The sequence below is a fragment of the Callorhinchus milii genome, unplaced genomic scaffold, assembly GCF_018977255.1.
Source record: "Callorhinchus milii isolate IMCB2004 unplaced genomic scaffold, IMCB_Cmil_1.0 Scaffold3, whole genome shotgun sequence".
Classification (NCBI taxonomy): domain Eukaryota; kingdom Metazoa; phylum Chordata; class Chondrichthyes; order Chimaeriformes; family Callorhinchidae; genus Callorhinchus; species Callorhinchus milii.
Genome location: NW_024704744.1, coordinates 44,865,438 through 45,442,153, shown reverse-complemented (window position 1 = coordinate 45,442,153; position 576,716 = coordinate 44,865,438). Strand labels below are relative to the sequence as shown.

General features: G+C 40.9%; 11 protein-coding genes across 38 annotated transcripts; 6 read left to right on the top strand and 5 right to left on the bottom strand.

Moving 5' to 3' along the window:
* The first annotated feature begins 10,110 nt into the window (after positions 1–10,110).
* On the top strand, positions 10,111–15,342 carry LOC103178354 (interleukin-22 receptor subunit alpha-2). Its single transcript, XM_007893040.2, has 7 exons — positions 10,111–10,177; positions 11,448–11,553; positions 11,686–11,849; positions 13,829–14,013; positions 14,427–14,580; positions 14,666–14,908; positions 15,122–15,342. The coding sequence occupies exons 1-7, from the start codon at positions 10,111–10,113 to the stop codon at positions 15,340–15,342; spliced, it is 1,140 nt and encodes a 379-aa protein (XP_007891231.2).
* A 12,311-nt stretch (positions 15,343–27,653) lies between these two features.
* Positions 27,654–46,313, top strand: LOC103178321. The gene is made up of 7 exons (XM_007892990.2): positions 27,654–27,786; positions 37,743–37,875; positions 40,662–40,837; positions 41,204–41,379; positions 41,545–41,692; positions 42,930–43,069; positions 44,459–46,313. The coding sequence occupies exons 1-7, from the start codon at positions 27,732–27,734 to the stop codon at positions 45,572–45,574; spliced, it is 1,944 nt and encodes a 647-aa protein (XP_007891181.1). The 5' UTR covers positions 27,654–27,731; the 3' UTR covers positions 45,575–46,313.
* A 16,721-nt stretch (positions 46,314–63,034) lies between these two features.
* LOC103178322 (solute carrier family 35 member D3) lies at positions 63,035–64,876 on the bottom strand. Its single transcript, XM_007892992.2, has 2 exons — positions 64,441–64,876; positions 63,035–63,795 (listed from the first exon to the last, which is right to left on the bottom strand). Exons 1-2 carry the CDS (start codon positions 64,874–64,876, stop codon positions 63,059–63,061), a joined length of 1,173 nt encoding a protein of 390 aa, XP_007891183.1. The 3' UTR covers positions 63,035–63,058.
* Positions 64,877–71,321: 6,445 nt separating this feature from the next.
* On the bottom strand, positions 71,322–109,090 carry pex7 (peroxisomal biogenesis factor 7). The gene is made up of 10 exons (XM_007892993.2): positions 108,967–109,090; positions 107,058–107,115; positions 104,049–104,199; positions 102,991–103,068; positions 98,988–99,096; positions 82,916–83,022; positions 82,120–82,233; positions 81,500–81,555; positions 77,007–77,106; positions 71,322–71,939 (listed from the first exon to the last, which is right to left on the bottom strand). Exons 1-10 carry the CDS (start codon positions 109,088–109,090, stop codon positions 71,871–71,873), a joined length of 966 nt encoding a protein of 321 aa, XP_007891184.1. The 3' UTR covers positions 71,322–71,870.
* Positions 109,091–126,415: 17,325 nt separating this feature from the next.
* map3k5 (mitogen-activated protein kinase kinase kinase 5) lies at positions 126,416–218,668 on the top strand. Its single transcript, XM_042332992.1, has 30 exons — positions 126,416–126,426; positions 148,025–148,162; positions 150,215–150,238; positions 153,265–153,458; positions 154,027–154,195; positions 154,997–155,103; positions 166,617–166,787; positions 168,873–168,985; positions 173,090–173,249; positions 178,153–178,306; positions 179,945–180,052; positions 180,884–180,933; positions 182,234–182,329; positions 183,384–183,465; positions 185,623–185,756; positions 186,808–186,935; positions 189,033–189,169; positions 189,553–189,658; positions 193,423–193,580; positions 196,181–196,355; positions 199,132–199,152; positions 201,489–201,666; positions 203,129–203,297; positions 205,120–205,305; positions 209,566–209,671; positions 211,739–211,988; positions 212,953–213,065; positions 213,272–213,381; positions 216,859–216,935; positions 217,765–218,668. The coding sequence occupies exons 2-30, from the start codon at positions 148,040–148,042 to the stop codon at positions 217,835–217,837; spliced, it is 3,672 nt and encodes a 1,223-aa protein (XP_042188926.1). The 5' UTR covers positions 126,416–126,426; positions 148,025–148,039; the 3' UTR covers positions 217,838–218,668.
* Positions 218,669–233,297: 14,629 nt separating this feature from the next.
* map7b (microtubule-associated protein 7b) lies at positions 233,298–323,797 on the top strand. 12 transcript variants are annotated; one of them, XM_042332945.1, is made up of 21 exons: positions 233,298–233,458; positions 284,825–284,914; positions 291,814–291,915; positions 292,269–292,343; positions 293,256–293,419; positions 294,778–294,895; positions 295,597–295,683; positions 296,456–296,566; positions 297,450–297,542; positions 299,945–300,067; positions 305,864–306,012; positions 308,336–308,454; positions 310,203–310,450; positions 311,746–311,905; positions 313,867–314,050; positions 314,570–314,671; positions 315,328–315,378; positions 315,478–315,550; positions 318,253–318,391; positions 319,176–319,411; positions 321,732–323,797. In XM_042332945.1, exons 1-21 carry the CDS (start codon positions 233,335–233,337, stop codon positions 321,740–321,742), a joined length of 2,559 nt encoding a protein of 852 aa, XP_042188879.1. In that variant the 5' UTR covers positions 233,298–233,334; the 3' UTR covers positions 321,743–323,797. The 12 variants fall into 12 exon arrangements, with proteins under 12 accessions (XP_042188879.1, XP_042188881.1, XP_042188882.1 ...); XM_042332947.1 differs by having other exon boundaries at positions 299,942–300,067; positions 305,888–306,012; XM_042332948.1 differs by having other exon boundaries at positions 299,942–300,067; positions 311,770–311,905.
* Positions 323,798–325,460: 1,663 nt separating this feature from the next.
* On the bottom strand, positions 325,461–353,032 carry LOC103178327 (vacuolar protein 8). 2 transcript variants are annotated; one of them, XM_042333641.1, is made up of 14 exons: positions 352,477–353,032; positions 350,374–350,493; positions 347,712–347,831; positions 347,116–347,235; positions 345,165–345,287; positions 344,134–344,216; positions 338,812–338,937; positions 337,076–337,127; positions 336,234–336,367; positions 335,312–335,440; positions 333,766–333,880; positions 333,350–333,484; positions 329,547–329,672; positions 325,461–326,013 (listed from the first exon to the last, which is right to left on the bottom strand). In XM_042333641.1, the coding sequence occupies exons 1-14, from the start codon at positions 352,700–352,702 to the stop codon at positions 325,880–325,882; spliced, it is 1,743 nt and encodes a 580-aa protein (XP_042189575.1). In that variant the 5' UTR covers positions 352,703–353,032; the 3' UTR covers positions 325,461–325,879. The 2 variants fall into 2 exon arrangements, with proteins under 2 accessions (XP_042189575.1, XP_007891198.2); XM_007893007.2 differs by having other exon boundaries at positions 337,082–337,127.
* Positions 353,033–359,987: 6,955 nt separating this feature from the next.
* LOC103178328 (bcl-2-associated transcription factor 1) lies at positions 359,988–399,644 on the top strand. 9 transcript variants are annotated; one of them, XM_042332789.1, is made up of 14 exons: positions 360,005–360,071; positions 365,894–365,896; positions 367,789–367,885; positions 371,364–371,512; positions 372,989–373,909; positions 378,087–378,839; positions 380,691–380,863; positions 386,484–386,589; positions 386,866–386,950; positions 387,361–387,542; positions 388,060–388,240; positions 393,401–393,556; positions 394,361–394,582; positions 398,891–399,644. In XM_042332789.1, the coding sequence occupies exons 4-14, from the start codon at positions 371,403–371,405 to the stop codon at positions 398,903–398,905; spliced, it is 2,904 nt and encodes a 967-aa protein (XP_042188723.1). In that variant the 5' UTR covers positions 360,005–360,071; positions 365,894–365,896; positions 367,789–367,885; positions 371,364–371,402; the 3' UTR covers positions 398,906–399,644. The 9 variants fall into 9 exon arrangements, 7 of the variants coding, with proteins under 7 accessions (XP_042188728.1, XP_042188727.1, XP_042188725.1 ...); XM_042332791.1 differs by lacking the exon at positions 365,894–365,896 and having other exon boundaries at positions 359,990–360,071; positions 393,404–393,556; XM_042332792.1 differs by lacking the exon at positions 365,894–365,896 and having other exon boundaries at positions 359,990–360,071; positions 394,361–394,573.
* A 6,941-nt stretch (positions 399,645–406,585) lies between these two features.
* armc1l (armadillo repeat containing 1, like) lies at positions 406,586–416,883 on the bottom strand. Of its 5 annotated transcripts, XM_042333594.1 has the most exons (8): positions 416,854–416,883; positions 416,007–416,059; positions 412,646–412,820; positions 411,645–411,736; positions 411,190–411,373; positions 410,124–410,240; positions 408,490–408,564; positions 406,586–406,951 (listed from the first exon to the last, which is right to left on the bottom strand). In XM_042333594.1, exons 3-8 carry the CDS (start codon positions 412,793–412,795, stop codon positions 406,763–406,765), a joined length of 807 nt encoding a protein of 268 aa, XP_042189528.1. In that variant the 5' UTR covers positions 412,796–412,820; positions 416,007–416,059; positions 416,854–416,883; the 3' UTR covers positions 406,586–406,762. The 5 variants fall into 5 exon arrangements, with proteins under 5 accessions (XP_042189528.1, XP_042189529.1, XP_042189527.1 ...); XM_042333595.1 differs by lacking the exons at positions 416,007–416,059; positions 416,854–416,883 and adding an exon at positions 414,660–414,714; XM_042333593.1 differs by lacking the exons at positions 416,007–416,059; positions 416,854–416,883 and adding an exon at positions 414,473–414,519.
* On the top strand, positions 414,787–427,172 carry mtfr2 (mitochondrial fission regulator 2). 2 transcript variants are annotated; one of them, NM_001292427.1, is given in 8 exon segments: positions 414,787–414,851; positions 418,054–418,195; positions 418,535–418,639; positions 421,763–421,881; positions 424,020–424,249; positions 425,379–425,700; positions 425,817–425,997; positions 426,825–427,137. In NM_001292427.1, coding segments are annotated over 7 exon segments (1,119 nt in total). In that variant the 5' UTR covers positions 414,787–414,851; positions 418,054–418,132; the 3' UTR covers positions 426,924–427,137.
* Positions 427,173–439,315: 12,143 nt separating this feature from the next.
* LOC103178332 (cAMP-specific 3',5'-cyclic phosphodiesterase 7B) lies at positions 439,316–557,843 on the bottom strand. 3 transcript variants are annotated; one of them, XM_042333287.1, is made up of 14 exons: positions 557,654–557,843; positions 521,873–521,933; positions 512,552–512,610; positions 476,875–476,958; positions 463,479–463,630; positions 459,034–459,097; positions 457,572–457,667; positions 456,825–456,925; positions 450,920–451,051; positions 450,075–450,166; positions 447,058–447,202; positions 445,656–445,752; positions 442,129–442,209; positions 439,317–440,844 (listed from the first exon to the last, which is right to left on the bottom strand). In XM_042333287.1, exons 3-14 carry the CDS (start codon positions 512,598–512,600, stop codon positions 440,633–440,635), a joined length of 1,305 nt encoding a protein of 434 aa, XP_042189221.1. In that variant the 5' UTR covers positions 512,601–512,610; positions 521,873–521,933; positions 557,654–557,843; the 3' UTR covers positions 439,317–440,632. The 3 variants fall into 3 exon arrangements, with proteins under 3 accessions (XP_042189222.1, XP_042189221.1, XP_007891203.1); XM_007893012.2 differs by lacking the exon at positions 512,552–512,610; XM_042333288.1 differs by lacking the exons at positions 512,552–512,610; positions 521,873–521,933; positions 557,654–557,843 and adding an exon at positions 501,949–502,226 and having other exon boundaries at positions 439,316–440,844.
* Between the last annotated feature and the right edge of the window lie 18,873 nt (positions 557,844–576,716).

Below are 576,716 nucleotides of genomic sequence, written 5' to 3'. Positions count from 1 at the left end.
ATGTTCTGCACAAGTGCTATTGGAACTAAGATCAAAATGACATTTGAAAGAAAATTGGATAAATATTTTAAGAGGAATAACATAGAAGAGTTCAGAGAAATTGCGGGGAAGTAGGGCAGATATTTATCAGTCCGGAATTCGCTGAGTGGAGGAAATGACCATGGTCCTAGGGTTCGTAGGAGATAACATAGGTACGGTAGCCACATAGGTACGGTAGTAGCATTTTGAAGTTAAGATGAGGATTTTGAATTTGACTCACTGAGGAATCGGGAACCAGTGTTGCTGAGCAAGGTTGGGGCTGATGAGCTTGTGGAATCTGATGTGGGAGAGGACACAGGCTGCAGAGTTCTGGATGGTCTGCTGCTCGTGTAGAGAGTTGCTAGGGGTGTGGGGGTGGGTGTTGGAAAACAGTGCATTGAAATAGTTGAGGTTGAGCCTGCGTGTGATGAAAGTATGGATGAGGGTTTCGGCAGCACAAAGGGAGAGCTAGTGGTGGAAGAGGGCTATATTGCAGAGTTGGGGGAAAGCCAAACAAGTTGAAAGCCCAAATGTAGAGTTTGATAGATATTTTGTGGTGGGTATAGAAGCTCAGAAATAGGGAATGGATCTCAATTCTTTCTTTCATTGCTATTTTGCCATTAATCATGGGAAAACAATTAGAAGTTGAGTTCTAATTAGGGTAATGTACTTGGATAAAATTTCGCATGATGACTTTAGTGCTGTAGGACGGTTAATTGATGTATGACTGCCAATGGGATGTGCATCAGTACAAGTTTATTCTCTCCTTTATAACTACCTGGAGCTTGGTTATTGCATTTAGCAATAAAACAACAATTTAAATTTTTTTTAGTCCCTTTCACACACAGAAGATGCCTCAAAGCACTTCACAGAACTGTCTGGAAGCCCAAGGTGTGAGTGGGGGGAGCCTGAGCTGGGGCGAGGAGAACTGAGGGAGGGTGTGGGGGTGTAGGGAAAGGTGATGAAAAGCACAGTTGCATGGAAAGATTTTAAGTCACAGATGGGGAGGGAGGGAGAGACGGTTTCTAGGATGGAGTACAAAGAGTAGTACCTGAAAGCTTGCCTACCGATGATGGGGGGGTGGTCAGGTGGGGACATGAAGCATGCCGGGGATCGCTGAGCAGAAGGAGACGCTGGATCATTAAGAATGCAGGAAGGAGGTCACATATTGTTTTATGTATCATGTGGTACTCATTACAAATCACACCTATATAGAAATTTTCAGGACCAGAAGAGACCATTTCATTCCACTTGACCAGTTCAAAATTTAAAAGTGGAGTCCTGTAGCTCAGTGGTTAAAGTACTTGCCTCGCAAGCGAGGACGAAATGTTGGGCAGGTTTTCTTACTCCACATGCCTCTGTTTACCTAGCATTAAGTAGGAACCCAGTAATTAGTCGATTGGCGGATTTCTTTTCCGGGGGTAATAATTGATTCAAAATAAATAAAAATAATTTGGTCACTTAATCCACGACTGTTTGTGAGAAATAACAGTGCGCAATTGGCTGCCGCATTTCGCCCATAAAATAAACAGTCAATTCACTTTATAGTATATTCTGTGAAGCGCTTTGAGACGTCTTGAAGACTTGATAAGGCGCTATATCCAATGCAAGGATTATTATTATTAAAATATACATAAATAACCCCATATCACTCAATGTGTCTTACCTCTCAAATAATTTCTTCAACAATTAGTTATCTAATTCCCTTTAGAATTGTTCAGTACAATCTGTCCCCACTGCCTCCAAACATAGTCTATTTCACATACCGTACACACCAGTAGCTGTGTAAAGTAACCAAAACTAAACTTAATCGTCCCTCTTTTGAGGCTTGAGTCCCTGTGCCCTTTGTTATATTTTAATAGTGTCAATCCATTATTGTATTCATTATTATAACAATCCTTGAGTTTGATGCCTGTCGTTGAAACGTCTCAAAGCACTTCACAGGACATAAAGTGTAGTGACTGTGTATTTGTAGGCGAATGTGGTCACTTCATTCTAGTAGACAAATTGCTCAGTGTTTGCCCAGTGCTTTTTAATAAAAATATTACAGTTTGGAACAAAGATTTTTCATAGAAATTGAAATTTCTTCTCGCAGCACTGAGTCATGCTCCGTCACTGTCAATCGCTCAAGGACGCTACCCTGCATGAGGGGTGCTGTTGTTGTTGTTAAACACTGGTGAGAGTTAGCAGGTACATTGTGGTAATGTTACAAATGCTCCAACTTGTTCTGCCCAATTAAACTTTATCCCATTTTTCAGATTATATATCAATTGACAAATCAGCGCCAAAGCATGTGAAATTCAACTCCAGAAACTTGTACAATGTTTTACATTGGCAGAAAGGAAGCCTGGCCGATAACAGGACAACTTACAACGTACAATACAAAGTGTATGTCGCTTGCCTGGAATTTTTATCCATTCCTATAAAATCTGAAACTGCCTAAGATTCATAATTGAGCCATGTCATATTTCTCTTTGTATCTCATGAACTATAAATAACCAAATCAAATTAATTCATTGCAGATTTGGAGACCGTAAATGGAAGAATAAAACTGAGTGCTGTGGAATTAATCGTACACTCTGTGACCTAACCCGAGACACACTAATGTTCACAGAGGCACACTTTGCACGAGTCCAGGCTCTTACCGGGGATACTCGCTCAGGCTGGGTCTTGAGTAAAAGCTTTATTCCCCTGTGGGATAGTAAGTAATTGTGTGCTAACAGTTTCTTTTTCCTTTGTTTTGCTTTTCATCACTTCAAAGACTTAAAATGGGATAAGTCACTCTTCGGGGAGACCTCCAGAGGGAGCCATAGTGTTAAAAAAAGAGGAACTGGTAAACGAACCCTTGCCATTTTTTTCAGTCAACCAGTTGTTTTATGCATGCAGAAATATTTCCATGATAATAATAATAATAATAATGCTTGCATTTGATTTAGCGCCTTATCATATCGTTGAGATGTCTCAAAGCGCTTCACCAAATATACTGTAAAGTGAATTGACTGTATATTTTGTGGGAGAAACACAGCAGCCAATTGCGCAAAACAGTGTCCCACAAACAGTTGTGGATTGAGTGACCAAATTATTATTTTTTTAATTTGAAGAGCTTATTACCCCCGGATAAACGATCCGCCAATCGACTAACAACCAGGTTCCTACTTACTGCTAGGTAAATATCTATCTAGTTCCCCTCTTGAAAAGGAATATGGATTATGCCTCAACCGTCATACCTGGCAGGACATTCCACATCCAAACAAATCTCTGTGTAAAAAAACTCTTTAATTTCCCCCACCTTTATTAATTAAATCGATGTCTTCTTGTCACTGACTCATCGACCAGTAGAGGGAGCTACAGCAGAAATAATTTCTCCACATCCACTCTAGGTATACCTCTCTGGTTTTAGCTGGATAAACTGCAGCAATACCCCAACACACACTCTGGGGTCCCCAAGCTTGGGTCTCACTAAACTGCACCTAATGCTCTTTGGAATTAGGTAAACAGATGCAGCCTTCCGGGGAGATGGTTTGCATTCCATTCCAGACACAGGGGTATTTCCATGTTTTGGTGGCATACATATGTGGAACTCTCAATTTGGCTTGGATACTCGTGAGTATGGTGATGAGTTTCTGTATGTGTCAGACATCATGCTGAGGACCAAAATACATAGGAACAAACCACAGACAACCTGCAATCTGTCTGCAAAAGACAAGTTAATTAGACTAACTGGATTAATAGGAAAAGTTCTGTTTGCCCCCATACCACTTACTCTGCTCAGCACTTACGGATCAGTTCAGGGCTCCATGAAAGAGACTAGTGGGTTATCTTAAAAGCTTGGTGGGCAATAGTTGAGTACTTACCATTCATAGCACTTTTCCATAGATTTGCTTTTTCTTGCATTACTTGTGACTTCATTATAAGTGCCTGAAGAATTCAATTGCAATTAATCACCAGGAAATTGTGTAGCTACTAAACATTTCACAGTAATATGTATTAGTGTCTATTTGCCCATAAATGTAAAGAAAGTATGATTGCAATATGCCAGGATAGAATAGGCCCAATGTAAAATGCACTGTTTGCTTGTACAAAATGTTGCTGTTGAGATGTACTTTATTGTAAACCACTTAGGGATATTTGAGGCTCTGACTCGCATAGTCGCATGCAATACCAGGTTCCTTTTTGTTATTTCAGCGGTTGTGAGTCCTCCAAGGATTAACCTCATCCCAAAGGCCAGATCCATACTTGTGAAGCTGTCAGCCCCATGTACGCCTTTCACAAGAAAAAATGGCTCCAGGATTACACTGAGGAAGATATATAATGACATTGAATATCAAGTGCAAATTACAGACAATAAACATGGCAATGTAAGATTTACACTGCAAACATTAAATAAGTGCTGAATGAATGATTTTAGTGGTGGTGCTTGCTGCTGATGTATTAACAACCTATGGAGTGGTAGCCTGTGGAATCATGCTCATAATTGCCTACATTTCCCAATCTCACATGGGATATCTGGGAGAGACCACAAGGACCACAGAGGGCAATTCATACGAACGTGAATGCCTTCACTCAATATTCACAACAAGAGTCAGGGATTCTGGAGGGTGCCCCCCCCACCCCTCCTGACCCCATCTCCCAGCTCGGGTCCAAAAACCCCTGACTCCCTGGGATGTCTTTCCGATGTGAAGGGTGCTATACAAGTGTAATTTGTTATTGTTGCACCATTCCACCATCCAATATCTCTGCGTAATATTAGCGCCTGAACTGAGCCACAAAAAGAGAGAAGAAATAAAAGTAAAGGCAAAGAAGAAATTAGAGTAATTTAAGAGTGTTGAATCTGACTAGCTTTTTCACTTGTTATAAGTTATTTCAACAAGTTCCTTATTTCCCATAGGGACTTCTTGATGTACGCAGAGTCACCACCAGAATGCTGGAGATACAGAAGCTGAATCCTAGAAAAATGTACTGTGTGCAAGCTCAAATGCATGTCCTTTTCCACAGTAAAAGTAGTGGATATGGTGTGAAAAAATGCATAGGGACATTAGATGGTAAGATATTCCCAGCCCTGGATGGATTAAACATCGAGGTCTAATTTGAATAATGTTATGACTTCTTAGTAAGATTCCTAAACAACTTTATTATTAATACTAATAATCATTATTATCCTTATTTATGGAGTACTGTAGCTCAGAGGTTAGAGCACTCGCTTTGCAAGTGAGAGACCTGGGTTCAATTCCCGGCAGGGTGAAACCTTGGGCAAGTTTCCTTCCTCCACATGGCTGATAATAATCCCTCAAGAAAAAAAACAATAATAAATTGATCACTTCAATCCACGACTGTTTGTGGGACACTGCTGTGTGTGATTGGCTGCTGCATTTCGCCCACAAATATACAGTCAATTCACTTTATAGTCTATTCTGTGAAGCGCTTTGAGACGTCTAGAAGACGTGAAAAGCGCTATATCAAATGCAAGGACTATTATTATATTATATTTGATGTAGCACTTTTCACATCAGGAGGATGTCTCAAAGTGCTTCACAGGCTATACTGTAAAGTGTAGCGACTATGTAATTTATAGTAGAATGCGGCAGACAATTTGTGCACAATAAAGTTTCACAAAGAGTCAGGCCAACAAACAACTTTGAAAAATCTCCTACATGTGGGAATCTTCACAGCATTTATAGAGTTAATAACACTGTGAGGTGTACTGGAGCCTTACAAGTGGCAGCATCTTCACTTTTGTCCTCTGTCAGGAGACTGAATAAATTGGAGAATCCATGATGGTGCAATTTAAACTTGGTGACCTGGAAGAAGTGAGATCAATAGGCTTTTCTTATTCCATATCTTCTGTGTCTACAAACATTCAGAAGCAATTGAGATGTTCAAAAGGTGATAGATAAATTCTGAGGAAGAATATTCAGAGATTATGGAGAAAGGCAGGAAATGGGATTAAATATCTGACATGATCTAATGAAATGGTGGAAAAGCCTCTAAAGGCTGACAGCCTCCTCCCATTCATCAGATGCTTAATATTAACTGTATTAACTATTTCTGTTCACAGAGTTGTGATCTGAAGATGCCCCAGAAAAGCATCACAGAAGCAGATTTTCTGAATGGAAACATAGGAATTTTCTCTACAAAAGGGGCCTATTTGGCCATTGTGTCGAGATCACAGACACTTTAACCAACTTTGGGATCAAGTCAGCAGCAAAGTAAGCCAACAATTTCACAAATCCTCAGTGGGCACCAACTAAGAACAGATGCACAGATACAGAAATATATAAGTCGTTTTTGGTGCTTCAAAACTAATGCCAGCATAAGGTATCACAGTACTCGGGCCCCACACACATACCTAATAAGTGGTATCTTCCTTTTGTTATCCCAGCGCCCGCAATTTTAAAACAGGCAATTTTTATATTATAAATTGTTGGCCCTAGCTCAATCTTTAATTTTTTTTTGTTGTTTAGTATTTTTTGTTCAACACACTGTACTTTTCTCAACACATCAAAACAAAAATCACTAGGTTCTGAATGGAAAAAGTCCACTTACCAGGAGATTTGCACTGGTTGGTGGTGATAGTTTATGCTGCCCTTAGTTTTGAAATGCCACGAATGTTACTCTCTCACTCATTTTCAAATCCCTTCATGCCCTCGCATCTCCCTAACTATCCAATTTGCTTACCCCGCACTCCACCAACCACTGCCACTGCTCGGCTGGTTCCAGCCTCCTGTTCATCCCTTGCCCCCGCCGCTCCACCATCGGCCGTGCCTACAGCCGCTTCACTCTGAAACTCTGGAACTCTCTCCCTCAATCTCTCCGGCTTGCCCTCTCCCTTCCCACTTTCAAATCCTGCATAAAGACCTTCCTTTTTGAGCTTGGTTACAGTCACCTCCCCACTACCTCTCCCCCTGGCTCGGAGTCAGACTCTGCCACTGTCAAGCGCTCCGGGACTCTACCCCGCATGAAGGGAGCTATGTAAATGCAAGTCGTTTTTGTACCCTATTGTATATTATATTGCATTATATGCGTCTGAATTCCTATTTTTTCCAGCGATAAAGTTTATTTTCCACAATATGGTCAGAGAATACATTAATATATTGACTATGTGCTACAAACGTACTGTATAAAGGTTTACTTTTTGGATCAAGAGCAATTATTCATTTAAACATATTAAATGTAAGAATATTGTAATAAAATACAATAAAATAATACTTGCACATTACTTCCTCCAATGTATTATTTAAAAAGGAAATTATTAAATATTTTTCATGGGGTACAATAATCCACAAAACAATTGTGAAACATCAAGCACTTTGGGATCAAAGTGACATCCACTTGACCAGTGCAAGTTTTAAAAATGGATCTAATGACAATAAAGAAAAATAAGATGCTTCCTTTGCAGCATTATCAATTATTGCAGTTTCTGGCTTCACCCTCTGCTAAAATGATCAATAGAGTGATAAAACTCCTACATAATCAATTCATTTATCTTTCACATTCAGTCTGCCTCCAGCTCTATCTCTTGGGCTGTTGAATGCTCTAATATTGCACACAGTCTTTACAGTACAAGTGCATTTAATCTAAAGACCATTCAATCAAGAAAGGTTTTGAGTCTTCCAATTATAAACTGTTAGTTCTGGATCATTACACAGTGTGAAAGACCATTGTAGTTTGTTATTCTGCAATATGCCAGTGTTGAAGATCATACAGGAAAAAAATATTTTCTAAGACATTTTAATGTAATATATCATTTATTTAATTAAAAAAAGATATGAAAAGGTTACCACATATAAACTTCATATTTCATTTGTTCTGCAAACTTTCTAATTCAAATACATTTATACGTTTTTGAAAGAATTGAAAGAATTGCACTTCCGCAGAATATCTGGCTTGAAGCTTTTATGCTTGGAATTGGATCAATTCCTGTTTTGTTAGTTCAAATAGCAATACATGTGATCAAACGTAAATGGTAACATATTAAAAGGAGTAGAAGAGCAGAGAGACCTATAGGGGCACAGGCGTAAAGATTTGATTCACTTTAAGTTATATCTCTGTTCAGCTGAGTTGAGTTTCAAAACCTGATCATGCTCCCAGTACCCCTTCTCATCCTGTCTGCTGCTAAAACTGTAAAGTCAATTCCTCTTGTACTACAAAATACAGTTACTATGCTTTACAATAAAATCCTGTGAGGTTCTTTGAAAATGTGATAAAGTGCAATATCAAATTCATGATTTGATATTGCACTTATTACTTCATATTTAAATTATTATTTAATATTTAAATTTCAGGTGCTAAGGGCTACAGGGATGAAAATTGCATTCTGTGATATGCTACTTAACACATGCAATGAATTTATAATAGATAAAACATAATGAATGGATTGACTTGGGTCACGATGGGCCAAATGGCCTCCTTCCATGCTTTTTGATTCTATGATTCTAGGCGAAGTGGGACAGTTTGCACACAGCATTGTCCCACAATCAGCCAGGAAGTGAATGACCAACTTTATTTACGGAGATTGTTGGGCAAAGCGTTCAGATTTTGTGATCTTTAACGTCCAACTTAACAAGCAAATGGGTCCTTGATTTAATGTCTCATTCAAAGGACGGCACCTCTGACAATGCAGGACACCTCCAGCAGTGTATTGGAGTATCAGCCTAGACTGTGAGTTCAAAGTCACAACGTGGGGCTTCAAACCACAACAATCCGACTCAGAGTGCCACCAGCTGAGTCAAGCTAACACCAAACCTGTGCTCCCAGCAAGGAATGTTTGGAGTTTTAGATGTTCTTCCCAGGGCATCTGCAGGTCCAACAGCAGCAGGATTGCTTTATGGGGAATTTCTTTTCATTTCGGATTGTCAGTCTCTAATGATTCGTGGAAGAGGCTAAAAAACTATTTTTGAACCTGAGTAACCGTAAAGAAAATCACTAGGATTCTGAGACAGATTGAATATTAAAGTCCGTGTGTGACAATCTACTTAGAATTCGTGTGTGATGAACATTTTGTCTTAAAATTTAAAATTGTGCAGAATTGATGGAAAATTCTTAAATTTGGCCTTAATTCGGAAGTCAGTTCTTTTTAAGAAATGAGAAAAAAGAGTTTGCAAATGTAGAATTTTCCACAATTCTCTGTGCTCTTAAATTTGTAGGGTAACAGGCTAACATGAGGTGGAATTTCATCCTAACCTCCATTAGCAGAACTTAACCTTGCTCAATTATACCATTATAGTTGAGCATATTGGGTTCTGCTGAAATATACCATTACCTTAGTGCCACAGCTGTACAGGAGTACAATCATGGCCTGAATCATCTTTGATGTTAGTGTTGGAAAAGGGCAATACCCAGCCAAGGTCTCACAAATCAGCATGACAGGCAGGGGTTTCAATGTAGAAAGTGCAGTTTGGATGACAAGGGGCTTTATCTGGTGGCAAAACACCAATAACACTACCACTTTACACTAAAGCACTCAATGACCTCACAGCCTCTGCTCAGATCACAAGGATCTCAGTAATGTTCCGATGGCAACAGGGATATCAGAGTTAGACTTCTCCAATCTTTACAAATTGGTACAAGGCCCCTGGTCCACTTCTGCATATTGTCCTCCACAAAGCAGAAGTTTTGTTTTGATCTCCTTTGCAAAGCTGGTACACCAAGGTCACATTTTTCACTGGAAAGGGGGAAGAGTTCTTTTTCTACAGAGGCCTCTAATACCATCCTCCATCTTTATCAAAATCAAACAAAACAAAGAATTGTTATGCTTACGCTTTCCATAAACCTTTTGTTTCCTAACTTGAGATCTTTTGAATATGTAGAACAACAGATTGGCGAATGAAAGTTTTTTCTATTCTAGGAAACTTGTTCCTCATCAATGCATATTTCTGGTGAGTGAGCAGCAGACATGTGAAAGCTGGTAATATGTTGACCAGAAGTAGGTTGTAGCACCATTGTGTGGTGCTTCCTACTGTTGGTTAAAATAACAATATAAAGGAAGTATGAAAGACATTTTGGGAACTTATGATAAAATCATTTGGGGTGGAGAAGGTTGTGTTTTGTTTTATATTGAACTTAAAAGCATAGTACATGCTCAGTCATGTGAAGATGGCAGTACAACAGGAGTACACACTTGTGTGGTTCTTATTAACACTGGTTCACTTTAACAATGGTCGTAAGTAACCTTTTTTATTCAAAGAAACAGCTGAAGGGTTAGTTTTTTTCCACCTGTCTTGAATCTCTTGTATTTATCTACTAAACGTCTGACAAAATCTGTTTACATTTCTCCAAACGGAGTTGCTCTTTACAATCTTCCTAGATTTAATTCTGTTTCTCTCTTTGCTTCCTTTTTTGAGGTTTCCGCTGAATGGCTTGCATTTTGTATTTAATCTCAAAGTCGGAGGACAAATCGAAATTGATCTTTTTACAATGTTTCAGAAATAGGAAATTCCCAAATTGTCTAATTTATCTCTCAAAAGTCCAAACATGTGCTCAATGGGAACCCCGCAAAGGAGACTGATAACAGCACCGTATATAATGTGCACCTACATATTTTGAAACATTTCAATATTGAAATTTGCAGCAAAGGAAAATTGTTCCTATGTTATTAATAATAAAGAATATCAAGAATGTTGATTTCTAGAGATTTGATGATGAGTTGTGGTTCAAACCAGCTGAATGTGGGGCATTCAGACAACTTCACGTAAAATAATTTGATTTCCTATTTCTGAAACATCATATCATTTGATGTAATTCAGTGTTGGAAGAATTACATCACTGAGAATTTACTCGTGACTGAATGTTACTAGAAAAAAGAACTCTCAGTCACACTCAAGAGCAATGCAAATTATCTTCTGATTTTCACCTTTTTGCTTTAAAAATCCTTAGAGGGAGAGTCTTGATTAAACTGTTTTTGGAATCAGAGAGCAATGGGAAGCAGAGTAATTCTATGCGTTGTTTTATTTGTTAATTTCCATGTAAGGTCATTGGCGCGCACACCAATTGTCCGTAGCCCCTAAAAGCCTCTCCCTCCCAACATGCCCCAGTTCTGTTGAAGGGCCGTGGACCTGAAACATTGACTCATTTTCCCCATCTCTATAGATCTGAGTGTTCCCAGCGACTTTGTTTTTGTTTCAGATTTCCAAAATCTGCAGCATTTTGCGTTTTGGCCTCTAATTGTAACTGCTTCTTTCCTATGTTGCTAATAGCATTATTTTCAGATTTATATTAGCTTTATATTCAACGGAGTGAAAGGAAATGGCACATCTGCCAATTATGTGAATATCTCTGTTTTTCAATTTAATTCTTAATCATATTGAATGTGATCATTGGTGTTGCTGTGTTAGTGATTTAATGAAAGACAGCAGAAAATTGTATATCTAGAATTCTATCTCTTGTTCTCGGTGTAAAATAAAACTGTAAATATTCTCTTTCTATTTTAAAAGAACCACAGGTTGTCAAATTCATCTCCCAAAACTTCCATTCTGTTCTACACTGGAAACCACCAATCAAGACCGAGAACAGTACAAAGTACTTTGTGGAATATCTAAGGTGTGTGTTTCATGAAAGCAGTCTTCAAATTTTACACCAAAATATAATAAACTAAAGCTGAGTTTAATACATCACTTTTAAGAATAATGTGGAGTATGCACATTATAACAGATATTGGCTAATTTATTGCAGATATGAATTGAAATGGAGGAAGAAAGCAGAATGTTGGGGCATTAATAATACTTTCTGTGATCTCACACAAGAGACTTTACCCATTGATGAATGTTACAAGGCAAGAGTGAAAGTGGACAATGGAGAATGGACATATAGTATACAATTTTGTCCAAGTATTCACAGTATGTATTTTGCTTATTAAGCAGGGTATAAATAACGTTTATGTTTCTTCGTCCTCCTCTGCCACCTTGGACATCGTCAATCACTCTATCCTCCTCCATCGCCTCTCCGCTCAGCTCAATATTCATGGTTTTTCTTTCAAATCTCGTTCAAATCTTACCTTTCCCATTGTCTGCACGAACGGCTTCTCCTCCATTCCCTGCACTGTCTCGTGCGGCATTTCTCAGGGCTCTGTCCTTGGCCCTCTCCTCTTAAATATCCATATGCTGCTTCTTGGTGACATCATCCACAGACATGGGGTCAACATCCACATGTATGCAGATGACACCCAACTCTATCTTTCTGCCTCCACCCTCAACTCCATGGATTATCTATAAGACACCAAGTCCTGGATGAGAGCTAACTTTCTCCAGTTGAATGTCAACCAAGGACCTCCTGTTTAGCTTCCGTCAGTGCCTCTACACATCAGGCACTAACACCATCACCATCACCAAGTGCACTCCACCTCACCAAGCCAGTCCAGAAGCTTGGTGTCTGGTTTGACCCTCAACTGTCCTTCACACCCCACATCCGTGCCATGACCCGCTCTGCCTTCCCCCATCTCTGCAACGTTGCCCGGCTCCACCACTGCCTCTCCCTTAAGCCGCCAAAACCCTCATCCACTCATTCATCACATCCAGACTCGACAACGGTAACTCCCTGCTTGTCGGTCTTCCCCACTCTTCCCTCTCCAAGCTGCATATCACTCAGAACTCTGCAGCTCGTGTCCTCTCCCACACCAGGCTCCATGACGCTATCACCCCCATCATCACCCATCGCCACTGGCTCACCATCCCTCAAAGGATAGAGTTCAAAATGCTTCTTCTTATTTTCAAAGCTCTCCACGCCCTTGCTCCAACCTCCCTCCTACCTCTGGGACCTGTTAACTCCATGCAGACCTGTCAGCTCCCTCTGCTCAGCAGGCCTGTTCCATCTCCCCTGCTGGCCACCCACAATTGGCTGCCTGGCCTTCAGCCTTTCTGTCCCCATCCTTTGGAACTCCATTCCACAGTCCCTTTGGCTCACCCTTCTCCCTTGTCTCATTCAAGGCAATTCTCTCTTCTTTGACCATGCTTTTGGTCACCCTCCTCCCCTAAGCTCCCTGCGTTCCAGCCCTCTTGATCCCAACCTCCAGCTCGGGTCCAAATCCCTGACTGTCCAGTGCCTTGAATTAATCATCCCTTAAAAGACATAATAATTTAGTCACTCAATCTATGCTTGTCTGAGGGGCACTGCTGTGTTCAATAGGCTGCTGCATTTTGCCCACAAAATATATAGTCAATTCACTTTACAATATATTCTGTGAAGTGCTTTGTGACATCTCGAATACGTGATAAGGAGCTATATCAAACACAAGGATTATTATTATTATCACAGTGAGATGAACAGCCTATTAATCTGAATCTTTTGGGGATGAACTGGATAGGTATCTGGGGAAGACAGGTTTGCAGGGTTATGGGGAGAAAGCTGGTGATTGGGGTTAGTGAAAGTGACTTGCTCTGTCAAAGAGCCGGCACAGACTCAATGGGCCGAATGGCCTCCTTCTGTGCCGTAACATTCTATAAATCTATGAATCTATGAATCTATGAATTTGGATTAAGCAGAGATATAAGGCAAAATAAATGTAAGAAGTTTTTCACTTTTCTTTGAAATAGTATAGGACAGGGTGTTGTTCCTAAATTTCCTACTGAATCACAAAACAGGCTCAGTTGGTAGCATCCTCATCTCTGAGTCATAAGGTTCAAGTCACATGTTGGGATTTTGAGCTCATTGTCTAGGTTGACACTGTAATGAAATGCTGTGGCACCAATGCATTCCAGTAAATTCCTTGTTCTAATGAATTGAATGTGATGTTAAAAGGTTATTGTTGCAAGCTGGTATTCACTGTCATTGTTTCAAAGCACAAACCAATTTTTGACAAGATTGTTTTCTTTTTATGCAGCTATCATTTCACCTCCAGAGATAAAATTGACCCCCCGTGAAGAATCAATCCTGGTCAGAGTCAATCATGGACTAATGATTCCACACAGAACTTTCAAAGGGAAAAATAGGAGCAGGATATTAGATTACAAAGAACATCCTGGTGTTCAATATACAATAACAGTATCAATCAAAGCACATGACCAAGTAAGAATCATTCTCTTTTCCCTTATTCCCTGTTCATCAAATTACAACTTGTCCAATACCTGCTTCCTCTTACTGCTCTATTGCTTGCTCACCACTTGCTTCATTCCACCATTGGTGACTAATAATAATAATAATGTGTTCAGTCATCCACTGTCACTGCCACTGTCATCTGAAACTTCCTTCCAATACCGTTTCGTTTGGCTGGCTCGCTCCCTTTTTTGAAAATCATTTCTAAAAAAACAAGGCTTTCAACAGTGTCTTTGGTCACATCAACCTTAAATCTTTCATTTCCCTGCTCAGTTTTCACCACTACATTAAACTCTCTAGAACACTAACACAAAGGACACTGTACAGTTCCCGTTCCTCTTATACAGAATGCCTGTCCAGATATGAATTCTTCTTGTCACACTTAGATTCTTTTGGAGGTGTGGACAACTTACACAACCAAAAATAAAACATTTGAGATCCAAAGTCTAAGCCCTGGAATAACCTACTGCTTGTCTGTTCAAACAAAGATTGAAGACAACATCAGTGCCCCTAGTATGCAGCAATGTATAACACTGGCAGGTAAGGAACATGTCTCACTGCATCAATAATGAAACTGATAGTGTTTAACATGTATTAAACTCATTTTATTGTTTTTATTCCACAGAGCGACACAGTGAAGCAATCTTATTGGTAATGTTGTGCTTGAGCATTGGAATTGTATTGATATTTATTCTCCCCCTCAGTTTATACTCTTTATATGAGAACATATATCACCCTCAGGCACATCTGCCTTCAGTGCTATCAGGCTGGAATTCAACAGAGAAAAATGATGTGTTTCCACCTCAATGCATTGCACAAACAAATACTGATGAGTGGGAATACATAACTGACCTCAAAGTATGTTCCAGTACGTTTTTGTTCCAAAGCAGATATGTACCGCAAATGCATTGCAAAAAATATATTAATATTGAATCCTGCCATCAAATCACTGCTCTGGAACCTTGTCACAACTCTGTTCCCTTGGATCCAATGGTTTTCCAAGAATACCTTGAACAACCTCAGTTTGTTTGCCCTAATTATGCTCAGATGATGATAGATCCCATCCCTCTGTTATACTCAGATCAGCATGAGGACATTCAGAAATTAGAGTCAGTGCCTATAGAATATAGCCAATGTCATGCTGATTATCAGAACCAAGGACAAGAGATTCTAGATTGGGAAGAAGGGGATACTCTATCACTAGGACAAGTCATAGGATCTGAGCATCCACAGTATATTAATCAAGTCATTGTGGATGATCCATTTCTGAATAACTGGGGATTGTGCGTACAAGATGAATAGAGTGGGAATTCTTGAATCAATTGACGGAGCCTAGGACCACAGAGCCTTGACACAGCATTCACATAACGTTTTGCTTTCTGTGAGTTAAATCAGGATAAACAGCTTAAATTTGTGCAATACAGAGGTGTTCACAAGACCCAGTATCATTTACAGTTTTCAGGCAAGGACAAAGCAAGTCTTATTTCTGTGGTACTAATGTTGAGCTAAGAGATGGTGGAGCAGAATCGGGGTGTAAATTCTGCCTGGACAGGACACTGTAATGGATTGGAATTTGTCCCTGCATCTCTTGAACCTGGGATCAGATCAAGCCCAGACTGATGGGATGTATTAGTATTGAGTTTTAAGTTTCTAGTCATAATGAGCTGAAAAATTCTGAATCCAATTCCTGATGCGCACGGGTCTATAACACAAAACTGTCCACCTTTCAATACTAATTTGTTGTCTTGCTCAGAAGGCCAGAAAGATGCACATTTTTCATGCTGAGCTGTGCTGCTCACCAGGTAGCGCAAACAAAGTTCCTGGTACTTTCCATCCACTTAACAAGGGCTCAAACCTTCACTTGACAGATGTCAAATGACTATCTAGTAACTATAACCTCCTTGGGGGAAGATAAACATGTCTCCTTGGAGCTGAACTGGCTCCAAGATGATATACTTGCACCAGAATGTCGGAAGCGAGCCAGCCCTCTGTGGTGGTCTCACTCGTCGGTTCCTGAGCCAGATGAGTATACAGTATTCCAGGGCAATGCTGATGACAGCACAGTCAGCCTAGCCCATCTGTAGGGCCATATTAATCACTGGAGACAGGAATTCTTTCCACTCAGCACCTATTAACCCTGCAAGCCAAAGTCCTAGGGTGATCCTAGGATTGTGGAGTCCTGTAGCTCAGTGGTTAGAGCACTCGCTTTGCAAGTGAGAGACCTGAGTTCAATTCCAGACAGGGCGAAACCTTGGGCAAGTTTCCTTACTCCACACGCCTAATAATAATCCCTCCAAAATCAAAAACAATAATAAATTGGTCATTTTCAATCTACAACTGTTTGTGGGACATTGCTGTGCGCAATTGGCTGCCGCGATCACCCACAAATATACAGTCAATTCACTTTACAGTGTGTTCTGTGAAGCGTTTTGGGACGTCCTCCCGACGTGAAAAGCGCTATATCAAATGCAAGGATTATTATTATTATTATTATCCTAGCTGGGGAAGCAGCAGGAAGCTTGACATCTGGGGTCTCCAAGTCTTGGCGCTTGCCAATCTGTGTCTAATGCTTTCTGGAATTAAGTAAGTAGGGTGGGTCCCTCCAGAGAGTGCACATTTCATTCCAGACACAGAAATTTCCATTCGTAGGTGGAAAACATGCAACCCTCAGGTTGGTTTTGATAGTCTTATGCAGAATGATGAGTTTCTGCAGATGTTAGACACCCGACTGGCCAAAAAGATGCTTGATATGGTGATCAGTCAGAAATACATGGGTAGCCATTTTACGGAAAAGGGTCATTTATTGTTCATAAGAACGTCAAAGTTGTTCAAAGTCTACAGACAGGCCAACTAAACTTTACTTATTCGACAGTTTTTCCTTATATTTTAAATGTACTAGTGTTGTACATTAGCATTGAATAAAGCTATGATAGAGCTGCCACTTTGGGAAGAATTATACTATTCTGCTTGAACCATCTGCTCAAAAGCCTTTATTAAAAAAAGTCAAAGAAATAAAATTCAAAGAGAATCTGTTCATAAAAGTAACATGAATTTCATACCTAAGAAAATCAAATTAAAGGTAAATCATCTGCCTACTATTTGCCAGAGCTAGTCACTCGTGTGTTACCAAAGCTCAGTCAATTAGCTAAAGCACATGAAGGAGGAAAGTGACCCAGTGAACCCAAGAAGCAAATGATACATAACGTAGTTTAACCAAGCAAAAAGCCTGAGCTGCTTCAATTGGTAGAATCATAGACAGTTTACAACATAGAAAGAGGCCATTTGGCACATCCTGTCTGTTTTGGTGCTAATTCCTCCACTGAAGCCATTTACTCGAAATTGTAATGTCCTCATAGCGTTTATTGTCATTTTTCCTCAAGTATTTCTCCAATTCCCTTTTTAAATGTTGGTTAAATGTAGACTCACTTTCATCTGTTTTTTATGCAATAGCATTTTACGTTCCAAAAATCTTCTATGTAATTTTTTTTCTAATCCCTTTTTTTCTGGTTATAATTCTAAATTGTCTGTCAACCAGTTTTGATGTGACATTACTGTATAATGTACCAATAGCATTGCTAATTTTTATACTTCTTTGAATAAATTCCTTTAGTCTGTTAATTTCTGGTCTGTGTGATAATATCAACGCCAATACTGCCAGACAAACGTAATATTACACAAATAAATAACTCTATATAAGGTTTTTGAGCTATGAATATTGACAGGTGATTCAATGTTGTAGCTGCTACAGGTCACAATGGTAGGAATAAAACTTCAGACATGACGACATTCCATAAATAACGGATGTTTCACCAACAAAACATAGAGTCAATTCACTTTAAGTATATTCTGTGAAGTGCTTTGAGGCATCTAGAAGATATGATAAGGCATTATATCAAATGCAACTATTATTATTAGATATGTTTACCTTCTGTGAATGTATCTGTAGAGATATTGAAATCACTGAAAATAAATAACTTACTTTTTCGTTTTGAGGAAGCTTTGCCTGCATGGTAATACTCCAAGGTAGTGTTACACAAAAGGCTCAAATCAGGTACATTTGTACCATAGCTACAATTCCCTCCTATGAATCACCTTGTTATGATAATGAAACTTCCCAAACCACATAGCACACCAGAGTAATTAGCAGGGCAGGATTCCTACAGAGGTGTAGTTATGAAAGAGAGAACTTTCACATTTGTTTCCTTCACTTCACAAACTAGTATCAAGATCGCAAGTGAGGTTCAGATGAAGATACAGGACCATAATAATAATGATCATCCTTGCATTTGGTATCACGCCTTATCACGGTGTTGAGACATCCCAAATCACTTCAAAGGATATACTGTAAAGTGAATTGACTGTATTTTGTGGACGAACACCCACATAGTTAACATAGTTACACAGGAATATGAGGAGACCTGGACCCAGGAACACTCAGGACTCACACTTACAGTTGTTATGCAGTTTAGACCTGCTTCTTTTTGAAGATTTCCTCACAATGTTCAACTATTACAGTTATAAATCAAAGACATGGAGTTACGGAAAAGTAAAGCACTGCTGTAAATTCTGCCTGTCAGAAAAGTTACATACTGCAAACTATTATTTACTGCAAACTCCAATTATCCTTCCTCCCCCACATCCGGTCCCTCACCAGTTCCACTCTCTTCCACTTCTGACGCATTGCCTGCCTCCGCCAATCCCTCTCTCCAAAAGCCGTGAAACCCTAGTCCATGCCTTTGTCACCTCTCAGCTGGACTACTCTAACGCCCTCCTCGCCGGTCTCCCATCCACTACCATTCATAAAATCCAGATTACTCAAAACTCTGCCGCCCGCATTCTCACCCGCACCAAACTCCACTCCCCGATCACCCCAATCCTTGCCAGACTGCACTGGCTGCCTGTCCCAGAGAGGATCAACTTCAAGATCCTCACCCTTGTATTCAAATCCCTCCACTCCTCTGCACTCCCCTACCTCTCTGACCTCCTCTCTACTCAAAACAGTACCCATTGCCTTTGTTCCTCCGGGTCTGGCCTCCTCCTTGTCCCCTGAGTCCTCTGCTCCACCCTCGGCAGCCGTGCCTTCAGCCACTATGGCCCGAGGCTCTGGAACTCCCTTCCTCACTCCCTTCGCCTCGTCCCCTCTCTTCCTATTTTCAGGTCTTTGCTGAAGACCTTTCTTTTCGACCGCGCCTTTGGTCACCTTCCTCCCCCTCCCCCTGGCTCGGCCCCGGGATCCGTTACTGTGAAGCGCTCTGACACTCCGTCCGGCGTGGAGGTCGCTATATAAATCCAAGTTGTTGTTGTTGTTACAACTTGACAGTTGGACTTCTAACCTGGACAATGATCCTATTTGACTGACTGGTCCCATTGTCTTCTCTGCAATCATCAGTGGAATTCGGCTTTATCTTGGAGGCAGAAACTTCTGGGCGGACCAGCCCTGCTGCATAACACACATAGCATTGCACATCACAATGGCTGTGAAGAAAATTGTGAATCAGACCGGCCTGAAGCACATGATGAAACAGGTGGATTCAATGGTGGACTTTATACTCATTTTGCTGTGGTAGTTTTGATATTCCAGTTTCTGAGCCAGGCGAATAATTCCTCCCATTCAACTTCAAGCCAAACCCCAATCCCTGTAAGCCAAACCTCAATCTATGCCTAATACTTTCCAGAATTAGGTGAGCTAGGTGTGTGCCTCCAGGGCGAGAGTGTGCATTTCATTCTAGACATATGGAAATTTCTGTGTGTAGGTGGAATGTATACGTGGAACTCTCAGTTTGGTACTCATACGCTTAACCATGGTTTCCACACATATCAGATCCCTGGCTGACCAAAACAAAATGTTACTTTGTCAGACTTTGTCTTTGAGAACTGTGTTGGGAATTCACATTCGATCCATTTAGATAATTCCTATTTGATACATTAATAATTTCTAAATATAAATTGCATATTAGACCCCAATCCAGACATTTAGGATCAGATTCACCTGCAAGCTATGTGACACAAATTTCCAAATATCTTACTATTCCATTTTCTTCCAACCTCTTGAGTAATAGTTGACAGGTTGATAATATGTCTAAGTAAATTGTGTTTATTTTTTAATGAATCATCATTTCTGCAATGTTTTATAATTGGATATTTATAGGCTTTGGAATCCGAAAAGTTTTTTCAACACACAAAGAGTTAACCAGCAAAACCCCAAAGAGCATAGGTATTTGGTAGAAAGAATTTTAAATGTCCACAACTATAGTTTCAATTTGTTCAGGAGGCGATGTTTAGTTTCACAATACTTTTTTTGTTCTGTGTGTGGATTAAAAAGACGAAGTACTCTGGTTAAAAACAAAGTTCAAATAGTAGTTTGCAGTATGTAACTTTTCTGACAGGCAGAATTTATAGCAGTTTTACTTTTCCATACTCCATGTCTTTGGTTTATTACTGTTATTAGTTGAACATTGTGAGGAAATCTTCAAAAAGCAGGTCTACACTGCATAACAATTGTAAAGTGATGACTTTGTCATGTCCTGTTCAGCTGTCAAAAGTTCTACACTCTTTAAGATTGTGCCATGTTCAAGACTTCTTACACCACAATCGTTTTCTACATTATGGTCAGTGTGGTTTTCAGATTTAATCATATGTATGACATGAGTATTACGTGTCTAATTATATTCAGGAAGTTCTGAATTATAATAATAACAAACCTTACATTTGTTATAGCGCATTATCATGTCATCAAAACATCTCAAAACTCTTCACGGGATTAACTGTAAAGTGTAGTGGCTCTGTATTTGTAGGCAAATGTAGCAGCTAAACTTTCACACAGCAATGTCCCACAAATATCGATTTCATCTGGAGGATGTTTGCCAAGGAGAAACTCCCTTCTCCTTTCATATAGTGTTATGGGATCTTCAATGTCTCTACAGGCAAACAGGACCTCGGTTGAAAATCTTGTCTGAAAGATGACACCTCCATAAATTCTCTAAATATAAATTCTTGAAACTAAATAAATTCTCTACATTCCCTCCTTCCACACCTTTGAACCTGTCACCCCCTCCTCTATCATCACCACCAGAGCCTCCACGAAGCCTACCATCTGCTCCCTGGACCCCATCCCCACCCCTCGCCTTAAATCCCAGCTCCACCTCCTTGCCCCACTACTCGCTGACATCATCAACCTCTCCCTGTCATCTGGCACTGTTCCTACCCCCTTCAAAACAGCCACTATCACTCCCACCTTGAAGAAACCTTCCCTTGACCAACACAGCTATCCAGCTACTGGCCCATCTCCAACCTCCCTTTACTGTCCAAGGTTCTTGAGAGAGCCGTTGCCTCCCAGCTTCGCTCTTTCCTCTCCTCCAGCTCCCTCCATGAGCCCCTCCAATTGGGTTTCCGTGCTTTTGACATTGTGGACCATTCAATCCTCCTCCACCGCCTCTCCTCCCACCTCAACCTTCAAGGTTCTGTGCTTGACTGGTTCAGGTCCTACCTTTCACACCGCCTCCACTTTGTCTCTGCAAACGGCTTCTCCTCCACCCCCTGCACATCTCGTGTGGCGTTCCTCAGGGCTCTGTCCTTGGTCCCCTCCTCTTCACCCTCTTCAGGCTCCACCTTGGTGACATCATCCGCAGACATGGGATAAATTTCCACATGTATGTGGATGACAGCCAACTCTATCTCTCTGCCTCCACCCTCAACTCCACAACTACTTGCGTCTTGACCGACTGCCTGTCCTACATCAGGTCCTGGACAAGGGGATAACTTTCTCCAGCTGAACGTCAGCAAGACTGAGGCCTTTCTGATTGGCTCGCGCCAGCGTCTCCACACCTCGGGCGCTGGCAGCATCAGCATCCATGGTTGCACACTTAACCTCACTAAGCCAGTCAGAACCTGGGTGTCTTATTTGACCTTGAACTGTCCTTTCTCCCCCACATCCGCGCCATGACCGGCACTGCCTACCACCACCTCCGCAACATTGCCAGACTCCACCACTGCCTCACCGCTCAGGCTGCCAAAACCCTCACCCATGCATTCGTCACATCAAGGCTCGATTATGGAAATTCCTTCCTTATCGGCCTTCCCAACTCTTCCCTTCGTAAGCTGCAGATCATCCAAAACTCTACAGCTCATGTACTCTCACGCACCAGGCTCCATGACCCCATCACTCTACCTTCAGTGTCAGTTTAGAGACCATAAACTCAAAATCATGAGGAGGGGCTAGAACTCGCAACCTTCTGACTCAATCGGGAGAATGTTTTTCTAATTGAGAAATCTAGGTGAAGGGTAAAATAAATGGAGAATTAGTGATGATAAAACTGAGATTAGATTAGATTGTAGGAGGAAGGGAAGACTGAGTGAATTAAGGAGTTTGTCAATATTGAGGTCTTGGGAAGAATAAGTATCCAGTGACTATGAGATAAGTTTTAATTTCAACACAGTCATGTCCAAGTAAATGATTCTTTACTTTTGTCAGGATTAGGTGCTAAATTCTAAATATATTTTGCATAAACTCAGCATTGAACAGAGCTTTAACAAAGATGAAGTTGTGTCTAGGCAGTTGCCGCCTTTCAGGTATTTCTACAGGAATTCAGTCTAATTATACAAGCCAGTTGATAAATGGTTTGCTTGGAGTGGATGATCTTCATATTTTCCCCCAGTGCAGAATTTCACGTTGTACCTGTTTCCCCAGGATCTGGAATCTCATATATTAAATTAGCATTTAAACACATCTCCACAGCTTCACAATCTACCATGACCCTCCCCTGTTGCACTTTTTATTTCCCAAGTGTTTTGATACAGGTGAGAAGTTGCAGTACTGCTTGTTAAGTGTAAGTGCTGATATCTGAGTGGAGTAAGAGGTCCAAAAATTGAGACATGCACACAATTCACAGAAGCAGGCACTTGGCTCCTATTGAAACAACAACTTGGATTTATGCCCTTCATGCAAGAAAGCATCTTAGAGCACTGAAACATGTTGTTGTAGCAATTGCCTTTTTAGGTTCCTGTTGGGTCTTTCTGAAAAAGCAGAATTATTATGAGATTCCTCAGGTTTATTCCAATTAAAATTTTAAGCACTCTGAGATACTATCCCAAGTGAATGATGTTGTATAAGACAAGGAATAAGAATGATCCTTGCATTTGACTGTGCCTTCAGCTCCCCTCTCGACTCTCTACCCCCTCCTCGCTCCCTCCCCTCACCCTGACCATTTCCCCCTTGCTCGGGTCCTGACCCACCTGTACAGTGCCTTGGGACGTCCTCCCGACGTGAAAGGCGCTCTATAAATGGAATCTTGTTGTTGTTGTTGTTGTTGTTGTTGCTTTATCAAGTTGTTGAGACATCTCAAAATACTTCACAGGATATACTGTAAAGTGCATTGACTGTGTATTTTGTGGGTGAAACGCAGCAGACAGTTTGAACACTCCAATGTCCCATAAACAGCCATGGTGTGAGCAACCAATTTTCGGGGATTGTTGGCCAGGGCACCAGGAAAAACTCCCTTCTCTTTTCAAATAGTGCCATGGGATCTTTAACGTCCACCTGAACAGGTAGATGGGATCTTGGATTAATGTCTCACCCAAAGGATGTCACCCCCAACAGTGTAATACACCCTATCACTACATTGCAGTGGCAGGATTAGGTGCTAAATTCTAAATATATTTTGCATAAACTCAGCACTGAACAGAGCATTGAACACTATGTGATTTGAAGCCCTGACGTGGGGCTTGAACTCATAACTTTCTGACTCAGAGATAAGATTCCTACCATTACACAAGGCTGACACACAATCGCAACTTCCTGTTGTTAAAACAAAATAAGTTTGTCTTACAAACACTCACTGCCAAAGCTCACAAGTGAACAATGATCACTTGTTCGGAGCATGGTAGGGAAATCAGCACTGTGTAACTGCACTTCAGCATGACGGGGGCAGACCGGGAGTAAAGAGGCATATGACAATGGGAAGAAAATTTATTGGATAACAAATGTGACAGATCACAAATTAAACACACAAGGAGAACTTCACAAAAAAGAAAGGGAAGAGGAAGCATAGTGCAAAGCATGCACTCCATCCATTGATACACCATAGATTGAGTAAAAGTGACGCTCTTTGCATTTAACATGGATGTCTGAATTTAAAAATATTTTTCAAGTGCTATTGTTGGAAAATTGTGACACATCAAATAAAGAACATAATGTACTTATACCATTTACTGAACCAGTCCATTTCATAGCTTTGTATTGTATTATCACTTTAACGGATAATAGAATACAATTTACATTTATATAGGACCTTTCATGTCAGGACAATGTCTCAGGGCTTGTCCCAGCAATTTGGGACATCCTCTCAATGAGAAAGGCACTATGCAAATGTAATTTGTTGCTGTTGTTGTTGTTGTCTCAAAGCATTTGACACTTCTGACTCAATGACAACAACAACAACAATTTGCACTTTTATAGCGCTCTCCACGCAGGGCAGAGTCTCAGAGCGCCCAATCTGGGGGTGGGAGCTGAAGAGAATGGGGAGGAGAAAGTTGATTGATAGCGCAGTCAAAGAGGTACATTTTTAGATGGACCTTGAACGAGGAGAGTGATAATTGATAAGCAAATAATTCAAGGATAATCCTGGATGCAACGGAAATATTACATTTTCTTATCAAAAGATTCCACAGAAATCTAGTAACAAAAAAAAACCAATGAAGGCACTTTTTTCTCCAATACTCCTGCCCTAAACTCTAGTCATTCCCTGAGCGGCAAACAGATTCTATCAACTACCTATTTTAAAACTAGTTTTCGATGTAAATTTGTGATATTCGCTACGTGGATTCATAAATAGCAATTCAGTCACCATAAGCAAATCCAGCCAATAACACACAGCCTTGGAGGAACTTGACAGTCTGCTTCTCAGGGCATCAGAGCAGAGATAAGTGTAACACATTTAATATTACTGCCAGTCGTGTCAGCCTATCTTAGTTAGTTGCACTCTGATTCAGAGGGTTGTGGATTGAAGTCTCACATCGGGATCTGGAACTCACACAGTTAAGATGACACTCCAATGCAGTGCTGGGGGTGTGCGGCATTGTTGGAACTGCCGTCTTTCGGATGAGACATTAAACTGGGGCTCCGTCTACCTGTTCAGGTGGATGTTAAAGATCTCATGGCACTATTCAAAAAGAGAAGAGATTCTCCCAGAGTCCTGGCCACAATTCTCAGATAGAAGTAGTCATACAATTCACGACTAGTTTTATTTGGGGATTGTGGTCACGGATCCTAGTGCGGGAGATGACACGGGCTGCAGAGTTCTGGATGATCTGCAGGCTGTGGAGGGAGGAGTTGGGGAGGCCGACAAGGAATGAGTTTGCATAGTCAAGCCTCGCTATAATGAAAGCATGTATGAGAGTTTGGGCAGCCTGTGGTGTGAGGCAGTGGCGGAGCCGGGTGAAGTTGCGGAGGTGGAGGAAGGCAGAGCGGGTCATGGCGCAGATGTGGGGTAGAAAAGATAGTTGAGGGTCAAACAAGACCCCAAGGTTCCGGACTGGCTCAGTGAGGTGGAGTGTGCAAAAATGGACGGTGATGCTGTCAGCGCCTGAGGTGAGGAGATGCTGACGGGAGCCAATCAGGAGAGCCTCGGTCTTGTTGACGTTCAACTGAAGAAAATTAGCTCTCATCCAGGACTTGATGTCTGACAGACATTCTGTCAGAAAAGCAGTGGTCCTGGAGTCGAGGATGGAGGCAGAGATATAGTTCGATGTCATCCGCATACATGTGGAAGTTGACCTCATGTTTGCGGATCATGTCACCAAGAGGGAGCATATAGATATTGAAGAGGAGGGGACTAAGGACAGAGCCCTGAGGAACGCCACATGAGACGGGGCTGAGGCTAGAGGAGAAGCGTTTGTGGACATGAAGTGGAGGCGGTGTGAGAGGTGTGATCTGAACAAGCCAAGGACAGAGTTGTGAAGGTTGAGGTGAGAGGAGAGGCGGTGGATGAGGATAGAGTGGTCGACGGAGTCGAAGGCACCAGAGAGGTCCAAGGGGACTGCTTCAGGGCTAGGGACAGTATCATAATCCTTGCATTTGATTTTTTTTTGGAGGAAGTTCACTGTATCCTGTTGCGTTAACAAGTTGATTGAAGCTCTGTACAGGATAGTCTGTCTAATACATACATGTAGCAAAAGCTGAGCCACATTGACTGGTTTGCTTCATTCCAATAGTTGGGACTGCCAGATGGGTTACATTACACAGGATTTACTTAGATTTTTTGTTGAGTTACTGTGTCCTTCTAACCAGGGGTCCAATACAAGCCATTATGATGGGAGACAGGAGGCAGGGGCAGACCAATGGACCAGTTGTCTTCAGTTGTTGTAGCGTTTGGCCCACTCCTCAGCAAGGATCATAACCTTTGCCTGTCACTCCCCTGTCAAGCATCACATCACAGGTCACAAGTTGCACTCCATCATTCACAAACTATTGCATCCACCCTTTTTGCATAACGTGGAGCCTGGGAGAGTCACCCAGCACCACAATCTCCTTTTAGTTAATCATTTTAACTCGGCAGTGCAATTCAGTACATGATCAAAGGAACTCTGTAATGGCATTAAAAACACATGTTAAACCTTATTTCAGTCTTTGGTTTGAGCTCCCTGGGACCCTGCCCTGCCCTGCCCTGCCCTGCCCGGCCCTGCCCTGCCCTGCCCGGCGGGGCTCTGTGTAAATGCAAGTTGGTGGTGGTGGTTCAGGGACAGAGAAGGGAGAGAGGACACTTCTGGAAGAGATTTGGTGAGTGTGAGCACTTTTTGTCAGTGTTGGTAAACAATCCAATAAAAGCGGTGATGCTTTTTTCAGGGCACTCCACCCCCACCAAACTGTTTCGGGGGCTGCTGTGGGGGGTGCACGCCCTGCTCTTGGCTTTGAGCCTCTGCACACTTGACTCAACAGCCCGCAGCTCTGTGGGAAACACCTCGCAATGCCGAGGCGTGTCGGGGCTACGTTAGCGTATCGGAATTACACCGCACCTCCCGCTGCAGCCGAACCTGCACCAGAAACTCTTGATGCTCCGACACGGGCTGTGCCGAGGCTCTGCTCTGCTCTGCTCCCGGTTACCTGTTGGTGGAGGAGAATTGTTGTCAGAGCGGATCGGCAGCTGATGCCCTGTGTGGAGACAGACAGACACACACAGACACACACACACACAGACACAGACAGACACACACAGACAGACACAGACACACAGACAGACACAGACACACAGACAGAGAGAGACACACAGACAGACACACACAGACAGACACACAGACAGACACACACACAGACAGACACACAGAAAGACAGACAGACACACACAGACAGACAGACACACACAGACAGACACACAGACAGACAGACACAGACAGACAGACACACACAGACAGACACACAGAAAGACAGACAGACACACACAGACACACACAGACACACAGACACAGACACACAGACAGAGAGAGACACACAGACAGACACACAGAAAGACAGACAGACACACACAGACACACACACAGACAGACACACAGACAGACAGACACACACAGACAGACACACAGACAGACAGACACACACAGACAGACACACAGAAGGACAGACAGACAGACAGCCGCTCGCTGTGAGGTGCGATCACTACAAGCAGATGGACTGACTCCTGTTGGGTTATTACTGTGGCTATATGTCGGCATTAGGCTATTTTCCAACAGTCCTATTGACTCTTTTAGACGTTACAGGTAAGTCCTGGTGTTTAATCATTCAGAGATGCCAACTCCTGCTCTCCTTTTTCCTTCTGCTTTTATATCTGACTTTGAGTGCAAAACTCTGTGGCTGTTTCGTGTTGTCTCAGTCGATTAACACAACTCTGAGCAGTCACCAGGGAGAAGGGTTTGGCAAAAGCGTTGTCATTGCCAGAGGAAGGTACAAGCTGCAGCAAAACACCTTTCTACTTTACCAAATGTTGGTAGATTTACCAGCGAGTGGATTAATAATCCTCCTGTTGCACATTTGTACACAAATTAATCCAAGCTTTGGGGTATTGGGTTGCCAGACCTATCAGCTAACAGTTTTCGCTAAGAGTTTTGTGTAGATGTATATTGTTATTGGGCATCCGATGCTAAGATTATTTGGAATGATTTAATATGTTTGATAATAATCTCCATGAATGCCATTTCAAATGCAAAGGATTAGATTACATGCTGTTACCTGCAATGCCCAAGCAACCACACTCCAGCATTCATAATACAATGTAATAATAATCCTTCCATTTCATATGGAGCCTTTCATGCCAGAAAAATAACAACTTGTATTTATATAGCGCACCTCACGCAGGGTAGAGACCCAGCGCGCTTGACAGTGGCGGAGCACGGTGCCAAGCCGGGACGAGTGGGAGGTGACCGTTGGCACGGTCGAATAGGAAGGTCTTCAGGCGCGACCTGAAGATGGGGAAGGAAGGGGCAAGGGGGAGGGACAGAGGAAGAGTGTTCCAGAGATTCAGGGAATAGTAGCTGAAAGCGCATCCACCAATGGTGAAACAGAGGGCACGAGGTACAGTGTAGAAGGCCAAAGCCAGTTGAGCGGAGGCAACGGGTTGTGGGTAGTGGAGCTAAGCAGGTCGGAGAGGTAGGGAGGTGCCAGGGCGTGAAGGGATTTGAAAATGATTGTGAGGATCTTGAAATCGACCCATTCGGCAATAGGGAGCCAGTGGAGCCTGGCTAGAACTGGTGTGATGGGGGTACAGAGTTTAGTGTTGGTGATTTTGCGGCGGCGGAGATTTGGATCCTGTGTATGGTGGAGCTGGGGAGACCGACAAAGAGGGCATTTGGGAAGTTGTACAGAAAGGCTCTCAAAGCACTTCACAGGATTTACTGTAAGGCGTAATGACTGTATTTGTAGGCGAATGTGGCAGCCAATTTTCATGCAGCAATGTCACACAAACAGCCATGAAATTAAATATTATAGGAATGTGGGAATGTCTGGAAAGGAATGTATCAGAATTATTGTGTTCCAGGAAGCAAAAACATGGCTTTAAATCTAAATATACAAAATGTAAAATTTGACATAGCTATTTTCCTAAATACAGCTTTTGTTTCTAAAGAAAACTGATGGAAAAAGATAGTGGTGTTTATGGATCATTTCAGTGTCAGCGTGGCTCAGTGGTAGCACTTTCACCACTGACTCAGAAGCTTGTGGGTTCAAGCCCCACATCGGGAAATTTGATCTCATAGTCTAGATTGACACTCCAGTACCATGCTGAGGGAGTTTTGCATGATCACATGTGCCATCCTTTGGACGAGACATTAAAACAAGGTCCTGTCTTCCTGTTCAGTTAGTCTTTAAAGATTCCATGGCACTATTTGGAGATCCTTCAGTTCTCTAGATAAAATTGGCCATTCACTTCATACCTGTTTACAGGACATTGCTCTGCACAAATTAGGAGCCATGTTCGCCTATAAAATACACATTCACCATGCTTTACAGAAAACCATGCAAAGTTTTCAGACATTACAACATGATAAGGCACTTTCTGACCACAGAAAAATCCCTTTTTGCATTGAGAATTGATTTGGTCTTTTCATACCATCTTAAACGATCTCAGAATATAAACATTTCTCCAGTCCTGAACAATAGAATTTTAATTTGTATTAACATACATTTAGCACCTTTCGTGTCAGGGGGACATCTCACAGTCCAAGCACTTGTTAGCATTTTGCAATATGCCACCCTGCACATGATGGAGGGAGCTCACACTCAGAGCTGCTGTGGGTCACTTGGCATGCAGTTAAGCAGGTTTATCGTAACAATGGAGAAAAATTTAGCAAGAATGGAATGAAAAAAGATAGTTAAGCAGATAGATGGATATAAGGCACAATAAAACTGAGACGAACAGAGGGCCACAGAAATCATAAAATATGTCTGCATTATTCTGCTTAGAAACAGGTAATTTGGCACATCAAGTCTGCAGTGGTGTTGTTCTCCACATGAGACACCTCATCTCATCCCATTCTCTTGTTCGCTTCCTGTGTTGTAAAACACATGCAGAGGGTACATTCTGCTAGTCCTGTAAACGGACTAAGTTAGCTTTGGAGTATCAATTCCAGCCTTGATCTGAGGAGTAAGATACTGTCTGGAAAACAGATGAAAGAAAGAACCTGCCGTTTTATAGTGCCTTGTCACATTGAAACATATCAAAGCACTTCACAACTCTTTATCATCAAGTGTAGTGACTCCACTGCACTAGAGTGTCTGAGGGGCTGACTTATAGTGGAGTGTAAACTATTATCTGTCTGTCTGTCTGTCTGTGGAAACTCAAAACATATTTAAAAAGATGGGTTTCAATGACCACAATGAGATCAAAGTCTTGTTTATTCAACCGCTGGATTAGATTATGACTTGAAGCCAAGTTAAAACAATAACCACCATTAGCAAATAAACTGCTAGAAATATTCCTTTCAGCACATTGAATGTTCTTGTTAAATAAACCCTCATGGCTTCCCGATATGAAAGGCGCTATACAAATGTAATTTTGTTGTTGTTGTTAACTGCCAATTTGGTTTAGTTCATAGCACTCTCACCTCTTGAGTGAGAAAGTTATGTTGCAGGATTAGAGCTCTCAATCAAGGCTCACTCGCCAGTGCAGTACAGCGGGGCAGTGTCGCATTGTCAAGAGGTACTGCTCTCAAGTGAGTTGTCCAAATGAAGGTCTTGTCTACCTGTTTTCAGGAGACATTGAAAGATCCCATTGACAACAACAACAAATTACATTTGTAAGGTTAGGGACAGAGAGGCTGAAGGACCGACTGCCAATGGTGGGGTAGGTCGGGCAAGGAAAATGGAGCAGGCCGGAGCCTGGTGAGCGGAAGTAGCAGACCAGTTGATATGGCACTGTTGAAAAAGAGAAGGAAATTTCTCCAGGTAACACTACTTCACATGTAGGGCGATATATAAATGTTTTTGTTGCTGGTGCTCGTGCTCCGGTCAACAATTCCTCAGACTTTGTGGAGTCCTGTAGCTCAGTGGTTAGAGCACTCGCTTTGCAAGCGAGAGACCTGAGTTCAATTCCAGGCAGAGGGCGAAACCTTGGGCAAGTTTCCTTACTCCACACGCCTAATAATAATCCCTCCAAAACCAAAAACAATAATAAATTGGTCATTTTCAATCTACGACTGTTTGTGGGACATTGTTGTGCGCAATTGGCTGCCGCGTTCGCCCACAAATATACAGTCAATTCACTTTACAGTGTGTTCTGTGAAGCGCTTTGGGACGTCCTCCCGACGTGAAAAGCGCTATATCAAATGCAAGGATTATTATTATTATTAGACACAGCACACAACAGGCTTCATTATGAACACAACATTGAAAATTGCCCTCCCTTTATCAGTAAGTGCTCTGGGACTATACTCTGTCTAAAGGGCATTATATAAATGCAAGTTGTTGTTGTAAGTGCATTGATTTTTGATGTTGTGTTGAGCCTGACTGTATTGAGAAATCTCATTCTATGCATGCATAAAAAAAATTGGCCAATGACCAAGAAACGGAGACACTCCATTAGCTGGTATTTATATAGCACCTACTGAAGGATAATAAAGTCTCTCAGTGTTCTGCATTCAAAACACTGTGGTAGTGAGGAAATATTATATTACATACATTACAATCGTTCAGCCTGTCACGCACGTTCTGAGCTTGGAACAACAGCTGCTGGAAGGTGTTACCCAGAATGGTTTTGTAAATATCCGTTCATATATTTAGAGTTTGGAATCCATCTTGATTGTACAGTGCTGCTGAAGCTTAACCACACACTTCCAACTAATGGAACCATTGCTCAGTGGGTTGTGGTGTGTGTCTATGCTGTGAGCAGGAGGATGGTAACAATTCTGTCCTGCATTTCATGGTCCCTGCTATCCAACTAGTGAGGGCTCAAGCATGTAATTGCCGATTGTCTAAATTAAATTGAAGAAGCTTACCTATGATGAGAGGCTGGGTAAACTGGGGTTAAATTTCTTAGAGCATAAGAGGTTTTAGAGTTAATTTGTATGGTATTTAAAATACTGAAAGGAATTAGCCAGTTAGTAAGTGGATGACTCTTTCCTCTGGTAGAGAAATCCATTACATGGGGGGGGGGGCAGAGCCTTAATTAATTAAAATGATATAGCACCTTGCCATGATGTTGATATCTCAAAGTCTTCACAGAATATACTGTAAAGTAGATTGACTGCATATTTTGTGGGCAAAACATGGTAGCTAGTTGTGAACAACAATGTCCCACAAACAGCCATGGAGTGAATGATCAATTTTATTTGGAGGATTCTTGGCCAGAACACTGAGAGAAACCCCTTCTTTTCTCCAATAGTGCCATAGGATATTTAACATCCACCTGAACAGGCAGATGAAACCTTGGTTTAACATCTCATCCAAAGGACGTCTCCTCCGACAATGCAACAAACCTCAGCGTTACATTGGAATGTCAGCTTAGACTACGTGGTTCCAAGTCCTACCATGGAGTCCTGTAGCTCAGGGGTTAGAGCACTCGCCCGGCAAGCGAGATACCTGGATTCAATTCCAGGCAGGGCGAAACCTTGGGCAAGTTTCCTTACTCCACACGCCTAATAATAATCCCTCCAAAACAAAACAATAATAAATTGGTCATTTTCAATCCACGACTGTTTTTGGGACACTGCTGTGCGCAATTGGCTGCCATGTTTCGCCCACAAATATACGGTCAATTCACTTTACAGCATATTCTGTGAAGCGCTTTGAGATGTCTGGAAGATGAGAAAAGCTCTATATCAAATGCAAGGATTATTATTATTATTATTATTATCACATAGATTATGTCGCCAAATCTGACTCAGTGTTCAGTATCCCAGCCCACCCCCCCACCCTCCCCCCGCTTTACTCAGTGAAATTGCAAACAGAAACTGCTTCTGTGAGTTCTCAACAGTTGATACCAGAGACTTGAAGGTATGGGAAGGGATTTCCACACATGTCAGACTTTTGATTAACAGAACAACAGTACAGAACAGTATCGCAATACTGATTAGGTTATGTCACTCACTGTTTTTCACAATCTTATAACATTTCATATAGCTCATTAGGAAACATGGGAAATTAGGAACACGAAGAGAACATTCAGGAGTCTGTTCCACCTCATTTATTAGAGTTTTTTAATCCCAATAAAAAAATACTGCAAATTAGAACCCATTATTATAAGGAATGATGTCAGGTAGTGAGAGACCATCAGGTTTAATGAAATTGTCTACTTTCGATGCCGTTTGACGCACTGGTTGCAGAAAATTAGGGTGAACATAAATAGTGTGCAGCAACAGTTAAAGTTATCACATTAAGCAAATACAGTATTTGGAATTCTCATTTGGCAGAATAGAATTGCCGTTTATAAAAAAAGGCATTGTTTTGTGAGTCCTCACACAAACCAAGACTTGCAGCAGAGAATCCTGTGCATTCTCACGTACATTTAGTACCCACATATGCTGAGAGGAGACAGTTGTAGCAGTGTGAACGCAGTGTGTACTAACCACAATTACTCCCACACTGAACCCGCGAACACTTTCCATTCCTCAAGTTGCTGCTCGATAGCCTAAAATAAGCAAAACCACCAAATGAATGTCAATTAGTATTTATATTGCATTTTGTCTTCACTGGTTTCTGGACTTGACAGGTCTTTAGACTGTCAGCCTCTCCGCACTCTTCTCTCACTGGCTCCTTCACCTCACAGTTCTTTATTCGGCAGACTCTTCCTCTCTGAGCTTGTCTCTCTGGTGCTGCAGGTTTGTTTTGTCCAATTGCCTAAAAGTTACTATCCATCCTGACATTTATTTTGGGAGATTATAAAATCAAACAGTGTATCCAGCCGAGGGTAAAAACTTTACACCACTGACTGCGTTCTTAATGCATGAGAAAAATTAACCGGCCTAATATTATCCCTTGCATGCTTATCTTTGTGGAAGTATCTGAGCACAGATCTCGGTAAGTTTCCTCTCCCTTACCCTTAAACAAGTTTTGGCAAACAATCTTATTTGAAGGCATTGTCCCTTTAAGTAAAACAGCAGTTGTAAATGCAGTATAGAGCAAGTCAAATGTGACAGGAGAGGAGAGAACAATATTCTTCGAGCACTTCACACAGTTAGATCAAAAGCACAAGTAATGGACTGTGCTGCCAAGAAAGAAATCACTTTCTGCAGCCAAAAGGAAGCAGGCTTAGAACATTTCAAACACTGTTGTTTGGGGGCCTATTTGTTCTTTTAAGAGGCAGACAGTCCTTGAATATGATGCATGGCTTATTGCACTTGCTGTTAAAGTCATTCAGTTTGAACAAGGGATAATGCTCCTTTCAAAGAACTCAATGAAGGCAGGCACAGAGTGTTGCTTATTTTTATTCGGTCAAGTTTAGTTTCAGGCTAAATTTCACGTAAGCCATTAATAGGTTGTGCTTACCACCCCTCTGCATTATTATTAGATCAACTCCAACATCTTTTATCGGAACATGAAAATAGGCTGTTGTTTCTCTGTCATTGCTACTGTGTGTAAGTAGCATGGGAACCTTCACAGTAACTTATCAGATAGGCCTCCTGTCGCACCTGTAGCACCATTGTATGAAGGACAGAGGTTGCAAAACTGGCCACAAGGTAAATGGCAGATAAAGATGCTCGGTGATTTGATCCCTGGCATTCTTTGAATGATCAAGTTATATAGAAATATATTGGATAGATAATTAACTGAAGGAAGTTTGAAATGACACCACTTAAAGGTGCACTGCCTTTCATGGAAAGGTGTTTGTAATTTTATTTATTATTTGCTGACACATAAAATACAGTAAATCTCATCATCATCACGGACATATTGTTGAGATGAAAACAGCAATTGGCCATCAATTCTTCTGGTCTTTCTCCTCAAGAAGAAAAGATTTTCCAAATACAGTACCTTTTTTNGAAAACAATATTTCATGGTAGATTCCATAGTGAAGTTCACCTGTTCAGGTGGATATTAAAGGTCCCATTGCACTTTTCGAAAAGTGAAGCTTCTTCCAATGTACTGGCCAACAATCCCCCGGATAAAACATCGGTCACTCACTTCACATCTGTTTGTGAGACATCATTGTGCACAAATTAACTGCTGTGTTTCCCGATAAATACAATCACCACACTTTACAGAAAAACTATAGTTTTTAAAGTACATGATAAATTATTCTTGATAAAGTCCTATACCTTTATTATTATTCAAATAATAATTGAAATAATTAAACAATTATTATTTATCATTATAAAATAATAATGATTATTATTTTTTAAAAACTGCATGCAATAGATCCTAATAGATCTGAAAGGAACAGTAAAAAATGCTTAGCCCAACACAACACCATGTATTGACACTAACTAATAAAACTATTGCATACCGTTTTGCTTTTCTGTTAAATGAAAATAATGCCTAGGTTTAATTGTATTTTTACTGTATTTAACAAGTAAAAAAGGAACGATTTTGAAATGAATATATCAACCTAGGGTTAATCCAACACAATACCAAAGGACAAGGATAAAGGCAAACTGTAACTGCCTGACCATACAAGCACAATAGATTTTGTAAGCAAGTCATCTTTAACTTGTATCTTAAAATATGCATGACTCTTGCTGGGACTAGTAACTAGCCAATATGAGAAAGATATGTGAAAAAGACCATTCTTTATGTTGCCATTTTGAGCAGTAAGCATGTTCCTAATTAAAACTGGATGGGTTACGATCGTAATGGAGCTCAGAGTTATTGTGGAGTCCAGTAGCTCAGTGGTTAGACCACTCGCCTCTCAAGCGAGAGACCTGGGTTTGATTCCCAGCACGGCAAAACCTTGGGCAAGTTTCCTTACTCCACAAACCTAAGAATAATCCCTCAAGAAAATAAACAATAATAAATTGGTCACTTCAATCCGCGACTGTTTGTGGGACACTGCTGTGCGCAATTGGCTGCCGCATTTTACCCACAAATATACAGTCAATTCACTTTACAGTATATTCTGTGAATCGCTTTGAGACGTCTGTAAGACGTGAAAAGCGCTCTATCAAATGCAAGGATTATTATTATTATTCAGCCTCTGGTTATAGATGGAAGTTTGGCATGAAGGCTATTAAGAAAGTTACCTATAGACATGATGTTCTAAATGTCTTGTTCCTTCTAATAAATATGAAAGGGGAAATTAGTTAACAAAGGAACAACTTGATTAATATCAGCATTAGAGTAATACATTCTAACAAGATTTCTTTCTAATTCCTATTCTGGCTAAACACACAAAACCTGGAACTTAATGCTTGCGACACAAAGTCAAAGAATGTGTCTTGTCACTGCAAAGGTTTATTTTGTGGTTAACGTGTAATTTAAATATATTATAACAATATTTAACTTGGATTTATATTTTCAGACATCCTGTAGCTATTTTTAAACTGAAGTTTTATATTTTAGTAGAACATGTTTTTTAATCTACATCATTCTTAAAAACGTTTTATTTGAAATTTAATTTATTATATGCATTGAAAGAAATTTTTGAAAACAATCTAAACCTAGGGTTACTCTGAGCCACCTCTCTTTTATTTAACTGCTAATGTTTTGTTCACATTGGTTTAATGGCATGGTTGATATCAACTCATTTATAAATAGCTGACTCTCAACAGCGTCATTTGGCATTGATTTCAAACTTAATAACAATAGATAATAATCCTTACATTTGGTATAGTGCCTTTCACACCAGGAGCACATCCCAAAGCACTTTACAGGATATACTATACTGGAAATACTGAGATAATGATCAGTATCAGGTTGGGTGAAAAACTCCTATTTGCCAAAGAATGGCCAATTTATCTATAGTTTAGTGTAACTGAATGTCAACAACGTTATTTTATATTGAAGGAAATGTGACAAATGAATGGTTTTGAAGTTGTCTCAGAAAAACTAGAAAGGGTATCTAATCTCGCTTCTTGGATTTGTCAAGATGTGAAGAGCACAATCACTTACTAATAATCCTTGCATTTGACATAGCACCGTATCATGTCTTCAAGGCATCTCAAAAGCTTCACAGGATTTACTGTGAATTATACTGACTCTGTTTGTAGGTGAGTACAACAGCCAATTGGCCACAGCAATGTCCCACAAATAGCCACAAAGTAAAATCCTATCTGTCTTTGATACGCAGCCCTAGGAATGGCTTCAGGTAGTTTCATTAATAGTGACTATCCTTCTGGGGGTGGATGGATGGTGGTGGACAAGGTTCTTTACGCATGAGTTGGCTCAAGATTAATATCTCAAGAATAAATTGGATATCTAAATTGAATCAGTCCTCTGTGTTAGTCTCAATAATCTGGTTCCTGAGCCAGGTGGGTCTGCAGTAATCCACGCTACTACTGTTGACAGACCAGCTAGTCTGGATTGTCAGCATGCTTTAGAATAGCAGACCAGTCAATGGATCTAGGGATACTTTCCACTTCCCAAAATCCTATCAGAATTCTAGATAGACAATTTGTAGGTGAAACTGGTTGAAATATCTGCAGAAATAATTAGTTGAAACTAACGGTAAGTGGTATCGTATCTGTAGATCAGTGCATCTTTAGGATAAATTTTGTTAGATCAAAGACTTTAAGAATTCTGATATTGCTGTGTGCTTCAGGCATGCTAACAGTCTTGCTTTCTGTTTTTTTAGGGATTCTCAAGGGAAGTACATTGCCTGCACCAAGCAATGTGCGTTTTTTATCCAAAAACCTGCAGAATGTTCTACACTGGAAATCACCTGAAGAGAACGAAGCAAGGATGTGGTACACTGTGCAGTATAAAATGTAATGATTGCTGTCATTCTCCATCTGCTACTTTATTGTCTGTAGCTTGTACCAGTCCCTAAAGTGAGGATAGCTATAACCAATAGGCAGCTTTTCAGTGTGATGCAGAGCCTTCTTGTAGCCATACAGAGGCATCTTCTTGTAGCCAGCTCAATGTCTAGGTAGGACTAAATACATCCAACCAGCAGAAGAGTTGATAATCCTCAGGAATGTGAAAACACGCCTATGGGTTCAAAGGAACAGACTCAACAGACTCAGTGGCCCATCAGCCTGCTTTGATCCTTAGGACAGTTGACTGCTGATTCCACCTGCCCACCCCGCACACCCCCACCACCCCCACCACCAACTACACACACAAAAAGATAAAAACATATGATCCTTAGGAAATTGAAAAAAAATCTTTACACAACCATTCAATTTCTGCAGGGCTTCAAATAAGAATCTATTAAAACAAATCTAAGTATAATGTGTCTTGCTAATGCTCCCTTTATACAAAAACTATGATTTTCAAATGCAGGGCCAAGATTGTTGAAAAACAATTTAATTGTTGATTTCCTGTTTGTGGCAATGCTCATCATGATTAGAGATACTGGCGTTGGAGAAAGATTTACTTTTCAAACTCATTGTCAGCATCAAGTGCACCCAGACAGGCACATGCCTTAATTCAAAAACCCCTCTTTGCGCATTAATGTCTCAAGATGAAATGGAATACCTAAATTGGTCCAATCCTCTGAATTCAAATTCAATTACCAAAAGTGAAAAGCTTCACTAACCCAGTTACTCACTAGATTGAATGTAGTGGGTTAGTTCAGAAAAGTGGCTGCTTGTTTCATCTCAGTAAGTGGAATCCCTACGGACTGTGATGAATTCAGGTGATCTGTTTACCACACTTGATGATATATTATGCAAATGTCCATTTCTGACCAATTTGTGTCAGAACTGTTTGATTGAATTACATTCCCAACAGTTCATCTCTGAGTTCTACATTTTTAGCTTCAGAAAATAGACCTAAAGCAAAGATTTGCAAAACCACCGCTTTGATGGCATGGTGGAGCTTTAGTGAAAGGCACGCTGAGAACGCTTTGCTACAGGAAAGCAAATGTGACCGCAGCAAAATCATCCGTGTGCTAGATTACGCTATCTTTTTGATGGAGTTCAATAAGACGCACTAAGGCTTCGATACACAAAGGTATATAAAGGTAAACCACAGATGTTCAGGTGCAGGCTCTTATCAAATAGTTATCTCAGTTTAACCACAGTTCATAGCTCAAAGACTGTTCACACAGTATGTGCTCTACTTTTTCATGTGAATTTATTATGCCAGTGGTTTATTTGCTATTGTTTGGCACGCACATAGTTTTGAACTTGATTACAGCACTTCCAGAGAACCATCTATCGGACAAATTACAGTAAACTCCTTATAACAAGATGCAAAATACTGCAGATGATGGAAATCTGAAACAAAAGCAGAAGTCGCTGGGAACACTTGACCTGCCGAGTGTTCCCAGCAACTTCTGTTTTTGTTCCTTATAGCAAGACCCAGGCTTAACTTGTCACTACCACTTAAAAAAGCCATGCAATCAATATCCCAGCCTTTTCCCATGCAACAAGTTAATAAGGGACTCCACTTTACTGGTCATTCGTCTTAATACGTAACAATGGGATGTCGCTCAGCGCGGAGACCACTTTATCAATGCAAGATGTTGTTGTTGTCACATTCTAGAAATTCTTGTAACTCCTTATAATGTAAAATTGATCGGAAAATTTGTCCGAAAAGATGGCATCTTACATCGCAGCTATCTCCCGCCCTATCCTGTAACTGATGCAGGTGATCGACAGAGGTTGGGCACCCATGCTCAGATGCATTGGAGAGGCCTCTGGTCTATTGAAGGGCTATTCTGGCACTCATAGAAATGTCACAACAAAGGAGGTAGTAACGTGAGAATAAAAATGTTCAAACTGTCCTCAGTTCAGCTGCTCTATAATCTGCATGATCAATGTGGTGCATATTTAAAATGAATATTTGTAATGTTTACACAAGATCATAAGATTGATACAGATGAAGATCGTTCATCCCATTTCTTCCAGATGTGCATTCCCATCACAGCGTCAAGCTGTTTGTTAAATGAATCCAGTGTCGTAACCTCAACTACTTTTTCTTGGTAGCTCATTCCAATAATTAATTACCATCTGCGTAAAAAAACACTTCCTGGTTTCTGTCCCAATACGGTCCTTTGTAACTCTGAATCTATGTCGTTTGATTGTGCTGTCTCAGTGTATCCAAAAGTATTGTTCTCCTCTGTACTGCCTCTAATGCCTGGGCAGTCCCGTTAAATTGCAGCCGTTGTAACTGTAACACTACTCTAGGTGTAGCCTGCCCAGAACACTATAAACTTGAGTATGAAAATATGGACTCAATTAATTTGGCAATGTAACCCAGCATCCTGTTTGCCTTGTTTGCAATCCGAGACACTACACTGCATGCATGATTAGTGCTTTATAGATTCAAGTTGTTGTAGTGTATTGTTACCACAAACTGTTTTAACATGGTGAGCGATAGTCAGAGGTATTTAAATACTTGCAGTCATTGGTGTATAATTTGAACCAAAGTTGTGCAGACCTGCTGATTATTGCTAATTAGATGGTGTGGATTAGTTGTTACAGCGTTAATATTAGTTGGATTCTGCACTGTAGGATCAGCACAATGGGTCAAATGGACTCCTCTGTTTAAACTTTCTATGATTCGATGAAATTGATGGCCCTTTTTTAAAAAAAATCCAATACAGATATGGAGAATCTTGGAAGGACAAGATAGAATGTCAGAACATTACCAAGACATACTGTGACCTCTCCAGTGAGACAGAGGATTACGACGATTACTATTATGCCAGAGTAAAGGCTGTTTCAGGAGCAAGTTTTTCAGATTGGAATCAAAGCAGCAGATTCAATCCTAAAGGGGAAAGTAAGTATAAGAATAAATATGTAATCTTGCTACAAATGATTATCAACCATGGAAGCTGATCCGAAATTTACGTGAGCGATTCTCCGTTTTAATGTGAAGAGGTTTAAGTGCGAGGTTTAATTGTTGCCAGATGCTTTTGAGCTTGTTACGGTTACGGACTAAACCTGCATTGTTCTACCGGAACAATATGTTTCAAGACAGCAGGCTAAAGGCACTGATATTAAACAAAACGTATAGATGTTATTTGGAAATGCCTGTATTGGGTGAGTGTGAGCATTTAAAAGGCATAATTAGGAAACTCTGCATGACTGAAATGTCAGCCGGTGAGGTGTTACATGTTACATATCTATATTTATTATCTTTCAGCAAATATTAGTGCTCCACGTGTATATGTCGAAGCCACTAACTGTTCCATTGCCATTACATTTATTGGACCCGAAATATGGAAGAGCAACAACCAGACTCCAGTCAACCCTTCACTTATTGATATCTTTGAATTGAAATACAATGTGTCGATCTTCAACAAAAACAGTAAAAAAACAGTAAGGATCTCATGTTTTATTGGAATCAAAGCAGCTGTAAAGAGTGAAATGGATGTCAGAGAACAATCACTTATATAGAAACAATTATTTGGGAATATTATATTTTCTCTAATTAGTCTTTTTGTACACAGTATATAGTTGTGTAATTGTGTTCCCCCCATCCAGACGAGCTTCCTGCAAAATGCTTACAACAATAAACGACTTGAGGATTTGAAATGTGACACCACTTATTGTGTAACAGTCAGATCGTTGACGGACTTCATTAACAAACAAAGTGAACCTTCTGAAATGATGTGTGTAAGGACTCCTAAAGGTGAGGGTGTCATTTCAAACCAAAAATAATCAAATTAACCAGCTCCAAATTACGTTGTGCCATTGTATTGTCAAAGGTGCCATCGTTTGGACGAGACATCAAACTGAGAGCTCGTCTGCCTCTTCAGGTGGTGTTCAAGATCTGTAGCATTTGAAAAACGAAGGGAATTTCTCCCAGTGTCATGCCAACAAATCCACTAGTTAAAATTAGTTATTCATGGTTATTTCTGAGATATTGCTTTGCATAAATTAGCTGCTGTGTCTGCCTTTCACTTTGCAGTAAATCCTGTGAAGCACTTTGAGATGTTTTGATGATGTGGATAAGCTGCTATAAGAAGTGCAAGAAACATATTACTGTAATGTTATTCGATATATAGTTTTATTTTGGTCAGTTGGGTGTCTGACACACATGGAAACCTATCCCATACTTAAGAGTATTCATACCAAACTACTGAGAACTCCACGCAGATGGTGACACTGTTTCATTAGTATTACATTCAGTAGTCAAAAACTTAACCTCAATTGTATTTGTTGCTATTCTATTTCTTGCATTTTTTTGCCCACAAAACACACAATCACTGCATTTGCAATGTATCTTGTGAGCACTTAGGAATGGCTTCTTGACGTGAAAGGAGCTATACCAAATTTAAAGATTATTATTATTAGTATTATTACCGTCATTTAGAGGTTGGAGGGCATTTAAAAACATATTTTAACATGATATCGTATGGCACTGTGTTTAGGAATATCACCATTTTCGTTGTGTTATCTCCGGCAATATTAAAAATATGGTTCACAATTCACCAGGAAAATCTGTTAATGAAAGGCTGTACTTTTACTTTTCTTAACTGGACAGCCAACTATTTATAGAAATGTCTCAAATATGACAGTAATAATAACATTCCTTGCATTTGATATAGCACTTTATCACGTTGTCAAAATATCTCAAAGTGCATCACAGTATTTACTGTAGAGTAAAGTGATTATATATTTTATAGGCAAATCTTATCTTTGAATTTATGTAGCATTGTTCAACTGCACTGTCACAAAATAAGTACTGAATTGCTCACCCAAAAGAATATTTAAGAAAAATACAGCAATTGAACACTAAAACAAATGTAATAGAAGCAAAAATCTTCTGTATTATTCAAGATCTCGAACTGAAGGATTGGTGAACAAGGTGCTTTGACTCAACACCAGAGAACATTAACATTATTTTCCTAATTTTGTTTTCACAGATCATGCAACAGAAATAGTTATCTTGGTCATATATGGATGTGTTTTACCAGTCTTAATTCTTGTTTCTGTGTTTGTTTTTTGTTGCTGTGTCATGTACAAATATGTGTATAACAGCAATCAGAAACAACCTTTAAATCTGGTGAGTAACTCCTTGCAGCTTTTTCCAATATTATACTGTTTTGAAACCCCACTGAAGTGCATAGAAAGTGTCATTAGAAAGAACAACAAGTTACATTGGTATTGAGCCTTTTAAATCGGGACAACATCCTAAGGCGGTGGAATGTTAAGGATTTGGATCCAAGCTGTGGGTTGGGATCAGAAAGGGTGGAGGTCAGGGATAGAAGGGTGACCAAAAGAGGAGAGTCTTAAGATGGGCCTTGAAGGAAGTAAAGGAGGGACTATGGAATATTAAAAATATGGTTCACAATTCACCAGGAAAATCTGAGCAAAGGGACTATGGAATGGAGTTCCAGAGGGTGTGGGCAGAAAGGCTGAGGGCCCGATAGCTGATAGTGGGGCGGGCTGGACGGTGAAGGTGGGGGAGGGATTGGAACAGGCCGGAGCCCGCTGAGTGGAGGAAACGGACAAGTTGTCAAGGAGTAGGAGGTCACAGAGCTAGCGAGGGGCAAGACCATGGAGGGCTTTGAAGGCAAGCAGTGGCAGCAGGGGGAGCATGGAGGGCAGCAGCAACCTGACAAGCTGGAAATCAGCCTTTTATTGTGCTTTGTTTTATGCAGAGGTCTGAGATTATGGATCAGCCACAGGGGTATGCCATATAAATTTATTGTATGTTTAAAAAAAAGTTTAGCACTTTCTTTGTGCACATAGTATTGCTTTAAATACCTCCACCTAGAAAGTTAATGTTTATATTAAAAGCACTCTGGGAATCAAAGGTCATCTTATATTTGATCATGAGAGTTGAAAAGTGCAGATCGATTAAGTCAGTAGGCAGAATTGTCACAGGTGGAATTCGATGTGACTAAGTGTGAAGTACAATAATACACTTTGGATGAAAATAGGAAGATAAGAACATATCTGTCTCAGTGGGGTAAATGGATAAGGAGAACATTTTCCACAACTCTTGAACATTTCCATTAACATTTTCTCTTATCATTTCCTCAAATTTTCTGATGGGAAATAGTCTATCTAAAATTACTTTAAACATTTGACTCCTATAATTTTCAGCACTATAATCTCATCAAGAACCTAGAGTATGGAGCATTTACAAAAGAGTTGGGAATATTTGATCCATGATGTTTTTCATTAGATTGAATAAGGAGTTGGATCTGAAAATTATATTTGTCATTTTTACATGTTTTTGAATATTTTATCTGGAAAAATGTCAGTTAACCTTTGGGGCTTATGCTTGCAATGGATTACTATTTGCCTCAGAACTAAAGTTCACATACAAAAGCATTCCATATCCTTGAAGTGGTACCATCTAACCTTTCATGCTTTGATAAACACAATCAAAAAACAAATTGGGCCACACACAATATCTTGTCACAACTTATTTTCTTTCTTCCAGCTTCTCCAATATCATCAACCAAATAGTGCACTTGTAGTTCTTCCACCTGAGCTGCTGAACATTAATATTCTTGTTCTCGAAAATGAGAGGAAAATGTTGTCACATGACTGCTTGGAAACTGAGGATTGCAAAGTCTCCCTACTGTCCCAGTGCAGCACCGAGTGTCCTGATAAAATGAAGACAAAACATTTGGCAATAGACAATGGCAAAAACATGTACATGTCTCAAACTATCCAAAATTCATCATTAGAACACAGTGGAGATCGCCAAGATAGCAGGCAAAGTAATGTTCAGCCTCAACAAAATGATTATCAGACCCAAACCCATTTATTAAATAGAGGCGATCCACAGAGTAAAGTTGAATATGGAGTAATTGTAATGGAGAAAAGAGATCACACACAAGAGTCACAAACCATACAGATACCTGCTGATGAACATGAGGAAGTACTGAGTGCTGGCTATAAGTCAAGGCTACCTTTACAGCCTTTAAGGCAAGGAGTTTCACAGCGTGATATTGAATATGGGTTTATTACAATCATCCCAAGTATTAGCCAACAATATAAACAGGACGTCCATCTACGAGTGAGGGCGACTGAGAAGCCAAAGAGGACTAGTTATTTGCCATATCTACTCCCAAACAGCCAACGTGGAGAGACTGTATGGAGAAGTACCAAATGTGCAAGAATTGAATCAGCGAGCAATGCTGACTCACAAGAAAATGTTTATCTGCCAAAGGTGTACCCTCAAGAACCAGAACAAAATCATTATCGGTCACAGTTTCACCCGCAGCCGCTGGTTGGAGAGGCTCCATGGAACAGCAAAACAGTTTGTCCTATTGAAATAGATGACAGCCAGCATCTGCTGAATGAAGTGTACCAGGCCAACGAGGAATCAGAGTCAATAATATTAGATTGGGATCCTGACACTCGCAGGCTGGTGATACCTGCACTCACTGCTGAAGCAAATTCAGGTGGTAATGGTTATTTGCCCCAAATACAGGAGCTAGAGATTGATCTTTTGTCTTCCGTGTGTACAGAGAAATCTAATTCTCCAGGCACTGAATATGTTGATATATCGCAATTCCAGAGAAATTGGGGACTGCATGTACAAACATAGTAAGGAGCTGACATCTTCTGGCTATGTTGCCTGTGCTTTAACTACTCAGATTTCAATTAACTTTGTGTAGTTTTCTTGTAATCTCACCAGAAAATTCACCTCTTGAGCCTGAGAAAGAGAAATAGTGAATAGAATCTGCATCATAGCAGCTGCAAAGACTTGCTTTAATGTTTTTTGTTCGCCTAACTGGGCCCTCCAAGGTCTGAGCGTTAAGAGGATTGGGAGCACAGTAACATGTGGGTTTCGACTGTATGTTGCAGGACCCTGGGCCTTCCTCTGTCATTGCTAGGATCAGTGCGCAAGGATCAATGTAATTGATCACAATTGGTTAACCGTCAGATAACAACCGTTTGTTAACGGACACCAGTAAAATTATTAGCCAATGTTCAATCCATTCAACTAAAGTTGGCAATGAAAACAAGACATTGATGATCTTAATACAACTGAAATAAATTTGAAAGGAAAGTTGTTTAAAGAGGACATGATCTTTTAACTACATGAATTTGGTGAACCGTATTTCATGTATTCCAGTGTTGTGAAGCTTCAGATGGAACACGATTGCATTATCAGGTGAATTGGTAGCATTTGAAGTTATTGCATTAGAAAGATGTACATGTGCTTCAGCTGTTCTTTGTCACCAACAACAAAGATGATAATTAACCAGGCTAAATGCATTCTTGTTCATGTTACAAAGACAGTGTTTAGGTACAGAAAATTTTATTTTTATGTTATTAGAATTCTTGAGATTTTTAAATGCTTGATCAGCATGTATTAAAAGTATGATAACTAATGCAGTTTTTGCATCATTTTCACATATCACACCACTACTATGGTTCAGTGTGCTATCCTCCTGATTGGGGGGATGGGGGGGGGGAAACTGGGGTCTCCTTTGGGATGAGCAACCGCCTGTGGCGGTCTCGTAATTCCAGGCAGGTCCACATACTCATTGACATACCAGCCAGCCTGGTTTTATGAGAATAAATTTCCGACATTTTTAGTGCTGTCTGTTTTTGTGTGTTGACATATTGTAACATGACAAGACTTGAGCTGCTTGTTTTTCTTCCCCTTTCCAAGAAAGAGGCGAGTGTCACCTTAACGTTTCATAGAATAGCACCTACTCACAGCTCCAGCAGAGAAAATGAAACCTTTCAGGGGAGTAGCAGGAAAGCACAATTGAAACTGACACCTTCCTATTTAGTGGAATCCACACATTATTTCATTATAGAATTTATCCCTTGCTCTGTCTTTAACAGAGTTTATTAAAGGAAGTGTAGATAACTTGAATCTAATATGTAAAGGTTACTCATTGAGATTAAGTGCAATTAAAGGTACTGAAAACCCCTTAGGATATATTAGCAGATCAATAGAATCAATAGACTTGTTTAATCCTTGTTTAATCTCATTTTACCCATTTCAAATATTTTATTTTCATTTTTCTTTACTAATTGAAGGTTACAACCTGCATTATAAATGACTGCATAGAATATAGAGCAAAAACTTTGCAATCACATCACTGAATGGCTCAGTAACACATATTAATTAAACCCACGTTCATGGCTCATATTCTCCCCCCTGCAAAAGTGAGAAAAGTCCAGTTCCCTGTACATAATAAAAAAAAGTAATAATAGTTCTCGAATTTTGTACAGCACCATTCACACAGGAAGGATGTCCGCAAAGTACTGTGAAGACTTGGGGTAAATTTCCACATGTATGCGGATGACACCCAACTCTATCTCTCTGCCTCCACCCTCAATTCCAGGATTACTGGTGTCCTGACCAACTGGCTGTCCGACATCAAGTCCTGGACGAGGGACAACTTTCTCCAACTGAACGTCAGCAACACTGAGGCCCTCCTGATTGGCTCGTGCCAGCGCCTCCGCACCTCAGGCGCTGGCAGCATCAGCCTCCACGGCTACACACTCAACCTCACAAAGCCAGTCAGCAACCTGGGTATCTTGTTTGACCGTGAACTGTCCTTTCCCCCTCACATCCGCGCCATGATCGGCACTGCCTACCACCACCTCCGCAACATTGCCAGACTCCACCACTGCCTCACCCCTCAGGCTGCTGAAACCCTCACCCACGCATTCGTCACCTCAAGGCTTGATTATGGAAACTCCCTCCTCATCGGCCTTCCCAACTCTTCCCTTCACAAGCTGCAGATCATCCAAAACTCTGCGGCTCGTGTACTCTCACGCACCAGGCTCCATGACCCCATCACTCCCACCCTCGCCCGACTCCACTGGCTCCCCATCCCCCAGAGGATCAAATTCAAGATCCTCGTCCTGACTTTCAAGGCCATCCATGGCCTTGCCCCCTCCTACCTCTCTGACCTGCTGATTCCCTACCAACCTGCCCGCTCCCTCCATTCAGCGGGCTCCGGCCTGCTCCATGTCTCCCACCTGACCCACACCTCCATTGGTGGCTGGACGTTTAGCCTCTCTGCCCCACAAACTCTGGAACTCCATCCCACAGTCCCTTCACCTCGCTTCCTCCCTTGCCTCCTTCAAGGCCAGTCTCAAGACCCTCCTCTTCGACCGTGCCTTCAGTCACCCTCCCACCTCTCTGCCTTCCCTTACCCCTACCCCACCCCTCCCCCATGCTCGGGTCCTGACCCCTGACTGTCCAGCGCCTTGGGATATCCTCCCAACATGAAAGGCGCTCTATAAATGTAATTTTGTTGTTGTTGAAGGCAGTAACTGTTTTGTAGGTGAATGGGGCAGCCCACTTTCACACAGCCATGTCCCACAAACAGACAAGAAATAAAGTGACCAATTTTATTTGTGAGATAGCCAGGACATTGAGACAAACTCCTGTCTCTTTCCAAATGCGAGATCCATGGGATCGTTAGTATCCACTTGAACAGGCAGATGCGACCTTTGTTTATAGTTTCAGCTGAAGAATGGCACTGAAAACAATGCAGACCACACCCAGCACTGCATTGGAGTGTCAGCCTAGTCTACATAATTTCAAAGTCCTGATGTGGGTCTTGAACCCACATCCTTATTCAGAATGTTACCAACTCAAAGGCGAGACCGACAGACTGATACATACATTCCTCTTACTATTTTTTAAAAAAATCCCCAAAGTTTCACAACATTTTGAAACCGGCTGAGGTCTAATATTGCAGAAATACCGAGGTTAGTTATGCAGTCGTGCCAACCATACTTGTGTGCAGAGGGAATTTCCGGTGCCCCGAACTATATAATTAAAAGAACAACAGAAAGGAAACATAGTTTATGCAATTCATATAATACACAGAGGAACAGAGCAGCTTTCTGCACTCAGAGGGTCATTTGGCCCATCACATCTGTATCCGTTTTTTAAAAATTATCCATTTTTTATTTTCCTGCTTTCCAGCTGTTTCCCCATATTTCATAATTATTTTTATTGCTCAGGTATTTTATTACCCAGTTTACTTTTAAACAATTCTGATTCAACCACAACAAATTACACTTGTATCGTGCCCTTCACGTCGGAAAGACGTCCCAGGGCGCTGGACAATCAGGGATCTGAGCTGGGAGTTGGGGTCAAAAGGGGAGGAGGGCAGGTATGTGCCCACACGTGTGGCTGCTTTGCTCACTGGACTCCCTCACTCTTCCCTACACTGCAGGTTTCTTAAAACTCTGTCGCCCCCTCCTCTCTTGCACGATGCTCCCACAAGCCTATCACCCCCATCCTCACCCAGCTCTATTGGCTCCCCATCCCCCAGTGGGATGAGTTCAAATCCTTATTCTCACCCTAACCCTAATTGGATCCACCTTACCTCTGTGATCTACGTCAACTCTACCGACTTGGCTGCTCCATTTGATCAGGGAATACTAGCCTGTTTTATGGCCCGTGCCCTAACCGTTCTACCATTGGCTGGTGAACATTCAGCCAATCTGCTCCTGCTCTCTAGAAATCTATCCTATACTCCCCCTACCCGCTCCTTCCCCCCCACCCCAGTGCAAGGTTTATCTCATGACGTATCTCATTGACCGTGCTTTTGGTCATATTTCCACTTCCCAACCCCTTTGGGTCCCATCCCCAGCTCAGGTGCCAAGCAAATATTGTCAAGTGCTTTGAGATATTCTTCCGATATAAATTGCATTGTGTTATAATAGTCTACTGCAAGCAAAATCCATATTAGCTTTCAAAAGGGAATGGGATAGATATCTAAAAAACAGTAAACTTCAGGGATATTGGGAAAAAGGCAGGTAAATGGGACTGAAAGGATTGCCCTTTAAAAGTGCCAGCAGAGACATTATGGGCAAAATGACCTTCTTCAGTGCTGTAAATTTCCATTGGTTCTATGTGAGCAGCAAATGCTTATTTTCTGTTCGAACTGCTTTTCTATTCCATACCATATTGTAGCTGCTACTAATATATGTTTCAAGCATCTCATGAACCACAGCAGGGTATTGGCACAGAAGGTTATATTACAGCCGCAATACCCACAACCTCACACATCATCGCTATGTTCTCTATCATCATTTACTTGTGTTCCTTCTTGGACCTGTTCCTCTTATTTTTAAACCACAGCAACATTTGTACCTCATTTAGTTTCTGATAGGAATCAGGTCAGCGCTTGTTTTAGAGTCCCAAGGTTGTCATTTATTTTCAAAACAACACCTTTTTTTTATTATTGAGCTGCAGAAAATCAGCATGAAAACAACAGCAACAACAAATTACACTTGAAAAGCGCCTTTCACGTCGGAAAAGTATCCCAGGACGCTGGACAGTCAGGGGTTTTGGACCTGAGCTGAGAGTTGGGATCAGAAGGGGAGGATGGCAGGGGGGGTTTCGGTGTGGGAGGGTGGCCAAAAATGAAGCTCTTCAGATGGGACTTGAAGGAGGCAAGAAAGAGAGCAAGGTGGAGGGATTGCAGGATAGAGTTCCAGAGTGTGTGGCAGAGATGTTGAATGACCGACCGCCAATGATGGGGCGGGAAGTGCGGAGGACCTGAAACAGGCCGATGTCCACTGAGCGGAGGGAGTGGACAGGCTAATATGGGGTTATGAGGTCGGAGAGGTAGGGGCAAGCAAGACAATGGAGGTTCTTGAAGGTAAGAACAAGGGTTTTGAACTTGATTCTCTGAGGAATGGGGAGCCAGTGAAGTTGGGCAAGAACAGGGGTGATAGGGTCCTGGAACCTGGTTTGGGAGAGAACACGAGCTGCAGAGTTCTGAGTAATCTGCAGCTTGTGGAGGGAAGAGTTGGGAAGTCTAGTAAGCAGGCAGTTTGGCGTAGTCAAGCTGGGACGTAATGAAAGAGTGGATCAGAAGACAGCAAAGAAGAAATGCTATATCATCTTCCTGATACTGTAAACTGTGTCAGAGTTACAAACAATAGGGAGAATAGCAAAATGCAGTGCAGCTGTAAGACCAACATGTTGGCGATCTGAATAGTGAAATGTTTAGGACACAAGCAGTTTGTGGTGAACAATTTTACACAACCGAATGAAGACATGGTGATAGTGGCAGGTCGATGTCAATCTGGATATATTTCTTAGTTATCATGGGAATTTCTTTCCAACTCCTGTTAGTGAAACAGCACCACAGCATAAAAAGGTTGTTAAATGAGCAGAGGGGAAGAAACTCTGAACCCTTAAAATTACTATGAATGGGACAGAAGTCTGAGGGAGGCATGGCAATTATTGATTCGCTATATAATCAATCAATAGGATTTGCAAACCAATAATTTCACTATTCCAAAATGTAGAATATTGCAGATGGATATTTAAAAATAAAGTTTAACATTTTTTTGAAAACTTTTTTCAATGTTCAGCATGAAAGAGATTGAAACAACACAAGGAACATGTCAAGGAACTTTTTGTCCGATAATTTCTTTATATTTCTCTGTGTACAACTATTAAAATCAAACATATATCTCAACACAATGAAATACTTTCCTAAACTCTCCGAGAGGAAGTATGATTTAACATCTATTAATATTTTCAAATCACTTCCTAACAAAATTAATTTGTTCTGTCCTGTCTATAGCACAGGATTTTATTGTAAGGGTCTGACCTTAGATTAAAAAGCTAATTTTTATTCATTCCAACAGAAAAGATGTAATATAGTGTCTACATCATACATCATCTTATTATAGAAAAACATTTAAATAGAAGCTGTGTGGAAGGTGAAAAGTTAGGTCAAAAAGAGCTTTAAAGTTGGGGAGGAAGAGAGGAAGCCAGAGGGATGCTTGGATGGAGTTCCAGAGAGCAGGATAGAATGGCTGAGAACTCACTCACTGATGGTTGAGTGGATTGAGCGGGGAACATGAAGCAGGTAGTGTTAGCTGAGCAGCGGGCATGTGGGGCAGTAGGGCTAAGAGTTTGCAGAGATAGGGTGCGCAGAGACCATGGAAGTATTTGAACATGAGGATGAGGATCTTAAATTTGATCCGCTGGAGGATGGGGAGCCAGTGGAGACGAGCAATGATAGTGGTGATGTTTTTTTTGGCACCTGGTGCGAGAGAAGACACAGTCTACAGAGTTCTGGATACATATTACCTGATACTGGGGCTATAATAACTGAAGGCTTGATTGCTGATGGTGAGCAGAGAATGGCAGACTATAGGATTTTTGGACTTTGAAGAGATTTCTCAGATAACTCCTTATAAATGTTAATAAGTCATCAAATGACACTCAGAAAATTGTACACTGAGAAATGGAAAGAAAATAACAATTCTTTGAGGTGCATCCATCCTTTGGATGAGACTTTGAACTGAGGCCCTAACTGCCTGTTCAAGTGGACCTTAAAAGATCTTATGGCACTATTCGAAACGAGCAGGGAGTTTGAAAAGTTAGCCCAATATCCTGGTCAACAATCCCCCAATTCAAATTGGTCATTCACTTCATGGCTGTCTGTGGATCATTGCTGTGCACAAATTGGCTGCCTTGTTCACCTACAAAATACACAGTTACTGCATATTACATTATATCCTGTGAAGCACTTTGGGCTGACCTTCTAATGTGAAAGGCGCTATACCAAATGTAAGAATTATTCTTATCAATACTGCAGGACAAAAGGGCACATGTTCATGGTTGTGAAGGGCAAGTTCAGGACAGAAACAGGAATTCAACAGAGGGTAATCAACAACTGGAACCACATTTTACAGGATCTGAAATGTTGAAGTACTATATATGGTTCACCGCAGTGTTTTACACTCCCAGATCCTGTGTGCTATTGCTTGCAATGCTGCACAGCACAACCCATACTCTCCATGTGAATTCTCCATGTCCCTAATCCTCTCATGGCTGACTCTTTTATCTTACTGTCTTTCTATTTATTTTCTCTTGTGCTCCTTTCTCTCCACTGCTCTCCATCACGTGGAGTTGCTCAATCTGAACAGAAGGACCTATATCACAGATTCATAATGTCACTGACTTCAGATCATCTCAGCACTTATAGTGTCTACTCTTCATTTACCACAGTGCCATTTAGGACAGAGCAAAAATTAGTAACAAAATGCAACTAATATTTTTGAAACAACATGCCAGGAAGTTTCCTTTAGTCAAAGATTGCTGCCGTCCCAACTGGTATTGTGAGCCACGTACTGTTATTCTGCCTGTTCAGGTGGACGTTGAAGATCCAATGGCACTCATCAAAAGGAGAGGAGAGCTTTTCCTGGTATCCAAGCCAATAATTCCCCCCAGTTAAATTGGTTACTCACTTCATGGCTGTTTGTGGGGCATTGCTGTTGGATGGGAGCAGACAGGCTATATGTCCGACCACCAATGGTGGCCAGAGGTCGCTGGACTTCCCGACTCTTCCCTCCACAGGCTGCAAATTATACAACACAAAATTACATTTGTATAGTGCCTTTCACATCAGAAGGACCTCGCAAGACACTGGACAATCAGGGATTTGGACCCGAGCAGGGGGCAGGGGTGTGTGCTTGGGATAAGGGAGGGTGGAGGGCAGGGAGAGTAGGAGGGTGGCTGAAGGCACGGTCGAAGAGGAGGGTCTTGAGATGTACCTTGAAGGAGACAAGGGAGGGAGTGAGCCGAAGGGAACGTGGGATGAAGTTCCAAAGAAATTATTCAGAACTCTGCAGTTTGTGTCCTCTCCCACACTAGGCTCCGCAAATCTATCATCCCCATCCTTGCCAGGCTCCACTGGCTCCCCATCCACCGGACAGAGGATAGAGTTCAGGATGCTTGTCCTCACTTTTAAAGCCCTCCACGGTCTTGCTCCTCCCTATATCTTCAACTTACTAAAACCTTATCACCCCGCCTCCTCCTTCCATTCAGCAGGCTCCACATCCCCCACCCTGTCCACCCCATCATCAGTAGTCAGATCTTCAGCCTCTCTGCCCTCACCCTCTGGAACTCCATCCCACATTCCCTTTGCCTCACCTGCTTCAAGATCCATCTCAAGACGTTGCCTTTGATCGTGCCCCACACCCTTCTTGAAGCCAGCTCGGGTGTAAACCCTCGACTGTCCAGCTCCTTGGGACGTGAAAATTGCTGTGTAAATGCAATTTGTTGTTGTTGTTGAGCTAAGTATAGACCAATCCAAAATGTTCAGGGTTGGTGTGTCCTATATATTTATTAGCAGCCCTTGGGAAGTTGTGATTTTTCAGGTATGTGATACTAATCTCTAAAACTACATGTTCAAAAACTCAATAAAACTTAGCCACTGCTGATTTAGTTTGGAGATTGTGATAAATTGTTGTCTGATCTGATTGCAGTTTGTGGTTATATTTCTAGTCAATCTATAAAAAGGCAGCATTCAAGCAGAGTATTATTTACATACTGGTAACCTGCTAAACTAGCAGCCATGAAGAAACAATCCTCCAGTCAGTGAACGCACCTGCCACCTTGTGTTCAGTAAACATAAATTGCCCAAATCTGCCGATTTTGCTGATAAAATTAAGGCATCTGACTACCTATACTTGAATCATTACTGAAGAATGATTTATAGTTTTAAAAGGCAGAATTAGGGCACTGAATTTGGAATATTTGTGCCTGGATTTTATCGCTTAAACCTTAAGAGTATGGAAGTCATACTCTTACTCTTTAAGAGTATGGAAGTCATACTCTTTGGCTCCCATCAACGTCTTCACTCCTGCGGATCTAAACTCCTCAACCTCCCTGGGCTCTCCCTCAGACTCATCGAACCAGTGCGCACTTTAGACGTCCAGTTCAACCCTCAGATATCCTTCCTCCCCCATATCTAGTCCCTGACCAGGACCTCCTTCTTCCACCTCTGCCACATTGCTCGCCTCTAAACGTACCTTACACCAAAGCCAGCCAAAACCCTCGTGCATGCGTTTGTCACCTCCCACTTGGATTACTCAAACACACTCCTCGCCGATCTCCCCATCTCCACTATTCAAAAAATCCAGTTCATTCAGAAGTCTGCCACCCACATACTGACCCGGACCAAACTCCATACCCACATCTCACCAGTTCTAGTCAGGCTCCACTGGCTCTCCATCACCGAACGGATTGACTTCACACTCGTGTTCAAATCCCTTCACCGCCTGGCACCTCCCTACCTCTCTGACCTCCTCACTCCCCAATCCACCACCCAGCGCCTCCACTCAACTGGCACCGGCCTCTTGCTTGTCCGTCGCAACCTCCACTCCACCATTGGAGGTCGTGCTTTCAGCCACAACACCCCAAACACTCTCCCTCATTCCCTCCGCCTTGCCCCCTCTCTCCCCTTTTTCAAGTCCAGCCTGAAAACCTTCCTTTCCGACCATGATTATGGTCACTTCCCTCCCAACGCCCCCCCATTCAGAGGCAGACTCCTCCATTGTTAAGCGCTCTGAAATGATGCCCTGCGTGGAGGGCGCTATATAAGTGCAAATTGTTGTTAAGGTTCTTGTCTGAATCCAGTGGTAATAGTTGTTGTAGCTCCAGTCACCGCACTCTGCCACTGTATGATCAGCACCAGTTATAGATTTGTTTTAGCACACACTAGTGCAAGTGGTCAGAATTTTAGATGGGGAGTGGGGTGGGAAGGTGACTGAAAGCATGGTTTAAGAAGTGAATCCTAAAATTTTTAAAGATAAGAAGTCATTTGCAGAAAGATGTTCTGTTTGAGTAATTACAGCGCAGGTAATAACTATTAGAAGATTGATGTACTTCAACATTTTCGGGGGATTTTTCTCATTTTAGATTTTTTCCTTTCCTCCCAGAACATGCTGGCCCATTAAAAGGTACAGTTCCCTCAACAACAAATTTGTTGTTGCTATTGTTATTGTACAGTTTCTTGGTTTGTCAAAGTGGCCAGAAATCAAGTGCGCGCCCAAGGTTACCACGGAGAACATAAGACCAGAATTTATTCAGATACTACAAGACAACAGGACAAGAGAACACGAGTTCATTATAGGCTTATTTTGAGACTGACAGCAATAAATACTTATTTATATGGAGGGTAATAAACAGTGTTAACACTCTTCCTGGTTACAGGTTACCAGGAAAAGTGGTAGAGACTAGGTCACTGGATATGGTTATGAAACAGTCTCTTGCCACAATCGGAAGACAGTATTTCAATCCTGTGAAACACCGTTATCACAATGACTGCCTTGTTGACTCCTCAGAACATGATGGATAATAATAACAATGTTTGCATTTGATATAGCGCTTTATCACATCTTTGAAATGTTTCAAAGTGCTTCACAGGATATACAACAACAACTTGCACTTATATAGGCCCTCCACGCAGGATAGTGTCTCAGAGTGCTAAACAGTGGTGGAGCCTGGCTTCGAGCCGGGGAGAAGTGGCCATAATAATAGTAATAATCCTTGCATTTGATATAGCGCTTTTCACGTCTTCTAGACCTCCCAAAGTGCTTCACAGAATATACTATAAAGTGCATTGACTGTATATTTGTGGGCGAACACGGCAGCCAATTGCGCACAGCAATGTTCCACAAACAGTCATGGATTGAAAATGACCAATTTATTATTGTTTTGCTTTTCTGGAGGGATTATTATTAAGCGTGTGAAGTAAGGAAATTTGCCCAAGGTTTCACCCTGCCTGGAATTGAACTCAGGTCTCTCACTTGCAAAGCGAGTGCTCTAACCACTGAGCTAGAGGACTCCACGTAAGCACGGTTGAAGAGGAAGGTTTTCAGGCGGGACTTGAAAGAGGGAGAGAGGGGCAAGGCAGAGGGATTGGGGGAGAGTGTTTCAGAGTTTACGGGGCATAGTGGCTGAAAGCACGACCTCCGATGGTGGGGTGAAGGGAGCGAGGGACGAGCAGGAGTCCATTAGCAGTCGAGCAGAGACACCAGGTGATGGATTGGGGAGTGAGAAGGTCTGAGAGGTAAGAAGGTGCCAGGGAGTGAATGGATTTGAACACAAGTTTGAGGATCTTGAAGTCGATCCGTTTGGTGATGGGACGCAAGTGGAGCCTGGCCAGAACTAGTGAGATAAGAGTATGGAGTTTAGCCCGGGTCAGTATGCAGGCAGCAGGGTTTTGAATGAGCTGGATCTTTTGAATGGTGGAGCTGGGGAAACTGGTGAGGAGTGCGTTGGAGTAATCCAAGCCGGAGGTGACAAACACATGCATGAGGCATATACTGTAAAGTGTAGTGATTGTGTGTTTTGTGGACGAAACACAGCAGCCAATTGTGCACAGCAGTGTCGCACAAACAGTCGTGGATTGTTATTATTATAACCAAATTATTATTATTAATTTGAAGGGATTATTACCCCCAGAAAGGGCTGATGCCAATCGACTAACAAGCGGGTTCCTACTTACTGCTAGGTAAACTGGCGTGCGTGTGGAATAAGGAAACTTCTTGCCTAAGGTTTCACCCTGCCCGGAATCAAACATAGGTCCTCTCGTTTGCGAGGCAAGTGCTCTAACCACTACATTACAGGATACCACATGAGGAGAGGATTGGGGAGAGGGCGGGGGTTCTCGGGGAGAGGGGAAGAGTGTCAGGATAACTGTCCTCATCCTTCTAAGCAACAAACCAAATGCTAAAAGTAAGTAATACAGTATTTTATCAAAAACAATAACAGCATAAAATGTTAAATAATGTTTTGGGAGAAAGTAATCAAATGTAATTCGTGTGGAATTTCTGAGGTTGACTGAGGTTTAATTTCAATTTACTGGGGGATTACTACTCATGCAGAATAATTGTCACTTCATAATCTATCTACAAGGGGTGAAAAATATTATGTTTCATAAAGACTCATGAAGAGCATCCATAATTGGAAGTAACAATGGTGATTTAGGCTAGTGGAGGGATAGATGTTGGTTAAACATTGTGCCAAAGTCAGTGAAGAGGGTGTTTGAACCCCAAATCAGTTAATAATTATCAATTTGTAATCTGTTATGAAATATATTTTCAATCTTATGGTTATCTCTGTGGCCCACATTGATTTAGTCCTGCTTGAAGACAACAGGGAGCCTGTGTCTCATCTCAGGACCTCTGAGAATGTACAGCATAAAGAGAAAGCTACAAATATATCAAAGAGAAAATAAACTATCATAAAATTCTGTATTTCTGAGCAATATGTTCTATCATTAATGTATTTACTATCTAGACAATGCAGTCACTCAGTTTGCAGGTAATTAGAGTTAGGTCTGAAGATCAGCCATGGTCTTATCAAATGGCGGGGCAGGCTCGAGGGGCCGAATGGCCTACTCCTGCTCCTAATTCTTATGTTCTTATGTTTTTGACTGATGATTAAGCTTTTGTGTCCTCTTAGCATCGTTGCAGATTGGACTAAATCAAAGCCATTCCATCCTTCAATTTGCTTACTGTGGAATTTTTCACATGCTTCCATCGTCTCAGTATATGTACTACTATGCACTGTGCTCCATGTGAACTTGAAGATTTTATGCCACTATTAATCTGGACACCTTTGGTATATTGCTATCTGGGAACTGCTTTATAAAAACACCTATAGCCACATCAGGTTTTCTTCAAAGCAAAAAGGGCAAGAAGAACTGTCAACAATATTGAAGATTTTTATCAATTGTTAATTTCAAGAGTAGCCTTTTTGAGAACCCGTGCATTTTGGAGAACTTTTATTCCAATACATAAGCAGAGACACGATTTGTTCAATGTGCATGATATAAAAGGGTTTACAACAAGTGGAAACCAATAACCTCATAATCCACTTTGGGTTTGGGGAAGGTTTGCTTATGAAATGTTTGCTGATCCAATAAATGCTTGATAACTTGACTTTGGCTTAGCTTGTCAGTACCACTTCAGTAGCCATACTGTCAGTATCTCAGCCACATGTACAGTTGGGATGCATGGGATTCTCAGTTTGATTTGGATACTCTTAAGCATGGTAATCGGCTTCCGCATGTGTCAGACACTCAACTGACCCCCCAAAACAAACTCCTGGCCGCTTCCTATGTAAAATGTTAATAAGGGTCTCCACTTTACTTGTCATTCCACTTAACATGTAACTAGTCACATTATAGAAATTCTTGTCAGTACTTACAATGTAAAATTGAAAACTCATTCTATAAAATGGCTTCCCGCCCTATCCTGTGAGTGGCATGGGCGCTTGGCAGACATTGGGCGTACATGCTCAGATGCATTGTAGAGGCCTCTGGCCTATTGGAAGGCAGCTACTGTGGTTTCCCATCCCATCTCCTGCCTTTGTGGAGTCCTGCAGCTCAATGGTTAGAGCACTCGCCTTGCAAGCGAGACACCTGGGTTCAATTCCAGGCAGGGCGAAACCTTGGGCAAGTTTCCTTACTCCACACGCCTGATAATAATCCCTCCAAACAACAGAAACAATGATAAATTGGTCATTTTCAATCCACGACTGTTTGTGGGACACTGCTGTGCGCAATTGGCTGCCGTGTTTTGCCCACAAATATACGGTCAATTCACTTTCCAGCATATTCTGTGAAATGCTTTGAGACAGCTAGAAGACGTGAAAAGCGCTATATCAAATGCAAGGATTACTATATTTTTTATTATTTCTTGTTTGATAGAATCCAAACCCACAAATATGAAATCTTTTGTAAGCAAAACTAGAGACTGCTGGTTGTGATTTTCTAGGTGTTGTCTGCTGCTCTGGGCAAGTCAGTGTAACAAATCAATTTGTTATAGTGGCATGTATAAAAGGCTCAGCTCAAAATGTAATTAATGAATCTATACATTGGTCAAGTTACCCAATTGTATATGCTTCTGGGCAGCTAACTGACTAAAGTAACAAGAACTGCCAATAACTGGGAACTGATCAGATAAACTGAAAAATGTGTGACCCCAAACCATCTCCTAAGTGAGAGAGAAGGGAGCAACCAAGTAACAACAGTGAATGTGCAACAAACCAGAAATGCTCCCAATTAAAAGGATTCAACTAGAAATATGAAGTTTGAGTTTTAAATATCAAAAATCCAAAGATAAATGATATACCAAACACAGTTAAAGTGAGCTAATGAACAAAGCAATTTGGGATCGTAATTGCAGTTGAGCTTTGCTTCCTTTGACAAAAGCAAGAAGAAGGCAACATGAAATTCAATTAACCCATCCCAAAAGGGATTCAGATAAAGAAGGTCCTTCACTTCAATTGTCCTTATCCTTCCAGAACACCCACCCTTCCATTCTCCGATCACAGCAATAAGCTTTTTTAAATGAGTCCAATATCACAACTTGAACCATCCTTTCTGGCAACCTTGTTCCAGTTGTTAATTACTTTCTGGTTAAAGTATTACTTCCTTGCCTCTGTCCTGAAATTGGGCTTTGGAACTCTAAACCGATGCCTTCTAGTTCTGCTGCCTTGCCATATCTAAAAGTAAATTAATGAGGACATTTTGCTCAGAAAAGTTCATGTAACCTTGCGATGGACAATCTGGATAGCTAAGCACTTTGGAGGTGGAAAGAGGGCAAAACGCTTAACTCTTTAGAGATCCCCCACTCTCCTCACACATACACACAAAATGTGGTTATGTAACATTTTGTAAATTCTACTGAAAAGTCCTTGGATTAAAGCCAGTCTATGCAGTAATAAAGTGTGGATCATTTGTTTTCAATGATACTGAAGTATCCAAAATCAATATTTGAAATTCAAGCAGTTCAGTGAAGCATATGATCCTATATCATAGAATAGAATAATGATTCGGAAATTCATAGCCTCCTCAAGGATTTTAGGGATCAGCTGCTCATAAGGCACTCAGAGGATATATAGAGTTAAATAATGGCCATGATAGAAAATTATCATTACCGATTTTTAAGAACTGTTTAGCACGTATAGTTAATTTGAGAGAAAGAGATAGAAGATAATCATGTTTTATTTAAACACTGCAGCCAAAGTCCACTGAACAGCAGTAAGACCAGGAGCCAATTAAAGATTTAACCTACAGAACACAACTTCATTTTTGAAGTTTTTGTTCGTGGCACAATAATATTATTATTATTATTATGTGAAAGAATAAGATGCTTCATAACATCCCATAACAGTGAACATTAATAAAGAGAACCAATCGAAAGCAACACATTTATTTAAAAAGGGCAATTTCAATTATTGCAAAGCCGAAGGCATAATGCCACAATAGTAAAGCAATGAAGGTAAGTAGAGTGTTAAATCGTATCATTTCCTGATCTCAACCACAGTAACAATTGGAACATAACAATTGGTTTCAATGCCTCTGGGTTAGGAAAGGATGCATCAAACAGTTTCCATAGTTTATCACTTCCCATTGACCGATGCTGGAAAGTGCACATATGTTGAATGTCAGTTGAGATCAGTATCAAGCTGAACTGTGATACTGCTTCCCACACACTCTCTCCTCCCTCCTCCACCCCTTCTCTTCCCTCCACTGCTCCCTCCTTTCCCCTAACCCCCACACCTGCCCTCCATGGCTGAACAACCTGCCAGCACTCATTGTGTAGGTTCACAAATGAGAAATGGTCATTTGGGCAAGGTCTCGGAGGGCTGCTGGTACTTGTGGACTGTACATCAACAGAGTCAGTGTCTTCGGGGAAGAAAATAGGAGAAAATTGGAATTGGAAACAACACAAAATCGAAGCATTCTACAAATGCTGCATTTTCTGTATGCAGTGCACTTTTTAAATATACTTCATGCGTAATATTGCTTAAAGATTCAATCAAAACAAACACATAGGGACATACGTAAGAGGCACAAGTACGCCAGGACACTTACATTCACTCGTCTGTTTTTTCACCACATTGAACATGAAACCATTCTCTCATTCAATCAATGACTGAATTCGCTCATGCTCCATGTTGCGAAAAAACAGTGTGTGTGTGTGCCTGCATGCACATGCATGCACATTGTTTTATAAAAACCTCTTCTTTAATACTTTTCTTTGTAAGTTCCATATAATTCACCTGAAAATTAAATTATTTAAAAAGTAGCAGATTTCGCACAAAATGGCATATTTGTTCATATTCACATTCATAAAATCATGAATGATTTTAGAGGATAAATAGAGAAGGACAACATCCACTGATTAGTGATTCAGTAATAAAGGGGCATAAAGTGAAGACTTATCACCAGGAGACATAAGGAGTGAGGCTGGAAGAATGTTTTGATATGAGTGTTATTAGAATGTGAAATCTCCAATGACACAATTGAATGATTACAAGCTAGTAATCTTAAACAGTTAAAATGAGATGATGCTGCATAAACATTATCTGACCCCAAAATGATTCAGCATCTATTGTTTGGACTTATTTTACTGAGGACAGTTGGGACAGTAACTTCCTTACAATGAATGAGGCTTCCTGAATGATTAACCACTATTCACCATACCTTCTCCAGTCCTGATATGCAAGCAGTTGTCAGAAATAGCTCAATATATATTATATCATTTATATAAGTGTCTGTTAAAAAATAATTTAGCTTAAAATACTAAACATCTCTGTTTTCCTCTTTTCAACAACACATTGCATTTATATAACACCTCTCACATTGGGAGGTCATCCTAGGGTGCTGGACAGTTGAGGATTTGCACCCAAGGTGGGAGTTGGATTAGGGAGGGTCCAAGGGGGTGGGGGTGGGAAATGACCGAAGGCACAGTCAAAGAGACTGGTCTTGAGATGGACCTTGAAGGAGACGAGGGAAGGGGTGAGGAAAAGAGACTCCCGGATGGAGTTTCAGAGAGTGGGGACAGAACGCCTGAAGGCCCGACTGCTGATGGTGGAACAGGCAGACCAGGGGGCATGAAGCAGCCAGTGCCTGTTAAGCAGACAGAGCGGTGGGTTGATAGGGTTTTACAAGGTCACAGAGGTAGGTGGGGCAAGACCATGGAGGGATTTAAAAGTGAGGACGTGGATCTTGAACTCAATCCTCTGGGGGATGGGGAGCTGGGCGAGGGTGGGGGAGATAGGCTAGCAGATCCTAGTGCGGAGGAACATTAATGCTGAGCCTCAGATTCCTGGTCATGCATTCTTGACCATTTCTGTCAGAAATGAGTGAGATCAAAGTGACCTGAAATGTTAAACAATACAACAATCTCAAATGACTTTATGAAGTCAATGACCCTATTCTGGGTCCAATATTATATCTTCATCAACTTGAGGAAAAGTGAGATCTTCATCTCATTCAGATTCATGAACTAAGGAATCTTTTTTGAAGAAACGTACATTCCTTAGTAACCTCCAGACACCCACATAGTTCTCAGTCACTAGGTTGCTCTGGGGGTCAGTCTGTGCTGTGGGCAGGGTCCCATTCTCCACAACACTGTGGCTGGGATTCTCCTGTAGTTCATGCATTTGGGGGGTGGTTGCTGGAGACTTGATCTGCTCCTCCTCGTCCTCCTTGGTTAATTGTTCCAAGTCATCATAGTTCTTCTGCATCCTAGTCTCATAGTACTTGACCACACAGTAGAACACGGAGCCCACAGTGTTGACTACCACGCCGGCTATGAAGAGGGAAGTGGGTTCAACGTCTCTGAAAGCCACCATGCCCACAGTAATGGTGGCGATGCTCTTCACCACCCCGACGAAGCTGGTGGTGACGGCAGAGTTGATGTAGGTGCAGTGCAGGGTGGTGAAGTTCATAAGGCAGCCGATCAGAATGCAGAAGACAACGGTGCAGGGGACGGCGGGGTCTTGCCAGCCCGGGAAGGACCAGATGTGGATGGCATCCAGGCTGGCAAAGGTGCCGATCAGCAGCAGTGGAGAGGCGGTGACAGCGATGGTGTACTGGGCGGTTAGGGGGCCATAGGTGCTCTCACTGCCTACTTTCTGTATCACCACCAGGTAAGCGGCATGAACCAGCACCGCCAACACCCCGGTCACATAGCCCAGAGTTTCCCCGGTCAGGTCACCAGCTCCTGCACAAAAAAACACACACATCAGGTCACACAGAAATGTCAGGCTAACACTGTGGTTAAGTGGTTATGTGGAACACTTTGGGGAAACCTCAAAGCCAATAGAATCGCGATTCGACCCAAACAGCAATGGGACCAAATGTATCTTTATAGTTCATCAATCTATTCTTAAACAAGAATAAAAACAGTGATAAGGAGTACATTTCAACAATAGAAATTACTTCCAGAGCATTGGAAAATCCCAACAGTGTATGTATATATACATATATATATGTATATAGGAAGAGAATATTTATGTATATACTGTATTCAAAAATAGTGGTGTTCAGAACATATTTCAGTGGAACAGTTAGAAGCTTCTCGCAAATGTAATAAGGCCCTGAAAGGAATCAGACTGCTAAAAGCATGTGTTGAAGCATCCAAAACTTTGCTTTGATATTTGTGTGTATATTTGGTTAGACTTTTATGTCAGGTTATTAACGCCTGGTCAGCAGAGAGGGCACCAATCCCAAGTTGCATTGTCACCTGCATCGTATCAACTATCGATTTATATTATAAATATACATGATATATAATATAACATGTTGCAGTGATAAGAGAACATCGCAAAGACCTGCCCAGTTTTGGGGGGGACTGTAGAGTACTGACCTGCCAGCAGTGCTCCACACGTAGTGAGGAGAACAGCTGAGATGACCCCGATGGAGGGAACACCGTTCTTGAGAACCAAAACGCCTATCACTAAAGTGACGAGAGGTAAACAGCGTTTGAAGACCACGTACATCGGAAGGCTGAGCCCCCGGAGTGACCAGAGGGTCAGGCTGGACTGCAGGGTGGACAGGAGGGTGACTCCGGCAAAGGCTTTGGCCAGACTGCAGCTGTACGGTGGCACGTCTATCCTCCCCATCCTCCTGAGCAGCTCCAGGGTGAGAGCCGCGGTGCTGCTGGTCAGGCACTGCACCAGGGTCAGGAAGGTGAAATTGTATCTGGAAATGAGGAGCTTGAGCAGGATATTGAGAGACCCGGAGAAGACCCCGTGAGCCACTGCCACTGAGATGCCGAGCACACGGCCCCTGCAAAGCTGCATTTTGGTCCAGGTGTTTAGTTTCACGCAAAAGCCCAGGGATCAGTCACTACACCGAGAGCCCGCAGCCTGCAGGGACCCAGCTCTCCCACTCTCTGCGTGAAACTTTCATTCATCAATCTGCAGAGGCGGGGAGCTGTGCGTGTGTGTGCGTGTGTGTGTGTGGGAGGGGGTGGGGTGGGGGGGGGGGGGGGGGACACCAGAGCACAAAGCGATCAATAAAACAATTTATTAATCGTTGCGCATTTCAGCTGTTGCAAAGCCAACTCTCTTGAAAAAAACACACACACACACACTCCGGAACTGCTGAGGCATTGGGTTAGCAGCAGCTGAGTCTGCAGCTTGACATGTAGCTAATAAAGTAAGTACTGTGCACTTGATGTTCTTACTATTCATTTCGCCCATGTATTGCTGATCTGGTAGTGAGCCGCTGCCAGGGGTCTCCAGTGCCTCTCATAAACCACCAATCCAGGACATCATCCACTTACATATAAACCTTGACGCTGTCCAAATTGACATCACTTCTATTTCTTTTAAAAAAAAACTTGCCCTTTGAATAAATGAGTGTTGCAATTCCAAGACAACCCCACAATATTTCCCGGTGCAACACCCTACCGCTTGCACCCATCTGACATCAACCAGATAGAATGGACCTGGAGCACATCAGTGGAAAGAGTTATTGTGATTTAAGAAAGGGCTCTATACACTGAGCCGAGGGCCAATGTGAATCTGAGAATGTTGTAAACAGAGTGGATTTCCTCTCACAGGGAGAAGTTATTGGTATTAATAAGAACATAAGAATTAGGAGCAGGAGTAGGCCATTCGGCCCCTCGAGCCTGCCCCGCCATTCGATAAGATCATGGCTCATCTATTCTAACTCCACCTACCTGCCTTATCCCCATATCCCTTAATCCCTTTATCCACAAGAAATCTATCAATCTGTCTTGAATATGTTCGAGGACAGAGCATCTACAGCCCTTTGGGGTAGAGAATTCCATAATTTCACTACCCACTGAATGAAGACATTTTTCCTCAACTCAGTGTGAAAGGGCTTTCCCCTAATTTTAAGACTGTGATCCCTGGTTATAGTTTTTCCAACCAGGGGAAAAGGTCTCTCACTATCTATTCTGTCGTGCCCCTCAGTAATCTTGTAGGTTTCTATAAGATCAACTCTCATTCTTCTATATTCTAGAGAATATAGGTCTAAATTGCTCAACCTATCCTCATGACTCATCCCCCTCATCCCAGGTACCAACCTGGTGAATCTACGTTTTACCCCCTCCAAGGCGAGTACATCCTTTCTTAAATAAGGAGACCAAAACTGCACACAATACTCCAGGTGCGGTCTCACCAGGGCTCTATACAGTTGCAGCAAGACTTCCCTACTCTTATATTCTAACTCTTTTGTAACAAATGCCAACATACCGTTAGCCTTCCTAATTGCTTGCTGTACCTGCAAACTAACTTTTTGTGACTGGTGAACAAGGATAATAATAATTATTATTATTATTTGCTATAGTGCCTTAACACGTCTTATCACGTCTTCGAGACATCTTAAAGTACTTCACAGAATATACTGTAAGGTGAATTGACTGTATATTTTCTGGGTGAAATGCGGCAGCCAATTGCGTAAAGCAGTGTCCTACAAACAGTTGTGGATTGAGTGACCAAATTATCTTTTTATTTTGAAGGATTACCCCAGGAAAAATGATCTGCCAATTGACTAACAACTGGGTTCCTACTTACTGTTAGGCAAACAGATGCATGTGGAATACCAAACTTTCACAATGTTTCGCCCTTCCCAGGAATCAAACTCAGGTTCTCTCGCTTGGGAGGTGAGTGCTCTAACCACTAGCCATGGGAATCCATTAATATCTAACCTCCAGAGGGATTAGATGTAAAATATTTTGTACCTAGTATAACACCACAAATGGAAACAGCAACAACAATAAATTGCAGTTATATATCGCCTTTCAAGTTGGAAAGCAAATGAATATATCATACTCTTCAAATATAATTGCAATGCAGACTAAAGTTAAATCCTGATGATTTCAATAAATTAACTGAGACCGGCCAATGTGTGTATTGGATCATAAAGATCCCACAGCCTTAGTGAATGGAAGAAAATCCACAATGAACACCTAGTACAAGGTGGCGCTTAACCAGCACTGTATCAATGGTTATGTTTATTTTAAACTTAAGAGCACACACACTTGTATTAAAAACAAAGTCAAATGTTTAACCTTTAATGTTTCCACCAAAAAGTATAATTTATACACACGTTTTTGAGTTTCAGTTCCCTGCATTGAAAAGAAAGGGATGTTTGGAAACCAAATTATAACTTGCAGTGACTACACCATATTAAAAGCAACACGACGGTATATTCGTCTCAGTTTCCAACTTGCATTTTTGTCATCCACCACTATGCCTATACTTGCAATTTCATTGCTTCATGTGGAGATCGTGAAGCTCTCATTCTCACTCCAAACGTGTCACATACTTCGCGAATAATTTCACAAGCTTGAATTAAATCTATAAGACTGATGGGCTGCCCCATTTCTCACAAATTAATGTTTGAGCTGCTGCAAGGTCAACACCTGTTTTGTACAGTATTTTCCATTGATTTATTTTAGTGACCCACAATGGACACTGCAAACACATGTTGAAGGAAACAATTTAGTGCAATCTTGTTACAAAGAGGTAACCCTGGAGGTTTGTGAATCTGTGTAATCTTGAAAAACACTGACTGAATTTCTCCTGATGAATTATTGTGAGATAGGTGCTAACTCTCAATAAAGAATTCTATTCCTTACCAATAATGTCTAGCTCCTTTCCCCTTTTGCTGGGCATATTTAACCCATGAAAACCTGATGATAATCCCTCAAGAAAAAAAACAATAATAAATTGGTCATTTCAATGCATGACTGTTTGCAGGAAACTGCTGTGCGCAATTGGCTGCATTTCACCCACAAATATACAGTCAATTCACTTTACAGTCTATTCCGTGAAGCACTTTGAGACATCTAGAAGACGTGAAAAGCGCTATATCAAACTCAAGGATTATTATTATTATTAAAACACTGTTGCTGTGAATCACACTTTAAAGTGGACAGATGAGAGGAATTTCAGGGGTATGATTGCTAGGCACATGCATAGTAACCTGCACAGGTGCAGAGAAAGTCTCAATTGTAATAACCAGACTTGGGAAGCCAACCTCTCCCAGAAATTTGGTAATTTCTACTGCAATGTTTTGTATCTTTATTGCAGGGAACCAAGGACACAGGTAAACTCTCAGAATCCAAGTATATATTTTTGTTTCACCATGGCCTCAGGGATCTTTCAAACCTTCACTCTAAAGTTACTTTCACAGTGTATGAATAAGGGACTTGCATTTTCATAGTACCTCAATAAATCGGCTTGATACAACCACTTGATTTAGCTACGGGGTATCCTTGTGTTCAGAATGCCAGATGTTGACCAAAGAGAACTCAAGCTCTATTTTGTTTAAACATCTCTAGCTCTGTGTCAGAACCAAAGAGGAGCTTAGTTTTAGATTTAAGGTGCTCCCAGAAACAAACCTGCAAGTTTGTCACTTGGTATCCTAACATTCTGTTTGAATGTGGAGAAAATAAAACAAGATACAAACACAAGAATCCGTGTGCTGCACTGCACGTCAGTGTATTTGTTTGCATTTTAATAATTTAGCTTTTCTCCCCATCCAATTAACTTACTCCATTGTTCATAATGCTTCTATCAATGAAGGTTTATTCTGTTTTCGCACATCTGATTGTCTTTATTTGTGCGTGTGCACACAATTGATGTGGTAAATGCATTGTCCGGTGAACAACTTTACAAAACAATGAAAGACTTTGTGACAAGATCCTGGGACGTCAAAGATGCGTCATAATAGTTCACTAAAAAAAACACTAAATTGCGCAGCCCATATTTTTCAATTTAATAAATGTTAGACTCTTTTGAAGCCTGTGCAGTTGGAGTAAACTGCTGATAATATGACATAGTCTAAATGTACAAGGAAAAGCTTATAGATTTTCCAAATTGTTTTCTACAAATGTAATTATAAAACGGCACAGAACTTGAGATAGTTAATCAATGATCACACTATCACCCTGAGTTAATTCTAATGGCACAGCACTTGGTCCATATTCCACTACCCTATCACCAGAACCAGTTTGGATGTGCTCACTGTCCTACTTTTTTGGTTGTTTTGCACCATACAGTTATAAATGTGAAGATACCTGTTATAACAGTATTTCCACAAGTTTACTTATAGACAAGAGTAAAGCAGTAAATATTGATCAACTTTCCACTCTGAAAATGTTTCTTTCTAGAAATACTGCCATTTAATCTAAATACTGAGTCAGAAAAAAATCGGCTTGGACTTGCTCATTTCCTAGACTGTAACTGAAGGGTGCAACAGATTTGGAGGACAATAGCATTGCTAACTCTATACTTCACAGTTTAAGAGTGCAGCAATCACTTTCAGCAGGTTAAATCTTGAATCTCAGTGATATCATTTTACTCTTCAAGTATATAGCAGTAATTATGCATCAAAGTATAAAACGTGTTTTCCTCTAAAGCATTAACCCTTATGTTTGGAGTTAAAAAGGGCAATTTCAGGACAAATACCCAGAAGGATTTTTCTTTATCCAGAGGGTAATCAATGACTGAAACAGATTGCCAGGAAGAGTGGTTGAGACCAAGACACCGATCTCATTTTTTAAAAAAGTTAATGTTACGATGGGAAGACAGTAGGGTGGATATTCTGGAAGGATGAGAACAGATGGGCCAAAGGGCCCATTCATCCAAACCCATCTTGTGATCATGTAACTTGAACCTGGCTCATCAGCAGGACCTTGAAGGGCAGACAACTCACTAGGGGCAGGGAGTCATCCCACTCAACTCCTGTTAACCCTGCAGGGAAAAGCCCTAACGGGTAGGGTGGCCCTAGCTGGAGTTAATTCTAATAGCACAGCACTTGATGTTGCTTTCTGGCAAGCTATGCAGTTTTAGCTGGTTAGACTCCAGGGGTACCCCCAACACACACTCTGGGGTTTCACAAGCCTTGGCTCTTGCTAACCTGAGCCTAATACTTTCCAGAATTAGGTAAGCAGGATATGTCCCTCCAGGGAGAGAGTGTGCATATCATTAAAACAATCTATCTCTGGGATTTCCATGTGTAGATGGGATGCATGGCAATCTCAGCTTGGTTTGGATACTCTTAAGCATGGTGATGGGTTTCCGCCTGGGTCAAACACCCATGTAACGTCTAACAGGTCGAAGGAAATTTCCAGCCGCCAAGGCCAAACATTTTTAAAAAAAATTTCAGATCACAGCTTGAACCAAATGTGGATTTTAAAATAATAAAAATGACTCAGATGTTAGGAGCTTTGTTATTTTAACCCTCCACAAATATGCAAAACTATAAAGAAGAATAAATAATTGCCTTACTCTATTTACTCATTCTCTCCTTTGGTTTACTTTTATTACTTTAGCTTTATTTTGTCCCTATCAATTTTTTTAACACATTTTATAGTTTTAGTAAGTTTAACTTACTCTTTAGGACACTGCGGCATAAAGACGGCAACAGAAAGATGAATGTGGCTTGAGTTTACATCGATTTAAACTCACTAACTATATTCAAATGTACCACAGAAGGCAAATTAAAATAAAAACTTATAAACCTTGCATTTGGTATAACATCTTTCCCATCGGGAGGATGTCTCAAAGCACTTCACAGCATATATTGTAAAGTGTAGTGACTGTGTATTTGTGGGCAATACAATTGCAAATATGTGCACAGCAACATCCCACAAACAGCTGTAAAGTAAATGATCAATTTTAATTGGGGGAACTGTTGACTACAAAACCAGAAGGAACTCCCTTCTCCATTTGAATAGCGGCATGGGGTCCCTGAAGTCCACTTGAACAATAATAATAATCCTTGCATTTGATATAGCGCTTTTCACGTCTTCTAGACGTCTTAAAGCGCTTCACAGAATAGACTGTAAAGTGAATTGACTGTATATTTGTGGGCGAAATGCGGCAGCCAATTGCGCACAACAGTGCCCCACAAACAGTCAGAAGGATTTCGGTTTATAATAATAATAATAATCCTTGCATTTGATATAGCGCTTTTCACGTCGGGAGGACGTCCCAAAGCGCTTCACAGAACACACTGTAAAGTGAATTGACTGTATATTTGTGGGCGAACGCGGCAGCCAATTGCGCACAGCAGTGTCCCACAAACAGTTGTAGATTGAAAATGACCAATTTATTATTGTTTTTGGTTTTGGAGGGATTATTATTAGGTGTGTGGAGTAAGGAAACTTGCCCAAGGTTTTGCCCTCTGCCTGGAATTGAACTCAGGTCTCTCGCTTGCAAAGCGAGTGCTCTAACCACTGAGCTACAGGACTCCACAATCATCTCATTATTATCATCTCATTTGAAGGATGGCACCTCCAACAATGCAGCACTCCCCTCGCACTGTACTGACTTGGCAGCTTTGAATCTAAAGTCCCAATGTGTGGTTTCGAACCAACAAACTTCTGACTCGGAGGTGAGAGTGCTAACTGAGCCAAGCTGACTCACAAAGTTATATTGACCCCATATAACTAAAATAGATTTTTATATAAAAAAATCTGCTGGGATTAGTCTCCCCCAATTCCTTCCTGTTATGCTCTGTAATATGTACAGATAAAACTAAATTTATTTCATTGTACCATTTCCTTAGACTTTATGGTCATTTAAATCATTTAGAACTATATTAAAATGATTGCTCTCCTTTCCCAAGTGCAATTGATCCACAGATGCAGAAACACATAAACTTATTTTCCCGTCTGAATCCGTAATATTCATCAATTTGTTGAAGATGGTAGATTTCTTTGTGCGAATGTCAAGTTCCTGGGTCTTTACACTCAAAGAAAAAAATCAATCTTTTCCTAGACATGTTGTTCTAGGTCTTCCTGTGAGATCAAGTTTAATGACCAACTGTGAGGCAAGCTGGGGTATAGGTCTTCACAGTTTCATCCCAAGCACAGTCTGCAACCTGCAATCAGCAGAAAAACTTTGAATTAGCAATTATTTTCATCGATGCACACTGTTTACATAATTGCAACATAATTAAGAAGAATTCAAGTGATGGTAAATATTATAAAGTTACGAAAGGATATAAAGAAGCTAAAATATCAGGTTAGGAACTTGAGTTCACAAGATTGGTTTGGATGAAAAAGGCCCCTCTTATCTCATCCCTCCAGACACACCTACCCTACAATACTCCTGTGACAGCATCAAGCTACTATTTAAACGAGTCCAGTGTACTGGCCTTCAACCATCCTTCCTGCAACCTATTATTTAGCAAAATTGTTATGTCCCCTTTTGAAACTAAATATTGTATTTTAAATTTTTTTTGTGCTTTCCACGTCAAGTGGAGTGGTACAACTCCAGGTTTAATGGCATCAATTTGATTTTGTGGCGCACTCCCAAAAATACTTCAGGTTCCACATTTGGCCATTTACTAACATTAAAATATTACCCAGTATTTGATTCTGGCATGCACAAAGCTCAGTACAGTTTAAAGTAAAAGAGATTCGGAGCAGGAAACATAAATCTGAGTTCCCATGCTGAAATACTCTGCTATTGAAAGCAATATTTTATCGCGTCTATATGCTGGTTCTAAAAAAAAATTAATTATTGTGGTGGCTACTAATGTGAAGAATTTTATGCCACTGATCTTATAAAGGGTTAACCAGTGTCTTTGCTCTTTAGCTAATGAGCCTGCTTATGTGTGATAACTGCAATCTGTTAGCACCTATGTGTGAACAGAACATGAGGTAGGATCCACACACTACAACAGGCTAGCCCTCGCTAAACATCATTCCTCCCAAGCAGTGATTAACATACAGTGGGAACTTTGAAAATACATTTTTCAGATCAAAACATCTTATTTAAACTGTAAGGGGCTCAATCCTCATTTTCTTTAAATACACACAGTCACACCTCTTGACCGTAAATTCTGTGAAGCGCTTTGAGACGTCTTGACATTGCGCTAAGGCACTATATCAAATGCAAGCATGATTATTAATTCTAACAAACGGCAAAATACAAAAGGGCCCGGGGTGAGATAGCCATTAACATGTACTTCCACCAACCTAGTATACCTGTATTTGCTGCTTACTGCTCTACATCGGGGAGACCAAACACAGATTGCTTTGAAGAACACCTCCATTCCATCTGCAAGTGCAACCCTGAGCTACCGGTCGCTTTTCACTTTAATTCTCCTTCCCACTTCCACTCTGACCTCTCTGTCCATGGCCTCCTACACTGTTCCAAGGAAACTCAACCCAAGCTCGAGGAACAGCACTTCATCTAGCTGCCAGGCACCTTACAGCCCTCTGGCCTCAATATTCAGTTTAACCACTTCAGCCCTTAACCACGGCTCCCATCTTCTCTCAGCCTTGCCTCCCCCATCCCCCTCTTCTATAACTATTCACATATCCTCTGAGTCTCAGAAACATCTTTTCTTTCTATAAATTAAACACCTCTGATCTCATCACTTTCCTTCCTCCACCTAAATTTTTCCTTTTTCTTTCCCTGTCCCCTTCTCCAATTGTCCTTATAATTTTCCCCCTTCCAACATCCCCCAGTTCTAGCAAAAAGTCACTGACCTGAAACGTTAACTCATTTTCCTCTCTCCATAGATGCTGCCTCACCTGCTGTGTTCCCAGCGACTTCTGTTTTTATTTTGATTATTAAATCTACTAGTTGCTTTTGGAAGAAAAGCAAGTGCCACCTGAAGTTTGTGTCCTTCAGTTAAACAAACCATCACTACAATAAGGTGAGAGGTCAATTAAATCTATTATGTTAAATTTTACATTTCAACTTTTTCAATTTCATTGGTTAGAATGACTTATATTCTCCCTGATTTCCTCAGTACCACACACAGTATATAGTTTACACTTTGTGAATTGCTCCTGAGTTTTGCATTGTTCTAACCAGTAAGTAAACTTATTTTTGGTTAACTGAAAAAGTTTGCATCAGCTTGTACTAATTCTCTCTTCTGAAAAAGACTGGAAGCGTAGCAGAATCTGTTAAATCTAAAGGACTGGTTGTTAGGTTGAAAGACCCAAAGGACGTCCCAAAGCGCTTCACAGAATATACTGTAAAGTGAATTGACTGTATATTTGTGGGCGAACGCGGCAGCCAATTGCGCACAGCAATGTCCTACAAACAGTCGTAGATTGAAAATGACCAATTTATTATTGTTTTTGGTTTTGGAGGGATTATTATTAGGCGTGTGGAGTAAGGAAACTTGCCAAGGTTTCGCCCTGCCTGGAATTGAACTCAGGTCTCTCGCTTGCAAAGCGAGTGCTCTAAGCATTGAGCTACAGGACTCTAATTAATAATGCACTCTATTGGATTAGGATATCAGTAGCGTGCAATACTTAAGTATTTCCAAGATGTATTACTGTGTGTGTTAGAGTGAGCAAAACTTTACACCCCCATCAGAAATTCAAATGTCTCGGGCAAACTTTAGCAGAAGGTAAATTAAGTCATATTTCACCATGTATTGGTTTGAATCCCAACCTTGACACAAACTAGTTTCACCAGTTTCCTCCAGCAGTTGTAGCAATATGAGAGGTGCTATTTCATGTACATTGAGGCCTCCTACCACTTACACAAAGCTCAGCTCCCAGTAATTGAAAAGAAAACATATCAAGATACATAAATACCTATATTAAGAAACTATCTTCTAAGACAATCTGCAGGCAAATAAAGTGGCCACAGCAGTAAACATCACTGAACTCAAATTCCTTTGTAAGATTACACATGTGAATTCATCTTTCCTGCATGATTTGTTCTTATCCTATCTGCCTGCTCAAGTGGATATTAATGATCCCATTACACTATTCAAAAAGAGAAAGGAGTTCTCCCAGTGTCCCGGTCAACAATCCCTCAGATAAAATTGGTCATTCACTTTGTGGCTGTTTGTGGGACAATACTGTGTGCAATCTGATTGCAGCTTCACCTACAAATATAAATTACTTTAGAGTAAATAACAACAACATCATCAAATTGCATTTATATTGCACCTTTCATACCGAGAGGACGTCCCAAGGTGCTGGACGGTCAAGGGTTTGCACCCGAGCTGGGGGGCAAGGGGGATGGGGGTGGGAAGATGACCAAAGGCATGGTCAAAAAGTCTTGAGACGGATCTTGAAGAAGGTGAGGAAAGAGGCGAGAGGAAGGGATTCTGGGTTGGAGTTCCAGAGGGTGGGGGCAGAAAGGCTGAAAGCCTGACTGCTGATAATGGGACGGGCAGCACCGCAGGCTGTCGAGAGGAGGGAGTGGCAGGTTGGGAAGATTTTAGTGGAAGTAGCATGGGGCAAGATCATGGAGAGTCTTAAAAGTGAGGATGTGAGCCTGTGAAGCTCATGCAAAGCGCTTTGAGACATTTTAAGAACTGGATATGGTGCTACATCAAATGCAAGAAAATATGATTTTTATTTATTGAAACCCAAATTTTGCTCAAACTCAACTAATCACTAGTTCAGACTTAAACTATTGGATAACAGTGCCTCACCTAATACTGTTTCGGAAGTTTAGTTCAAATGAATGGTTTTGAAGCATGCAACATCTTTTTTTATCACTTATCGGTATCTTCTTTCATCCCTGAAGCAGTATCACCTGACAAAATTTTATAAGATTTTACCACGACTGCTTGTGGGACACTGCTGTGCACAATTGGCTGCCGCATTTCGCCCACAAATATACAGTCAATTCACTTTACAGTCTATTCTGTGAAACGCTTTGAGGCGTCTAGAAGACGTGAAAAGCACTATATCAAATGCAAGATTATTATATTATTATTATAAGATACTTCAGTCCTTTGCTCATCTGTCCCTTCCATCAATAACAAAACAAACTAACAATTTTTTAAATAATAGTGTAGTGAACTTTATTCTTTATATTTCAAAAGCAACTACTGAACTTGTTCATCACCTGTATTCTGCTTTATTTAATTGAGAATAAACTGCAAAAGTTTATTTCCCTTAATTTAACTCCCTTCACCACTATGTCTTATCTTCTAAAGTGTGGGTGATGAAACCTAATGACCCACGCTCTTCTTAACAGTGTTCATTCTGCTGATTCTACACTGATCGCTGCCAACTGACTAAGAACCGTTCTCCATTAATTCATTATGGCTTTGCATCTGTTCCATTAACTGATTTAATTTTCCCCATTGCTGTGTTCTCCAATTCATCATCAGATTTTATTCCTCAGCCACAAGGGACTTTCACAGCACTTCTGGGACAAAGTGATAAATCAGATATAGATTGCAGAAGAAGCAATGCACCAATATTTTGAGATGATGGAGGCAGAGAAAGGTGAAGGAAGAAGCTTTAATTCATGGGTCTACAAACAGAAAGGTTGCTTTTGAAGCCAGGTCATTTTGACATGGTTTTACGATTTGTATTCACAGGGATATAAAATACACAATGAGGCTACCATTTTTGTGTGGTAATAATGCTAATATTTTGCACGCTCTCAGATTTTGTACATCAAATGCAAATGTTATGCAAACGCGCTTTTTCAGGTTTCCATTTAACCAATAGCGTCTGAAGTGTAGCCTGACTGTTCTAAAGACTTTAGCACCTATTCCAGATTGAAAAAAGGTTGTTTACTCCAGGATTTCACTTGGACAGCAGTTCAAGAGCTCATGGGGTGAATCAGTGAGAACAATACAACTCTAACCTGCTCCTCAAAGGAAGCAAGACTCCATTAAAAAGTAAAAAAAGAGTTTTTGTGCTTGCTTTGGAACAAAGCTCAGTTCATGTTTAGGAGAGCAGAACACATAAGAACAATCTGCCTTGCCAGCTGTTCAGCTGTTTTATTTTCTGTTTTACACCAATGGTATTAATTGAACAAGGTCTGAAGAACTGTGGAGCAATAAATGGTGTCCAGTTCTGAAATAATGAGCACGTCATTGCATTTCACAATTTCAACTTCCCTATAGCATTTCTAGACTACTGTTTCCAAATGAGGGATCTGGAATTTTTTAAAACTACAGGAATAACTAATTTTCTACTGAGTGTAGAAGGGCTTAGTCACGTACCTGACCAGGGATATGCAAGTTGAAATCAAGGCCACATACAAACTCGGTGTGATGCTCCACTGTTTCAAGCAATGAGTCAGGCTTGGAAATATCCCAAAACCTATGGATTAAAACAAATAAAAACAACTCCAATAATTAAATGGGCACTTATGACTTGGAAGCATATTTGAAGTTATGACACAGTTGGAACTCTATTGAACAAACCGACCCGCACAATAAATTGAACTTATCCACTTTGGAGCTCCAAATACAGATGTTCAATGAAGGTCTGAGTGTGCATATAAAATTGATAACTCTCCAAGGCAAAAATGAACACCAACCTTTTTGGATATTTAACCCTTTTTTGAATAACTAACAACAATTGTCTTACTTTGATACCAATGACCAGTCTATCCTCTCCTTTCACCTCAACCTTCATGTTTCTATCCATGAATGGTTCAGATCCTACCTCTCACACCATCTCCACTTTATCTCCACAAATGGCCTCTCCTCCAGCCCCCGCAACATCTCATGTACTGTTCCTCAGGGCTCTGTCCTCGGTCCCCTCCTCTTCAACTTGTACATGCTCCCGCTTGGTGACATCATCCGAGACATGGGGTAAATTTCCACATGTATGAGGATGATACCCAAGTCTATCTCTCTTCCTCCACCCTCGACTCCAGGATTGTCTGTCAGACATCAAGTCCTGGACGAGAGCTAACTTTCTACAATTGAATGTGAGCAAGACCGATTGGCTCCCGTCAGCGCCTCCACACCTCAGGCACTGGCAGCATCACCATCCATGATTGCACGCTCAACCTTGCTAATAAGCCAGTCTGGAACCTTGGGGTCTTGTTTGACCTTCAAATGTCTTTTCTACCCCACATCCATGCCATGACCCACTCTGCCTTCCCCCACCTCCGCAACATCGCCACTTCCTCTCTGCTAAGGTCGCTAAAACCCTCATTCACGCGTTCATCACATCTAGGCTCGACTACACCAACTCCCTGCTGTAGGAGAGGGAGCTGGTTCTGCAGGACTAAAATTTATTAACATTCTAATGTAAATAAGAATTACTTTACAAATAGCTATTCCATCCAAGATGCCAAGATTGAGTCTTTCTTCACAATACTCACTCTAATAAGACAGAGTACTTTACTCAGTGCCCAGGGAAAAGCCAAATAGTGTGATTTAGATGTAAGAACCTTAATTATATTAACTATATTCTGGTTTTATGCCAATTGAAGAGTCTAAAACTCCCCAAATGAATGCAATACAGAATGTATTTGCTTTATGGTTCAGAATACATTGATTCTATTCCAAACTGTAATTTTATCACTGCATCTGAAGAATTGTTCATTTTAAAAAGAATGTGGCTTCTGGTTTTCAAGCTTATTTTTTAAAAATAATCAATTGAACCAGTGTACAGGCATGTAGAGAAATGTTAACCGCATTCAACAAAGAACAATCATGTCGCACTCAAAGCTTCTGATGTATTATAACTATTTTTTAAAAGTTGCATTCATGAAAATTGTACTCAGTGCCTTTGCAGGATGACTGTTAGCAACTTAAGAGTAGTAATATGGTTATAAAATGTAAGTAAATCATTTGACTGGTTAATTGGAATCCATTCAAATTCTCATTTCTACAGAAAGAATTGAAAGTTTCAGTACCTTGCTGGACATGAAAACATCTGCAATTTCACCCATTCCCAACCTCATTAACCATTTCATTTGATTTAAAATAACACATCTTTTATCGCTCAGCTGTCTTTAAAAAGAATAAATATGCATCATATTCTAATTCATGCTGCAGAGTTTCTACTAAATAAAAATCTTCAGTACCAAACCAGAAAAAAACAGACAGTAAACTAAAGCGTACAGCATTCTCAAATGAGCTTTTTCTTTATCTGCAACACTGAGAATAAAGGAGTAAAGGAACAGGAGATGGCAACTCAACAGCAACAATTTTCCATTTGTATACTGTAGTACTTTTCACGTAGACCATCTCGAAGTACTTTACAAGGCGCAAAAACTGAGGGGAATGAAAGCCATTCAACCTATTCCACCATTGTAGAGGATGATGAAAAATCCTTTAAAATCCCATTTCCTTGCTTTTATCACTCTTACATTCCGAGTGCCTATCCATCTATCTCCTCATTAAGCATCGATTGATTTTGCATTGAAAGCTTTCTGGAGCAGGGCATTCCATCTTCTCACTACCCTCTGTGTGCAGAATTGTTATATGATTATACTTTTAACCAGTTTAACTCTCATTTTAAGACTATGCTCCCTTGTTTTAGATACTTCTGTTAGAACTCCCTCAATATTTTAAATACCCTAATTAGATCATCTCTCAGCTTCCAAATTTCAAGCAAATATAATCCAACCTGTTTTCATACCTTCTCTAAATCTCCTTCTTCAAGATCTAGGCCAGAAACTCATGTGTCATCTCAAGTGAGTTCTAATTGATGGACCTATAGTCAATACTATAGTCAATTGGTCTCTGGAAGAATCTCAGCATTTAACAACCAGTTGATACTTTATTCACAATAGCTAGTATTTATAGCTATAGAACCATAGAAATGTAAAGTACAGAAGGAAGCCATTCAACCCTCTTTGCCCGTGCTGACTCTCTGAAAGTGTTATCCATTTAGTCCCATTCTGATAACTTTGCCCCGTACCAAATCCTTTCACATCTCTACTCATGGAAACCTATTCATTCTGTTTCTATATTTCATGTTGCAAGGTACATTATTTTAGAAGTAAACTTTTAATTTCCGATCTAGGTACAAAGAGTACTATTTGTTTTTAGAAAAACACTGTCGACCAGAATAACGTTTTGAACAAAGTGATAACAAAATCCTCTTCTCACTAAATGGAGCATTGATACTAACCTAAAGTATCTACAGTATTTATAGTAGCTTCAGGCAAAAAAACGCAGTGAGCAGAGGGACTCGGATACAGTGGTGGAAAATGGGACTTGGCAGCCTACAGCAGAAATACATCAGGTAGCATTACACACAGTGCACGGAGGAATATCCAGCCTGAACAGCAAGAGAGATCAACCACCCACGCCAGTAACAAACTGCACACTAGTTTATGGATTGGTGTCAGGTATTTTTTAAATTTATTTTTACTTGGAAGCAGTTTGAACTAAAGCTCTACAAAAACTGTTTCACACATCTGACACAGTCTTTCACTTTGTCCTTTTTATTGGGGTCTGATATTAAGGATAGTGCCAAAAACTGCACACTGCTAAAATGATTAACTGGAAGTCTACTGACAAATATCTGCATTCACTATCGTTAGGGCTGGGGAATGAATGGAACACTTTCCACTTTTCTTCCCCACTCATTGGCAATATGAGGTTATGCATGAGGTTGGAATAAATCTCCCTCTACCCTGACTCAGCAATGAATCGGAACATCAGATGGGCACATATCCATTTCCAATATCACCAGTCTTTCTGGTACCTGGAAAGAAGAGATGCAGTTGAGTGCAGCATTATAGACAATTTTATGATGTAGATGTCTGCACCATGACCAGATTTGAGAGCGCATAATCTAATTACAGCTAGAATAGAAAACAGATTTTAATCCATTCAATCTAATCTGGAATTTATCCCAAATCCCAAATACAAAAGGACAATTGAATCACTGAGTCCCAATCCCCACACAAAAGCAAACAAGTTCAGGTTCATCGTGTGAAAGGTTTGACAGTGAACATTTACCATGTAATTTCTTAAAAAGGTACCTTATGGATAGGGATGAAAATACTAATGCATATTTAACCAGAGCCCCAAACTGCCTGGTCAGAAATCTTAAACAAAACAATCTACAATAAAAGTTTTAAATTGGTCAACTGTTCTTCTCTATGTAAACAATCTCTGTGATGTGGTATTGAGCTCTTTAGATTAGGAAGATCCCAGGTGTGATCTCTTGTGTGTGTTTTAGCTGATTTCAGCCATGTAACAAAAGGAGCAATACAATTAGCATCAGTTTCCTGAGCTGGGGATCCCTTGCTAAAAAGTGAGCATCCAGTGCGCACAGGATCAAGTACCTCTGTGACAATTCCTCTCCTCCCCCTCCTTTTGACACTATTGAAAAAGAGAAAGGACATTGCTATGTGCAAATTGGCTGCCACATTTTCCCACAAGAACACAGTCACTACACTTTACAGAAAGCTCTGTGGAATATTTTGAAATGTTTCAGCAATATAGGAGCCATATCAAATGCAAGAATTATTATTATTGCTGTTGTAATGTTCCCTCCCTGACCAACAATGTTTGACCAGACTTAAACATGAAGAGTGGTCACTCAGGGGAGAATTCAGAGTTTGGACTGGAGCAGTAAACATGCAGCCTTGGATAATACAATAAGTTTGATTACTTTTAAGTAGATGAAGATTTGAAGATAATTACCAGAACCAATGGTCTGTTACACTTCAGAAACAATGCTGTTCCACCTTCTTTGAAATATACCAGAAACAATAATTTAAAAATGTGCAACTTACCGGACACTGAAATCATATGAACAGGAGGCCAGTGCAGAAGCATGAAATGGAGAAAACTGCGAAGAGACACAAATTGCAAATCACCTTACAATGCTGAAACCGTGATCAAAGCACAGGTACTTAACATTATTTATAAACTCTACTGCATTCAGACATTTAGCTTGTTGCTTCCAAATGTATTGTAACAGATTATGGATTGGCAGTGTGGAAGATGGCTATGGTGGGTCCTTTGCACTGTATCTGAGGTGGGGGGGAGAGGGGGCACAGTGCCGTATCAATCACAAACTGCTGCATCGTCCCTCCTCACTCTAGGACCCGGGAAACAAGTCCTAACCACATGGCAGGCTCAGAATCACGGGGAATTCAGCAAAGGCCTTTGCCCAACTAGCTGGTAGAACAAATTGGTGTAAGTATTGTTGGGGGGGGGGGGGGGGGAATACAAGAACACTGAAAATAAAATGGTTTAATAGATTTAACATTTAAAATAAATTGTATTGCATTTTATCCAAGTGGCATAGCCAGCCACTGCACAAAAAATGTTTGTACAAAGTAAATCATTCCCCAGTGACAAGCTACCAGGCTTCTCTGCTGGAGTATCTAAACACAGTAAATCCACTTACTTTGGCTCTTCGGATAGCATAGGAATGGCCAGCAAGATGATGTATTGGCTGTCGAACATTCCTCAGGTCCCAGCATCGCAAGGTGCAGTCGACTGCTCCAGTAACAAGCAAGTTCTGAGTTTGAAAGATTGAGATTAAACACAATTTAATGACCATTAAAGTTTAACATGAATTCTCTGCCACGGCTTTAATAATAACAATAATCCTTGCATTTGATATTTCACGTCTTATCGACGTCTCAAAGCGCTTCACAGAATATACTGTAAAGTGAATTGACCGTATCGTTGTGGGCAAAACGCGGCAGCCAATTGCTCACAGCAGTGTCCCACAAACAGTTGTGGATTGAAAATAACCAATTTATTATTGTTTTTTGTTTTGGAGGGATTATTATTTTAAATAACAATAAATAACAATATGTATTATATTATAATAAATATAATAGTATTATAGTATTATAATATTAATATAAATATATTATTTTAATATTAATATAATAATGACCCACCAATTATCCCACTTGAGGCATGTTAGAAGTTACAAGATGGACAAACATTCGCCGCTACACCTGACTAAGCCAAGCCTAACACAAGTACTCCCTGGGAGAAGCCTCCAATTAATAGCTCAAAACTCCAGTGTTGGAATTGGAATTATTTAACCATTCATCTTTGGTGCTTGTTTTTTATTAAATAAATAATAAATAACAATCCATATCAATCATCACTAACCAGATGATATAAAAATGTTCTAACTAAAAATAGACTTATTTTATTGACTTATTTTATCTATGCGTCCTCACCTGGTCATATTTACCCCAGTCACAAGTCAGTATTTCTGCTTGATGAGCAGGGATGACTATTCTGGCTCCTGCCATCTTCATATCCCAGATGCGTAGAGTATTATCACCTAGAATTACATTCACAACATAGTTTGTTATTTTCTCTCCTTCACATCAGATACCCAGCAGCTGAAGTGAGGTTAGAGATGTGAAGCGGTCCAGAATGTGAATAACCTGTCAAATGTTGCCAGTATTTGGTTCTTAGCCGACTCACCAATTATCCCATTTGAGGCATGTTAGAAGTTGCAAGATGGACAAACATTCGCCGCTACACCTGACTAAGCCAAGCCTAACACAAATACTCCCTGGGGGAAGCCTCCAATTGATAGCTCAAAGCTCCAGTGTTGGAATTGGAATTATTTGACCATTCATCTTTGGTGCTTGTTTTTAATGTCCGCTAACGCCACAATATATATACATCATTATTGCAGCATTTTAAAAAGCTGCTGTTTTAACAAAAAGTTGAATGAAAAAAACTAATCTAAATTATACATAAATGTTTTTAATTTTCTATTTGTTACTATAACTATTTAAATCGCTTTTTTAAATCGTTCGTTCACTTTATGCTGGTCTGTGGTAGCTAACTGTTAAAACATGATAAGGCCTCTTAATGCAAGAAAATGCAAGGATTATTATCAATATTACAACTAAAGATTCCAGGATAGCATCATCCCCAAAGTGATTACTAGAAGGAAGCACAATATAGACATGAAAGATAGACGGAATCTTTAACATCCCTGAATAGGCAGATGGGATCTCGGTTTAATATCTCATCTGAAAGATGGCACCATCGACAAATACCTCTTGAACTAGAGAGGAGATTGCAGCCAACAAAGACAATCTAACATACTAATGGAGCCAAGCTGACGTATATGAGAAGCAATGAAGAACATAAGAAGAGAACTGTTTGAGGCCAGCAGGGGAGAGTGGCGTTGAGCAATGTCAGGAAAATGGATAGGAAGCAGAAGGGGTACCCAGTGACAAGGTTGATCAGAAAAATGTTAAATGAATTTTGTCACACATACATGGTATTATGTAGAGCAGCAATTGTATCATGAACTTCATTTTAACATATGCATTGGTCAGAAAATAAATTATTTTATTCTGAAACTACCACATTTCAAGGGCTTTGAGACATGCTCCTGACGTGAAAGGTGCTATATAAATGTAAAATGCATTCTATTACTATTCTGCTTCCTTTTGAATTTTGCATTGGAAAAATCAGTGTTAACCAAATAACTTTATTCCACAGAATAAAGTAAGTTGGTTGAGAGAAACAAGCTAATGGCTGTTAAAGAAAAAATATTGATACTACAGTGAAAGGCTGCAGAGTTCTGCTGTGGAAAGTAACCTGGTTACACTTATCTGCAGGATGTATAATACACAATCATTATCTCAGGTTTTTGTTTACATTAACAACAAAAGCCATGTTCTTTGTCTTTGTTCAGTACACGTTTGTGAAGGGTTGGATTATTTGACTTCCAGAATTTAGTGTTCATTGACAAGATTGAAGGAACCGTATGTAACCATTAGGAATGAATCTTTATGGCTCAAATACCGAAAATAAATTTTGCAGAAAGAGCCCTTTAGCACCTGTCACTCAAAGCCCAAGCAGGTCCCTGGGACACTTGGGTTACTGGATGATATTCATGAAATATTCATATTAGATTGTGGATGTTTATCAGCAACATTATAGATCAGCAACTATGTTAGGATGAATGGTTCGTAACTATTTCGAGACTGATTCCCTCCAAAAGATGCTCTTCAATGTCAGTATTATTTATTTTGTGCAAAGTCTTACTTTGTGCAAAGAACAATGAAAACAAAGTTGAGGGCCTGTCAGGAAATGATGCTGAAGGTGACTGAACCCTTGAATATATTTAATAGTCAGCGTATGTTCAAATGGCTCAGCAATTTTCTCAAAGGATTAAAGAGACTCATCCTCACTAACATGCTCCGAGGTAGAATTCAATTATGAGCGTAGGCTTTGTGTGGCAACAGCTGCAGTATTCGGGAAATGGGATGTTGGCTTTTTAGTTTTGTGCATTCACATGAAATCTCATCTCCTGGTCTCCATGTAACAAAGTATGATAAATGGACACTGCATTCATTAACTAATGCCCTGTTTGAACTATTAGCCAAAGCGCTGAGAAGAGATCTTTCCATTCACAGTTCTCTTTGTTACGTTCTCAACAAACAATGTGTAGAACACTCTTTTATTTTAGGTTTTCATTTACACAATCCAATAGTCACACCCAACACCCTCTAATCAGTTCTTCCTGCTTTCTCTCCCTCGTGATCTCCCTCAATTGGTCCTTATTCATTAATTAGTATCCAACACTCTTTAATTACAGAGCTGTTTGCATTTATTGCTATTTATGAATGGTTATTTTCTGTTATGAACATGTTCATTCCTACAACTCTGCAAACGGTTTACACGGGCCTGAATTGAGAACAGCACACCATGTACCAGGCTTGCTAGTAAAAGAAAACAACATTCATTTCAAGAATCATTACTCATGCAATGCACAATACAATACAAAAGTACAGTTGTATAGTGCCTTTCACGTCGGGAGGATGTTCCAAAGTGTTGGACAGGCAGGGATTTGGACCCGAGCTGGGTGGTTGGAATTAGGGAGGGTGGAGAGCAGGGAGGATATCAACACCAATCCTCGTATTGTTGTTGGATAGGCAGCTCCCTACCTATCCAATTTGCTTACCCCCCACCAGCACTCCACCACCCGCTGCCTCCGCTCAGCCAGCTCCAGCCTCTTGTTCGTCCCTCATCCCCTCCGCTCCACCATTGGCGCCAGTGCTTTCTGTCACCATGCCCCGAAACTCTGGAACTCCCTCCCTCAATCCCTCTGTCTTGCCTCCTCCCTCCCCACTTTCAAATCCCGCCTAAAGACCTTCCTTTTTGATCATACCTACAATCACCTCTCCCCTCCCTCTCCCACTGGTTCGGGGTCAGACTCCACAACTGTCAAGCGCTCCGGGACACTAGCCCGAATGAAGGACGCTATACAAGTTGTTGCATTTGATATAGCACCTTATCGCACCATCAAGACATTTCAAAATGTTCAAAGGATATACTATAAAGTGATGAAACTGTATGTATTTTGTGGGTGAATGAGAGCCAATTTGCACACAGCAATATTTTCTATAGTCACATGAAAATAATATTCAAGAAAGATTTGAGAATTATAGTTTTTTTTTGCAAAAATGTCCGCAATTTTCTATTGGCCCAGGTTATATTGGGGTTCTACTGTATATTTTAACAAACAAACACCGGTGTTTTTGACAAAAATGCTCCAGATACATTTGGTCAATCATTTTGTGGCTCTTGATGGACATCTGCTGTGTGCAAATTGGCTGCCACGCTAACCTACAAATACAGACACTATACTTGTCAGTAAGTACTTATGAAGCACTTTGAGTAGAATCGACATTATTGCCACTAAACCAAATGCAAGGATTATTATTGTGATTATAAAACTATTAATGGTGCAGATATGAAATTAAGACAGAAATCCTGAAAATCCAGAACTGGTCAATCAGAAAGAGAAAGATAGAAGGTTCAAGAATAAGAAGAGTAATCCTTAGATTTGATATAGCACCTTATTGTGTCTTTGATACGTCTCAAAGCGCTTCACGGAATATACTGTAAAGTTAATTGACTGTATATCTTGTGGGCAAAACATGGCAGCCAATTGTGCATAGCAGAGTCCCGCAAAAAGTCGTGGTTTGAGTGACCAAATTATTATTATTTATTTTGAACAAATTTCTATCCCTGGAAACTGGTAATATCAGTCAGGGAGGTCTGGTATGGGATGGGCACTATATCAATTTAAGTTGTTGGCATTGTTGAAAATGCCACACTGGTGCAATAGTGGGTGATCTTCTAAAATTGAGGCACACTGAGGCAACAACAACAAAATTACATTTGTATAGCACCTTTCACGTCAGGACGCAAATCACAGATGTTGTTATTCTGCATCAAACTGGGTTGTACTTGAACTGAGGGTACATGATGGTGACATTGGGTTGACTCCAAGATGACACATCTGGCATTGAAGGATCAGAATCACAAGATTGGCTTGGATGAAGAGGTCCCTTTGGCCCATTTGATCTCATCCCTCCAGAATATCCCCCCTACCGTCCTCCCATCACAGCACAAGCTACTTTTTAAATGACCGTGTCCCGGTCTCAACCATTCTTCCAGGCAACCTAGTCCAGGATCAGTATTGGGACCACTCCTCTTTCTTATATATATTAGTGATCTGGACCTGGGCATAGAGAGCACTATTTCCAGGTTTGCAGATGATACAAAGTTAGGTAGGGTAGTAAATAGTGAGGAGGACTGTAACCAACTGCAAGCAGACATACACAGAATGGTGGAATGGGCTGACATGTGGCAGATGGATTTCAATGTGGATAAATGTGAGGTGATACACTTAGGTAGGAAAAATGATAGGAGGTAATATAGACTTGGTAGCTCAATCCTAAGGGGGGTGAACGTACAGAGAGATCTGGGTGTACAAGTATGCAAATCATTAAAGGTAGTGGGGCAGGTCGATAAGGCAGTAAAAAACGCATTTGGTGCACTGAGCTTTATTAGTAGGGGCATAGAGTATAAGAGCAGGGAGGTCATGGTTAATCTATACAAAACACTGGTTAGGCCTCAGCTGGAGTACTGCGTCCAGTTCTGGGCACCTTACTTCAGGAAGGACATTAAGGCACTGGAAAGGGTGCAGAGGAGATTCACGAGAATGATACCAGGAATGGGGAACCTTAGCTATGAGGACAGGCTGGAGAAGTTAGGACTTTTCCCATTAGAGCAGAGAAGGTTACAAGGGGACCTGATAGAGGTCTTCAAGATCATGAAAGGTTTCGACAGGCTAGATAGGGAAAATAATAATAATAATAATAATAATAATAATCCTTGCATTTGATATAGCGCTTTTCACGTCGGGAGGACGTCCCAAAGCGCTTCACAGACACACTGTAAAGTGAATTGACTGTATATTTGTGGGCGAACGCGGCAGCCAATTGCGCACAGCAATGTCCCACAAACAGTCATGGATTGAAAATGACCAATTTATTATTGTTTTGTTTTTTTGGAGGGATTATTATTAGGCGTGTGGAGTAAGGAAACTTGCCCAAGGTTTCGCCCTGCCTGGAATTGAACTCAGGTCTCTCACTTGCAAAGCAAGTGCTCTAACCACTGAGCTACAGGACTCCACATTTCCGCTGGTAGGTGTGTCTGTGACTCATGGTCACAGTCTTAAGATATCTACCAAAAGAAGCAGAGGGGAGGTTAGAAGAAATTTTTTCACTCGGCGAGTTGTTCGAATTTGGAATGATCTGCCTGAAAGGGTAGTGAAGTCCGATTTGATAACAGCTTTTAAGAGAGAACTGGATAAGTATCTGGGGAAGACGGGTTTGCAGGGTTATGGGGAGAAAGCTGGTGATTGGGGTTAGTGAAAGTGACTTGCTGTCGAAGAGCCGGCATAGACTCGGTGGGCCGAATGGCCTCCTTCTGTGCCGTAACATTGTACGAATCTATGAATCTATGAAAAGCAATCCACCAATCGAATAAAGTTGTGAAGTTGGAAAAAATGTTTTTGTCAACTAAATTATCAATGAATGAAGGATTGTACATAAAACATTCACCTATTTTTCTCTTTCAGGTGTTGATTGACTAACTATCAATTTCGAACAGTTGTCTGCTTAAGTGACAACTGCGCAAGAAGCTAAGGAAAGGCTGCAACCAGTCAAGACAGTGGAGCCAATATCACTTCTACAAAATAATCCATTGAGATAGCTTATTGAAACCCTGGGACTAGCACAATTAGACAATTAATTTAAAAGTGTACAACTGGTAGATATCTTAAGACTGTTTCCACGGGTCACAGACACACCTGCCAGCGGAAACAGCTTTTCCTTATCTAGCCTATCCAGTTCTGGGAGGCACTCTTCTTATGTAATAGGCGCTACTCATGAATACATGAACATATTAGCATTTACAGTGCTGTCACAGATATAATTTTCATAGGCCTGGCTTTGATGTAACTAGCGTCCTTATCAGGCCAGTGATACTGAGTCACTTATCTTGCAGTTTTAGACGGTCGCGTACCAGATTCATTTAACAATGAGCAAAACTCAAATTGAATCCCGCAGGAAAAGTACATTATCTACAAGTTGATGAAAAGCAGATGGTGTCAAATTTGTGGCTTGTCACAGGCTTTCAGCGTCTATGGGTAAGTGCACATGTAAGCCTCCCGACTTCACTAACTTTTTGCTCAACGGAGAGGCACATTTCCAAATGCTACCTGTTTGCAATATATAGGAACAAATTTCACACAATCCATCAGCATCCAGATAGAATTTAATTTCTTATTGCTTAATTTTTCTCACAGCAGTTTGCTGCAAGATCTTCTTTTACAGGTATTAACACTGAAGCAGGATCATTAACTGCTGCTAAATCCCTTTCCGTGCAAACACTTGCTGTGTTAATCATGGTCCCTCAATTTTAGTCAATATATCATTACAAGGGAAAAATACACATAGATTTTTATGCTGGAATAATCTGTATTGGTGTCATTCTACTAGCAAAACTGTGGTTTTTTGGAACACATTAGGTTTAATAACTTTTGATTTGGTGCAGAAATGCTAATTTAACCTAAAGGCACAATGATAAATTACTAATAAATAATGTGCCAAATTGTCTTATATCAGTAATGCTGAGTAAAACTGAGTATTTGATCAGCATTGCAGTCATTGAGTAGAGCTGTGGGAAAATCCCAGCAGTTCTGTTGCACATGAACTATTTCTGTAGGTTATTTCTCCAAGTGGATATAAAAAATGCTGATAAGTATTTTTTTCAGTGCTTACAAAGCAAACTGTTTACACAATTGTGTTCGCAAGGAAACTTTGTATACAGTTTCTGAAAAAATATCCTGCTATATTGCTTGTAATGTTTGTACATTTCCAGATCTGCATATTTTCGCTTTTGCCCACAAAATATATAGTCCTGTAGCTCAGTGGTTAGAGCACTTGCTTTGCAAGCGAGAGACCCGAGTTCAATTCCAGGCAGGGCGAAACCTTGGGCAAGTTTCCTTACTCCACACGCCTAATAATAATCCCTCCAAAACAAAACAATAATAAATCGGTCATTTTCGATCCACGACTGTTTGTGGGTCATTGCTGTGCGCAATTGGTGCCGCGTTCGCCCACAAATATACAGTCAATTCACTTTACAGTGTGTTCTGTGAAGCGCTTTGGGATGTCCTCCCGACGTGAAAAGCCCTATATTAAATGCAAGGATTATTATTATTATAATCAATTCACGTTATAGTATATTCTGTGAAACGCTTTGAGACATCTCAAAGACGTGGTAAGGCGCTATATTAAATGCAAGGATTATTATTATTAATAATTGGGAGCAGTTAATCTCCACAGCAATGGATCCTGAATAATCACACTGACCTAACAAAACAGGATTATATAACAATGAATAATTCAATCAAGATTCCTTTCCAAATGGTCCTGTGAGTAAAGACTCAGCCTGGTGTGAAACATAGCGTGTCAGGGCTGCAAGATCCCATGTCTTTGTTAATCTTATCTGATATCAGCTGGGTAGCAGTTAGAATGGTGCAAGTTACCTAGAGCTCCCTTAGTTTAGGAGAGAGGGAGGAGGAGAAAAAAGGGTCCCAGCCTTCTCGCTTCCTGAGATCTCTGGTGGAAAGGATAGAGCAGTGAGGATAGGCATGTCAGCATGGCTCAATTGGTAGCATGTTAGTCTCTGGTCAGAAGGTTGCGGGTTCAAACTTCATGCCTGGATTTGAGCTTTGGAGCGCACAGTCCAGGCTGAGACTTCAGTGCAGTAATACAATGCCACTGATGTCAGAGAGGCCATCCTTCAAATGAAAAGTTAAAACTGTGGCCCAATGCCCCTCTTCTTCAGGTGGATATTAAGGATCCTTTGACTCTATTTGAAAAGAGAAGGGAGTTTCTCCCAGCATACTGATTAACAATCCTGCAGATAAAATAAATTATTCACTTCATGGTTGTTTGTGAGACCTTGCTATGTGCAAAATGAGTGCGTTGTCTAAAAAAAGTCAATAACATCTGACAGCTGCGGAATGCTTTGAGATGTTTCAATGTTATTAGTATTGTAAAAAATACAAGGATTATTATTGTTGTATGGCCTGTCACCACTGCTTAGGTTCACATATGAAATATGAGCATGTGAGTGAGGAAGTACCCCATGACCTATATTCCAGCAGAGGGCAGGACCTTCAGAGAGGAGTCAAGAATTTCAGAAGCTGAAAATCTCTCGGACCCAAAACAAAAATCTAACCTTATGGAGAGGCTCAGGAAGGCCCCACAAAACAAAAATTGCCAAAAGATAGAAATCCAAAGAAAAAATGTCAAATACTGGAAATCTACAGTATGCTTGCAAAATACATAGTCATTACACTTTACAGTATGTCCCTTGAAGTGCTTTGAGGCATCCTCCCAACGTGATAAGCGCTATATTAATGGTAAGGATTGATTTATCTGAAATTTTAAAAAAAATTCTGGATATACATAGCAAACGGGATCAGCATCTGAAAGAAAATAATTACTTTTAAAATCTACATGTGAAATATCACGCTCTTTCTCCCCAAAACATCAATAGGTGATAAGATTGGTAAAACTCCTCTAGTCGTGTTGCAGTCATTAATTGCTCAAACACTGTGTTCTGAGACTGTGAAGCAATGTGGGTTAGGCACTGGCCTGCAATTTCTGAAACATGAGTTTAAATTCAGCTCAGATCACTGGATGAAAGACTATATGTTGGTTGTAAGGATTTACTAGCGTCAACCCAAGTTTCTAGTGGATATGTATCCACAGCACACGAAAGTCCTTAATTTAGCATTAAACTGGTAATATCAGTCAGGGAGGTCTGGTATGGGATGGGCACTATATCAATTTAAGTTGTTGGCATTGTTGAAAACGCCACACTGGTGCAATAGTGGGTGATCTTCTAAAATTGAGGCACACTGAGGCAACAACAACAAAATTACATTTGTATAGCACTTTTCACGTCAGGACGCAAACCACAGATATTGTTATTCTGCATCAAACTGGGTTGTACTTGAACTGAGGGTACATGATGGTGACATTGGGTTGACTCCAAGATGACACATCTGGCATTGGAAGATCAGAATCACAAGATTGGCTTGGATGAAGAGGTCCCTTCGGCCCATTTGATCTCATCCCTCCAGAATATCCCCCCTACCGTCCTCCCATCACAGCACAAGCTACGTTTTAAATGACTGTGTCCTCGCCTCAACCATCCTTCCAGGCAACCTAGTCCAGTTGTTAATTACCCTCTGAGTCAAGAAAACTTAATAATAATTATACTACTTGCATTTAATATAGTGCTTTTCACTTCTTCTAGACGTCTCAAAGCGCTTCACAGAACATACTGTAAAGTGAATTGACTGTATATTTGTGGGTGAAATGCGGCAGCTAATTGCGCACAGCAGTGTCCCACAAACAGTCGTGGATTGAAGTGACCAATTTTTTATCATTGTTTTTTTTCTTGAGGGATTATCATCAGGCATGTGAAGTAAGGAAACTTGCCCAATGTTTCACCCTGACGAGAGTCAAACCCAGATCTCTCGCTTGCGAGGTCTGTGCTCTAACCACTGAGCTACATGACTCCATGATTGGCCACAATTTGCCCATTGCAACTCAAAACCTACATCCTTTTATTCCATCAACTCGATGCATCTTAAGAATTGTTTGAGGTTTACTTTTTCCAATTCCATTTAAAAAGTTATACACCTCTAAGAGGCCCTCTCTGAGTTGTCTGCTCTCAAGACAGAAGAGTCCTTGCTTGTCTAATTGTTGCTCATAGTTCATTCCTCCAACACTAATGATATCATCCTTCTTGCAACTAAGGCCTGGGCAGCCCTTTATGTAAGTGACCAGAACTGTATGTGGTCTGACCAGAATATTGTACAGCCTGAGCATGACCAAAGCAATCCTCTGTCGCTGTTTCAGTTCTTGACCAGGTCCAGATTACTTTAGCAGGCTTTGGAGGAGCAGAGCAGTCAGTGGATCCCCATTTTTTTTTATTCTCACTTAAAACCTGTTCATCCCTGTAAGACAAGCCCCCAATCTGTAGGGTATGCTATAGCTGGACAAGCAGTGGAAATCTTATCGGTATTCTAGAATGGTCTTCTACAATGGACCTTCCTATTCGACCGTACCTACAGTCAGCTCCCCCTCTCCTAGCTCGGAGTCTTGTCTTGTCACTGTCAAGCGCTAAGGGACGCTACCCTGCATGAAGGGCACTAAATAAATGCAAATTGTTGTTGAAGTTGCTGTATAAGGTTTTAACCAGTTGAATTCCAGCAGTCCCACAACACACACTCCGGGTTCCCTAAGCCTTGCCTCTCACCAATCTGCACCTTATTCCCCAAATTAGGTGAGCAGGGTGCGTTTCTCTGCAGAGAGAGTGCACGCTACATACCAGACCTACACAAACAAAAAATTTGCGGAATTCACATTAGTTTAGGGTGCTTAAGAATAGTGACAGGTTTCCATGTATATCAGAATCCGACTGATTAAAAATAGCAAATCAAAAATTGCTGTTGATTAAAAGTGATATTTCTGTACAGATCTTGGTCTCTTGGGAGAGTAAATTTGTTGCAAGGAATGAGTTAATGTGTCACCTGACAAATCAGGGAAACATAATTTCCGTCATTGTTGTTTTTTTTAGAGTTTTTTATATGCAGGTCGTAAGGTTATGACGTGGAAGTTAGCCATTTTTGTTGACGAGAAGATGACTAAAGATAAAAAACAGTAAAGTCAACTTTTTTAAAAAAAATTGAAAAAATGGCAAAACTAGTTGTACAGCATTTTTCACACAGGTGGAACAGTAAAATATTTGTTTGAGCAGTGAAACACTACTTATACTCTATTTGAGTGTGGAACGCTACTCCCTTGTGATTCTCGGTTGAAAGTCTCATCCGAAGCACGCCTCCTTTAACAACGCAATACCCCCCGAGCTCCCAGTCATCCACAGATAAAGTTCTCTGCTCTGCCACAACCTCAGTAAGCACCTAATCTACTAGCGTGTCAACACATTTCTCACACCAGTTATTCTTGAAACCTTTCTGGATGATTATGTTCAAAACTCTGCCGTCCGCATACTAACCCGGACCAAACTCTGTACCCACATCTCACCAGTTCTCGTCCCTCACACCTTCTGCCCCACCATCAGAGGTTGTGCTTTCAGCAACTACGCCCCAAAACTCTGGAACACTCTCCCTCAATCCCTCCACCTTGTCCCCCTCTCCGCTCTTTCAAGTCACGCCTGAAAACTTTCCTCCTCGACTGTGCTTACGGCCACCTCCCCACTCCCCCCAGCTCGGAGTCAGGCTCCTGTTAAGCTACTGTTAAGCGCTCTGAGATGCTACCATCTTGTGGAGGGTGCTATATAAGTGCAATTTGTTGTGTTGTAATTCAATGCTATATAAAGGGCAGGTGTTGTGCTGTGGACCCACATCAACTATAACTGGGCCTGAAGTCCCTCAAATTCAATTCAGTTAAGAGCCTGCAATAATCCTGCTGAACTGTAATAAACACAGGTTGCCAAGTGGAAGTGCAGTAAGGTACCCAATCGCACCAAGCTAATAAGTGAAATCCATGCTGTAGAAAGAGCAATACAAAAGTTACTTTCATCCTTTTTTTAATAAGCAATGTAGTTTTATAATTGTTCATGCAAAATTCTAAATACATTTAAAGTGCTTGTCACACATTCACCAGAAGTGCTGACAAAAAAAAACACACTAAGCCATTTTTGGAGCTTTTGCACTTTTAGTTTCAGTTTTTCTTACAGGATTTAACTCGGAATAATCACTCTTATTATCCACTTGAGTATTCTCCCTCTCCAAAAAAACAGCCTAACCTTTCACCAGGTCCCTTCGTCTCCAGTGTCTACCAGGGACACACCTACACCTCACTGAGGCCAGCTCTCGATTAAATAGACCAACTCATCAGCCTTGGTTCAATTACTGCTTTATGACTTGTAAAGAGGTATCAATATTCCACATAATAGTGATAATTATCCTTGCATTTTGATGTCTCAAAGTGCTTCACTGGGTTTACTGCAAAGTAAACTGCCCGTGCATTTTTTAGTCAAACACTGCAGAAACTTGCACACAGCAATGTCCCACAAACAGTCTTGAAATTAATAAGCAATTTTATCTAGGGGATTGTCAGCCAGGGCACTGGAACAACTCTTTTCAAATTGTGCCATGGGATTTTTAATGTCTACTTGAACGGGCAGATGTCCGGACCTTGGTTTAAAGTCTTATCTGGAGTACGCCACCTTTAACAATGCAATAGAACCCAGGGACTGGATTGGGGCATGTTCGTAGTGTGTTTCCAGGTTTTTCTTCACTGAATATTTCTTGATTTATGGCATTAATCAAGAAATATTCAAACAAGAAAATTTAATCAAGAAAATCAATTTTGTTGGCACACCAAAAGATTGGCCACCACTGGCTTAGACAATACAAGTTCCAAGTCTAGACATGGGGCTGGAACCCACAATCCTCTGGCTCAGAGGTGAGAGTGCTACCAACCTGAGCGAAGATGATACCAACCGTGTACTTTGAAACATGCATCCTATTTAAAAGGACCTGCTTTTGAAGCGAGTTCCAGCTGTCTTTACACCTTAAGCACAGCCTCCAAGGCTATTCGATCCAACCCTTCGCTCCCTAATTATTGGTGCAGTGTCTGCATTCCCTATTACATTATCTTAAACTGCCTGCTTTTCTTTTAATCCAAATGAAAGTAAGGGAAAGTTGATTTATGACTAACACTGGGAGAAAGCACAACCCGAGCCAGGCTGACACCAACTGACACATAGGAACATTGGATACATATCCTATTTAAAAGGACTTGCTTCCTCTGTTAAAGCGAGTTCCAGCTGGGCTTCCTCCCAATGTTACTCACCAAATCAAAGTAAGCACTGTACTGTATTTTGACTAAAGTAACATTCTAAATAAAACTATTGAATCGATTTTTAAAACCAATAATGCAGGGGGAGCCAAAGAGGCACAAGAGAGACTGTCCTAAGTATCAGTAGGTACATAATACAAACACAAACTTGATTGTTGTTAAATATAATTGCACTGTATTTAATTGAAACTTCAAAATAGTACCAATATGTTCCTTCCTTCCTCCTGGCCTATTTCTAAACCTTGTTGTGTACTGTTAGCACCACCATGTGGTAACTCAGCAACACAGGCCAGAAAGCAGTTGCCATCACAGCAATTTATAGTTGCTGTCGGTCACTTATGGTATCTCTTTGAATAGCAGCAAACTGACAATGTAAACAAATGTTGCCATCAAAGCCGTAGAAAAATAGCTGTTCCTGACCCTCCAATGGAAACATTAATACCGGGCAGCTTGCCAGTTGAGGAGGAAGCCGTGAAAAGCAAGGATGATCATGAGCCAACTAACTCCGTAAGGACCTTGTGCAATGAAATAGTCACTGTTTGTGATTTTAACAACTGGGGTTGTAGTTATTTTAAAATCCATCGGTCTTCTGTGGAAACCGGCAGTATTTTCACACAGTTTCAATCTCAGAGCAGCTAGAAGCTGATCACAATATCTCAAAAACAAGGCAAATAGGAAGCTGGACTATTTTACTAAATCAGTTGAGTTTAGATCCCTAGGTGTCATACTCAGGCTGTACAGTCCCCTGGTCAGGTCACACCTAGAATACTGTATACAGTTCCTGTTACCGCAACATAAGGGGCCCTAAAGACACTGAAGAGCAATGAGGATGATCCCCAGTGGTAGAGGAAAGAGCTATTAGCAACGATTAGACAAGCTAGGACTCTTCACTCTTAAGAGATTAGCTCAGAACTCAGAAAGGACCTCATAGAGATATAGCAGGCAGAGCTTGTCTAATTGTTGCCAGTAGCTAATTCTAATTCCGCTAACACTGGAGATCTCCTCGTTGCTCTCCTCTGCATTAGAGCTTATGTCTACTTACCCTTATTGGCTTTAAGCACGTATCAGTTCAGCTTTGTTTTTTTTAAAAAGTATGGAGGGAGAGATGCGAGACAGAAAAAAGGTGCAAAGAAAGAAAAAGAGAGATAAAGAGAAAGCGGAGAAGATAAGTTAGGTAAAGTCACATGAGAAACAGTGGCTCGTGAGGGCATGAGGAAAGGGCAGCACTGAGCTTGCTAACAGTGAAACTTTATGTCAATTTTTTTCTCCACTCAGATTGTTTCAGATTTTAGAGCTGCTCCAATAACACAATAAAAATTAGTGTACATGAGTTTAATTTCTCCTACTTTCCTCCTCCCCCAATATTCCTTTCTCCCTCAAGATTCCGTCGGGTTTCCTCTTAAGTGCATTAATATTTCCTGCCTCAATCGCAGCTTCTGGCGGCAAGATCCACATTCTCAGCACTCTCTCTGAAGATGTTCCTCCTGAACTCTCTTTTAGATCTGCAAGTGGCTATCTAGAAGCATTCAGAATCCTGCCAAAGAGTATTAAGTGAATGAGAAACAGGCTTTACTCTATCTCTGTGTACAATAGAATTCCTACAGGCATCAAGAAATAGAAAATATCTGTGTTCTCTAATATGATATGGGAATGCAAAGTTAAACTCCCCGTGAATGATGGGCTAATTTCTAAAAAGTAATTCTCAGTCAATGTATACGAAGAGCATTTGTATAAAAGATTAGCTCTTCTGGGTGGAGCAAAGTTGCATTAAATAAATCAAAATGGATATGAAACACTTTGAGGCTCTAAAATACCAAATTGCAGGAACATAGCGAGAATAATTTATCATCCTGGACAAAGGTTCTCAAACTGTGAGTAGATTCTCAAACTACATTGTCCACACACCCTGGTGGAGGGGGGGGGGGGGTGACGTGAGCCGGGGAGGTGCTGGTTGTATGGCTCCCAACAGTCCCGAGTTTCATAGGTCTGCTCCCCCAACGGCCAGGTCCTTCGACAGTCAAACCTCGCTTCCACCTTTCTATACTGCATCCTCAAATTCCACTACTTTGTACAGCGAGGAGGCAGGCACACTCCTCGCACTTCTGGGGTGAGACTGATATTAATAATAATCCTTGCATTTAATGTAGCGCCTTATCACATCTTCGAGACATCTCAGAGCGCTTCACAGAATATACTGTACAATTAATTGACTCTATATTTTGTGGGCGAAAAGCGGCATCCAAATGCACACAGCAGTGTTCCACAAACAGTTGTGAATTGAGTGATCAAATTATTAGTAGTAGTAATAAATGGATATTTCACTGACATGGTCTGAAGTTGGTTGGTGGTGTGTTTTCCTGGAGTGTTTGTGCAGTTTTGTTTTGGCTGCTGTGATTTTTGTGCTATTTTAGGGAGAGCCTTGGGATAGCACGGAGGCTTCTTTGTGACGTAGAAATGATGCTTTTGTTGCTCATTCTTATTGTAACTGTAATAATCAGCGCCCTTCTACTTTGTTGCTTGGGATTTTCAGTTCTTTGTGTTATTTTACTGAATTGTGGGGAGGTGCTATTGTTTTTTTCTCTTGCCTTAGGAAGGGGAGGCTTACTGTGACCAAGAACCCCTGATCCAGAATATCCTCATCCTGTATGTGGACATGGAGATGGTTACAAAATCTGTAGCACAAGCAGAGGTAGGAGACAGAAATGTGATTTCAAATGAGTATGTACTCCCTATTAATCAAAACAATTTGTTGATTTTTGTTTAAATGGAAGTCAAAGCAGTTCAACAACAACAATTTGTATTTATATAGCGCCCTTCACCCACGGTAGCATCTCAGAGCGCTTAACAAAGCGGAGCCTGACACTGAGCCGGGGGGAGGGGTGGGGAGATGACCGTAGGCAAGGCAGAAGATCAGTAATGAAAGGTGAAAAGTTTAAGAATCATGCTATGATCTTGCATCACAAGAAATTATAAGTAGCAAGTCAGAAAAGCAAAAGGGGGTTTGTACCTGAGGCTGAGGCAAAACAACCTGGGATATGTGGCGACCATATTGTGCTGTAAATGACGCTTTCATGCCCGCTGAATGTAGCCAGGGAGTGTTTGACCATTGGATCCCACTGTGAAAGGAGAAATTATGTCAAACAATTTCTATTCACATCAAGCCCAATCCAAGGAAAAATGCAGAGTCTATACATACACCTTCTATAATACAACCACATACAACCAGTAGATAAAATAATGCAGTAAATGCATAATCTGTTAATTCTAGCTCATTAAGCTAATAACTTTCAGATTGCCAACTTTTAAAAAAGAGATAAGTTTCTCTATTGCCTTCATAAATTGCTTCATGAGTATTACCTCTGCCGTTTCACTATTGCTTTACACCTGACTCATTTCTACATTGTAACCATTATGAATGGCTTTGAGGTGGTTTCCCAAGCAGTGGTGCTGACGCTGCTCCAAGAAGCTGGGTTCAAATCCAAGTCTCAGTGACATTCAAATTCAGTTACTTTCTGTAGGTCAAGGTTTACCAGTTCTCAACAAGGAAAACATATGCTTTTTACTAATCATAATCTACCCTTCAAGACAGGGTAAGGGAGAAAATCCTCAAGCATTTCATCAGTGCAACTGCTGTTAATTAAACAATGGCAATAAAAAGAAAGGTGAGGACCACACAGACCATGAGAAACTCCATTCTCTTTTGGAAAACTCCTGTGGGATCTTTAATGTCCACTTAAACAGGCAGATAGGACCTTAGTCTAGCATCTCATTCAAAGGACCACATCCGTGATAATGCAGCGATCCCCAGGACTGTACTGGAGTAAAAGCCTAGAACAGGGGTCTCTAATCGCCGCTAGATGGAGTTTCACCCACACTCAGTAAAAAGAGGCAGGAGCGATATTTACTGCAGTTTTAACATGAAAGTTTATATTTTTATTTCCAGATGCATAGAATACTTTGTGCATCTGGCTTTGTTTTCAATTTGACTCAATAACTTTTCTTTGGGGGGGTCAGCCAGGGGTCTGACACATATGCGATTTCCATGCATCCCACCTACACGTGGAAATCCCATAGATTGTTGGAATGGAATGCGCACTCTCTCCCTGGAGGGACCCATCCTGCTTACCTAATTCCAGAAAATATTAGGTGCAGTTGGCAAGAGCTAAGGCCAAAGTGTGCGTTGGAGTATTGCTGGAGTCTAACCAGGTAAAATAGCTTGCCATTGATATTGCTGTCCAGCAAGCTTTCAAACTGTGTGTTCAGCTAGGACCACCCTACCAGTTAGGGCTTTGGCTTGCAAGATTAACAGGAGCTCAGTGGGATAACAACCTGCCCCAGTGACTGGTCTGCCTTTCCAGGTCCTGCCGATGAGCCAGGGCAGCGTCCTGGAATACTGTGTACCCGCCTGGCTCAGGAACTGGACTACCGAGACCGCCACAGAAGGCTGGCTTGATTCCGACATTCCATTGCCAGCCACATCACCTTGGAGGCAGTTCAGCTCCAAGGAGATCCCGCTTGCGATGCAGTTCTAGTGCTCCATTCCTTGTCTTTTTGAACATTCGTGACATCACCATCTAGTGGTGATCAACAACAACAAAATTACATTTGTATAGTGCTTTTCACGTTGAGAGGACGTCCCAAGGCACTGGACAGTCAAGAGTTTCGGAACCAAATTGGGGGTTGGGATAGGGGAGGGTGGAAGGCAGGAGGGGAAGGAGGGTGACTGAAGCCACGGTCGAAGAGGAAGGTCTTGAGACGGGTCTTGAAGGTCTAGGTAGTCCGGTTCCTGAGCAAGGCAGAGGAACTGCGGGATGGAGTTCCAGAGGGTGGGGGCAGAGTGGCAGAAGGCCTGCCCGCCAATCGTGGAGTGGGCGAGGCAGGGGACGTGAAGCAGGCCAGAGCCCGCTGAGTGGAGGGAGCGGGCAGGTTGGTAGGGGGTTAGGAGGTGGTGGGGGTGAGGTGAGCAAGGCCATGGAGGGCTTTGAAGGTGAGGACCAAGATCTTGAACTGTATCCTCTGTGTGATGGAAAGCCAGTGGAGGTGGGCTAGGATGGGGGTGATAAGTCTGGTGCAGGAGAGGACATGGGCTGCAGAGTTCTGGATGATCTGCAGCCTATGGAGGGAGGCTGACAAGCAGGAAGTTTGGGTAGTCGAGCCTGGATTTTATGAATGCGTGTATGAGGGTTTTAGCGCCCTGCAGTGTGAGACAGTGGCAGAGCCGGGCGATGTTACGGAGGTGGGGAAAGGCAGAGCGGCTCATGGCACAGATTTGGGGTAGAAAGGACAATTGAGGGTCAAACAAGACCCCAAGGTTCCGGACTGGCTCAGTGAGGTGGAGTGTGCAACCATGGATGGTGATGCTGTCAGTGCTTGAAGTGTGGGGCACTGACGGGAGCCAATCAGGAGAGCCTCGGTCTTGTTGACGATCAGCTGTAGTAAGTTGGCTCTCATCCAGGACTTGTTGTCTGACAGACATTCTGTCAGGACAGCAGTCGTGCTGGAGGCAGAGAGATAGAGTTGGGTGTCATCCACATACAGGTGGAAATTGAACCCATGTCTGCAGATATCACGAAGATGGAGCATATAAATATTGATGAGGAGGGGATCAAGGACGGAGCCCTGAGGAATTCTGCACGAGATGGCCTGGGGCTAGAGGAGAAACCGTTTGTGGAGATGAAGTGGAGACGGTGTGAGAGGTACGATATGAACCATTCAAGGACAGAACTATGAAGGTTGAGCTGAGAGGAGAGGTGGTGGAGGAAGATAGAGTGGTCAACGGTATTGAAGGCAGCAGAGAGATCAAGGAGAATGAGGAGTCAGTGGGGGCCCTGGTCGCAGATGGACAAAATGTAATTTGTCACTTTGACCAAAGCTGTTTCTGTGCTGTGGGCGGCACGGAAACCCGATCGAGGGTTTTGTGAAGGGATTGACAGGAAAGGAAGGAGCGAAGCTGGGAAGCAACAACTCGTTCTAGGACCTTGGAGAGGAAAGATGGAGATGGGACGGTAGTTTCAGAGCAGGGATGGGTCCAGGGAGGGTTTTTTTTAAGGATAGAAGTGATGATGGCCGTTTTTAGAGGGTTGGGAACAAGGACCCAGTGGAAATGAGCCAGTGGACAGAGAGGTTTATGATGTCTGTGAGTATGGGGGCAAGGAGATGAAGCTGGGAGATAAGGAAGGGGTTAGGGATGGGGTCAAAGGAGCAAGTTGTCGGTTTCATGTGGGTTATGGTGGTGATGAGAGAGGAGGAGAGAGGTTCGATGTTGCGGAGGGAGGGATGAGTAGGGGCCGGGGTGTGAGGGGGAGATGGGAAGTGGATAGTGGTCGGAGGGGCAGAGGTAGCTGAGCGGATCCCCTCGACTTTGGTTTCGAGCTGGTTGGAGACCCCTGGCCTTGACCATGAGTTGAAAATCCTGACCATATTTTAATAATAATCCTTGCATCTGATACACAGCTTTATCACGTCTTTTAGACATCTCAAAGCGCTTCACAGAATATGCTGTAAAGTGAATTGACTGTATGTTTTACTGTAGCTTTACCATGCAGAGAACTTCTGAAGGTAAAATCAATACTTTTTTAAAAAAGGATTTTTTATTCCCAATGCAAAAAAATATAATCCTTGTCATGGAAAAAATTTGATACTTCCAAAACTAGATTTCATCTTTGTTTGTGGCATAAACTCAAAAATGTCAGAATCAAAAATGCCTATAAAACTGAAAGAATTATAATTTTTAAAAAATGTTATAGTAGGTGTTCATTCCCTGTAACGATTCCATTCTTCAGAGGTTAATGTATTCTCTGAAAGTGCACGTGGTACAAAACTCTTTCCACAGATTTCTAAGTTGTCTTCAACATGAAAAGATGTTTCTTTGTTCACAAACTGCACTGATAAAATCAGACGTACTACATAAACAGAAAGAGTTTTCTTGAGGCCTAAGGGATGCAAAGATATATGGGGTGAAAGCGTGAACCCACTTTTCTTCCTCACGCAGAAGAGAATAAAACACTTACTACTTTCACAGTGTGATCCCATGAGCCAGACACTATCAGATGTTCTCCTCTGTTCTGGCTCCAATCAACGCTGTAAACCTACAATAGCAGGACAAAGAAGTAAAGAAAACACTTGAATAAGAACAAAATTCAGTGACTGACCTGGAGAGGAAAGGTGCTTACAGTTTCTATTCAATACTTTGGCAGTCACATTTCACTAGACCTCTGTAGGCAACTTGTGATAACTTCTTTAAGATTAATTAGCGAGTTGTCCTTCACTGGTTCTGCTTAATTGGTTTGAGATTAGCATTTCATCAGGTGTTGCAGCAACATTACCATAGAGAGCTCAACTCAACTGATCTTGTGCAAAGCCCACATGAAGGGCACAGCGACATGCTTCCTGGAAAAGCACAACAGTTATCTAATTCCCAGGAGATCTGCAATTCATCATCCGATCTACCTGGAAAGGGGAACTTCTCACATTTGCTTTCAATCTTACCAGTATAATTGTTGATTGCATGTTAAATCTGTAAAATCAATGGTTACTGCGGTCAACTTTTATTTTATATTATTACAAAGAGTTTACTGCAGTTAGGTGAATAGACACAGTTCTCCTGGTACAATTGTTTCATTTATATGAAGTTCCTGTTAATTTCTCTCCTTGAGGAACAATTACATTTCTCCAGTGCAATGTCTTACTAAATAAACTTACTTTTTTTCTAATGTTATACAGCAATTGTATGTTTACTTACGAGTACTATGGCTTTGTGTGTAAGTCACAAATAAGCAAAACTATTACCCTGGCAGAAGAGTTACACTCCTGTGCAGGGTAAACCAGGCAAATTAAACAAAGTCATATTCTACAGATGTGCTACCATTGAAAGAAAAAACGTAAATCATAGCATTAATACAAGAAATTGAGAAAAGGACTAAAATCCTGCAAGCTCTCCAAAGTAAATTTTAAAATATCAATTTGAACTTCTCACACAATCTGAAATTTCTCAATGATTGAATGAAATCCAAAAGGCTTTAGCTGATTAAAAGGCTTATTTTGCATTGGAAAAGCTGTTAATTTTTACCTCTTGAGTGTGTTCTTTGAAGACTTGTACAGGCCCGAGGGGATTTTCTGTGTCCCAGAGCTGCAAAGATCCATCTCCACTTCCGGTGACCAATGCATGTTCATTGTTCTCACTCCAGGTCACATCAAACAGACTATCATTCCAGTCAAAACTAAAGAGATGAATAAATAACTACTGTAGATTCAACAAAACACTTGCCCTTCCAGAAACATCACACAAATAGCCAATTTTTATCTATGTGATCCATTTTCAAGAGTTTAGGCTTTTTCAGTGTAACAATTGTAAAACAGCGGATTCAATTTACAAGAATGTAATGCTTAACCCTTCAAACTACAGTCGGGTGTATAACCTGTATGTGCCCAAAACATACAGTACCAACTGGAATATGGAGGCAGACATTTCCAAACAACTGGACCAAGGATTATAATTGAAAAAGAGATAAAAATAAAACAGACCAGTAAGGGGAAAGAAAATGGAGGGAGGGAAAAATCAACAACGGAGTGGAAGTCAAGCTTTTAACAGTTTTATTTAACAAAAGGTTTGCAAAGATTTACAAAGAATGTACAGCACGGAAACATGCCACTTGGCCCAATCAGTCCGTGCAAATGTTTATACTCCACGAGTCTTTACCCATTCCTTTACTCCCTCCCGTACCTTTCTATTCCCCTCTCCCTCATGTGAAGGTCCAGCTTCCTCTTGAATACATTTATACTATCTGATTCAACCACTGCCTCAGGCAGCACGTTCCACAATTTCACTGCTCTCTGTGTGAAGTAGTTCCTCCTAAATTCTCTTAGATCCTTTAGTCAATATCTTATATTTGTGTCCACTGGTTACAGACTCCCCAACCAGTGGAAACAGCCTATTTATATTAACCATATTGAACCCTTGAACTCCTATGCTTCTATTAGATCCCCCCTTAAACATCTCTTCCCTAGAAAAGAGGCCCAATCTACCCAGTCTATTCTGATAGCAGTAACCTGCTAGCCCTGGCATCATTCTCATATCCCTAACGCTGTACTCTTTCCATCACTGCTATATCCTTCCTATAGTGCAGACACCAGAATTGGACACAGTACTCCAAATGTAGTCAAACCAAGGTATTGTATAAATCAACATCAGTTCCTCACAATTATATTCTACCCCTCCGAAGAAAAAAGCCCAAGACCCAACCGGCCTTTTGATAGCCTTATCTACCTGTGTTGTTACATTTAGAGATTTGTGGATTTGAATCCCCAGATCTCTTTGCTCCTCCTCTCCTCTTAGGTTTCTACCATCTAGAATGCAGATGGCTTCTTTATTTTTCCTGCCAAAGTGAATTACTTCACCTTTTCCTACATAATCTTAATTTACCATCGACCTGCTCATTCTACAAGCATGTTTATGTCTTCCTGCAATCTTCTGCAATCCCTATGCTCCTCCGTTTGATGTTATCTACAAATTTTGACACCACTCCAATATATGAATCATTTCCAACTTCTTTCCAGCCTGAGAAGATACCCTTAACTCCTACCCTTTGCTTTTGGTTTCCTAATTATTCTTTAATCCATTCTGCTACCTCTCCCACAATTCTACATGCCCATGTTTTAGTCCTAAGCATCTCATGTGGCAGTTTATCAAAACCTTTCTGGAAATCCAGATACACTACATCCACTGCATTTCCCTTATCAGTTCATCAGTTATCAGTTAAATCTTCAAAGAATTCAATAAGGTTGGTCAAGCATGATTATTATTATTATTAAGCATGATCTTCCTTTCATAAATCCATGCTGGCTATTCTTAATCATATTCTTCTTCTCCAAGTGACTAGTTACTTCATCTTTTATTGTAGATTTTAATCTTTGCCTAAAACCAACATTAAGCTGACTGACTTGTAGCTTCTGTAAACATTTTTTTTTAGTGATATATTGCACTGCAGTAATAAAGCAACTTCTAATAGTTCAGTAGAATTGTTTCAGTGTCACTGTGTAGGAAATGGAATCTTTAAAAACTGGCAGACCAAGGTGTCTGGAATTAACTGGAGATTTTGGTCAAAGAGTTGAACAATATCTAAAGTATAACAGCAAATTAGCAAACCACAGATATTGGCCTGGATCAGTTGATAAAGATAATAATAATAATAATAATAATAATCCTTGCATTTGATATAGCGCTTTTCACGTCGGGAGGACGTCCCAAAGCGCTTCACAGAACACACTGTAAAGTGAATTGACTGTATATTTGTGGGCGAACGCGGCAGCCAATTGCGCACAGCAATGTCCCACAAACAGTCGTTGATTGAAAATGACCAATTTATTATTGTTTTTGGTTTTGGAGGGATTATTATTAGGCGTGTGGAGTAAGGAAACTTGCCCAAGGTTTCGCCCTGCCTGGAATTGAACTCAGGTCTCTCGCTTGCAAAGCGAGTGCTCTAACCACTGAGCTACAGGACTCCGTTGTATCAAATAATAACTTGCATTTGATACAACGACTTTCACATTGGCAAGATGTCTCAATGTTTCACAAGATTTACTGTAAAATGTAGTAACTGTGTATTCTGTAGGCAAACGCAGCACCCAACTTGTGCAGTTTGTGCACAATTTCAGTCCTCCAAGATGCTATCCAGCACGAAGGGTGCTATGTAAATGCAAACTGTTGTTGTCAGAGCCACAACCGGAATGATTAATTTTATCTGGGTGACTGTTGATCAGGACACTGTGAGGAACTCCCTCCATTTTTAGAGCTGTGGAATCTTTAACGTCCACTTTAACAGGCAGATGGGACCTCGGTTTGATGTCTCATCCAAAGGATGGAACATCTGACATCTGACCCCCACCCCACCCCATTGCAGTGTCAGACTCGACAGTGTGAGCTCCAAGTCCCAACGTGTGATTTGAACCCAGATCCTTCTGACTCAGATATAATATCAGCTGAGCCAGGTTGACAAAAGAGGAATGCAAATATAACCCATAATTTACTGAATATTGCAATGTCAAAAGCAAAAACCAGTAGATGTTCACATTACTGTACCTCCTAAAAGGAACAATTCCAGTTTCTGTCTGTTCCAGCACCAATAACGTTCCACAACCTGAAAGAGGGCATAAAAACATAGTGTCAAGTGATACCCAATCAGCTGAATGGCAGAAAATAGTGAAGCACTCACATAAACCAAATACAACTTTATTCAGTACCCAAAATTCAGTATCAACAGTCCTTGTATTGCAAAGTTTAACTTTAAAAACTGGTTGCCTCTGGGTAAGAAGCTTGTGGGTTCAAGCCCCACAATGGGACTTGAGCTCATTCACAAGTTGTCACTCAGTCCTGGAGCGATTCCTGAAAGGGCTCGGGATTTTCAGGTAAAAAGGGGCAGCCGAGTCATGGGGGAGGGTGCTGATTTGGCATAAAGCCTCCACTCATTTAAAAACTCTGTCGGGGGCATAAACAGGGCAGAAAACCGGGGGATATTGGCATTCGTAGCTGTCACTTATTAAGAAGGACGGGGTTTGCTTGGCTGATCCGAGCTAATCCTGGCCAACAATCCTCCAGATGAATTGGTCGTTCACCTCATGGCTGTTTCTAGGAACTTTAAATATAAACAAAATAGCTGCCACATTTGCCTGCAAAAGTCACTACCTTGACAGTATTATTGTAAAGGGCTTCAAAACGTATTGAGATTGCGGTTCTTCTTTCTGGCTTGCAATTGACCTCTGCTTTGTATCTCTGCTAAAGTCACAGCTGGGCCTGGGACTCACAGCCAGTAAACCAGATGCTGTCAATTAATCCCCACAACCTCGAACACATTTTTCAGATACATGATACTAACTGTTCTATATGTGCCAACAATTCAGGCTGAGAATAGTTTGATTTTATTCAAATGGATGACATGCTGGAGGAGGTTAAGAGAAAGGCATTGGGTTGTGGGGAGTTTCAGTCCTACAGTACTTGTGAGTTTGGGTTCTTAAACAGACAACCACATACATGTGGTATCTGAACATTTCTGAAGTGGGTTATCCAGTGTTTTGTCTTTGCACTGATGTAAAGTCAACTTTATAAATTTATAAACAAGTTCTCGAAGCCCAAACTGAATAACTGGACCTGTTAAATTCATCTCTTTTCTAACAGTGGAGTCCTGTAGCTCAGTGGTTAGAGCACTCGCTTTGCAAGTGAGAGACCTGAGTTCAATTCCAGGCAGAGGGCGAAACCTTGTGCAAGTTTCCTTACTCCACACGCCTAATAATAATCCCTCCAAAACTAAAAACAATAATTAAATTGGTCATTTTCAATCTACGACTGTTTGTGGGACATTGCTGTGCGCAATTGGCTGCCGCGTTCGCCCACAAATATACAGTCAATTCACTTTACAGTGTGTTCTGTGAAGCGCTTTGGGACGTCCTCCCGACGTGAAAAGCGCTATATCAAATGCAAGGATTATTATTATTATTATTATTATTATTAACATTACCTATTGCACAGGAACACCAGCACTATGCATAGACGTCTATTTTCACAGATGTGAAAGCAGACAACATTGCTGTTTGGCCGCGTGTGGTCTCTAAAAATACAAGTGAAAAAAAAACCAGTACCGCGCAGCTTAAATGCAATCTAAATGCAATTGCTTCATCGGGTCACAGACACTTATAAATAGTCCCCGACGCCAGGAAGGAAACCTAAAAAAAACGATCTCGCTTCCTGTTGACTGACACTATTAATATCACTCCCCACTCCCAACATAGCGGGTGAGAGGGTCAAATATCCTTCACTTGCAACGATGATCCCCCAAACAGTCCTCCCGTATTGTGGTGTGTGCGTCACTCTCGATGCTGCCTCTTTGACTGAGGTGCAGCTGATCACATGCCGGCGGTACAGACCCCTCCAGCCTGTCACCCCCCACCACCCCCCCTCCCCCTCCTGCCTGCGAGCCTCCTGCCCCGCACGCTACCTGCTATTCCGTAGTACTGCGAGGCAGCGCAGGCCAGTCTAGTGGCGAAATAAGGAGAAGTCTCTACAGCGTAACCGTGCCGCGCGGGGACCCTGCACGTCTTAACCAGGGGCGCGCCCGCCATTCTTGGAACATGTAAGAGCCCCGGGTCACTGCGGGCCGGGCCGGGCAGGGCAGGCAGGGCAGGGCCGGGCCGGGCAGGGCAGGCAGGGCAGGGCCGGGCAGGGCAGGGGCTCTGCGCCTGTCACCGGTCTCTGTTGTAGCCGCTGCACAGACGCGGCTGAGCGCCCGCAGCTCACCCGGAAGTGCAGTGGAACGCGGCCCCGGATCCGTGTGATTGACAGCCGCGGCGCGCGGGCGGGTTGGGCGGGTTTACGCCCCAATTGGGGCGGTTTTTGTTGCACCGCGCGTGAACCGCTCCCCACCCCACCACCACCACCACCACCCCCACCACCCAGCTTTGGGCGGTTCGCCCAATCTTTACATTTGTAATTTAAACCTGCGAAACATTTCTACCCCCACCGCTCCTTTGAAGACGTTGTCTCTCACCGTTTCCGAAGCGCTAAGCTAAATTGGCCATTCTGCTCCCCTATAGGAGGCAACGGTTAATATTGGGCTACTCGTGGGTTAGTGTTTGGTTGACTTTGAGCTACAAATCTATTTTAGTTTCTGGCAACCCTGGCTGCTGGAGATTAACTGAAATACTGCAACTGCGATCATTCACACAGAGCTGTGTCTGTGCATGCGGTACCCTGCAAAGAACAATTTGACAGTGAATGGCTCCAATTACATTTTTGAGATGGCACTCAATGTTGGAACTACTGTCCTCCAGATGCGATGTTAAACCAAGGTTCCATCCACGTGTTCCAATGGATATTAATAATAATAATCCTTGCATTTGATATAGCACTTTTCACATGTTCTAGACGTCTCAAAGCGTTTCACAGAATATTCTGTAAAGTGAATTGGCCGTATATTTGTGGGAGAAACGCGGCAGCCAATTGCGCACAGCAGTGTCCCACAAACAGTCGTGGATTGAAAATGACCAATTTATTATTGTTTTGTTTTTTGGAGGAATTATTATTAAGGAAACTGCCTAGAATTGAACCCAGGTATCTCACCTCCAAGATGAGTGCCCTAACCACTGAGCTACAGGACTCCCATGATCCACAAATCCACTAATGATTCCACTAATGATCTCATGGCAAAGTTCAAACAGAGGAGGGAGTTTCTCCTGTGACTTGGCCAACAACACCCCGGATCAAATTGCTCATTCACTTCATGGCTTTGTGCGGAACATTGCTGAGCACAAATTGCTGCAGTGTTTACCTACAGACACAGTCACTACACTTAACAATAATTACTACAAAGCACTTTGCAACATTTGGACACGATGAGGTACTATATCAGATGCAATTGTTATTACTATAGAGCATGTTCTGAACCTACAACTGGAAATTTGAAAGTAAAGCAGAAATGCTGAAAATCTGCAGCAGGTCAGTCAACACCTGAAAGGAGAAAGCTAGGTTGCTGTTTCGACTATAATCCTTAATCAGAACAAGTCTTGCTGAAACGTTATACCCAAATGTTAAGTCGCAGATCTTTAAGATGTTGATTCATCTCTTGTGAAATCATAGAATCATAGAATTATACAGCACAGAAGGAGGCCATTTGGCCCATTGTGTCTGTGCCGGCTCTTTGAAAAGAGCTATCCAACTCAATCCCAGTCCCCCGCTCTCTCCCCATAGCCCTGCAAACTTGTCCTCCCCAAATAATTATCTAGTAATAATAATAAAATGTTGTGTATAAATTGCCTGCTGCATTCGCCTACAAAATACACAGGTATGACACTTTACAGTATATACTGTGAAGCGCTTTGACACCTCCTCCTAATATGAAAGGTGCTATATTAAATGTAAGTATTATCAATATTTTAATTTCAGCAGTTGTTATTATTTCAGTAGTTCCCAAATCTTTGCTGTTCAATGCTTGCTTGGTGTTTTCCACAAAGAGCCGCAACGGTATATGGAGCTCCATGGAGTATTTGATTACTTCTGTCTTATCTTCAGTCACTTTCCAAGCTAGATAGTGATCCAATTCTTTGAAGATATGAAACAAGATGAAGCAACAACTATTTTTGCCAGAAGTCCATTCACTACTCAGCTGGCAAAACATTCTTCTAGTCTTACTTGAGCTACTCCACATCAAATAACCATATACATCATCTACAAAAACAGTTACTATAACAACAGCAAATGTAATTTATATAGTGCCAACAAGACCGAGGCTCTCCTGATTGGCTCCCGTCAGCATCTCCACACCTTAGGCGTTGACAGCATCACCATCCAAGGATGCACACCCCAGCTTGCTAAGCCAGTCCGGAACCTTGGCACCTTGTTTGACTCTCAACTATCCTTTCTACCCCACATCCGTGCCATGTCCCGCTCTGCCTTCCCCCACCTCTGCAACGTCGCCCGGCTCTGACACTGTCTCACACCACAGGGCTCCGAAACCCTCATACACGGATCCATAACATCCAGGCTTGACTATGTGAACTCCCTGCTTGTCGGCCTCCCCAACTCCTCCCTCCATAGGCTGCAGCCTGTGTCCTCTCCCGCACCAGCCTCCGTGACCCTATCAACTCCATCCTCGCCTGACTCCACTGGTTTCCCATCACACAAAGGATACAGTTCAAGATCCTGATTTTCACCTTCAAAGCCCTCCATGGCCTTGCTCTGTCCTACCTCTGCAACCTCTAACACCCTACCAACCTGCCCACTCCCTCCGTTCAGTGGGCTCCAGCCTGGTTCACGTCCCCCGCCTCACCCGCCTCACCATTGGTGGGTGGGCCTTCAGCCACTCTGCCCTCACCCTCTGGAACTCTTGCAGTCCCTCCAACTCACCCCCTCCCTTGCCTCCTTCAAGACCCATATCAAGACCATCCTCTTTGACCGTGCGTTCAATCACCCTCCTTCCCCCACCTGCCCTCCACCCTCCCCGACCCCGACCCCCAGCTCGGGTCCAAAACTCTGATTGTTCAGAGCCTCCCGACATGAAAGGAGCTATGCAAATGTAATTTTGTTGTTTTTTCACATCAGGAGGTCATCCCAAGGCATGTGATGATTCTGGCTTGTACCCAGAAAGCAGTGAACAGCAGAGATATGGGAACAGAAAAATATTCTCCACTTTACAGTACAGTACACTTTACACTAAATAAAATAAATCCTGTGAAGCACTTTGAAATATTTTGTTGATTTGGTAAAGCGGAATATCAAATGCACGGATTATTATTATCTATACTTTTAATCGTTTCAAAAGATCTGAATCATGTCTCTAACCTAATTTTCTTTTCCCTAATGACAATATATTTAGCTAGTGTGAGCCTCTTTTCAAAATTTAGAGTTCAAGAAACATTCATTTGTTTCATCTCTTCACCTTCTCTAACATACCACTGTAATTTTCATAGATTAGATGTCCTAAGCTGTACATAATATTCAACAACAACAACGTGTATTTATATAGAGCCCTTCTCGCCAGATGGCATCTTAGAGTGCTTTTAGTTAAATCAACTGTGGACTCAGCAGTGATCAATAAAAGATTAGAATAATTTGTTTGAATTTGTAATTAAATGCACTCAAGATACAACTTAATATTTGGTTAATCTTATTGACAGTAGTTTTACAGTGATGAAAAAACATTCAAAATACAGTCAATCTTCACACTCAAATCCAAATAACTCCCAGAAAAAAAGTTAAACATCATTTTATTTAGTTTAAATTCAATCTAAGATGAAGCAACAGTAGGTGCAGACTGATCTGATCAGTCTTGTCTCACTGAAATATTTTTGTTTTATATGTGTGTGTTGTGGAATGTTATTTTGGCTGAAGTAGACTGGTCAAGGACATGCCAGAAGCATATTTCAGCACAACAGGAGACAGAAGTGAATTATTGGAACTCTCCAACTGTTGGTGTGTGTGTGATGTGTGTGAGGGGGTGGGGGGGGGGGGCTAGGGGGAGGTGGGAGGTCAGTGGGTATGGAGGGGGTTAGAAAGTAAAGATCAATTTCTGCTCTGTTATAAATTAAGTCATCTCATATGGGGTGGGTGCTATTGATGGCATCACCACAATAAATCTGCAACTGCATTTTTTTTAGTAAGTATCTGTCACCAGTGCAAACCCTTCACCATGTTTGAAAGAGTCCACACCAGACTGAAAGTTCTACATAAGCATGCCACCCTTATTCTACCCATGCATAAAAATTCCCCTATGTGTAGAATGGAATGCGTACTTCATGCTCGGAGAGATGCATCCTGCTTCTCAAATTCCAGAACGTATTAGGCACAGTTTGGGAAGACCGAAAGCTTAGGGACGTCTGAGTCTGCATTCGGGTATTTGCTGGATTTTAATCAACTGAAATTACACAATGTCATTGTTGAGCATTGTGTGCAAGCTTGCCCAGCTGGGGCCACCCTACATGTTAGGGCTTTGGATTGCAGGGTTAACAGGATCCAATTACAAAGAATTCCTATTCCTTCCAAGTCCTGCCAAAGAGCCAGGTCTGCTGTCAGCAGTGCCATGGAGTACTGCAGATCCTCCTGGCTCAGGAACCAGACCACTAAGACCACAAGGGAGGATTGACTTGATTCCAACATTCCACTGCCAAGCAAATCACCTTGGAGCCAATACAGCTCAACATCAGGGCTGGCCTAATAAATTAATAAACCAACTAAGGCATGGCTTAGGGCCCCGAGGTCTGAGTGGGGGCACCAGATATTGTTGCCGCTTTGACCTCACACGTTGTCTCTCTTCCAGTAACTCTCCACGCTGCCTTGTGCTTTGTACAACCTTGTTAGGGTCTATGTGGAAAACGATGGGAAGGTTGCAATGGAGAACCCCCAAATGTAATCTGGTTCAGATTCCCCCAGATCCCTTAATTCATTCCTGCTCAACATGAAAAGTGGTGAAGCTTTACCACCACACTCCTGCCCATAACTCGGACACACATCCCTACCCATTGAGTGATGGTTCCACCAGTTGGAATGGCAGCCGCCGTTTACCTCTCTGCAGTTCTTTAAGACATTTTGAAGAGGCGATAAGATGCTATATCAAATGCAAGGATCATTGTATTTTAGAGTGCAGAATTTTGAATGCGGTCTAAATTCTGTGTTTTGTTGTGCTTCTGTAGTTGAGAGATCTTATTAGAAAATTGGCTTCAAAATTAAGACAAATTAACACAAAAGGCACAAAGAGGATAAACTAGACCCAGGTGGAATTTCTCCCCCTTGATACTTGTGGAACTGCTCCATTGTTGATGGAAAAATAAATCAAATACATTCAGAGGAGGAGGGAACATTTGCAAGTAAGATTAAGAAATGAAGGGTTGAGCAAAGTACAACAACAAAATGACATTTATATGGCGCCTTTCATGGTGGGAGGATGTCCCAAGGAGCTGGACAGTCAGTGTTTTGGACGCGAGCTGAGGGTTGGGATTGGGGAGGGTGGAGGGCAGGGGGGGAAGCAGGGTAATCAAAAGCACAGAAAAGAGGTGGATCTTGAGATGGATCTTGAAGGAGGCAAGGGAGGGTGCGATACAAAGGCACTGTGGGATGGAGTTCCAGAGGGTGAAGGCAGAATGGCAGAAGGCCCAAAGGTGGGGCAGGCGAGGCGGGGGACGTGAAGCAGGTCAGAGCCCGTTGAGTGGAGGGAGTGGGCAGGTTGGTAGGGTGTTAGGATGTTGCAGAGGTAGGATGGAGCAAGGCCATAGAGGGCTTTGAAGGTGAAGATCAGGATCTTGAACTATATCCTCTGTGTGATGGGAAGCCAGTGGAAAGGATAATTGAGGGTCAAACAAGACGCCAAGGTTTAGTAAGGTGAAGTGTGCTACCATGCATGGTGATGCTGGTAGCGCCTGAGGTGAGGAGATGTAGCCAGGCGGTGTGGCCTCTGTCAGAGGGAAGATGTTGCCTGGAGTAATCCAGGTTTCGGTGAGGGTGAGAACATTGATGTTTTCATCGACAATGAGGTTTGGGTGGTGAGTGTTTTATTGGAGAGCGAGCAGACATTTTGTAGGCCGATGAGTTGGAGACAGTTGGTGGCGGAATGTGGGAGACGAGGGGAGAGGGAGAGGATTGACAGGGGAAGTGGGGATGTGGATGAGGGAGGAGAGGTTGATCCCAGTGGTCAGGGATCAATGGGCCTTGTGGCAAGAATGGGGGATGGGGCAGTCAGAGTGGCTGCTGTTGGACAGTCAGTGGTGTCTGCCACTGTGGGCCCGACAGAGGATTCGCAGGCTGGAGCAGAGGGAGGCTGTGGGATGATTGAGACTTGATAGGAGTTGAGGAGGGCAGTGGGAGAGGAGGACCAAGCGGGAGTAATGGAGGGTAGTATTCTGGGGAAGCAGCTTGGGTTGGTGGCGGTAGCCAAAATGTGCATGCCGAGACTAAGAGTGAACGATGGGGGGTCAGAATGACACGGTTAGCCCCCTGGCATGGATTATCATGGGGGAGGGTGACAATCTTTAGTCCCAGTGAGTCCAGGCTGAGAAACTCAAAGGTGGTGGGCGGATGTGAGGATGTGACATGGCAGCCAGTCTCTGGTTGGATGTTCATCAGGAGAATCAAAGTACTCAAGGGCACTGATGTGTTTTGGACATTTTAGCAGACTGCATAGGCTAATGCGTTTTGCCCACAAAATGTACAGTCAATTCACTCTACAATATATTCTGTGAAGTGCTTTGAGACGTTTCAACGATGTGATAAGGTGCTATATTAAATCCAAGGATTATTATAATTAAATATAAATAAGGTCAATAAATAAGGTACGACAAGGGCCAGATTACGAACACTATCACCTTCCCATTACAGCATTGAACTGTGTATTAACTGAGACCAGTGTTTGGGCCTTTACTCATCTTTCTCATCATTTGCTCCAGCTGTTAATTACCTACCATGTAAAGCAATAGTTCCTGGCCTCTGTCCTAAAATACTCCTGCAGATCCCTGAATCTTTGATCTCTTGTTCTGTTCTTTACTTGCTCAAACCCCGTTAGCTTTATGCATTTGTAGCAATCAACAAAGAGCCAAAGTAACATCACTTATATTTGTGACGGTTATTCTTTTCCATTCAAGCTTCTGTATCAAAGACGCACTGTAACATCTACCATCTCTGTGAGTATCTATTAATTAAAATCTGCTGGTAAACCACACACCAATCAATCTCAGAATTAGACCAGAATTATGAATTCTCCGTGAGAAAGTACTTAATCCTGAAGCATTAATATCTCTGTGGAGATGTCCAAGCTGAGCAAGACAGTCAGGTAGAACTCATCCACACTCAGGGGCAGAGTTTGTGACATATTTGACAGTGTACATCATCAAAATATGGAAATGGCAGTTATGAATGATATGAATAGTTTGGGTGTGAATAATAGATCTGTATGTAGCTCCAAGCTTATTTTGCTAGACTTAGGCAAATGCAAGAACAGAACTAAGAGGCTGCTGCACATTGAATGATTTCCTTCCTTTATAAACCATTTCACTACATGAATGAATCATGTTTTTTTGAATAGTCAGTCTTGTATTAAATGGGAAAAGTCAGATAGATAAATGTAAATGTGAGATAAAGGATACAAGTCAGCATATTACCTGAACTAAATCAGAAAGTACTTTTTCATAGAAGACATGAGTTGAAAGAAATGCCTTCAATGCAAACTATTTTCAAAGTCTCAGGCAGATGGGAAATGTTTTTCAAATCTCCTATTTTCCAGCAGAAATCTTAACTTTATTGTTGCCCCATCCTCTGCCTTTTGGAGATCCACTAGCAAGCAATGTGTTACCTGTCTATATATTGCAATAAATAGCATAATGCTTTATGACATCTTCAAGATGTCTCAAAGTGCTTCACAAATATTCTCATCATCTTAGCCTCAGACTATTGTCTTATAACAACAACTTTCATTTAAATAGCGCCCTTCACACTGGATGACATCTCGGAGTGCTTACAATTTATGGTTGTGCAGCATTGTGGAAAATTCAAGTCAGTTTTCATTTGGAAACCTTTTTAAGAAGTGCAGAAAACTAGCTTCCAAATTATGATTTAATTTAAGGGTTTTCCCCGAAATTTTGCAAATTCATAAATGTTATGACTATAGCGGTTTAAGACTAAGGCAATGAGAAATGTCAAGCCTCGGGTGCATTTGAATTATGTTCAAGACCGAAAAAGATCCGATCACTACCAAAATGTGACACCTGACTGTTCAGCGCTTTGGGACGTCCTCCCGACGTGACAGGCGCTCTATAAATGTAATTTTGTTGTTGTTGTTGTGGTGGTGGTGATCAGATCTTTTTCGGTCTTGAGCATAATTCTAATGCACCGAGGCCTGACATTTCTGACATTTGATGCAATTATTGCAAGATATTCATGTTCGATGCCAGCTGAGAAAGAAGATTACTCAGAATAGTCACACCTTATAGGATGCACCAGGATAGTAGGCCAAGAGAGCAATGATGTGACTGGAGTCCTGTAGCTCAGTGGTTAGAGCACTCGCTTTGCAAGTGAGAGACCTGAGTTCAATTCCAGGCAGGGCGAAACCTTGGGCAAGTTTCCTTACTCCACACGCCTAATAATAATCCCTCCAAAAACAAAAAACAATAATTAAATTGGTCATTTTCAATCTACGACTGTTTGTGGGACATTGCTGTGCGCAATTGGCTGCCGGGTTCGCCCACAAATATACAGTCAACTCACTTTACAGTGTGTTCTGTGAAGCGCTTTGGGACGTCCTCCTGACGTGAAAAGCGCTATATCAAATGCAAGGATTATTATTATTATTATTATTATTAATCCCAAATTTAATTGAATACATTAACACGAATGCACCAACAGATATACAATAATAACTATTGAGAGCGTTTTATCAAATTTCACTGGAGTATCAGCCTAGCCTATGAGCTAAAATTCCCAGTTTGTGACATGGAATTTGAACCACCAACCTTTTGACTCAGAGGCTATGAACTAAAACAGCTAACACCTAGAGTAAATAAAAATAAATAAATAAGTATCCACAACTTACCCTTTAGTTGTTTATCAGTTATTTTCATCTAATATTCACAGCTAGGACACATAACAAGTTTAGGATTGACTATTATTGCAAGTTCTGATAGAGCAGGTAGTGCATCTCGAATGTTTCTGTTTCAATTTTCTGTAGGGAGTTTTGTGTTCAGTTTCATCTGCAAAATACAGTCAATCCCCTTTACATTATATCCTGTGAAACACTTTGAGACGTCTTGATGACATAAGGCACTACATTAAATACAAGGATTATTATTATTATTATGATACCAAATGCAAGGTTTATAAATTTTCTCACTCATTATATTTCTGTTTACTCTTGTGTTCGTTTACATGTTGCGTAATTCCTTTTAAAAAGTTCATATTTATTGGAAATTTTACTGAATTAATCTATGCAAACCATCTAACATAGCGTACAGTTCATCAACTGTAATTTGCCATGCAATTTCCAGGTTGAATTATTTATCAAAGTACCTGTTGTGAGAGAGAATTGTACTGTCAAACTGATGAATTATTCAACCATTGTCATTTCCTCAGGAAACAGCCCCGCTATTCAAATTACATTACCCAAAATAATGATGCCTAGTGAGTGCACTGAACAGTTCTGCAAGTTCTGATAGCACTCGAGTATCTTGCCTGGGTCTGGACAGAGTCGAAGATGATTATTCGATTGTGGTATGGGGGAGGGGACGAGAGCATGATGTTGATCCTGACGGCCTCATGTGCACATTTCCTTGCAGGAGTCAGTTGGTGATCAGAATCAATAACTGTAGCTGTTGTTTTGCTCTCCCTGGCCCATGAGCACCAAGGCCAATTTGTAACACCCCACTGCTATCTGGTTTTACGCTAAACTATGATAGACTATTCTGAGAAGTCAACACAGATTAGGCATTCATTCTGGGACCTTTCCCTTTTCTATGGTTCAATGCCACACTAGGTAATACATTTTACTCACAGAACCATCAGGGATACCACAGCTCTGCTACTCAACTGCAAACACATATAGATTGTGCTTGTTTAAGCTATCCTTTCTCAGATGGGTGTCAGCTGGCTTAAGTGGAAGAGCGCCCACTTCTGATTCAGAAGATTGTGGATTCAAGCTCCACTCTAGGTTTTGGAATCACATAGTCTAAAATGACACTCAAATGCAGTACTGGGAGTATGTTACATTGTCCGAGGTTCCATCCTTCGGATTAGACGTTAAACTAAATAAAATTGGTCACTCACTCCATTTCTGTTTGTGGGACATTTCTATTTCACCTACAAAATACACAGTCAATTCACTTTAAGGTATATCCTGTGAAGCGCTTTGAGATGTCTCAATGACATGATAAAGCTCTACATCAAATGCATGGATTATTTGTATTATTATATTCTAAACTGAGCCCTTTCTGTTAGATGTTAAAGATCCAATGTCACTATTCAAAACAAGAAGGGAATTTTTCCCGTGTCATTGTCTGCTATTCCCTGAATAAAATTGGTCATTTACTTCATGGTTGTCTGTGGGACATTGTGTGTGCAAATTGGCAGCCAGTTTGCCTACAAATACAGTCACTAGACTTTACAGTAAATCCTGTGAAATGCTCTGGTGTCTCGATGATGTAATGAGGCGCTATATCAAAAGAAAAGATTTTTATCATTCATAATGTAGGGAAATAGAGAATCACAAGACTTAAGTAAATTGCAGAGCAACAGGACACATATGGGAATTTAAAGTAAATTAAAAGAGATCAATGAAAATCTGCTGAGTAAATTTAAGAGGTTTGAATAAAGGAGTTGCAATAGTGAAAGAAACAGCAACCTGAAGGGTATTAGTTTTACTCACTGACAGGAATCCAATGTTAAGATACAGATTGAAAGAAAATGGAAATAATAGCTATTGCACAAAACAATAAAGAAGCTAGATTAGAAGGTGCCTGACTTTGGGTTGATGAAAGCTGAAGGCCCTGTGAAAGGAAAGGACAAGGAAAATGAAACAGGAAATGATAAATGAGGCACAAAATAATACATGAAACAAGAGCAGCTTCAATAAAATATTCAAGATAAATAGGCACCGAAATATTAGAGGAAAATGATAAGTGAAGATTCACAAAGAAAACACATATGAAAAAAATACAAAAATGAGAGATCGGAGGATGTGGACATTTAAGCGGCAATATCTAATAATCTAAAATAGGGTGCAATACAGATGTACTTGACAAAGTGACTTTACTTAGTTGGCAGATGTCCAAAACGTTATGATGGACTAAAGTAGTACACAAAAACCCTGCTTAGATGAAGAACTAAATCACATGCAATCCATGTAGGTTTATAATGCACAAAACAAACTCCCTGAAGGTGTTTTCAAACTGGTATGATGCTTTTGCAATATTATTTGGTGACTAAATCATAGAAATTACAGGGAATCTATGCTGGTGGCAGTTCTGCGACTGGAACTTATTCACTATTGCGCTTTTATTCCAATTCCCTGCTCTTTTGCTGTATCTATTGCCCAATTTAATGTTGAATAACTTCCCTGCCAGAATCATTCTGCAGTGATATAAATGGGTATTAAGGAAACATTAACAACGTTAAGTTTACTTGTAGCATTTTTATGTGTTTTTAACAATAATTCAAAATGTCTGTTTACAACACCACAGAGATATGACTTCTAATATTACCAAGCTTTAATTTCATAGAATCATAGAATTATACAGTACAGAAGAAGGCCATTCGGCCCATCGTGTCTGTGCCGACTCTTTGAAAAGAGTTATCCAATGCAATCCCACTTCTCCGCGCTCTCCCCATAGCCCTGCAAACGTGACCTCCCCAATTTGGTTCTGATGTTTTGTTTTCTAACTCATTCAAATACTTCAAGGCTTAGTAAAATAGAAACACATTTTGCTGTGCGCTCATAATACCTAATTCTACTGTTAAAGCTATCTCATCCCAAGTCCACAACCTCTTTATAATTACAGTAATCTGCTCTAATGAGTCTTTATTTCAAAAGTCAGTTCTGGACATTATTTTGACTAAACTGAATAACAAGATGTGCTCCTAACACAGGGTCGTTTTCTTTCCACGTGTGGATGAGATAATCTAATTTTGGGGTAAACCATCTGAAAATTTGTACAACACAAACCAGGAGGGTTATTTGACTTCCTGAATTGACTTTGATTGAGGGAGAATTCCTCCCCAGGAGTCTGTAATGTTTGAAAACCAAAGTGCCCTTATTTATCCACAAAATTGTTGTGCCTTGTGATGTTGATTCATCGATTACTTAAGATTTCCAATGGATTTTTATTAACAGCAAAGTAAATATCAGAACTCAAGCAGCGATGGTATCCTCCAGTCTACCCCCTTGTCTATTATTGCTCTGGGCGAAAAGTGAAAAACACGCCTTTGACAGTGGAAATAGTATAAAAATAGGCTGCCCTTAATCCGAGATCAAGAGTTCAATCAGAGTGAATCCAGAGGCATCCTTTTCAGGTAACTTGGGGTGGCCAGGAAAAACAAAGCCTGAGTGATTTACAGACTTAGCAATCCGATAGATAATGTACAGAAAGAAAATTGAAAATCAAGCAGAAAATAGGCATAATATTGTGGTTTTTAACACTGTTCATTAGTGCTCTACGTATTTGTGTAACTCAAAGTGATAACTGAAGAGGAAATGTGTTCTTCTGAGTTGGCATTTCATTCTAAATATAATAGAGGAAGGTGTTTTTACCAATCTTGTTTTGGTGTGTCTTGTAGTGTTGTAGTTTGTTTTCAAATTGCAACTAAAAGGCAGCTGTGGAACACATATTTTGTACAGGAATCCCACTTCTGTAACACTCCAATGCAAGGCTGGGGGTGTGCTTTATTGTTCAAGCTGCTGTTCTTTGGATAAGGCGTTAAACTGCGGCCCAGTCTGCCTCTGTTCAGTTGGACGTTAAAGATCCCATGTCACTATTCAAAAGGAGAAGGGATTTTGTCCTGTTGTCCTGGCCAACTGTCCCCCAAATCAATAAAATTGGTCATTCACTTCATAGTTGTTTGTCAGACATTGCAGTACATAAATTGGCTACTCGTTTGCCCACAATACAGACAGTCAATGCACTTTACAGTATATCCTGTGAAACGCTTTGGGACGTCCTTCTGATGTGAAGGCAATATCCCTAATTTAAGGATTGTTAGCCTTAGTAGTACAAGTTCCATGTAAATTAACCTTTCCTCGACTGCCTGTAAGCAACAGAAACAAAAGAGATGAAAAAAACAATAAGTAAATTGATAAATCTCTCTACAACATTAAAGGGTTAGGAGCATTTAAGTAGGCTGTACATCCCCATAGAAAAAATACAAAAATATGAGGAAATGTGTAGATTTCAAAAACGAAAAACTTATTTTTAAAAAAGGAAGTGAGTTTTACTAAATTGACAAATATTGAGTGCTATAAAAGAAGACACATGTGCTCTCTGTGGCATTACACATTTTCCCTAAATTAAAATGTGAAAATGTGTATTGCCACAGAGAGCATAAGTGTCTTCTTTTATAGCACTTAATATTTGTCAACTTAGTAAAACTCACTTGCTTTTTTAAAAAAAGAAGTTTTTTTTCGTTTTTGTGTGATTGAATCGTAGTGAAATCTACACATTTCCTCATATTTTTGTACTACAACAGTGCACAACATGGTAAACATAATAAACAGATGTTTTACTAATAATGTGTTGATTACATATACAATCAACATATAAACCTTTGTTGGGATTCATGTAACTGATACAATGCCAACCTTGCAACAATATTATACAATGCAGTTCAGTTTATATTTATAAATCTTTCACGTCAGGAGGAATATCCTTCCTCTTAGAATCAATTGAATCGCTTGACAGGACTGGAAACAGGAAGATAGGAGGTTTGCAACTGTTAAAGAGTAACAGCTGCAAAATTCCTGACTGGGTTTATCTTGTAATGCATAGCACTAGGTGGAGCACATGTACTTAAAGAAAATCTTTATACTACTGACAGTACTTTTACAATCGATTTATTTTAATCAATAAACTGCTGAATTTTAAAAAAAATCAGTTTAGTAGTTCACTAGATTTTGAGAGTATGTGATTTTCTGTACCGTTGTGGATAATTCAATAAATTACTAACTATTTTCAGATTGCTCAGCTCTATTAATTCATTATATGTCATGGGATTTGTTCGTGACCTAAAACTAGTTTGATTTATCATCATATTAAAAACACCTCTTCTCCACGTTTTGCATTGAAAACTAATATAACGATCCTTGTATTTGGCATCGCCTCTTTTACTTCGGGAAGTTGGTATCAAAGTGCTTCACTGTTCTCTTCAATTTCATGAAACATGATAAACCCAGTCAACATAGTTTTTCGCCTACAAAATACAACACCAGAAAGATAACAAGAACACGTTTGCTCGGAGCTCAGATCTCTCATATGGACAAAAATATGGCAATAACACAAAAGTATTAAGGCGACACCTTTCACAACAAAAATAATGTCAGAAAGTATAGAACTGGTAAAATGGTAATTGCAGGCTAGTCTTTGGAATTGTGAAACGATTTGCTGCAAATAGTTCACACTGCACAAAACTTCATACTTTCGAAATGGGGCCCCGAAAAGTTTTAATTTGCAAAAAAAAACGTGCCCCTGATCCCTCTTAGCAACAAAGTGCAAAATGCAAAACACAATTTCACTCCTTCACCTACAAGTTGCTGTGCCATCGGTTCGCAATTCTGCGATCTCGTCACATTTTTTTTTCACGCACACACACCGTTGCCGTCGGCTCTGTGCGTTGTGCCTTCAGATCACACGAAGTCTTGGGATTATTGATCGATTATTGCTCAATGCATCCGAAAACCCAAGTGTTTGATAGCTCGGGATGGGAAACACAATGCGAGACAACGTGTAATAATAATAATAATAATCCTTGCATTTGATATAGCGCTTTTCACGTCAGGAGGACGTCCCAAAGCGCTTCACAGAACACACTGTAAAGTGAATTGACTGTATATTTGTGGGCGAACGCGGCAGCCAATTGCGCACAGCAATGTCCCACAAACAGTCGTAGATTGAAAATGACCAATTTATTATTGTTTTTGGTTTTGGAGGGATTATTATTAGGCTCTGTGTGGAGTAAGGAAACTTGCCCAAGGTTTCGCCCTCTGCCTGGAATTGAACTCAGGTCTCTCGCTTGCAAAGTGAATGCTCTAACCACTGAGCTACAGGACTCCACTGTGTAGGTGTTGGGCTGTGTTTAGAGAGACCCGGGGAGCTGCAGTAACAGCACGACCCGGAGAGGCGACAGCAGCTGCTGGGACTGAAGGAATGAACCGGACGAGTCCTGGTCCCGATGATCAGCGCTCCTGGAAATAGAAAATAACCTGTTGAGAGCCGCGCAGGTTCTCGCGGGTCCCACTGGCAGAGCTGATGCTACTCACTGACTCACTGACTGCCCTGTTCCAGGTTATTATCGCTGTGCACTCTTCTGAGTTCCAGCTCAGCCCCTGTGAAAGCGCACAGCAAACAAACCACACACAGCGCAGCACATAAATGCCCCCAGTTTTTGTGGACCAACATTGTGCAGTAACACTTCCCGGCGGGAGAGAGGGAGGGAGGGAGTGAGTGGGTGAGTGGGTGGATCAGAGTCCATTCCCTGTCTCCCACACGATTCTTTCGTGGCAACTGCACGATTTCACAACCCGACAATCCGGACTGAGATCCCGGTGTTCGTGCATCTCCGGGGCCCACACAAACCAGTTGCAAAGTCCTTTTTTTTTGCGATTAAAAAAAAGGAGCCTGGTGCAAAGGTTCAAACACACACTGCAAGTTCTTTTTTTTTGGAGGGCGGGGGGCGAACGAGGGGAAAGAATGCAAAAAAAAAAGTGTCTTTTGAAAGCTATTTAAATCCCACGCAGACCCTCCCCGCACTCTCCCACCCCAACCCCCACCACCTCCCCTGGTGGTTCGGCCCCAGGCGGTGCAGAAGGAGAAGCAAAGTACACAGCCTGCGCTTGTGTTGCTCCACACCCTCTGCTGGGGGCCGGTGTGGGGGAGGGAGACCTGTCCTATTTTGGTAATGGGACGGCCCCTCAGCTGCAGTGGGGACTGATCAGCGACTCACCCACTCACACACACACACACACATATGGACACGGAAATACTGTAGTCATCGCGAAGCACAGGGCCACACGTCCTGTGCCAGTGTGTGTGAGTGAGTGAGTGTCTGCGCATCGCATCGCTGCAGCTGAATTCTTTCCCCCTTTTTTTCTTTACTGTGTGTGGCTTCGAAATCGCTTTGCAATCGCCGCGGAGCAGAAGATGCAGCGGCAGCAGTAACCCGTGGAGCTGGAAAGCGTGCGGCAGAGTGGCCGACAGCCCAGGCAGGGCAGGCAAGGCAGCCCGGGCAGGGCAGGCAGGGCAAGGCAGCCCAGGCAGGGCAGGGCAGCCCGGGCAGGGCAGGCAGGGCAAGGCAGCCCGGGCAGGGCAGGCAGGGCAGGCAGGGCAAGGCAGGGCAAGGCAGCCCGGGCAGGGCAAGGCAGCCCAGGCAGGGCAGGGCAGGGCAAGGCAGCCCGGGCAGGGCAAGGCAGGCAGGACAAGGCAGCCCGGGCAGGGCAAGGCAACCCAGGCAGGGCAGGCAGGGCAAGGCAGCCCGGGCAGGGCAGGGCAAGGCAGCCCAGGCAGGGCAAGGCAGCCCAGGCAGGGCAAGGCAGCCCAGGCAGGGCAAGGCAGCCCAGGCAGGGCAAGGCAGCCCAGGCAGGGCAGGCAGGGCAAGGCAGCCCAGGCAGGGCAGGCAACCCAGGCAGGGCAGGCAGGGCAAGGCAGCCCAGGCAGGGCAAGGCAGGGCAGGCAACCCAGGCAGGGCAGGCAGGGCAAGGCAGCCCAGGCAGGGCAAGGCAGCCCAGGCAGGGCAAGGCAGGGCAGGCAGCCCAGGGCAGGGCAAGGCAGCCAGGGCAGGCAGGGCAAGCCTGTTGCAGAGCTGCTGCTGAGCTGCTGCCGCTCTGACCATGAGCCTGGACGGGGAGGCGGTGGGGACGGACACCGAAGGCGGCGTCACCCTCCCGGTGCCGCTGCTCTGCTGCTCGCCCCCGGCCAGCCCCGGGGGGCCAGGCGGCGGGGGCGGGGGCGGGGGCGGGGGGGGCGGTGTGCCCGCCGGCACTCCCTGGCAGGAGCAGCAGCAGCAGCAGCAGCCGGTGCCGGCGGCGGCGCCGTGCCCTCGGCTCCGGGGTCGGGTGACCACGGTGGTGTATGTGGTGAACGAGGCGCCTCAGGTCCAGGCGGCGGAGAGTCTGGCGCTGCAGTGTCTGCGGGAGGCGTGTGACAGCGCCAGCGCCGCCCTACACACTGTGCCGTTTGGGAAGCTGGACTTCGGGGAGACCGCGGTCCTGGACTCCTTTTATAATGCAGGTGAGTGAGGGGTTGGGGGGGGGGAGGGTCTGAGATACTGGTGCGGGACAGACCGGTTATTGGGGAGGGGGATGCAATGCACTATTGTAGGGTGAGTGAGACAGGGCATGTGGGGGTGTGGGGGGGGGTCCTGCTCCCCACGAACAGTAATAATAATAATCCTTGCATTTGATATAGTGCTTTTCACGTCGGGAGGACGTCCCAAAGCGCTTCACAGAATATACTGTAAAGTGAATTGACTGTATATTTGTGGGCGAACGCGGCAGCCAATTGCGCACAGCAATGTCCCACAAACAGTCGTGGATTAAAAATGACCAATTTTATTATTGTTTTTGGTTTTGGAGGGATTATTATTAGGCTCTGTGTGGAGTAAGGAAACTTGCCCAAGGTTTCGCCCTCTGCCTGGAATTGAACTCAGGTCTCTCGCTTGCAAAGCGAGTGCTCTAACCACTGAGCTACAGGACTCCGCAATCCGAATTCCGCAGTACCTGCAATCCGAATTCCTGTTGCAAGTTACTCTCTTGGCCTCTCGTATCGATCTGGAACTTTACGCAGCGTTTCACTGGAATGACAACGATCCTGGGGGGTGGGGGGGTGGGGGGGGGTGGGGCGGAGGGGGTTTAAAAAAAGAAACCCCCACTTCTTTTCTTGTACCTGCGCTGTTTTCGTTTCTGGATCTTGCACAATGAATGCCAACATCCACTTCAGCTCCAGCTTCTAACTTCCTGAAAACTATTTTGCAAAGAATTTGAGGTTTCGTGGGGAATGTGGAGAGCAACATCTTTTAACATGTGGTTTCCAGCATTTTGTGGAGTCCTGTAGCTCAGTGGTTAGAGCACTCGCTTTGGAAGCGAGAGACCTGAGTTCAATTCCAGGCAGAGCGAAACCTTGGGCAAGTTTCCTTACTCCACACAGAGCCTAATAATAATCCCTCCAAAACCAAAAACAATAATAAATTGGGCTTTTTCAATCTACCACTGTTTGTGGGACATTGCTGTGCGCAATTGGCTGCCGCGTTCGCCCACAAATATACAGTCGATTCACTTTACAGTGTGTTCTGTGAAGCGCTTTGGGACGTCCTCCCGACGTGAAAAGCGCTATATCAAATGCAAGGATTATTTTATTTTCAATAACCTTTGACGTTTTTGAACCTTTGCAAGTTAATTGGTGTGACTCGGTTTGCTTCAGTGGCTGGTTGCATTTCGTTGAATAACCATCATTTTATCTGAACGGTATCGATTTGAAACTTAAGAGATGCCACTGTTATATGTTTTGTTTCACTTGCTGCCAGATGTTTTATGCATGACCTATCGTTGCTCCTCAGACATGTTTACATACTCAGTGACACTCATACTTGTTACACTGGAATGGCATGCAGTAAAACCTTCGCAGTAAAGTTAATTGTGGTCCTGTTTTAGATGTAGCATCAGAAATAAGTGGAAAGTACAATAACGTTGTTCATACCAACTAGTAATTGCCCTGGAGCTGAGCTGAGCTGGCTCCAAGGTGACGTGTTTGCAGGTCCACAATACTCCCAAGGCATTGCTGATGACAGCACAGCCAACCTGACTCATTGGCAGGACCTGGAAAGGCAGAATGTGGGTAGTAATTCTTCCTCCTCAGCCCCTGTTACCCTACAAAGCTTTAAATTGTTTACAAAATAGTTTTCAGGAAGTTAGAACCTGGAGATGAAGTGGATGTTGGCATTTATTGTGCAAGATCCATAAACGAAAACAGTGCGCAGGTACAAGAAAAGAAATGTTTTTTTAAAAAAAACACCCCCCCAGGATTGTTGTCATTCCAGTGAAATGCTGCGTAAAGTTCCAGATCGATTCGAGAGGCCAAGAGGTAACTTGCAACAGGAATTCGGATAAGCTTGTCAGATAGGGCTATGTGGATTTAGCTGTTTAAGCTTCATCCGTACCCCAACGCATACTCTGGGGTCCCAACCGTGGCTCTTACAACAGCAAAATTACATGTGTATAGCGCCTTTCACGTTGAGAGGACGTCCCAAGGCGCTGGACAGACAGAGTTTCGGACCCGAGCTCAGGGTCGGGGAGGGTCAAGGGGGAAGCAGGGAGATCGAAACCACGGTTGAAGCGGAGGGTCTTGAGATGGGTCTTGAAGGAGGCAAGGTAGGAGGCGAGGCGGAGGGCCTGCGGGATGGAGTTCCAGACGGTGGGGCAGTGTGGCTGAAGGCCCAACCGTCAATCGTGGGGTGAGGTGAAGCAGGCGGCGGGGGTGAAGCAGGCTGGAGGGAGGGAGGAGTTGGGGAGGCAATAAGGAAGGAGTTTAACTAGTCAAGCCTCGATGTAATGAAAGCATGTATGAGGGTTTCGGTGGCCTGCGATGTGAGACAGTGGCAGAGCCGGGCGACGTTGTGGAGGTGGGGGAAGGCAGAGCGGATCATGGCGCAGATGTGGGGTAGAAAGTATAATTGAGGGTCAAACAAGATGCCAAGGTTCCGGACTGGCTTAGCCACCTTTGCTTATTATTCTCCGATTTTAGGGAAGCAGGATGTCTCCCTCCTGGGATTCAACATGTATTCCATTTCAAACACAGGAATTTCCATGTGTAATTGTAATACATGGAACCCTGCTGGTTTGGATACTCTTAAGCATGGTGATGGTTTCTGACCAAAAACCAAAATTGTTCATAGAAAATTACTCAGTATTATATTCAGGTTATTTGGTGCTTAATTTATTGGCAAGATACTGTGTCAAAAGAAATTAGTGTATAGAATGCCATCTTTCTGCATTCTTGGAAGTTGTATTGAAACCATGCCTCGCTTCGGGCCTTTGTCTTGTGTTTATGGAGCTATGGGAATACTTGTACCAAGGTTATCAGATACAGTGAGCTGTGTTTGCATGTATGATAATGATCAATAACTTGGGGCTAGATCTTTATCAATGGCTGGACAAACTCTATTCTGGCATAATGCTTTTACCGATCACCAACGTAGAAGATCAAATTCCATTTGATTTCAGTGCAGACCCAAAATCCTGAAGCTTTGATTCTCTTCCTGTTTTAAAATAAATAGTGATGGCCAATGGAATGTGAGAGGCCTGGAAGATTCTGACTATAGTACATTTTGGTTGATTTTTCAGTTAACATCTAGTTACTGCACCTTTTCAGATCTGACTCGTAAAGAGTCAGTTTTATTCACTTATTACAATCTGGTGCACTGTGCAAGAACCCATAGTAACTTTGGCCAAATGCCATTCTTTAAAATATTTGATTAAGGCAGCATATGGTTACATGATTAATATGGCTTCTACCACAACACCACACTGACACAGGAGCATACAAATTAGATCACAAAAGGAGCCGGTTAGGCCAACAGAACATAATGCTGATGGTAACTCCCCCACTCCAGCTAACTGCTGTAATCCCAAGTCTTTCCTTTTTATTTGTTTCTCTTCAAATTTACATCCATTTCCCTTTTTAAAGCTTTAGAGTCTCAGCACCATTGGACTGGATTAGCAAAGCAAATCATGTTCTTTTTAATAACTTGCTGCTTGAAATGTTTCTTCTAATCACTCCCTTAACTTTATCAGCAATAATCCTGCATTCATGCCTCTTTGTTTCCCATTTACCAACCACTGGGAATAATCTTTCATTATTCTCTAAAATCCTTTCCGAATTTAAATTCAGAACATCCTTTCTTGCCTTTCCCTGTTCCAATGAAAATTACCTTCATTTTCAGGACTATTTTATAATTACAAACACTCATCCTATTATCATTGTTGTATTTCATTATCTGGATTGTCAATTTTTTATAGTTTTGTGTGGAGTCATGAGTGAGAGACCAGACATGGGGCTTAAACCTGGAATATTCTGACCCAGAAACAAGCGTGCTGCCAATTGAGCCAGGCTGACGCAATTTTTTACTCTCAACTATTGTTGTATTACTATTACTGTTATCCGTATTTTTGTGTTATCTGTATCTTATTGTTTTGTCAGATTAACTTCACCCGAATTGGTGCAAACTTTTACACCAAAAGTCTTTTTTACGCAATTGTACCAACATTTTGGTGATTTGTTTTGAGGCTTTTGATGAAAAGATAGCAGAGGCAAAGAGGAGCATTGTGGTGGGTTAGTAAGAAAAAATCAGAGAATGTTGTTTCACTATTCCCCCTGCCCTCTTCCCCCAAAATTCTGGGTAAGTTTTCATCTGCTACAAGCCATGTTTGTGAAGGAACAAAATGTACACTAAGAAAAGTCTGTTTTTCTTGGCCTTTGAAAACTGCAGCTTTTGTATGGTTTATGCATATACAAGCCTGTCTGGTACATTTAACAAAATAATCCAAATTCAAGACAGACATTTATTCTGCGATTTGTAGCTCTATGATGGAGCAATCATACTGTAGATCCTTCACTCCAAATGTGAATCGCACCTTCCCCTCTACTCACAAAGTACTTCAGATGTAATTGCTGTCAAGCGTAGTGGTTATGAATTTGTAGGCAAAAGTAGCAGCTATTTACTTCAGCATTGCCCCCCACAAAGCCACAGGTGGATGAACAAGGTAGTTTCAGGTGCACTGTGTTTCTGCAGGACAAATGTAGTGAGTGTGAATTGCACTGGGCTCAACCCCCCTGAGCTCTATTGAAGTTCTCAATGTTGTTTCACAAGGTGACAGTGCTTCTTGCATCTTTGTGAATGCTACTGTATTGTATTATTAAGTCCTTTTATTGGAATAACTTCATGCTCTGAGGGAGGAACTTTGCAACTGTTATTTCCTATCCCACATCTGCATTCTTAATGATAGAATGCAAATCTACAAAAAAACAGAGGACATGAAATTATTGTGAAGTAGTTCCATGCTTTTTTTAAAAAAAGCTTCTGCATGATATAGGAAACTGGCTGTATAAAAGTTACATGATGTAAGTTGTGTGCACACTGGCCTTTCAATTGCTTCACAGACATACTGTAAATTTGCAGCACTTGGATATAGAGGACTACTGATGACAAAAACAACCCTTATAATTTTACATTATTGTGAATGTTAAGAAAAAAGAAAGTTTTTTTCCCAAATTTAAAAATGCTCAAAATGAACATGGCAGTTTGAGGAACATTGCTGCCGCATTCACCAAAAAAATACACAGACACTGCACTTCACAGCAAATTCTGTGAAGTGCTTTGGAACATTTCCCTCCACCAAGGAGTATAGTGACTGTCTGGTCTGCTTCATGTCCCCTGCCCTATTGCCTCACCATCAGTGGTCAGGCTTTCAAGGTCTGCGTCACGACCTTCCTCTTTAACTGCACCTTCGGTCATCTTCCCTTCCACCCCCCCAAGCCCCCTCACTTCTTGGCCCCCTTCCCCTTGACCCTCCCCTCAGTTGTAAAACCCTGGGCTGTCCAGCGACTAGGACATCCTCCTGATATGAAATTCACTTTATAAATGCATATTTGTTGTCGGGCTGTACTTGAATGGCAACCCAGACTATAAGCTTAAGTCCCAACATGGGTCTTTAACCCACAAGCTTCTGATGCAGATGTAAGACCATCTGAAATGTAAGACCAACTGAGATAAGTTGACATTTAAAATCAAAGAGAGAGGTTTCCCTTACTGATACAAGTAATGGCTTTGATGATGCTTCGATTTGGAGTGAATATCTTCAAAGCTGTTGCACTTAGTACCAAGAGAAATTGTACTCCCAAGACGTTTACACCATCATTTGGATTTACAGCTACTAAAACATTGCTTATTTTTCAAAGCACAATACTTTTATTGAATCGATATGTGGATAAGATCATTGTAATTGGAGATTAAATCGTCAACGTGATTTATTTGGACTTTTCATGATGTTCATTATGAACAAGCAGAATAATTGTATTCCATCTCTAGTTTAATTTGTAGAGACCCCCACCCCACCCCCCAACCCATAAAATATCACCACAGAAGGAATTCTGTAACATTCGTTGTCAACATGCAATATCCACTTTCTTTTGGAGCTACTTGTTCTAATTTTATTTATTTATTAATTTTTCCTGTTTATCTAATTGCCTTTTAATTGGTGCAATTTGATTGATTAACTTTGGGATTTGGATGCATGTCTATAGAACTTTCCCCCCAGTGGATGGGGCTAAGTCAATAGGGGCAGTTTGTGTCAGTTGAGTACCTTTTTGTGAGTTTCATGTTTATCTTGACATGTTGTTCAATCTGCCTGGCTCCATTCCCCTGTGCAAATAGCTATCATAATTCTGTACAGGGCACAACAGAAAGGAAGACAATGAGACAGGTGGATTACTTCTAGCTATTGATGTTTGAAAAATGTTGCTTTTTTTTCACGAGTAGCTTTTATGTTTTAGTCCTGGTTTGGAAAGAGTGCAGATGACTTCTCAACTTCGTGATAAGGCGCTATAAATAGGATTATTATTATCATTGAATTGGACCGCACTGCTCTTGGAAAGCAGAACTCCACATTTGTATAATGAGATTAAGTTGGTAGTTCTATAATCAGAACACCAGTAATGTTTTAATCATGGATTCAGAGCTAACTGTCTCGAGGGTTCTTTTATGAGCAACACTTCAAAGTTTAAAGAGTTGAGTTTGTATCACAGGTGTAAAGCCAAGGCAGTGTAAACCTGCTTCCTTGAGATGAACTGGCATTACTTCTGTTAAGTCAAATTATTATACGGGTTCGTCACCTCAAGGCTCGACTATGGAAACTCCCTCCTTACCGGCCTCCCCAACTCTTCCCTCCACAAGCTGCAGGTCATCCTGAACTCTGCAGCTTGTGTGCTCTCCCACACCAGACTCCGTGACCCCATCATCCCCACCCTCCCCTGGCTCCCCATCCCTCAGAGGATAGAATTCAAAATCCTCATACTTACTTTAAAGGCCCTCCATGGCCTTGCCCCTCCTACATCTCTGACCTGCTGACACCCTATCAACCTGTCCGCTCCCTTTGCTCAGCAGGCTCCAGGTCTCCCGCCCGCTCCGCCCTACCATCGGTAACTGGGCTTTCAGCCTCTGCCCCACCCTTCGGAACTCCATCCCACAGTGCCTTTGCCTTGCTTCCTCTCTTGCCTCCTTCAAGGTACGACTCAAGACCATCTTTTCTGACCGTGCCTTCAGTCGCTCTCCTATCCGCTCTGCTCTCCCTCATCCCAACCCTGTCCCCCACGCTCGGGTCCTGATCCCTGACTATTCAGTGCCTTGGGACGTCCTCCTGAAGTGAAAGGTGCTTTACAAATATAATTTTCTTGTTGTTGTTATGCTGAGTTGATCTCAGAAATGCTATATCCGTACTTTATGGAAGGTTCAAAAATGTTCTGTGAGTGGTTTAAAAACTGTCGTATTGAAAATTGTTGCTGGTATGTTACAGCGGAATCTTGATCTTTTTCAGACCCTTTTAAAGGTTGGAACATTTTTACAGAAAGGTACATCCTGTACAGGTGGCAGAATTTAGAACTTTTCTATTAATTCAAATTGTAGCAAATTCAATGCCATATTGTTAGCAAATATTTTGTAAATAAACACAGGATGATGGAATTATCTTCTAACATAATTTTATAGCTCTATAGTTATACCTAGTGCAACCCTAATTGGTTCATTCGTTTTGCAAGTTGTTCTCTTAGACCCTCTGGTACAAGTCTTGAGTTATGATTTTAATGTGCGTTCTGCAATAGCCTTCTGTGCGCATTAAGTCTTCGATTACAGTGTGGACCTATTGGTTCGTGGTCCAACACTAAAAATCTAACTGGAATAGGTGCCTCAATACAGTTATCATAAATCTTGACTGTACCTAAATCAGAGGAAGTCTGAGTTGCTTCTTAGTTAATCTCTGGTCTAGTTCTGGATGTTTGTGTGTGGAATTCTCCATGAGATTCAGTGTTGTTTGGTACAAGAGGGACCATAATTCATGGATTTCCCATGGATTTCTTCCCAAGGTTGTGCCTGTCAACAGTAATAATAATCCTTGCATTTGATATAAAACCTTATCACGTCTTCAAGATGTCTCAAAGCACTTCAAGGAATACACTGAAGTGAATTGACTATATTTTGTGGGTAAAACGTGGCAGCCAATTGCGCACAGCAGTGTCCCACAAACAGTCATGGATTGAGTGACCAGTTGATTATTATTTTTCAAGGAATTATTACTCCAGGAAAAGTGATCCACCAATCGACTAACAACAACAAGATTCCATTTATAGAGCGCCTTTCACGTCGGGAGGATGTCCCAAGACTAATAAATGGGTTCCTACTTACTGCTAGGTAAACAGAGGCATGTGGAGCAAGGAAACTTGTCCAACTTTTCACCCTGCTGGAAATCGAGCCCAGATCTCTCACTTACGAGGCAAGTGCTCTAACCACTGAGCTACAGGACTTCACAATGGAATGTCAAAATCAAGTCTGTGGTGGCCTTAGTAGTTGAGTTCCTGAGCCAGGCACTGCACTCCACTATATGACATACCAAACAGTCCGGCTCGCCAGCATGACACCGCTGGAAGCAGGGATTTTTCCACTCTGCTCCTGCACTTATTACCCTCCGGTATTGGGTAAGAGTGGTGCATCCATCCTGGGAGACAGTACACATTTCATTAAAAATGCAGAGATATGTCCATGTGTAGATGGCATACATATGTGGAACTCTGTCTGGTTTGTGTACTCTTAAGCATGGTAATGGGATTCTACATGTGTCTGACACCCGGCTGATTTATTTTAAATAAAAGCTCATTGTTAAGGATTTTGTATGAATAATATCCACATAGATGAAATATTAGAAAGTGGTTGGTGCTTGTGGAACTATATCCTGACATGATTTCCTGTCTACAGATAGGGAAAGAATAACATCCCAAAAAGCTGTAGGTTATGATTTGAAATTTGTATTGTAGTATTGTGGGATATCCTCCAATAATAACCTGATGCTGATTGTCGAGTGTTTGGGAAATCTTGTTGATTGCTTTAAATTATGGTGCATAATAGTTTGCATTATTTCTTATAGAGCCTCATATAAACTCAACAGCGAACTGATTTTCCAAAAAATTCTAGGTCTGAGCATTTAATTTTGCCTTGATATCCGGTGATATTATTTTATAATAAATATAATAATCTTTGCATTTGATATAGCGCTTTTCACGTCTTTGAGACGTTTCAAAGCGCTTCACAGAATATACTGTAAAGTGAATTGACAATATATTTGTGGGCGAAACACGGCAGCCAATTGCACACATTAGTGTCCCACAAACAGTCGTGGATTGAGTGACCAAATTATTATTGTTTTTTTTGTGAATGAGTTTCAGATTTGGTACTTTGTCAAACACCTTTTGGAAATCTAGATGTTTATCATTACAACTTTATGGCTTCTTAATCTGGCCATAAAGTTAATCATTGCTTGATTATAATATTGAAACTGAACATTCAACCCCCTCCCAACCCTGATTAACCTGCACTTAATCCTCTTAACATTGACTGTTCCAATGGGGCTCTGCAAATGAAACTCCACTTAAGAAAATCTAACTGGAATAACAGTCTATTAATATCCAGCACATGTTTTTGCATCAACACACCTGCAGGTTTATAATTTACACACTATGCATGTACAAAAATAGTGGGTGATGTGTTGTGAACAACTCAGCCTTATTATCAGTTCATACACTTGTTTTGTTGTAGTGATGAGGTGTTCAAATTGTTCAAAATTGAGTGAATAATTTTATTACTTTCAGAAAGCTCCAAAATACTGGCATTATTGCTTGTGCTAGAATGTTTTTCTTATTGTGTTCAGATAGCAACATCATGTGCATCTTACACACACTGTTGTTGGAAATAGTTTAGCTGACCTTTACAGCAGTTGGGTTAAGTCCTCACTGAATACTCAAAAATGCGAACAAAATACTGTCAAGATGCTATACATTGGGGAGCTATTGGGTAAAATTGTTATCTAACAGATAGAGTCAACAAAATAATGCAATGTGACTTGACGTGTACGCTCACTGGATAAATATAGCTTCCATCAAGTCTCATTCTCTGTTTTATGCTCTGGATGCAAGTGGGTTTTGTTTAAAAAATCAACTATGATAAACTTTCAGAATTTATGGATCTGTAGTGACTATTATTTTTCTGTTGTGCCTGAAAACTTTAAATTTAAGGTGATATGGGGGTGGGAGGGAGAAAACCCTTGATATTTGGGAACCAAATTTTCTCATGATCTCAGTCTTATTTGGCCGATTTTGGTAAATTCTCAAAAAGTGCTGTGGAAGACGCCCTTCCAAACGAATGTAATGCGGTATTCCTCAAAAAAATGGTATTGTACCAAAATGGGATATTCAGCATTTCTGGAATTCAGAATGATTTTTTTAAACTAATGCTGAAAATGGGAAAGGCATCAAAGTTAAAGACGTGAAGAGTTGTGTTTGTGAAACTGAATAGATTTGGAAAGAAATGAAAAGAAATTGAAGTTCCTAACTTTGTTTTTCTTTGGGAGTCTGTTTCATTAATGTCCTTTCCCTGCTCTGACACAGAATATTGTTGCTCTCTCTACTTTTTTCCTTTCCGGCTTGCTTGGTTTCCTCCTAACATCACAGTAGGCAGTTTGTTAAATGACCATATGCCTGAAACTTAAGAGTTTGGAAGACTGCAAAATAAAATGAAACAAAAATAAAACTGGGCTAATATTTGTTGGTAAGGCAAAACAACAAGCAATGCATTGGGTAATAACTCCCCATTTTCGGGGGGGGGGGGGGGGTAGAAAGCAGTAAGGGAAATGTGCTGCAAAACGCTATCCTGCCAGAAGAGTACTATATAAATGCAAGTTTTGGTAACATACTTATATTTGTAAAGGCAGGTGGACAAAATTTTGAAGCAAGCTAATGAGATCCTAGATTTTATCTACCTTTCCTCCTCTACTCTCAACTCCACGACCACCGATGTCCTGACAGCCTGCCTGTCCGACATCGAGTCCTGGACGAGAGACAACTTTCTTCAGCTCAACGTGCGAAAAACCGAGGCCCTCCTGATTGGCTCACGTCAGCGCCTCCGAACCTCAGGCGCTGACACCATCAGCATCCAAGGCTGCACTCTCCACCTCTCAAAGCCAGTCAGGAACCTCGGCGTTTTGTTCGACCCTGAGCTGTCCTTTCTCCCTCACATCCGCACCACAACTGGCACCGCCTTCCATCACCTCCGGAATATCGCCAGACTACGGCACTACCTCACCCCTCACGCTGCTGAAACTCTGGTCCACGCCTTTGTCACCTCAAGGCTGGACTATGGGAACTCTCTCCTCGCCGGCCTTCCCACCACCTCCCTCCACAAGCTGCAGGTCATTCAGAACTCTGCAGCTCGTGTACTGTCCCGCACCAGGCTTCGGGACCACATCACTCCCACCCTCGCTCGCCTCCACTGGCTCCCCATCCCCCAGAGGATTGATTCAAGATCCTCATCCTCACCTACAAGGCCATTCACGGCCTTGCTCCCTCCTACCTCTCCGACCTACTATCCCCCTACCTACCCGCCCGTACCCTCCGTTCCTCTGGCTCCGGTCTGCTCCACGTCCCCCGCCCCAACCGCCCTACCATCGGTGGTCGGGCCTTCAGCCTCTCAGCCCCGAGGCTCTGGAACTCCATCCCCCAGTGCCTTCGCCGCCTTCTCCCTTTCCTCCTTCAAGGCCGGTCTCAAAACCTTTCTCTTTGACCGAGCCTTCAGCTCCCCTCTCGACTCTCTTCCTCCTCCTCGCTCCCACCCTTCCCTCCCCTCACCCTGACCATTTCCCCCCTCCTCTCTCCCTCCCTTCCCTCCCCTCACCCTGACCATTTCCCCCCTGCTCGGGTCATGACCCAACTGTGCAGTGCCTTGGGACGTCCTCCTGACGTGAAAGGCGCTTTATAAATGGAATCTTGTTGTTGTTGTTGTTTATAGCTAAGGGCTTAGAATATAAAAACAGAGGTGTTATTTATAACTTATACATAATGTTAGCTGGAGGTATTGGCTTTCGTTTGGTCACCACATTTTAAGAAGGGATGACATGGCCATAGACCAGTTACAGGGGAGATTTACTAGGATGATACCAGGCATGGTTTGATTTATGAACAGAGACCAGAGGAACTGGGCTTATAGAACAAGGAAGGTTGAGGAAAAGTTATTTAAAGTTCATGAGGGTCTTTTGGTATAGTAAATGAGGAGAGATTATTTTCATTGGTCAATGAGTCATGATTAGACGGCATCAATTTAATATGATTACCAAAGGAGGAAATGGGGAGTGGTTTTTTTATGCACACAGAGTTTTTAAGGATGTAGCATGCCTGCCAGGTACAGTAGTTGAAGCAGAATTCATATTAAATTTAACAAGGGAACAAGATGGATATCTAAAACAGAATAATTTGTGGGGCTGTGTGGTAAAAGTATGTAATAGGACTCAGTGAATTGCTGCTTCAAAGAGCTAGTACAAACACAATGGACCGAATGGCCTTCTGTCTATAGTTTAAGATTGGAGTTAATTCTTATGGGATTCCTTAATAAATAATCCAAGCAGAGCTGCATCCATTAACTGGAAAGATTTCACACAACTTTCAGAACTTTCATCTAAAAGGACATTGTGTTCATGTAGATTTCCCACTGAGCTAATCTTGTGTACTTCTAGTTTCCAAATTGAAAACTGCTTGAAATTGCTGCATTGTTTCTCATGCTCAGAGAATGTAATATTGGTTTGCTGTTTTCGACTAACACTAAAGTGCTAAATTCTTCCAGAATAACTGCAGTTGATCCTCTTAAGTGTTCCTCAAAACTACCCTGAATGAAGAGCACTATTATAAATGTTATTCAGTATCTTAGTTACATTGTATTTTTATTAGATCTGGTACATGTATCAACAGTTTGCAAGTAATATGTCAACATAACTTGGGTGCAATACTTAAAAAATAGATCTCACTTTCCTCACCATATCTTACTGTATATCAAAGCATCATTCGTTTTATTTATATTTCATTCTTAAATTTGACCCCAATAATGTTAATGCTGTTTTACAAAAGAGACCAAAGTACTCTGTCGGTATTTAATACTGTATCAAGTCAATTCTAGATGTTAATTCCAGTTATATTCGCCCACAAACATACAGTCAATTCACTTTACAGTGTGTTCTATGAAGCGCTTTGGGATGTCCTCCTGACGTGAAAAGCGCGATATCAAATGCAAGGATTATTATTATTATAGCAAACTCCTGATAATTTGACCCTGGCTTAGCTTGTCACTACCACTTAAGTCATCAGGCTGTCAGTGTCCCAGCTGTGTTTATTTATGTATTTATACTTATGCATAAACACGCCGTTTTGGATAACTCGTCACTGAGGCCTTTCCTTTGGATTGAGGAGTTATCAGGAGTTTACTGTGTTTCCCTTTGTCACCACCCACTTCAAATTTATAAAAAAAAATTGTGATGCAAAACCTATTATGCACACACCCTGATATTTTTGTGGTAAACTTTTCAAAGGTCATTGTGGGCGGATGACAGAAAAATGCTTAGTTGTCTTAATTTAGCAGCTTTAGCCCACAACTCTATTTAGTGATGTTGCTGCTTTATGGGGATTAGATATGGAGAGACTGTAAAACAAATGTTAATTTAGAAACCCAGTCACTGCTCTGCGCAATGAAGGGGCGTTTTCTGCTAATAAACTGAGACGTCAAAAGAAGTCTTGAAACATTGTTGTATTTTTGCTTAGATACTGAGTTATACTTCTCAATATCTGAATCCTGTAACGTTGTGGTTAGAGCATTCGTCTCCCAAGCGAGAGGACCTGGGTTTGATTCCCGGGTAGGGTGAAACATTGGAAAAATTTCCTTACTCCATCCGCCTCTGTTCACCTAGCAGTATGTAGAAACCTGGTTGTTAGTTAATTGGCAGATCGCTTTTCCGGGAGTAATAATCCCTTTGAAGCATTTTTAAAAAAAATATTTAGTCACTCAATCCATGACTGTTTGTGGGACACTGCTGTGTGCAATTGGCTGCCGCATTTTGCCCACAAAATGTACAGTCATTTCACTTTACAGTATATTCTGCAAAGCGCTTTGAGACACCTTGAAGCTGTGATGAGGTGCTATATTAAATATAAGGATTATTATTATATTTTATTATATTTATTCATTCAGCATTCCACAAGGCATTTCTAAGAGGAAGGGGACATTTTGGTGCACAGTTTAAAAAAATGTACTGTTCAATACTTAAACCCCAGCCCACCAGCTCCGCCATCATAAGCTCCATTTGACGAAAAAATAATGAAATGCGTTAGTGATGAAGGAAAAACATGGAATAACATATCCTTATTTTATCCAGCAGGGTAAAACCTTGGACCCAGTTTCCTTACTCCACATGCCTGATAATAATCCCTCAAGAAAGAAAAACGATAATAATTTGGTCACTCAATCCACTTCTGTTTGTGGGACACTGCTGTGCACAATTGGCTGCCGCATTTCGCCCACAAAATATACAGTCAATTAACTTTACAATGTATTCTGTGAAGCGCTTTGAGCCGTCTATAAGACATGAAAAGTGCCATATCAAGTGCAAGGATTATTATTATTATTATCCAGCTAAATTACTTTAAAAGAAGGTTGTATACTGTGGACATCCATGCACGGTGTTTGAGAAAAGACGGTAGATTTTATGGTCCTTCAGTTTGACTTGTGTTGTAAATCTTCATGCATCAAATAGCTCAAGTGTTCTTCAGTTTCCAACCTCAACTGTTCATGTGATAATTGTAATTTGCAATTTGGCAAGTTTAAGTTTAAAGTTTATCTGCTACTCACTTTTTGTGCCTCTTTTGTTGCCCCCATTAAAAAGGATGAACATTGTTTTTGTTTTCTTTCAATAATGATCTAGAGGAGGACATTGAATGTACTGTATCTAAATTCATGGATGACACTAAACTAGGTGGGAGAGTAAGCTCTGAGGATGATGCAAAAGATTGCAACGGGATATCGATAGGCTAGGGGAGTGGGCGAGTAGGTGGCAGATGGAATTTAATGTGTGAAGTTATTTACCTAGGTAGAAAAAATAAAAAAAAAATTATTTTCTAGAGGGAGAGAGATTAGATAGTGTTAGAGTTCAGAGGGATTTGGGTGTCCTTGTACACCAGTCTCAAAAAGTTAGTTTGCAGGTGCAGCAAGCAAATAAGAAGGCGAACGGCATGTTAGCGTTCATTGCAAAAGGTTTAGAGTACAAGAGTAGGGAAGTCTTGCTGCAACTGTGTAGGGCTTTGGTGAGACCGCACCTAGAGTATTGTGTGCAGTTTTGGTCTCCTTATTTAAAAAAGGACATACTTGCCCTTGAGGGGGTGCAGCATAGATTCACTACGTTAGTACCTGGGATGAGGGGACTGACCTATGAGGATAGGCTGAATAAACTAGGGCTGTATTCTCTAGAGTACAAAATAATTAGGGGAGATCTTATTGAAACATAAGATTCTTAAAGGGCTGATAAAGTAGACACTGAGGGACTGTTCCCCGGTAGGAGAATCTATAACCAGGGGTCACAGTCTTAAAATTAAGGGTCAGCCTTTTAGAACAGAGTTGAAAAAACATTTCTTCACTCAGAGGGTAGTGAATTTATGGAATTCACTACCCCAGAAGGCTGCTCAGTAGATGCTCAGTCCTCAAACATTTTCAAGGCTGAGACTGTTAGATTTTTAAAAAATAGAGGGATTAGGGGATATGGGGATAGGACAGGTCATTAGAGTTAGGTCTGAAGATCAGCCATGATCTTATCGAATGGCGGGGCAGGCTTGAGGGGCCGAATGGCCTACTCCTGCTCCTAATTCTTATGTTCTTATTTACCACATCACATACCCAAATTACTTTATTGTTCTAACATGAGATAGCCTCTGTTATAACACTTCCCCTTTAATAGAGGTATATGCTAGCTCGGGACTCAACCAGGCTCGACTATGCCAACACCCTGCTTGTCGGCCTTCCCAACTCTTCCCTCCACAAGCTGCAGATCATCCAGAACTCTGCAGCTCATGTCCTCTGCTGCACCAGCATGCATGACCCCATCACACACCCACTCGGCCGACTCCACTGGCTCCCCATCCCTCAGCAGAACGAGTTCAAAATTCTCGTCCTCACCCTCAAGGCCCTCCATGGCCTTGCCCTCTCCTTCCTCTCTCTCCGACCTGCTAACCCCTTATCAACTGTCCATTTTCTCCGCTCAGCAGGCTCCGGCCTGCTCTATGTGCCCCGCTCGACTCGCCCACCATCGGCGGTCGGGCCTTTAGCTTCTCTGCCCCACCCTCTGAAACTCCATCCCACATTCCCTTCACCTCGCTCCCTCCCTTGCCTCCTTCAAGGCACACCTCAAGACCCTCCTCTTTGATCGTGCCTTTGGCCACCCTCCTTCTTTTGTGTCAAGTTTTTGCAAGTTCCCTTGTGACCCATGAAGATTGAAATACCTGTATGGATATCTACTCTCCCTGCGCTCCACCCTCCCTTATCCCCCCCCCCCCCCCCCCCACCCACACAACCAGGTCGGGTCCAAACCTCTGACTATCCAGCACCTTGGGACGTCCTCCCGATGTGAAAGGCTGTAGACAAATGGGTTCTGACGAAGGGTCGTGGACCCGAAACGTTGACTCACTTTCCTTTCTCCATAGATGCTGCCTGACCTGCTGAGTGTTCCCAGCGACTTCTGTTTTTGTTTCTACACAAATGTAATTTTGTATTGTATCTCTGGGTCACGTTTGGAGCTGCAAGTTTCACATTTATCTTGTGCATTTTTTGACGGATAACATTCATGTTTATTTTACATTTTCTTGATTTCAGATGTTTTATTTTAGAGATCTTTTCAATTACAAAATGGTTAAATTCTGGTAGTTGCTTTGTGGGCATTGTACATTGGGCAGCAAGGATAATGTTACTCATTGCATAGATGCACAAATGAAGCAAAGTCTGTGGCAACCTTACCTCAGAAGTCGGGACATTTTTGTAACGATGCAATTGTGTTACCTTGATTCAGAGAAAATTGGAAAGCCTGAAGAATACTGATTTTTATCAATGGAAACCTAGTTACAATGATGGAGAATATATGTGGATATGTTTTCTATATCCCCATGAAGTCAAAATCTTTTAGGGCGTACTTCTGTCAGCTAATTGAAGAGGGAATCGGATAGCTATTTGGTAAAGCAATACATGGATCCAGAGAAGTAGAGCCTTATTTATTTCGTTGTTTGCTTATTATTTACTTTAGGACAGGCACATTGTAACAGCTGCACCAAAAGGCAATTCAATTCCTGTACACAATTATTTTGAAGGGATTATATTCACTGAAAAGGAAGTAATTCCTAGAAATTTTGTCAATTGCCTATTCTCTGTAAGTGACTTCTTTATAATGCTATGTTTAATTCACTGTAATACAACTTTGAGGCCAGATTTTTATGTCTGCATTTTTCAAAAGTACTTGTATTTATGTGTGATGTTTTGTACAGTTTGTTGACCTTTTTTTTACACAGTGCTTCTTTGTCCACAACAGTTCATTCATGTTTCATGCACAGATTTGATACCTGCAATGTGTTGCCTTTTGTTGCAACTGTTACAATTTCTAGATCCCTCAGTGACGTACAACAATCTTTCATCAAATACAACATATTGTATTAAAAAACTTACTTCATAACAATATTACCCTTGACCAGAATAATGAAGCAATGGCAATAGGTTGGTGTACGCTGTATATTGACTAGCTGGTTTGATATGGTCATTAGTATCGCTTCAATGCTCATATTTGTCCTTCAATAATGGAAATCCTGACAGGAATTACAAAACCAACATGAAACTTATTTGGTTAAGCCTATTGGCTGTGATATAACTTTGTTAGTGTATTATGCCTCTTCAAAAAGTGGGATTTGCAACGCTATTCAAGCTCAATGGATCTGGCCCCTAATAATTCAATAGATAGTTTTTTAGTAGTTTTGTTTTGCTGTCTAAAACCTATAATAGAACGTTGGAAGTCATGTTAACCATCACTATTTATACCCTGAGCATCTAGACTATAATAGCTCACTTAAGTGTGAGGTAAAATTACTGGCACTAAGAAAATCTGCCCCAATGACCCCCCAGTCCATAAAAATGTGTTGATGTAACGGAGAATTGTTCTTAAAACTTGGGGGTGGGGTTTTCCACTTGGTTCTAGATTATTTTTCATAGCATTTATAAGAACTACACCAACAAATTGTATTTATATAGCGCCTTTCACGTCAGGAGAACTTTGGAAGGCACTGGACAGTCGAGAGTTTGATGTGGGTTGGAATGAAGAGGAGTGGAGGGCTGGGAGGATGATTGAAGGTACTGTCAAAGAGGCAGTTCTTGAGATGGGCCCTTAAGGAGACAAAGACTTAGGGTTAGGGATAGGCGAGGCAAAGGTACTCCAGGATTGAGTTCCCGCGGGTCGGGGCAGAAAGGCTGAAGACCCAACTACCGATGGTGGGGCAGGCAGGATGAGGAATATGGAGCAGGCCAGTGCCTACCAAGTGGAGGGAGCAGACAGGTTGTAATATTTTAGTAGGTTGCAGAAGTAGGTAAGATCATGGAAGGCTTTCAAAGCGAGGCCGAAGATTTTGAACTCTATCCTCTGGGGGATGGGGAGCCAGTGAAGCCGGGAGAGGGTTGGGGTGATCATCTCACAGAGACTGGTGCAGGTCAGGACATGAGCTGCAGAGATATGAGTAATCTGCACCTTGTGGAGAGAAATGTTGGGAAGTCTGACGAGAAGGGAGTTAGCGTAATCAAGCCTGCAAGTGATGAAAGCACGGATGAGGGTCTTGGCAGCCTGAGGAGAGGTTGTGGCCAAGACGTGGAGGTGGGAGAAGGCAGAATGGGTCATGGCATGGATGTAGGATTTAAAGGACAGTTGAGGGCTGAACAGGACACCAAGTTTCCAGACTGGCTCAGTGAGGTGTAGATTCATGTATCCATCCATGAATAGTGATACTGTCAGCGCCTGAGGTGACGAGGTGCTGATGGGAACCAAGTAGGAGGGCCTCTGTCCTATTGACATTCAACTGGAAAAAGATGGCTCTTATCCAGGACTTAATTTCTGACAGACAATCATTCAGGACTGCAGTGGTCCTTGTGTCGAGGGTGGAGGCACAGAAAAGGCCGCTTCAAAATTAAGAATGAATTTAAGCCTTTGCTGAATTCTGCACGCTATGAAAAACTGCAAGTCTAGAGTAGTGTGAAATTTCTCCTCTTTTCTCTGTCTCCCCCTTCCCCATCCCCCCATCCATCACTTACCCAGTTTTCAATCTTGTAATTTCAGTTGATCGTGCAACAAATATTGCATTAGAAGCAAAAACATTAGGTGGTGTATTAACCACAAAACGATTTAGAAAATCTAAAGGTATTTGGAACTGTAATGAATGTTGCCCATTCTTTCCAGACGACCTGACATTTTTTAAATTCCTGTGTAGGATCATGATCCAGGAAATATTTCAAACATAGTTGTCTGTCATTTCCCATGTTCTTTGTACGATACTTGGATATGTTTGGCAGGATGCATGTGTACGTGCCTGGTTTGTCTCTCAGTCAGTCTGATATCTTTGATATCTTTGCATCTGTATTCAGATTCCTTTTCACTCTGTTTTAAATGCAAAACTGGCAGATGTAAGCCTCTAGCCAAAGAGCTCAGCAATTGCTCAGCAATGTCTTCTCACAGATGTTACACTGGTGAACATAGTTCAGTTCACACACCTTTCCTCCTACAACAATGTGAACAAACTGGGGAACGATATCTCGTACATGTTTTTCTGTTAAACCTCTTCAGGCTAGTGATTCTCAACCAGTGACTTTTCTGAGGACTGGTACTCTGGTCGCTGATAACCTCACTTATGAATGGCCTGACACATTTTAAGAACAAATTCAGCTGGTCCTTAGTGTGAAGCTGAATTTGTTCAAGGTCAGCCTGTATAAGGACAGTAAATATGATTCAAATTAAGCTGTAAACCTTGCCAAAAGATGACTTGTAATTTATTATTATTCTCACTAAGCTGTTAACCCTCTAAGCCAAAGATTGCTTGGGTGGTCCTAGTTGGACAAGCAGCAAACAGTACCTGATGGCAAGCTCTGCGGTTTTAGCTGGTTAGACTCCAGCAGTACCCCAACACAAACACTGGGGTCACCAAGCCTTGGCTCTTGCCAACCTGTACCTAATATTCTCTGGAATTAGATAAGCAAGATGCATCCCTCCAGGGAGAGAGAGCACATTCCATATGGAGTAATTTCCACATATGCATGCCACCTACCACATGGAATTTTGTCTGGTTTGAATCCTCATAAGCATGGTGATCTCCACATGTATCAGACACCCGGCGGACACAAAAAAGAATACTTAACAAAGCATTCTATTCACCAGGAGAGGAATGTTGGGCACTGAAATGGATTCTCTTCCATCAGTCAAGCCTAATTGATGTTTGTATTCTATACTCTCTCTGTTATGAAGAGACAGCATTGATTATTTGAACAGACTCCCAACAAAAGCATTTAATGTACTATTGATTAACTCTGTGAAAAAATGCAAGATGTATGGACAGGAATGGTATTGACACTGTTGACAGTGAAGGATCAATACTTCTTGGAGCAGAATGGCTCCTACACTGTACTATTTGAGAAATTGTTATTTGTGTAAAAACACTCAGCTTGGATTGAATGTCGGCGATGAGATGGACATTCTAGAATATTATCAGAAGAGAGTATTTAATGCTAATCAATACTTGGGCAAATTACTGATGGTTTCAAGTCTGTTGCTGGTTTGTGGTAGTGATGGGAACAATCTGAGCAGATGAATTCTAAGCACTTGGTCTTATAAGAAATTATTAAATTTGTTGCCTTTAAGATGTTTTTATTCCATCCTAGAGCAGATTTGTCTTAGTACAATAAATAAGCCCTACAGACAGCAATGAGAATTGGATTATAGTGCACATCATAATGTAATGAGATTTGCACATTTCTCTGGTATCAATTTTTCTTTGCATTGACCTTGTGGGATTAGATGGATTTGAGCCAGATAAGATTAAAATGGCTGTTGCAATAATTTGCTTAAGTGATAACATTATTTGAAATGGATAGCAAGACTCAGTGATGCAATAATACAGTAGTTGATATCTCAGGGCAACCATTTGGGTATAGCAATTTCCCACAAACCAGCTATCAAATAAGTGACCAATTTTATCTAGAGGTTAGTTGGCCAAACTTCCTTCTCATTTCAAATAGTGTTATGGGATCTTTAACACCCACCTGAACAGGCAGATAATAATAATAATAATGATCCTTGCATTTGATATAGCGCCTTATCACATCTTCAAAATGTCTCAAAGAGCTTTACCAAATATACTGTCAAGGCTAGCACATCTGACTGTACTGCCCCTAGCATTAGTGTCTGTCGACTCTGAGCTCAAAGAAATGAGCTCAATGTTTTTCTTTTGTGCTGGAATTTACATTTTTCAAATTTAACAATATTAGTTTTTATAATAATCCTTGCATTTGATTTAGCGCCTTATCATGTCTTTGAGACGTCTCAATGCGGTTCACAGAATATACTGTAAAGTGGAGTGACTATGTTTTGTGGGCGAAATGGGATTGTATAGTTGAAATAATATGCTATTTGTTTGTTTGCAGGTATTGCGGTGGTAGAGATGAGTGATGCCTTCCGTCAGCCTTCCCTTTTCTATCATCTTGGAGTTCGAGAGAGTTTCAGCATGGCAAATAATATCATTTTGTACAGTGATACAAACTCTGACTCACTACAGTCATTACAGGTACAGTACACAAGTTATTATTTTCTAGCACTTGCTTACTGCAGCTAATAAAATACACAATAGAAATCTAGGTGGTTTCCAATCGCAGTTTCTTCTTCTTTTCTTCTTCCGGGTCATCATTTATATGTTGATCCTGCTTGTCCATTGCCCTCATTAAATTAAATTACTTAATCAGAGCACCATTTAATCTTCTCAACTCGAAGCAATATAACTCAGATTTTCCCAGCCACTCATACTCATTGTAACTCGACACCTTTTACCCTAGGTTTTAATGTGGCAAATTGTTGAATTGAGTCTGCAAAGTCAACTTGGTTTTACAATTTGGTATTGGATCAACAGATTGTTATCTTCCATCCCTGTAAATGGAGGATCAACATGGTCGATTACCTTTAGTGCACACATTCCTGTTTATGTTTTAATGGGTTGCGTGATTTGAATGCGTCATTCTGTAAAATTTGGAAATGGCAGTAAATAACTTACAAATTATAGTGGAATCCACTAGGCGTGCACTCTTATGACTAAGGAGACCATTAAGCAATTAACCATCTCCTTTTACTGAGACATAATTCAAAGGGAAGGTACTGTCAAATACACTTTTTATAGAAGTTTGACCTAATTACATACCTCAAGAAACAGCTAATTGGTCCTGAATGTGACTGGACGCCTTATTAGCAGTAAATAATCTGCTTTTACTGTCAATGTCAATTAGATATTACTCTTAATGGATTTCTTTTTGGTTAACTGGGTGTCTGACACCTGTGGAAACCATTACCATGTTTAAGAGTATCCAAATTGAGAGTTCCATGCATCCCATCTACACTTGGAAATTTCCGAGATATTTATTAGAATGGAATGCACACTCTCCCTGCATCCTGTTTATCTAATTCCAGAGAGTATTAGGCACAGGTTGGTAAGAGCCCAGGCTTGGGGACCCCAGAGTGTGCATTTGGGGACTGCTGGAGTCATAACTGGTTAAAACCACATGGTTTGCCAATGAGAGCACTGTCTGGTAAGCATTCTCGCTGCTTATCCAGCTGGAACCACTCTTTGGTTTGCAGGTTTAAACAAAGCTAAGTGGGAAGAGTCCCTGCCCCCATTGACTGATCTGCTCCTCCAAGTCCTGCCGATAAGCTTGGTTGTGCTATCATAAGCAGCACCCTAGAGTACTGCAAACCCTGCACTTCTCAGATCACGACAGAGAGTGGACTCGATTCTGACATTGTATTGCCAAGCATATCTCCTTGCTCAGCTCCAATGAGACCCCCCCCCCCAACCCCCTGCGCCCTGGAGAATAGTCACAAGTTGAGCCCTCACTAGGTACCAGAAACTCTTTTTAATAGTAATAAGAATTCTTGCATTTATTATTGTGTTTGTAACATAACTGTCTTTGTGTTTCATTGGTAATGCCTATAAAGGGAGTGATTGAGCATTCGTAGATAATGTTTAACTTAACATAGAGTCAGAGGTTCTCACTTGAAGCACAGTAACTAAACTGCATCACAAATTTCTGCGTTCAAATAAGGAATTTGCACTTGCGTATCTTCACTCGAACATAAGTTGGCAACGCAACTTTCAACTATGAAATGTTTTGTTCTGTGGGTGTGACTTGGCATTTCAGACATTTAAGACAAACAAAAATCACAAAATAATTTGCATGTTTGAAAGAATGCTGAAAGGGAAACAATACACAGTATTGAAGTAGGGAGAGTTAGTTCAACATAAAGTACTTCTCTCCACTGTATGAAAGCTATGACAAAACATTTTGAGGGGAAATTCCACATGCTGGGACAGTTTGCTGTAGAACTTTTAGTTCCTTGCAAAAACATAGAACCATAGAAATTTACAGCACAGAAGAAGGCCGTTCGGCCCAAATAATAACCCTTGCATTTGATGCCGGTTCTATTTTGCTCAAACACTCCAGTTACTGTTTCCTCCATATTAAAGTGGAACATAATTTATGTACTTCCAGATGTGTGCAAGCAGAAAGAACCTCAAGTTGTGATTAGGTTGCTTAATAATTATATCTGATTGGTCTTTGTGTTATTGTTTCAGGAAATTATTTTCCAGAAGAATAGTGTAAGTATGCTTGATTTACTTCAAATCAGATAGACCATTTAATAATGCACATTTTAGTGCTGATTTGATATAAAGTTATTTTGCTGTGCTTCATGCTATTGGTTGCATGCATTTATTTTGGGGCTTTCCTATAATAGTAATAAGACGTACTCCAAAGCACAGGTTTGTTGTTCAGTTATTCAATTTATTGTGTCTCAAAGCATAACCATACCTACAATAATAACCACACCACCTACTCTTTTCCCAGTCTCCTTTTTATACTTCCTGTCTTCTGCATATTGGTTCTTTCTTAATTGTGCTTAATTCTTAAAGTGATATGCCCAGATAATAGAACACTTTCAAAACATATTTACATTGGGGAATTTGTGCGAGGATGAGAGTGAATTTTATTCTCGTTGAAGTTTTGGTTAGAGGTTCCTTTCCAGGGTTATCTGGAACTGAATAGGAAGAATCACAGCCCCCAGGAACTGATTTATTCCTCCAAATCCAGCAAAGAATCAGACTTGCTTGTCCATTAACAGCACCTTAGAGTACTGCAGACCTGCCTGCCTCGGCTAAAAATGCTGATTCATAACAAAAACTGAGTTACAGTGGAACTTTGATTGTTCAGCCAGAACCCCTACTTGGTCTGTTTCCATCAAATTATGTGTGACACAGCAATGAAAGAAATATTGAAAGTGTGTTTTCCTATACAACGTGTATTGTGCTAAACCACTCTAAGCTTCACACATGTTTTCAGAAAGTTACCACTTAAAATTAAGAATATCTTAAACTATAAGTATGCTAATTTTGATTACAAAGTGATGGTAGTATAGTAGAAAACTAAGATATAGTGCTGTTCTGTCAGAGACTTCCTGTTTGGCATTTTACTTGGCTGACAATGACACAGAAAACAATTAAATTTGTAAAGGTCCAGTACAAACTAGGAAATTAAGATGAGACATCCTCATCTCTTTAAAAGATCAACGTTTGAAATTTCAAATGGTTCGATTTATGTTAAATGAATACTGTACAAGTTAGCCCAAATTATATGAGTACAAAGTCAATGCCAGCTATTAAATTATAGTAGCTCACCTTTATGGGTTTTTTAAGTTTCAGTGTTAACCTACCTTTTACTTTCAGAAATCACTCCAGTAATGTTATGCAGGTCTAAGCCTAATATTGTATCCATTTCCCAGATAAACTTAAAATGTATGAATAACTTCAGACATTATAAGCATCCTGACTAATAATGCCACTATGCTTTGCCATTCTGTTCTTCCTTCTGTCGGCTCATGCGCCTAATGTCCTTCTATTCAGGTCTTTCAGCATACCTTTGCACTATCTCATCTTTGGCTATTGAGGTACTGTTTTCTCAGCTGAGATCTCAACAGTTGCCTTCTGTGGGTTCCAGTCATCAAGCACACACACACTGTTAATTGAGCCTTTTAATCTACTCAAGTTCATAAATTGTCTGTGAAATTGTCTTTGAACTTTTTTCCCCAACTGATTACTGTTAAATGTCTGAGATTTTTGTATTGCTGATTACTTGTTCCTCAGAGTCATGATTTGGGATATTATCATTGTTGTTTCATCCTGCTTGACTTGTGTTTTTTTGGCTCAAGATGGAACTTAATACTTGAGCTTTGCTTGGTCACCTTCTCACCAGAATCTTATTTTTACCATTTCACCAGCTGGTATTACAGCTAGAGCTGGTGTCATGGTAACAAAGTATCAAAGTTGAAAAATATCAACAACATTGCATCCCTAATTTCCAAATTGATTGTGATTTATTATTATACAAGTCATGAATACATTTTATCCATACCAAGTGCTTTGTGAAAAGGTGGTTAACCAGTATTTGCCTTGGTTGACTTTCACCATTAAAGTGGTATTTAAGGCTAGATTTTTCTGAAAGACTTACACAATTGAAAATAATAGATTTTAACAAGCATGGTTGTCTATTTGCATACAACGTCCTACAAACAGCCATGTTTGGCCATCACATCAGGAGAAACCTCCTTTTTAAAATATTTCCATGGATACAATGATAACTGTAAAGACTGGCTAATGAGAGGAACATTTTTCAAATGTATTTTTACAGATTCATACATTGGGGTTTAGTATGTTCTCAACATTCATGTTTTTAAGGTTGTGCGGAACATGGTCAGGTGAATCAAGAGTATAAAATAAATAATTTATGTATTGAATCTGAAATCACTGTAAACCTTGTTATAAATGAGGTGACTTGGGTGTCATAAAATTAGATCCCATTTTATAATGGGTCTATGTGTAAAATAAATTGCTGTGGGTTGTCACAGCTGTCGTGTCTGGCTCATACATCCAGCAACTGCAGATCTATGGGAGACCCGCATTATTAGTGAACTCACCCTCTTGGGAGCTGCTTTATAATAGGGTCGGCCTGTAGGCTTAAAAAATAGCTAAACTTGTGTATTCATCCAGAATTGTCCATGGAGTGACCCTGCATTTCGAAACGATGGGGTAAAATTTTCAGTGTGATATTTATCACGTTGAACAGGCGAGAGGCACAATTTGTCCTCTTGAGGGGAAGAGGCTGTGTCTGCCTCCAGCCCATAAAATCTGATGCATATCATGTTGACCTAGAATTTCAAGCATTTTATTTTATTCATTATGAGAACAAACTGTCTCCAGAATAAAATGACTTTGCTCTGCTGCTGCTTAACACTGCTTATCCATATGTGCAGAAAATAACATATCTGTTGACAAGTTTTTGAAACCTCTCATTGCTTATGTTTAACACTACAATAGATCAGTTTGTGATTTCCACAGGGCTCTGTAGAATGCCCTGTTGTTCGCAATGCAGCTGTCTTCTGGCACCTCCTGGCAAGTTCCATCGTCTGGCGTTCAGTTGCAAAAGTTACCTGGATGTAATGCCTAGAAGTTACAGTTGATGCATTGCTTGTCAGGATAAGGAAACAGGGAGGAGGGAAAAAAAAGAGGGAAAATTTCTCTAAATTTGGAGAGTCCTGATTCTGACAATTGTTCAACTGTTCCTTTTGGTACAGACGCCCTGTGGAAACTACAGCTTTATACCATATATGGTCACTCCACACAACAAGGTGTACTGTTGTGAGAGCAGCTTCATGAAGGGCTTGACTGAGCTAATGCAGCCGAATTTTGAATTGTTGCTTGGGCCTATCTGCATGCCATTAGTGGATCGCTTCATTCAACTGCTGAAAGTTACACACATCAGCTCTTGGTAGGTAATTCTTTATTCAAATCTTATCTTTCTGCACTATTTATATTATATTGAAAAATACATTCCCCAGGAAAACAATTTTGTTTAAAGCCAATTTTTGCATTAATCTTTCCAATTGCTTATTTAGCTGTTTGCATAGATACTCTAGCATAGATATTTTGTAGTTGATTCAATTCTTTAGACCCTTTAATCAACAACAACAAATTTACAATTATAAAGCACCCTTCATGCTGCAAGGATGTCCCAAGGTTCCCTTTAAGGTATGGATCATTAGGTATGTCTTTTTTGAGAATATAGATGAAGGGCTAAGGCCCTCAGTGCAGTATGTGTTTGAAAAGGTTAGCGGAGTAAATGGTACCTGTGAAGGGCATATCCTGAGTTTCACAGGATATACTGTAAAGACCATACTGATTGTGCTTTTTGTGGGCAGTACAGCAACCAATTTGCACACAGCAGTATCCCACAATCAGACTTGAAGTGAGTGATCAATTTTATTTACATATAATCTAACTGTTCATTCTCGTAAGTATTACAAACCAGATGATGCACGTGCTTTGTTCTATCACAGTCAGTATTTTAGAGAAACCATTCTGGATGACATCAGGAAAGCTCGTGAACTTTACAGTGGCAAAGAGTTGGCCTCAGAACTAGCAAGAATAAGAAAACGCCTGGACAATGTTGAGCTTCTCTCTGCCGATATTGTAATTAATCTACTTCTCTCTTACCGTGATATTCAGGTATGTATTACTTGAGGTTATTGACCTCATTTGTGTTTAAAACTTCAATAATTCTTCTCTTGCATTTTATTCTGTAAATTGTATAACAAATAATTGCTCATTCTACCCTGATCGCTCCCATTTGTCCATACCAAGGTTTTTAACTGTTGTGGTTTGGATAAATGGTTTAAGTCAATGTTCCAGCGATACAATTTAAAAAAAAGAAAACAATTTAACACTGAAAGATTAATTCAATTATTAATTGTTAACACAAAACAGTTTGAGGAATTGAGTGAACTGAGATTATTGTTGTCCCGCTGAACGGCCTAGTGGGAGGTGAGTATGATGGCAGTAGTTTTCTACTTTTGCATCCATTCTGTGTTAGAATTGTGGGAATCAATAACTGTATTTACTCAAATCTAAGATACTATTTTATTAAAATGTGCTTCTAAAATCAGGGTGAGCATTGCAATCTTAGAATTGCTGTAAAGTTCTTTGTTTTCCCCCCAAACACTTTAAAATCTCCCAGTGCCTTTGATTCGAGTAAAAGTGCATTCATATAATTTTTAGACTTTGTAAGAACCTTTACAAAATTTTTATTTGTGAAATATTAAAGCATTCTGCTTTCAATTGGGAGGATCTGATGGAAATTCAGTTTGAAATGATACTATCAGGCATTTGTCTTCTATGTTATTATCGTACTATTGATGAAAAGAGACAATAGTTTATCTGAAGAGATCTGTTGTACTAGTTTGTAAAGAATTTCTAAAATTAAATTTGCAATTAGTTATGCCCTTATTTTGTTTGATTTTATTTACCAAGGACTACGATGCCATAATAACATTGGTGGAAACTTTGGAAACGCTTCCGACCTGTGATCTGGTGGGCAACTTTCACATTAAGTTTCATTATGCTTCTGCCTTGAATCGGTAAGATATTGCATGTGTTGTTTCAAACTTGTACAATCGCCTATAGAAAAAATATTGATTATATTCATTTATTGTTGTGAAACATTTTGCTACCTCTGCATGGGCCCTGCTAGAGTTTTGTTCTAATTCATTTTTAAAAAATATTTCAGCTAAATTCTATCAACCAGAAGAAATTGTGATTCCTAGTCAGTCAAACCTTGTATTACGATCTATCCTTAAGTACAGAGCAGATGAGTTTTAAATGTGCTTCTAAGAGGATAATTTTGAGGCCATTCACAGATAATTTCACACGACTTTTCTTTGGAAGGTGCAAGACATAGTGGAATGAAGATACTTATTAATAATACTGTTTCATAGTAATTAATAATATGGCGTCTTCTGATTAGACTCCTTTTGAAAATATTTATATTAAGATCTGATAATGTATTTGCTTTCTGGAACTTTGGGTTTTATATCAGATAAGTTTTGGAGTTCTCTGTTCTCGAGTTTCTGTTGAAAGGGCGTTGAATTCAAAATGTATAAAATGGAAGTGGTATGTTATTTTCTATCTTCTTTAAGTCAACAGTGTTCACCAATCTCAGTTCAAGACACTTTTGCTTTAAGTTTGGGGTCATCCTAACAAAGAGGATAACCCTTACACGGAGTTATTAAACTGGCTGTCAGTGATCAGTGTTCTGCCTGCTTGAGTGGAAGATTTGATTTACCAGAATGGCTGCTATAGTACTAGTAGTATTTACCTTGGTTTAACGTCTCATTCCAAGAGACGACACCACCAATAACGCAGCGCTCTCTCAGCACTGTAGACAATGAACTTGGGTCCTCATGCAGGTCTCAAACTCACAGACTTTTATTATAATAATAATAATCATTATAATTGGTACAGTGCCTTTAACATTGGGAAGACATTGCAAAGGACTTCACAGGATTTACTGCATAGTGAAGTGGCTATGTATTTGTAGGCTAACGGGGCAGCCCAGAAGTGTGCAGGAGTGTCTCCCAAACCTCCATGAAATGTATGACTAATTTTATTTGGGGGGAATGTTGAAGAAACTCCCCTCTTTTTTCAAAATGTACAATGGAACTTTAACCAAGTAGTGGGAGTACTTAGTAGATGTGAGTAATAATCTTTTAAAAGAAAGGTAGATTAAATTTGAACAATGAGCAAAATCAAACAGCAAGCTGAAAAGCCTGTGGAGGCAGGTATTAGTGCAACCAAAAACACAGAGCTGTTTGCTTTTGAAGGACAAGTTCAGTGACATTCCTTTATGCATTTAATTTCATTCATTCAAGTCCCTCCCTTTGCTAAGTTTGAGTGACTCAGGTAAAGTGAATTACAAATATTTGTGGGTCACCTTAAGCTCAGTGTAGCATTCTACCCTCTGTGTCAGAAGGTTGTTTGGTCAAATACCACATTGGGACTTCAATTTACATAGTCTAAAATGACCCTCTAGTGGAGCATGGGGATGTCAGAGGTGCTGGCCTTCAGATGAGCTGCTCACCCAAGTTCCCATCTGCCTGCTCAGGTGATTCGTGTGAAGCACTTTAAGATGTCCTTCTGATGTGAAAAAGGCGCTATACCAAATATCTCATTACAGGATTATATTTTGTTTGGTAACTTACAGTGGTTGCTCCTTCCTTTCCAGGCATGGAGCACAGCTGATACTAACACTGTGCTACATGTAGCTATTGTTTTGATGTGTTGCTGCATAAATCTTGTAAACTGGAAGTTTGATTTTTTTAAAAAAATGTAACTAAACAACACCAGCAACATGTATTTATAGCATATTTCACACTAGGAAGACTTTTCAAAGCGGGAGCTGAAATAGGTGGTGCGGTGGAAGGAAACTGGCCAAAAGGGCATTTGAAGGGATAGTCGTAAGGCAGGATTTGAAGGTGAGGAGGCACAGGATGAGGTGGAGAGACTCCGGAATGGAATGTTGAAGTAAGGGACAGGAAGCACGTTGGTGTTTATCACATAATGATTCTTACATTTAGTAATAGTGCCTTTCATGATGGGAAGACGTTTCAAAGCGTTTCACACGATATACTGTAAAGTGGAGTGACTCTGTGTTTTGTTGCAAATATGGTAGTCAACATGAGCACAGCAATGCCCCACAAACAGCCATAGAATGAGTGACCGATTTTATTTAGGGAATTGTTGGCCAGGAGCAACTCGCTTCTCTTTTCAAATAGAGCCATGGGATTTTTAATGTCCACCTGAGCAAGTGGACAACAACAACAAAAACAACAAATTGCTTTTATACAACACCTTTCAGGTCGGGAGGATGTCCTCAGTTCTCGAGACAGGTGCTCAGTTTAATGTTTTAACCAAAGAATGAAGCATCGCCAACAATGCAGCATTCCCCCAGTACTTTCATCTTAGATTATCTTGATGTTCTGTCAGCTTGTCTGTCGGACATCAGGAGATGGATGAGCGCAAATTTCCTGCTGTTAAAAGTCAACAAGATGGAAGCCATACTCTTTGGCTCCCGCTGACGTCTTCTGTCCCACGGGTACGACCTCCCCAACTACCCAGCCTGTCCTTAAAACTCTCTGAACCCGTACGCAACTTAGGCATTTGGTTCGATCCCCTGTTATCCTTCCTCCCCCACATCTGGTCCCTGACCAGCACTGCCACATTGCCCGTCTCTAACGATACCTCACCCCAAAAGCTGCCAAAAACCTTGTCCATGCCTTTGCCACCTCTTGGCTCGACTACTCTAATGCCCTTTTCACCAGTCTCCCCTCCTCCACTATTCACAAAATGCAGCTTATTTAAAACTCCGCCGCACGCATTCTCACCTGCACCAAACTCTGTAGCCCGATTACTCCAGTCCTTGCCAAACTCCACTGGCTCCTTGTCACAGAGCGGTTCGACTTCAAGATCCTAACTCTTGTGTTTAAATCCCCCCGTTCCTTGGCAACCCCCCTATCTCTCTCCTCCTCTCTCCCCACAGCAGTACCTGCTGCCTCTGCTCTAGTGCATCCGGCCTCCTCCGCTTACCCTGAATCCTCCGCTCCACCTCCAGCCGTGCCTCCAGCCACTGCACCCCAAAACTTTGTAACTTCCTCCTTCAACCCCTTCGCCTCATCCCCTCCTTCCCATCTTCAGGTCATGCCTGAAGACCTTCCTTTTTGACCATACCTACAGTCACCTTCCCCCTCCCCCTGGCTTGGCCTTGGGCTCCACCATTGTTAAGAGTTCTGAGATGCTGCCCGGTGTGGAGAGCGCTATATAAGTGCAAGTTGTTGTTATATGAGTGCCAAGTCGTGAAGTGGGCTTGAATCCACAACTTTCTGATTCAGAGGCAAAAAATGTTCGGACAGTGCCCACAAATTTTATCTTCAAGTGCTTAGTATTGATCATACAAGGTCCAACGTCAGTGTTTCATCTCTGGTTAAGTCATCTTGGCAACTGTCTTGAATGTCATGGATGTTTCCCAATGTTGCTAGTTTATTTGTATGGAGTACTGATGTTCAGTTTATAGATGTGTACAGCTTGCGCCATTCCCCAGAACAGACCATTTTGAATTGTCTGGTTAAATAATAATCCTTGCATTTGATACAATGATGGCTTTCACATCTGTGTTAAAATGCTTCACAGGATTTACCGTTAAGTGTAGTTTACAAATTGACTGCCATGTTCACCTACAAAATAAACCTCAATTCGTGCAGAGCAATGTCCTACAAACCACCATGAAGTGAATGACCAACTTTATTTGGAGGATTGTTGGCTAGGACACCGGGGAAACTCGTTGCTCTTTACGAGCATTGCCACGGAATCTTTAACACCTGAACTGGCAGACATTGGATTAAAATCTCATCCAAAGGACAGTCCTCTGACAATGCAGCAAATCCTCAGCGTTGTACTGGAATGTCAGCTTAGACTGTGAGTTCGAAGTTGGGGTGTGAGGCCTGAACCCACAACCTTCTGACATTGAAGACATTCTTAATGGGAGTGGCCTCACTCCAATCTCAATGCAGAGACCTTGAGTTACAGTTTCTTTAATATGTTAGATAGAATTCTGGAAATGGTGCATTGATGCTTGCAACAAAACAGTGATTTGGAGGTGGAAAGCCTGATTTAATAATAATAATAATCCTTGCATTTGATATAGCACTTTTCACGTCGGGAGGACGTCCCAAAGCGCTTCACAGAACACACTGTAAAGTGAATTGACTGTATATTTGTGGGTGAACGCGGCAGCCAATTGCGCACAGCAGTGTCCCACAAACAGTCGTAGATTGAAAATGACCAATTTATTATTGTTTTTGGTTTTGGAGGGATTATTATTAGGCGTGTGGAGTAAGGAAACTTGCCCAAGGTTTCGCCCTGCCTGGAATTGAACTCAGGTCTCTCGCTTGCAAAGCGAGTGCTCTAACCACTGAGCTACCTCTTCCTCAAAAATGCATCAGCCAGGGAAGGGTTCTATGTACATGAAGCTATTTTCATGGACAGTGCTTCAAAAATAATTATGTTAAATATGTGACTTTTTAAAAAAAATGATCCAAATCTTTTTCGGGAGGGATCCATTGAACTGCTTAGGAACATCGGAGAGATCATTTCTGAATGGAGGACCAATCATTCTACATAAATTACACTGCTATTAATCAATGTAGTGCTAAAACCATCTTCTGCTCATACTCGTTTTTACTGTGTTTTTCGAGCCAATTTCCCACAGAAAGCAAATACAAATTAGACAGAAAAAGCATTCCAGGTCCAATTAACACAGATAGAACACAAGGATTGCACCAAGCAGTGTTTCCAAGGGATAGAACCAATCTAGAAATATTTTGAATGGAGAAGGCATTTGCATCGTCTGTGTTTGAAGAATCTCCTGTCATAAGTCTTCAGCAAATAGTGTTTGATACCAGCACAAACCAAGAACTTTAGCACTGGTAGGCAGCTGTCAATAGAATGGAATGCAACAACCAGTTTGTTAATGAGCTTGTATCAAATTCAGGGAGTCGAGCTGACTTGTTTAGGGAAGAAAATCCTCAGCCTGAAAAGGAAAAGGAATGCAACTCAACAAGTCCTGAAGCAATTGGCAATAAGCGATTCTAAGTAACAAGTCCAATTATTTTCATATGTAATACTGGCAGTGATCTTTTCGGCGTATGCAGCTAGTTAGATGTGCGTGTACATATCATACATGTATAAAATAAAGTGTGATGTACTGAGCAATCTATTGATGCTTTTGTTAAGGAAGGTGCTCTATGGTGACTTTGGGTTTTGCCTGCTCATAATCAGAGCAGAATGGAAGAAACACACTATAAAAATGCTTGATTTTAATGTGTTGTTCTGTTTCCTCTGGCAGAAGAACAAATTATAAATTGCAGCATAATGACGTATGTCGAAAGAATAATATGCCGGAGAAACATTTCAGTATCCCAAAAAACAATCTATAGTTTATTTATTTAGAATTGATTAGCGTTCAGGTCTGCACATACCATTACTGCAGATTATGTTGCATTCTCTAGTTGAATCTGCCCCAGTCGCAACCATCTATTTGCTGTTGGACTTAATTGTCTAATTCAAAAACCGTGTGCCGTAACATTATTCGCACACAATCTTTTAAAGGTTAATTTAGTCAGCACGTACAACACTTTGTTTTGTTCTGGGATGATCTGTTGTCAATAGTAATTTAACATGACGTGTTTGCATGTTTAAAATTATGTATCAATTGATATTTATACAGTGTCAACATGTTTTGATGTCATTGGTGGGTGCAATACCAGATGAACATACTTTGTAGGATTTTTCTTTTCTCCGCTCTGCATTATAAGCTTCCTTGAGTTGATTACCCATCTGGAGTCATGGAGGACAATAAGGCTCACAAGGTAATGTTCTCTTAAAAAGTGGTAAAATCAAAAAAATCCACATTACAAAACGGTTTACCTTCCCATTACATTGGGAAAATTTCTTTGAACCTGTGATGTTTTTTTTTCTTCTTCAGTGGACACAGTGTGTGGACTCACGGATTCACTTTCCCTCCTTTCAGCTACACCACAAGGGCTAGGAAGCTGGTGCATTAGACAACTATGTAGATAGTGGTGTTTCCTTCCTTGAATTTTTCTTCAACATACAGTGTACAAAGATAAAACTGTGTGTACGTGCACAGTGGTTGTAGTAAATCAACCCTGGATTGTCTCTCCATTGCCGTTATCCCCTTCCTGTAAGATGTAATTAAAGAATAATTACTTCACATTTAATGCATCGGCTTATGGAATAGACTGGCACCCACTGACTTGATTAAAACATTCATAAGGGAATTAGGTGAACGCTGTATTTAGCAATGAGTAGAAAACTGCAGAGAAGGTAATGAGCTGACTCATTTCTGACATTCTGCTTTTCAGCTCTCTGCTCCCTACTAACCATAATAAACATTTATCAGTGATGTCTCACCTCGAGCACTAACTGATTAACCTGCACTGATGCTCACTTCACCTCACAGAGGCGCAGGGAACCTCAGTCTTGTTAACCACCAACTGTCCTTCAACCCCCACATCCAAGTTCTCACTACAACAACAAATTACATTTGTAAAGCGCCAATTACATCAGGAGGACATCCCAAGGCACTGGTCATTCAGGGATTTGGTCCTGAGCAGAAGGTTGGGATCAGGAGCGGTGGAGTGCAGGGAGGGTATGGGTAGGACGGTAGCCGAATGCGTGGTCGAAAAGGAGAGTCTTGAGACGTGCTTTGAGGATGTAAGGGAGGGAGCACGATGAAGGGACTAGGCGATGGAGTTCTAAAGGTTGGGGGGCAGAGAGGCTGAAGGCCCGACTGCCGATGGTAGGGCTGGCCGGGTGGTGGACGTGGAGCAGGCAGCAGCCTGCTGAGCCAAGGGAGAGGACGGGTTGATATGGGGTTAGCAGTTCACAGAGGTAGGAAGGAGCAAGCCCGTGGAGGGCCTTCAAGGCGAGTTGTATTTCCCCGTCTTCACATTGTCTTTGCAGTATATTCTGTGAAGTGCTATGAGGCGTCTCTTAAAGACGTGATAAGACACTATATCAAATGCAAGGATTATTATTGATATTGACCTGCTCAGCCACCACCTTTCCTCACAGCTTTCCTCGTTTATGCTTCATCACCTCCACGTTTGATTACTGTAAATGTCCATCTCCTCCTTTCACAAAGTGCAGACCAAAAATCTCTGCATATTCGTGTTATCTAGCTTCACAAGTCCATTGACACCATACTAGCTTGGCTCTACTGGCTTCCCATTCCCCAGTGAATTAAATAAAATTTTCTTATCTTCACTGTCAGCTGCTTCCCCGGCCAATCCCTATCCTACATCTAGGGCTACTGTCCTGGCTGCTCCCACTGCTTAGCAAATGCTTGTTTCATATTCCGTATTCAGTCAACCCCATCGGTGGGCAAGCTTGAGCCTCTGCTCTTTGGGTCCATTCCAGGGTCCCTCTGCTTTGCTCTCTGGCTTTCCATTTCCCTGGTCTCCACCCTCACCGATCCAGACCCTCAGCTCGGGTCTAAATCCCTGATTGTCTAGCACCTTGGGACGTCCTCCCAACGTGAAAGGCGCTATACAAATGTAATTTTGTGTTATATTGTAAAACATGCCATTTCCGGTTGTGCTTTCAGCCACCTTCGCTTCCCATCCTCTGCTTTCCCTCTCCCACCTGTTCAAGCTCCCAGTCAATTGGGTGGAATACTTTTGAGTCACATTCCTGACATAAAAGGCACTTCACGAATATAAATTGTTCATTCATTGCAGAAAGTTGCATTGCAGATTGAGATCAGGAAGTAATTGGCGTTTGTACCACATCATTGCTCTTGCACACTGTTTCTGGCAGGAAATAAGTCTGACGAAAGGTTGCCAGAGGTTTAAGTACATAAGCCCTGAGAAACTAAAGTATTACTACCTTCAAAATGCTGCTAGAAAGGGCTCTATTTTTACATTAAAGCAATCAGTAGCTAGCTTCCAGCTCTAACTGATTCATTGGAAAAGTGCAATTATGTGTTGTACAATTCACAAATAAATGCATTGGATATGGTTTCTTCAGCTGTAAATTACCATAGCTTTCAATGATTTCTAAATATCCTTTTCTTTTCTGCTAGTAAGAGCAGTACGAAACACTGAGAAAATGTTGTAGCCAAAAGTGCTTCTATGTATTACTCTTTCTGATCAAAATTTGAAATAGACACAACATTGTAAAAGCTTAACTATGCCTTTCATTGAGTTGATTTCAGTACTCAGTGAGTTGTTGGAACACAGAATGAATCACCATAAATGACAGTCGAAGCTGAGTCCCCAACAGCACTTATCCGCATTGATCTGTTACCTCGTATGAAGAGCCCTATATAAATGCAAGTAGTTAAAAGGGAGCTGGTTAATTACTTGACAAAAAAATGAAGAATATGGGGAAAGAACGGGTGGGTGGTGGGGTGGGTGGGGGGAATTAGAGTAGAGGCTCCAGTTTGGAGTTAGCCCAGCACAGACAAAGTGGCCCCTCCATGCTATATTTTTTAATATGAATCTATCAGTGTGTCTGAGAAAGCGAAGACTAATGAGAACCCAATTCATCATTTATCCTTTGCTTGGTTATGACTTGAAGAATTTGCCAACTGTTTGAGGAGAACAGCCTGTGCTCCAACCTAAACATCATGCGACTTATCCATCCTGACTTACACAAGAACTCCAAACTCTATTCATCTTGGCCCGCTGCCCAGAGTCAGCTGTCGATATACTCTCTGGCTGAGCAGTAGAAATCGGATGCAGTCACTTGCAAGCTCCCATTAAAGAAAAACACGCATAAAAAGCAACTGATGCATGAAGCATTTTATGGAATTGTTGTAAATAGTTTTGTCTGTAACTTGGTAATAGATGGGTTGATAGATGTGTGGGTGGTACAGCTTTGCTCAATATTTTTCTGTTCCTGAGATGACCTGACCTGATATTGTCAGTATGTAGAGAATCATGAGGAGAGCTCGCAGATTCTTGCCAAACCCTTGTGTTTTAAAGCATGTACACGTTTAATCTCCAACAATCCAGAATTCGGTTCTGTGAATAACTGTTTAAAAAGCTCAGAATAAGGTAGATGATCTGTAATGTTTCTATAACAAGTCTAGAATTATGGCCAGTTTTATTTCTCTGTAATAAAAGTAAATAGACAATAGGAGGGAATTAATGCATCGAAACAGGATTGAGGGGTTGAGATAATGTTTGTTACATCTCGTTGTTTGTGTCAGACATCTCAACCCAAATATGGTAATGTACTTTTTATACTGGTGAATATTATGGAGTTGTCTCCCAGCTGCATAGATTTTCGGACCAGTAATGCAGATTTATATTCCTCCAGGCGAGTGGCGGCTGGTGACCTTTTTTGACTCGTAAGGCACACTTCCTTACGGAATCTACGAGTTTGTCTAACCAAGCTATTTTGTTACCATGATAACAGACCCTTCACATACTCACAATGTCTTAGCTGCTCACCCGCTTTCCTTACTCCATTCACTTAGCTCTTGCTCGCTGGTCTCGTGATGCTTGCTGTGAGACATGAAAATTCTAGCCTCACTTGACCAGGTCCCACTACTCCAGGCCATGGTAAGGCACTAGTAGTTAGTACTAAACAACAGTTAACTGTAGTTTATTTTATTGTTCTTCAAATGTTCTCATGTGATTTGGCTCTTCGTTGACATTAAAAACATTATGTACATTTTTAAAAACTCTGTAAAACTGGTTGCACTGCATATCCAATATACACAACTGTAATGACATTTATTTGATTCCTTAACCCACTTTCTTTAGAAGCTACAGAAATAAATTTCCAAATTGAAGGTGCCTCAAAAAGCTAATCTGTGCTGTACATTCAGTGTCGATTCAACTTTAAAGATACAGTACAACTGGCTGGCAAATTTCTAGAGGACTTTATTTTCTAAATTTCCCTAATGTGATTGTGCCTTTGATATTCATGGCTATCTACAATAATGTCATAATTTTGCATTTGATATATTAAGCTTTCACATTGGGAGGAAATCTCGAGTGCTTCACAAAATTTACTGTAAAATGCTATTTTGTAGACAAATAAGGCAGCCAATTTGTACACAGCAATATCTCGCAAATGGCTGTGAAATGCAGCACACCACCAGGACTTCAATGGATATCAGTCTATATATACTGTGAGTTCAAAGTCCCGTTGATGTCTTGATCCCACAATCTTCTGACTCAGACGTGAGAGTGGTACCAACTGAGCCAGGCTGACATCAGTGTAAATACTTGTCTTCACCTTTTGGTTTTGATTACCAGTCAGTCAATTGTTTCAGCCATAAAGGCAGCAATGCTCCTTTTGTGACAGAACTGCACTTAATGATTTATTGAAGAAAGCATTTTTATAGTCCCTTAACATCTCAGATGCTTTACAGATATTACTGTCAACTGCATTGATTTTGTGGACCACAAAGTTTACGTAGATTTATCTAGATTGTACAGCATGGAAACAGACCATTCGGCTCAACTAGTCTGTGCTGGTGTTTATACTCTACATTAGTCTCTACCCAATCCTTAATCCTTCCTATACCTTTCTGTTTCCCTCTCCCTCATTTAACAAACATGAGGTGAGTAAAAAAATTATCTGGAGGATAGCTGGGACACGTGGAAAAGATTTCTGTTTTTCAATAGTGTTGTAGGATCTTTAGTGTCCACTAGAAGAGGCAGGCAAGTCTTTGGTTTAACATGTCCCTCGAAGCATAGCACTTCTGATAATGCAGCGATCCTTCACTACTGCAATAGCGTCAGTATAGATTACCAGCATAAAAATGCATGGAGTCTCCTGACCTACAATAAAAACATGCAATAATGCAGTGATACCAAATGCATTAGAATTACATAAAAGTTCATTTTTGCTTTTACTATTGTACTTCATACTTAATAGGATCAAGCTGCGACATCCAATTCAATATTTTTTGGTTCTTTAATACTTTTGGTTCATCTTCACACTTGTAAGCAAAAATGGATTTTTATGCAATTCTAATACATTTGGTATCACTGCATTTTTGCTAGTTTTATTATTGTAGGTCAGGACATGTGTGCTTATTTTGGGTTACCTGTCTTCCTAAATTGCCTACTCCTTATCACTGCAGAGTTGTGTTAGGCAAGTGCGCAATAGGCAACCAAGCAGTCTCAAGGCCTTTATCAATTGTGTTTTATATTTAAATGAAGAATTAGACAGTGCTATAGGGTGGCCTTGGCTTCACTTGCTCCAAGATTGGCACTTGGTTAAGAACCGTAGGGTGAATGTATTTCTGGGTCTGAAAGCTACAGAGATCATTTTCATGTTTTTTATCAAACAAGATTTGATTCTACATATAGATATTAAAAAATATATTTTTTAAGTCTTAAATATGGTAGATCAATGGTTTACTTTGAACTTGTCGGGCTCAGGCAGCCACATTCGGTTGTGTAACACCAAGCAGTGTTTGGGCGTAGTGTGTGATGACATGAGAAGTGAATTAGCAATCACCTACTTCATATATGTAATCTCTTTTCCCTTGTAGGAGAAATCAGCCCGACGACAGAAAAAAGGCTATCGCTATAATGCTGCAGTTGGTACAGTTAGAAGAACAAGTACCATCTGATGTATACTGCCTTTTGGGACGCATCTACAAGGACACCTTTCTGGACTCTGGCTACACAGACACAGAAAGCCGAGATAACGGTGCTTATTGGTAAGCATCGGTTTAGATGTTGCTTATGTTTTGTGTACAGGCAAACCCACTTTGTTCACAGAGTTTTAAAACCTAATGACCCAATGAGTTTTATTCTAAAGCATGACATCAGTGTAATCTATGGTATGGGGGCAGGGAAAGGAGAAGGGAGCGGTGAGGAAATTGCTCATGCTCAGTCAGGCAAAGCTGCTCCCTGGATATTCAGCTCCCTCCTTAAAGCATTCTTGAGCGTTTACTCCACAGTGAGCTCATTGTGTAAACTGAGCTCCATAAGTCTGGCTGTGAATATTAGCACAGTTCTAACAAAGACCAATTCTTTTGACGTCGTTTGCATTTTTTTATATACAGATGAGCTTCTAAGAACAGCATCATTGACCATTACAGTCGACTCTGCCTAACACTCTTATTGGACCAGACAAAATTATAACATTATACATACTATAACAATAGGGGAAATTATCTTATACACACTCAAAAACTCTTCCAAACTGTTTTGAAGGCATTTACAATTTCAAGGATAAGAAAAAAATAAAATATACAAAGTGTTACTTTCATTTCAGTATAATAAGGGTTATTTTAAATTAAAATCAGTTATTTTTGACTGTTCGAAATTGAATCAGAAAAATAACAAACAGGTGCTAAAATATTGTACTGTAACAACCTCTTCTCATCAGACAGTCCATCTGCCTTAAATCAACCCGTCCTTCTTTCCCATTGCATCATCTGCCACAGGTCCATCATCCTGTCCTGTGCCCTCATTGAACCATCCACCTGTCTCTTTATCCTGGATTTCAGATGCTGGAGCATTGCACTAAACCCCTGGATATAACTATTCGATCTTTTGTTAATCAGGACTTCAAATTTGCAGAACATTAGATGAATTATAACTTGATACAACTATAACAATATGTAAACTCAAATGTGTACAAAACATACCAAGCTCGGTCGGGACCAGCTGCCAGTATAACATGATGCGGATTATAACTCAGCTGCAGTATGTGATCAATACACACAGGAAACATCATTTAGTTTTAATATCGAGCATGGCTAATTCAAGAAATCTTGTTGTAGATGCTTTTGTGCAAGAGTATTTCTGTTAGAATAGTTGCCTATGCAGAGAATCCATAGATACAGAGGGCTATGCACCCTGATATTAAAGCTTCCACCTTGGACAGTTGACTTCTTAATGTGAATCAGACTGAAATTGCAGGTGCAGCTCTGGACTGCAGAGAGCTGGAGCAGCTGAGCTCAGTCTCTACTGAGCACATAAACTTATGTGGAGCAAATGCTTAGCTACAAATAACAAAACAAACAACTAATTACATTTGTGTAATGCCTTTCAAGCATGCATTGAGAGAGATGACCATCTACGGAGCAGTTTTACCTGACTAAGAGCAATTTTTGTTTTTATTTCTCTTCCCTTTCCCCTGCCTGAAAACATAGGATATTGATATATTTTCAAAGAAAAAAAATCACTGGGTTATCAGGCTCTCACCCCTAATATGTGAATTGACCTGGGACAATCCCAGCATCTCTTTTTCAGAGATGCATGAAATTGTACAATATCAACCACAGGCTGTATGTGTAGAGGATCACAATGTTCCTTTGTACAATCTCATACCAGTTTGATGTTCAGTGCCTCTTATGGTTGTTCCTAAATGTTTGTTTGAATCTCCAGTGATCTATCAGTGGGGTTTGCCTACGGTTGTTGGCAGTCTAAATGAACTTGGTGGCAGTGACAAGTATTGACCCATGTTCACTGCTATGCTAATCAGGGAACGCAGAAAGGCATGCGTTGTTAGGATTGGTTTTGACTCTGAAAATACTCAAATATTTGACCTGCTGAGATTTTCAGATTATTTTTAGTTTAAAATATGGTAATGACTGCTCTTCAACTAAATTTATTAAATAAACATGATCTGCAAGTTTTCCATTTGGATCTGTGGAAACTATTTATATAACTTGCTTTCAGTGACTAGATAAATATTTTAAAGTTTATTCATGCAGTTGAGTTACAACAAGCTGGCATTCATCGTGAACATGTAAAGCCGTGAGTGATGTGATTTTTTTCTTATGTTTTAAAAGGTATGGAAAGGCTTTTGAATCTGAGCCAACATTACATTCTGGGATCAATTTAGCAGTTCTTCTCCTTGCAGGAGGACATGAGTTTGACACATCATTTGAGCTACGGAAAACAGGTAATGAGTTCTACTTCATTCTCTGAGAAAAGTATACTGACATATTTATTCAGGGCACGGTTGTGAGCGAATACAGTTGTGCATTCAAAATGAGTAGATTATTTATCTGAGGTTTTTTTCCTTTGAAAGACACTCACTTGAACAGCCTTGAGGCTTGTAAAGGAAGTGTATTTAGTAAAAAGAGAAACAAAACATATGACTAGGAGATAAAATAGGTTGGTATGTTACCACACCCAATTGTACAATGCTAAGATGCTTTTGCCTCAGATCCTCACGTGCCGAATTTCATAATTTGATGAGGTCAGGAGGTGGCTGCTTTTTGGTAGGAGACGTAATTGATGAGCAAGTTGTTTCAGGCTGCTTGTTGATCTTCCACCTTACATCAGTCATTGACAGAACCGGGAGCAGGTCTAACATTCACTTTCGCTCAGCTGGATGAGGTGTGCTGGAAGATTAGCTGGAAGAGAGAAGTTTATCCAAATTTCTATTTTTATACATTCTTGCAGTGTTTGGAATTAACTAATATACCTAATTCTGTAGAATTTGAAATTCCGCTTCACATTATTCATCACTTGAAATGTACAGCATTTTGTTTTGACAGTAATTTAATATGTTTAGACTTAAACTGCAAGAGATCTTCAAGCACTCTAAAGGGTTGCATACTGTGGATATCATGCAGGTAGCTGTCAGCCTGGCTCAGTTGGCAGGACGCTTGCCTCTTGAGTCAGAAGGTTATGATTTCAAGTCCCATGTCAGGACTTTGAACTCAGTCCGGGCTGACCCTCCAGTGCATTGCTGAGATGTGCTGGTTGTCAGAGGTGCCTTCCTCTAGATGAGATGTTAAACTGAGTCCCACCGGCATGTTCAGGAGGACTTTAAATATCCCATATTGTATGTGTGTTGTTTAAACTGTGTTCAAACATCATTGTAATACAGTAGCTCTTCAGTTGCATTTATCTCATAAGGTTGGTCATAGTTGTTAAGATTATTTGGCTTGTGATGCATTGACAGAAAATAACTAAATAAATAAATAAATGAGGACTGATGGAAACTTTCCAACTGCATTCCTTCCTCCTGATTGACCAAGAACATTTTAACAATTCTACAAACAATTACTTTCTGCTGTAAGTAAAATTGTACTGTAGAATTAAAGGGGAACAATGTAAGTTGGTCATTCCATTTACAAACAACAACAAAATTAAATTTTTCACGCCTTTCACGTTGGGAGGACGTCCCAAACACTCCAGCACATGGAGAAAGCAGTGAAGACTAACAGATTTTCGTGTTTGATTTTGAATCAATAGAAAATGTTATCACTTCAGGTTTCCCTCTAGAAGCAAGTAACATTTTTACTGTTCCATTGGGAGGAATGGTTTAGGCACTTATATGGTATTTGTCTAAAATCTGTTCATATCCATCATTGTGATGCCAACATTAGCACAGATACATAAAACATAAAAAAAATCAACTGCAGGAAAAACAATGATTCCCTTTCTTTTAATCTCCATTTACAACATGATATAACAATGAAGAGCATGGAGTAACAAAGCAACATACAGGTCCCAAGCATTATGTGTATTTTATCTAATTGATTTAACCTTGTGAAGGAGAAAGAAAGGTTATGCAAACTTTACCGTTCAATCCAAATGTATTTGAGTGAAACTCCTGGATTTATAACTGTTTCATCTCCAGTAGTCACCTTCCTTAACATCATTTTCACACGGCCCCAGCAACTCCAAAATTGCATGTTCTGGAGTATTTGGTTTGGTCAACTGCATTTTAAACGTTAATATGTATCTACATAAATGTTATAACTTCTCATTCAAAATGAATCACGCAGTGCAGTGCTCCAAAGCTGCCTGTGTATCTCCTCACTTGGAAATTCCAGCTACAAGATGCAATATTTCAATTCGAAGCATAATTATTGTAAATCAAAGAGAATAATAATAATCCTTGCATTTGAGATAGCAGCTTAGCACGCCGTTCAGACATCTCAAAGCGCTTCAGAGAATATACTGTAAAGTGAATTGACTGTATATTTTGTGAGGAAAAAGACAGCAGCCAATTGCACACAGCAGTGTCCCACTGATAGTCATGGATTAAATGACCATTTTTTTTTAAAAAAGGGATTATTACTCCCAAGATGTGATGTTCTTTCTGCTCATTTTCCCCCCATTAGCTACTTTTCTCAAGTTTTGTTTCCATCCGACAGCAAGCACGTTATGCCCATCTCAAGAATATTTACAAAATGATTGTACTTTTGGAATTTGATGTACTTTTTTTGCCTTTTCTAGATTTTGATGTACTTTTGCATATTTCTTTCCTTTGTGCTGCACACGTGCTGTGACCAGACTCCTGTTGTCCACACAAATTGCAAGTGGTGCTTAAAGGATTAAATTAAAAACAAACTTCAACTGCAAATTGATCCTAAAAATAGTTTGAAGTTTACTCCCCAGGCTGTAGGGATTATAATTAGAATTGAGACAGTAGATTACCAGGTAGCATTGAATACAAACCTATTTATGCTTTAGTCTGGTCTCTTTCCATCTCCTTCATGGATCTTCCAGTGCCTAAGCATAATGCTCTCTCTCCTTTTCCTCCCCCCTCCCCCTCTCTCTGTGGAACCTGTTTTCCCTGTAGTCTCGGGACCTGTTGTCGCTTGATTACTGTTGTGCTGTGGAGCCTTTCTGATCTACAATTAGACTTGATGTCACTGGATACTGGATGAAGAAAGAAGCTCTGTACCAGGGGAAAGGGAGGGGGATCTGGAATTGAACCAGAAAGTAACGGGGAGATAGAATTAGCAAAGTAACTGATCAGAAGCAAACAGCAACAACAACTTGCATTTATATAGCGCCCTACATGCAGGATAGTGTCCCGGAGCGCTTAAAGAAAGAAATGAGGTGATAAAATAAATGAATAAATAAATAATTTAAATAATAATCATAGGTGATGGAAGGGGACAGGAAATTGCTTGAGTGTGGTGAATTTATTTTTCACCATCTTGTCTAACATAGTGTAGGGAAAATCTGTAAAACTATTTCTCTGTGTAAATGTCACCAACTACCCCTAAAGCAGTTGACATGGTTGTGGAGTGGGGAGCCCCAGTGATCGCAATGCTGCTGTGTGCAGATGGCAGTGCTACAGTATATTTACAGTATATTCTGTGAAGCACTTTGAGATGTTTCGAAGACGTGATAAGGCGCTATATCAAATGCAAGGATTATTATTATTATTACTGGCATGTAGATGGCAGTGCTGCATTTGTTGGTTGGTGGGTCACTGGGTTTCATAGGCCTCTTTCACCTTAACCTAAAAGACTGGGACGGCATGTACTGCTGATTGAGCACGAACAGGAATGATGGCAGGGGTGGGCAGAGGGTACATGTATCATGTAGATGTTTATATTATGGTCTATGTTTATATCACAGACGTGCAGAAAGTATTGAATATTGAATATCAGCGCAGTATTCGTTTTAAATACATTTGGTAATATAACATGATTCAATAAGGAAGTGAACATTTGATATCTATCAAACTAGATCATAGTGTGAAACTAGATGAAGAATGAGCAAATTCCATTTACCGTGCGGTTTTAACACTGTATAATAACATACAACACATTGGAGTGTGTTACAAGGTAAGCAACAATTTGGGAGTTGCAACGGCATTGTAAACTGCAACGCCTTAAAACACAGAGCTGCAATTAATAGTACTGTATTATTTTTCCGTATTACTTGTGTGCCTGTGTGCAGACATGTAGGCACCACTGCTGTTAGTCAGAGATCAAGGCCTCTGATTTGAGTGATCGAGACCAATTCTGTAGTATGGCTCCTAACCACATCGTGTTATAATGATCCATCTTAAAAAAAAATTACCAGTTACCACTTCTCAGATGATCAGGTTCCCACTGAAGTCACTTCCTACACCTTGCACAAGAAGTTGACTCTTCAGTGCTGGAGGTGTACTGTACTTCTGGTTCACAGTTATATCTGTACTATAAGCATAGACAAGGAATTTATGAGGTTCATTTAAAATGGCCCAATGTCCCTGGTTTCAATGTTTGTGTTAAAATGTTGTGTGTGATGTTTCTTATTTGTGCAGGTGTGAAGCTCAGCAGCCTACTCGGGAAGAAAGGAAATCTGGAAAAAGTACAGAGTTACTGGGATGTGGGCTTTTTCCTCGGTGCCAGTATGTTAGCGAATGACCAACTCCGAGTAATTCAAGCTTCTGAGAAGCTTTTCAAATTTAAGGCACCAGCATGGTAAATACCGATTCTTTATCATTGAATATTTAATTCTTATTGGTAAAGAGAATCAGATTGTCGATCACATTGGGATATCTGATACAGATGTAACAGAAATGTTCATGTTTCTGTAAAATACAGTTATTTCAAATGGGTTTGGTGATGCACAGCAAATGTCCTTGACACAATTCTCTGAAGAAAAGCAATTAGCTATCTCATTATGAAGTGTGCAGCTTCAGATATCATCATGTTTGCTTAGTCTTAAGCAGTAAATTAGCATTTTCATATGTGCATTTATCCTTTCCTGTGTTCAATGGTTGCAAATAGTTGGGATGGAATATGTCACAGGATTTCTGATTTTGATTTGCTGTTGGGGGCTGTGCAATAATAATTGTAACATCATTGTTTACTTGGGGAAGATTGGTTTGTTACTTTTGGCCAAGGAAAGAAAATCTGAAGATCAGTTAACAACATGATCAAGTTACATCCCTAAGAATCAGAGACTGGACCTTTCCTTTTACCGTTATAAAACCTGTTTGGGGAGGAAGACAATCAATGATGAATGAAGCATATTGGTGCAAAAACGTACTACATTACAAGAGTAGGATATACATCAAACCAACAGTTTCTCATGCATTGTGTTCCCAATCTTGATTATGCCATTAGGAGAATTGTAGAGCGGTTGCCAGGTGAGAGTATGTTTTCCACATTGAAATACATAGATCTGAGCAGTATTTTGTAGAGTCTCATTGACAAAGGGTTTGGATGCAGCCACTTTACCAGACTCTTGGCCGAGTAATGATGAATTGAAATAAAAACTAACATGGGAAATAATTTTCTAAAAATGTTCATTTTAAATTTATAGGCAGCATCAACCTCAAATGTTTGTATATTTATTTTAAAACACCATGAAGTGTCCCTTGTGTTCTGCTATCCTAGTATTTTTGTGAATGCCGGTTTAGCTATTGATAACAGATATTTAACTGACATAAGGTCCGTCTCAAGACATGCTTCTTTTTTACCTGCACTTTTGGTCATCTTTTCTCCTGCTCCTTAAGTTTCCCTCCGCACCCCCCAGCTTGGGTGTCCAGCCAGCAGTGTAGGCACTTTAAGATATCCTCTCGACATGAAGGGCGCCATACCAATTTTAAGCATTTTGAGATGTCTTGACGACATGATAAGGTGCTATATCAAATTCAAAGATTCATTTATTTATTTTAACATTTTTGCTTTGATTTTCAAAACAAAACTGGACTGAACCTAGCAATGGTTGAGGTTTGACAAGAAAATTCATGCTGGAGAATACTTTGCAATTACTATTATGCGGCACTGAAACTCACTAAGAAAACGCTTCTGTAACGTTTATATCTTGTATAAAGAAAGGTCGTGAGGGGGCCACAGCTGGACAGCAAAAATGATTTTTTTGGAGGCTACATATAATAATATAATAATAATATAATTCATAAAGAGGAGTACCATTTGTATCCATGGATGAGTTGTCCATGACATTTGCTCACAGATCCCAGATGTTTTACAAAACAGGGTGAAGGCATTGTACCAAAATATTTGCATCCATTTGTTGCATGTCTTCAGCATTTCTCCAAAACTAGTTTAAATTAGCAACAAAATAATAAGGGAATTGAATGAAATACAATATTTTCACTCATATGGCCTGTATTTTACTAGTACTATATGTTTAAACCTTTCATGTGTAATATGTATATGGCGGCCTATTTCACATACTGGAAACCTGCTGGGACATTCTAGGAAACTGAGAGATTCTGCAGTTTCCACAGTTTGGAGATGAGGTGGAATCTGTCCCATTTGACTTCAAGCCAATGTTCTGACTTGAAACTCTTCTGTGACAAGGTTCACAGTATGTTTTATGGGAAGTTGCATATTTCATCTTGCAACAGTTTGGAAACTAGCCAGCGAGTGTGTCTGGAAGCAGTTTTCAAAAAAAACTTTACATTACGGGAAGATTCAGTCACGTGAACATCAGCACAGTAATAGCCAGCAGGTTCCCAGTTGAGACAGGACCAGCTAACTCAAGTACTGTATCTGCATTAATCCAAACCAGGAGACAGCCAAGAAGTATCATTAGGATCTGCAACTTTACCATGCATCAACCCAACATTTTGTAGGAGTTAAATGCAAAACCTTCTTTGTATAGAGAACTGGTTATACTAAAAGCAGTTACGTGCCACCAAACATTTTTAAACCTCTTAGCTGAATAAATGCATTCAGTGATTTGGTTCTCACAGATAGTGCTTTGAAAAATGAAAATTGCATTGTTTCTGATGCTGATCCAGGGAGGGGTTGTTTCTCTTAGTGTTGACCTGGTGCCAATTGCCATTTCAGAATTCTTGTTTCCACTCTTGCCCTATTTCTTTGCTGAAAACATAAAATCATTGTGAAATGCCCTTTGTGTTTTCCATGGCAATCACAAGAGAGATACAGATGAAGAAAGCCCTCAACTAATTTAATCTTTCCAGAATACCACTCCCCACAGTCTTCCAATTACAACAGTTATTTCTTGCACCCGAGCATGTAGTTCAGTGTCCGGACTTGCACTGTCTTTCCTGGTAACCCATTCCAGCTGTTTGTATATCCTCCGAGTCGCTCCTAAATTTGTCCTCTAAAGTCCTGTGCACTTTTGTCCTGCTGCTTGGGTGGATCTGAAAACATTGTTTTGGATTTCCTTTCTCCAACTTATTAAATACCTTTTATACATCTTTAAGGTCCACTTTAAGGCATCTTGGTTCAAAGCTGAAGAGATCTATCTTTTCCAGTCATTCCTTATCATACATCACTGAATCATCCTTGTTGCTCTTCTCTGAACTGCCTTAAGGGTCTACAGATTCAACCGGATCTAGGGTTGAACCTGAGATGTTCAGACAATTTATTTGTTGAATTCTTCTGTCTACAATACATCTAGCTAGCACTAAGGAGAAAGAATGCTCACAAAGTGTGCATTGAAGAACCCTTGACTATCATATTTCCTTTCAGAAACATAGGAACAGGAATAGATGATTCAGCCCAACAAACTCAGTCCTTAGAATTTTGCAGTACTCTCAACTGAATAAACAAGAAACTTTTGGGGAAGTAAACAGTAAAAGCTTGAATCCAAATCCACTCTGGTTTATTGGGGTGAAGGTATTTTCTGCCAACTTTATTGGCTTTATGTGAAATTAGTTTGGCCAATTAAACCTAGCTTGGGCTCCAGATTAATTGAGCAGTCATCTCATGGCTATATGTGCAACTTTTCTTTGTGCAAAATAGCTGCTATGTTTGTCTACAAAAGTAATCACTATTTGACCCAATAACAGTTGAGTGCTTTGAAAGTCTTTGTAACTGTATTACTTTTACTTTGTTACAAATCAAATCCACTCACACCTCTCCCTCCAACCCCTACGAACCCCTCCAGTCTGGGTTCCGCCCTGATTTCAGCACAGAGACAGCTCTTGTCAAAGTCACTAATGATATCCTCTCACTCTCTGTGACCAGGTCGGCCTCTGCCTCCTTGTCCTTCTGGACCTCTCCGCTGCATTCAACACAGCTGATCCTTGTCACCACCTCTCCTCCCTCATCCAACTCAGTGGGACCCACTCGCCTGGTTTGAGCCCAACTTAACCAACTGCCATTATTTTGTCTCCACAAAAGTTTTTTCCTCCCGCCCACCCATAGTGACCTGCGGGGTACCCTAAGGCTCCATCCTTGGCCCCTCCTTTTCTTCATTTACATGCTCCCTCTCGGCATTTCATAATAATAATAATCCTTGCATTTGATAGAGCGCCTTATCACGTCTTCAAGACGTCTCAAAGCGCTTCACAGAATATACTGTAAAGTGAATTGACTGTATAATTGTGGGCGAACGTGGCAGCCAATTGCGCACAGCAGTGTTCCACAAACAGTCGTAGATTGAAAATGACCAATTTATTATTGTTATTTTGTTTTGGAGGGATTATTCATCTGCAGACATGGGGTAAACTTCCACATGTATGCGGATGACACCCAAATCTACTTCTCCTCAACAAACTGCAACTCCAGGTCTGCTGTCAGGTTGTCTGGCAGACATCAGGGTCTGGATGAGTGCAAACTTCCTGCAGCTGAACGTAGACAGGACTGAAGCCATACTCCTGGGCTCCCGTCAACGTCTTCTCTCCTGCAGCTCAACCTCCCCAGCTTTTCCCTAAGACTCACCAAATCTGTACGTAACCAAGGTATTGGGTTCGATCCCCAGCTGTCCTTCCTACCCCAATCTGATCCCTAACCAAGATTACTTTTCTGCACCTCCTTTACATTGCCCGCCTCTGACTGTACCTCATCCCCAAGTCAGCCGATTCCAATGCCCTCGACTGCTCCAATGCCCTCCTCACCAGTCTCCCAAGCTCCACTATCCACAAAGTATGACTGATTCAGAACTCCGCCGCCCGTATTCTCACGCACACAAAACCCCCATCACGCCAGTCCTCACCAGGCTCCTATCACAGAATGGATCGATTTCAAGATCCTCTCACTCATCTACAAATCCCTTCATGCCCTGGTACCTCCCTACCTTTTTGGCATGCTTTCTCCCCATTCCACTAACTGTTGCCTCCCCTCACCTGGCTCTGACCTCCAGCTTGTCCCTCATCCCCTCCGCTCCTCCATCCGCATCCGCACTTTTAGGCACTATACTCTGAAGCTTTGGAACTCTCTCCCCAATCCATCTACCTTCCCCTCCTTCCCCTCTTTTAAATCATGACTGAAGACTTTCCTCTTCGACCTTGCTTACGGTCACCTCTCTCTCTCTGGCTCGGCGTCAGGCTCTGCCATTGTTAAGAGCTGCAGACACCACCCCATGTGCAGGGCACTATATAAATGGATGTAGTAGTTGTTTTCCTGACTTTTTTACAATTCCATTCCTCCTTATTTCTAGGTATCTGAAGTCTGTTGTGGAAACTATTCGTATCTTCCAGCGATTTAAGAAGCAGACTCAAGAGCAACCCTCAAGCATGCAGGACCTGATGGATTTCTGGATGGACTTCATTGTTGAAGCTACCAATGAGGATGTGTCTTTGGTTCGATTTCCTGTATGTGATTTTCCGTTTCAAAATGTTTAAACCTGCAAGTGGACAGGCATATGAAAGAGAGCATTTTGTTGGGATTTAGGGATAAAGCGGTGGGATTAAATGATCACCTTGCTTTGTGATCCAGTGTGGACTTGTTGGGCTGAATGGCCTCTTTCTGTAGTTTCTATTTCTCTTTCCTTTTCCCCCTACCCCTAAAGGCACATCATCACCATCGATTAAGTATCTGACAAATATTTACAGGGTGCTTGTCCATATAACATGAATAATGGTACTTCTGGATGTAATGATGTATAAATGAATTGGTAAATCATGAATTGATTTTGATGATTAAGGCCCTTCAGCTTATTTGATCTTATCTTACTAGATACCAACCTTTGTCTTCCCATTACAGCATCTAATAATTTCTGAAATGACTTTAATGTTTGGCCTCAATCATTGATGCCTAACACTTTGTAGACTACAACAACAACAAAATTACATTTGGAAAGGGCCTTTCACGTCAGGAGGACGTCCCAAGGCGCTGGACAATCAGTGTTTCCGACCCAAGCTGGGAGTTGGGATCAGGGAGGGTGGGGGTTAGCGGGTGGAAGGAGGGTGATCGAAAGCACGGCTGAAGAGGATGGTCTTGAGACAGGTTTTGAAGGAGGTAAGGGAGGGGGTGAGGCGGAGGGACTGCAGGATGGAGTTCCAGAGGGTGGGGGCAGAGTGGCTGAAGGCCTGCCCACCAATTGTGGGGAGGGTAAAGAGGGGGCCGTGAAGCCAGCCGGAGCCCGCTGAGTAGAAGTTTGATAGAGGTAAACATTCCAGTGCAATGCTGAGAGGGGAGCTGCACCGATAGAGATGCCATCCTTCAGTTGAGACATTAAACCAAGGTCTTGTGTGCCTATTCAGGTAGACATCAAAAATCAATAATAGCAGTAATATTTTGACATATCAGGTGTCCTGTAGCTCAGTGGTTAGAGCACTCGCCTTGCAAGAGAGAGACCTGGGTTCGATTCCTGGCAGGGCCAAAACTTGGGCAACTTACTCCACACGCCTGATAATAATCCCTCAAGAAAAAAAAGAATAATAAATTGGTTACTTCAATCCACGACCATTTGTGGGATACTACTGTGCACAACTGGCTGAAGCGTTTCGCCCACAAAATATATAGTCAATTCACTTTACAGTATATTCTGTGAAGTGCTTTGAGACGTCCATAAGACGTGAAAAGCACTATCTCAAATGCAAGTATTATTATATATTATAAAATGGAAAAGGGAAGGCAGTTTCTCCTGGTGTCCAACAAGCCTCCAAATAAATTTGGTCGTTCTGTTTGTGGAACTTTGTTGTGTGCAAATTGGTTGCTGCGTTTGCTGACGAAATATACAGTCATCACTTTACAATAAATTCTGCAATATGCTTTGAGATGTTTGGATAATGTGATAAGGAACTATACCATATGTAAAGATTATTTGTTATAACAATAGATATCAACTGAGTAGTAGATGAGAGTAAAATACTTTTAGTTGGGGTAGTATCTATTTATCAATTATCAATAACCTACAGATAAAAGAGGTTTTGTGAATAACAGACTGCTGATGCTTACCACGCAGTTTTGAAACACAAGATATATTATTATTTTCACATATTTGATAGGTTTTAACCTTGGAGCCAACCAAAGTCTTCCAGCCTGCTTATTTGTCCATTAATAATGAAGCAGAGGAAAAGACAGTGTCTATTTGGCATGTTTCACCAGATGATCAGGTAAGAGTGGCCATAAGGTATTGAACACAAATCATAAATTGGGAATCAACTTAACTGAGTTTTCCACATCTGTGCCATGAACTGCTCTGCTTTCCCCCATCTCCGCAACACCACTCGGCTCTGCCACTTCCTCTCCCCTCAGGCTGCTAAAACACTCATCCACGCATTTATTATAACTAGGCTTGTCAGCCTTCCCAACTCTTCCCTCCACGAGCTGCAGATCATCCAGAACTCTGCATCTTGTGCCCTCTTCTACATCAGGCTCCGTGACCCCATCGCCCCCACCCTCGCCCGGCTCCACTGGCTCCTCATCCCCCAGAGGACAGAGTCCAAAATCCTCGTCCTTGTCTTCAAGGCCTTTGCTCCTTCCTACCTCTTTGACTTGCTAATCCTACATCAACCTGTCAGCTCCCTCCGTTCAGCATGTTTTTGCCTGCTCCACGTCCCCCATCCGGCCCACCCCACCATTAGCAGTCGAGCCTTCAGCTACTCTGCTGCTACCCTTTGGAACACCATCTCACAGTCCCTTCATCTTGCTCCCTCTCTTGCTTCCTCCAAAGCACGTCTCAAGACCCTCTTTTTCAACCACGAATTCGGCCAATTGCTTACCCCTACCTTCCCTGTTCTCCACTCCTCGGATCTCAATCCCCTGCTCGGGTCCAAATCTCTGACTGTCCAGGGCCTTGGGACGTCCTCCTGACGTGAAATGAGCTTTACAAATGTAATTTGTTGTTGTTGTTTTCAGAACTATATTCACAGCATTGTACTTGTTTTCTGTGTTATTTTCCCTCCTTTTGGGCCCAATGTGTTTGGTGGGAATGTGCATCGCAGAAAGGCATAAATGAATGGAACTTCAACGCCGCTTCTATCCGGGGTGTCAGGTCAGAGTCTAACTGGTTAATTTCATACAATACCTTTCCAATCTGTATCCAGTGCTCTGAGAAAATTGGATCCATTGTGTGTAAATGTTCCCTGTGCTTGGATTTAATGGGGTGAGGGGAGGAGGAATTGTACAATACTGTTTTTAAATTGCTTCATTATTTAAAACAAAATGAATGAATTTTGTTGATCAATGACAATAATGCACATATTTGCATAACAAATAACTAGACTAATTGTTTGCAGCAGGCTTGTTTTTTATTGAAAGTATGTTTAAGTTATTTTGAAGTGAGACCTGAGAAAATTTCTAATCCAGGGAATTTTAGGTTTTGGCTGCATCTCTCATTTAAACTGTGCAGAGAAAATTATAAAGTGTCATGAAAAAAATATCGAGAAGGGGAATTTTTTTTAAAAAAATGGGTAACTTATTAATGTGTTTCTGAAAATTATAAGTTATTTCACTTGAAATTTTAGAAACAATTAAGAAAATTGTAAACATGTAAGGCACTAAAAGTTTAGGTTTTTCTGGGAACCAACGTAGGTTAATGAAAGTTGACTTGGATTTTATAATAACATTGTACTTACAACTGAATGTCTCATTTTCAGTTTGGTTCCTCATTTTTTATTCTTCAGTTGGAGTTTCCAGTATATACATTGTGTACTATTAAAGATGTATTTGACAAAGTACCTCACAAGCCTCATCAGGCTTGTGAGTTACTTTGTCAAATGGGACAAGGAGAAAAGGCAGAGAAATTGCATCGGACAATCTGCTGTGATCCAATAGGATGGTGGAACAGATTCAATAAACTGAATGCTTCTTCCATTCCCAAGATTACTCTCCTCAGAAAAGTGACGAAAAATGGAAGATACAATCCAGTCTGTCAGAGTAATAAGGCAATGGACAACATGAGTTTGGATTGAGTGTAACTGAGGAGCATCTGTCTCAATTTGTGACTAAATGGCACTTCCCTTAAATAGATGCATGCCTGCAACTAAACCACAAAGCTGAAAACCACCTGGATTCCTAGGAGAAAGAGTTAACAGGATGTGGGTGACAAACTGTATGGGTGAAGTTCTGAAGAGGAGTTCACTGCAATGTAAATTAGATCATGAGACTAGGATGAATGCTGTGTAGCTGATCTAAAAATATTTGTGTGATGTATATCTTGTATTTTTCCCTCAAAATAGCTGGACGCGTATTGGCTGCTTAAGTAAAATAGTAGTAACTGAATTGTGATTTCTAGAAAAATATATATGGATATACAAATATTGGCCTTACAATGCTTTCTTTAAATGTTTCAGTGTTTCAAAGATTGATGAGCGCTGTTGCTTCTTGTATGTTCTACATAACTCAGATGACTTTCAGATTTATTTTTGTACGGAGCTTCACTGCAAGAGGTATGTGCATACATTATCAGTTCAACTGTGTGAAGTTTTTAAACCATTTCCTAGAAAGTGTAAATAACATTTAATATATTCAATGGTATGATATTTTATCAGTTCTTTTCGAAGTGTGGCCTTGGCACTGTAATGCAGCAAGGTTTAACCCAAATTGTCCTCTCATTGCTTTGAGTGCAGAAACAAAATTATTTTTGTTGGTAGAATTTAAAAAAAACTATCTTAATTACTGCCCCAGCTTGATTCATTCAAGGTTAAGAATGTTTCGAAGAAAGCAATATCATTAATTTCCATTATTAACTACTTGGCAGAGTCTTTAGTTAAGCCTTCAGAGAAAACGTATAAAAACAAAACGACTGGAATAATTTATCAATCTGGTTTAAAACTATTTACAATTTTCATAAGATCAGAAATAATTCTGTATTCCCAATACTATTTAATCAACTTATGTTAATTACAGCAAAGTTGTGTAAATTAATTCAGATTTCTCAGTAAATCATAGAGACGTGACTTTTTTTTATATTACACTGTGAAATGGGGTGGGATGCAAGGAAGAGAACATCATTTTACCATCACCAACAACTTATATTTATATAGTGCCGCTCAGAGCATTATTTTAGAATTGCTTCTTACTATGATCTTTTCAGGTTATATAAACCAAACATCACAGAGTAATGTCACTCAAATAGCACAATCCTTTTTTATTCCACAATTGTTCAACAAATGGATTTAGGTGCTCATTGCAGAGTGTTTACGCAAACATTATGCCTGGGATAATTCTTTGAAATGTTCATTTTCTTTTGAACAATTTTGCTTCAGCATGTATAAATGTATCGGATACATGATCAAAGCCTAGGATACATAGTTTCAGTAGGGCGTGTTGGAAGTGAAAATTATGGTACTGTATTTTGTAAACAAAACTAAACATCAACAGTCGTCCACTGCTAATGGTTAAAAATTGTTTTTCGACCTAAAGTTGCAGAAATTAAATTTAATGACTTGATGCTGTAGTTTTATCAAAGGTCATTTTCAGTCCACAATTCCCTTTTTTAAGGTTCTGTGAGATGGTGAGTACTATAACAGAAGAGGTGGGAAAGAATGCAGAGGAAGGAGAACTTGAAGGAGATATGCTGGAGGTGAGACACAGATATTATATTACTTCAGTTTCTGCTGAGCTTATGAAACATGATTTAATTCTTAACTTAAACAAATTATATGCAAAGGAGAAAGGTTAACAATACCATTAGGGAAAAGCAAGTATCAATGTAATACTAGTAACCCTCAAATGTTGTGTTTATAATGAACCAGGTGATACAAGCCCTAAGATTTTTTTGGTTAGCTGGGTGTCTGATGTATGTGCAAATCATCACCAAGCTTAATTGTAACCAAACCAGAGTGAGAGTTTTTCTTATGTAATTACCTACGTATACAAATTTTCCTTTGTCCAATGCCGAATGGTTTGCACACTCTCCCTGGAGAGACACCACCTGCTTACTTAATTCTGGGGAGCATTAGGCACAGGTTCGCAAGCATGAAGAATCAGGGACCCAAACTTTCTTAAGTTGAAGATACCTAATTGTGTCCAATATAAAATGTAAAGTTATTTATTAAAGGTTTATTTACATATTTGTTAAGGTGTTGAAGAAAAGTAAGTTCCCATAAAAAAAGTATCCTGACAGAAATCATAAGCTCCTTTGGTAAAGGAGGTGCCAAATACGGATTGAGTCATAGACAGGAAAGATGGCTGGTTTGATCCCTGGACTGTGATTAGACAGCTGATATTAGCCAGCAGAAGGAACTGTAGTATAATTTGCTTCAGTATCCCTAGGCTAAGGAGGAGAAAATCACGAAACCCGGAACACAGCTGCAACATACCTGGGTGTAAAATTCAGTTGACTAGAATGTGGCTTGTTTTATTTTCTCCCATTTCCACCCTCCCCCCACCCCATCAACAACAACAAAATTATATTTGTATAGCGCCTTTCACGCTATACAACAGTGCCAACAGCTCTATGCTATGTGGGAAAATAGGGTAGCTGTTCAGGAAGGATGATGTCAATTTACCTAAAAGGCTGCCTCCTTCTGAACCAAACATGTGTTCTTGTATTTATTCTGATGACACTCAATGGATGGTCTCATACCTGAAGAATAGCTACATAGCTGAGGTATTAGATGCTGAATGGTGCCCATAGCATCATCCCCCCAGGGTCAGTATTGGAACCACTGCTATTTTTGATCTATATAAATGACCTGCACTTGGATATAGGGAGTACAATTTCCAAGTTTGCAGATGATACTATGCTAGGAAGAATAGTAAACAGTGAGGAGGATAGTAGCAGACTGCAAATGGACATAAACAGCCTGGCAAAATGGGAAGACAAGTGGCAGATGAAGTTTAATGTGGAGAAATGCAAAGTGATGCATTTTAGAAGAAAGAATGAGGAGAGGCAATATAAGGTAGAGGGTACAATCTTAAAGGGGTGAAGGAACAGAGAGACCTGGGTGTTATATATGTAAATCTTTGAAGGTGGCAGGACAGGTAGATAAAGCTGTTAAAAAAGTGTATGAATACTAGGCTTTATAAATAGGGGTATAGAATACAAAAGTCAGGAAGTTATGATGAATCTTTATAAAACACTGGTTAGGCCTCAGCTAGCGTGCTGTGTTCAGTTCTGGGCACCATACTTTAGGAAGGATGTCAAGGCATTGGAGAGGGTGCAAAGGAGATTCACTGGGATGGGACCAGGAATGAGGGACTTCAGTCATCAGGAGAGGTTAGAGAAACTAGGATTATTCTCCTTGGAGCAGAGAAGGTTAAGAGGAGACTTAATAACAGTTTCCAAAATTGTGAGGGTATTCGATAGGGTGAACAAGGAGAAACTATTTCCACTGGCGGGTGGGTTGGTAACCTGAGGGCATCGATTTAAAATAGTTGTTAAAAGAAATAGAGGAGCTGTGAGGAGACATTTTTTCACACAGCGAGTTGTTCAGATCTGGAATGCATTGCCTGAAAGCGTAGAGGAAGCCGATTCGATAACAACTTTAAGAGAGAAGTAGATAATTATTTGGGGAGGACAAGTTTGTAGAGTTATGGGAATAGAACAGAGAATGGGATTGATTTAGGTAGCTCTTTTCAAAGTGCCAGCACAGACATGGTGGGCTGGATGGCCTCCTTCTGTGCTGTATAATTCTATGATTCTATGAAGTCCAGAATGGGTGGGAGTGTCAAATATAAGTATAGAAAGTGGAACTTGTGGTTAACGTTTCCATTTGTTTATATTTATGCTACACAGTATGATTATGAATATGATGAGAATGGTGAGAAAGTTATTCTGGGTAAAGGAACTTTTGGAATCGTTTATGCAGGAAGAGACCTCAGTAACCAGGTCAGAATCGCCATCAAAGAAATCCCTGAAAGGGACATCAGGCAAGTAACTGTGTGCCTTGTCTACTCAAACTGCCTCGACTTCTCAAACGCCCTCCTCGCCTGCTCTACTATTCACAAAATTCAACTAATTAAAAACTTGCCGCCGGCATTCTCACCCACACTAAACTCCGTACCTCCATTGCATCGGTCCTTATCAAACTCCATTTGGTCCCCGTCACAGAGCGGATCGATTTTAAGATCCTCACTCTTGTATTTAAATCCCTTCATGCCCTTGTAACCCCCACCTCTCCAACCTACTTTCGCCCTATAGCATTACCTGCTGCCTTCGCTCGACTAGCTCTGGCCTCCTCCTTGTACCCCTGACCCACTGCCCCAACATCAGCTGCTGTGCTTTCAGCCACCACACCCCGATGCTATGGAACTCTCTCCCTCGATCCCTTCCCCTTGTCCCCTCTTTCCCCATTTTCAGGTCGTGCCTACTGTCACCTTCCCCCTCCCTCTGGCTCAGCATCGGGCTGTTAAGCGCTCTGAGACGCCGTCCAGAGTGAAGGGCACTCTACAAATGCAAATTGTGATTGCTGTTGTTGTTGCCTTGAGACACACAAAAATTGCATATAGATCTCTGCATGTAAAGGATAATGAGATTAATTTACTAGGATATTCAAGTTAATGGAAATGTGCAACTGATAATATTTTGAGTAACAAAGATAATCATAGCTGGGATGTGGTAATACAGAGATCCCAAACTTGATACAGTCTCTTTGCTTTGAATTACTCACTGAAAGCCTTGTATCCTCAAATATAAATTTTGCAACTAACAATTTTCTGCAATAAAATCACAACCCCTCAACGCATTGGATCAAAGTACAACCACAGACTCCTTGAAAACATTAACTTTGTTTTCTTTAAAAATAAATTCCCTTCCAATTCATGTAAGTTTTAACATGTAGATTTATCCTTTCAACATATTTCAAATTCAAGTATTATTATCATTATATTAGCTTGAGATTTTAAAATGAAGTCAGGAAGTATTTTATAGTCATTGCATTAAGTGTCCTGTGCTAATAGATTTCTATGGATATGTTCTCAGGGATTCACAACCTTTGCATGAAGAAATTGCTCTTCATAAGCATCTTAAACACAAGAACATTGTCCAGTATCTGGGCTCTATTAGTGAAAATGGTTTTATTAAGATTTTTATGGAACAAGTTCCTGGAGGTATGTTTGTTTTTCTATTCCATCTGAAAGGTAACTTAGATAATTTTTGTAAGGATGTTGGTCCTGGATTTAAGATCACTTAACTACTGTATTATTCCACGTGCACGACAGATGGTGGAAGTAATTATATCACAAGATTGAACACTTCATTGTTCAATGTGAAATATGTACTCCTGTGGATGACTGAAGCATAACAAAAGTTAAACTGGTTTAATGTTGCATAGAAAATGTTTTACGAAATCATCTTTTATCACTCTATAGTATATTTGTAATGAGCATATTTCACTGCAGTAAAGCAGCTTCAGGTTTTCATTGATGATGAAAATGCAGTATAACTGCAACCAAAAGGCCAAAAGTTTGGTACTTTTACATTGGAAACAAAAGCTAATTGTGCTCCACTTCAGCTGTGCACAAACTGCAGTATAACTATAACTGATGCACTTAGTCCTGTAGCTCAGTGGTTAGAGCACTCGCCCGGCAAGCGAGACACCTGGGTTCAATTCCAGGCAGGGCGAAACCTTGGGCAAGTTTCCTTACTCCACACTCCTAATAATAATCCCTCCAAAACAAAACAGTAATGAATTGGTCATTTTCAATCCACGACTGTTTTTAGGACGCTGCTGTGTGCAATTGGCTGATGCGTTTCTCGCACAAATATACAGTCAATTCACTTTACAGCATATTCTGTGAAGCACTTTGAGACGTCTAGAAGACATGAAAAGCATATCAATTGCATATCAATTGCAAGGATTATTATTATATTAATACATTTAAAGGCAAATTTTTAATGTTAGAAAAGAGATGTCCCATGGCTGTTCTGTAACAAATATTTCCCCAGCACAGGGAGAGTGTTGAGCTTAATAATAATAATAATAATCCTTGCATTTGATATAGCGCTTTTCACGTCGGGAGGACGTCCCAAAGCGCTTCACAGAACACATTGTAAAGTGAATTGACTGTATATTTGTGGGCGAACGCGGCAGCCAATTGCGCACTACAATGTTCCACAAACAGTCGTAGATTGAAAATGACCAATTTATTATTGTTTTTGGTTTTGGAGGGATTATTATTAGGCGTGAGGAGTAAGGAAACTTGCCCAAGGTTTCGCCCTGCCTGGAATTGAACTCAGGTTTCTCACTTGCAAAGCGAGTGCTCTAACCACTGAGCTACAGGACTCCAGCTTAACTCTGTGAATGCAGTTAAGTGCAAGCATACAGAGCTTTGGTTTACCAGCCTTGAGTATAATTAGTACAAGTATAATTCCCATTTATTTGTCCACTCATACCAATCTAAAACCACCCCTTATGTCAAATACTTGCAGAATAATTAAAACATTGGGTACTTCTGTTCTGACAAAGTAGGACTTTTTATAATCTGAGTTGTGTATATTATCGTGGATGAAGGAAATTCTTTGGCCCGTTTGATCTCATCCTTCCAGAATACTCACCGACAATCCATTATAGCCCCTGCAAGTTGTTTCTTAAATTAACCAGTGACCCAGCTTCTAGCACCCTTCCTGGTTCCTTTTCAGTTGTTAAACCCCTTCTGTCTTGCCCCGCTCTGTTTTTAAAAGCCTCCTTAAAAACCTATGGCTTTGATCATGCACACAGTCATATCCCCTTTCCCCTGTTTCTGGCATGTTACAAGATGTTGCTGTGCGTGAATGGTGCTATATAAATATATGTAATTGTTGTTAATTACCCACTGTGTAAACAGATGTTTCTGGTTCTGAAATTGCCTTTACAATCCTGTAGGTGTGCCCTCTTTCCTGCCATAAGCTGTCCATTTTGCTAACTCTGTAACTGAAAGTATTGACCATCTCAAACTCTTCCAGTTTCGTCAAAGACAATGCTCACATTTAGGGCAGAGGGGAAAGGAGTTAACTATGTACCTTTTATAATCCATTTGAAAAATAATTGAACTGTGAGGATTATTATTGTAATATAGTTGTGTTAAGGTTTCCCTCAGTTTAAAAGGTTTTTGACTGTTGTTTACAACAGAATAGGTTTGCTGATACAGGGTTAATGCCACTAATGTAAACCTGGACCAGGACATGTTCGCAAACAGTGATGGTTTCTGATCATATCTAATCCACAGGCAGCCTTTCTGCTCTCTTGCGATCAAAATGGGGCCCACTGAAGAATAATGAACACACCATTGGATTTTATACCAAACAGGTTCTGGAGGGGTTAAAATACCTTCATGACTATCAGATAGCACACCGAGATATAAAGGTATGTTAATGGCCAGATGGGTCCTGATAGTTTACACTACTTGAATGTTACAACTTGAATGCTGATTACATGTACAATCACTCATTCCGCACAAATGTGACGTTTTTATTGTAACTTGGAGAGGATTTATTAATAATTCACATCCGATGTGTCTCATCAATTGTTTGCAAAATTATGAGCACTTGTGTGCACATGAGTTTTCACATAGTGCAAAATATGCATTTGTTTACACCTGATAATCCCCAAATCTCATGTTTTATTTACTACAATACCATATTTGTGTGTTGTTTTTTCTCTTAACCATGTTAGCACCCCAGAGGTTGTTAGTACTTTGAAGTCGATTATAAATGCATTATCTTTAAAAGTGCCCTTTTCTCACACAGGGTGATAATGTGTTAATAAACACCTACAGTGGGATCCTGAAAATTTCAGATTTCGGTACTTCTAAGAGATTGGCGGGTATCAATCCTTGCACTGAAACCTTCACAGGTATGTGGCTCTCCCTGTCGCATGATGTTAACAAGCTAGGCAGAAATTTTCAAACGTTTAAGAATCTGAGTACAAAATACAAGAAATAAAGGATGTGTAAAAGAGAAAAACTCATTTAGAAACTGGTATTAAAGGTGAAGTACTGTTAGATTTGTGCCTCCTAGTCATAAAGAGCGACTGAGAGATGGTATCACAATGCAACTTACCTCATCAACATCCTGTCTATGTTCATAAAAAGGCACAGTGCAGCAGTGTTAAGAATGTTATTGGTTGAAGTGTATTTAATATTTTTGCTAGGGTACTATAATGTGGTCCTTGAATATGTTTGCAGCTTTTCTAAAAATTCAATGACCATATGGGAGGGACCTTAGAAAGAACATGACAACAATGACAGAAGTTGATGTTTCTATCCTGTCTATAGCAAGGAAGAATTTCACCAGGTCTCAGGCTGTGTGGTTTCCTACCAGACAGCTTGTTTGCTGGGTGGACAGAGGGGGAGAAGTGGGATAGAATAAGCAAGTCACACAGTCGTTCGGTCATGATAGGGATATGGATTGTTTTATCCTCTTTTGGCAAGGATACAGTTCCTGTGGTAGAGGACACCACCCTTCTACTGGAGCCATGCACTGAATAGAGGTTTGTTACTGTAATGAAAATTAGGTTCAGCCTCAGAGCCTGAGTACAATTAAAATACTAAATCTTTATGCAACTTTATTTTTATAGGACTTTTATCCTTTTTTGTGTCCACGCCCACAGCATCATTACAGCATCATAAAACTGTTGACTGCTTCCTGAAAGGAGTAATCTCAGGAAGAACCTGTTTCCATTTGTGTAATTTAAGCTGTTTGTATACACTGTTCACCTTCTGTTTGTCTGGTCACAAATATCACAATGATGAGTTTGTAACAAGGCAATAGTCAAGTAGCATAAATCCCCAGCATGAGCCTTGCTACTGAAAGATAGAGTTGAAGATAGGAGTTGATTTCAGACTGTTGTTTAGCCTGCCAGGTGCTCGATTTTAATATCATCTCCTATAGGAACAGAAATGCTATTCAAATCTAGTAACATGTTACATGGTACAAATCCTCAATCCCTACAAAAACTAATAGAAGCTGTTAACTTATGTTCATTGCAATTTACTGGGGATCTAATCACATAAGAGCTATAACTTAATATTAGCATCAGCATGAGGAAGCTGAGAGTGAGAGGGAGCCAGCTGCAGGGTTGTCTTCTTAAAGCCAATCATTTTACAACAACAACTTGCATTTAAATAGCAAACACGCTTCTCACCTGTTGCTGGGTGTCATGTTTACTACTTGTTGCTGGGTACTCTGAGTGGGGGTGAGGGAGGAGGCAAGAGTTTCTACACTATCTATGGAGAAAAGTGGCAAAACGTTGACAAAGAAAACTCTGGGACTTGGGAGGTGGTTCCAATGGTTAGAATGTTTCTGAGCATTGCAGACAGCAGGAACTGCGACTGCCTTGAATCTTAGTCATGTAAACTCTGAATATGCACATTATTCTGTAGCCTGGGAATGGCTTGGGCATTAGGAGGAACGAAACATTTTTTCAAGTCAGAGTGTAAACAGCTGGCTGAAGGAGATGCTGTTTTCCATGTCCAAATGGTGAAGCAGCAGATTACTTTTTGTCCTTAAACAATTCACTGGAGTTAACAGCTCATGTAATGTACACCATTTGTATTAAGTGTGTGTACCAGTCTGATGATCACAGCAGTAAATACAAAGCAAAGTCTAAGGTACCTGTGTAATTTTACAGTGAGAATTTGTTTTCTCCTTACTTAATTCCGGAGAATAGAGGGTCCAGGTTGGCAAGAGCATGGGTTAGGGTAATGCTACAAGTGAGATAATTATATCCCACAGATAAACTGACCCGCTGAGTAGAGTGAAAGCTTTCTTCATGTCAACAAGGAATTTATTGGGGGAGAAACACATACTTTGTTCTTTTTTTAAAAAAATAGAAGAAATCCAGCATTACTGTTTCCTCTGTGGTTTCTTGGAGTGAATATAAACAAGTCACTTGGAGAAATGCCCAAATTTAAAATATATCACTGGAATTGTTCATTCCCAGTAATTAAATCCAGATGTCAAGTGCTTTCAATTTAAGGTACTTGGAAATAATGTCAAAAGCCTGGACTATTTTACAGTGATTAAGATGTCAGACAATGTTAATTGTGCCAATTCTGTTAACTCTCTTATATGCTGATGACTCCTAGTTTGTGGACAGTATTGGCTGTGTTCTAGGTATTTACAGGCACGGATCATGTTTCAGGAATTACATGGTTCAGGATTAATATTTATGGACTGTAACTGTGTAGATTGTTTTCATTTATGTTTAATTTATTTATGATTACCCATAAATGGCAACAAGAGACACTTTTGATTTCCTCTCAGCCCTAAGTTACAATAATTTTTTTAAAAATCTTGCGTTTCATGAAGTAAATGATCTATTTAAGGTGAAGGATTGATGACCAAGATATTGGGAGAAACTCTCTTCCTCTTTTCTAATAATGAGATCTTTAAAGTCCACCTGAACAAGCAGATTAGGCCTCGGTTTAACATCTCACCCGGAGGCCAGCACCTCCTACAGTGTAACCTTCTGCCGCAACCGAGACTGTGAGTTCAAAGTCTCAATGTGAGGCTTGAACCCACAACCTTCTGACTCAGTTGAGAGTGTTACCAACTGACCCAGGGTCACACAAGTTGTTCAAATGTGATTTGTAGTTAAACAATGCAAAAAGGTTTAATTCCCCCCAAAATAATGCCATTTTATTGGCCAAAGTCAGTGAAAAAATGGGAGTCTATTCTACATTTGTATGCCTGCCGGGAAAGAGAAAATACAGAAGTCCTGACTGAGAGACATGGTTGCAGTGTGTTTTACAGGTTTACGAGGTAAGGGTTACGAAAGGTGAAGATATAAAATGATAGCTTTGCATTCTTAACAAACAGGGCGGTTTGGGTGTTTACTGTGCTACTCTGTCTGACTCAGATCCTGTGCACAGCTAATCTCTTTACTGGTAAGCATTGCATTGAGTGAGACAGCTCTCGGGTAAACTCAGCATCCCTGCTCTTCCATGGATGGGTGAGCTTTCAGTCACTTGTAGCTGAACCGTGTCTTGACACATGCCAAAATCCATCACCGTGCTTAAGAGTATCCAAACCAAGCTGAGATTTCCATGCATCCCACCTACACGTGGAAATCCCAAAGATATTAGGACAGGTTGGCAAGAACCAAGGCTTGAGGTAAACATATGGAACAGGCTCCATTGGGAGATAGTTGAAGCAGAAATTGTTGATTCTGCACATTGGTAAGAAATAGTGCATTAGGGAGAAAATATTTCAATAGGCTTGAGAAGCAATTATCCAGATGTTAACAAAACTCCCGTTATCCGATTTAAGAAATGGCTTTGTGGCATTGGTCTTTTCCTGCTTTAATTGGGAGTCTGGAAATCGGGAAAAACTCCTCTCTTTTCAAATAGTGCCATGTGATCTTTAACATCCATCTGAGCAGGCAGGTGGACGTCCACCTGAACATAACTTTAGCAGCAATGATCCGGCAAGGAGAGTTTCTTTTAAAAAAAACACACTGGGTTGGATAAAGGGCTGGTGGATAGTTTTAATACCAGATTGTTAACATTTCTAAGAAACGTGACAAATATTTTGTTTAAATCTTTCTAAAAGTTAACTGATAAAGTCAAGCAAATTCATCTATGTTCACAAATATGCATTCTGTGTGTTTTTGCTTAGGAACGCTTCAGTATATGGCACCTGAGATAATAGACAAAGGACCAAGGGGTTACGGGAAGCCTGCGGACATCTGGTCACTGGGCTGTACAATCATTGAAATGGCGACAGGAAAACCCCCATTTTATGAACTGGGAGAACCTCAGGCTGCAATGTTTAAGGTAAGGTGTTACACTAAAAGGTGAATAGAAGTTCACAAGATTGGTCCTGATGAAAAATATCCATCCTATTGTCTTCCCATTACAGCATCAAACTGCTTTTTAACTGAATCAAGTGTGTTGGTCTCAACCACCCTTCCTGGCAACCTGTTCCTGTTGTTAATTGCCCTGTGGGTAACGACAATTTTCCTGCTGTTTCTCCTGAAATTGGCCTTTGCAACTCTAAAACAATGTGTTCTTGTTCTACTGTCCCGTTGTATCCTGAACAATTCCTCTGGGTTTATTTTTTCAATAACAATTAATTTCATTCGCAAATTCTGGCTATTCAAACTTTAAAAGTTTATAATTGACATCAGCCAGAGTAACTAACTCTCTTCAAAACTTGTCCCTCATTGCAATCTGCCACAGTCTCCATTGGAAACAACCTTTTATTTCTTTGCTGGTAAAGGAGTCAACTACAAACCTTAGGACACAAATGGCAATGATAAAAGTGGACATTTTGTATGCTTTACAAATAAAAGTCAGTAAAACAAGTCACATCAGATCAGGCAGAGAAGAAGGAAAGGTTGTGAGAGAATTTGTATGTGGAAGTTGAATTTCTTCTGCAGAGTGAATCTACCTATGTTGTTTAGTTAAGCATTTTCCTTCCCACATTTAGGTGTTTCCATGCAGTATTTTCATGAAAAGAATGGAACATAAGTGACTCCTTATTTGTGCAATGCTTTCCAGCTACTGTGCAGAGTGTAAGAATGGTCTGAAATGACTCGGTCTCTATTTCTCAAGTATTATTCTCCACCTTTCTTATACCTGACCTTCCCTTAGTGCTATTCCTGAATACAGCTGCCAAAATAAGAGGCAAAGAAGAGTACTGAATCTGAACCTGCACCCTGCCACACTTGATGCATGTTGTTGTGCTACAGTGAATGGGAATTCTATTCAAAACACTGTGTCTGACCTGTGAGGTAACCAGTTGAATGTGTGGTTACATTTTCTTAAACCAAGAGCTGATTGCCAGGAGACTTTGCTGAGATAATACAAGATTGCATCTGTCTTCAGTGGCAGTGTTTCTTGTTTGGTTTATAAGCAGCATCTTTACTGTATCCGTGCAATAAAAGTATCATCACATTCAATTCCCCTTGATTTAAAAAAAAACAGCTCTGTTGTATTCACACAGTGCATCGTACGAAGACATGTAGGTCAAAGAGCTTTAATAAAACTTCAAAAGACTGAAAAGTCATTATTATTGTTCAGTGTTCCATTCAATACAGGGCCTTTTCAGAGCAATTAGGCACAAATTTGACCTCCATCCAAATGATCACTGTACACTTGACAGTGGAGATATTGAGTAGTACTAGGCACATAGTCTGTGTGTGAACACAGTGTGTGAACCCTGACCACTCATTTATAATTTGATAGGTTGTTACAACAAAACCTGATTTTTTTTGTCAAATCCAAATGACAATTTATTAAGATAAATTATTGCCAATTTATTATTCGAATTTTTAAGAAAAATAAATTTTGTGAAGTAATAACAGTCCTGTGCTGGCGTTGGCATTCAGAAGATACAGCTCCTGTAGCGATTAAACAATAATAATAATCCTTGCATTTGATATAGCGCTTTTAGTGTCTTCTAAATGTATCAAAGCACTGAATTGACTGTATTTTTGTGGGCAAGACATGGCAGCCAATTGCGCACAGCAGTGTCCCTCAAACAGTCGTGGAGTGAGGGACCAAGTTATTATTTTTTTTAGGGATTATTATCCCCGGAAAAGCGATCCTCTGATTGACTAACAATCGGGTTCCTACTTACTGCTAGGTAAACAGAGGTGTGTGGAGTAAGGAAACTTGCCCAACATTTCACCTGCCGGGAACCGGGAATGGAGTCCTGTAGCTCAGTGGTTAGAGCACTCGCTTTGCAAGTGAGGGACCTGAGTTCAATTCCAGGCAGAGGGCGAAACCTTGGGCAAGTTTCCTTACTCCACACACCTAATAATAATCCCTCCACAAAACAAAAATTAATTTGCTCATTTTCAATCCACGACTGTTTGTGGGACATTGCTGTGCGCAATTGGCTGCCGCGTTCGCCCACAAATATACAGTCAATTCACTTTACAGTATATTCTGTGAAGCGCCTTTGGGACGTCTAGAAGACGTGAAAAGCGCTATATCAAATGCAAGGATTATTATTATTATAACCAAACCCCGATCTCTCGCTTGCGAGGTGAGTGCTCTAACCACTGAGCTACAGGACACCTGCTTCAGAGCAGAAAGTGTGTGATGTGTGCCAGATTTCCGTGGTATCACGGCTTCCTTTGGAGCAATGTAACTATGTAGCTCTGTTATGTCAGCCAGCTCATGAGAACAAGCTGGTAAACTGTTTCGACCTGGTGCTGAAAACTCTGGCTAAATCCTTGTCCTTTGGCATTCTGAAATAGTGACAGACGTGAAAGAATCAATGAAGCCATCACATCTGAGAAACATTTTAACTTGGCAGCCATTTTCACAGCTTCTCCACCAAGTCAGATACTGACGTTAAATGTTTAAATCTCTGTATGTTCAAATGACGTACTGTGGTTTCGGAACTCCATTTGTCTCCTTTGTAGGTTGGAATGTTTAAAATTCACCCAGAAATTCCCGAATCCATGTCACCAGAGGCCAAAGCTTTCATACTCCTCTGCTTTGAACCTGACCCAGACAAACGTGCGACTGCTACAGAGTTGCTGTTGGATGAGTTTCTGAGGGTGACGAGCAAAAAGAAGAAGTCACAGCTGAAACAAGGTAAGAGGATCAGAAAGACGTGGCCTGTATATTCTTGTGGCAATCCAGGTGCACAGCTTTTTTTAAAAAAAGATGATGTGGTGGGGGAGGGGGAGGGGATGGTGGGGGTCTATTACCCAAATTGGTCAAGTGCATGTGTAAGTAAGGTGTGTACGTTAACTATGATGGGATTATTATTAATGACCAACCTGACCTGGGGCTGCTGCACAAGAATGATCAGTTGTAGGAACAGATTGATTTCTCTGACCCTGCTTTTGAGGACAATTGTAGCCTCCTACTACGATGAGGTAACTTGGACCTAGGATTAAAGCTGGGTGGGACTATTTGTTCTGTATAGCTCATTGGATAAACTTAGAGAGCCATAGGGAGAGCTAAGTTTGTATTTTTGTAGTAAATTGTAACTTTTTACTTTGAATGCATTTTGACTTAACAAACGTTTTACTCAGTGACCGTCCTGTAAAATTATTTTATATCATAGAACGGAGAGGAAATAACTTGTGTAAGTTGTGTATTTTTCTCCTGGTGTTTTGAAATTGTAGCTTGACTTTTTTTTAAAAAAGAGCCATCACCAGCCAAGTCAGGTTGCTGGTTTCTCAACCACAATGCGAACACAATGATATAGCGACTAAAACTTAAAAATGTAACAGACATAAATCCATTTCACCCTGTTCTGACGATGGGTCGTGGACCCGAAACGTTGACTCATTTCCTTTCCTCATAGATGCTGCCTGACCTGCTGAGTGTTCCCAGCGACTTCTGTTTTTGTTTTCAGATTTCCAGCACCTGCAGTATTTTACGTTTTGTAATCTATTTCAGTTATTTGCTGCTGTGCAAATCTTTCCCAGATGGGCAATATGAATGCTCTGATGGAGGAAATGATGAGGTCAAAATTTTTATTAAATAATGCCATAATTTCAAAAGTCTCCCTATACCCCACCACCAGTTTAATCAGTTCATGATTGTACTGAATCCACTTGTGGTAAGAGAGTGAAAGAAGCAACTTTGTAGAGAAAATTTGATCAGAGGGCAAAGGGAATACCAGAATCTATGCTTCTTTGTATCAGTAATGCAGTGATGTGCAATTTATTTAGTAAGAACATATTAACAATTACTGTTGCTGAAAAGGTGACTAATTTTTAATATTGTAACTGAATTAGTTGTTAAGGCTCACTAGATCTAATATTGCAGGATGTTACTAGATAACGTTTGCAGATACAGCATATTATTGTGGTTTGACCTATATTCGCAAAATACTTAACTAAACCTGGGCTAGAAACCAGTATGTGCAGGTTAATTTGTGGTATTCCTTCCCATCGTGTGAGATTTGTGGGGGTTAAAGTACACTCTTACAGAGATGCAATGTTGCAGTTTGATAACTTTATTTTAAATAACAATCTGATTAAAACCACTTCACATGTAAAAGACCAGTTCATAAATGAGTATAATTTTTTTACTCCAGACAAGTTAAAATCCGAGTACCTCAGCAGTTGTGTTTTTGTGTGGCGGGCAATGATTTACAGAAAGGACATTTCCATGCATCATTCACAAATTTCTAAGTCACGGTTCTGGTGGTGTTACTCAGGTTCTTATTTTATTTAATATGCATACTCTCACCAGGATATTTGATAGTGCACTAAAGCAAATTCAGCAATCTTAGGATATAATGTGTTTGTTATTCAGGAAAGTAATCCCAATCAATTCCTTATTCTCTCCTGCCCCACCCCCCACTGCCCCTATTAAAAGCAGTTAATGTCAGCTTATCTGTGATTAAGTTCATTCGGCAACACATTGTAAACTCCTTGAGGGGATAATCCAGTATAATTTGTAAAAAGCAACTATGTTCTTAATGGCAAGCGACAACATTTGGTAAGACTAACTTTGACAGTATGGAATAAAATCATAAAACAATGATTAGTTATGGAAACTGTCAGACTCTTGACGGCAGTATATATGAAAAGCCAATAATATTGGATCATTCAAGATGTATTGTTGTGTAAGTTGTTGGTCAGTCCCAGCCATGTTCTTCCTGTTTAGAAGGTATAGAGGTGAGCAACAATAGTGGTTAATACAATATGATACAAAATTACACGACTATACTGCCTTTCACGTCGGGAGGACGTCCCAAGGCACTGGGACCCCATGGGAATAATAATGCTTACAGTTTATATAGAGACTTATCACATTATCAGTATCTCAAAGCATCTTTTTTAAGAAAAGCTAATTTCATTGAACTTTTCAAGATTATGAAGGGAATTGTATACTTTGGTAATTGACAATGCCAGAGGAAACCAATTTAATTTAGGAATTTTAGGAATAGGATGGGAAATGAGGCAGAAATTTCCCCTGAAGGGAAAGGGGAATTTTGGAGAATAAGTTCTGGGAAAGGATGTTGAAGCAGACAAAGAAAAGTATTGTTGGAGAATTGCATTCCTCTAGTTCCTAAGTTAGTAACTTTGATTGTGTATTTTATAATGGAACATATGTGTACTTGAAGAGAGAGAAATGGAGCTACAAATGCATGGAAGATATTAATAGAAATGAAGGCTTCCAGAAACTATACACTATTTAATGTAAATTGTGATGAATTGCATTACAATAAGTACCTGACAAATAAATACCATATAACAGATGTATTACATAGTCTGAGGATTATGATGTATGTGTTATTACAAATACCATGACTAACATTTAGTTAAGTATTCTGTATTTCCATTGTCATAAATTGAAGTATTTTCTTTCCTTGAAACTTAATAATCTATTTTCTCTTTTTTTCTAGATCTTTCAAGTGGTCCACAAGGTGAGTGCCCTACTGAAGAATATTAGTATTTTGGGGGGAAAAAAGGTTTACCAATTGAGAATTGGAGATTATTTTTAAAGCACTCTATTTTTGTTATATAAATCTGGAAATGTATGTTGTGTTTTGTATTATTCTTCAATTCTGCCATAATGGAAACTCAGAGAAGATCAGCTTTGTAAATGGCTAGAGATGATATCTGGGAATGTTGCAAGGTTATAATCTTATTCGGAAATTCCGATAAGGTCACACAATCACAATTTCTGTGACTAAGTCACTCCCGTGGTGGATCACAATGTGATTGGTAATGCTAGTATTTTTTTTCCATTGCATGCTCAAAATAGGAATTATAATCCAGTAATCAAAAGTGTGCTAGTGTTTGCGAATATAAATATTTCATTTTGTGTTTGTTGAAAGACTTTTTCTTAATTTGAAGTCTCCCCATCAAATTTATTTCCCACTCCTTTCTTTCCCAGCGGATTGATTTCGAGGTCCTCACCCTATAAATGCCTCGTGCCTTAGCACCTCCCAACTCTTTGATCTCCTCTTATCCTACTCCTCTGCTTGCTCCCTTCCACTTGGCTAATTTGGGCTTGCTGCATGTCCTCTCCCTGTCTGTGCCACCATCGGTGTCTGAGACTTCAGATTCTACGTTCTAATCTCTGGAACTCCCTCCCTCTACCTCTCCTCTTTATCTGTTTTCAAGTTCCACTTCAAAACCAACCTCTTTGACCATGCTCTTTGTCACTGTAAAGTGCTCCGAGACATTTTCCTACATGAAGAGAGCCATATGAATGCAAATTGTTGTGGTATTGCTTTGTTCACACTCTAAAGGCAGGCAAATGCAATTCTGTAAAATGCACTGCTAGTTTCTGAGCTCAATGGATCATGAGAGTGGCTCAGGGACACATTCCTTGTGGACCAAAAATCCATGAACTATGAGCCTCTGTGACCACTCATTAGCCCAGCATTCACTGAAGAATAACATACTGGTTACTGATAAATGTGTTTGTGTGTGTGTGTGTGTGTGTGTGTTTGTGTTATGTTTCGATATTTCTGATTATCTGGTACTGACTAACCGAGACGGAAAAGGGAAAATGTTCCCACTTCTGTGTCTAGTCACATTTGTACTCTTAAACTAAACACTGGTGTATAATCCATGTTTATTCTCAATTTCCCAGAATTGCATTTATATGCACTAATCATTAACTATCTGGAATTAGGTAAGCAGGATATGTCTCTCCAGGGAAAGAATGCACATTACAATCCAAACTCAGGAAATTTCCATCTAAAAAGCTCTGTTTATTTAGGTGGCATACGTTATGTGAAACTCCCAGTCTGGTTTGTATACACTTAAGCATGGTGATGTGGTTCTGTATGTTTCAGGCACCCGACTGAGCAAAAAAACGGCAACCCATCATTAATACTTGCAAATATTTTCTCACTTGTTTATGATGGGTCTTCCCAGCTAAACGTTTGAGTCTTTGCGATCAGCAAATGACCTCATTATAGGCACTCAAAGAGAGATTAGAAAATTTACAGATATTTAGTTTGGTCTGTGTAATAGCACCTGGGAGCTGTCTTGCAATTAACTTACATAGGACTTTCAAAACAAAAGAGATTCCTCTCATCTGTTTGGGCTTTTGATTTCAATACCTTTCTCTATACTGAACTGATGTATTAAATAAACATATCTAAACAATGTGTAGCATTAAACATTTCAAAGGATATTAGAGGAATGGAGAAGAGAATTGGAATTAAAAGATCTGACAACATCTAATAAAATTGCACAACGAATTATAAACAGGTTTACTCATGTTCCCATGCACTTTGACTCTACATTTTGGTTAGGCTTTTTTCAATTATAATTATTTATATCCCAGCTTCTCAAGCATCTTAGCTTTTTTAAACCAAGCTTGTTCTCTTTTCAAATAGTGCCATAGAATCTTTAAAGTCCACCTGAACATGCAGCTGGGACCTTGGTTTAACATCTCATCTGAAGGATGGCACCTCCAACAATGCAGCACACCCCTAACTCTGCATTGAAGTGTCAGTTTAGGCAATGTGAGCTCGACATCCCAATGTGGGGCTTGAATCCATAAATGTCAGAGACTAAAGTGCTACCCACTGAGACAATCTGATACCTAATCTTAGTGTGTGGGGAGTGAGCAGGAGAATGGGATTTTATTAGGTAGCTCTTGTAGAGTAAACACCAGTGCAGACCTGATAGGCCAAATAACCGGTTTCTGTCCTGTAAAATTCTATGATCATGCCAAACTGTTCAACTGTTTTCTTATCTAGTACCTCTTTACTTAATGCCATGTGAATTTCCAATACAGATTATCTGCGAAGCATATCTCTGCCTGTTCCGGTTGTTGTGGAGGACCTGAGCAGTGGGAGTGAATTTGGCTCAGTTTCACCAGATTCCGACTTAAAGGCAGATCCATTCTTTTTCAAAACCAGGGCAAAATCCTGCATTGAGAAAGAGACGAGAGGAAGTAGACAATTACTTCTCAGGTAAATACAGCACAGGTATCATATGGTTTGGAAAGGTTGGACGGGAGAAATTCCCTTTTATTATGATAATCCATATTCCCTTGCCCCACATTTTTATAGATCCTGCTATGCCATGCATCACCATTTACTGAATGGCTAGACAAATTATCTCTGATACTTCTACTAGTACTGCACTATCACTGAAGAATGGAGGTTCACAAGAGAGGACTGCCCTTGAGTTAAATTACAATTGGTAAAAATTCTGTTGAGCATTATGGTGTCTTGGTGATGTGTGGCTATAATGGAAAAATCCCATTAGTTGCTGATATTGCCAAATGTAACACTCCATAGAATTTCTCCTCAAATGTATATTGTAATAGTGAATAGTTTCCAGCTTTGAACAGAACTTGTTCCTAACATTTTTCAGCAGAGGACTTGTCATTTCAGTGAGTTAAAATACTATGCTTTCCCCTCTACACCCTGAGCATGAACGCATTCTGGACTTTTGAGGTGCAATTCATAAAACAGGTCTGAAGGGTCTGTGTTCCTTGTCACCTAACACAAAACTGCAACAAAATCTGAAAATGTGGAAATGCACATTAGCTCAGTCAACATTTGAAAATCAAATCTAGATTAACATTGTGGGTGTGATTCTTCATTTGTGTCAGTTATCACAGGCACTGATGAAATGAGAATTATTTTGCAGAGAATTGATGTCACAAATCCTACTGCTAGTTAAGGTCTTTAGGTTCATTTATACCAGCTCCTCTGAATGAAACCATTTCCAAAATAAAAAAAAGTACTGTAACATTTAGATTTAGTTTAATTTAGGAAAATATGTGGATTGTGCTGTAGATTCTTAAAGGAATCTACAGTATTCTAAAGTATAAGTTTTACGTTTAATTTCTTACCACAGAGACCTGTGTTCAGCATTTTGTATGAGGGAAATAGTAACCAAAGGCAAGTAACATTTAAGGTTGCTTGGGTTTTGCCACTGTGGTTGAAACTTTCCAGCAATTGTGACTGAAACAAAGCAGTTAAAGTCAACTGCTTTCTTGCGTATCAGAACTGTGTGGACATTTTTATAGCAAATCTATAAAGTTTTATGACCACTGCACAGAACACAAGCTGCTTCAAATTACATCATATTTTGTAGAAAGTCAATACATGAAGGAAAAACAATGGCTGTTTCACTGACTGTGAACAAACTGCAGGCTGTAGTTTTTCATATCACAGAAAGGATTGTTAAATTTGTTAAATAAACTAATTTTGTCAGAAGATGCTGTTTTTCTCCTTCACATAATGTATTGTGGGTTGGATGACGATGTTACAGTAAGCTGTCTTCCAGAGCTATTTGGGTAAACAATTATACAGGGCTTGGTCACAGATCTGATGAATGTTGTAATCCTCAGCCATCCTTTTCAGGTTATGGAAGTCATTTTCTTGTTATCAGACAGTTCATAATTCTTTGTTCATGCCTTAGTCTACCCGATGATCACTTTGAAGATCACAGTGCGCCACCTTCCCCTGAGGAGAAGGACACTGGGTTCTTCATGCTGAAGAAAGACAGTGAACGGAGAGCCACCCTACACAGGATACTTTCAGAGGACCAGGATAAAGTTGTGAAGAACTTGCTTGAATCTCTCTTGCAGGTAAACTAACTAATTGTCCCAACTTTATATTAAAAAATTCTTAAATGTTTTTATGTTGCCTGCATTTAAAAACTATTCTTAAATTGGCTGCTGTGTTTGCCCACAAAGCACAAAGTCACTACACTTTACAGTATATCCTGTGAAGTGCTTTGAGACTTCCTCCTGACATAAAAGGTGCTATACCAAATGTAAGGATTATTATTTTGAGAGCTGCAAAACCATCTGGTAGACTTTTGATTGTTTTCTTCTCTTATACCTTGCTCTTTAAAAACAAAATATATAAGATCTGGACTTGTATCTAATAAAAAGATGTGAAATATATACTTTCTTGTTGGTATTACTTGTGGCTAGTGATGAAAAGGTGTAAACAGCTGTTTCTTAATGTAAAATTGTTAGTTGTTAGGACAGTAAGACACCAGCCAAGGTAGCTGCTTCCACAGAGGGAAGAGTCAATCCAAACCACTTTCCTGCACATATGATGTGGAGCCTGAGAACAAGTTCCTACCCAACCTCTTTATAGAACTATGATGTGTCGTACACCTTTTCGAGGGAGGGATGGGGTAGCAGAGGAAATGAGAGTTCCTTACCCATAAAATATACAGCCAATCTACAGTCAAATTACTACACCTTACAGTATATCCTGTCAAGTGCTGTGAGACGTCTCTATGACATGAAAGGTGCTGTATCAAATGCAAGGATTATAATAATTTAAAACACTAGGATTAAGTTGTGAAGAACTTGCTTCAATCTCGCTTGCATGCAATCTAACTGATTTCCCATGTACTTATTTTTAAAATGTAATTCTTTAGCCTCAGTGAAATTTTATTGTGGTTAAATAAAGCAAATGACGCAGCTGACTGGAAGTCCAAGTAGGCTGGGGGAGGGGGGAAGGAGACTGAATTGGTCCTTTTTCATGCCTTCTAGACGTCTCAAAGCGCTTAACAGAATATGCTGTAAAGTAAATTGACTGTATATTTGTGGGCGAAAGGCAGCAACCAATTGCGCACAGTAGTGTCCCACAAACAGTCGTGGATTGAAAATGACCAATTTATTATTATTTTGGGCGTGTGGAGTAAGGAAACTTGCCTAAAGTTTCGCCCTGCCTGGAATTGAACTCAGGTGTCTCGCTTGCAAGATGAGTACTCTAACCACTGAGCTACAGGACTCCACAAAGTTCCATCCATTGAACACATCCAGTTAATACAGTTTGCTGTATGCAACAGAATGTCCTTTTCCTCTGCTTTACAATCTTTCATGGTACTATGCTGGTTGCTTTCCTCAAAGCCAAGTAACCAGTGACAATGTCTGAAGGAAGCATGCGGATATATGAAAGCTCCTCCATACTGCTAAAATGCAGCTTGCTTTGTGGGATAGAAAGATGATGGTAAAATGGATTGAGCAGGCAGAATAAAACAAGCGGATGTTAGTAGAGGGAGCAGCCAGGACAATAGGGTTACACAAAGGCTCAGAAATGGGTCGATGCCATGGAGGGATTTGAACATGAGGACGAGGATATTGAATTTGATCTGATGGATGGAACTCCTGGATTCCTGAAAGTTACCTCTTTACGACCTCCTCAAAAATATAGGTGAGAGTTGAAAATCTGCTGTGGACTAGGCAAACTGCCAGATGAACCATAGGAAGAACACAAATAAATCTTTAAGGTTTACCCAAACGCTGTGTGGTTTTATCATGTGCACTTAGTTAAAATATTTTTTTATTTGACTCTTGCAAATAAAAGTGCAAGAGTTTATAACTTGCCTTCACAAGCTACATTCTGGAATGCCAAGAGAGTTAATGCATCCATTTTCTTAATTTGCAGGGTGCTGAAGAACTAAAGCTGAAGTCTGAGCACATCAGTACACTTGTTGTTAGTCTGCGTGAGTTTGTGAGATCAACGGATCGGAAAATCATCTCAACAACTCTTTCCAGGCTGAAGCTTGAGCTGGACTTTGACAGTCATGCCATTAACCAGATTCAGGTGGTGTTGTTTGCTTTCCAGGAAGCTGTAAGTATTTATTTTTATGCAAAATTGTTTCTGAGAAAATTGTAACATGAGGAAAGAGAACTGAAGTCAGAAGCCATAGGCATGTGTCCCAAAGGCAAGCTGAGGTTTAAAAGAAAATTGCACACATGAAAACAATAGTCCCTTTGTCCCTTTGATAGACTTGATGGTTATTCTGGGAGACTTCTATTTCCTACTAGTGTACCGAGTCCAAAATGGTTTTTAAATGATACGTTAAAGAGACCCCTGCCAAAACTCTTGTGGTAAACCAAACTCGAGATACCTCTACAAAACCAGCCCGGTTTAGTTACATATTTTTAAAATTTGCACAAATTTCATTTCAGTACCTTTTTGTGGATTTCCTGTACAAAAAGGCAACATGGGCTTCTGTCTGGGGAATTTTATGTAGCATTCAGTTTCTTTTCACAGGCGATTAGTTGGAACGTTCCAAAACAGTAGTTGTCTTGATTTTTTAAATTAAACCCCTTTTGGATTAAATTTACTGAGGGCTATGTATTGTGATCTGGAACATGTCAGTGCTTCACTTCTAATATAATCTTGCTGGTTCTATTGTAGCTATAAATCAAAGATAAATAAGTCGCAAATGTAATGGGAAACTGGATTTTACCATGCAAGCCACATTCATAAGTGGGTGTGATCTATGTGCTGTGTTGGAAGCTGACTTTTCAACAAAAAATATTGATTCACAGCCAGAGCTGAACAATCTTACATTTGGAAAAATGAGATGTTAGTGGGGTAACATTTAATCTCCTGATCTATTGGAGGTATTTTGTATTCCTTGATATCTTAATATTTTTGGTCTTACTGAACATGTGTCTGATCAGATATTTAATGAAAAGTTGACCTCTTTAATATTAGTTTTCATTTTTCACCCACTTATCTTTCAATAGATGTAGATATTTTCACAAAGTCAATCGGGGAATCTGATGACAACAATCTTAAGAGTTTGGGGGGTTTATTATTCCCCTTATGCAAATGAGAGACTTCAATGACAAGACAGTGTATGTTGTTAAACATTCTCAACTAAACCAGCTATGCAAGCAATGGAAAATACTACAAGAAACACTCTAAGTTTGCAAAGAGAAAATAAGGGTCCAAGAGTTTTTCTGGAATGTGTTAGTTTCTGGTTGTGTTAGCTCTAATTCTGACATGTAGCCTAAAGCCTCCTAGTGGTAAAATACAGGAATTATTTGTTGTGAACAAATGGAGTTTAAAATATTCTCTTTAGGAAAATATCAGTGTAAATGGGATCTGCATGCCAAACAAAACTCCTCTCATTAATGATTGATCGATCAACCATCTACATACAGAGCAATTTGCCAACTGAAAAGGTGCCACCTCTGATGTTTTCTGAGGGAACATTTTTATAGTTTTCTCTATGAGAGCTTTGGCCTTGTCTCTCTGCTATAGGGCCAGCTACAACAGCTGTGTAGATTTAACATGTACTCAACAACAAAACTTGGATTTACATAGCGCCCTCCACGCCGGACGGCATCTCAGAACGCTTCACAGTAACGGATCCCGGGGCCGAGCCAGGGGGAAGGGGAGGAAGGTGACCAAAGGTGCGGTCGAAAAGAAAGGTCTTCAGCAGAGACCTGAAAATAGGAAGAGAGGAAGCGAGGCGAAGGGAGTGACGAAGGGAGTTCGAGAGCCTCGGGCCATAGTGGCTGAAGGCACGGCCGCCGAGAGTGGAGCGGAGGACTCGGAGGACAAGGAGGAGGCCAGACCCGGAGGAACAAAGGCAACGAGCACTGTTTTGAGGAGAGAGGTCAGAGAGATAGGGGGATGCAAAGGAGTGGAGGGATTTGAAGACAAGGGTGATATAATGATATAACTTCCAGTTCTTCTGGTTTAGTGGGCAGACATGAGCAGGCGAGGGCGCTTTCCACTCATTACCACACCACCCAATGCATTTTCACACAGAACCATTGCAGAATGCACTTTTGAATTTTTTTTAAGAAGTACAAATAAACTCTGAGAGCAGTATGTAGTGTGGTTTCAAAGGCACTTTGCATTATCTTTTGAGAGCTATGGATTTCTTTTTTAAGCACAGAGAGCTTCATCCCTCATTTCAAAAGAATCGGACTTGGTGGACCCTTCCCTCGCTATCTCAACAGTCAATCAGCACAATTTTGCATACAGGAATCACTGACAATTTTCAGTTGAATGGAATTAGTCTTGTTGTGCAGCTGGTGGTGAAGGGTTTCTCCCTTCATTTCACAGAGACTCCGCCATAATTCAAGCTACTGTTGTTTTTCTAGAATAGTTATTCATAGGAAGTTCTTGCCCTTGAAGTGCAGAAGCTTCTTCTTTCCCAAGTATTTACATTAATACCTCATTAGGTTCTCGGAACTCCCTCTGAAGATATTGCAGACCAGTACAGCAGCACAGGAGTTTATCGAGAAAGTTCCTAGTAATCAGGAAAAATTACTTTAAAATCTACTTTAGCCATTACAGCTCTTTTCCTTCACGGAGGCCCAACTCCAAACAAGAAGGAAATTTAATACAAAAGGGGAAGTTCCAATAGGCCAAATATCAAATAAAGAATTAAGCACAGTAAGAAAGGAAACTTTATATGGAACTATGGTGAAGAATGAGGAATACCATACCAGAATAGATTCAATTTAGAATAGAATAGATACAATAGACACGATGGGCCGAATGGTCTCCTTCTGTGTTGTATAATTCTATGAACTTTACCTACACTTTGAATCTAGCACGTTTACTCTGATAGGGGGGACCTCGTAGAGGTGTATAACATTTGAAATGGGATAGAAAAGGTAGATACGGATCAGTACTTTAGGATGTATCAAGATACTAGAACAAGAGGACATAGATTTGGAATGGTAAAGGACAGTTTCAGGGCAGACACCAATAAAGTTTTCTTTATACAGGCAGAGATCAAAGACTATAACAGGCTGCTAGGAAAGGTGGTAGACGCCAGCATACTGGACTCATGTAAAAATCACTTTGATGCAGTAATAGGAGATTGGTAGGTATGTATTCTGGAGGGATGAGATCAAATGGGCTGAAGGGCCTTCTTCATCCAGACCGATCTTGTGTTCTTGTGAAATTATTTAGCACCACTGCCTCAAGAACAAGAGTTACTCCATTGCTCTTGATTCATGTTTGGATCTTGATTTGCCTTGATTCAGATTAAGTGCTCTGATGTGTCTTAAGATCACTAAATACGTACAAATGTAATGCAAGTATTACATCTCTTAAGTAATTTGATGTCTATATTGACGTTAATCATATTAATAATCCTTGGATTTGATATAGCAATGTTTTCATATCATTGAAACATCTAAACTGAAGGACAACATGTCCGGTGATGCAATGCTCCCCCAGCACTGCAATGAAGTGTCAGCCTAGTTTAGTTCAAAGTTCTAATGTGAGGTTTAAGCCCACACCCTCTGACTCCAAGGTGAAGGTGCTGCCAACTGAGACAGGCTGACATCTAGCTTCAAGCTGAGGGAAAATTGTACCAGCTTCTATTGTACTAACCAAAGCATTTCCTATTCATTTTGATGGAATGTAATAGTAAATTCTGAACAGGTAAGCTTAATGTGTAGACCGGAGTTTAATGTGTAGACTGTATGTGTGGCCCATGTACTGTATCTACAGTATGTATGCTTAATCTCTTACTGTGCTGTGACTAGCATAATGCGTTGGTACTTTATTTTAGTTAATTAACTAAATATCTTTCAGTTTATCAGTTTCTCTCTCACTCTCTTTCTGCATTTGTGTGGAGAAAATACCTGGATGTTTGGTAATGCACCAAATGCACTAATCTTAGTTTATGGTTCATCCTTGGGTAGTTTTTGGATAATACATGGTGAGATCACAGCAATTTTAACAGTTAGAAGTAATGCTATAAATCATGTAAAGCATTTCTGTATATTATATGGTATCCCCCTTCCCCTCTCCTACCCCACCAACCCCAGCTCGGGTCTGAAATGCTGTACTCTGTCCAGTGCCTTGGGACGTCCTCCTGACGTGAAAGGCGCTAAACAAATGTAACAACTCCCTGTTGTTGTTGTTGTTGTAGTGAAAAGAATGTGTAACTGGTGTTAAATTACTTTTGACATAGTTTACCCCAGGAGCAGTGCGAGCTCATGTTTCACACATTTGGCCTTTTTACAACATTTGCTTGGTTCTAATGTCATTACAGCTTTCCCGCAAAGAGACTAAAACAAATGAGAATGATTTAAAAGCTTTTCTTTCTTTCCTTGACACCAGGTAAATAAAGTCTTGAGAACTCACAATATTAAACCTCACTGGATGTTTGCCTTGGATAACATCATTCGCAAAGCTGTGCAGACTGCTATTACTATTCTTGTTCCTGGTGAGTCATTCTTGCAGTGCAGCTGTCTGGGCTATTTCAGAATTTCACAGTTTTAAGCTTCAATTATCGTACTCCTAAGAAATGAGTTGAATAGTATTACCATCTGTCACAACAAAGAAACTGCTACTTAATCCGCTAAATGCTTTCATATTTTGTTTTTGTAATGAAAGGCCGTTTAGTGTGCGATTAGCAAAATGGATTGATCTCACAAAATGTTTTCTTATAATTCACAATTATGATTAATAAATGACAGTGTTAGTGGGCCTTTTCTATAACCTCCTGAATATGCTTCAGAAGCCATGACACCTATAATGCCACAGTTAGCAAGCAAAGCTTGTTGAGCACAAATATGGCTGGTAGCTTGTGACGTCCTCGGCATCTTGGGAGGTCCTCCCGACGTGAAAGGCGCTCTATAAATGTAATTTTGTTGTTGTTGTTGTCCTTGCGATGTGAAAGTGAAAATATAATGGAAGTTGTTGTTTGTTGGAGCACTGCTATGTCAATCCATGGATTTGTGCATAGGGAGTTGAAAAAAAGCCAAGCAGTGAGAGAATGAGGGACAGCCACACAAGGCTGTATTTTGCACGCGTTCACTACTTGCTGCTTCAGAATGTTGTCAGAGGCCCTGCCCACCCACTCAGCCAACGAGTAATAGAAATGGGAAGGAAGGACAGAAATTTAAAATATACAAAAATATTTAATCAATAACTTGTATATGCTCCCTCTTGGTGACATCATCCACAGACATGGGATCAACTTCCACATGTACACGGATGACACCCAACTCTATCTCTCTGCCTCCACTCTCGATTTCAGGACCACTGCTGTCCTGACCGAATGTCTGTCAGACATCAAGTCCTGGATGAGAGCTAATTTTCTTCAGTTGATCGTCAACAAGACCGAGGCTCTCCTGATTGGCTCCTGTGGGCGCATCCTCACCTCAGACACTGACAGGATGACCATCCGTGGATGCACACTCCACCTTACTAAGCCAGTCAGGAACCTTGGCAACTTGTTTGACCCTCAAATGTCCTTTCTACCCCACATCGGTGCCATGAGGAGTCCTGTAGCTCAGTGGTTAAAGTACTCGCTTTGCAAGCGAGAGACCTGAGTTCAATTCCAGGCAGGGCGAAACCTTGGGCAAGTTTCCTTACTCCACACGCCTAATAATAATCCCTCCAAAACCAAAAACAATAATAAATTGGTCATTTTCAATCTACGACTGTTTGTGGGACATTGCTGTGCGCAATTGGCTGCTGCGTTCGCCCACAAATATACAGTCAATTTACATTACAGTGTGTTCTGTGAAGTGCTTTGGGATGAAAAGCGCTATATCAAATGCAAGGATTATTATTATGACCCACTCTGCCATCCCTCATCTCCATACATTGCCCGGCTCTGCCACTTCCTCACTCCTCAGGCCGCCAAAACCCTCATTCACGCGTTCGTCACATCTCGGCTCGACTACGCCAACTCCCTGCTTCTTGGCCTCCCCAACTCCTCCCTCCACAAGCTGCAGATCATCCAGATTTCTGCAGCACGTGTCCTCTCCCTCAACAGGCTCCTTGACCCCATCACCCCATCTTTGCCCGGCTGCCAGAAAATCTGGCAGCATGCGCTCACCACTGCTACAGTACAAACACAAATGTGCTATTATTCATCTGCTAGTTGTGTACAGCCTATCCCAAGCATAACATTGAATCCCTCAAGAAAAAAAATAATTTAGTCACTCAAACCACGACTGTTTGTGGGACACTGCTGTGCACAAGAGGCTGCTGTGTTTGGCTAACAAAATATACAGTCAATTCACTTTACAGTATATTCTGTGAAGCTTTGAGACGTCTAGAAGGCATGAAAAAGGACCAATTCAGTCTCCATCCCCCCTCCCCCACCCTACTTGAAAAGCGCTATATCAAATGCAAGGATTATTATTAATGTAGATTTGATTATCTCATCTCTATCATTCATTTTAAGCAAATTTTTAAAAAAAATGTAGTTATCTTCCACAATAAATTTTTTTTATTGAGTTTTATGGTATAATATGTTGCTGTATTTGCTCCATTGCAGAACTGAGACCACACTTCAGCCTAGCCTCTGGGAGTGATGCTGCAGACCACGAAGGAGTAGACGATGATGATGTTGATGAAGGTCACAATGAGCCAGCTCATTCCGAAAATCAAAGACCCACTGCTGTAAATGAGGATCTAGTACCAACCTCTGGTGTTAGCACTCTTAGCTCAACATTATCTCACGACTCCCAAAATATGCATAGGTCTTTGAATGTGCAGCTTGGAAGACTTAAATTAGAAACAAACAGGTAAGCCTTAAAATAAAATGCAAAATACTGTAGATGCTGGAAATCTGAAACAAAAACAGAAGTCGCTGGGAACACTCAGCAGATCAGGCAGTATCTATGGAGAAAGGAAATGAGTCAATGTTTCAGGTCCACAACCCTTCGTCAGAACTGGGGCATGTTGGGAGGGAGAGGCTTTTAAGGACTAACAGAGAGGGGGGAAGCAGAGCAAGGAAAACAAAGGAGAAAATGGGGTAGAGGACGGGGGATGATGGGTTAAAGAGATGTTAATGATGCAAAACAAAGGGGCGATTGCAACAAAACAGGGGAAAGGAGGTGTTAATAATACAAAATGAAGGGGGAAATTGTTCCAAAACAGGCAGACCAGAGAGAGAATAGGTGTGTCTAGGACCAGATGATGTGATAATGGTCACAGAAGAGGGGGAGGGGGAAGGTGAGCTGTTATGGTCTGAAATTATTGAAAACAATATTGAGGCCAGAGGACTGTCATGGCCCCAGCAGATAGATGAGGTGCTGTTTCTCGAGCTTGCTCTGTGGTCCATTGGAACAGCGTAGGAGACTGTGGATGGAGAGGTCAGAATGCGAGTTGAATTGGCAACTCTCCCTCCCACTAACAGGCCTTAAAATAATCCTTGCATTTGATGTGGACATCGAATGCCTCAAAGTACTTTACAGGGAAATACTGTAAAGTGTACTTTATAGGCAAACATAACAACCAATTTGTGTACACCAGTATCCCATGAACAGCCATGACATAAATAGGCAGATAGGTCCTTGGTTTAAAAACTCATCCAAAGGATGCTGTCTCCAACAATACAGCACATCCCAACTCTGGCCTGGAGTGTCAACCTCGAAGCTCAAAGGTCCTCCTTGGACTTGAACTCACAAACTTCTGACTCAGAGGCAAGAGTGCATCCAACCGAGCCAGGCAACAGGTCACTTAATTATTTTGTATCCATTTTTACAGGCTTCTGGAAGACCTTGTTCAGAAAGAAAGGGATTATCACATCCTTCTTCATCAAGCTATCGAAGACAAGGAGCAAGAAATCAAACTACTTAGACTGAAATCGCAGCCAATAGGTAAATCTTTAATGTTTTTTTTAAGTACTTTAACAGGTCTGCATTGCCAAAAAAGAGATTATCAGATTCATTTTTAGATTTTTGAAGGACCATCCAAAGACAGCAAACTGGAAACATATTTTATTTTCCAATCTGTATTGTTACTTTCCTGTGATGACCCCATCTTATCAAGCTATCATTATTTCTGAACTATTCTTTTTATTCAGATATACCTGCACTGTCTGTATGTCACCATGATTCCACAGAGAGTACTGCAGATCCTGAACTTATTGACTGGTTGAGAGAACAAGGAGCTGATGAAGATACAATAGAGCGGGTAAGCTGAAACAGATGATCCTTGCAAAGGTTGGGGGGGTGCATATAAGACAGATAAGAGCACATGCCATCCATGATGTTTCCATGCAAACCAGTGGAATAATTCAATGCGTTTCTTAATTTCCACAACTATTGCCATTTGTGCTTGTGTGCCTTAGTTTTCATAGTTTGTCATCACATTTATGCATATTTAAGCTACAGCAGATTTTGATATTTGGCAAAATAAACAAAAACTGGATAATGTTTGGAAAAATACCAAAATATCTCCCAATACAAGGATAAGATTACCCAATTGCAAAATCTTATTCACTCCATTGCGCAGCATTGGAGTCCTGTAGCTCAGTGGTTAGAGCACTCGCTTTCCAAAGCGAGACACCTGGGTTCAATTCCAGGCAGGGCGAAACCTTGGGCAAGTTTCCTTACTCCACACGCCTAATAATAATCCCTCCAAAAAACAATAATAAATTGGTCATTTTCAATCTATGATGTTTGTGGGACATTGCTGTGCGCTATTGGCTGCCACGTTCGCCCACAAATATACAGTCAATTCACTTTACAGTATATTCTGTGAAGCGCTTTAGGACGTCTAGAAGACATGAAAAGTGCTATATCAAATGCAAGGATTATTATTAATAACTTGGTCAATGATGAAGGCAACAGGGCAGAAACTTGTCACCAAATCTTGTTGCAAGTTACTCAAGAGCAGATGGATGATAACAAAGAAATCTTTTATTTTTAACCTAATTTATGAAAAACTCCAGAATAACAGTTGACAGTTATATAACACCCTTCAAGTTGGGAAAATGTCAAGAATCACAAAATCTGAGCTGGAGCTTGAACCGGGGTTGGAGTGGCAGTAGGTGATCAAAACACTAAGAGTTAGGTCTTCAGGCAGGATTTCGAGGAAAGGTGTGAGTTAGAGGGATTTCAGGAGCGTTCCAGAGAGGGGAGACAAAGAAGCTGAAGTTCTGAGTTGGAGGACATATTACAGGCTGTAATATAATAATAATAATCCTTGCATTTGATATAGCGCTTTTCACGTCTTCTCGACATCTCAAAGTGCTTCACAGAATAGACTGTAAAGTGAATTGACTATATTTGTGCGAGAAACGCAGCAGCCAATTGCGCACAGCAATGTCCCACAAACAGTCGTGGATTGAAATGACCAATTTATTATTGTTTTGTTTTGGAGGGATTATAATAATAATAATAATAATCCTTGCATTTGATATAGCGCTTTTCACGTCAGGAGGATGTCCCAAAGCGCTTCACAGAACACATTGTAAAGTGAATTGACTGTATATTTGTGGGCGAACGCGGCAGCCAATTGGGCACAGCAATGTCCCCCAAACAGTCATTGATTGAAAATGACCAATTTAATTATTATTTTTGTTTTTTGGAGGGATTATTATTAGGCTCTGTGTGGAGTAAGGAAACTTGCCCAAGGTTTCGCCCTCTGCCTGGAATTGAACTCAGGTCTCTCACTTGCAAAGCGAGTGCTCTAACCACTGAGCTACAGGACTCCTAATTGGTAATTGATAAAGGCTGTAATTGGTAGAGTGAAGGGAGTAGATGGCGGAGTGAGATTGTGGTAGATCGCAGAGATAGGATGGTGCAAGCACATGGAGACATTTGGACATGACAATTGGGATCATCTGTTGGGGAGTTAGTGGAGCTCTGTGAGGATGGGCTGGCAGTGAAGCTGGAGAAGCCAGTGAGCAGCATGCTGGAAATTTTTTTTAAAAATCTAGTCTGGAGATGACAAAGGCGTGGATAAGGGTTTAAGCTGCATTAGGAGTGAGGCAGTGGCAGAACTGGCGATATTGCAGAAACAATAGAAAGCAGTCTCGATCAGAGCTCAGATAAAAGATATAAAGAGTTAAGGATCAAACATAAGACTCAGGTTCTGCACAGACTCTGCGAGTAGGTGGGAACATCCTGAGAGGTTGATACAGGGATGAGGTAATGAGGGGCTGATGGAAGCCAAGCAGGAGAGCATCAATTTTGTCGAGTTGAAATTTATGGATCATCCAGGACTTGATGTCTGCAGAAATATCTTTGTCAGAGCAGCAGTGGCCCTGTAGTTGAGAATGGAAGCACAAAGGTAGAGTTTTGTGTCAGGGTTGAAATAGCATCAAAAGAAAGCGCAGAATTGCCTAACAAAACACTGTCAAGATGGAGTAGAAGTTGACATTATCTCGTAAGAGGTGCAGGAACTCACCAACCTAGTGTGACCCTAAGTAGCTAGAGCATTATAAGGCCCGATGTGGAACTTTCAAAAATTATACTTGCAAGATCTTAATTGAGACAGTGAATTGTTAAAACAGTTGTACTTACTTCAACAGCACTGCACAATGAGGGAACCAGATCAGTTTAATGCACAAGGTTCTGGTTTTGGAGGGGGAGGGAATAGTGGGAAAGTATATGCTCTTCTTTCATTATGTGAGGAGGCACTAGGAAAGATTTGCACCCCGTAGTGAAATCTGGAGTAGGTGTGGTGGTGTGGTGATGCAAAAATTACAGTTTTAATCCAGAAATCACAGTAGTTGTAAGTGAACATCATCAAATGGAAGCTTGCTAAGAGATATGTAGATTCCTGCCCTTTATCAATGCCTCCCAAAATGCTTTTCTGTCTTGTGCATGATTCATCTAATTTCAATAAATGTCATGCAGTCTGTTTGTTTCAGTGATGTTATAACATGCTCGTGCAGAAATTGCTATGGGCTGAAATCGAGTACATCTGTGGTGTAAATACTCCCACCTGAGTCTGTGAAAATCTGGCCGCATGAGCTCACCACTGCTACAGTACAAACACAAATGCGCTATTATTCATCTGCTAGTTGTGTACAGCCTATCCTAAGCATAACATTGAATCCCTCAAGAAAAAAAATAATAATTTAGTCATTCAATCCACGACTGTTTGTGGGATACGGCTGTGCACAATTGGCTTCCATGTTTCACCCACAAAACATTGTGGAGTCCTGTAGCTCAGTGGTTAGAGCACTCGCTTTGCAAGTGAGAGACCTGAGTTCAATTCCAGGCAGGGCGAAACCTTGGGCAAGTTTCCTTACTCCACACACCTAATAATAATCCCTCCAAAACCAAAACCAATAATAAATTGGTCATTTTCAATCTATGACTGTTTGTGGGACATTGCTGTGCGCAATTGGCTGCCGCGTTCGCCCACAAATATACAGTCAATTCACTTTACAGTGTGTTCTGTGAAGCGCTTTGGGACGTCCTCCCGACGTGAAAAGCGCTATATCAAATGCAAAGATTATTATTATTATACAGTCAATTCACTTTACAGTATATTCTGTGAAGCACTTTGACACGTCGCGAAGAAGTGAAAAGTGCTATATCAAATGCAAGGATTATTATTTGTTATTATACCCACACCTGGTGGGAAGAAAATAGTTCCACATTTTCAACTGTGAATAGAAGTAACTTATTTCCTTTTCTTTATTCCACTGTACAGTTTGTGGTAGATGATTATAATCTGACGGACATTCTCCAATATGTGACGCGGGATGATTTAAAGTGCTTGAGGTTAAGGTATGTTTTCAAGATATTTGGCTTTTTAAGATGTTTCACATGTAGATTCAAAATCTGGGAACACTAATATAATATAAAAGCAATTTTAAAATGTTGTTGGTGTTAGAAAATTCACATGAACATATTGCTATAAATTTGAAAATGCACAGTCTAAATTAATTGAACTCATCCTCACCTTTATGATACTTGAGATATTCTAGTCTGTCTACTCTTTGTATTCATCCCATCTGAAATGCCCATTAAAAGAGTCTATTACATAAATCATGTGTAAATTCAGCTCATATGTGCTATGTGGAAAAACCATGTATCCAGAGGGCATCATATGTCCTGTTAAATATATTATGATTAAGCTATGCAAAGGATTATTAACCAATTATTTTTATTGGTTGTGAAATGCAGATTTAAAGAAATAACTTCCCTCTCTAGAGATTTGTTTGAACATGGAGCATAATACAGCTAGATATACACATTAGACCCCAAAGTACCATTTTGTTCAGCCACCTACACAGATAATCGCTAGTTAAAGTTAACACCTGGTCTCGTTCTCATAAATGCTAACAGCAATTTACACAGCTTAAATAATTCAATGACAAATGCTACCAGCAAGTTTGTAATTACATTGTAACCTTATGGGAGAAAGGAAATTTCAATAATGGAAATAAAAAATGCCTGACTGATGTGTACTGTTTGTACGTTCAATTCATACAGATACTATTGCTGACTTATGTTTTGATCTTTGCCAGTAATCACCGAGTGTTCATTGCTACATGTTTTGGAAGACAATCTTCTGAATCATTCATAATTAATGTGCCTAACCTTTATTTTCCAGAGGTGGAATACTTTGCAAGTTGTGGAAAGCAATAATGCAGCACAGAGAAGCAAACATGAATATTTCCCATTAAATTGTGCGCAAAGGAAACTATTTGGAGAAATTTTAACATCTTGCATTTATATAGTGCCCTTCATGCAGCAAAGCATCTTGGAGCTCTGCACATTTTAATATCTCAATGAGACATTCGCACTTTAAATTATGATAAATTTGACATTTTGTATGTTGTTAATTTGACGGTGCTCCAAAATACACTGTCTACTTGATTTTACTGACGTTATGTACATGTGGGTTGAATAGCTCAGACCACAAACTACAATTTTGTAAACTTGTTATGTGTAACTACAATATTTAAGCAAGTGAATTGTTAAAGTGTCTTATGTCAAATCTTGGGAGTGTTCACATTCAGGTCTCCACTGCAATTTCCTCGACTAACAAATCGGAAAACCAAGTGTGCACTAAATCCTGTCTTTCTCTAAGAATTCTTTTGGTTCAGCTTAAGACAACATTTCATTAAACTGCTGTTCACACGTGTTGCTCAGAACTGCACATCTTAACTTTTTTAACTTTTTTAGTAGCTGGAGAAATAAAGTGCTTTTTTTAAAAAAAAATGCCTTAAAATATTCCTGCGGTTGAACAATAATTTACAGTACTAAATGTCAACAATGTATTTTATTAAATGTACAGAAAGTATCTAAGTCTCAATTTTGCAATGTAAATTAAATGGCTATGTATTGTACAAATACAGTTAGTCCTGTTTACCTCTGTGATGGATGTTGTGATATGCTTTAAATGCTAGTGTTACAGTTTACTGTACATTACTGAACCTTATGCCACACATGGCTTGTTCTAAAACTGAAGGACTATGAAAACCACTTTTAGAAATAAACGTGCAGAAAAATGATAAAATCACTAGATGTTTTTTGTAAGTCTTTGTACTTTATATGTTGGTTCAATTATTAATTGTTTCATTCAATTGTACTTTATTCAACTATATACAAATAAATAATACTTGTGCCACAGTTAGATATGAAACTGGATAAATCAGAAATTAACATCCCTTAGAAGACATACAGACTGGACACACATGATTCCTGTATCTAGAAAACTGCTCCTTACTTGGTCATCCCCAGCTGTTATTAGCGGATGCAGCTTGTTCCATGCAACTGTGGACCAACCACAATAATCTAAGAACAACCACAACTTGGATTTATATAGTGCCCTCCACGCCGGACGGCTTCTCAGAGCGCTTTACAGTAACGGATCCCAGGACTGAGCCATTCACCATTCATGTTGGGAGAACATCTTAAATTGCTTTGCAAAGGCTAAGGAGTGGGAGGTTGAGCGGTGAGGCAGCTTGGGGGGTGGGTGGAAGGTAGCCGTAAGTCCAGTCACAGAGTTTGGATTTGAAAGCAGAGAGGAAAGGGCAAGGCCTAGGGATTTGGGGAGAGAGTTCCAGATGGAGAGGGCAAAATAGCTGATGGTTTGACCACATCCATGGGGTGTAGCAGAGTAGGGTGATGAGGGAGCAGGGTTGCAGGAGGTTGCAGATATAGTGTAATGCAAGGCCTTGGAGGCATTTCAAGGTAGGATCAGGAATATTAAAATTGATCCGTTGTGGATAGGGAGCCAGTGGAGCTGAGCAAGGGTAGGGGTCATGAGCTCTAGAACCCAATGTGGAAGAGGATCTGAGCTTTAGAGTTCTGTACGGTCTGGAATTTGTGCAAGGTGGAGATCGTCAAACAGCACATTGATATTGCTCAACCTGGTTATATTACCAGGAGACATACTTACACTGCTAAGCCTTCAGAGTTAAAATAAAACTACCACGTAATACCATGTTGGGTATTTAAAATCAGTGAAATACATTTTATCATCATTTTGTAATAAAGATGTAGGTATTTTGGTATCCACAATTAACATTTTAAACCAATACAACAAGGTACACTTAAATGTTTCAGTTTTGCTGGAAATTGGGAAACTGAACCCTACCAAGAACACTTTGCATATTATGGGAAGAAGGGTGGAAATATGTGAGAACTCAAACCTTCATTTGAAGAACGATCTCTTCAGTGCCAAACTAAATAATCAAGCTCTTTCATGATTTGGCTATTCTCTACATCCTCACACTAATTCAGTGTCTCTACAAACTCTCACACTAATCCAGCGTTCTCTACATACCTTCTCACTAGTTTAGTATTCTCTATATACTCTCGCACTAATTCAGTGTTTTTATATACTCTTACATTAAATCAAAAGAGAATTGAGACGCTAGGAAACTGCAATTGTTAAAAATAATATATAAACTCAGCAGACATGCTTGGTGGAAAGGTGCCAGAAATTTAATTTGCTGCTATATTGTTGGGAGCCTGAACAAATACAAAGTTGGAATCCGATCTTTCACGTGGCTTATTCGTTTTACAAAATGTCTGTGAGAAGTATTCTTCGTAAGCACATTTAAAACATTTAGTAAATGTTTTGGATTGTGGGGGGAAATATGTAAGAATACACTTTGTAAGATCATAGAACTTATAGTAGAAAAGGAGGCCATTCAGTCCACCAAGCCCATACGTATTCACCATCAAGCTCTCAATGTAAGATCTTTGTTCCTGCCTCTGATTTCATAGTTTTCACCCAACCTGGCATCATCTGTAAATGTAACTACCTTCCACTGAGTCTGCAAACCCAGGTTATTGATATTGACAATGAATAGGAGGAGTCTCTTTGACCGAGCCTTCAGCTCCCCTCTCGACTCTCTTCCCCCTCCTCGCTCCCTCCCTTCCCTCCCCTCACCATTTCCCCCCTCCTCACTCCCTCCCTTCCCTCCCCTCACCCTGACCATTTCCCCCCTCCTCGCTCCCTCCCTTCCCTCCCCTCACCCTGACCATTTCCCCCCTGCTCGGGTCATGACCCAACTGTGCAGCGCCTTGGGACGTCCTCCTGATGTGAAAGGCGCTTTATAAATGGAATCTTGTTGTTGTTGTTGTTGAGTCTCAGTACAGACCTTGAAGCACCCTACTTAATACCTCCCCCACCCGTCATTTTGACTTAGTTCCACTTACAGTTTCTATCTGGGAAGGACAAGTTTGCAGGGCTATGGGGAGAGAGCAGGGGAATGGGATTGATTTGGATAGCTCTTTTCAAAGGGCCGGCACAGATACGATGGGCTCGATCACCTCCTGTGCTGTATAATTCTATGATTCTGTGATCTGCTTCCTTCCCTTCAGCCATTTTGATCCATCAGCCATCGTACCCTTGACACTCAGTGGCATTAGTTTATGAAGCAGTCACTCATGTGATTTGTTTTGGCAGTCTAGGTACGTGATATGGTGTTCCCCTGTTAACCCGGCAAGTAACCTCTTAAAAAAANGTCCAAGAAATCTAGAACAGACATGGTCGGACAAGATCTTAAAGGTGTGAGTCTGGCTGAGTTGGCAGCACTCTTGACCTTTGAGTCAGAAGGTCGTGGGTTTGAGCCGCACATCAGCAGAGTCGATTGGCTCTATGAGAAATAGGGAAATTTTCCAGAGTCCCCTGTGAATGGTTCCCAAGTATCCCTGGGATTGGCTCCCGAAACTTATCACCCTGGAGTTCAAAATGTGAGTGTCAGCTCAGACAGCCAATCACCACCCAGATCCCGTCCTCCCTGATGAGTAACAACTATGATAGCCAATCAGCACTCAGATCCCGCCCACATGTTTACACCATGACAAAAGTTTTTGAACAATTTTATGTCAAATCTTCCCCTACCCCCAACAAATCGACATGTTATTTGAAAATCCTGAGCTCTTTTAGAAAACCATTCCGCGATTGCACATTCGGACTTTAAACCCAGTCTTGGCTGACACTCCAATACAGTGCTGGGAAGGTTCCAACCTTTGGGTAAGATGTCTGTCTGTTCAGGTAGATAACAAAAATCCTATGGCACTATTCAAAAGAAAGGAGTTTCTCCTGGTTTCCTGGCCAACAATCCCTCAAATAAAATTGGGTAATTTACTTCATGGCTGTTGTGGGATTTTGCTCTGCCTAAATTGGGTGCTTTGTTCGCCTACAGGTACACAGTCACTACACTTCACAGTAAATCCATGACTTGATAAGGTGCTATAATAATAAATAATAATAATCCTTGCATTTGATATAGCGCTTTTCACGTCGGGAGGACGTCCCAAAGCGCTTCACAGAACACACTGTAAAGTGAATTGACTGTATATTTGTGGGCGAAAGCGGCAGCCAATTGCGCACAGCAATGTCCCACAAACAGATTGAAAATGACCAATTTATTATTGTTTTTTGTTTTGGAGGGATTATTATTAGGCGTGAGGAGTAAGGAAACTTGCCCAAGGTTTCGCGCTGCCTGGAATTGAACTCAGGTCTCTCGCTTGCAAAGCGAGTGCTCTAACCACTGAGCTACAGGACTCCACTATCAAATGCAAGGATTATTTTATTGTCTGCTCCTTCTCAAGCCATCCTGCTTGTCATTTCTGTTATTAAATTTATGTAATTATTTATGTTATTTGAATTCAAAATCCTTGTACTCACCTTTAAATCCCTCTGCGGTCTTGCCCCACCTTACCTCTGCAACCTCTATGAAACCAGCCACACGTTTCATTCAATGAACACTGACCTGCTTCATTCACCCACCCTATCTGCCCCACCATCTGCATTCTCTGGATTCCATCCTGGAGTCCCTCCGACTCCCTCCCTCGCCTTGTTTAACACCTGTCTCAAAACATACCTCTTTATTGACTGCTTTTGTTCATCTTTCCCCTCCCCACCTCCTGGCTTCCCACCCCAGCTCAGGTACCCAGTCTGCAGTGTCAAGTCCTTTGAGATGTCCTCCCGACATGAAAGGCACGATCTAAATTTAATTTATATTGCATTATTTTCACACAAGTAATCTTCTATTTTTTTCTCATAACCCTTTGCGTGTAAAGTTTCTTCTAATCTCCTAGACTCTTCTCACAGCAATCCAGATCTACTACTCCTTGTTACCAATTTACTGGCCAGAGGGAACCAATCTTTCAGTTAATTATCCTGAAGCCTTTAGTGTAATACTCTTTCTAGCCAGTAGATGACATGATTGTACTGTCGAAAAATGTGATTTGTCAAAATTTCTAACCAGAGTGGCAATATAATCACAGATTTTACCAAATTTAAGTGAACAATCAAACATCTAAAGGCACGATCAAAGATATAAATTTTTCATTGGGTTTTGAAATTGGGGAAAGGCTGAGTGATGTGAAGGGATTTCGACAGAGTTCTAGAGAGCAGGGTTGGGGAGGGTGCGGGGGCGTGATGGGGTGGGGGCGTGAGGAGGGTGAGGGAGGGCGGGGGGGTTAACGGGGGACAGGGGGACAGGGGGGTGAGGGGGTGGGGCAGGGGTCATGAAGGAAGCCAGAATTGAAGGAGGAGGAAATGTTCGGGGCAATAGGACTGCAGAACACAGCAGTGGTTGGGTGGGGTATGGTTGTGAAGCATTTGAAGGTAAATAAGGGATCTAATACTTGATCTGCTGGTGTACAGGGAATCAGTAATGGTGCCTGGAGAAAATGGGGGTAATGGGCTCCTGGAGCTTTGTGCAGGAGAGAATGTGGGCAGCAGAATTCTGACTGGTCTGGAGCTTGTAGAACGGAAAACTGGGGAGCCAGAGACCAGGGTATTGGAGAAGTCAAGTCTGCAGATGGTGAAGGTGTGGAATGAGGGCTTTGGCTGTATTGGGAATAAGGTATTGATGCAGTATTACAGAAATAGACTATAAAAAGGATTATCAAATTGGAAGTTCTTTTTCGTTCTTGTTACTAAAATATTTTTGTGAAGCACACAAATGGATATTTTTAAGCAAAATGTCAACGAATGGTAATCAGGAGTTGGATTATGGCTGATTTAATTCTACACAGAATCAGTAACTAAAGGAAATCAATTTAAGATAGTTATCAAACAAGCAAATGGAAGGTTAGGAGAATGTTTTTCATGAACGGAGTAGGTAGGATGTGTAATGCCCGACCTGGAGCCGTGGTTGAAGCAGAATTCATATCAGCTTTCAAAAGGGAACTAGATGCAAAACAATAACTTGCATTTATATAGCAGGATAGCATCTTGGAGCACTTAACAGTGGCAGAGATTGACGCCGAGCTAGAGTGAAAGGGGAGGTGACCATAGGCATTGTCAAAGAGGAAAGACTACTGGTGCAATCTGAAAAAAACTATCTAAAAAGGATCAAACTACAGGAGTATGGTAAATGGAACTCAAAGGATTGCTCTTTAAAAGAGGCAGCACATACACGATGGGTTGAAAGACCTGCTTCTATGCTATAAATTTCTATGGAACCCTAGTTAAGATTGCTGAAATATATCTGGGATGTCATATACTGCAAATGGGAAGTCAGCTAACTATGGTAAGCTTAGACCATTCATTACCTTCCTGATTTGCATGACTCAGCATCACGTTATCACACTGGGCTATTGAGAGAAGCAATATTTTAAAATTAGAGCGAACTGCCCTTGTCACTGTTTTGTATATTCCAACAACTAATTAACTTGGTCTTGTGATGTAATGCATCAGTGGGTAATTTCATTTTCAATAATTGTCAACATTTGTCAGCAAAATATCCCAACAATTGCCTACTAGTGTTTATGTGGTGTTGACAAATCATGGCAACTAGGCACTCTGCAATTCAACAGGACATCTGTGGCCAACAGTACTTGTGGGCTTTAATGGGAGGATTAACATGAGAGATGTCATCAAAACATCAGTTACCTGAAATGTGGATGGGAATCAACTAGATTTGTCACACCAACCCACTTAATCTCATTGAACCAGTAGCATGATGTTGGACAGTAAACTATTTGCAAGGGCAGAGATTAAACACAAGCAATTATCAGTCACCTGAAGAACAAAATACATTTTACCTAACCTAGATTCATTATTTTATACTCGTATAACAGAAGACTGTTCTTTTAATGTCAGAAAGTCATTATTTTCAGCTGTCCACCTGGCAGGAAAAAGGGTGAGTCATGTTAAGTAATACTTCTTGTCTGGCAGGTGCAACATGCATAACAACATCAGACCAGGAACCTAAATAGGCGTTTTACCTATTTACTTCAAGGCTGTATCAGATATACCAAATACACCACAATACAATGCAGATTTACATTTGTATAGCACCTTTTATGTTGGGAGGATGTCTCAGGGCACTGAACAATACAAGTGTGGCCCCTGAGCTAGGTGTGGGAGCCAAACGGTGTGGGGAGGGTAATTACTCAGTGATCACTGCGTGATGAATACAAATGACACTTATTGCTTGCCATTAGATGTTATTAATACAAAGTTTGGCATTCTTACCGCAGGGTCAGAAGGTTGAGAGTTCAAGCCTGATATTCAAGCATTCGATACTGTCGACCACGCTATCCTCCTCCACCGCTTGTCCTCCCACTTAAACCTTCAAGGCCCTGTCCTTGAGTGGTTTAGGTCGTACCTCTCCCACCGTCTTCACTTTGTCTCCTCAAATGGTTTTTCCTCCAGCCCCTGCACTGTCGCGTGCGGTGTCCCTCAAGGCTCTGTCCTCAGTCCCCTCCTCTTCACCCTCTATATGCTCCCCCTTGACATCATCCGCAGACATGGGGTTAACTTCCACATGTATGCGGATGACACCCAACTCTACCTTTCCTCCTCTACCCTCAACTCCACGACCACCGATGTCCTGACAGCCTGCCTGTCCGACATCGAGTCCTGGACGAGAGACAACTTTCTTCAGCTCAACGTACGCAAAACTGAGGCCCTCCTGATTGGCTCACGTCAGCGCCTCCGCACCTCAGGCACTGACAGCATCAGCATCCAAGGCTGCACTCTCCACCTCTCAAAGCCAGTCAGGAACCTCGGGGTTCTGTTCGACCCTGAGCTGTCCTTTCTCCCCATATCCGCACCACAACTGGCACCGCCTTCCATCACCTCCGGAATGTCGCCAGACTACGGCACTACCTCACCCCTCACGCTGCTGAAACTCTGGTCCACGCCTTTATCACCTCAAGGCTGGACTATGGGAACTCTCTCCTCGCCGGCCTTCCCGGCACCTCCCTCCACAAGCTGCAGGTCATTCAGAACTCTGCAGCTCGTGTACTGTCCCGCACCAGGCTTCGGGACCACATCACTCCCACCCTCGCTCGCCTCCACTGGCTCCCCATCCCCCAGAGGATTGATTTCAAGATCCTCATCCTCACCTACAAGGCCATTCACGGCCTCGCTCCCTCCTACCTCTCTGACCTACTATCCCCCTACCTACCTGCCCGTACCCTCCGTTCCTCTGGCTCCGGTCTGCTCCACATCCCTCGCCCTAACCGCCCTACTATCGGTGGCCGGGCCTTCAGCCTCTCAGCCCCTAGGCTCTGGAACTCCATCCCCCAGTGCCTTCGCCGCCTCCTCCCTTTCCTCCTTCAAGGCCGGTCTCAAGACCTTTCTCTTTGACCGTGCCTTCAGCTCCCCTCTCGACTCTCTACCCCCTCCTCGCTCCCTCCCTTCCCTCCCCTCACCCTGACCATTTCCCCCCTGCTCGGGTCCTGACCCAACTGTACAGCGCCTTGGGATGTCCTCCCGACGTGAAAGGCGCTCAATAAATGGAATCTTGTTGTTGTTGTTGTTGTTGATATCTGTACTTAAGGTCACAGTCTAGACATTCTTGGAGGTTCCATCCTTTGAAAGAGATATTGACTGGTATTGACTGCCTGTTCAGGTGGGTGTTGAAGAACCTTTTTGAAGAAAGAAGAAACTTTCTCTTAGTGTCCTAGCCAACAATCTTCCAGTCGTTCATAGCTGTATATGGGACTTTCCTATGCACAAAATGGTATAATGTGACATTATGGAACAAATGAGCATTATAATAATAAATGTAAGAACTACATTTTTGTTATTAATAATCTGCAATATTCTACAGCTGCATCAGATGGTGTGTTTGCACATTACAGCATTTGCTGTTAGCTGTAGTTGTGCTGTTATTTACTCTATTTGACACCTGTGGGTGTAGCTTCCTGTTCTTTGAGTAATTATGTAATACCAGTATTACCTGTTCATGGTGAATTTAAGGTGATACCTGTTTTTTTAAAGTCTCAAAGCACTCTAGAGTAATCATTGTGATAATACAGTAGCCAATTTATTCACAGCAAAGTCTCACAAACAGCTAGAGGTGAATGACCAATTTAATTGGAAGATTGTTGATCAGGACACGGGGAGAAACTCCGGTTCTCTTTTCAAATACTTTCAAAAAATGTCCTAGGTACTGGAGTCCTGTAGCTCAGTGGTTAGAGCACTCGCTTTGCAAGTGAGAGACCTGAGTTCAATTCCAGGCAGGGCGAAACCTTGGGCAAGTTTCCTTACTCCACACGCCTAATAATAATCCCTCCAAAAACCCAAAACAATAATAAATTGGTCATTTTCAATCTACGACTGTTTGTGGGACATTGTTGTGCGCAATTGGCTGCCGCGTTCGCCCACAAATATACAGTCAATTCACTTTACAGTGTGTTCTGTGAAGCGCTTTGGGACGTCCTCCCGACATGAAAAGCGCTATATCAAATGCAAGGATTATTATTATTATTATTATTATAGTTGGAGATCAGTTTTCAAATAGATTTTAAAGGGACAGATTTTGAGCATGGAGGGACAGATGGAGCCAGTGGGAGTGGGGGCAAAGGGAAGCAGGAGAACAAGGGGGTGAGGGATTTCGGAATAGAGTTCCAGAGGATTGGGGAAAAGTGGCTGATCATTATTTATTCAATACCTGTACCTAAGTTACTCGTGAATGGTATATTTGCAAAAGAACTACCTGATAAGACTCTGTCTTATATCATCATGTTGTTGTATCATATCCCAGTCGCTTTCCATGCAAAATGTGAAGTAGGAACCACCCACCTTTATTTCATCACTTGCTTATAATGTATAAAGTCACATTCTATACATCCCAATAAGTAAAATATCATATATATGCAGAACAAACTTACCTGCACCACCAAGTCAACAAACACCGAGCCTCCTGCTCAGTGAGTGAACGTTCAGAACGAGCAGCCTAGTGCCGGAAAATGTCAATTATCTGACTCTGACTATCACAAACTATTTTCCCAAATAGATTGAGATCATTACAATATTGTGAAAGTTCCTTTTTTAATTTCTGATTCACAGTTTTGTGGCTTTCAGTAGTATGACTAATTGTATTGCTAGAGTGACAGAATGGCATTGACCCGTGCTCTTGTGTGAAATACAGTACCTTGTAAACTGGGGAGGGCAAGTTGTGCATTTGTAGGATGGATGAATGATATCTTACTGTCTGTCATAATTTGTCATTCTTGAAAATACAATAGTGTATTTTCTCGTATGCAAATAGTTTACTATATAAAGATGTTTGTGTTCACATATAACCTGAAAATACAGTAACTTTGTTCCTTAATACACTACATACATCTCCTGAGAAGTGCACATTTTCCAAAACAGTAACAGAAATAAGTAATAGAAACAGAAAATAAGCACATGTATGGATGGATATGCCTATACATAACTTATGCTGTACTTAAATGAGTTTTAACAAATACACCTACAATTATGGGGACCAGAGACGCACTGTCACAAGGACAGCTGCTCGCTCTGCACAGGCGCAGTGTGTGTTGGTGTAGATCCTCCCAGCCATAGTGCAGCTATCTTTTTTTTAAACCCAACAACAACAACAATGTTCTGGCCCCTGGCACTGCCATCCCAGCCATGACCTGGGAGGCTGAGCTTGAGGGCTGATGCCGTCCCGCTGATCGCTCGCTCCGGGTCTCTGCGTGTGCGTTTTGGCTGCCACCCCGGCCCGAGCCTCCCCTTCCCTCTCCACTCTAAATGTCTCTCCTTCCATCCCCCTCTATGTCTCTCCTCCCATCCTCCTCTATCCGCTACTCCCCCTCTGTCCTTCTCTCCCACCACCCTCCCCGCCTTCTCTCTCTCCTCGACCCCATCACCACTTCCCTCTGCTCCAGCCTGGGCATCCTCTGCTGGGCCCATCGTGGCTCCCGGCACTGGCTGTCCCAGAGCAGCAACCCCAAGTGTCCAATCATTCACTCCCTCCGCTCAAACCGCCTCCTTAATGCAAATCCTACTTCCCCCTCTCTCATACGTACCCTTCCCAACTCTCCACTCACACCACTCTCCACAACCATCTCTCCCGTACACCCAAAAATCCTCTCCGCATCACTCTCTCCTGCAAACCCACCCACATTTCCCTCCAAAATGTCCGTTCCCTCACAAATAAAGCCCTCACCATCCATGACCTCATCCTGGACGAGCACCTTGACGTTCTTGGGCTCACCGAAACCTGGCTCTCCCCCAATGACCCCATCCCCCTAGTGGAAGCCTCCCCTCCAGGCTACATCTTCCACCACACCCCCCATCCAAACCAACGTGGCGGTGGGGTGGCCTTCATTTCCAAAGCCTCGCTTGGTCTTACCCCCTATTCCTCTGGCTGTTTCCCCTCCTTTGAGCACCTCACCCTCTTCCGCCCCTCTCTCCCAATGAAAATCCTCCTTGTCTACCGCCCCCCTAAGCCCCCCGGCTCCTTCCTCACAGACATCTCCACTTTCCTCTCTTCCCTGTCCCTCTGCTCTGAACGCCTGCTCATAATGAGCGATTTCAACCTCCACCTAAACTCCCCCTGTACTACTTCTGCCGACTTCACTGCCCTCCTCTCCTCCCTAAACCTCACCCTCCACATAAACTCACCCACCCACAACAGCGGTCATGCCCTTGACCTTGTTATCACCCACGGCCTTGACATTTCCGACCTCAGCATAGTGGACAAGGCCATCTCGGACCACTTCCTCATCTCCTTCTCCTCTCACATCCCTCTCTCCTCCACCAAGCCCTCAATCATCGTCTACCGCCCTTGGAAAAGGCTACCCACTGAGACCCTCACAAAGGCCCTCACTTCATTAAACATCCTATCCCTCTGGCCTTCCACCCGCGGAGATCCTGAAGCAGCCGTCCAGTTGCTCCATGATCGCCTCTCCTCCACCTTCAACTCCCTCGTCCCCCTGAAATCCAGGACCATCTCCAATCCCACCTGATTCCCCTGGTACAACAACCATCTCTGCTCCCTAAAAAACAAAATCCGGCTGCTTGAACGCAGATGGCAGAAAACTGGCCTGACAGTCCACCGCCAACTGTGGCTCGAGCATCTCCACAGCTACCGTCATTCTTTGACACGCGCAAAAACGGTCTTTTACTCCAGCATCATCTTGGAGGCTAAACACAACCCGAAAGTCCTTTTTTCCACTACCCACTACCTCCTCCGTGCCCCCCCTCAGGCCTCCTCAATCTTCATATCCAATGCCAAGTCAAGGAGGTCATGGACTTCTTCTCATCTAAAATTCACAACATCCGCCGAGCAGCCTCATCCACCTGCCTCTTGTCACCCACCACCATGTCCTCTCTGTCCCCCTCACCATCATCTGCTTTTACCACCACCCCCATTCTACATTCCTTCCTCCCCATCTCTCCCTCCTCCCTCTCACCCACCATCACCTCCATGAAACCAACTACCTGCTGTCTCGACCCCCTTCCCACCAACTTGCTGGTTACCCAGCTCCCCCTCCTCTGCCCACTACTGGCTGACGTCATCAACCAGTCCCTCTCCTCCGGATCAGTCTCTGTCCTCCTCAAAACTGTTGTCATCACCCCACTCCTCAAAAAACCTTCCCTAGATCCCTCAAACCCCAGGCACTACCGCCCTATTTCTAACCTGCCCTTCCTCGCTGAAATCCTAGAACGTGTTGTTGCCAATCAACTTCGCACACACTTCTCTTCCCACTCCCTCTTCGAACCCCTCCAGTCCGGTTCCCGCCCACAGTACAGAGACTGCACTTGTGAAAGTCACAGACGACATCTTCTCTATCTGTGACCAGGGCTCCCTCTGCCTCCTTGTCCTCCTGGACCTCTCTGCGGCATTCACCACGACCACGCCATCCTCATCCACCGCCTTTTCTCTGTCATCCACCTCAGTGGGACCGCACTCGCCTGGTTCGAGTCCTACCTCACAAACCACCAGCAGTACATCTGCACAAATGGCTTCTCCTCCCACTCTCACCCAGTTACATGTGGGATACCCTAAGCATCCATCCTTGGCCCCCTCCTCTTTCTGATCTACATGCTCCCTCTTGGGGATGTCATCCGCAGACATGGGGTACATTTCCACATGTACGCGGACGACACCCAACTCTATTTTTCCACCTCTCTTTGCGACCCCCAGTCCCCTGATGTTCTGTCAGCCTGCCTTTCAGACCTCAGGAGTTGGATGAGCGCAAATTTCCTTCGACAAGGCAGAAGCCATACTCTTTGGCTCTCGTCAATGTCTCAAATCCCACGGCTCTCACCTCCTCCACCTACCCAACTTCCTCCTAAAACTCTCTGAACCTGTACGCAGCCTTGGCGTCAGGTTCGACCCCCAATCGTCCTTCCTCCCTCACATTCGGTCCCTCACCAGCACTGCCTTCTTCCACCTACGTCTGATCGCCCGTCTCCGCAAATACCTCTCTCTGAAAGCCGCTGAAACCCTAGTCCATGCCTTTGTTACCTCTCGGCTGCACTACTCTAACGCCCTCCTCGCCGGTCTCCCATCCACCACCAGCCATAAAATCCAAATCATCCAAAACTCTGGTGCCCACATTCTCACCTGCACCAAACTCCGCTCCCCGATCACCCTAGTCCTTGCCAGACTGCACTGGCTGCCTATCCCAGAGAGGATCGATTTCAAGATCCTCACCCTTGTATTCAAATCCCTCCCCTCCTCTGCACCCCCAACCCCCACCTCTCTGACCTCCTCTCTCCTCAAAACAGCACTCGATGCCTTTGATCCTCCGGGTCTGACCTCCTCCTCGTCACCCGAGTCCTCCGCTCCACCCTCGGCGCCATGCCTTCAGCCACTATGCCCCGAGGCTCTGGAATTCCGTACCTCACTCTCTTCACCTCGTCCCCTCTCTTCCTACTTTCAGGTCCCTTCTGAAGACCTTTCTTTTCGACTGCACCTTTGGTCACCTTCCTCCCCCTGGCTCGGCCCTGGGATTCCTTACCGTGAAGCGTTCTGAGACGCCGTCCGGCGTGGAGGGCGCTAAATAAATCCAAGTTGTTGTTGTTGTTGGTTGCCCAGAGGACTCATGCCTACAATCACCTGGATATAGTCACTGAGCTCTTTTCCCTTGTCGTGATGATATGAGATGAGTTTACTGTAAATTTGTATTACCCATTTTATGTCTTAAGGTGTCAGTCTGGATCAATTGGCAGCACTCTTGCCCTTTGAGTCAGAAAGTTGTGGGATCAAGCCATGCATTGCGTCTTTGAATTTGTGTAATCTAGGCTGACAATCCAATGCAGCGGTGGGGGTATGATGCATTGTTCGAGGTGTTAAACTGAGGTGTCATTTGCCTGTCCCCTGACATTTAATAAAAATTATTTAATAATAATGGCCTAATAATAATCCCTCAAGAAAAACAATAATAAATTTATTTTAAATAAATAAAAAACAAGAAAAAAAACAATAAATTGGTCACTTCACTCCACAACTGTTTGTGGGACATTGTTGTGCGCAATTTGGTTACCGCATTTCGCCCACAAATACACAGTCAATTCACTTTACAGTAAAGTGAAGCGCTTTGAGACATCTAGAAGACGTGAAAAGCACTATATCAAATGCAAGGATTATTATTATTATTTCCACACCACTTTCATCCTTTGTGCCTTCAGCCACAACGCCCCTCATCTCTGGAACTCCCTCCATTAATCCCTGTTTTGCCCCCACTTTATCTTTAAATCCCACTTTGAAGTCCTCCCACTTTAATTGTACCCTCCCCTTCTCCCTTGCTGAGAGTCCAACTCCAACGCTGCACAATGTTCTGAGATGCTTTCTGCCAAAAATGGTGCTTACATAAAAATTCAAGATTGTGTTGTTCAGGTGGGCGTCAAAAGATCTGTTTGAAAAGAGGAGGGTGTTCTTCTGGTGTCGTAACCTCAGGCAAAACGAATTGGTGACCCGCGTTCTTGAATAGCACCGTGGGGATCGTGAACCTGGGTCCTTTCTGACCAGGCAGACGGGACCCTGGTCTCTTCCAAAGAGGAGAGCGCCCGTCTCCGATAACGCACCGCCCCTCCCGGACTGCATCGGCGGTCAACCCTGGACCATAGAGCCTCATCCCAGGTCCCGGGAGTGGGTCCTGAACACACAACCAACGGTCCGACTCGGAGCGCGACCAACCGGGGGCTGTCACTTGGCTGTGGACACGTGCTCTGGGACCTCACCCTGGGTGAGAGGGGCGCTATGTAAACGCGAGTAGTTGTTGTTGTTGTTATAACCCCCTGTGATCAGTGCAGTCCCTTGAGCAGCGCGTTGCTGTGTGTTACAAACAGCCGCCGGGTGGGGGGGGCATCAGGCTGTTTGTGACGCAGGCGCACGGTGGCGCTGGGGCTGCGTCACCTGTCTGTGACGTGCCGCCCTGCCCGGTGGGTGCCGCTGTGTGGTGGGGGGGGGGGCGGGGCGGGGGGGCAGTACCTGGAGCGCGGTCCCAGATGAGGGCGGGGCCTGAACTCCCATTATTCAAATCTCCCGCCGCCAGGGAGCGGGTTCGCTTGTGGCTGACGTCAGGAGTAATGGCGGAGGTGGAGGGAGTCGTGTCCCGAGCGGATGGCGGTGGTGAGTTCACACTCCAGCCCACACCCCCCCACTCACACACTCACACTCACACCGCCCGGGTACAAGCCTCAGACCACCCCTCCACCACCCCCTCATCCCGGCCTGAGCCGTCTGAAGCGGCGCCGGGTCCACCCGCCGCCCGCGGGTCAGGTGTTTGTGGCCGCGGACACCTGTTCCTGGGCGGCGGCGGCGGCGGTTGGGCTCGCGCTCGGCCTGTGGTGGCCACGTAACCGCGGGGAGGAGGGCGAGCCCCGGGGACACGAGGACAGTCACACACACACACACACAGTCACACAGAGTCACACACACACACACACAGACAGTCACACACACACACAGTCACACACACACACAGTCACACACACACACACACACACACACACACAGAGTCACACACACACACACAGTCACACACACACAGACACACACACACACAGTCACACACAACACACAGACACACACACACACACACAGTCACACACACACACACACAGTCACACACACACAGTCACACACAGAGTCACACACACACACACACAGTCACACACACAGTCACACAGACACACACACACACACAGTCACACACACACAGTCACACAGAGTCACACACACACACAGTCACACACACACAGTCACACAGAGTCACACACACACACACACAGTCACACACACACACAGTCACACAGAGTCACACACACACACACACAGTCACACACACACACACACACACAGCCACACACAGTCACACAGTCACACACAGTCACACACACACACACAGTCACACACACACAGTCACACACACACAGCCACACACAGTCACACAGAGTCACACACAGAGTCACACACAGAGTCACACACAGAGTCACACACACAGTCACACACACAGTCACACACACACAGTCACACACAGACAGTCACACACAGACAGTCACACACAGACAGTCACACACAGACAGTCACACACACACAGTCACACACACACAGTCACACACACACAGTCACACACACAGTCACACACACAGCCACACACAGACACACACAGTCACACACACACACACACAGACACACACACACAGCCACACACACACAGTCACACACACACACACACACACACACAGAACACACACAGTCACACACACACACACAGACACACACACACAGTCACACACACACACACACACAGACACACACACACACACACACACAGTCACACACACACAGACACAGAGAGACACACACAGTCACACACACAGTCACACACACATAGACACACAGTCACACACACACACAGTCACACACACACACAGTCATACAATCACACACACACAGACACAGAGAGTCACACACAGTCACACAACACACAATCACACACACAATCACAGACACACACAGTCACACACGCAGTCACACACACAGTCACACACAGTCACACACAGTCACAGACACAGTCACACACAGTCACAGACACAGAGAGTCACACACACACAATCACACACACACAGACACAGAGAGTCACACACAGTCACACACACACAGTCACACACACAATCACACACACAGACACAGAGAGTCACACACAGTCACACACACACAATCACACACACACACACAGACACAGAGAGTCACACACACAATCACAGACACACACAGTCACACACAGTCACACACACACAGAGAGTCACACACACAGTCACAGAGACACACAGACAGACACAGACTCTCACACACACACACAGACACAGAGACACACACACAGAGAGTCACACACAAGACACACACACACACACACAGAGACACACACGCAGAGAGTCACACACACACAGAGTCACACACAGAGTCACACACACACAGAGTCACACACAGTCACACACAGAGTCACACAGACACAGTCACAGACACACACAGAGACACACACGCAGAGAGTCACACACACAGAGTCACGCACAGTCACACAGACACAGTAACACACACAGTCACACACACACACACGCAGAGAGTCACACACACACAGAGTCACACACAGAGACACACATACACAGAGTCATATACACAGAGTCATACACACAGTCTCACACACACACAGTCACACACACAGACACACACACAGTCTCACACACACACACAGTCACACCACACACAGAGAGACACACACATACAGAGTCACACATACAGAGTCACACATACAGAGTCACACATACAGAGTCACACATACAGAGTCACACACACATACACAGAGTCACACACACATACACAGAGTCACACACACATACACAGAGTCACACACACATACACAGAGTCACACACACATACACAGAGTCACACACACATACACAGAGTCACACACACATACACAGAGTCACACACACATACACAGAGTCACACACACATACACAGAGTCACACACACATACACAGAGTCACACACACATACACAGAGTCACACACACATACACAGAGTCACACACACAGATACAGAGACACACACACATACAGAGACACACACACAGAGAGTCTCACGCACGCACACACAGTCACACACGGATGGTGTCACACAGCGAGTGAGAGACATATGAACACTGCGAGAAACAGACGTAAAGAGAGAGACAATGAGACAGAGATGCGTATTGTGAGTGAGACAGAGATACAGTGATAGAGATGGTCAGACACTCACATACACAACACACACACTCACAGAATGAGAGACCACGAGAGAGACAGATACAGCAAAATAAATGCACACTCACTGAGAGACCGAGAGACGCAGAAGCGCAAACTCATAGATATATATAGATATATATATAGAGAGAGAGATGGGCATGTGCACAAACTAATAGGTAAGAGATTGATTTGCACACCTTCACTGGGGAGACTGCAAAAAAATTTACTTTTTTTTACTTTTTTAGTATATATATTTTCAACACCACGCATTTCAAATTTGAATGAATCATACTTCTGTAAGCGACAAAGCCATACTTTTTTTAAAAAAAGCCATATTTCTGTACGCGACAAATCTAGAGAGTTGAAGAAACGAGTGCACCTTTAATATAATATTTTTGTTAAACGCCGTTAAAAATATTTTCTTAGATGTACGGGAGCTATAATTATCTTTCCCACACAAACGTACTAACTGTTCTGAGGAGGATAAGATATGATGTCCTGATATGCAATCGCGTTGAAGGAGGGGAAGCAAAATCCGAGTAAAATGATATTGTTTTAAAATCCTAGGTCTTCAAAATAAGCACTTTATAACTGTTAACTTGTTTGCCGGTTGAGGTGTGTGGAGAGTTCCAGTTTAACTTTTGTAGAGGATGATTTGATGTTTGCATTATTTGATGGTAATATTGTGTTCTTTTTTTTATGTTGGTAAGTGTGTAAAGTCAGCTATCTTCTGTGAGATCAGATCCACTATTTCTAATAAATGTTGAAACTTTGTTTGTGTATGACGGTAGCTCCTCACAGTTGTTGAACTCTTTTCCTGGTTTTACCTGGAGTCGGGTGTTAGCACAAGGGAGTGGTTCTACAGCATAGCTGTAATATTATCCAGTCTATATCACGTGCAGGACCTTCCTGTGAATTATTTTGTGTATTATGTGTAAAGTGTTATGGAAGATACCGTCTCATCATAATTTTCACCCTGAAGCTACAGTTTAAAAAAAATGATGTTAGCTATTCTTTGTATCGCCAGGTTTAATTCCTCTTTGTTCGAACAAGTTAAGGTTAACAACAACAAAAAAATTACATTTGGAAAGCGCCTTTCACTTCGGGAGGACGTCCCAAGGTACTGGACAATCAGTGTTTCCGACCCACGCTGAGGTTCGGGATCGGGGAGGGTGGAGGGCAGAGGGAGAAGCAGGGAGATCGAAAGCACGGTCAAAGAGGAGGGTCTTGAGATGAGTCTTGAAGGAGGGAAGGGAGGAGGTGAGGCGGAGGGATTGCGGGATGGAGTTCCAGACGATGGGGGCAGAAAGCCCCTAGCCACTGGAATTTTAAAAGTTTGTCAAAGAAGAAGTTAGATGTGGAATTAGGATATTACTTTTTAAATCTATGCTGTTGGTTTATTGCATGATTGTTTTTTATTGTGTTCTTTTTATTTATCTTCCAAGTAAAGGAGAGTGATTGAATAAGGGTTTCATGGTTTTCATAAGTGACTAAGAAATGTTTTTACAAATTAATTACTTGTGATGTAAAACGACATGAACTACAACATTATGCGACTTGCATGTGATGTCGCCATGACAGATTTGAATGAAGTATGGTTCTTCTTAACTCAACCCAATGTGATATGCATTTAATCTAACAGTATTTACTCTTCAAACATGCAGCCGTAATAATGTATCAAAGGCTGGACACAATTGCAGTGCATAGAGTCGAAATTTGCTTTTTATCTTGAGCCATGTAGAGTTGACCTTTCCACAAAAATCTGTAACCATCAAATGAAAGGATTATTATTGAGTGAGCCTTGGCAATTCTTGTACCATAAGTATGATTTATTATGAACAATCTTGGTATTTTCATATGATGGAGGAAACTGAATGAATGAGCTGTTGTATGGTTGATTTATACTTCTTGCGGTCGTAGTGGTTTCTTGAGTAGAAAGTTTCGAAACAGGATAAGCATACATTTCCTTTTCTAAGATCTTAATTTATCAGGACTGTCTGGGACACAGAGACTTAATGGTGGAAAATAGCTTTTCCCTATAGAAACCTCTCAGAAGTTTGTACACCTCTTTTAGTGTTCAATGTATTTTATGAAGTATAAATATTACACACTGCATTTTTCTAGTTTGTAGACTTGTTTGCATTTGAGACAAATTAAGTGGACTTAAATGCTCATGGCTTTTTTTGGTGGCCAAACCTAATCTTAAACCTACATTTCAGGCTGCAAAATGGTGTTTATATTTTAGGGCATTCCAAGTGAATATTAAGAGATCCAGAGAAACAACTCGTGTTGAGCTTTTTTTAAAAAAAATGCTATTGATTCCACATTAAATGTGTGCTTTACGATGCCACCAGCCCTTAAGAATAACCCTCAAATTGTATAATTTGATATTGGGGTTATATAATTGGAAGAAATAATTTGCACCTTGCAATTGTAGCAGTATTATGTTTTTTTGTATATAGAGTGGAAAAGACTTTCAAAAACCTTTTCCCATCTAATGCAAGGCTTTCCGGGGTTAAAATCTTCATAGCTGAAATGCTGTGCAGATGCTCTAAATTAGAAACAATTGCTAGGTATAAAATATTGTGTAAACCAAATCAATGTAGATGTACATGAAATATTTCACAAATGGAGAAATCCAGAATAATGGGACCATTACTGTTTTAAAGGAGATTGAGTAAACATTTTGAAGTGGAAGAATATAAGAGGTTTGGGGATGAGGTAGCAGTTTGCTCTAGTGGATCAGCTTGCACCATTCCGGGTTCTGTTGGCCGAAAGCTTTAGTTTCTACTTTACACTTCAAATTAGAACATCAAAATATGATTATGGGATTAAATGGAATACTCTGTGTGTGTGTGTATGTAATAAAGAACTCTCTCTCTATATATATGTGTGTGTATATATCTATATGTATTAAAGAAAGTGATAAATTAGAACAATTTGTCAGGGAAGGTAGAGCCAAATCTGTAGTGACAATTGGAATAAACAGATGCAATGTTGGGTTAGCACAGTAGAGAGATGAGCTTCAGGGTCTGGATGGCCTTATTTTGTCCTTGAACTTTCTTGTATTTGAAAAACAAATGCTGACATTTACAACTGCAGCCTGCTTTTTAACCTAAGGACAAATATTAATGCTATTGCCAAGAGAAGAAAAATGTGCTCTCCATTATTTCCAGGGATGGTGCTGTGGCATTCACAAAAATAGTTAACTTGCAGGGTCATTTCCATAGGAACAATTAGTAAAATTGTTCATTTTACTTTATTTTTGTCCATTGGATCATTCTTAATGTCTGGAAAAGGTTTGCATAGGTGGATCAGTCATTGAAAAACACTGTGACTAGCCAGTATGGGTGTCAGGAGAGTCTGCTCAGTTAGTGGACAGAAAAGATTGTGTGCAGGTGTCTGCAAGCCTGTGTGTTTACCCCTAGCAACGCCAGTGAACTACATCATATGAATCCTGACACTTCTGTGGGGGTTGGTGGGAGGGAGGGGTTGTAATTCTCCAAATTCAGCAGGATCAAATATTCAATGATTTGTTCTAGTGTATGTGTAACTCTGTAAATACCAGATATGTTATTGTATTAACAGCAAACCTTGTGTCATTTGTTGTGAACACATGACTCAGTTGGTTAATAATGTACAGCTAGGCAGAAGATTTGTTGTCTGCCTTGTCACAGATTTCAATGTGCATTGCACAGTCAGTGGTTATTGCTGTTTACAGGGTTGCAGGGCAAGCAAGGATAGGTTCAAGGTCCACTGGATGCTATTAAATGGGAGCTGGACTGAAAATATTAAGCTCAAAGTTTTTTTGTGTACATATATATTAAAACTCGTGCTTAATTTGATATTACTGCATTAGATTGTTTCTGTCCAAGACTACAACAACAGCAAGATTCCATTTATTGAGCGCCTTTTACGTCGGGAGGACGTCCCGAGGCGCTGGACAGTTGGGTCAGGACCCGAGCAGTGGGGAAATGGTCAGGGGAGGGGAGGAAGGGAGGAGGGGGGAAATAGTCAGGGTGAGGGGAGGGAAGGGAGGGAGCGAGGAGGGGGTAGAGAGTCGAGAGGGGAGCTGAAGGCTCGGTCAAAGAGAAAGGTTTTGAGACCGGCCTTGAAGGAGGAAAGGGAGGAGGCGGCGAAGGCACTGGGGATGGAGTTCCAGAGCCTCGGGGCTGAGAGGCTGAAGGCCCGGCCACCGATGGTAGGGCGGTTAGGGTGAGGGATGTGGAGCAGACCGGAGCCAGAGGAACGGAGGATACGGGCAGGTAGGTAGGGGGATAGTAGGTTGGAGAGGTAGGAGGGAGCAAGGCCGTGAATGGCCTTGTAGGTGAGGATGAGGATCTTGAAATCAATCCTCTGGGGGATGGGGAGCCGGTGGAGGCGAGCGAGGGTGGGAGTGATGTGGTCCCGAAGCCTGGTGCGGGACAGTACACGAGCTGCAGAGTTCTGGATGACCTGCAGCTTGTGGAGGGAGGTGGCGGGAAGGCCGGCGAGGAGAGAGTTCCATAGTCACTTTCACTAACCCCAATACCAGCTTTCTCCCCATAACCCTGCAAACCCATCTTCCCCAGATACCTATCCAGTTCTCTCTTAAAAGCTGTTATCAAATCGGACTTCACTACCCTTTCAGGCAGATCATTCCAAATTCGAACAACTCGCTGAGTGAAAAAATTTCTTCTAACCTCCTCTCTGCTTCTTTTGGTAGATATCTTAAGACTGTGACCACGGGTCACAGACACACGTACCAGCGGAAACAACTTTTCCTTATCTCGCCTGTCGAAACCTTTCCTGATCTTGAAGACCTCTATCAGGTCCCCGCGTAACCTTCTCTGCTCTAATGGGAAAAGTCCTAAGTTCTCCAGCCTGTCCTCATAGCTAAGGTTCCCCATTCCTGGTATCATTCTCGTGAAATTCCTGGTATCATTCTCGTGATAACCACATAGATAACCTGCATAATTACCTGAATGTTTTTGTATGGAACTTTGGTATCAATATGCCATTAGTCAAGGAAGATTAAGGCTCTACATAGACGCGTTCAATTTTTCTTTACTGTAAATCAGATTTTTTTTATTTCTTCCAAGCAGTTAAGCCTCTTCTCGATGAACCTAAATATGTGAATTATCTTTGAACTAAGATCTTTTTCTGGTTTTATAGTACTTTAAAAAAGCAGAATCAATTGCTGATTTATCCTCTTAGTTTCTTCTCACTTTCAAAGAAACGTTTTGAAGTGTCATTTTTAAAATCTTTGTTGGGGGAGTTTTGCATCTTATTACTCTGTACATGGGAGTTTAAGGATGATTTTGATTTATTTGGGAAACCTTCCATTGAATGGCTATTTACAATAAAATGATTGAATCACATGACCCTTCGAGTGGGAGTGTTGCTGGTTTTGTTTAACCAGAAGGTCCCACTGTTTGGATTAGTCCTGTTGTGTAGCACTCGTTTTATGAAAAGTAAGAAGTTTAAAATCTGTCAAACTTCAACAGCCATAATTGCATGCTGTGCCATAACAAAAGGAGCAAGTTGTGCAATATTTTGAGAAGTAAAAATTGGCACAGCAGGTATCTTTATGGTCACTTATTCGCACCGTATGTTGCAGCAAGTGGCTACATCTTCATTTTTGTGTTAAGCAAACATTTTCAATTAACTCCTACAGCATCTTATTTGCACCTGGCTGACATGGAGTTGAAAGTTTGAAGCATATAGGGTGTCAGCCTGGCTCAATTGGTAACATTTTCATTTCTGAGTCAGAAGATTGTGGATTCAAGCCCCAAGTTAGAACTTTTGGCTTAGTCTAGGTCAGCATTTTTCAAATGCAGCCACCCATGTGATTTTGTGTGACACGACAGTCCCTTGCTCGGAGGGAGAGTGTGTGTTTATATAAGGAGCTCAGCGCATGCCGATCTTTGTAGTTTGAGTGTGCCTTGGGCCTGCTGCTGCGGAGGGGGAGGCTGGACTACAGCTCCCAGAGAGCATCGTGAAGGGGAGGGGGGCGGTCAGGCATGCGCATGACAGAGGCTCACTCCTCACTCGGGAGAGGAATGGAGTGTGCACCGGTCTCCTGGTGGATGGCTGGGGGTCGAGAGACTGGGGGTGGGGGGAGTTTCAGTGGGTTTGAGTGTAGAGGAGACTCTTTCATCCACCCACCCCCCACACTCCCAACTCCTACCCATCCTCCCCTACACACTTTCGTACCCGTTTCCCCACCCTCTGTCACCAAACTCATCCTATTCCTGAAACCCACCACCTGCTCCCTTGACCCCATCCCCACTCCACTCCTTATCTCCCAGCTCCACCTCCTTGCCCCACATATCACAGACATTGTCAACCTGTCCCTCTCCTCTGGCTCTGTTCCCATTCCCTTAAAAACTGCCACCATCACTCCCACCTTGAAAAAACCCTCCCTTGATGCGTCGCAGCTATCAAGCTACCAGCCCATCTCCAACCTCCCCTTCCTGTCCAAGGTCCTTGAAAGAGTTGTCGCCTCCCAGCTGCGCTCTTTGCTCTCCACCCATTCATTATTCGAACCCCTTCAGTCGGGTTTCTGTGCTGCCCATAGCACAGAAACTGCCCTGGTCAAGGTCACCAATGATATCCTGACCATCTGTGACCAGGGCTCCCTCTGCCTCCTCGTCCTCCTCGACCTATCGGCAGCATTCGATACGGTCGACCACTCTATCCTCCTCCACCGCCTGTCCTCCCACCTCAACCTTCAAGGCCCTGTCCTTGAGTGGTTTAGGTCGTACCTCTCCCATCGTCTTCACTTTGTTTCCACGAATGGCTTCTCCTCCACCCCCCGTACTGTCTCGTGCGGTGTCCCTCAAGGCTCTGTCCTCAGTGCCCTCCTCTTCACCCTCTATATGCTCCCCCTTGGTGACATCATCCGCAGACTTCCACATGTATGCGGATGACACCCAACTCTACCTTTCCTCCTCTACCCTCAACTCCACGACCACCGATGTCCTGACAGCCTGCCTGTCCGACATCGAGTCCTGGACGAGAGACAACTTTCTTCAGCTCAACGTGCGCAAAACTGAGGCCCTCCTGATTGGCTCACGTCAGCGCCTCCGCACCTCAGGCGCTGACACCATCAGCATCCAAGGCTGCACTCTCCACCTCTCAAAGCCAGTCAGGAACCTCGGGTTCTGTTCGACCCTGAGCTGTCCTTTCTTCCCCACATCCGCGCCACAACTGGCACCGCCTTCCATCACCTCCGGAATATCGCCAGACTACGGCACTACCTCACCCCTCACGCTGCTGAAACTCTGGTCCACGCCTTTATCACCTCAAGGCTGGACTATGGGAACTCTCTCCTCGCCGGCCTTCCCGCACCTCCCTCCACAAGCTGCAGGTCATTCAGAACTCTGCAGCTCGTGTACTGTCCCGCACCAGGCTTCGGACCACATCACTCCCACCCTCGCTCGCCTCCACTGGCTCCCCATCCCCAGAGGATTGATTTCAAGATCCTCATCCTCACCTACAAGGCCATTCACGGCCTTGCTCCCTCCTACCTCTCCAACCTACTATCCCCCTACCTACCTGCCCGTACCCTCCGTTCCTCTGGCTCCGGTCTGCTCCACGTCCCCCGCCCCAACCGCCCTACCATCGGTGGCCGGGCCTTCAGCCTCTCAGCCCCAGGCTCTGGAACTCCATCCCCCAGTGCCTTCGCCGCCTCCTCCCTTTCCTCCTTCAAGGCCGGTCTCAAGACCTTTCGCTTTGACCGTGCCTTCAGCTCCCCTCTCGACTCTCTACCCCCTCTTCGCTCCCTCCCTTCCCTGCCCTCACCCTGACCATTTCCCCCCTGTTCGGGTCCTGACCCAACTGTACAGCGCCTTGGGATGTCCTCCCGACGTGAAAGGCGCTCTATAAATGGAATCTTGTTGTTGTTGTTGTTGTTGTAAGTGACTCCCTGCCCCTCTCTCTCCCCAAATAACCTGGTTCACTTGTTGACAAAATTAGTGCAGCCTTTTCTTTTTTAAATTTTTTTTGGGGTGTTAGGTGCCAGCCTGGCTCAGTTGATAGCACACCCTGGAATAAGATAGGGATCTTTGCCCTGTGTTTAACCCACTTTATATTTGATTGAAGTGTTTTTAATGCTGGATACAGAAAGGTTGCGTTTAACTTTCCAGAGCTACAGGCAGATAATAATAATAATAATCCTTGCATTTGATATAGCGCTTTTCACGTCGGGAGGACATCCCAAAGCGCTTCACAGAACACACTGTAAGGTGAATTGACTGTATATTTGTGGGCGAACGCGGCAGCCAATTGCGCACAGCAATGTCCCACAAACAGTCGTAGATTGAAAATGACCAATTTATTATTGTTTTGGGTTTTGGAGGGATTATTAGTTGACGTGTGGAGTAAGGAAACTTGCACAAGGTTTCGCCCTCTGCCTGGAATTGAACTCAGGTCTCTCACTTGCAAAGCGAGTGCTCTAACCACTGAGCTACAGGACTCCACAGATGTAGCTCACACAATGTTCAAGCAATGTGTCAATCTGTCTCAGTCTGTAGTGCTGTGAGTCACAAGATTGTGGGTTCGAGCCCAATGTTGGACAAGACAGTGTTTCTCAAATATGTAATCTGTGGGGAGGGAGATTGTGTTTGCATATGTGGAGCTCAGTGCATGCTGGTGCTTGTGGTTTGAGCCGTGTTGGGCGCACTGCTGCAGAGGGAACAGCCAGACTATAGCACCCAGGGAGCAGTGTGAGAGCAGCCAATTGGTCTGGTATCCATATGTTCACTCCATCCCTCCCTCTGTTGCTGGCTTGAGAAGGGGGAAAGTGATGCAGATTACAAAAAGACGCACTCTGGCTACCAGGAATTGTTGGTGAGCACGCGCTGAGGCCACACAAAAAAAATTGTTTGAGAATCACTGGTCTAAGTAGACACTACAGTGCTGCGCTAAGGAGCATATTGTAGGAGGTTCCGTTCTTCAGGATGAGTAGTTAAACCGAGATCCCTACTCCTGTTCAGGTGGATGTTAAAGATCCCACTGCACGATTCAAGAAGAGTCTGTCTCCCAGTGTCCTGGCCAACAATCTGCCAGATAAAATTAGTAATTTACTGATCTGTTTGTGAATGATTGTCATGTGCAAAATTAGCTGTTGTGTTTGCCTACAAATAGTCCAGGGATTCACTTACAGTAAATCTTAGATATAATAATTATAGTAATCCTTGCTTTTGATATGCGCCTTATCACGTATTCAAGATGTCTGAAAGCACTTCACAGAATATACTGTAAAGTGTAGTGACTGTATTTTGTGAGTGAAATGCAGCAGCCAATTGTGCACAGCAGTGTCCCACAAACAGTTGTGGGTTATTAAATGAAACTAGCTTCCATATTATTATTAATAATTATTATAATAATTAGAGTGAATGGTGGGTGTGTGGGCTGGCTGGCAGTGTGTGTCTAGGGCAGGTGCTCGGCTAGCCTAACCTTGCTCCTATTTTAGGTAAATTTAAGAGAGAAGCTTGAAGGGGCATGGGGATAAGGCAGGACGATGGGATTGTGATATCCTTGTGCTGCGAGCCAGGCAGGTTTGATGGGCTGATTGGCCTCCTTCTATGTTGTAGATTTCTATGGTTCTTTTGAAGTCTTTTCTGAGACATTGTGACAATATGATTAGGTGCTCTATCAAATGTAAGGAAATTTTCCAAAACATAATGACATGAAGAAATGGCTTAAATGTGTTCTCCTAAGAAGTTAACTGTTGACTTCATATACTGCTTCTTTTCACATGTTGGAAACTATCTCTGCCAAACTTCTCTTAAACAACAACAACAACAACAAGATTCCATTTATAAAGCGCCTTTCACGTCAGGAGGACGTCCCAAGGCGCTGCACAGTTGGGTCATGACCCGAGCAGGGGGAAATGGTCAGGGTGAGGGGAGGGAAGGGAGGGAGTGAGGAGGGGGGAAATGGTCAGGGGGAGGGGAGGGAAGGGAGGGAGTGAGGAGGGGGATCTTAAACCAATATAACTGACCAAACGCATTCTGTACACGTATATTGAGGCAATACAATTGCAACAGCCTTCGAGTTTCTGGACTGAAAGTGAAAGTCTGTCATTTCGTCCAAGATATCTAGACTTATTCTTGTAATTTTTCCAATTTTTTACCTATATCTCATCGCAGTGAAATCTGTCCTTATTGGAAAGATGCACTTTAAAATTCATTCAAGTGAGAGGATTCAAAACAATCCTTGATTTAGAAACTTGCACAAGTTCTTGTAGTTCAACATAGCAACCCTTCCTACAGTCAGTTCTTGGATTGTGATCTTACCACTATCGATCACAAAGAGTAGATGTTAAAATACAATTTACATTTACGTATTGCCTTTCATATAAATGAAGTGTATCAAAGTGCTTTACCCAGCTTGGCAGCTGAGCCCTGGTGGGGAAAGGGTGGTGGGGAGAAGCAGAGAAAGGGTTGAGGTTGTGCTTTCAGGTTACATCGGGTGCTTTCAGGTTGAATTTGTTCAACGTATGTCTTGCATCCTTTTTATTCAAGGTCTTTAAATGCGTGCTGGAAATGGTTGCACGCTTGTGTCTTCCCAACAACAACAACAACAACAACAAAATTACATTTGTATACATTTGTAAGGGGCTTACCTCTGATTGTCTTAACCTTGAATGATTTCTTTAATGGGTGATTATCAGAAAGTGTTCATTCCATTTAACTATATCTTGGTAAACTTGGATAAATTGCATTTCTAATCAGGATCGCGATATTTTGGGCACAGCCTATGCCTATTCAGATTATGTTCGAAATATTAACCTATTTTTCTCTCATATGCTAATTGACCTGGTGTTAATTTTCAGTGTGGATGGTTTGAGATTTTAAACAACAACAAGATTGCATTTATAGAGCACCTTTCACGTCGGGAGGACGTCCCAAGGCGCTGGACAGTTGGGTCGGGACCCGAGCAGGGGGGAAATGGTCAGGGTGAAGGGAGGGAGCGAGGAGGGGGTCGAGAGTTGAGAGGGGAGCTGAAAGCACAGCTGAAGAGAAGTGTGCAGTTCTTTAATTCGGGTGGGGGGAGGGCTTACATTTATTAGTATTCAAAAAAAAATGCAAATTGTAAAAAGTCTTTGGAAGCATGCTCAGAAAATAAATGTGGCAACTCCTGAGAAATTGGGATTTTATTTTGTTTGTCCAAATCATTTGATCCTTTATTGCCAGATGACTAAACTTGAAGAAATAGGAGCTCACTAATATTTGCCTAAAAGCATACAAAAATGCAAATGTCTTTAGGGCATGTGTTAGTATTCTTTCTGCTTTTGGTTTGCTTATTGTGCACCCATTAATCAAGGATCTCTTGAGTATCAACTTCATCAAACTACTCATTTAGTTAAACTAGCTGCTTGGATGTCTGCTTGGCTCACTTGGCAGCACTCTTCTTGCTTGTGGGTTTCAGTCCCAAGGTGAACATTAAATATCCCATGGCACTACTTGAAAAGGTCATTTCCAGGCAAGCAATCCACTAGATATTTCAGTTATTCACCACATGTGGAGTCCTGTAGCTCAGTGGTTAGAGCACTTGCCTTGCAAGTGAGACACGTGGTTCAATTCCAGGCAGAGGGCAAAACCTTGGGCAAGTTTCCTTACTCCACACGCCTAATAATGATCCCTCAAAAACAAATAATAAATTGGTAATTTTCAATCCATGACTGTTTGTGGGACACTGCTCTGCGCAATTGTCTGCCGTGTTTCGCCCACAAATATACGGTCAATTCACTTTACAGTATATTCTGTGAAGCGCTTTGAGACATCTAGAAGATGTGAAAAACGCTATATCAAATGCAAGGTTTATTATTGTTATAATAATTGATTCAGACTTCACTGTGTGAAAAGGGGCTGCTATTTTGGTGTTTAAATCTACACTTGACCATAAATACTTTTTAAAGTGCTTGTATGACATTTTGACACGATAAAGCACTGTGATGATGAATCTTCTTAATCCAATACAAATGATGAGATTTCAGTTTTTTGGGTCAGCTGGGTGTCTGCTATACGTGGAAACCCATTACTGTCCTTAAACTAATCCAGACTTGACAATTTAACATGTACACTCCACCTAGGCATAGAAAATTCCCTGTGTCTGAAATAGAACCTGCACTTCCCTGGATGGACAGGGTATGCCTACTGTGAACGTTTTGTAGATATTCTGTAGGAATTGGTTCCGAAATATAAATGTGCTATATCTGCAACTTGTAATAACATATTTGTTTTTTTTGTCTATTTTGACATGTAAGGACCTTACGTTCCACTCAGTCTTAACATGTAAGACCATTTTGCATTAAAATTTAAGATTGTGCAGAATTATGGGAATTTCATAAATCTAGCCTTCAATTTGGAAGCCTTTTTCTGCATTCTTGAAAAGAAACTGGTTCCAATATAAGTGAATTTCTGCAAACCTGCGCCAAATCATCTAAATAAGAGGATGACTTTCATCTAAGACTAGGTGGATGAACCCTGAGTAAATGACAGACTAGTCCTGAGTAATTTAAACCTGAGTAAATGGCAGACTAGCCTTGTTCCTTAAAAGAAATCGACAATAGCCGGTTGAGTTAGTGGTATTCCTGACCTTCATCTTTCATTTCTTCTTTTTCTATCTGTTCTCTCTTTCTATCCTCACCCACAGTGATTAACTTTGCCATGGCCCAGTACACCATCAAAAACAAAGCTATAATGGCTAGCTAGACATCCAATGGATGGTGTATATTAAACCCATTCAACTTGCTCTGATTTTTACATCTGACTTTCATACATTAGAACTGAAGGAGTAATAAATGTAAAACAAATGCAGCCTTGATATTATCTATAAATATGTTTTGTATCGGCATCCTAAATCTAGTTTGGTGACATTGAGCAGGTGGTGAATGTTACAAATCTATCTCTTTAGCTTGTAGTTCATAGCTTCAAGTTATTTCCATCTGCCATTTCCCGGCCACCAGTATTTTACATTTACATTATATAAGCGGGAACATTACAGACTGAAAACCTTTTCCTCTTTCCCGCACTGCAACACCAAGGATTGAGAGCAGTGGATCCACCAGTTGGTGGTGTGGAGCCTGAGCAACAGCTGCTAAGCTCTCTACGCACTAATCGAGGTGGATTCCAAGCCAGAGATGTATGTTTAGTGATGTATCCAAATTGTGGGCAGGGAGATGATTGCATTGCTCTCACCCATTTCATACTGAACTGTGCTGCTCAGCAGGAAACTCGTTGGATGTTCCTGGTACCTGCTATCCACCTAGTGAGGGCTCACACCTGCGCTTGTCAGATGTCAACTGACCAATGGCTATCATCATTTTGGGCTAGGTAAACAGGGTTTCTGTGGGGCCAAGCTGGCTCCAAGGTGACCCGCTTGGAAATGGGACGATGAAAACTGGACAACCTTCTGTAGCCTCAGTCGTCTGATTCCTGAGCCAGGCGGGTCCGCAGAGCTCCAGGGTACTGCTGATTAGAGACCAGCCAGCCTGGCTCGTCGGCAGGACTTCAAGATGAATAATAATCCTTGCATTTGATATAGAGCGTTATTACATCTTCGAGACGTTTCAAAGTGCTTCACAGAATACACTGTAACGTGAATTGACTATACCCTGTTGCGAAACCGTCAGCCAATTGCGCACAGCATTGTCCCACAAACAGTCATGGATTGAGTGACCATATTTTTTGAAGGGATTATCACCCCCGGAAAACGGATCTACCAATTGACTAACAGTCAGGTTCCTACTTACTGCTTGGTAAACAGAAATTGTCCAAAATTTCGCCCTGCCCGAGAATCAAACCCAGGTCCTCTCGCTTGAGAGGCGAGCGCTCTAATCACTAAGCTCAAGACACCACTAAGCTACAAGACTTCACAGCTACAGGACGATTGGGAGCAGGAATTCTTCCCACTTCATTTCTTTCACTGGAATTGGAAATTGTAGAGACAACTGTATTTAATGCTGACTGTTTGCCTTTATAGCCCTGTTTAACAATTATCCCAAAGAGTATTAAATAATTTTATATTAATTGCTTTTTGATTCATACTGATCATCACATTTGACCTATTTTTAAATGAAGTAAATTAAAGTGGAAGAGTTTATTTATACATCTATCTTCTTGTAGATTTTTGCTATATGCATTGACAGCCCCTGTTTGTTATGAGTGTTGTGGTGTTCATATGTGTCATACTTAATTTGTGTTGTGACATGTGAGTATTGAAAATAAAGACTGAGTGGTGCACTGTACATCTCGGTCTTCTGAAGACTTGGATCATGGTTTTAAAATACCTTATAATGCTGGGCCATTATATGGCGTCGAAGCACTGATGAAAATTGTATTCTATAAATTAATGGCCTAAACTATTTTTATATCCTGACAGTCATGCTTCAGTTTGCAATACTGTGAATTCTATTATTGAAATGTGGAAATATAAAGTTATGACAATGACTTTTCGTATTGCTCTCATTTTGTACACTTGCGTATAATGCTTTTTACTTTCCTTGTAAGAAAGTATGGTAGATGCGAGAGCGAGGGTGAGAGAGCGAGGACTTGGAATTCCAAGTTATCTGGAAGGTGAATGGATGGTAACACAACTTTCCCTAATAAAACTATGCTACTGTGCATTCTGTTTCTTGTAATCTCATCCTTTTTATCTATAAACATAGGAGTATAGTGAATATTGTAGTTGTATTTTTATAGTGAGACCATATTGTGCATACATTATTTTTCTTACCACGCATTATTCCAATGCCTTGCTTACCTGACTCCCTAGCTCCTCCCTAAACAAGCTTCAGACCATCTCGAACCTTGCAGTCCATGTCCTCTCCTGCATTTAACTTATCACCGCCATATAGTTCTGTTCCACTGGCTGCCCTCCCCTAACGGATTGAACTCCAGATCCTTGTCATTTTGAAATCCCCCCGTGGCCTCACCCCACCACCTCTGGGACCCCCCCCACAACCATTACTGACCTCGGCTGGACCCTCAACTCAGTGAACACTAGTCTATTTTTCTGCAGCCACTATCAGTGGAAGAGTTTTACTTTTCCTATTGGTCTCAACCATTCTACTTCTGTTTTCTGCAGCTTCATCCCGGAGTCGCTCTGTCTAACTTTCCCTACTCTTCAAGCCTGTCTCAAGACTTCTTTCCCTCCTTTTGGTCATCTTTTTCTGCTCTTTTCCCCACTCTCCTAAATCAGGCACCTAGCCAGCTGCGCATAGTGCTTTGTGATGTCCTCCTGAGAAATATAAATCATATTTTTGTACCATGAGAAATGGACTAGGATCCAATAAGGAGATTGCATCTGTGTCAACCTTACAACATGGAACATTTTGTAGTTTTTAGGTTTACGACTCGCGCTCACTGAAGTAGTGTTTCTGCAGATTTGTTCTGAATTTATCCCCATCAATTGCAGGCTCCTTTGGTTCTACCGACCAGTACAAAATAAAACAGCTTATCATGGTCTACATTTGTGAAAGGTACTATACAAATCTAATTTTGTTGTTGTACATTATTTATTCCTTCAGAATTTAAAAGATTTTCTGTTCAACTTTCTTGCTATTCTGAACTAATGTTCACTTCTACCAAAGAAGGGCTTTTATTATTGGTATGGGTAAGATATCAGTACTGTGGTTTTAAACAAATGTTTGCCATGTGACTTGAGTCACTCCCTGAAGTATTAAGGTTAATTAAACATTGATTATCCATCTAAATTTAAAAAAATCTAAATTCGGCAGATCTACGTATAATAGACTCCAGTTTGTACGTGAAATAGATCTGAAGTTTTTGTCAGTTTAGCCTTGCATTGTGGGCACCTAAACGACAGCTCAGCATTCAGGTCACTTTTGTAGTCTCTTTGGGAGAATAAATAGGAACTGATGGCCAAATTTCAAGTTCTCCAATGAGGATACCTCAATAATAAGTGACAAAATATCTACAGGATTTCTATTAAATTTCTTAACTGAGGGAATTGTCATGAAGCATATTGCTTAGAACACTCACCTCACAAGCGAGAGGATCTGGGTTTGATTCCAGAGCAGGGTGAAATGTTGGGCAAGGTTCCTTACTCCACCTGCCTCTGTTTACCCAGCAGTAAATAGGAACCCGGTTGTAATTCGATTGGCGGATCGCTTTTCCGGGTTTATTCATCCCTTCAGAAATAAAAATAAATAATAATTTGGTCACTCAATCCACGAATGTTTGTGGGACACTGCTGTGCATGATTGGCTGCTGCGTTTCGCCCACAAAATATGGAGTCAATTCACTTTACAGTATATTCTGAAGCGCTTTGAAACGTCACGAAGACGTGATAAGCACTATATCAAGTGCATGTATAATTATATAAATTCTTTGGCATAGTTTGTAGTATAAATACAAACATTTAATGTAGTTATAAAATATACTTGAGCATCTTAGCTATGCCTATCTTGAGATTTGTGCTCCAGATGTTGATGCCAAGCCAGGCCTCTAACATCATGCCCAGGCAACCAGCAATAATTTGCCCCAAATACATCACGAGATGCACTTCTGCAGTCCACTGATGTGTGCTTTACAATATACTCTGCCAACTGCGTGTTTTCTGATTTTTTTTTGATGAAGATACGAGGTGAAAGGTTTTACATTTGACAAAATGTAATAGTGGGTATTCATTACCTGGGCACATCTAATAGAATTTCTTTGCAAATATTGTGCTTCTGTGGGCCAAGAAATATTAATGACTTTGTCCTACAGCTTTGTTGATTAAAATGGATTAAAGGCAGTGAATTATCACAGCTACCTCTGCACGTCATATTGCAAAAGCTTACAGTTCAGAGCTGTCTTAATATAGAAAGGTTGCGTGGAATGGAAATCGAGAATTTGCCTGTGATAATAAATATGCTCATGCAAAATAAGCATGGTTTGCATGTATTACACTAGCACAGTTTCAGAATGGCCTCAGCAGCATGTAAACAGTGGGTACATCATACACGTATTGAATTGCGGCTGCTGAGTTGCACCCAGTCTTTGTGTTTGAATTCAAATGATTTGAACTGCAGTATTGTCGCCTATCTACACGGTGCTATATAAAAAATATCTCCAAACTGTTTTAGGTTGTGACGATAAAATGATATTAATATGTTGAGCAGCTGGTTTGCTGATGTGGTTTGTGCCCTCAGTGTTTTAGAATTTTGCCTCAGTCCAATGGTCAGCTGCTTATGCAAGCATTATTCTATTCTGTATCAGCCACTGCTGAGGGGAAAGCCAATACTATTAACTTGTTCGTGCTACTTCCTGATTCGGCAGAACACTGCAAATGCTGTGGGAGCATTCCAGCATACACTGACATCCAGCTGAAGAGACATTTATAGCCTTGTTGCATTTATGTGTGTCACTGTTGTTGTGGCAACTGTTTTTAATAGGTGGACAATATTTTTTAGTGATTCTGATGTACTGTATTTTTATTCTACAAGCTGAAGAGGTAGTCCTGCAGGAAGAAGAAAGGCGTGCACCAGGATCTGATTGTGACCATTTACTGCATGCAGGTCAAAGACTGAAGACACTCTGCTTAAACAGTAGAATTATGACTGAGAAGTAGGAGAGCTGTAGGCCCTGAAATGCTGCATAAATGCTGGCATTCCTCAGCTGTTCCATTTGCTTGCCCAAAGGGAATCTGTCAAACGTATATATGAAGAGAGTTTTTTGGTGTTTCAATCAGCTGGTGGATCAGTAGCAAAAATACAGCATGCCTGGCTCGACTGGAGTCAGCAGGCAAGAGAGGTTGAAAAAGACGAGTGCTAAGCCGAAGCTTCGTGGTTTATTTACTATTAGTGAAGAGGATGAGCAACATAAATCTAGAAATTTCAGAAGGCCAAAAGGTATGCATCATTCCTGATCTGGATCCTATGAGGAAATGGACGTAGATCTGTGAGTTATGGTATCAAAAGTTATTGTCAGTTTAGTAAATGATCATACTATAATTCATTTCTTAAGAATATTGATTTAAACAAGGATATATTATACAGGATTTATTGTGTCCTAGAATTTTGAAAAGCTTTAGAGATGTCAAACAGCTTTTCTAATTGTGCATAATTTGTTTCTAAATAGTCAATACTGAAATGCTCTACTTATAATTGAATTTGACAGTGATGTACATATAAAATTAAAATTATAGCCCCTTCAAAGAGGCAAAAAGGTAATGTACTTTTTTTCTGAGGATCTTCATTTAGTAAATTTAAGTTGGAAAAAACGTGCATTTGAAAAGCAAGTTTGCTAGAATTAATTTTTGCATAGTTCCTGAACACTGCTTAGGGAAGGTTGCTGTATTTTAAGGAAAGCTGCAAGGCTCTTCGGTATACAAATAGAATATTGACACAGATAACATATGGATTATAATGCACAAATCCTGCTTTTCTACATCTTTCAATTGGCTAGCTTTGAACGATTCTATTTTCCTCAGTAGCAGTGCCCTTCAGTGACAGCGTGGACTGTATGATGGCTTTATACTGAATAATTGGTGCTTTGATCGACCCAGAACTACAGATTGCAATGCTGTTTTGTAAAACACGTCGGTGCCAGATGAGTTCTCTAGAAGATTCTCCTTTCCTTATTTGACCCTCATTCTCCTCCTTTCTGTGAATAAAACATGAAATGCATGATTCCTACTCAGTATTTATCAATATTCTACAGTGTAGTTTGGATTGTAAAGCTCCAATATTTTTTAGTTATAACCAATCCATTAAATTATTTTAGTAAAATTATATAAAATGGATCAGGAACAAAAAAAAACTGCTGCAGGTTTTAACCATAATGTACTGCTGTAGATTTTCAGACTGAGCATACCATTCTATCTGAATGGCTTTCTACCATATGTTTAATGGTAAAGTAGCAAAACTAATTTTTAAATTTTTTTAAAAAAAAACTTGCATATGGCAGCCTTTTTATATGGACCTTTGAGCAAAAGCTGACTTTGGATGTTTGAGCACAACCTCAAGTAGTCAAAAAGTGGTCTTCTCTCCCACCCATCCTCACATTCATACAGGGACAGAGTGGCTCAATGAGTCACACCCATTTGTTCCTGTAAATGCACTATAACGCAAAGTTTTGTTGTACCTTGGACTTGGCTCAGTTTAGTGGATGACCAATGAGAGCCCTGGTTGCTTATTTTAAATTTAGCCTAAAGGACAGTGGTGTGCTGAAAATCAGCAAAGCACTTTGTGAAGGAAAGATTTTTTTAAAAATGTATTGAGAGATGGAAATATATGAAGTCTACCGTCTTTTCCACCAGCTGCCCATAATCTTCATTTTTATACTTGGAATAAAGTACTTCCTGATCTAAATGATAATTAATGATAATCAAGAAAGGGAAGAATATCAACTCAAAATTGAAACATTTTCTACAGTCCAGCTGCTTATATTATATGGAAGTCCATTCTATGGAAGTGTATTTATATTTTTCCCCCTGGACTCTCATTTGCCAAAGATGGAGTTGTGCAAGTATGCAATAACTAAACATCTCTGTTGATCAGCACTAGTTAGTTATAACATTGAGAGTGGTCACTTTCTTCATCAGGTTATTAGATGAGGATATAGTGGTCATGAAAAAGCCAGAAGCCTGTTTGGCTTTTTTTTGGTAAACATTATCAAAGCACACATTTATCAATCCCAACAGTTTTTATGGGCCCAGAGCTCAACAGAGATGTATTAGCTTCACCACCTGCAAATTAGCTGCCACAGACACCCACAACAACAACAACAACAAAATGACATTTGTATAGTGCCTTTCGCATCGGGAGGATGTCCCAAGGTGCTGGACAGACAGAGTTACGGACCCGAGCTGAGGGCTGGGGAGTGGGGAGGGTAAGGTAGGAAGCAGGGAGATCGAAAGCAACGTCGAAGAGGAGGGTCTTGAGGTGGGTCTTGAATGTGACGAGGGATGGGGCGAGATGGAAGGACTGCGGGATGGAGTTCCAGAGGGTGGGTGCAGAGTGGCGGAAGGCCCGCCCACCGATAGTGGGCGAGCAAGGCATGGGACGTGAAGCAGGCCGGATCCCGCTGAGCGGAGGGGGCGACCAGGGTGGTAGGGGATTAGGAGGTTGGAGCAAGACTGTGATGAGGACTTTGAAGGTGAGGACCAGCATCTTGAACTGTATCCTCTGTGTGATGGGAAGCCAGTGGAGTTGTGCAAGGATGGGGGTGATAGGGTCGCGGATCCTAGTGCGGGAGAGGACACGGGCTGCAGAGTTCTGGATGAACTATAGAGTTGGGGAGGCCAACAAGCAGTGAGTTTGCATAATCGAGCCTCGATGTAATGAATGCGTGTATGAGGGTTTCGGTGGCCTGTGGTGTGAGGCAGTGGCAGAGCCGGCCGACGTTGCGGAGGTGGGGGGAAGGCAGAGCGGGTCATGACACAGATGTGGGGTAGAAAGGATAGTTGAGGGTCAAACAAGACCCCAAGGTTCCGGACTGGCTCAGTGAGGTGGAGTGTGCAAAAATGGACGGTGATGCTGTCAGTGCCTGAGGTGAGGAGATGCTGACAGGAGCCAATCAGGAGAGCCTCGGTCTTGTTGACGTTCAACTGAAGAAAGTTCGCTCTCATCCAGGACTTGATGTCTGACAGACATTCTATCTGGACAGCAGTAATCCTGGAGTCAAGGTGGAGGCAGAGAAGTTGACACCATGTCTGCAGATGATGCCACCAAGAGGGAGCATATAGACATTGGAAGAGGAGGGGACCAAGGACAGAGCCCTGAGGAACGCCGCACAAGATGTTCCGGGGGCTAGACGAGAAGCGTTTGTGGAGATGAAGTGCAACATACAGTCGCATCACTTTTCAATACATCCTGTGAAACATTTTGAGGTGTCTTGGTGATGTGATAAAGTGCTATATCAAACGCATGGATTATTATACTACAGCAGTGTTGGTCCTGAAAATAAAAAGTAATGTATTATAGAATTAGGCAAATCATTTGCCTATCTACTTCAACATCCTCTCACAAGCTATGGGATAACTAGTTAAATTTTAATATTTGCGGTGATTATATGCAAATAAATCAAATTCAACTACATATCTTCCATTGGCTTCATTTTTGAGTTGATGTTCCTTGTGATTCATATTGTATTACACATAAGAAATCGCAAGATGAAAGACATGATTGCAACTAGAAGCAATGGTAGTTAAACAAAGGTAAACCAATCATTTATTCTATTAGATTCAGTAACACCAAAACTATATCTGATTCTCATACTATAATTTGTGCTTGGCTTAACCTTTGCCATACTGAATCCCTTTGTATTTTCAACTTAAGAACTTGCCCCTGGGTGCTCATTTCCTTGAAACACTATTCCACTACAAGTTGAATCTGATAAGCTCAGTGTCTTGAGGTCTATTATTTCAATTGCTTTCAAGCACTTTCAAGAGTATATTTACCTCCATTGCTGTAAGGTCCTTTTGCTTTGAAGTTGGTAAACTGTTTCATTAAAATCCTTTGATCTCTGATTTTATATTCAGACTTGTTCTGTACCTGAAATTTTCTCACCAAAACAAATTATAATAATAATAATCCTTGCATTTGATGCAGCGCTTTTCACGTCTTCTCAATGTCTCAAAGCGCTTCACAGAATAGACTGTAAAGTGAATTGACTGTATATATTTTGTGGGCGAAACGCGGCACCAATTGCGCACAGCAGTGTCCCACAAACAGTCGTGGATTGAAAATGACCAATTGTATTTTTGTTTTGGAGGGATTATTATTAGGCGTGCGGAGTAAAGAAACTTGCTCAAGGTTTCGCCCTGCCTGGAATTGAAACCAGGTGTCTTGCTTTCAAGGCGAGTGCTCTAACCACTGAGCTACAGAACTCCACATTTGTAATTACATTTGTATAGAGCCTTTTACGTTAGGAGGACGTCCCAAGTTGCTGGAAAGTCAAGGGGTTGGGATTAGGAGGGATGGAGGGCAGAGAAGAGCAGGAGGGTGACTGAAGTCGCAGGCGAAGAAAAGGGAGGAGGTAAAGGAGGCAGTGAAGTGAAGGGACTGTGGGATGGATTTGCAAGGGGTGGTGGCAGAAAGGCCTGACTGCCAATGGTGGGGCGGGCGGGGCACATGGAGCAGACTGGAGCCTGCTGAGCGGACAGGACGGTATGCAGTTAGAAGGTCACAGAAATAGGGAGGAGCAAGACCATGGAAGGCTCTGAAGGCTAGGGCAAGGATTTTGAATTCTATCCTCTAGGGATGGGAAGCCAGTGGAGACAGGCAAGGATGGGAGTGATAGGTTCATGGAGCTTGGTTCTCGATTCCTATTTTGTGATTCACAGATTGTAGCCCTTGAAATATAGCTTTAAGTATAACCTCCAGTGGTCAGATACTGTTGACTCTAGAGATTTACAAAAAAATCACTAAAATTTTCATCTGTGAAAAGATGGTAACTTTTTGCAATCAAAAGAAGGTAGAACCCGTTGTCTTGATCGTAAATAAAGAGTGTTCACTTGTGTGATATATAAAAAAAATAGGTTACTCAGGTTCTAACAACTCACTGAGTGAAAAAATTTCTTCTAACCTCCCCTCTGCTTCTTTTGGTAGATATTGCTGGTAGACACACGTACCAGCGGAAATAGCTTTTCCTTATCTCGCCTGTCGAAACCTTTCATGATCTTGAAGACCTCTATCAGGTTCCCGCGTAACCTTCTCGGCTCTAATGGGAAAAGTCCTAACTTCTCCAGCCTGTCCTCATAGCTAAGGTTCCCCATTCCTGGTATCATTCTCGTGAATCTCCTCTGCACCCTTTCCAGTGCCTTAATGTCCTTCCTGAAGTAAGGTGCCCAGAACTGGACGCAGTACTCCAGCTGAGGCCTAACCAGTGTTTTGTATAGATTAACCATAACCTCCCTACTCTTATACTCTATGCTCCTACTAATAAAGCTCAGTACACCAAATGCCTTTTTTACTGCCTTATCCACCTGCCCCGCTACCTTTAACGATTCGCTTACTTGAACACCCAGATCTCTCTGTACGTTCACCCCCCTTAGGATTGAGCTACCAAGTCTATATTGCCTCCTATCATTTTTCCTACCTAAGTGTATCACCTCACACTTATCCACATTGAAATCCATCTGCCACATGTCAGCCCATTCCACCATTCTGTGTATGTCTGCTTGCAGTTGGTTACAGTCCTCCTCACTATTTACTACCCTACCTAACTTTGTATCATCTGCAAACTTGGAAATAGTGCTCTCTATGCCCAAGTCCAGATCATTAATATATATTAGAAAGAGCAGTGGTCCCAATACCGATCCCTGGGGGACACCGCTGCACACCTCCTTCCATTTCGAGAAACACCCATTAACCACCACCCTCTGCTTTCTGTCACTCAGCCAGTTCTTAATCCAAACTGCCACTGTCCCCTTAATACTGTGGGCCTCTAATTTTTTTATTAATCTCTTATGCGGTACTGTGTCAAAAGCCTTTTTGAAATCCATGTAAATAATATCCACCGCATTTCCCTCATCAACCCTCGCAGTCACCTCTTCAAAAAATTCTATTAGATTTGTTAGGCAAGATTTGCCTTTAACAAATCCATGTTGGCTGTCTCTAATTACCTCATGTTCCTCTAAGTAGAGATTTATTCTGTCCCGGATTATGGTCTCCAGTAGTTTTCCTATTACCGAAGTTAGGCTGACTGGCCTGTAATTTCCGGGTTTGTCTTTCTGCCCCTTTTTGTAGAGGGGGGTAACATTAGCCACTCTCCAGTCTCTTGGCACCACTCCTGTGTCCAATGAAAATTGAAATATAGTGGCCAAAGCCTTCGCTATTTGAACCCGTATCTCCCACAGCAACCTTGGGTGAAACCCATCTGGTCCTGATGACTTATCAATTTTGAACCCAGTCAATCTTTTCAGAACTTCCTCTCTGTCTATAATAATCTGATCTATTTCCTCTACCCTCTCATCGCTACCCTTCATGTGAGACATTAAACCGAGGTCCCATCTATCTGTTCAGACGTTAAAAGATTTTGTGGCACTTCTCAGAAAAGAGAAGGGAGTTTCTCCAGCCAACAATGCTCCAAATTTCCCATTCACTTCATGGCTGTTTAAACTCTCTGTCATGTTCTCGTGCCTCATGTTGCTACACTTCACAGTGAAATTCTTTGAAGTGCTTTGAGACTCATTGATGATGTGATAGGGCACTATACCAAACTTAAGGATTATTATTACTTGACACTTTCATACGTACACCCTCTTCTAATTTCGTTGCTATATTTGGGAACATACGATTGCACAGAACCAGAAAAGAAAATTGTATGGCTTCTGGTTGGAAGTTTAAAAATAAATGATGCTTCATTCTCTATATCTCTCTCTCTCAATCAATTTCTTTGCCAAAACAGCAGCTATCTTAATTCCATATTGAATTTTCTGAGACCATCCATTCCCAGCTCTCTCTGGTTAGTCCATTTCACACATTCACCACTGCAAAAGTAGAGAGTTTCTGCAGCATTAAAGCACTGAATGACTCAACTTTTTCTTAATTTTTACTTTTTTAAAAACTTCCCTCCCGATTGATTTAAATTTGTTTTGTGTTTGATGACTAACAGTACTGTAAAGCAATATACCTCACTCCTGCACTAAAGCGCTTCACAAGCTGCAGATCATCCAAAACTGAAGCTGGTGTACTCTCGCGCACCAGGCTCTGTGACCCCATCACTCCCACCTTCGCCCGACTCCACTGGTTCCCCATCCCCCAGAGGATCGAGTTCAAGATCCTCGTTCTCACCTTTAAGGCCATGCATGGCTTTGCCCCCTCCTACCTCTCTGACCTGCTGACTCCCTAACAACCTGCTTGCTCCCTTCGTTCAGCTCCGTGTCTCCCGCCCGACCTGCCCTACCATTGGTGGCCGGGCTTTCAGCCTCTCTGCCCCCACACTCTGGAACTCCATCCCACGGACCCTTTGCCTCGCTTCCTCCCTTGCCTCCTTTAAGGCCGGTCTCAAGACCCTTCTCTTCAACCATGCCTTTGGTCTCCTTCCCACCTCTCTGCCTTCCCTCACCGCTATATCACCCCTCCGCCATGCTTGGGCGCCGACAATTGACTGTTCAGCGCTTTGGGACGTCCTCCCGACGTGAAAGGCGCTCTATAAATGTAATTTTTTTTGTTGTTATTTTATTATTAGAACATCAGTATTATCACTGACCTCTTCACAACTTTTCAGTATTACTGCAAAAAGAATGTTGAAACATTTCTCTATGTGAATTAAATGAGCACAGAATTCCCAGAGTCTGCCAGCTGACATGACTCAATGCTTTTTTATGTTAAAAAAATCCAAAGTATTTTGTTATCCCTGCATAAAAGCATGACTGTGCAAGATAACCAGAATGCAACTTTATTAGTGGAACTTAATGTAACATTTATGCACAATTTCAAAGTATTCAGCCATGTAATATGGATAGTACACCACTACACCTATGACCAAATTGCAATGTATCCTATGCTGAATTGGTACCAACATTTCTACCAAACCTCCACAAGGCGTACAGCAGCTTGTAAAATTCAAAAAATTTTGTTCTACCCCACAGTTTTCTTTTTTAAAAAGCCTTTTAAGTGAAATTAGGTAGTCAGGTTAGTCTTGCAACACAGAAATAGCGTAAAGTTGTATAAACACAGTATGTGATGTTTAACCACCGTTGGACCATTTTGTCCATATTCTCAGTTTACCAATATCAAAAAAGTTGCCACGACTGTTTATTTGTTTGCTCAATGTAGCTCTTCAATAAATAAACAGCAATGGCAACTTTTTTGATACTGAATGAATTACTTTAGAGTTACTAAAAGATATTATGGGTCAATTCAAGGTTCTTTGAATAACGCTTCAGTGCTCAACAATAGGAGCTAATGTTACAAAGATACATTCCAAAGCGCAATTAAGTCCGTAACCTTATAATGGCTTATTGACTGCCTGAAAATTGCAAACCAAAGAGTTTTTGTTGGCTTTTTCTAGCTTTTGCCCAAGTACTGAAGAATTAAATTGAAGTGTATTGCTTTAAGAGGTTGACTGATTGTTTTATGTTTAGTCTCATGTCTAGTTCGCTGAAGTTTGTGACTTACCTGTGATACTGCTCTCATTCTGTGCAAATGATGCAATGTAGCAGAGCACATATGGAGCATAAGGAATAATTATTATTAGATTAGAGAATGTTGTGTGGAGGGCTGGATGTGTTTTTAGTAGAGTACTATAAGGCCATCGTAATTGAACCTAAATTCAGAAGTTGATTTTTGTTTAGGTTAATTTGTGTTGGTGGGTATACAATTCCCATTTCCCTATTGCTTTTCATGTTGTGGTGATGTCTCAAGGCATACAATTGGCTGGGTAGACGAGGGAGAAAATGACTAAAAGCCCGGTAAAGAGATGAGTCTTAATAATCCTTGCATTTGTTATTGCGCTTTTCACGTCTTCCAGATGTCTCAAATCGCTTCACAGAATGTACTATAAAGTGAATAGATTGTATATTTGTGGGTGAAACCCGGCAGCCAATTGCACACAGCAGTGTCCCACAAACAGTCGTGGATTGAGTGACCAAATTATTATTTTATTTTTTCTTGAGGGATTATTATCAGACATATGGAGTAAGGAAACTTGCCCAAAGTTTTGCCCGGCCGTAGTGCTGATTATTCCCATTAAACTAGCCACAATAGAACTGACGGGCTACGACTTGGAAAAAGTACATTAAATAATAAGCACAACAGTCTGAAATATTTTTGAATCCAAATCAATTCTTAAATTAACCACTGACAGTTATTTGAAATTAGCCAAATTTGTCTTGAACCAGCACCTTTAACAAAATGGGTCTGCGCAAGCACATTGTGGCATTTTTCCATTTATTGCCATGATGGTGTCAATGAGTCTTGAGTCAGAGGTAGCAGAATGGCTGAAAGCGCATCCACCAATAGTGTGTATATGAAGCCGCAAATGTGTTGAGGGGAGGGAGTGACTAGGGTGATGGGGATAAATATTTCTAACACTAGGAGCTCTAAAGTTGACAATGCTGTTGCAAGATAAATAAGCTGTCACTACAGCTTTCGAAGTCCTGAAACACACCAATGTCTCTAGAGGTAGCATTCCAGCTAAAAGCACTAATTTTGAATTTAAACATCCAGATGTATACTGTCGTCATTTTTTTTTCTTCTTTTGGCTAGCCTGTGGACATCTTTCGTCCATCATCAGCATTGGTCTGGCAGTCAGAAAATAAAGATGCATGTTGTCTGCTTCCAGTGGTGTGGAACCTGTCCTGTGGTGCATTGTGCACATTTAGTGGCACCCGGAGCTCAGAATTTGAAGCAGTTCTGAAAGTAAATGTAGTATTGAATTTTCTTACAGCATGGCTATTTGATAATAACAAAAAGTAGTGGTCGGCCCGTACTGATTTTCAAAGAGCTGTATTGGAATTCTAGACCGAGTCTCTCCTTTTTTTTGCCTTGTTCCCCCACTGTGTGCCTAGTCGACAACAATTTTGTAAAATTAATAAGCTGTCACTACAGCCTCAGAAGTCCTGAAATCTACCGCAGTGTTTTTTAACAGTGTCTCCAGAGGTAACAATTCCAGCTGAAAACACTACTTCACTACCTTTCAAACTATCTCATAATCTAGAAATTATATGCAACAAAAGCAATCTTTTTATTTCCAGTTTCAAATAATGTTCAGTACATTAAATTAAATATATAATTACGTTGTTTCAAGATGTTGCCTTAGGCTTTGTAAATTTGTATAGGGCCTCCTAATGTGAAAGACGCTATACAAATATAATTTGTTGTTGTTTCTCATTCATTTGGAACCTGTTTATAAAACTGTTATAATGCATGTGAAACTACTACAGTAAAATATTGTGAGTTGATACTAATTTGAAGTAAATATTTAATACTAAAATCCTGTTTTCTGATTTACAGTAAAAGTTTCAGTAGATCCAAGAATTGGTAATTGGTTTGGAGGTAGGAGACAGAGAGTAGGGATAAAGGGAACGTTCTATGATTGATGGGGTGTAAGAAGTAGTGTGCCCTAGTTATCTGTATTGGGACCTAGCTTTTCGCCATACATATTAGTGACTTGGGTGCAGCAATAGAGGCCTGTATATTCAAAGTTTGTAGATAATACAAAGTTGGGAGGTATGGTAAATCGTGCAGATAGAAGCAGAAAGTTACAAGAGGATATAAACAGATTAAGCGACAGAACTATGGCAGATGGAGTTCAATGTGAGGAATTGTGAGGTCGTTGAATTTGGATCAAGAATGGCAGATCAGAATGTTAACAGTGAAAGACGAGGAGCTATGGAGGAGCAAAGGGATTAGGTAATCACAAAAATTCACTAAAAGCTAGTGCACAGGTACAAAAAGCAATCAAAAAGACTAATGGAATAAATGCCTTTATTTCAAGAGTGTTGGAACATAAAAGTGAGGAAGTGAAGCTTCAGTTGTACAGGATCTTGGTCAGACCCATCTGGAGTATTGCATTGAGTTTGGGGCACCACAGGAGGATGTATTAGCATAGGTTCACCACAAAACTGGGACTGGAAAGGTTAAATTATGAGGATAGGCTGTATAGGCTGGTTGTTTTAAAAAGCTTGGTTACAGCAGTAGCTTTTAATAAGTTTACAGTTTCTGCAGTATAAGGGGACTAATGTCAAAGTTGTATTTGTTTCAGTATTCTGTAATCTTTTAAAAGCTTTAAAATGTTTCTTGTAACATGCTGGTTTATATTGTTTCACTGCATGCTAAACGTATTTTTATCTGAAGTCATAAATAATGCAGAGGTAGTATGTAAGGCTATCCTATTTAATAGTAAGAGTGGAACGACTGTAAAGCTATACTAGTAAATGGAGATGCCTCATTATAAGTTTATGCTTTCATTATGTAATCCATCAAATACCGTAATTTCAAAGGACTAGCGGACAATTTTTTGCAAAGATTTGTTATGCTACCAATTTTTTTCATTCTTACCTCAATCTTTTTCTAACCCAGTAAGTACCACTCTTGTTAACCACTTAAGCGCTCCGATATACTGTCCGTCTGGCGTGAAAGGTGCTATATAAATGCAAGTTGATGTAACACTTTGCATTGCTAACTCAGTTATGTTACGCTGCCATTCCTAATAATCTTGCGTGCAGCTAAAATAAAGTTGTCGTTATCACAGCCCTGAGTTCATTTTTTTTATTATTCGAATTCTTTTAAAGATCAAATACTATAAGCACAGATTTTGAGTAGCACATTAGCTGTTCATTCATGAACTTCAACATTTTGTAAAGGTGCTTAAAATGCCTTCTGAAAGTCATTTCTGAAATGCTCTTTTAAATTATTAACTGAAATAATAAACCACCACTTTAGCAACTACCTCTGAGCATTCTGGTAGATTCGTGGGACAACGTATTGTTTCTAAATCTGGATATAATCAGTTTCTTGTAGCTTTTGTACTCTACTTTCTGATATTGACTTTGCTGATTCATAATCCCACGATTGTGCCCTGAATATTTGCTGTCCTTGGATACAGTTCCAGTATTTACTTTCATAAAATATTAGCCAAAGCCTCAACTGTGGAACACTTGTTCTGTTGCCTAATTTTTGAAAAGCCAAACTGATCAATTGTGCAATTTGACCACTCTCGTGAAAACTAATGACACTATCTGGAGAATAATTGGCTGTCTTTTGGTCTCGTCTTCTACATCCAATTGATTGTTTAAGCCAGTCTCAGTTGGTAGTATTTTTGCCTCTTGAGTCAAAATTTTATCGTTTCAAATCCCAAATCAAAAATGGTAGTCTAGAGGCTGTTGGTCCGATATAGTTTTGGGGGATTGCTGCATTGTTAAGATTAGACATTAAACTGAGTTCCTGTCTGTTCAGGTGAATGTTAATAGATCACATGGTCAAGAATCCTCTGGATAAAAATTGATCATTTCACCTTCCTCCTGTTTATGGGACATTTTTGTGTGCAGATTGGCTACCACGTTCACCTACTGATAGTCACTACAATGTACAAGACACTTTGAATCAGCCACTATATCAAATTAACTTAAGAACATAAGAATTTGCTCGGCAAAAGAAGACCAAGGCCAATCTAGTTCGCCTTCCACCATCCTGGCAGTCCTTTTGACTTGTCATGTCCCAAACTAGATACTGTATCGAAAACTGTTTAAACTGTTTAATTTGTTCTTGAAACAAATAACAGTTTCTGCCTCCTGTCTCCCTAGGCAGCCTGTTCCATGATTATGTTTACTACTCGCTCCCTGAAGTAGTGGTTTTGCAGATTTGTTCTGAATTTACCCCTCTTCAGTCACAAGCCATGTCCTCTGGTTCTACTGTTCAATACAAGATAAAACAGCTTATCATGGTCTACATTATCAATTCCCTTCAGAATCTTTCTGCTCAACTTTTTTGCTACTCTGAACTGATATTCACTAGTATCAAAGAAGGGCTTTCATTATTGATGAGGTAAGGGTAAGATATCAGTACTGTAGTTTTAAACAAATGTTTGTCATGTGACTTGAGGCACTCCCTGAAGTATTAATGCCACACTAAATAGCTCTTTAATCGTATTAACTGAGCTTACCGATATAGCAATGCCATTATCACACCCACAAAGAGTATGCTTGCTATTCACAAAACCATGACCATGGGTACAGGACAAACGTGCATTATGTTTGAGACCTCATGTTAGAGGTTACTTACCTGTATATTTTTGCGAAGGCAGATTGATTAAAGCTCTTCTTTTCTTTCCTGGCACCAGGCTTAAGGTCATGCAGTCATCGTTCAAATGGGTTTCCATGTGAGGTCCTTGTGTGACCTTATCCAATGTGGTGATAAATATGTAGGAAAATAACCAGTGTTTCAAAACCATCTGTGTTAGAGATGCATTATTATTCTTGAGAGACTAGTTGATGTAATTTATTTTAGGTGAAATTGAATGTTTGATTAAGGATTAGCAATTAAAATATTGCAATAAATATCATTTATGCTGCAGCATGCACTCAGCAGCCAAATCAATATGTGGATTCTATGTAGCTGATATTTGCAATGCAGTATTAAACCAAAGTGATTTATTGCATCAATGGTTTACATCCCTGTGTGCTGTCAATTCAATTGCTTGTTGTGTTAAAGACAAATACCATTTATGGGTGTATGAAAATACATTTTTGATTAGCATGAAGGAGAGGCACTGTAGCCATGTATTGTATACTTTGTCTTGAGTGATCGAGTATATAATCACATGAATGCTTTCCCAGCAAAACCAGTAATCCGTTTTATGCTAATGCCTGACATCTTCTACAACATCTAACAACTTCTTTGTTACGTGTTGATCACAAAGCATAACATTAAAGACTATCCCAGTAAACGCTGTGTTGACACGTCAGCAAATTAGTGCATGATTAATTTAGTGAAGAATATAAATAACTAGGTTGCTTCCAACTGCAGTGTAGCATATTACAACAATATCCAAGTGTCAGCCCAAAGTGAGAGACAAATTTATTAAAGTGAAATCATAACAGTAAACACTAATTTAAAAATAAAATCTACATACAGTAAGCAAAAATAAACACTGTAAAAATTTTCATTCATATGAAGCCCTTTTTGCCTCTGTTACTTTAAACTGCAGTGATAAAAGAACTCAGTTTTTTTCTGACGGGATTAAGTATAGAAATTATCCTTTTTTAAATTTAATTGTTCAGGATTAGATTTTACATCTTTGCACAGTGTAATGGCTTGCTACCTATTAAGTGTTAATAGTATGCTATTGTGAGCAACTTCTCCCCTTTTTCCTCTCCTGAAGTCTGTCCTCTGATGGCCCATTGATACCTTGCTTAATGACTATTTATCATATGTGAGGCTAGCTAATCTTGAGTTTCAGCATGCTATTGGACATGAGTGACACATCATTGAAACTGCACAGCATTACCTCCCAAACAGTCATGAAGTGAGTGACCAATTTTATCTGGAAGAACTGTTGGCCAGGCATCGGGAGAACTCCCTTCTCTTTTCAATGTCATTGGAATAGCCCAGCATAGGAAGAGATGGGTGTGAGGTAATGTTAAAGCTGGGCAAAGAGATCCGCAGAGGTATATTGAATGGAAAAGATGATTTCTTGATTTTATTTCCCTTTTAGCCGAAACTGTATTTGGCCACAAAACCAAACCTTCATAAGCAGAGCGTGTAACTATTGTAGGCCCCAACTGCCTGAGATTAGCTCACGTGATATGAACTGGATAAACCTTAGAACCTTCCTGACATGTCATGTTTTTGTCCAGTGAAACGTTGGAAGGAACCCTGACTTTTTTTTTTAAAAAAATAGTCTAGTTCTGAAACTAGAGTGCCAGAGTTTGCAAAAGCTGATATTAAATTGGTGAGTGTCTTTTCATGTAAATGCAAGGATTATTATTATGTAATGGGAAATTCTGTTAATTGATTTGCTTAATATTTTATAACAAGGGAGATTTTTTTGTGTTTTTGTGTTTTTTGTGGAGTCCTGTAGCTCAGTGGTTAGAGCACTCGCTTTGCAAGTGAGAGACCTGAGTTCAATTCCAGGCAGGGCGAAACCTTGGGCAAGTTTCCTTACTCCACACGCCTAATAATAATCCCTCCAAAACCAAAAACAATAATTAAATTGGTCATTTTCAATCTACGACTGTTTGTGGGACATTGCTGTGCGCAATTGGCTGCCGCGTTCGCCCACAAATATACAGTCAATTCACTTTACAGTGTGTTCTGTGAAGCGCTTTGGGACGTCCTCCTGACGTGAAAAGCGCTATATCAAATGCAAGGATTATTATTATTATTATTATTATTTTTTAGAACTACACAAAGCAGTTTTGAATCGTCTCTACAGAGCTTTATAACTACAGTTAATTTGGGTTGATGTTATTCTGTGACATGAATGATTTAATTACCTCATTTAGCTGTGAGTCATATGAAGGAGTAATATGCACATAGTGAATACTGCATGACCGCAATATTCAAATGTCACTATCGCAGAGCTTCTTTCTGTGCCATAAGTATCTAACTTAAGCTACAACATGTCCAGCAACTTAACAATAATAATAATAATCCTTGCATTTGATATAGCGCTTTTCACGTCGGGAGGACGTCCCAAAGCGCTTCACAGAACACACTGTAAAGTGAATTGACTGTATATTTGTGGGCGAACGCGGCAGCCAATTGCGCACAGCAATGTCCCACAAACAGTCGTAGATTGAAAATGACCAATTTAATTATTGTTTTTGGTTTTGGAGGGATTATTATTAGGCGTGTGGAGTAAGGAAACTTGCCCAAGGTTTTGCCCTGCCTGGAATTGAACTCAGGTCTCTCGCTTGCAAAGCGAGTGCTCTAACCACTGAGCTACAGGACTCCACAAACTTCAGAGTTCATTGACTTCCTGGGTGTGCTGAGTTAGCTGATCCTAATGAGAATAGTGTAAGGTGTGCTGTAATTCTCCTTCTTAGTTGAAAAACAATATACTGAATCGATCAGACATTTTGGTCCCTTTCTATAATCTGTGATCCCTGCTGGCTAAGGATAGAGTCAGGCTCAGATATGATTACAACTTCCTGACATTATCTGTTCTTGCATAATGAACGGTGATTTAGATGCGATGTTGATACTTGCTCAAGTAGGAAACGCTACCCGTCAAGAGCAAAACATGTTTTTAAAAATCACATCATAGAATACTTTAGGGCAAGTCTTAATTGTAACTGGTGTTTTATAGTATGTCATTTGAGCTCTCAACTGGAGGCCTGGGTCAGATGCTAGCTAGGCATGCATGGTCTCGCATCCACAACAGGATCAAATGTGATAGATTTGATCAGGACACCTTTGAGAGGCACCTTGACAAAAGTGGCATCTCAAAGTGGATATGTCTCAATTATTGGTTTGTATATGATACCTGGGCATTGTCATGGACACCGGCCTTTGTATGACTACCGTTCTTGGGCAGTGTGTTGAGAAGGAGTAGAAGGCACTCTGATGTTCTCATCCCTCTTGTGCCAATGCAAGCTTAAACTTGTGGTATGTAAGATGCGTGTCCAAATGGGACGTCTTTGGTCATTGCTCCCCTCCCTAGCTCGGGTGTCAAGCTAGAACTGTTAAGTGCCTTGAGTCAGCCTCCTGATGTGAAAAGTGCTACATAAATATATATTTGTATTGTGTTAATTTTTTTGAGTTCCTGGATTAACCATTAAAAAGGGAAAGTGGCCTCAGGGAAGGAAGGCTCTGACCTATGCTGACCATTGCTGAGTACCTTAAGGTGGAATCTGCTTCAAGATGGCCATGTCTATTTGTCAGAGCTCTTCACATGAGGACCTGGATTAAGCAGTTAGTGCTGAGTAAACCTAATGTGGCATTGGACATCTAGAACATCAAAGTGGCTGGTACAACATACATTGTCCTCTACAGGTCCTTCTGCCTCTCGGAAGGCATATGCCATTGATCATAGCTGCTGGAAGACATTACCTACAGCCTGTGTTTGCGAACCCATGCTTGTGTATCCGGTGTTTGTTATCCACTGATCTGTCTTCAGAGATGTGAGCAGCTGTTCCAGAAGCTTTGTAATTCCAACTGGTGGAACTGTTGCTCAATGCGGTTGTATTTAGGCTGTGAGGAGAGGATGGTGGCAATGCTCTTGTATTTCACTGAGAGTTGTGTTATTCATCAATAGTCCAGCATGAAATTTCTGATATTTGGTAAACATCAGGCCAAAGCTCAGAATTTTGCTTCTTGGATGTTGAATGACCAACTAGTGACTCTCCTACTGGGGGGATGGAGTTAAGCAGGGTCTCCTTGGGGCTGGGCTGGCTCCAAGGTGATGTACTGTCAATTATATCAAAAATAAGTCAATCCTCTGTTGCATGTAACTGCAGTCCAGTTTCTGAACCAGGTGAGTCTAAAGTACTCCCAAGACATTGTTGGCAGACTAGCCAGCGTGACATGGTGATACAAAATGGAGGGAAAGATGGTCACTTTGGACAGGAATACTTTCCACTTGGCTCATGTTAACTTTGTTAACATGAGCCAAGCACTAAAGCACTAAAGATCCGAGTAGCCCAGTTGGACAAACAGATTAGAGCTGTTTGTTTTATTTCTGAGAGTAACAGAGTTAGAAAGAATGAAAGACAGCGTTCGCGATAGCAAGCTATGTGGTTACCAGTAGTATCGCAGAGCACTCGGGGTTCCATTCCACAAGGCTTGGATGTGGCCAACCTAATAATTTCTGGGATTAGGAAAGCAGGGTGCATGCTTCCTGGGAGAGAGTACCCCCACCAACCCAGACAGTGGGAAATTTCCATTGTTAGATGTCATGGAAAAAATTAACTATCTAGTTTGGATACTTTGAAGTATGGGGATGGGTTTCCAGGGGTAGCAGTCGCCCAACTGACCCAAACCAATACATTTGCTTTACCACTTTACCTCAAAGCCCTTTCTCCTTTTCTCCTTTCTTTTTCCTCTCCCCACTCCCCCAAGATCAGTGACAAGTGGAAGAGGGCACTGTTGCTGACTGGGGTAGTGCACACTGAACTATTTAAACTTGATCCTCAATCTCAATGACAACATCACCTCTGACAGTTATAAGTGCTCGCTGCCAGAAACTGCCATGTATTTGTCTATGGATGCGACATACAAGTGGCTGAACTGCTCACAGCTGCCCAGTGAGACAGTTCCTCTCTGGCTTGCTTACATGGTATGGTATGTTCCCCACCCACGCACCTACTTATGGCACTATGGTCACTATGTTGGTAACTGAAGTTTGACTAGCACATATGCAATTACTTTATGATCCAGGGCTGAAGAAATTTTAGCAAATCGCAGGGCAGTTTCCTCTGCATCAAGAGCTGTGCATTGCACAACTACGTCTAATGATGAGTTTTATACCAAGAATGGAAATTTTATACAATTTAAAATTTACCAATATATTTGACAGGAATTTCACACGTCCTAAACACTTTCAGAACGGTAATAAACAAGCTGCTATTTTCACACCTCAATATTGTATCTAGAAAACAACTGAGTATAATTGGTTCACATTTCTAAAATGTTCTAGGTGTGCAGAAAGTGAATTCATTTAATAATTTGTTCAAAATCTAAATGAATGAAAGGAAAATTCACCCAGTCTTCTGCTGCTGCCTTGTTTTTGGCCTTCGTCACACCTCCCTGCTCTCCACCCCTCATGATCCCAACCCCCAGCTCGGATGTATATCCTTGACTGTCTAGCACTTTGGGACGTCCTCTGATGCGAACGGCCTACAACAAATGTAATTTGTTGCTTTTGAAGTGTTTTGAACTTGTACAGATCATTTTCTTTACCTTGTCTTACACAAAACATATTACTTTTAATTATTGTGAGATTTCAGCCAAGTACTTGTCTTTCTTTGAACTAGCGAGCATGTGATTCCATAAAATGCCAACTGCAGAGTTGAGCAGCATATTCTTCAGTTATGCTTATAGTTTTGCCTTTGCTGTTGTTTCTTACTGTAACTATTTTCTCGTAATCCCTATTATACTCTAACGTCTTTGGGACATAGAAAGCAGCATGCACAATTATTTTTAGTCAACTGGATGTCTGCCACAGTGAAACCCATCACCATGCTTGCATATGCAAACCCAAACATAGTTACACATATGTATTCCACCTACACGTAGTCATTTCTGTGTACTTGAAGTGGAGTAATCATTCTCTCTCCCTGGAGAAATGACCCTGTTTACTTAATTTTGAAGAGTATTGGGAGAGCCAAGGCTTGAGGACACAGCGTGTGTACCCTACCCATTAGAGCTTACCAAACTGAGTGGGAAGAATGCCTGAACAACCAAGCCCTAACAAAGAGCTAGGCTGGTTGGTCCGTCGTCAGCAGTATATTGGAGTACAGTAGACACAGTACGCTCAGGAATAAGACTACAGAGACCACCACAGAGGGCTGACTCTTCCAACCTTCCATTGCCACCTGCTTCAGCATGAGCCAGCTCAGCTCTAAGGAGTCCCAGCTTAACTTTTTCTTCTTTTATTAAACCCCTCCACCCCTCCAGGAGGATAATTACCGGATCATTTGAATTGAATGTCCTTGCAAGAGTTGCTTGATCTCCACCACTAACAACATGAGGTCCTTCCCTGGTTATTAAGCAAGATAACTTATTTGATCAGATTTATAAGTTTTCAAAAAGTGCAAAATTCATTTTTAAAATGAATCTGCCTGCCATTGAAACTGTTCCTCAATAAATAAGGGATGGATTCTGAAGCGATAGGAGTTACCTCCAGTATTTTAGAACTGTTTTTTGAAAGGGATTTTGTAATATAAATGCAATACATACTATACACAAATAACTTGATCTCTGAGCTGCACATTTACTTTATGATTAACAGTGGATTGTGAGTCTCAATACAATCCTAAGTGTTAGTTTCTTTTCAAACTTTCAGTGGTTAGTGCAGTCTCTCTGGATGAATGATCCTGCAGAATTTATACCTGAAATACCTTATCCAGGAGTGGAAGAAATGTGTTGCTATTACCATCCATCAAACCATTGTTTGAATACACATCCATCAGGACTTCAGGCACATGCCAGATGTAGGAAAAAATATCTGTAAATATCTAGACAGGTGGATGATGGCTTTAAACAATACACAATCACAAAAAACAAGCTCACAGGAACAAAACGTTATCAAAAAGCCTAATGAGATGTTGGCCTTTATCTCAAGAGGACTGGAATATAAAGGAGAGGAAATGAGGCTTCAACTCTAGAGCCTTGGTAAGACCCCATCTGAAGTACCCACAATCTGCTGCCTCCGCTCGATTGGCTTCTGCCTTCTGTATGTCTCTCGTGCCCTTTCTTTCACCATAAGTGGCCGTGCTTTCAGCTGCTACACCCCAAAACTCTGGAACACTCTTCTTCTGTCCCTCCGCCTTGCCCCTGCCTTCCCAGTCTTCAGGTTGTGCCTGAAGACCTTCCTCTTTGACCGTGCCTATGGTCACCAACCCATCCCCTGGGCTCGGTGTCGTGCTCCACCACAAGCGGTCTGGGAGATTACCCTGTGTGAGTGGTCCTATATAAATACAAGTTGTTGTACCTCATTCAGCTTTGGGCAACGCACCTCAGGAAGGATATATTGGCTCTGGAGGGGGTGCAGCACAGATCCACCAGAATTATACCAGGGTTTAAATTATAAGGACAGGTTGCATAAAATTGCTCTCTATTCCCTTGAGTTTAGAAGTTTGAGGGTGATCTAATTGAGGTTTTCAAAATAATAAAGGGGTTGATGCAGAGAAACTATTTCCTCTGGTGGGAGAATCCAGATCAAGGGGGCATAATCTTAAAAATAAAGCTAGGCCATTTAGGAGTGAAATCAGGAAACAGTTTTTCACCCAAAGGGTAGTAGAAATCTGGAACTCTCTCCCCCAAAAGGATGCTGGATCCATTCACATTTTCAAGACTGAGATTGATAGATATTTTCTTAGGTCAGAGTATCAAGCGATATGGGGCAAGGACGGGTAATTGGATTTGTGGTACAGAGCAGCGATGATCTTATAGAATGGCAGAACAAGCTTGAATGGCTGAATGGCCTACTCTTGTTTCTATGTTGCCACAAAAGAGCAGGATTCATTGCATTTGCAAGAAATGCATGTTAGCATGATCAAAAGACTGGGAAGGTTTATTGTATATAGTTTTGTTTCACCCACAAAATACAGTCAATTCATTTTATAGTATAATTCTGTGACGTGCTTTGAGACGTCTCGAAGATGCGATAAGCCGCTATATCAAATGCAAGGATTATTGTTTATTACATAGATATCTGAAAAGCATTTTTCTGATGGATATGCCAGTGTATTTAGCATTCTGCCATAAGTGACTAGTCCTAAATATTTTATGACCTATCTGGTTTAGATATTGGATGTGCTATTTCACTTGCAGTATTATGTACAGATTAGTAAACACGGATCTGCTCTTGAACCGGATGATCCTTTCTGTAGTCAAGTTTGTGTGATCATTGAATCTGTTCCAGCAGGATAATTACCTTAAATTATTGTTACTGGCTGTGAAGGACTATTGCAATGATGCAACAAGCCATTCCATTGGCATGATCTTCCCAGTCTAGGATTTAGACAACTGGGGTAGCGGGGGATACACAGCGCCAGAGTAATCCGAGCAGAAAGTTTGAGCAGTGGACTGAGGTAGGACAAGATCAGAGATGGTTAGGTGCTGGATGATCTATTGACGGATGTGGAGCCTGGTGAGCACTGGGGTAATGGGAGTGTGCAGTTTACTGGATGAGTCTTAATGATTTAGTACTTGAAGAAAATTTAAAAGATCGATGACTGGCCATAATACCACAACCAAATCAATAATCTCAGTTCAATTGTCACATCAAAAGCAACATCCCTGAATTAAGCAGTGGCAAGATGATTTGAATTTCTAGTACTTTTGGTTGAGGTTAGAAGTTGGCTATGTTGGGTGTCACAATAGTCAAATTTACAAAGTAGTACAATGTTAAAATTCTGAATAGAGAATTGCTGCATTGTTTGATTTTTTTTATTACTCACATCTCTCAATAAACTAGGAACCATACCAGGAGGCATTGATTCTTATCCCCAGCAGTCTTGGAACCTAAACTTCACAGGTGCAGGTTTGCTGTATATGCTATCTGAGGGGTTGCTGCAAACAAGTTATTTTATGTATTGTATTTCATTTGCTCCCATCCCACACAACAGCAACGTCCAGAACTTTAAGGCAAAGCAAATTTATTACTTTAATTGTACTAAAATATGAAACGTGAACCCTGTTTTTGGCACAGTACTTTATACTGTGGGAATGTGGGGCCAGAATGGGAAAGTGGGATTAATATAAAAAATGACAGTAGCAAAGACATAGTGGATTGAATAACCTTCCTTCTTTGCAGCAAATGTTTTTAACCCAAATTTTTTTACAAAATTTGAAAATTTTTAAAACCACTGCAGGATGAAAGTGACAGCTTTTCTTCTTGCTACTTTTCACTCTATATTAGCTTTGTGTAGATTTTCTTTGTGATCACTTGCATAGGCAGTCAAATAGAGAGAGTATGGGTGATGCAATGTAATTCATTCTCTCGACAAACATTTGAATGCAACATTAGTCTACTTGAAGACTACTTTTAATGTTTATTATTTTAACAGTGATTTATCAGACTAGGTAATTTTAATTTTAGATAGAATGTATGACAAACTATTAGTTTGTTCAAAGTGTGTTTTCTATTTAGTTTTAAAATGTGATGAGAAATAACATTTCTTCAATCTAGACAAAGCTTCCTGATTCTGTCACAATAGTACCATTTGGAATGGATACCAGGGCTGCAACTGCAGAAACTTAATCTGATAGTTTTGGGGGGTAAGTGGTGAGGAGTTACTGGAAGTTTTAATTGAGGAGTGGAATGTCACCTTGTATTCCCATGGTGTGTAAATTCTCTTCCTTGGTTCTGGACGGTGTGGAATTTAAGGATTTCACATCTGCTGGTCTACTGGATTACAGTGATTTAAGGACATTGTTAATACAATGTCCTAGGTTGACCTGCAATGATCTAAGTGCATGGACACAGTTCACATGCTACTTATGAAACTTTGAGATTATCAATAACGGGTGCACACAAAATGCTGTCGCACAATAATTGTGGCAACAATTTTTGACATTGAAAGTTTTTTGAAAGAATGTGATTTCCTCCTCTGGTTATCTATGTGCTTGATCAGCTGTTTTACTTGTTGCAATTGAGGTGTAAGCAGTAACTTTTTTATGCCACAATTGCATGTTGCAACTAGATGGTAAGTCATTTCATTAGTACCTAACATGGTTAATATTTTGTAGATTTTTTTGTTTGTTGGCAATTCTTGCAATAATTGTCTGTTCAGGACAGTACTCTTAGAGAAGATATTTGGCACTGAAGCCAATTGAAGAAAACCATGAAAATTTTGGGATATCAAAAAGTGGATCGGGATGTTATAATAGATTGATGAATAACAATAAATCTTGCATTTGATATAATGAGTCGGAAGGAGGTCTCTAAGTGTGTTAAAGGATTTACTGTAATTTGTAGTGACTATTTTGCAGATAAATGTGGTAGCTAATTTGCTGCCAAGGATGATGCAGGAAGGTTGTAGCAAAATTGGAAATAAAGTGCAGGTCAATTAGCAACTGAAGGAAAGATGAGTAATGGGATAAAAATCCTTCAACAACAACAAATTGCATTTGCATAGTGCCTTTCATGTCAGGATAAATCACTGTTAAAATAGTAAACATTATAATTAGTCTTCAAGTAGACTAAAACTGCATTCAAACATTTGTTGAGAGAATTCCATTTATATAGCGTCTTTCACGTTAGGAGGACGTCCCAAAGTGCTGGACAGTCAGGGATCCACACCCGAACTAGTGGTCAGGATCAGGAGGCAGGGAGGATAGGGGTAGGAGAGTGACCGAAGGCACAGTCAAAGAGGAAGTTCTTGAGATGGGTCTTGAAGGAGGCAAGGTAGAGGGACTTGGGATGGAGTTCTAGAGGGTGAGGGCAGAGGCTGAAGGCCTGCCCGCCAATGGTGCGGGCAGGCAAGTCCGGGGATGTGAAGCAGGCCGGAGCCCCTGAGCGAGGCAGCGGACAGGTTGGTAGGGGGTTAGGAGGTAGGGAGGAGCAAGGCCGTGGAGGACTTTGAAAGTGAGGACCAGGATCTTAATCTGTATCCTCTTGAGTAATGGGGAGCCAGTAGAACCGGGCGAGGATGGGGGTGATAGGGTCATGGAGCCTAGTGCAGGAGAGTACACGAGCTGGATGATCTGCAGCCTGTGGAGGGAGGAGTTGGGGAGGCTGACGAGCAGGGAGTTTGCGTAGTTGAGCCTGGATGTGCTGAATGTGTGGGTGAGGGTCTCGGCGGCCTGCGGTGAGAGACAGTGGCGGAAACAGCCATTTTTTCTGGAGGTGGGGAAAGGCAGAGTGGGTCGTGGCCACAGATGTGGGGGATGAAGAACATCTGAGGGTTGAACAGGACGCCAAGTTTCCCTATTGGCTGCGTGAGGTATAGAGTGCATCCATGATGGGTGATGCTGTCAGCGCTCGAGGCTAACAGGAGCCAAGCAGGAGGACCTCGGTCTTGTTGACGTTGAACTGGAGAAAGTTAGCTCTGACCCAGGACTTGATGTCCAACAGGCAGTCTGTGAAGGCAGCAGCGGTCGTATGGTCGAGGGTGGAGGCAGAGAGGTAGAGTTTCATCACAAATTTTAGTGATTGAGCAAAATAATTGAACTGAATAATATTCAAACTGATTATGCTATAATTCACTCATTTTTATACATATTGAAAGAAGTATAATTCAGATATATAATGTCTGTAAAACTCTTTGTTTGTAATATGTAATCTCCTTTCATAGACTATCACTAAAATTTTGTGGAGTCCTGTAGCTCAGTGGTTAGAGCACTCGCTTTGCAAGTGAGAGACCTGAGTTCAATTCCAGGCAGGACGAAACCTTGGGCAAGTTTCCTTACTCCACACAGAGCCTAATAATAATCCCTCCAAAACTAAAAACAATAATTAAATTGGTCATTTTCAATCTACGACTGTTTGTGGGACATTGCTGTGCGCAATTGGCTGCCGCGTTCGCCCACAAATATACAGTCAATTCACTTTACAGTGTGTTCTGTGAAGCGCTTTGGGACGTCCTCCCGACGTGAAAAGCGCTATATCAAATGCAAGGATTATTATTATTATTATTATTATTATAAAATAGTTTCAGGTTGAGTTTTCTAGATAGATCTATAGTATAGATCCATTCAATTACTATAAACCTTTGATATTTACAGTATATTTAAACTGTAATTCCTAGGTTAGCTGTGCGAGTATCTTGTACTGGGTGCTTTCATAGCTTAGAAAATGAAATGTACCGCAGTGGCAAAACTAAAGATCTCTGCTTTGACGTATTGCACTCTTCTATTAGACAGAGAGAGACATCACTTGCTTTGTCATTGTTATGGAAATAGGGCAGTGTGGCAGACAGATGCCGCTGGTATAGAGTACATGATACCTTTAGCTTAGAGACTGTTAAGCTGCTCAGAGGAAAGTACGTCAGCGGTGCTGGTGGAGGATGTTTATCAATTTGTACAGTTATAGGGATGGTGAACACAATCTCCTTAAAAACCCTGGAAGCCTCATTTCTGTTCAATTCTACACTGAAGCATATACTGTAGTAGACTATTAAGCATCTTTGAAACTTGGAAAGCCCTGCTGTGTTACCGTGACTGTTGTGAAAGAACGGGAAAGAAAAGTCTGTGGGCCAAGATGGCTCTGCATAAGTGGATTGCCAAGCACTGATTTTCTTTTGAAGTGTGAAGGCTCTTTTGATCAGATACCAAAACATGGTTCATGACCAAGGTGAGAATGTTCTGTTTTAAATAGCTGATTTATTTTTGGTGGATTCTGTTTTGTTTTAGAAAACATGATTTATTTTGCTGTAGGTGTGCAGTAATAAGATATTCCAGATATTCCAGATACTTGTTTTGATAATCGATAATTAAATTTTTTTTGAAGATTTGTTTTACACAAAGAACATGCTTGAAGTTTCAAATATTGTTCTGAGGCATTCCTGACATGATAGGTCTGGTTGATCTTTTTTCATTCTGTTCAATATATACAGTATTTAAGTAAAGAAATTGAGTAAATCTAGACTGGAATTTCTATCCAAGTATGCCCTTATGTACAATATCTTATTTAGATTTATCTCAGGATTGATACTAATGCTTAAGTAGAATGGAAATGTGTATTTGCAAATACGGGAAGTATGGTGTAATTAATTATTTGGATATTAGTCATCAGAACAGTGCGCTCATATCAAAATCACCAAAATGTCCTTAACTGAATTACATTTGCAAACTTCTAAAAGTAAAATATTTCTGAAATATGCTTCCATAGCTGCAAATTGACCGCATTGTCCCGAATCATTAATTTGATTCTGGACAACTCAGTAATACTGATTTTTTTGTTGTTTATGTAAATACAACACAAAAAATATAATACAAAAAGACTATTTTCCTACAACTGCAAAAAAAGAGTGGAATGTATTCAAGTCTCCAGTGGGATGTATTCTGAAGTCTCTGTTCAATGTAACTATTGATTACCCTTCTCTGAAATGACCTTTGCTTGTTGTATATCTATCCCCAGACATAAGGAATCCACCACATAAGAGTTGCACAGCACGAGTCTTTTGAAGCGCTTTGGGACGTCCTCCCGACGTGAAAAGCGCTATATCAAATGCAAGGATTATTATTACTCTTAACATATATACAATATTTACATTTGGTATGAAACTAGTTTTATCAAGTAAATTTGCTCAATTCTGCAGTGTTTGTACTGTATAACCTTGGACTAAATCATACTGTAGCTATGGATTATATAACAAAATAAGCACTTTGTTGCCACATGTGTTGTGTGTCTGCAGTCTCGGTTGGATAGGATCAAGAATCCATCACAGTCGGCCTGAACCATTTTCATTGAACGGACAAATGCTTCAAACAAAATTGTGTACCTACCTCCCTTGAAGCAGCTAGAAATCAACCTTCCCTGATACAATATTGCTCATTTTGACTATTAACCTTGACAATACAATGCAGTTTAATTTGTTCTGGTTTTGAATTGTTGTAATATGGGTCGAGCTGCTGCTTCCCTGCAGTTTTGTTACAATGGTACATTGTTGCCTTAGGGCCCAGCTGAGGTCTGTTCAACTGTATGTATAAAATACTGAATTGACAGTTCTTAACTTTCTTATTGAGAAAATAAATTTCTGTGCATTTAAACTGGGTCTTTATTTGAAGCTTGCGTCTATTTCATAACTTGAACATCAGTCAGATAGTTTTAAATTTGCAGGTTGTAAGAATCGTGTGTCGATTATCCACTGGTTTATGCTTGGAATTACCTTCAAGCTGTTCAAGAGGCCCTACTTCTGTTGATTAATCTGCCTTTTCTTGTGCCTTGCTGTGGGGCATTCTGGTCTCATCAGTGGGAGATTTAAGTGAAAAGGCGATGAGCTAATATAACAATAGGAAGAGCTGTAGCCATAGTTGTTAGGATGGAATTGGACCTGCCGCTAGTTGCATGTAAGTTCCACAAAACCGTTCCCCTGGGAAATGATGTGATCTTATTGGATTAGCAAATCGGCTGAGATGTTTGTTGCGTTTCAGCATGCAGCTGCAGGTTTTCTATCAGACTCACTGTGGAGGCAAATGATTCCTATTAATTGCTGCACTAGTGTTGTGTGTAATGCCCTGTAGTCGGGTAGTTATCATGGAAATAGCTCATCAAGCAATATTGATTTCTTAAAATGCTTGTGACACTCTAACCTTATAAAAATTCCTCTTGTAAGATCAAGAATGCTCACCAATATTGGTGCTATACTACAGAAAGTACAATAGGACTTGGTCCTTGTAGGGATCTTCCAAGCTACACTGAACACAAATGCAATTTCCTCTTGTAACTCATGAAATTAAAATGACAAATTTTAGCTATCATCACAACTTTACTGTGCAAGTACCTTATACTGTATTGGAGAAGCTACAGAGCAATGTTATAGGCTTTTATACATTGGACAATGTCAGAATGCTTAGTGGTTCAGTGTAGTGAACAACACACTTGTTTTGAATATTTTAAGGTCCCACAAAAATAGGTGAATGACCAATTAATCTGGAGGATTATGGACCAGGACACTGGACAAAATCCTCTTCTTGAATAGTGCATGGGATGTTCAAAGTCTCATCCAAGGAAGCAGCGCTTCAAACATCATTGCAGTGGAGTGTCAGCCTAGACTGAGTTCATCCTAATGTAGAATTTGAACCTCTATCCCTCTGGTGAGAATGTAATCAATTGAGCCAAGCTGACATACCTTTTTTTAATGACTTGTATTAAAAGTTCAGAGCCACAAAGATGGTTCTAGGGTTTGGAAAAGGCTCTTAGATTTGGGGAGCAGAACTTGTTGCTTAAGATGCAGAATATGATCCCGATCTTTGTTCACAAAATGTACAGTAAATTTACTTTACAATGTATTCTGTGAAGCACTTTGAGACGTCTCGATGACATGATAAGGAGCTATATCAAATGCAAGTATTATTATCTCTGAAATATTAAGGCACGGAACATACAATGATTTACAATAATTCATCATTGGATTGATGTAGCTTCTTCATGTCAGGAGGATGTCTCAATGCACTTTACAGGATTTACTGTAAAATGTAGCGACTGAATTGTGAAGACGAACATATGGATGTTAAAAGGTTCATCACTTGAACTGTCAACTCAGAACCAAACTGTTTGAGTTCAAAGTTAAAAACTTCAAGTGGGAGAGTGCTTTATGCGAGGGTGAGAAGTCAGGATTGATAATGGGGAAGGATCAATATTCTGCAGTCACAATTGCCTTTGATTACCTTTTGGATAAATACTACAGAGGCTTTAATGGCCTTTTCTCATCCTATGCCATGTTGTGTTCTTGGATCATGATTTGATTGTAACTTCTAATATAGGTTTACTATACAATACAATTTACATTTATGTAGTGATTTATACATTGCTAGAATGTCTGAAAGAGCTTAACAATCCTGAGTGGCACCTGAGCTTTGGTGAGAGCTGAGGGGGAAGGAGGGGAAAGATGACCGAAAGCACAATAAAAGAGAGGGACTTCGGACTCGAGTTCTAGAGAACAGGTACAGAATGTGTGAAAGCTCGTTTGCCGATAGTAGGGTGTATAGGATGGAAGATATAATTGGCTGAACGAAGGGAGTGGCTGGGTCTGTGTGGTTGAAGGTATGTTAGGTGGAGAGATAGCCAGAGGTAAATCAATATTTTGATAATGTCGTATATTGGTTGATACTCATGAATAATAAACCTTGCATTTGATGTAGCACTTTTCACGTTAAGATGTCTTTTAGTGTTTGTTCACAGAGTACGCTATAAAGTGAAGTAACTATTTTGAAGGTGAATGTGGCATTCAATTTTCTCTCAGGAATATCTCCTCAACAGCCATGAAGTGAAATATTCATTTTATTTAGGGTATTGTTGGCAGGACACCGAGAGAAACTCCCTTCACTTTTCCAATAGTGCCATGGGATCGTTAACATTCACCTGAACAGGTAGATGGAACCTCGGTTTTATGTTTCATCCAAAGGACGCCACCTTGCACAGCACAAACCCAGCACTGCATTTGAGTCAGGTTAGACTATGTGAGTTCCAAATCCCAAAGTGGAGCTTGAATCCACAATCCTTTGACTGATGTGAGAGTGCTACCAGATGAGCCAGGCCAAAACACCTAGCTCAGTTTTTTAAAGATTTTTTTGGTCTTATTCATTAAAACACTTAAGTTTGAATGGTAATTAGATAATAAAATATAACTTGATTCCATTTATTGTACCAAAACGGTATAGTCAACAGACTATAAAATGTCCAGACACGTATTCTGCAAATGTTTACATAAAGTAATTAAGCATTAACAAATTGTTCCAACAGCAGACTTTCTAGGCACATAAGTTTATTTTGTGTTTAGCAGTATTTCATTGAAATAAAATAGTGAAATAATAATAATAATAATCCTTGCATTTGATATAGCGCTTTTCACGTCGGGAGGACGTCCCAAAGCGCTTCACAGAACACACTGTAAAGTGAATTGACTGTATATTTGTGGGCGGACGCGGCAGCCAATTGCGCACAGCAATGTCCCACAAACAGTCGTGGATTGAAAATGACCAATTTATTATTGTTGTGTTTTGGAGGGATTATTATTAGGTGTGTGGAGTAAGGAAACTTGCCCAAGGTTTCGCCCTCTGCCTGGAATTGAACTCAGGTCTCTCACTTGCAAAGCGAGTGCTCTAACCACTGAGCTACAGGACTCCACCTAAGTCTAAGTAATGATTCACAAATGGACTATGTGGTTTTCATTGTTACTTTTCCTGGGTTATTTATTGAGTCTGCTGTGAGCCACTGTATAGAAAATGCAGAATACTTACCGTCCTCACTGATAAACAAGGCGATAAGTAGTCACAAAGCACACTGTTTCCTTTAATAATAATTCTTGCATTTGACGTGGTACACTTTATGTTGAGAGGACGTCGCAAACTGCTTAATGGGATGTACTGTAAAGTGACATGACTGTACTTTGAACTTTTTTTTAATGATGTCTGCTGTGTCTTGAAAGATGTATTTCAAAGACTCCTACTGTTTCAGAAACCTGTACTGTTCACTCAACTAGAATTAACTAAATCATTTTGGTAGTTAAACTGATTCGAAAGCTGATTTATAAAGTGGATTAATTGCCAAGTTGTTTTTGAAACATCTCTGCTTAATTAGGTTTATGTGAAAAGATCAGGTTGCTAATAGATCAGGTTGCCTTATAACTTCAAAACTACTTCAAACACTGCATAGTAATTACCGTCCGTCATTGTGACTGCTTTTGTAATCGAGGAAACAACCGTTTTGCACGAGGACGTTCCACAAACACCATGATGTGAATAACTAATTTGTTTGGAGGAATGTTGGCCAGGAGAGCAGAAAACAAACAAAAGAAAGAGAATTCCTTTAAATCTTAATCTTTAACATCCACTTGCAATAAAAACAAAGCAGAGGTGACCTTGATGTGTCACGTCTCATCAATGGATGGCACCCAAACACAGTAATCGACACATGAAAGTCTCAGTGGTGGGCATGGATTTCAGGCATATGAGAAGTATCTAAATGTATTTTCATTTACTTGGACATAGGTATCGAGCATTTTCAAGCTTCATCCTTTGATGGGGAGTCCATTGTTGAGAGTTGGACAAACAAAGATGATGAGGAGAGAATTGTTGAAGGTAAAGATTTGATTTAGGCTGAAGGAATTAATGGAACCTGACTAAAGCTAATGCTGTATTGTTCTAGAGAACCTACGTTATACTGTGTAACCCCATTATAATCGGTAATAAAATCGCACCCACTAATAATGTCATCTCTGGTCAGCATTACTGCACGTCGCTGATCACGCGAGTGATGATATCACTGTGTATGCACAGAAAGCCAGATGGTTTCTTGTGCTAAAAATGGCCAACCTCCAGGTTGTTGCATCTCTACTGATGATAATCAGTAGAGATGGATAATCCTTCCAAAACAAAACAATAATAAATTGGTCATTTTCAATCCACGACTGTGGGAGGCTGCTGTGCGCGATTGGCTGCCGCGTTTCGCCCATAAATATACGATCGATTCACTTTACAGCATTATTATTATCAGAAGATGTTGGCTTCCAATACACAGTCTAACCTACTATAGCGAGTATGATAGGTTGTGAATTGACATTATGTGCATCGTCAGAAGGCATAGAACACCCACCAGCACTGTAACAAAGCACAGTATAACGGAGCGACACTGTATAAAGACTGAATTCTCTCCTACTGATCCTTGTTTTCCTTCCACTCTCAACAATGGACTTTTCATTGAAACTTGGCAATGCCAAATGCTTTGGTACCAATACTCTAATGTGTAATATTTATTAAAATGCAGTTTTTATTTCTGAATTTTCTTATTTAAATGCTCCTGATTTTCTATGTTTGTATCTTTGTTTTCTCTGCTTCCTACACTTGGACAAATCTCCTAAACCAGGGTAGCTGTCTGATCTGGTCTGGCAAACCACCAATGGGTGACTTACATTGTACTTGTGTTCGCTTAGAATCTCTGTTGCTTTGTGTTTGGTTATTGAGATTTAAAAATGCTCTTCATTTGCACCAGTGCCTCCACTGTGCTCAGTTCTATGCCCATTGACTACAACTGCAAAAGCAACATCTGGGAAAGACTGGATGCAAATATTAGTGAAAGAACCACTAAGTTCTACTATTTTAAACTACAGGCTATCAGAATCTTATGTACTTGTGATGAGCCAACTTGGGGTGAAAACTCTTTACTGTTTTGCCCAGTGCTTTAGGAAGTGTGCAGTGCTTTTGGACCACCTCCAGCCGTGAAAGGTGCTAAAACAGCTGTTATCACCACTATCAAAAAAAACCTGTCCTAGACCCATCACTGCTCCCCAATTACCTCCCCATCTCCATCCTCCCTTTCCTTTCCAAGGTCTTGGAATGTGTTGTTGCTTCACCTGTTCCTCTCCCGTCACTCACTCTACAAGCCCTCCAAACAGGTTTCCGTGCTTCCCGCAGCACAGAAACAGTCATGGTCAAAATGACAAATGACATCCTCTATCCTCATCCACCGCCTCTCCTCTCACCTAAACCTTCATGGTTCTGTCCTTGACTGGTTCAGATCCTACCTTTCACAACGTCTCCACAAATGGCTTCTCCTCCAGCCCCCGCACCGTCTTTTCCGGTGTTCCTCAGGGCTCTGTCCTCGGTCCCCTTCTCTTCAACATGTACATGCTCCCTTGGTGACATCATCCGCAAATATGGGGTCAACTTCCACATGTATGCGGATGACACCCAACTTGATCTCTCTACCTCCATCCTCAACTCCAGGACCACTGCTGTGTTGACAGAATGTCTGTCAGACATCAAGTCCTGGATAAGAGCCAACTTTCTACAGTTAAAAGTCAACCAAGGTGCTTCTGATTGGCTCCCGTCAGCGCCTCTGCACCTCAGGCACTGGCAGCATCACCATACAGGGATGCATACTATACCTCACTGAGCCAGTCCAGAACCCTTCCTACCCCACATCCGTGCCATGTCCCGCTCTGCCTTCCCCACTTCCGCAGCATCGCCCGGCTCTGCTACTGTCTCTCCCCTCAGGCCACCGAAAGCCTCATCCACACATTTATCACATCTAGACTTCCTGCTTGTCGGCCTTCTCAACTCTTCCTTCCACAAGAACTTTGCAGCTCATTTCCTCTCCCACATCAGGCTCCGCGACCTTATCATCCTCATGCGGCTCCATTGGCTCCTCATCGCCCAGAGGGTAGAGTTCAAAATCCTCATCCTCGCCTCCACGCCCTCCATGGCTTGGCTCCTTCCTACTTCTGTGACCCGATGACCCCATATCAACCTGTCGGCTCCCTCTGCTCAGCAGCTCCTGCCTGCTCCACGTCCTCCGCCCGGCTCACCCTACCAAATTGACGGTCGGATCTACAACCTCTCTGACCCCACCATTTGGAACTCCTTCCCACAGTCCCTTTGCCTTGCTCCTTCCCTTGCCTCCTTCAAGGCACGTCTCAAGACCCTCCTCTTTGACTGCGCGTTCAGCCACCCTCCTACCCCTATCTTCCCTGCCCTCCATGCCCCCTGATCCCAACCCTCTGATCAGGTACAATTCCCTGACTGTCCAGCATTCTTCCCACTGAGCTCCTGTTAACCCTGCAAGCCAAATAATAATAATAATAATAATAATAATCCTTGCATTTGGTATAGCGCTTTTCACGTCGGGAGGACGTCCCAAAGCGCTTCACAGAAGACACTGTAAAGTGAATTGACTGTATATTTGTGGGCGAACGCGGCAGCCAATTGCGCACAGCAATGTCCCACAGTCGTAGATTGAAAATGACCAATTTATTGTTTTTTTGTTTTGGAGGGATTATTATTAGGCGTGAGGAGTAAGGAAACTTGCCCAAGGTTTCGCCCTGACCTGCCGGGAATTGAACTCAGGTCTCTCACTTGCAAAGCGAGTGCTCTAACCACTGAGCTACAGGACTCCACAGGTAGCCCTAACAGGTAGGGTGGTCCTAGCTGGAATGTAGTAAAAAGGTTTGCCAGGTAATGCTTTCAATGGCAAAATGTGCTCTTTTAGTTGGTTAGAATCCAGCAGTCTCCGAACTGTTTGCTTTGGGTAATCTTAAGCATGGTGATGGATTTCCGCATATGTCAGGCTTTGTCACAATTTTGGTTATACTGTGTGCCAGATAACACCTGGGTATTCTTAGCTCCTCCTGAACACACCAGCAATCTGTATTTTCTCTGACTGTCTGACCAGCCTCAAATTGGACAAATAAGCTAAACTAGATTTTCATTTAGTTGTTACAAATTTCACTCCACTGCAATTCATCTTCACCGAGGTGGAAAAACAACTAACTGCACATGTCCATTAAAATTAGGATCAATTATAGTTTATTAATAGAATAATTGACATTTTTAACACATTTAAAATGAAGTCATCTCATGGAACTGAAATAGTATAAAACAAGAATTTGTTCGGTAAATTGTATTTTTGTATAAGATTACCCAGTTGAATCGTAACCAATTCTGGATTGAATTTACTGTTTTCTGAATTGCAGAGACATTCTTTCAAGCTGTTACCCTCTCTCTCCCTCTGTTTTTGATGAGTCTCTTTAAACTAGTTTTCTTTGAAGCAGTTGTTCATTTTTCCACAAGACATTAAAAATAAATATAACGTCAAAGCATGTTACACATTAAACATATTTCTACTTCAAAGCTTTTTGCTACATTGCACCATCTCTATTTTGACTACAAAGCACCAAACACAATTGATTAACAGATGAAACTTAAGACCTGGAATCCCATTTACCCCTACTCAATGTAATGTTTTTTTTGTTTTCGCTGGCCTGCATTTTTTGAAGCGATGATAGAGCCAGTATGCACATTTTGCATGTTTTCTGTAAGTAAATGCAGATTCATTGTGTGAACCATGACATAAGGAAGACTGAAGTTACTGTGAAACTATTGCAATTGTGACTTCACTAGAAACTTGTCTTGATCCATTATAATATATTGGATGGAATATAAAAGTGGTTGACTCCCTTGTTAGTATGTAATCTAATTACGTTGTTCATGGTTATATCTGAAGAGCAGCGTGAAAGACGTTCTATTGTATCTCGACCTTGCATTAGTAGTCAGAAATAGGATTATCCAGGCATTCACCAGGGAAAGCGGAATTCCAGATTTGAAGATAGGAGAACGAGGTGTAATTCTGTGTCACTGAGAGGATTGGATCAGAGATTAAAATTGTGACCATGAGAGGGTTAGGAAGAGGAGACTTTTATTTTTAAAGGCTGTGTTTTTTGTGTTGTACTGTTAAGCAGGTGGGCTGATATTTGCCAATCGCCTTCTGGAGCCAGTTCCCATTGACTGTCCAATCTCTACGACACTGACTATGATTTTTTTCTCTGAAGTGATGAGCAGTAATTGCAGCATGCAGGAAGTCACCTCAGCAACGACCCAGAAGCTGCGCTTTTATCAGTGTAGAATGTGAGCTGATCAATTCCAGTGGCCAAATGATCCGCTGCAATTCTAATTAAGGGTCGCACAAGACCTCAGACTAAGCAGGACCATACTATACTGTTACTCTGTATTGGGGAAAATGGAAACTGCATCTTCATTTCTTTCCCAGTTTATCTGATGGTATTTCTGAGTAGACTTTGGGCTACTAATGGTTAAACCAATTGCTAAAGGGAAGTTGCAGCAAATAGCTGTTAAAATCTACCCTCTCAGTATATTGTAGGGTATGCTCAGCAGTGCAGTGCCTTTGTGGATCTCAGTTGGGTTTTGTGTATTTGATATATACACAAAAATGATATTGGCTGTTTACTGTCACGCACTATACAGAATGGTACCAGGCTTTCCCTGATGCAAGCGCACCATTTTGTATATTCTACAGATTTAGGCTTTCCCAAGTTCCAGTACATTCAGGCTTTTCACTTTTTGAAGCTTTGCAATATTTCTGCAAGAAGTTGAACTGAAAATCAATAGCTTCAGTCACACTACTTGCTTTAACTTTATTCCTCAGTATCTTTAGACACAATTTGAGTATCTTCTGCACACAGTTCTCAAGCTTATGCAGAGCAGTTTGGGTAGGGAAACCGTGTAAATTAAGTTGGTTACAAAATACTACAGTAATGTTTCATTCAAATGTTTTTCTACTGAGAATTTATTAAGATGGCTTAATTACTCTAGCTTTCAATCTACAGAGAGCTGCATTGTAATTTTAAAGAGATGTTAACACTGCAGAATGAATGCAGTATAATTAGTGTTGGCATATAAGTTATATGCTCATGAATATATGTGGCCTACAGCCTCAAACTGTCTAGAGGTCAACATTGTACAGTATTTATTTACCACTAATAAATGTTGTACTTGGTTAAAGAAGAAATATTGCTGAATATAAAATTGCTGCCAAAATGGAGTCTGCAATATCTTGATTAAATACCTGGTTCAAAGATTTTAATTGACAGGAATGTGCTTAGCATTAAGTCAATTATTTCAAGATATACTGAATATCAAATTAATTTTACGATTATTTCTTAAATGATTCAGAGTTGTATGTAATCTCCAGTCAATTTCAGGGTACTTAAAAGACATTAAAATGTTGTTGTATTCTGCGATTTTGGATTTTGTTTGAGTTATGGTCACATCACCATAATACTAAAGATTTATTTTGTTCAGATGGGTCTCTGATACATGTGGAAACATCATTATGCAAGAATATCTATTCTAGAGTTCCACATATGTTCCACATATGCCACCTATGCAAGGAAATTAGCTTCTGTCTAGAATGGAATGCACACTCTTTGGAGGCATGTACCCTGCTTATCTAACTAAGGAAAGTATTAAGCAGTGACATCCGAGGCTTTGGGACCACGTGTGTGTGTATGTCTCAACTAAACAAGCATGAGGGAAATTAACAGTGGTTCAAACTGATTTTACCTCATAGTATTCAAGTACTATAGAATTCATTGTACATTTTAGGGTCTCTGGTGCCTTAACTTTGTTTCCTATGTTCTCCAAAAAGATTTTGTGATCCCTAGAACTAGCAAATGAAAACTCTAAGCTCGCAGTAGGAATTGGAGATTCTAAAGCATGGCAAGGGGCTTTCACACGTTGAACCTGGCTGACAACCCCCCCACACCCCACCCACAAGTGCGTGCACTCCCAAAAATAGAGCATAGCATCACTCACTGAGCGCTTTGAGCGCTTGACAACATAATTGTAAGTTGTGCTGATATTTTGAAGAAAAATAAATAAACATTTAGATCCAAGAAAAGAACTGTAAAATAGTTTTATTTGGATTTCAGCTATATTTAGAGATTGGAGGAGCGAATACCCTTTGCTGAAATTGCTGCTTTTGGGTTGAAGAGTCTTCCCATTAAGACCCTCCCTGACAAAATGTTTCAAACCAGCACCATAGTGGGTATGATAGCCCAACTAGATAAGCAACAGGAAATTTACCAGTGGTGTATACTATTATCTGATTATGTTTCAGTGTTAAATTCTCTTGGTGACCGTTTTGGGCCACATGGCACCTTTAGTAATGCAGCTTTCAGCCACTTGTTTGGAAGTAAAGAACAGAATTCCAGGTGCCAACTTGCCTTAGTTGGTAGTACTCTTGCCACGGTAATGTTTGCCTGTTCAGGGGGGTCTTTGAGTACATTGGCAATATTCAAAAAAGAGTTTTCCTACCAGGGTACTGGACACTAGACACCCAGGTAAGATTGATCATTCACTTACTTTATGGTAATTTGTGGGACATTACTGTGTGCAGATTAGTTCCTGTGTTTGCATACAATATACTCACACTCCACTTTACAATAAATCCTGTAAGTGCTGTTGAGAAGTCCTTCTGATGTGAAAGCTGCTATATCAAATCCCAGAATTATTATAAATGACATTTTTCTCTGCAGTGAAAAAGCACTTCACAGTAATGAATTGAGACTAGGGATTTGATGGAGGGGAAGGGATTGAATCTGCATGTCTATTCTCATTATCACTATGAAATGTTGGTCACCGAATAAGAGTTACCACCCCCTTACGTTTTTTTAAAATTCTTTCAGCTTCTGAAGCACAGGTGAAAGTGGAGGACAAAAAAGGCCAGTCAAGCAGTCGCCCAACTTCTGCCAATTCTGGACAAAGTGTAAACTCTGATGCTAAACAAGGTATATGAAGGTTGATCCTATTAATTATGAAATAGTACAGAAGTATGACTTATAGTGAGTGATGAATGTAATTGGAAGCTCCATGTTCTCAGCAGATTTTGGTGGAGCCCAAGATTAACACATTAGGTCTTTCGGATTCGTAGGTGGAAAAAGTTCACCTGCTATGCCAATGTTAATATGTTCTGTACAGATTTCATCTGATTTGCTGAGGTCTATTGTAGAAATGTGATACGTAGTACTACTCTGATTGTCAAAATATAAAGTTTCTATAGATTTTTCAAAATTTTGCAGAAGTGGAATATTTTATACTTTTGCTTACATCTAGAAACACTGTATTTGTGTTTGATCTACAGAATTGCATGCTCTTAAAGTTGATGACAAACAAAGACTAGCCAAGGAAAGGAGAGAAGAACGACAAAAGCAGCTGGGTAAGGAAATAACATTAGTACTCGGGTTATATTTTGCTGGCCTTAAAAATGGAATAAAAGCAAGTATATAATCGGAAGAATATATTAAAACAATTACAATGTTATAAACATTTACACATATAATTTGTAATATTATCAGATTCCTGGACTGCTCCAATGAAGTAGCTGTTATGTACATCGCTGCAGCAGCTTTTTTTATGTGAAAGAGGCCGTTGTTTTGAAATGGAACTGATAAAAGTTTCCTGACCCTGGAAAAACACAGCTTTGGCTATTTTAGTTGAGGATGATAATCGTTGTGTGCATATCTGTAATAATTTGCCTAAGTACCTTAGATTGCTTTCACTTAATGCATGTTTATTGAAAGATCAAGGCACAACTAAAAATAATAATAATCCTTGCATTTGATATAGCGACCCATCACGTCTTCGAGACATCTCAAAGCTCTTCACAAAACGTAAAATGAAATGACTGTATATTTTGTGTGTGAAATGCGGCAGCCAATTGCCCACAAATAGTTGTGGATTTAGTGACCAATTTTTTTTTAAGGAATTATTACCCCCGAAAAAGTGATCCGCCATTCGACTAACAACCGGGTTCTTACTTACTGCTAGGTAAACAGAGACGTGTGGAGTAAGGAAGCTTACCCAACATTTCGCCCTGCTGGGAATCAAACCCAGGTCTCTTGCTTGCGAGGCGAGTGCTCTGACCACCGAGCTACAGGACTCTAGGATCTAGCATTTGATCTCAATTTGTTGAAATCTGATGTGAAAAATCCTTGCAACATGAAGCTAATCATATGTAATGCAGAATTTTTAAACTAGAGGAAATACAACTTTTTAAAATTGTACATGATTTTTTTCTTTTGTTCAGTACCACTGGTTGTAATCGTGATTCTGTTTTATTATTATTTAGTTGCAAGGGACATATTGTTGCTGGAAAAAGAGGAAAAGGCAAGGCAGCACTATGAAAGACAGCTTGTAGAACGGAAGAAGAAAATTCAAGAACAGCGATTAAAAGAAGAGAAACGGCGTGCTGCTGTAGAAGAAAAACGGAGGCAAAGACTTGAAGAAGAAAAGGTATATTTTTGGGAAAAAATAGGATAAATGGGTTTAACATCTGTTTGAAAGATGTTTTAAAAGGTATAACTAGGTAACAAAACTAACTATTTCATATACATTTCTGTTTTTAAACAAATCAAGTCATATCTAACATGAACCATTGTACTAAAATTCTCCTGCTTAAATACCATGCAAAATGGCATATGTTTACCCAAAAAGTGTTACATGGAGTTGCTAAATTTGAATTCAAACTTTTAGTTGCCCTATTTCCAGCCAGATCTGCACAAGGTAATTTGATCTGCCAGCGGATCGATTGCATGATTCTTGCTCTCTAATTTAAATCCCTCTGTGGTCTTGCCCTAGCCTACCTTCACGTTTACCAACCCGGGCATTCACTCTGCCGACATCAGCCTCTCCATGTCCCCAATGCTATCCTCTCTGACACCAGCAGACAGACTTTCAGCCATTTGGCGTCCGCTTTCTGGAACTCTATTCCCAGGTCCTTCAACTTGTTCCTTCCCTCTTCCTTTTCAAGGGGAAGGAAGGAACAAGTTGAAGGACCTGGGAATGGCTTAGGCCTATTTATCAATGGTTGTATGGCCACTTAGATTGCAGTACTTATATGATGTACTTGGGTATTATAGGCCAACTACAGTGTGTATCAAAACTCGTGAATTCCTAATTTTCTAGAGGTTGTAGGGCTTCTGTCAGTTCAGTTCAATGTACAATCCCTTTCTGATTCCAAAACCTGGAGACTGGTACATCTTGAAATTAACTGGACAATTTACATGTATCTCAGGACCAAACATATCACTAAAACATCTATTATTTGAGATGTTAAAACCAAGATTCTGTCTGCCTGTTCAGTTGAATGTTTAAGATTCTATGATAAAATTCAAAAACCAAATAAAGTTTATCATGGTGTCCAGGCCTACAATCCCTTCAATGAATTTGGTTATTCTCCTTGTGTTTTTTGTACAAATGGCTGTCATGTTTGCCAACCAGAACTGTCACGACACCTGCCTATGATTACCAGAAGTGTTTAGAGAAGTTTTGGTATGAGTTGCTATGGAAATGGGAATTAATTCCTTCTAATGAACATCTGTTTGGATTCTTGAATTAGTGCATTAAACTATCCCTCAGTAAACCCCTTTACTGTACAACTCAAAGGTGATGTTTGTATACTGACAGATTAAACAAAAAATATAGGACTAAATTAATATACGCCAATGCAGAGCTTTTACAACTTTTTTTTCATATCTTCAGGTGCTGAAGTTCATCATCCATGAAGCAAGTTCAAATACTGGTCCTTGAATAAGTGTTGCATTAGTTAATGCGCTACATTAGTTAACATAAGATTTATTTTTTCAAAAAAGGAACGACATGAAGCAGTTGTACGTCGTACAATCGAGAGGAGTCAGAGGGCAAAACAGAAGCAAAACAGATGGTCTTGGGGCGGAGCACTACAAAGAAACACAACCATCAACCGAGATGGTAAATGTTATAAGACTCAAGAAAAAGGGTCATTTCTGTTGAATTTATATGAAAATTAAATAGCTAAATGGAGTGAACATTGTTATTGTCTTGAAACCATTTTGGATGAGTGTTGCGTGATGGAGGTTCAAAATTCACGATAAAAATTAATAATTTTGGAAAATCTTTTTATTTAAAACTGATATACTTGTAATCGTTTCTGCCAAATATTTCTGAATGTAATTGACTTTTGTATTAGAGGTTTATCTTGAGTAAGTCAGCCTTTTTGAAGTAAAACATTTTGAATTGGGTGCATTCCCTTGTCATGCGGATTATGATGAGAAGCAAAGTAGCCTATATTGGATCTTGCTGTTCTTCCATAAAACAGAATCTATAGAAACCAGTCATCGGAATAAGTCTTCATGAGGGAAACTTCTCTAAAGTATTATCTTGCACTAAATGTATTATCTTAAATGATCAATGAAGATGCTTGAAGAATTTTTTTTATATCTAGTTTAATATGTGTGTATATTAAGCAGTTAATGAAAATGGTTACATACAATTTGTTACTTCTACTGCCTATTTTCTGTGCACTTTAAATCTCAAACGTTTTAATTTCTGTGTGTTGCCCGCTTTTGCTTTTGGGCTGTTCCAATCATGGTGTTTTCTTTTCCTTTGCTGCAAATCCATTATCGTTTTGCATCTGTTCCTTTCTTGTCCAGGTGATTTTGTTGAATCTTCCTACTCCTATCTCGATTTAGCAGGCCTTGAGCACCACTTAAGAAATGAAGCTGGTGCTTGTAAAGATGGTACATGAACAGCATAATCCATATTTTTCATCTTTTCATAAATAGGTTTATTTCTCCCTAATTAATCCCTTAATCTGATTTGCATGTTTTAAATGTCAGCACATACCCTAGTTTACAGCTAGAAGTAACTATTCAAGTCTCAATATAATTTAATGCTGTAGGTTGGTTTGTAGAGTTGGTCGCAGTGTTTAACAATGATCCAAAACAGAGAGTGTGACGTTACATTAATACACTGTCAAAATCAAATATATCCACATGAACTAGGAAATCTTGAATTAATTTAAATTGGATTAGAGTAAAATACAAGTAGAAATGCATACAAGAATAGAATATTCTGTAAATAATGGGACTTGAGGATTATCCATATTACTACCAGAATACGTATTCTGTATGTAATGCATTTAATAAACCCTAAAGTGAAATTAATGCAGATATTAAATCAACTGAATTTTAGAGCTTCCTAATTTAGTTGGAATGCAAAATTCATTATTTCTACATGGCTTGTAGTCAAATGATACTTCGGCCAAATTGTTTTTGTTACCAGTTAACAATACTTTTTTTAAGATAGAAGCTCAATAAAATCATTTGAAAATGTCTTGTACCGCTGCTTAATTCCACAAGCTGACCTATAGGAAATGCATGCTTCACGACTTTCCTGTCTTGCTGTCAACTGAAATATTGCAGTTGGTTTCTCACATAGCTTTAATATTAGCAACGAAAGCTATAATACTGTCCACAGGCAGTCAACTGCAGATATTTGCATTTGTTTTAGATGCAGACAGGCGGTCAGTATCCACAATGAACCTTTCGAAACATGTTGATCCTGTCATTAACAAGCGACTCTCATCCTCATCAGCAACATTATTAAATTCTCCAGACAGAGGTACTGTTTCTGAATTGTTTTCCTTTTTTGTAGAGAAATACAAACCCAAGCCAAGTCAGTACATTACAAGGTACAATGTAATGTATTTTTTCTTTGCACAGAAACTCAAATATCAGAAGTGGAAGTAGGAGAAATCCCTTAGTGGGATAAATCCTTGTAAATTTTATTTTCACTGACCTAGAAGTTGCATGCTAAACATAATATCCTTACTGTTGCACAGAGAACAGGTTATGGGTTTTTATTTTCCTGCAGACAGTTATTGTTTCAATTGTAGGAATAAAGATCCTGGTTTTGGCTTTGCGGAAAAAATTCAGATTTAATATCGTACTGCAGATATATTCTAATAGTCTGAGCCCCGACTAATTTAGTTCCATAATGTAAAAAAAAATCCAATGTAAGAAATGGAATGATATCTTCCCCTTCTGCATTTTTCATCTTTATATCACTTTTGTTTGTACATAAACATGTTTTAAGTTTTTATTCAATTTGTAACTTAGCATTTAATCACTTTATGTTTTCAAAGCGTTCGAACAAATGGTTATAAAATGGATTTATAAGTTCAGTGCTACTTATTTATACATTAAATTGATTTATTTCTGCAGGTTGAATGTGTATATCTATTCAATCAAAAATGTGTTTAGTCCTTCATAACAGTTTTGTAGAGTATTGGCTTAGCACAGAAGCATATCCCTTTTACAGCTGCTTGTCTCTTGTGCCTCCCCCAAACAACCAACAACGGGAATTTTATTTGTTCATTAACATTTTCTTTCTAGACTTCTAGAATCTTTTCAGATATTATGATTTCCCAAGAAAATCCAGAAGATATGGTAGAGGGAGAGTGGGGTAAAATGCTAGATTAATCGGATATTTGATTTTTGTACAGCACTCAAGAAAAGGATTGCATATTTTCTCAAATGCTCTCCTAAGCCACGCTCAACATCTACACGAAACAAGTTCAGTGCAGAAACTAAACCAGGTGTTTCTATGGAAGACTTGTGACTTGCATATTTATAGAAAACGCTTTGCATTATTCATTTAGTTGTGAAACTGTCTGGAAGGCATTTGCTTTTTAGTATGCATTTTCTCCACTGTGATCAGCTAGTAACATTTTTGTCCTCCCAAAATAATAGTCATTTTTTAAAAATGTAATAATAAAGTTTTATTTAAGACACAAAAGAATCTGCCCAACGATTCAATTAGTCATACTACTGCCTGTGAAATGGAGTTGTACAAGCTTGAAGCTCCCATTCTTTGTTAATTTAGCTGTACTCGGAAAGGCTGGCTAGAATTGGCCCTGGTACACTGGACTAGATAGGTTATAAACCATCCAGTTTCTTCTGTTTGAGTGGTTTGGGTTTGGCCTAGATTGTCAGGTTTGTTGCTGATGCTGCTGGGCTTGTAGGTGAAGGATGAGCACTTAACTATGTACTGAAGAAAGGTTTCATGGGAACTGAAGCAGCTTAAATTGGTGTTTTAAAGAGATAATAAAAAAAATTCAAATGACATTTCAAATATTTGTCCTGCATAAAGCATTTAAACTGTTTTACCCTATAGTTGTTTGGTGAAGTAAACATAAAATACATTTCATTTTTAATGTGAATAATCTTTTTTTAAACCACAATTTGGAGCACCATTAGTGGGTGATAAATAAGACCATTTGTAGTGTTAGATGAAGAGCTGTAGTATTCCTAACATTTCAGACTTTATTATACACAAAGTCACTCTGCACATCCAGATCTGGCTCCATCTTCCATCTAGTCTTGAAAAGAAATTTGTATCTTGTAAATGCTACAAAGCTTTTTTTTAATATTCATTTGGTTGTAAATGATGTGAACATATTTGGAATTAAAACAAAATACAGGAATCTTAAGGTAATCATTTAAAGTTATGTAAACCTTGGCATTTATGCTCCTACTCATAGAAGTCGGCAGCTTAATTGCTTACCAACCATGGTTATTAGCGACAAGTTATGTTTCTGACAGTTTACGGTCGTTTTACACTAACACAAAAACTAAGTGGAATATAATAAAAAATAATCCTTGCATTTTGATATAGCACTTTTCACGTCTTCTAGATGGCTCAAAGCGCTTCACAAACTATACTGTAAAGTGAATTGACTGTATATTTGTGGGCGCACTGTGGCAGTCAATTGCAGACAGCGGTGTCCCATAAACAGTCGTGGATTGAAGTGACCAATTTATTATTGTGTTTTTTTTCTTGAGGGATTATTATCAGGTGTTTGGAGTAAGGAAACTTGCCCAAGGTTTCACCCTGCCGGAAATCAAACCCAGGTCTCTCGCTTGCGAGGCGAGTGCTCTAACCACTGAGCTACAGATTCCAATTAATCTTCTAAGGTTTCCAGAATTGTTTTCACCTTCTCACCCTACAGTAAATTCCCTTCAGTATGTTCTATATATTAAATTCCAGAAAATCATAGTTTGTGAAAAATAAATGTTCTGTTTTGCACATAATTATGCAACAACTGAGCGTGTAACTCTTTTATACAAGCTAAATATTGATCCACTCTTAATGCTCAGATCATTCAAAATAAAAATGGTTAGTGCATCTGCTAAATACAGTTCGTGTGATATTCGTGTGGTAGGCACTCGGTATTCATTTTGGATTGTGACCCATTTTATGGTACATGTGAGCACCCTTTTATAACTCTGGATTTGTTGTATGATTGGCTTTAGTTTTGAATTTTTTCTTAATCCATCATATTGCATTGGAAAAGGATTTGGTTTCCAAACCAGTTTCACATTGTAATGTAAATAAAAACGTTTAAGCACAATTTTTGGAAGGCTTGTACCTGGCAATTTTAAGGACATGCATAATCTCTTTATTTTACCCTGCACACAACTAAGCTTATTTTGGATGTGTTTAAAATAGTATCCTTTCAGACATTTGGATGTTTGAAAGGACTTGCATTTTTATGATTTGATTATGAAAATGTCCTCTGTGACACATTTGCTAAATTGATCTACAGTTCTTTAATCTGCTATGGTAGCTGATCTCTAATATTGAATTGGTTAGCAAAATTGCATTGCCATTATGTTGGTCTTAAAAAGCATGGCTGTAGAGTTTTATTTTCACTGCTTTTCTTCAATACGTCAAACTACCCATCGAACTGCCACTACTTCGTCGACATATTGCTGAATATTAACATACTGTAATACTTTTTTTTGCAGCACTTAAAACAATGGATCCATTGAACACTAATGCGCTTTTGTTCTTTTTAACTCTGCAAGTAACCAGGTTTATTCTGCCGTTGAACACAACCACTCTGCTTAATTCTAACGTGCATGCCTTTATATTTCTTTCAAAGAAATTTATTGTATTACATGTTGTCTTAACATTTTCCCGTTCTATTTTAAGTAGTTCGACGTTTGCAGCTCAGTCCCTGGGAGAGCAACATTGTTACTCGTCTTCTGACCCCAACTCACTCGTTCCTAGCTCGGAGTAGAAGTACTGCTGCTTTGTCTGGAAATGGTCAGGATTCAGGTAACTTACTTTTTATAATTTGTTTCAACCATTTCTAACTTATGAAGGTCAGAATTCTCCATTCATACATTGCCAAGCTGCTCAGAGCCAATACATGTAAACGAAAAAGCTTTCTATGTAATCCTTGTTTAGCCTTTGCATAATGTTCTTTATAGCAATTTGGTTATAACACAGTTGCATTGTGGACCCCATTCACTCCACACACATCAGACAGCAATGAAATTTGTAAAAATGATGCATTTTGCTGTTAATCAATGTATTAATGGCCAAATAATTGTCTTGTATGCATAATTCTATCAGTTGTGACTTTATGAAAAGAATGTAATTATTTTGTTATCCATTTCCTCGAGTACTTGTATTGATTGAAGTTCACTATTAGAAAGTATTTGGAAATGTTTTGAATTTCATGTTATCCATGTTTGCATGGAATTTTTCCTTTAGGACATTTAATTCAAGACATTTTTTTCAAATGCTAGTTATATTAGTATTGAACAAAATGTTTGTTTGGTTTTGCTTTGGAGGGGTAGCGGAGAATCCTCCATTCTGCTCCTCTCAGTTGGTATGCTACTAGTTTTCCAGATCAGGAATGATCCATTTTTTTTACTGCTCTGTACTGAGCTAGTTGATCTTGGGAGTGCAGTGGTGATGAGAAAGGTTGAGCATTCAACTGGTCTTTGGTCCTGGGATAAGCTGAATTAAAATCATCAAGATTTCTGTTCCTCTTCATTATCTAGTTGTGTCCTCATTTCAACTCCATTTGAAACTGCCTTACAACCAAATCGCATGAAAAGCTCTCTTCCCTCACATTTAGTCCTTGACCAAGACAGCTTTTCTTCACTTTAACAAGCTATGGCTTCCTCACTAAAATTTCTAGTATTTGATTTTGTTTTTTAAAATTAGGTTTTGCTCAAAAATATCTCTTCCTCTCTGAATAATATTTCACCCATTAATTTCTCCTTGTACCTCTACTTTCCTGAAATGGGTAATTTGTGGAGGAAAATCATTTACACTTCATTTATATACACATAAAATTGACTGAGTCATCACAAATTTGCACCAACCACTGCTTAATAGGTTAAGAATATAGTTTGTATGTAGTATTTAAAAAGCTGAAGTACGTCTGATGGAAGAGGCTGGTTAATTTATCCATCCAGCTGTTTTTGGTTAAATTAGCGCAGATCTAAGCTTATAATGGAACTTCCTATTGTAAACTCACAGCAACCATCAAGCTCAATCATATACAGTGATAAAGTAATCGCCTTCTAGATCTCCAAGTTCCCCAGATGTATACAACATCCAGGTTTTATACATCCATATATTCCTATATTGTCCAAGCTTTGAAGACACTATGCTCCACACACTTCTGTCTTACTTTTTTAATCCCTTGGATTTATAAATAAATGAAGTGTGATATTCCTATTCTCTTAAAAGGAGTTTGAAATTCCCTTCTTATCCCCTGATAGATTTCCAGTCTGCACAAACAAAGGGGGAGGGGATGGATCTAATCAATTTGATGCATGTTTCATTTCAACAGCTATGCCTAACTCAAAATATTTATAAAGCAGTATTAAAATTAACCTGAACTTTTCATCTGCTTTAGTGCTACAATATTCTTTCTACTTTCTGCCCCCTTTTTTAAACAAATTACAGCAAAAACGTTTTATTCTTTTCTAACTAACTTCACCATGATTTATGGGATTAGTTTGTCTCCCCATCATCCTAGAATGGAGAAGTACTCTGTTTGAAAAATAGAATTAACTCAAACTGGATCTATTTTTGGAGAGGGAGGGTTAATCAATATTCAAGGCTTCTGAACTTGCCTATCTAACTTCTCAAGTGAAATGATTTGCTTCTTTATTAGATTCTCTGCTTATTAGATTCCTTAATAGTTCCAGATAGAGAATTGATATACTACTTTAATTGGTTATCCTGGAGGTAACAGTGGTAAATTGCATGGAATGCTTCAAGGTGAGAAGGGAACGCAAACACAATTGACTTCCTCTCCTCCTAGCCTCCACTTGCTCCCTCCTGCCATACAAATAAGAAATTACAATTTTTTATCAAGTCAGTTCCATAAACTTCAATTCCAACCAGCTTGAACCCAGATGTTTGGAACTTTTCATCACCATCTTGGCCTGAAATGGGATCAGTCGATTTACTATTGTCACACATTGTGAAATCCTTACTTGATAACATCCTCAGTCAAATGATGGAAATGATCTGTTTTTCATGATTGGCCCCATAACATTGTGATAACTAGGAGAAGCAATTAAGAAGCACAAAGTAATTTACTTGAAAATCTGACCAATATAACCTGTTGTAAAGACAATAGTGTAATTGTGCTCAATAAAAGGTATTTCAACCAATGAAGAGAATTAGATGAATTGCAATTAGCTTTTCAACTTTTTAGTTCGGTCAGTTTAATATGGGAGAAGTGATGTCTTTATTGGATATGAGATGATGGGTGACCAGAGGATTGTGGACACCTCAACATTATCCAATTTCCAAATGCAGACAAATATTGAGTTAATGTCCTTGAGTAACGTTAAGAATACCCTACATTTCTTGAATTTTTGTATCAGTAAAAAATTTGCTTCCAGGTGGGCAATGTGTATAAAGACTAATAAAGTAGATGCATGAAATAAAACCATAAGAGGAATATTACTGATATAACATCATATGTGTCGCCCTTGTCAATGAACTAAATAAGGATGTGTTTTGTTTTGTGAAGATTAAATCTATACTTTGTTGGTACAAGTCAACACAGACTGTGTTGCTGTTCAAGTTGCATCTTAATTGAGCAAAAAAGATATTTGAGAAAATACCATAAGTTGTAACTGATAATGAGCTTGCTGCTCAAGGACAAGACAGCAGGTTAGATCCTTCAATCCGGCTTGCTGTATAACCAAGTTCATTACAGTATTGCTATTTGATTACAGTTTTTGAAGAATAATTCATTGTTTTATTTCAGTGCATCAATTCATCTTAGTGGATCAATATGTTGAAGCAGTAATTTTTAACTTTCTATTTTTTACAAAATGAGTGACTATTACTATTTTATCCACAATTATACATTATGGTAAAAGCTGCATAACTACAGACAAAATAATTATTCCAGAACACTGCTCAACTGAGCAACAGGGTTCCATTCCTAAATTACATATTGAAAAGACATTTATTGTGCTGAATATTGGCAAAATATTGATGTAAGATCAAAGGAATATCTCTCCACTGGTTGAATAAACATCCAAACCAGCAATCAAACCTAGCACAGCAATGGATGTAGTGTTAAAGCCTCTTGTATATAAAGTAAACCTAATGAATACAACAGCAAAACTATCCAGCTGTCACATTAACCTCAGTATTAAGATGCTATTTTGTTTGCATAAATTAATCTCTATGGAACACACTGATTTTAAAATTTCACAAGAAAACTGGAGTGATGCTTATAAACTGCTTGAGCTGTGTCTTGCAAGCCACTTTTTGGACAAAAGCATGCATTTTTCATGAAGTGAGGTAATTTTAGTATATTATCTGGAATGTTGCACTTATGTTTTAAAGCTTGTCTTAACTCAACTGATTGCATGAAGTATTGTACTAAAGTTTTTATTGTTGCTCTTTATCACTCTTTATTTGGAGTGAGAGGCCTATCATGCTGACACTTTCTAATAAATTCTGTTTCTGCTTCTCACACAATATACTGCACTATGTTTGCTGCTACTATGCTTGCAGTGTCTGCTTTTTGTCTTTGTCAAAATTTGACGGCTGACTGGCTACATTTATTCAAATAGAATTAATTTGAGCAATTAAGAACCGCAAAGTATTGCAGACAGTCAACTGTTATACAATCTATGAATGATTTATTTACTACCAATCAATATGGATCTCCATTTCTGAAAGCATTTCTTGCGCCTTGTTACCAAAACCATTGCTGTTTTCCAGTGGCTGTTGTGATTTTTAGTTGTAGGAATTTATGGAATTGATTCTTACCTGAAAACTTGGCCATAGAGGTATTATATGGAGTCCTGTAGCTCAGTGGTTAGAGCACTCGCTTTGCAAGTGAGAGACCTGGGTTCAATTCCAGGCAGGGCGAAACCTTGGGCAAGTTTCCTTACCCCACACACCTAATAATAATCCCTCCAAAACACAACAATAATAAATTGATCATTTTCAATCCACGACTGTTTGTGGGACATTGCTGTGCGCAATTGGCTGCCGTGTTCGCCCACAAATATACAGTCAATTCACTTTACAGTATATTCTGTGAAGCGCTTTGGGAAGACGTGAAAGCGCTATATCAAATGCAAGGATTATTATTATTATTTATATTTGAATGATAGTCCTTACATTTGATTTAACATCTTCTGACAGCCTGCCTGTCTGACATTGAGTCCTGGACGAGAGACAACTTTCTTCAGCTCAACGTGCGCAAAACTGAGGCCCTCCTGATTGGCTCACGTCAGCGCCTCCGCACCTCAGGCGCTGACAGCATCAGCATCCAAGGCTGCACTCTCCACCTCTCAAAGCCAGTCAGGAACCTCGGGGTTCTGTTCGACCCTGAGCTGTCCTTTCTCCCTCATATCCGCGCCACAACTGGCACCGCCTTCCAACACCTCCGGAACACCGCCAGACTACGGCACTACCTCACCCCTCACGCTGCTGAAACCCTGGTTCACGCCTTTGTCACCTCAAGGCTGGACTATGGGAACTCTCTCCTCGCCGGCCTTCCCGGCACCTCCCTCCACAAGCTGCAGGTCATTCAGAACTCTGCAGCTCGTGTACTGTCCCGAACCAGACTTCGCGACCACATCACTCCCACCCTCGCTCGCCTCCACTGGCTCCCCATCCCCCAGAGGATCGAATTCAAGATCCTCATCCTCACCTACAAGGCCATTCACGGCCTTGCTCCCTCCTACCTCTCCGACCTACTATCCCCCTACTTACCTGCCCGTACCCTCCGTTCCTCTGGCTCCGGTCTGCTCCACATCCCCCGCCCTAACCGCCCTACCATCGGTGGCCGGGCTTTCAGCCTCTCAGCCCCGAGGCTCTGGAACTCTATCCCCCAGTGCCTTCACCTTGCTTCCTCCCTTTCCTCCTTCAAGGCCGGTCTCAAGACCTTTCTCTTCAACCGTGCCTTCAGCTCCCCTCTCGACTCTCTACCCTCTCCTCGCTCCCTCCCTTCCCTCTCCTCACCCTGACCGTTTCCCTCCTGCTCGGGTCCCGACCCAACTGTCCAGCCCCTTGGGACGTCCTCCCGACGTGAAAGGCGCTCTATAAATGCAATCTTGTTGTTGTTGTTCTGCGCTGGGAAGACGTCTTCACCAGGATTTCCTGTAAAGTGTAGTGACTCTGTTCCATGTTGGCTTTAAGTCATTAATGCAGCAAGATCATAGCATTGTAGGTTTTCCTTGACCGAAAAATACAAAGCTTGGTCTATCCTGTACCATGTATGATTGCCCAAATTCCTTAATCACTTTGGAGAAAGTACACTTTTTCAAGTAACTTTCATAGATGGGCTTTATAAAGCATTTTTATTCAGAATTGTGATTATTACATTAAAATGTTTTTTTTTAAGGCTTTCCTCTTATTGATTTGGTTGGAAACTAATTGTAAAACTTTGATTCATTTACATTATTTAGGCTATCCTGCTCTAATCCTGTAAAACTGAATTTTGCAGCAGAAGTGGTTTTGGTACCTCCTCTTTTTGCCTTCTCATAAAACTAATACTTGCTCTCTTTTTCTCTTTCTACTTTGTGCTTCCTCCACTCCTTTTCCACTCCATTGATAACACTGCAGTTATCCCAATTTGTCCTCGTTCAGCATCTGCCAGCCTCATTACTCAACCAACCTGTAGGAATCTTCACAATAGGATGTCTGACTGGCCAAAGGTCATAATTACAACACATGATGTCAATGGGCGTAGGAGAACAACTCATTCCCCAATGGTAAGCAGTTGTATTGCAGTTGTAATGAAGTGTAGTGCAAATGTAGTTATGTAAGTAATGTCTGTGTCAGTAGTGTGCATATTTATCTGTCTGTAAAGCCATATTTCTGTACCAAAATAAAATTCAACTAAATCTGAAGATCATTGTGAATTAAAAAATGATCAGTTGCTCTAGAACTATATAGTTTATAGTTTTGTAGGAAGTTTTTTTTTCAGGAGCAGTTTTTTGGCTAAACTTCAGCAGTAAGTGAATTAAATGATTTTAGATATAAATATATTGGAGCTTGCCATTATACCAAGGCTTCCATTTGGTTTCCCCCAGAAAACTTAAGTGTTGAATGAAATAGTTTTTCCTAATTTCTCGTGTCATTGAAGGGAAATCCTGTTCACGTTTACAATGAGTCTTCCTAAAAAATGACATTTTATTATTTTATAGAGATAATAGAAACAGGAGTAGGCCATTCAGCCCCTTGAGCCTGCTCCGCCATTCTATAAGATCATGGCTGATCTTGTACCTCAACTCCAATTACACACCGTTGCCCCATGTCCCTTGATACCCTGACCTAACAAATATCTCTATTCACATCATTCTTGAAAATGTGAATGGATCCAGCATCCACAGCCTTTTGGGGATAGAGTTCCAGATTTCCACTGCCCTTTGGGTGAAAAACTGCCTCCTGATTTCATTCTTAAATGGCCTAGCTCTAATTTTAAGGTTATGCCTCTTGCTCTGGATTCCTCTGATTGTTGGCACTCTAAAAGTTAAGTTTATGTTGTGCACATACGATTACTGTGTTTGAATCTTCTCAGTTTTTTTTAGTCATATACTTGTGCATTATTTATGAGGGAATTGTTAAGTAACTAGTAAAAACATCTCAGAAGTCAAAAAAAACTTAACATTTCACATTTCCCTGTAGGAAAAGTGGTGATGGTTGTGATCCTGCTTAGAACCATCACCATGTGAGCAGAAATTAAATGTTAGCATATAATGTTTGACAGCTGAGCAAATATTAGCTGCACAGTCTTGACAACCATACTCATTTACATTTATATTGCTAAGCTACAACTTGAATGGACTGTTCTTTCAATTTTAGTAGCTGTCAAATGAAGCTCCACTCTGCTATTTGTTCTTCACACATTTTGGATTGGACAAAATAGTCATGTTCAAATCTTTAATAAGAGTAATGTTATTTTTGAGATTAAGGTGGAATTTTGCAGGAAAGTAGCTTTTGACATAAAATTCCTCATAAAACAGATTCAGTCGATCATTTTCCTATAATATGCTGAAGATGAAAGAACACTTTTTTGCTTTTACTGCGAGTGTAACTATCAATGTATGAATGGGGGAGGACACAACAGAAAAGACGCTGCCCTAATATAACCCAACCTCAGAACCCCACTTTGTTGTTGTTAACCATGTATGATTACACAAGTTAATGGGAAGCTTACAGCACAGAAGGCCTCTCAGCTGATTGTGTCTCTGTTGTTGATTGTTTCTCCACTGAAGTATTGCGCTTTTTTTTCTCTTGTGTGAGTGGGGGTTGGGGGTAGATGTTGCCATAACCATTATTGCTCAGTAAATCACACTCTGGTTGAGTGAAATAGAAATGCTGTAAAAGTGCTGTTATTGCCAAAAGCTGTTGGTGGCACTGATGTAATCATTTTGAAAAATAACTGTAGCAAAATGTAGACAGTTTACTGAAATAATGTGTGCCAGTACAAGATGGTCTGCAGTTAACTTTTTTCCTCTTATTATTGTGGTGCTGATGACCTTGCCTTTTGAACCTCATTGTGCTGATGATATAAATGCAGAAGGTCTGGCAAGCGCCTGTGTATGATAATACTGGGAACTATGCATGTTACCAGTAAAAGCATTGGTCCATGGTACTTGTCCAGCCAGGACACAGAAATGTTATGGTTTGGGTTTACAGGAAGAACAGATCTATACCAATCATCTACAGAATATGCTATCTGCACTTCACAATAAATGCAGCAAAACGCTTTGAGACGTCCTCCTGACATGATAGGTGCGTTATTAAATGCAAGGATTATAGAATCAATGCATTACTAAGTTCTATTGATGAGTTAAGACAGGCTGTCAACCATCAAAAGTGCCTTAGATTACTGCAGGCTGGCTTTGTCCCTTCAGAGCCTGAGAGACTCTGCTAAACCTCTTTCATTGAAAGACATGAGAGCAGAGTGGACCAACCAGGACTTCAACTCAGAACATTCTGGGCCCAAGTCTGGTGCTCAAGCAGGTTACAAGTATGAGTCTTGTTACTAAATACGTTTGTGTTTTGAAAATTCTTCTGGCCTTATTATAGGTTGACAAAAGTGAAAGGGAGAAGAATATTGTCACAACTCTCCCTGTAAATACAACTGTAAAGAGGTCGCATTCTCCTTCAAATGTGAAAAGCAAACCACCAGTGCCCTCCACTGCCCGGTAGGAGAACTGCATATTTAAGCTTTATTCATTCTGCAACAATTAACTTTTGATCACTATTGCTCGCTAAGAAGACAATGGACAGAAATTAGTTATTTTTTAATTTGTGTCCCGGAGAGTATAAAGGAAGCTTAAGGGTGAAAATGTGATTAATGTATTATATTGGCTTTTCTCACAGTGTTATCAAGTATACCGTAGAGAGATTTTTCTTAATATTGCATGATCACTTCGGTATGTTGATTAAAAATTGATATGTATAGACACGTGTCCTGATGGTTAATGTTTGCTATCATACTGTTATTGAAAGAGGAGTAAAAGTAGTTGTCTATAAACGCCACCAATGGAACTCTATAACCTATTTTAATGGTGCTAGGTAATTTCCCCTTTTGAATGCTTAGTCTCGTGTTCCTGTCACATTTTTTTTTACAAATTTAAATTGTTGAGAAGTTGGTCTTTTGCTGAGCTTAATAAAAACTACCAGCAATCGATGGTTAGCTCAACTTGAAAATCAGTGATTTAAAACATAGAAAATCAAATTGGCTACTGATTCCTATCAATAAAAGAGGGAGGATGCCAGGCGCTCTCTCCAACCCCTCTCCTCCCTCCTCCCCAAGGGTCAAGAGTATCCAACCTCCTAACATTTCTCCCACAAAATACATAGTCAGTCCACTTTACAGTGTATCCTGTAAAGTGCTTTGAAATGTTTCAACGACGTGATAGGGTACTATATCAAATGCAAGGTTTATGGGACATCCTCCCGACGTGAAATGCGCTCTATAAATGGAATCTTGTTGTTGTTGTTGTTTATTATTATTTTTTGGAAAACATAGATTCCCGTAGCGTATGCTCACCTCGCAAGCAAGAGGACCCGGGTTCGATTCCCGGCTGGGGTGAAACCTTAGTCAAGTTTCCTTGTTCCACATGCCTCTGTTTACCTAACAGTAAGTAGAAACCTGATTGTTAAGTCGATTGGCAGATCGCTTTCTGGGGGTAATAATCCCCCCAAAAATAATAATTATTTGGTCACTCAATTCACAGCTGTTTGTGGGACACTGTTGCGGGAAATTGGCTGCCGAGTTTCACCCACAAAGTATACAGTCACTCCATTTTAAAATATATTGTGTGAAGCACTTTTAGACATCTGAATGACATGATGAGGCGCAATATCAAATGCAAGGATTATTAGTATTATAAGCCTATTTTAATTGATATACAAATTGATCTAAGATTTTCCCACATTTGTGATTTAATTATCCAGTACCTTAAAGCCAGCAATGCATATGAAGTTTTTAATGCTTGTAATCTTAAACATTTTTAAACTTGCACTATTCAGAAACTTATTTTTGTGAAACAATAAATTAGATTTATGTAGCGCCTTTCACGTTGGGAGGACATCCTAAGGCACCAAACTTGCATTTTGCTCAGAGCTGAACATGTCTTAGAGAAAACAAATTGTATTTGGTATTACTTTTTAAAAAAAATGTAGATTGTGTAAAATTACATTAATGTATGAAAATCACATTTTAAAGCTTTAGGAAACGGTGAGTTTCTTGTGGCCTTATTTCCCTTAGCTCAGCCGTATGGATTGCTGTTATTTTAATAGCGTGTCCATTAGTTGATCAGTGATTACTCAAGTGCGTTGATTGAAACGTTACCTTTCATTTTCATAAAGCTTACAGAAGTATCATTCTTCTGTTTATAATTACATTAAAAATGTAAGTTCATGGATTTATTTTTGTTTTCAACAGATCAGCAAACAAGGCTCCAGCGTCTGATACAAGCACACCGAAACTGCCAATTTCACCACCAAGCTCAGCAAATAATTTGCCCATTCAGCGGCCACCTTCTCCTGGAAATGTTCGTCCAAAATATGAGACTGAGAAAAAGGATCAAGCGAAAGGTAATCTGAAACCTGAAGAGAATTTAGAAGAGAAGCCGCCAATGCCACCCATTGCATCAGCAGCTAAGGTGTTGGCACCAGTGGAAGAGTCTAAAGGTAACAATTGCTGCAAGACAATAAGTGCTGTTGTCTTAATTGAGAAATGCACAGCTTTAAAACGTCCACTTTTTCATACCTTCTCTGTGATTAGAGACTGCCGTTGCCTAACTTGACATCTGTTGCTTTTATTTGTACCTTATATTGTCCATCAACATGAGTTATTAAAAAAAAAATCTGTGTTGCGACCATTACCACATAGTTGAAGGAGGGAACAACAGCGGTGCTCTTGCTAATAGTGCTCAGTCAGCACTATAAATGCTTCACAGTATAAACGTAACTGAGGTATTTACTTACTATTTTTTGGTCAGACAGGTGTCTGATGCATGCAGAAACCCATCACCATGCTTAAAAGTATCCAACCAAACAGTTCCATGAAATATTTAATAGAATGGATTGCGCACTCTTTCCCTGGAGGGGTGTTTCCTGGGCGCACATACCACCCTCAACCACCCACGCTCATGTCCTGCAGCCTGAAGCGCATCAAGGACACTGAACTTCCATCCCCCTTCTGAACCCTAATCTCATAGTTAATCTTTTGAGGTCCTGATGCGAAGTGATGGCACCAAAAAGATAGCCTTTGCGCAGATGTCCAGATGCTTCTCAAGGGTGTCCATGATCAGATCTGTCATCCTGGACCTGGTTGCAGATATGAGCCTTCTCAGGAAGAGCCAAGTACCACCACCCAACCCAGCCTTCTGCCAAAAGCTCGCCTTGTCTGGAAAAGATGGGGCAAGCTCTTGGCAGAAGGTGAAGTCCGTCTTCTCCAGGGAGCAGGGCTGCACTTCTTCATAATTTCTTGTGCATTTGTGTGTCAATGGGTTGACTGACAGGCTCACCCCATCCTGGCCAGCTAGCCCCTTTGGACTACGTCAGAGCTGTACATTTTGTTTGGAGAAACTGCCTCCAACCAGTGTACTGTGTAATTGGTGTTGCTCATCAGGGGCCAAGGTAACTTCGGATTTAAGTAAGCAGCATCTTTACCTGGCTTGAGGTATCTCAGGTCTCCCCCAATGATGAAGACATTGACTTACTCGCACTGGGTTTCTACAGTAGAAGTATACTATTTATTATATTACTATTTGTTGTTATGTTACCAATCTATTTCAAGGAACTTTCAAATGCTAGCTTGTCTTACTGGTGTTTGTTTAATATGAATGACCTAGTTTCTCCAGATACAAAGAGGCTAAGCCAATTGCACAAGTATAATATGTCTGTTCTCCAACTTGTGTTTTAATATGCTCGCTGTTTATATATGATGATTACATTGAGACCATCTGTACCTGTTCATATAGAAGCTCCTACAACTCTCCCATCAGCATCTCCTGGGAAGCTCATAGCAGGCACAACTGACCGAGAGGAAGCTACAAGACTTCTGACTGAGAAACGGCGTGAGGCTCGGGAACAGAGGGATCGGGATGAAGAAGAAAAGCGAGAACAAGAAGAAAGGGAAAGGTAACCTAGATTAGCATCTTAAAAGAAAAATTCCCTGTGTACACGTCAATAATTGTTTTTTAACTACGGATAGATATTCTAAACCCATGCTGTATTGTGGCGAAATCCTGGCTACAACATTGCTCTTCATGCAATGAGTCCTAGGTTGGATTATATCACCGGCGTGTAGGGTGTGTCTAAATCAGTTGCGTGCACTATGCATCTAAAGCCATCGTTATTGTGATCACACAAAACCTTGGTTTCCTTAACTGTACCAATACTGAGCAATTCCTGTTATGAATGTAAATTGAAACCTTAATGTTGGATTAACCTCCTGCAGCACAGAGAGCGACACTTGAGCAGAGCCACTGGAGCTTCAGCATTGCTCTTTAGCCACTGCTTTTATTTGTTTAAAGTTTTGCTTTGTCACCGCAATATTACACATCACATTATACAGGCAGGTCAACACACAGGCTAAACATTTTATTGGTAACTGAATCGCTGGGTTTAGCAGGACCCTGCTGCTTGGATATGAAATATATTATTTAGCAACATTGTTAGCAAGTGTCAAACGCGTTTAATATGAAGTAGATGCGCCAAGCCCGGCCCACCTATAACCTTGCTGACTTGGTTTATTGCTATTGGCAAGTATGGTTTTGGAGATCTGCTTGTAACGTAAGGAGCTGGGTCTTTCAATTAGTATTTTTTATTAAAAAAAATTACAAATGATCCTGTAGGGGTGAATTTGTTACTCTCTTCTGGTGTGGTATAGGGAAGAGAGAAGAGAGGTAAGCACAGTCTCTGGGGCTTACTGGCTCCCAAGTTGACATGTCTAGTAATAGAATATCAGAATTGAGTGATCCTCAGTGTAATGATGATCTTAGAAATCCAGTTCTGAGCCAGTATTGCAGGACACCTTTGCTGATGGACCAGTCAGCCTGACTTGTTTGTGGGACTTAGAGGAGCAGAACAGAAGGCTGTCCCTAATTTGGGGTGGGGATTCTCCCATGTGACTCTTGTTATCTCCCCCCCCCCCCCCCCAGTCAAAACCTAAACTGATGAGCTGGTCCTAGTTCCACAAGCAACAGGAAGCTGGCCAGTGTTTGCAATTGTTGATTGTACAGTTTTAATTAATCTTCAGCAATGTGGACCCTGGGATGTCCAGCCTTAGCTTTTGGGAACCCGCACATTATGTTCCAGGATTAGGTAAGCTGGAAGTGAGTCCTTCTAGGGGGAAAGAGTACTCACTCCATACCAAACAAACAGACATTTACAAACCTCAGTAGTTTTCTGATCTATGATTTTTCTTCAGTTATCTGCCACTGTCTCACACCTCAGGCCACCGAGACCCTCACACACCCATTCATAACATCCAAGCTCGGCTATGCAAACTCCCTGCTTGTCAGCTTCCCCACATCCTCCCTTAATAGATTGCAGATCATCCACAACTCTGCAGCCAGTGTCCTCTCCCGCACCAGGCTCCGCGACTCAATATCACCCCCATCTTTGCCCAACTCCACTGGCTTCCCATCACACAGAGCATACAGTTCAAGATCTGGTTCTCACTTTCAAAACCCTCCATGGACTTGCTCCTCCCCTACTTCTGCAACCTCCTAACCCCCTACCAATCTGCCCACTCCCTCTGCTCAGCGCGCTCCGGCCTGCTCCACGTCCTCTGGCCTGCTCCACATCCCCCGAAATTGGCGGACGGGCCTTCAGCCACTTTGCCCACACCTCTGAAACTCCACCTCACAGTCCCTCTGCCTCGACCCCTTCCTTGCCTCCTTCAAGACCCATTTCAAGACACTCCTCTTCGATCGTGCCTTCGGTCACTCTCTTCCCCCACCCTCCCTGATCCCGACCCCAGCTCGATTCCGAAACACTGATTGTCCAGTGCCTTGGGCTGTCCTCCCGATGTGAAAGGCACTGTACAAATGTTGTTGTTGCTATGGCCAGAAGTATTCATGTTTGTTTCAATGTAGGCTAATGAAGGAAGAAATGCTTCGCCGAAAAGCTGAAGAAAGAGCCCGTCGTGAAGAAGAGTCTCGTAGACTTGAAGAGGACAGGAAGCTTAAAGAGGAAGAGCAAAAAGTTGAGGATGAACGTAAACATTTGGAGCAAAAAGCTCAGAAAGAAAAAGAAGAACTTGAGCGCTTACAAAAGCAAGTGAGTGTTCAACCTCTTCCCATTGTGAGCATCAAAAACATTGATGTTTTGCAGTTTACTATCATTCCACTTCTGAAGTTTTGATTTTAAAAAAAGGTGTGATTTGAATATAGACTATTGACAAAAAGATATTCAATTATTTGCCTTTTCTAAAATCAGCGGACTTGATTTTTGTTCAGGGCCAAGGTTTCCTAATGAAAATTAGGGTAGAGAGGGCAGGGGACGCAGCAACCTTAAGCTAGCTGAGCAGAGGGACTACCGAGGAGTGGGGTGAGAGAACATAGGGGTATATGGCATGAAGAGATTTATGGGTGAGCACCTTGAAATCTTTCCACTGGAGCCAGGTGAGGACTGGTGTAATGAATGTACAAAGATCAAGGTGATGGGCCTTAAGGTTGTCCCTTGAATGTGCCATTTCAGATGCATTTAAAAGTAGTTCCAGAAATGTTTTAGATTCAGATGCTGAAAATGCAGTTAGTGTCGTCCCTTTGTTCACACAATCCATTGCTTCATTTCCAGAAAGAGGAAGAAGCTCGTGCTCGAGAAGAGGCTGAAAAGCTAAAATTAGAGCGTGAAAGGCACTTTCAGAAAGAAGAACAGGAGCGTATGGAGAGGAAAAGGGTAAAGGGGCTCACTCTGCAGTTACCTGCTGTATATATACATTAAGGTTGCGAACAGCATGATTAAAACTCTACAAGTTTTGTGCCCATCGTGTGATGAATGCCTTTAACTTGCATCGCAATAATTATAATGTGCAGTATGTTTTCTCCCAAACTGAGCCTTATAACTTGCAATATGGTTCACTGAACATACCATAGACCTTGCTGTAAGCCAGACTGTTTATCAATTTTTTTGCAGTTAGAGGCAGTGATTTTATTGGTTGTGTTAAATATCAGAACAGTGTGAGCGAAATAGTGGTTTTATCAAATCTTTCTGAAACCAGAGAGGTGTTGAGGTCTTAACTGAGTACCATGTATTCATTATTTTCTGCCATACATGGGATGGAGTTTGAATGCTTTCATTGTCTGTTCTCTTACCTGGGCCAGGTGTCGTGGTAGGTATGTCAAGGGTGCTCCATATACCTGACACGCTGAGATGCCTAAACTCAAGTGTGGTAACTGTGACAAATTGCTATCAATTTTTTTAAAAAATCTGATTCCCATGTGTGTTAATCATAGTTGCCTCCAAGATGACTATTAACTGTGCAATTCATATTTGAATTGGAAACTTTGTAGATTAAAAGTAGTTTGTATGTGACATGAATTTGTATTTTACAGCGACTTGAGCAAATTATGAAAAGAACAAGAAAATCAGATGCTTCTGAAAAGGTACAGGAAAACCATGAGCAGTATTCAATGTTATGAGCAGTTTTATTTTACTTCAATAAAACTATTCTTGCCTAGTACTCACTCAAACGTGTTTTTCAGAAGGATAACACATTACAACCCGTTGTACAGAGAAATGGGGAAGTACCCAAAGTCTCAACCCTAGAAGAAAAAGGTATGTTTACTACATACAAGATTGAGTTTGCACACTCAACCTCACTAAGCAAGTCAGAAACCTGGGTATCTTGTTTGACCCTGAACTGTCCTTTTTCCCCCACCTCCGCGCCATGACCGGCACTGCCTACCACCATCTCCGCAACATTGCCAGACTCCGCCACTGCATTAACTCAGGCTGCCGAAACCCTCACCATGCATTCGTCACCACAAGGCTTGATTACGGGAACTCCCTCCTCATCGGCCTTCCCAACTCTTCCCTTCACAAGCTGCAGATCATCCAAAACTCTGCAGCTCATGTACTCTCACACACCAGGCTCTGTGACCCTATCACTCCCACCCTCGCCCGACTCCACTGGCTCCCGATCCCCCAGAGGATCGAGTTCAAGATCCTCGTCCTTACCTTTAAGCCATCCATGGCCTTGCCCCCTCCTACCTCTCTTGAGCTGCTGACTCCCTACGAACCTGCCCGCTCCCTCCATTCATCAGACTCCGGCCTGCTCCATGTTTCCCGCTCGACCCACCCTACTATCGGTGGCCGGGCTTTCAGCCTCTCTGTCCCCACACTCTGAAACTCCATTCCACGGTCCCTTCACATCGCTTCCTCCCTTGCCTCCTTCAAGGTCAGTCTCAAGACCTTTCTCTTCGACCGTGCCTTTGGTCTCACTCCCACCTCTGTCTTCCCTTACCCCTACACCACCCCTCCTCCATGCTCGGGCCCCGACACCTGACTGTTCAGCACTTTGGGACGTCCTCCTGACGTGAAAGGCACTCTATAAATGTAATTTTGTTGTTGTTGTAGCTGTAATGATCTGTTTTGTTCAGTGGATTTTAGGGTCATGCATTAGTTACGCAGAGTATTTGGGGTTTTGACATAGTTTCCATGATTCACTGAAAGAAAATTAAGTAGATCGACAATCAACGCTCAGTGAGGTCTTGTAGTTTGGTACCTGTGCTATTACCTCTGGTAGTTTAGCTAAACAAAATGTTCTACATGACTGGTGAAATTAAACTGTTAGTTTAAAATTAAAGATAGATGTAACTGCAAAATTGCTCACATAGGTTTAAATCTGAAAGATTTTTGAACAACTCATATTAATAGTATGTGAGTTAATAGGTACAAAAGAAGAATATTTCATTATAAATTTTCTGAGCTGAACAAGCGTTTTACAGTCCACTCGTTACTAGCTCCCAAAGGAAACTTTAAATGCAATTTAAAAACAACTTGCATTTATATACTACCCTTCACATAGAATAATGACTTGGAGTCCTGTACAGTGGTGAGGTTGGATGCTGGGGAGATGAACCTAGGCGTGGTCTAAGATAGGATTTCACATGAAATTTAAAGAGATGGTGGGAGGAAGGGATTGAGGAAAGGAGTTCCAAAGATTAAAGGCATAATGGCTGAAGGCGCGGACACTGATGGTGGTACGGAGTGGGCAGGTGGCAGTGGGACTGTGTTAAGTGAGCCAAATAGTCAGACAGATGAGTGGGATATATTGGTTTCTAATAATAATCCTTGCATTTGATATACGTCCTTATCATGTCTTCGAGACATCTCAAAGCACTTCACAGGATATACTGTAAAGTGATGGTCACATCCTTCAAGACTCGTCTCAAGAACCCCCTCTTCAACCGTGCCTTCGGCCACCTCCCCAGCTCGGGTCCGAAACACTGATTGACCAGAGCCCTGGGATGTCCTCCCGACGGAAAGGCAATATACAAATGTAATGTTGTTGTTGTACATATCGGAAGGATGTCCAAAGGTGTTGGACAGTCAAGGATTTGCACCCTTATGGTTGGGACCAGGAGGGGATGGAGACAGGGAGGGAAGGGGGTAGAAGTGTGACAGAAGGTGTGATCAAGGAGGAAGGTCTTGACATAGGCCTTGAATAAGGCGGGGGAGAGGGTAAGGAACTGTGGGATGGAGTTCCAGAAGTTGAAGGCCCAATCGCTGATGGTGGGGTGGGCAAGGTGAGGGACGTGGAGCAGGCCAAAGTCTACTGTGTACTCAATTGACTGGATATTGTGTGGGCGATTCCCGCAGAATGAAAGCTTCGGCAAGTTTCCTTACTCCACACGCCTGATAATTAATAATCCCTCAAAAAAAATTGGTCATTTCAATCCACGACTGTTTGTAGGACATCTCTGTGCACAATTAGCTGCCGCGTTTTACCCACAAATATACAGTCAATTCACTTTCCGTGAAGCGCTTTGAGACGTCTAGGAGATGTGAAAAGCGCTCTATCAAATTTGAGGATTATTATTATTTCATATAATAATTTTTTTAAAATAAAAGCAGACTTCAAAATTGGCAAAAGTGGAAGCAGTTTAAAAGATTTAAACTTTTAAATACTTTGTGTAAAATTACAAATGCATGTTAATTGAGTGTATAAGAAGCTAAGTTTATGTTTGGCTTACCATTGGAGGGGGAGTTGCTTACCCATATCTTTTTAAGTTTCCCAAGAAAATAGTCAACCAATTTTACTCAAGTTCTACATGATATAGTGGAAACGTTATTGCTTGGTTATTTCACTACATCCTGTGAAGTGAATACTTGTGCTATTATAAAAGTCAGAATATTGTATTCTAGAATATTGTAGCAATTTTCTGTAAAGCACTTTAGAGACATTTTACATTATGCATTATCTCAAATGCAAGATGCAGTGCTTAATTTTTCACACTGCTCCCCCTTTTGTTCAGGCATTAGTCGGACATCTGATGAAAAGGATGAACTGCAAATTACATCTTCATCTGGAGACCGGCCCAAAGAAGAGGCAGGAACACAAGAGCTTGGCAATAATGGGGAATTCACATATCGTGCTGAAACAGATATTGAATGGTAAGGACAGGACTGATTTAATGGAGCAAAATGCATTTTCGCTAAGATTTAGTAATACCTCTAGAATTTCAGGCCAAAATGCTTTATTGTGTATTATAGGATATTATTTCAGTAACAGTGAATGACTCTAGAGAAATTATCTAATGATGGAATATTGTAGCACAACTTTGTCAACTAGTGTCAACTTTGCAGAAAGTCCATCTCCTGCTCCTGGATTCAGTATGATCCAGAGCTATAGACTTGAATCATTTGCATCTAAGGTGGCCTTCAACATCAGAGAGCTCAGCTCTATTCTGTTTTGGAGTAGATGTCTTCATTTCCATCTTAGACTCAGTTTCCCAATGTTCACCTGCTTTTATCACACTTTTATCACACACAAATGTTCTCCCTTTTATCACACTCAGGAGTGGCCGTGTCTTTATTCGCATAACTGTTGACAATTTCTGTCTATGAACCCCTCCAACTTTGGGACGTCCTCCTGACGTGAAAGGCGCCATGCAAATATAATTTGTTGTTGTTTAGGGCAGAGTACAGTACAGAACAGAGATTTCTTTCGAGAGCCCATTTGCCTTACACAATTATGGATATAGAAATGAAATATTTTCTTTGAATGGACTAGAATCTTGATTACACTGTAGCTGTTGCATTGCCTTCCCTAGTTCACAATGAGATTGATCGTAATGTAGCCCACTTAATGTTCCTCTTTCTACACATTGCTTGATATGACATTCCTGTTTGTTCAGATGACTTTGCTGATCCATGTGTATTTTGAATAATTTTCTAGTCCTGCTGCCATTGGAAAAGTACTTAAAGAGAATGGAGTTTCTGAGCAAAATCAGAATTTTGAAGAGATCATTGACCTCCCAGTTGAAACTAAATCTACCAAACAAGCCACAGGAGCTGTTAGTGATGGTCAAGGTGATGGTGCAATTTCTGTGAATCCAATTATTGCATTTGAGGAAAATAGATCATTGGAGCTATTATCCAAAGTAGATGGTGTTTCGTCTCAACAAACGGCAGGTATGTGGTTATCTGATACTTTTATCAATCTGAACAGTTAACTAGAATGTTAAACCCAGCTGTTTGGGTGATATAAGGGTACAGTGTGTGGAGCTTTTTGGTTCTGTACCGCAAAGTTAGAAATGGGGCCAATAGAAAATTGCAGAAGTACTTGCCAGAAGTTGCGGGGAAATTTGCCCGGCTTTGCAGGGGGTAGTTTGGTGTTATTGAGAGATGCATTTTATTGCCAACCTACATTTTTTCATTTCATTAACAAAAACTGAATATGAAGAAATAATACGTATTAGATGGTTCCAAAGAAAAATTATTAATGCTCTCTTAACAAAATGCTCATAGACACAAACACACTCACAGACACACACACTGTCATAGAGACACACACACAACCACAGAAAGACAGACGCATACATTCACAGACATGAGAAGACATACACTGAGACACAGTAATACAGAGAGAGAAACACGCACTCAGAAAACAGGGAGACAGACACAGATACACAGGGAGACAAACATAGACACAGAGACACACTCAGAGACACACAGAGACGCACTCAGACACACAGCGAGAGAGACACTCGCAGACACACAGCGAGAGACATACCATGAGACACACAGCGAGAGAGACATGCGCAGACACACAGCTAGAGACACACTCGCAGACACACAGCGAGAGAGACATGTGCAGACACACAGAGAGAGATGCGCGCAGGCACACAACAAGATTCCATTTACACAGTGAGAGACATGCAGACACACAGCGAGAGACACTCGCAGACACACAAAGAGAGACGCGCGCAGACGCACAGAGAGAGACGCGCGCAGACACACAGAGAGAGACGCGCAGATACACAGAGAGAGACGCGCAGACACACAGAGAGAGACGCGCAGACACACAGAGAGAGACCGCGCCGACACACACACAGAGAGACACACGGGCAGACACACACAGAGGGAGACACGCAGACACACACAGAGAGAGACACACGCGCAGACACACACAGAGGGAGACACGCAGACACACACAGAGAGAGACACACGCGCAGACACACACAGAGGGAGACACACTCGCAGACACACACAGAGGGAGACACACTCGCAGACACACAAAGAGACACCATCTCAACAGAGGGGCCTCGGGGTGAGCAAAGCCTATTTCCCACTTGCACTGCGGACGTCTGGAGCCACTCTGGCAGCCTCAAGTAAACAGCCAGTAGCCGCTTTTAGAGGCCCAGGGCCCTGAGCACACTGTTTGTACAGGTTTGTAGCGGAGGCACTTTTCTATTGACCCAGGTTATCAATTGTAGCTTTGAGCATGTTATTCACAACATGATGAAATCTTAATATCCTCTGTGCTATTTGTGGGACGTACTGAGCATATAGGTTTTTCCCACAAGTGTGACAATTGCACAAATCTTCAATTGGCTAAGTTTGAGTACAGATTTTAGTCCTTCACCAGATCACTGTCTAAAAATCATTTTCAAAGTAAAATTGAACAAACCAAATCAGCCCCAAGCCTATTAAGTACAGGACAGGATAATAACTTTGTGAAAATTATCACATACTGCATCATTTTTCTCCTTCCCCATTGTTTTTGTAAAATCGAGGAAAATTCTAACTATTATTTGAACAAATCATTACTCCCAATATACTTTAGCTTTCATTTTACACAATAGCCAGCTTTGAATCAAAGGTCATGCCTGAAAATCCTCCCAACACCTGTGAGAATAATACGAACGTGGTAGGTAGTGAAACACTGAGATTTTTTTTTAGACACAAACTGAAAATTCTTAAATTAAGCCTTAATTTGTAAGACGGTTTTCAAATTAAGACTGAATTTAGGAATTTTCCACAATTCTGCACAATCTTTAAATTTTAACACATTGGTCTTGCAAACTAGGATTGGCTGGAATTTCAGGCCTAAAATAATCAACTGAGTAAATGAGTTCTTACCATTTATAAAGGGAACTCACGAAGATCTGGGTGTATAAGCAGGTACAACTAGAAAGAGAAATAAAATGGCTTTGAAAATGTTTTTGTGAGTTAAATGTGCAGTATGTCATCTATGCTTTGTCGGCATGGAGATTTGGATATTGTAAAGATAACCGCTACTTCATTTTAGGGGCAAGGTGTGGAGCCTGGATTTCTGAGGAGTTTTATTGCTTCCCAAAATATTTTTAAAAATTTAAGATTTCAATAAATTATGTTTAGCCCAATCTAAGATCTAGGCCTTCTTGTGCTTAATATGTAGGATTTGAATCTTAAGTATTTTTGTATTTCTTAAATAATTTATGGCTGTCATTTTTTTGTGTTTCTCTTCCAGAAGTGATTTGATCGTGTTGAGTGGAAGTAGTTCAGGAAGCACATTCGTAGCACGTGGATTATTTTCACATATTGAAGGGATTGCTTTGCAGGCATCTTTAGGATCAAGCATCTTTTTTAAAAAAGAACTAAAATCAAACCATGACAGAGAAAATGATACTATATTCACAAGACATGGGTAGACACAAACTCACCTTCCCAAACTGAACAGCTAGTTAATTCTGACCTCTTGATTAATCACGCTTCATGTTCTTTGTATATAAACGGCTTTTTCAACATCCTCCTTCAAGAAAATGGTGTGATATGTATAGTAGGACAGGGAATGAGAAAGGTAGATTTGTGGTGGTGAGGGGCTAATGGGCAGGATTTCAATGGTGTTATTCATACTGTACTTTAAAATTAGCAGTGCTTTTTTTAAAAAATCTTACTCAAATAAGCCTCGCTGTGTTGCAAGTAGTTGCAAAAGGTGGCATTTATAGAATTATAAACCTATTAGTGGTTTAAACATAGCACAGAGAACACTGCAAAGGTCGATGTAATGTTCTAACACTAAGCAGATGTCTTTTTCTAGAATCTTCACTGTTGCCTCCTATACTGAAGGTTTTTTTTAACAGCGGGTACCATAGAAGAAGTGTTGAAAATATTGCATATTAATTTGGGTTAATGGCAATTCTGTGAATGATTAATACATAAAATGCCTGGTTTACACAGGTTGGTATTTATTGCAGGGAAACTTCATTTGGTAAATTAATTATGTCAATGAAGTAACTCAGATAAATTGACTATATATATGGTACTAATTCAATTTGTATATGTTCAAACAGTTATCTTATGATCTGATCAAAAAGACAGAAATTTAAACTTGGTTGTGTATAAAATTCTACTTAAATGACACTAAATGAATTTTAATTGCCTTATCAGATCATGAGACTAATTTTAAAATGGATTTGTGAAGTCTGTGCTTTTGCTCGTTTCAGAGCAGGAAAACTTGATTTGTACCTGGAGTTTCAGAGATGGCATTCCTTCTATGTGACTTTCACATGCTGTAGATCTTGAATCTCAAACCTAACTCCTTTGCAACTTTCTGCACCAATGAAAGCTCATAATTCCCATCGCATATGTTTAGGTATTGCTGCTACTGAGCATGACTGTAAAACCTTGCACTTTGGTCAAACTTTTTTTCTCTTAAATACTACTGAAATTATTGTAGACAAGTTAATTGATGACATTCAGATGTCAAGTTATTTTATTCTAGATATTACACTCTCATGCAGAAGTCATTTTTGCAGTTGATTACTGAGTTAAATGAGTTGTATTAAATAGATTTGTTCTGCAGGGTGATGTACATTTTATGGTAAGAGCCTATTTCAAAGCTTTGAAAACCGCCATCCATCCACAGGTATAAGAGAAGCCATTTGATGGTTTGTTCAGTAATAAATTGTTGTACAGCTGCAGACTTGTATTCAAATTCTTGTATTCTGTATGATTCATGTCTGCTCATGTCCATGTGCATAGAAATTATTTAAATATGGGGGAAATATTCTGTCAATTTCTGTAGTTTTGTTTTAATCTGTATAGATTGTGTATAAGAGAATTCATTGGATTGATTTAATTTTTTAATTCTAAATCGGTATGCTGTTATAAAATGGTTCATGTTACACCCAACTGATATGGACAAGTGATTTATTGCTGATTTAATTCTACTCAAAATATTTGTTGTTCTGAATTTTGTTTTGCTAGTAAATGCGTAGTTACTAAAGAAAATTATGGAGTTAATTTAGCAGATTTTAGGTTTTAATTTGCTATTCCTTACATACTTTTAACTCTACAGACCTTATCAATTTACTTGTTTTGAAGAGTGTAATTCTACTGAGCAAAGTGGTTTCGGTATGAGAAAATACTTTAAACAGTAAAATCTGCATATAGTTTACATTTAATGAATTCTGGAGTTTAAAGAAAAGCATTTTTCCCCCCTCCACTTTTGTAGTTTTAAAAAGTGGCACTCATTTTGACACAGACAACTTTGATAAATTGCATAAAAATATGCATTAAAATAAATTTCTGGAACTGGTATGCATTGTCTCTTCATTATTTCTATCTGAACACATCACACAACTTTTAATTGTTGATTTTTTGAACCATTTTGACAGATAAAATTGAATTACAGATTTGTTTAATAAAGAACTCTTCATTGTGTTGTATTCATTGGGATTGTTTCATTTTGTGTATGGTGGATTGCTCTTCTACAAAACATATCTTGAATGCAAGCTCTTCTCTGGTCAGGTAGCACTTGGGAGTATATTGCAGTTTGGACCAATATGACATGAAGCAACCCAGGTAATGGATTTTCTTGTTCTCCTCAGCCTCAACATTTCAAGACTTTGTAGAAAGAATAATGCTTTCAGATGCACTAATGTAGAAAGGCAAGAGGGTATAGGTTCAGAGTTGTGAAGGGCAATGTTAGGATTGGCATCAGGATGTACTGTATTTCTCCTCAGAGTAATCAACAGCTAGAACAGATTTCAAGAGAGAATGGTTGAGGCTGGATTCAAGGTTGAGGACTCTGGTGGGGGAGAGGGGATGGAATTAAATATAATGGAGGCAGGTAATTATACTAGTGGCATGGGGAAAGAAGAGAAACCTGGATTCTACTTTTTAAAAACATTGCTATGCAAAGACTTCTGTTGGAAAGTACACGAGTGCAGATGGATATTGATTTAAGAAGGGAGCAGGATGTGATCTGATGCATTTCAAGTCAGCCGCCTGAGAGATACACAGATGAAAAATGATTTTCAGGGTGAGGTAGTGAAGGGTGGCCAGTGCTGAACATGTCATGAAGGGTTAAAATGAAGGAAGTTTACCATTGTTCAACTGGATTGTATAATGAATAATTGCATGGTCTGGGATGTAAAGATTTGCGAACTAGGCATTTACTTATAAGAAGTTTATTGAAATCCTTATCCAACATAATGAACAGAAACTGCAATTTCATATACATATCAAAGCAAATACTAAAAACTATAAAAAACTATAAAATTTAGTGTAGTTCTTATAATGGTTTTGAAATAATTTTAACAACTTTATTTCAATTTGGTTCACTGCTAGAAGTGTTATACTTCGTTTGACACTTACTATATCTCTTGGCAAGTAACAAAATCTGCAACTTGATCCAGGGAGTTTTTTGTACTATATACTGTGGTTTGATTTGCAATACTGCTGAATAGGAGTTAAAACTCCCTCTAAAGGGGGCTTAAACTGAGCAAGGTGTCAGAAGTGCTTGTGTCTATATCTGAAGGGTTTGAGTTTAAGCCCTGCACTGGGATTTGAGTTCATGGTCCAACTGACAGTTCAGTACAGTGGAAAAGGCAGTACTGCATTGTTGGAGGTTCTGTCCTGTGAATCAGATATTAATCTAGGTTTTGGATGGAGAAATGCACCCTGCTTAACTAATTCCGGAGAGTGTTAGGCACAAGTTAAGCGAGAGTCGAGGTTTGGGGCCCCCCAATGTGTGTTTGAGTTCAACCAGTTAAACCACATAGCTTGATATTGAGAGCACTGTTAAGCAAACTTCTCATTGCATGTCCGGTGGGTCAAGATCAGTTGGAATAATAATAATAATCCTTGCATTTGATATAGGGCTTTTCATGTCTTCTAGACGTCTCAAAGTGCTTCACAGAGTATGCTACAAAGTGAATTGACTATATTTGTGGGCGAAAAGCGGCAGCCACTTGCGCACAGCAGTGTCCCACAAACAGTCGTGGATTGAAAATGAACACAAGCAGTACTAACTTGATCATCCCTTACAATGACATTGAAAATAATAGGTTGAAATATGACACAATGTGAAAATTCACTGGTATTTGACATTGTGTGTTGCATTTTTCACCCTTGTAGTTATTATGGTTGAAATAGACTATGTCCATGAATACATTTTGCTGAATAACGTTGAGGGAAGATTAATACAAAAAGTTAAATTAGTGATGTGTAATCATGATTTTGTTCATCGGTTAAATTGTAACAAGATTTGAAAAGTAGCCTATTGTATGTCATAGACCCATCCCTTTGATGCAATGTGCTTGAGCTTTTTCATATTATATAATGTTCCAGCTGTCGCTGAGGTTCAGTAGGGTCTGTTGAATGTTGGTTATCTTATTTCTCGGCTTCCCTGACAGCGTGGAAAAGGACAGCTCGGAGGAGCTCCTGTGTTTCCTCTGTCTGTTGTTGGACCAGGCTGAGCTGCTTCTGCAGTAGACCTTCACCAAATGCTGTGGAGAAGTCTGAATCTGAGAAGAGTTGGGCAAGAAATATAATCAATAAAAAAAATCCAATTGATATCTAAATAAATCCTTCATAATAAATAGCAAGAAATAACACTGCAGTTCATGTTCCAATCTGCACAATGTTAATTGAAAGTTGATAAGCCTAAATGGTTATGATTCTTTACAAAATTGCATCTATTTAGGATCCAAATATTTTTCACATGGACCAGACATAAAAAGCTCCTGAGTTTGTGTAATTGTTTTTGTATGTTAAGTTAGGGAGATTTAACGGGAAGAATGAGAATTCACTGGTGGATATGTGTAAAAGGAAATTGGCTGCAGGGAGGAACAATGCAAATCTATTACCTACCTGTCCCTTGGCCCCCAGAACAGTGGTATCTTGCGAGAACCCCGAACATTGGCACAAGTCTAAATAAGTCTGTGTTCAATCGGTAATGTGTTTTCATTTTTTCTTGATTGAATATTTCTTAATTTATGCTATAAATCATGAATTTTTCTATAAAGGTTGGCCACCCCTGCTCTCGAGGCTGTTGGGTTTACAGCAGGCACCTTTCCTACCAAAGACTTACATGAGGGCCTGGATTAAGCAATTGATGCTAACTAAACCTTGTATATCAATGGACTAGGACCTTCAGAAGATAAAGTAATGGGCATGTCGCAAGTTGCTCTGCATACCACTTTGATGCCTATCAAATAATCAATCAGAAAATTTGAGCTTGGCAGGATGGCTACTGTCATGTCTGGCTGCATGAACACACACTCGTATGTCCAGAGCTGGTTGTCTGCCTTGATTGACATGCAGAGAAGTAAACAGCTGCTGCTCAAGCCCTTCACTTCCAATTGGTGGAACCATCACTCAGTGAGTGGTGATGGTGATAATGCATTTCATACTGAGTTGTGCTGCTCACCATCCGGCTTGCAAGGATTTCCTGTTGTTACCTGCCATCTAGTGGGGCTCAAATGTGCAACTGGCAGATTTCTTCTGTAGTTTTTCTTTACTCGGGAGGGAAATTAACGACTGGCACAGGATATCAAGAAGGGTGGATGAGGCCAGGGCACAACAGCTTGACTGGTGCGTAATCTGGAAGGATGAGATCAGATGGTCCAAAAGGCCTTCTTCATCCAAACTGATCATAGAATATTACGGCACAGAAGCAGGCCATTCGGCCCATCATGCCTGTACCAACTCTTTGGAAAAGCTACCAATCAGTCCCACTCTCCCTGCTTTTTGCCCATATATTTTGCCCATATAAGTTCTTCCTCAACTCAATGCGAAAGGGCTGGCCTCTGATTTTAAGGTTGTGACCCCTGGTTTTAGTTTCTCCAACCAGGGGAAACAATCTCCCACTATCTACTCTATCATGCCCTTTGATGATCTTATAGGTTTCTATAAGATCCCCTCTATTTCTTCTATATTCTAGAGAATATAGGCCCAAATTGGTCAGCCTATCCTCATAACTTATCCCCTTCATCCCTGGTACTAACCTAGTAAACCTACGCTGCACCCCCTCCAAGGCAAGTACATCCTTCCTTAAATAAGGAGACCAAAACTGCACACAGTATTCCAGGTGTGGTCTCACCAGGGCCCTATACAGTCGCAGCAAGACTTCCCTACTCTTATACTCTAATCCTTTCATAATGAACGCTAACATACCGTTCGTCTTCCTAATTGCTGCTGCACCTGCAAACTAACTTTCTGTGATTGGTGTAGATGGTAAATAGCTGAGGCCCAAGGACTGATCCTTGTGGCACTCCACTAGTCACATCCCGCCAATCTGAAAAGGACCCGTTTATCCCTACTCTTTGTTTCCTACCCCTTAACCATTCCCCAATCCACGTTAATATGCTCCCCCAATTCCATGGGCCCTTATCTTTTGGACTAACCTTTTATGCGGCATCTTATCAAATGCCTTCTGGAAGTCCAAATAGTCCACATCCACTGATTCACCCTTATCTAGTTTACTCGAAATATCCTCAAAAAACTCCATGAGATCTGTCAAACATGACTTCCCTTTTGTAAAGCCATGTTGACTTGGCCTAATTATATTGTGCTTCCCTAAATACCGCACTACCACATCCTTAATCAATGATTCTAAATTTTTTCCTATTACTGATGTGAGACTAACAGGCCTATAGTTCCCCATCTTTTCCTTTCCACCTTTTTTAAATAGTGGTGTGACATTTGCGATCTTCCAATCCATGGGGACTGTTCCAGAATCCAAGGAATTTTGGAAGATCAGACATAAGGCCTCCACTATCTCATAAGCTACCTCTTTTAAAACCCTGGGATGCAAGCCAGGGGATTTGTCACTTTTTAGTGCTAACAGTTTGCCTAGCACCAATTCTCTACTAATGAAAATTTCCCTAAGTTGCTCCCTGTCCTTATCCTCTTGGTGCATCTCTATTGTTGGCAGACTTGTTGTGTCTTCTAGGGTGAAGACAGATGCAAAGTACCCATTTCGGGACTCTGCCATGTCCTTATCCCCCATTACAACTTCTCCCGTCTCTGACTGAAGTGGATCTACATTTACCCTCACTAGCCTATTCCTCTTAATATATTAGTAAAAACTTTTACAGTCAGACTTAATATTCCTAGCTAGCTTACCCTCATACTCCTTTTTCTCGCTCTTAATAAGTTTTTTAGTTTTTTTTTGCTGGTTTCTAAAACTCTCCCAATCTTCAGATTTGCTGCTTTACTTGGCAGTTTTATAAGCTTTTTCTTTTAATTTGATGCTTTCCCTAACTGCTTTAGTTAGCAACGGATGAATTGCTTTCCCTGTGGTACTCTTATTCCGCAAGGGAATATGTGATCGCTGAGAATTTTGCACTAAATCCTTAAATATTTGCCACTGTTGGTCTACATTTTTACCTCGTAATCTTATTCTCCAGTCTATTTTACCTAAATCTTTCCTCATACCTACAAAATTAGCCCTATTTAAGTTCAGAATACTTGCCTCGGATTTAACTGTATCCCTCTCTAAGTTAATGCAGAATTCAATCATATTGTTATCACTCTGCCCTAGAAGATTTTTAATACCTACACTGCCAACTAGCCCTGTTTCGTTACACAAAACAAGGTCTAGGATGGCGTGTCCCCTAGTTTGTTCCTCGGCATGCTGCTCTAGAAAGTTATCTCTCATACACTCAATGAACCCTTATTCTGACCTACTTTTGCCGATTTGGTTTTCCCAATCTATGTGGACATTGAAATCACCCACTATTATCGCTTTACCTTTCCTACATGCTACGTAGTTTTAGCTGGTTGAACTCTAGCATTACCCCAGTCCACACTCTGGGTTCCTCGAGTCTTGACTCTTACTAACACTCCCTTTAACTCAAGGATTAGATAAGTCCTATTGTCTAAGGATGGTGCATAGCCATAGAGGATCTTAAGGAAGGAGCAAATATCTTAATTGAGTTAATCAACAAAATGAACAAACGTGTACACATTTCAGAAAGTTAAGAACAATTTAAAAATGAAACTAACCAAGGTTAAGAATGTAAAGTAATTTGAATGTGACAAAGCTAATATTCACCTTTTCTCAGGTTGCTTATGGTCAACAGGCCCAACTGTTGAAATCTTATTTCTTGATGTTTGAGAAACATGGAGATGTATCCGAGGATGTCCCTGATGTGTGGCTTCAGTAGCAATGAAATCTTTTCTGTGAAAAGCATGAACCCTAAACATCATTAACTACCAAATGCTCTTGTGTACAATCTGCATAGTTTGGAGTTTTCAATACATCAATGAATATGTTAGTAAGTTGACCCATGTGGTACTCGTTCATACAGATCATTGGCAAGGAGAGCCCAGGTGTGTTCAGTGCCTTCACCTGGGTGGTCTAAAATGATGTGTTGCTCATTCCCACCTAAACTGACTACATTTACTCTTAAATGGAACGTGTTCGCCATTTTGTATGATTCAGGAATTAAGAGTTTAAGAGAATTAATTTCTTTACTTATAATAATAATAATCCTTGCATTTGATATAGCGCTTTTCACGTCAGGAGGACGTCCCAAAGCGCTTCACAGAGCACACTGTAAAGTGAATTGACTGTATATTTGTGGGCGAACGCGGCAGCCAATTGCGCACAGCAATGTCCCACAAACAGTCGTAGATTGAAAATGACCAATTTATTATTGTTTTTGGTTTTGGAGGGATTATTATTAGGCTCTGTGTGGAGTAAGGAAACTTGCCCAAGGTTTCGCCCTCTGCCTGGAATTGAACTCAGGTCTCTCGCTTGCACTGAGTTACAGGACTCCACTGTATACTTGGGGGAGGGTTGGTAATTTGGAATCCTCTGCTACATCCATTGTTGAAGCAGAGTCCCTAAATTATTTCAGAAAGAATTCAGTTTTTTGAGCAATGGATAGAGGGTGCAGTTGGAGAGTGAAAGTTGACAGTTTACACTTAAGGCACCTTTTACGTTGGATAATATCTCAAAGCGCATCAAAGTGACTGACAGTTGGGAACTGAGTCAGGAAACCTCCGGGCGGATCCGAGGCCTACCTGTGGGTACAAAGCCCAGCCAGGTGAGGAGCCACTCAGTCGGGAGTGGAGTCAGGAGAGCGCGGGGGGGTGGCGGGGGTGGGGGAGTGACGGGGTGACGCGAATCACAAAGTGACGTCGGCGTAACGTCACAGTTAAAACACCAGCAACAACAACAACAATGGCCTGGCAGCCGCTGCCACTGCCATCCCAGCCATGACCACCCAGCCTGCGGGCTGAGGCCATTCCACTGGTCGCTCGCTCCCGGTATCTGCGTGCGCGTTTTGGCTGCCGCCCCGACCTGATCCTCTCGCCCTCCACTCTAAATGTCTCTCCTCCCAGCCCCCTCTGTCCCACTAATCCCATTCTGTCCTTCTCTCCCACCGCCCTCCCTGTCTTCTCTCTCTCCTCAACCCCATCACCATTGCTCCAGCCTGGGCATCCTCCACGGGGCCCATCGTGGCTCCCGGCACTGGCTGTCCCACAACAGCAACCACATTCACTCCCTCCGCTCAAACCGCCTCCTTAATGCAAACCCAACTTCCCCCTCCCTCATAAGTACCCTCCCCAAATCTCCACTCACACCACTCTCCACAACCATCTCTCCCCCGTACACCCAAAAATCCTCTCCGCATCACTCTCTCCTCCCTCTCCTCCCTCCAGCAAACCCACCCGCATTTCCCTCCAAAATGTCCGTTCCCTCTCAAACAAAACCCTCACCATCCACGACCTCATCCTGGATGAGCACCTTGACATTCTTGGGCTCACCGAAACCTGGCTCTCCCCTAATGACCCCATCCCCCTAATTGAAGCCCCCCCTCCAGGCTACACCTTCCACCACACCCCGTCCAAACCAACGTGGCGGCAGGGTGGCCTTCATTTCCAAAGCCTCCCTTGGTCTCACCCCCTACTCCTCTGGCTGCTTCCCCTCCTATGAGCACCTCACCTTCTTCCAACCCTCTCTCCCATTGAAAATCCTCCTTGTCTACCGCCCCCCCTAAGCCCACCGGCTCCTTCCACACAGACATGTCCACTCTCCTCTCTTCCTTGTCCCTCTACTCTGAACGCCTGCTCATAATGGGCGATTTCAACCTCCACCTAAACTCCCCTTGCACCACCTGCTGATTTCACTGCACTCCTCTCCTCCCTGAACCTCACCCTCCACATAAATTCACCCACCCACAACCGTGGTCATGCTCTTGACCTCGTTATCAGCCACGGCCTTGACATTTCCCCCCGGTACAACAACTATCTCCGCCGCCTAAAAACCCAAACCCGTCTGCTCGAGCACAGATGGCGGAAAACTGGCCTGACAGTTCACCGCCAACTGTGGCTCGAGCATCTCCACAGCTACCGCCGTTCTTTGACACGCGCAAAAACAGCCTTCTACTCCAGCATCATCTTGGAGGCTAAACACAACCCTAAAATCCTTTTTGCACCACCCACTACCTCCTCCGTGCCCCCCCTCAGGCCTCCTCAATCTTCAAATCAAATGCCAAGTGCGAGGAGCTCATGGACTTCTTTTCATCTAAAATTCACAACATCCGCCAGGCAGCCTCATCCACCTGCTTCTTGTCACCCACCACCACGCCCTCTCTGTCCCCCTCACCCTCCCCATCATCTGTTCCTACCACCACCCCCATTTACATTCCTTTCTCCCCATCTCTCCCTCCTCCCTCTCAACCACCATCACCTCCATGAAACCCACCCACCAACTGCTGCCTTGACCCCTCCCCACCAACTTGCTGGTCAACCAGCTCCCCCGCCTCTGCCCACTACTGGCTGATGTCATCAACCAGTCCCCCTTCTCCGGATCAGTCCCCGACCCCCTCAAAACTGTTGTCATCACCCCCCCTCCTCAAAAATCCTTCGCTAGATCCTTCAAACCCCAGGCACTACCACCCTATTTCTAACCTGCCCTTCCTCACAAAAGTCCTAGAATGCGTTGTTGCCAATCAACTCTGCCCACACCTCTCTTCCCACTCCCTCTTCGAACCCCTCCAGTCCGGTTTCCGCCCACAGTACAGAGACTGCGCTTGTGAAAGTCACAAATGACATCCTCTCTATCTGTGACCAGGACTCCCTCTGCCTCCGGATCTGGCCTCTTCCTTGACCCCCGAGTCCTCCACTCCACCCTCGGAGGCCGTGCCTCAGTCATTATGCCCTGAGGCTCTGGAACTCCCTTCCTCACTCCCTTCACCTCAATCCCTCTCTTCCTGTTTTCAGGTCTCTGCTGAAGACCTTTCTTTTTGACCATGCCTTTGGTCACTTTCCTCCCCCTCCCCCTGGCTCGGCCCCGGGATCCGTTACTGTGAAGCGCTCTGAGACGCCGTCCAGTGTGGAGGGCACTATATAAATCCAAGTTGTTGTTGTTGAAAATCCCAGCAGGGTTGAAAGTCAAACGGGGTGGTAGGAGTGATTTGACTGAAGATATGGTTGGCTAGGGGGCGGGAGGAGAAACAGGTGATGATGGGAATGGGATATAATATAATAATCCCTCCAAAACCAAAACAATAATAAATTGGTCATTTTCAATCTACGACTGTTTGTGGGACATTGCTGTGCGCAATTGGCTGCCGCGTTCGCCCACAAATATATAGTCAATTCACTTTACAGTATATTCTGTGAAGCACTTTGGGACGTCCTCCCGACGTGAAAAGCGCTATATCAAATGCAAGGATTATTATTATAATGTTCTATGATTCTTTGATATTTGATCAAGAGCGATTTAAAATCATCTTAGCAACCTGGATTGAGGGGGTGGGGGGGAGAGGCGGAATCACCTTAGTAAAATTGACTAACCTAAATGTGTTTAAAATTTAACAAAAAAACCTTTAATGTGCATTTTACCATCCAATGCCAGTTGGTTGATTATACAAGCAGCGTGGAAGCAGAGCTCGACACTTCCAGACTGGCAGCAGAGCATCACTAGACGAGTGGTTACATTCCAGTCTGATTCTTGTATTATCTGTGCCTTTACTGCTTCTGAAAAAAAAGGCACTATTCAGTAAATACAGAAAGCACAAGGGGTTAACTGAGCCCCACTCAGTCACTCCGTGAGTGATCTACATATCCCGGCTCTCCCACAAGTACTCAGCTGTCAGATCTAGTGATCCGTGTAAACCTGAGGTATTTCAATTTTTTTCTACTTTTGACAGCTTCTATCTTGTTAAATGTTCAGAAATCAAACGGAAAAGAAAATCATCGCAAGAGGAAATCTCCACATTGTTGAACAGTAGAAATATTGTGTAATATTGTTCCTTTACCATAGTGGGTGAGCTCAGAGATGCAAGCTGTCACATACAGCAGGGATTCATCTTGCACAGAAAGGTGAGTGAGGGCATGCAGCAGTCCTGCAACACACCGACTGTAAACAATGGCCTGGAATACAATAGGCAAGAAAATCATAAATCCCTGTCAGTGTCACAGAATCACAATATTTCACAGAACTTCAAAAGAACATTCATACTCCAACCAGTGCAATGAGAATTGGAGTCCTGTGGGACACAATTGGCTGCCATGTTTCGTCCACAAAATATAAAGTCAATTCATTTTGCAGTATATTCTGTGAAGCGCTTTGAGACATCTCAAAGAGGTGATAAGGCACTACATCAGATGCAAGCATTATTATTATATCATATATAAATCAGCAATTACCAACATTCAGGGAGTCGGTCCCCGTGAGTAAATTACTTTTTCTTTGACAACATTTTAATATACTGTACACTTACAACTTAATGTGACTGGGATATTTATTAATTATCCCTAATTAAGAAGTCCTGTTTGAATTCTCATTGGCCTGAAGGAACTCTTCTCTGTAAATACTTGGCATCAGAGTGAAATTCCTGCGGATCGGTTTTATTTAATCTTTGGGTTGGATTTCCTTCCTGTTATTTCTTTTCTCCAATGTTCGTTCAGAGTTCAATGCAAAATGCAACATTTTTTCTTTCTCTTAAGGCCCCATCCCCAAATTGGAAATTATTGCCAATGTGTTTCAACGTAAAGAAGCATCATGACTGAAAAAAATCCTTGCATTTGACACTGCCCCTTTTATGTCAGGAGGTTGTCTCTAAACGCTTCACAGGATTTACTGCCAAATGTACACTGTATTTTGTAGGCAATGTGGAATCCAATTTGCACACAGCAATATCCCACAAACAGCCACAGAGTGAATGACCAATTGTTATCTGAGGGCTTGTTGGCCTGGACACCAGGAGCAATTCCCTATCTTTTTGGGCAGTGCCATGGAATCTGAACAGGCAGACAGAATCTCACTTTAATGTCCCAAACAAAGGACAACACCTCTGATATCAGCCTAGACAACAAGTTCAAAGCGCTCACAGTACAACTTTCTGACTTGGGAGTGGTACCAACTCAGCCAGGCTGACCATGACAATATAATAATCCTTGCATTTGATATAGCGCCTTATCACATCTTTGAGATTTCTCAAAGTGCTTCACAGAATATACTGTAAAATGAATTGACTGTATATTTTGTGGGTGAAACGCAGCAGCCAATATGCATAAGTTAAAGTCTTAATAAAACAAAATAAATATCCATTTAACCCCAAAAACTGCAAAGAAATAGGTCAAGGAACTTATGTTTACAAAACAGGGTTATAATTAAATGTTCAATGTGGTCTGGCTCTGAGAGGACAAATTTTATGGGGAAAATGCATACATTGCAGAATATTGCCCCCACCCACCCCCACCCAGTACACTTTAACAGTAGTTTTACAATGTTAGAATGTATAAGGGGAACCATTTTGCATTGCGGGTCTTTCACCCCCAAGTGCAATCAGAGGGACTTACCTTCTGACTCTCAATAGAAACAAGGTGATGGATTGTGGTTGCAGCATAGCTGATGATGACCAGGTTTGTTTTGTGGGTTAATAGCAAAGTTCCCAATGTCTTCAACACATGCTCTGATACAATGGCTTCCTGCAAGGGAACCAAGACTCATATTCCAGTAAAACCTCCAACGTGCCGCGAAATTGAACATCTCACAGTTGGATAGTAATTCTACTGAAGGTTTATCTTTAACTAAATTTCATTTATTAGATTAACGTATAACTGATGTTAAAATGGTTTAGAGAATAAACATACCAAGTCGTGGAGAGGCCAATGCTGAATTGGTCAATCTCAGTAGGGGCAGCAATTTGAATGTTACAGTAGATCTTAGCAAATATCGATTAAGGGAGGGAAAATCCTGTACAATTCTGATCTCTGTACTGAGTGAGGATGGGATCAGGTCCGTGATGGTTTGAGATTGCACAAAAACTGAATTCTCCAACCCTCCTGATCCCAACCACCAGCTCGGGTGTGGATCCCTGACTGTCCAGCTCCTTGGGACGACATCCTGACATGAAAGGTACTAATACAAATGTAATTTGTTGTTGTTTCAGTTAGCTGAGAGAAAGAGAGAGGAAACCTTTTGGACCATTGTTGAAATTAAACCCAAGTCTCAGAATGGACACAAAGTACCTAACCACTGTGACACTAACTGCCCTAAATGCCACTTTAATGTTGTTTCTGTTAAATTGACTGATCTTGACTGAAAAAAGGACCAAGTAACTAAATTCATGCTTGAGTTACTGCATGTCAGCATAACACAGATGTTTCTAGAAACTTGCAAAGAAAACTGAAAATAATTAGCATTTGTGCTAAAATCAGAACAATTACATTAGGAGACATCTATCTGAAAATTGTGTGTATAAGACATGCTCGTTCCTACCCTGTTGGAATTATTCTGTGCCAAGGTGCTAAGGGCAGAAAGTGCTGCTTCATTCATAGTTTGGCTCGAGGACCTGAGCAATTCGTGCAGCTGAGGCAGATAGTTCCTGGCCACAATATCTGCCTTAGTGTCTGCTGTAGGGAGTAGGAACATCATCAATGAGCTCTGCAAGACAACTACTCAATCTGACAATGAACAAAGAAGGTCCTTGACAACATTGATCTCATTCTGACTCAATACCCACTGTCATCCCATTATAGCATCAAACTGTTTCTGTTAACAAATCCAATGTTCTGGCCTCAACCATCCTTCCTTGTAACTTGTTCCAGTAGTTACCTACTCTTTCTGTGAAGCAATAGTTCCTAAAATTGCCCTTCCAAACCCCGAACCTGTGAGGATGACAAGAGGAGTCTTGCCATATTGTCTTGACATATCTGAAAGTGTTGTCTGTTGTTTATTTTCTCAATCCTCTTTAGCACTTTATATACCTCAATAAGGTTCCATTTGAAGTATCACCTAAAGGAGAAGAGCCCTATCTTATCTAATCTAATCATTGCTCATAGTTCATCCCTCTAACACTTGGGATCATCTTTGTCAATCGTTTGAATGGTCTTTAGCGCCCAGGCAACCTCTTTATGTCACAACAACTAGATCTAAAATCTTAATGAATGAAACTTAAAATGTACCTGAAAATCCCCTGTTTTAACCATTTTTCAACAAAGTTTTCTTAACACTGCCTGTGTGTCACCTTATTGTACAGAAATTAGGACATAAGAAAAATTTACTGAACCAGATTGATGTCAAATGTAGGTCGAGAATATTTGGATAATAATAAAACTCACACTTACTATTCAGAGTCAAGTTCTCGAGGCATAAGCATGCTTGGCAGCAAACCTACAAGAATGACATTATCATGAGGATTAGAAATCTTACAGAACCCAAATTCTGCCATGCACATCTGGAATGTCTTCAACCACCGCCAGCCCAGTACACTATGTTACCAAAAAACTAAGTTTACAGTAAATCTATAGTAAATTTACAGTAAGGCTACCTTGGCTGCCTAAAGTTTGTCAAAGTGTAGTTTCTCCACTCAACAATTCAAAACATTTCCCCTGTTCTATACTGTCAACAGCTGGAAGGAGTTTGTTTTCTCTGAAAGGTGGATATAGAAGCTATATTCTAAGAAATCATAGGAAATAAAGGTTTGCTTGCTAGAATTCGAAGAGGATGTGAAAAGTACCAAGACATAAGTGATCATTTTTTATATTGGGGTGAAAACTGATGTGTTAATTATCACTGGTAATTACTTGTCATGTTATTGATGAATGCCATCACTGAGGTCAGTAGATAATTGAAGACAACTGAAATCCAAAGACTGGCCGCAAATGCGATTTCTCACCGCTGCCCCCCTACCCAAACTCTGTCATGGTGACTGGGCATGAAACAAACCGTTGCTGCAATTGGAGGCATTGGCCCGCAGGTCAGAGTATTGAAGTGTCAGTTCACAGATTAAGTATTGATGTGCCAGAATCTTAATTCAACAATAAGTTAAGACAATATCCAATGGACCAGCACTTCAATGTTCTGATGTAGCCCAGCAAGTCCAGATGGCTTGCTCTTTACTGTTCAATAAGTCACTTAAAACACCAGTGTCGTAGATTGGTTGCATCGGTCAGGAAAGCACAAAAGAGGTACCATTTAAACTACTGAAGAACTGTATGAGATCTCAGAAGATCATTGCGATCCAACTGTCTAGTCTCAAAAATAAACAAAGTTTGGAACTATATTCCCCATTCTGGGGGACGCGGCAAGCTTGTGTTTATGGCGTTGAATTCTTTGTTCATGGTCTACTGGGTTGAATGAATGGGCAATTATGCTCCAACAGGATGTGTATTGTATTAACTCAAATTTAAAGTGTTCTATAAAAAAGTAGCTTCAAAATCAAAATGTGACAATGGTGCTTTAGATTTCCAGATTTATCAAGACTTTGTTTGGCTAAAGGACATGAATAAACTCAGACTGGGAGTGAGGGAGGGGTGAAAGGTTTCTACACAATTTCCCCCTATGCAACACAACTATGAACCAGCCAAGAGAGCTATATTTATTTAGCAATTGTACTGGTACAGTATAGGATCAGAGGCGAAGGAAGGGAGGGAGAAAGAAAGAAATTAAGAAAAAAGTAAAACAATTAAGTAAAGAAAGAAAAATAAGTCAATTAATTAAGTAAGTCAAAGTGAGAGTGACAGAGAGTTTCCATTCCGAGGCCTCCAATGGATGAACTTGGAGAATGCACTATAATAATAAAAAAAACCTTGCATTTGATATAGTGCCTTATCAAGTCTTCGAAACGTCTCAAAGTGCTTCACAGAATATACTGAAAAGTGAATTGACTGCATATTTTGTGGGCGAAACATGGCAGCCAATTACACACAGCAGTGTCCCACAAACAGTCCTGGATTGAGTGACCAATTTATTATCTTTTTTAAAAAAATTGAAGGTATTATTACCCATGTTGACCATTATACCAATGTATCAGACATCTGTTTTACAATAGAATGCTCCTGGTCAGGATTCTTACCTTTTCCACAGAAGATGACATGAGTGACAGAAGCAATTTCAGAAGGATTCCATCCACGACTTGAAGCATTGCAAGATGATGATGTGGACTAGATGCTATGTTGGTCAGTGCAGCACAGCTGTGATACTTCAATCAAACCGAGTGTTGTTTATTTAAAAAAAACTAAACCGTGATTTCACAGATCTACATTACAATCTCGGTTCTCAGTAAGCTATCGATCCTTTCAAACTAATACAATTTTTCTTTACTACTGCAGTAAGAGAAATAAAGTACAGCCCCATTTTAAAATAGGTGCAATATCTCAGATGCCACGTCATAATGAAACATGAATAAATGTCCGACTTCCAGGTTGCCTTTGCCGTTGATGTCCCTTACGCGTGTTGTGCACAAGAAACACCTCTAGGATCATTTCTTGAGCAAGATGTGACATTAGAGGCATTCCTTGTGCATACATAGTGCACGGGAAGTGACCTCAATGATGCTTCCTGTGCTCATGCACACAACATGCAGGAACTGATATCAGTGGTGACCAGATGGTCTGGAAGACAGACATTTTTTTCACAGGTCAGGTGTAACTCACTTGTGGGTTCACAATAGACTTGAAGTAAACCAAGGCATCTTCTAACGGGACAATCCTGGATCATAAAGGAATAGTGGGAACTTATAATAAGTTCAGTTGAACTCAACTGGTGAACCTTCCTGTTATTCTCATAAAGTTCTAACAATTCTGTTCTAACAATTCTGAAATCTTAATCTTTGTAGTATCAGCAATGGTGGGCAAAGCTTGGGATCCAGGCTGATGGGAAGGAGAAGAGGTATAAGGTAGAGAAAAAACAAAACCATGAATAAGAGAATCAAACCTTGCGAAGTTTAGCGAAATGAGAATCAGAACATTATAAATAGAACAGCAAAATTATGAATCAAAAGATGTCCTGTATGAGCAAGAACAAACTGATCAGGAAAGCAGATTCTTTGTGTCTAGACTTTGAACTGTCTATTTCACAGAAAACGCAGAGGAAAAAAATGTTTAATGTACGAGGAAAGTTTGGTCAGGATACGGGAGCAACAAGTGAAATAAATATGAAAAAATTAAATTAAACTCCAGTGTTAAAAGACTGGGAAATGGAAATATCTGCCATGATCTAATAAGCCTGGGGAACAGGTTCAATGCACTGAATGACCTTCTCCTGTTCCAATGTTCCTAAAATTTTCAATTTAGTTGCACATTGATACACCTGCATATGTATCGTTGCAATTCTAACCTCAGCAATGTGTGCAATAGGGTGGAATAATGGATTAGTTAATACAATGGTCTTTGATTATCAGATCTAGTGGAGGAGTAAACACCACCTTGATGGAATTGTCTCCTTTCTGATCTGTAAAAAAATAGTTCTAATTCACATGGGTTTCATTAAATATTTTCCTAATCATTGTATTGTGATGTCTTTATAAGAGGTTTAACTCTTTGGTTATGTTTTAACCCCTTGAGTGCATCTACAAGGTGAGAATTCCTTTCTTTCATATTGTAAACTAGCATTCAGGCAAATTGTACCCGAAGAGCAGAAACATTTTTTTAAAGTATACTTTGTGTCCTTTATAAAAGTCAAAATTAATCCTTTGTTATTTAAGGTATTTTACAGATGGTACTATTTATAGATGATGATTCGGAGAGGCAGATTACAATGTTATAGGTACATATGATCTTTACTCCTAATCTCAAGTTCAGACAGAGAGAGGCAATTGATTCTACCTTAACCCAATCTTCCATAAGATCACCTGTGCATGCAGACAAACAGTAATGGAGTAATATATCTAAGAAATACAAACAAACAGGTTTAAACTCAATGGGTGTTAGATACCATCTAGATAATAGCAGGTAGTAGGGTATGTGTCACCCTTTTAAAGTGCAACGGCCTTGAGGTGAGTCCCAGTTGTTCTGGGCGAAGCTAGTACATAAAGCAGTGTGTACATTATTTTTGTGCTTTTTTTTTGCAAACTGAACAGGATCTGCGAAAACTACTGTCAAAAAGCAGGTTTTAGAAGGGAAGCAGAGAATCAAGACGCAAGGAGAATTGATTTTGGGAGAGTTACAGTGAGTGAGAGCAAATGGCTAAATGTTTGCCTACCAAAGATGGGGTCCAAAGGGCAGGTGACATGTACCAAGCCCAGTAATAACAAGAGGAAAGCTTTATGTATATTATAGCCAGGCCTCTTCTGGCTGCCTAAAATAGTTCTGACACCAAGTGGGGTTTCATAAGAAATTGCTAGGCGAAAGACCAGAGGTTCAGCTAGTTCGTCTGCCACCGTCCTGGCAGTCGCTTGACATGTCGTGTCCCAAACTATATACTGGTCCTAAGGTGTTAAAGTTTAGCAAAAATCTATCTAATTTGTTCTTGAAACAAACAACATTTTCTGCTTCCCTAGAGAGCCTGTTCCATAAGTTTGTAATTCACACACTGAAATAGTGTCTCCGGAGATTTGTTCTGAATTTTCCCCCCTTCAATCGCAGGCTGTGTCTTCTGGTTCTACTGTTCAGTACAAGATAAAACAGCTTAACGTGGTCTACATTATCTATTCCCTTCAGGATTTTAAAACGTTTTAAAAACGATAATCATATTCTTCAACCTTCTCTTCTCCAGTGTAAACATTCCCCAGTTTATCTAATCACTCCTTGTAGTCCAGCCCCTCCATCCCCTCAATCGTTTTGGTTGCCCTCCTCTGTATCCTCTCAATCGCTGCTATATCCACATAACAACTTGAAAATTTTCCCCTGAAGTTTCTGCAGTAAATTAGTCAATTGATGTAAGTTAGTAGGACTTGGTACCTTTTCTTGAAAGCAGATAAAATTAAATTCTATCGAATAACAAAGCTAGTGTAAGCTAGTATCAGAAGAGGATGTGAAAGGAGGGATTAAGGGATATGGGGATAGGGCGGGTAAATGAAATTAGGTTAGAAGATCAGCCATGATCTTATTAAATGGCGGGGCAGGCTCGAGGGGCTGAATGACCTACTCCTCTTCCTACGTCATGGTCTAATACATTATTACTAGCAACAAGAAAAAGTGGTCATTTTTCTACCGTTTGATATGTTGTTCGGGTAGTTACTACATCTTTCCTTCTGTCAGCTAACAGTTAATGATTTGCTGCCTGTGTACACTCATTGCCAAAAATCCTACTTCAAACTCATGAATAAAACATTGTTCGAGAGCTACGCTCTTTATTTATGGGATCTTTCATTTGCTGATAGCTGAAAACAAAATCTTTTGTTCCATGTTTCTAATGGGTTTTTCCCATAGAAACACAAAGAATAGATCGCTGCTGATCATGGTGGGCTCCTATTTTATGCCTCAAATTCTAACCACAACACTAATTTTGTAACTAAATATTTTTCTAAAAAATCCTTCACTGAGTTAATAATCTGCTGTTTTCAAAACAAGTGGGAGGGGTTAACATTCCTCTTACAGCTAATTGTAGCTACTTTAACAGTAAGCAATCACGTCACTGCTCTTAGTGAAAGGAATCTTCACTCTGTGGAATGAAAATCACAGTTATAAATCTGAATCAGCCCCTCCTCATGAACTCCCTAGAACAATCTTCCCCTCTTCCATCCCACCTTCCTTTTCTTATCAAACACTCAAAAACACTTCTCCATGTGAAGGCGCTATATAAATGCATGTTGTGGTTGTTGTTAAATAAATAATAATAAGCCTTGCATTTGATATAGCACCTTTAAGGCAAATCTTGCCTAACAAATCTAATAGAATTTTTTGAAGAGGTGACTGCGAGGGTTGATGAGGGAAATGCGGTGGATGTTATTTACATGGATTTCAAAAAGGTTTTTGACACAGTACCGCATAAGAGATTAATAAAAAAATTAGAGGCCCACAGTATTAAGGGGACAGTGGCAGTTTGGATTAAGAACTGGCTGAGTGACAGAAAGCAGAGGGTGGTGGTTAATGGGTGTTTCTCGAAATGGAAGGAGGTGTGCAGTGGTGTCCCCCAGGGATCGGTATTGGGACCACTGCTCTTTCTAATATATATTAATGATCTGGACGTGGGCACAGAGAGCACTATTTCCAAGTTTGCAGATGATACAAAGTTAGGTAGGGTAGTAAATAGCGAGGAGGACTGTAACCAACTGCAAGCAGACATACACAGAATGGTGGAATGGGCTGACATGTGGCAGATGGATTTCAATGTGGATAAGTGTGAGGTGACACACTTAGGTAGGAAAAATGATAGGAGGCAATATAGACTTGGTAGCTCAATCTTAAGGGGGGTGAACGTACAGAGAGATCTGGGTGTTCAAGTAAGCGAATCGTTAAAGGTAGCGGGGCAGGTGGATAAGGCAGTCAAAAAGGCATTTGGTGTACTGAGCTTTATTAGTAGGAGCATAGAGTATAAGAGCAGGGAGGTCATGGTTAATCTATACAAAACACTGGTTAGGCCTCAGCTGGAGTACTGCGTCCAGTTCTGGGCACCTTACTTCAGGAAGGACATTAAGGCACTGGAAAGGGTGCAGAGGAGATTCACGAGAATGATACCAGGAATGGGGAACCTTAGCTATGAGGACAGGCTGGAGAAGTTAGGACTTTTCCCATTAGAGCCAAGAAGGTTATGCGGGAACCTGATAGAGGTCTTCAAGATCATGAAAGGTTTCGACAGGCGAGATAAGGAAAAGCTGTTTCCGCTGGTACGTGTGTCTGTGACCCGTGGTCACAGTCTTAAGATATCTACCAAAAGAAGCAGAGGGGAGGTTAGAAGAAATTTTTTCACTCAGTGAGTTGTTCAAATTTGGAATGATCTGCCTGAAAGGGTAGTGAAGTCTGATTTGATAACAGATTTTAAGAGAGAACTGGATAGGTATCTGGGGAAGACGGGTTTGCAGGGTTATGGGGAGAAAGCTGGTGATTGGGGTTAGTGAAAGTGACTTGCTGTGTCAAAGAGCCGGCACAGACTCGATGGGCCGAATGGCCTCCTTCTGTGCCGTAACATTCTATGAAAAAAAACTTTCACATCAGGAGAATTCACTGTACAATGTAGGCACTGTATATTTTGTAGGGAATGTGGCAGCCAATTTGTGCACAAAAATGAACGATTGCTATTCTTCTACTACTGAAGAATTCACAACTATTTAAAAACCATTTAACCATATTGAGGTAACCATCTGCATAGATATACCTATGTATGTAGCAATTGTACACATACCAACAAATCTAGTTAAAAAGACACCATGCATCCATGTGAAATTGCACAGCAGAATAAATATTGAGACAAGAGCGCTCTCTCTGTTACCTCGACATTTCAATAGGGATCAGTTTACCTGGACCTCTGAGTCAGGAGATTGTAAGAGAAGGATGAGGATAGGCAGAGCTCCCTCATTGCACAGTGAAAGCTGGTTATTTTCTGAAATAAATTTTTTTAAAAAATGTAAAATGTGTTTAGCAAAAGAAACACAACAGTTACCAAGGATGACATGTTTTTATAATTTCAGGTCTGCAATTCCAAATCAAAAGCCTGTTATTAACGTGAGTTTATTTTATGCGGATCCCTAAAGATCACTTTTGCTCAGTATAAAGACATATCCAAAAGATTGTCATTTTGATCCCAGTACATTAAGGTATTGAAGTCTCCAGCTAATCCAAAACTCCACATGTCTATCACTCAGTCCTCGCCTGGTTTCCTAGTTCCCAATGGACCAACTTCAGGGTCTTCACCATCATCTATACTTCCTTTCAAGTGTCATCATCTCCCTGATTCTTTCCTACCCCACTCCATTGTTCACCCCCTCTACTCGGGTCCTGCTGCATGTCCCCTCCGACCTCCACACCACCATCGATGGCTGAGGCTTCAGTTTCTACGACCTAACTTCTGAAACTCCCTCCCTCTACCCCTCTGTTTTTATATCCTATCTTAAAACCTACCCCCTCAACTTTCAGGTCATTTTCTCCCTTACTCAATGTCTGACCTCAGCATTGTGAAACATTCTGAAATGTTATATCATGTGACGGACGGTATATTAATACATATTATATATTAAAAATGGCACTTTCTCCCTCAATTTTTGTGCCTTGCCCCCCCCCTTTCCCCATTTTTAGATCACATCTGAAGACCTTCCTCTTTGACCGAGCAAGGTCACCTCCCCCTCCCCATATGATCAATGTCAGACTCCGCCACTGTTAAGCGCTCCGAGATGCTATCCCGTGCGAAGGGCTGCTATATATATGCATGTGTTGTAAAAACTAAATGTGTCATGGTCTCAGACTTTGGCTATATTGGTTTGGCTTATTATGGAGGGCATTAGAATGCAGGTCTTGCCCATATAAGAGCAGAGAGACTTCTAACTGTATTTACCTGATCTGGTGAGGTTCAGAATGGCGCCCACCGCATTTTGCTGCACTCTTGGATCATATGACTTGGCAAGAAGCAGCAGAGGTCTGACTGCACCTGCGGAGACTATGGCATCTCGGTTTAAAGCTGATAAAAAGGAAGAAAAATAATGAACAATTGAACTGCACAGAAAACAAAGCAGCAAAGATTCCTAAATCCCTAAATGAAATATTAATTTGAGGGTGATAATGTACATGACAAAGACTTTATTGTTTGTCAGTCAAGGGAATGAGGCTATCACTGGCAAAAGTACTAAACAAATACTGAGGAATTTCATATGTTAGGTTTACAGGCTCAGTCATTCAACTGTATTACAAACAGAAAAGGATGTTTGGCTGTACCATGTCTGACTAACTGCAACACTTTCAATGAGAGTGCTCCAGCCTTTTTGCCACTAATAATAACTTGAATTTATATACGGCATGTAAAATAAACATTCTGACATGTTTTACATATTAAAACTACCTGTTTTTCATTACCAGGAACCTTATAAACCTTCATCAATTCATAAAAGCAGACCCGCTGAATCTCCCACTTTTGGAGTGACCTTGACTCGTTTAGCTTTAAATAAAAACAAGTCACACCCAATAACTTCATGTTGAAGGCTACACAGGTGTTGAACCTGAGCCCTTTGTGCTCCTTGTGGCTCAATATCACGTGATACATTTAATTACCGAGATATCATTTTACTTCTGAGCAGTTAACCTCAACTTGCATCTCTACAATACGTTCTTATTTACTGTTTCCTTTGAGGCCCACATTAACTGGGTGCAAAAATTAAGTGCAGTTCTCTACATTACTTGTCAGTGCTGTGCAACAACAAGAAATTACATTTGTATAGAGCTTTTCATGTTGGGAGGGCTTCCGAAGGTGCTGGATAGTCAGGGATTTGGACCTGAGCAGGAGGTTGGGATCAGGAGGGGTGGAGGACAGGGAGAGTAAGGGGTAGGAGGGTGCCAAAGGTGCAGTCGAAGAGGAGGGTCTTGAGATGTACCTCGAAGGAGGCAAGGTACAGAACAAGGCGAAAGGACTGTGGGATAGAGTTCCAAAACAACAACAACAACAAGATTACATTTATAAAGCGCCTTTCACGTCAGGAGGACGTCCCAAGGCGCTGAAGGTGGGGGCAGAGAGGCTGAAGGTCTGATCGTCGATGGTGGGGTGAGCCTGGCGGGGGACATGGAGCAGGCCTGCCTGCTGAGGGGGGGAAGTCGACAAGTTGATATGGAACAGACAGATTGATATGGATGTGGACATTGTATTGATAACTTTAAATCCATTGTCTGGAGTATTTAGTGGTCTCAAATTTGTGGAATGGATGTCAAAACCTTCAGCTTTAATATTGCACTAAGGACTTTTCTTCTGGTATTGGTAACACATTTTTTTATATTCACACACAAAATACATAATAATAATCCTTGCATCTGATATAGTGCCTTATCACTTCTTCGAGACGTCTCAAAACGCTTCACCGAATATATTGTAAAGCGAATTGACTGTATATTTTGTGGGCGATATAGTCACCACATTTCACATCAAATCCCGTGAAATCCTTTGAGACATCCTCCTGACGTGAAAGGTCCTGAATCAAATGAAAGTGTTAATATTATTATTAAATTTCTTCTTTCAGAATGTTAAGATACTGTATAAATAAGGAATAAAATGTGGCATGTCATATTATCACTTCATAGACCAAAAATAGTCACTACAGTAGCTTTTACTGGCAGGGGTGGTTGTTAAATCTTTAAGATCAATGAGTTATAGCTATTGAGTATTTTTGACTGCATTGTTGGTCTATGTAACAATATCACATAGTGCATTTCTCTCCCAAATGTACATAATGAAATTATAAATTAGCTATAGACTATATATATATATATATATATATAACCTCACCAACTGTTTGTACAATTACCTGAAGTGGCCAAGGTTGCTATACATGCACAAGAATTGCACTGCACAGTGGAGTCTCCAGAACCAAGCAGCTCCAGGATAGGCTCCAGCAGCCCGAGTTTCACCACAGCCTCTTTGTTTACTGTATAAATAGTAGATAAGGAAAGCTTGCAGGGAGTAGAAGCATAACATTTTCCACAATTGGTAGTTTATGGGGATAGCAAAGACAGGAAATATGTTTTTTTTTGGTCAGCCAGGTGTCTAACACATATGAAAACCTTTCATCATGCTTTAAGAGTATCCAAACCAGACTGAGAGCTCCACATTAAGTGGAGCCCCATTTTAATCCACTTTGGTATGATGGGGGTACGCTTATAGTTTAATTTGGGTGTGGAGCCTGAGATTTGTGTCAGCCTGGCTCAGTTGGTAGCACTCTCACCTCAGAATCACAAGGTTGTGCGTTCAAATCCTATATTGGGATTTGGAATTTGTATAATTTAAGCTGACACTCTAATGCAGTGCTGGAGTTGTGCTGCATTGTTGGAGATGCTGTCCTTCAGGTGAGACTTTAAACCAAAATCACAAAGGAAAAGTATTGAGTGGCATTGACATACTCACCATTGCCCTTGTCTAAAAGATTGACCAGTGATAGGGAAGCCTTCCTCTGCACCTCCAAATCATTGGACTGCAACAAGGCATAAAGAGGCTCCAGATACTCTTCAGGTAATTCATTATTCACTAAAACAAATAATATTGTAATTAATTGAAATCAGATTGAATCATACCTGAATACACGCAAAGAGTGATCAATCCCAAATATTCTTGAAATTAAACTGAGTCCTAGTTCAGACATCTTAATCTTGCGTGAAAGGTGCAAGTTGTTGTTGTTCTTACTCAGCTAAACCATAGGAACAGTGGACTGGCCCAGATTTCATTTTTCACTTTTTCATTTTTCATGCCTTTCACCCCTTTACAGACAGAACTAGAAAATAAATCATCAGCAAAAAGACATAACTTTATGCCATGACCCTATGGCACAACATTTATAAAGCAAAAACGCCCACCTTAAAATTGGTGGACATCCAGACCAAAAAGGCAAAAAACAGTTATTTGCTGCCACCAGGTAGCATTAGGTTTCACTGACATTACTTAAACAACATCACAAACTTTATCCCAGTTAGTGCAGAAATGGGAATGGCTGTTTGAGGCAGTTTGAATTTCAGTCTTCCAGTGAAGGAGAGGAAAGTCTCCAATTATAGATCAGCAGCATCCGTGACTCATTCTCTTCCTCCACAGCCTGGAGGAAGTTCTGTCTACAATAATTTAACATTCAAGACTCCCCTGAGAAGCTGAACTTTGCAGATCCTGAAAGATCTCAGGTTTGATCCCTTTTCACTAATTTCAGTCACGGAGGCCTGGGGTACCACAACTGCCCTCGGGATCAAGGTTAAGAAAGGAATGAATTAACCAGGGTTCCTCACTTTATTGTTCTCCCAGTGACCCTGTTGGAGACACACAGGTATGGATATTAGGTGAGGACAGAATTCAGCTGTGATGGCTCCTCCCATCAAGTTCAATATTCTGCTGTACTCAGCAATAAATTTCATTCATAAAGTTACCCTCACGTACATTAATGTCTTAATAGATGGTGCTAGACAATGAGCTTAGGGGAGGAGGGGGAGTGACTGTTGCCATGGTTGAAAAGGTTTTTTGCTTTTGAAGACTACAAAATACAATCACAATAAATCCTGTGAAGCACCTTGAGATGACATCAAGTGATATATCAAATGCAAAGATTATTGTACTAAGACACACAGAGGGACAGAAAGGCAGAGGGAGGGATTTCCATTGGTTGGGGGCATAGTGGCTGAAGTCTTGACTGTGGATTACAGGCAGAGGCGGCGGGTGACCCATGGCTGCCTGAAGCTGGCCAAGCAGAAGGGGCTGAGCAGAAGAATGAGGATGAAGCATATCAAAGAGCTGGAGAGGTGCAAAAGCACAAAGGGATTTACACCTGAGAGTGAGGATCCTGAAGTCCTTCTGCTGGGAGACAGTGGAGCCTGATGAGGGTAATAATTATTCCATTTGATACAGTGCTTATCAATTTGTTAAAGTGTCTCAAAGCGCTTCACAGAATTTACTGTAAAGTGTAGTAACTGTGTATTTGTAGGCAAATGTAGCAGCTAAATTGCACACAGCAATGTCCTACAAATGCATGGATTATTAAATAGCCATGACATGAATGCTCAATTTTATTCTCAGGTGAGAAAAAAGGGGAGAAAACTGATGAGAATTTTTTTTGTGAAAATATACTTTATTAGCTTATTTTCTGTTGCTCCCCTATCCTTTAGTTGGAATCTTTTTGCATCGCTCGCCAACCTTTCTGAGGGTGGATGAGGTCAGGTGACCACTCTGGTGGTATCAGCTTGCTGCCGAAGGGATGATTTGTTCCCAATTGAATGTGCACTTTGGCTGGCTGCTGGGAGATTCATGGTACTGTGCAGGCAGGGCAATTTCCTCATCATCTTGCTGCTTCATTTTGCTGTGGTTTAGATCAGTAATTGTGTGAAATGTCAGGTTGAACATTGTGTCCTCCTCCCACTGGTTCGGCTGAATATTTGTGCACTATCAGCAAATTGCTAATATAATTGCTCAACTTTCCTTTATCAACAGGTTTTTGCCACTTTTTTTCTGTAGGCATGACTCCTGCTATGGTGTGGTTAAGTGATTAGCAGCCCTCTAGTAACTCAACCAAGTGTGGGCCAAAACAACAAGAATTTATTCTGTAGTTATATCACCTTTCATATAGGGAGAATATCTCGAAGGTACTGAGGGAAAGCCTGAGCTCTGAGGGGTAGGAGGGAGGTGGCGGAAAGTGCAGTCAAGGTGTGTTGATTTCAGAAGGGAGGTCTAGAGGGAGAGGGTAAACTGGCTGAGGGCTCATCTGCCAACAGAGGGCATGAAGCAATCCACCAAGAATTAGAGAGACTAGGAGGGGAGTAAGATCACAGCAGACCACATAGGTCAGATGGGGCAAGGCATTGGATACATTTGAAGATAAGGATGAGAACCTAAAAGTTGATCCAATGCAAGATAGGGAAAGACATCTGGGAATCAAACAAGCCACTGAGGTTTCCTACTGGCTCTGTGAGGTAGGTCAATGTGGTCAGTGCCTGAGATGAGAGGGCACTGACGGGAGCCAAGCAGGAGAGCCTTGTTGACATTCATCTGAAGAGTTATCCAGGACTCCATGAAAAACATATGAAAGTCATGTACTCACACTGTTCACTGATGTGTAAGTAGTAAAGAGCAGCTGATTGCTGCAGACCAGGGTTTTCAGAACCAGTAAGTGTCTCCAAGACCTCCAAGCATTCTCTATCAATCACTTTCTTTTCTGAGGCTGCAAAAAACGAGAAAGATCATTTATTCTCAACGTGAATATTTACCTTTTAACATATTTCTCAGTATCCCTCCTTCACAACTCTATCATTCCAAGAATTCTGGACTCTTCATGAGAATGAAAGAAAGATTATTACCTTAATAAATCATACTATTTAAAAAAAATTGAACTACCTCTTCTTTGTGCCTAAAACTACTGATTTATGCTGGAGTACTGCTCCATCGCTCTCAATCTTTGCTGAACCTTAACAGTGAGCACTGGAAGGCCATTCAATCAACAACAACAAGATTACATTTGTATAACGCCTTTCATGTTGGGAGGTCCTCCCAACATGAAAGGCACTATACAACTATAATCATCAGGTTGTTACAATTCAAAAGATCTTTCAGAACTTTCCCTGGATTAAGACACATGTGCAATTCATATAAGCAATTCCTTATCTTTTATGAACTGCCTCTGGTTATCACCTTGCATTTTAGTAGTAATCCTTTCAGGATCAACAACGAGCCGTGTACACTTGTTAGATACACACGTTTACTGCCTGAAGCCCTCACTTGGTAAGCGGGTATTGTAACGAACAATGCTTTATATGGTAAACAGTTCAGTGCATTGTGTATAGTCATCACTGGTTTATTTCAGATTTTTTGTTTACTTTGGCCTGTATCCTACTAACCAGCAGTCCAATTTCACAATTGGCAGGCTGAGAATCTAACATGTGCTTGTACCCCGATGGTTTCTGACCATTCAACCCTTGGAAACAGTTTGTAGGTGAAGAGGGACAACTTCCAGCACCTTCAGGCAACAGTCAATTGCAAGTTGTTGTTATAATCGGGTCACTTTTTAATGCATGTGTTGAGTGCCACCATCACTGTTAATAAACATGTTGCACAACACAATTTTGATCCCTCCATTCACAGTTTTAAAATCCACTTTCTTTTTAAGGCATTTTAGACAGTTATTACTTTCTAACCACAGAGCTGTTGGTCTATATCCTCAATGATTACATTGTGTATAATATAATTGAGCACTAGCAAAATATTAGGTGTTGAACATTTTAAGCAAAATGTACAAGACTAAGTTATTTTGTTTGTCTTCATGGATACATGAGAGGATTAGAATCGTGTTGGGTAATTTGTTTGGGCATTTAATTGCAAGAGTGGTGTGATATCAGTTAATCCAGTTTTCTGGTAACAATCAGCGTACATCGAATAAAATGCTTGATAACTAGTCATTATGGCCATTGGTTGTGGCATTGCTGGGTGCAATTCCAGAGACACCATTTACTTTATACAAAATAAAAAACTCCTTAATAATAATCATAGGACTTTATATACAGTAGCTCCTAAAACAATGAGCCATCTTTAACTATTTCACAGCAATTACTTTTTAAGCACTTGTAGGTGAACATAGCAGCTAATTTGTGCATAGAAATGTCCCAAACGACAGCGAAGAAGTGAATGACGAATTTTATCTGAAGGATTGTTAGCCAGGACGCTGGTAGAAACTCCCTTCTTTTTCCGAATAGTGTCAGATTATAAATTGACTAGTGACACTTTTCTTAAAACATGCTTTCGCAAATGAAGTTGGATGCTTCACCAGCAAATTAATAATGCTGCCTTTGTGTTTTTTGTACTCACAGATCTTTCCATTAGCTCAAATAGCTATAAGTTCATAATTTCTTCCTGGAGATGTAATCTTGTGGAAAACCATTTGGAGATTATACTGATATACAAAATTACAAGAAAGGATTCAACAAACATCTGGATCCCTGCAAAGTGATCACATAGGACAAATGGTGTAAAAGTCGGAAAAATGACAAGCGACCCCGGAACACTTCTGCAATTCAACATTGTGTGACAGGTACAAAGAAGCACCTATCAGAAATCACACCATGGTCCTAAGGTAGAAAGACATGCACAACAAACCATAACACAGGAGGCAGTTTTGAAGGAATGTTTTTGAGTAACAACAGTAGGAGCTTACCTTTCTCTATGTGCTGCAGAAGCTCCTGTGCAGCTTCTTTCTCGTGCTGTTGCAAAACTGGTTTGTAGAGCCTCCCTAACCCTGTTTTATTCCGTTTCAGGCAGCAGCAACCTTTTATCGCTTGGACAAAATCTTTTATTTTCTGCAAGAGGTTTTCCGTGGCTCTCCGCATCAGATCCACAAAGTTTTGCAGATGCTGCCTGCATGAGTCACAGAATGTCTCCATTTATTTTGCCTTTTCACCTGCACGACTGGAATTTGATTCTCAAATGTCACTGGCACATCAGCCTCGACGATCTGCAGACAATAAGGACATAGTGGTCTTGAGCTGTACTCTTCCCCAAGGCTAAAATACTTTCAACATGATTAATGAGTTTACATTACCTCAGAGGCCGAGTGAGGAAAAATTGTCAGTTTATAAGCAGGACTTGTTCAGGTGGTAATGTGCAGCTTGAGAAGGTGATATTGAATGGGTTTCTTTTTGGTTTACTGCTAACACACTAACCATGTTCATACCAACATCTGAACTGCAAACAAAGGGCAACTCAGCTTCTAACAGTGGAGCTCTGTATGTGAACTGACGTCATGGGGGAGGTACCAATTTGTTAACAAATCCAGCCTACACCTGAGAATAAATAACTATTGTGGCCAAACACCAGACAGCTAGAGCCACAGCCATGATATTGTGCTTCTTGTACACCGAACAAAACTTTGCAAATGTTATAAGGCAAAACACTGCAGTTTTTGAAGGGGAGAGTTTTATGCTCAATTGCAAAATGACTTCAATAACATGCAAAATAAGGAAAGGGCAGGTAAATGAGACTTGACAGGATTGCTCTTAACAGAGCCAGCACAGACCAGATTGGCCAAATGGCTTTCTTCTGCACTGTAAATGTCCATGATTCTCATAGGTTGTGATGTCTCATTAATTTGTATGTTGGAAGCAGACGTTATTGCCAAGCAATTGTTATTATTTATATTATGGAGTCAAATATTTTGAAATATTCAACAATTACTTTTTGTACTGTTTCCGGTGGACATGTTGAGCACAGTGGAGTGACTGTGTCACCAATAAAAGGATAATAAACATGATATTGATGTGGGAACAGGTATCATTTTTTATTAGTTTTCTAGCCATTCCAGGTCTTTATTTTGGGGATTTGTCAGATGGACTTTCTGGCTCTGTATGTTACTCTGTTCGTTTAAAAAAAACTTTGAGTAATAATTTAACATAATTTATCCTTATATGCTTAATGAATTGAAAAACATCTTAAACCTAAAATTGAGTTAATTGGTTTACATGGTCTGTCTGGCTCAGTTGGTAGCACTCTTGCCTTGACATGTCCTCCCAACGTGAAAGTGCTGAATCAAATGGAATTATTATTATTTTTAATTAAAATTGAACAGAAAGCTGTCAGGACACCTTTGGCTTCAAAAAGTTGAAATCAGCAAGATAATCCAGTCTCAAAACCTGTCCTCCAAAGAGCCTGTGGGTAAATTCTGGGATTTGATTTGACTGTCAAATGGATGTGCTGATAATTTAGGGATGGATTGACAAATACTGCACTGTGCCCTGTGTTTAGAAAGGTAGAAGCTAAAATTAATCATGCAGAATAAAAACAGATGTTATTTTTGTACCAAGAAGAAACATATCCAGTTTGAGCATTCTAGTTCATAGTAACTTTTGAAGTAAAAACGTTGATAAAGGAGAGAAAGCAGTTAACTTAAACAAACATAAGTGACGGATAACACCTGTAATGAATGCATCATTGTATATCCTCCCACTTTTTTTAAGGATCACCAGTAGCAGTAAAGTGGTTAAGAGTGGCTTCTTAAAGGCAAATTAGGACAACTGTGACTTAAGTGTTTCCCGATACAGCACAATAAGTGTTGCTGAATTCGGGCTTATTTCAAACCACTGCAAAAAAAACTCAAGTTCATTACTGCCATTTTCCTCTCTTGTCTCTTGAACGTTATTAAATAATTATTTGGGGAGGACAAGTTTGCAGGGCTAAGGGGAGAGAGTGGGATTGATTTGGGTAGCTCTTTTCAAAGAGCCGGCATAGACACAATGGGCCAAATGGCCTCCTTCCATGCTGTATAATTCTATGATTCGATGATGAAGTGCTGAATTATGTTAATCCTAAACCTCCATAAACCTGGAGAAGTTCCATAAATCTGGAGGTTTACCAAAATTAGTTTTACATATTTAGAATATGTTGATTTATTCTTGACTTGCTAAATAAATGTTTGACAAACACCAACGTACTCTGGACTTGTAGATGGCGCTTACAAGGAAAATATAACCAAAGAATGTAGGTAAAAGTAATGTCAATAGAGATTATACCCTAGTCAAACATGCCTGTGAAGTACAACTGTCATACATCAACAATCAATTTAACTATAAATATAATCCCCCAATAATAAACAATGTGTATTTGGGAGGGGGGAGGAGAGAGAGAGGGAGAGGAGAGAAGGGTGGGGAGGGAATGAGGGGAGGGAAAGAAGGAGGTAGGGAGGAGGGGATGAGGATATGGGGGAAGGGGAGGAGGATGTGGGGAAGGAGGAGGGGAGGGAGAGGGGGGGAGTGAGAGGCGGAGGAAAGGAGAGAAGGAGGGAGGGAGCTTAACTGTCTCCGAGCCGGGGGGAGGGAGAGAGGTGGCCTTTGCCAATGTTGTTCTTGACACTCTGCTGTGTGGCTAGCAACAGTGGCACAGTGCCTGAGGTATAAGCCTTAAATGTTGGAAGGTCATGAAGGCAACTTGTCAAGCAGTTATTAGATGAATAGGTAAGCTGTTTGCACAGTTATCAAATTGAAAGGCTAAACTTTACAAATGTCTCCAACTTGGATACAGTGTCTGATTTATGCAGCCTGTTGGTTTAGATGAGCTGGCATAATCCCCATCACTTTTTATGCAGCATTTAACAGAAAACTAAAGTATAAATTTATACAACTTGCCTGGTTGCTGCTAAGCAAAGTAGTCTTATATCCAGTTTATAATGTGCTTTTCACAAAGGAATAAGATGATGTCCTGCTACTGAGATTATCTGGAGGTTATGATTTATAATCCTAGCCTCTTAATTATTTGACTTGCTGCAGTCTAAATGCACTTGGTGCAAATAGATTTGTGTGCTTAAAGGATTGTTATTATTATTGATGAGGCAGCTGATTAACAACATTAAAAAATAAACTCGGCAGTCCATGGTGAATGTGAGAAGTATAAATCAGACCTTACCACTAGAAGTGATCTCAGTTCACTCATAAGTATATGAAAAGAGCATTCAAAGAACAAAGAATATTTTTAAGAGAAACTAGGTTTGAAGAATAAGGAAGTCCATACCAAAGGAAAGTAATCTTAACTTCTCATGATTGTACAGTATTGTTTGAAAGTTCCCTTTTAAATCTGTAACTGATGGTTTGTTCATTCCTAATGGAGCAATTCCAGGCAGGGCGAAACCTTGGGCAAGTCTCCTTACTCCACACGCCTGATAGTAATCCCTCAAGAAAAAAAATGGTCACTTCAATCCACAACTGTTTGTGGGACACTGCTGTGCGCAATTGGCTGCCGCGTTCGCCCACAAATATACAGTCAATTCACTTTACAGTGTGTTCTGTGAAACGCTTTGGGATGTCCTCCTGACGTGAAAAGCGCTATATCAAATGCAAGGATTATTATTATTATTATTCCAACCTCTGGAATTCCATCCCCCAATCACTCCACCTCGCCCCCGCCTTAGCCTCCTTCAAGTCTCGCCTCAAAACCCTCCTCTTGCCGTACACTGTACACTGTCCAGCGATTTGGGACATCCTCCCGACATGAAAGGCGCTATACAAATGTAATCTTGTTGTTGTTCTGTGAAGCTCTTTGAGACGTCTAGAAGACGTGAAAAGCGCTATATCAAATGCAAGGATTATTATTATTAAACACGGTCGAAGAGGAAGGTTTTCAGGCGAGACTTGAAAAAGGTGAGAGGGGGGGGCAAGGCGGAGGGATTGAGGGAGTGAGGAGGTTGGAGAGGTAAGTAGGTACCAGAGAGTGAAGGGATTTGAAGTGCGAGGATCTTGAAGTTGATCCGTTCGGTGATGGGGAGTCAGTAGAGCCTGGCCAGAACTGGTGAGATGTGGTTACGGAGTTTGGTCTGGATAAGTAAGCGATAAATATGAGGAATACTTCAGGGAAAACCCTAAAAAGTAATCTTCATTCATGTCTCATTTACTGGGATATTGTAACTATTGTAACTTTATTGTAACATATTATAACTTTGGAATAAGTAAAAAATTCCATTATAGAAGCACAACAAAACTATTATAGGCTATTGGGTTTCTATTTTTGCAAATACTCTTCCCTTTTCTCCTCCACCCTTTCTGACAAGTTATTTTGTTGTATGGTGACACACCTATTGACATTCACAAGCAATCATGTAACTTGACAGTAATTATCTGTAAAGAACTTTGAGATCTTTTGATGTGATAAAATGGTATTAAAATACAACAACAAAATTAAATTTGTAAAACGCCTTTCATGTTGGGAGGACGTCCCAAGGTGCTGAACAGTTGGGGATCAGAACCTGAGCGTGGGGGGGCAGGGTTGGGATGAGGGAGCGCAGAGAGGTAGGAGAGTGGCTAAAGTCACAGTCGAAAAGTAAAGTCTTGAGTTGTGCCTTGAAGGATGCAAAGGAGGGGCAAGTCAAATGGGATGGAGTTCCAAAGGGTGGGGGTAGAGAGGCTGAAAGCAATGTCTGGCCGCCGATGGTAGGCCAGGTTGGGCGGGAGACATGGAGCAGGCCGGAACCTGCTGAGCAGAGGAGCGGACAAGTTAATAGGAGATTAGCAGATCAGAGAGGTAGGTGGGGGCAAGGCCATGGAGGGTCTTGAAAGTGAGACAAGGATTTTTAATTCTATTCTCCGAGGGATGTGGAGCTGGGTGAGAGTAGGGGTGATGGGGTCACGGAGCCTGACGTGGGAGAGGACATGAGCTGCAGAGTTCTGGATGATCTGCAGTTTGTGAAGGGAAGAGTTGGGGAGGCCGGCAAGGAGGGAGTTTCCGTAGTTAAGCCTTGAGGTGGCAAATGCGTGTATAACAGGTTTGGTAGTGTGAGGGGTGAGGCAGTGGCGGAGGATTCTGCAATTTTGCAGAGATGGGGGAAGGCAGAGCAGGTCATGGCACGTATATGGGGAAGAAAGGACAGTTGAGGGTCGAACAAGATCCCCAGGTTCCTGACTGGCTTGGTGAGGTGGAGTGTGCATCCGTGAATACTGATGCTGCCAGTGCCTGAGGTGCGGAGGCTCTGGTGTGAGCCAATCAGGAGGGCCTCAGTCTTGCTGACATTCAGCTGTAGAAAGTTGGCTCTCATCCAGGACTTCATGTCTGACAGACAGTCTGTCAGGACGTCAATTGTCCTGGAATCGAGAGTGGAGGCAGAGAGATAGAGTTGGGTGTCATCCGCGTACATGTGGAAGTTGACCCAAAGTCTGCGGATGATGTCACCAAAGGGGAGCATATAGAGGTTGAAGAGGAGGGGACGAGGACAGAGCCCTGAGGAACACCACACAAGACTGTGTGGGAGCTGGTAGAGAAACCATTGGCGGAGTCAAATTGGAGACGGTGTGCAAGATAAGACCTGAACCATTCAAGGACAGAACCTTGAAGGTTGAGATAAGGAGAGGTGGTGGAGGAAGATGGAGTGGTCCACGTATCAAAAGCAGCAGAGAGGTCAAGGAGGACGAGGAGGCAGAAGGAGCCCTGGTCACAGATGGACAGGATGTTGTTTGTGACCTTGACCAGAGCAATTTCCATGCTGTGAGTAGCATAGAAACCCGATTGGAGGGGCTCGTGAAGGGAGTGGTAGAAGAGGAAGGAGCGAAGCTGGGAAGCAACAACTCTTTCAAGGACCTTGGAAAGAAAAGGGAGGTTGAAGATGGGTTGATTAGAAAACAAGGATGGGTCCAGCGAAGGTTTTTTTCAGTTTTGGGGGTGATTATAGCTACTTTTAGGGGGATGGGAATGGTGCCAGATGATAGGGAGAGATTGATGGTGTTGGAGAGTTGAGTATACAAATTCATTCACTCGTTCCTTATAATTGTATTAAAGAACCAGATGAGTCATGGAAAAAGATAAGGTGTGTTGCTATGTACAAGGAAGTGCTGAAACATTATTTCTTCAAACAAGCCTTCCTTTCTATCATTTTTTATAAAAAGGTTATATTTTCCCTCATTCACGTCACTGATTTTATTCTTTTTTGATAAATAAAGCAAGACATACATTAAAGTATCAAATAATGCCATGAAGAGTCACTGTTGTAATGTTTAGATTCATCTGAAGGAAAAGGGAACTAATTTTAAAATTTCTTGACAGGCGTGATTTTAAGGATTTTAGTCAATAATTCTGCTGTAGATAGGGGACAAGACTTTTTCTAAATTGTAGGTAATTTCTTTATTTTTCGAATGCTGGGGAGAGGTCAGTCTGTGCTGAGGTACACAGCCAAAAAAAAACCATTGCTGCACACACTGGCCCTTTGTTTAGTCTTACCTGCAATTTGCACATCTCTCCTTAAGCACCACTATCTTTGTGAAAAAGTTAGCAAACCGGTTTTTGTTTGTACCATTTTAAGAAGTTAAATCCATTGGTGTGCCAGCCCGGCTCAGCTCGTAGCACTCTCACCTCTGAGTGAGAAGGTTGAACCCACATCAGGACTTTGAACCCACAGTGTGGGCTCGGCACCCGTGTGCAGTGCTGGGAGAACGCTGGATTGGGGGAGTTGCTGTCAGAGTTGCTGTCCTGCAGATGAGAGATTAAATTGCAGTCATCTCTTGTCCGTTTCAGTGGAATTAAAAATACAATCGCACGACTTGAAAAAAGAAGGGAGTTTCTCCCCGTGACCTGGCCAACCATCCCCCAAATAAAAACAGTCGTTTACTCCACGACTGTTTGTGGGACGTTGCCATTTTCTGGTGGCGCTTGTTTACGAACTGCAAAGTCAATGCACTTTGCGGCATATCCTCGGCAGCACTTTGAGACAAGTCCATGATGTGAGAAGGTGCAATATCAAACACAAGGATTATTATTATTATTAAGTACTAATAGTTACTTAAAAAGTGTGATGAAGACCGTCTTGGGGTGACGACAGCAGCAAAAAAACCTCCTCCAGAGCCCAGAATTAAGTGGTTGCAATATAATACAATATACTAATAAAGTATACACAGCCCAAGACGGCCCTTCATCACCAACAGCTTTTTTCAACGTCACTTTCTGTAAACAAATCCCTTCTTTAAAACTCGCACTGCAGCGCCCCCAGTGGTGGGGAGGCTGAGGTACAGCGCCCCCAGTGGTGGGGCGGCTGAGGTACAGCGCCCCCAGTGGTGGGGAGGCTGAGGTACAGCGCCCCCAGTGGTGGGGCGGCTGAGGTACAGCGCCCCCAGTGGTGGGGAGGCTGAGGTACAGCGCCCCCAGTGGTGGGGCGGCTGAGGTACAGCGCCCCCAGTGGTGGGGCGGCTGAGGTGACTCCGCCGCCCTGTGACCTCGCATCGCTCGGGAAACAAGATGGCGGTGATGTGGCTGATGGCGGAGCTCGAGCGGCGGCTTTGAGAGGAGGAGGTGAGAGAGAGAGAGAGAGAAGGTTAACACAGCAGCTTCGCGTCGACTGAAGGAGGAGGCGGCGGGTGTGATGTGCGAGGTTTTGAGAGACGCCGAGTGGGGGCGGGGAGAGGCCCGGGGGGGGGAGAGGCCGGGGGGGGGGAGAGGCGGGGAGAGGCCCGGGGGGGGAGAGGCGGGGGGGGGAGAGGCGGGGGAGAGGCCGGGGGGGGAGAGGCGGGGGGGGGGGGAGAGCCGGGGGAGAGGCCGGGGGGGGGAGAGGCCGGGGGAGAGGCCGGGGGGAGAGGCCGGGGGGGGGGGGGAGTTGTGTGTGAGGGTGTGGAGTGGGGGGTGCGGGAGAGTTGGGAGGATAGTGGCTGAGAGTCGGGGTGTGGGGTGGCGGGTGTGGTGCGGTGGGGGGTGGCGGGTGTGGTGGGGGTGTGTGGTGCGGGTGGGTGGGGGGGGTGTGGTGCGGTGTGTGTGGGGGGTGTGGGGGGTGTGTGGGGTGTGGGTGGTGGGGGTGGGGTGGGGGGGGTGTGGTGGGGTGGGGGGTGTGGGGGGGTGTGGTGCGGGTGGGTGGGGTGGGGGGGGGGGGTGGGGGGGGGTGGGGGGGGGGGGGGTGTGGTGGGGGTGTGGTGGGGGTGGGGGTGTGTGGTGGGGGGTGTGGTGTGTGGTGGGGGGTGGGGGTGTGGAGGTTGGGGTGTGGGGGGCTGGTGGGTGTGGTGCGGTGTGTGTGGGGGGGTGGGGGGTGTGGTGCGGTGTGTGTGGTGTGTGGGGTGTGGGGGGAGGAGGAGGGAGAGAGAGTCCAAGCGGCTGTGTTTTGTTGGCGGGTTCGGTTGATTGGCTGTTGAGGCCACAACGTCTGTTCAGCAGTGACCGCATCAGCGGCTGAGGAGCTTTGGGTGGGAGTCTGTGTCCGGCAGCGCTGGAGCCCCGGGGGGGGGGGGGGGTTCAGAGCACTTTCATTTCACACCCACCGGACAGGGTTAGGGCAGCGAATCCTCCACGGCTGCAGCGGTGGGGGTCAGAGGCTGTCTGCGGGCGGTCTACATCCACAACTTGCATTTATATATATAATATATAATTTCTCTTTGACCGTGCCTTCAGCTCCCCTCTACCCCCTCCTCGCTCCCTCCCTCCCCTCACCCTCACCATTCCCCCCCCCCTCGGGTCCCGACCCAACTGTCCAGCGCCTCGGGACGTCCTCCCGACGTGAAAGGCGCTCAATAAATGGAATTGTGTTGTTGTTGTTGTTGTAGCGCCCCTTGTGCAGGGTACAACAACAACTCGAAGCGCCCCGTGTACAGCACCCTTCACGCCGGTGGCGTCCCAGTGCGCTTAAACATCAGGAGACTTAATGAGATTGCCCTCCTCTGTGTGTAAAATGCAGGCGAGGCGCAACGTTTTCGGATTGCAGTAAATCTGAACTGGTGCAGATAGATATCCGACGAGGAGTTTCTCCTCCCATGTCCCGGCCAAACACGGTCTCAGATTAAAACAATCACTTCCTGGCTGTTTATGGGGACATTGTCCTGCGCAAGTTCGCTGCCACGTTGCCCTTTCAAATACAGTCACTATACTTTTTGATAGTAAGCCCTGTGAAGTGCATTGAGACATCTTGATAACTCGATATGGCACAATGTGACACGTAAGGACTATAATTTATATCATTTTGAAGGATCATGACTTTAATTTTCACTGGTTGCAGTGATGGGTTTTATTCTCCCAAGAACTCTGCAGCCCGTGTCCTCTCCCGCACCAAACTCTGTGACCCCGTCTCCCCCATTCTCGCCCGACTCCCATTGGCTCCGTGTACCTCAGAGGATCCAGTTCAAGATCCTGGTCCTCATCTACAAAGCCCTCCATGGCCTCGCCCCACCCTACCTCTGCGACCTCCTAACCCCCTACCAACCTGCCCGACGTCCTCCCGACGTGAAAGGCGCTATACAAATGTAACCATGTTGTTTTTGGTAGAGTAATTAAATGAAATATTAAATTTTTAAACCTAAGCCTCAGCAAAAAGAAAACATTTACATTAAATACTTATTTTCCCCTTCATAGTTTCTTTGTTTACTGTAATATGTTTTGAAATGGAAAGAAATTAAGTGTTATAAGTATTATAATGGACATCATATTTCCTCTATATGTTTTTTAATATTCATTTCTGACATTGTTTATATAAACATTTCTATTCATAGTTCACTACTGTTTGGCCACAGAATAATCATTTATAAGCATTAAAGAATGGAAACTTCATAATGCGTATTGGATCAGAAAGAATTAGATCAGATTGATTCAGATTGTGTCAAATATTAACACATTTCGTTGTGAAGAATGCCACCATCTTATTTCCATCATTATTTATGTAGATTTGTTTTTTTAAAGGTAAAGTTAACTTCCCAAAAATAAAGTTCTGCTCTCCTGTGATACATTTGTTCCTAAAAGCTATAGGATCAGAATAAATCTGAGGGGTGGCGGGGGTAAGGGAATTATTACAGCCTATAAAATTTCCCCTGACTTTGAGCAATAGGCCCACACTTGAAAAGGGTGTATCCTCATTTAATTTCAAAAGCATACAAATAGGTATTGTAAAACAATAATTAATCATAATAGCAATTAAAAATATATATTTTGAAATGCTTATAAACAAATTGTGTTGAAACATATATGTGTATCCTCTTGGCTCTTGCCAAACTTATTCTCACTAAAATAGATTCCTGTGAGACAGCACTTCAATTACGATTTCTATATTAGAATTAGGGTTACAGAAACTCATTTAAAATATTAGGTTGTGGGATATATATGTTGGAGTAATTCTGAACTTTTAAGAGTTAATTGTTTGCCGACAGATACAATTACAATTTGTAGGATTTTGAGCCCCCTTGTACTGAATGACCTTGAAAGGCGAGGAACACCAGGCGGACTCCTGTGAAATTAATTGAAGTTATTAATGTTATTCTCTTAGTATAGTTTTTAAATTTGAAAATGATTTGGTATATGAAATGGGTTACAACTGCAGAGGTGAAAAATGGGATGATGATTGGCTAAGGATTATGTCATGTTTGATTCTATCCTCAAGGATAGGAATGGAATGATGATGGGAAGGGCGACATGCAGTTTTGAATTCAGCTTATTGCTCCCTCTTCAGATTTTTATTTGTACCATTTAATTAAGCTGCATAGTACCTAAAGTATTCTGTGACTGAGAACTGAGAGGATAATTTACAACAATGTCACTGGTTGTAAATGAATCATAAAAGATTTACATCTTGTTTCAGGCTGTATAATTTATTGGTCATAACTTGCAAAGAACACTCGTGATCGTGTTTCATGGGTCTACACTGTATTCTATGGTTACTTGTTAGATATCAGTCCCTCTCCTCAGGCTCAGTCCCATTCAAAACAGCTGTCATCACTCCTCTCCTTAAAAAACCTAGACTCATCCCATTTCAAGCCTGCCCTTCCTAGCCAAAGCCCTGGAATGCGTTGTTGCAAACCAACTTCGCTCACACCTCGCCCTCCAGTCCCTACAGAAACCCTTCCAATCTGGTTTCCGCCAAGCCCACAGCACAGAGACAGCGCTCAAAAGTAACAAATGACGTCCTCTCTCTCTATGACCAGGGTTCCCTCTGCCTTCTCCTGGGCCTCCCTGCTGTGTTCGACATGGTTTTACCCACCAATCCTTCTCCACCACCTCTCCTTTATCCGCCTTAGTGGGAGGCGCACTCGCATGGTTCGAGTCCTATTTAACCAACTGTCGGCACTTCATCTCAGCCAATGTTTTTTCCCCCGCCCAATCACTTGAGGGGTACCCCAAGGCTCTTCCTTGCCAAAAACAATAATAAATTGGTCACTTGAATCCATGACTGTTTGTGGGACACTGCTGTGCACAATTGGCTGCCGTGTTTCACCCACAAATATATAGTCAATTCACTTTACAGTATATTCTGAGAAGCGCTTTGAGATGTCTAGAAAAGCACTAAATCAAACGCAAGGATTATTATTTATTACATCCTTTTCCTGACCAGGGCACCTCTGTCACATTGCCCGCCTCCATCCGTACCTCACAACTGATACAGCTGAAACCCTCGTCCACGTCTTCATCACTGCCTGGCTGGACTATTCTAATGCCCTCCTTGCTGGTCTCCCCAGCTCCACCATACACAAAATCCAATTCATTAAAAACCCCGCCTCCCGGATACTCACCCGCACAAAATTCTGTACCCCCATCACATTAGTCCTTGCCAGGCTCCAGTTGCTCCCATCACTGAGTGGATCGATTTCAAGATCCTCTCGCTCGTTTACAAATCCCTTCAAGCCCTCGCACCTCCCTACTTATCCTCAATCCACCACCCGCTGCCTCCACTCGGCTGGCTCTGGCCTCCTATTTGTCTCTTGTGCCCTCCATTCCACCTTCGGTGGCCGTGCCATCTTAAGCCACTATGACCCGAGACTCAGGCATTCCAGTCTCCCTCAATCTCTCTGCCTTCCCCCCTCCCACCCCACCTAAAGACCTTCCTTTTTGATCGTGCTTGTGGTCACCACCCACCCCCTCTCCCTTTCCCCCTGGTTTGTTGTCAGACTCCACCACTGTCAAGCGCTCCAGGATGCCGCGTGAAGGGCGTAATAAAAATGCAAGTTGTTGTTTCAAGTGCTCTCAGCAGCTGCATCATACAGCCTTAATAAAATGTTAATTAAGGCTGTATGATCCAGCTGCTGAGAGCACTTAGCTTGTCGTCGATTCTTTTCGCATGACCCATCTAACTAACCAAACAAATATATTTCACCAGATTTTAACTAAACTTGCCCTCACACATGCTTTCAAAAATTTGTGTTAAGCCATGGATATGTCCCGTGTTTTCCCAGGATGGTGAACTCTACCTTAGCTGAAACTTCTGTTGGGCTCGAAGAGGGAGAAAACATTAAAGCAAGCAAAACCTAGTCTGCTCTCAAGTAGTTTTTAAAAGATTTGGGAACAAGTTACTTTTCCTGCTCTTTTAAGTGATTCATAGGAAAGGGGCATGAATTTTTAAAAACAGATAAAATAAATAGTATGGTTAATACTGTCCACAATGAGGTCTTTCCTGACAGGATTCTTTAAAGTTTGGAATTATGCACTTCATGATACCAGAAAGAATCCCCAATTGCCTGACTTTTTAAGAAATCCCAAGCAATCAATACGACAAAATAGACATCTCTTACGTGTTTGCATTTAAGGGATATTTCAACTAAACACATTTCAAGTTCGGATTTGCACATAACTTGAAAAGGGATTTCCTCTCGTCTTCTGAATCCTTTCAAAATTGGTTAGAGAAAATGTTAGTTAATGGGATTCTTGTGTTGTAGCATTTAATGCCTTTTCAAAACCCTTTGTATTTTAAAGTGTTTTATGAGCATTGTTTTATTCCTACTTTATAATTTGAATCAATGGTATTGACCAAAATAAGTAGCCTCTAATTTATTTGCAAATTTATTGCATAAAATTGAGCAGTTTTACAATGTTTAATTGAAAATATGAAAATTTTCAAGCTTTCTCACATCTTGGTTTTAACACAGAATACACATCAAGTTATGGATTATGTAGTACATATACAACAACAACAACAAGATTACATTTGTCTAGCACTTTTCACGTTGGGAGGACGTCCCAAGGCGCTGGATATATATATATATAATTGAGCATCTAGCAGTGCTCTCTATATTAAATTGATATTGCACTTAGGAAGGCTGTGAATATTTTTTTGTTAGGTTCAATTGGGAGTGGTAGTAGGGATTTACTGAGTGGCTGTGTTTGCAGGGTTTGAGAGAGGTTTCTTGTGCAGTATAGTAGTACTTTTTGAGAGAAAGGGGGTCATGCAGCAGTAATGGCATGGTAATGAACTGCATATTATTAAAAGTATTGTTTCTTATAGCTTGTATCTTTATAAGACCATAAGACATAGGAGCAGGAGTAGGCCATTCGGCCCCTTGAGCCTGCCCCGCCATTTAATAAGATCATGGCTGATCTTCTAAGCTAATTTCATTTAGAACAACAACAACTTGGATTTATATAGTGCCCTTCATGCCAGACGGCGTCTCAGAGTGCTTCACAGTAACAGATCCCAGGACTGAGCCAGGTGGGGGGTGGGGGCGGAAGGTGACCAAAGGCGCGGTCGAAAAGAAAGGTCTTCAGCAGAAATCTGAAAATAGGAAGAGAGAGAGAGTGAGGTGAAGGGAGTGAGGAAGGGAGTTCCAGAGCCTCGGGGCATAGTGGCCGAAGGCACGGCCGCCAAGGGTGGAGCGGAGGACTCGGGGGATGAGGAGGAGGCCAGACCCGGAGGAATGAAGGCAACGGGTACTGTTTTGAGTAGAGAGGAGGTCAGAGAGGTGGGGGTTGGGGGTGCAGAGGAGTTGAGGGATTTGAATACAAGGGTGAGGATCTTGAAATTGATCCTCTCTGGGATAGGCAGCCAGTGCAGTCTGGCAAGGACTGGGGTAATCGGGGAGCGGAGTTTCATGTAGATGAGAATGCGGGCGGCAGAGTTTTGAATGATTTGGATTTTATGGATGGTAGTGGAGGGGAGGCCGGCGAGGAGGGTGTTAGAGTAATCCAGCTGAGAGGTGACAAAGGCATGGACCAGGGTTTCAGCGGCTTTTGGGGAGAGGTATTGGCAGAGACGGGCGATGCGTCGGAGGTGGAAGAAAGCGGTGCTATTGAGGGACCGGATGTGGGGGGGAAGGATAATTGGGGGTCGAACCTGACGCCTAGGTTGTGTACGGGTTCGGAGAGTTTTAGGGGGAGGTCGGCTAGATAGAGGAGGTGAGAGACGTGAGATTTTAGATGTTGACGCAAGCCAAAGAGTATGGCTTCTGTCTTGTCAACATTCACCTGAATTTACCCGCCCTATCCCCATATCCCTTAATCCCTCTATCCTTTAGAAATCTATGAACCTCAGTCTTGAATATGTTCAAGGACTGAGCATCCTCACCCTTCTAGGGTAGAGAATTCCACAAATTCACTACCCTCTAAGTGAAAAAATGTTTCCTCAACTCGGTTCGAAAAGGCTGACCCTTAATCTTGAGTCTATGACCCCTAGTTTTGGATTCTCCAACCAGGGGAAACAGTCTCACGGCATCTACCCTGTTAAGACCCTTAAGAATCTTATAGGTTTCTATAAGATCACTTCTAATTCTTCTGTATTCTAGAGAATATAGGCCTAGTCTACTCAACCTCTCCTCATAGGTCAACCCCCTCATCCCAGGAACCAATCTAGTGAATCTACGTTGCACCCCCTCTAAGGCGGGTATATCCTTTCTTAAATAAGAAGACCAAAACTGCACACAATATTCTAGGTGCGGTCTCACCAAGGCCTTATACAACTGTAACAAGACTTCCCTACTCTTGTACTCTAACCCTTTTGCAACGAATGCCAACGTGGCATTAGCCTTCCTCGTTGCTTGTTGTACCTGCATACTAACTTTTTGTGACTGGTGTACAAGGACACCCAATTCCCTCTGAACACTAACACTACCTAGTCTCTCCTCCTCAATAACTTCACATTTCCCCAAGTTATACTCCATCTGCTATTATTCAACTGTCAGGAGAATTTCGTTAAATATTATTTTATTATAATTTTGTTAAATAGAAGCTGATTCACAGAATAGTTAAATTAACTAGATTAGTAGCACTGAAGTCTGGATTTTTATTATTGTAGTATATTGCAGCCATTATTTTAATGATGAAATTTATCCTTTACCTGCAGAATTAAAACTTTGGGAGGACACAAAAAGGCAGATAGCACCCAGTTTCCAAAGTGGAAAGCAGCATTTAATGTAGCCCTACCACACAACTCTTAAAAGGTGAGTTAAATATTCACTTCAGGATATTTTTATTGAAGTGGATGGCAATTCAAACTATATATTTGAAAAATTGTGACCAAATTAATATACAGTAATCACAAAACATTCTAGGACAATGAACCGATTAATGCAATTGTGCTGCTTTATTTCACTGAAGTGCTATATATTTTCTGATTTATTCTTTTCAATCTCATTCACTGTAATCATTAACTTTGTGGGTTAAAGTCTTGAAGTAGATCTCTACAATTTATATTTAGTGCCTCTTTCATATTTTATCTTGATTTGCCCTGTCCGTTAACCTTTCACTGTGACAATAGTATTATTAGCAACATAGCTACATTAACAAATGAAAACCAGTGATCCCTGCTTTAATCATATAATTAAACAGTACAGAGTTTTGAGGGAAAGCGATAGTGTTTTATATTTGGCAGGTCTGAACTGTATTCCTGGGAAGTGCATGTCTAAAACTATTAGAAAAGCTATGGACTTGGAAAGTGCTCCAAAACATTTATTAAATTGTGATATGAGCAAAGAGCCAGAGTGGTAGGTAGTCATAGCTTTTGGTGGCAGTTTTTTTCTGTCAGCTACTAACTTGTGTTTTGCTGCAAGTGCAGTTTATACTGTTGGAAAGCAAAGTAAGACATTGTCTTCTGCTGACTTGGAAACCCATGAAAAGGTAGGATTTATTTGTCATGTTTTCTCAGTCTTGTAGCTCATGGTAACGAACCGGATACAGATTACGTGTTCATTTGGCTTCTGAATGCAGCATTCATTTGGAAAGTTAAGAGGCCTGTCTGGTCAACACACAGGGACTGATTGAAGAAATATGGGTAGAATAAAAATGGATAAAATATGCTTGTATCGCACCCAGTATGAAGAGAATGAAATCTGTGTGCAAACCAGCTGTAGTAATGTAGGAACAGGTGGGGAAACTGCAGCCATTTTCCCCTCCTCCAATCTGTTTAGATGCTAAATTCGGTATAGCAACCAGTTCAACATTGTAAATTTACCAAGTAAACTTCATTTGTCCAGTGCTTCTGTAGTTTCTTCTCTGATCTTATACCTACACTATTGTCTTTATAGTCAGAATATTTCGTCCACAAAATACAGTCGATTACTTCACAGTATGTCGTTTGAAGCATTTTGAGACATTTTGATGATGTTTTAAGGGGCTTTGCCAAATGTAAAGATTATTAGATTATTATTTCATGCAATTTAAGTATATTAATCCAGATGGAGCATTTTTTATTCTCCCATTAAATATACAAAGAGACATTTTAACTCAGCACTTTTACTCAAGTGTGGAATTCTTGCAGTAAAATAATAGTCGACACTTGCCTTGCCCTGTATTATTAGGCTGCTTTAGTGCCAGTGGGGAAAATTATGTCTTAGACTGGCTCCACTGTGTTGAGTTGAATGAGGTGTTTGGATGGGTTGAGAGTTGACCCAGGAATTTTCAGTACCAGTGACTCCCAAGTTTGATGACTCAGACTACTCAACCAACAAGAATGTCTTGGATTTATTGTAGATCTGTGTGACTTTGTCAACCAATTGAGCTACTTATGACTTTATGTAGTGATCATCCTCAGTTTTCAGATGAAACGCAAACAGAGAATTTTTTTGATAAAGTAACACAATTGTTTGTACTAACTGAGATGTTACGCAGTGTCCAAACTGTCTTTACTAAAGTTATGTAGCTTGTCCCTACAGGTAAAATTGTGTTGGTTTCAGAAAGTCAAAAGGAAATGTGAAGTAGTTTGTATTTCAAGTGACTTCACAATGAAACTAAAATGAGAAGTGGGGAAACAAACTAAAGGCGGTTTGTTCAGTAGGACTCGAACGAGTCGAGTGCTGTCTGCAATAAGGTGGATGAAGGAGAAGTGGCGGTGGAGGAGGAGGGCATAGTCGACTGTATCGAACGCGACGGACAGGTTGATGAGGCAGAGAGAGCCCTGGTCACAGAGAGAGACAACTTAGTTTGTGACTTTGACAAACGTCATCTCTGTGCCTGTGGGCAGAGTGGAAACCAGACTGAAAAGGCTCGAGGAGGGAGTGGAGATAGAGGTGTGAGCAAAGCTGACGCATTCAAAGGGCAGACTAGAATTGGGCTGGTTGTGAGGTTAGGAGGGTCGAGAGAGGGTTTTTTAAGGAGGGTCCCCAATTAACATTTAAAAATGCATTGCTCAGTTTTTGTCTTTCTTATTCAACTTCTGAAGATTTGGATTTGTTCAATGATAAATATTCTGGGGCACTGGCTATTTTTTTCCACACTGGATATGTATTTAATTTCCTTTATAGGAAAAATATATTTGTGGAGAAAAGAAAAAAAATCCAATTTGGGAACACAAATACAGTGGAATCCGCTTTTGCCAGACGTTGGTTAACCGTTGGGTAAATCGAACAAAATGCCCACCCCGATTAATTTGTATTCTTACCTGTTTTAAATATATCTGCTGATTCAGATGAAAATCTGGTTACTCCGGGCAAGATGTTGCACTGGTCACAACTGAATGTGCTCACTCAGGTCTTCAGTGGTGCCGAGCTCCTCCATTCAGCCACGAGGAGCTCCCGGATATAGATGGGAGGGGTCAAATTACGATTGACAGCAGACTTCAGCCATTCACACGCGGCAGGAGTTGGGCTGTCAATCAGTGAGGAGGTGGCAGAATGGGGAAGAACAAGGGAGGGAATTCGGGATTGATTGACAGCTCAACCGCTTGAGAATGAGTGGAGCCCATCCATTCACAAGCGACTGCAGGCTGTCGAGTCACCTCAGCTGCCACTAGTCGGTCCATTTCCCAATGGGAGGCAAGAAACGCAGCTCCCACTGCTCCGCAGCTGGGCGGGAAAATGCTGAACTGTATTTTGGTAAATATATTTTACTGAATTCTGTGAGAGTATTTTAATTTAAACCGGTTCGTTAACATTGCTTCGAGTGAAACAACATTATTACATATTATTATACGGTGTTGGCGGCGCTCCTCTGCTGGGCGGGAATGGTATTAAGTCGGACAAAATGTCCATCCCTGATGTGTCCGTCTTAACAGGATTCCACTATTTGTATGCACTGTGCCCACTTTCTGGTATTCGCTGGAACCCATATTATATAAAGTACCTTGGTTCTCATCTCTCCCCACAGGTGGCTAGGTCTGAAATATCACATAATCATTTTGTAGTATGACTTGGATGCAGATTTGTACAAGATGCTTATCTGTTACACAATGTGATTGAGTTTTAAAAAGTGGATGAATGTATAACATAATACTATTATATTTAACACCATTGTCTGAATTAATGGAACTGTTAATAATTTGGAATACCTTAAGACTTCTTTTAATATGCAAAATATCTTATAAAATGCAAGCTATATAACTGTTCAAGGAATCTGTCATAGCCTGTGTAATTAATTTAATTGAGACATAATTCAGGGCTAATTACATTTTGCTTCCTACCATTTAATATTATTTTTCTTTTGTAGGTTCAGCTTGTTTTCTGAAAGCGTTACGTTTGCATCAAAATGGTTCGATCTAACTCTAGATCACATTCATCGAGATCAAGATCTCATTCTCGTTCCAGTTCTAGATCAAGGTCTCATTCTAGGTCACGCTCCAGGAAAAAGAGATACAGGTAATAGTCTTATTGTTCATGGAGTTGCAGTTAATATGCTGTCTCGTGGAGTCCTGTAACTTAGTGATTAGCGCCCTCGCCTCTCAATTAAGAGGATCTGGGTTTGATTCCCGCACAGGGGGAAAATGTTGGGCAAGTTTCCTTACTCAATATGCCTCTGTTTACCCTAGCGGTAAGTAGGAACCTAGTTGTGGGTAAATCGCTTTTCTGGGAGTAATAATCCCTTCAAAAAAATAAATAATAATTTGGTCACTCGATCCACGACTGTTTGTGGGACACTGCTGTGTGCAATTGGCTGCTGCGTTTTGCTCACAAAATATACAGTCAATTCACTTTACAGTATGTTCTGTGAAGTGCTTTGCGATGTCTCGAAGCCACAATAGGCGCTATATCAAATGTAAGAATTATTATAACTAGTCAGAGCTAAGCAATGGCTGCCTTCTGAGTCATCAGGTTGCCTCTGACATTGCTTCCTGCACAATTCAGGTGTCAGTCAGCCTGACTCTCTCACTTTGATTCAAAAAGTTATAGGTTCTACAACAGCAATAAATTGCATTTAAGTAGTGCCATTCATATCGCAAGGCAATGGTCGGAAATTCAAACCCCACGTCAGGACTTTTAACTCTTATAGTCTAGGCTTGGGCAAGTTTCCTTACTCCATGCGCCTAATAATAATAATCCCTCCAAAAAACGAAAAAATAAATAAATTGGTTGTTTTCAATCCACGACTGTTTGTGGGACATTGCTGTGCGCAATTGGCTGTTGCGTTCGCCCACAAATATACAGTCAATTCACTTTACAATGTGTTCTGTGAAGCGCTTTGGGACGTCCCTCCGACGTGAAAAGCACTATATCAAATGCAAGGATTATTATTATTATCTTGAAGACATGAAAAGCACTATATCAAATGCAAGGATTATTATTAACACTCCAATGCAGGGCTGGGAGGTGCTGACATCGTTGGAGGTGCTGTCTTTTGAATGAGATATTAAACTAAGGTCCTATCTGCCTATTCAAGTGGATGTCTAAAGATCCCATAGCACTGCTCAAAAGAGAAGGAAGCTCCTCCCAGTTTCCCAGATAAAATTGATTTACTTGTGGAATATTACTGTGTGCAGATAGACTGCCACATTCCTTTACAAAATGCAGTTATTATTCGTATTAGTTGAGCTATGTACAGGAAGTGTTGCCGTCATCACTTTTTGCGTGCAGCAGGGATCTGACTTTTATGGACTTGAACGACCACAGTATAATGGTGTTTCCCTGTAGTTTTTCAATAAATAGTTTTTCAATCACCCTTTCAAGAATGAAAAGGGGCCTTAACTTAGAAAGTTAGCTTGAAATTGTATTGGGAGATATTTACATTAAGGTTTGCAGTACTAAGTAAAGTGAACTATTTATGTTTGTTACTTATAAAAGTTAAGTAGTACGGTTTATTGTGATTTAAAATTATAGCTTTGTTATTGGTTCTTTCAGTTCTAGATCTCGTTCCAGATCCTACTCTCGCTCTCGCAGTAGGGAACGCAACTACTCAAGAGATTACCGGGATTACCGTGGCAACCGAGGAATGAGACGGCCCTATGGCCACCGTGGAAGGGGGAGAGGTTATTATCAAGGAGGACCAAGGTATTATCGAGGTGGCTACCGGATTAATTGGCAGAATCGAAGACAATCTCGTAGTCCTCGAAGAGGCCGTTCCAAGTCAAGATCCCCGAAACGTAGGTCAATATCTCAGCGCTCCAGAAGTAGTTCCCGCCAGTCACACAAATCCTCCTCTGCTAGATCACGTGGCTCCTCGTCCTCCGGTTCCTCATCCCATCACAGCAGGTCACCTGCCCGGTCCAAGAGGAACAGATCTCTGGACAAACGTGCAAAGAAAGTTGAGGGAACACTCCCAGAAGAGGAGTCTGGAAAAAACAAGCAGACCGAGAAAGCAACTGATGTGGCAAAATGCGAATCTGATCCTCCCAAGGTACGCAGTGAGTTTCATAAAGCTCCTGCTGTACGTAGTGAAAGTTGGGCAGGACTTGCAACCTACAATGACAATAGTCCAAGATCTCATCACAGCCTATCCTCACTTGCCAGCCCACCTAGCCTTAGCCCTACACGTTCTGTTCCTTCGCATCACAGTTTGCCACACGCTGCACCACCAAGGCTGAGCTCAGCACAGGCCAGCCCACCGTCCTCCAGTATGCACCACAGTCCTGGACAACATAGCTCCTCAGGCCATAGTGCATCACAGTACAGTCCGTCTCAATGTAGTCCAATACAGAAAAGTCCTACAAAGGGTGCTCCAGCTCAGCACAGTCTTGCAAAGGAAGAATCTCGACTTAAACAGTCTACTTTTCCTGGTGATCCTGGGGATCAAGATCTTTCTAAAAACAAGTACCTGAAGAGGTTAGTTTGATGCTCATCTCTTATTTCCAAATCTCCATTTCATTTCAAAGTATTAAAAACTGATTTCAAGAAGAATTGGCTTAAGAGCAGCTAATTTATTGTATTTCTGGAACATACTGATTAAAGAAAAAAGCACCAAACCTGGTCTTACCAAAAGCAATACAAGAATACATGATGCTCATTTTCTCTTTCTAAAAAGTTCTGTTGTCACTTCATTGTTAAGTAGAGCAGTTGGATGCATTTATCCACTTGTCTGCTTATCCACATAGGTTATTAATATGGAATGTGCACAGCACACAGGGTCTGGGTGGTACTGGCTGTGCACAATTCTGTTGTGCACATGTACAAAGTTATGCACAAGATTTCCAAGGTTGCTCTGACTGACTACATGACATTAACAGCCTTGCGTGCATGTGTTCAACTTTGCACATGCTCACTAACAGTGTGTCTTTTTTTCCGTAGAGAAAGTAATTTGTTATATTTTTACATTATACATTGTAGAGTTCTAGATGGAGGTATTGTCGAGATAAAGAGAGACCTGGGGGGAGAGAGAAAGACAAAGCAAAATAGAAAAAAGAGAGTGGCTGGAAGAGTGTTGTACTATAATGATGGTATAACTTCCAATGGAAGCATTTTTTAGTTGATTTTGTCACCAGTTTATATTTTGCATGAATCTAAATTATCCATATGGTCTGCTTATCTGCAAAGGGGCAGGTCCCAATTAGTGCAGACGATTGGTTTTCTACAATTATCAAAAAAGTAGACTTTTAAGTGTTTATCTACAATCTGTTTTTACTTAGTACTCAAAGTTCACGTAATTGTTAATCCATTTAATTTATGATTTATGCAGTTTCTTCCAGATTTCGCTACTCACTCTAATCTTAATTGTGTTTTTAACACTAGACCCACTGATTTGTTACTAAATCTGATATGCTGGTGGTGGTTTGTAGTTGTGAGTGACCACTTTTAATGAGAATATTATGCACTTGAGCAATTAGCTCAGACCTGCTGAATAGGAATTGATGAAAGGAGTTAGTGAATTGCTGTTACAAAGTGTAGGACAAAGATCATTCTTTAATGAGAAATGATGGGACAAGAATGGCCATTGTGGAATAATCCTAGCTTCTCCAGTTTATGTGGATGCAGATGAAGACTGCTGTATCTAGCTCAGCTGTGATATAATGCTTTTGGCTAAGCATTTAGTTGATGAGTTGGAGTTTCCACATTAAGATCAGCCATTTGGGTGAGGTACTGGAGAGCAGTTGCTGCCAGTGGTGCTGTAACCCAGCATACTCTCACCTTTAGGAGAGGAATAGATTGAAGGAGAGGAAGGAAAAATAAACTTGACTAGAAAAGAATTGAGTCAAGAACAGAATGTTTTTATTAACGAGAAATTGTGGGAGAATTTGAGCAATTTGAGAATTGTGGTAAAGAAGTGTGGGCGTGATGGTATGACATGACGAGTTTGGCAATTGATGTGAAACTAGTAGTAATGGAAAGCATGAAGCTGGGTAAATCTGAGAAATCCTGTACCAGATCCAGTTGCTTGAGAAAAAAATTAGTTCCATAACTTTTTAAAATGGATAAATCATTCTATGGAAGTGACAAATAGTGTGGAAACGTAAATGCACTTTCTATCAACAATTTGCATTTATATAGCACCTGCCATGCCGGGCGGGGTCCCAGAGCACTTAACAATGGTGGAGTCCGATCCCGAGCCAGCGGGAGGGGGAAGGTAACCATAGACACGGTCGAAGAGAAAGGTCTTCAGGTGCGCATTGGTTCAGAGCATTTTAAGGGCAGATCGGGTAGGTTGAGGAGGTCGGAACCGCAGAACAGAAGATGTCGACGGGAACCAAAGAGTATGGCTTCCCCCTTGTTGACGTTTAACTGCAAGAAAGTTGCACTCATCCAAGCCTTGATGTCTATCAGACAAGCTGACAGAACATCATAGGACGAGGTCGCAGCTGGAGGAGGAGAAGTAGAGTTGAATGTTAATCCGCATACATGTGGAAGAGGGAGTCCTGGTCACAGATAGAGAGGACATCATTTGTAACTTTCACGAACGCTGTCTCTGTACTGTGAGCAGGGTGGAAACTGGACTGGAGGGTTTCGAGTAGGGAGTGGAGGGAGAGGTGTGCGCAAAGTTGGTTAGCAACAACCCGTTCCAAAGCTTTGGTAAGGAAAGGCAAGTTTGAGGTAGGGTGGTCGTGCCCAAGATTGAAAGAATGGAGGGTAGGTTTTTTTAAGGAGGGGGGCGACGACGGCGATTTTGAGGGGTAGTAGGACTGATCCTGATGTGAATGACTGATTAATGGTGTGCAGGGTGCTATATAAATCCAAGTTGTTGTGTCTGCCAGCAGTGAGCAGAGGAGGGGGAGCTGGATGATCAACAGCTGGGTGGGGAGCGGGTCAAGGCAGCTGGTGGTGGGTTTCATTAGGGTGATGGAGGATGAGAGGGAGGAAGGAGAGATGGGGGCAAAGGAATGTAGAATGGGGGCCGTGGTAGGAGCTGGGTTGGGGGAGGGGCGGTGAAAGAGAAGGGAGAGGGAGGAGGATGCGGCTGCCAGGGAGGCGTTTTTTATTTTAGAGGTATGGAAGTCCATGACCTCTTCACACTTGGCGGTTGATGTAATGATTGAGGTTGCTTGAGGGGGCACATGGAGGAGGTGGTGGCTATGGCTGCATCAGGGATGCTGCAGGTGGAAAAACAGAAGGAGAGGAGGTTTGAGAATGAGAGGGCATTTGTGAGGGCCGTGCTATCTGAGATATCTAAGCTGTCTGTGATAATGAGGTCTAGGGGTTGGCTACGGTTGTGGGTCGGGGAGTTTATGGAGGATGAGATTTAGGGTGGAGAGGAGTGCAGTGAAGTCAGAGGAGGTGGGGCATGAGGAATTGAGATGATGGTTGAAGTCGCCCAGGATGAGCAGGTGTTCAGTGCTGTGGGACAGGAATAGAGGAGAGAGGAGATGTCTGTGAGGAAGGAGCCAGAGGTTTTGGGGGGGCGGTACACAAGGAGGATTTTGAAGGAGAGAGAAAAGGAATGATAGAGGTTGAGGTTCTCCAAAGAGGGGAAACAACCAGAGGAATAGGGGGATAGGGTAACAGTAGTTTGGGAGGTGAGGGCCACCCCATCGCTGTGACGGTTGGGGCAGGGGGTGTGGTGGAATGTGTAGCCGGGTGGGGGAAGGCCTTGATGAGGGGCACGGGGTTACTGGGGGATAGCCAGGTTTCTGTGAGCCCTAGGATGTCATTATGCTTATCCAGGATGAGGTCGTGGATGGCAAGGGTTTTTGAAAGGGAACGGATGTTTTGGAGGGCGATACAGGTGGGGGCACTGATGGGATTGGATGCTGGAGGGAGGGGTTTGGGGAGGTTGCAGATTGTGGGCAGAGAATGACTAGGATTTGAAAGGAAAGGAGAGCTGTAAAGGGTGTGGATGATGGAAGGGTTTGCCTTGTGAATGCGGCAGAGGGCCTTGTGTAATGAGTGGGTGATGGGGCAGTCAAGATGGCTGCTCTGGGACAACCAACGACACGTGCCGTGATGAGCACAGCAGAGGATGCCCAGGCTAGAGCAGAGGGAGGGGATGGACGAGTGGACGAGAGGAGAGGAGAACGGGGATCGCAGAGCACGGTGTGGGGATTAGAGTTTGGGCCATTTTGGGGGCTGGGGGTTTGGCCCGGGTCAGGGGCGGCAGCCAGAATGCGCGTACCTGGACCTGTAGCGAGCAGTCAGCGGTACATTTTCAGCCCGCAGGCATGGAGGTGGCTAGAGACAGCACAGAGAATAATACAATCATTTAATAATAATAGAATAATTTAATATTAATAATATAATTTAATAATTCCTGTTTCACCAATAACCAAGCTTTTCGGAAGCACAAAGATTGAATATTCATGAGTTCTTCGATTCCTTTAAAGATCCAAATTTGGTGTCTGGCTTTCCCTGAGTTGCATTCTGATTAATAGTAAAAAAAATCTGTAAAACACAGTACAGTATTTGTGTGCGACATGATGCTAATTTGTACCTAAGCTAAAAAAGTAATGATACAATTGTAACAATGGGTTCGTGCTACTTCTGTGAGAATTCTTAAAATGTGCTGAAAAGTTTGACAACATTAATGTAAGACATTATTTTAGTTCATTAAACATTGTTTTCATTTTTCTAAATATAGGTACACCGAGGATGAGGAGAGTAGAACCTTTGTGCTCGACAGAGGGGATGGAAGAGAGAAGGAATCTCAAAAGGAAAGGGGATTGGAAAAAGATAAGGAAAGGGGGAGAGAATGGGGAGACAAAGCAGCAATAGACTATAGTAGTAGTTCCAAGGGTGAGTACTATAGAAAGGAAGCAGAAAAAATGCCATTTTTAACAGAATCCCCAGAAAGGCACAGGCAATCCATTATGGATGGATTGTCTGATGAATTGGCTGAATTGGATAATTATCACCCTAAATATCAGTATAGTGTGACCAATCAAGCCGAGAAAGAAAAGAGTTATGGAACTGAATCGCATTGGAATTTTGGCTTTGAGGAAAGCAAATACAAAACAAAAATTTTAGTCAAAGGAACAAAGGACCATGAGAGGTATGAAGACGAGAGGTCTTACAGATTTAACGTGGCTAGTTTTTCATCTAGTGCAGTTAAAGAGAAATTTAAGGAAGAGGACAAGTTCAGTGAGAAAAAATATGAGGAAAGAGCATTAGTTAAAGAAACTGCCTCACCTGAGTCACTGAAGGGTGAAAAGTTCAAAGAGCTCTATGATCCATGCTGTTCATTGTTGCAACAAAAGAACATGGATATTCGAGAAAGGGATAAAATCTCCCTTGCAGAGGAGGGTACGTCCAGAATGAAATCGGTACCCAGTACTTCCTGTCAGCCTGAAGTGAAATTGAAAATGACTGCCTCCCAATTCGAAGTCCCTGTGAGGTAAGTTGATACAGTACGATATTGTACGATTACATTCTGTTACTTTACAGCGGTGTCTGTTTCTGCTGGAAACTGCAGCAGGAGTGTGTAAAAATAGTGTCCTTTACTCATAGAACCATAGAAATTTGTAGCATAGAACTCCATTTAGTTCACTGTTTCTAACAAACCCTTCTAATCTCTCACTTTGCTACCTGTCTTAAATTAATGCCCTGATTCACCAACCAGTGGAAATCTAGGTGTATCAACTAGATTAAAAGCCCTCATAATTTTAAACACCTTGTGCCAGGTCTCCTCAAACTTCTGTGTACCTCCACATTTTTACCTCATTTTTTGAGATTTGAGATTGTGTGTGTATTATATATATGCACAATACTACAATATATATTACATTAATATATGAACATTTTTTATTGAAGGAACTTTGCAGAAATATCTTTACATAAGTACAGATTATTATTTTGCTGACGCTGTCAAATGTGCTATTACAATTGAAATATTATCTGCTATAAATTATAGATACCTGGGATTGATTACGAAACAGTAATTTGATCTGTGGATTCAAGTGAACAGTCAATTCATGTGAGAACAGAGGTTGAGTGTTTTATTATCAAGTCATTTGAAACTTGATTACTTCCATGAAACCTCTTGAGGATGCTGTAGAGTTAGTGGCTGTTTGTATTCTAGTTTTCTCATCCTGGGCAATCGATCAAGGAGCTGCTATTGAGATAATTTGCACCTTAGACTTATTTTTGTAATAAAGATTGACCTGGTAATATAATAATAATTATAATAATAATACCTAAATGGCATTATATACATCAGGATTCAACTTATTCAGAGGGAGAACAAGACATTTGGAGGAAAAGGAAAAACATCTGTGTCTACGTCTTGATGACCAACACTGATTATTCCCTTTCACTTGCAATATTAGTAGAAATTCCAGTGGGGAGTGTGCATCAATCAGTTTTACACTAATGGAACATCTTATTGGATGCATGACTGAGGAAGCTCACTATGGAAGATGGTATTCTTCACTTTATATGGCAGGCAACATCATAATCCATGCATTTTATTTGTCACTTACAAATATCTGCCTTCCCAAGCCCTTGGAAAAATTGAACTGGAGTAAGTTTTATCTTTTACGACAAATTATCATATTCAAAATGAAAGACTGGACCAACAAAACTTGAATAAAAAGAAGATTGTCTAAAGGTTCAGTGTTAACTTACTTAAATAGATATCTATGCACAGAAGATGACAACAAAAACAAGATTCCATTTATAGAGCGCCTTTCACGTCGGGAGGACGTCCCGAGGCGCTGTACAGTTGGGTCAGGACCCGAGCAGGGGGGGAAATGGTCTGGGTGAGGGGAGGGAAGGGAGGGAGCGAGGAGGGGGTAGAGTCGAGAGGGGAGCTGAAGGCACGGTCAAAGAGAAAGGTCTTGAGACCGGCCATGAAGGAGGAAAGGGAGGGGCGGCAAAGGCACTGGGGGATAGAGTTCCAGAGCCTGGGGGCTGAGAGGCTGAAGGCCCGGCCACCGATGGTAGGGTGGTTGGGGCGGGGTATGTGGAGCAGACCGGAGCCAGAGGAACAGAGGGTACGGGCAGGTAAGTAGGGGGATAAATTAAATCACTGAATCTATGACTGTTTGTGGGACACTGCTGTGCGCAATTGGCTGCCGCATTTCGCCCACAAAATACACAATCAATCCACTTTACGATACTTTATACTCTGTGACGTGCTTTGAGATGTCGCAATGACATGATAAGGCGCTATATCAAATGCAAGGATTATTATAATATGTGCAAAGTGAACATAATGTGTATTTCCTGTCTCCTTGTATTTTTGCAGACCAGGAAGTTCTTTGACTACTGAGAGACTGCTTTCCAGTGCTCTTGTCCATTCCAGCAAGAAAGAGCAAGGGTTCCGCTCTATCTTCGATCACCTTAAGTTGCCTCAGTTTTACAGAAGTTCTTCAGAGTCATTTATTCAGCATATTGTGGCCCTGGTTCACCATGTTAAAGGTACGTTGGTGCCTGGTTACCTTCTCTAGAATAGTTTGTCATTTGATTTCTTCTTATTTTGTCCAGAATTACACCTTTGTTTTCTTAATGCTGAGATAAATTAAATATAAAAATGTTACCTAGATTACTACCAACAAACCTGCCATCTTTTAATCTCCAGTGAGTGTTCACTGAAAGAAAAGTATGCATTTAACTGGTTGCTTTTTGCAAAGGTAGAGGAAGTGACATTTCCAGGATTAAGATCATATTGTTGCTCTGATACATTGTATGCCTGAAAAGGGTTGTTGAGGTATAGGAATGAAGTTTGGTGTCCTGTGCTTTACAATATTTTCATTATAATTCATTGACCTTTATCAGAATACAGTGAAAAGATTTATTAATTTTGTTGCTATTAGACCCGTCTATTAGAGAATGGAACTCTCAAAGGTCTCTCAAAGTTAACTTTCTAAAATAGTTGCCATGTTTGAGGTAGTAAAATTTTGCTGACACTATTCACAGAAAAATAGAATTAGAGAGCTTTACAATTTTGTATTTAGTGAAGCTCAAGGTTCATAAGTTTTAAAATGGAATAGGATGATTTGAAAACTTTTTTTAAACCGTGCTCTGCTCATATTTCCAAGAGTTTGAAAATAATCCCTCTGTCAGTCAGTAATAATCATACCATCATCAATGTCCTGTTATGGGTCGGAGAATGTTTTTTTCACAAAACAACAGCCGTTGTTGTAACCGTGCAGCTATCTTTACAAGTACTTAAGTGAGAATTTGGGCATTTATGGATTTTATAGATCTTAAAAAAATAGCAGGAGTCAGAAAAGTCGATATGCAGAAAGCTCCAAGAGTGCAAGTAAAATAATAATTTTCATATGTAGCTTCTTTCACATAAAAATAAACCTCTCAAAGCGTTTTACAAGTGGTTAGAAATTAAGTGAATTTAGTTAAAGTATAATGACACCTGCAAAGTAGCAGTTTCAAATCAGAAGAAATACATACATTCAGAACAGAAAGAAACCACAGAGACATTCATTATCTGCAGGGAAACACTTTATTTGGTAGAATTCACAAGATCCTTTTGTCAGATTAGTGCAGTAACTGAGAATAATGATTTTTTTTGTTTATTCTCACAGAATAGGTCTGCATGTAAATAAGGAATTGTTATATCTGTATAGTTGCTTTTGGGCAGTCTTTGAAACAATGTAATGCTGAATTCTATACCAGCAACTATAACAACTTGCATTTATACAGTGCCCTCACATGGGATAGCGTCCCACGGCATTTGACAGTGGCAGAGTCTGACAACAAGTCATGGGAAGAGGAAGGGGGATGTGACCGGAAGCACAATCAAAACAGGAAGGTCTTTAGGAGGGATTTGAAGGTGGGCAGGGAGAGAGTTCCAGAGTTTCGGGGCGCAATTGCTGAAGGCACGGCCACTGATGGTGGAACAGAGGGCACAAGGGACAAACAGGAGACCGGAGTAAGCCGATCGGAGGCAGCAGGTGGCGGAGTGGGGGGGAAGCAAGTCAGATAGGCAGGGATGTGCAAGGGAATGAAGTAATTTGAAAACGAGTGAGAGGATTTTGAAGTTGATCTGTTTTGGTGATTGAGAGCTAGTAGAGCCTGGCAAGAACTGGTTTCATGAGTTATGGTGTTCCATTCCCTCCTTCTGTCCAGGAAATTGACCATGTCAATACATCAGGATTGTTAAATGTATCCATCCATACAGGGAAATGCATAGTTCAGAGGTCTTTGCATTTTGTACAAATTGTAAAATAAATAAATGAAGAATGGATACCTTGGAAAAACAAAACAATAATCCTATTAAGAAGTTCACCAGTGAAGTAGGAGGGACTTGATTGCAGTTTGTAAAGAGTGAATATAGGGAGCTTCAGTTGGTATTGAGTGTCATACTGTCAAAAAAAAAATTGTTATCATTCTTATGTCCAAAACACAGAAGAAAATTTAAAAGTGCAAAATATCAAAACTCGAAACATTAAACAATTTATATCCTGATATTTGGAAATCAGGGTGAAACTATGTCCTTGCCATGTTTCCTTCTAATTCTGATTTCTATAATGTACACTTGCACCATAGATTCTCTTTCTCTGGTTTGGGAAGGGCAGGGGGTAGTTAGCAAAGGCAGATGTCATAAACTATTAACTTGATCTTTAACAGTTTTGATATTTCAAGTGGTTAATTTCCTTCCGTCTTTTGGATATTCAGTATCAACAAAAAATACTCCTGTTGTTTTGTTGGATGCTTAATCTATGATATTCAAACTGAAGTACAGTCTTTAACGTAGACTCCCAATTTTATGGAATAGGTGATTGATTCATAATTGATTAGAAAAAAAACAACATTCTAGTGTATGTTGGTGTGATTTTTCTTCTCTTATTGTACAGGTGATCAATTAATTCTGTCCATTCTCGGACCTTGGGAAATCTTGCTTATTGGCTAATTCTCATTTAAAAGTTAAGAAAATATATATTTCCTTAAGTAATATCCTCTGGACTCTACCGAAAGCCTAATGGTAAAGGCAATATTCAGTTTAGCACACAGTCATACAAACTGGAAGGTCATGGTTTAGATTCCAGGTCTGTCGAGTAAGCTGATCTTGCCCAATGTAACAGTTGTGACACTAAAATTGGCTTTCATGCCCTTGGTTAGGGAGAGGTGAAAAATCAGCCAAAATGTTCACTCCCCCTTATCAGTATCTAGTGACTGCCGTTTGAAAAACAGAACCAGGAATTTTCTGTGTTGCCTTCCACAATTAAATAATTTGCCAACATATACGCATGGCTCAATGCCAATTGGAAGACATTGATACTACTGGAAGAATACCATAGAAAGAAGTATTCAGTGACGGGGGAGAAACTTTCCATATAAAGTTTGATTCACTTTCCAGAATAGAATTTGGCTCACTTCTGAGTAATCTGAAGACAACTAATTGTTGCATTAAAGCTCCATTTAGCTTTTAAGGTCTTGTGCAAGTTCTGAAGTTGTACAGCAGTCTAATCATAAAAGTTGCTTTGCAAAATTCACCACTAATTGACCAAGACTGATATGATTTCATATTTACAATATTCTTAATTCTCTAGCACTGGTGACTGGCGAATGTTGATGCACATCTCACTTAAAATACTCAGTGCTATCATTTGAGGTTTGGCAGTTAATATTCTACTCAATCATCAGATTATGCTATTCTCCGTTTATAATTTTATTGGACTGCGTTGTGGACTTAACATTTTGTTTCATCAAATACTGAGAATGCTTCATAGATTTACTTGAAACAAAACTCTACCAGTCATATTTATGGAGGTATGTGACCACTCTTCTGGGTTACAGTGGTGAGAGAAATCTGAAAAATGATCAATATTATCTAGATTTGAAGCTGCTGAACTGAGAATCTTTTGGAGGAGAAATTAATAGAAAAGAGATGACACAAGGAGCAACACTTAATTGCTGCGTTGACTAGTTTGTACTCTAGAGTGTTTTAGTGAGTATCGAATATCCTGCCATCTTAAAAAAAAGTCAGCATTAAATTATGTACCTAATTTTCATTCCAGAATAGTTACTTTCTGGAAGCCTGTTTTACTGATCAGATATAAATTACTATAACAAAAATATGATGCCCATGGTGTGATATTATATTAAGACTAATATGTGCTTCCTGGTGGATTGACTAAGAACAACCATGAGCAGGGTCTTCAGAGAATTCCGCTCCATAGCTGTGTCTTCTCACAGGGAAGTATGGGGTGGAGGGGGAAAGAGAGGTAGAAAGGTAACAATGCTATTTAAGTGGATTAGAGTTAATTTGCACATGTATTAATACCCGCATTGCGTACTTGATGGTGTAGGGATTCAAAAATAAGGCACAATTTAAACACAACTGGACAAATGCATATATTATCTACTGGTAAAGCTTGTTCAGTACAGATATTATTAACTTAGCAAACGGGAGGAATTCTTCCATATTTTCTTCTGTTTTTGATTCTGTTCACCAGCTATGTGATAGTAATATATGTATTTGCCTGTTAGGTCGTTTATGAATGATTTTGTTTTGATTAACTTTTCTTTTCATATGTGAAACCTTTCATTTTATTCGTGTATTTAAGCAAGCTCAGGTTCTAATTCATTTAGAAAAAATATTTTTTGTTTACTGATGTGTGCAGGTTTGCTGAGAAGTGTAAACATCATGTAGTCATGTATCATCAATAGTTAGTAAACTATATCACCATGCATGTATAAAGTAATAGAATGAGACTGCACTTTTTATCATTTTGTTGTCTTTTGAACAATGTTTGTAAACTGTGAACCTACAAAAATGTGGAGAGGAGTTGCGTCTAAGAATTTCTGTACAAGTACTGATGACCCATAAAATATAAAATTGATCTTTTGGAGTATTTTTAAGCAAGTATTTGGTCACCTTGATCATTTGTTTTAGAAAGACAATTTCTAGAAATGTTGGGAGGTGGAGCAGTTGGGAAAGTCAGATACTTTATTGTGTTAGCACACCAACACGCTGTTACAGCTACAATTTTTGTGCTGAGCTAAAAAGCCCAGTGATGTTTTCTTTTTCGTTGCAAATAGGTCATGGCAATCCCGGGAAGTGTTCATGTATTGAAATGCCAAGTCCCATGTTAAAAAATATAATAACGGTTGAAAGATACAGATGCAAAAAACACAGGCAAAGTTGAAGCTTCTATCTTCCTGGAAAAATGGCTTATAACTGAATTGCTAACAACAAAATTCCTCTGCACTCCTTGTTGGGTTTCATGGAATTATGATCGAGGCACTACTGTTGTAGTGACCCATTGAAGTGTTTATGGTTGGTTGTGAGGCAGTTTCTGGATTTCAGGCGGTAAGTTTTCCCATAGATATTGTATTTGTGATTTTTTTATTAACCAGTTTCTTCCATTGCCAAGTTTGAGACAATTGAATAAAACATACTAGATTTTCTTAATCAGATTGATATAGAATTGGTCAAGCAGAGAGAGAGCTACTTTAGCATTTCTAACTTTAAAGTTGTTTCATGGGATGTTTGAATGCTCTGGGTGTCTACTAGGATTTGTTTTTTAAAGCACGAGAGATGGTAATGGGTGGTGGGTAGTGCTTTGTAGTTTGAATGCCACTGTGAGAAGCTACTGCTTATGACTAGTTCATCCAACTCAGGGATATATTCAACGCAATGTTTTGGTGATTAAATTGCTATGCATTACTAATCTACACAGTACTTATATATTGTACAGTACTTAAATTAACTGAGGAAAACGTTCATTATAAATATCCGACCTGTTCTTTGAGTTCAACATGCTGCACTGCCACTATTTGAGTTGTAACATAAATTTGCTGTTATCAGATACTTTGCAGAGTTTATATGGAAATTGTCAAAGGTGTATGAACATGGTTCAGCTCAGCACAATGAGTCTACCATGTGTAGCTCAGAAAATATTCCTGCAGTTTTTTACATTTACTGCATGATTCCATCTGCCTTTTTTCTTCTGCCAGGTTTCTTAAATGTACTCTATTTTTCTCACCCAACATATTTGCTTCACAAGAATGGACTATGTAAAGTACGTAAAAGTAAACTAACGAGACAGTATTTTGTCTCCTCTGAAACCAACAGAACACTATTTCAAGTCAACAGGGATGACCCTAAATGAGCGCTTTACTATGTATCAGAAGACTGCTGAAGACCATGGAACCAGGCAGAAAAGTCCCGAGATCCACAGGTATTGAATCCTGCACCTTGCCATTTGCAATGCTGAACTTCAAAGAATATCATAAAACCATTGTTATAGCCTCAAGAATATTATTTGTTACTTGTACACAGCTTCCAATGTAAATTAATCGACAAAGAGAAGCCTTTTATAAATGAGATGCAATGCTGGATAGTTTGCTAGGACAATGATAATTATCTAAGGAAGGTGTCTTGATATTGTTGCTTGGGGAAGGCATAAGAGAGTAAGAGGATCGAAGGTATATAACATGTTGTCGATGACTTTTAGGAGAATTGACATCTCCCCCAGCTTGCTGCGAAAGCACACTCGAATGACAGAGGAAGAGATAACCTCGAAGGAGGACAGCCGAAAGGTGAACCATGATATTTACTGCCATTCAGCTTTGTTTCAGGAAGATTTATTATTGGTTCGAGTGAGTTGAAATGTATTAAAAATGTTAGCACATAAAATATTCCAATTCATATTTCCTTACATTTTATTTGGGGGGAAGGGGCAATTTTGCAATCACAGAATAACACCCTAAGAAGTGTCTGATGACTTCTGTTTTGTAGGTAATCTAGTATGGAGCATGGATACATACATACAAGAAATCAGGGTTGAATAACTAGACAATTCTAGTCACTACACTTTATTCTGTGAAGCGCTTTCAGACGTTTTTCAATGACGTGATAAGGCGCTATATCAAATGCAAGAAATATTAATTTGAGCCATGTGGAAAATTGTTGATTTTGGTTATTGCTTACTGTATTTTTTGAAAATTAGGCAGAAAAAAAATTGAAGTGTGATCCAGCTGACTTGCGCCACGATATTGATCGGCGTAGAAAAGAGAAAAGTAAAGAACGTGAAGGGTCACGAGATTCTAGTGCCTCCAAGAAACTTTCCTTGGAAAAATCAGGAAAAGATCATAAAGAGTACAAAGATTACAAATCTTACAAGGAAGGAAGGTGAGACTTCTTTAAGATCTTAATTTTGTTAATTTACAGCAGATACATTTTAAATGTGTGTAATAGGGTTGATTTACAGTAATAATTTGAACATTTCTTTCTCAATAGCAATTTTATACAGGATAAACAGTCGTGGGATAGCACGTCAACAATGAAAATGGCAAATCTGACTGGATTATCAGTGTCAGAGCTGAAGCATTAACAGGGATTGTATGAAAAGACGATTGTCCTGAATTTCTTAATTACCTGATAGTGGTTTATACAGTATAGTACTTCATTTTAATAAGGTCAGAGTTCCACATATTCCCTTGCCAGCTTCCATTTTATTTATAGAAAAAGGGAGGTGATTTTTTTTCAATGCACCTATTGTCTATGAACTTTTTTTTGAAAATTTATGCAAAATATATCTCGGGGATTGTAATATTCGTAACAATGAATGAGTGGGTTGCCTGAAACATTAATTGTCTCTGCTTTTTCATGTGCAGTAGTGATTATTTCATAAACTTTTTTCTTGTAGCAAGTTTAAAAATAAAGATCAGGACCATTCCAGTTCTTCATCTTCGTCGTCTTCCCCTGAATCTCCTGAGGATAGAGAAAGCAGAAAAGAAAGGGATGATGGATCAGGTGGCTTTAAGTCGTTCCAAGGACACACAGAGAGTGCAGGTTTTCAAGGACGAGGAAGACCTAGAGGGAACTTTGTAAGTGCTGTGAAGTTTGGAAAATAATTCCTCAATTGCAATCACTGTTAATTCCAGAGAAACATTTCTTTAATAGAAAAGGGACTAGATATTGGTGTAATTTTATTTTTTTTACCTGGTAGACAATGTACAATGCTGTGCCTTTTCTGTTTCTCTCAGCTCTGGTTTTATTTTGGAGGCAACCATTCAGAAGGGCATGATTGACTTCCATTTGTATGGAAAGTAGCAATTTAAAAACATTCATGGTATGTTTGGAACATAAACCGGATGTTGGGGTTAACTAACGATCTGGGTTGAAGGCTTTAAAGAATGCATCTAGGTATGTCAAATGGAATATCATATGCCCTAAATATATTGTTTCTTATTAGGACAGCAAGTGGTTTATTAACCTGGTCTAAACACTTCCTGCTTGCACACAAAGATTTCCTTTTCTTTCCTTTGAAAAATAGTTCTGATAACTCTCAAACGCTGTGGTCCAAAAAAATAACATGGCTCCCCAAAACACACAATTGATATAAGAAATATCAAGTGAAGCAAACCATATGTGTTTATGGTTTTTCAATAGTTCAGTATTTCCTATTCTTCTCCAACTGAAAATGAAGTGTTAATTAATCAACTAATGCTTAATGTATCTAAATTTGCGGACAATACGAAGCTAGGTACAAACCTGTGAGGAGGACACGAGGATGCAAAGGGATACAGACAGGTTAAGTGAGTGGGCAAGAAGGTGGCAGATGGAGTATAATGTAGGGAAGTGTGAATTTATTCACCTAGTTAGAAAAAATATGGTAGGTGTGTACATCAAAGCTGATAACCCATGAGATTTTAATTTCTTCAGATTAAAAGCAGATTATTTTCTCGAGGGGGAGAGACGAGATACTGTTAGTGTTCAGAGGGATTTAGGTGTCCTTGTACACCAATCACAGAAAGTTAGTATGCAGGTACAGCAAGCAACTAGGAAGGCTAATAGCGTGTTTGCGTTTATTGCAAAGGGATTAGAGTACAAGAATAAGAAATCTTTCTGCAATTGTGTAGGGTCTTGGTGAGCCCCCACCTGGAACATTATGTGCAGTTTGGTCTCCTTATCCTTATCTACGAAAGGATATACTCGCCTTAGAGGGGGTACAAAGTAGGTTCACTGGGTTGGTTCCTGGCATGAGGGGGTTGACCTATGAGGAGAGGTTGAGTAGACTAGGCCTATATGCTCTAGAATATAGAAGAATTAGAAGTGATCTTATAGAAACCTATAAGATTCTTAAGGGTCTTGACAGGGTAGATATTGTGAGACTGTTTCCTCTGGTTGGAGAATCTAAAACTAGGGGTCATAGTCTCAGGATTAAAGGTCAGCCCTTTAGAACTGAGTTGAGAAAACATTTCTTCCCTCAGAGGCTAGTGAATTTATGGAATTCTCTACCCCAGAAGGCTGTGGATGCTCAGTCATTGAACATATGGTGGGGCAGGCTCGAGGGGCCGAATGGCCTACTCCTCCTATTTGTATGTTCTTATGTTCTAACTAGCAAACAGTGTTTTCAGATGTGCATATATAATGAATTTTTTAAATTTATATAATATTGTAGATGTACGCAACACATTTTCAGGCATAATTTATTTCTAGAATTGGGGAATAAAAAACAACAAATGTCTTGTTCACAAAATTTGTATTTGTATTGTCTTTTTGCATTACCAAATCAATTGGTACTCTTGGTGCAGGAGCATTTTGTAGTACACCGTACTTTGAAACTCTGGATCTACATCATAGGTGCTTTATCAATTTCTAATCTGTGTGGAACTATTGTAGTGTTTGGGATGTTTTGAAATGAAGAATAGCTCAAGGCCCGTGTTCAACATTCATTAAAAATTGAGGCTGGAATCCTTGATATTCTTGTAGAAATGCATTCCTTTATCATAAAACTATGCACTCTATTTAAACATTTTTTTTAAAAAAGGTTATATCAGACCTAATTAATGGTTTCCTTTGTTCCTCTTGTTAACTTCTGGCACCAGTGTATGTTGTTTCACCTTTCCCCAGTATATTTTTAAAATGGTATAAATATGCACCTTATTTGAATGGAGCTCGGGTTTTGTAGACACAGGTTTATAAGGTTGCTCAAGCTCCTGGTGCTTGTTTCTTTATATAACTGAAAATAATTTAGTTTCGCTCATGATGGTGAGTATGCAAAAAAGCTCTTGATTTTAAAATGAAGTGGATAAATTGTTTGGGATTTGAAATGGGGAGAAAATAGATGAGTGGTAGATTTTGTTTTCATCAACAGGTTTCCCTGAGTCATTCTGGAATTACTGTCTGAGGGACTGATCTTCTCTGAGGTTTCTACCAATGTTGCTCTTTTGTCAGCAGCTAGGACTTGGATGAGACCAGTCTGTAGTACATTGTTATATTTTCTTATTCATTTTCCCTAACTGGATAAATGTCTAATCTCCAATTGCCACCTCTCACTGTTGCCATATCTGGTTTCAAAACCCATCTAAAAATCTCTTCAACTGCACCTTTGGTCACCCCCTCCCATCTTGCCTCCACTTCGTCTTGCAAAGATTTTCACTTTTTCCTATGTCCCACCTGACTAGTAGTGCTTTTTAAAATCTATCTTCCATGTTGGTGTGTTAATTTAAACTTGTCATATGTGTTACCTCTGCAACTAGAAATTAATTAGTAAATGCTCTTTTGTACAGTATAACCTCTATATTGACGCTGAAAGACTTCACATTACCCTTTCCCATATACTTTTGTGAGAACAGCCACTGCATATTCAAGTCTTTAATACCTAATTTATTAAAAGGATTGGGATCAACAGTTAGTATGATACAATATGATCTAAGTTTCTGGGGTTAATGATTAAACAGGACTAGTGTAAAGCCATTTATTCAATTAAAGTGAATAGGTTAGTACCATGTTTAAGCGTGTTCAGGTCTTAAGTTTCATATCATATTTAGGATTCCAGTATACACTGATATATGCCACAATTTTAGCTGTGGTTTCCCCCACAGAAAAAAAGTCAGGAACCTGGGTATCTTGTTTGACCCTGAACTGTCCTTTCTCTCCCACATCTGCGCCATGACCGGCACTGCCTACCACCACGTCCGCAACATTGCCAGACTCTGCCACTGCCTCACCCCTCAGGCTGCTGAAACCCTCACCCATACATTCGTCACCTCAAGGCTTGATTACGGGAACTCCCTCATCGGCCTTCCCAACTCTTCCCTTCGCAAGCTGCAGATCATCCAAAACTCTGCAGCTCGTGTACTCTCGCGCACCAGGCTCTGTGACCCCATCATTCCCACCCTCGCCCGACTCCACTGGCTCCCCATCCCCCAGAGGATTGAGTTCAAGATCCTCGTCCTCACCATTAAGGCCATCCATGACCTTGCACCCTCCTACCTCTCTGACCTGCTGACTCCCTACCAACCTGCCCACTCCCTCCGTTCATTGGGCTCCGGCCTACTCCATGTCTCCCGCCCGACCCGCCCTACCACCAGTGGCTGGGCTTTCAGCCTCTCTGCCCCCACACTCTGGAACTCCATCCCACGGTCCCTTCGCCTCGCTTCCTCCCTTGCCTCCTTCAAGGCCGGTCTCAAGATCCTTCTCTTCGACCGTGCCTTTGGTCTCCCTCCCACCTCTCTGCCTTCCTCACCCCTACACCATCCCTCCGCCATGCTCAGGCCCCAACACCTGACTGTTCAGCGCTTTGAGACATCCTCCTGACATGAAAGGCGCTCTATAAATGTAATTTTGTTGTTGTTGTTGTTGTGTTCTCTGAAGAAATTAAAATCTCATAGGTTATCAGCTTTGATGTACACACCTACCAAATTTGTCTAGAAAAAAATCTTCCAGGTTCAATGTATATAGTCGATCGGGCTAGACCAGCCTGAAATTATCTGTGTTTAAAACTATAACCCTTTCTATTTTATCATCGCATGCAAACCAATACATGCGTTTAAAACTTGATTCAACTTTTGTTGAGGATAAACTACTCAACCTCCCTGGGCTCCCTTTCAGATTCACCGAAACAGTGCACAACCTAGGCATCCAGTTCAACCCCCAGCTGTCATTCCTGCCCACATCCTGTCCCTGACCAGGACCGCCTTCTTCCACCTCCACTACATTGCCCTCCTCTGACCGTACCTTACCCCAAATGCAGCCGAAACCCTTGTCCATGCATTTGTCACCTCCTGCTTGGATTACTCCCAACGCACTCCTTGCCAGTCTTCCCCAGCTCCAATATTCAAAAGATCCAGCTCATTCAGAACTCTGCTGCCCACATACTGACCCAGACTAAACTCCGTACCCACATCTCACCAGTTCTGGCCAGGCTCCACTGGCGCCCCATCACCAAGCATGGGGCATCAACTTCAAGATCCTCACACTCGTGTTCAAAGCCATTCACTCCCGGCACCTCCCTACCTCTCCGAACTCCGAACTCCCCAGTCCACCACCCGGCGACTCCGCTCGACTGGCACCAGCCTCCTGCTCATCCCTCGAACCCTCTGCCTCACCATCGGAGGTCGTGCTTTCAGCTACTACAACCCAAAACTCTTGAATGCTCTCCCTCAATCTCTCCCCCTTGCCACCTCTCTCCCCACTTTCAAGTCCCGCCTGAAAACTTTCCTCTTCGACCGTGCCTACGGCCGCATCCTCCTTCCTCCGCTCGGAGTCAGGCTCCACCACTGTTAAGCGCTCTGAGACGCTACACTGCGTGGTGGGCGCTACATAAGTGCAAATTGTTATTGTATATTTCTCACCCCAAAGCTACCTTTTAATAACTCAACTCTCCAACTCTCAGCATATAGATTGCTATACGGAACATCTATTAAGCATATCTATTTGACGCCTTTGTAAAAAGCAATACAGGTAGAATAAAATTTAAATTTAATGGTAGAAAAGGTGAAGGAAGTAAGAGCATGGAAACATTTTTAATCTGCTTAATTTCAGAAAGTGAAGTAGAGATATTAACTCCTATAACCAGCAGGAATGCTGGTGCGTGTTTCTCCTGCCACATCAAATCCTCCTTAGCTGTCTTTTCCTCTTGCTTTCTTCTCCTCCAAACCCCCCCTCTCCCATTACCCTTCATTTTTCATTTGCCAAAATATTTGGAGGGAATGCTGTTTAGAAAGAATCTAACAGAATTCTGTGCTTTGAATATTTAGCAGTTTCGTATAAGAGGTGGCAGAGGAAGAGCCAGAGGAACTTTCTCTGGGTTGAGTGCTGTTTCCACCAGTGCTACAAACCCAAACTTTCAAAAGCGATCCAAGGAGGAGGAGTGGGATCCTGAATATACTCCAAAGAGCAAGAAATACTTCCTGGTGGGTATTGGTAATTGGTGTACTCTTGAGCCTTTCTTTTTTGAGGGGTATGGGATTTGACCATAACTATGTACCGGGAGTTTTGTTAACTTTTATTCTAAGTCAGTATTGTAAATCTGCTCCCTTCTCTCTCCCTCATTGTTATCACGGCATAAGGCTTGTAATTGTCAGTTTAAAATAATCACTTATTGAATTTGAGGTACTTATGTAAATTATGTAATGCAAGTTTGCTTTAAAAAGAAACTTAATTAGGTTAACAGCACTATTATTGCTACTGTTCTGCATGGATCATAAAATAAGTCATGTTTTGAGGTTGGCTAAAATGCTAACCAGTGTTAATACTTTTCCGACCAAACCGTAATCTTATACAACTACATTCAACTAGAGTTGTTATGAAAAATCTAGGGAAGAAAATAAACTTTAATCACAACATAAAAGTAAAGTGGTTACTCTGTAGTTAGTGGCTTCTGCCCTGCAGAATTTTGTATCCTGTTCATACCAGCTCCAAGGAATCCTTCAAAATATATTCATTGTCTATATTTTACACTTGATTTTCATGACTAAGATTGCTTGTTTGTAGTGTTCTACGTGGATATTCAGATGTCTTAAATAAAGTAGTGTGGAGCTGGTCCATATTTAAAGAAATAGTTTGGATTGTTACGTAGTCAGCATTTTAATGGCAGTTTGCATGTGCCTGTTAGTAGCTGTATGAGCAAACTATAATCTGGTGGAGGAGTTCCAGAAAAAGGCATTAACCTGATAAAATGGTGAAGTATTTCCTGTTCTTTTCTCTCTTCATGGTAGCATGATGACAGAGATGATGGGGTGGATTACTGGGCCAAAAGGGGAAGGGGGCGAGGTACTTTTCCAAGAGGACGAGGGCGTTTTATTTTCAAAAAATCGAGCAGCAGTCCAAAGTGGACACATGACAAATATCAGGGAAGCGATGAAAAGGAGGAGGAAAATGGAGGAATAGAGGATGAAGAGGAGAGAAAGGACAGACACAAAGAGGAAAAGGTATACTTGGTGAGAACTGGATTAAAGTTACGATTTTTCTAAGTTTGTACTTAAATATGCGTACTTTTTTGTTGCTGTTTTTTTTAACCTTCCCTCCACACTTCTGCTGCTGGGAGGGATGGAATGGTCCACACCATGGACTTGACATTGGTAGCCATTCTTGATCAACTGACCAGAAGGTTGTCTTGAGATATTTCCTTTCCCAAGGGGAACACTCCAGTTCTACAAAGCACTTCAGCTAGTTACTTGGGATTGAACCAAATCTACTTTTCCCAACTATGCCAAATGGATTTGAGTGATAGGAAACTGTGACAATCAAAACTACATATTATTAATCTAGCGCTCTGCTGCTTGCTACTGGTCTGATTTTAAAATCTAGAACAGCATAACTCCAAAACTAGCTGGATTCCATTAAATTAGTGAGGGCAAGATTATAAACTACTGAGTACAGGTTTATACTATACATACATATTTATCTGCAGAACTGCTATGAACCAAAAAGGTTGGAAAAATGTCAGTGTTGTATTTGATTCAGGTGAATGTTTGCATTACTTTTTTTAAAAAAACTCAGGATCTTAATCATTTACTTGAAATGGGGAAAAGCAGGATTCAAAAATAATTTCTGTAGCCTAATTCACTAACTCGGTCTTTATCAATCTTTTGCTCTGTTCTGTATGTTATTATTATTATGTAAATGAAAAGATCTGATTCAGAAAGATCAGGTGTGTATTTAATATCAACTTCAGTATTTAAATGATCTGATATAAGACCCCACCATATGCTGCTTTGAATGATTGGTCATGCCTACCTGAATACTGGCTGCTTCTGGAAAACAACACAATGTTAAAGTGGAAAGCTAAACAAAATTCCATCAGAGTGAGCTTCAGAATCTACATGTGTTCTGTGTAAGTTTAGTTGAAGATGGAACACTAAAAAATGTGAGTGTTGTGTAGACTGAGTAGAGGTACTTTTTGACAGGGTCAAAGCTATGCATCCACATAGAAACTTAATCATTAAGCAGACTGTTTATCAATTGCTTTCCTTTGAATGTAAGGATCTGAGATAATTTTGGTTCCATAGCACATAGTGTCCATAGCACACTTATGTGACATATAGAGTTTGAGTTTGCATATACAGCTGAGATTATTGCTTATAATAGGGCATTTATTCATGTTAGTGGCAACAAATGCATTTTTGGTTACATTGAGTGCCACTGTTCTTTACTGATTAGAGATCAGGTGAATAAAAATACACTGATAATATATATATATATATATAAAAGTTGAAAGACCTTTCCAATGAGGTATAAATCATGACACTACATCAATTGGTTATTGAGATCCTTCTTGAAGCGCAGACAGATATTGTTGTTTTATTAGTATAAAAATAGATATGTTAGCAGTGTATTTTTATTCATAGATTGGATTCAAAGGGATGCGTACTCTTTTGTTTTTAATTTATACACTTTTTAATCTTGATTCAATAATGTTACTCAATATATATATGTTTCAAAAAGTTCAGTGATTAATGCATGTTAAGATGTCAGTAGTGAATCTAGTGCTTCAGTGTTCAGCACACTTATTTATATTCTTGTTTACATGATTCATCACTTGAAAAGATTTTGTAAAACATTTCCCTGCAAATTTTTAAGTTATATTTTTGGTTCTTGTAATCCCTTCCATTTTATTTTGCTGAATCTAAAGTACTCAATGTGCAGTTGAACTCTCGTACGCTTAAATGTTTATTCTCTATATGAGCTTGAACTCAAATAATGAAGCTTTTTTTGTTCAAGGTATTTATTTTTAAAGATATAATGTACTCAGTGTAGCGAGTTATATATGACTTATTCTATGTTTATGTCTATGACATAGACTTATATGATAATAATAATCCATACATTTGATATAGCGCCTTATCACGTTTTCGAGACGTCTCAAAGTGCTTCACAGAATTTTCTGTAAAGTGAATTAACTGCATATTTTGTGGGTGAACTGCATCAGCCAATTGCGCCCAGCAGTGTCCCGCAAACCGTTGTAGATTGAGTGAGCACATTTTTTTTAACGTCTCCTTCCTTTACATCCATTCATAAAATACAACAAATAAAGGGGAAGGATCTGCTGAGCACCAGCCTTTACTCTGGATATGGAATTTTTCATAAAATAGAAGACACTTATGTTGTGTTGAAGGAAGTAAAAAGAATTTTGATTTATGGTAGTGCTAATGATTATTAGAATCACAACGCTTTTAAGCTTATTTGGATACTCTTAAGCACGGTGACCAAAGCAAAATTCACTTATTTGTAATGAAGTAGAAACAGGGTTCTCTTGCACCAATTTGTGAGGAGTTGGTGAGGAATGTATGCTTAAGACCATAGCATATTCATGGTATACTTACAGAATTGAATTCTCACCATGCTACAGCTTGTACCATTGGTCATCTGTGTTTGTTAAGATAAGGTCATCAGAATAAGAATTTATTTTGCCTATTATAATAATATTGTACAGCAAAATTTTAAGTGGTATGGACATACTAAATGGAAGACTGACTTTTGACCATTCTTGAAAATATATTTTGGATACTTTGTTCAGGCTATAACTAACAGCTGTCCTAATTATTTTGTATTAAATCTAATTCATGGTGCTTATTGAGCGATTAATTCAACATAAATATCTGTTTGAACACCAATGTAATTTTGTTCCAGTTGTGTTGTGCATCAGTTAATGACCCTTTGCTAAAACACCCACTGATATATGTACTAATTAATAACTAAAGTATATATTGGCTAAAGTATTTATTCTTAAACTACTGTATTTAACCATTCAAATTTTGATGGATGTCTAGATTCAGTAGCTTCAATAATTCTAATATCCACTGGTGAATATTACGGGTTATTGTTGAGAATCAACAATACAAATACATGCTTCAATAATGAACATTATTAAAGTGAGTTCTGAATCTCCTCAAGTACACAACAGTTGCTAACCTTGCTTATGATGATATAAAATAGTTTTTGCTTGCTTAAAATTTGTTTTGAGAACACTTTGCCACCTTTGTAATACTTATCGTAAAATTTTAAGTTAAGTTCATAATATTACTCTAATATTTGTAATGGCTATCAATTTAAACATTTAAAATTTCAAAGGATCGCATCTATTGCAGGCAGTTGATCCATTTCATTTCCAAAAGATTTTTAATTCATCTTTCTCATTTAATAACCTTTAATTGTTTTAATTTTTCAAAATAAATGAACTAGACGTGTTCCAAAAACAGGCCTACTTCATTTGTGAAAGGTTCTTGTTCTGACACACTTTGATCTACATGACTCTCACCATTTCTCCTCCATTCCTATTCATTTTTATTCTTATTTTGAAGCAACAGCACAAATTACATTTGTATAGCGCCTTTCACGCCGGAAGGATGTCCCAAGACGCTGGACAGTCAGGGATATGGGATTTGGACCCAAGCAGGGGGTTGGGACCAGGAGGAGTGGAGGGCAGGGAAGAGTAATGGTAGGAAGGTGGTAGAAGAGGATCTTGAGACATATCTTGAAGGAGGCAAGGGAGGGAACAAGGGGGAGGAACTGTGGGGTGGAATCCAAAGCGTGGGATCAGAGAAGCTGAAGGCCCGACTGTCAATGGTGGGCCAGGCGGCAGACGTGGAGCAAATTGGAACCTGCTGAGTGGAGGGAGAGGACAAGTTGATATGGGGTTAGTTGCTAACCGTTAGCAGGTCACTGAGGTAGGAAGGGGCAAGGCCATGGAGAGCCTTGAAGGCGAGGACGAGGATTTTGAACTCTTATCCGCTGGGGGTTGGGGAGCCAGTGAAGCCGGGCAAGAGTGGGGGTGATAGGGTTTCAGGGGCTGGTGCAGAGGTCTCGAGCTGCAGAGCTCTGGATGATCTGCAGCTTGTGGAAGGAAGAGGAAGAGTTGGGAAGGCCAACAAGGAGGGAGTTGGCGTAGTTGAGCCTAAGAGTATTTAATAAATAAGCAGTGTTTATTTTACAGCAGTCCTTTTTAAAAAAACTGTAAAGGCAAACATTTTTTAATTGTGCAGATTCTTCTAATACTTAAAGCAGTAGCTACTGTATGTATTGTTATCCTAATGGAATGCCCCTTTGTCAACAAGATAATAGTTAATGATATTTGGGAGAATTTAAAACTGATTTCCAGATTGAAATATTGTTTTTTGAACTTTTATCTGAACAGTGATGAACTATTCCTTTTGAAGGGGAATTAGAGATGCTGTTTCCTGTTTGTGTAAGATTTTTGCATGCATTTTATAATTCCTTTCTTCCCCCCCCTTTTTTTTGCTTTGCAGGAACATCACATTTAAAACTAAGTCACCGTTGCCAGAAAATAAGATGAACATCTTCCCCTGAATTATACAAGTGGATTATTAGTTACTACGTTTCTTTAATCATCTTTGATTTATAATCAGATATTGGTTTTTAATTCAGTTTTAATGTTGATTGATGGTCTTGGTAAACCTGAATAAAAAACGTTGTTTGTACACAAGCGTGTGATTTAATTGTTGGCTGTGAACTATCTATATTACATATATAGACAGTATTTTTTAGCTATTGATAACTGCATGGCTTGTTGAAGTGTATGAGATATTACTATTAAAAAAGCACAGTTTCAGAAAATAAACACCTTGTATTACTTGTATTTGAAAAAAGTCATTTGGGGGATTTTTTAATGTTGTAGGTGGCTGCATTTTGTGTTTTGTTTTTTGCTTCTCTTAAATAATTGTTTAATGAAGTGTTTTTCTTGTCCTTTTTTCCCCCAAAAAATGTTAATTATAGCGCACTGTTTCGGGCTACCTGAAGGGGAGGACTTCTTGTATAACTTGTGACAAGTCTTTTAATTAGTGACTAATTCTTTGTGTCAGCCAAGAATTTTATCACCAAGGTTGTTGGGTGGTAAAGAAAATAAACATATTTGAATACAATTTTGATTTATTTAAATGTTACTAGATCTACAATTTAAACCTAAGGTACAATAATCACTTAATAGAAGTCTTATTCATTGTTTTCATCTTGTATCAAATATTAAAATATGTTGAGTTCTGCTTCATGACTAAGGATTCTTTGTCACAATCTAACTACGTTATGATTTTTCCAAGTCCCAAATAGCTTGTAATGTGTCTTTTCACCTGTGCTGCTAAAAATCATGAGGGAAGATACATCACATTCATGTGCTAATAGCATTATCTGTTTTGCATGAAATATCCAACTAAAAAAGGTTTCTCATTCCATTGTATGCTTATTATTATTATTGTATGCTTTGCAATCAATTGTCATGGTTCTAAATGACAAAGCAGTGACAAGAATATAGATTTTTTAAAAAAATTTAAGTGAAGGAGCCTTGAAAGAAAGATGCTAGCAGTAATAATAATAATCCTTGCATTTGATATAGTTTATTATTACATTTTCGAGACGTCTCAAAGTACTTGACTTTACAGAATATACTGTAAAGTGAATTGACTGTATATTTTGTGGGTAAATCACGGCAGCCAATTGCGCACAGCAGTGTCCCACAAACAATCGTGTATTGAGTGACCCAGTTATTATTTACATATTTTTTTGAAGGGATACTTACAACAGACAAACAGCAAAAATTACATTTGTATAGCGCCTTTCAGGTCAGGAGAACTTCCCAAGGCGATGGACAATCAGTTTTTTGGACCCGAGCTGGGGATTGGGGAGGGTGGAGGGCGGGGGAGGGGTGGATGGAGGATGGAGGGGAGGGAAGGAGGGTGACCGAAGGCACAGTTGAAGAGGAGGGTCTTGAAGGAGAATGCTTGCTTACCAATGGAAAATCTCTGGAAAAGCGATCTGCCAATCGATTAACAACAGGATTCCTACTTACTGCGAGGTAAACAGAGGCGTGTGGAGTTAGGAAAGTTGCCCAACGTTTTGCCCTACCCGGGAATCAAACCCAGGTCCTCTTGCTTGCAAGACGAGTCCACTAAGCTACAGACTCCACGCATTTATGGTAGATATGGCCGATTAATTGAATTAAAGAGATCTGATTAATTAAAACATCTGGACACATTGTGAATTAGAATAGAACATTCTTGATCAGATCACCCCACTTAGCATTAGCCATCATACCTCAGAAGAATCCACTCTAAGTACGATCATATGGTTCTACACACAAGTACATCCTGCTTGCTATGTGATTTTTAATCGCTCTTCTATAGGAATTTATAAATATACAAAAGATCAATAATGCCCAAATTATTGTTGATTATAATCAAGCTTTCAACATATGTTGATCTATACTCACCTTGATACAGGGATGCTATTTGTAATGTGTTGAAACCGCTACCAACTTATTGCTAGATACAACACAAGCATCCTGCTAGTTCTTTCTAGCAAATAATTGTCTCATTCCCTATTTGCTTAAGTGTTGAAGTGAATTGTCCACGAGGTGAAATTGTTTGCCAAATTGTCTGTATTAAAATAATTAAAAATGCTTGCATTTGATGTACCTTAAAATTCGCATAAGTCATCTCTTCATTTCTTTATATTCTCCATAACGACCTGTCCACTACTGCTCAACAGACTCTGGCCTGCTCCTCGTTCCCTGGCCGCTCCAGTATTGGCAGTGGTGCCTGAAACTGAATGTAGTTCTCCAGGTGGGGTCTGACTAACGCTCTATACAGCTGAAGCATCTTTTCACCTTCTTCGTATTCCAGGCCCCTTGAGATAAAGGCCAAAATTCCATTCGCCTTTTTGAGTACTTTTTTGCACCTGGGAACTAGTTTTAGTGATTTGTGGATATGGACACCCAAATCTCTTCACTCCTCCCAGTTCTTAATCTCTCCCCATTAAGAAAATATTCTGCTTTTATCTTTTTTCAGTCCATAGTGGATGACCTCACACTTCCCTACATTGAACTCCATCTGTCACAGCTTTGCCCACTCACTTAATCTGTCTAAATCCCTTTGTAACTTCCTATTCCCATCTGCACAATTTACTGAGCCTCCTAGCTTAGCGTTGTCTCCAAACTTGGATATAAAACTTTCTATTCCTTCATCCAAGTCAAAACATATGGCGAATAGCTGGGGCCCCAGTACAGACCCCTGGGGGACACCACTTGTCACATCCAGCCAATCAGAGAACGTTTCATTTATCCCTACTCTGTTTCCTGCCTCCCAACCAATTACCAAACCACATCCAAGGTTACCTCCGACTCCATGCGCTTCCATTTTCACTAATAACCTTCTGTGTGGAACCTTATCAAATGCCTCCTGAAAGTCCACATAAACGACATCTATACATACTCTCTTATCCATCAGTTTAGTGACCTCAAAAAATTCAACTGGATTAGTCAAACACGACCTACCCTTCACAAACCCATGCTGACTCTCTGACTAGCTCATACCTGTCCATGTGTTCAGTAACTCTGTCCCTGATGATGGATTCCAGTATTTTCCCTATAACTGATAAGCTGACAGGTCTGTAGTTACCTGGTTTCTTCCTGCCTCCCTTCTTAAATAAAGGGGTGACATTTGCAATTTTCCAATCGAAGGGCACAGTTCCCAAATCTAGTGAGCTTTGGAAAATTATGATGAATGCTTGTGCAATTTTCTCTCCTATTTCCTTTAACACGCTGAGGTGGAAACTATCAAGTCCTGGAGATTTGTCTATCTTGAGTCTCATTATTTTCTCCATTACCATATTTTGATTTATATTAATTTTATTAAGCATTTTTCTTTGACTTATTTTTATGCTCAACTGTACAGCTGGTATTTTGTTCTCATCCTCTACTTGTAAAAACAGTAGCAAAGTATTTAACAAGTCAGCCATTTCCTTATTTGCCGTTATAGTCTCACTTACATCTGTCTTTAACAGACCCACATTCCCCTTGACCATTTTTAAAAAATATATTTATAAAAGCTTTTACTATTGGTTTTGATATCCCTTGCAAGTTTTTTTTCATACTTCCTTTTTGCTCCTTTTATTACTTTCTTTGTATCCTTTTGTTGCCTTTTGTAGCTCCCCCAGTCCTCTGCATTCCCACTTTTTTCTTGCATTTGAGTAAACCTTTCCTTTTAGCTTGATACAGTCTCTAACCTCTTTTATCTGCCACAGTTGCTTAACTACACGATTGGAGCTTTTGCATTTTAGGGAGTTTGTACTTGTTCTGTATTGTATCAAATACGTTTTTGAATACTTCCCATTGTTCATCTGCAGGTTTACCCACTAACAGTTCAGCCCAGTTTACTGTGGTCAATATATTTCTCAACCCATCGAAGTTTGCCTCACTTAAATTTCAAACCTTGGTTTGGGACTCTTTCTTCTCCCGCTCAAATTCAGTGTCAAATTCAATCATATTATGATCACTATTTGCAAACTCCGCTCCCTGATCACCCAAGTCCTTGCCAGACTGCACTGGCTGCCTGTCCCAGAGAGGATCGATTTCAAGATCCTCACGTTTGTATTCAAATCCCTTCACTCCTCTGCACCCCCCTACCTCTCTGACCTCTCTCCTCACAACAGTGCCCGTTGCCTTCGCTCCACCGGTTCTGGCCTCCTCCTTGTCCCCCGAATCCTCCGCTCCACCATCGGCGGCCGTGCCTTCAGTCACTATGCCCCGAGGCTCTGGAATTCCCTTCCTCACTCCCTTCGCCTCGCCCCTCTCTTCCCACTTTCAGGTCTCGGCTGAAGATCTTTTTTTTGATTGCGCCTTTGGTCACCTTCCTCCCCCTCCCCCTGGCTCGGCCCCGGGATCCGTTACTGTGAAGCGCTCTGACACGCCGCCTGGCATGGAGGGCGCAATATAAATCCAAGTTGTTGTTGTTATGTTCCCTTACTGTCAGATTGTTAATTAGTTCTGGTTCATTACTCATTACCAAACCCAGTAAGGCTTATTTCTTTGTTGGTTCTAAAACATATTGTTCCAAAAAACCTATCCTGAATACATTTTAGAAATTTGTTGCCTTTACTACCTGGTGTCCTGCTTCTCCCAGTCTATGTGAAAATGAAAATCTCCCATTATAACCACATTGCTTTTGCTACATGCTTCCCGATCTCCATATTTATACAATTCACACTACATCACAACTCTCTGGAGGTCTGTAGACTACTAGCAGAGTCTTACCTCCTTTGTTGTTTCTCAATTCTACCCACAGTGTTTCCACTACCTGATCGCCTTACGGAAATCTTTCCACTGCTTTAATGGTATCTCTTATCAATATTGCAACTCCTCCTTTCCCAATATCTCTGTTTTTTCTAAAGATTTTATAGCCTGGAATATTTAGCTCCCAGTCCTGACCAGCTTGTAACCAGGTCTCTATATAATACCCTTTAAACTGAATTTGTGCTTCTAACTCACTTGTTTTATTTCTTATGCTACGTGCATTTGTATACTTAACTTTTATTTGGGAACTATCCCCAACATGCCTATACATCCTGATGATGTTCTTCTCACACTTTTTGACGTGTTACACCTTCTGTGATAACTTCCTGTTACCTTTTTCTTTCCTGTAGCATTTATGTTATCTTTATCTTTATTTGTATTCTGACCAATGCTCTCATCCTCTCCTTACCTTATGTTTTGATTTCCACCCTCCCCCACTCCTTACGGTTTAAAGCTTTTTCTGCAATCCTATCTATCCTTTTCGCTAGTACCTTCGTTCCAGCCCTGGTCAGTAGCAGCCCATCCCAGCAGTACAGCTCATTCCCAGTGCTGGAGCCAGTGTCCCATGAAACAGACTGCTCCTTCTCACACCACTCTTTCAGCCACGTATTCATTTCCCTGATCTGTTTATCTCCATGACAATTTGCACGTGGCTCAGGTAGCAATCCAGAGATTACCACCTTCGAGGTCCTGTTTTTTAATTTAACCCCTATTTCTTGATACTCTCTTAGCAGGACCTCCTTGCTCTTTCCTGTCATTGGTTCCCGCATGGATAACAGCAGCTGGTTCGTTGCCCTCCCTTTCCAAGTTCCTTTCCAACTGCTTTGAAATATCCCTTACCGGGAAGACAACACACCTTCCGGGACTCTCGATCTTGACTGCAGAGGATACCCTCGATCCCCGTAATTATTTCATCCCCTATAACTACGTTTCTATTCTGCTCCTCCCCCGCTTGCACTGCTTTCTCTATGGTGCTTTGGTTTGTATTCAGGCCTCCTTCCCCACAGACTTCTCCCAGTGGCTCCTTCTCTGCCTCTACTAAGTTAAATGCTACTCTGCTGGCTATCAATCTCACACTCCTCTTCCTGTCCCTCACTATGTGGCTATGTTCTGAAGTACTGTCCAATGATTCCTCCCCCTCCCTTATGAGTCAGAGTGTCTCTAATGCGCACTCAAGGTCAAAAACCGTGAGCTGGAGTGACTCAAGACACGTGCACTTCTCACAGATGTGACCATCAGGGACAGTCTTACTGTCCACAAAATTCTCACATACTGCAGCTGTGACACACTACCTGTGTTGCCATTATCCCTTTCAAGCTTCCACTCCACTTAACACTCCTGCCTGTCTGACATCGAGTCCTGGACGAGAGACAACTTTCTTCAGCTCAACATGCGCAAAACTGAGGCCCTCCTAATTGGCTCTCGTCAGCGCCTCCGCACCTCAGGCGCTGACAGCATCAGCGTCCAAGGCTGCACTCTCCACCTCTCAAAGTCAGTCAGGAACCTCGGGGTTCTGTTCGCCCCTGAGCTGTCCTTTCTCCCCCATATCCGCGCCACAACTGGCACCGCCTTCCATCACCTCCGGAACATCGCCAGACTACGGCACTACCTCACCCCTCACGCTGCTGAAACTCTGGTCCACACCTTTATCACCTCAAGGCTGGACTATGGGAACTCTCTCCTCGCCGGCCTTCCCGCCACCTCCCTCCACAAGCTGCAGGTCATTCAGAACTCTGCAGCTCGTGTACTGTCCCGCACCAGGCTTCGGGACCACATCACTCCTACCCTCGCTCGCCTCCACTGGCTCCCCATCCCCCAGAGGATCGAATTCAAGATCCTCATCCTCACCTACAAGGCCATTCACGGCCTTGCTCCCTCCTACCTCTCCGACCTACTATCCCCTACTTACCTGCCCGTACCCTCCGTTCCTCTGGCTCCAGTCTGCTCCACATCCCCCGCCCCAACCGCCCTACCATCGGTGGTCGGGCCTTCAGCCTCTCAGCCCCGAGGCTCTGGAACTCCATCCCCCAGTGCCTTCGCCGCCTCCTCCCTTTCCTCCTTCAAGGCCGGTCTCAAGACCTTTCTCTTCAACCGTGCCTTCAGCTCCCCTCTCGACTCTACCCACTCCTCGCTCCCTCCCCTCACCATTTCCCCCCTGCTCGGGTCCCGACCCAACTGTCCAGCGTCTTGGGACATCCTCCCGACGAGAAAGGCTCTCCCCGAAAAAGCTCCCGCACTGAGCTCTTTCACTGGTTCTGCTTCTGCTTTACAAGGAGATCAAAACAAGTTCTCATCTGCACCTCCTTCCCACTCTGCACCTCTTTCCCACTCAGCAACCAAGGAGAGACTTAGACTTTTTAACAATAGCTTTTACTTATAGAAGTTTGATGAAATACAATGAAGTTTTAATACGTTTGGATGTTTTTGTTAAATAATGGTAAGACCTGAAAATAATTAAAATTTTCATAACTATTTAGGAGCAATATTGAAATGTATCCATTTCATTTTGATAAAATGTAGAAATGCACACTATCATTCTTTAAAATCTATAGTATATATTTTAACAGTAAACATAAGCAATCCCTTTATACAATAAACAGTGAAAACCACTTTGTTGGTTTGGACATTAACTTACCCCACATTTTGCATTTGGTTGGGATTTTATGGACCCTAATTAAAACAACAAATTCCATTTGTATATTGCCTTTCATGTTGGGAGGACGTCCCAAGGTGCTCGACAGTCAGTGTCAGGGATTTGGACCTGAGCTAGGGTTTCAGGTTAGCAGGTCACAGAGGTAGGGAGCAGCAAGGCCATGGAGGGCTTCAAAGGCCAGGATGATGATTTTGAACTCTATCTTCTGGGGGATGAGGAGCCAGACAAAGATGGGGTAATAGGATCATGGAGCCTGGTGATATATCTATTGCTTTATAGAAGAGTGCCACTGCATTAATGAAAATAGCTACATTTCAGAACACATTTGTTGCAATTATCATGCCATTGGTCAACATGTATCTGAACCACAAATATTTTGATACTGCCTCACCAGTAGAACGTTTTTGTTAGAAAGTTTGCTGCTGCATTTAGCCAAGTAACAGTGTTTCCCTTTGTTCCAGCTCTTGAAACAGCTTTATGATCATTTTTTACGCTTTCATCTTCTGGAAGATAATCAGGTAAATCTACATTTTTTTCTTCAACTTTTGCATTATGTGAGTTTAAAGATATCACAATCTGCAAAATAAAGGATATGGTTAAACTGGACGCAGTTTGTGTAAAACATTACATCTGGGGTAAAATTATTCAGGATACAATTTTTTTCTGCATCATATATCTTACCCACTAACTCCACTTAATTTTAAAGAGCCCAAGGTTATGTCTTGAGGAGGCATTAAAGAAGGCAAGGAAGGGGGTGAGGTGAAAGGATGGAGTTCCAGAGGGTGGGAGCACAAAGGCTGAAGGCTCGACTGCAGATGTTGGAGTGGAGAGGTGGCGCCTGGCAGACAGGGAGCAGGCCGGTGCCTCCCGAGCGGAGGAAGCGAGCAGGTTGATAAGGTTTTAGCAGGTCGCAGAGATAGGGAGGGGCAAGACAGTGGAGGGCATTAAAAGTGAGGACAAGAATCTTAAATTCGATCCTTTGGGGAGCCAGTCAAGCCATGCGAGGTGATCGGATCATGGAGCTTGGTGCGGGAGAGGACACGAGCTCCAGATTTCTAAATAATCTGCAGTTTGTGGAGGGAAGAGTTGGGAAGTCCGGCAAGCAGGGAGTTAGCATAGTCAAGTCTAGACGTGATGAAAGCATGGATGATAGTCTTGGCAGCCTGAGGGGAGAGGTAATGGCGGAGACAGGCAATGTTGTGAAGGTGGGGGAAGGCAGAGTGGGTCATGGCACGGATATGGGACTTAAAGGACAGTTGAGGGTCGAACAAGACGCCAAGCTTCCATACTGGCTTGGTGAGGTGGAGAGCGCATCCATGAATAGTGATGCTGTCAACTCCTGAGGTGAGGACTGACGGAAGCATAGCAGGAGAGCCTCCCTTTTGTCAACAGTAAACAGAAGAAAGTTTGCTCTCGTCCAGAACTTGATGTCTGACAGACATTCAGGACAGTTGTGGTCCTGGAGTCAAAGGTGGAGGCAGAGAGATGGAATTGGATGTCATCTGCAAACATGTGAAAGTTAACTTTGTGGCTACGAATGATATCATCGAGTGAAAAGGGTAAATGTTAAAGAGGAGAGGACCAAGGATAGAGAGGCCTAAGGAATGCCACACATGATGGCGAATGCTGGAAGAGGAGAGGAAAGAGCAAATCTGGGAAACAACAACTCATTCCAGGTCCTTGGATAGAAAAGGAAGGTTGCAGATGGGACGATTGTTAGAGAACAGAGGCGGGTCAAGCAAAGGCTTTTGGAGGGTGGGGGTGAAGTCAGCTGTTTTTAAGGAGGGGCGAACAATGCCACATCTATTATCTGTAGCGATACAGAGGTTGATGCCTGTTAGTATCGAGGAAAAGAGGTGTAACTGGGAGATAAGGAGAGGGGTAGGGATGGGGTTAAGGGAGCAGGTGTTGGGCTTCATTTGGGAGATAATGGAGATGGGATCAAAAGTGTGCAAGGAGGGACAGATGGAGGTCAGAGGGGAGTTGGTAGCAAAAAAAAATCTCAACAGTTATCTTTGTAGTTCTCCTCTTCCCTTTCCACTAAGTATTGTTTGAATAACTATCTTTGACTTGCAAAGGTTAAGATGCACTAAATAAACCCATTATCAACTTACCTCTTCTCCACTCTCATTTTTAATAACTTGATGAGCTTGTAATACGTTTGTAGCTGCAATAGCTGAAGCAAGGCACTGCAATTAAGTAAAATATTTCAAAAGAAATACATTTCAGAAATGAACCAGCATTATGCTTAAATGCTATTTAAAATTTTATATTTTCACAAGTACATAATGCTGCATATCCTAACAATGACTATCTGCACATCCACTACGTTTCTGCATCATGGCCCTAATGTGGCAGGAAAGCTGAGGTCCGAGGTCGTCAAAAAAATCTTAGTTGTGCACATGTGGATACTATTAACTAAGGCATGACTGAGACAGCAACGTAAGATAAATGTTTATTGGGCAATTTACTAAATAAAGGCATTGTTCTTAACTGGAGGCGAAGTGGCAAAAGTGGCAAACATCACTGACTTCTTACATTATTAAATTAACCCATACTTTCACAAGTTTATGCTTTATTAATAATAATAATAATCCTTGCATTTGATATAGCACCTTATGTCTCAAAGCACTTCCCAGAATATACTGCAAAGTAAATTGACTGTATATTTTGTGAGCGAAACGTGGCAGCCAATTGTGCACAGCAGTGTCCCACAGTCGTGGATTGAAGTGACCAATTTATTATTATTATTTTTTTTGAAGGAATTATTACCCCTGGAAAAGCGATCCGCCAATTGACTAACAACCAAATTCCAACTTACTGCTAGGTAAACAGAGGCTTGTGGAGGAAGGAAACTTGCCCAACATTTTGTCCTGTCGGGAATCAAACCTAGGTTTCTCACTTGTGAGGCGAGTGCTCTAACCACTGAGCCACACAACTTCAAAAGTAACCCACTAAAATCAGCTGAGGCAAATGCGGGGGAAGCCAGTAACTCAGTAATCCAATCCTCCCCCCTTCTTGATTTGGCTCAATTATCACTGTAAATTAGTTTTACTTTTCTCGAGATCCTGTCAAATCTACCACATTTATTATCTGTAACAAATGTATTGTAAGGCACGGATGAGTTAATGGAACTGCAATCATACTATCGCATAGAATCTCGGGATCAATTTTCACTTCTTCAAATAAATTGGAAGAATTTCCAATTTATGCAACATTGTTTTCTAATTGTTTTATTTTGAATAGTTGTGAGCAAACATGCAGATCTCTGGCAGGCAAGTGGATATATCCTGTGTTAATTCTTCTCTCTTACACTGGCATGGTCAAATCCCCCAAAGGGTTTTATTATAAATCAATGTGTACATAAAGACAAAAAATACTGGAGTGAAGACTCTCTTCTTAAAGATGTAATAATAAATCTTGATTTGGTGTGGCTCCTTTGATGAGCACTTACCAAAAGGCTTCACAAGATATATTGTAAAATTAGTGACTGTGTTTTCTGGGCAAATATTGACTGCCGCATGATCTGACCACCTGCCTGCCTGAAATATGCATGTTTCTACAAAACTATTACAAATAAAATTGGAAAACATTGTCACATACTGTGTAACTGTTTGCACAATCACGTATATTGTACTCTACGAAAGGTGCGACTAACCAATTCTGCTTTTCTCCTTGTGTTCAAGGTGCCGTCATGCTAACACGCAAGTTCCAATAACACATACTAAAATTCGTGGAACATGCTTACCTCGGTTTTAAGATCAGAACAGATACGGATAACACATCTCTGAAGAGTCATTTGAAATGTAAAACTGATAACACCTTTAACTCTTAATAAAGCTTCTTCGCAGATACTTCGGTGGTCCTGAAAAAATAAGAAATAATAATAATCCTTGCATTTTATATAGCGCTTTTCACGTCTTCTAGACACCCCAAAGTGCTTCACAGAAAATACTGTAAAGTGAATTGACTGAATATTTGTGGGCGAATGCGGCAGCCAATTGCGCACAGCAATGTCCCACAAACAGTCGTGGATTGAAAATGACCAATTTATTACTGTTTTTTTTTGGAGGGATTATTATTAGGTGTGTGGAGTAAGGAAACTTGCCCAAGGTTTCGCCCTCTGCCTGGAATTGAACTCAGGTCTCACTTGCAAAGCGAGTGCTCTAACCACTGAGCTACAGGACTCCAAGTATTGAAGAGAAATATAAATATAATTCATTTGGGATGCAGAACAAGAGCACTTAATTTGAGGATCATCACCAGATGTAAAAAGAGGTTATAATTTGTTTTACACAGAATTGTTAGAAAGTGGAATAACTTAACGACAATTAGGTATTGGAGTGATGTCTAAAACAGACACTAGTTTAAAACAAACTGATGCAGTCTAAGTTTCCATATTAAGATTTTTGGGGGAATTGACAGATATTTGACACATGTGGAAACCATTACCATGTTTAAGTGTATCCAAACCAGGCAGACTTTCAAGGATGTCACCTGGACATGGAAAATCATGTACCTGGAATAGAATGCACTCTTTCCCCAGAGGGAAGCAGCCTACTTATTCAATTTCAGAGCATATGAGGCGCAGGTTAGCAAGAGCCAAGGCTTGGGGACCCCCAGAGTGTGCGCTGTGGTACACCTGGAATTTAACTAGCTGAAATCGCACAGCTTGCAACTGAAAACACTGTCTGGCAAACTTCCTGCTGCTTGTCCAGCTAGCATTAAATGTGGGTGTTACCTCCATATTTTATCTGATCCCTTTGTTTGAATTGTATAATTCTGTAAAGATTGATATTTCACTTAATCCTCACCATGTTATGCAACCCCTCTATTTGTAATGTCACTGTTTTTGCCTTCTTGTTTGTGCTGTTGATGAAAAACTGAGTCTGGATTTGTTTTGTGGTTTTCATGTTCAAACTGTCAATACGCAGAGGTTTTTTCAACTGATCATAAATTTCAACTGCTAAAATTCTAGCGTCTTCCAACACGTGATCCCTGAAAATAGAAACACTGCCTAAGAAATCTGTCTAAGAAGCAATCATACCACTGAAAATGTTGTTACAAGTCACTACAACCTTGAGAATTAAAATGTGACTGAATAAACAATCCATTTAAACAGCCATTAATTTCAATTATTGCATTGTCTATTAACTGCTATGGTATAGTACAATATTGTAACAATGCTACTTAAGAACACAATTTCACCATATATTTGAAATTAAGATGTTTCTAAAATGCAGATATGTATTATTCATAGAATCGTTACCTTTCACATAGATTCTCAAGACAGACCATCATTCCCAACTCATTTTTCATGATTTCCCTGTTAGAAGGACATTCTGCCAGATATCGTAGTGCCTGACACCACCAAGATAATAATGCAATGCCAGTTAACATAATGCAAAAAATGTCATTAAACAATCTTCAAATATATTTTGGAGAGGGAGAGATATTCATTCAGTTTAAGTTATCATTTTTCTCACTATGCAAAGACCAATTAATAAAATTAAAATGGGGAGAAGTAACCTTTTCCTCTCCGATGCTAGATACAGATTTACGAGATCTGCATTTCGAAAAGGCATCAAAAGCAATGATAAATGAGATTCTAACCTCCTTCATGGAGCTGCTGAAACAATTCACTATTATCCCGTGCGGCAAATCTGAACTTGTCAAATCTTGGGAGTGAACAATACCCTGATCCTTCTTCTAGTTCTGTTTCCACCAGTTTTGCTTTTATCTCCAATTATTTAATAATAATAAATATTATTATTATTACTTCTATGGAATTATTTGTACTTTTCTTCCTCTATTCTTGCTGTCCAAGGCCTGCTCAACTTATTCCTGGCATATTTTTGAAATTCCAAATCACCAGACCTCCTTGCTGGTAAAGCTTTCTATCCCTTTACCCATTTGTGTCCAACTAGTGGTCAATAGCAATTTCTATTTGTTTGCTGTCCTTACGATAACTAAATTACACCTAGATTTAAATTCACGTGAATTCAATAGTGCAGGAAATATCCACCTAAATAACAAATTATCCAGAAGGTACAAGTTTTATTGTGCATTCATAGTGTATATTAATGGAAAAATACGAACATTCAATGAGAACATTTTTTCTTTAAATCGCTTCTTCAAAATTCAGGCACTCCACTTTACAACGTGATGAGATTTGAGACATCCTCCTGACTTGAATGATGCTATAGCAAATGTAATGGATTATTATCTATAAGATTTAAGAAGTGGTTCAAATAAAACTCAGTTTCATACCTGAAGAGCACAGAAGGACACTTGTGGGTTGTGATGGGTCAAGAATAGCACCAGACCAGGAACACATCCCTGGTCTTTAACAATGGCTTCTCTATTTTGTGGTTCTGAGGCCAAGTCCCTCAACTGAATAACTACAGACAAAGCGTCCATTACCTCGTGATGTAATCCAACGTAACTGTGCACAAACACATCATAATTAGTATGTCGAATATATTGTGAGTGAGGCACATACTGAAAAAAAATCAACGCAGACAATCCCAATTAGGTAGAATTTTTGAAGTTAGAATACGGTACTAGAAGTTTGATTATTCAGATTGAATATATTTAAATAAATCTAATAGTAAACATATAGAACAGACAAATTAAAATACCATTCCCTCACCACACATAAAACAAACTCCAAAACAGTTTGGCTGGTTATACACGTGCACTTTAGAGATTATAGAGCATTTGATTTGATACTATGTGCCATATTTTTAAATTGACTGTTGAAAGTTCAGTCAAGTTGTGAGGTTGTCCACTGTTATATAATAACAACTTGCATTTATGTAGCTTCCTTCAAGCTGTATAGCTTAAAGACAACACGCATGCCCTAAGTGATGGCTGAAGCAGAATAAAGATGCATTTAATAGGAAGCTGGATAAATACATGAAGGAGAAGAGAACAGAATAAATAATCATTACATTTGATATAGCTTAATACTATATATCGCCGAGACACCTCAAAGCACTTAACAGAATATACTGTCAAGTGTAGTGATTATGTATTTTGTGGGTGAAAAGCAGGAGCCAGTTTTGCACACAGCAATGTTCCACAAACAGCCATGGAGCTAGTAACCAATTTTTTTACCTGGGGGAACGTTGGCCAGGATATTGGGAGAAAGTCCCTTCTCTAGTGCCATGGCATCTAAACAGGCAGATGGGACTCCTCATCCAAAGGACAGCACCTCCAACACTGCAACTTACCCCAGCATTGGAGTATAGCTTACCTTAGACTATGTGATTCCAAGTCCCGACGTGAGGCTTGAACCCACAACTTTCTGACTCAGAGGCAAGAGTGCTACCACCTGCACCAAGATGAGGAACTGAGGAATGGTTGGAAACCCATGTATTGTACAAACACCAGCAAGCACTGGCTGGACTGTTCCAGTGCAGCACATTGTATGCAAATCTATGCAAACTCAAACCAGTAAATCCAGCCCAGTAAATCAGCCGGGCGTCTGACACATCCGGAAACCCATCAGCAAGTACCCAAACCAATTTCCATGCGTCCCACCGACACGTGGCAATCCCAGAGAACAGATTGTTGTAATGGTACGCGCACTCTCTCCCTGGAGGGATGCATCCTGCTTATCTAATTCCAGAAAGTATTAGGCGCAGGTTGGCAAGAGCCAAGGCTTGGGGACCCCGGACTGTGAGTTGGGAGTACTGCCGAAACGGCCCAGCTTGCCGTTGATTGAGAGCGCCGTCTGGCCAGCGTTCCCGCTGCTCGTCCAGCTCGGACCACCCGACCCGCCAGGGCTTCGACGTGCAGGGAGGGTTATCAGGAGCTGAGTGGGGTGACTCCCTGCTCCCAGTGCCTGGTCCTGCCCTTCCCGGTCCTGACCGTGCCGTGACCAGCCGGCGCCTGGGAGGGGTGCGGAGCCGGTTCAGCTCCGAGGAGACCCCGGCGCTCGCCTCCCCCCCTCAGGGAGGAGAGCCCACGAGGTGGTGCGGTTTGAGCCCTCCCTCACTCGGGTGGCTGGTGGGTCCTGTGAAGCGCTTCGAGGCGTCTTGGGACGGCGTGGGAAGGTCTGCACCAACATGGCACGGATTATGATAAACACACCACATCAAAGCACGTTAACCCGGACCGTGAGGACACACACACACACAGCTCCCTCAGGGGGGCGGGCGGTTGGTTCGCCGCGCGCTGTGCGGGCGCCTCTCTCTCTCTCTCTCACACACACACACACTCACGCGCTGAGCGGGGGGGGGGGGGGGGGGGGGGGAGCACGAAGCCGCGCGACGCTCACCAACCGCCACCATCCGAACGGCAGCCGCACGCGCTGATTGGAAGTCTCCCCCAACCCCACCACTCGCGGGGCGGGGCGGGGCGGGGCGGGCGGGGCGGCCTGGCCCGGACCAATCAGGGCGCCACTTGTTGGTGGGTGGATCGTCCGTTAGGGGAAGAGGAAATTTAAAAGTTTGTACCGGGAGCTCGTGAGGTGAGTAACACACACACACATATATATCTACACACACACACATATATATATATACATATATAGAGAGAGATATAGGCGTATATATATTTATTTAGATATAGATAGATAGAGAATCACAAATGGAGAGGGAATTATAGAGGTACACTCCCGCACGTATCTGTTGCACGTACCGATATCTAAATGCACACACACACACACACACCGCCATCATTTGACAGAAAAGAGCAGAAGAGGGAGAAAGAAAAGAGAAGGAGATGCAAAGGAAGAGAGGCGAAATGGAGAGAGATAGAGAGAGAGAGAGAGGAAGGAATAGAGTGAGAAATAGATATAACATTTATTTACAGTATATACAGTATATTATTATATTCTACATATACACACACACACCATATATATATATATGTGGAGAGAGAGAGAGAGAAAGAGAGAGGAAGGAAGCAAAGAGAAGATACTTCTGGATATTCAAAGACTGCATTTGCAGTAAATGCTGAGATGTGCTTTGAAACGTTTTGACGTTGCACCACATCGAGTGTAAGATAATCCGACAGGGCCAGACCTTGGGCCAGTCTCCTTACTCCACACAGAGCCTAATAATAATCCCTCCCAAACAAAACAATAATAAATTGGTCATTTTCAATCCACACCTGTTTGTGGGCCGCTGCTGTGCGCAATTAGCTGCTGCGTTTCGCCCACAAATATACGGTCAATTCACTTTACAGCGTATTCTGTGAGGGGCTTTGAGACGTCGAGAAGACGTGAAACGCGCTATATCAAATGCAAGGATTATTATTGTAGAGAGAAATATCCGGAGAAATGTGTATTTGACTAATGTATTTTAGTTTTAATATTAATGTATTTTATTAATGAGAAATTTGGGTATTACAGTCTATATATACAATATAGAGAGAAATTATATATAAATGGAGAGAAATATATATGTGTGTGTATGAGAGGGAGAGAGAGAGAGACTTTGCGTCAGAGATGGAGGAAGTGATTGTGGTTAAGGAAGGAGAAGAATGTGAGAGAAGGTGAAAAGTAGTAAAACCAATAGAGAGTAATTGGATGGGGAGTAAGTGAGAGATTCGGGTGAGTGTGTGCCAGTACAGCAATAAATAACACACAGTTAAAGTAGTTTCTGTATCAACGCTGACTTACCTGTGTCAAATCCTGAAATAAACATCGAAAGATCACAGCAGGTCAATCAGTATCTGAAAGAGAAAGTGGGTTAATGGTTCAGGTATAACCCATGAAAGGTCTTTCCTGAAATGTTAAACTCGTTTTAGATGTTTGACTGTTTTATTTCTACAGTGAAACTCAAATAAGTCTTATCTTTATAAATCATATAATTGCCTAAGTTGAACATTGTGGAGTCCTGCAGCTCAGTGGTTTCCTTCATGCCCCCGCGACTCCCTACCTATCCAATTTGCTTACCCCCCCACTCCACCACCCGCTGCCTCCACTCTGCCTGCTCCGGCTTCCTGTTTGTCCCTCGCCCCTTCCGCTCCACCGTCGGTGGCCATGCTTTCAGTCATTATGCCCAGAAGCTCTGGAACTCCCACCCTCAATCCCTCTGCCTTGCTGCCTCCCTCTCCACTTTCAAATCCCACCTAAAGACCTTCCTTTCTGACCATGCTTACGGTCACCTCCACCCTCCCTCTGCGCCTGGCTTGGAGTCAGACTACAGCACTGTCAAGGGCTCCGGGATGCTACCCCGCGTAAAGGGTGCTGTATAAATGCGAGTTGTTGTTGTTGGTTAGCGCAACAGAATTGGTTAGTCTTGCAAGCGAGAGACCTGGGTTCAATTCCCGGGTCGGGCAAAATGTTGGGCAAGTTTCCTTACTCCACACACCTCTGTTTACCTAGCAGCAAGTAGGAACCTGGTTATTAGTCAATTGTCAGATTGCTTTTCCGGGGGTAATAATTCCTTTTTTTTTAAATATTGGTCATTTCAATCCACGACTGTTTACCAGGTGCAGTGAGGAACTATAGCTTGCGCACTTACCAGCTACATTGAATTCCGTATGCACAGTGTAGATTATTGATTAAATCAGAATTTATACGACTTATATGGTTTCCTGCAACTTGGACTTTGTGCATGTCATATTAAATGTTATGGTTCCATCTAATACGACTATGTGAGTTTTACAATGTTACATTACACCCCTGCTCGTCGTCCAATGCCCATCATTATAAAGCACTCTAAAATGTTATTCTAAGTAACTTCAAGTCATTGTTGTATGTGTGGTATCATTGTGCTTTTTCTTCGATAAACCCCACAACAAAGTTACATCAATACAGTTGAGAAGTGCATCCCAGCTGCCCTGTGACAGTCTGATGTGACAGAGATTTTAGTGTTGGCTTTTGATTTAATCTCCGTGCCAGCAGTCATTTGTACTGTTAAGTGGCAGGAAAGGAGTGTGATTACTATGCACAAATAATGTATTAACGTGCCTGAAAAATGATCTATTTCAGTACTTTCATTTGCAGTTATGCACAGATGAGATATTGGGACTTCTTCTTAAACCTCTAATTTACCCGTTTTGCAAGTGACTTTTGTTTGAACATGTGTATGAACCTGTGTTAGCAGAACTACTGGTTTCCCCAGACTGAGTCATATTACACCTATTACATAGAGCATTACAGCACGATAATAGTAACAATAGGTCATCTAAACTCGTCTTTGCCAGTGTTTATACTCTACATGAGCCTCCAGTCTCCAAATCCTGTAGCTCAGCTTTGTGGAGTCCTGTAGCTCAGTGGTTAGAGCACTCGCTTTGCAAGTGAGAGACCTGAGTTCAATTCCAGGCAGAGGGCGAAACCTTGGGCAAGTTTCCTTACTCCACACAGAGCCTAATAATAATCCCTCCAAAACCAAAAACAATAATTAAATTGGTCATTTTCAATCTATGACTGTTTGTGGGACATTGCTGTGCGCAATTGGCTGCTGCGTTCGCCCACAAATATACAGTCAATTCACTTTACAGTGTGTTCTGTGAAGCGCTTTGGGACGTCCTCCCGACGTGAAAAGCGCTATATCAAATGCAAGGATTATTATTATTATTGTTATTATTATCCCTTCTCCCATAAACCTCTATTCCCTTTTCCTTTATATCCCTCATTATTGCACAATGTTTTAGTTCAGATCTTTGTGGGAAAAATAATTAACTATGTGTCAATTAATTTTGTTTTCTTCCCTCAATAGAATTATATCCCAAATTGTTCTTCATGATGAAATGTGAACAACAAGTTCTTATTCTGTAGTGACTCCTATAAATTTTCTCATGTCTCGCCTACTGAATTTTATTTATGAGCTGATGGAGTACTTTGGAATTCCATTTGAACAGGTAAGTGCTTGTAGTTCTTGCACTCTGCAGGTTTAAAACTTGGAAATGAAACCTGCCTTATTTGCCATTTTCCTTTATTGTTTACAATACATTACAGTACTTCATTTGCAGAACTGATTCATGCATTGAATTGTGTTTAAATGTAAAATTCAGGAGAAAGGGACATTGGTCTATTAGTGCAAATAAAATGAGTTGAAGTTCAAATTGAATTATTTCACTAGCCAAATGATAAATCCATCTTTAAAATCAGGAATATCTTAATTGAGGGTTTGGAGATGACTATTGCTCTTGAATTTCTTTGCAGTTGTACTTTTTAAAATATTTCTTTTTTTAAAACAGTTTATACCACATTGGCAAAACAAACCACATGGACAGACTCGTAGCATTGTTCGAAGAATAGGATCATTTCTTCCAATAAATAATTGGGCCAGAGTATGCTTTCAGGTAAGAGAAAATGCAAGTTCATGTTTTTAGGTGAGACTGGTCTGTATTTACCTATTCTCCCTTAGTCTCACAGATTTTAAAATGAGATTTTTTTCTCCACTATTTTTTTCATCCGAAAATCAAAATACTACAAACTAAGTCTTAGTCTTATTTTGGGTCTAGTGAGATTTAGCTCTGTGCTTCATTTAATTTCTCATATCTCTTTTCATAAAGCACCAAGGGAGAATTTTTTTTGTGAAAGGTGCTAAATGAATGTATATTATTGTTGATATAATCCTGACATTAATATTGAGCCTAAAAATTTGATGCTTCACAGGAAATTGCTGACAATTTTAGTGATTAAACGCATATCCGCAAATATTTCATTTCATGCAACAGGAGGATTATTGAAACTTTTGGTGTAATATATACAATTTATTGATAATTCAATAATGCTTTCAACAATTTTTGGTTACATTACTAACCCTTTGATTGGATTTTAATAATACTTGCATTTGATATAGTACCTTTCATATTGGGAGGATGTCCCAAAGCATTTCACATGATTTCCTGGGAAGTGGAGTGACTGTGTATTTGTGGGCAAACACGCAGCCGATTTGAATAGTGCCACTTCGTTTCAAGGCCCCCTGAACGACAGGCAGACAGGAACCAAAGGACGGCACCTGAAACAATGCAACACACCCCTAGCACTGCAGTGGAGTGTCATCTTAGACTATGTGATTCCAAGTCCCAGTGTGAGCCTTGAACCCACAACAACAGCAGCAACAAAATTACAATTGTAAAGCACCGTTCACGTCGGGAGGACATCCCAAGGTGCTGAACAGAAGGGATCATAACCCGAGCATGGGGGACAGGGTTGGGATGAGGGAGGGCAGAGGGGGGTAGGAGGGCGGCTGAAGGCATGGTTAAACAGGAGGATCTTGAGTCATGCCTTGAAGGAGACAAGAGAGGGTACAAGGTGATTGTGGGATGGAGTTCCAAAGAGGGGGCAGAGAGGCAGAAAGCCCGGCCGCCGATGGTAGGGCAGATCAGTCCGGAGACCTGGAACAGGCTGAGCCTGCTGAGCGGAGGAAGCAGATGGGGTGATAAGGTGTCAGCAGGTTAGAGATGTAGCCGGGGACAAGGCCGTGGAGGGCCTTAAAAGTGAGGACGAGGATTTTGAATTCTATCCTCTGAGGGATGGGGAGCCAGTGGAGCCGGGCGAGGATGGGGGTGATGGGGTCACGGAGCCTGGTGTGGGAGAGGACACGAGCTGCAAAGTTCTGGATGATCTGCAGCTTGTGGAGGGAAGGTTGGGGAGGCCGAAAGGTAGGGAGTTTTTGTAGTCGAGCCTTGAGGTGACAGATGCGTGTATGAGGGTTTTGGCTTCCAGAGGGATAAGAAAATTGCAGAATCTGGCAATGTGGCGGAGATGAGGGAAGGCAGAGCAGCGGGTCATGGCACGCATATGGGAGAGAAAGGACAGTTGAGTGTTGAACAAGACGACCAGGTTCCTGACTGGCTTGGTGAGGTGGCATGTGCAACCGTAAATACTGATGCTGCCAGTGCCTGAGGTGCGGAGGCTCTGGCGTGAGCCAATCAGGAGGGCCTCAGTCTTGCTGACATTCAGCTGTAGAAAGTTGGCCCTCATCCAGGACTTCATGTCTGACAGACAGTCTGTCAGGACGTCAGTTGTCCTGGAATCGAGAGTGGAGGCAGAGAGATAGAGTTGGGTGTCATCCACGTACATGTTGAAGTTGACCCAATGTCTGCGGATGATGTCACCAAGGGGGAGCATGTAGAGGTTGAAGAGGAGGGGACCGAGGACAGAGCCCTGAGAAACACCATACAAGACTGTGTGGGAGCTGGTAGAGAAACCATTGGCGGAGTCAAATTGGAGACAGTGTGAGAGATAAGACCTGAACCATTCAAGGAGAGAACCTTGAAGGTTGAGGTGAGAGGAGAGGTGGTGGAGGAGGATGGAGTGGTCCATGGTATCGAAGACAAAAGAGAGGTCAAAGAGGATGAGGAGGCAGAGGGAGCCCTGGCCACAAGTGGACAAAATGTTGTTTGTCACCTTGACCAGAGCAGTTTCTGTACTGTGAGCAGCATAGAAACCGATTGGAGGAGATCGTGAAGGGAGTTGTAGGAGAGGAATGAGCGAAGCTGGGAAGCAATGATTCTTTGAAGAACCTTCGAAAGAAAATGAAGGTTGGGGATTGGGCCAGTAGTTAAAAGGCAGGGCTAGGTCCAGGAAAGGTTTTTTTCAGGATGGAGGTGATTATAGCTGTTTGTAGGGGGATGAGAACAGAGCCAGATGAAAGAGAGAGATTGATAGTGTCGGACAGTAGAGAGGCGAAAGTGGCGAGGAGGTGGAGCTGGGAAGTAAGGAGAGGAGTGGGGATGGGATCAAGGGAGCAGGTGGTGTGTTTCATGCTGGTTATGGTAGGTAATCTTATGACTCAGGCGTGAGAATGCTACCGCCTGCACCAAGATAAGGAAGTGAGGAGTGATTGGAAACCCATGTATTGTTCAAACACCAGCAAGCATTGGTTGAACTGTTTCAGTGCAGCATATTCAATGTAAATCTATGCAAACGCAAACCAGCTGCTTTTGACCACAAAACGCGGTCGCAGCACTGGGATGTATATCCTGTGATTTTTTGGGGGATGTCTTATGTGTGTCTGACGAATACAGAAACCTATCACCAAGGAACCAAAGGACGGCACTTCGAACAATGGAACACACCCCTGCATCGGAGTGTCATCTTAGACTATGAGTTCAAGTCCCAATGTGGGGCTTGAATCCACAATTTTCAGACTTGGAGGCTAGAGTGCCACCATTGAATCAGACTGACATACTATGGTAATATTTTGTAACACAATCCAATTATAAAACTGGAAATGAAACTAGAAAAAATAATTGGCCTTTGTGTCTGAATTATGGAATAAATGTCCACATTGTTCAGCAACATGAACAAATTCCTAATTTCACAGACTGATTTACATCAAATCTACTGTCTCATTTAATGTGTATGTGTTTTTGGCTGCTTTCTCAAATCCATCTGTAGTTGTTTCTTTGTGAATATTTTCATACCAGTTATTTAGAAGGATTGGATCTTTTGAACTCTTTTGTGCTTTCTAGCTTATAGGAAAACCAAGTATGTCTAACTCTTGTGAATCTGGCTATAACTCTGTGGTTCCCTCACTGGCTGATATACTATGGATTGCTAATGATGAAGGGGAAACTTTCACTTGGTTTAGGTATGTATAAATTTGGTATAAGTACATTTTTCTAGTTTCACTGAGAGGTTAGTTGTCAGTCTACATTGCAGTGGCTATATGCAACTGATAGATATTGTCAGGTTAGTTTAAAAACATATTTATTTTCTTTTGTAAATGTTTTGGAATATATTTTTGTTGTTGCTGCAAAATATGCATAATTACACGTTTATTGGTTCACTGAATCTATTGGCTGAATATTGTAGTATGAAAACATCACTCACTGTTCCTGGTAGTAGATTTATGGATATTGTATATATGATTACAACTATTATCCCTGAAACCAAACGCCTGGAAAATGGATCATAGACTTATTTGTAGAGTCCTGTAGCTCAGTGGTTAGAGCACTCACTTTGCAAGCGAGAGACCTGAGTTCAAATCCAGGCAGAGGGCGAAACCTTGGGCAAGTTTCCTTACTCCACACAGAGCCTAATAATAATCCCTCCAAAAACAATAATAAAAATTGGTCATTTTCAATCTACGACTGTTTGTGGGACATTGCTGTGCGCAATTGGCTGCCGCGTTCGCCCACAAATATACAGTCAATTCACTTTACAGTGTGTTCTGTGAAGCGCTTTGGGACGTCCTCCCGACGTGAAAAGCGCTATATCAAATGCAAGGATTATTATTATTATTATTATTATTATTTGTAGAGTCCTGTAGCTCAGTGGTTAGAGCACTCACTTTGCAAGCGAGAGACCTGAGTTCAAATCCAGGTCAGGGCGAAACCTTAGGCAAGTTTCCTTACTCCACACGCCTAATAATAATAATCCCTCCAAAAAACAAAAACAATAATTAAATTGGTCATTTTCAATCTATGACTGTTTGTGGGACATTGCTGTGCGCAATTGGCTGCCGCGTTCGCCCACAAAATATACAGTCAACTCACTTTACAGTATATTCTGTGAAGCGCTTTGGGACGTCCTCCCGACGTGAAAAGCGCTATATCAAATGCAAGGATTATTATTATTATTATTATTATTCTACCCTGATGCTTTTTGAAAATGCAGTCAAACAATCCTGTAGTGAATTTATGTAGGGAAGTATGTAGTATGTAGGGAAGCCAAGTAGTTAAACTAGTTTGAGAAGTATATGATATAATCAGAAGATCACACATCCAAATCTTAGGACTTTTCAACGAATTTGCTTTAGGCATGTGAATATTTTTAGCTTTCTCCTAAACAGAAGCATCTGACTTTAGTGTCGTATGAAGTCAAAATCTTCTGTCTCAGGAGAAGAAAGATCAAATTTGGAACAAAGTGCAGCACTTTAAATTGTATCTTCTGCCTATTCGAATAAGTGTTGATGTGAGCTGTGCCTAGGTTATCCAGGCTTCCAAGAAATGGAGTCATGTAGCTCAGTGGTTAGAGTACTCACCTGGCAAGCGAGACACCTGGGTTCAATTCCAGGCAGGGCGAAACCTTGGGCAAGTTTCCTTACTCCACACGCCTAATAATAATCCCTCCGAAACAAAACAATAATAAATTGGTCATTTTCAATCCACGACTGTTTGTGGGACGCTGCTGTGCACAATTGTCTCCTGCGTTTCGCCTACAAGTTTACAGTCAATTCACTTTATCGCATATTCTGTGAAGCGTCTTGAGACATCTAGAAGACGTGAAATGCGCTATATCAAATGCAAGGATTATTATTATTATAAGTTACAACAACAACTTGCATTTATATTGTGCCCTTCACGCAGGGTAGTGTCCCAGAGTGCTTGAGCCAGGGGGGAGGGGATGACCGTAGGCACGGTCAAAGAGGAAGGTCTTCAGGTGCGACCTGAAGATGGGGAAGGAAGGGGAAAGGCGTCGGGGTAGGGGAAGAGTGTTCCAGTTTTTCGGGGCGTAATGGCGGAAAGTGTGGCTGCCAATGGTGGAACGGAGGGCACGAAGGAGCCCGGAGCCAGTCGAGCGGAAGCTTTGGGTTGGGGGATAAGCAGGTCAGAGAGTTAGGGAGGTGCCAGGGCATGAAGAGATTTGAAAACAAGTGTGAAGATCTTTAAATCGATCCGTTGGGTAATGGGGAGCCAATGGAGTTAAATGGTAAAAGAAGTAGTCAGATATAGAAAGTTGACTTATTTTCTGCCATTCACAGTGAATTTATTTACTATTTCCAAGGAATATGGTGAGACCTTTCAAGGGTGAACGGATGGCTGGTTCTGTTCAAGTATATGATAACCAAAAAACCTCCGTCAATCAATTCAAATACCAAAGGAGCACTGAAAACCCTGATGCATCAAATCAAAATGCCTTGAAGAAAATCTCACAACTTGAAGATGAGTTGTCTCGTCTTAGGGCTCAGATTGCCACAATTATCACAATGCAGGAGCAAGGATCTGTTACTGGATGTAAGTACTATTGCTGGCTCCCAAAATGTTCTTGCTTGATCTTAATAATCTTGTCTAGCATTGTGTGAGGGTTACAACTCCCCTTATGTCTTCACAATGAACTCAAACTGCTGCACACTAAAATATGCATATTCAAGTAAATTGCAACTCAGTTTTATGCACACGTAAAACCAGGTAGATAGGTTGCACCTTCATGTAGGTTTTTATAATTTATAAAAGTAGTATATAAATTCTTATTGTATATTTGAACAGAACTTTTTATATTGCATGTTTAGTATGGATTTAATTTCTGAATTGAATCTGACAAAATTGGGCTAGAATATCCAGTATTAGAGGCATATTAGAGGTTTCTTTTTCAGAAAACCATCTATAGCAGCAAGAAGAATCCAGACCAATCCTTTACCCGTTGAATCCAATCTATCTCGATGGCTTCAGTATTATAATAATAATCCTTGCATTTGATATAGCACCTTATCACGTCATTGAGATGCTTCAAAGCGCTTCACAGGATACACTGTAAGGTGGAGTATTTTGGGGGCAAAACGCGGCAGCCAATTGTGCACAGCAAACAGTCGTGGATTGAGTGACCGCATTTTTTCGAAAGGATTATTACCCCCAGAAAGCGATCCGCCAATCGACTAACGACTGTTTAATGTTAGGTGTGTGGACTTGCTTAAGGAAACTTGCTTAAGATTTCGCCCCAGCCCAGATTTTGTTGAAGCTGATTTCTAACAAACTTTTAAACTTAAAAATATTTGAGTTTAAATTCCTGAACAAGTCCATCAGACCATCCTTAATTTCTCTGAATAATCTTTAAATTAAATAATGAAGATTTTGCTTCAGTTTTCACAAAGAAAACTGATAAGGAACATTTTGTAAGAAGAGTTATTCCCCCTTTAGTAGTTTTAGATGTTCTACAGTATACCACCTTCCAAATACATATTTTGTTAACCATTGTCCCAGCAGTAGAGCTCAAATGCAAAGATTTATGTTATTATTGGTATCAACAACTTTCATTGGTTTCAATAACAAGTTGACGGTAAGAATTCATAGCAATAAATTATATTTTCAGATGATCTTTGAATATTTTTTTAACCTATATCTATTTTATAAAAAAATTTGTTTGGAGTCCTAGGTTTAACTCCAATGAGATCAAATGGCCTGCATGTTCCAAACACGCCTAGAATCTTTCTGCCGCCTCCGAAATTAACATCTACACCTATTGGAGAGTCAAGTGCTCGATCAATGACTGCTCCGCCACCTCCTCCACCACCACCACCACCAAAACCATCAACCAGTGTGAATAGCACTACATCACTTGTGGATCTTGTCAGAGAACGACGAGCCTCCAAACCTGGGAAAACAAGGTTAATTGAAAAGACTCCAGGTCTTCCCAACATAATGGATGTCTTAAAAGACATACACAATGTTAAACTACGAGTAGTAGAGAGGTAGGTTTGTTCCCTAAATTACATTTTTCTAAACAATGATTACTGTGTCAAAGGTCTTCTAAATTGTTGGAAGATCCAGCTTTATTAACCAACTTATTATCTTTCTCTTTTCAAAGATCACCTGGAGGCACTGTTGCAGGGAAGAAACCTGCAAAAAAAGCATCAGTTAGTGATCCGGCAGCACTTATTGCTGATGCTTTAAAACGTAAATTTGCACATAAATTCATCAACGATTCTTCTGATAAGGAGAATACATCCTTTGAAACTTCCCCACTATCAAGCCCGGAGACTTCCAGGGTAGGTTGGTTCATGTACACCTCTAAAAATCATATAATTCCAAATTGTCATTCTCAGGTTTCTTGATAGTGATCTTGACAGTCAATTCACTTTGGAGCATATTCTGTGAAGCTCTTTGAGACATCTAGAAGACGTGAAAAGCACTATATCAAATGCAAGGATTATTATTATTATTGATACTTTAAAATAATGTTAAAATAGTCTTTAGGTATAAGTTGGCTCCCAAATTTTAGACATTTCTGAAAATTACTAATGTGAAAAATTTGCTTTGTTTTAAATGTTTTTATAGTGATGTTTGGTAAGGGTTGTGAAAATGTGGAATGCACTGCCCAGTAGATGTGATTGAGATAACAATAATAATCCTTGCATTTGATATTGTGCCTTATCAAGTCTTCAAGACGTCTCAAAGCGCTTCATAGAATATACTGTGAATTGACTATATTTTGTGGGCGAAATGCGGTAGCTAATTGTGCAAGGCAAGGTCCCACAAACAGTCATGGGTGGAGTGACCAATTTATTAATTTTTTTAAAGAATTATTAACCCCGGAAAAGTGGTCTGCCAATCGACTAACAACCAGGTTCCTACTTACTGCTACGGATGTTTAGAAAACCCATCATTTTAGGTTGAAAGACCTTCCGAGACAGGCATATTTGCTGACACACTTGTAATTTAAAACAGTATTAGGATATGGTTTTGAATAGATATCATTCACTCTGTTATACATAATCTGAACCTAAGAATCAAACTTTTAACTGGGAATAAATTAAACATTTCTAATTCATGGCTATGTTTTGTGTGATTTAATTATTTCTTTTTTGTTTTTCAGTTTGGACTACAGCACCTGAAATCTGCTGGGAAACCAAATGTTTTGGGACCTAGTAAAATATTGCAATCCGCAAGTGTGAATGTTGCCATGTGTTCTTAACTTTGCATTTTCCGAAATGAATTGTTACAACAACTGCAAACCTAATCGATGCTTAGTTATGTTTTTGGCCACTTACAGTAAGGGTGCTGAGGATAAATTACTGTTATAGAAAGCTAATTTAACATTGCTTTTCAGTCAGATGCTTCAACTTTGCTCTGCTGTAAATTTGTAAACTTAAGGGTTTATATTGCAATAAAATAGAACTATAAAGATTGTCAAAATATTACATTCAGTTTACATTTCTTATGAGTGGCCTTATGCTTTGCTGGTCCCAAGCAATTTAATTGTTCTAATTCTTGTTTTTTTGGTTTGAGATTTTTATTCATTCTCAGAACAATAAAGATCAGACTAATTGTCTTGTTTATAGTAAAATGAGACTATGTTCGAAAGAAGTAAGCTTGAAGGGGTTTAGGGATAGGTTGGGGCAGTGGGATTGAATGTTATGTTCTATAACTGATTGTTATAGCTGTTATGTAGCCAACAGGTTGCTCTGAGAGACAGTGCAAACTGAATGGGCCAAATGACCTCCTGCGCTGTAAATGTCTGTGATTCAATGAAATTTGGTCCATTAAGTCAACTGCTCTGAATTTCACAAACTTTTTTTGAAAAATAGTGCTGAAATCTTCTCTGTTTGTGCTTGAATTCTCTTTGCATTAAATTTGTATGTATGGATGGAAGAAATTGAATCCTATTTAAACGGTTTGGGAGGGTTCTTGGCGAACTATTAGATGTTGCAAGTTTTTTTTTAATGTTATATTTTCCCAACTTGTTTCTCCACTTTTCATCTGGAAGGTCTGACGTACTGGGTATGGTGTCATTTGCACTGGCAGCCCTTAGCTATTCTTCATGTCTTTACCCAGTAATTATCAGCACTATCATTATTTGAGGGCGATAGTACTTCAGTCAAGCTTGATGCTGTCACACATATACACTTAAATAAGTGTTACTATATTGCAGTTGGGAACCCTGACTGATTTCATTTTTTTCGGGTACAAACCCTCGACTGTCCAGTGCCTTGGGACGTCCTCCCGACATGAAAGGCATTATATAAATGTAATTTGTTGTTTTCACACATGGGGCAACTAAGGGGAAACTAGAGGTTAGGGGCACTGGAGTGTCAGCCTATAAACTGAAATCTTAGTGTGGGTAAGAATGCTACCAATTGAGCCACACTGACACTGGCTAAATCATAACCTTGTAAAAAACATTCCTTAATAAATCCTTGAGATGTCTAGATTTTATTGAGAATTAGTGCAGAATTGTGTACAGCTTTTTCTGTGAACCATGCCTGCTGGGACATTGATTAAAACTACAAACTGATTATTGTAAGGCACTACAGCAGAAGACATTCTTGGCATTAGTTTAGACTGTGTGTGACCTTGCATCCCAGAGCTGAAAAAAGTGTACAATCTCATGATATAATTGGACTTATCATAATTTTGATCTGTTTTTGTGATGGCATTATATCAATCAGTTGGATATTTTTGTTGCAGGATGACAGCTGCACAATGATTGCGATTTCATTCATGAAATTTTGAAAAAATATCCTGCAAATGATTATTGGTAAATTCTTTATCCAATGTATGTTGTATCTAATAATGTTAAATGACCATCAGTGCAATATATTTACCTTGATTTTGACCCATGGTGGACACTATTTTTGCTTGCTATCTTCTCTATCTCTGTTTATCTACTTGAGTTAATGACCTATCTTTAAGACTTCACAACTGGGCATTTATCTAGTGATTCTGTTATTGCCTTTTTGGGGAGACTTCTTTTAAAATTGAGACGTATCCTCTGTTATGGAATAGTTATAGTTAATGAATGTTGGAAAAATATGTAATGTGTGTGTAGGTGGGGGGGCTAAGGCTTGTAAAGTAAAAAGTGGCAGCTTTAAGAGATTAATTACTGAATGTAAGGGTGCACGTGTGGTACATAAAAGGGTTTTCAGCTGAGCAAAAATGGCAGAATCATTTTGTTTCTGGTGGCACAAAATAAGCACTGTGAATTTTTTATTTTGCTTTGAATTTAAACTCAGTAACTGGTGGTGTCTTCACTTGATCTGTCTATGAAATAAGGACAAATCCCCAGATACTGAGTGCAGTCCTGATATTTGTTCTTTCGTAAATTTGAATTGTAAAATCCATTTGTCAATGTAAATGAATCTTGTTTTATTGCTTTGTTTAATAAATTTCTTTCTCGTCACCATGTCCAGTCTTTGTTACAATAACAGCCTGTAATTATACAGCACCCTTCATAGATAATGTCTTGGAGCTCCTTACAGTGATAGGGATGGACACCGAGCATAGATGGGATGTGAAGAGTGAGGTGACCACAGGCTAATAATAATAATCCTTGCATTTGATATAGCGCTTTTCACATCGGGAGGACGTCCCAAAGCGCTTCACAGAACACACTGTAAAGTGAATTGACTGTACATTTGTGGGCGAACGCGGGTACATAAAAGGCTAGTCAAAGAGGTAAATTTTAAGACAGGACATAACGACGGATAGAGAGGAAGAGTGTTCCAGAGGTTAAGGGCACAAAATTGGAAAGCTCAACCACCAATTGTTGGTGCAAGTAAAGTGGGTGATGTGCATTGAGCATCAGTGAGTATTGAGGATTGAATCGATTGTCAAGGTTGTCCACTAGCTTAGTGAGTTTTAGAGAGCGAGGCTAGGAAAGTTGAGGAGGCCAGAGCCAGAAGTGAGGAGGATGATTAATCTTGGTTTCAAAAAAGGGTGTGAGTGTACACATTTAATGTCTTGACAGGTACTTTCACCCCCAAGCAATTCTGTAGCTTGATAAATTATGCTCCTCTAACATGATGCAACCGAGACGATTCATAAAGCAACTGCATTGAAGGCCTTGGGGGATACTTTAATTATGTGTTCTGTATTTTTGAAAATCTCAGGGCGTTTTCCTTGCCAATTTTCTCCCTTAGACTGAAAACATTTCACAACAACTTGCATGTATATAGCGCCCTCCATACAGGGCAGCATCTCAGAGCACTTAACAATGGCGGAGCTGGTGGGAGGGGGGAGGTGACCGTAAGCATGGTCGAAGAAGGTTTTCAGGCTGCACTTGAAAAAGGGGAGAGTAGGGGCAAGGCGGTGGGATTGAGGGAGAGTGTTCCAGAGTTTTGGGGTGTAGTGGCTGAAAGAACAACCTCCGATGGTGGGGCGGAGGATGCGAGGAATGAGCAGGAGGCTGGTGACAGTCACGCGGAGGTGCCGGGTGGTGGATTGGGGAGTGAGGAGGTCGGAGAGGTAGGGAGGTGCCAGAGAGTGAAGGGATTTAAACACGAGTGTGAGGATCTTGAAGTCGTTCTGTGCGGTGAGTTTGGTCCGGGTCAGTATGCGGCAGAGTTCTGAATGAGCTGGATCTTTTGAATAGTGCAACTAGTGAGTAATCCAGGCGGGAGGTGACAAACGCATGCACGAGGGTTTCAGCTGCATTTGGGGGAAAGTACAGTCAGAGGCAGGCAATATGACAGGTGGAAGAAGGCGGTCCTGGTCAGGGACCGGATGTGGGGAGGAAGGACAGCTGGAGGTCAAACCGGACGCGTAGATTGCGCACTGGTTCGGTGAGTCTGAGGGAGAGCCCAGGGAGGTTGAGGAGTTTAGATCTGCAGGAGTGAAGACGTTGATGGGAGCCAAGGAGTATGGCTTCCATCTTGTAAACATTCAGCTGCAGGAAGTTTACACTCATCCAGGCCCTGATGTCTGCCAGACAAGCTGATAGAACATCGGAGGACCTGGAATTGGTACTGGAGGAGGTAAAACAGCTTTGTGTGTCATCCGCATACATGTGGAAGTTTACCCCGTGTCTGTGGATGGCATTGCCCAGGGGACCATATAGATAAGGAAAAGAAGAGGGTCAAGGATGGAACCCTGGGGTACCCCACAAGTGACTGGGTGGGGCCGGGAGGAGAAACCATTTGCCGAGGTGAAATGGAGGCGGTTGGTTTAGTAGGTCTCGAACCATGCAAGTGCACTCCCCCTAAGGAGGATGAGGAAGGAGAGGCAGTGGAGGAGGATGGCGTGGTCGACTGTGTCAAACACAGCAGAGAGATCCAGGAGGACAAGGAGGCAGAGGGAGCCCTGATCACAGATAGAGAGAATGTCATTGTTGACTTTGACAAGCGCTGTCTCGGTGCTGTGTGCTGGGCGGAAACCAGACTACAGGGGCTCGAGGAAGAAGAGATTTGACCGAAGTTGACCTGCAACAATGCCTTCCAAATTAACAAACAAACAGCATAGACTAAATGGGAGTCATTAGAAACTAATTAGGAGCAGGACACTGGCTGACTTTACCCAACACAGAGGCCTGAAGTGCTTCCCTAGCTATTCAAAAAGAGGAGGGATTTTCTCCTGGTGTCCTGGCTAACAATCCCTCAGGTAAAATTAGTCATTCACTTCATTGTTATTTATAGGGCGCTGTGTGTAAAGTGGTACTTCCTGTGAAGTAATGTGTAGGCGATGTAATATTGTGCTGTATTAAATGCAAGAATTATTAAATTGATTATTATCTGCCAACTCAGCGTAAACTCAATTGAACTGTTCCTTCTGATCTCTCTGGCCTAGTATTAGATGTAATCTACCCACTAGACCAATGGGGGAGCTGCAATCTATATCTTAAAGTAATACTGACGAAGCTACCTTATTTGTGAAAACATTGCAAAAAAGTTTTAAGAGGAGTAATTTTATCTGGTACCACTAGAGTGCAATGGTTGATTGAAGTAAAGAAGCATGAAGTCAAAGCCTTAAAAAAAATGTTTTTGTGAGCTACCTCCTAACTTGCAATTTAACTAATGGCTGTCATTTTATTCTTCAGAAATTACAATACAATACACTACAAAATTACATTTGTATAGCGCCATTCACATTGGGAGGACGTCCCAAGGCACTGGGATTATACGTACCATTACACTAATGGAATATTCATTACAGAAGAATTGCCTTTTGTGAAAGTAGGATATTTGGATTTATAACACAAGAGATGTTTGCACACAGAAGGCCATTCGTTCTATTTGATTTGAATTTACTTTCCCAATTTCAATTACAATCTTGTATACCTGTAGGTAGTACTGAGAAAGTAGGTAGGCAGATGGGTGGGGGGCTGGTAGGGGGGTGGTCAAAAGCACAGTTGAAGAGATAAGTCAAGGTGGGTAGAGAAGGGGCAAGGCTAGGACAGAGTTTCAGAGTGTGGACAGAATAGCTGAAGGCTCATCCATTGATGGTGGAGTGAAGAAGGAGAAGGTCATGAAATAGGCTGGTGTTTCCTGAGCAGAAGGAGCAACTGGAACAGTAGTGTCACAGGTGGTTGCAGAAGTTGGTTGGGGTGGAGGCATTTGAAGTGAATACGAGAATTTAGAATTTAATCTGCTGGGGGATGGGAAGCCAAAAGAGCCGAGTGAAGATGGGGGTGATGGGCTCACGGGATCCAGTACAGGAAAGGACCCGGGCTGCAGAGTTCTGGATGGTCTGCAGTTTGTGTAGGGAAGAGCTGAAGAGTTCAGCAGGGAGGTCAGCAAAACTTTCATTTGAAGAATTTTCTTGCTTATATAAAAAAACTTCCTCCAAGAATTGTAGCATTTTTCAAAATCGAACACAATTTAAATAAAAAGGCATTGTTTTAACTTCCAAAATTATTTTCTTAAAACAAATTTCCCTTCAACTGCTTTTGTTCCCTACCTATTAAAGATGAACTTGATCAATCTTCTTTGTTTTGCTAGTTTTATGCACGTTGATCTCTGAGGAGTCACAAGATTCTTCCCACTCTCTACTCACTGCCACAGTGGGAAGCTCATTTAAAATGTTTGCCCTGTTAGCTGACGGATGTTGACATCCCTTGCCTCCTCCTGCAATGCCAGATTACATGTCTACGGCTTGTTTTACCAACAATTAGCATTAGTTTATCAGTCATTAACCCCAGAGAATTACAGTATCCTCATTACCGCTCTACAAATATTGCCTTTTAAATTCAGTGGAGTGGACTGCCCATGAATTTCAGAAATATGTACCAGAATATACCGTGCTTAGATTTCATTGCAAAACATTAAAAATATGTAGAAGTCAAGATCAAAGTGAAACTACCAAATGCACACCTAGGGCATAGTCCTCAAACTCCTCATCACATGATATAATGATTGAAAAGACAGGAGGTTCCAGTCAGGGGAAGGTGAAGGGTTATGTTGATGGGGGTTAGAGGTTATGGAAGGAGTGATGTAACTGTAGAGGGAGTGTTGCATTGGATTGCAAGGCAGGGTGAAAGTGTTTAAAATGGCAGCAAATTTTTGTTGAATTGTACCAATATTAATATTAGTGTAATATTTAAGCTCATTCAAAGAGCTCAGAGGCATGAAATGTATGACAATCATTGTAATAATAATAAATAATAATCCTTGCATTTGATATTCGCTTTTCACGTCTTCTCGACGTCTCAAAGCGCTTCACAGAATAGACTGTAAAGTCTAAACATGCAAGCTCATAAAATCTCAAAGATATGCCAAACATGTTATAAACTTTACATCTGGCAAAATTGATGTTTCAGATATTATTTTTCAAGAAAAATAACTCCCCTCCCCCTAAAAAAACACCCAATATTTTTTGAAGGTAAAAGTTGATCTTGGGTATTAAGTTGTACAGTTATGTGTATGTTCAGGAGAAAATTCAGGAGTTTTCGCCCACAAAATATATAGTCAATTTACTTTGCAGTATATTCTGTGAGCGCTTTACTCTTGCAACGTAGATCAAAAAGATGCAGCAGAGTGAAAGAGTCTCCTTTATTTTAGGCATTCTCTACACACTGATAAAGCACTGTTCTTCACCACCCATCACCTCCTCTATGCACCCTCTCAAGCACCCTTGATCCTAACATCGAATACCAAGTACAAAGTCCACCATCTGCTACCACGACCCCACCACATGGTCACTCAACTCCCCCTCCTCTGTCCCCTGCTTATTTATCTGATCAAAACTATTGAACATTTTGAAAAGCTTTATTACATTCCCCACTTTAACCCACTTCTCTGCTCCAGTGAAAATTGTTCCAATTGCTTAAGTCGCTAAATAAACCTGTGACTTGTTATCCCTGGAGTTCTCCTAGTGAATGTCCACTGTACCAGCTTTGTGGATATGGTGAAGATGCCCAAACTAGACACAATACTCCAAATTCCAGTCTAGCTAATCTTTTGCTTGATTTGGTGTCCCTAAATATAAAAATACAGTCAAACCTGTTTTTAGCAACCACTCAGGGGACTAGACCAAAGTGGCCTTTATGTAAATGTGACCTCGAGTAAGGATTTGTTGACCGGGCCTGAGAAAATTTAAAACAAAATCCCAAGGTGCAAAACTTTCCGCTAGATTCCTAGCACATTTGCCAACTCTCACTCATCGGTGAGGCGGGAAGCTGTGGGAATCATGCAGGCAGCTCAACATATGTGCTAGGACTTTAGTGGGAATCTACACATGAGCCTGTAGAAATTGGTAATGCATTACCAGTAAGTGCACTTATATTCACTTAGAACCTCCACTGAAAAGGGTTTCTGAACACCGACAGGGCAAAAAAAAAGGCGCCAAAAACACGTGTGTTATACAGGTGGTTACAGAATAGAAGTGGTTCATTATAGAAAATCAATCGGGATTGTTGCAGGGTGGTTGTTCACAGCAGGTGGTTGCTGAATAGAGGAGGTTACTTTAACAGGTTTGACTGTATTTTCACAGACTTCTTGCAATCCATAAGACCATAAGATGTACGAGCAGGAGTAGGCCATTCGGCCCCTCGAGACTGCCCCGCCATTTAATAAGATCATGGCTGATCTTCTAACCTAATTCCATTTACCCGCCCTATCCCCATATCCCTTAATCCCTCTATCCTTGAGATATCTATCAACCTCAGTCTTGAATATGTTCAGTTCTCAACCTTGTCCTGAACGATAGAGGAATCTTGCGCCAGATATTAAATATCTCCAGACCTTCCAGGCTAGATCCTCTGCCAGGTCTTCCCTGCAGCAAACCAACCTTGGAAGCAGCAGGATCCTGCTTACTTTCCTGATTGTCTGTTTGTGAAATTTCCACGACTGTTTGTGGGACACTGCTGTGTGCAATTGGCTGCCGCGTTCCGCCCACAAATATACGGTCAATTCACTTTGCAGCATATTCTGTGAAGCGCTTTGAGACATCTAGAAGACGTGAAAAGCGCTAAATCAAATGCAAGGATTATTATTATTATTGTTATCCACAGCCTTCTGGGGTAGAGAATTCCACCAAATTCACTACCCTCTGAATGAAGAAATGTTTCTCCAACTCAGTTCGAAAAGCCTGCCCCTTAATCTTCAGATTATGATCCCTAGTTTTATATTCTCCAACCAAGAGAAACAGTCTCACGGCATCTATCCTGTCAAGACCCGTAAGAATCTTATAGGTTTCTTTTGGTCATTTTTATAGGTTCCATCTTTAAATATCTATGTATCTGTACTCCAAGGTCTTGATGCTCTAATAATTCATTAAGAATGTTACTATTTAGGGGATACATCTTTTCTTTGTGCTTGAGCTCAAAATTCGCTACCTTGCAGTTAACAACAACTTGGATTTATATAGCACCCTCCACGCCAGACAGCGTCTCAGAGTGCCTCACAGTCACGGATCCCAGGGCCGAGCCAGGGGCAGGGGGAAGAAGGTGACCAAAGGCACAGTCCTACATTGAACCTATATTGAATTCATTTGCCATTTATGTGCCCACTCCACTAATCTATCTATGTCTTCCTGTTGGACACATTTTTTCAGACAAAAAAAATCCACAACAGCACAGGCCGAGTGCTTTTTGCTATCTCTGTGACTTGTGTAGAATCTTGTGTACATCTGCCAAGATACAATAAGTGTTGATGTAAGCACTTCTTAAAATGTTATCCATTTTGTGGAACACTATGAAGCCCAGAATTTAAAGAAAAGGCAAAATAAGTTGCTTAAAATGGCCTTGACTGTAAGAAGACTAACTGTACAGTACTATCTGCCATCATTTTCCAGAACAGGCAGGTGTGGCAGCAAATTGCTTGAATCAGAATTCTTTGTACTTGAATTTGACGACTGAAATGGTAGTTTCAGATACAGTTTTCTAAAATTATTCACTTTGAACTGACGTAGATGCCAGTTCAATTCATCTCTGTGGTAATGGATTGCAATTACTTGCCATGTACCATAGGTAAAAAATACCCACTGTTTACTGCAGGTAGAAATCTTAGTTTCATCATCGAAATTCGTAATGCAAATGGGGAAGCAGCTGTGGTGCGCGAAATGATTTATTGCATGTCTGTTCAAAGGTTAAAAACTGGGAATATGTAAAAGGTGCTATGCAAATGCTATATATGTTTATTGAGTAACAGTGTTTAACTCGTTACCTTTACTCCACAAGGAGCAGCAGATCTCCTCTTCTGATTCATCCAAGGAATTATCCAGATGAACCAGATGATGGACCTCTCCTCCACACCATTCTTAACACTATGTCTGTGAAGCCAAATGGTTGAACTCATGGATCGTAGCATTAGCCTGTTAATTAGAAAAATCATGGGGGGGAAGAGACATGTGTGTTTATGGGACACGAGTGTGGGACTCTCCTACATACAAATTAGCTGTCATGTTTTCTGCAAAAATCAATTTAAAGAAACTTTGTGAACCACTTTGATACATTCCCACTATACCAAATGCGATGGCTATTTAGTTTTCTGATTTTGTTCAGCAACAAAACACTAACTTGCAGGCGAAAGCTGTGATCCAGTCAGGAGCCAGAACTGAATGCATGACCCTGTTTCACAGATTCTGGCATTGAGAATGGTATAATCGCCTAGTAATTCTTATTAGGAATTTTTAAATTTAATACAGATGTTTGATCCTTGTGGTGTCCTGTAGCATAGCGGTTAGAACACTCGCCTCATAAACGAGAAGATCTGGGTTTGATTCCCGGGCAGGGCGAAACGTTGGGCAAGTTTCCTTACTCCACGCACCAAGCAGCAAGTAGGAACCCGGTAGTTAGACGATTGGTAGATCGTTTTTTGGGGGTAATAATCCCTTCACTCAATCCACGACTGTTTGTGGGACACTGCTGTGTGCAATTGGCTACCACATTTCGCCCACAAAATATACTGTCGATTCACTTTATAGTGTATTCTATGAAGTGCTTTGAGACCTCTCAAAGACATAAGGTGCTACATCAAATGCAAGGATTATTATTACTGTACACAGGGCCAGGAGGGTTAATTGATAACATTTGTGCAATCATGATCTTCTCTCCGACCCAGCTCAGAATTATTAAAGCCACATATCTGTTATTCCTCTGGACAAAGTCAGCTCCCAAGATCGGGCTAGGGATGCAAACTTTTGACTTACGGCTCAATCCTGCATTAGTGATGCAGTTAACCACTAAGAGATTAGTAGCTTCTTGAAAGGTATTTGAGGATTTTTTTTCCATTAGTGAGAAAAATGTTTACAAATGTCAGGCTTCTGTTTTGTGGTAGATAGGATCCATAAAAACTGAAGCATTATAGCTGGTTTCACTCTGCAAGTGTGTAATTGCTGATTCCCACGCTAAAAAACATTTGACTTCCAGGCGATCAGGTCGTCACTTCCTCAATGTTGCACGTGAAGAAAACGCAGGAAATCATGTTGGCGGTGACCCGATCACCCAGAAGTCAGCCTTTATTTGTGTGGGAAACTGAAATAGCCAACTTCTGGGTCATCAGATCTCTGCTGGAATGGCTTTCTGTGTTTCTACGTCACTCAGGAAGTTAGGTTGGTTATAACCTAATGTCCCAGAAGTTGCAATACAATACAATCTGCATTTATATGGCATCTTTCAAATCAGGAGGATTTCCTAAAGCACTTAAGTTGGCCATTAGTTCAAGAGGTAACTGGTGTGTGGGAAGTGAGCAAGCCAGCTGCACTGCAAATGGGGTCCATGCTGCAACTATTATAACCAAACATATGCTGTAAAGAAACATGTTATAATGGGGCTGCATTGTATTATCTTCCATGTGAAGCTGAAACCAATAATATCATTTGCTCATATTTCCTGTGAATCTGTACTATGTTGTTCTTTGTGTATGACATATTTTACCCCAAACCTATTGAGGAACCTGATATCTATCCTGGAATTATGTTGGTTGAATAAATATCAATTGTGTAGGCGTTCATCTAAGTGGTTACAAAGCTGTCTCAAGATCTCTAATCTGGAATTTCAGTTTGTCTAGGCCATTAAGGCTAGTTGTCCGACTACCTTTTAATTAAGTTATGTTTGTCACCCAATCTCGAAATAGCATCTACAAGCACCCAATCCACAAATGTTTGGAACTTCAAGTGGGATCAGCCATTTTCATGTCCAGCTGTTGGATGTAAGACAGAAATGAAAAATAATTTAAAGCTTGCAGCCACACTGACTAAAGTCCAAGGGTTGTGGCCGGTTACTGGGCATTTAGACTTTGAAGTACCCAAAGAAATTAACTGCAGATTCCTTACACATTGACACCTTTGTAACTGGTATAAGTCACTGTTAATCAGTTAAATCTATATATTTTTGCACATCTATGTACTTCATCAAGGGAAAACACAGCAATTACATTTACAAAAAAAGGCTTCCAATTGTGATTAGTTGTTGCAGTCCAACATCTTGAATTCTTAAAATACAAGGTTGTTTACTTGGTTAAAATTCAGATTCTAGAAATGACAATAATAATCCTTGGCAACACTGCATTGGCAGTCACAGCAATATTTCACAGAATATATTCCTCACAAATTTTCAGCATCAGACAAAGTTTACATTAAAACTGTACTATCATACAAGTATAAGGCTTGTTTACATAGGTTACAGAAAACATACTGTAAGAACCTACTAACCTCTAAATCAAAATATTTTATTCTGTATGTTCATTAAAGTTCAGGTGTACATATGATTTGTAGAAGTAATAATTTTGAAACAAATTATTTACAGAAATTTGAATGGTGGGGTCTGCCGTTGCTATGTAAATCTAAAGTTGAACAAACTGTTTTTTTCTTTAATTTTTTAAAGAGAAGCCTGCATCATTTTAAGCATTTCTGAAAATATTGTTGTGTGATTCCCTTTCACTGTCAATGGAATTATACAAGTAAAATTTCCATAAGTGCTCTGTAAATGCAGTCCCATTTCCCTCTGTTACTGATTTTCATGGGTTGTGATAGCAAGGCATTCAGAGCTGGGCTATTTAATGTATATATTTTAAATCAAAACACACATTTCCCAGATTTTAGTTGACATCTTGGAACAAATCAAGCGCCCTGGGACGTCCTTCGAACCTGAAAGACGCTATACAAATGTAATTTTGTACTGTATTTTGTAAATCTGTATCAAAATGTCTTAAAATAAACTGAGAATTAAAAAAAACTGTTACTTCTGAGTGTAGTGAAGGGGAATACTCCCTTTGATTTACTTATGAACTTTTATTTAAAATAAAGTTGTAATAGTGTAAAATTAAAAATGGAATGTTTGTGAAGCTTCATGTGTGAAGGTGCCCCGGTTACACACTTATTGGCAAAATTATTGTAACGGCGATAAAGCTTGCTGTGATTGATAATGATGAAGGCAGTTATATTGGAGCTGAATACAAAGGATGTTTATGCTTAAGTATTAAAAACAGTAAAAAATGTGACAAATGTATGCATCATGTTAAGGCTTTATATGAACAAACCAGTGTATTACAATTAAAATAGCTATTTACATTTGTTCTAAGTTTCTATTTTTGGCTTCTTTTAATACCAGTGGTATTTATTCCTCACAGTGAAACAACTGGTTTCATCACAGAGTTATAAAGGTACCGATCTTTTGTTTGCTCTCTCGAATAAAGTGTTTTGTGTACATTTGCGGAAGCGAGACAGAAAGAAACAAGTTACTGTGTACATTTGTAGCTGATCGTATTTACATTAATTTCTACATTTTAACCTCATTTACTGTAACTTCACAGAAAAACTTTTAAAAATGTAGAATCCCGGTCGGTTTCTAATCCAGTTCTGAATGCCACATTCCACGTTCTGATGCAAAAGATACAAAAATGAAAAAGTTTGGTTCTCATTCAAAAAAACATTTTGTTCTCAATGCGCACTCAGAAAACCCTGATTCACTGAGTTCAGTCCAAGCTGGTGTTTTAAGAATGGTTAATGGTTGTTGTGCAGCCCAAATGCAGGGCAGTCAAGTAGTACGTTCTTCAGCAATCACCAGTCATGGCCAAGGCCACAATCCATGCTGAGTTGTATTTAACATTGGACTTCAATTCATTCTCTCTTCCTTGCCCTTCAACAATTACTCTTAGTTCGTATGATTCCTTACCCCAGGAGTACAACTTTAGATAAATGCCTTTGAACCATATTTTGGCTTTGCACCTGGAGAACGTTTCCAAACCTAGTGAAGTCTTTTTTGTTCCAACCATTACTCCTTCAGTTGTAGTTGTAGAGTTTCTGAGGTAATTAATTATAAGTGGAGTACATTTTCCAAAAAGACAGGTCAAGGATCTCGGTATCGCTTTCCATCAAATCTTGCTCTTCACTTATTTTACAACAATCTATTCTCTGGCAAAAATTCCTAAGTCCATTTTCTGGCACATTCCAGTATTTGTTTTTGAGAAATGGGAGAAAATGACCTGTATGAAGAATACACAACGCTATCACTTTGGAACGATTTCTTTTAGATTATGAGTGATCAACTTCAAGAGAAGTTCTGATTTTGTCCTCATTTGTTTGGGCGGCATTGTCCTCACTATTGCTATGCTGCTTGAGAAGCAGTCCTCGCCACGTTCCTTTATTCTTTCGCAGATTGTTCATCATAGTTATGGTCAAAGGAGTGTTTTCAGTAAACCGTGACCATTCCACAAATAAGGGCTCCACAATGAAGCTCATGAAACCTAAATCAAGCAATTAGAAAAGTGAATGCATTTTTATCGAATACAAATTACTAAAGAAAACTAGTCAAACAAAAAGGTTGTATTTTCAAAATCTTACTCCTAGCTCTCGATATATAAGCTCCATACTGGCCGAGACCACATGTCAGATAATTGCTTGGGTTCTGGTGCCACTTAACACAAAATTTTAATTTGAAGGATCCCGTGACACTGCTTAGAAAGAGAAGGGAGTTTCTCCCAGTGTCTTGGCCAACAATCCCTCGAAGAAAATTGATCACTCATTCAATGACTGTGTGGTGGACATTGCTGTTCACAAAAATTAGCTGCTCCATTCGCCCACAAAATTCACAATTATATCACTTTAGAGTGCATCTGTGAAGAGCTTTGATAAGCTCTGGACAACATGATAAAGTGCCATATCAAATGTGAGAGTTATATTTTTAATAATTTGAAAAAATTGAAAACGTTCACAAAGGTGAAGAATAAAGCTTCCCCAGAGGTCTAGTGGATAAAAGCACCTCCTCAGAGACAATCAAAGGACATGGGTTTAAATCTCAGGCTGTGTTGATGGAGGCTGAGCACAGTAGTTGAATGCTTGGATTCAGCTCCCCCAGAGTTAGGGAGAAGAAGTCAGCAGGACCTCTTGCGACAGATTGCTATTTCCCTGCTGGAAGGTGCATGTAGTATTCAGGTGAGGACAGAATCAGGCTTGGTTGGTGTAATAACTGCCACAGTCAAATAGCTGGGTAATGCTCATTGCCAAAGTCCATACTGAATGAAGGCTATTAAAGTAAGGTACCAGAGGGAGCCTAGCACGTGTAGAACCATACCCCAGTAAAAGGAGTCAAAAGTGCCTCGAGGGAGGGAGGAAAGACTGACAGAAAAAAAGGATAAAAGAATAGTAACGTTTACACAGCCTATCATAAATTGGGAAATCCAATTATTAATACATAATGAAAAGATACAGTTTTTAGTCATCTGTGTACGATAGACAGAGGTGAATGTCTGATGATATCCACCAAAGCAGATTGTACCTTCAAAGAAGGAGCTTTAGCAGCATTAAATTTTAAAAAATTCAAAAGATTTGAATATTGAAATATCAAAACCATTTCTGAGACTTTTATGTTGAAAGATAGAAAAAATATGAAAAATATTAAAAATATTGGGTGGGAAGCTCCAATTGTGTGTTTTCCCCAAGCAGCTCTTTGTGGTATCTTCTCTGCTCCTGTCCAAACCTGTTTCCTTAACCCTAATCCCCAAATAAGCATCAGTTTAATGGTACAGTACCTATTTGTATGCTGGGAATGCTGTCTTTCTGTTGATTGCACAGTGGGCTAATTTCAAGATGCAACCGATGCTCTAGATCACCTGAAAGAAAATAATTAATAGATTAAAGAAGAACAGTGGATTCTCAGATCATTGGTACTAGTTGGGTGTGCTGTAAAGCACAAGATCTTAATGGAAGGCAGAGGCAGTGAAATACAATGGATATCAGAGCAATTATTGCTTTGAAATCATTCTAATTAGTTCTTATATCTATTAATAATCAGATGATAATAGGGACGAGGAGTTAAATTGTGTATTAAGATAGTTTTGTACTGACAATTTCTAACAGTTCAGATGTTGACTCCATCTTGTTAAGAAATGAATAATTCCAACATAATTACTGCAAGTCTACAAGGAAATAATTTGCAACAGAATTACCAGGAGCTTTTATGCAGCAATGAAACATAAGCAATATTATCCAGATACATGCTTCTGTCTGAACAGGATGATTCCTTAGTAATACTCTGAGGTATAATTAAATAAAGCAAACTGTAGACAGACACGGCAGACGTTTCCCAGCAGATCCACAAGGCAGAGTCCAAAGACGAGTGTGACAGGATAAATCTGATGAATGAATCCATTACCTACTCATACATTTTCCAGCTTCTAGTGATATTTTCACGTAAGACACTTGTTTGCTCTGTTAGGTGTGGCCCTCCTAGTTACAAAAAGGAATAAGTAAGGAATAAATAAGGAAAATCTATTTCCTTTAGTTGGGGAATTGGTGTCAAGGGGCATAGTTGCAGGATTGTTTGCTGAAAAAAATAGGAGAAAGGAATTTCTTCATTCAGAAGACTGTTAGGATTAAGAATTCATTACCTCAAGTGGCTGTTGAGGTTGAATTATTGGAATCGTTCAAAATGAAACCTAATAAGCACCTGAGCAGTAAAAACATTAAGTAATACGATGGAAAGCTGGAAAGTCGGATTAATAAAAAAAAGTAATTTAGAAAAAATGCGTAACAATGGGCTGATCTACCTACTTCTGTGTTTGTGAATGCTTTTTCAAGGAATGAAGCCCCCTGCTTTCCCCTCCATCTGCCCACAACTTCCACCAATGGTATAGAGTCAAAAGCTAAATGGATGGAGGAAAGGTAATGGAATGAATCAGTAGATTTTCCTTCCCTTTGTAGATAGGCGATTGTCACTAATTCAGCCTACACCAACAGGATTGAGATCAAATTCAATTGAATTTGGGCAAAGCAACCAAAGGAATTGCATCAGTATTACAATTACTTGGTGGAGCCACAAAACACTGCAACATTAAGGTGCTCAGCTATAGATTTAAAACAGATTAATTAACTCGTTCAGGCCTAACTGCAACACAATTAGTTGGATACTTGGCTCCCTACTTAGGTTTTTTAAGTTGAAACGTAAGAAAAATTAGCCAGCCCAGTTAGACTGCAATTTCCCTGAATCTGCTATTGTCGAAAGGTTCGCAGCAATTTGATTGCATTAATTATCTTAAGTGGGTTGAGTTATACAAGCCTTGAACAATAATCTGACCGAGCATTAAGAAAATATGTGTGTTCCTTCCACAGACCATTAACAATCTGACTTATTGTAGAGTGTACCCAACTTGTTTAGTCTCTGGAGTGAGATAACAACAATAAAAAATTCAAAGATGATAAAATTCTGTGAAATTTCGCTTCAAGTCCCTGAAGGTAATCCAATAAAACTCCAGTAATTCAATCCAACTATACCAATTACTTTATACAACTCTGGACTAACAGCAAGGGGACCATTGTGTTTTCTACAGCATCTGTAACAAGCACATCTGTAATCTGCTGTGCGCAATTGGCTACCGCATTTCGCCCACAAAATATAAAGTCAATTCACTTCACAGTATATTCTGTGAAGTGCTTTGAGACGCCTCGAAGAGTGATAATGCGCTATATCAAGTACAAGGATTACTATTATTTTATTATTATTATTATCTGTTTTAAACCACCTTTGCATTGAATTTGCTTTTGTGTTCAGTTGCAATAAATGTATTTCCTTATTTTCAAATGTGTTTTCTACTACTGGTTATTTTAAAGAACAATAAATGTGTTTAAATGGCTCTTTTTTCATAAGAATTTTTTAAAAAATCTTGCTTTGGTGAATGAATGTAAAATAGTTTTGATCAATCACCCATAGCTCACACTACCTGAAATTGTGTTTGAATCTGTCGGTTACTATAGGCTACTTATCAAGCATATTTAGAATAATTTAAGAAAAATGAAAATCTAGGGGATACTTTATCCACTGGACAATGGCAACTATGTTTTATTATGAGCATTGATATTTGTTTTTATGACTCTCTTTTCATATGAATCATTGCAATTTCTAGTTGCTGTATTGTACTTTGAATTTTTTGGTTATCAGATACATGCATTGATAAAATAATGTTTGGAATTAACAAATGCAAACAAAGCTTTCCTTGCCTTTAATTTTCTACTTCCTTAAGGTCAACTTCTTGATTGAAAAACAGGTTGTCTGAAATGTAGCAGCATAAATGGGGTGTCAAAGCTCCAAAATAAAAACATTGGGGTAAAAGTGTTTCTCCTGCAAGGTCCACTGTATATATTTTTCTCTGAGGCTCCAGGATTGACTTGTGGTTCGAGCTGAGTTCTCAGATGTTGATGCAATGTACACTGGTGGTTTGTTTCAGGAGGCAAACTTTACACCCAAGACGAGTTTTTTAAGGTTGAGGCAATATTTATGCTGCCATTTTCTCACTGAGTACGTTTTTCAGCTCTATTGTATGCATACAAAGCAGACCTGGGGGAACTATAAGCAATAAAAATGGAGCAATTGTTTTGAAAATGGAATGATTGTCGATTTTGTGGCCAGAAAAGGAGTCCAACTACACAGCTCTGTGGAAATTCTCAATTTAAGAGAGAATTAACCTGGAAGATAGCCTGTTCTCTGCTGGAGATGAATCATGTCAAATTTGTGATTGCAATAATAGGAAAATGACATGCAGAACACATTTGGATATTAGTGATGCTTCATTAATAGCACACAACACAGAATACAAAAAAAAATGATCTTTGTACCATTTGACATATCAAAGATGCAGATAGATATCCCAGAACATGATCTGGTGATTTAGAGAGCAGAAAAATAGCAACCGCCCAAATATTTCACTGATTCCTATAATCTTCCAGTGTAAATTTCTAAACCTTGATTTGTTTTTTCCTCCAGGAAACCGAAAGTATTGTAATTGGTAGCAGTGAAGTATTGGAGTACGTGACCCACCAGTTAAACTTCAAGTGATTACTGTATTTCCTTCCTGTTTGTCAGGTTTTGCCTTTGACAATTTGTCAAAGTTGGTTAGTTTCGAAGGCCTTAGTGGCTTTCACTGGATTCTTAAAGACATGCAGCACAGCATCTTGGAGCTGTAATGTCACCTTACAAGTAATGAGTGGCTATGTTCTTGTTTCAGACCTTTTCCTTAAAGAGATGGGTGGAGAGCCAGAAAGAGATAAGCCTGGCCTCACTAACCTTGTCTGTAGAATTCCTCACAGACCTTCTCACTCCACTGCTTGCTCATTTCCCAGACTCGACAAGGATTACAGATATCTGCGCACTTCAGTGCAATCTGAAAAGCAACATCAGAAACTCAATTGAAAAACAATTCTAAATTCTTCATGCTGATACTGGAATGCAGCAAAGTTACACACATTTCCTTTCTTTTATTTTCCTGGGAATTATACACTTAAAAATCTAGTTTTTGGTCAGCTTGTTGCAGAAACCCAACACCACTCTGATGAGTATCTAAACCAGGCAAAGTTCCAGCTCCCTGTAGCCACTTCCTTTTTTTCCAAAAATCCACCTCACTGCCTGTTCGTGGAATTTGCAAATGGGCTGAAGGAAACCCCTCCACTGCATGCCCAGAAGCTCAGATCACTGAAGGAGAATTCTTTGGATGCAGGTGTTATATGCCATAAGGTTAACCTGCATGAGACTTTGCCATCATTGAAGAGAGACGGGAATGACCAGAATGCCCTTTGCCTCTTCTCAGCACAGACCCACTGGGCGGTGTCCAAGCAAAAGTTTGTCTCTTCCAGATACTGATACGAATCAACAATTGGGACTGATGCTCCTCGTATCTTCCAATGTATAGCTTCAAGGTCCCCTTTCGAGCCATACAAAGCTATAATACCGCGCTTGAAGGCACCCATCATCATGTCCCACTGAGTGGCCCAGTGTTCAAGAAATGAATTATAGTGCGCGAGATTCCCAAGTGAGTCTGCTAACAGCATAATATCATCTGGAAATAGAAGCTTTGCACTTCTATCAGAAATGCCAGGTACAGACACACTAAGTCCATCCTCTCCAATTCATCGAATAAGGTGGGTAACAGCAGACAATCTATCCAAACCCCCACTCCCCCTTTTGAGAGGGATAGACTTTGTGAGTCTCCCATCAAGCCTTACATAGTTATTGGAGTCTTCTATTAATATGGATAACTAACATAATTTAGATTTAAATGATTTAACTAGAAGTTTGTCACACACATTACACTGACAGGAATTCCCCTACAAAAGTACATCGGGCCAGAACGGTGATCCCACACATCAATAAGATGAACTTCTGGTTTTCTTAATCAAGAAACAAAATATCAGCCCCTAATGTCAACAAAACCCCTTTGTGTGTTTTACACAATATCTGTTTCCATCTGAATGCTATGTAATCCACATTTGGATTAAAACCTAAAGAGGAGGTGGAGGTTAGTGTTTTTCCAGTTTTTCTTGATTGAATATTGTGAAATGAGGAATAGGTTTCTATTAGTAAAGTGATGGGATAGAATGCGAATGCCAATTAAGACTGCAGTTCTCCTTTTAGCATTCCAGAACCGAAGTGGTTGGGTTGTTCATTGGTGTTTACATCATTATTAACCTACCTGCAGTATGAAGTGTCTATGATTTGCATCCTCTAGTGATAAATCCCTATTGTCCGAGTGAGCTTTCATTCTCGTAAGAAACTCATTCTGTCGGTTAATATCCGTAGCCAGAATGAGGGAACCCAACTGCTGCTCAACGTCTTGTCTGTAACAAAAATAGAGCAGAGAAATAATCTACATGATGTGGTCTTTTTTTTTAATGTACATTTCACCTTACAAGCAAACAGATTAGAGGAGTAGGCATAGGTATGGTGGCACAGTCCACTGAGACACTGAGACACTGCATTAATGAATGAGCGCTGGGACACTAAGATAGATTTTTAAGATAGATAACATCCACCTGGCTGCTTCCTCCTTCTCCCCTCCATGTCGCTTACCACCCGCCACCCCCAGCCTTCATCACTCTCTTCCCCCTAGCACGACCCACACCCTACACTCCTTCGCCCCCATCTTTCCCTCCTCCCTTTCCCCCATCACCCATAAGAAGACCACCACCTGCTGCCTCAACCCCTCTCCACCCAGCTTCTGGTCATTCAACTCCCCTTCCTCTGCCCACAGCTGGCTGACAATATAAATCATTTCCTCTCCGCAGGGTCTCTTGCACCACCTCTCAAAGCCACTATCATCACTTCTCTCCTTAAAAAACCTACCCTCAATCCCTCCAACCTCACAAACTTCAGACCCATCTCAAACCTGCCCTTTCTGACCAAAGCTTTGGAACGCGTCATTGCAAATCAACTTCACTCATAACTCTCCCTCCACTCTCAATGCGAACCCCCCAATCTGGTTTTCGCCCTGCCCACAGCATAGAGACAGCACTCATCAAAGCAACAAATGCCGTCCTCTCCCTCTGTGACCGGGGCTCCCTCTGCCTCCTCATTCATCTGGACCTCTCCACCATGTTCGAGACAGTTGATCACGCCATCCTCCTCCAACACCTCTCCTCCTCCCCCACCTTAGTGGGACCGCACTCATATGCTTCAAGTCCTACTTAACAACAATACACCTCGGTAAATGTTTTTTTCTCCTGCCCCCGCCTAGTCACTTGCGGGCTCCAAAGCTCTATCCTTGGCTCCCTTCTTTTCCTTATCTATATGCTCCCTCTCGAAGCTGTCATCCACAGACAAGTATGCAGAAGACACCCAAATCTACTTCTCCAGCTGTGACTTCCAGTCCCCTGATGTCCTGTCAGCTTGTTTGACAGACATCAAGGCCTGGATGAGCGCAAATTTCCTGTAGCTGAATGTCAACAAGACAGAAGCCATACTCTTTGCCTCCCATCAACGTCTTCTCTCCTATGGGTCTGAACTCCTCAACCTCCCCAGGCTCACCCTCAAGACTCTCTGAATCCTTGTGCAACTTAGGTGTAAGTTTCGATCCCCAGCATTCTTTTCTACCCCACATCCGTTCCCTGGTCAGGAACGCTTTTTTCCACCTCCATCGCATTGCCCACCTCCATCCTTACCTCACAACCAACACAGCCAAAATCCTCGTCCACGCCTTTGTCACTTCCTGGCTGGACTTTTATAATGCCCTCCTCTCTGGTCTCTCCAGCTCCACCATACACAAAATTCAATTAATCTAAAACTCACCTGCACTAAACTCCGTACCCCAATCACACCTGTCCTTGCCAGGCTCCACTGGCTCTCAATAACCAAGCAGATCGATTTCAAGATCCTTTTACTCGTTTTCAAATCCCTTTATACCCTCGCTCCTCCCTACCTGCCTCCGCTCGGCTAGCTCTGGTATCCTGTTTGCCCCTTGTCCTATCTGTTCCACCGTTGGTGGCCGTGCCTTTATCCACTATGCCCCGAAACTATGGAAGTCTCTCCATCAATCTCTCTGCCTTGCCCCCTCCATTCCCACCTCAAGTCCCGTCTAAAGACCTTTCTTTAATTGTGCGTATGGTCACCACCCCACTCTCCCCCTGGCTCGGTATCAGACTCCGCCACGGTCAAGTGGTCTGGGACACCACCCCGCATGAAGGGCACTATATAAATGCAAGTTGTTGTTGACATATTTACACCTCCAGGCCTCCACATTACTGAGTTCCTATGCTAGGCCAGGTTACTAAAGGTAAAAGCCATGACTGGATGTATTCAAGATAGAAATCTGAAGAGTCTCTGCTTTGAGACAAGCTGTCGATATAGAAAGATATTGACTTTGGCGAATGTGCTGGGTGCCAGCAGGAATAAGACTGTTCATTGAAAAAAAGTAGAATTTTCTAGTAATAAAATACAGCATATGTTTGAACGATAAACATAGTATCAATTTAGCCCTGAGGACAACCTTTCCGTGTACAGTCTCATCTGGAGTATAAACACCGGCATGGACTGGTTGCACTGAATGGACTGTTTCCGTGCTGTAGAGTCTATCTATGTAAACATGTGGGTAATTTGTAATGTTCTAAGTGCATAGTGCAATTTAAAAAGAAATTGCTCACATTTCCTTTATAGTCAAAGAATAAACCACTAATTTCCTTTTAACTTAGATCGTACTCAGCATGAATGGCACAAAGAGGAATCAGGACTCAAAATGTATGTGTGTGGAAAAGATGAGCCAGGGTTCCAGTTCCTGATTGCTGTTCAGTGACTCCTGCTGAAAATCAACTTATTTGGATATCAGGTGAGGACATGATTAGGTTGAGGCATGACTCCCCACGGTCGAACATCCTGTGCATATTCACTGTGGTACAAGTACCCGAGAGTACCTAAGGCACGCACGGACCATCACCTCAGCATGAGTCCGTATCTTCGGGAGAGGAAATTGAATAAAAAAACGCAACAAGAACAGAACAAATAATCAATGCCAGCAGTATTTTACATTTATGGTTTTATTTCCAAGTTGCTGTACCTTCACCAATTCAACAAGCAATTGTAAAGTTGGCTGACATCCCAGACCACACTCAACATGTGATTGAATACTGTTCTTAACGTTTGGGCTTTATTAAATACCCAAGGTACATTATTGAATTTTTACTGGAGTGTATTGAAATGCCACAGATGAAAATTACTCACATCATTTCAACAGGCAGATGAGCCAACAGCCCAGATTCTCGAAGCATTCCAATTGTCGATCTCCAGTGGTGATTTTCCAGCACAGAGACATTCTAAACAAAGAGGAAATTCTTATAACAACAGATGCTGCTTTCAAAATTATTGATATTCTTGAGGAAAAGTCATCAAATGAATAGAACATTTAGAAGAAAGGTAACAATTTAGACAGAATATGGGTTTCTGATTAACCATTTGTTACCGCTATGTCTTACAAAGAAACCACACCCACCCACCACTATTAATGTACTTAAACACAAAGGGCGTTTAAATGAATTGTCCCCTATTCCTGAAAACTGTTCTATGCTTTTCACGGGTTCTTAAGCTTAAGCTACCCTTTGTCCTTGCTGCAATGTTTTATTTTTTGAAATTTCAATTCAGCGTAGCCTGGGAGCAGACCCTGGGCTCTCAGCAACCTGCAAATAATACACTCCGGACTTAAGTAACCTGGATGCATCATTCCAGGAAGAGACCGCACATTCCATTCCAGAAACCGGGAAGTGGCTAACTCAAACACACAACAAATCAATAGGAGAACGTATTTTGGCTACCAATACCATAACATAAATAGTTTCACACTTGTAACATTGGTTTACTGAAAGAAGCCATCAAATGAACCTTACCATGAAAGTCTTATTTTAAAAGTTACATTGTTGTTACTCTGAGTGGTTCAGTAATCACTGAATGCTGAGATGTTTTATGCTTGTGTTGTCACGGAAGAGATTCTCGGGGTTCATATTTAAGAACCAAACCTGTTTCTCTCAATTGAGCACTGGCTTGAGGAGACAACAGGCCTGTGTGATGCTCACCTGGTATAAGCTGGCCAGATGGTGTTTGGTTTTAATAAGAAAAGGTTGGTTGACTCCTGGATGATCAACGTCGTGTGCAGCAGCCGCCATCAAACCAAGCATAATATCGAGTGGTGTCAAATAATGGGCCAGCTTTTTAAAAAGAGTCAAAAGAGAAAATGGGAAAATTATTACAAAAATAAGTATGAGTTTTTAAACTGAAAAACAAAGCCACTCAGTGACACAGAATCATAGAATTCTTCGGCACAGAGATCATCATTGGGTGATTGTGTCTGTGCAGCCTCTCTGTATGAGCGCTAATCACACTCCCCTGCCTTTTCCCTACACCTCTTTTTAAAACTATTTCCCTTTTATGACCAATTTTATTTGGGGGAATGTTGGCCAGAACACTCGGAGAAACTCCCTTCTCTTTTCATATAGTGCCATGGGATCTTTAATGGCCACCTGAACAGGCAGACGGGCCTCAGTGTAACATCTCATCCAATGCAGCACATCCATGGCATAGCACTGAAGTATCAGCCTAGACTATATTAGATGGATTGTACCTGAACTCCGGTCCCTAGATAAACAGGAAGATTTATATCAGGCTTTTCAAAAAGCCCATCAAACTCACATGAAAAAAAACAATAGAGACTATGTGCAGCAGAAAATGCTCTGTGTATTTGGGTGTACAATCAACATGGTCAGGCAGAGACAATGCATTTCTGTGTATCATTCTGATCTGTGGAGTGTGAACATTTTGACAGTTTAAATTCAGTCTTGAATCTCCATTCCCATATTTGGGATTAAAACAGCCCATTCAAAAATACAAAGATTCAAGACTGGAGGCATTCCCAATCCTTAATCTGCAACTAGTAACATTGAATGAAAAAAGTCAAACCTTGAGACAGTAAAAATAATGAATTGTGATATAAAACATAAAATAAATATTGAGGTACAATTAAGTTTGACTGCAATTGAGCACTGCAGTGGTGTAGACGTGATGAAGTTTTATAATGCCCCAAAGGTTCAAATGATCTATAAAAAACAAACACATCAGTTAGATTTGATAGAGCAATTGATTCCAGTCTTGAATGTGACTGACTGAAATATCAAAGGTCCCAGACGTTTATCTAGTGGTTTCAAAGCCATCAGAAGAAGTCAATACTATGTGTAAATTATCATTATTGGAAAGCTCGCCTGACAAATGAACTAGACTCCTTTCAGCTGATTCTGTTATCCAATTCTCACTATATCTTTTGTTTGTGATGAACTGACTTTATTTCGCAGGTGGAATTAAAGAAGTCTGGTAAGACATCATTCAAAAAAGAAAATGCTATTCAGAAAGATGTGGTTTTAACTTTGTACATTACACCCTTTTTGAGACATCCTCCAGATGTGAAAGGCGCTTTAGAAATGCAATCTGTTACTGCTGTTGTTAAATGACTTCAGACCACAGACCTCAATTGATAGAAGGGTCCTCCTTTTTCATTGGCGGTTCATTTTATTAAGATTTTAGTTCCTAGTCATCATTATGGAGCTGCACATAGGACCAGGACATCTTTTGTTACAATAAAAGGTTTGTAATAAAAAGAGAAGTTAACATGAGATTCCCTTCTACCGAGGGAGAAGATAATAGCACGATACGGGAGGGAGTAAGGAGTGGGTCTTGACTCATGTGGTATATAAACATGGACTAATTGGGCTGAATGCCCTGTTTCCGTATTGTACATCGATGTAAATCTATGTAACTGTATTGTAACCATGATAAAGAAAATGCCATTTAAAAAATAAATTAATCAGCGTTTTCTATTGTGATTTGCACATCAATGATATTTTTTTAAAAAACTGCTTTCGATGATACGAATTTTGGAAGGTAGATCAGGACAGTTTCAGTGGAAGCCAAAACAAGAATAAGTAATTGTAATATGTCTTCGGCCAGCTAACTGATGAGATAAATAGATTTCTAAGAGGTGTAGAAAATCAGAATCAATTAAAACAGGCATTTTGTTTTACAAAATAATGTTAAAGCCAGTCAGGAACCTCGGGGTTCTGTTCGACCCTGAGCTGTCCTTTCTCCCCCATATCCGCGCCAGAACTGGCACCGCCTTCCATCACCTCCGGAATGTCGCCAGACTACGGCACTACCTCACCCCTCACGTTGCTGAAACTCTGGTCCACGCCTTTATCACCTCAAGGCTGGACTATGGGAACTCTCTCCTCGCCGGCCTTCCCGCACCTCCCTCCACAAGCTGCAGGTCATTCAGAACTCTGCAGCTCATGTACTGTCCCGCACCAGGCATCGCAACCACATCACTCCCACCCTCGCTCGCCTCCACTGGCTCCCCATCCCCCAGAGGATCGAATTCAAGATCCTCATCCTCACCTACAAGGCCATTCATGGCCTTGCTCCCTCCTACCTCTCCGACCTACTATAACCCTACCTACCTGCTCGTACCCTCCGTTCCTCTGGCTCCGGTCTGCTCCACATCCCCCGCCCCAACCGCTCTACTATTGGTGGCCGGACCTTCAGCCTCTCAGCCCCTAGGCTCTGGAACTCTATCCCCCAGTGCCTTCGCCACCTCCTCCCTTTCCTCCTTCAAGGCCGGTCTCAAGACCTTTCTCTTTGACCGTGCCTTCAGCTCCCCTCTCGACTCTCTACCCCCTCCTCGCTCCCTCCCTTCCCTCCCCTCACCCTGACCATTTACCCCCTGCTTGGGTCCTGACCCAACTGTACAGCGCCTTGGGACGTCCTCCCATGTGAAAAGCGCTCAATAAATGGAATCTTGTTGTTGTTGTTGTTGTTGTTATTGTCAGCTTTTGCTTGTGAATTTACACTGGTGTAAATATAAGTAACTGCAATCTTCAAGGGTATAGTTCATGCTCCACATGGTTTAAGAAAATTTAAATGCTGTTGTATGTTCAGTTCCACGTTAAAATGCCCTGATGTCAACTGATTTCCATTACCCCAGTCCTTGCAAGGCTCCACTGGCCTCACCTACTAATCACTGCATGCTGAGGTACCTCCCTAACTCTCAAACATGCACACACTCCACTCCCCTTCGCTCCAGCCTTCTGCACGTCGCTCGTCCCCTCCATTCCACCATCGGTGGCTGTGCTTTCAGCCACTGTGCTTCGAAACTCTGGAACTCCCTGACTCAATCCTTTCATGTTGACCCTCCTTGCTTGTCTTCAGATCGCACCTGAAGACCTTCCTCTTCGACCTTGACTACAGTTACCTTCCCTTTCTCTGCAGATCCGGTCAAGATCTGCCATTATTTACAGCTCCGAGAAGCGACCCAGTGTGAAGAGCGCTATGTAAAAGGCAAGCTAATGTTGATCAAAATCACAAATTTCACAATCACTCCAGAAATTATTACTCTGAAGTAAATGCCAAATTGGCATTGGAGTAAGCACAACATTAATCACAATTAAAACAGAAGTTTAGAAAAACATTTCTTTACACAAAGGTGGTTGTAATGTGGAATTCTCTTGTTGAAGCAGAGTTCATACATCCTAATGAAAGAGAATTCAATAGATGCTTGAAAAAGAGGAACATTGACAGTTGATTGGTTCATGTGGAGAGAAACACCAGAGCAGAATTAATGGATCAAATGTCCTGTTTCTGTACTATAAGCTTCTACGATTCTTTGATTGTAAATGACATCAAGGAGCTAACCTGCTGTGTTTCCCATTGCCTGGAGACGTATTCTGATGGTAAATTTCCCTAACCACACAAAGCATTAATTTGCATTATTTTGGATAGTATTTTCACACTAATATAAAACCCATGACCAGAGGTAGAACTCTGATCAATATCAAAAGTCTAGACTAGCACAATTCACTCTATTGTGGCTGAGTCCAAACTGGATTCTTTCCAGCAAGAAATTTGCAGTATACAAGCATTTCAACTGTCTAGCATTACAGTTCAGGGCAGCAGCCCTTGTTTAATGCCTCGAACCCTCATGAATAAAATAAGTCGATTTTTGTTTTAAAAAAAGGCATTTTACCTCTTTTGCAATCACTCAGAGTCGATATACAATTACAAAATTAGAATTTCGAATTGTGTTAAAATGTAGGGTATACCATATGCCAGTTGCTAAAAATAGTGATCCTTCCATTGTGTTTTTATATGTGAGATGTATGATAGACCCTAGTCACTCGCTCTCTTAATTCCAGTTCAAATAACAAAGTTCCCAACTGATGTGCTGGGTAAAACAATACTGACTTCCAAACCAAACAATCAGAAGAAACCTTTCTGTAAAAGCATGTCAGATAAGAGGTGGCCAATACATGGCTCTAAAGTGGCATGCCTAGTTTTGGAATTATATTCATTTCAAATTTCCCTGTGTCAGAAATGTAATGCATACTCTCTGCTTCAGAGGGACAACTCTGCTTACCTAATCCCAGAGAGTACTAGGCACAGGTTGGCAACAATCCTTAGAATTTAGTTGACAGAAACGTGCTCTATGGCTCCATCCACGGAAAATTTGCTTTTGAAACCACATATTGAACCTGGGAACTTTTATATTTACTTTTCTATTAATTTCTTTCTTTCACTCAATCCTCTATATTCTGTGGCCATGTGTATGTATATGCTTATAAGGCCATTAACCTTTGTTAATTTAATGATTAAGCTATTATAATTGTAAAACATACAAGTGGTGAGATTGTGGATATTATTTGCTATATAGGAGACTATAATTCACAAATCCTGGTTTGTGAATTGCCTGTTCCAGGCCAGTCTGGCTTGTTGGTTGTACTTTGAGAAAGCAGTGAACACTGAACAGACTGGAATTGAGAGACCCTCCATATGAGGCTGAAATTGGCACTGAAATTGGGAGGCTATAGAGGGCTATCGATAAAGCTATAGCTTCATAAATATAATAAAACCCTGATAATTTCAAACAATAATAATAATAATAATCCTTGCATTTGATATAGTGCTTTTCACGTCGGGAGGACGTCCCAAAGCGCTTCACAGAACACACTGTAAAGTGAATTGATTGTATATTTGTGGGCGAACGCGGCAGCCAATTGCGCACAGCAATGTCCCACAAACAGTCGTAGATTGAAAATGACCAATTTATTATTGTTTTTGGTTTTGGAGGGATTATTATTAGGCTGTGTGTGGAGTAAGGAAACTTGCCCAAGGTTTCGCCCTGACATGCCTGGAATTGAACTCAGGTCTCTCGCTTGCAAAGCGAGTGCTCTAACCACTGAGCTACAGGACTCCAATACAAATTTATATTATATAATTCACTTTCCACGCTTCATCCACGCTTTCATTACGTCCCTTTCATCCCCGATCCAGGCTTTCATTACATCCCGGCTTGACTACGCCAACTTTCTGCTCACTGGACTTCCCAACTCTTCCCTCCACAAGCTGCAAATTATTCAGAACTCTGCAGCTCGTGTTCTTTCCCGGACGAGGCTCTGGGAACCTATCACCCCCATTATTGCCAGCTTCACTGTCTCCCCATTCCTCAGAGAATTGAATACAAAACCCTCGTTCTTACCTTCAAGGACCTCCATGGTCTTGCTCCCCCTACCTCTCCAACCTCATAACCCCATATCAGCCTGTCAGCTCCCTCTGCTCGGTGGACTCTGGCCTACTTCAGGTCCTCTGCACTTCACGCCCCACCATAGCCGGTCGGGCATTCAGCATCTCTGCCGCACACTCTGGAACTCTATCCTGCAATCCCTCCATCTAACCCCCTCCCTTGCCTCCTTCAAGTCCCATCTGAAGAACTTTCTCTTCGATTGTGCCTTCAGCCTTTGTCAAATGACATTTTGAAATAGACTTTTTTTAAAACAAATTGAGTTAAATTTTCTTTGCAGTTACATTGCAATACAATTTCTATAGCACCTTTCACGCCAGGTGTACGTCTCAAAGCAGTTAATTGTGAAGGAATTTCATTTATACCTTGGGTTCTTTAAGATAGCAGTGCATGGCTTGCGTTACATCAGCAGCGTGAACAGCATTGTGATATGGGTTTTGGCTGTGATAATCCTCTTGAATCATAACTGCAGAAAAAATACAAATTAGTTTCAGTTACTATCACAAAACCTGAAGTGTGTTGGTTGTATACGTGGAAATGACACACACAATTTCTACAGATGGCTAGCAACCGCACAATAATGCAACTTGCTCTGCAGATCATATAAAGCCACAAGAAAGGGTGACCTACATCAGATTTTACAGCACAGTTTAATTAATGCCCCTTTAAAACAACATTTTAAATTATTAATTCTTTGCTGTTAACATACTAAATATTTAGAAAAATTAAATAGCTTGAGAGGATTTCCAAAGCCCTGTTCTCCTCAATTTTATTTTAAGAAATTCAAAACAATTGCATACACATGGGAGATGAAAATAGAGGAGTGTGGGTGAGGAGAATAGGGGGGGGGGGGCTCATGTGGGTATAAACACAGGCACGGACTAGTTGGGCTGAATGGCCTGTTTCTGTGGCAAATCATTCTATGCAACTCTATAAAACCCACTTCGATTAGAATTACAAGAAGCAGAACATGAATTAAGTTTGTCACAGCTGACTGGACTACTGAACAGGCAGCCAGCTCATTTAGATCAGACATTTTCATTTTTTAAGGTTCTCAGCGTACAAATTAGCTTTCTAAAAACATATTTTTCTATTGGATGAATCCGACTTACCTAAAAATCTGTGCAACTTTACCATATCCAGCTGAAAATGATGAATGAGACCATGGAGATTAAACAGGTGACATAATAGGGTGACAAGACTGTTACCTGAAAAAAAAGTTGAAAAAGAGGGATTGAGCCACTGATAGTACATCACCAGCAACTTACCAAACACTAAATGACATAACCATCCCCTGACACATTATATTGGTGTACATGATGCCAAGATCACGATATTAGTTTGTGTCTTCAATTCTGTTGTTGTGAAAAGAACAACAGCAAGAACAATTTGCACTTATATAGCATCTTTCACCTAGCATAGGAGAATATCTTAAAGCACTTCTCACAGTCTGAGCTGGGTGGGAGACGAGGGTAAGTGGCCAAAGAGACAGCTTTTCAGATGGGTTTTACAAAGCAGAGAGGGAGCGGTGAGAAGAGGGATTTCAGGAGAGAAAGTGAGCAAAGTGGCTGAAAGCTTGCCTGCCGTAGATGAATGATTACAACTTGAATGAAAATAAATGTTCTTCATTCAGCTTTCACCACTTACTGAGCTGACTCCTACAGTTTGCCAATGGGGAGAATCACAAATCATTGTTGATTTTCAGATGTTTCCTAAGAGGTTGATGACTGACAAAGGGAGTTATTTCAAGCATCTTTTCCAATTTTCCATTATCATGCTCATATAGTTTTTTGTTTTGTTCTGTATCAATAATGCCTCTCCAAGGCATAGACTTTCCCTATTGATGCTGCAGGAGTTTCCATCTGCTAGTGGCCGTGTAAAAACTTTCACATTTCTGATATTCTCTGTGTTATTCTAAGATGATAACCCATTCTAGTTGAGTTTTGAAGTGTTATTTTGGCGGGTTTAGCAGTTCTTCCTTGCACATTATCCATTATCCTTGCACACTGTCAAGCTGCCTTTGGTTTCAAAAAGGTAAAAAAAAACACAAGGCATTCCCACTGAAACTGCAGTGCTCTGAGATGCTATTCCTGAATGAAGTGTGTTATATAATGTAAGTTGTTGTTGTTGAAATGGGACACATATGTTCAGGGCAATTGGATTCAAGTCTGTGGTCTTTATTAAAATCCATCTGGTACATCAGCTAGCTGAAGCTGAAACCAGCAATGTTAACTTGACAAGATTTAACTGTATTGCTTTTGTTTGCTATTTCAATTAATTACTTGTGTGAGAACCAACTTGGGATCACTTTCAGCCCATCACCTCTCCAGAATGGACAATTCTGGGGTTGGTTTGGAGTTGTTTTATAATCTGTAGAATGGCCACTACATTCAGATACAACAATTTACTGTATCAAGTATTGTATATATGTTCTGTATTTTCTACTGTATACTCTACTGTATACTGTATTTTCCATATGAGTTTTATGAAACATTACTGAGTCCATATAATTTGTTTCACATTGCATGAGATGGCGTATCAACAGCTCACTCGTTTAGTAAAAATCTGACTTACCATTAGTCAGACGGTCAAACAGAAAAATGTCAAAGTTCCACGTTCCAACTTTTGACAGCATATGCTGAAACAATAAAAAACAATTTTTAAAATTTTTGCCTCTGACAAATAAAGCAAGTTTATGCTGTTTCACGACTGTTCACTGGGTTTTGTATTTCACAGAAATAACATGAAATTAAGAACACACAGCATTAACAGCGAGAACACCGTTGATACCATACGTACTAGGATTAGCCTCATGTGGAAACACTCTGTAATTCAAGTGTCGATTTGGTTTCCATTTAAAATTAAAATTAGTATCTATTGTTTATGAAGTACATTCCCTTCTCTTTTCAAACAGTGCCTTGAGATCTCTGACATTCACCTGAACAAGCAGACAGACTTTGGTTTGACGTCTTGTCTAAAGAATGTCACCTCCGACACTGAACTGCAGCATCAATATGATTTCTAAGTCCCAATGGGGTAGGGGTTTGAACCCACAACCTTCTGACTCAGAGCTGAGAGTGCTAGCTCAGGGTAGGAAGGCTCGAGGAGTGAAATCTGTGCCTTGTTAAAGAGGTGAGGACAATGCCATCTCTCTCTCTTGGGTGCTGGGACTGGGACCAGGCTGAGAAGGGTGGAGACGCTGACCCAGGGTCAGGGAGCATGAGGCCTTGGCCACATGGCTGGCTGCAGCTTGGTTAATGGTTAGAGCAGGGTGGGGGGATTGTGAGTGCGCGGATCTGTAAGAAGGGTGGCAGGCACTGACCAGGAGCCCCAGTTCTTGCACCCGCTCCCCGATTGGTGTTCTGGGCTCCCCCTCCCCTCGTAATTAAAAACGTATTATAGTGGGAATGCCCCTGTAACTGCCTGGTCTGGAGCAAGGTCTGAGCTACAATATTTTACAAACACTCAAAACCATCACTGAACAACTAAGCCACGGGGTGCACGAGGTTTTGTCCAATAATGAACGTTTACCCTCCTGCAGTCCTGGTCCAAGAGGAACCAGATGTCAGTCAGTAGCATTCTCGCCTCTGGATCAGAAGGTTGTTGGTTCAAAGCCCACATTGGACTTTGAGCTTGTCTTGACTTTGTCATGGCTAACCTTGGATTAAATGTTAAACAGAGACCCCATTTGCCTGTTCAAATGGACGTACAGTGTACCACAGCACTATTCAAAAGAATATAATTTCTTCAAGTGTCTTAGCCAACCGCCTTTCCCTCACTCACAAATAAATTGGTCATGGCTGTTTGTGGAATATTGCTGTATGCAAATTGCCTACTGTATTTTCCCACAAAATACACAGTCATAAAAGCATAGACATGTACAGAGCAGAAGGTAGTCATTTGGCCTATTGAGTGCGCCCTGGCTCTCAGAGCAAGCTGTACTTTCAATCCCATTGTTTTGCCCTATCCCCACATCCCTTCAAACTCATTCATTAACCTATCTATTTCCCTCTTGAAGTCTACAGTGCACTCTGTCACTATCACCTTAGTTGGCAGGGCTTTCTGGATCCCAACCATTCTTTGAGTGAAAGCAAATTCTGCTAAGTTCTTCTTTTACTCTTTTTATATCTATATTTCTTATTCACTGACTTTTCTACCAGTAGAAATTGTACATTTACCAGAGACTTAGTTAAGGACTTTGAGGCATTTGATGTTGTAGGCATTATATCAATTTCCAGCATTATTATTAACATATTGTCATATCAAGTGAAACTTGCCCAACAATTCGCCCTGCCGAGAATCGAACCCAGGTCCTCTTGCTTGCGAGGTGAGTGCTCTAACCACTGAGCTACAGGACTCCAATTTTTACTCGAATCATATAAAAAGTACTCTCTGCCAAGTCATGATTAGTGTGAACAGCAGGGAAACCAGAATAGGCCCTGCAAAAGTCCACTAATCATCGCTCAGACACCAGACTTTGCTAAATGTTACAGATGGCAGACATACAATTGTAGAGCTGAACATGCTGAATAAAACCAATACTCAACTTCCATAGCTGGTTTGAAATGGAGCTTGAAAAGTTTAGTTAAGTGGCTTTCACCCACAATTTTGTTTTTGAAAATGCTTCATTTACTTTAAATAATCCATTGCGACCTTGTTGGTACTGTTAAACATTTTTAGTTGTTTTAACAAAAAATTTTAGAGGAATACGAATGGCATTTCAACATTTGCTTATATATTCTGCAGGAAGTTTCAAATAAATTAAGGAGTCAGTGAATTACGAAATATTTTTGGCAGACTTGGAGCGTTTTCCTAAATTATTTTTAAATGAAAATTGAGCTAAGGAACGATCACGACTGTGATCAACAACAAGCAGTGCTGAGTCTCAAACTGAACTACGCCTTGAACTGGAAATAAACTAAATGAGCTGTAACAAAAAGATGCCAAACTAATGTCACAATAATGGAATCAGCGACTTGTGCCACACAAATTCCAAAGCACTGAAATCGGTTGCAAGTGAAAAAGACTGTTGTGAGACAGAACAGTTTTGAGTTTCTCTTTCACTTAACTTTACAATGTTAGAAACAACTGCCTGCCATTTAGATCATGTAGCAAGCACACTGTTTCATAAGGACATTCAGAAAATATTAACTTGTAGGAGTCTTAAAAAATTATGCTGTCAGAAATGCATCGAACTTCAGCCAGATATAGCTGGCATACAATTGTAGAGCTGAAGGTACTTTCAGGTAGAGCAAATTATTTTGCATGGTTTATAAAGTTAGATTTTCAGCCTCAATCAGCAAATGTGGTGGTATTTTAAGGAAAACAAATTAAAAAATGAAAGGCATCGACACCTATATGTACCAACGAAATGACAGATTCTCTACTTCTAAATGTACTCAATGTACTTTAAAGTCAAGCAAAGTAAAATAAATGAGCCAGCAGGCAGAAATATGTCATCGACTCTACAGGAGTCATTGTGCAGAGGAAGGGGAGGAGGAGGGAGCTTTTAGGACTACACTTTGATTAAAAAGATAAGCCAAAAGGAGTGATTAACTAGACTTTATAATGGCAAGCAGCAGGTCTTATCTCCACATCAAAAGTCAAATCTTTGAACCCAGTTGCAGCACTGACTGTAGAGTTAGTTCTGTTGCATGTAACTACATAGGCACACATGTGTTCACATACATATGCACATGTGAACCACATTTCAATATCTTTCTTTTCTTCCGGTCCTAACACAACAGTAAAAACAACAACTTGCATTTGTATAGTGCCCTTCTCTTAGGGTAATGTCTCATAGCCCTTTACAAGGACGGGGCCAGGCGGCAAGCAGTGGAGAGGGGGAAGGGGGAGGTGACGATAGGCACAGTCAAATAGGCATATTTTGTTAATAATAATAATCGTTGTATTTTTTATAGAGGGCCTTATTACGTCATCGACACATCTCAAAGTGCTTTTGAAGCTAAAGTGGTTTGACTGTGTATTTTGTTGGCGAAACAGGTCAATCAGTTTGCGCACAGCAATGTACCACAAACAGCCATGGAGTGAGTAACCAATTTTATTTTGGGGATTGTTGGCAAGGACACCAGAAGAAACTCTCTTCTCTTTTCGAATACTACCATGGGATCTTTAGCTTCCACCTGAACAAACAAACGGGACCTTAGTTTAATGTTTCATCCAAAGGATGGCACCTCTGATAATGCAACATACCCCAGCACTGCATTGGAGTGTCAGCTTAGCTTATGTGAGTCACACATTCCGATGTGGGAATTTAACCCACACAGCCTTCTGACTCAGAGCCGAGAGTGTACAAAAACTGAGCCAGCCCGACATACACAAATAGTCCCAACTGAATTTTTGTGTGTTGACATTATACAACAACAAATTACATTTGTATAGTGCCTTTCATATTGAGAGAGCATTCTAAGTTGCTGGACAGTCAAGGATTTGCGCCCAAGCTGGGGGTTGGGATCAGGAGGGTTTGGAGGACAGGATGGGTTGGAGGACAGAAAGGGTGGGAGAGTGGGAGTAGGAGGGTGACTGAACGCAGGGTCGAAGAGGAGGGTCTTGAGATGGGTCTTGAAGGAGGCAAGGAAGGGTGCGAGGCACAAGGGATGGAGTTCCAAACTGTGGGATGGAGTTCCAAAGAGTGGGAGCAGAAAGCGTGAATGACCAATTGTATTTGGTGGGGAGAGCAGGATGGGGGATGTGGATCATGCCAGAGTCCACTGAGCGGAGGGAACATTGGTATGGGATAGCAGGTCATAGAGGTAAGGAGGAGCAAGACGTGGAGGGATTTGAAAGTGAGGATGAGGATTTTAAACTCTATCCTCTGGAGGAAGGGGAGCAGATGGAGACGGGCAAATATGGGGGCAATAGGTTCACGGAGCAACCCACAAGATCCTCATCTTATTTTTATATCAATCCTGACAGTACAGGGTGCAGAAGTCTTTAACATTAGAGCAGTGACTTCAAATTATAGAATTAGAAATCAAGTTCATTCAGATTATGCATACCCTGGCTTGTCCAAGGTAGTCCTCGTCCAGTAGGTGCAGAGATGCCTGTGGAACAATACCACGTAGCAGCCGAGAAGCATGGAAATACCTCTGAAAGCTCAATAGTCGCTTCACCTTTTTCTTTGTTCCAATTTCACCTGATGGTGCAGTTGCTGAAAATGAACAAAATGAAACAACTTAAATATGTTTGGGGCGGAGGAGTTTAATAAAAACATCATAGCAAAAAAAAAGAAACCAGGTACAATGTTTTGCTTGTGTAATCACAATTGTTGATGTTATGAGGCTGAATAGCACAATCCTGTTGCCAGTAACGTGCCTTTGAATTGAAGGTCACTGACAGGTAGAAACCGGTGATTTATATGGGTCATAAGGACTGCCTGCACATGATCAATAAAAAGTCCAGAAATGGTGACATGTCTTATTCAGCCCCATCCACTCCCACAAAGAACACTCTTAAAGAAAACATCTTGCTATAATTCTATAATTGTCCAGTTTATTTGCTGGAATATTCATTCAGTTTTAACTGACTTTGGTGTACAATTTTGGCTAATGTTATTTATAAAAACCTTCTTTATGCGCAAATATTAAGGGCTCAATTTATTTAAAGCTGCACCTCCCATTTTCACTCAACCTGTTGTGTGGAGGGCACTATATACAATACAATTTACAGTGTAAATTTACATTTACATAGCAACTTTCATACCAGGACATCCCAATTATAAATGTAAGTTGAGGTTTTCATTTGAGTGTTACAAGCTGTCGTAAAAATAACAGCATGCAGTCAAATTACAGCTTCCCTCCCTACAATTTCCACCCCACCTTCTTTACCACAAATACTTTGAGCCCCCAAATCTGCTAAAATGGTTTCAGTTGTCAGTGCCCAAGCTTGCTTGGCACAGTATTCTCTTACAGCTGATGAGGGAGAGGAGACTTCCATTCTACTAGTTCTGGCTGGTTTTAACCCCAGGAACCAAAGAAAGAACCAAACTCCTTATACTGTGACAGAGAATGTGGCAAAAAGCAGATCAAACAACTTCTCCCCTCAAAGAGGAGGTTTGGCAATATCTGATAAGTTTACTAGTCAGTCTAGACTGAGACTCCTTTGCAGTGCTGAGGGTGTGTTGGATTATCGGAGGTGCAGTCCTTTGGAGGAGAAGTTAATCCGAGGTTCCATCTGCCTGCTTAGGTGGACATTAAAGATCCCATGACACTATTCGAAAAGAGAAGGCAGTTTCTCCTGGTGTCCTGGCTAAAAATCCTCCAAATAAAATTGGTCAGTCACTCCATGGCTGATTGTGAAACATTGCTGTATGCAACTGGCTACCACATTTCGCTCACAAAATGCACAGTCAATCCACTCTGCAGAAACCATTCAGCTCTTTGTATCTGTGCAACTTGCTACGTCTGTGCGTGGAGGGGTGGGGGTGGAGTAAGCAGAGTCTCCTAGTAGCTAAACTGGCTCCAAGATGACATGGTTGGCAACACAATGTCAGAATTTGGTCAATCCTCTGTGGCGGATCCGGTAGTTTAATGTCCTTAAGCATGATGATAGGTTTCCATGTGTACCAGACACCCGGCTGACCAAATAACAATGTGCAGGTAAGAATCAGAAATAATTCTCGCGGCACTGGGAAATTCCTAATTTGGCAACTGTCTGACTGACTTCCAGTTTCTCTGATATTAATTCATAGACACTGAAAAGGTCAGAACAAACCTGTAGTTTGCATATGATATTCTTACAGGGCTGTGTGATCTCAATGCAGTACGCCCACATCATGGGGACAATTAGCTATTGTTATAAATCAACTTGTTTTCCCAAACCACAAGGACTACAATTATGATTGACGTGGCTATCTATTTTTATTTACGACCTTTCTAAATGAACCACTTTTTTTTCACATTCATTCAAGAAGACCAACATAGTTAAACTGGAAAACACCTCCTTGTGTATGAATAGCTATAATTTTATTTTACATTGAAGGCTAAAAAGGGAATCTTTAGCAGTAACTGGTTAAATTATATAAATAGAAGACAATTCTGCTGCTTACTCTTTAAACCCAATATCCACATTTTGAAGAGTTACAATGCAGCTCCATTATGATGGCCTTTGTTATAACATTGGTTCGTTCATAATCCAAATGGGCATGTGGATGCCCAATCATTGTGCATGCATTAGCTGATTCCTTGCTAGAAATGCCGACTTATTCAGTCACTATCACTGTTACTTCATGTCCAATGCACAAATGCAACACACAGGAAGTGATGTTGTTTGGTACAGACGTGATGACTCAGAAATTGGCCAATCTCGACTTCCTATGTGCCAAAAATTGCCAATGTTCAAGTCTTTAGGTCACTGCCTACATCACTTGATGTGTTGTGCATATACAGCACACAAGAAGTAACTTTATCGAGAACCTGATGACGTGGAATTTGCCTTTTTGTTTAGCACGGGAGACAGCCAGTATGCAGGCCAAAAATGAGTCGGCTATGCGTATGCACCTCATTATAAAACAGTTTGGGATTTTATGACCCTGAACTATTGCCTTATAACAAAGGTCCATTGTATCTGGACCCATACTTTTAAATTCTCTGCCTCTCATGTGTACAAATCTGCTACTCAAGGTACAGAAGGCAAAGAGGTGTCAATACTGCTATGTCAATACTGCTCTGCATCTTCTGGTCAATTGAAGGGACTCCCTTAAATGAACATCACTACAGATAGATTACCTGTATGGCAAGCTACCAGAGGCTAAACTGGATATTACTGGGTTTCTCAGCCAACTTTCACTGACCCCTAACAAAGTCTTTCAAACATAAATTCCATTGATTGCAAAGATTGAAATCTATTTTTCAGATCTGACGGAGCTTCTCAAAGGTGAATTAAATGCAATTCATATTAATAATAACAAATAATAATATATCTTGCGTTTGACATAGCGTCTTTCTCATCCAGAGAACATCTGAAACCAATTTTATCTGGAGATTTTTGGCCACATTACTGAGAGAAAAAACCTTTCACTTTTTGAATAGTGCCATGGAATCTTTAACATCTACCGCGACAGGCAAATGGGACTTCAATTTAACATTTAATACACTTAGACTGGGAATTTTTCACCTACACTGAAATGAAGACCTGAGGCTTAAAATTTCACCTAGTCTTAGACTAAGACAATTTAATCTTTAAATGTAGGATCGTGCAAAACTGTGGTGAGTTTTTTCAGTCTTAATTTGGAAGTTGATTTCTTTTTAAGAAATGTTGAAGACTGACTTCCAAATTATAATCTTAAATTTTACAGGCTACTATTAGGTGGAATTTCAGGTCTCCAAACTAAAGCTAAACTAGCTTATTTATTGAAACTAGACATTTTTATTCCTCCCATTCTTTGTGATGCCATTTTATTCTCTGAAAAGACATTCTTATCAAGTTACATTCGAAAGACACATAATTAAACAGACGCAATGAGTAATGCAGGATTTACAGGAACTGGTGACACATTTATGGATTGTGTATATACTTGTTATTTTCTGTTAGGTGGTTTTAGCACAAACTAATTAAAGCATAATTTTACATTTTAACTGAAAGTTGAAAGATGGAGGATCCTTGAAGCTGAGTTGTTAACCTCCGTTTTAAATGTTAATGCATTTTTACATTTCAGTCATACCTCTTGTAAAATGCAGTGAGTTTGCATTTTTCAAATATATGCTGCTTCCTTGAATTTTAAAACGACAGCTCAGAATAATCAAGAACATTTTTTTCATTCTGTATTATAAGTGGACCAAACCTCAGATTGGCATAGTTAGATCATCACCAGTGCCAATGGGCAGCAGATGTACTACCAATTTTGCAATACAAACTTTCTGGGTACCTTTAAAGGCTTAGTCCTTATAAAGTTGTATAATGTTGTCTTTTGCATTTCTGACACATTTATTTATTAAATCTCTCACATTGCCGGTATTTTCAGTTACAATCACAAAGTTCAGCAGAACTGAATCTACTCAACTTGTTTTGTTATACAGCACTACAAAACTTAAAACAACAACAAAATTACATTTGTATAGCGCCTTTCATGTCGGGAGGACATCCCAAAGCGCTGGACAATCACTCACTGCTACTTGTCATTCAGCTACAACAGTGGAATCAAATTTTTGATTCCATCAATTTATACCTCATAAGCTCATCACCACAGAGAATGTGCATTACTGCACTGTATAAATTACGCAGTGTGTGTCACACTGCATTGGGGGAGGCATAACTAGTCCTTTCTAAGTGGGTGGAGGGAAAACAACAACAACAAGATTACATTTGTATAGCACCTTTCACATTGGGAGGACGTCCCAAGGTGCTGGACAGAGTACAGCATTTCAGACCCGAGCTGGAGTTGGGAGGGTAAGGGAGGGGAGGGGAAAGGGGGTGACCGATGGCATGGTTGAAGAAGAGGGTGTTGAGGCGGGACTTGAAGAAGGATAAGGAGAGGGCGAGGCGGGGTGACTGGGGAATGGAATTCCAGAGGTTGGGGGCAGAGTGGCTGAAGGCTCTCCCGCCAATGGTGGGGCGGGTGGGTCAGGGGACGTGGAGCAGGCCAGAGCTGGCTGAGCGGAGGGAACGGGCGGGTTGGTAGGGGGTTAGGAGGTCACAGAGGTAGGGTGGGGAGAGGTCATGGTGAGGACCAGGATCTTGAACTGGATCCTCTGAAGGATAGGGAGCCAATGGAGTCGGGCGAGAGTGGGGGAGATGGGGTCACGGAGTTTGGTGCGGGAGAGGACACCGGCTGCAGAGTTCTGGATTATCTGCAGCCTGTGGAGGGAGGAGTTGGGAAGGCTGACAAGCAGGACGTTTGCATAGTTGAGCCTGGAGGTGATGAAGGCATGAACAAGAATTTCGGCGGCCTAAGGGGTGAGGTAGTGGCGGAGTCGGGCGATGTTACTGAGGTGAGGGAAGGCAGAGCGGGTCATGGCTTGAATGTGGGGGAGAAAAGACAGTTGAGTGTCGAACAAGACACCTAGGTTCCAGACTGGCTTGGTGAGTTGTAGTGAGCAACTATGGAGGTTGATGTTGCCGGAGCCTGAGGCGCTGAGGCACGGCGTGAGCCAATCAGGAGGGCCTCAGTCTTGTTCACATCCAATTGCAGGAAATTTGCCCTCATCCAGGACTTGATGTCCGACAGGCAGTCTGTCAGGACAGCAGTGGTCCTGGAGTTGAGGGTGGAGGGAGAAAGATAGAGTTGGATGTCATCCACGTACATGTGGAAGTTGACCCCATGTCTGCGGATGATGTCACCAAGGGGGAGCATGTAGACATTAAAGAGACGAGTGCCAAGGGCAGAGTCCTGAGGGACGCCAGACGCGACAGTGCGGGGGCTGGAGGAGAAACCATTAGAGGCAATGAAGTGGAGACAGTGGGAGAGATAGGAATTGAACCAGGCAAGGGCAGGTCTATGAAGATTGAGTAATGCGGAGAGGCGTTGTGTGAGGGTGGAGTGGTCGACAGTGTCGAAGGCGGCAGAGAGGTCGAGGAGGACAAGGAGGCAGAGGGAGCCCTGATCAGAGATGTTCAGAATGTCATTACTGAGTTTGACCAGGGCTGTTTCCATGCTGTGGGCAGTGCGTAAGCTGGATTGGAGGGGTTCAAAGAGGGAATGGCAAGAGAGAAAGGAGCGGAGCTGGGACACGACAACTCGTTCCAGGACCTTGGAGAGGAATGGGAGATTAGAGATGGGGCGGTAGCTGGAGAGAAGGGATGGATCCAGGAAAGGTTTTTTCAGGATGGGGGTGATGACGGCTGTTTTTAGGGGGGTGGGAACTGAACCGGTGGACAGGGAGAGGTTGATGACATCGGACAGGAGGGGGGACAGAAGGTGGAGCTGGGAGATGAGGAGAGAGGTGGGGATGGGATCGAGGGAACAGGTGGTGGGTTTGAGTTTGCAGACAGTCGTGTTGAGGGAGGAGGGAGAGATAGCATCGAAGGAGTATGGGGGAGGATGGGTGGGGTTGGGCCATGAGGGAGAGGTGATGTGGGGGTGGCTGTGGATGGGGCTGAGGTGAACGTATCCCCTCGATTTTAGATTCGAGGAAGTCCAGCATCTCCTCACAGTTGGAGTTTGAGGAGAGGATGGACGAGGTATGGGAAAGTGGATGGAGGAGACAGTTAATGGTGGAAAAGAGAAGCTGGGGGTTGTCCTTTGCCTCCAAGATAACCTTGGAATAGAAGGAGGATTTGGCAGAGGCAAGAGCGCAGAGGTTGGCAATGGTGTGGTGAAGCCAAATCTATCGATGGACCGTTAGTTTGGATTTGGTCCAGGCACGTTCGGCAGCTCGCACTTGTGCCTTGAGGGAACGGAGATGGCTGGTGTACCAGGGGGATTTACGAGTGTATGAGGCAGTTCGGGAAGTGAGGGGGGCAAGGAAGTCCAGAATGGAGGAGAGGGAGTTGTGGAGAAAGGAGAGTGAGGAGGGGAGATCGGTCAGTGAGGGCCAGAGGTGTAGAGTTCAGATGACTCCAGGGCAGTGGAGAGGGAGAGAGAGGAAATTTTTTTCCATGGATGGTATGTAATGGTGGAGGGTTGGGAAAGCGGAAGGGGTACTGAGGTGTTGAGGGAGATGAAGTGATGGTCCGAGATGGCTTTATCGACGATGGTGATGTCCGAGATGGTGAGGCCCCGGGTAATCACCAGGTCAAGGGGGTGGCCACGGTCATGGGTGGGTGAGTGGATGAGGAGGGAGAGGTTGAGGGAAGAGAGGAGGGATGAGAAATCGGCAGAGGTAGAGTAGGAGAAGGGTAAAGTGGAGGTTGAAGTCACCTAAGATAAGGAGGCTTTCAGAGCAGAGGGAGAGGGAAGATAGGAGGGTGGAGATGTCCGAGAGGAAGGTGAGGGAAGGCTTGGGGGGACGGTAAACAGGAGGATTTTGAAGGAAAGCCTGGAGGGGTGGTAGCGGGTAAGGTGTTCAAAGGAGGGGAAGATTCCAGAGGAGTAAGGGGAAAGGCCGAGGGGGGACCGGGAGATGAGAGCCACACCACCGCCATGGCGATTAGACCGTGGGTTTGGTGAAAGAATTAACCTGGAGGTGTGGCCTCAACTAGTGGGAAGGTGTTGCCTGGGGTGACTCAGGTTTTGGTGAGGGCGAGGATGTCGATATTTTCCTCAACGGTGAGGTCATGGTTAATGAGTGGACGTTCTACAGACCGATGCGGAGGGGACAGTTAGTGGTGGGACTGTGGGGGGGATGAGGGGTGGGAGGGGGTGGGCAGGCGGGTCGGATGGGGATGAGAGTGAGGAAGGAAAGGTTTTGTGGAGTCCTGTAGCTCAGTGGTTAGAGCACTCGCTTTGCAAGTGAGAAACCTGAGTTCAATTCCAGGCAGGGCGAAACCTTGGGCAAGTTTCCTTACTCCACACAGAGCCTAATAATAATCCCTCCAAAACAAAACAATAATAAATTGGTCATTTTCAATCCACGACTGTTTGTGGGACACTGCTGTGCGCAATTGGCTGCTGCGTTCGCCCACAAATATACAGTCAATTCACTTTACAGTATACTCTGTGAAGTGCTTTGGGACATCTAGAAGACGTGAAAAGTGCTATATCAAATGCAAGGATTATTATTATTATTATTATTATTGGCTCCCGTGAGTGAGGGCCGGTGGGCCTTGCGGCGAGAGTGGGGGAAAGGGCAGTCAGGATGGGTGCTGTAGGACAGCCGACGGCGTCTACTACGGTGGGCATGACGAAGAATGTGAAGGGAAGAGCAGAGGGAGGCCATGGGGGAGTCGAGGAGGGATAGGAGTCGGGGCAGGCGGAGGGAGAGGAGGGTTGAGCGGGAGTAGTGGAGGGAAGGGGACAGGGTCGCAAACATCTTGGGGAAACAGCTCGTGGAAAAGAGAAGAATCCTTTAGATGTCCACCCTCGTGTCAAGTAAATGCAGTGTAACTGGCACATTTTTATTTTTATTAAACACCCACTCTTATTTTTAATAAATCAGATGTTCTGTTGTATTGTCTGAGTTCTTGTTTTTTTAAAAGTAAAAATAAAGAAAAGCAAATAAATTTCCCATGCACAACAGAACCTGTAATCTTTGAATGAATTATATTTTTGGGGCATGTAAACCTACACAACTGCTGATCATATCCACTTCTGTGCGGTTTTATTTACTTTATTCATTTCTCTTCCTAGGTTTCCTTTTGCTAAACTTAAAGAACAAACCATTTACTCATAGTAAAATTACAAATGACCCATCTCCTTGTAGCAATGGAAACATTTCTGCACTGTAAGACTATACATGTTTATCAGAAGACTGACCACTACTGTATTTCACCATTCACTCTGGGTTTGGAAAATATGCCTACCGTTCAAGTCATTTCACCCTCTACCACTTTCCTGTGACCAGAGGGGTATGAGAAAACGTCGAACATATTAGCATCTACTGCAAATGTGCAACTGGGATATTTGTATTGAATCTATAGTTTCATCGCTGGCAGCAATGAGTTACCAAACAAATACATTGTTTCACATTTACCTTATCAATAGTATGCAATATTGACTTTGCTGTACTTTCCCACTGATGTGTCATCACTGCCATATGATGGCTACATAAAATAGCTGATTACCCCACTCCCCCAAGATTTTTTGTGGGCATTTAATTCAGCCTGGCATGAGCCTCGCTCAGTTGGTAGCACTCTCACCTCTGAATCAGAAAGTTGTGGTTTCAAGCCCCACATCGTGACTTTCAGCTCACCGTCTTTGCTCGCACTCCATTGCAGTGCTAGGAGAGTGCTGCCCTATCAGAAGTGATGTCCTTCAGATGAGACGTTAAACCAAAGTCCTCTCTGCCTTATCAGGGTAAACCCAGAATCATTCTTTCAGATGCACCAAGACAGTAGAACAAGAGGACATGGGTTTAAGGTCACTAAAGGCAATTGCAGGAAAGATACCAGGAAGTATTTCTTTCCCCAGAGGATAATTAACAAGTCGAACAAGTTACCGGGAAGGATTGTGGAGGCCAGGAAGCTTTTTTCATTTGAAAAAAAACTATGCTGTGATGAGAGAACAGTACGGTGGGTATTCAGGAAACACAAGATGAAATGGGCTGAACACATTTTTCATCCAAAACTCTCTGTGATCTCTTTCTAAACTGCCATGTTCCTTTTTAGTTCTTATGCGGCACCTTATCAAAAGCTTTTTGCAAATCTAAATATACCACATCCATTGCAATCCCTGATTAATTCATTTCTTTCTATGTGTTTGCAAATTCAAATCCTAAGTTTCCACAGGGCCGTAATTTATTAACGGAGTAATGCTCAGGTATTCCTACAGGTGAGTCGTCTTCATCTAGTCCACTGGCTCCAACCTTACGAAAACTGTTATCTTGCTGGAGGGTATTGATGGAGCTCAAAGAGAAGACCATCACACAGTGATCAGAAACACGACAGCAACTTACATTTATATACTCCTTCATACAGAATGGACTGGCAGGGCTGGACAGTGACAGGATTGGACGCAGGCAAGAGAGAGGGGGAGGAGGTTACCTAGTAAACCTCCAGTTAAGGGTTTATAATGGAATCAAGAATGAGAAGTTCAGTGTGTGTTGGATCACACTGGTTCTTCTCTACTCTCATTCCCATCCAACAGCCGGATGATAAAGGATATTTGCCTACTTTATGCAGACTATTGAAAATGCTAAATGTATTACAGAGAAATGCAACTAGGGATTGCATATTCATTTTGGAACTAAATGAGATGTTGATGACAAGTGTTCACCAAAGTATGTATGATGTTGATGTTGGGTTTGGGAAGAAGATGACCCAGGTGGAATTCTGTGATATTTTGGAGACTCTTCCCTTATTATGTTTAAATGGAATTGAATTTGGTTTATTAAAAGTCGTTTTTCACGTGGGACTTAGCAAATTTGCATTTAAATAGCACTTATAAACAAACCACTTCTGATATGTCAAATGCATTCTAGCAATTTAACAGAATGTTTGTGTGCACACGCTTCATCTCTTTGAATGTTTCCTCTTTAAAACTTGCATTACACAAAGCAGGAAACAGGTGCTACAGAACTATGTTGAGACAAGCTCTGCAAAATCAGCACAGGAAATGGACTTTAATCACTCAAGTGCTTTACCTCTGTGCATGGCCAATAGTACAATAATAATCCTTGCATTTGATGTAATCGTAATGCCTATACATTGAAATGTCCCAATGCACTTTACAATAATTATGTCTAGTGACTATGTATGAATATGCCACAGCAAATTTGCACACAACAATATCCCACCAACAGCAACGAGGTGAATGGCCGATATTATCTGGAGGATTATTGTCCAGGAAACTGGGAGAAATGTCTTTCTTTATATGAATGCCAATAGTACCATGGACTTTAATGTCCACCTGAACCTTCAGGACCTTGGTTTAATGTCTTATCTGAAACATGGTATTTAAACAGTTTGATGCCATGATGAGAGGATAGGTAGGTGGGTATTACATAAGAACATAAGAACTTGCTAAGCGAGAGAAGACCAAGGTCCATCTAGTTCGCCCTCCACCGTCCTGGCAGTCGCTTGACAATGGACATCAAACTGACTAGTGTATGGTTTCCTTGGTCACATTTGCTACCTTTTTAAAAAAAAGGAGTAACATTTGCCTTTCTCCAGTTCCCAGGTACCTATCCAGTATCCAGTGATTTCTGAAAGATTTGTGCCAGAGTTCCTGCAATTTCCTCCTTTAGTTTGTTAAAGATCTTCAGATACAATTTATCCAGCCTTTGAGATTTGTTTACCTTAAGTTTGCACAGTTGTTCGGCAACCTTCCTTATCTCATCCCACAATTCCATATCAAGGCTATCACCCTGGCCTGGTGGTCTATAGCAAATCCCCAATAATAGTTTACATCTGTTGCCATCTATTAATTCTATTCTATGTATTCTAGAAAGATGAGATCAAAAAGCTTTGATCCAAAGCTCTCTTGTGATCTCCAACTGGGCAGCACTTTCCAGCAATGTATTAGAGTGTCAGCCTAGAGTACAAGCTTAAAGTCCCCAAGTCCCACAACTTTTTGCCCCACTGACACAGTGAGATTGCTCCCAAGCTAGGCCAAGCACAGAAGCCACTCAACATTTAACTGCAGTTTGGTAAACTTTGTAAAATGATTTGACTTATGTGCTTTGAGATACAATTCTGAATATTTCTATGAATTAAATTTGGTTGCAAATGGATTTGAGTACAACAATTGTAATGCAGAACTGATTGCCATTATTTAGAGTGCTTTGATACTGACATTAATGCCAGAGACTGCCTTAATACGGTATGTCATTATGGTGAAAACAGATCAGAAATATTTTGATTGTTTATGCCAGTTATAACCAAGTCAGGTTAATACAATTAAAGAGAAAAAGATTGTATAAAATGTGCTATTGCTTTAATGAAGCATGGTGTAGTCTCACTTAAACACAAACCAAGTTTGTCTCTTATTAGCCACGAAGTGCATAGTGTAGTTTGTGCAGAGACATTACGGCCTGTCCTTTACATAGTGAGCATGGGTTCCTTACTAATTTTCTCTGAGAGGACTCAAAGTAGTGAGTTATTTTACTGTAACTGCTCCTGTCCCGCCAAAAAAACAAACATATACTCACTGTATACAACCACTTGGATTCTTCACATACAAATTAGCACAAATATATATGACCAATTTAAAGTTTAGCAAGAAAACACAGAATGATTCCCTCAATGCATCCCTTCCTAAGCAGTTCCTGATCTTAAAAAGAAAAAGAGAAAATATTCTAATGCTGGGAAAAATAAATCTCTGCATATCTTACAACGTATTATTATACATTTCTGATCTGGATGCAATTTTGTTGAAAGGGGCATCTATAATGAAGCACCATGATTAAAAAGAATTAACTCGTAAAAGGAATTAAATATCACGAATGCTGGATTTATACTGATTCAGTGATTCATTCTCATTTCAGAGCAGGAAACGGCATCTTAATATCCTGCTCCTTAATTGTACTGGTCAGGAGGTGAAGAGAGCTCTGAACATCTAGCAATGAAGGCTAAATGCTGGCTAGTTTTTCAATATTATTGAAGAGCCAGTCACATGACACTTAATAACATTAGAAAGCTGAGGGACAATACAAAGGTCTGTTTGAGAACTTTAAAACATAATTGTTTTCAATCTTAAAAGTTTTTCCAAAGTCGGTATAAATACAATGGAAGGGGCAAGGATCTACCCCTTCTTAATTTTGTTAGCTATCATCTGACTGTCCAATGCCTTGGGATGCCCCCCCGACGTGAATGGTGCTATACAAATGTAATTTTGTATTGTATTGTTTTTATTTATTTTTGTACAGGTGATAATAATATTAATAATAATCCTTGCATTTGATATTGCGCTTTTCACGTCTTCTAGATGTCTTAAAGCGCTTCACAGAATATACTGTAAAGTGAATTGACTGTATATTTGTGGGCAAAACGTGACAGCCAATTGCGCACAGCAATGTCCCACAAACAGTCGTGGATTGAAAATGGCCAATTTATTATTGTTTTGTTTTGGAGGGATTATATTAGGCGTGTGGAGTAAGGAAACTTGCGCAAGGTTTCGCCCTGCCTGGAATTGAACCCAGGTGTCTCGCTTGCAAGACTAGTGCTCTAACCACTGAGCTACAGGACATTAGATAAGGATGGATCACAAGACTGGAGCATCATGAATTAATTAACCTTTCAAATTACAAGGCTTCTAACTCCTTTGCAGGGAATCATTAAAGCTCTCACAGGCTAAATATTTTTGCACACTCTGGAATAAATGGAACAAACAGTAAGTGCACATCAATTTCTCTATCCTTAAATTCAAAGAATAATCCATAATCCTGTAGTTCAGGTTCAGAGTTCTAGACGGGAGTCTCTAAGCAAAAATTACTTTAAAAAAATCTATTTCTAGGTAGCCTTGAGTTTGTACTAGAATAGTGAATGAATGAAACATATGGAACTTAAGGAGTTCAGCTTCCCCCTTTTCTTTGAAAATTTTATGAAAATGCCTTTTTCATTTCCATACTACATATCATCCATGTGGTTTCTAATGGGTATGCACATCATGTTGATGCAATGGTAAAGGTGCAGTATAACTGACTAACAAGATGGCTTTTCTCCTGCGTTTTTATCTACTGCAAGTTTGGAACAATCCCATACCTGATTCCAGAAATTCAGTAAGATCACAGTTTGCTGGGAATACTCCCGTTGCCTTCCACCCGCCCTGATTCTAACCGCCCCTGCTCGGGTCCAAATCCCTGAATATTCAGCGCTTTGGGATGTCCTCCTGATGTGAAAGGCGCTGTGCAAATGTAATTTTATAAAAATTTTACAAATGTATTGTGTAAAGGTTTTGGTCTCAAGAGTTTGGTTGGTACTTACTATTCAGTAGGCGAAAATCAATGAATGGGTAGGACCCTCGACGTTCAGAGAGAAGCCCTGCTTGCCCTCTCACTCGTTCATCTCCTGGGAAAACAGATTCGACAGAAGGGTTAAGAAATCGTGGGATTATTGTTCAGCATCAGTATTCCACACTGCCATTTCAGTACTCTCTCTTTTGTACCACTCTATAAAAGTTTCACACATTCCAGCCATGGTTGCGCAAGTATTCCACATTTTCATTCCAATGCAGAAAGGTTGAGAGTGTTTTCTATAAAAAAAGTAGACTTGGAAAAAAAAACTCTCAATAAAGGTATCTGCAGTGGATGACGAGTGTTGCCAACAGTCCGTAAAGAATGTTTAAAAATGTAGTATACGGGAAAAGCGTTGCATCATTTAAATTCACTTTGGTTTGCCCAAAACATTACACTTCACTAATTCATTTTTAAAAAAATCCTGAACTATGTTTTATGATAAACTTTGTGAGTCCCTGTGCCTCGCTACATCCCTCCCCACCTTTGAAGTCCACCTTTAGACCTATCTCTTCAATCGTGCTTTTAGTCATGTCCACCCCCCCACTCCCCCACTGGTTCTCTACCCAGTCAGCTGTGTTAAGTAATTTAGGATGTCCTCCCAACATGAAAGGCCCTGTATAAATGTAAATTGTTATTGTTGTTATGGTGGTTTATCAGTAGAAATAGTAAAGTAGCCCAAAATTGTGGGCTTTCATTTATCTTATCACTAATCTTGACACTCTCAATTTCTATTGATTATCTTTAGCATCTAATCTCAGTTTAGTATATATTGGCATGCATTTCACAATTCTGTAATAAAAAAAATATTTTCTGATGTTATTGACAAACAAATTGTTAAGGATTGTAGAAGAAGTTACTAGTAACTTGGCTGCGTAAATTGGTAGAAATGTTATTTTGGTGTTATTTTTGAATCTCACAGAAACACAATTCGATTAAATTCTCCAATAAAACATTGTTCAATCTGCTCCACATAGAACTTTGTGAGTCCCTGTGCCTCTGCAAGAAAATGGCAGAGCCGAGATCATTAACTTTTCAGGTGTACTACAGTGGAGGTCAGGCCAGACAGGGGAAAACTATAATAAATAAAACAGGTGATGCTTGTACATTTGTAACTTTTTGGCATAATTTTCTTTCATACCCATACCTTGATGCAGACCCTTTAAATACAATTAGCCACTTCACACAAGAGCATTAGTACTGGAGATGTGAAAGAGCTTATGGTTGCCTATTTCAAGTACGCCGACTGGACATTTATGTAACAGAGGAGGGAATCAAGTTGAAAATACATGAGATAGAACTTAAAATTTGACAGAAATTCTTTCAAAAGATGGAAGTTTACGATTTCCTATTAAATTTGTCCCTTAAAAAGAAGCTCGTCCTGCATTGTGCAGATTGTCAAAGGAGGTTGTGGGAAATTAATTTAACATTGAGAAAATGGAATAACTCATTGAATGGGAGTATTAACAATGAAGTTCCATATAATAGAAATCCTGGACAAACTCCAAATTGCTTACATTCCCAGGGCAGCCATGGTTAAGACATGGCTCAAAATGAATGCCACAAGTTTACTAACTTGTTCATCAGTTAAAAAGAAAGATTTAGCAGTATAACATGGCCTATCTTTGTGTTGGCTTAGTAGTTCTTCCCCTACTTCCCACCAGTCATCAATCTACCACCTAAATGCCTGTTTTATCAGTCATCCCCCACCACAACTGGTGGTTAATGTTCTTGGAGGATTTATAAATGTTGTTGAAATATCTCAAATCACTTCACAGGAATTCACTGTAAATTCTAGTAACTGTGTATTTGTAGACAAATGCGGCAACCAATTTCATGTGGTCAATTGTTGGCCAAGACACTGGGAGAAACTCACTTCACATTTCAAATAGTCTTGTTGCCAGCAGAGCAAGACTCCATTTGTTCTTCCTTCACTCAGGTATAAAATTTAATAATTTCTTAACAATAAGATTTGTTTTAAGGTATCTAGCCCCAAATTTTGTACCAATGGTTAAACACTTATTGGTTGAGAAACTTCATGGAAGGGGGACTTGCTGTGGCAACACTAGTTGCACAGCTGGGCATCACCAGATTATTTTAATGAATAAAATTATACTAACAGCTTAATACATTAGCAGTTTTTGCTCACTATTGCCAAAACAGATTTGCAACTTCCAACTTGTCTGTCTTCACTGCCCTTTGGGTGTTAGCCATTATTCATGTGTGAGCGTTGTCAGTGAGTTTTGGCAGGTTATATGAACATAGGGGAGTCTGGGGCAGGAATTGCAGCTGAGGCTGTTCTCATCTGCCATTTACACAGTGCACTTCCAGAGGGGTTCCTGGATGGGTACCAGGAATGGGAACGCTGGATGTTTTTTCCCTTCCTAACCCAAGGGGCTTAGGCCAATTGTAGAGCTGTAATTATTATTATTCCTGCTGAGCTTCGATAGCTCAGTGCAGACGTGGGGTAGAATTTGGTGACTTTCCAGTTGTTACACCCAGGATAAACTGACAAACACCATCAAGGGAGACTTACAAGAAGAATTGTATGTTAATTGCCTACAAGAAAAATACACAGTCACTACGTTTTATGTAAAATCCTGTGAAGTGCTTTGAGAAGTCCTACTGACATGATATATCAAATGTAAGCATTATTATTTAGCGCACAAACAGGTACAATAATAAATAAAGAGGGGGGTGAATTTGCAATTGTGATGTGATAATTATCACCAGTGATCATTTTAAGGTTACTGTCCCAAGGAAAGAAGCACAAATATCTGCACTGTCCCGGGCCTTGAGTTTGGCTCAGGCTGCAGAAAACAAGGATGTTGTACTTCTTCACTAGATAATGACCTAAAAATAATTCTAACACTAAAGTACTAAAGTTAAAAAAATGTTCTAAAGGCTACAATTCAAAATAACGCAACCCCTCACATCTTTGGATTTCAAAATATTAACAAAGTGATGAGGTCGTGGGATGGAAATGAGGGGGGGGGGGGGGGGGAGATTCTACCTCAAACCGGTCACTAAATACAGGACAAAAAGCACCATGAACTTTGTACACTTTGCAGGTGTTATTCATCACATCACACATCACAAATCATCCTCCCCCCCTACTCCCACCCCATGTCACATTCATCACATGGTCATCACAAATCCAAATTGTTGTTGTTGTTGTGTAGTTCATCAAGATTTTGGAAATAAATAAAAATAAATTTGTCAATCTGTTTTTGTTTCTAAAATATACAGTTAAGTGTCTGAAAAATGTTATCACTATAGTTCTCTCACTTCCTTCCCTCCTCCCACCAAGCCGTGATGGGTCCTGGGAAAGACGGAGATCATTGAGGAGTTTCAGAAAGGACAAACGTATCTGTCCACGCTGGAGAATTGTGGAACATTATTCCTGTAAACAGGCATTACTACTTCTGCTGCAGTCTAGATCCTCAGGCAATGGCTGAACCTCCCAAAAGGGACATTTCCTGGACGGATGTTTGGCTTCTTGGCATATCTCAGTAGTGTCTGTATATAAGCATAGTTCCTGTTTGATGACAAAGTTCACCCAGGATCACATCATTAGCTGTCATTAAGGGTGGAGTACACACGACAGACAGTGAAAAGATACTGAAACATCACACGCATCACAGGCCCCATTCAAACACCAATTAATGTCAAGGTCATTGCGTGTGTCTGTAACATAGGAGTGCTGGGTTCAAACAACAGCTGCGTTTGCAAAGAAGAAAGCAGTCAAAACATTTTTCTTTAAAAAACTGCACTATGAATTTATTTTGGAACAAATTCTTCGAAGTTTTTTACTGTAAAACAAGGTTATATCTGGGTTGTTTGATACATGGTTAGAACCAGGGACAGAATGTTTCACTGTATTTTCTTTTAAGTTACAAAATAAATGCCAAAATATTAAAAAAGAGTATTTATTCTGCAACAGCACAAAGAACAACGCTCATAATAAGAAAAATGCTGCTTTCACATGACGATTCCTTTTAATGCGTAATACTATTAAAAGCCATATTCCAATCAGCAGCAGATTAGATTATTTCAGTATTTGCCAATTTAGGGTTGGAAAAGTTGTCAAGAAAACAGCAGCATACACAAAGCCTCAATAATGGAAAGGATGCCTCAGGATGGATAGCACATCTCCTGCAGGAACCATTCATAGGTCATGCCGACTTGTGAGAACTTGCTTCCTAGAGGATCTTAGGTGGAAACCAAATTCTTGTGGATTGTCAGGAGATGCATGGGGTCTCCTGCAGAAGATGACATCCGGGTCTCAAGGCACTTTTTCTGGTGTCTAGGTGACATTTGCACTACTGTTTGCCTGACACAAGTTTGTTTGACTCCGTCAGTAGTTACTTGAATCGGGCTTTTATGGCAGACCTTTCCACTCGTTGGTTTTCACTAATTTGTTGGAAGGATTTTCCCATTCTCAGGGTATGCTGATAAGTTCAACCAGTGGAAGCTCAGCCCAAATTTTGAAGTGCAATACCGCAAGCTATTTATCAATTGTGTATCAGTCGGGCTCAGTTGAATAGTTGTAGGGCCACATCCTACGTTGGGAGTCTCCTTTCACATTAATGAACTTATTATTTGCTTACAAAGGCTAAAAANGGAGTAATTTGGGGGTCAAATGCAATTAGCAGCACTGTGTCACCATTGTGTTCTCCCCCCCTTTAGTTCAGTATGTTCTTGCAAGAAACTATACCAAGCAGGAATCTCGCTGTAACTTAATTTTGCTCCAAATCAATTATAATTTTTCCATAAACCTGCAACACCCTGAACAAAACAGCTCTTCAAGTACAGGGAGGTAGCCAGACTGCTCTGTATTGTGTAGATCTGAATTGTGCCCCACTAATGACCCCTTCAAGTGGGGCACAGTTGAAATCGATGTGTCTTCAAAATGAACGATAGTTTTGCGAAACCAATCTGTTCACCTGGAAACACTTGAGGAACAAAAGCATGGTTTTAATGTAGGAAGGCTATATATTAATTTCCAGTCAGATATCTGGAAAGATGTTGCCTTTTCACAGTCGTAGTCAGAAAGCAGATGAAACCTTTCCCTTAACAAAGTCTTTACCTTCTTTTTTAAATAAAAAGCTAGTTAGCTATGAATCATTACTTTAGAGCATTTATTTCACACAATATCTCCAAATAACAGTTGCTTGCACTTTTTACATATCCTTTATATATATGATCAGTACTGAGAACAGTTTTTCTATGTAGATGTTAGCACTATAAAGCACCACAGCAAGCATAATCTTTGCTTTCGGAAGGTCATTTGAGATTGTCAGTTATGTCTCCACAATCCACTACCACCATAACATTCATATGCTCATTGAAAATTATGATGCATTTATTTTACTGAAGCTTTTCTATAAATCAGTAATTCAATATTCTTTGGTCAATGATAATAATAATAATCTTTGAATTTGATATAGTACTTTTCACGTCTTCTAGACGTTTCAAAGTGCTTCACAGAATACACTGTAAAGTGAATTGACTGTATATCTGTGGGCGAAACGCAGCAGCCAATTGCGCACAGCAATGTCCCACAAACAGTCGTAGATTGAAAATGACCAATTTATTATTGTTTTTGGTTTTGGAGGGATTATTAGTAGACGTGTGGAGTAAGGAAACTTGCCCAAGGTTTCGTCCTGCCTGGAATTGAACTCAGGTCTCTCGCTTGCAAAGCGAGTGCTCTAACCACTGAGCTGCAGGACTCCACGATTAGATTTTTCAATGCATTAGATCAACAGAACAAAAGAGTCTACAGTCAAGTGAGAGTTTGAGAGGAATCGCTGAAGTTTAAAATGATCAAAATAAACCAAAATTCTTCTTAAACTGACATCGGCTGCAGAAGTTATGACAAAGCTGGATCCTCACTGGGAACCATTTCATAGGAGCTCATTAAATGGAATGACAAAACAGGACACATAATAATTATAATAATCTTTGCATTTGATATAGCGCCTTATCATGTCGTTGAGATGGCTTCAAAGCTCTTCAAAAGTTTTTTCTCTGAAGTGTAGTGACTGTATTTGCAGGTAAACATGGCAGCCAATTTGTGCACAGTAATGTCCCACAAACAACCATGAAGTGAATGATTAATTTTAAATACATGATTTTTGGCAAGGACAGTGTGAGAAATTCCCTTCCCTTTTCGAATAGTGGCATGGGATCTTTAATGTTCACCTGAACAAGCAGATGTTCATAACATTATACTTCAAAAGCACAAATGTTTTTATAGGCAGATCATTGGAACTTTTGCCTTATTTACCCCACTTACCCATTCAATCACCGTGTTCCATGGAGCAGTCCAACCTAAGCCACCGTCATTGATAAACTGATCACAAGATCACGAGGGAGATTCAGGCGAAAAATCTGTTTATTAATGTCCAGTGTCCTGGCCTCAGTCACCCTGGTAACTTGTTCAGTCATTAATTGCTATGTCAATAAAAAAAACTAACAATATTTGTCCTGAAATTCCCATTTGAAACCCTAAACCCGTGTCCTCTTTTTTGCTGTCTCAGTGCATGCAAAAATATTGTTCTGAGTTTACTTTCTCAATCCCATTTAAAATCTTACATATCTCTATGTGGTCCCATCTGAGACTTCTTTCAAAACTGAAGAGCCCTATCTTGTCTAATTATTGCTCATAGTATCTTATTCCTCTAACATTGGGAGTGGGGGAGAGTAGTCAGAGCAACTAGAGGGTCATCCTAGTTGCTCTGCACTGACTCCAGGGCAGCCTCCTCATGTCACAAAACTATGCACGATACTGATGATATCTGCAGCTCTGCAGAAGTGAAGTGAAGCCACTGATGTGGTTTAATTGCATGCCTCCATTTATAACTAATTTTGGAACCAGTGACACACCAAACCTTCACTCACACAGACAACTAAAGTTTTGGTGCCCTTGCTAGCTCGACTCAGCAGAGCACAGTTCATTGAGACCACCTTCAAACATTGACTCACATTGATGTTAATTCATGCCACATGTTAACTACAGCTGGTACAACAACTGCTTTCAAAATAAATTATGCGTAGGATCTCCACTGATGTACTGTGACACTGAGCCACACATCTCAGGAGCACACAATGCTCATCCCTGTTATGGACTGAGATATCTGAAATCATCCCAAGTAATAATGGGGCACCACTATTGCCTAAGTGTTCCTGGACTGGGAAGTGGAGCCTGTCAAGAACTGGGGTGATGGGGGTGCAGATTCTGGTATGAGTGAGGACACAAGTGGCAGAGTTTTGAATCATTTGGACCTTTTTAATAGTGGAGCTGAAGAGACCGTCCGTTGATCAGTGTATTGGAAAAATTGAGTTGGGAACAGAGCTTCGCCCAGCATGCTGGCCTGTAATCCTTCAGATTAATTGGCCTTTTCGCATTTGTTTGTGCAATCTAGTTGCCATGTTTGCATAGAACTTCACTTGACAGTAATTATTCGTGAAACATTTTTATGATAAAGAGCTGTAAAAATGCAAGTTCTATCTTTCTAATTACAAGGGTTCACATTTTCCGACGTGTCTTAATATAGCAGTAAATATTTTATACTTACAAACTGAAAACACCAATTAAGTGAATTACTGGATTGGTGGTAAAAGAAACAGAGAAACTTGTGTTCTTTCCCCTCAACGAGAGCTGTGACCCATGGTGACATATAATTCCACAGGTACAGGCAGCACATTCAATCACAGTCTCTGAGAGGCAGCGAAAGGAATAAAACTAAGTTTGCCGTTGTGACAAACAGCAATAGCAAAACTCAAAATGTTTACATTTTTTTTCAATCATCAAAACCTCATGATGATTATAGATTTGGACTCCTTTCTGGAGGATTATTATTTCACACAATCCAGTAAACACAAAGTAATATGCATATTACTGCATGTATTCATAAAAGTTTCATTTTACTAACTTGGATGCTCCAGGAGTCCATAATGCCCATTCTGATGCGCACATTATGCAGAGCATGACATAAACAAAATCACAGCAACTCGGACTGAAAAATGCAACATTTTGTAACCGACTACATGTGATATTTATCACATTGAATTTCTTAATGTACACATTTCAGTCAATAATTATTGACTGGCTAGGGGTTGAACATCCCCTTGACTTCAGCACAGTGGTCTAGTCTGATGGTTCTTTTTGAAACAGGTTAGTTGCTACCTTGAATCCTCGCTTAGTGATCGTGGGGAAGAGGTAACTTTTAGTCGAGTGCTGCTTTTCAGGACATTGGTTGAGTTCAGTCAGTTTCCTATTTTAAACTGCACAAAGTTTAGCACCAAAAACGTTGGGCCCAACCATTGTATCAATGTCCAAACACAAAACTAGGCAATAATTATTGACTGAAATTCTGCTATGTTTCAACATATTCAATGTGATAATTATAATAAAAATGTTGCATCTCTCACCCTATCATTTCACACAATAGACGAAAGGTATAACGTGCTGCATATAGCATTGTAATTACTTCTATCAAATACACAGTAAAAGTATAGATAACAAAGAATAGATAACAAAAGTATAACACAAGGGTTTCTGACAAAATCAAATTACAAGACCAGAGTATTTTATGTACTAACACATAAAACTGATACATGTTCCTTGTTCCCCACCTTATCCATTGTTCCCACCTTACCCACCCCATGATGAGCTATCAGCCATTGCAATATTGAGATTGTGCTACATTGTCAGATGTGCCATACAATGTCTGAGAGTGGTGTCCTGTAGCTCAGTGGCTAGAGCACTCGCCTTGCAAGCGAGACACCTGGGTTCAATTCCAGGCAGGGCGAAACCTTGGGCAAGTTTCCTTACTCCACACGCCTAATGATAATCCCTTGAAAAAACAAAACAATAATAAATTGTTCATTTTCAATCCACGACTGTTTGTGAGACACTGCTATGCGCAATTGGCTCCTGCGTTTCGCCCACAAATATACGGTCAATTCACTTTACAGCATATTCCGTGAAGCGCTTTGAGACATCTAGAAGACGTGAAAAGCGCTATATCAAATGCAAGGATTATTATTATTATTATACGAGACCTTAAACCGAGGTCCCATCTGCCTGTTCAAGTGAATGCTAAAAATCCCATACCACGAAAGAGAAGAGAGTTTCTCCCAGTGTCCTGGTTAACAAACCCACAGATAAAATGGGTCATCCACTTCATGGTTGTTTATGGGACATTGCTGTGCGCAAATTGATAGTGTGTCCGCCTACAAAATACATTACATTTGATAGTAAATCCTGTGAAGCACTTTGATATGGATCAATGACATAAGGAATTATATCAAATGCAAGGGTTATTATATCGCAAAGGAGGAATTGAAAAAAATGGAGAAATGGAAACAATATAGCAGAATGCTGATACTAGAAAATCTTAATCACCTTCATCATCCATATATTCATCAAGGTGAGTGATATTTTCTGATACCTCTGTTGTGGTGTGACTAACAAATGATCTTTTCACTCCTGGAAGAGTGCTAAACAGCAACAGATATCCTTCTCGTCTTTAATTAGGAATTTATTTGCTTCTTCATTAAAAAAAACTCCCACAATTATTATTTCTAGTTTTATCTCTGGGAATAACAGAAGCCAAACAGAGAAGTCATGCTATAGCTGCAACAGCAGTGTTTCCAATAGCAACAGGACACTATTCACTTCCCTTATGCTGTTAATGTTTTGCTGAAGCTGTGGTTGTTCCACACGTACTTCCCTCAGGAAGAGATTTAATGCCTCTGATTAAAGTGAAAAAAAAGAGAATCTTAGGGGAAAAAATGTTGGAGTGATAATCAGAAGTACAATCAAAAGACTTGAATGTATCACCTCTGCTTGCCAACATCCAAACTAACTAATGCCAACATTCTTAGCTCTATGGGGAGGCTACATCAGCCCTGGCCTTAGCGGAGTTAAGAGGGAAAAAACAGCCAGGGTTAAGGAGAGAAAGACTAACCAAGGTTCCTGCTCCCGGTCCCTCTACAGCATCCTCTACAGGTTGTACACGTATGTGACAATTGGGTGGGGAAACGTCAGGCTTAGATGTGATACCATTCAGAGTCAAACTGATTTTTTTTAAGAAAGCCTTTCACCTCTATTCCAGTCAGATAGGCGGCTTTGCCATGGACAAAAAGGTGGGAATCAAAATCTACCCCTAATCTATCCAAGTTGATGATTCTGGTTTCTCCAGAATTGGAAATAAAGCCGATGTGGACTGCAAAGTGGAATCTGCCAGAATGTATTAAATTCACTACTAGCTATTTCAACAGCACCCTTTGGGGAAATTCAGTTTCTAAATGCTAGTGTAGTGAGGGCACAAAGCCAATTTGTTTTCATTGGACAGCAATGGAATCACTCAGAAGCAAAAGGAAGGACGCCAAATTGAAAAGAACACAATAAATGACAGTTAGCTGTCCCATTTCTTATCTTACTTGAGGAGAAGCCATAAGATAGAGTGCAACTTGAGGTCCAAAAGATTTTTGATAAAGTACCACATCAAAGGCTCCTTTATATACTGGTGGCACAGGCTTCAAAGGGACAGACAGGTTGTCAATTTGTGACTGGCTAAAGGGAAGAAAACAGAGTAATCGTTTGTGGAGATGAGGTTGAAATTGGGAGAGATATCCAGGAGGTTCATCAGAATGGATCTGTTCTGGAAATCCATCTGTTCTTTGTACATTAATTATTTGGATTTGAGGCCTCAGTATAAGACAGAGAAATCTGCAGATGACACCGAGAAACGATTCTCCCCAAAGATAAAAACGGATAAGGTGAACATCAGCCAAATTTCATCTATCCTTAATTTTCCCATCATTGTCCAAGCAGAATGAGAAGAACCCAGCTCCAAATTTGAGGATGTTGTGCAACAAGTATTCCCAAGAGCATTAGGACACAAGTAAAACTTTGTTAAGTCAATATAATGCCCACACTTTATAAATAAAACCAGAAGGGCACTGGATGTCACCATTCCGATCATCCTGAAGTCATTTTAAAACTATCTTGAGAAAAATGTGGTACTGTAATTAGGAAGGGATGGATACATAGCTGAATGGAGACCTTAAGAAACGTGAATCATCTTGATCATCCATAAAACAATGTCACAAATTGGTCCATAATAAGAGTGAATCCAGAGCGTTAATGTTTATCCTAAGGAAACCGGACTGATCAGATTTGCTCTATAAGAAGAGTTGGGCAGCTCATCGAGAGCATACAGTCCAAAATATGGCTTGTGGATCTTCTGTAATCATTTGTCCAACATTATGAATCTTGACTAGATTTAGACATTAATGTACCATGTGGTTTGAACTGTACCATTTTACATGTATATAAATCATTTGCCATATTCATGAATATTTATATCTGGCGGACACTGGCCGACATCAGCAGACACTGGCCTGCTCCATGTCCCTGTCCTGCCTGCCCCAACACTTATGGTTGGGCCTTCAGCTTTTCTTCCCCCATCCTCTGGAACTCTATCCGGGAATTCCCCCGTCTTGCCCCCTCCCGCACCTCCTTCAAGGCCCATCTCAAGACCTTTCTCTTTGACCGTGCCTTTGGCTATGCTCCCACCCTTACAACCTTTCACCACTCTTGATTCCAACCCCCAGCAAATCCTTAACTCTCCAGCTCCTTGGGACATCCTTCCAACATGAAAGGCACTATATAAATGTAATTTTGTTGTTTACAAGCACACATTATTTTGCAAGGATTTTTTTGGAATCACAATAATAGTACCCACAGAAATAGATTATGAAATTACTAGTCATTAAAGCAAGCAAGTCATTGGTTACTCATGCAAGTACTTCAGTAACTTTTGTTTAAAAATAATGGCAAAATGTATCACATTGAGAATGCAAAATTCCTTGTAGAGTGTGGCTGTTAAATCGGGTCTGTGTTGGTCTACATTTTACACATGATATGAAGCTAAAATCATGAATTCATAAGGTTATAGGGTTGAATGCCAATCCAGTGTTTAAGCTTATAGTCCACGCTGACCCTCTCGTGCAGTAATGAGGGAGTGCTGCATTGTTGGAACAGCACAAAAGGAAGCTATTTGGCCCATCGTGCTGATGTTGCCTCTCTGAAAGGCCATTTTCAATGAGAAAATACACACTCAATACAATTTAAAATATATTCCGTGAAGTAATTTGAGAAGTCTCAATAATGTGATAAGGATTATCGAATGGATTATTATTTTATTATTATTATGATTATTATTATCTACTCCTCTGTCCATTCCCCATTACCTTTTATGTGTCTTTTTCAAATTCCGATCCGATTCCTCTTTAAATGCTGTTACAGATTATTCTCACACATAATATAAAATAGTATTATAATGATAGATAATGGTATAAAATGTTGCTGGTTGAAAATTTTATTGGATCAACTGTCTAATGGTTGTCTAAATTGCCAGACTTTGACACAACATGAAGAACATTTTCTGCCCACACACGAGGGGCAGATGATTCAAGTTGAGAAAAACTATAAATACACGAATGGGTCCTGTTGTAAATGGTATTCTAAGTTTTAAAAAATTTGCATCAACTACGTTTCCACATTTTGTAGAAATTATACGATGAGGTAAAGATTACAATCAATTATAAAATGACACTGTTTCCCGAGTTTACTCTTCCAGCGAGGTTTAAACACTCACAATAATACATGAAAACCTTGGCCATGCTGTTTAGTATTCCTGGAATGAACTTAAAGTTCCCTCCATTTGTTCACTGTTTATGTATTGGTGAGCTATATTGAAAAGGTAAAGCAATAAGCCATTTTGTCTTTTTATAGGTTATAATGACAAACCATCTCAAAGCAGTTTATAGTGATTACGGTTGTCAATGACTTGTGTTTTGTAGAAAAAAAGTGGCAGTGATTTTGCACAAAGTGAAGTCCCACAAACAGCCATGAGGTGATTGATCAGTTCATCTGGAGGATTGTCGGCCAGGATACCTGAGTAGGCCAGGAAATACTTACTTCTCTTTTTGAATAATGCCATGGGTCTTTAAAGGAACAGGCAGAGGACACTTTTTGATTTAAAGGTCTATGCTATCTGTCATTAATGTGCTTTAAAGTCATGAGAAATCTATGTATCTATTCAATGTAATTAAAATCTATAACTGCAAAGGAATAATAAAATAGAATCTAAAGAATGAATAGATTTTTTAAAAAAACGACACTAAAAAGTTAGTCATTGCCTATTCCAGGGAACTAATAAATAATAGAGCAGGAGGCACCGGGCAGGCGCTATCTCACTGTCCAAAGCCATCCTGTTGTTATGGTTCAGTAACCAATGATTCCTCTTCCTGCCCCTCCTCTTTCCTTTTGACCTTAGCAACACATTTATCTCCAGCAAATATGACCGCAGCCTTCAGCTCCCTTTGCAGTTTAACTCTTTTGATCCAGTCTTGTGAAGGAATAGCCAATTCTTCTTACCAGCAGATGTTTTCTTACAAAAACTGTTTTTATTGAAGATTCACAAATAGATACAATTTCTCACCTCAGTACATTAAAACCTCAATCAGAAAATCCTAGGTATACAACTAGAGTATTAATGAATGTTTTATTTGACTTTTAGATACAATAATTTGCATTTACCATCTTGCTCTTCAGTCCATGATTAGTTTAGCAATTCCATAACTAACCAACAGTATCAAACAAAGGGGAATCTTATTGTAGTGCCCTTTGCTACAGCGCTGCTTGCTTACACAGTGGATTTGCTCTAACTGTAAACCTGGGGCATGTGGCTTCCAGTACTGACTGGCCAGCTTCCTATGCTAATGGCTGACTTATAAGTGATCAGGTTGTTGCTGACGATACTAGGGAGTGTAGGAAGGATCACTGACATCACTTAGTGTATGAAGCACCGCTGCCGTGTTTCTTGGACAGAGAGTGCATGTGGATCACACAGGAAGTGGAGTCCTGTAGCTCAGTGGTTAGAGCACTCGCTTTGCAAGTGAGAGACCTGAGTTCGATTCCCGGCAGGGCGAAACCTTGGGCAAGTTTCCTTACTCCACACGCCTGATGATAATCCCTCCAAAAAAACAAAACAATAATAAATTGGTCATTTTCAATCTACGACTGTTTGTGGGACATTGCTGTGCGCAATTGACTGCCGCGTTCGCCCCAAAAAATATACAGTCAATTCACTTTACAGTGTGTTCTGTGAAGCGCTTTGAGACGTCCTCCCGACGTGAAAAGCGCTAAGTCAAATGCAAGGATTATTATTATTATTATCAGCAGAAATCTGACAACACAGAAGTTGGCCATTTTTTCACTCCTCACTTATAACATGGTCACTGAGACACTGGACTCAGTCAACCACATTCTGAAGCGGTTTCCCAAAAGCTCACAGCATGAGAAACAAGTCTATTTTTACTAAGATATATATTGATGTATTATCGTATTCTTCCTTCTCTAGGAGAAAGATTTAAGCAAAGTAACCTGAATAATGGGACCACTGGTTTGAACCCACATTTCTCTGACTCAGATGCGAAAATTCTACCAATTGCACCAGGCTAACACACAAGAATAGAATAACAGAGTATCCAATTTCTCTAGTCCTTGAATCTAGACCCTCATGACCTGAACATGTGATCCCCATGTGCAGACTATTATGGTATCCACAATCTAATATTATTGAATAACCATGGTTCTGTGTGACTAAACATTTATACAAGTAACGCAGGTTAAATTCTGAGTTGTTCTTTTTCTTCCAGTGCTTTTATTAGTTGCTTCTGATCCACCACATGAACAATCACATCAGCAGAAGAGTTAAAGTAATTTCATGTTCCCATATTCTCTGCTGCTTCAGTGACAATTGGCATGACCCTAATAACTTTATAAACATGACTTTCTTTATCTTTGGTCCAACGTAAATCTTTGGCTTTCACAATTGTTTTTATCCTTACAGTTAATGTGTCCGCAAGACCATCAAATGCATTTCGGAATAAATGAAAATATTTTGCAGAAATACAGCAAAACCTCAAATCTACAAAAAACACCAATACATCAGATGATGCTTAAATTTTGGTCCAACATAGTACCTGAAAACTTTGAATCTTTGTGAGTGTCTTTTGTTAAAGCTCAAAACTACATTGTAGAGCAGTGCAATTCTGTAATATGTTTATTATTTACTATGTATGTATGTATTTGTGATCTATCAGAGAGTAATACCACAATGCTAAAATCCATGTTCCTATCTGCTCAGCTTTTCCTCATCTCCATAACATTACCTGCCTCCACCACTATCTCTTTTATTAAAAACTTCCGAACAAAGATACCTGTAGCATGATAATAATAATAATCCTTGCATTTGATATAGCGCTTTTCACATCTTCTAGACATCTCAAATCACTTCACAGAATATACTGTAAAGTGAATTGACTGTATATTTGTGGGAGAAACACTGCAGCTATTTACGCACGGCAGTGTCCCACGAACAGTCGTGGATTGAGTGACCAAATTATTATTGTTTTTTTTGAGGAATTATTATCCCCAGAAAAGCAATCAGCCAAACGACTAACAACCAGGTTTCTACTTACCGCTAGGTAAACCGAAACATGTGGAGTAAGGAAACTTGCCCAACATTTTGCCCTGCCAGGAATACAACCCAGGTCTCTTACTTGCAGGCTCTTACCGCTGAGCTACAGGACTCCAATGTTAGAAGCCTAGATTTGGGGAGGGGGGGAATTAAAAAATCTCCAAATTACATTGATTGCACTCTTTTTTTCTCCCCCTAAATCTCTCTGCTCCCCCGCCACACCCCACCGGCTTTCAAAACTGTTCTAAAATATCTAAAACAACAGTAAAATTACATTTGTAAAGCGTCTTTCACGATGAGAGGATGTTCCCAAGGCGCTGAACAGTCAGGGATCAGGATCCAAGTGTGGGGGGAGGGCAGGGGGGGTAGGAAGGCGGCCGAAGGCACGGTCTAAAAGGAGGGTCTTTAGTCGTGCCTTGAAGGAGGCAAGAGAGGGAGCAAGGCAAAGAAATTGCGGGATGGAGTTCGAAAGAGTGGGGGCAGAGAGGCTGAAAGCCCCAAGCCCGGCCACCGATGGTAGGGCGGATCGGACGTTAGACATGGAACAGGCTGCTGAGCAAAGGGAGTGGACAGGTTGATAGGGGGTCAGTCAGCAGGTCAGAGATGTAGGAGGGGACAAGGTCGTGGAAGGCCTTGAAAGTGAGGATGAGGACTTTGTATCCTATCCTCTGAGGGATGGGGAGCCAGTGGAGCCGGGCAAGGGTGGGAGTGATGCGGTCGCGGAGCCTGGTGTGGGAGAGGACACAAGCTGCAGAGTTCTGGATGATCTGCAGCTTGTGGAGGAAAGAGTTGGGGAGGCCGACAAGGAGGGAGTTTCTGTAGTTGAGAATTGAAGTGACAAATGCGTGTATCTAGGTGTTTGACTGTGCCTCAAATATTTCCTACAGGCCAGCTACACCCTTCCCTCCGGCTAGTTAGATGCCAACCTGCTCAGGCTTCCACTCTGTCTCTGTAAAGCACTTTGAGTGTTTACGTGAAAGGCATTAGGTGCCTGCAGGCTGTTGTTGTTGCGATTGTTGTTGAAGGCCCAGAAGAGTGGCAAGACATTGGAAAAATTTGGAGACACCCAATCTGTGGAGCTGAAAATATGCCTCATATATTTACACTGAAGCTCCAGACACGTTTTCAGTCAGCTGATATAGCATCAAAATAGTTGAGCTCTCTATTGGTAACTGCAGTGTCGATATCTGTAATTTTGTCCAAATTAAATGTTTCTTTTTGATAACTTGTTTGCAAGTTACCATGAAAATATCACTGAAGTAAACAAAACACCAGCACTGAATAACTTCACGCTTTTAGAATGCTGCAAGATGTATTTTCTCACCATTAGCACAGCTTGGTTGCTTGAGCAGCTTCGTACTTGAGTGCTCAGATTGACGGTCACTGGACCTGACTTGCCTCTGCTGTGGGTGAATGTTAAATTGATTCCCAGCTGAGGTACAACTATTTGTGTTCTGGTACAGGAGAAGAAAAAGAGGAAATGGGGCCACTCCCTCCCCTCCCCACCCCAAAGAATCACTGCCTCATTTTGTGAACCATCTTGAAGCAAATCTCTGTCAATTGTCTTGAGCAAAAGTCTTTGCTCCAGACAGTACAGAAGACTCTCAGACCCAAGAGGATGTATGGTACCTGTCAATCGGAATTGGTTGACGAGAGCAACAGAGGGAGGGAGGGAGGGAGGGAGGGAGGGAGGAAGGGAGGGAGGGAAGGAGGAGAAAAATGACAAAGAGGAAAAACAAAGCCAAACAATGTGCTTTACCACTGACCCACAAATCTTTTTCATTTTTCGGGGTCAGCCAAGTGTGGATCTGACACTAGCGGCAACCTATCATCATGTATCCTAACCAAACTGAGAGCTCCATGCATCCCACCTATACATAGAAATTCAAGAGATTTTATTGGAATGGAGTTGGCACTCTCTCCTTGGCGGGATGCATCCTGTTTACTTAAGTTCAGAAAGTATTAGGCGCAGGTTGGCAACAGCCAAGGTTTGGGGACCCCAGAGTGTGCGTTGGGGTACTGCTGGAGTCTAACCAGCCACAACAGCAGAGCTTGCCATTGAAAGCACTTTCTGGCCAACGTTTCCGCTACTTTGGATAATAGGTATCTGGCACTCCCTGTGAACTTCCTGGTGGGCAACACAGCTCAGCATGCAATAGGTGAGAGCATTGCCACTATCGTCCTGACCACAGCTCGGACACACGTTCCTTCCCATTGACTGATGGTCCCACCAGTTGGTGGTGTGAAGCTTAAGCAGCAGCTGGTTGTCTCTCTGGAAACCAATCAAGGTGGATTCCAGACACTGGATATACAAACTCAGATTCCAAGTAATACCTTCCAGCAGCTGTCGCCCCAAGCTTCAGAGGGCAATCTTCTTAGTTATGTATGCAAAGATTAATTTATTGGGTAGTGATCAGGAACATGGAACCCTGACTGATTTTTAATTTCTTTTGCCCAGGGAGATTAAGGCCAACCTCTGGGCTCCAGCACCACTTGGTTTAGATCAGCTAAATAAGCACAGACATGGTATTGACAAACTGTTTGTTTTAAAAATAAATTTTGCAACACATTGGCATAACTAATTCTGACTAATTTCACACTACACACACGTACAAGATGGCAACAGTAAAACAGCGAAGATGTTCATGCTTATTTTATAAGCTCTCATTTGATAATTTATAAAAGTAGTATTTCACATACTCATGCTTTATCAGTGGATCATTGCAATGAGATAATGGATCAACTACCTTCATCCTTATGGTGGGTCAATTTGGGAACTATATTTGTTTAACAGGCAGTTCAATAGTGCAGCTCATTTCACAAACAGGCTTTTTGCACAGTTCTGACGAAGGTCATAGACCCGAAATGTTAACTCATTTTCCTCTCTCCACGATGCTGCCTGACTTGCTGCGTGTTCCCAACAACTTCTGTGTTCATACCAGATTTTCAGTATCTGCAGTACTTTGCCTTTTGATTTTTAAACAATTTAACAGACCTAGATGGAACAGGGCACAACAACAATAATAACAACTTGCATTTATATAGTGCCCATCACATAGGGTAGCGTCCCAGAGCACTCGACAGTGGCGGAGCATGACGCCGGGCCAGGGGAAGGTGACCAAAAGCACGGTCGAAGAGGAAGGTCTTCAGAGGCAACCTGAAGTCTTAATGTGTTGCAGAACCCAACTATTCCACAGTGTGATCCCATTATAGTGCGCTTCAATATATTGTGGGTTTGGATATGATCCAGTATCGCCATGGACTCAGAGTATACCAATGCACCATGCTGATTAGCTTGCTTCCTGCATGCAGCACACTTGATTGATGTAGTCAGAGGTGACCTGACGTCCTGATGGGGGTCGAACTGTACTGGGGTGAACTCAGCCATAAATTCAATATTGATCATGTTGAATATGCCAGGAGCAGAGCCTCTGACACTGATCTCAATGGTCAAGTCAGGAAAGCTGGCTGCGGCATGGCACTTCCAGCTCATGATCATAGTATTTTACTGCTAGTTAACACAAAACAACACAATTTACACTTATATAGTGCCTTTCATGTCAGGAGGAAGTCCCAAAGAGCTTGACAATTCTAGCTGGGAACCAGAGCTGATGGTGGGAGTTAAGGTGAGTGATCAGGGGAAAGATCTCTGGAAGCACCATCAAAGAGGTATGTTTTCAGATGTACCTTGAAAGAGGGGAGGGAGGGAGCACGTTGGAGGGACCTGGAAATGGAGTTCCAGAGAACAAGCACCAAGTGGGATACCAGTTTGTTATTAAATAATAGCAAGTAGCTGGTGTCTTGATCATTGGTAGCTGAATGTTGTAATTTTGCAAGTCCAATACCATGGACTTCACTGACGTTATCACTGATAATGAGTTTGTTAGTGGTGGGGAGGCACATTCAACATCATAAATATTGAAGATATTAATAGGTTGGACTAGTTATCACAGTTCCTAATATCTTTATGATTAGTTTTATAGAATATGGCCCACTCAGTATGACATATCTTGTAAAGGGTAACACATTGTGAGTTATCTGTAAGTAACCTAAAATCAAGAGGAACGAAAAACATGCAAAGCTATTTGTAGAAGTCTTGCCAATTTTCACTCATTAGGAAATTCACACAGCTTAGGACTCTATTTTGATATATGGTACTCTGATAAACAACCACAGCTACATATACACCAATACATTTCCAATCTGTCTTTCTTCATGTTCTCATAAACTCCTAACGTGGATGTTAACAGCTTGGTTGAAGACAGACCAGTCTAGTTGTGGCAAGACCTGAAATTGATACCTTCCAACTCATAAACCAAATAGCACTACAGCTATGTGTGTGCCACAATTGCTATACACCATCCACGATTGTTTGTGGGACACTGTTGTTGGCAATTGGCTGCCGCGTTTGGCCCACAAATATGCAGTCAATTCACTTTACAGTATATTCTCTGAAGCACTTTGAGACGTCTCAATAACGTGATAAGGCGGTATATCAAATGCAAGGATTATTATTATTATTATCAAAATCAGCCCTTGAGCGATTTTTCATGTCAAAGTGGTTAAATTGTTCATCTCTAGGACAAGCAGCTCAGAGAACATAAATGTGTCAATCTCAGAATTTAAATATGGTTCACAATTTCTGCCAAAATTCTTATTACCCTGTTTTATTAAAACAGACATCTGAAAATAAATTTATATTCTCCTAAACCTTTTCTTTTAGTACAAATCTATAAAAAGTTTGGGTCTTCTGATTTGTGTGTGAAATACTCTATTGCCGAATTCTGGACTAATGTGTTTGAAAAACATTTTTGAAAATGTATCTAATGAATAATACAAAAGGTCTATGTTGAGCAGCATTTGCTACTGTTTGCAATGTTGTACTGAAGAGAATTTTTACTGTGATTTTAGAGTGAACAGAAGGGTGCATCAATATTTAGAAACCACAGTTTGACATTTCATCTTCACTGCATAAATAAAAGTGTCACTGCAACATTTGAATGTGCTGCTAAAGTTGTTAAAAAATCCATTCATCAAAGCAAGGGATGGGACACCCAGTTCCATCATTAGGTTTAATTTCAGGAGATCTGAGTACATAACACAGAGATGAGCAGATCTGGCAGCTCTTCAGCGCAGGATATGTTACATAGGGTCACAAATAAATTTTACTACAAGCTTTGATTATGTCTCAGTTAGAGAGGCTGCTGATTGTACCTCTTTTCGGAGAGTGAGATCTCTGACAGATTGTGACTTAACTCCCAATCTTTGATCTGCTCAGCACCAAGTCCCACATTATTGGAGATCAAAGAGGAACGTAATGAGGCACATCCACTTGTACCCAACTGAAGAAATGAGGAAAGACCGGCTGATACAGAGGATGAGATTGCAAGTCAAGTAGTCAAGGCAAAAGGAGCTCAGTGACTATAATCTGGGGTGACTACGTAGGCTTCGCTGTAGCTGGGAGGACCTACACCAACACACAATGTGCCGGCGCAGAGCGAGCAGCTGTCAGTGTGACAAAGCGGCCCCCGGGCCCACTACTGTCAATTTATACATTAAAACTTGCTTAAGTACAGTATAAGTTTATGTATAGGCATATGTACGTACAGAAAAGTTTTGTTCATTTTGCTCACTTTAACAATCTGAATCACTCAGACTTTAACAATCAGGCAAAACCTCACAGAAGGCAAGATCTAACATTTCTATTCATCGAGCTCTTCCCACAGACAGAACAGCTACCAGCTGAGGGCAACCTTCTATGAGGGAACCAGGTCACTCATTATGCGAGTTTGCAGAGCGTTCCTGGCTCACAGCGAGACTGGCTGAGCAGTGCAGGTAAGTTTGTTGCGATATTTTACTTACTGGATTGTATAGAATGCAACTTTATATGTTATAAATGACCAAATAAAGAGTGGAGTCCCTTATTCACATTTTGCTTGGGAAGTGACCAGCTTATTGACAACATGATGATATAAGTTAGGGTCTTATTATCATGAGTTCACTGTATTTAAATTGCCATACTATTCCCAACTTGTAGTATAAATGATCATCTCTTACTTCAATTCAACTTTATTTTCAACTACTGATTGAGTGATTGCCCTTTTCAATCTGACTGGTGGTAATTTCAGTAAGAGAAGACAATGCTCCCCACAGCTACCTGACATGCTGTAGGAAGCAACTGGGTGAGATGTGTTACAGCCTCTTGTGAAGTTTTACACAACTGAGTTTGAAAGTACGGTGCCTTATTTCAAAGACTGTGATCAAATACGTTATTCAATGGGCAGTGCTATTTCTTCCACTGCTATGTAACACTGGAGCAATATTGAGTGCAAATACTACTCGAGGAGTCCACATGTACTTACTTGCCCAAGTGTGATCCTAAAATGAAAATGGGGAAAAATACACCTTTTAGTCAATGGGGGAGAGTAATTTACTTATTACAAATAAGGAGGAAAGTGGGGAGGGAGGGAGGGAGGGAGGGAGGAAGAGAGAAGAGCTCCATTAAATCTTGGAGATGATAGGCAAGGGCAGAAAGCAGACAGAGGCTGACTGCAGTTGATTGGAAAATGACACTGGTGTATTTGTAAAGCAGTGACTTTATTGCTCTTTGATTGACAAAACCGAACATTGTTCACCTCTGCTACCACCTCACCCCTCGAGCCATCAAGTCCCTCATCCATGCCTTTATCATGTACAGACTTGAATACATCATAGTGCTGCTCACAAGACTCCTCGCTTATCCTTCCGCAAGCTGCAGACTATCCAGAATTCTGCACCGTGTCCCCTCGTGAACCAAGCTCTGGAAATCTATCATCCCTCTCCTTTCTCAGCTCCTTTGACTCTCCATTCCCCAGTGGATCGAATTAAAAGTCCTCATTATCACCTTTAAATCCCCTCATAATCTCACCCCATCCTACCTCTGTGACGTCCTTCAACCCTACAGATCCAGCTATTCCCTTCACTCAATGAGCACCAGCCCTACTTAATGTTCTCCACCCCATATGCCCCACCACTGACGGACAGGCTTTCAGCCATTCTGCTCCCACTCGGCAGAATTCTATCTTGGAATCCATACAACTTTCGGTCATCATTCGCCTCCCAGCCCCCTCGGCTCCCACCCAGCTCGGGTGTCTATCCAGCACTGTGAAGCACTTTTGAGACATCCTCCTTACATAAAGCTGCTATATAAATGTAAATTGTATTGTAAAAGACCGACGCTCTCCTGATTGGCTCCTGTCAGTGCTTCCACACCTCAGGCGCTGACAGCATCACCATCCATGGTTGCACACTCCACCTTACAAACCAGTCCAGAACCTTGGCGTCTTGTTTGACCCTCAACTGTCCTTTCTACCCCACGTTTGCACCATGACCCGCTCTGCCTAACCCCACCTCCGCAACATCGCCCGGCTTCGACACTGTCTCACACTGCAGGTCCGCGAAACCCTCATCCATGCATTCATAACATCCAGGCTCAACTATGCAAACCTCTGCTTGTCAGCCTCCCCAACTCCCTCCATAAGCTGCAGATCATCCAAAACTCTGCAGCCCATGTCCTCTCCTGCATCAGGGTCCATGACCCTATCACCCCTATGCTTACCCAACTGCACTGGCTTACCATCACACAGAGGATACAGTTCCAGATCCGGGTCCTCACATTCAATGCGCACCATGGCCTTGCTCCCCTCTACCTCTGCGACCTACTAACACCCTAGCAACGTGCTCACTCCTTCTGCTCAGCGGGCTCCAGCCTACTTCACGTCCCCCGCCTCACCCGCTCCTCAGTGGACCTTCAGCCACTCTGCCCCTACCCTGTGGAACTCCATCCTGCAGTCCTTTTACTTTGCCCCCTCACTTGCCTCCTTCAAGACCCATCTCAAGACCCTCCTCTTCGACCGTGCCTTCAATCACCCTCCTTCCACCACTCCCTGATCCCGACCCCCCAGCTCGGGTCCAAAACACTGATTGCCCATCGCCTTGGGACATCTTCCTGATGTGAAAGGTGCTATACAAATGTAATTTTGTTGATGTAGTGAATTGTCAAAATTTCCAATGGCAAACAGCTACTAATGACCAATAAAGTATTCATCCTGTGGAGTTTCTGACACTTCAACAGCAATTCGGCCTGATAAAATATCGACTGGTTTAAAGACAGAGCAATGCTGCAGCTTTAATGTGAAATGTTAAAGCAGGACGTGTTACAAGGGGGGAGGTAGGAAGGCAAAAAAAAAATTGAAATTATCAGCAATTAAAAAAAATCCGATCCTAACAATAGGAATGTACAGAAATTTTGAATTTGAACACAAAATGGAGTCGTGTAGCTCAGTGGTTAACACTCGTCTCTCAACCAAGAGACCTTGGTTCGATTCCCGGCAGGGCGAAACGTTGGGCAAGTTTCCTTACTCCACACAACTCTGTTTACCTAGCAGTAAGTAGGAACCCAGTTGTTAGTCATTTTCTGGGAGTAATAATTCCTGAAAAAAATAATAATTTGATCACTCAATCCACGTTTGTGGGACACTGCTGTGCACAATTGGCTGCTGCATTTCGCCCACAAAATATACAGTCAATTCACTTTAAGTATATTCTGTGAAGCTTTTTGAGACATCTCGAAGACGTGATAAAGTGCTATGTCAAATGCAAGGATTATTATTATTTTTCCATGCTGTGCTAGAACTCCATAATATCTCTTACAATTAAATATGTGCATGCTTTCCATTAGGCATGGGATTCTGCTAAGGTGCGCGTATAATTTTATTCTTCACAACCTCTTTTAAAGGCAGTATCTCTAAGGCATTATATCATTGTTCAAAATGTCCAATTTAGCGGTGCCCACACATAGGTAAACAATGAGAGTTCCGGACATAATGCAAGAACTTACAGAAAAATGGTTTTCAAATTAATAATAATCCTTGCATTTCATATAGTGCCTTAACACATTATTGAGACGTCTCAAAGCTTCACAGAATATATTGTAAAACGAATTGACTGTATATTTTGTGGGTGACATTAAGGCTGTGTTTCAGAATTAAATAAAATTAAGGCTGCGTTTAAGAATTTGGCAAATTCTGGACTCTTTGAAATGTTACATAAATAGAGTGAATCTAAACCAAGCTGGAATTTCTCCCCCATGATAAGCTTCTGATTTTGTGACTACCAGCAGGTAAATTGTAACTGCACTGGCTTTGGAACAGGGAGCGGAGATCAGCTGAGGAATTAAGCATTTTAAACAAAAAAACAAGACTATTCAAAGGTTCTTCCCAATTAGAACATTAAATTATAAAAGCTACTTCTACCACATTCTGCATACTATGCTGAAGCACTTATTCACTGCTGCAAAGACATCATAAATTGACCCATTTCTATTATATTACAGGCAACTCCATTAAAATTAATTTTGCTTTACACTGATGTGCCAGAGTTAGAGTATTAATTTCTGACTGCCGAAGTACTGACCCAATGCTGTTTGTATATTTATACTGTACCGTGATAATTTGTCTGTGACTCTTCCTTCTCTAAAACTTGTTTGGTTGCTTCCAAGTCACTTTTTGACTTTCCAACATGTATCTTTCTGTATATCTCTGATGGTTCCAAAGATCGTAAATCTTGCAAATAGGCAGATAGAGTCCACATGTACCAGTAACTAGGCAACAGCTCTTTGCCTGCTTTCCATCTCCTCCCCAACTCTGAATTTAAAAATCGGTCAAACACTGGCATTTTTCAGGCCACTTCTGTTGTGTTTTTTGAAAGATGCAGCAGAGGCTCTCTCAGATGGGTTTATCTCAGTTTCTTCAGTAGCCTTCCAAAATGCTGTCTATATCCAGTTTCCAAGGTCCTTGATGCCTTGGCTCTCCAACCAGACAGCAATTGGGCATCACTTACTCACTCAGAAAATCATGTTCTCACTCTCTTATTTGCTGTTTACAATAAAGAGAAGATCAAGGCTAGTGCAGAAGTAGTAACTCAGCAGATTATGGGTTCTCAGTGTCAACTCATTAAACCCAGCCAACAACAAGCGTTACTATGTAGCTATCAACTATCTGGCAAAAGAGTTACTAATATATTAAACTACAAAGCACAGAAAAGCTCACCAAATCATGCTGTATAAATCAGAACTCCGTAGATGCAAAAGCTTACCAGCCCAACAGAACCACCTCACAGCTGCCTTTCACTAGCAAGCCTGGCCACATGCCAGACCTTACCCAACTAATGACTGCATTATGATGCAGATATTAAGAACCCCATTTGAATTTATCCACTGTAACACAATTAAGTAAGCTTTTAGCTTTCCTTTCTGTTCTCACCAAATCTGATGAGTTTGGCCCAGTTAGTCAAATCCTTATGTAACCTCAGCTGCCCTTACACAGTCTGGGTGGAGCAGAGGGGAGCTAGCAGCCATTTCACATTCCAAAACGAACTGCAAAATGCATATCAGTGAGGTATCAGACACAAAGTGCTCAAGTAAATCTAACACTGCTGTGCAATAAAGCACAGAGCTGTAATGAATTCACTTTTCAGCTCTCTTCTCTATCAATATTTGTTCTATTGGAAGGCATATTTGTTGTACTCCAGTGGTAAAGATTAACAGCACAAAAATAAACTTAGTGTACTCGTTCTCATAGCCTCTCTGAAATATCAGAATTTTTAGTGCTGATCTTTTCATGTTCTATCCAGTGTGGAAAAAATTCAAGATAGAATAAAGAGAGAGCTAAAATGGATTAATTTTGAACAGAATATTGGTTTAAATGTTTGATATGAATGCAGACTTGCCCCTCCCCATTTACTACAGGTGTTTTCTTTCCTTCAGATTAGACTTACGCAGATTTTCAAAATTAAAGATTTATTTTAAAAAAACTTTGCAAACGCTATGCAGTTACAGTAGTTGCGCATAACGTTTCAAAAAACTTTTCCTTGTATTTAACTGAGGAACACAATTTGATCAGTCATTCTAAAACTCCGCAGTCATTAGCAGTTAATATTTGTAAACCACTGAGCAAAGCTGATGGTGGCAGAATTTGCAAGTAAATGAACTATTATAAATCTATCAGCGCTTCCTGTTTAGAGATCATAAAGTTATGCCCAGAGAGTCTCATTTCTTCAAATCCTATGCTCCAGAGTTTCCCGGCCATTTCTTCACATGTTTGTTAAAGACAAACTTTCCCTTTGAAAAGAAAATCATTTTTGAAAATGAACTTTTCAATGCAAGGTAAGTCAAGTGGTTCATCAAACATGAGCTTACTGGGATAGGATTCACTGACCTGATACGTTCACGCTGTATCACAAAAGATGAATTATCTTTAGAAAATACAATCCCTAAGATGATCCTGGATGCTATGGTTACTGTTCATAGTGACGCAGGTGCCAGATCACATGACAGCTGGCCAAATGCAGCACAAAAAGGAATGGGATAATGTTCACAAACTTAAGAATGCAGAAAAAAGATCTGTATAATATCTCATAGCTTTGGAAGAAAACAAATGTGTGACCGATCACCACATCTTTCAAAAATATAACCTTTTGCAATGCCTAATCCAAGACTATTTGCTTCGAAAAGGTGAACATTGCACTGCAATCTTAATTGACTTCGAGTAAATTTAGAAGTAGCAAAATGTCCTTTCACATAATTGTGGAGTGGTTTGGAATAGGTTAAATTGTTCTGCTCAAATACTGCAGCTTCCTTGCCCTGCAGAAAATATGGCTTCATAAAAACAAATTAAACTTGGCAAACAGAAACCACGACACAAACAATTAATCAAGTTTTGATGGCAGTCTCCTTTGCATCCTGACCCCTGAAACTTGGATTATAAAATGATCTCTGTAATGCATCATTCACATTCACCTACTTTCAATCAAACTGCAGGTTGAAGACTGGATTCTTTGCCAGCAGTCTGTTATGATAACTTCTGTCTAGCTTTTATCATTATCCAGGCAGTCTTTGGAGCACTACTCGATTAACCTATTATTCCATGTTGTCCTGTAGCATGTGATGTCAGTTTCCGTCCCTTCCTCCAGATTGAAACAAGGGTGAATTGGCAGGGAATCTAGTTGGCAGCCTGCCTCATGTCAAGTACCAGTTGCAATATAACTGGTCATTCACAGCTCAGCTATTCGCTTCGCCTATGCACACACTAATAGGTGCTTTATGTTATTCACCTTACAACACTTAGAGGAACTATGCTTTTGTTATTTTCCTATGTTTATACAGTTTAAAAGGAAGTCAATGCTATACCATCTGCATTGTGTATTCACATTAATACCCTTTTTTAAAAAAATCACTCACTCAGAATCACCTTTTAAAAGCTTCTTCAGTAGAAAATGATATCTGTATCCAGCGTATTAACTCTAGCACAACATAGTGCTCATGCCAACCCGAGGATAATTCACTAAAACAATTTAAAGGATCAATTTCATTTTGATGCTATTAATTATTTGTAGCTTGTACTCTTAACAAAACTCCACTCCAGACAAACCTACCCACTGACAACAAAGATTGTATGTCCCATTTTAACCCTTGCTTAGATTCTTCCATTCAATTGTTTCACAAGGATGAGGTTTCAAGAACAAAATTACATTTGTATAGCGCCTTTCACGTCGGGAGGATGTCCCAAGTGCTGGACCGTCAGAGTTTCGGACCCGAGCTGGGGGTCGGGATCAGGGAGGGTGGAGGGCGGGGGGGAAGCAGGGTGAAGAGGAGGGTCTTGAGATGGATCTTGAATGAGGCAAGGGAGGGGTCGAGGCAGGACTGCGGGATGGAGTTTCAGAGGGTGGGGTGGGGGCAGAGTGGCAGAAGGCCGCCCACCAATGGGTCACGGAGCCTGGTGCTGGACAGGACACGGGCTGCAGAGTTCTGGATGATCTGCAGCTTATGGAGGGAGGGGAGGCTATCGGGAGCCAATCAGGAGACCCTCGGTCTTGTTGACGTTCAATTGAACAAAGTTCGCAGAAAGTTTCAAAATGTTTTTTCAGATCATTTTGCCTTCAAAATAAAATACTTCACAGTAAATCCTACGAAGCGCCTTTTAGATGTTCTTCCAATGTCAATTGCAAGGATTATTTTATTATTTATCCTTTTTTAAAAAAATCATATATCCTGGAGACATTATTTACAAGTAATAGTAAGAACATTCTTCAAATGTCACAAATATTTTGCCTCTATATTTATCTTGATACAGCTCATTAAATGGCCTTTTACACATCACTGTGTAAAGTAACATATTACAATGGCATCAACAACCAGTCTTATAAATGATGTACATACAGGTCAGGAAAGTAACAAAATCAATGTGACATGATTATTATATTGGGGAAGGGGAAGGTTTTGTCTTGATATATGAGCTTCTGCTTTACAGCCTATTCAGCAGTTGCAAATAGGTCAAAATCCACAAAAGATTTAGCAAAACTGTGTAGCTCTACCATCAGTACATAGTCTCATGTATCCATTCTCAAATGTCTGAAGCCTGCAAGCACTGGTTTGCCAAAATAAGGAATTCATTTGTAGTTTAGAACTTTGTATAAAACCTTCACAAAGTTGACAACAAACTCTTGAGGTGAATATCCTCACGTTTATAAATACAAATTCTCCTGCAGTTTACCCAAGTAATGAAATAATGAGCGATTTACAAGAAAAAAAATTCCAAGGATGAAATGTAACCTAGCAAAGGACACGTGATGAGCTTTGCACTCAGTGACTGGATTTATCCAGATAAGCAACAACAACAACAACAAGATTCCATTTATAAAGCGCCTTTCACGTCAGGAGGACGTCCCAAGGCGCTGCACAGTTGGGTCATGACCCGAGCAGGGGGGAAATGGTCAGGGTGAGGGGAGGGGAGGGAGCGAGGAGGGGGGAAATGGTCAGGGTGAGGGGAGGGATGGGAGGGAGCGAGAAGGGGGAAGAGAGTCGAGAGGGGAGCTGAAGGTTCGGTCAAAGAGAAAGGTTTTGAGACCGGCCTTGAAGGAGGAGAGGGAGGAAGCAAGGCGAAGGCACTGGGGGATAGAGTTCCAGAGCCTCGGGGCTGAAGGCCCGACCACCAATGGTAGGGCGATTGGGGAGGGGGACGTGGAGCAGACCGGAGCATCTGGAGCATAACCGCATTAAACAATGAATATATTAAAAAGGTTACAGCTGCTCTGTAGAAAAGTGCCACTGATAGATCACGGTCGAATATGGCAAAAGAAAGGACAAGAGTTCTGTTCATATAATATCAAATGCAAGGATTATTATTATTACATCAGCTCATGTGATCCATGCATTATTCCTGTGAGAAAAGGAGGTTTACTTACTTTGTCCGTATTTTTATTCACTTTAATGATAACAATATATGTGCTGCTTCTTTCTAGCTAGAGTTTTGAGTTTTGGTTCACACCATCTTTTCCAACAGAGGCTTAATTATCCATTTAATTTTCAACTGTATTGCATGCAGAATAAGAGATGTACACTTTTTATATCGGCCTTTGCATAGCTATAAAGATCACCCACTGTTTATCTCCTAGGACTTTTCTAACTAGGTGCTCACAAGTTCAACCACCAAGGCTGATCATCACTCAAGTATGTATCTCAGTCAGAGGAATTCTGACAGCCCAGCTGGACTACCAGATAAGATTTCATGCAGACATGAGGTGTTCTATGATTACTGTGTTTTCAGAGGGAACGAGATGTGACAAAGAGAGAAAATGCGTGAACCGACCTTTCATAGCTTGCTAATCATGATAGCCACACCATAAATGCTCCCTGGCTCTCTGACTGGATTCTTTCATTTGATATCTTTCCTTGTCACGTCATTGAGAAGTCATAAAGTGCTTTACAGGATTTTTATTTTAAAGTGTAGTGACTATGTATTTGTAAGTCCTTCATAGAAAGCTATCTGAGAATGAAAAGAACAGTGGTCTTCCTCATTCTTTGAGTGCAGGTGATGGTTTGCAAACCAAAGGGAGAAATCCATCAGGGTGAAATTAGCTGCCGTGTTTCGCCCATAAAACATACAATCAATTCACTTTACAGTATATTCTGTGAAGCGCTTTGAAATGTCTAGAAGATGTGATAAGGCGCTATATTAAATGCAAGGATTATTATTATTATTCAAATGCTGGGAAGTTCATTATCCCAGTATCATTAACCCAGTAACAAGTTACACAGTCACTACACTTTACAATATATCCTGTGTCCTGTAGTCAACAACAAGAACAACCACAACAACAACAAAATTACATTTGTAAAGCACCTTTCACATCAGGAGGACGTCCCAAGGCGCCAGACAGACAGAGTTACGGACCCAAACTGGGGGTTGCGGTGGGGGAGGGTGGAGAGCAGGGGGGGAAAGCGGGGAGATCGAAAGCACGGTCGAAGAGGAGGGTCTTGAGAAGGGTCTTGAAAGTGGCAAGGGAGGGGGCGAGGTGGAGGGACTGCGGGAAGGAGTTCCAGAGGGTGGGTCAAGCACTCTATTTGCATTATCATGGCTTTGTCCACCTCCACTGCTATTTTTAGAGTCTTGTGAATCTAAGTCACTAGACCTTTTTGTTCCCTGACCACTCTCAGGTTCTTCCCCTCCAGAGTATAGTCAGCTTCTTTATTCTTCACTTCACATTTCCCGATGTTAAATGTCATCATGTGGTGAAACTGATGTCCAAACAAACCTTGTGTTGCAATTCTTCAGTATGCTGTTCAAGTGGGGGAAAAAATTAATGCCAAGAGTTATATCTACCTCTAAATGTAGACAACCTTCAATGCTTTTCGATAGGAAGAAACTTTGGAAGGTCTTGTAAGAAACTGTGCCAGGTTGAGAAATGATTCTAAGAGATGTGAGGAAAGGCTAAAGGTTGAAAAATGTTTGATTTTAAGAAAAAGTCTAAGGATTTCAGGGACTGGTTCTAAGAAAGATACTGGATCAATGTTTTCAAGGTCTGTACTGCCTGGAGTTGAATACCCGACACAGACTCAAAAATATTCAAAGCGAGAGTACAGTAAACGGAACTAATTCAGGATCATTTCGTTTAATTCTTATGTTGACTCAAGGTTAATTTCCTTATGCCAATATAATAGTGTGGCAGATGGAAGTTGATACTGAGAGATTTTTGAAAAATAACTCTAGCACTTGTATCATCCGCTGAGTACTAGAACCACACTGATGATTGGTAAACTATATGGAAGGCATGCAAAACTCTTTCTGCAGAGACCTCCTCCTACACTGTTAAGAAAATGAATATATGTTGTCTTGTGTTAGATAATAATAATAATCTTTATGTTTTATATAGTGCCTTTGATAGAATCATAGAATATTACAGCACAGAAGGAGGCCATTCGGCCCATCATGCCTGTGTTGGCCCTTTGGAAGAGCTACCCAATCAGTCCCACTCCCCCGCACTTTCCCCATATCCTTGCCAATCTTTCCTCTTCAAGTACCTATCTAATTCCCTTTTGAAAGTTGTTATTAAATCTTTTTCCACCACACTTTCAGGCTGTGCATTCTGTGTAAAAAAAAATTCTTCTCATCTCTCCTCTAGTCCTTTTGCCAATTATCGTGAATCTATGTCCTTGGGTACCAACCCACCTGCCAGTGGAAACAATTTCTCCTCATCTACTCTATCAAAACCCTCCATAATTTTGAACACCTATTAAATTTCCTCTCAACCTTCTCTGCTCTAAAGAGAACGATCCCAACTTCTCTAGTCTCTCCACATAACGCTAAAATCCCTCATCCATGGTACTATTCTGGTAAATCTCTGCACCTTCTCCAAGGCCTTGATATCCTTCCTAAAGTGTGGTGCCCAGCACTGGACAAAATACTCCAGCTGAGGCCTAACCAGTGTCTTATAAGCATTTAGCAGAACTTCCTTGTTTTTGTCCTCTATGCCTCTATTTATAAAGCCAAGGATCCCATATCCTTTTTCTAACAGTTCTATCAACCTGCCACCTACAAAGACCTGTGAATGTGAACCCCTAGGTCTCTGCTTCTGAGCCCCCTTTAAAACTACAATGTAGTGTATATTGCCTCTCCTCATTCTTCCTTCCAAAAGTGCATCACCTCACCCTTCTCTTCATTAAACTTCATCTGCCATGTGTTTGTCTATTTTGCCAGTCTGCCCATATCCTCCTGCAGTCTGCTACCATCCTCCTCACTGTTTGTGTCATCTGCAAACTTTAAAATGTTTCTCAATACCCAAGTCCAAGTCATTTATGTAAAACAAAAAAAGCAGTGGACCTAATACCGACTCCTGGAGGACACCACTGTATACTTCCCTCCAGTCTGAAAAATAAACTATTCATCCCTACCCTCTGCTTTCTGTCTCCCAGCCAATTTTGTATCCATGCTGCCACTGTCCCTTTTATCCCATGGGCTTCAATTTTGCTAATTAGTCTATCATGCGGCTCTTTAGCAAATGCTTTCTGAACGTCTTTCAACACTACATCAACTGCAATGAATTTGGGTTTGAAAAAACGGAGTCGTTTATTTCGGTGAAAATATGCAAGTGGTGGGAAATTCTGTCAGACATGAGAAAAGCAATGTTATTTACAAAAAAATTCTATTAGTCTCTAATTTTGTAATCAACTCTTCCTTCTTTTCTTCAATTTCCCATTTTTCTTTCCTTTCTTTTTCACCATTTCTCTCTTTTTGCAGCTATAAAGCAGCAATTTTGTAACTGCACCACCACCTGCAGTCTTGGAAGAATGCTGGTTCCATGCCTCGGGATCTAAAGCATTCGTATTACATTTTTGCAGCATACAGAACACAATACAATAGTTCATATAAATGCAGAGATGAAAGAGTGGAAATACATACATGTATAATTACTGGAATTTTAAGTGTTCAAGGAGAAAACTGAAGGCATACAAAATTTAGATGCCACTATGATGCAGTTCATAGCACTTTTGCCACTGAGTCAGAAGGTTGTTGGTTCTAAGCCCCATGTCGACGCTTTGTCAATGCTGATGCTAGAATGTAATACTTTGGATAACACTACTGTTGGAGGAGATATTACACTGAGGTCTTGACTGTCTATTTGGAAGTAGAAAGGCGTTTATCCCGATGTCCTGGTCAACAATCCCTCTGATAAAAATAGTCATTGACTACGTGGCTGCTTTTGGGAACATTTCTGGGCATAATTTGGCTGCTGTGTTTGCCTATAAAATGCTTTACTTTGAAGCAAATGCAAGGATTATTTTTTTCACAATTAATAGTAATAAGCCAAATGTTATAGAATCAGAGAAAGTTTAAGAGCACAGAAGGAGTTCATTCAAAGCATTGTGTCTGTACTTGTGTTAGCTCACTCTGAAGCTACCATCTCTACTCTGTATCCATACCATCTCTGGTTTCTTCCTTTTCCCCCAGGAACCTTTAATATTGTTTTTCCTCAGATATATGTCCAATTCATTTTTAAATGATGTTATAGACAAGGCTCCAATGATCATTTGTGGTAACGTCATTCCACTGTCTCACAATCTTCTGTGTTAAAAATATGTATATTCTAACTGCTAAAAACTGAAAACTTTGTTCGTTGATAGCTGAGAAGATGGTATTATATACTATGGAATGAGTATGTGGACTAGATAGGTTCCAGCTTCAATCCTTGACAACAATAACTTACACTTATATAGAGCACAGTCATGTGGGGTAGTGCCTTGGAGCACTAGTCTCTCTTGAATGAACAAATCTCTAATTAAATAGCCTATGATCCCTGTACAGTTAACTCATGATGAATAGTCATCCAGGCAAAGTATCAGAGGAACACTGCCATATTATGCTCCAAAATTAATTGAAGAGAAAAATTAGAAAAAAACTTTAATGAAAGAATTTTACAGTTGGACTCAAGTGGGTGTAAGCCACAAAATCTGACATAATGTTGATACCGGAATGAGATCTGACTTGGAACCTATTCAAAATTGGTTCAATTATGGTCACTTTTATCATGCATGATCTATAATCCTATACAATTATAATTCCACTGTTTGTGTCAACACAATCATAGGTAATGAATTATACTGTATCTATGCTTAATGTTGCGGCATGCAGCAATTGAATTGCCGCATCTAAGTTCAGTGGCATTTAGCTCTTACAATTAGGTGTCCCTAGGCCCTTTTAGGAGTCTTGTAGCTCAGTGGTTAGAGCACTCGCCTCCCAAGTGAGAGACCTGGGTTTGATTACCGGCAGGGCGAAACCTTGGGCAAGTTTCCTTACTCCACATGCCTGATAATAATCCCTCAAGAAAAAAGATTATAATAATAAGTATTTGGTCACTCAATCCATGACTGTTTGTGGGACACTACTGTGCGCAATTGGCTGCCACGCCTAACCCTCAAATATACAGTCAATTCACTATACAGTACATTCTGCAAAGCGCTTTGAGATGTCTAGAAGACTTAAAAAGCGCTGTATCAAATGCAATGATTGTTATGATTATTATTATAAAGGTCTAACATTTACACATTCTGTCAGCCTTGCTGAGATTTGAGTGGTCTTGCTTGACTCACTGTCTGGTCATTACTGGAAAAAATACGATGGAGAACATTTCCCTCCACTGCCTCGCGATTTAGCATGTCAACGGAATTCACTACTAGAACCTCAGCTCTTGCAGCTGGGAACTGTACTTTGGAACAATAATAATCACAACAACTTGCATAGCACCTTTCCCGTAGGATGAAAATGTTCTGAATACACACTATTTTGATTATAGCAACATGTTCTGAATGATACAAGCAGGTTGGCAATCCATCAGCAGTGCAGAGTGGTGAATTTGAATACATGGTAGTCAAGGAGATTTCATCGAGTCAGGCAACATCAAGTGAGAACCCAAGATACAATCGTAGAGCCAACTTCACTTAACCATTTGAAGGAAGGAGATCTATATTGACACTTGTAGATCACAATATTACCAAGCTCCTAACAAGATTTAAAGATCTTGCCTCAGTACAGATATCCGAAACAGACCCACATAAGCATAATTGCTTATGAATACCAAGTCTTTGCTTGAATACAGGAGATCTGGAAGAAAGACACTGAAAAGGAACATGACGGTTGTGTGAGGAGTAAACACTCGACATCAACCTGCAGCAGACTGCAAGAGGGACAGAAAAAGCTACTGAATTACACATACCATTGGCCTGCCCACCTATACATCTGGAACCCCACAGTCTTGGCAACATGCTGGACGAACTGCAGGAGAAAGGGAGAAAAAAACTTACTCCACATATACTGAACATGCCCAGTAATAAAACAATTCTGGGACACGATCCAAAAAAAATTTAAGTTAGCACCCACATTAAAACAGAACTACACTGTCTCCTTGGCTTCCATGTAGCATTGCTAATTTTGTTCAGAACCAACCACTCAACTGCAAAGTACAATTACAACAACAACTTTCATTTATACAGAGTCCTTCATGCAGGATAATGCCTCGGAATGCTGTACAATGATGAGGTTGGATACCAAGCAAAGGAAAAGGGAGAGGGGAAGGGAGAGTTGATTATAAGCGTGGTCGAAAATGTATGTTTTAGGCTGGATTTAAAGACAGCTAGAGAAATGGGTGAGATGGAGGGGTAGAAGGAGGGAGTTCCAGAGGTTAGGGACATAATGACTGAAGGCTTGACCACTGATGGTGGCACATAGGGAATGGAAAATGTGCAGTAAAACCGAGTTAGTCGAGCAGAGGGTTCAAGCTGAGAAGTGGGGTAGGAGATGATCTCAGAGATATGGAGATGCATAAGATTTAAAGGTAAGGATGAGAACTTTGAAATTGATCTGGTGGTAGTGAGAGAGCCAGTGGAGCCTGGCAAGCACTGATGGGTGTGCAGAGTTTTGTGCAGGTAAAGATGCGGTGGTTGAGTTTGAGATAAAATGGAATTTATGGATGAGCTAGGGAGACCAGCAACACATTTTGTGTACTGGTTGGAGGCAGAGGATAAAGTCTCGCATTCCCCAGTGCCATAGGTGGAGCGATCTTTTATGAAGGCACAACAGAGTAGGATAAACGACATCTACTTCTGTGCCTAATATACCAAATATTTCTTCCAATATAGTCTCTCTTCCCAGATAGCAATAAAGACTTTGAAACTTCTGAGATACCTCAAGCGCTCTGGGACGCTACCCTGTTTGAGCAGCGCTATATAAAATGCAAGTTATTATTGTAGATAATTTAAAGACATGGGACTGATCGTGAGACACAGAAATCTCACAACAGTCTAATGTGGCTGAAAACTGGAGTCAAAATTCCCTTAGCCTTTTTTCATGGGAAAAAGAAATGGAAAATAATTGTAGAAAATAGAACAAAAATGAGGAGCAGGATCATCATATAATCAACCAAGTGCACATACAAGAGAGGCAACAGTTATCTGACTGTGATGGTCATAATACATCATACACCAACTACTGTACCTCGAGCTAGTTTAGAACACAGCTATGCACATCATGGTAGACAACATATGGATCAGTCAAAAGAGATGTCTGTACACTGTACTGTCAGCCTAGCATGCTTTTGAATGAGCATGAATGTACTACATTGAATAAGAAAGGAAAATTAAAATAAAAATATTTAAAACAACCAACTCCCATTCAGAGACAATATTGAAAAATCATCTATTCATAGCACAGGTTGTTGAATAAAAGCAAGTGCACGTCCCAATTAATTCCTCTGTGCCCTAGAGGCAATTGAATCTATGTCAAATGCCCAGATACCGGCATAAGAATAATTATGCAGCCTTTAGAAGAAGTTTAAATTAAATTATATAAGTTCCATGTGTAGGTGGCATACACAGAACAATACTTTACGATATACATTCAATTCACTTTACAATATATGCTGTAAAGCACTGATGTGATAAGATGTGATAAGGCACTATATCAAATGCAAGGATTATTATTATTATTATATTGATTAGAGCATTCGCCTCGCAAGTGAGAGACCTGGGTTCGATTCCCGGCAAGGCAAAACTTTGGGCATGTTTCCTTAATCCACATGCCTCTGTTTACTTAAAAGTAAATAGGAACCTTGCTGTTAATCGAGTGTCGGATTGCTTTCGGGGGCAATAATTCCTCCAAAAAAAATAATAAATTGGTCACTCAATCCACAACTGTTGTGGGACACTGCTTTGCGAAATTGGCTGTCGTGTTTTGCCCATAAACTAGACAGTCAATTAATACAACAACAACAACAACTTGGATTTATATAGTGCCCTCCATGCCGGACGTGTCTCAGAGCGCTTCACAGTAACGGATCCCGGGGCCGAGCCAGGGGGAGGGGGAGTAAGGTGACCAAAGGTGCGGTCGAAAAGAAAGGTCTTCAGCAGAGACCTGAAAATAGGAAGAGGCGAAGGGAGTGAGGAAGGGAGTTCCTAGAGAAATACTTCTCTAGGGTTTTGTAAAAGAAGTGCGTGTATTGAACGTGTATTCAATAAATAGATATAAATTATTAGCATGATGAGTTCAAGATTATTCAAGATTAGATCCTGTTGCATTTTGAATTCAGAAATATTGCTACTCCAAATTACACTTTTTTTCCCTAAAACACAGTAACCTCTAAAGGAATACTGAAGTACTAACTGCCAAAAGTATTGCAAACAACACTTGCAAACTTCAAAGATGACCCTTCGTGTTTCTTACTTATCTAAATGAAATCAGACAGAACATTTGCTTTATGTCAATACAATATTACTTCATTAAAACATGGGAATAATTAAGAACAAGTGGCTCTTTCAAACAAGTACTGTGATGAGGAGGATGGATGACCCTAAATGCATTTTGAAATGCTTTTGCATTCCAACAGAGCTGAACCATGGAAAACAAAAAAAAATGTACTTGCTGTCATTTGGCACCAAAATAATTTAACATCAAAACAACATTTGAAAGAGACAAAAAATCTATACTAAAAAAAAGCTTATTACACACGTTAAAATATTTACTGATTCACAATATTTTTTTCATCCAATAAACCCATACCAGAGATTTTGACCCATACCCACACCAACCACATGTTGCCAGGACATTAAATGAACTGGAGAAAATTGATAAATTGCCAGGAGAGGCACAGTGAATGGCACACCAGTACATTTTACATCAAAGCGATTGAACTAAATCCTGAAATGTTTACTGTCAGGTGTCACCCACAGAACAAATCTAATGCTTCGATGCTGATAAAAAAATGTTTATTATATTATCTATTCTTATCAAATTGGGTTAGAAAATACAATGACAGCTGCTTGTTAGAATTGGGAGAGACACGAAAAATTGTGGCATTGAAGAACTGAAAGAAACAAGATTATCAAGATTATCTCACTGAAAAGCATGGAGATGATAAAGCTCTAGCAATTGAACGATTGCACTGCAAGAGGTGTGTGCACTGAGAGCGTATGACCTAAAGGGAGTTGATGACTGTGGAGTTCAATGATTAGCAAAGAATTAGATAGGATTGGATATATAGTGGAAATGCTTATTAATGTGTGTAAGAAATAGTGGGAAAGAGAACAGTGCCATGGGAAATCATCCAGTTCAAAGAAACCAGAGTCAGAAGATGTTCAAACAACTGCAGCACAGATAGGGCATTTTGAAGGCAAAGTAGACGAGCAAAGAACGTAACTTTGGTGGAAGATTGCATGAAAACAACTTGTTTAAAAGTGCATAGTGCTGAACAAGACCACATCAAAGGCTTCGGAGATGTTCAAGACAATTACAAATGAGTCACCATGCGTTGAAGGGTTGAGTTTCAGAATTGTGTAACTAGAAAAGATTATAAGAGCTGTGGCTAAAGCAACAGTGTTTACAACAACAATAACTTGCATTTATATAACATGTAAGAATTTGGGGTAGCACTTCGGAGTGCTTAATACTATTTAGTATTTATTAATTTGAGTGAGTTGAAAGCAGCTTCAATGCTTACTGTTTGATGGGATATGATGAACACAAGCACATTTTTAAGGGGAAGTAAAGTTAGACTGGGAGTAAATGAGGCTGAAGATGTAGTAATGGGTCAATGGCAAGTTTGGAGCTATGTTGCTTGAGAACAAAAAGTAGAGGCTTTATGACTATAGGCTTTATTTAAGTCTAAAGAACAGAAGATTCAAGAGAATATAGAAACATAGAAACATAGAAACAGATAGGCCATTCAGACCCTCGACCCTTTTCCACCATTCTTTAAAATCATGGCTGATCTGTACCTCAAGTCCAATTTCCTGCCCTTGGCTCGTATCCCTTAATACCCTGACCTAACAAACTTAATGTCAATCATAATGTTTTGGTAGAAGGGAGCTATGGAGAAACGTTGCGTTGGCAAAGTCATCAAATTAAGAATTAAAGCAGAAATGTGAACCAAAATGTGAGCTTTCTCTTTAATGTCAGCATAAGGAAGAATGATGGAAAAGACAAGTTTTGAGAGCGAGCTCTGGCAAGGGATAAGTCAAAACAATTAAATACACTTGAATACCAGCAGTTTATGCAGCATTATACAGGGGAATCTAAATCATAATTGACCAGATCCATATCCCAGTGTTCATATTATAAGTGAGTTCCGAAGAAATGGGCTTTGAATTGAAAAATCTCTTTGCTTTTAAAAGACTTATATTTTCATGAAAATGTTTAGCAAGTTTTGCTTGGGAAGAGAAAATAATAATAATACTTACAATTGGTATTATAGTGCCTTTCATATCTAAAGGGCTTCTCAAAGTACTTTACAGGTTTTTACTATAAAATGGAGCGATTGTATATTTTTGCGAATGCTCAATGCCAAAAGAGCTGTGGTGAATTCTTACCATGATCATCACCTACAAGTGACCAGTTGCACAAATGTAATTTAGGTCTTCACAAACACAAAGGTAAGTCAAACACTTTTTCATCAAAATGGTGTTCCTCCACAAGGGAAAGAGTGCCATCAGACTTTTGCTCATTCCAAAGAAATAAGAGAATTAGGAAGTAATATTAAATACATTTCAGAAACCCTAAACTATGGCTCACACAGGAAGTAACATTCTGAATGAAATCCATGTTCTCTCAGTTAAAATTACCAAAATGTATTTTAAAGAAAGAACTTGCATTTGTATAGTGCTTTAGCTCACCAAAACATCTCAAATGCTTCACAAGTGATTACAATCAAGTATAGAATCATAGAATTACACAGCACAGAAGAAGGCTATTCGGCCCATTGTGTCCTTGCTGGTTCTTTGAAAGAGCTGTCCAAATTAATTCCACTCACCCGGTCTCTCCCCACAGCCCTTCAAATTGATAGAATCATAGAAGTGTAGAGTAATAACTAATTTTTGTAGGCAAACAAGGCAGCCATTTGCATCAACAAGATTCCACAAATAGTCACAAGCTGAATTACTAATTAACTTGGAGACTGTTGGTCAGGACACAGAGAGGGACAATGCCTTCTCTTTCCAAACAGTGGCATGAAAACTTTAATAACTGTCGAACAGGTACATGGACCTCGATTTGATGTATCATCTGAAATGCGGCACTTCCATCTCGTCAATAAAACTTACAAAATCTGAACTACACTATTTTATAGGATTTTAAACAATTGTTTGAGCCCATTAATACACATTTATGATGTAGTGCTATTGGCAGAGCATATCATGTCTGTACTACTTCCCTAAACTGGTGTCAAGGAAGTTCCCCAAACTACTACTTGCAGCTGTTGCTTTGGAGGCCACACCGTACTTCAAGTAGGCTGGCAAACAACACTGACCTTGTATTGACTACACCTGGATACAGACATGATGGCAGTGTTTAAATAGTAATAGTTATGTCGATTTCCTGAACCATTACTGTACCACATAATAAACAGAAAATAGAGCCACAACAGATTATTTAATGCCGATATGTGAACCAACCTGATTAATTTTATGTACTCAGAGAAATCTGTAGAAGTTGTATATGTAGGCAGAAAGGTGATAGATGCAGTTTAATTCAGAGAAGTATAACATAAATACAAAGTTACATTTGTAAAGCACCTTTCATGTCGGGAGGAGGTCCCAAGGCGCCAAACAGTCAGGGATTAGGGATAGCAGAGGTGGAGGGGTGGTGGGGATCAGGGAGGGTGGAGGGCAGAGCAGGTGGCCAAAAGCAGGGTCGAAGAGGAGGGTTTTGAGTCTTGGAGAAGTAGAAAGTTATGAGATTTGCCAGAAGCAATGGTGGTATGGAATATGTACTGAATGGAAATGTATTTTAGTTATTCGTACAAAATAGAGATTTGGGGTAAACATGTCCTCCCGACGTGAATGGCGCTAAACAAATGTAATTTTGTTGTTGTTGTTGTTACTAACACGGTAGTGTTCCAGGTAATCAAAGAAAGCAAACACAGTGTTGGAACGTACAGCTAATGTGTAAGTCGAGAGAACTGATTTTAAAATAATTATATCTAACCATGGTTAGACCACACAATTTTGCATGTTGTTTTGGACCATCTCTTTCAACATGATATTCAGTTGTTAGAGGAAGTGTAGGAAAGTTTTGGATTAATTCCAGAATTGAGGGGAGAGAGCTATGAGAAAAGTTTGGCCTTACTAGAACATTTGAGTCTAAAACAAAGACTGAGGAAAGTATTAATGAAGCCGTTTAAGATTGTGAAGCATTTGCAAAATTTTGATTTAGATAAGTTCTTCTGTCAGAGACAAAATTCAAGAGCAAGGGATCATACCTTCAAAATAAGAACAACAAAAAGAATAGGGAGTACAGTAGTTTTTAGCAACAGAGTAATAGTCGTGTGGATCAAACAATGGGTAAAGGTGGTGGAACAAGTAACTACAAAGGATTTCAAAAATGAAACAGACAAGTTCCTGTCAAATAAATGATTCAGCGTTACTAGATTAATAGATGTGTCAAGGAATCTTTCGGGGTGTTACATACACTATAATCTACTCCTCATTCAAAGTCAAAAACTGTTACTATGGTTTTCACGTTTCATGGAGTATTCATCCTAAATGTGACAAGGACTATTGTAACCACAGCTTAGTCTACTCATGTTGCCTATGTCTACTTTTGTTCTTAAACATTTTATTTCATTTAAATTAAGTCATTGGCCCATCTACTACTTCTGTACTTGCTCCCAAGTAAGCAAATCACTTGGTTTGTAAATCGCTCACAAAATACCACTTTTACAGTACATCCTGTGAATAAGTACTATATATATCGACATGATTAGGCTCTATGTCAAAGGCAAGGATAATTATAATTATAATTATTTGTTATTACTAATCACTTCTACAATTCCTAAGTTTTTTTTATTTTTACGAACAAAGATCCCCAATCATGTATTCAAACTCTTGTTTCCATGATGAAAGGTGGCCAGTGCATTATGTTGAATTGACTCCAGCAATTCAGTCATCAGATAAGGAGATGACAGGTTACATATATGTTTCCTTAATCTGTACAATATTAATAATATTATTCCAAGAACGTTCCAAGGTGCCTCTCTAGTTAATATGATGTATTATCAAATCAATGGACTCTATACTAACAATAAAAAGTCAAGATAAACGATAAAACAGTTTCAATGCTAGAAGTGTAAGATTTCTGAGAAAACATAGCTTACTTATGTTGAAAACAAACAAAAGTCCAGTGTACAGGGATACAATTTTTCAGAGATTGAATACACAATGGAAGCTGGTTAAGCCAGCAGGGATGGACAGGACGCTTTATCCGGTTTAAGAGGTGTCCGAGGGTAACCAAAATACCATTCCCTCCCAGCTTTGGAGCCCTCCAACGCCATATACAACAACAACAAAATTACACTTGTATATTGCCTTTCAAGTCAGGAGGACGTCCCAGGGCGCTGGGCAAACAGTGTTTTGCACCCGAGCTGGGATTTGGGATTGGGCAGGGTGGGGGTGGGGGGGGAGATGGATCACTGAAGGCATGGTTGAAAAGGAAGGTCTTGAGATGGGTCCTGAAGGAGGCAGGAAAGGGGGATGGGGGAAAGGCGGAGGGCCTGTGGGTTGGAGTTCCAGAGAGTGGGGGCAGAGTAGCTGAAGGCCTGCCTGCCTATGGTGGGGCGGGCGAGGTGGGGGATGTGAAGCAGGCCAGAGCCCACTCAGTGGAGGGAGCGAGCAGGATGGTAGGGGGTTAGGAGATCGCAGAGGTAAGGGGGAGCAAGACCATGGAGGGCTTGAAGGTAAGGACCAGGATCTTGAACTGTATCCTCTGTGTAAAATATGTAACAACTTGAAGCAATGTTAACTAACCAAACAGGACATCAAGTATTTTAACCTTGGAGTTAAAGTTAAAATCCTGTACTCTCACAGAATTCAGTAAAATATATGTATCTTTGTTTGGCTGTAAAATACCAACAGAGAAGCTTCCTCCTCCCATTGCCTCTATAAATGGAATCTTGTTGTTGTTGTTGTTGTTCCCATTGGACAGGAAGGGGACCAATTAGCGGTGGCGTTGAGGTGATTGACAACCTGCAGCCACTTGTGAATGGATGGGCTCCCTGTCAATCAATCGTGATATTCCCTCCCTTGTCTTTACCCATTCCTCCACCCACTCACTGATTTACAGTCCAACTCCAGCCGCTTGTGAATGGCTGGAGTCTGCTGTCAATCAATCTTAGACTCCTCCCATCTCCATTCCGGAGCCCCTTGTGGTTGAATGGACACACAGAAGGTCCGATTGAGTACAATCACCAGCAACCAGCGGAGTATTTTGCCCGGAGTAACCAGATTTTTGGTCCAAATCAACCACCATATTTAAAACAGGTAAGAATACAAATATTCAATTTGCAATAACAACAACAACTTGTACGTATGTAGCCCCCTCCACACAGGGAGCCTGACTCCGAGCTGGGGGGGGTGAAGGTGACCGTAAGTACGGTCGAAAACGAAGGTTTTCAGACGGTTCTTGAAAAAGGGGAGGGGGAGGCAAGGCAGTGGGATTGAGGGAGAGTGTTCCAGAGCCTCGGGGCTGAAAGTGCGACCTGCAATGGTAGAGTGGAGGGCACAAGGGACAAGCAGGAGGCCGGTACCAGTTGAGCGGAGGCTCAGGTCTCAAAAAACGGAGGTGGCGGAGTGGGGAGTGAGGAGGTCGGAGAGGTAGGGAGGTGCCACGGAGTGAATGGATTTGAACACAAGTGTGAGGATCTTGAAATCGATCTGTTCGTTGATGTGGAGCCTGATCAGAACTTGTGAGATGTAGGTATGGAGTTTGATTCAGGTCAGTATGTGGGTGGCAGAGTTCTGAATGAGCTGGATCTTTTGAATAGTGGAGTTGGGGAGACCGGCGAAGAGTAATCCAGACGGGAGCTGGACATTCGGAGTTAACCGGTGTCTGGCAAAAGGGGATTCCACTGTACATTGTCAGAAAAGATATGTCGATAGTAGTGGTGAGAATAAGACATTTATAATAATAATAGTTATAAGAACATTATAACCAGAACACATAATACTTCATGAAAACCTGGAGCTGAGAATTAGCTCATGGAGTGGTAAGACCTTACCTTGCATGCGAACGCAAAGGGCATTCTGATCAGGACTGTCCAATGAGATAGTTCCACACCTCTGAAAGAAAAAACAACAATTTTATTTCACATTATATATCTTTAAAATCCTTTTGTATGCATTTCCTTTGCAAGTTCACTTTTTAAAAATATTTTAAGAGCGGAATAAAATATTTTTTACCGCGAAGTTTAAAAACAAATGCATCTTTAAAAATAAGTGTAGATTCATCCATCAAATGTGTTCCGAGACGTTACACCGCATGAAGGCTGCTATATAGTTATAGTACAGAACTATACAGATTACGAAAATCCAGGATCTGTCTCTTATTTGCACATAGAGTGCTGATCTCAGCCAGATTGTTGGAAACACTAAAACTGGCTGGAGAATGGAGGAGAGAGAGGAAACTGCTAAGTCGTCCCTGTTTGATATGAACAGGACTGAGCTGAGCTGTGGTGCTTCTCCCATACATTCAAATATTCTGCCAGCACTCACTGTCTCAACTCATACATGATATAGAATATAAAATTACATTTCTATAGTGCCTTTCTCGTCAGGAGGACGTCCCAAGAGGCTGGACAGTCAGCGATTTGGACCTGAGCTGGGGGTCGGGATCGGGGAGGATGGAGGGCAGGGAGGGTAGCAGGGTGGCCGAAGGCTTAGTTAAAGAGGAGGGTTTTGAGGGAAGGAGTGAGGTGAAGGGACTGTGCGATAACTCACACAAGCCTATAGCATTAAAATATTATAATAACATCTTATTAAAGTACTGATATTAAAGTATAAAATCTTAATATAAAAATTACATATATTAAACAGGCATGATAACAGTTTGGTTGCTTATAGCTAGGAAAAAAGGTTACCTGTGCCTCATATAAGTATTTTGCACAGTTCTTTCTTAAAATGGGTACTATGTTGGTTAAAAATTAAATCAAACAATTTTTTCACACAATGCATTGTGAGAATGTAGTAGAAACTGCTACAGAAAACCATAGATCAAGAATCAAACTGGGTACAGTTGGAGAAGGCTCGACGGGGCAAATGGCCTCCTGTTCTCCAAGGCTTTTATTAAAGTTTAGCAGTATCCCAATAAATAGGATTTGAGTAAACGTATGTATTGGGATACTGCTAAAATCCTTTGACTTTTGCCAATACCCAACTGTATTCTTCTGCGTTTAGGAAAGTTGATTGTGACTCCCGCAAAGAGATTGCACCATCCAGAACTGGAAAATCTGAGTCTGAGTAGCTGGAATTGGAGGCTCATAACCACGTGAAGGGGTTTCCATATAAATAAGACTCCCACCTGACCAAATCAGACCAAACTGCCCCCCTACCCTACAAAACAGTCAACAGTGAACAGGTAAACTACTAGCATCAGTAGACATGTACTCAGCATGAGTCAGTTGCTCTCAAGAGGAAAAAAAACAAAAACTAAACTGTAATGAAAAAATATATAAATTGGTCCATTCATGTTCCCACAGTCTTTAGTGGTTAGAGATAGATATAACCCTTCACATTGTCCTTCCTTAATGCTTGATCAGATACTTCATATACTGTAACTGTTTCCTATATTCATGTTAAATATTACATGAACAACATGTAACAGCGCTTTTATTAAAAGCTGACAAATGGTTCATAAATCAGTAGGATTTAACATGTTACATAATTAAACCAGATTTTAATACTTCTGATAAAACAATTCTCACCTTATCCATATTGCAAGCAATATTTAGCAAATCACTTTGATCCTGCATTTAGACAGTTGTCAACATTTTGCTGTCATTTTGCAAAAAACCTTTGTTAATTAAAAATATTGACAGCCATCTTACATCATCTAATTTTCTGATTTAAATAAAACACACACTTGCGCACACAACCTTCTTACGAGGGACTGCTCGCAACTCATTATTAAGCACTAAGCACGTGAAGTAGAAAACGGAATGCGAATTAATTTCACAAAAGATTTAGTTTAGTTTCGTCACCTCTGCTAATAAGGTTGTGTCCTGAAACGACCCTGTATGGAGTTATTAATGTAGTTGTACCTCGATTATAATGGCTAATCAGACAGATCCTTAAACCCTCGACTCTCTGATTCAGCTCCCTGCTTCATATCCTTGTTGTTTTCTCTCAAGACCCTCCTCTTCGATCGTATTCTCAAGGCCCTCCTCTTTATCCGTGCTTTTGATCTCTCTGCTTCGCCCCCTGCTCTCCACCCTCCCCCACCCTGACCCCTCGGGTCCATAACTCTGTCTATCCAGCGCCTTGGGACGTCCTCCTGACGTGAAAGGTGCTTTACAAATGTAATTTTATTGTTTTGTGTTGATATGATTGTTACTGACCCACTTAAAATCTGTCACCCTTACACTCTTCCTGAAATTTGGTTACATTTCCTTTCAGAAATGTAAGCAGCTTCGTGAGGGTATGTTCGCATGCTTTTTCTTTTTTTTAAAAAAAGTTGCATTAGCTCTACGTTCAAAATAACTTGCCATTTCATTCATAAAAATATCACCGTTTAAGACAAGATTAATTATTCTGAAAGGTTCGAAAGGTTCAGAATAATTAGTTTATAACGATTTAATAAGACAAAGGCAATGCTGAAAACAATCAATAAGACCAAACACACAATTTCAATATACATTACACAAAAGTCTGGCACGTTTCTGAACAATGCAGGGTTAGATTTCTCTCTCCCTTTCCTGTAAGGGTCACATTTATTCTTTTGTAAAGCAGGGAGTCTGTCCTATTGTTCCCACGACTTACTCCACAGAATGAATGAGTATGAGTGAAAGGCTAACATTAATTGACTGGCAAAGAAATGGACCTTGAGTAGGGCTCTGATCTGAGTGAACGAGATGAAAGAAATCAGGACAACAGAAATGATAAAGCACTACACATATTTAAATACACATTTCAATACAGAACCACATTAGACAAAGGAAAATCAGAACTGGGGTTCTTTATAGCTCAGCATCTGTATCACGTGCTGAGCCACAGGGAGCAGGAGTGTCCTGGACTTGATCTTTCAGATAAGATCGTGGTTAGCATGCTATAATGGTCCAGCATGGTCAAACACCTCACTAACACAGTCCAGATTTATAGGAGAATAACCAGTTAGGTGAGATAATAATAATCTTTGCACATGATATAGAACCTCATTGTGTCTTCGAGGCATCTCAAATCACTTCACAGAACATACTGTAAAGTGAATTGACTGCATATCAATGCCCTCCTACCCCCTCTGCCCTTCATCATCCAAACCCTGCCCCCCACACTCGAGTCCCGATCCCTGACTGTTTAGCTCCTTGGAATGTCCTCCCGATGTGAAAGGCACTTTACAAATGTAATTTTGTTATTGATGTATATTTTGTGCGTGAAACGTGGCAATCAATTGTGCACAGCGGTGTCCCACAAACAGTGGTGGATTGAGTGACAACATTTTTTTTAAGGGATTATTCACTCCCTTCAAATGGTAGAGATAGCAGTTGGCTGCCAGCAATTGTGGACCAAACTCCATATGAGTTGTTACTGTCAAGAGAGGATGGTCTATGTGGAGTGTGATCCCATTAAAAAAAGCTTTTTGTGCCTAAACCTGTGACATAAATGTATTAAGGCTGTTTTAAAAGGCAGTGCAAAGGAGAGCAATATGATGATCTCCTTGCAAAGAGGAATGAGCTATTAGACAACCTAGGATTCTTCAGTCTTGCGGGAAAATGACTCAGAAAGGACCTCATAGAGCTGTGTAAAATTTCATGAAAAAACGTGATTGAAATAGTAAACCAGAACAATACTTTAGGTTGAAATGAGAGTAGAATAAGAGGACATAGGTTTAGAGCTGTTAAGGGCAATTTAGGACAGAAAGAAGGAATTGTTTTTTACCCAAAGGGTAATCAACTGGAACAGGTTGTCGGGAAACACAATACAAATACAAATTTCCACTTATACAGAGCTTTTCACATCATGAAGATGTCCCAAGGCATTGTACAGTCCAGAGTTTGCATCCGAGCTGGGATGGAGGTACGCAAGGTTGCAAAGATAGAGTGGGGCAAGACCATGGAGCGATTTAAAGACCTGATGAAGGACTCTGAACTCAGTTTGCTGGGGGATGGAAAGTTGAGCAAGGATAAGGGTGATAGACTCACAGAGCCAGGATACATGGTAGAAGCCAGGACACTGAACTCATTTCAAAAGCATCTTGATGTTGAGATGGGGGGATTGGTAGGGTGGGTATGCTGCAAGGATGAGATTGGAAGGGCATCCAAACCAAACTTGTCTGCACTGAGCTTATAAAACTGAAACTTGGAACGTGATTTTTTCTATTGTGCAGTGGCTATTTGTCAAGCTATTTAAATGGTACTTTTACAGAGTCAACAAGCCAACAGATTCAGGAATCACTGGTTTAGAGTATCAATATATGGGGATAAAAATAAGTAACAATCCTTGCATTTAATATGGCAATAAATAGAACTGCGAACACACTTAGGGATATCCTCCTGATGTAAAAGGTGCTATGTAAATGTAAATTGTATTGTATTATAATGTCATAATGTCTCAAAGCTGTTCACAAACAATTCCTGTCAATTGTAGACAAATGCAACAGCCACTTTGTACACAGTCCCACAAACAGCTACGAACAGCAATATATAGTTGTACAGCCAATCCATTGCCCAAGTCATGAATTCATAAGAAATCACAAATTAGTATTTAACAAGTCCTCCTCACTTAGCCTACTGGTTGAAAACAAACCTCATAGTCTCAATATGGGATGAAGACTAAAATATGACGACAGAGAGCTTTGAAGATTATACCACTACTGAACTGAAGCAAAGTGGGGACTTAATGTGAATCCAAACAACTGTACATGTTCTCGTTTTATGAACTGCAAACATATGTAATTACTAAGGGAGAGCTTCAACTTAAATGTAATTAACAAAGAGCAGAGCTCACACAACCCCTTTCCAAAAGCAAAGACTCCCACAGCAATTTATTGTATGTTCAGGTAAGTTCAAAATAATGAAAAGCAAGAAATTCTTCAATAATACGGTCAGCCGATATAAAACACAAAACACAAGAGAGAATCCAGGACTCCATTAGTAATTTGAATATATGCAACACAATATTTCCAAGTGTTATTTCCAAAGTTATGATTTATACAAAAGATTATGAATTCTTTTTTCAAACTGCATCTGTTACAATTTATTCACAGTTTGGTGTGGTTGATAAATACGTTTTGTGGTGTTGCTTGAAGATCAACACACAGTGCCAAGCAAAGGGCATTACTGATTTTATGGTACACGACCCCCAAATATATATGATCATATGACAAGAATTATAATATATAATACATATATACAGTATATCACCAGCGATAACTATCACTCCTTTTAATTTTATTTTCACACAGAAATGGGATTACACATTACACAGCAAAGTAGAGATAGTGGCAGCTGGATTCCAAGAACTTCAATGGTTCAACCTACTTGGAGCACTGAAACTTTGAAGCACCCCCTTTGCCAAGCGATCAGATTCTGACAATAGCGTATGGTGAAAGCACACAAGTTTCTCCATGTAGCATCAAGAGAAAGCTTTCACATGTTGGCCAACAAGTGTCCACAGTACGAGTAGAATCTAACAAGTAACTCTAACTTTCCCTGGCAGGCCTTGCCTGCCAAGAAATAATACAAAGAGATACATTCTACTGCCTGATTTGCAGATCTTGGTTTCCTAAGAGAACAAAACCTTAAGTAAACCCATCGCTAAGCAAACAGTGCTTGGTTTGGCTCCTGGTTCTATTGGGGTAGAAATCTAAAGAAAGCTTTGTGAAGATAAATAAGTAATTATTCCATTGAAACAAAATAATGTGATATGATAAACAATAATCCTTAGTATTGTAATCGCTTCAAACAAGTAAGACACACACTGTTTTTGGTAAAATGTAACAATAGCCAATAATTAATAATTGAACCTTGTGTACCAAATAAAATTCACCATGGATGCCACAACACAGTTCTCTATATGTCTGTGCCAGGACAAGGACGAGTTAATAAACAGTTTTGATTGCAAAAACTCAATCCGACACAAACCCAAAACTTGAAAGAGTTTTGGTACAAACCAGATTGAAATTAAATGAAAATGCCAAATAGAATTAATTGGCAAATAAATGCAACCTTCCATGGATCTACACACAGTAAGGAATTCCTCAATTTTATTCTCTACCAATTTCTGCAAAGCAGATACAGGTATAAAGGGCTGGCATGATTTGTTTAACAAAGGCATTGACAGAATTAAATGATATCAGATATGGTAACAATTGAGCAGAGTTTAGCGCTGCTGATGGTGTGGGCCACAGAGTTTGGGATAAATTTATGTTTGATGGAGCTAGGGAGACCAGCAAGGAGTGAGTTTGAAAAGACTAAATGTGTCAATAAGGCTTAGGTGACATGTTTACATCTGTGAGGGAAAGACTAATTAGAAAAACAGAGTCCAAGCTGGAAAAATGAAGTTCACTTTTCTGGCAGATTTTGACTCTTTGCTTCCAGGTTGATGTTCAAGGCGTGATGTCAGGAGTCATGTTTCATTCGGAGCCAACGTGAGTCACTGGGCTGCATCTATCATTCCATCTTTATCAGTGTTCATGGTTCTTTAACATCAGACTTTTTGTCAATTAGTTAGTTTGTCTCATAGCTGCATTGATCTGAATGATGTGCCAACTAAACCCTAAGAGTCTTCCTGAATAGCTCAGATTGTTGAACACTGGACATGTAACCAGGTTTGAATCACGCAATAGGCTCACTTAGTTTTCATGGTTTAAGAAGCCTATTAAAAAAAATGGGGTTGAACTGGATACAAGGAAACAAGCTTAACCAAGTCAGGCAGTTCTGTACTTATCCAACCACTGAAGTTTAAAACACTTTAAATCGGGAAATGGGCAACAATTATGATAGTCAGGCTCCACCACTGAGATGCTACTATGCGTGGTGGGCACTATATGTGCAAGTTGTTGTTGTACTTTGACACTGGAAAAAGCACCTCGGGACATAAATTGCATCTCTTGCAGAAAACCTTATGTATATGATGTTGAACTGAGAAATTTCGGCTCCAACCCAAGATCTCCTTGGAGCTGAGTTGTGGCTGAGGGAGCCAGTGCCAGGACTGGAGTGTGCATTATAATAGCCTCATTCACAAAACCTTCTTCAAGGCAGAAATGTACTCAACGGACAGTATTGTTCATTATGATTCACATTGGAAGGTATTAGGAAATTAGAGTTACTCTTCATGGCCAAAATAACTATTCCATAGTAGTTCTGCTAATAACTAAGAGGTGAACGATCAGGCTTTTGTTCTGAGAGATGCGGTCTTTGATTAGTGAAAAGATACATGAGAGCAGAGGTAAGAAAATCAAAAAACAAATATAAGCAAAGATAGGCAAGACTTTGTCAGCTGGCTTTGCACATCGTACTTGAGGATAAATGTAAACTAGTGAATCCCTGGGACAAGATATACACATGAAGGAGAAGGGAATAGAAGAGTACGTGATGGCGTAAGGAGTAGCTGAACATTCGTGTAGAGTATAAATGCTGGCATGATCTAGATGGGCCAAATGGCCTGTTCCATAATGTGTCATGAGCGGCTGGGCCAGAGATTGTTGATCAATCATCTTCTAGGCTGTGGCTTTTTGGGCTAAGCAACTGTTTGGGCTCCCCTAAACATATCCCACATTGAAAAATTATTATTTAAAAAACAAATCCTAAGAAATATAGGTTAGCTTACCAAATCTTATTACATAATTCCAAATGAATTCAATAAGAATTCAGATCAGATTTCTTGAAGAAGGCCCTCAAAGAAAAAACTGTGGTTTTGATGAGATGTGGTGAGGAGGCCAAAACATTCTGAGAATTGAAACATCTGTTGCATAATTTGAATTGCATTTAGATTAGATTATTTGTTACAAATAAAGGTACAAATGAATCTAACATGCTCCAATCACTAAAAACACTATAGTAATCTTTTCTTCACTGGTTCCATTACAGGCAAGTACCAAACCCTCTGCCCCATCCCCACCCCTGCTGTTTTTTGCGTGATAGATCCCACTCTGTTCATTTCTAAAATAAAAATAATAATCGTTGCATTTGATATAGAGTCTTATCACATCATTGATACTCTAAAAGCGCCTCACAGAATATATTATTAAGTGAATTGATTGTATATTTTGTGGGCTAAACACGGCAGCCAATTGTGCACAGCAGTGTCCCACAAACAGTCTTGGTTTGAATTATTATTATGATTATTTTTTTGAAGGGATTATTACTTCTGGAAAGCGATCCGACAACTGGGTCCCTACTTACTGCTAAATAAACATGTGGAGTAAGGAAACTTGCCTAAGGTTTTGCCCTGCCCAGGAATTGAACCCGAGTCCTGCCGCTTGCGAGACAAGTGCTATAACCAATACACTACAGAACTCCTGCAACACTGCAAGACTCCTAACAAAAATCTGCCAAACACATAATACAATCATCCAAGTCTATTAAATGCATTGCAATGGAATGGGAACACAGTTATTCCTATTTGTTCTTTCCTCCAATAAAAGGTTTGCAAACTCTTTCATGAAAAACATGGCCGCACTGCTTCCTTGTTTATTGAGGGGGAATTGTGTCAAAGTGGATTTGTTCCTCACACAAGTACGTTACTGTAGTTCAAAATTATGCAAAACAACATTTAGCAATGTACTTATGAAAAATGAAGTTCTTTTCCAACCTTGGACATTTCCACTGGATGTCAAATGTTGATCCAAAGTGGGTTTGGAAAATCTCTGAAAGCAATGAGGGGGTGAGAAAGGTCACGCAACACCTTGAAGATTTATGATGCAAGATTTACTTTGAAGTGCTAACAACTTCGGAATTAGCCCTGCTGAAACAGCATTACCACAACTTTCAAGCAATGCCAATACGCTTGCCAATTTCAAAAGTAAAGAATAATAAAAAAAAGCGTGCCTCAGAGGAACATTTGTATGCATTCAATGAAAGGTTACAACTAGTTTTTAAAAATTCTGCTAACATGTATTTCCTAGAATCACACCAACAGGCTCTTATTAAGTTAACTAAAGGCAAATATATATGTAGCAACCCTTACCTCTATCTATATAGTCTGTGTTTCAAAAAAAAGCCACAGAAATCATAGAATCATAGGATTTTACAGCACAGAAGGAGGCCATTTGGCCCATCGTGTCTGTGCCGGCTCCTTGGAAAGAGCTGTCCAATTCAATCCCACTCCCCCGCTCTCGATCCATAGCTCTGCAAACTTGTCCTCCCCAAATAATTATCTACTTTTCTCCTGAAAGCTATTATCGAATCGGCTTCCACCATCCTTTCAGGCAATGTATTCCCGATCCGAACAACTTGCTGTGTAAAAAAATTTTTCCTTTCTGTTTCTGTTAACAACTATTTTAAATTGGTGCGCTCGGGTTACCTGCCAGTGGAAATAGTTTCTCCTTGTTCACCCTATCGAAACCCCTTATAATTTTGAAAACTTCTATTAAGTCTCCTCTTAACCTTCTCTGCTCCAAGGAGAATAATCCGAGCTTCTCTAATCTCTCCTGATAACTGAAGTCCCTCATTCCTGGTACCATCCTGGTAAATCTCTTTGCACCCTCTCCAATGCCTTGACATCCTTCCTAAAGTGTGGTACCCAGAACTGAACACTCTAGCTGAGGCCTAACCAGTGTTTTATAAAGGTTCATCATAACTTCCTGACTTTTGTATTCTATGCCCCTAATTATAAAGCCCATATGCTTTTTTAACAGCATTATCCGCCTGTCCTGCCACTTTCAAAGATTTACTTATATGAATCCCAGGTCTCTCTGTTCCTTTACCCCCTTTAAGATCGTACCATCAGCTTATATTGCCTCTCCTCATTCTTCCTCCCAGAATGTATCACTTCACATTTCTCCACATTAAACTTCATCTGCCACAGGTCTGCTCATTTTGCCATGTCCATTTGAAGTCTGCAACTATTCTCCTCACTGTTTCTACTTTTCCTACATTGTTTACTACTTTTCCTAGGTTGTAAATGCGTGGTACAAGGTTCAAAAGGAAAAGTTAATTTGAATGCTGCAAAATAATATCTCGCAAAACCTACATGTTCACTTATGTAGAGAAAACAGATTCCTGCAGTAATTATGAGTCAGTAATCTTATTGAGGACTTTGGATTGTATCAAATTTCAAGAGCAAAGCTCAAGTGATTTGTAATCATCATCTCAAGCACAAGATGAAAACAAAGCCTTGGAATCACTCCCATGTATTCTTTTGATAAAGTATGCACTGTGCAGCTCATATGGTATTTCTTCCTTCCCCTGTTGTCCAGTGGGGTTCCAGCAGACATTAGCCAGAATCTCACCAGTCAAGAATGCATGATTGCTATGGAGCCACTGCAAGTTTAGAATGATCTGCAGTTAATTCTTAGAAAATGAGTACAGATTGAAATAAAGCTGACATATTCAACATGTATTTTCTTGATATAAAAAGACTTCCATTATCTTCTCACACAAAACATCAACTCCCAAAGAGTGCTGCTCTTTCATGCACCTATGCAGTTTAAGAGACTAATAGGCTTTTAAAATCATTCATTCATCTCTGTGAAATCCATTGGCTTTACTCAAAATCTGCTCCTTCTTATAATAATAATAAAAACAATCCTTGCATTTCATTGAAGCATCTTAACACATGATTGCAACATTTCACGGCATGTGTGTATTGACTGTGTATTTGTAGGTGACCACAGCAGTCAATTTGTAAACAATAAGGTCCTACAGACAACCATGAATTAAATCACAATATGATCAGGGGGATCGTTGGCCAGCAAAACTCCTTTCTTGTTTTGAGTAGAGCCATGTGATCTTTAAAGTCCACATGAACAGGTGGATTGGACCTTGGTTAAAGGTCTCATTTGAAGGACGACACCTTCAATGCAACACATATTTTGTGTGGGAGATTAGTAGAGATAAAGATAAATAAGCTAACTCCAAGTGAAGCTGGTTGAATAACTCATAAAAGAAAACAAGTTATCATAAGATATATATATAAAACTTTTTAAATGGTAGCGATGTGTGTGTGGGGGGAGAATAAATGAACATTTTCAGCCTTGAAAAAAAGTCAAGAGTTTTCAGAGTTTTTTTTCGCAGTGATACAAGTATTCTAACCGTGTTTGTGTTTCTCTCTATGCTGAACCTTTCAAAGACTTTAAGTAAATTAGAATGACAGAAGTTAGATTATCTAATATTCTGGGGAATTCGGTAGGATTGTGTGCTAAGTGCAAAGACAAGGTTGTATAAATAAGATTGCATTAAGGGCTTAAACTAAGGAACAGCTCCAGCTTGATATCCAGATCAGCATTCTGAGCATGCCGGAGTTACAGCAATTAGAATCGTTATGTTTGTTTTGACTTGCAACATCCTTATTGTCAATTCCACACCACATAATAAAAGTAAAGAGCGTCATGCATGAGAGGTGAAGATACAAAAGCATTTGGAATCATGTAGTTCCCTTTGTCAATGTGAAAGACCATGATGTTTATTTGCAAAAACAAATAACAAAAGCAATCCCTCACACTTCAAATCTCTGAAGTTGCTTCATCTTTTAATAAAACTTTAAATCAGTTTGATTTGGTAATCTGGCTTGTGCCCAGTACACAAACATTTTCGAATTTACCGTACCTGAAATGGCAAAGTAAGTCACAAGGAAAATAAATACTGGTCACAAATAGCTACAGCCCTTTTCCTGACCTACAAAGGCAATATATTATGTGCACCGTGGAATAGTTGGTAGCAATTCCAGAACATTTTGTGGGAAAGGCATTGCACGGAGAGCACCATTGTCTTTCAGTGTTATTGTGTAACATAAAAACCATTGAAGGTCTGAAGAGTATACCTTTCTTCCAGCGGCAGCATCAATTTTTTCTTTTCAGAAATGTTTCAAATTAATTAGTAAATGGTTATCAGCATACAATGGTGTATGAACATAAAGCATTGGGGATGGAGGATCAGGGCCGGAGGAGCACAATTCTCCACATACTGACTGCAGTAGCACTACTATTGGGAAGTGGAGGTCAAGTTGCCTCCCCACAGACAGAGAGAGACAAATAATACAATACAGGTTACATTTATATCCACTGGCTCCCCATCTCTCAGAATTTAGAATTTAAAATACTCGTCCTCACTTTCATGTCCTCCACAGCCTTGCCCTTTCCTACCTCTGTGACCTGCTCACCCCTTATCAAACTGTCCACTCCCTCCACTCAGAAGGTTCCGGTCTGCTCCACATCCCCAGACCAGCTCACCCCACCATCGGCAGTCAAGCCCTCATCCTTTTCACCTCCACCTTTCGAAACTCCATCCCACGTTCCCTTCGCCTCACTCCCTCCCTTGCCTCCTTCAAGGCATGTCTCAAGATCCACCTCTTCTATCGTGCCTTCAGCCACCCTCCTAACCTCCCTGGCCTCCACTCTCCCTTACCCCACCCATCGCTTGGGTCCAGTTCCCTGACTGTCCAGCACCTTGAGATGTCCTCCTGACGTGAAAGGCGCTTTACAAATGTAATTTTGTATTGTATTTATATAGCGCCTTCCACCTCAGTCTCAAGACCTATCTCTTTGACCGTGACTTTGGTCATCTTTCTCCTTCCCATCCCCCTTGGTTCCCATCCCCAACTCGGGTGCCAAGCCAGGATTATTAAGTGCTCTGAGATGCTAACTCGTGTGAAGAGCGCCACATAAGTGCAAGTTGTTGTTGTCGTTAAGTGCCTTGGAATGACCTCCTGACGTGAAAGGCACTACATCAATGTAAAATTGTATAATACTGTATTTAACAAATACACATCAGGAGCAGTTTTCTGTTTGAAGACACGATTCCAAAACAGAAGTCCTGACAACAAGAATAACAGGCTGATGAAGTCAATCTTTTAAAAAAAAATCAAAGTTATAAAATGATAGATTTCTGAGCAGGGCAAGGAGATAAAATCACATTATTTTAGTGGTCGCAATTTCTTTAAAGGATGAATAGAGAACATATGATAAAAAATCAGGGGACAAAATTTGTTTTTCATAAGTTGCCTGACCTTGTATTGTGGTGCTAACTACAACTCACAAGTGAGGGGGACATAAATCACATCTAGGAACTGCTCATTGTTTATTCTGTTTACACCATACATTGGGTAACTATAGCAATAAACGGCAGATATAAACATTAATTTTAATCTCAAACAGCATTAATGTGTGAATTTTGGAACAAATCCAATGATGCTTCTGGAAAAAAATGTTCTCTCGATTCCATCAGTTTTCAATATGACATTGTCTCTAAGAAATGTTTCATAGTTTATGAAGCCACCATCATTCATAGCATGAAGCTCCATTATTCAGAAAGGGAAGAGGGAAAGAAAAGCAATGAATTCTGAAATATTTATCTCAAAATCTCCCACTCGTCAATGTTTACATATGAATTGTGATTGCTGCAGTCACACGGAACATCTGACATCATACTTGATGAAAATAATTATTTCTATTAAATCATTTATTTAAACAAAACGATTTTGCTCTTAAATAGCACCTTTACATAAGATGTCTCAAAGCACTTCACAGAGAGAGAATGAAAGCTTGAGCAGTGTGGGTAGGTGCCCGAAGGCACAGGCAAAGAGGTAGTATTTTACAAGGATTTTGAAAGCAGAATGGAAGAATGCAAAGCACAGGACTTTTAGGAGAGTATTTCAGTATTTTGCAATATGGCCAGACACCGCAACATTGCCAGACTCTGCCACTGCCTCATCCCTCAGGCTGCTGAAACCCTCACTCACACATTCATCACATCAAGCCTCAATTACAGGAACTCCCTCCTCATCGGCCTTCCCAACTCTTCCCTTCACAAGCTGCAGATTATCCAAAACTCTGCAACTTATGTACTCTCACCACCAGGCTCTGTGACCCCATCACTCCCACCCTCGCCCGACACCACTGGCTCCCCATCCCCCAGCGGATCGAGTTCAAGATCCTCATCCTCACCTTTAAGGCCATCCATGGCCTTGCCCCCTCTTACCTCTCTGACCTGTTGACTCCCTACCAACCTGCCCACTTCCTCTGTTCATTGGGCTCCGGCCTGCTCCATGTCTCCCGCCCGACCCGCCCTACCATCGGTGGCCGGGCTTTCAGCCTCTCTGCCCCCATACTCTGGAACTCCATCCCACGGTCCCTTCGCCTCGCTTCCTCCCTTGCCTCCTTCAAAGCTGGTCTCAAGACCCTTCTCTTCAACAGTGCCTTTGGTCTCTCTCCCACCTCTCTGCCTTCCCTCACCCCTACACCACCGAGCCTCCCCCATGCTCGGGCCCCGACACCTGGCGGTTCAGCGCTTTGGGACGTCCTCCCGACATGAAAGGCTCTCTATAAATGTAATTTTGTTGTAATTGTTGTATTTCAGAAAGTGGGGCCAAAGTGGCTAAAAGCTTGCCTGCCAAAGTGGGGTAAGGTGGTGGGAAGGGAGGGGGAGGATGGTATGGAGGGGGCAGGGGACGTGCAGCAGACGCAAGCCAGCAAAGCAGAGGCAGTGTACGGGGGAGTGGTTTTGTTGAAGATCACAGGATTACAGTGGAGCAAAATCATGGAGGCATTTGAAAGGCCAAGAATCTTGAAATCAATCCGCTGGGAAATCAGGTAACAGTGATGTGTGGCAAGGGTGGGGGTGATGGACTTGGTGTGGGAAATGATATTCTGGTCGGGAATATTTCTCCCAAATTGTGTCCTTTTTCGTCTTGCATAAATATAATTTCATTGTCCTACCTGAAGCTATTTCATTTTAGATTTATCCACTTTAATTCTGCTCACAGAGTTTAAATTAAACAGCTTGCCAATATCCAGCTCAGCTATGCCTCTCGATATTTTAGAGATATGGATGGGATCCATGGCTAGACCGGATCCCTAGCTAATTACAACTTTGAACTATTAACTTTAATTGCATCTTTTAATTGTCTTAGAATATTAATGGGATTTTGAACTCCTAGTCTAGACTGATCTTCCATTACAGTGCTGGTGGTGTGCCGCATTGTCAGAGATGTTGTCCTTCATATGAGACTTTACACTGAAGCCCCGTCTGCCTGTTGAGGAAGACATTAAAGATCCCATGGCACTAGTCAATAACAAAACAAAGTTTATCCTGGTTTCCTGGCCAACAATCCACCAGACAAAATCGGTCATCCATTTTATGACTGCGATGTTGCTGTGTGAAAATTTGCCTACAAAATACACAGTCACTAAACTTTACAGTAAATCTTGTGATGTGCTTGGAGATATCCTCCTTAAATTAAATGTAAGGACTAATATTATTGTGAACCTGAGGGATTCCAGTCACACTTCAACACAAACTGAATACTGGAAGATTTCATTTGAATATGATAATTTATAGCAACAAAATCACTCATCATTGTTCTTGACAGGCTGGTAAGTCAAAATAAAAGTCATTCTGATAGCACAATGATTCCTTTTAATGCACGGCTTGCAGCTGTGGTGAAAGCAGCACAGCAAAAATCAATAAACCATTTCCCATTCATGCCAATAGGAAGTGCAGCTTTTCACAACACGCTCTCAGCCGAAATTATTGTATTTGAATGTTAGTGTAAGCTGATGAAAGACGTCTCTCTCTCTACAAAGTGCAGTATGGAATGTGGTGAATTGAACCCATGGTGGCACCATAACACCATCAGTGTACACCAGGCCAGTGTGGAAGGTGGAGGAGTTCCATCCTCAATCAAAATTAAGTCAAAATCAACATATATACAAAAACTGTTGACTTCATGTCAGGTAAACCGTTTAGCCACTTTTATGGGTTTCATGTTAGCACTAACACCAAAACTGCCTTTGGTATTTGAATGATGGTGAGAAGCACACAGCTACTCACAAGATTGGTCAGGTTGAAGAAGGCCCTTTGGCACATCTGATCTCAACCTTCCCTACCTTCCCCACATCAAGCCGCTTTTTAACTGGTTCTAGTGGCCTGGTCTCTTTCCTGGTAACCTGTTCCAGGGATTGATTACCATCTGCATAAAGAAAACCTTCCTGGTGTCTGTCCTGAGATTGCCTTTTACAACTCTAAACCTATGTCCTCTTGTTCTACTGGCTTCACACATCCTAAAATATTGATCTGCATTTACCTATACAATCCTATTTAAAATGTTATACACCTCCCAGAGATCCTCTCTGAGTCGTCTTTTCTCAAGACTGAAGAGACCTACCTTGTCTAGTCGTTGCTTATAGCTTCGGCCAATAAAAAATGCAGCCACATTTTTTCTGTGCAATCCCCTATAAGCGCCCCTCAGCTACAAACACCCACCCCCACAGTTACAAACAACAACCCCAGCTATAAACACCCCCCACCCTCTGCCACAAACACCACCATCTGCTACAAACACACCCCAGCTACCAACACTCCGCGTTCTGCTACAAACACCCCCCCTCAGCTACAAACACGCCCCCCCGCTACAAACACCACACCGCCCTCCTACAAACACCCCCCCTGTCAGCTACAAACACCGCCCCCCCATCAGCTACAAACAACCCCCATTGCAGACACCCACCCTCTGATACAACACTGTACACACAGTGTGCTAGGCCCCGGGCCTCTCGTGCTGTTTGCTCAACGTTGCTACTGTGGGCGTAACGGCTCCAGCCACACATGGGTGGCACAGGGAGTGTTGGGATGGCAGAAGTGGCGCAGGAGACTTCACCTGCTGGTGAGCGAACCGCGATAGAAATAGCAACTCCGTCACACTACTGCCATCTATTTGCTTGACACCAGACCTAGACTGAGCTCCTGTGACAAATTCTTGGTAAATGCTGTACTATTCAAATGAATATTTTTAGTATTTAAACATAACTACATGGTTAGTTTTTATCAATAAAGTGAAAAAATGCAGATCCGCTTGCAATTTTCCGCAAAATTTGTCAAATGCCCTGCAATTTGGGGAAAATATTTCCGCAAAGCTAATTACTCGGAGTCCTGTAGCTCAGTGGTTAGAGCACTCGTTTTGTAAGCGAGAGTCCTGAGTTCAATTCCAAGCAGGGTGAAACCTTGGGCAAGTTTCCTTACTCCACACGCCTAATAATAATCCCTCCAAAACCCAAAAAACAATAATAAATTGGTCATTTTCGATCTACGACTGTTTGTGGGACATTGCTGTGCGCAATTGGCTGCCGCGTTCGCCCACAAATATACAGTCAATTCACTTTACAGTGTGTTCTGTGAAGCGCTTTGGGACGTCCTCCCGACGTGAAAAGCGCTATATCAAATGCAAGGATTATTATTACTCTAACCCTGGGGATCATCTTTGTTGCTCTCCTCTGTAACACCTCTGGAGCCTGAGCAGCCTTTTGTTGCGGTGACCAAAACTGTGTACAGTACACAAGGTGCGGTCTGCCCAGAGCCTTTTATATCCTGAGTATAATGTCTGGGGAACTAAACTCAACTGATTTAGCAAAATAACCCAGCATCCTGTTCACCTTCTTTATTACTGCCTCTTACTGCTTTGTCACAGTGAGCAACAACTCAACTAACACCTCCAGATACCTTCTAGCTTCCCCTTTGGCAAGTTCAGTCCCATCCATAGTTGGTACTGGTGATAAAGTGGTTCCTGTAGTATATACAGTAAGATTTATGCTCCCATATGTGTTCATTCTCAACTTACCGCTGCTTATAAGTCGGACTGCCATAACCATAAATAAATCTTATTGATCACACAACTTTAGTCATATGGGAAGAAAATCCACACTATTTATTTACTCAATTTATGCATCATGTCAGAGCAGCCAGAAGTCAAGAAAATTGTTGAATTCAGTCTGTACTTTGAAGTAAAACAGAAAATATCCGCCTGGCAAACTCAGCCTTCCACCCTGTGTCCCCTACCACCATTCTGTCTTCTTCACCCACCTCTCATCCCCACCCCTCAGTTCCTACCACAGGCTCCATCCTACATTCCTTTGCACCCAGCTCTCCTTCCTCCTTCTCATCCTCCATCACCCTGATGAAATACACCACCTGCTGCCTCGATCCTTTCCCCACCCAGATGTTGATCACCCAGCTCCCCCTCCTCTGCCCACTGCTGGCAGACACCATTAATCAGTCCCTCTCCTCAGGATCAGTCCTACTACCCCTCAAAACCGCCGTCATCACCCCCACCTCCTTACAAAAAAACTACCCTCAACCGCTCCAACCTTCAGCACTAGCACCCTATCTCAAACCTGCGCTTCCTGGCCAAAGCTTTGGAACGCATTGTTGCCAAACAACTTTGCGCACACCTCTCCCTCCACACCCTACTTGAACCCTCCAATCCGGTTTCTGCCTGGCCTACAGAACAGAGACAGCGCTCGTGAAAGTCACAAACAATGTCCTCTCTATCTGTGACCAGGGCTCCCTCTGCCTCCTTGTCCTCCTGGACCACTCCGCTGCGTTCGACACAGTCAATCATGCCATCCTCCTCCATCGTCTGGCCTCCCTCATCCACCTCAGTGGGACCGCACTCGCTTGGTTCGAGTCCTACCTTACAAACTACCGATGCTACATTTCCGCAAATGGGCTTTCTTCTCGCCCCCGCCCGGTTACCTGCAGGATAGCCCAAGGTTCCATTCTTGGCCCCCTTCTCTTCCTCATCTATATACTCCCTCTTGGACATGGGGTTAACTTTCACATGTATGCGGATGACATTCAACTCTACTTCTCCTCCCCTAGCTGCGACCCCCAGTCCTTTGATGTTCTGTCAGCTTGTCAACAGATATCAAGGTCTGGATGAGGGCAAACTTGCAGTTAAACGTCAACAAGATGGAAGCCATACTCTTTGGCTCCCATCGACGTCTTCTGTCCTGCGGTTCAGACGTCCTCAACCTACTCGATCTGCCCTTAAAACTCTCTGAACTGCTGAGCAGTTTAGGCGTCAGGTTCGATCCCCAGTTATCCTTCCTCCCCCACATCTGGTCCCTATCCAGGACCGCTTTCCTCCATCTCTGCCACATTGCCCATCCCCAACAATATGTCACTCCACAAGCTGCCGAAACCCTTGAGACAGCATAACAACTACTTGCATTTATATAGCGCCCTTCACGTAGGGTACCTTTTAGGAATGCTTTACAACAACGGGGTTTAACACTGAAGAAGGTGGGGGGAGGGGGAGGGGGGGTTAAACAAGTATATTTTGAGCTGGGACTTAAACCCAGAAAGAAGGGGTGAGAGGGAATATTAGATGTTGGAAGTTCAGAGATTAAGACGTGGGAACTGAAGAGTCAACCATCGATGATGGCAGCAACAGGGCGGGAGATGCATAACAAACTCAGGTTAACTGAGCAGAGGGGGAAAGAGGAATAGGGTAAACCTACAAGTGGTCTGTGAATGTGTGGGATGAGGGGTAGGGGGAAGGGGAATTCCTGCAGATTGACTGAGAGATTCATAAATATTGTGACCATAGGAAATGTAAGAGGTTAGCTAACTGCTGGCCAAACTGAGACTCTAGATCAGCGATACATTATGTTGTGCTCCCTTGATGCACCATACAGAGGCAAACCTCCTCTGTGAATTAAGGATATAAAACCTCCAGTTTTAACACTGAAAAGACCCAGACGGTGCTTACATAAGTTGAATACGAGCACTTTCTATGTTTGTATCAGCTCGAGACAGGATGACCAGAATTTCACAGACCCCTGCCAAATGTTTGCTTTTCCACCTCACAAAAATAGCTAACAAGGGCATAGAAAGATTTAGATTATATATTTTCAAGACACAAATTCCTGCATTTTCTCTTTTAAGTGCACCTGAATGCTCTATACATTTTCTCTGGATAATATTTCTTAAAGGGTACAATTGTAAACTTACAAAACCCAAGATGCTTTTCTAAGCAATACATTAAACCAATGCAATATTCTGCAGTTTACACTTTCCTAAACTATATAAAGGTGATTTTTCTTGAACTATATATTTTGTTCACTTAAACAAGAAAGGAAAGTCAGTATGATCTTCACTAGAGACAATATTGGAGACACTTGCTTTAATATTTTATACAAGATGTCTCCTTGTGTTTTTTAATCTCCTGTTCTTCATGTACCTGGGCTAATCACTGCAGTTGAGACAATAAACACATGGCCTTCTCCCAAGTGCTACCAGAGATTTCCGAGGCATAATTCTCTCCTCCAATTTTCCCTTCACTTCTTTATAATGACAGCTTCCATAGTTTCCTACCTGAAAATAGCTATAATTCTTTGGTTTAATAACTGCAATGTCTTTAACTGCAAAAACTGAAACTAACAGTATGTTATTTTTTCATGTTTTTAACTGCAAAAACTGCAACTGTAATTAAAACGTCCACACAAAAACATAATTGAGGTAACATTCCACCTGCATCTAGGTTCACTCTATTAACATATATTTCACAATGTGCACAGTTCAACACATTGTTGAATTCCTTTTTAACTTTAGAGCTGTTTTTTCTGTAGTTCTTAAAAGAAGTTTGAAAACTGCTTCAAAACTGAGACTGTATTTAAGAATTTGCAAATTGTGGATGCTCTGAAATGTAACCTTGATAGAATAAATCTAGACCAAAGTGGAATCACTACTCACTGGTCCCTTAGAATACTAGTTCATTTCAATCTGCTTCTGTCACTACAACAACAATTTGCACTTGTATATCGGTTCATATCGGTTGAGCATTTTGAAGTGTTTCACAAAGTGAAAAAGGTTAGAAATTAAATGAATGTTGTGTAGGCAAATGCAGCAACTAACTTACACCTATAATATCTTGCAAACTGTGAGAGGAATAAGCAATTAATCTGAATTTTGGGTTAATCTTGGATGATTTTTATTTTTATTTCTATAACCACCAGAAACTCCCTACTCTTCTATTGAAAGAACAGTAACGGATTCCTTCCCGTCCACTTGAATATCAAGGGTTATGTAAGAAAATAATTCTTATTCGAGAAGCATAACATTCTAACAGTTTTAAAACAATTGCATTGACATTTTCTAACCAGTTTAATGAGCTTCCCACCCAATATCTTTCAACAGAATTCAGAGGAGCTAATTCACACTTGCTATGTTCATAATAATAATCCTTGCATTTTATAAAGCACCTTATCACATTATTGAGACGTCTCTCAGCACTTCGCAGAATATATTGTAAAGTGTATTGACTGTATTTTGTGGGCGAAACATTGTAGTCATACTGCAGTTGCTTCACATCACACACTCCTGAAGCCTACTTATCCGGGTGGTGTCAGGGTAAAGGCTCTAAATAAATTTCTGCTGGTTCCATGCCCATTTGCAATCCACCCATAGCACTGAATTTCACAGTAATTCACTGTCAAATGCTGTATGCCGTTTCAAAACAATGGTTTAAAAAGGAAAGCGTATTAAAAATAAACTTTATTTTATTAAATGCCTTGCAAAGAATATTTTTATTTAAAGAAGAACTATTTTTGAAGAGTTTTATATCATCAAGACAAGGAACGTTAGTGTAGTCAAATGGAAAAATGTTTGAATCCATTAAGCTAGGTAGCTTAATGCTGGCGCAGGATACACAAAGTATACCATAGGCCAAATTCAGGGTAAAGCTCCCCCTTATTCTGCCCAACAATGGGGGAAGAAATTTTATCTAGGTCTAGACTTACTCTATTTATGTAACATTCAAAAGCAGGCAGAACTTGGCAAATTACTGAATTTTATCTTAAGTTAGAAGCCAGTTTTCTGTAAGTTTTTAAAAGAAACTTGCAGAAAATCAGGCCGTATATAAGAATTTGCCAAATCTGAAATGCTAAGAAAATAGAGTAAATCTAGACCAATGTGGAATTTGTACCCCATTGTTCCTTAGGGTGAACCACAAATAAAAGTATTTGTTTCAAGTATTGCATTCCCCATATTAACCATCTTGGCACCCTATGAGTGCGATTTCTAATTTCATTATTTTCTGTGCCAAACAACGACTCTGTTTGTGCAGTTAAATACAGCACTTTAGCCTTATGGATACTTTAATGAATCTTGCAAATTAGACCTTTTGTTCCTTTGTTGGTTTTCATTTATAGAATGAATGATTTCTATTGGCAAGCATTGGAATAAAATCATAAAATCTAGATATTTCTTGCTTTTTGCTAGACACTTGGTACATGGTTTGTCTTACTATGTTTCAATTCTCCAATGTAAATTTCCATGCGTACGGATGCTAATCACTGCAAACTTCAATTTATGAACATACTGCATTAAACCCAACAGATACTTAAAACTAAAACTCTAGTGTATTTTTAACATTCGCTCATCACAAAACACTGGCTACTTTCTAGAGGAGAAAAACATTTAAAAATATAGCTCTGTCATCCAAAGCTTCAGGACAACTGGAGATAACTTTTGGAAATGAGTGCAGATTAATAAAAACTGTCCATAAAAGAGCTGGTTCTTCTACAAAACTTTATAAGACAGTGGACCAATTTCAATGCAGACCAATTTATTTGCGTAAAATGACATAAAAAGACAATCCACAAAAAACAATATATTATTAGCACTGGTGTAACTACTTATGTTCAGCCTTAATCACTATTCCCCCAGATTCATTTTGGTTGATCATTTACTTTGATTATTTATTAGTCAGCCAAAACGGAAATCCATCACTATACTTGGGTATCCAAACCACACTGAGAGTTCCACCTACATATGGAATTTTCTGTGTGTCTAGAATGGAATATATACTCTCTCCCTGGAGGGAACGCAGCCTGTTTACCTAATCCCAGACAGTTATTAGGCGCAGGTCAGTGAAAGCTAAAGCTTGGGTACCCCGTTGGGGTATGGCTGGAGTTTAACCAGCTAAAACCTCATAGCTTGCCATTGAGAACACTATCTGGCAAGCTTCCTAGTGTTTGTCTAGCCAGAAGGACCCTACCCATTAATCTTTTGACTGCCAGGATTAACAGTAGCTGAGAGGGAATGCTCCCTACCCCCAAAGGGAAGAATCCCTGACACCAGATCCTTGCTCCTTTCAAGTCCTGTTGATGAGCAAAGCAGTGACCTAGAATGTCACGCGACTCAGGAGTTGGACTACTGAAACTACCATTGATTCTGACATTCCATTGCCAAGTACGTCATTCTGTAGCTCAACTACCAGCTTACCCCCCTCCACCAGAAGGATAGTCTAGTTCTAGATGGACATTTGATATCTGAAGTGAGCAGGTTTGAGTCCTCACTAGGTGGATAGCAGGTACAGTACCAGGCACTCTCGACTTCTTGGTGATCAAAAGGGTGAAACCTTGACCGCTCTATCCTCCTCCATCGCCTCTCCTCTAACCTCAACCTTTGTGGTTCTGTCCTTGAATGGTTCAGATCCTACCTCTCACACTGTCTCCACTTAATCTCCACAAACAGCCTTTCCTCTAGCCCCTGCACCATCTTGTGCGGAGTTCCTCAGGGCTCTGTCCTTGGTCCCCTCCTCTTCAATATCTATATGCTCCCTCTTGGTATCATCAGCTGCAGACATAGGGTCAACTTCGACATGTACACAGATGACACCCTCGATTCTAGGACAACTGATGTCCTGACAGAATGTCTGTCAGACATCGTCCTAGATGAGAGTTATTTTCGACAGTTGAATGTCAACGAGATCGAGGACCTCCTGATTGGCTCCCATCAGCACCTCCTCACCTCTGGTGCTGACAGCATCACCATCCATGGTTGCACACTCCACCTCATTGAGCCAGTCCAGAACCTTGGCGCCTTGTTTGACCCTCAACTATCCTTTCTACCCCACATCTGTGCCATGACCCGCTCTGCCTTCCCCCACCACAACATCGCCCGGCTCCACCACTGTCTCACACCGCAGGCCACCGAAGCCCTCATACATGCATTCATAACATCCAGGCTCGACTACGCAAACTCCCTTCTTGTCGGCCTCCCCAACGCCTCCCTCCATAGGCTGCAGATCATCCAGAACTCTGCAGCCCGTGTCCTCTCCCGCACCAGGCTCTGCAACCCCATCACGTCCATCTTCGCCCAACTCCACTGGCTTCCCATCACACAGAAGTTACAGTTCAAGATCCTGGTCCTCACTTTCAAAGCCCTCCATGACCTTGCCCCCCTCACCTCTGAAACCTCCTAACACCTTACCAACTTGCCTGCTCCCTCCACGCAGTGGGCTCCAGCCTGCTTCATGTCGCCCGCCTTGCTTGCCCCACTATCGGTGGGCGGGCCTTCCGCCACTCTGCCCCCAGCCTCTGGAACTCCATACCGCAGTCCCTCCGCCTAGCTCCATCCCTTGCCACCTTCAAGACCTGTCTCAAGATCCTCCTCTTCGACTGTGCCTTTGGTCACCCTCCTTCCCCCCCCTGCCCTCCACCATCCCTGATCCTAGCTCAGGTCCGAAGCACTGGTTGTCCAGCGCCTTGGGACGTCCTCTCAACATGAAAGGTGCTATACAAATGTCATTTTGTTGTTGTTGTTACTCCACACACCCGCCTCTGTTTACCTAGCAGTGAGTAGGAACCTAGTTGTTAGTCGATTCCTGGACTGGTTTCGAGGGGTAATAATCCCTGGAAACCAATAATAATCCTCCTCCCCCAAAAATATCACTAATAATAATTTGGTTACTCAATCTACGACTGTTTGTGGGGACACTGCTGTGTGCAATTACTCACAAAACACTCAGTCACTACACTTTATAGTATATCCTGTTAAGCGCTTTGAGACGTCTCAAAGACGTGATAAGGCGCTATATCAAATGTAAGGATTATTATTATCAACACAGCTCAGCATGATGTGAGTGGGAGCATTGCCATCATCTTCCTGCTATCAGCTCAGACACACCTTCTCGTTGAGCGATGTTTCCACCGGTTGGAGGTGCAAACCTTCCAGCAGTTGTCATCCCAAACCTCAGAGTTTCCTCATCAATTATTCAACAGACATTTGCCTTCAGTGTGGAATGAGGATCTTTATAGGACAGCTCGTGACATGCCAGCCACTCTAATATTCTAAAGTCCAATTCCAAAGCCATGGACCAGGCTTACTCAGCACCAACTGCTTAATTCAAGTTCTCATGTGGAGAGTCTTTGGTAAATATTATATACCTGCCATGAAGCTGACTCCAGAGTGTTCAGGAACATGTCAGTGTAGGCCAGAATCTTTCCTCCCTGCAGCCACTTCCCCTTTTCCATAAATCCACCTCTTGGGCTTCACAAATAACCTGAAACAATAACTTCTGTTTCATGTCCAGGAGCTCGGAATCACGTGGGAGAACTGTTTGAACACACGTCTTACATGCCAAAAGAGTCTTATTCACCCAAAACACATTTATTTGATATATGTCAGATGTAAATTAGCTGCCACATTTACCTATATAACATTACATTTCAAAGTTATTCATGAAGTTAAAGGTTTCCAAAAGTTTCACTGTATCAAATGTGAGAATTAGTAAAACCACAATAACAACCAATCTTACATAGTAAGTAGCAGTAACATACACAGGGACCAGCTTTTGTGTCCACGTGGGCTTATGCAGAAACAATGTTGTGGACAAATTGGTTCTAGTTACTGCCAAAATGAATAAAAACGGGTTTTGTGTTGGACATTGGAAACTAATAAAATATTAAGGGACAAAGTAAATCAGAACCATGTGCACTGGAGGAGGTTTTGTGATCAGATCAACATGGGGAATGAGTACATGGAGCCCTGCCCTGGAAAGTCACCATTCCAACCATTTTATTCTATTGTTTAAAAACTGGAACAAACTTTTGAATGCTGCTGACGAGATGGATTGTTTTTGTAAAAGTTGTGTAACTAGGATTTCGGTGGGATATTTTATTTCCTTAGGCTGCCAATAAATTGGTTTCACACTGTTTGATCCCTTGTTTTTGATTGCACTCAAAGAGAAAAATGTCAATGAAAAAACATCTCAATGGCTGAAAATGTGGCTTTCAAGGAACTATTCAGTGATTAATAACCTGGTATTATTGCACTCTTCTCAGCTCTTGATTTTGCAAATGGTGATACCTTATAGATACTTGGCTGTAGGGGTGACTAAACAGTCAGGAGCAAGTGCAGCTCCAAGGAGGGAATAAATCAGTGAGGAGCTGGTTAGAAAAATATAAATAAGCTCTGTGACAAAGTGAAGTACTTGTTTGTTTTATGTGTACACCAACTGCAATGTGAACAAGGTGTGTTACAATATACAGTATATTTAGAGAGGTCCTCCTGACGTGAAAGGTGCTATAGAAATGTAAATTCCATTGTATTATACTGAATACATTTTTCAGTGTCCAATTGCTTAGTGACTTAGCTATGTAAAAAAAAGTTTCTTGATTCAACGTTTTACTCGTTCATTATAATATTACATAATACAAATTGAAAAAAAGAAACACAAACAATAATAACCTTGCATTTGATATAGCGCCTTATCATGTCTTCGAGACGTCTTAAAGTGCTTTAGCCCTAAGTAAATATACTGTAAAGCAAAACACGGCAGCCAATTGCACACAGCAGTGTCCCACAAACAGTCGTAAATTGAGTGACCATTTTTTTNAAAGGGATTATTACCCCTGGAAAAGTATGGACATGAAATATATTTTAGACTTCTGAAATAGATTCAGGACACAAGTACAATTCTGAACACGAAACGTTATTACAACACATCCCTAAAATGTATAATGTAGGGATTATTTTTATGGTTTTGAACCAAAGGTACACTTGTGTTTAGGGGAGTTGCTGTGAATCATCACAAAAATCAGATAGCAACTGTATCATTGTTCTGTTCAGATTGTCTCAAAGTTAGTTATGAAAAATTAAGCTTAAAAAGTGGCAGTAAACCAGACAAGTGTAGCAACCCATTTTAAAATAGTCAATATTGATGGGATGATTAATTAATTCATCAAAGAGATCATTTTCGAACACATCCTTTGTCCCTTGCATAAAGATTATTTTCCGTATGATTGTCTCCCAACTTCAGTTCTTTACCACTGGGGAAGCTAGTGTATTTAAGTTTATTTAAGTTGTACTACATGTACTGAAAAGCGAATGTTTTTGTGCCTCTGCTAACAATTACAGTACAGTAGGTACAAAAGATATTAAAAGTTACGTCTTGTCTTTGTTTTGATGTGTATAGAAATCTGAATTTTTGTTAGCATCAAATCAGAGTTTTACAAGAAACAAGATCACAAAGTGGTTCTACTGTACCCACAATATTAAAGCACCAATGGCTCCTTCCATAAAACGCCAATTTGTGCTGTACTACAGTTCTACAGGAAAAGGGAAAGTAAAGCCTTCTGGTACCTCAGACTGGTACCTTCGGGAGGGATTTTTGTTGGTCAGCCGGGTGTCTGACACGTGGAAATCCATCACTGTGCTTACAAAGTATCCAAACAAAACTGAGAGTTTCATGCATCCCACCTATATGATGGGGCATCTGCCTTCAGTGTGATGGCAGGACCTTTACATGTGACTTGCCAGGCACTTCAGTGTTCTCGAGGTCAAAGTCCAATGCCGCATACCAGCCTTACTCAGCACCAGTTGCAGATGGGCTGTTGCATCCCCAGGAGGTTGAATTCATAAAGGAGGACTGTTTGCACACAGATCTTACTTAATATAATAATAATCCTTGCATTTGATATAGTGCCTTCTCATGTCTTCGAGAAGTCTCAAAGCACTTCACAGAATATACTGTAAAGCGGATTGACTGTATTCTGTGGGCAAAACCAGGCAGCCAATTGTGCACAGCAGTGTCCCACAAACAGTTGTCAATTTGAGCCACTTGACCTGCAATGAGACCTTACTGTCCTTGAAGAGACGAGCGTGACCAATGTGCCCTTTACCACTTCTCCTCGCAGTCCTTCATAATAATAATTCTTGTCTTTGATATAGCACTTTGTCACGACTGTGACATCTCAAGACACTTTCAAAGCTTCACTGAATATATTGTAAAGTGAATTCGCTGCTTATTTTGTGGCCGAAACGTGGCAGCCAATTTGGGACAGCAGAGTCCCACAAACAGTGGTGGATTGAGTGACCAAACCATTGTGATTTTTTTTAAAGAGAAATGCATTAACACGTACTGCAAGTTAGACCCACTAACAGCATTTTAAAGCTAAGAAGCCTTCTCTATGCATTGGGAAATTGCGTCTGTGTCCAAACAAAAGCTGGTGTCCACCAAAACCTGTAGGTACCAATAATAATAAGAACATAAGAACATAAGAATTAGGAGCAGGAGTAGGCCATTCAGCCCTTTGTGCCTGGTCGCCATTCAATAAGATCATGGCTGATCTTCTCACCTAACTCTGATTACCTGCCCGATCCCCATATCCCCTAATCCCTCTATTTTTCAAGAATCTATCAGTCTCAGCCTTGAAAATGTTCAAGGACTGAGCATCTACAGTCTTCTGGGGTAGTGAATTCCATAAGTTCACTACCCTCTGAGTGAAGAAATGTTTCCTCAACTCTGTTCTAAGAGGCTGACCCTTAATTTTAAGACTGTGACCCCTGGTTATAGATTCTCCTACCAGGGGAAACAGTCCCTCTGTGTCTACTTTATCAGCCCTTTAAGAATCTTATAAGTTTCAATAAGATCCCCCTAATTCTTCTGTACTCTAGAGAATACAGCCCTAGTTTATTCAGCCTATCCTCATAGGTCAGTCCCCTCATCCCAGGAACTAACCGAGTGAATCTACGCTGCACCCCTTCTAGGGCAAGTATGTCCTTTTTTAAATAAGGAGACCAAAACTGGACACAATACTCTAGGTGCAGTCTCACCAAAGCCCTACATAGTTGCAGCAAGACTTCCCTACTCTTATATTCTAAACCTTTCGAAATGAACGCTAACATGCCGTTCGCCTTCTTAGTTGTTTGCTGCACCTGCAAACTAACTTTTTGGGACTGGTGTACAAGGACACCCAAATCCCTTTGAATACTAACTCTATCTAACTTCTCCCCTTCCAGAAAATAATCTGTTCTTTTATTCTTGCTACCTAGGTGAATAATTTCACACTTGCTAACATTGAATTCCATCTGCCACCTACTTGCCCACTCCCCTAGCCTATCTATATCTTGTTGCAATCTTTTTGCATCATCCTGAGAGCTCACTCTGCTACCTAGTTTAGTATCATCCGCGAATTTAGACACATTACATTCAATGTCCTCGTCCAGATCATTGATGTAAATGGTAAATAGCTGAGGCCCAAGCACTGATCCTTGTGGCACTCCACTAGTTACATCCTGCCAATTCGAGAATGATCCGTTTATCACTACTCTCTGCTTTCTACCCGATAGCCACTCTTCTATCCATGTTAATATTTTCCCATTAATCCCGTGGGCCTTGATCTTGAGTAACAGCCTTTTGTGTGGCACCTTGTCAAATGCCTTCCTAAAATCCAAATATACCACATCTACTGGTTCCCCCTTATCCAACCTGCTGGATACATCCTCAAAAAATTCTAAAAGGTTAGTCAAGCATGACTTCCCTTTTGTAAAGCCATGTTGACTCTGCCTAATCTTTTTATGGTCTTCCAGGTATCCCATAACTACGTCTTTTATTAAGGACTCAAGAATTTTTCCTACAACTGACGTCAAACTAACTGGTCTATAGTTTTCCCTATTTTCTCTCCCACCCTTCTTAAATAGTGGAGTTACGTTTGCAATCTTCCAATCAATGGGAACTTTTCCAGTATCCACAGACTTTTGGAAGATTATCAACAATTGGAACTGGTGCCTCTTGTAGCTTCCAATCAATACTCTGATGTCTTCTTTTGAGCTCTGCAGAACCCGATTCCACACTAGGGGCACCCATCATCATAAAAAGGGAGATAAGGGGGTCTCCTTGGAGCTGAACTGACTCTGATGTGAAATGCTTGCAACAGAATGCCAGAATTGAATCAACCGTCTGTGACGGAATCGATAGTCTGGTTCCTATGTCAGGGCAATGCTGATGACAGACCAGTCAGCCTGGCTCATCGGCAGAACTTGGCCAGGTCAATGCGGGCAGGGAATCCTACCACTTAGCAACTGTTAACCTGCACCCAAAGTCTTAATGGGTAGGGCGATCCTAGCTGGACAAGCAGCAGGAAGATTGCCAGATAGTGCTCTGAATGGCAAGCTATTGGTTTTAGCTGGTCAAACTCCAGCAGTACTGCACACATACTCTGAGGTTCCCAAGCATTGGCTCTTGTCAACCTGGGCCTAATACTCTCCAGAATTAGGTAAGCAGAGTGCATCCCTCGAAGGGAGAGAAGGAATATTCCATGCAGTGAAGGGAATTTCCATGCTTGGGTGGCATACGTATGTTAAACTCAGTCTGACTTGGATACTCTTAAAAATGGTAATGGGTTACCGCATGTCTTATTGTATCAAATTATTGTATGAGCGTATTCCATCATCGGGGGCATCATAGCTGAGCCTGATATAGTTTCATCACCTGATGTTGATTTTTCTGCACAAGTCTCAGGATATCGATCAGGACCAGTAACCATAGCTGACTGTTGCCCCCACCACCAAAAATAGAGGAACGTAGGTCAACTTTTGCATTGTCTGAAAACAATTAATTCTAAGAATAGAAATTTAACACGCATTCTTCTAGGGTTTTCTAGCAAGGATCAATGTTACACCAGGTCATGCTTACACCCATAGGGATGTTGGGGAAGTCCAGACTGAAACACTTAAGTAAGTCAATTGCTAGTTGCAAATGCTGTGACTAAGAATGGCAACAATCATGCAGGTTTGCAGCCAATTGACAAAACGGGAAGAAATTTTGAGGAATTCATTCACCATCCAAATTTCCTATGGCCATGTGTAGGTGAGAAGAAAGAAAATACCCACCCTCTCACCATGATGTGTATGTGCACTTTAATATATTTCTTGACTATTAGCAAGTTGCCAAAGTATATCCAGGAAGTACGCATGTGAAAGGGGGAGGGGGAGGGAAGAAGGGGGAGGGAAGCTGAAACTTCCTTTTAAGTGCAAACAAGCCTTCTAGTCTTTTTTAAGCATTTTAGCCTGCTGAAAATGTACTTGATTACACGATACAAACCTGTTAGTAACAAGCTAAGCAAATTTTCTTAAAAGAAAATAACCAGAGCAGGATGTTTTGAACACAGAAGCTAAAAGCCATGTTAAGTTTGTGGAAAGTTTAAAAAGATGAGTTGTTTTAGATAGTTGACTATGTCTACTAAACGTTGCATTGATATTGGAATACCAGCTACAATATCCAATGCCATAAAGAACACTTGATTTATATGATGAGAAAGTTTCTACAGTAACTGATCTGCCTAAAATTGCTTCACATGAGGATGTAAATACATTGTTACATCGACACAAAAAGTATTTACTTTTAGGGACCAGGACCAGGTTGGGAAATGTCTGTACTGTCCAGTGATAGCAATAGCAAAGCAGCTTTGGTGGGCTGTACAGAAAAACATTGGCAGACTTCAACTACTCAGCTCATCAAAAAATGTGCTCTTGAGAAAAAATCTCTTAGGATTTAAGCTGTAATCAAAGGGGTGTGAAAACTTCTCTTGCTGGTGCCCTTTCCGTCAAACAGCGCGAGTGGCTCTTTCTTTAAGCAGTTTGTCAGTAATTTTAGAGGTACTGTCAAAGACAAGTTGAAAGTATAAATGAGGTATATGTCATGACTCAAGTCATTTGTACCTTCAGTTTCCTCTCTATGGCTTGAAAAAATAAACACTGACTTGCATCAACAGTGGACAGCATAAAAGACACTATCTTTACAGTATGCTAACCTTACACCTCGGAGACCTGCAGTAAAATCATACCGAATATTCATTTAAAAATTTCCTCCCCAGCTATATAACGCTCCCATGGAAAATTAGTTTGTGGCAATTTCATTTCAGTCCTTTGCAAGCACAGAAACATGTTGCAAAACTACTCATAATTCAAACGAGCATTGACACTCACTTTAGGAAACGTGTTATATGGGCTGGTGATGCAAGTGGAAAAACTCTCATAGGTTAAATATCAAAGGTTTTCTTTCTATGTTGAGTTTACAACACTTTGTTGGTGACACACTAAAGGATCTTGACTGTGCGCCTGACCATTCTGTCTATTCAGGTGGAAGTTAAAGATCCCTTGAGAATACTCAAAAAAAGAAGGAAGTTTCTCCCAGTATCCTGACCAAACAATCCCCTAAATAAAACTGGTCATTCACTTCATGATTTTGTGAGACACTGGTGTGCAAATGGACTGCCACATTTGCCTACAAATACATAGCCTCGCCACTTTACAGTATATCCTGTGAAACGCTTTGAGACATGCTCATGAAAGGCGCTATACCAGTGCAAGGATTATTATTATTATACTTAAAACTGTTCTGGGTCCCAAAGGCCTTAATCCGTCCCTCAAATGAGCTCAAAATCACAGAAAATATAGCATTTTAAAAAAATGTGCAGGAAAAGACACAGTAGTTATCAACATTTAGTGTACCTCGCCTAAAAACAACCATTGCAGGATGTCCCAGCAATCAGCCTGGAAGTGACTGCAATATCCTGGCATATCATCTGACTGTCGTTTTGAACATGACAGATTTAATGGCAGGATAATAAACTAACATACTGTATTAGCTAGTCGTCAAGGAGCAAATCTGGACTTAAAAATAAATTGGAAAACCAGGTCAATAGCTGTGTTAAGATTTATTTTCTTTTTAAATTCAACATATATTGTATCAGTTTTCTGAATTACCTGAAAATATAGTCCCTGATGTAAGACAAACAGTGCAATCCATAAAGCAGTTATGTAACATCTATTATTACAAGGCATTCACTACCTCTAAAACTAGCAGCTTATAGTGGAAATATGCTACCTGTCTCAATTATCTGATAATACAGCAGTTCTGCAATGCATTGGAACCTTAAAAATGTAACTTTTGACAGCATCTTCAGAGTAGGTTTCTGCCCCCTTGTTATTATTGGAAGTGACATAACATAGTTTCCAGAAGTATAGCAATTTGAAGTGGCAAATCTGAACATGACAAATCCGATTTATACTTGTTCACCCAAGACCTTTTTTCTAAGAGACAAAGGGGACTGATTGGCCTCAGATACCTATTACGTTGTTTAAATGTTAATAAAGAGCTTTAAGTGTGAACCAGCTGTGTAGTAATATTAAAAAAAACTTATTTTAACTTGATTTTGATTTTTTTGCAATTGGCTGGGGTCCAACTGGATTTTTATTGCAACCTATTTGATTCACAACCCACCTCAAGTGATACAAAACTATTTTGTAGAGACATTGATTTAAATGGACAGTGTGCTTAAATACAAATACATTCTAAAATCAGATTCATACTGCATTCTGTTGAATTGATGCTAATACCAATTTATTTATACTGCTGATTGTTGATGCCTCTATGATCTGTGAAGATATATTTTTCTCACCATTTGAAAATATATCACTGAAACTAATACAAGGAGAGGCAGAAGCAAAAACAAAGCAAACATTGTTTAACCCTTTTAGCACTGTCAAACCCACATCCATACATAATCGTGCTTGAAATTTTTAAAAAGGACAAAGAAAAACAGGAGGAAATAGGAAACTGAGCTCTAAGTATGGTGACACTTGTAAAGCACCATCAAGAATGCAAAGGGTAACAAAACGTACCGAGGGCAGTGATAAAAATCACTGATTGCACATTCACATTATTCTTTTCAAAGCATAAGTCAAGAGTGCCCCTGGCTCGAGTTATACAGAGCTTTCTCACTAGTAAAAAAAACAATAGAATGCTCCATCACACGGTCGAATAGTTAATGGTCAAATTTGGATTATAAAATTATTCCAACAATAAAGCACATGATCTGGACAGCTTCTGGAGGGTATAATGCCATTCTGTTTTCTCTCGTTGCCTCGCAGAGTTTTGCATTAACAGTGGCCAAGAAGCATCTTGAGCAACCTGCTCCCCAGGTCTCTGCCAATGCCACCCTGAGCTGAGCCCTCGGAGACTTTCTTCTGCCTATTCTTTTTCCTTTCTTTTGCAACATCATCTGCTGTTTGCCTGACGGCTCCAAACAACAGTGTGGTCAAGATCAGACACTTCCATCTGGAGGTTTGGGGAAATCAAACCTACATCCCCTCACTCTTGATGTCTCATATGACTCAACCATTACTAATTCACTACTAATAGCTTCACGCATTATAAGCGCAGTAGCAATTCCCCTGAAACACACGTGTCTGTTTATTTTGCACTCAACGTTATTTTTATAATAAATAATATTTGGCTAATGTTTCATTTGCAGGAGAGAGATACGGCTATGAATGTTACACGGAAGAAAAGGTAACACTGGGCATTTAAAGATTGCATTCGCGTAAAAATAAACGCCTCAAAGCACTTTGCAAAATGTATCGGATTAGAACTGAAGGGAAAGATGTTAGAAAGGCAAATGCAACAACTGATCTGTGCCAACCAGGTCCCACAAACAGCAATGGGATCAGTGGGTAATCAGCTTCAATTTAGTGCCACACACTGTTAAAATTTGCCATTATCCCCTTTTATCCACATTGCTTCTTAGATTTGCTTCCACACCAAGAAATGGGGATTTTTGCTTTTTTTTTAAAAAAACAAAAAAACACAAGTGAAACAGCTAACTGCCGTAACATGGGGGTCCAGACATAACTGGGGGCCAAGAGCAGGGTTTGGGATCTGCACCTAAAACACTCACGAGAAAACGTTCCCTGGTCACCTCCACCAGACATCCCCAAAAAGTTTTCCAACACTACCTCCTGTTGTTGTCCCCACCACCACCTCTCAAATGATTCGCGCGGGTGGTATGAGCAATGCGCCACAATGTCAGGACTGAATTTACTACCACTGTTAAAATAATCTCATCACTCACACTCATGCCATCAACTCGGAGATGGCGTGAGTGTGAGTGATGAGATTATTTTAATAATGATAAGACGTGCAGTGCAGACAGACACAAGGTGCTCTCTCCATAAGCAGCAAATAACACGACCCGCTGCTGCTGCTGCTGCTGCTGCTGTCATCGCTTTATAACATACAGGAGAATTGGGTATTGCAAATATATTATCATTATTATATGTTATATCTGATGATAATCATGATAAGATATCCATTAGATTTGACATGCACTCTGCGCCTGGTGTTTTGCACTCGGATCGGGACACACACACACACACACACAGACCCACAGATACAGACACACACACACACACACAGACACACACACACAGACACAGATACAGACACAGGGCAAACGCATGTCACCACATTGCGGAGGCTCGAACCGTATACACCAGAGGATCTTGCGGCTGGTTATTTGGGCTCGTCTGCTTTGGCCACGCCAGAGGCTGCAACTGAGAGGGGAGGCAGGGAAATGCCAGTAACACATTACTTTACAACTACCAGCGCCAGAGCAAGTCAGCACTGGGGAGTGTGTGTGTGTGTGTGTGTGTGTGGGGAGGGGGCGAGTCAGGTCACTCGTATCCCCTGTGGGTGCATTTACAATCATCTGTTGATCGTGTTCGTTGGGGGGAGATCCACACCTTTCCCTTTGCCACAGACACACACCTCACTGACAAACCCCGACATTACCCCCTCCCCCCCCCCCCCCCCCCCGGCGCTTTGCAGAGCCTCAGCAGAACACAACAGCGGTTGGAATAAACCCCGCAAAACTCAAGCAGATAATAAACGCGCAACTCAAAACGTCTCGCAGCCGGAGAAACAGATCCGAGTGCATTGCATTGCATTGCATTGGCATTGCATCGCTCGCTTCTTCCTCACCTCACAAGCTTCACAAGGATACGTACCTCAACCATTAAACAAGACATTTAACCATAGTGGCAGACGGCTGACCCTTGAATGCCTTGAAACCTCTGAATGGTGCGGGTTGCTCATGAAGACTCGGGCTGCAGATTCCTGCAGCTGCAATACATGCATACAGGATGGGCAACAAGAAAAAAAAACACAAAATAATGTGCGCTGGTGTGTGTGTGTGTGTGTGAGAGAGAGAGAGAGAGAAAAATAACATCCAATCAAAAATAATAAAGCGCAAGAAAACAGCACCTCCGTCTGTCTGCGGAGTGAAGCTTCCCCTTGTGAGACAGGAGGGAGGGAGGGCTGAGTGAGTGAGTGAGTGTACACACTGTGTGTGAGTGAGTGAGTGAGTGAGTGTGCACACTGTGTGTGAGTGAGTGAGTGAGTGTGCACACTGTGTGTGAGTGAGTGAGTGTGCACACTGTGTGTGAGTGAGTGAGTGTGCACACTGTGTGTGAGTGAGTGAGTGTGCACACTGTGTGTGAGTGAGTGAGTGTGCACACTGTGTGTGAGTGAGTGAGTGTGCACACTGTGTGTGAGTGAGTGAGTGTGCACACTGTGTGTGTGTATGTGTGTGTGTGTGAGGTTGATGAGGGGGAGTGAGGAGTGAGGAGGAGGAGGAGGAGGGAGAGGGGCTCACTCAGTGGTAGCCCCTGGCTGGGCTGGGCTGGGCTGGGTGGTTGGGTTGGCTCAGCAGCTGCTGGTGCTGTTGCCCGGGGCTGGGCTGGGCTGGGCTGGGCTCCTCCAAGCCTCCTGTCTCCCTGCACTGTTTATGTTTCCTTCTCCCTCCACTGACGTCAAAGGGTTTAGTTTTTTCCTCCGGCGTCTCTTAGTTTTAATAGAGAGAGAGAGAGGGGGGGCTGCAATGACAAGAATGTGACACCACTTTAAGGCAATAATCCTGAGGCTTTTCCCTCATCTCTGCCTCTCTCCACTCCTCAACACCATCCCTTCCTCCTCCTCCCCCCACCCCCCCATCAACTACCCCCCAGCAATTTTTTTTAGAAGGGTATTAGAATTTTTTTTCAAAACACAAAAACCTTTTTTTTTAAAAAAAATGAAACGATTTTACAGCACAATCTAAAATCGAGGACTTGTTCTGGGCTTCACGTTGTTTTGTGGGAATACACAGTATATGCGCAACCAATTTATCAACCAACTTGCCTCCAGATTGTGTGCAGACACCTGGAGAAGATGTTGGTTTCCCCGCGCCTGTGTGTGAAAAAGTCTATTACACTTGAGTGTGAATTATTGACAAATGTTTATCATTCAAAAGATAAAATCATATATACGGTTTACATAAATAAGACGACCACTCTCTTCCCCCTTCATCATCATAACTATAATAATCCTTGCATTTGAGATATAGCCTTGCAACTTCTCAAAGCGCTTCACAAGATTTTACGCTGAAGTGTAGTGACTGCATTTGGTGGACAAATATGTCAGCCAGTTTGGGCAGAGCAAAGTCCTAAAAATAGCCACTGAGAAGTGAATGACCAATTTTATCTGTTGGGCAGGACTTGGACCATGGGTATTATCATATATTCTTTTAATTATGTTTTATGTGTGTAAACATATTGTTCTCCCTTTCATCCTTTTTTTTCTGGTTTCTCTCGCTTCAGATTCTTTCTCCTACCTCTCCCCCGTCTGCACTGTTCTGTGGTCCAAGAGACACCACACTCCCACACCATTGGTAACACCTTCATAAATAGAAATAGGAAAACTACACGTCCACAGAGGCTTAATCTGCATCTGAAAGAGAAAAATAAGATAACGTTTCAGCTATCATTGGACCACAACAGCCTGCTAGGCGGCAATACAACAGAGGCCCACGGTTCTATCCTTCCACCCCTCTCAAACACATCTGCACAGTGTGGCTAAGCTCGGTGAATTAGGACCTCAAACTTACATTCTCCACTATGTGCAGTACAGCTTTCCGGTGAAAAATGCTTGTTTTACAAAGTGCTGCTGGAAATTGTATAATTTTTCAGCTGTGCACCATACAAAAGTAGATATTCCATACAAGAAAAATAGAAGATTGGCTTCCCAGCTTCAAGTAACCTCAGATAATACCCATTGTGGGTTTGATTCCACAGAACAGATATCTCTAGACTGTGGTTATAGGTGCACAACTTCCTGGTGTGTTCAAGGGCTAGCATAGTTTATTTAGAAAAAGTGCATGGAGTAATCTTTTAGTGAGCTAAGGTTTGAGAAGGCAAAACTCAAAATACTGCAGATGCTGGAATCTGAAACAAAAACAGAGAGAGTTGACGAAGGGTCTTGGACCCGAAAACATTGACTCACTTTCCTTTCTCCATAGATGCTGCCTGACCTGCTGAGTTTTCCCAGCTCTCTCTGTTTTTGTTTGAGAAGGCATGTTTTGGTTCATAGAAAATTGCTGGAAAATCAAATATTTTCCTATTTTTTGTGCCCAGGATCAGCATCGTGTACAGTCACGACACATGCCTAGTACAGGACACTATTCTGACCCAGAAACGTGCCCTGATCTCTTTTCCAGAAGAGAGCCCCCTACTGTAAAAGGGTGACATTTTCATTTCCCACATTGGTGTTCCTTACGATTTCTTTGAGGGAAACAGGTATCAACTTGGTGTGGTGTCATAACTAATCCCCATTTATTCTCTTGGAAACAATTTGAAATCAATCCCAGCAATTCAGAGTGGTGAACAGTAGTGGTGAACAGCATTCATATTTCAAGTTCCAAAATCTCATTTGCCAGGGAGTTTAGCATCTCTGCATCAGCAATTGCGTAGAGCAATTGAGTGTTGTTGGGCGAGGGTAAGTAGCATAGTCTGGGTGTCTAAACCCTCTCCCACAGATACAATCTCATGTAAAGAGTTCTTTGCTTGCGGTCCCTAGCAAATCCTTCCCACTCACATTAAAGTGCAGTAATCTGACGGTGATAAGCATTACAACAGTTGTATCTAAATCATTGGGAATTCCGTTGATCTTCCCCAGCCAGCCAAAACTCTATACAAATCCGGCATTAACAACAGAAACATGTGCTGGTAGATCCTATTGGAAACATATTGTAGTAATTTCTAATAGTAGCAAAACTACAACACTACAAACAACTTGGAGATATACCTATACCACCTGCTCAGACAATAATTAAATACCCCCATGTTTGGTAAGCCTCAGAAGCAGTGAAAAATCATACATTTTGCAGCTCAATTGATTTCAAACATCAATTAAGTGACTTAATTACTGTTTTCAACAATATTGTCACTGTCTATTTGCCACTTGTAGCCCTGGGCCAAAAATTGGCAACTTTTATTTTTAACATTCATACTGTCCATGCCCCCTCAAACTATTGTCACTATTCAAGAATAAATGTTACTGACCAAAGGGAATTTTCTCCTTCCACCCCGCACCCCATGCAAAGCTCTTCCTATAATAAAAAAGTGATACTGCTTTTGCAGAAAAGAGCTCAATCCTCAAAGATATGTAATATAGATTCAAAATAATTTCTTTGTCAGCCTTTCAAATTTACATTAAAGGGACCCTGCATTTGTAATCTCCTTCAGCTCCATTCTCCTGCTTGCACCCTTGATTCCTCCAACTAAGAGCTGAAGGCTCAGTTTCATTAATTTTACTTCAACCTCTGCTACTCTGTCCCCAAATTCCTTCACATTGAGAACCTCTCTCCCTTTATTCATAACCCTCTTAGGATCCTCCCTCTTTGATTATGACCTACATCAACTTTCTCAACCTGCTTTCCCTTTGCGCTTTGTTTGGTGATTGACACCATCTCTATAAATAATAATAATAATCCTTGCATTTGATATAGCGCTTTTCACGTCGGGCGGATGTCCCAAAGCGCTTCACAGAACACACTGTAAAGTGAATTAACTATATATTTGTGGGCGAACGCGGCAGCCAATTGCACAGCAATTTCCCACAAACAGTCATAGATTGAAAATTACCAATTTAATTATTGTTTTTGGTTTTTGGAGGGATTATTATTAGGCGTGTGGAAGGTATTATACAAGATCAATTATTGTGGTTGACTACACAGTAGTACTGAAGTTTAGATGACAGTAAACTCCTATCTTACTGGAAACAGAAAGTGACTTAATTACTGTTTTCAACAATATTGTCAAAAAACAATTGTGCGGCCTGTATGTAGATTCGGGCCAGCCCACTCTCCTATCCTGCACCCCAGCCTCACTGTGCTTGCTGGTCTTCAGTAACCAGGAATATTGACTTTGACTCAGATTGAAACCTGCAAGTAGAAGATAGCTTATTCACTATAATAATAATAATAATTCTTGCATTTGATATAGAGCCTTATTACGTTGTCGAGCCATCTCAAAGTGTTTCACAGGATATACTGTAAGGTGGAGTGACTGTATTTTGTGGGCGAATGTAGCAGCTAGTCTTGCATACAGCTATCTTCTGCTGATGGGATTCAAACATTTACAACGCCAATGAAAAAAGCTGGGCCAAAAAAAGCTGGGAATTGCCAGTACCAGAATTGAAACGACACTTAGCTGGAAATTCCATCTTGCTGGGCCAGATCTCCCCCCACCATTAGTCTGGCCAGCTGGGGTTTAGTATAAAGAAATTATGAATAGAGGGGTTGTTTTGTTCAATAACATATTCTTCATTATCCATACAGTTTATAGAATTATTAATTCATTCAATATGATCCTAATGTATGAGGTGAAAAGTACTTTAGAAGCACTGCATGGGGAAATAATAATAATCCTTGCATCTGATATCACACCTTTCAGATCAGGAGGACCATCTCAAAATGCTTTACATTTGCTCACAGCAATATCCCACAAGCAGCCACAAGGTGAAAAAGTGATAGCAAAGACTAAGCATTTTGGAGGTTTAATGATTAATGGTACATACTGGTCTCAGAAGATCCAGGTTACCAACTGATGATGGTTTCTTCATGCACTTTTAATGATGGGCCCAGAATGTTTCATTTTGTGTAAATTTAGTCATCCATCAAAGACAAGGAATGTGCTGACGCTTATAAAACAGATCTAAGTCTGAATGAACCCCTTCAGAAAATTAAAGCAGTACATATTATTTTGTTAAAGACAGTGATTTCAAGGCTGTAATTTAATTTTAGACTGGTTCACAGTAGTAAACTACTCACACTTTCGCTCACATGGTTTATGATGTCACCTGAGTCCTTCGATCAGATTACTGCCTCGTGATAACTCCTGGATATCTATTATTGGATGTGTTCACGAGGTAGTGCACAACCCACTATCTCACTACAAAAATAGCCTTGTAACATTGCAATACACTATACTTTCTCAATTTCTATCAGTACGATATGAGACTTTTCTTGCTGAAATGGATGATCCTATTTGTCCTATGAGCACTTCTAAAGAGGCAATTTTACAACTTGAAAAGGACAGACTATAATTAAAGAAATAAAAACATTCTCTATTTCTAAATGAATCCCTTTTTCATTTATTAATATCTCCACTACATGACCTGCCTGGGGGAAAATATCTCTTTTTAAGATGAAATATAGCATTATATTTTACTGATAAAGTAAGATGAGATTTGATTTCTAAATAAAATGTTTTATTTACTATACCTGAGAGGAGTCAAATGCATCTTTAACTATCTACTTGTTCAGGTTTAGGTTAAGGTTACCATTGTGACTATTCAAAAAAGAGAAGTAGAGTTTCTCCTGGGGTCCCAGCCAATAATCTCCCAGATATAATTGGTCATTCAAGTTATGGTGTTTGTGAGACATTGCTGTGTGCAAATTGGCTATTGCATTCTCCTAAAAAATGCATAGACACAACTTTTTACAGTAAATTCCTATGAAGCGCTTAGAGACAACCTCCTGATGTGAAAGGCACTAAATCAAATACAAGGGTTATTCATTATCTTCAAATATGTCAGTAATTGAACCATCTTCAAATATCATCATCATTTCATCACGGATGAGAGCCAACTTTCTACAGTTGAATGTCAGCAAAACCGAGGCTCTCCTGATTGGCTTCCGTGAGCATCTCCGCACCACAGGCACTGGCAGCTCAGCATCCACGGATGCACCCAAGCCAATCAGGAACCTAGGCATCTTGTTCGACCCCAACTGTCCTTTCTCGCCCACATCCATGCCATGACCGGCTCTGCCTTCCCCCACCTCCGCAACATTGCCCGACTCAGCCTCTCTGCCCCCACCCTCTGGAACTCCATCCCATATTCCCTTCCTCCCTTGCCTCCTTCAAGGCACACCTCAAGAGTCTTCTCTTCGACCGTGCCTTCGGCCACCTTCCTACCGTATCTGCCCTCCACCTTCCCTGATCCCAACAACCCCCCGGGTCCTAATCCCTGACTGTTCAACGCCTTGGCACGTCCTCCCGACGCGAAAGGCACTTTACAAATGTGACTTTGTATTGTATTGTATCATCTTCAATTATAGACATTTGATCAAAAGACCATCAGGTTATGAAGGACTAGCTAGAAACATTTCTTCAGTTCTGCAATGGACCAAGCAAATCCAGGGATTTCAGCATTTAATGTGAAGTGTAGCTGTGAAAGTTCTTGTTATTCTAGCTTTGACAGGAAGAGAAAATAGAAAAGTTCAACGAGAAAGAAACCTGTCTGTAGGACTGAATTTTCAAATAGTACCTGTGGTGAGGATGGCCGATAATGGGATTTCCCCATTATAATAACTCATACCAAAGGCAGTTTGTGTAATGCCTAACTGATTTTCAGCCCACTGCTAAGACACTCTTATGTTAAAAGAACTGAAAGTCTGAAACTATTTGGGGGGAGTTGCTCTGAGAGTTAGGTTTTACTGGAAGCCTACATGTCTCCAAATGGTTCAGAAGAAAGATATTCAAATATTAAAGTTGTGTTTTGTAGTGTTCAATCATTAGTAACTTGTAACATGTGTTAGAAATGACTGTAAATAAAACTACTATTTATTTTACTGTATAATTTTCAGTGTGTGCTGTGAAAGTTCTTGTTATTCTAGCTTTGACAGGAAGAGAAAATAGAAAAGTTCAACGAGAAAGAAACCTGAGTAGGACTGAATTTTCCTTATGAAAGATATAATGACATTTTGAGAGCACACATAATGCTAGAAAAGCAGGTTTATTGTTAGTCTAGGTCATACCCCCATCTGTAAAGTAAAAGTACAGATGCACAAAAGCGGTCCAAATCCATAGGGCATGAGAGCATCCCTTTACTTGATCAGCTGGTGAGTTTGTTCAAGTAAAACAGTACCCCTAAAGGGTAACAACTCCAACAGGACAAAATGAGAAAAATCACCAAAATATAGGTCAATAATGATAATCCCATTTGGTATAGCGACTTTCATGTTGGGAGGAGATCCCAAAGCCCCTCACAGGATATGCTGTAAAGTACAGTGATTGTGTGTTTTGTGGGCAAACCAATGGTCAATTTGCGCATGGCAAATGTTTCACAGTCAACCATGAAGAAAATGATCAATCAACAATCCAAATGACCAATAGGCTTGTTGGCCAAGATACTGGGCGAAGCTCCCTTCTCTTTTCGAATAGTGCCAGGAGGTCTTTGGTGTCCATCTGAACAGGCAGACAGGACTTGGTTCAATGACTCATCCAAAGGATGGCACCTCTGACAACACAGCGCACCCCCAGCACTGCATTGGAGTGTCATCTTATGTGTTCCATGTTCCAATGTGGGGGTGGAACCTCCAACCTTTTCACTCAGAGGTATAAGTGCTACCAACTGAGTCAGGCTGACTTAATGCATGTAAAGCATGTGTTTATATTTTATACAGTAAAATACAAGTACCTGCAAAAATTCAGTAGCCTGCAAAGATTTTAAAACAGCCCACTCTTCCCCCACTGAGGGAATATATTGATGTTATTGAAGAATTGTTTCACATCATAGAAAACAGGTTGGAATTAAGAGGGATGGAAGGCAAGGGGAAGGAGGTGGGAGGATGACCAAAGGCATGGTCAAAGAGGAAGATCTTGAGACAGACCTTGAAGAAGGCAAGGGAGGGGGTGAGGTGAAGGGATTCCAGGATTGAGTTTCAGAGGATAGGGGCAGAAAGGCTAAAAGCCTGATCGCCAATGGGGTGGATGCAAGCTGGGGAACATGTAGAAGGTCAGTGCCTGCTGAGTGGTGGGAGCAGGCAGGTTGGTAGGGTTATAATAGGCACAGAGGTAAGGAGTGGTAAGACTGTGGCTGGCTTTAAAAGTGAAAACAAGGATCTTGAACTCGATCCTCTGGGGAATGGCGTTGATGGGCGTCAGGAGCTTGGTGCGGAAGAGGACATGAGCTGCAGAGTTCTGAATCCAGTTTTCCACATGATGGCATTATTTTATATCACTGCCTTATCTATGAAGAGTATATTTGTAATGTATTTTTGTCAAAATGTTGGGTCATAAATAATTTACATGTATTGAAATTGTACAATCTATATCATATTAATGTATAGATGAAGGCAGGGCCACAGTGTGACAGAGGGCCAAGTGGGACAGTGGATTTCAGAAAGTCCTTGATCACACATTCGGTTACACTGACAATTCTCTTTTTATTCGGATGTAAATTGTTGGACCTAGGCCCAAAAGTATAGGACATCAACAAGGAGGAAAAATGTCGCACAGAAACATGACTCAAGAAGTGGCTGGGTGAAAAACAAAGGAAAAACAATCATCAAGAAAATAGACAGAAATAAAAGTTAATCTAAGCCTCACAACATTTAATAATATTACATAACATGGATCTTAAACCATATTGAAAGTTACATTAAATTGTGTTCACCGTGTAACTCTTTAAAGTATTGAGACTTATCAACATGAAACGGAAAATGGCAACAAATTTCCAGAATAAGTTGCTATAAATTCTGGACATCAAAAGCTGACTGTGTTGAATTTATACAAATTCAGTTGATCCTGGACTAAGAATATATATAAGGATTTACAAATATATTACTGTAATAAATATTATAAAAAATGTATTGTCATTCATTAAATTATTACCTTTATTAATGGAACAGGGATTTGATTTCAGTGGAACTAACACTCACCAGGCCTGTGAAGTCAGAGAAGACATCCACTTTTGGATATCCAAGATATGCAATCCAGTATATTCCATGGATAGAATATTGAGACGAATATTTGTACTGCTCATGTGAAAGATTTTCTCCTTTGGTTCTTTTTTGACGGGAGCAAATAAGTGGAATGTACAGCATGGTTGTTGAGATTTGCTGGAGTGCATTGTTACCAGAGGAAGAAAAAAGAACATCAACAATTTAAATTCACATAATAATAATAATCTTTGCATTTGATATAGAGCCATGTGTCATTGAGATGTTTCAAGGTGGTTCACAGAATATACTGTATACAATGGAGTGACTGTATATTTTGTGGCCGAAACGCAGCAGAAGCAGCACATAGCAGTGTCCCACAAACAATTGTGGATTGAGTGACCAAATTATTATTATTTTTTCTTTGGGAGGGATTATTAACCATGGAAGCGAACCGCCAATCGACTAACAACTGGGTTCCTACTTTTGGAATAAGGAAACTTGCCTAAGGCTACACCCCGCCCTGGAATCGAACATAGGTCCTCTCACTTGTAAGGCGAGTTCTCTAACCACTACACTGTAGGACCCCACCCATATAGATAAAGGACCCCACTCGTAAAGTTCTGTGGCTTAGTGGTTAGAGCACTCACCTCGCAAGTGAAAAATCTGGGTTCGATTCCCGGCAGGGCGAAATGTTGCGCAAGTTTCCTTACTCCACACGCCCTTGTTCACCTAGCAGTAAATAGGAACCTGGTTGTTAGTCGATTGGCGGATCACTTTTCGGGGGTAATAATCCCTTCAAAAAAAATTTTAAAAATAATAATAGTGATTTGGTCACTCAATCCATGACTGTTTGTGGGACACTGCTGTGTGCAATTGGTTGCTGCATTTTTCCTACAAAATATAGTCACTTCACTTTGGAGTGTATTCTGTAAAGTGCTTTGAGACATCTTGAAGATGTGATAAGGTGCCTTATCAAATGTAAGGATTATTATATATTATAGCTTTTTTCAGGTCAGGAGACATCTAAACATGCTTTACACAGCTGATTGGGCACCCGATTTGGGGTACGGGGAAAGCTGAGGGAGATGGTAGGAAAAAGAGACTGAAAGAGTGGTCGAAAAGATTAAAGAAGTTTTAAGGGAAGCTTTAAAGGTAGAGAGGGAGAGTGTGAAATGGAATGCCTCTGGGATGGAGCACCAGAGGGCAGGGGTAGAATGGCTGAAAATTCACTCATTGATGGTGGGCTGGATCAAGCAGGAGAAGGAAAGGTTTTGGTATGGAGATTACAGCCCAAGGATGCATTAACAGAACAACTGTATTTGTGAGAGTTCAGCAAATATCAAGCATCAAGCAGTGATTGATATCTGCCAGGTGCTGTTGATAGCTACAGCATTACCCGTCGCTCTAAAGGTAAATAGAGCAGTCAGCTTTTATGCCACATGATCATTTGAGGTAACAGAGTACGTGTGTAAACGAACGTGTGAAGGGAAGTAGGGAGCATTGCAGGGGCATTGCCTAATCCACTATTGAACTGTAAACAGAAGGTGGGCAAATTCACTACTTCTTCACATCGGATGTGCAAGCACCAGCCACACAAGAATTGCTCTATGGCATTCCTGGCTTTCCACAAGCCCTGGTAATGGCTGAGTGTGTGGATGCCAAGATGTGGGACTTCAGCACAAATTCATTGGTCCTCATCAAACAGAAAGACCATTCATTCTCTCAATACATAGATTATCAGAATATCAGCACATAATTGCTTACATACTATCCAGAGTCGATTCCATTAGTTTGAGGCAATCTATTTTATCTTACTTCATTGAAAGAAATATTAGGTTCTTGGTTGACTCCCGAGGACTATGGATATACTTTCCAATCTTGTCTCATAATAAGACTGTATAATGAGCAACACCCCTCTGAATTCCTTTACAACAGGGCCTCATTTTCAGATTGTGTTAGCCATGTGTAAATGCATGTGTAAAGAAAGAATTCAGGTGCTTTTAATGATGTCATTAATAACCAATGAAAAGGATCACAGTGAGGCTTTGTATGCAACAAGCTTTTTTTGAAAATCCTCGATAGTCTAGATTTTGTCAAATATATATTTTTAACAAAAACATGACATACATATCATTGTATTTGTTACAACAACAAATTGTTGTGTAACACCCTTCACATGTCTTGAAGTGCTTAACAGGGATGGGGTTCAACATCAAGCTAGGGAGGAGGGGTGGGGATGAAGAGGTAGCTACAGGCATGTACGAAGAGCTGGGTTTTGAACTGGACATAAAGACAGAAAGAGAGGGGCCAAGATGGAGGGAAAAAGGAAGGTATAGAAACTGAAGGCTAAGCGGCCACCACCAAAACTAGTGGCATGGAGAGGATCAAATATATTTAGTAAAATCTTTAAATTAATGAACAACCATGACAACTTGTATTTATATAGTGCCCTTCACCCAGGGTATCGTCCTGGAATACTTGACTGTGGCAGAGTCTGAACCCCAGCTTGGGGGAGCGGGAGTGGGAGGTGACCATAAGCATGATCAAAAAGGAAGGTCTTTGGGTGGGCTTTGAAATTGGGGAGGGAGGGGCAATGTGGAGGGATTGAGGGCGAGAGTTCTAAAGTTTGGGGGCATAGTGGCTGAAGGCACAGCCACCCACCAATGGTGGAGCAGAGGGAACAGTGCTTGGTAGCAGTGAGTCAGGCAAACCAGATGCTAGGTTGTATTAAAAATGCAATACTGAGCCAAAATATTGAGGTAATTCTGACACTTTATAAATCACTGGTGTGACCGCACTTGGAATACTGTGTGCAGTTCTGGACACCACAATATAAAAAGTATATTGCAGTGATTGAGAGGATACAGAGAAAGGCAACCAAAATGATTGAGGGGATGGAAGGACTGGACTATGAGGAGCGATTAGATAAACTGGGCATGTTCACACTGGAGAAGAGAAGGTTGAAGGGGCAATATGATTGCAGACTTTACAATACAATACAAAATACAATACAAAATTACATTTGTATAGTGCCTTTCACGTCGGGAAGACATCCCAAGATTCTGAAGGGAATAGGTAATGAAGACCATGATAAGCTGTTTTGTCTTGTACTGAACAGTAGAACCAGAGGACACGGCCTGTGACTGAATTGGGAGAAATTCAGAACAAATCTGCGTAAACAGTGAGCGAGTAGTAAATTTATGGAACAGGCTCCCTAGGGAGACAGTAGAAGCAGAAAATGTCATTTGTTTCAAGAATAAATTAGATAGATTTCGACTAGAAAATAATATCTTGGGATACAGTATACAGTTTAGGACACAACATGTCAAGCGACTGCCAGGATGGTGGAAGACGAACTAGATGGACCTTGGTCTTCTTTTGCCTAGTAAATGCTTATGTTCTTATGTCTTGCTCAAGAGATTCAAATAATGAATCTAGTATTGTTTGCATATTCAGCTATTCTGATCCCAGGCTAATATAGGCATCATGGATAACAAGCTATTTCTAACATTGGCTCAACTAATACACACAGTCAGTTAAGATTATTACTATTTCAACTGATTTTGTGTATTAGTTGGGCCCCATATTGTTCAAAGCTACAGTCAGAACAGATCGTAATGGTTGGTTAGTTGCATCAACATGCATAATATAGACCGAATTCCTGCTGAGCCAAATTCCAGTTCACAGTATGAAAATCCTGCATGCTTGAGTTCACTTTGATCAAACAAGTATTTAAGTTGTTTTGCGAATCCTGTGATGGGGCAACTTCCTCTTTTGCTATCAGATGAATTAGTGATACTGATGATATTGACATGTCTTTATGCTGCTCAAGTGCAGGTGGTTCATTTTGAATCTTTACAACTCTGAAATAGTGTCTGAGTGACAATTGTTTTCATCCCTGCACAGGAATATCCACGATTGTTCAATAAATTTATCCTTTACCAATTGCTGCTCTCAAATGGTTTCATTACAGCAATACACTTTATTGTTTTCAGTGCAGTTTGGGAATTTTGCACCTATCTGTATTTGCAGGTAAAGGGTGATCATACACCCCTCTGTAGAAACCTAGGGTCACCCATACATAACTGGATATGCTCCTGAGTTTAAATTGTTTTTCCAAGGATCTTTGAAGAAATCCTGGGTACACTTCTACTGCACATTCTCAAGTAAGTACATACACAGAGTTCCACAAACTCATTTTAATTTTCTATTGTTATTAAAGAGCATGTCACATGAAATGGTATCTTAAAAGCAATTAGACACACAAGAACGTTTAAAGTTTAATTTCTGAGCGGAGCTGGGACCAAAATACGCTGGCTACATCTACACTGCATCAATATGAATCAATAAGGTTTGAAGGCTTAGTTGAGGAAGGGCAGGAGGAGGCTCATGTGGAGCATAAACACCGGCCTAGACCAGTTGGGCCGAATGGTCTGTTTCTGTGCTGTATATTCTAATGTATTCTAATGTAATATGCTGCCAAAAAAACTCATTCTGCAGATTGTCTGGACAACAAGGCTCCAGCATGATCATCTTTCAGATCGGGGTACTCAACCTTGGAAAGTGCAACCCAAACTGGGCACTAGATCAGTTTCTTTCTGGAGAATGTTCTTAGATTAACCATTACATTAATGTGATTTATGTTACACTGTAGCTGGAAACATATTCTGCACAAATGCCCATGGTGGATTATATCCACTGTTTGTTTTCGCCTTTATTTCTGGCATTTAACTACAGTTAGAATTATCTTCAGTCTTGCTTCTCTTCCAGGATGTCTGTCTCCAAGCCTATAATTTCTCTCTCTCTCTCTCTACTTTGCTGTCTTTTGATCTTCTGTTCTTTCGATCTTGCCACTTTTCTCTTCCTGGTCCATTGCTCTTGAGTTTCTGCTTCTCATTGCTCTACCTTGTCTCCAAACAGCTGCTAGAAGAAACTGAAGCCAGACCCTGAGCACAACCTTGAGGTATCTGTTGATTTGGCATTGGTCTGAACGCCCAAAGCACATTTCTCAAAATGGGCACATTTATACTTCAAAATAACTGCCCTATGTTATTTCAATCTGAATAAATTAGCAGGTGCAGTAAAACATACTAAACAACACGCAATAAATTCCAACATCATTGTTTTGCAGCAAAATAAACCAGCTCATGCCACTGATAAGCATTAGAATTCTTGCTTAACACCAGCTCACCCAGTGGTTTGAGTCAAAGCACTGGCTGGCATTTGAACCTGTCAACTTGTGACGAGCTTCATCAGTTGCCAGGCAGGTCACGAAGGTCGAAAGTTGCATTTTGCTGAGAGCAGCGATGATGTTGAAATTTATTGGAGGGGAGGGGGTTGCCTTCATTCACCCAGACTCCAAGGTGAAGCAAGAGTGTGTATAAATAAGTGGTTATGATTTCTTTTTAAACATGGAATTAACATTGTTGTTAGAGCTGCCTTTTGAATACTCTTCTTGTAGCGTGACCCCCATCCCCCAACCCCTGACCTAAATGCAACAAACATCACCTGACTGAACAGTATATCAATGGGAAACAATACTATAGCTGACAATGAGTCAATTGTCTTTTTTTATCAGAGGCTGTTTTGGTAACTCCTACAGTAGGTCAAGACTAGTGCTGCTGTCGTCATAGAGTTCTAATGTATATGTCAGTATTTGGGCTCCCATCCAGCTACTGAACAGAGATCCTCTTTCAGTGTGACCCTCAGCACAAGTCAATATGTCAGTACTGTACAGATCATATCATAACATAACTATTCTTACTGTACTGCTTAAACCTTAGCACCAGACATCGAAGAGAGAAAAAAATAATTAAGCCTAGAGAATGCGTTTAGTTTTTAATTGGGGCTGTGAATAAAAAAGATTAGCCAATATACAAAACTTGCTGAACTAACCCAGTTTCCTCAAACTAATATGGATATAAGGATTTCGTTCAGATATTCAGAAAGTAAAGGAAAGTGATTCTAGGTACAGGAATAATGATCTGTGAGTTTCCTATAGTACAAATAGTTTATGGAGTACTGAGATTCAAAAATAGAAGCATTTTCATTCATTTTTCTATGAATTTTTAAAACTTATAACCTACCTCTATTTTTAGGTTTCACACTTAGGTGTTAGGTGGGCTCAGTTGGTAGCATTCTCATCTCTGAGTCAGAAGTTTGTGGGTTCAAATCCCACGTTGGGACTTTCAGTTCATAGTCTAGACAAGCAGCCCCAGCAACTCCCGGCCTCCCACGACATGTGAGGTGTGCAGCTGCTATTTGCCAGCTTTAGTGTCAATAAAGTGCTGGTCGTGCAAAATGATGGAATAAATGACGTATTGGCTCTTAAGCAATAAACCGATCACAAATGTATCGACAATTCTGGCCTCAACAATCATCTCAAGTGCTGCAAATGGGATTGAAAACTTAAAGCTGTGGTGCAGTAATGTCATTGTTGTCTATGTCTGTGCAGAACGTACTGTAAGGAAGGAAGTAGTAAACCCTATCTCAGTGGTTTCACTGACCTTCGTTATGCCGATTTTGTCAGCCAATTTCTTAAATCTTTTCCATACGTCAAGAAAGGGTAAGTAGTTATTGTACACTATGGACATCTGTTCATAGACAGAGGTGGAAGACTTCTTTTATTTTCCGTATGATTCAATAAGTATATTTAGGAAAATATAGCACAACTAAAAACTAACAGCAGTAAGTGTTGATGGCCGCAGATTGAGGGTACCAAAAACATTTGTATGAGAACCACTGGTCTAGACTGACCTTAGTCAAGTGCTTGGGGGAGTGCTGCATTGATAGAGGTGCTGTTCTTCTGATGAGATGTTTTCAAAAAAGACTGTTCAGGTGGATGTTAAAGATCTCATGACACTATTCAAAAAGAGAAGGGAGTTTGTCCCACTGTTCTGGCCAACAGTCCACAGATAGAATATGTCAATCACTTCATTGCTATTTGTGGGGCACTGCTACGTGCAAATTAGCTGCCACATTTGTCTAGCCCTAACAATTCTGTGAAGCACTTTGAGATGTTTTGATGTTATTATAAGTTGCTTTATCAATTGCTTAATAAATCTTAGATGTGATTTTACTTCTTACAATATATTGTAATATGGCCTTTTACAATATATTTTTTAAACAAAATACCAATATTGTATAAGTATAATGAATTAAACCTTTATGGCTATCTTTGTTGATCTTGCATGAGTTGAGTTTATATCAGTGGTTCATGTTTGACTGACTATGTTTCCAGCAAGCCTATGCGGATACATAATGGCTGGACATTGATGAAGTCATAGGAACATAAGAAATAGGAGCAGGAGTAGGCCATTCGGCCCCTTGAGCCTGCGCCGCCATTTAATAAGATCATGTCTGATCTTCTAACCTAATTCATTTACCCGCCCTATCCCTGTATTCCTTAATCCCTTTAGTTTTCAAAATCTATCGATCTCAGTCTTGAATATGTTCAATGACTGAGCATCCACAGCCTTCTGGGGTAGAGAATTCCATAAATTCACTACCCTCTGAGGGAAGAAATGTTTTCACAACTCAGTTCTAAAGGGCTGACCTTTAATCCTGAGACTATGACCCCTAGTTTTAGATTCTCCAACCTGGAGAAACAGTCTCACAATATCTACCCTGTCAAGACCCTTAAGAATCTTATAGGTTTCTATAAGATCACCTCTAATTCTTCTATATTCTAGAGCATATAGGCCTAGTCTACTCAACCTCTCCTCATAGGTCAACCCCTTCATCTTAGGAACCAACCTAGTGAACCTACGCTGCACTCCCTCTAAGGTGAGTATATCCTTTCTTAGATAAGGAGACCAAAACTTCACACAATGTTCCAGGTGCAGTCTCACCAAGGCAGTTGCAGTAAGACTTCCCTGCTCTTGTACTCTAACCCATTTGCAATAAACACTAACATGCTATTAGCCTTTCTAATTGCTTGCTGTACCTGCATACTAACTTCCTGTGATTGGTGTACAAGGACACCTAAATCCCTCTGAATACTAACACTACCTTGTCTCTTCCCCTCGAGAAAATAATCTGCTTTTCTATTTTTTGTACCTAGGTGAATAACTTCACACTTTCCCACATTATACTCCACCTGCCACCTTCTTGCCCACTTGCGTAACCTGTCTATATCCCTTTGCATCCTCCTTGTGTCCTCCTCACAGCTTACTTTCCCACCTAGCTTTGTATCTTCCGCAACTTAGATACATTAAGCTCTATTTCCTCATCTAAGTCATTAATGTAGACTGTAAGCAGTTGAGGCCCAAGCACTGCTAATATATTACCCTTAATTCCATGAGCCCTAACCTTATATAACAACCTTTTATGTGGCACCATGTTGAATGCCTTCTGAAATTCCAAGTACACTATATCCACTAACCCCCCTTCTAACCTGCTAGTTACATCTTCAAAAAACTTTAAAAGATTTGTTAAACACGATTTCCCTTTCATAAAACCGGGTTGACTCTGGCTAATCATATTATGACTTTCTAAATGCCCCAAGATGACATTCCTAATTATAGACTCTAGAATTTTTGCTACCACCATTGTCAGGCTAATTGATCTATGGTTCCCCATTTTTTGTCTCCCACCCTTCTTAAATAGCAGCGTTATATTTGCGATCATCCAATCATCGGGAACCGTTCCAAAATCCAGGAAATTCTGGAAGATCAAAAGCAATGCATCCACTATTTCTGCAGCCACTTCTTTTAAAACCCTAGTATGCAGGCCATCAGGTCCAGGAGATTTATTAGATTTTAGTCCCATCAATTTCTCTAGTACTATTACTTTACTGATATTAATTTCTTTAAGTTCCTCACTAACATTAGTCTCTTGGTTCCCCACTATTTCTGGTAAGTTTTTAGTATCTTCCAACATGAAGACAGAAGCAAAGTATTTGTTTAGTGACTCTGCCATTTCTTTATAATTTCTCCTGTCTCTGCCTGTAAGGGACCCACATTTAATTTTGTTAATCTCTTTCTCTTTATATACTTGTAAAGCTGTTACACAATCTGTCTTTATATATCTAGCTAGTTTACTCTCATATTCCATTTTCTCCCTCCTAATTAGTTTCTTGGTTATCCTTTGCTGATCTATGAAGCCCTTCCAATTCTCAGGTTCACAGCTCTTTTTGACAAATTTATAGGCCTCTTCTTTTAATTTGATACTTTCCTTAATTTCTCTATTTAGCCAAAAGAAAACACTTTTCCCGTGAAATTTTTATTTCTCAAGGGAATATGCTTTCGCTGGGAATTATCTAATATATCTTTAAACGTTTGCCATTGCTTGGCAAGTCATAATAGTTATTAATAATACTAATCCGTGCATTTGGTATAGCTCCTTATCATGTGGAGTCCTGTAATAATAATAATAATAATAATCCTTGCATTTGATATAGCGCTTTTCACGTCGGGAGGACGTCCCAAAGCGCTTCACAGAACACACTGTAAAGTGAATTGACTGTATATTTGTGGGCGAACGCGCCAGCCAATTGCGCACAGCAATGTCCCACAAACAGTCGTAGATTGAAAATGACCAATTTATTATTGTTTTGGGTTTTTGGAGGGATTATTATTAGGCGTGTGGAGTAAGGAAACTTGCCCAAGATTTCGCCCTGCCTGGAATTGAACTCAGGTCTCTCACTTGCAAAGCGAGTGCTCTAACCACTGAGCTACAGGACTCCACGTAGCTCAGTGTAGCTATTACCCCAAAAAAGCAATAATTGGGAATTATTATCCCAAAAAAGCAATCCGCCAATTGACTAACAACCGGGTTCCTACTTCCTACTTACTGCTAGGTAAACAGAGGCATGTGCAGTAAGAAAACTTGACCAACGTTTTGCCATGCTGAGAATCGAACCCAGGTCTTTTGCTTGCGAGGCGAGTGATCTAACCACTGAGTCCTGTGTCCAGGATGGATTTTGGAATGAAGGAACCATTATTTGAATTGAAATATGTTGATATATTTTGATGTTCTGATATATTTTCCAATGTGTTTAGCCAATAAGGGATCATCACCACCCTCAA

Coding starts and splice junctions, on each gene's coding strand:
- LOC103178354 (XM_007893040.2), top strand. CDS start 10,111: ATGGCAGTACAACAGGAGTACACACTTGTGTGGTTCTTATTAACACTG. Junction 10,178..11,447: donor GGTTCACTTTAACAATGGTC/GTAAGTAACCTT, acceptor CTATTTTAAAAG/AACCACAGGTTGTCAAATTC. Junction 11,850..13,828: donor ATTTTGTCCAAGTATTCACA/GTATGTATTTTG, acceptor CTTTTTATGCAG/CTATCATTTCACCTCCAGAG.
- LOC103178328 (XM_042332788.1), top strand. CDS start 371,403: ATGGTTCGATCTAACTCTAGATCACATTCATCGAGATCAAGATCTCAT. Junction 380,864..386,483: donor CCTGGTTCACCATGTTAAAG/GTACGTTGGTGC, acceptor TGAAACCAACAG/AACACTATTTCAAGTCAACA. Junction 388,241..393,400: donor GAAGACCTAGAGGGAACTTT/GTAAGTGCTGTG, acceptor TTGAATATTTAG/CAGTTTCGTATAAGAGGTGG.
- map3k5 (XM_042332992.1), top strand. CDS start 148,040: ATGAGTGATGCCTTCCGTCAGCCTTCCCTTTTCTATCATCTTGGAGTT. Junction 166,788..168,872: donor CGAGATAACGGTGCTTATTG/GTAAGCATCGGT, acceptor ATGTTTTAAAAG/GTATGGAAAGGCTTTTGAAT. Junction 168,986..173,089: donor ATTTGAGCTACGGAAAACAG/GTAATGAGTTCT, acceptor TTATTTGTGCAG/GTGTGAAGCTCAGCAGCCTA.
- pex7 (XM_007892993.2), bottom strand. CDS start 109,090: ATGGCGGGCGCGCCCCTGGTTAAGACGTGCAGGGTCCCCGCGCGGCAC. Junction 82,234..82,915: donor ACTGGGGTAAATATGACCAG/GTGAGGACGCAT, acceptor TTTCAAACTCAG/AACTTGCTTGTTACTGGAGC. Junction 77,107..81,499: donor TCATATGATTTCAGTGTCCG/GTAAGTTGCACA, acceptor TTTAATCCATAG/GTTTTGGGATATTTCCAAGC.
- LOC103178321 (XM_007892990.2), top strand. CDS start 27,732: ATGTCGGCATTAGGCTATTTTCCAACAGTCCTATTGACTCTTTTAGAC. Junction 27,787..37,742: donor GACTCTTTTAGACGTTACAG/GTAAGTCCTGGT, acceptor CTGTTTTTTTAG/GGATTCTCAAGGGAAGTACA. Junction 43,070..44,458: donor AGAAACAACCTTTAAATCTG/GTGAGTAACTCC, acceptor TCTTTCTTCCAG/CTTCTCCAATATCATCAACC.
- LOC103178322 (XM_007892992.2), bottom strand. CDS start 64,876: ATGCAGCTTTGCAGGGGCCGTGTGCTCGGCATCTCAGTGGCAGTGGCT. Junction 63,796..64,440: donor GTGTGGAGCACTGCTGGCAG/GTCAGTACTCTA, acceptor TTTTTTGTGCAG/GAGCTGGTGACCTGACCGGG.
- mtfr2 (XM_007893010.1), top strand. CDS start 418,133: ATGTCTCGCCTACTGAATTTTATTTATGAGCTGATGGAGTACTTTGGA. Junction 418,196..418,534: donor TTGGAATTCCATTTGAACAG/GTAAGTGCTTGT, acceptor TTTTTAAAACAG/TTTATACCACATTGGCAAAA. Junction 418,640..421,762: donor GGGCCAGAGTATGCTTTCAG/GTAAGAGAAAAT, acceptor TGTGCTTTCTAG/CTTATAGGAAAACCAAGTAT.
- armc1l (XM_042333593.1), bottom strand. Junction 411,737..412,645: donor TGTCCTTCTGTGCTCTTCAG/GTATGAAACTGA, acceptor TGGTGGTGTCAG/GCACTACGATATCTGGCAGA. Junction 406,952..408,489: donor AAAATGAGAGTGGAGAAGAG/GTAAGTTGATAA, acceptor TTTATTTTGCAG/ATTGTGATATCTTTAAACTC.
- LOC103178332 (XM_042333288.1), bottom strand. CDS start 502,180: ATGCCAGTGTTTGACCGATTTTTAAATTCAGAGTTGGGGAGGAGATGG. Junction 463,631..476,874: donor TGATTTTCGCCTACTGAATA/GTAAGTACCAAC, acceptor GTTCATTTTCAG/CAACTGCACCATCAGGTGAA. Junction 457,668..459,033: donor GTTTGACCGTCTGACTAATG/GTAAGTCAGATT, acceptor CTTTTTTTTCAG/GTAACAGTCTTGTCACCCTA.
- LOC103178327 (XM_042333641.1), bottom strand. CDS start 352,702: ATGGAGACATTCTGTGACTCATGCAGGCAGCATCTGCAAAACTTTGTG. Junction 337,128..338,811: donor TGTCATCTTCTGTGGAAAAG/GTAAGAATCCTG, acceptor TCATTCTTGTAG/GTTTGCTGCCAAGCATGCTT. Junction 336,368..337,075: donor CTTGACTCTGAATAGTAAGT/GTGAGTTTTATT, acceptor TACTCCCTACAG/CAGACACTAAGGCAGATATT.
- map7b (XM_042332944.1), top strand. CDS start 233,335: ATGAGGGCGGGGCCTGAACTCCCATTATTCAAATCTCCCGCCGCCAGG. Junction 284,915..291,813: donor TGAGGAGAGAATTGTTGAAG/GTAAAGATTTGA, acceptor AAATTCTTTCAG/CTTCTGAAGCACAGGTGAAA. Junction 314,051..314,569: donor TTGAGCGCTTACAAAAGCAA/GTGAGTGTTCAA, acceptor CTTCATTTCCAG/AAAGAGGAAGAAGCTCGTGC.